This window comes from Cetorhinus maximus, chromosome 19 (assembly GCF_964194155.1).
Source record: "Cetorhinus maximus chromosome 19, sCetMax3.hap1.1, whole genome shotgun sequence".
NCBI classification, from domain to species: domain Eukaryota; kingdom Metazoa; phylum Chordata; class Chondrichthyes; order Lamniformes; family Cetorhinidae; genus Cetorhinus; species Cetorhinus maximus.
The window spans coordinates 19,933,086-20,509,801 of NC_135897.1; the positions used below are offsets into that span (position 1 = coordinate 19,933,086).

General features: G+C 45.5%; 3 protein-coding genes, 1 long non-coding RNA gene and 2 other non-coding genes across 12 annotated transcripts; 1 reads left to right on the forward strand and 5 right to left on the reverse strand.

Annotated features, from left to right (window-relative positions):
* Positions 1 to 391: 391 nt before the first annotated feature.
* Positions 392 to 44,302, reverse strand: atg16l1 (ATG16 autophagy related 16-like 1 (S. cerevisiae)). 6 transcript variants are annotated; one of them, XM_078563559.1, is made up of 16 exons: positions 44,186 to 44,302; positions 34,258 to 34,351; positions 32,248 to 32,345; positions 30,848 to 30,921; positions 30,112 to 30,363; positions 20,989 to 21,054; positions 20,617 to 20,703; positions 17,220 to 17,270; positions 16,004 to 16,106; positions 12,279 to 12,384; positions 10,492 to 10,562; positions 9,526 to 9,597; positions 6,444 to 6,564; positions 5,280 to 5,385; positions 3,100 to 3,249; positions 392 to 508 (listed from the first exon to the last, which is right to left on the reverse strand). In XM_078563559.1, the coding sequence occupies exons 2-16, from the start codon at positions 34,283 to 34,285 to the stop codon at positions 457 to 459; spliced, it is 1,437 nt and encodes a 478-aa protein (XP_078419685.1). In that variant the 5' UTR covers positions 34,286 to 34,351; positions 44,186 to 44,302; the 3' UTR covers positions 392 to 456. The 6 variants fall into 6 exon arrangements, with proteins under 6 accessions (XP_078419685.1, XP_078419681.1, XP_078419684.1 ...); XM_078563555.1 differs by lacking the exon at positions 44,186 to 44,302 and adding an exon at positions 37,939 to 38,119 and having other exon boundaries at positions 32,243 to 32,345; XM_078563558.1 differs by lacking the exon at positions 44,186 to 44,302 and adding an exon at positions 37,939 to 38,068.
* Positions 8,755 to 9,021, reverse strand: LOC144694336 (small Cajal body-specific RNA 6). The gene has a single exon (XR_013579720.1).
* LOC144694335 (small Cajal body-specific RNA 6) lies at positions 11,362 to 11,633 on the reverse strand. The gene has a single exon (XR_013579719.1).
* LOC144693679 (uncharacterized) lies at positions 38,249 to 88,469 on the forward strand. The gene is made up of 3 exons (XR_013579584.1): positions 38,249 to 38,402; positions 45,559 to 45,650; positions 88,152 to 88,469. It is a non-coding gene; the product is annotated as an uncharacterized LOC144693679 (long non-coding RNA).
* Positions 43,205 to 69,544, reverse strand: LOC144693678 (uncharacterized). The gene is made up of 6 exons (XM_078563562.1): positions 69,405 to 69,544; positions 67,081 to 67,165; positions 58,369 to 58,474; positions 55,024 to 55,097; positions 50,044 to 50,295; positions 43,205 to 45,169 (listed from the first exon to the last, which is right to left on the reverse strand). The coding sequence occupies exons 1-6, from the start codon at positions 69,469 to 69,471 to the stop codon at positions 44,182 to 44,184; spliced, it is 1,572 nt and encodes a 523-aa protein (XP_078419688.1). The 5' UTR covers positions 69,472 to 69,544; the 3' UTR covers positions 43,205 to 44,181.
* inpp5d (inositol polyphosphate-5-phosphatase D) lies at positions 76,383 to 275,389 on the reverse strand. 2 transcript variants are annotated; one of them, XM_078563554.1, is made up of 27 exons: positions 275,179 to 275,389; positions 260,086 to 260,149; positions 217,862 to 218,006; positions 216,995 to 217,109; positions 215,800 to 215,940; positions 213,163 to 213,250; positions 201,788 to 201,868; positions 198,389 to 198,463; positions 197,960 to 198,083; positions 195,581 to 195,687; positions 192,817 to 192,919; positions 188,983 to 189,179; positions 185,615 to 185,732; positions 183,328 to 183,424; positions 180,095 to 180,233; positions 177,951 to 178,059; positions 173,376 to 173,464; positions 169,988 to 170,069; positions 164,692 to 164,781; positions 163,636 to 163,749; positions 138,709 to 138,788; positions 133,265 to 133,352; positions 130,336 to 130,479; positions 121,888 to 121,984; positions 110,340 to 110,459; positions 80,401 to 80,977; positions 76,383 to 77,547 (listed from the first exon to the last, which is right to left on the reverse strand). In XM_078563554.1, exons 1-27 carry the CDS (start codon positions 275,310 to 275,312, stop codon positions 77,545 to 77,547), a joined length of 3,321 nt encoding a protein of 1,106 aa, XP_078419680.1. In that variant the 5' UTR covers positions 275,313 to 275,389; the 3' UTR covers positions 76,383 to 77,544. The 2 variants fall into 2 exon arrangements, with proteins under 2 accessions (XP_078419680.1, XP_078419679.1); XM_078563553.1 differs by having other exon boundaries at positions 80,401 to 80,980.
* Positions 275,390 to 576,716: the final 301,327 nt, after the last annotated feature.

Below are 576,716 nucleotides of genomic sequence, written 5' to 3' on the forward strand. Positions count from 1 at the left end.
CTAATCTTATTGAATAGCAGAGAAGGCTCGAGGGGCCAAATGGTACAAATTTAAGAGATGCTCCCTCTTCAAAGGCTGTGTCAGAACAGCATTAGGGGTTCGCCAGTGTGTCAATATTTCATGGGGACACCCATAAAAAATGAATCCCTCCTAAATCAAGTCCTCCACTGTGTCCTGATACAAATGGCACTTTGCTATATACCCAATGCCACCTGGTGCATCTTGCCGAAGCCTGCTACCACCAGGTGTCCACCCCCCAACCGACATCCCCCTCCCAACACATCCCCCCCACAACTTGGTGCCACTGATTTCTCCCTCAACTCCACTTGGCGCCCCGACACAACCGACATCCCCTCACCCCCAATGCATCTGGAGTGTGTTATCCTCCATACTTTTCTTTCACTGAATCACAATGACCTGTGAACTAGCAGATATTCAAAGCATGTTAGAGCTCAATTACCTGAACATTACTCTTGTCCAATCCGACCCGCACTTGAATCCTTGTGCACTGTGCAGAAAAGAGATCATACACGGTCAGGGCAGCAGAGGTACAGGCAACAATCATCCACATTGGTTGATGAAGTACAGTAACAGCGTTTATGTTACTGAGCTATTAATCCAGTGGCCACGACAAAATTATCCAGAATTCAAATTCCACTTCAGCATCTGCAGCATTTAAATTCAGTTAATTAAACAAAAATCTGCAAGGAAATGTCAGCATCAGTAATGCGTAATGCTGACTACGAACTCACTGGATTGGCATAAAAGCCCATCTGGTTCACTCGTGACCATCAGGAAGGAAATCTGGTGCTCTTACCGGTCTGGCCTAAACGCGACTCCAGATCCACAGCAATGTGGTTAACTCTTATCTGCCCATGAAATGCCCCGGTAAGCTACTCAGCTGTATCAAACTGCAACTAAAAGTCACTGTGGGAGTACCTTCACCAAATGAACTGCTGTGGTTCATGAAAGCGGCTCACCGCAAACTTCTCAAAGGCAATTAGGGATGGGCAATAAATGCTTAATTTGCCAGCGATGCCCACATCCCTCGAATGAATGAAAAAAATGCTCCAAAGGGGGACAACCAATCACATGGGCCAGGACACCAATCCCTATATGTTTATAGTAATTCTGCTGCAGGATTTCTTCAGGGTAGTGTCCTAGGCTCAACCATCTTTAGCTGCTTCATTAATGATCTCCAACTAAGGTCAGCTGGTTGCTGACATTTGTACAGTGTTCAGTACCATTTGCATCTCTTCAGTTACTGAAGAAGTCCATGTTCACACGCAGTGACCTGGACAACACACAGGCTTGGGCTGATGAGCGGCAAGTAACATTCATGCCACACAAGTGCCGGGCAATGACCATCTCCATCTAAAATTTAACCACCTCCCCATGACATTCAAAGACATTAACATCACCAGATACTCCATCATCAACATTCTGGAGGTTACTATTGAACAGAAATTTAACTAGCTATATAAACGTTATGGCTACAAGAGGTCTGTGGTTGGGAATTCTGTGGCAAGTGACTCACCTCCCGACTCCCCAAAGCATGTCCATCATCTACAAGGCACAAGTCAGGAGTGTGATGGAAAACTCGGCACTTGCCTAAATGAGCGCAGTTCCTAAACACGCAAGAAGCTTGACACCACCCAGACCAAAGCAGATGCTTGATCAGCACCTCGTTTCCACATATCTTAAACATTTATTCTCTCCACCAACAGCACACAGTGGCAGCAGTGTGTACCATCTGCATGATACACTGCAGCAACTTGCCAAAGTACCTCTGACAGTATCTTCCAAAACTGTGACCGTTACCTCCTAGAACAAGGGCAGCAAATAAGAACATAAGAACTAGGAGCAGGCAATTCAGCCCCTTGAGCCTGCACCGCCATTCAATACGATCATGGCTCATTTCGGCCTCAACTCCAATTTCCCGCCCTCTCCCCATAACCTTTCAACCCGTTACTAATTAAAAATCTGTATCTCCTCAAATTTATTCAGCGTCCCGACATCCAATGCACTCTAAGGTCATGAATTCCATAGATTCACGGCCTTTTGAGAAAAGTAATTACTCCTCATCTCTGATTTAAATCTACCATCCCTTAACCTAAAACTATGGCCTCTCGTTCTAGAATGCCCCAGAAGGGGAAATATCCGCTCCACGTCTACTTTGTCTATCCCCTTTAGCATCTTATATACCTCAATTAGATCTCCTCTCATCCTTCTATACTCTAGCAAGTATAGGCCTAAACTGCTCAATCTCTCCTCATAAGACAAGCCCCGCATCTCTGGAATCAATCTAGTGAACCTCCTCTGAACCGCCTCCAGTGCAACTACATCCTTCCTCAAGTAAGGGAACCAAAACTGTGCACAGTACTCCAGGTGCAGTCTCACCAATGCCTAGCACAGTTGCAACAACACTTCCCTATTTTTATACTCTATTCCTTTAGTAATAAATGCCAAAATTCCATTTGCCTTCCTTAATATCTGCTGTACCTGCAAGTGATTCATGCATGAGGACACCCAGATCCCTCTGCACTGAAGCATTGTTTCTTATGTTTCTCTCCATTTAAATAACAAGTCGCCTTTTTATTCTTCCGACCAAAATGGATAACCTCACACTTATCCATGTTAAGCTCCATCTGCCAAATTCACCTAACCTGTCCATATGCATGCATGGGAACACCACCGGCTTCAGGTTCCCCTCCAAACCAAACAGTATCCTGGCTTTGAATTGTGTCACCGTTCCTTCACTGCCACCGGGTCAAAACTCTGGAACACCCTTCCTAAAAACACTATGGATGTACCTGCAACACATCATCTGCCAAGGTTCAAGAAGGCAGCTCATCACCATCTTCCCAAGGACAATTAGGGATGGGCAATGAATGCTGGCAAGGCCAGCAATGCTCATACCCCATGATCAAATTCAAAAAATATATGGACACGAATCCTTAGATATAAACAGATGGAAACATACAGTGCTTCCTAAATGTAAAGAGTCTTATATTGTAATTCCTTGGTATGAACAGGAAGACAGACACTGATCGCCAGTCATAAAGAGTTGAAAAAGCCTGGGTTACCCCTTACAATTACCTGAAGGACTGTCTGGTGACATTTGTGCGCAGGTCAATGATCTTTAACAAGTCATCTCTAGAGCAGGTGAGTAGTTCTGTGCGCTCTGGATTGAGATCAAGTGCCGTGATACGACCCTGTAGTTCCACCTCACGCACGATACTCTCCGTCCTTGAGAAGAGTAGACACAAAATTAAAAATGCACATAAAATTAATACTATACTGGGATTGTGGAGATCCAGCATTAGGTTACTCATGGAGCTAGAATGTCTCACTCCTTGATCATTCAATAATGGTATTGTTACAATCTCCAGAGAGACCCATAAATTCTAAAGAGATTTGTACTTCCAGTTATTAGCTGAAAGAATTGCATGACAAGATTTCACAGTTTAAAACTTTTACTGTAACAAATGACTAAAATACTTATGTTGTAGGCAACTTATGCTTTAAACTATAGAGAGGAACATCTCTTTTTATACTTATCACACATTGCACTCTCCACAGAATTACGGTCCTTTTGGAAAACAGATGCTTCCAGCTTCCAATGGATTCCTGTTTCTCCGCTTCCCCAAGTAGTAGCTTCGAGTGACTGTCACCAGGCACTTTTCTCAGTTTTCGAAGAGCTTCTTAAATTCACCACCGGCAGTAAATCCGATGATTCTTCTTGCCCTGGCCATGCCAGAACAAGGCTGCAGGATGCGACTTCCCAACAAGAGTCTCCTTCCCACATCCGGCTGTGCTAGCTCACAACGCCAAGCAGTTTTTTCTCTCTGCTAACCACACACAACCTCTGCTGGTTCTCTGCCTGTGATATTAATTGATTTGTTGGGAAGTCTGTAATCTGATCTCAAAAAACTGGCTTCCTCTGCCCTCTTCCCCGTGGCAATGTGATACTAACCTTGTATTTAAGTACTATAGAAATGCTATTTAGCTATCCTTGATCCCAACTGCCTTTTATCTCCAGACTTAAATGGACAGTTTCCAGCACAACTGTTTACAACCTAGTACTTCAAACACCTTTCTGTGACTTTGGGAGACTCAGAGTCTACTCGATGCAAACTCACAGCCTGCTGCCATTGTCTCCAAGAATAAATACCTTGTACCTTCCCCCCAAAAAATCTAAGACTTCCTTTCATCTCTAACATTCAAACCGCCCAGGCTTATTGTCAGGCGGACTGCAGGACAGGTCACATCACCACTTTCATTTACCCCAAATTTAAATCTACAGTCCCAAAATATAATCTTATAAACCTCATAATCGTAACAATGTCCATATTGTTATAACGTGTTGTTATATGGGAAAGTAGAGAACTGAAAAAGGCTTTGTAGTCCACCAGTCCCAAAACTAATACTTCTCAGTTAGCCATTCCCTTAAATATCTATCTAAATGGGTCCATATCCTTTGGCACTTAGAAGAATGAGGGGTGATCTTATTGAAATGTATAAAATTCTGAGGGGGCCGGACAGGATAGACACTGAGAGGCTGTTTCCCCTAGCTGGAGAGTCTAGCATCTCAGGATAAGGGGTCAACCAGTTAGGGCTGAGACAAGGAGAAACTGCTTCACTCAGAATTTTCCCCCAAGAATGCTGTGGATGCTTGGTCGATGTAGTATACTTAACACTGAGACTGATAAGATATTTAGTCACTCAGGAAATCAAGGAATATAGAAATAGGCAGGAAAGTGAACTTAATGCTAAAGTTCAGCCATGATATTGAATAGCAGAACAGGCTCAATGGCCCCTACTGCCTACGCCTGCTGCTATTTCTTTCTTAGGTAAACCTGCATAAAATTCTCCAGGCTATCTGCATCCACTAACCCACCCCATATTCACCAGGCTCTGCACAACTTTCTGTGCAGCTTCCTTGTTCAAACCTTGAACTTTCGGTTAAAAGTTCTAAAGAAGAGTCATAAGGACTCAAAGCGTTAACTCTGTCTTTCTCTACACAGGTGCTGTTAGACCTGCTGAGTTTTTCCAGCATTTTCTGTTTTTGTTCTTGAACTTTTGGCCCTGCTTCTGCAGTTTGCGGTAAACTCAAATGCGTACTCATCAGCTCCTTTAAGGGCTTGAGAGAAGTCTCAGAGTAAACAGTCATATAAACTGTCCAGTCTACATTAGCTTGCCTTTTGGACCAATAACATGATAAATTTTCTGAAGCACACTAAGTGATTCTGGAGAGAAACCCATCATAAACATCTCACCTGATATCCCAGAAACGAATCTTCTTGTCAAAGTGCCCACTCATAACACATTGCTCAGTGCAAACAATGTCATTGCAGCTCGAGCCAGCAAATACAGTCTTTATACCTGGAACAGAAGGGGTGAACACTGAATAAAGAGATGGAAATAAGATGGAACAATATTCCTTAAGAGCTTAATTTTGTTTTTTATCCAAATGACTTGTGCGCTAATATTTTTGCAAGTCAAGGTGTTGGGAAATAGAACACTTCCCCCACTTCTTTCTATAAGTCATCATGCTGCACATTGTTACTTTGATCTGGGTCTCCATCTGCTGCTTGCAAGCATCTGCCACTCGCAAGCATCAGCCAGGGGTTGATGAGCTGTCTAATTGATCTGCGAGTGAGAGTCTCATCTGTTGGCTTGTGGATGGTGGGAGTGCAGGGGTGGGAAGATAAATGAGCTGAAGGAGAGGAAGGCACATCGTCTCCAATCTGCATTTCACCTGCAACTTTGTGAAAAGGAGACACAAATACCAGATGTATGAACAGAAATTGCTGGAATGCACACAAGTCAAAAGAGGTTAACATTTCGGCTTAACCCTTCAAGTTCTGAAGTCTTCTCTCTTGGAATGTATTTTCTCTTCGGCTAGCGGTGGACTGCTGTGCATTTCATTTTTCACACCCCCTCTCCCCCATCATTTTCTAATTTGTCCTCCTCCTCCACTGAAGGCATTACCCCTTACTGAGGTAACATTCCACCGGGTCCAGTGGTCTACCCATACCTTGCATGTTGACAAGGGGGAGTGGGCTATTGAATCACGGAAAGCATAAGCCCAATCGTACCCTGCACCCCATTTTTACGCAAGCATGATCCAGCTGGAGTTACTGTAAAATGATCAGGAAGAGGGACCTCGGTTACTTTTCTTCTTTCATAGCTCAGGGATGGCTCTGATTGGTGAAATTAGCTACCTCGACAACGTGCGGGAATGAAACTTGTGATTTTCTAGCGGTTATGCCTCACTGCTACAGTGGTCATTAGGTCACTCAGCTACTGACAGAGCTACTTTAAGCTGTTTCTAAACAAAACACAGCTTGGCCTGTGGCTGTGCTGGATAGGAAGGAGAAGCATTGCATTGTAAATTGTTTCTTGCTACTTTTTCTTCACATCGCTCCAACAATACTTACAGATCTTACGACTCAAGTCCCACAGCTTGAGCGTTCGATCATGGCTGCCCGACACTACCCGGGCATTGTCCAAAAGGAATTTTGCAGATAGCACCTTCCCACTGTGTCCCGTCAACGTGTGCTGTTACGGAAAAAGGAAGCACAAGGAGCAAGAAGTCAAACTATAACATATAAAAAGTGCAATCAGCTTTCTGCATTGCTCTACTCTCAACAAAAAGGCTTGCATTTATATCACACCTTTCATGACTACCAGCCATGTCAAAGTACTTTACAGTCAATCAAATACTTTTGAAATGTAGTCACTGTTGTAATTCAGGAAGAGCAGCAGTCAACTTGCGGACAGCAAACTCCCACAAACAGCAATGCAATAATGACTAGATAAGCTGCTTTCGTGATGCTGATTGAGGGAAGAATATGGACCAGGACACCAAGAATAACTCCCTACTCTTCTTCAAAATAGTCCCATGGGATTCTTTGCATCCACCCGAGTAGGCAATGGGGCCTTGGTTTAACATCTCAGCTAAAAGGAGGCACCTCCAAAAGTGCAGTACTCCCTCAGTACTGCACCAGAGTGTCTGTCTTGATTTTAGTGCCCAAGCCCTGGAGTGGGACTTGAACCTGGAATCTTGTGTCTCAGAGGAGATAGTGCGACCCTGAACATAGCCTTTTCTTCAAAGAAATTAAAAGCTTTGTTTGAAAACAAAAACTCAGAGCTTGCTCAAAGCCACCCTCAAGAGTGATGGGACACAGGGCTGACTGTTTAAAAAATTCATTCATGTGATGTGGGCGTCGCTGTCTAGGCCAGCATTTACTGCCCATCCATAATTTCCCTTGAGAAAGTGGCAGTGAGCTGCCTTCTTGAACCCCTGTAGTCCATGTGGTGTAGGTACACCCATAATGCTGTTAGGGAGGGAGTTCCAGGATTTCAACCCAACTAGAGTGAAGGAACGGTGGTGTATTTTCAAGTCAGGATGGTGTGTGGCTTGGAGGGGAACTTCCAGGTGGTGGTGTTCCCATGCATCTGCCACCCTTGTCCTTCTAGATGGTAGTGTGGGTTTGGAAGGTGCTCAGGAGACTTGGTGAATTCCTGCAGTGCATCTTGTAAATGGTACACACTGCTGCTACTGTATGTCAGTGGTCGAGGGAGTGAATGTTTGTGGATGGGGCTGCTTTGTGCTGGATGGTGTCAAGCTTCTTGAGTATTGCTGGAGCTGGATCCAGGCAAGTGGGGAGTATTCCATCACACTCCTGACTTGTGCCTTGTAGAAGATGGACAGGCTTTGGGGAGTCAGGAGGTAAGCTACTTGCCGCAGGATTCCTAGCCTCTGACCTGCCCTTGTAGCCCTAGTATTTATGTGGCTAGCCCAGTTCAGTTTCTGATCAATGGTAACCTCCAGGATGTTGATAGGGGGGGGATTCAGCAATGGTAATGCCACTGAATGTCAAGGGGTGATGGTTAGATTCTCTTTTTGGAGACTGGTCATTGCCTGGCATTTATGTGGGGCAAATGTTACTTGCCACTTGTCCGTCCAAGCCTGGATGTTGCCCAGGTATTGCTGCATTTGGTCATGGACTGCTTCACTTTGGGGAGTCGCAAATGGTGCTGAATATTGCGCAATCATCAACGAACATCTCCACTTCCGACCTTATGATGGAAGGAAGGTCATTGATGACGATGATGGTTGGGCCTAGGGCACTACCCTGAGGAACTCCTGCAGTGATGTCCTGGAACTGAGGTGATTGACCTGCAACAACCACAACCATCTTCTTTTGTTCTAGGTATGAGTCCAACCAGTGGAGAGTTTTCCTCCTCCATTGGCTCCAGTTGTGCCAGGGCTCATTGATGCCACACTGAGTCAAATGCTACCTTAATGCCAAGGGCAGTCACTCTCACTTCACTGTGATTCCAGCATTGGGCCCAATTTTAGTCATACCACCAAGAGGACTCAATATGTGGGAGTTAGGTACTTTCCCACAGGAAGTTAAGACAAAAATGGGACCTCCAGTGCTATTTTAATGGAGTTCTTTGACTTGGGAGCTGGAAAAACCCCAGATACCAACAGCGCTCCCATTCCCATACAGGAAGAAAATAAAGATAATGCCCACCATTATCATTCCATTGCCTCTCTTCAGTTCCAAAGAAGAGTCAAATATTGCTCAGTAAAATTAGCACAGTGAGACAGGACCGTGTGACAGGGAGTGCATGCTACCCACAAAACTTAAAACACATACGAAAGAAAATGAAGTCACACACCGGACATCATGATTTGTTAGATGCAAAACTCCTTCTAATGCAAGGTTTAGTACACGAGGTCTCAGTTTTCAGTTTGCAGTCAGGCAACAGAAACAAACCCCACAGCTCTAAACACTCCTGTGGGGGTAATTATGGCAGATGCACATTGCAGACATGCTCCAAATCTCTCAAACTGATTAAAGCAGCAGCAGCATCAATTACTATCAGGAACCCCTGTAACATCGCAGCATATCTGCAGCAGGTTGGAAATTGAAGGGTTTCCTGGGAGCGAGAACGTGGGGTAATGCCCTGTGTAGTCAGACCTTTTACCTATCATCACTGACCTCTGTACGGCAGCTTTACATGGTTTTGTCAATTAAGCATTACCATCATATAAACATACACAAATCATTGGCCAGGGCATTGTTAAAATAATCGCCCAGTTTTAAGCCTTACTTTAGGAAGGATGTTGAAGCCATGGAGGGGATGCAGGAGAAGGTGCAGAAGAAAACTCCAAAATGATACTAGATATAAAAGGCTTAGGAAATTAAAGGGCCTGGGCCTTTTCATTAGAATAGAGGTGGTAAAGAGGTGTTAAAAATTCCGAATTTATGATCGCCCACTGGTGGACCGTCTAGGAACACTGGTCATTAAGCATTTTTCTCCTTTAGAAACTAGGTAAATGTTTATCATATGAACATAACCTCACTTTCAAATTTATTTCCATTCACAGCAAGAATAAAGCATCACAAGACCTTTACTCAGGGAGGATTTGGAGGAAACCGAACATCTCTAGGTCAGAAAAACAAGAGTAGATTGAGAGAGCAGGTTCAAGCAACTTCTACTTACCCGTAGCCGGGAATCATCCACAGTCCAAATTCTGCTAGCAAAGTCATTGGAGGCAGCTAGCAGGTACGCACCCTGAGGAAAAAAGACCATTATCTTAATATTGTATGAACAAACTGAGCTACATCACCAAAACAGAGCATACCATGTCTAATACTGAGTGATGTTAACCATGGCAGATTCATCTGCAGTCAAAAAGCAAAATACTGCAGGTGCTGGAAATCTGAAATAAAAATAGAAAATGCTGGAAAATCTCAGATCTGGCAGCATTTGCGGAGAGAGAAACAGCATTAACGTTTCAAGTATGTTTCAAGGCTCTGACGAAGAGCCACACGGACTCAAAATGTTAACTCTGTCTTTCTCCACAGATGCTGCCAGACCTACTGAGTTTTTCTAGCAGTTTCTGTTTCATTTCATCTGCAGTTTATATTGTTAATTCATCCAGGGTAGCAGCTGGAACTAAAATTATCCTCAGTGCCCCTGGGCAATGTGTTTGCATGTGTTGTAGACGAGGGGGAAAAATTAGTTTTAAATATTCCTAGATCAACTATAACACTGGTTTGCTGCAGAGTAAACTCCCTCCACAAAATCCCATCAACCACTCAAGACCACATACCATTAGTTAGACACACATTAGATTTCTCTTATCACTGCCCCATTAAGTACTCCCTGATTCCTGGCCCTGGTCACCATCTTGGTGTATGCTAATACAGGTGATGGACAGAGACAGGGACAGGACCAGGCTCAGTGGTAACAACCCCCATCCTGCCTCATGGTAAACAGACTGTAGACACAGTACCTCTTGGCGCACAAATGAAGAACAGCCAATTAGTTGAGGTACTGGAGGATTGGCAATACTTACAAAATCTATTTCGAAAGAAGAGGGGCATTTTTTGTAAAAAGTAAAATAACATGTAGCTTTGACAAGGACAGAGAAAAAGTCATTAAAATAGGTGAACTCCGACTTACCGTGCTGTCAAATTCAAGGCTGGTAATTCCAGCATTACTGCCAGTCAGTGAGCCCTTCAATTCGCACCGTCCTGGACAAAACAAACAACAGTGCATCAGTACTTAGTGTCACAACCGTTCAGTCTTGCCAAGACATTTCTCTCTCTTTAATTTAATATTCCTGGATGAATTTGTATTCATGGTGAGGGATCTCAGTGCTGGGAATGGAATCTTTCCGTTTAAGACACCTAGTCTCAGTCGCAAACATCCCCAGGCTAGGTACAGGATGTGCTCAATAAAGAGTTAAACGCTCTGTAAAATGTCCTGGCAGTAGGGTGTCCTCAGTGCCCTGGGTTAGGGAGCTAAAAATCTTCCAGGCAATTCAGCCACCTTGATGCTTGTGGTCATAGCGTAAGGGCAGGACTAGGCAGAAATGTGCTCCACTCATCCACTGGTCTCACATGTGAAGAATGATCACTTGAGCAAGAAAATTTGAGGACAGAGGACTCTGCACCTCAGTGAGAGTCATTATTTTTAAGGAAAGAAAGAGAAAGAAACTTAAAAAATTAAGAACCATCTCCAGAAGTAGGCCATATGTGCTATACCTGAAGCTCCAAAGCACTAAGCTGACAATGTGGGAATCCTAACAGCAATCTTCCAAACTATTGACTTTGGCTGCTATCTTCAGGCACTTGTTCGCTGGGATTGAGAACAAAACTATTAAAAACTGGAGTGAAGCATCCCTGAATGGCTGATCAAGTATTCAATTGGAAGTCTTGAGCAGCACAATATCAGTATGCAAGTAGCAATCAAGACTGGATTCATTATCACTAGCATTTCATATTAGCATCTAGACCAACGTAATACACATTTCATTTTCTGAATGGAGGAGGTCTCAGCTTGAAAACTTGCGGTCATGCACCAGAGATAAATCCCACAACACTCAAACGCTCCTGTGTATCCAATTCTGTGAGATGCCTGCTGTAAAGACATTCCAAATCTCTATGCAAATGTCAACTAAAACAGCAGCAGCGGTTACTGTCAGGAACTCCGCTACCATCACAGCCTAACTAGTGCAGGATGGAAAATGCAGATGTGCCTGGGAGCGAGTATGTGGGTATTTAATAAAGTGCCATCAGACCTTTTACCTATCATCACTGACCTCGGTACTCTACATAATTACAAAGACATCACTAGCATATGGAATATGGAAGAACGGAGTCCATACCTCACACTGGGGCAATGATCAACACATTGAGCAGAACCCAGGTTTTATTCTCAGTTAGTGCTGTGAAGTCAGCCATTAAGGGGACAGGAGGAGACAAAGCATCTGAGTCCCTTGAGAGTGATGGGGAAGGTGTGATGCAAAAAATTAGCTAAGGTTCCTGATCAATACCTGGAAAACGTTCTTGTGTGAAGGTTGAATGAGGTGAGCATCAGGCTCAGCTGTGATATGTTTCAAGGTGGAATAGTCTACTGACGCTCGATGTCTAGATTCTTCATTTAGCAAAGCTCTGGGAGAATGCTTGGCATCTGTGAAAATGTACCCCACTGGGAGTCAATACCCATAGGGAGGGAGAGTAGAGAGTAGGAAACAAAAGCAACTCAGGTCTCAAGGCCTGTGACATATGTACTGATGGTACAAAGATACCCGAGAGTCCCCTCCCCACTAAAACCCTTAAAAGGACGCTGTGATTGCCCATACTGGTTTCAATAATAAAGTGGCCACAGACACAAGAGCCAGGTTCAGCTCTAATCCTATTACCTGGCTCCAGCATAGATTTAAAAACAGATTTTTTTTCACATACCTGACGAGACCTCCCAGAGTTTAACCTTCCGGTCCGTCCCACCTGTCACCACCACTCGGGATCCTGGACTGAACTGGACTGCGTTTACTTCTCCATCATGAGCATCCTAAAAAAAGAAAATCTAGGGTGAAGGTTAGAGAAAACCATGGATTATTGTGGGATCATCTTAGGCAGGACACCCTTACCAGACAGTTTTGGGCAGTAGACCAACTGTGAAGCAGGTTACAAAGTGTAGTGATGATCTTCCCAAGGCCAGGTCTTCTACTCATTTCTCCAAATCTCGTGGCCCTGTGCTTTTCTTTTTAGTTGCTCATAAAGCCTCTCATTTTCAACTTCAACGAGCATTGAGCAATATGACTAGGCAAAAGGATACATGAGGTGGTTTTCCCATTGCCTTCATGTGAGATTAAAAGAAACACAAGTCCTCTTTGTGAAGGGTCCTCCACTTGTAAGCAGACACTGCCCCTCGAGGTTCTAACTCATTTGCTGCCACTATCAAAAATTTGCTGATTCCGTCATTGGCCATGGCTAGTAACCCTGAACATGAGGTCCTTACCTGGCCCGGCTCACAAAAGAGCAGGGACAACGGTCTCCTGATGTCTGAACAGACCCTGCTACCCTAAAATCAATATAGGTTTTAAACAGCTGAGGCCTCAGCACTGATCTTTGTAGCCCTTCACTAGTTACTTACTACCGTCCAAGCCAAAAATGACCCATCCATTTCTATTCTCTGCTTTCTGTCCATAACAAATCATCAATCCAAAACAAGGCCCAAGCTGATCTCTCAACTGAATGCAAAAAAATTCCTTGGAACTATTTGAAGAAGACCAGATGAGTTCTCTCTGGTGATCTGAACTATTTTTATCCCTCAATCAACAACACTAAAACAGATTATCTGGTCATCAATCTCATTGTTGTATATGTGACCAGAGCTGTGTGCAGATTAACTGCTGTTTGCCAGATTACAACAGTGACGAGTACTAAGTACTTCACTGGCTGTAAAGCGCTTTGGGATGTCCTAATGTTGTGAATGGCATAAGACAATTGCAAGTTCTTTTTATTCTTTCAAACAAGTACTACTAGTGACCCGTCACAGGACTGTAGTTGAGTTGAGTTTACAAGTACATATCCTAGCCTCACTCTGCAACACTGTGAAGAGGTCTCAGCTTGCAGCTTTTGAGTCATGCAGCACAGACAGCCCCAGATCATCTAATGTTCCTCCATGACTAGTTTGGTCAGACATCCACTGTGGACACGTCCTGAATCTCTCTCCGAAATCTGGGACTGAAGCAGCAGCATTAATTACTGTCAGGAGCACATCTACCATCACAGCCCACCTAGAGCAGGATGGGAAGTTTAGGCATTTCTGGGAACGAAAGTGTGGGAATAAACCCTGTGCAATCAGATCACATATCTATTATCAGTGACCTTAACGTTTATTTATAACTCACCGAGGCAGCAGTCAGGAACTGCACCAGAATTGTAACCAAGACACAATGAACACATGCAGGCTCTGATGACGATGCCAAGAGCCATAAGACTGGTCCTTCATATTTACCCAAGTTGGAGAAATTTAGACTCCTCAACCTCAACAGGATGCCTCCTGGAGGTTTAATAAGATTGCAAATTGTACAGAAAAGGTTAATTTGGAACTCTATGTCAAACTGAATCATGACGGTTGAAAAGGCACAGGATGAAACCACTGAAAAGCATATTTAGTACTTATGAAGTTCTCCTTTATAAGGTGATCAATATGTGCAAAAGACTCCTGGATGGAGCAATGGTATCATTTAACAGCTGGATGCAATGACAGGTGGAATTGTAAGGTCTCCCTGGTTAGATAAGAGGGGCAAATGGAACCATCCTTATCGATATCTTTCTTGCGAATTTCAGTCACAATCAACACAATGCAAATCAGATCAGAATTTCCCCTCGTTTTACTCTTTAGAAATGTCCAACTGTCAAAAAATCATAATGAGGGTTAAGAATATAAGTGTCGAATGAGCTTGTGATGGCTGCTCCTTCCAATATCTCGTATGGTACTGTCAAAAGACTCAAAGCACTCGGCCTCTCTCTGGGTGTGCTAAAAAAAAGCATATTTTCTTCTGGCCTATAAACATTAAAACAGTAGCCAATAACGTACTTTATGCAAACCTTCTCTAGCCTATAGAACAGTCATTGCACTTCAGAAGCTACTTAATGAAAGGCACTGTGATATATCTGACAGATATGATAAAATACAATTCAGACGCAAGCCATTCTTTAGTCACATGTCAATCAACTTTTCTGTCAAGTCAGGATTTTATCTTGGCTTTCCAAGTTATACTTTTGCTCAATTAGAGAAATGGATACATTATTAGTTTGATCAAGTCGGTTGAGAGGTATTGTGTAATATATTCCTTAGGCATTGGGACCAGTCAGGTGGACTGCAATGGCTGTTTTATTCCTGTGCATCCCCATACAAACAAAGCTTACAACCAGCCTGAATTAACCCATGGTGTTAATTCAATGATTCTGCAGTGCCAGCGCTGATCAAGAACTCAATCCAATAGTAGGAAAATTATTGACATTCTGAGACCCAGCAAGGCTCCAAGGTCGGACTCATAAAAATTGGCCTTTGTTTTGATTGAAGGGCCAGAATGCATAGAATTTACAACACAGAAACAGGTCTTTTGGGCTAACTAGTCTAGCTGGTGTTTATGTTCCACATGAGCCTCCTCCCATCCTACTTCATGTCATGAAAGTATAATAATTTTCATAATTTTTTTTGGTTTATTGTGAATTAGGTTTATGGTGGTAAGTATAGTTGGATCTGTCTGTGTGTTATCTAATCACACTTGGAGTCAAATAGACTGCAAGTTTAAATCATCAAAAGAAGCTAGGTGCTTGACATACTAATGAGTAAACATGGATGCTGGCTAAGCATGTAAGGTGTGAACGGAATTTGCATTTTTAGATAAATGAAGGGATATTTGGATTTCAAAAGGATCTTAGCCTGTTTACAATTAGCCAGATAAGCAAGGCTAAGGGATGTGTTTATTTTCCCCAAAGATTACTGGCAATACTGGCATCATGAAAGTTTTTATGTTACGAGGAAGATACAGTTTCAAAGACATTTGGAACAATAGAATTTACATATTAAAAAGAGAAACACATATATATGGGAGAATGAAAGGTTGTGTGTCAGAAGGCCATGTAAGATCTAAGAGGAGTGTGAGAAATAGCCTTAGTGAAGCCTCCAGCATTTGTGCATAAGTCTGCTGTCTTACAAAGGCAAAGCTGGGGAAAAGCCATTTGCAATTCCACTGTCCAGGGTAATGTGTTAACTTGCTGAGGCTGTTTTAAATCTAAAATCTATTTTTGGACCGTTGCTTTAAAGAGAGTGTAACTGGGGGTCAGATTAATTAGGAATTTTAGGAGTTATTATAGTAGTAAGTAATTGTAGTCTTATGCATGTGTTTGGCATCTTATATCTTTTGTTAATAAATCTTTTAATTAAACTTTTTAAATCTCTAAAGGTCTCAGTGGACTTATTACTTCTGAACTCAGTGCACGTATCATGCAAAACCACTGTGATAGCGCAACCAAGTTTCCCTCGTGGATTTGATCTGCCTGGAATACATCGTCTGCCACATCATAACACTTCATTTAACCCTAGTGCCACAACTTTCTATTTCTTTCTCTCCCTTGTACTTATCTAGCCTCCCCTTTGTTTGAATACTCACAAATACGTGGAGCGCTGTAGTGGGAAGTCGCATCTCATTGCATGGTCCCGTACGGACACTGGGGGCATCGGTCACAGTCCCGTGCAATGTTGGCGAACGTTTTCTAAAGGTAGCAAACACACAGAATCTCTCATTTACTCCTGAAGAATCTGTAAAATAATCAGGTATCAACATGCAAATGAAACAATTGTACAAGGGTTTTAGGCTGGAATAGTAAAGGGGTAGAGAAGCAAGATGCAATAACTGATCTAGAACACATTATAGACCAATTGAAGAAATATTGAGATACAAGTAACACAGATGGTTCAATGGACAAACGAAACTGAGCTACACAGGCTGGAACGCCCAGTTCCATTGCTAAGCTGGTTTAGTTGATATCACTGGGGACAACAATTGGTCTCAAAGGCTTGAGTGGTGAGGGGACAAAAATCAACCAGAATTTCCTCTCCTGATCACTATTCTATGACTCCTGTAAGAGACTAAGCATGTACAGTTGAGGTCAAGGTCTATACCAAGGTCGTCTGTTGCCACTCATTGCCTAGGGTCACACATGAAGATTGGCCACACGCATTGATATAGGACCCTGTACCAAGGTCGTCTGTTGCCACTCATTGCCTAGTGTCATACATGAAGATTGGCCACACGCGTTGGGGTAATGGAGCACAAATGGTGCCTAAAGCACTGCACCTAACAAGGAGGAAGAGAGAGAGAAATGACTGAGACAGGGCAGGGTGCAAATGGCCAGTTTGGGGCAGGTTCTTAGTGCTCAAGTTTAGAATGTGGCCTATGGCAGATTCACAAGATTGGAAATTGATTGAAAAAATAGAGGGGGGTGCCTGAGGAAGAAGGGTTTTTTTTTAAAATACAGAGAGTACCAATGAATATATACTGGCTGCAGAATATGTTTTACTGGTATATTCACAAACTTAATTTCTGTAAGGTCTCTCCAATTCTCAGTGCTGTGTGTTTGGAGGGCTTGTGGCTTAATCTTGGGTTCACTGCTACAGACAGTTGAAAAGCAAGAACATAGACCCATGAGCAAAGTGCTCACCGGATTAGCATCATTAGTAGAAATAATTTCATGGAAAAGGAGAGTAGGATGGATAGAGAGATGTATAATTGTAAGTGAGAAAGAAAGATAAATTACTATCTGGTCAAGTAAAATCTTAAATACACTCAACACTGAAAAAGAAATGTGGGGAAGTTCCTAACCTACCCAAAGATATTACTGATAGAATCCAAGAGAGCAGACGTCTGCGAAGTCCTTCTACACAGAACAGAGAAGAAATGACCGTCAGTGTGAGACAGTGCAGCTCAATCAATGTCCACTCACCTTCAGTCCATAAACTGAAACCCAGGGTTGAGGTCACATATCTCTTTCACCCCCGGGAGCCCACTCCCCAAACACAGACAGACACAGATAAAGACTCTGAACACACAGCAATTAAACCACCACCTATATTCACATAGAGGTCCCACAACCTGTTCTCTCTCCATTGCTCCAACCCTCACCAACCACTGTCTCCTTGGCTGAGATGGGTTTCCAACGCATTTCTAGAAACTCAGCGAAGTGGCACTTCTTCACCCATCAGCAGGACTAACTGTGAGCTTCTGAAGACAACCTAAACAGGTTGGGGGGGGCATCAGAGTCAAGCCTGATCCTATCCTCACCCATTAAACTATTCAGTAACGTTCACACAAGGCCATGTTCTGCAATCAGTCATGGATAACCATAAGCAGCAGAAACAATGGATGATTTTCACAGTCTGCACTGGATGGGACAGTGGGTCAGACACTGTCCTTTCACACTCTGGGACTGGGTTGGACTGTGGGTCAGACACTGTCCTTTCACACACTGCACTGGGTGGAAGAGGGGGGGTCAGACACTGTCCTTACACACTGCGACTGGGTGGCACAGTGGGTCAGACACTGTCCTTTCACACTCGGACTGCGTGGAACAATGGGTCAGACACTGTCCTTTCACACTGGTGCTGGGTGGTACAGTGGGTCAGACACTGTCCTTTCACACTCTGGGACTGGGTGGGACAATGGGTCAGACACTGTCCTTTCACACTCTGGGACTGGGTGGGGAAGTCTAGTTTCCATTTGCCATCCCAATTCATGACCTCTGTAAGTGAAGTTGTTGACTTAATGCCTCCAAGGATCTGCACTGAGACAGCTCAAATACATTTCATGTAGTGCATTTGCAGCTAACAGTGTACTTAGTCTGGGCTAGACTTGGCTAAGGCTTGCTGTCCTGGGGAGAAGCCCGGATGGTGGCTGTTGAAGGAAGAGGAATATGAACGGCGCATTGTCGAGAAGAGAGGAATATGGACAGCACCTGGGCACTTTTTCACTGCAAGTGAAGTGCAATTAAGCAAATAAATCCACCGGTGACTGATGAAGGTGGTGGTGGACCACTATCAATAGGATATCCAGCCAGCCTCCACTCAAGATGGTTTTTGACTTGGAAAATCAGGAAGTGACAGTCAATTACAATAAAATGCAGCGCGTAATGAACACCTTAGCTTGTTTTGGCTCTTTAGCTTGTGTTTACACAATTGCAGCATTCACTGCAAGACCACAAGAGCTCTCCAGCAACATATACCTTCACTATTTCCTCTGTATACTCTCAAAATGTTATCAGGGTGATACTGCCCTCTCACTGTGTCTCAGTACCCCTTATTTCACACCCTGAATGTGTGATTGGACTAAATTTAAAGTGAACTTTACCATGAACCAACTTCCATTATTTTACATCTGTAACTGTACTATGCATGCGAGGGACCACTTTACCAGACTGCAATGATGGGGGAGCCTTGCCTGCTGACAGTACTATTGAAAATTCAGGGACACACTGCTTACAAATTTTTGACCCTAGTAACCACCCTCCATGTGAAAGGTGAGATTGAGTGAATCAGTGGGCTATTCATTTACAGGGCGATATCACAGAGGAACCAGATTCTATCCTCAGCTGATAACCACAGCTCCGTATTTCAAGCAGTAGTCCTTGATAATGATAAAGATACTGGGGAGGTAAAGTGACATAGGCACTGGAGATCCTCCCCATTTCCTGATGCTGGCGAGTGAGGACAATAGTAGCATCCCAAATGCCACTGCAATTAAGAGCAGTTACCTCAACACAGACCAGGACCTGAAGCAGATGCCTCTCTGATCTGAATAAGACTTGGCACAATTCATGAAACTGTATGTTATCCCAATCTGCAGGGTGGAACCACAAAGTTTGAGATACCTTCAGGCTAATTTGATCCCCTCAGTAAAGAAATTGTGCATTAAGTAAAACCATGGTTACTGCTGAACAATTTTAATGTGCAATTTTCATCTGAATTCCAAGCATCTGGAACTTCAGTTCTGAGAAAAGGTTAAAAGTCCGATTAGTTGGATTTTTTTGGGGAAAGAGGAAACTCCAATTGCATTTCTCAAGATCATGAAGAGAATCAACAAAATTGATTGAGGCAAATTTTTCCCTGGGATGAAAGACTCGAATTGCAGAGATTCAGCATGGACACGAGGGGCCATGTGACCTCCTTCTGTGCTGTAACTACGATTCACAGGGTAAAATGGTAAAGAAAGGAGCAAGAAGTCAGGAGGAATTTCTGCCCCAAAAGGGGAATTCAGCTGCTGTAGGTGACCAGAAAAGGACGTTGAAATGGACACTAAGTGGGCTAATTAAATGCATCTGCGGGGTGAGAATGATTTGAAGATGTTGAGTAGGCAGGGTTGATATATGGAAACAGATGAAGCTTGTTAGGCTTTGTCCATTCCTAAAATTTCTTGTTCCCACATTATTGCTAGGAGAGAGTTTGTAAGTGCCCCAACATCATCAAAATCATACACTGTTGAAGAACCGCATTGATCCTACAGTATAATGTTCAGAAAGCAAATGTTGTACTGTTTGCTGGGATCATGATAAACAAACAGCAGCATAGCTGTAGATTCTGTCTTTCCAATTTTTTTTGAAGACCTGTACTATAGTCCAATACTAGTGGCACTGATGGGGAAAACAGATCATATGTCGTTACATCATACAAGAGCACATCTTTCAACATAAAGGCAAAATGATTTAAGAGTGTGGTGTTTCAGTCAATTTTCTCTCCTTAAGACATGCTTGTTGGCCCTACTCCAGTGGCCAATCCACATGCACGAATCTAGACAGAGTGGAAGATTACCACCAACACAATCGCACCTTCATCTGTATCCTCACACAAATACACTTTCTAGCAGGGGTCACCAGATATCACCAAGAGCAGACACCCCCAACTATTACTTCCTGTCCCCAACTCTGGAGTTGTAGAATGCCAACCATCACCCGATCTGAAATTAGCTGACTCAACAAAGTTAAAAGAGTTTGAACCTGGGACCGTTCCTACCTCTTCCTGGGTCAGTGCTACAATGGTCAGCACATTCAACCCCAGAGCAATCAGTAGAGCTAAAGAAAATAATCAGGCACAATTACAAAACACATTGAGCTCAAATTATCTGTTACAAAGCTTTGCATAGCTGTTATTTACCCAGTCTCTCAAATATCGTCATTTACTTTTTAAGCTCTTACACCGCATCCCCTACAACTCTTCGAGACACCAGACTCTCACCTGGGGGTCCTGTGCGTTGTTCGCACCGGTGATGTTTCTCCAGATGCATCAGGCCCTTCCTCACCCAGCACCTCTATATCATCATCACTGTAAGTCAGAGAACAGAAGGAAAGCAAATGTCAGTCATCTACTCTACCCACTATGGACAAGTACAACTGCCCATCACATAGCAACAGAAGCTTACTCCACTCCAAGATTGCTCCACAGCTGTGTGCAAGCATATCTTAAAAGGGTAGCGTTGGTTGTGTGGGGCCTGATTGTTACACTGTACATTATGTTCCAGACTGCTGCACAATGTGCAGCTTGGAGGGAACAGTGCAGAAGGCCGAATGTTCATGCACTAAAAAAATGACTGCAAGACAAGAAACTCACGGATCAATATTCAACGGTTCTTTGGCAGCCTCAGCAAGGTCCTTTTTCAGCTTTGCCTGCCGTCTCCTGAGGAGGGGTGGAAAAGGCCAAAGTTAAAAAAAAATGAAGAAAACAGGTGACAAACTCTGACCCATGCTTACAATGGTGAACTTCAAAGTAGAATTCAATCTAACAAATCTACATGTGAGAGGAGGTCAATAACCTCGTGCAGTGGGGCAAATTCAACATCAAGCTTCAGTTTGAAGCAATTAACTGGAAAAGACTTATCCCTCAAACTGACCTGGTCTCTCTTTTTTAATTTGTTCATGGGATGTGGACGTCACTGGCTAGGCTTGCATTTATTGCCCATCCCTAATTACCCGCGAGGCGTTGGTCGTGAGCCACCACCTTGAACTGCTGCAGTCAATGTGGTGCAAGTACACTCACAGTGCCGTTACGGAGGGAGTTCCAGGATTTTGACCCCGCCACAGTGAAGGAACGGCAATATATTTCCAAGTCAGGATGGTATGCAACTTGGCTGGGGAACTTGTGGTGGTGTTCCCATGCACCTGCTGCTCTTGTTCATCCAGGTGGTAGAGGTCACAGGTTTGGAAAATGCTGTCGAAGGTGAGTTGCTGCAATGCATTGTGTAGATGGTACATAGTGCTGTCACTGGACATCGGAGGTGGGCGGGGTGCTCACCAAGCTGGTTGCTCTGTTCTGAATGGTGTCGAGCTTCATGAATGTTTTTGGAGCGGCACTTATTCAGTTAAGTGCAGAGTATTCCATCACAGTCTTGACTTGTGCCTTGTAGATGGTGGACAGGCTTTGGGGGCTCAGGTGGTGAGTTACTCGGGTGAGAATCCCCAGCCTCTGACCTGCTCTTACAGCCACAGTATTTATTTACTGGTCCAATTCAGTTTCTGGTCAATGGTAACCCCCAGGATGTTGATCGTGGGGGATTCAGCGATGGTAATGCCATTGAATGTCAAGGGAGATGGTTAGATTCTCTCTTGTTGGAGATGGTCATTGCCTGGCACTGAAGTAGCATGAATGTAATTTGCCACATATCAGCCCAAGCCTGAATGTTGTCTAGGTCTTGCTGCCTATGGACACGGACTGCTTCAGTATCTGAGGAGTTGTGAATGGTGCTGAACATTGTGCAATCATCTGCAAACATCCCCACTTATGATGGAGGGAAGGAAATTGATGGAGCAGCTGAAGACGGTTGGCCCAGGACATCACCTTGAGGAACTCCTGCAGTGATGCCCTGCGATTGAGATGATTGACCTCCAACAACCACAAATATCTTCCTTTGTGCTAGTTATGGAATTTTCTACCAATTCCCATTGACTTCAGTTTTGCTAGGGCTCCTTGATGTCTAACTCAGTCAAATGCTGCCTTGACGTCAAGGGCATCACTCTCAACTCTTAAGTTTAGCTCTTTTGTCTATGTTTGGGTCAAGGTTGTAATGAGGTCAGGGGCTGAGGAACCCAAACTCTGCATCAGGGAGCAGGTTATTGTTGAGTAGGTGCCGCTTGGTAGCGCTGTCGACGACCTTTTCCATCACTTTGGTGATGATGGAGAGTAGACTAATGGGGTGGTAGTCGGCCAAGCTGGATTTGTCCTGCTTTTTGTGGACAGGACATACCTGTGCAAGTTTCTACATTGCCAGTTTTGTGACTGTACTGGTGCAGCCTGGCTAGGGGCACAGCTAGCTTTGCAGCACAATTCTTCAGTACTATTGCAGGAATGCTGTCAGGGGCCATAGCAGTTGAATTATCCTGTGCCTTCAGCTAGTTCTTGATATCACTTGGAGTGAATCGAATTGGCTGAAGACTGGCTGGAGAACCCCAGAGGAGGCCAAGATGGATCATCCATTTGGCGTTTCTTGCTGAAGATGGTTGCAACTGGTTCAGCCTTGTCCAATAAAGAGGCAAAACCATGTCCTTAGTTGGCATTAAAGCATGGCTTCAACTGGTAATCTTTATACTAGAGTCCCATGCCACATCACCTGATCCTTTGATTACCATGGATTTTTAAAAAAACTAAAATCATGAATGTAGGATGCAGATGAAATAAATCATACAACTGGGTCCCTCCATAACCAAGTCAGTTCAAGTATTCCTCATGGAGCAAGGTAGAGGAATGGCTCAACTGATTTCCCCTTCTAGAGCCTAAATACAGTACAGAACCATTTCAAGTAATTGTCTGCTAAGGCCAGCATGGAAATAATTCTCAGTAACAACAAAGATGCCAACCTTCCCCCTACAATGGAAGTTGAGCCCTTCAGAAGTTGTTAATTTATTAGAACCTCATCATTCAAAATCCTGATACCCAGAACGTGGCTTTGATTCTTGTTTGCATTTTATATTTACAAGCAGTTTTTATTCCGAATACACAATGTCCCTTTTCTGCTGAAAATAACTCAACTGCAAGAATAATGAAGGACACTATTATGATGCCTTGGTGTCACTGGTGCACAGAGCTTGACAGCCAACATCTGAAGCCTCACCATGTGAAAACTCATTAATGTGGTATTCACATACGCAGTAAAGCATCAGTATACAAAGCCACCTGGTTTAAGACGAATAGTTTGTACTTGAGATCTCAATGGCATGGAGATGTGGTAGCATCCAAGGCTGTATACAATGGCCAGATACCTGCTGTTTCCATGTTTGCTCAGTGCAAGGAATATATCTTTTTATTCCTGTTGGACTGTGGATTAAGACTGCAATGGCTGCAGTTTGAGAGACATATTCAATGGAACAGGATGAGAGATAAGTACAATGTTGCAGTCCTGGAACAGAATGTGCCATGAAAGGCAGGGTGGTGCCAGAAAGGAGTCCTGGGCCAAGGGAGCTGCCTGACAACAGCATTTTATTTGGCTCCTGACCAGTGACCAGGGTTTTGTGTGAAAGCAATAGAGCAGAAAGCTCCTGACCTGCAAAGGGAAAACATCTAAAATCTCTTTTCCTCATATCTCTATAATCTGCTCTCTCTGAGGAAACTCCTGTATAAGGGAAAAGGGGAAAACCACTATTAAAGACATTGAAAAGCAAGATCTCAACAAGTGAACTAAATACTGAAAGTGCTGGAAGACCTTCTCATGTCATCAACAAGAACTGAAAGGAATTTGGGAGACATCAATCGAAATCAACCCATCAAATCCTGTACTCTGGACAGGTGCTATTGAACTGTTTTATCGCACCCTTAAAATCCATGTTTTGTGTGCCTTATGTGTCGCCCACAGTTTGCTCAATAAACAGTTATTTACTTATTACATTTACAAACCTGATGCTCATACTCTGTTAACCTAAATTAAACAGTTAGGTAGAATTGGGGCAATCTGGTGGTTTGGTCAAATTTTTCACATTTGTCGGGGCTCGGGGAACAGTGGGGCTTGATATTACAGCGCACTATCCCCAGTGAGTTATGACAAGTTTGGGGGCTCACGTCCGGGATATTTTGGAACAAAAGGCAACGACGACTTGGGTGTAGATTTAGAAAGTAATAAAAGCTAAAAGGAAAGACCAGGTTTGTACTGTCAAAAATAAGATGGCTCTGGAAACTGCAAAAACTTTCCTGCGAGTGGAAGAGATGTCCCTGGCGATTTTATAAGGGATCCCAAAAGCCAGGTTAATTGAATTGGCAAGTAACTTAAGAGTAGGATTATCTGCCAAAGCCAGGAAGGCAGGGATAATCGAAGAGATGGCACAGCATTTGAAATTGGAAGGAATACCCAAGAGAGCAAGTTCTCAAGGGGTGGTTCATTGGAATGGGCTCAAATTCAGTTGCAAATAAAAAATTGGAACTAGAGGCAGCAGAAAAGGCAAGAGAAAGGGCATTCCAAAGGGAACAGGCAGGAAGGCAGGAGAGAGAAAGGAAACAAGAAAGAGAATTAGAAAAGCAAAAACTTGATCTCAAGAAAGAAAAGTTAGCAATGGAAGAGAGAATGAAGGAATGAGACAGAGTACTGGCTTAAAAAGCTGGATTTTAAAAAGGAGACATCAGATGCTGAGAAAAGCTCTGATGATGAGAAAACCTTTAACCTACCCAATGGGGAGATGTTTAAATTTGTACAAGCTCTTCCGAAGTTTGAGGAAAGGGATGTTAAAGCATTGTTTATTTCATTTGAGAAGATAGCTAAACATATGAACTGCCCAAAGGAAAACTGGACATTCTCCATGCAGAGCAAATTGACAGATAGAGCGATAGAGCACAGGAAATTTATGCTTCACTGTCAGAGGAGGTTTCTAGGGATTATGATGTGGTGAAAAAGGCCATTTTGAGTGCATATGGGTTGGTCCCTGAAGCATACATACAAAAGTTTCAAAATTTATGGAAACAGTCTGGGCAAACTTAAATTGAATTTGAAAGGATTAAGCAAAGTAGGATACAAGCATTAGGGTTTGAAACTACCTATGAAGTTCTCATAGAGACCATTCCCATGGAAGAATCTAAAAACTCCCCGACCTTCTGTAATAAGAACCCATGTTGAGGACCAAAGGGTTGCAACTACGAGACAGGCAGCAGTAATGGCTGACGGTTACGAGCTGATCAATAAAACTAAACTTTTTTTCTATCACACCCCCATAAATTTGAAAAGGATGGAAAGTGGGAGAGTGAAAGGAAGGCATGTAGCCAGGGTAAAGAATGGATAGCTGGGAATACCTTAAGATCTCCTCTCCAATTCAAGATGATACTGAGGTTGGAGGTGAAACTCAAAGGCCTAAGTGTTTCCATTGTAATAAAGTGGGGCACATTCGTTCAGAATGCTGGAAGTTGTGAGGGAAACCCATGGGACTTATTGGGGTTCATAAGAGTGAGTCGAAAAGGGAATTCAAAAAGAAAATGCCACAGATCAAACAGTAGCTCCAACTACAAATAAGGGTCTGGAGGCCGGTGAATAAGGTAGATGAGAGATATAAATGGGCTTTATCTAAAGGAAAGATAATCCCTCTTTCATCAAATGATGCAGCTAAACCCATAACTATATTAAGGGACACAGGAGCTCCTCAAACTCTTTTACTAGAGAAGGGCCTAGTTTTCCCTCCAGAGGGTTCAATCAAAGCTAAAGTATTGGTAACCTGGATAAGTGGAGAGTATATTCCAGTTCCATTGTACAAAGTGCAGTTGGAGTGTGATTTGTTGCCTGGAATGGTAGTTGGAGTGGTTAAGAAATTACCCATGGATGGAGTTGATTTACTCCTGGGGAATGATTCAGCAGGAGTGAAGGTTGTAGCTTCGCCCATAATTACAGGAAGTCCGAGAGAGGCTAAAAAGGTGGAGCAGTTGCAAGAACAAGTTCCTGGTATTTTTGCATCGTGTGTGGTGACCAGAGCAATGGCTAAACAAAATCCATCACCAGAGGTCAAAGGAATACAAAGGAGCAGATGTTAGAGTAGCTGAAGCTTTAAGGATGAGGATAATTCAAAGGAAGTGTTTGGCATGTCTTTATAAATTGAGGCTCAGAAAGCAGATCCAGAGTTAAAAATGTCAGCACAGTCAGCTCAGACTGAAACTGAGGCGGAAGGAGTTCCGGAGTGCAATTACATTAAAAATGGAGTTCTGATGAGGAAGTGGAGACACCCTCACAGACCTGTGATTGAGGAATGGGCGGTTGCTCATCAGATAGTGGTACTGCCCAAATATCGTAAGGAGATATTGCGGGTAGCACATGAAATCCCTATGGCAGGACATGCAGGAATACGGAAAATCCAAGCATCAATAAACAGGCATTTTACCAAGCCAAGGCTTCATTAGGACGTAGTGCAATTTTGTAAAATGTGTCATGCATATCAGGCAGTAGGTAAACCTCAACATGTAATTAAACCAGCACCTTTAATACCCTTACCAGTTTTTGAAGACCCATTCAGTCAGTTATTAGTAGATTGGGTAGGACCATTACCCAAAATGAAAGCAGGGTATCGGTATATCCTTACAACCATGGATATGACAGCCCAATTTCCAGAAGCTATTCTTTTAAGGACAATTACAGCTAAGGCTGTAGTGGAAAAGTTAACTCAGTTTTTCACTCGTTATGGCCAACCAATTGAAATATAATCTGACCAAGGTTCTAACTTCATGTCTAAAATTTTCCTGGGCATAATCAACAGTTTGGGTATCAAACAACTAAAGTCTACCGCTTATCACCCACAGACACAGGGAGCTATTGAGAGATACAACCAGACTCTCAAAACCACGATTAAGACCTATTGCCATGAATACCCAAAGGATTGGGGCAAAGGATTAGATTTCTTATTATTTGCTACCAGAGATTCTCCCAATGAATCTACTGGATTTAATCCATTCGAATTGATCTATGGTCATGAAATAAGAGGCCCATTAAAAGTGATTTAGGAAAAGTTCCTAAAGCAGAAAGATGAATAATCCACGTTGGATTACTTGTCCATGTTTCTAGAAAGACTCCCAGGAGCATGTAAAGTAGCACAAGAGCACTTAAAAATTTCCCAAACCAAAATGAAAGAATGGGCAGATAAACATGCTACAACTAGAACGTTCCAAGCAGGAGATGAAGTATTGGTATTATTACCTTTGCAGGTTGAACCCCTGAAAGTGAAATTCAGTGGCCCCTATAAGATAGTTAGGAAAATTAGTAAAGTGACTTATCTGATAGATACTCCTGAGCATAGGAAGAAGAAATGGTTATGTCACATAAACAAGCTGAAGAAATACCGTTGCAGGGAAGATGATGGGAAAGAGCAAGTGTGCCAGGTGGTAGGTGTAGTGCAGGATGACAGGGACAATAAGGGTAAGGCAGAAGGAGAAGTAGACAGTGCCCAAAGCGAACCTCCTACAATTCGACAAGGCAATACGACAATACTAGGACAGTTAAGACACTGTGTTCTCATATTTAGAGGAAGGACCAAGGAAAAATCTAATAAGGTTACTTAGGAAGTTTGTGCCTAACTTCAGCACAATAGCTGTACCTCTCACCAATTTGTTAAGAAAACAGGCAAAAATGGTATGGTCAGCAGAATGCCAAGCTGCCTTTGAAAAACTGAAGGCAATCTTAATAAATGAATCAGTGTTGGCCGCCCCTGACTTTACCAAACCTTTTAAAATGGTAATTAATGCCAGTGACTTGGGGGCAGGTGCAGTCCTATTACAAGATGATAAATTAGGGATAGAGAAGCCAGTGGGGTGCTCTTCCAAGAAATTAAATCAATATCAGAGAAAGTACTCCACAGAAGAAAAAGAAACTCTAGCATTGTTGTTGTCTCTTCAACACTTTGAAGTTTATGTCCAACACAATAACAAAGAAACACTAATCTACGCTGATCATAATTCGCTGGTGTTCACTGAAAAGTTTAAAACTCGAAATGCGAAATTGTTTCGAAGGAGTCTATTGTTTCAATTGTTCAATGTAAAGATTATTCACATTGTCGGTAAAGATAATGTGATCGCAGATACATTGTCCTGGGTGTAAAATGCTAAAATAAGTTAAAGGGGTAAGAAATGCTGAAGATTGTATAAGAGGGAGAAAGGACACATGAAAGTAATTTTCATGTTTTGTTGTCCATGCGACACATAACTTGTGATGAAACACATATTTGAAATGGTGTTTCATCTCTTTTAAGGGTAGAGGTATGTAAGGAACATATCTTTTTATCTCTGTTGGACTGTTGTAAAGAACATAGTTTTTATTTTCTGTTGGACTGTGGATTGGGATTGCAATGGCTGCAGTTTGAGAAACGTGTCCACTGGAACAGGATGAGAGATATATACAATGTTGCAGTCCTGGAACAGAGTGTGCCATGAAAGACAGGGCAGTGCCCAGTAAGGAGTCCTGGACCAAGGGAGCTGCCTGAAAATAGCATTTTATTTGGCTCCTGACCAGGTGACCAGGGTTTTGTGTGAAAGCAATGGAGCAGAAAGCTCTTGACCTGCAAAGGGAAAACATCTAAAATCTCTTTTCCTCATATCTCTATAATCTGCTCTCTCTGAGGAAACCCCTGTAAAAGGGAAAAGGGGAAAACCACCATTAGAGACACTGAAAAGCAAGTTCTCAACCAGTGAACTAAATATTGAAAGTGCTGGAACACCACCTCATGTCATCAATAAGAACTGAAAGGACTTTGGAAGATATTGATCAAAATCAACCCATCGAATCCTGTTCTCCGGATTGGTGCTATTGAGCTGTTTTACCTCATCCTTAAAATCCATGTTTTGTTTATCTTGTGTGCGTGTGTGTAGGGATTTAAGAAGGGGGTAGAGTTTAAGTTATAGTGTTAGAAGTTAGCAGTTCATATTTCTTTCTTTTTCTACTGGTTAACGTCAGTTTGCTCAATAAACTGTTATTTACTGATTAAGTTTACAAACCTGGTGCTCGTATTCTGTTAACCTAAATTAAACAGGTAGAATTGAGACAATTTGGTGGTTTGGTCAAGCTTTTCACATTTGTTGGGACTTGGGGAACAGTGGGGCTTGGCATTGGGGCTTGACATTACAGCGCACTATCCCCAGTGAATCTTGACATCAGTCCCAAACAGCCAGGAGTCCAGATTCAGACCAATGCCAGCAAAGGTCCCAGTTAGTTTTATATCAGTGGGGCAATCTAACACCGTTCCAAGCTTCTTACAATCAAAAGACATGAACAAATTATGGTGTTCACAGGCATGTCATTCAACCATGAAAGATTTTGGAGTGGCTCCCAGACTTCACCCTTAGTAACACTAGAACAGGACACAGCACATACCATTGTAGTGCAGTGGCTTACTGTAGTGGATCGGGTCATGAAATGTAAAAGTCAATTCAATAAATCTGGTCATTTGGGCACTGGCCCCAGATAAAAAAAGTCATGAAAGCTGCCAGAAGTGATTTGCTGACCTGGAACCTGTCATTTGACCTTGTCTGGCTGACAGCTGACTCTAGATTATGCAGCCGGCTCTTGTACAGGCCAATTCAGAATACATTAAGTATTTGTTCAAGACGGGCAGGCTGCCAGGGCGAATTAAGATAACCAATAACTGCAGTCTTGCCAGTATTGCCCATAATAAGAGCACAAATTAACTAAAAAGGTCAATCAGTGTCACACGCACCCCTCAGTGCTGGCTACTACCAGTGGGATGACATTTATCCTGTTTAGAAGGCCATAAACTTTAACAGGCTAAACCATACCATGTATCCTTCTCATTCTCTGCATTCAACCGATTAGCCTCCTGCGCTTTCTCAGCCATCCACCGTGAGATTAGCTCCCGGTTTTCATCTGAGGTTTTCCGCAGCTTCTCCTCAAGAGCGGTGAAGGTGATCTGGAGGGCGTCATATTCGTCCTTCAGCGTCTGATTGGCTTGCTCCAGTTCCTGGAGCTTGTTCCGCAGCTCCTGGCACTCACTACTCAGCTGCTGTATTTGCTTCTCATATTCCATCATCCTTAAATGAAAAAACACAGGCTAGGCAGAGGTAAAGCTCACAGCATGATGATGCAAAAGCTTTAAGATGACAGGTAAGCAGGGATATGTTGGAGCCGGCAGGTCCCAGGACTGGCTGCTCTAGTGTTTCACTGGTTAATTCAGTGAGTGGCCAAATAACACAGACCAGTAAGTACTGTGGTCAATTCCCAGTCACTGCCAAATTATCTGATCTCAGGCACGACATCAGCTAAGGACTGGTCCCAACGTCCAAGACTGGGGAGGGTAATCAAATCTCAGTGTCTTGAGTTCCAGAGCACTACCCAGCAAGACCCACTGTAAAGTTAATGCATGGATGCTGTCATATGACAAGATCAGGATTAAATGTCTTGCTTGTGATACAAAAATGGCACACTGGCACTTATAATCCAATACAGGACAGGGAAATCTCAGAATCTGATAAAGGATAGGGGAATATCCCTGGATTCTTGCTGGTTGCCACTTACTTTGCTTCATTTGCATGGATCTCTTTGTCCTTTTGCTGCAGTTGGCTATTGAGTTCAATCACATTCTGGGCAAGCTGAAGGAGGAACAAAAACATAAGGTAAATAAAAACTCAGCACAGCCTTAAGTATAATGCAAACCTCTTGGTACCACACAAACACCAAGCTGTTTAACCAAAGGCCATTCAAACCAGTAAGACATTCCCTATACCAGTTATTAGTGTCATGATCAGTACAGACATGAGGATAATGCAAATTTTAAAACAATATTTTTAAAATGGACACAGCAGTTTTTAAGATGGCTGGCAACATATAACGTGATTTTTGGCAATATCAACTCCAGACAGACATGGAACGCAATCAAATACCTAATTAAAGTATGGACTTCAGAGCCACTTGTGAAATTCACAAGTCTCTTTGTTAAGGATGAACTATCAATCAATAGAACAAGGCTATCCCACATCAGCCAACTCGTCTTTCAATTTCACCCTGGGCTTTCGACTTCACCCTTGGCTAGAAAGGCATCGAAACTCACCATCTTTTCTGAAAGGCATTCAAAAGGGTAATTTAAATCAAATGGGATCATTCAATTTCAGAAACCATGGCTGTCTGAAAAGCTCTCAATGTGTGAAAAGCTAAAACACAATGTGAAATAAAAAACCACCAACTGCCTTTTACTGGAAGAAGGACTTTGAAGTCGTAATTGGTCACATGATTAAGGGAGCCATGTTCGTTACCTGTTCTTTTAGAAAATAACAGCAGAAGCTGCTCAAATCAGAAACATCATGAGAGATACCATTTGATAAATCATCAAAACAACTGCAAGACGCCACGCAGTGAAGGTGAAACAGCTACCCTTTGAAAGTGGGAGAAGGTTTCTCCCCCGACCTGATCCAACCTCAAGTTCACCTGAGACCCGACCTCCTGGCAATTCAACTAGAAGCAGCTTTGCAGCTTACTAAGAATTCTCTGCTTTACAAGACCTCCACTCTAGCTAAAGCACCAATTCACCTTAGAAAATGACAGACCTGACACAAAGGGGGTTCATCTGTATCCAATCTTTGCGTGTACGATAGTGCATGTGAGATGTCGCCTTTACTTCCAGGCAAATGTGTGTTAATAACTAATCCTCTGTTTTAAATTCACAAAGCTTGCTGCTGGAAATTATTTAAACTGGGACAAACCACTGTGAGAGTAAGAAGCCATTCTAACTTCACACATAAAATACTTTGATCGCAGACAACATGAAAACACATAAACCAGTGCCTTTAAGACACCCATATATGCATAATTTAGAGGAGCTACATCAGGGAGAACAGAGGCTAATGTAGTCCACGATAGGAGCTACATCAAAGTGGGACAGACCAGCAGCTTTTTGGTCCACACATACACACACACCTCACCACGCTTTTTGTGGAGTTCCGTGAGCTCTTCCTGGTGACGGATCCGCATTTGGGCAACTTCATGTGTCGTCTCATTCCGTGCCCCATCAGAGGCTGGGCTGGAGTACCAAGGAAGCAACAAGAGACACAAACTTTAATATGGGGCAAAAAAAAAAATTAGAAGCATAATTCTTGCTGTAGCACACTTTTTAATCCATTTAAACATCCCTAATTCCTATTGGGGCACAGGTTCCATGGGTGCTGTTTTCCCGTTTATTGATGACACTCCACCATTTACCAGCCAAAACAGTTAGTGCCAAAGGATCGTTGACCCAGGTGAGTTGGGTTGCAGGGTGCGGATAGGCATCTCACTATGACTGGATCTGGCCTCACCCAACATCCAGAGAGATGCATTTCAGTATAATTAACCAAGTAGCAGTAAGGAGCAGGAAACCTCTCGAATTTTTCCCTCAACTAAGGGCCGGGGAATGATAGCCACATGCAGTGCCCCCTATAGGCTGAAATTACTCAGCAAACTCCCACAAACAGCAACGTGGTTGCTGAATGAGGATAATTCTGTCTAAAGAAGGTCAAAGTGCTTTGACAGAGAATAACCAAATATTGGGTGTACCTGCAGTTACTCTTCATTCAGGTATAGGTCCCCTAGAAATCAGCAAACATTGTAAATTATTTCAGTGCAATTCTGATTTAATTTTAAATTGTAATAGTGAAGTGGGCATTATTCAATGAATGACTGAGCTACAGAGGATAGCAAAATTGAGAGTTTGATCCCTGGGCTGTACCACACTGGGGTCCGCCCCCACCTTTAGCAGCAGTGTCCCGTTAGGGTTTGCTCCACCCTCTATAGCAGTAGTGTCCCCCAAGGGTTCGCTTCCTCCCCTTCAGCAGCAGTGACCCCCTGGGGTTCACTTCCCCCCCCTTCAGCAGTAACGTTCCCCCTGGGGTTCGCTTCCCCACCCCACTTCAACAGCAGTGTCCTCCCCGACCCCTGGTGTTTGCTCCCTCCCTTCAACAGCAGTGTCTCCCCTTGTGTTTGCTCGCCCCCACTTCAGCAAGTGTCCCCCCTGGGTTTCCCCTCCCCTCTTCAGCAGTAGTGTCCCCACTGGGGTTTGCGTCCCCTTCAGCAGCAGTGTCCTCCCCAACCCCTGGGGTTCGCTCCCCCCCTTCAGCAGCAGCGTTAGGTTCCCCCCTTCAGCTGCAGTGTCCCCATTTCCCCCTTTTCATCAGCAGTGTCTCCACCTGGGGTTTGCTCCCCCTACTTCAGCAACAACTGCTCTCCCATCTCAGCTTCTCACCAGGTGAATGTCCTCAATACTGTCCAACAATGTAACTGCAGCTGCAGAAAACTGCATCAACTCAGCCAATTACCATCCACACAATGATCAACATTCACCAGGCACTGAAGTACACTTCACTATGGTTACAAACAATACATTGAATAGTGAGGTGCATTACTGTATGTGGGTAATTTTTAAGGCATCCCTAGGTTTTTGTTTGGGGAACGGAGAACAGGAAGGACACAGGCATGGAGGAATTTCAGTGGCATTGATCAGTAGCCTGCCCGTGTCGCTTCTAACTACATCATCATGGCCACTTCCAGTACAACATTGGTAATGACCCAGGATGGGTTCACCACTTTATAGGAAGGATGCTAAAGGCCTTAGAAAAGGTACACAGGAAATTATCATGAGTGAAATAATGTGGAGAGACTAGAGAATCTGTGATTATTTTCGTTTGAGCAGAGAAAATTAAGAGAAAACGTAATCATGGTGTCCAAGATGATGCAAAGCTTTGATAGTGTAAATAAAGAGAAATTGTTTCCACTGGCAGGAAGGGGCATAACAGACTTAAGGTAATTAGCCAAGACCAGAGAATTCATTTTTTAGGCAGCAAGTTGTAATGATCTGGAATAGTGTCTGAAAGGGTTCTGACACAATCTGTTGGGGAATATAAGGAGTCGGTCAGAGGGACTGTAAACAGAAAAAATGAACACTTACACATGCTACGTACCTAACGTCTTGTCTGTTGTGAAGGTCATACTTGTCCCCCTGAAACCTCTCGGCCAGGACAGTCTGTAGGTCCGACTTTTCCAGAAGCTTATTGTCTGCGAAGAGAGAATATTGAAAAAATGAAAAAAAAACACACACACACAGGGCAGGTCAGACAGTGATTGTGGAAAGAGAAAAAGAGTTAACGGTTCAGGTTGATGAGGAAAGGTCATCAAAAAAAGAAAGTTTTATTAACACATTTCTTTTTATGACTTCATTTGAATAAGATGACATTTCCTATTTCAGATACCCATTGTCAGTTTCAAGCAGTATCAGTGGCCCCACTGGTAAGTAGATTTATACATGCAGTTCATTCAGGAAGCTTACAGCCTGCAGGCAACAAACTTTCTAACGACTTAAGTGGAGGAATGGCTGAATGAATTGCTCAGCGGGCATTAATTACAGAAGGTATATCACACTGGGTGAGGGACTGCTGGCCGAGAGGACATCATTTTGATTTGATTTACATTTTAGCTCACCTCAATTTAAAATCAGTTTGGGAGAAAGGCAGCCCTTTAATGGAAGGCTCTTGTTTGTGTTTCTGTGGGAATGGGCTAGTCTGACCCAGAATTCAACAGAACTACTTAACCTGGGAGGGTAAAGCATCTCAAAAATTCGTACAGCAGGTGAAGCTCACCGTTTCACACTGCTACTGTGCAGTGGCAATCCAAATGGTGTTTTCCACTAACAGGATGCTGCTGTCAAGCCAAGATGATGTTCTGCCTATCACAAAAATGAATAATGTGGCATTTGAATTTCAGTGCTGGTGTAATGCCAGATATGTAGGCCATACGTCCCAATGACTGGTGGATCGTATCAAACATCGCGTTTCTTTAGCTGTTCACAATGGGCAAAGTACTGACCATACTTAACCAACCCAGGCTGGCAAAACTCAGAACATAACATCCAATGTAAGATGTGATTCCAGGGTTGTTCAAAAACCCTGTGCTATCATGAGTGTGCTAAGAACTACACTAACAACCAATTTAAGGTTATCAGTCGAGCTCATACTGTGGCTCACTTACGCTTGCTAGAAGCTCCTCTGTAGGCAAAAGGAATATTTCCAGGCATTGCACCATTTTTTGAATAAACAAAAACATGGGGGACAATAGTTTCCTGATGCATTTGTCATTGCAATATCCTGACAAATCAGAGCTGACCTGTCAACCAAGCAGCCCCTTTCTCATGAAATATAATTCGTTATTCTCTTTGAAATTTGGAATTGTTGCATCCTGATGAGCACAAAACGAAAATATTTGACAGCATGTCTCTTTTTTTCAGCTGTCATCTGGAATCATTTAGCTAAATATCTGCATATTGCAATGAAAACACTGCAGCATCTTTCTAGATAGGTGTGTTAAGATGGAGCAAATGGCCATCTTCAACTGTATCCATCTTGTGATCAGTATCAGCTGGATTCAAACATAGATCCCAGGGTTCACACACAGCAGCCTTTAGTGTAGCAAAATATCACAAGGTACGTCATCTCTAGAGGGTAAAACCAAGCCTGTGTGAGGTTGGGGAGATATTGGAGTAGGTGACTGGGGGCTGTCAATGAACTAGAGAGATTTTGAAGATGGTGAATGATATAGGACTCTCAAGTATTGTGGCAAGATAGCTGAAGGCCCTAACTCAGGCAGTAAGGAAGGCAAAGAGAAGGGAGTACACAGATGAAAGATGTGAAGTTGTTATTCAGACATGGCACGGATTCTGAAGTTAAGACAGTGAGGGACATGAGTAAGGACATCAATGACAAGTGAATGGGGAGCTGTGCAGTGGTGTTTGAAGCTCTGCTCAGGATCGAACAGTAATGAGGCTGAACATACATATAAACATACAAATTAGATGGTGTAGCCCATTCAGCCTGCTCTGCCAGTCAATAAGATCATGGCTGATCAATGTTGTGGCTTCAACTCCACATTCTGTGCACCCCCCACCCCACCAATAATCTTGACGCCTTTGTTAGTCAAGAATCTAACTACCCCACCTTAAAATTAACCAACGACCCTGCCTCCACTACTCTTTGGGGAAGAGAGTTCCAAAGATTCATGACCCTCTGAGAGAAAATATTGAGCAGTCAGCTTTAGCATCCAGGATGGTGGTGGGCTGGGGAGCCAAAGTGTGCAGTATCAAGTGGGGCCAAAGAGGATTCTTTCAGCCCATATTGGTGTCTGTCCACCACACTAGCAGTAATTCTAATTCCATGTCCCTTTTCTATTCCCATCTCCTAAGCTGTAAATACTACGCCCAAAGACTCTTCCTCAACACTATGCTTCGCTGTATTGAAACAGATTCACCATACAGCTTCCTAACCCAGTGGTTCTCAAAGTTTTGTTTGAAGGCCCATTTTCAAATGGGTTGGTAATCATAGACCGCTCCATCTAAATCATACTATTTCATATTTATATGTTGTTGCACTGTAAATAGTGATTTAATAATGCTTTTATGAAAACAGACACGTACTTTCATGTTACTCTCAGCACTCCTCCACCTGTACTCACTGCCTAAGTGAGACAGCCAGCACACACTGTGCTGTACGTGGTGATGGCATTCTGCTCTCACTTTCACATTATTTCGTGATACCCTGCAAATTCTCCACAGACTCCCATTTGAGAACCACTGCCCTACACTAACTCTCTCTACCCCTGGGTCTCTGAACTATGGGCCTCAGGCTTCCTTCTTCCCACTGTTCACAGATCTTTAAAACAAGTGCTTCACATCAACTAACAAACATCCTAAGTTACCTCATCTTCCCTCTCTTTCACTTTCGGTGTTTAGAATCATAGAATAGTTACAGCAGAGGAGGAGGGCATTCAGCCCATCATGCACATACCAGCTCTGAGGAGCAAATTAGCCTGTCCTGACCTTGAAGCCCTGCAATTTCTCTCTTTTCAGCTGCTTATCCGATTCCCTTTTTAAAGGCATACTTAAATCAGCTTTCTTCACACATAATGGCCTGATCTGTTTGCACCCCACTGAAATTGGCTCTCTTTCAATTAAATATTTTTAATCTATATTGCTCTTCCTCCTTTTCAAAGGCCAACCTAAATCTTACGATACTATAATCACTGATTACCCACCTCATTCCCCAGGGCCAGATCCAGTAATGTCTCCTTCCTTGTTGGGCTGGAAACATACTGATCTAGATAATTCTCTTGAATACACTACATCAGTAACTCTCCCCCCCCCCCCCCCTGAACTTTACACTATTACTATCCCAGTCTGTATTAGGATAATTGAAGTCTTCCATTATCACTATCCATGGGTTTTGCGCCTTTCCATAACTTCCCTGCAAGCTCTCCTCTATATCTTTTCCACCGGTTGGTGGCCTGTAGAATAGACAGTGCTTACAGCACCAGACACCGGGTCAAAGGCCCAGACCCACAGTACCAGACACCGAGGTGCCTGGGCCCTTCACCTGGCACCCAGTGACCAGGGTTCCGGTTGGCTGCGGCTGTCGACTCCCAGGAAATCCGTAAAGGCCGCACAGATCCACAGAGTGCGCGCTGCAGCCCTGTAACCCACAGGCCACCCTTATCCTGACACTCTGGGCCCAGGTCTCCTCACTCAAACCGCCCTCAGCCCGACACTCTGGGCCCAGGTCTCCCCCTCTCCCCTCAGGCCGGCCCCGCTTCACACTCACAAGCCTGGATGAGCTCCTCGAAGGCCTGGCGCTGCAGGCGGTCTCGGAGCCGCAGTTGCTCACTGATGTTCCTCCTCCAGCCCTCCGCCGCTGCTGCCATCTTCCCCCCCCCGCCACCGCCACCGCCACCTCCACCTCCTCAGGCGGAGACCTCTCTCTGTCCCGCCCCGGGGCCGCGATGGTGTTGCTCACTCCCACGGCCTCGAAATGCTGCACATGCGCAGAATTAAGCACAGGCTGTGTCAGTTATGAGCGCCGCCATATTTGATAAAGGCAGCAGACTGGCCAGTTTCAACCCAGTAACCTTTGTCCAGTATTACACACCGCTATTTATAACCCACATGAGCTTCTCTCTACTTTACTGACCTGTTTCTAGCCTATTTCCAAATCCCTTAAGTACATTTACCTTAAGCATCAAGCGAGATTCCCCTTAATTATGCCAATAGGATTAGGGGTCAGCCAGGGTGAGCAACTGCACGTGTTTTAAGGGATTGTCCCTTCTTCTATTTGTCCTGTGTCCTTTAAACCTTCTGCCCCTTGTTTGTAGGACAGCCTGTGGGAGACGAAATAAAAATTGGAAATACTCAGCAGCTCATGCAGCATATGTGGAGAGAAAGAGTTAACAGCCCGGACTTTCATCCTCGAAGCAAGTGAGGAGTCGGGGAAATTCCCAGCTTGGCCTGTCCGCCTCAGGAGAAACTGCCCTCAATTAAAGGCAGTATCTTCATTGATGGGGGTCGGCTGCCGGCAGGAGTCAAGCCAGTTGACTCGGGAGGAAGTGTGGAGACAGCCACTGGGGCTGCCAGGTGCCGAGGTGAGCTGTTTAAAAGGCCCGCCTTGGTTCCGTAGGACTTTGTCCCAGTGAAAAATAAACACAGTGGCTTTCCAGCCTCACCCCTCACAACCCCCATCTATGCCACCTTATGACCTCCATGGCCCCAATGTCAAGCTCTGCCCTTTCACCCACCCCCTCAGGTCCCTCATGCTGTCTATATCCTTCTACCCACCCACTATGGCCCCTCAAGACCCCTATGCCAAGTTATGGCACTTCCATGCCCATTGACCCACTGCATACTTTCTAGAACTAATGAACTCCATAGTGTATTGTGGAATATATATGAAAAGCTTTGAAAATAAGTCATCCCATTGATAACTTTCTCCTATTCTTGAAAATAAAAGTCTGGTCTGCTGGAATAAAAGTGTCAATCATCCAGGCCCTTTGAAGTTACAAAAACCACAAACCCTTGAAATGACTTGTGTCAACAAACGCTGTGAAATTGACTGCAGAGGTTAGAGAGCCCGAGCTCAGTGTCTCCTCTGGAGTGCAGGTCTTATCAAATTACATTAGCACTCTGGGCTCTCAATTGCAGTATTTTGCCTTTGTTTTACTGTGGGAGACTGAGTCACTTTGTTTTCACACTGAGCCATTGACCACTAGGAGAAGTTATGGTCACCAGCACACACCCCACCTACCCCCCACACTACCCCCACCCTCCTCCCAAAGATTGAAGTGCCCTTATTTCATAGGAGTTGGCCACCCTTAGTTGAGCTGTGGCTCAGTTGCAAGCACTCTGGTCTTAGTCACATGGTTCTGGGTTCAAGTCACATAGTTCTGGGTTCAAGTCCCAATCCAGGGCTTGAGGACAAAAAAAGGCTAACATTTCCAGTGCAGTTCTGTCTTTCGGATGAGACGTTAAACCAAAACACCATCAGCCTCCTTGGGTGGATGTAAAAGATGCCAGGGACCTATTTCATAAAAAACAGCGAAGATCTCCCTGGTGTCCTGGCCAATATTTATCCCTCAATCAACATGACAAAAACAGATCAGATTGCAGTTTGTGGGGTTTGCTGAGCACATATTGGATGATGCGTTTCCTGCATTACAACAGTGATTACACTTCAAAAAGTACTTCATTGGTTGTAAAGTGCTTTGATACGGTTGTCATGAAAAGCGCTTTATAAATGCAAGTCTTTCTTTTTAAGGTTAGCTACTTCAGCCACTGCATGGGCCACTGAGTTCCATGTTTCTCACCACTTTGTGTAAAGAACTTGCTCTCAATTCTTCATTTGATCTGTTAGTGGCTCTGTTATCTATGCCCTTTCATTCTGGAATTCTGGCCCAGATTTGGTTGAGAGGTAAATATTGACTTAGACATCAGTAAAACTCTCCCAATATTTTTTTTCCAATAATTTATATAGATTTTTCTATTCCCACCTATTTCCTTTATTTTTAAATGTATTTCCATCCATTGTTTTATCTCTACCTTTTAGCCTTTTTTGATTCCTTCACCCCACCCCACCCCCACTAGGGCTATCTGTACCTTGCTTGTCCTGCTTTCTACCCTTAATTAGCACATTCCTTAGATAATATCACCACTTTCAATGCCTCTTTGTCCTTTTGTCTGTGACATCTTTTGGTTATCTCCACCTATCACTAGCCCTCTATCCAGCTCTACTTGTTTCCCCCCACCCCTAAACCAGCTTATATTTCACCTCTCTTCTATTTTTACTTAGTTCTGTTGAAGGGTCATTCGGACTCGAAACGTTAACTGTGTCCCTCTCCGCAGATGCTGCCAGACCTGCTGAGTCTTTCCAGGTATTTTTGTTTTAGTAAAACTCTCCCGTTTGTCTTCAAATAATGTTACAAGGACTTTTGCATTCACTTGAACAGTGCAGCACTCACTCCTCAGTGTTGCACTGAAATGTCAGCAGAGATAATGAATGTGTCAAGTCTCTGGAGTGGGGCTTGAACCCATAACTTCCTGACTAAGGTGAGACTGCAGCCACTGAGCCAAAGAACAACAGCACGTAACAACAGTGCTTCCTTTTGTTATCAAATGCATGAGGTGACTTAGTTCCATACCACAGTGGAGATGTATCAGGTAACTGTATTCAGGTAACCAGGAATGCATCAACTATAAAGACGTAACCATTACCTACAAATAAAATAAACTGGCAAAATATACATTTTCAGTATAGAATGTTCTCTCTTTTTATCCCCTTCCTATCCATGATTTAATGATAAATTCACAATAATCTGTCTTGTTTCTGTGAGCAAAGATAGTTTTTAAAAAAATTCATTCACAGGATGTGGGCTTCGCTGGCTGGGCCAGCATTTATTGCTCATCCTTAGTTGCCCTTGAGGTGGCGAGTTCTTGAACCGCCGCAGTCCCTGTGGTGTAGGTACAACAGACACCTCCCTCAGCTCATGTACTCTCTACCCACTCATACTATCTTGAGGGAAATTTCTGTATAAATACTTCCCAATTGAAAAGGTCGATTCAGTAACTCTTAACTTTACATTATTGGGCCCTGTGCAATTCCCGCCCTTGGCCTGACATTGAGTCAACCGCTTGTGTTCCATACATCGGATTATATCTATCCATACTTACTATTCTAACCCCTAATCCTGTTGCTGATCAGACATTTATCCAGCTTTTCAATACCTGTGAATCAACCATTAATGGCATATCACACAAATCCATTGTTCAATCGAGACATTCAAGGGTACATTAGATGGTTATTTGAATAGAAACAATATGCAAGAGTACAGGGAAAAAGCAGGGCAATGGCACTAGGTCATAATGCTCATTTGGAGAGCCGGTGCAGACAAGATGGGCCGAATAGCCTCCTTCTGTGCCGTTAAGATTCTGTAATTCTATGGTCTTATGAGCAAATGTTCCCTCATACAAGCCTCCTTCATTTAGTCCTATTGGCAAAACATTCTATTCCTTCCTCCCTCATGTGTCAATGTGCACTCCAGTTAATGTCAGTGTGTGTTTCTTTTTTCAAAAAAGGGTCTCATTTCCAGGCAGAGGCTTATACTGGGGTAGAGACGCACAGCTATCTGGATATCCTGCTGGTGCTTCATCCAAGTGGTCATTCGTAATGTGAATACAGACAGTGAATAATGGCTGTCTGTTTAAATACAATCACATTCCAGTCGGTTGTTACAGGTCTGAATTATTTTCTGGTTGTAAAAGATTTATAGTTGGACTGAGCTGCCAGACTAAAATAGTTCCGCGATAGCCGTTCGCCAGGTCTGGAGCTCTCTTACCATTTTCATGTTACTGATAAAACAGGACTGTTATTATATTATCCAGGATTATATTTATCTGGGTTTTGGCTGAGGATTCAAAAAACCTGTTTTGGTTTCCAAGAACGATTTAAACTATTGGGTTAAGGTTAACACTCTGCTGTTGTTTATCTGTTTACTTTTGCCTATCTAAATCCGCCCCTTGTAATAAACTCAAATTGTAGATTAGTCTGAACTATAAGGTGTTTTTATGAACATACAAAATAGGAGCAGAAGTAGACCATTCGGCCCTTTGAGCCTGCTCTGCTATTCAATAAGATCATGGCTGATCTGTTTGTGTTTTGAATTCCACATTGTCCATACATCTATCCCCAATAACCTTTCGTTCCCTTGTCTAACAAGAATCTATCTACTTTCGCCTTAAAAATATTCAATGACCCCACCTCCACTGTCTTCTGAGGCAGGGTTCCAAAGTCGCACGCCCCTCAGAAAAAAAAATTATCCTCATCTCTGTCCTAAAAGGGTGATGCCTAATTTTAAAACTGTACCCTCTAGTTCTGGGCTCACCCACACGAAGAAACATCCTTTCTACATTCACCTTGTCACGGCCGTTCAGAATCTTACATACTTCAATCAAGTTACCCCTCACTCTTTTAAGCTTCAGTGAAAACAAGCCCAGTCTGTCCAACCTTTCCACATAAGACAACCCGCTCATTCCAGGTATCAATCTCTGAACCGCCTCCAACTATTTGCATCCTTCCTTAAATAAGGAGAGCAAAATGGCACACAGCATTTGTCTATACATCCTACCAATACGTAACTCACTAAAACAGCTGTTAATCTTTCAGCACACCAACTCATTCACTCAATACACTAAACGTATAAGTTTCAGTTTGTTGGAGTGTTGGCCAGCTATGATGGAAGCTAATTATTATTGAGTGTGAATATAAGTATTGGAGGAAGCTCAAATTGTAACCACTGGTGGGGACCAGCTGCACAGTTGTCTCTCAAATCCAGTGCAAAAGAACCCTGTCAGGCATCATTAATAGTGACAAGTCTGTCAACCAGGTCCCCATGCAACCTTACTTGCCACACTAATTAGCTCCATTTGTTTAAGTGGGTTTGGAATCCATATTAAATCTCTCCCCTTTCTAAATCTCAATCTTACTTCTGTGTCAATAGCTCTACACTAACATAGAGATCATAAATAATGTGCCGTTTACTCCAGGCTTAAGACACTGTACTATTTTATTGTATGAAGTGGGAACAGCAGCAAACATTCAGTTACACCACAGTGCAATTTGCCTCACACCAGCTGAGACCATTCCATGCACACCTGCGGTATAATACTGCCAATGTTCATTCTAGTAAGGGTGGCCTGTTCCATTTAAGCTGTGGTGTGGAGTGCTTTTCAGTCCAACATATAGTCTGGCAGTTAACACACATGATGCAGTCTTCAGTACTGAAATTAACATCTGTTTGATACCCTTACAAACATTAAACCTAGTTAAATAGTGAATCAATTGTACTAAATGCTAAAATGTAACCAGCACTGGACTCAGCTACCCCTTTATTATTGTAAATATAAAAAAGGCTTCTCTAAATAAATTAGGGGAGTTTTTTTTCCTATATCATACAACATACTTTCATTTCCTCACTGCTGTTCAGTATATAACGTACCCCAGATAAATGTATAAAAACTATTGAGAAATCAGTTCAAGTTGGAAATCAAAATAGAAAGCACCAGAGATGCACAATAGGTTAGCCAATTCTTTTCCAGGTGCTAATGTTACAGTTGGGATCCATCTACAACAACCTGCACTTATAAAGCACCTTTATAATAGTAAAAGTTCCCAACACGCTTCACAGGAGTATACTGATACCAAATCACATAAAGAGGTATTAAGATGAGTGGCTAAAAGCTTAATCAAAGAGGTAGATCTTAAGAAACATCTTAATGAAGAAGAGAGAGACAGACAGAGAGAAAGGTTTAGGGAGAGAATTCCAGAGCTTGGAGCCTTGACAGCTGAAGCCACAGCCGCCCATCAGAACTGAAAACCAAAAAACCTTTGTAAGAGCTTTCTGTCCTGGTCTTCCCTTTTTCCAGTTCCAACAAAATGTCCCAACAAATTATTCATTTTTACAAGTGCGTTTCCAACATTCAAACTTTTTGTAACTTTCTTTTCATCTCCAACAAACCCCAATGTCTACCTCAGGGAAGTTGCCACTGCAGTCTGAACGTCCCGTAGCACGCACAGCATTGGCTCATAAATTCCCGACGGTCCTTGGAGCTGAAGCCAGTTTCCCAGCTTGCTCACGCACTCGAGTGCCTCGTTGTTGGTGATGGCAGAGGCTGTGCTTGGCAATGCTCCGACAGCCATGTGCTCCTGTGGCAAAACCTCCAGGCGGGGCCTCTTGGCCATGACGCTACTGTCCTCAGACTTGAGCTGCAGGCTGGGCGGCTCCTCCTGTTTTGTTGAGAGCAAGGGGGGACGGGAATTGGCTGAGCCCGTATCACCCCCAGGGAGCCTTGGACCCGAGCAGGTCACATCTTTTATCAACTGGGCTCCGTGAGGGGGATCAGCACAGGCAGTCTGCTCCACGTTCCCATAGGCCCGATACAGCATTTGGATTGCATCGAGCAAGGTCACATTATGGCCAATATCAGTCACTCTGGCTCCGACTTCGGCCCTCTCCGGAGTCCGGCCACCTGCTACAGGACCATCATAATCATGCCGTTCACTGGAATCCTTCTTAAAAACAATATTGTTCCGGGCCTTCCATCGCGAAAGCCACCCATCAGTCGGCTCAAAGTCATCGTGGCCCAGGTCCTCTGCGAACCCCTTGGCTTTCGTCTTCAGCATGGGGCCTGAGACACGGACTCCCTCACCCACAGCCTGCTGGAACCATAACAGAAGAGCGTCCTCCACCTCAATGTCCTTCCCCTTCCTCTTCCTCTTGCGGTTGGGGTTGGCATTCTGCCGCCATTCCTCCAGAATCCTCTCCCTGTTCTGGCTGATGCGCCCCACCTGGCTCTTCGAGATGCTGAACATTTTGGCCACCGAGGCATAGGAGGCTTTCGGGCCTTGTAAGGCCGCGACAACCTTCACCTTCTCAGCAAGCGGCAGATCCGTGCGTTTGTGATTCGTGGGCATCACAGGCAATGTTCCGATTCCTCCGAGGAGGATAAATGATCTGCCACAAAAAAAAGCATCGGTGAGATATTGTACAGTGAATAGATACCTGGATAATGACAGAAAATAATGAATACATTACAGAAACATGAATGGATAACTGGACATATTGCAGCAAAGAATGGATATGAGGTAACCTATCCAACTTGGAGATTTCGTTTCTGACCAGGAACTTACTGAGTCAGATTCTGGTACACCAGGTTGCTCATGCCATAAGTCATTGACCTCAGCAAGGGTTCAATGGACCAGAAATAAAAGCAGAAAATGCTGGAAATACTCAGCTGGTGAGGCAGCACCTATGGAGAAACCAACTGAAATGCTAACTTTGTTTCTCTCCCCACAGATACTGCCTGACCTGAGTATTTCTAGCATGTTCTGTTTTCATTTCAGGTTTCCAGCATCCACAGCATTCTGCTTTTCATTCAATGGAACAGGTTGCCTCTGCCACCAGTCACTGACTGAGCCAGACTTCGCTGGACTAGGTGGCTGCATACTCCACAGTCAATTTGCTTTAATTTATATCAGAAGCCAAGTTGCATGTGAAGGCTCACAAGGCAGCAAACACCAAACATAAAGAGGAGAAAAGACAAGGTAAAATGGAAGCCTCGAGTAGGTGGCACAGAAGTGTTTTGAACATTGAAGGAGGTTAAGGAGTTCAATGCATTCTGAGATCCTGGGAAAGAATGATTTAGAATAGGAGGCTGTGTTAATTGTGTATCAATTGTGTTAATTTTATGCAGGTCGAGGGCATTAATTGGGGTTTCACTTGATTACATACAAAGAGACGCGTATGGAAACTGCAGTATGGTTAAGTTAGGAGGTGTCTGTGTGTAATGTTTCACTCTCTAAATAAATGAGAGACTGAGTAACGAGTGGCTCCAATATCATCCAACTAGCCTTCTGGAATAAAACAGTCAGAATACCAAGCTCAGTTTTAGTAGTAGGGATTAAAACAGAAGAAAGAGCGTGTGAAGCAGATAATCACAATTAAAAAATGAAGCCAAGTTCTAAGGAGATCCAACCATCATAGCATTGAATAGAGACAAGAAAGGAAGGAAGGAACAAGCCAGGAGATTGGAAGCAACAGTTGATAAGAAGAGTCACCTGTGAGATTACATAGAATTTGCAGTGCGGTGTGGGGGTGGCATAGTGGTAATGTCACTGCATCAGTAATCCAGAGATCCAAGGTAATCCTCTGGGGCCAGGGGTTCGAATCTCACCATGGCAGATAGTGGAATTTGAATTCAATAAAGAAACTGGAATTAAAAATCTAACGACGACCACAAAACCATTGTCGTAAAAACCCATCTGGTTCACTAATGTTCTTCAGGAAAGGAAATCTACTGTCCTGATCTGGTCTGGCCTACATGTGACTCCAGACCCACAGCAACGTGATTGATTCTTAAATGCCCTTTGAAACAGCCTAGCAAGTCACTCCGTTGTACCAACCGTTAAAAACAAGTCAATAAGGAATGAAACTGCACGGACCACCCAGCATCTAGGCACCGGAAATGACAATGGCAAACGCTCGTCCCTGCAAAATCCTTCTTACCAACATCTAGGGACTTGTGCCAAAATTGGGAGAGCTGTCTCACAGACGAGTGAAGCAACAGTCTGACATAGTCATACTCATGGAATCATACCTTACAGCTCATGTCCCAGACACCACCATCACTGTCCCTGGGTATGTCCTGCCGCACCGGCAGGACAGACCCAGCAGAGATGGTGGTACAGTGGCATACAGTCGGGAGGGAGTTTCTCTGGGAGTCCTCAACATGGACTCCAGACCCCATGAAGTCTCATGGCATCAGGTCAAATATGGGCAAAGAAACCTCCTGCTGATCAACAGGTACAGTTCCCCCCGACAAGCTGATGAATCAGTACTCCTCCATGTTGAACACCACTTGGAGGATGTACTGAGGGTGCAAGGGTACAGAATGTACTCTGGGTGGGGGAACTTCAATGTCCATCACCTAGAGTGGCTCGGTAACAACACTAAGACCGAGTTGGCTCGTCCTAAAGGACATAGCTGCTAGACTGGGTCTGCAACAGGTGGTGAGGAAACCAACAAGAGGGAAAAACATACTTTACCTCATCCTCACCAACCTTCCTGTCGCTGATGCACCTGTCCATGACAGTATCGGTAGGAGTGACAAATGCACAGTCCTTGTGGAGACGAAGTCCCGTCTTCACATTGATTGCCTCCATCATGTTGTGTGGCACTACCACTGTGTCAAGTGGGACAGATTTTGAACAGATCTAGCAACTAAGACTAGGCAACCATAAGGCACTGTGGGCTATCAGTAGCAGAATTCAGTACTCAACCACAATCTGTAACCTCATGGCCTGGCATATCCACATTCTTCCATTACCACCAAGCCAGGGGATCAACTCTGGTTCAATGAAGAGTGCAGGAGGGCATGCTAGGAGCAGCATCAGGCATATCTAAAAATGAGGTGTCAACCTGGTGAAGCTACAACACTGGACTACATGCATGCCAAACAGCATAAGCAGCAAGCGATAGACAGAGCTAAGTGATCCCACAATCAACAGATCAGATCTAAGCTCTGCAGTCCTGCCACGTCTAGTCATGAATGGTGGTGGACAATTAAACAACTCATTGGAGGGGGAGGCTCCACAAATATCCCCATCTTCAATGATTGGGGAGCCCCCTGCGCATCTGTGCTAAAGGTAAGGCTGAAGCATTTGCAACAATCTTCAGCCAGAAGTGCCGAGTGGATAATCCATCTCGGCCTCCTTCGGAGGTCCCCAGCATCTCAGATGTCAGCCTTCAGCAATTTGATTCATTCCATGTGATGTCAAGAAATGGTTGAAGGCACTGGATACTGCAAAGGCTATGGGCTCTGACAATATTCCAGCAATAGTACTAAAGACTTGTGCTCCAGAATTTGCCATGCCCCTAGCCAAGCTGTTCCAGTACAGCTACAACACTGGCATCTACCCGGCTGTGTGGAAAATTGCCTGGGTATGTCCTGTACACAAGAAATAGGACAAATCCAACTCATTCAATTACCGCCCGAGCAGTCTACTCTCGATCATCAGTAAAGTGATGGAAGGAGTCATCAAGAGTGCTATCAAACGGCACTTGCTTAGCAATAACCAGTTCACTGATGCTCAGGTTGGGTTCCGCCAGGGGTACTCAGCTCCTGACCTCATTACAGCCTTGGTTCAAACATGGACAAAAGAGCTGAACTCCAGAGACAAGATGAGAGTGGTTGCCCTTGGCATCAAGGCAGCATTTGACCAAGTTTGGCATCAAGGAGAATTCCCCACTGGTTGGAGTCATGCCTAGCACAAAGGTGGTTGTGGCTGTTGAAGGTCAATTATCTCAGTTCCAGGACATCACTGCAGAAGTTCCTCAGAGTAGGGTCCTAGGCCCAACCATCTTCAGTTGCTTCATCAATGGCCTTCTTTCCATCATAAGGTTAGATGTAGGGATTTTCGCTGATGATTGCGCAATGTTCAGCACCATTTGTGACTCCTCAGATACTGAAGCAGTCCATGTCTAAATGCAGCAAGACCTGGACAATATCCAAACTTGGGCTGACAAGTGGCAAGTAACATTCGCACCTCACAAGTGCCAGGCAACGACCATCTCCAACAAGGCAGGATCTAACTATCTCTTGACATTCAATGGCATTACCATCGCTGAATCCCCCACTATCAACATCCTGGGGATTACCATTGACCAGAAACTGAACTGGACTAGCCATATAAATACTATGGCTACAAGGGCATGTCAGAGGCTAGGAATCCTGTGGTGAGTGGCTGACCTCCTGACTCCCCAAAGCCTGTCCACCATCTACAAGGCACAAGTCAGGAGTGTGATGGAATACTCTCCACTTGCCTGGATGAGTGCAGCTCCAACAATACCCAAGAAGCTTGACACCATCCAGGACAAAGCAACCCGCTTCATTGGCACCCCATCCACAAACATTCACTCCCTCCACCACCGACGCACAGTGGCAGCAGTGTGTACCATCTACAAGATACACTGTAGGAATTCACCAAGGCTACTTAGACAGCACCTTCCAAACTCACAGCCGCTACCAAGGGTAGCAGACACATGGGAACACCACCACCTGCAAGTTCCCCTCCAAGCCACTCACCATCCTGACTTGGAAATATATCACCTTTCCTTCGCTGTCGTTGGGCCAAAATCCTGGAGCTCCTTCCCTACCAACATTGTGGGTATACCTACACCACATGGACTGCAGTGGTTCAAGAAGGCAGCTCACCACCACCTTCTCAAGGGAAATTAGGGACGGGCAAAAAAGGTTGGCCTAGCCAGCAATGCCCACATCTCATGAACGAATACAAAAAAAGAAACACGCACCCGGCCCAACAAGTGAAGCTGGTGTTCTTACCACCTTACGTCATCTCATTCTAAAACGACTAGTTTCTTTTATCTTGTATTCAGGAGTGTGTGAGAAGTGTTTGAAGAATTGAGATTAGGACTCAAGCCTTGAACAGACTTGGACTTCGTCGAGTTAAAAGCTGTTGCGTGGAAAACGTGTTTTATTTTACAACGGAAGAAAGCAAGCATCCTACAGGTAGCTTTAGCACCAGAAGAGAGGCTGAGGGAAGAGGGAAGACACGTTGAGAATTAAGAGTGGTACATCAAAGGGAAGGGGAGTTGTTGGGCATGTGCAAGACATGGAAAGACCGTATCTTTGAAGAATGGCAAGAAATAAAATTCTGAAGCAATTGGCTCCTCAAAATGCAGTGATTCAGCCACGAGATCTAGAGAAAAGAAGGATACAAAATCTCAGCACTTGTCTTTATCCCCAGAGGGTACGATTTCACTTTTACATGACAGTAGCAAATCAAATATAATTGAATTGCAGCATTTACCTGGAGCCCTTTTCATTCTCTATATTCAGCCTGCTCGAGTCCTGTGTTTTCTCACTCATCCACCTTGTGATTAGTTCACGGTTCTCATCGGCCATTTTCTGCAGCCGCTCCTCGAGGTTGCTGAAGGTGACGTGGAGAGTGTTGTATTCGTTCTTCAGTGTGTGATTGGCTCGCTCCAAGTCTTGCAGGTTAGTCCGCAGCTCCCGACATTCAACCTCCAGCTTCTTAATTCGCTTGTGGTACTCCACCATTCTGAAACCCATCAGGATACAAAGTGCAGGTTTTACTTGGAGGGTTTACACAGATTACATGTGTGCAATAGATGGGTATGGATCACGATTATATTTTCTGCGCAAATTAATGAACAGAACAACCACAACGGGTTGCATATAACTGGTACTTTAGCTTTATTTGGTCAGATTACAGCAGAGGCATGGCCAAAACTAACAAACTGTTGTTACTCTTTATTTATTGGACAAAATGAAGTGATGAAAGTTGCAATGTAATAAGCCATTATAGAAATTGTAAACACAGCATTCAGATTGTCTGTCACGTTCAAGTAACGAAATAAATTTCCTGAACCATGCTCCAAAGGAGGTATATATAAAAAGATGAAACTCTCTAGGAACAAAAAGTACTACAGCCCAATTACCTGTACTGTAGTCTCTTACGGATGTTGCATCCATATGAATTTGCCCAGTGTTTCCCTGTCATAGGGTAAATGTTCAAAGCTACTATTAAAGAAGCTATAGCAGGTCACTTGGATAAGTTCAAGGTAATCAGGCAGAGTCAAAATGGTTTTGTGAAAGGGAAATCATGTTTAACCAATTTATTAGAGTTCTTTGAGGAAGTAACATGTGCTGTGGATAAAGGGGAAATGGTGGATGTACTGTATTTAGATTTCCAGAAGGTATTTGATAAAGTGCCACATCATAGGTTATTGCGGAAAATAAAACCTCATGGTACAGGAAGTAACATATTGGCATGGATAGAAAATTGGCTGGCCAACAGGAAGCAGAGAGTAGGCATAAATGGGTCTTTTTCAGGTTGGCAAAATGTAACGAGTGGTGTGCCACAGGGATCAGTGCTGGGACCTCAACTGTTTACAATTTATATGAATGACTTGGATGGAGGGATGGATGGAATGGTTGCCAAATTTGCTGATGACACAGATGGGTAGGAAAGTAAGTTGTGAAGAGGAAATAAGGAGGCTACAAAAAGATATAGATTGGTTAAGTAAGTGGCCAAAGATCTGGAAAATGGAGTTTAACGTGAGAAAGTGTGAGATTGTCCATTTTGGCAGGAAGAGTAAAAGAGGAGCATAATATGTAAATGGTGAGACATGGCAGAGCTCTGAGATGCAGAGGGATCTGGCTGTCTGAGTGCATGAATTGCAAAAGGCTAGTATGCACGTACAGCAAGTAATTAGGCATGCAGATAGACTGTTTTCAGTTATTGCAGAGGGAACTGAATGCAAAAGTTGGGAGGCTAGGCTTCAGTTATACAAAGCACTAGTGAGACCACATCTGGAGTACTGTGTATAGTATTGGTCACCTTATTTAAGGAAGGATGTAAATGCGTGGGAAGCCGTTCAGAGAAGGCGTACCAGACTAATACCTGTAATGGGCAGGTTATCTTATGAGAAAAGGCTGGACAGGCTAGGCTTGTATCCACTGGAGTTCGCAAGAGTAAGAGGCAACTTGACTGCAACATTTAAGATCCTGAGGGGTCTTGACATGGATGTGGAGAGGATGTTTCCTCTTGTAGGAGGATCTAGAACTAGGGGTCACTGTTCAAAAATAAAGTGTCGCTCATTTAAGACAGAGATGAGGAGAAATTTTTTCTCTCAGAGGGTCATGAGTCTTTGTGAAAAGGCGGAGGAAGCAGAGTTTTTGAATATTTTTAAGGCAGAGGTGGATAGATTCTTGGCCATCAAGGGGGTGATAGGTGATCGTGGGTAGGCGGGATGCAATTTTGAGGTTACTATCAGATCAGCCATGATCTTATTAAATGGCAGAGCAGGCTCAAAGGGTTGAATGGTCTACTCCTGCTTCTTGTTTCTATGTTCGTACTGGTTCCACAATGACTCCACTTTGTTAACTGACCTGTCAATCCAACCAATGGAGTATTTAAAAATAGGTGCCCCTTCTTGCCAAAAAGCGAGGGGCACCTAAATCTTCAGAGACAACCGATTTACCATTCAGTGAGACAAGGCTTAATACAAGTAATTAAGGTGCCTCATTTCAGAGTTGGATGAAAATACAGAGCAACTGTAATGATCAGATTCACTTATTAACATTAACACGACTTACCTTAATGTAATCACATAAGGCATTAATGACAGAATTATCACATTTGACTTAAAGATAATTTTCTAGCATATCCCCTGCATTCCATTCTTCCTGCAGCCCCTTAATGCCTGATTGCTCTAGCCTCTGCATCTCTCAATTTACAAAATCCAGTCTGCCAATGTTGGTCTGAGTGATTCTGGCTGAAACACTATCAGAAATAAATCAAAAACTTTCCGAGGCAATAGATATGAAACATTCATCCAATACTGAGAAAAGCTAACAAATTTATTATTATTTGCAATCTATGAGGGAACATCAAAGTTGGTTCAATGGCATCCTAAGCCCACTTTCTCAGACCTCATTTTATTTTGCTTGCAGTTTACACTATGCTTTCCAGCATAACATTGAGGGAACAGAGGTGACACAGCACATTTTCAGACGAACCTGCTTTATTTGAGGAAGTGCAAATCCAAAGATTTGAAAGATTATGCCTGTTTTTGTTAGAGCCAAAAAGATTAAAGGATGATTTGAAAAAACTGTTTATGGTGTTCAAAGATATTTAAAACTATGAAGGGAAAGGCCAGAGTAGATGGAAACAGACAGTTTCCAGGGACTGAAGGATTTAGGATGAGGGGAACATGGATATAAGATTAAATGCAAGGGGTTTAGGGCAGAGTCAGGGAGACATGTTGTTGTTAAAAAGGACAGTGGGTTGCAGGACAGTGGAATGCACGATTGGAGTTTGTTTTTCAGTGCATTGTGGAGTTTTACTTGGAGCTGGTGTACTTGGTCACCGCCTGTCCCTTCCGACACGGCGTGCTTGGCCAGTTCCCCGGGCAGCAGTGGGGGCACGGCGGTCTGGGTCTCCCGGGAGCTGATGGGGCTGCGCTTGTTGTAATGGGCCAGGCGGGAAGCCTCACCCACGATGCACTCAAAAATGTCGTTGACGAACGATTTCATGATGCTCATGGCTTTGGAGGAGATGCCGGTGTCCGGGTGAACCTGCTTCATTACTTTATAGACGTAGATGGAGTAACTCTCTTTCCTGGATCGCTTCCTCTTCTTGCTGCCTTTCGGTAGCGCCCTCTTTTGGGCTTTCTTGGCACCCTTCTTGGAAATTGGTGCTTTCTTCTCATCCGCCATGTTAGTGATTTTCTTTTTTCATATTCAGCTTTACAAGGTAAAAGTTCAAACTCAAAAAGGCAACCAGCCAATCAGCTGGAGACATTTTACAGCAGCAATGAGCAGGCCAATCAAAGTTCTCAGATTTTTGTTTCATTTATTTTTTAATTACTTTGAAGCAAACATTGGGATACTCTGAACTTAATTATAATACTATTCCTGTTGTCAACAAAACTGGTCCCTATGGTGTCCACCAGTCACGAAGGCTTTTTGCATACTGGTGGATAGTGGATGATCCATCACCAAGACCACCTGTTCGTGAACAAGACCATGGAAGAGAGGCAGGCAGCCACAGCCCCTGGGCCATGACTGTCCTGAGTCTCTCATGGCCACCTTGGCCAGGCCCAGAAGCAGATCCTTGGACTTAATTGTCCCGATCTACATCAGGTGGCCAAAAATCAGGAAAAGCCCTGAAGTGGAGCAAGAAAGAAAGCAGTAGGCCTCTTAAATAATCAAACAGGGGCTGCGGTTGCATTATACATGAAACATGGACCAAGGGTGCAAAAGTTACAAGGGACCTGTTTGTTGGATCTGCCCTGTGCAACAGTGTGCAGCCCAGATCACCACAAGTGCAGGGGAGGATTTCCAAACAGAGAGACCTCTATTGGAGCACCTTGGCTAGATGGCAAGATGGCACACCCAGATGGAAGATGAAGACGAGGAAGTGATAATGTGCAGGAGCAGCCCATGCAGGAAATCCCTCCATATCAAATGAAATGGCTCAGAGGGAATTTCTGAGAGACAGCTCAAGTTGAGGTGGAGGCTCCCAAAGGAGGATTTAAGGCCTCACACGGATGAAAAATTCTGCCTGAACTGAAGCAAGATCAGATGGGATTGCTCCACGCACTCGAGTCTCTTGACACACCTGGTGGAGTAGGCACCGAGCCTCTGGAAGCCTTTGACTGTGGGTGAGACGTACATCTGGCTGCCAGCGCCTCTCCCGACGCCCCCCGATTCTGGCTACCACTGTAGCCAGGACTCTCCTCTCTGTCAGCCACCTGTTGTTGAAGCCCACCATGCAGAGATGTTTAGTTCCAAAATAGTGGCTCTGTTACAACGTACAGTTCTCCAGCATTAGACGGTGGTGATAGAACTGTACCCAGGTCAGAGTTAGTGATTGAAGCAGAGACCATGTCAACATTTAAAGATAAGTTAGATTGGTGGCGAACAGGGAAGTAAAAGCAGCTGGGAACAAAAGGATTTTGGAACAAGACAGGATCATGGAATTAAGACTACTATTTAGAAGGTTAAACACCTTTTGAATCTAACACCATTAAGAATGTGAAGAGTTATAAGGCAAGGAGAGACAGACAATTTCGACTGGCCAATAAAACAGTTACAATAGGAAACAAATTTAATATCATCAAAAATTCATTATGGTCATGACTTATTGGGCTGAGTGAATCATTCTGTGTCATGTAGGTCAATGCAAAAATGTGTCCAAATCCAGGCAGATGGGCCTTTTCACCTTAAAAGGAACCAGAGTCTTAACTCCCCACTAACTTACTTTGCTTCATTGGTCAGGATCTCCCGGTCCTTTTGCTGTAGTCTGCAGTTGAGTTCGATCATGCTTTGTGCAAGCTAGGCAAGAGAGGAAGAAGAAAAAATATCGTAACAAAACTGCATAAAGTACAAAAACCAAAGCTTCTACTGCATACAAATTTTAAACCCTATAAATAAACCAAACCGTTCATATTTAATTCCTTCAGGTACGTCTGACTGATGTAAATGAAGCAACTAAACAGGGAGGGGGGTCTCCATTTAACTAGTGAACTTTTGAATCTACACCATCAAGATTGTGAAGAGTTATAAGGCAAGAAGTGACAGATCATTTTGACTGGCCACTAAAACAGTTAGAAGAGGAAACAAATTTAATGTCATCAAAAAAATTCATTATGGTTATGATCTAGTTAGGGTGCCAAGTTTGGGTCACAACCTGTTGTTGAAGCACAGTCCATCCTTTTAAAATGAAATTAAGCAGTTGTTTGAAAAAGAGGAATATTAAGCAGCGATCAAGGCAATGCGATAACAATGGCTCAAGGGAGTAAAACACCAGCACAGACTTGATGGGCCGAATGAGCTGTCTCTGCGCTGTAATATTATGATTCTACAATGGCCTTTTTTAAAAATTCCTTCATGGGTTGCAGACATTGCTGGCAAGCCCAGCATTTGTTGCCCATCCCTAAGTGCCCTTGAACTAAGTGGCTTGCTAAGCCATTTCAGAGAGCAGTTAAGTCAAAAACATTACTGTGCGTCTGGAGTCACACCTAGGCCAGGTAAGGATGGCAGATTTCCTTCCCTTAAGGATATTTGTGGACCCATATGGGTTTTTACAATTGATTATAATTTGATGGTCATCATTACTGAGTTTCATGGTCCCCATTACTGAGACTAGCTTTTGTATTCCAGGTTTATTAATTGATTTTAAATTCCAATAGCTGCCATGGTCGGATTTGAACCCATGTCCCCAGAGCATGAGCCTGGGCCTCTGGATTACTAGTGCAGTGACACTACCATTATGTCACTATATCCCCTGTTTCGGTGCCCTAACTTTGTGAAATGGAAGTGTACAGCACAGGCCTCCCACCACCACTTGCTAATTAGAGGCATTCATGTTTCTGGCCCAAGCCACCATAAATAAATGTCACAATCACCATTCTGCCTTTTGCACAATGTGGGGTTTGGCGGGTGGAAGCACCTATTTGGCCCACTTCAGGGGAAGAAATCTGCTGTCCTGACCTGGTCTGGCCTACGTGTGACTCCAGACCCACAGCACTGTGGTTGACTCTTAACTGCCCTCTGAAATGGCCTAGCAAGCCACTCAGTTGTATTTGACTCACCAACCCCTGCTTAAGGGCAATAGGAATGGGCAATAAATGTTGGCTTTGCTCACATCCCATGAACGAATATATTAAAAAAAAATGCTGAGATAAAAACAAAAAACTGCGGATGCTGGAAATCCAAAACAAAAACAGAATTACCTGGAAAAACTCAGCAGATCTGGCAGCATCGGCGGAGAAGAAAAGAGTTGACGTTTCGAGTCCTCATGACCCTTCAACAGAACTGAGTAATATTAGGAGAAGGGTGAAATATAACACAGTTCTGTTGAAGGGTCATGAGGACTCGAAACATCAACTCTTTTCTTCTCCGCTGATGCTGCCAGACCTGCTGAGTTTTTCCAGGTAATTCTGTTTTTGTTTTAAAAAAAATGCTGACTATTTAGGTTCCAGGTATAGGCTCCACGTTCCTGTAGGCTGATTTCTTGCACATTGTACAAACAAAGTCCCAGATATATTTTGCCACTGCTGTACTTTTTGGCTCTGACATGAGGTTCTTCATTGGAAACTAAAAATCAGTGAGCTGAAACACAACATGACTGTAAATGCTCTGCTCCACCTAGAATCATCAAAGCAAAGAATCTTTCAACACAGGAGACCACCATTCAGTTCATCGCGTCCACGTTGGCTCTTTGAAAAAACTATCCAATGAGTCACGCTCCCTCAATCTTTCCCCATTGCCCTGATTTTTTTTTTCCTTTTCAATTATCTATCCAATTTCAGTTTAAAAGTTACCACTGAATCTGTTTCCTGCACTCGTTCAGGCAGTGCATTTCAGATCATTATAACTCACAACATCATAAAAATTCTCATCTCCCCTCTGGTTCTTTTGCCACTTATATTAAATCCTTATTATAATCCTTTGATTATCAATCCTCCTGTCAGTGGAAACAGTGTCACTTTGCTTACTCTAGTAAAACCCTTCATACATTTTAACACCTCTACTAAATCTCCCCTTAATCTTCTCTGCTCTAAGAACAATTCCAGCTTCTCCAGTCTCTTCTCTGAAATCTCTCATCCCTGGTACCATTCTAGTAAGTCTCTGTACCCTCTCTAAGGCCTTAACATCCTTTCTAAAGTAGGTTGCCACAATTAGACGATGTTCCAGCTGAGGCCAAACCGGTGATCTCTGAAGATTTAACATAACTTCCTCCCAATTTTCTCCCTTCTCTCCTGAAGACACCAACACATACATTCTTGTACATTCCATGGGTACAGCAACCCAACACCCACCCACCGTGCCCCAATACCACGTCCTGTAAACAGACAGACAAGGAGCTCTGTGCAGGACACCCCCAGCCGATCCATTATGAATACCATTGGGAGATTTGACCTCGACTCGAGAGTGTCCTGATTTTATGTCTTAGCATCATCACACATCAACTAAACACCAATGACAGAAAAAACTCATCATATATGGGAATCTGCACCTTGATGCCAATTTTGGCACTTAAGAATTGTGGGGCACAGATAGAGACGATTCTTGACCCAGGAACTGCCACGGATCAATAGAGACACTGCAATTGGCTTCAGTGGCCTTGGATAAGGGAGGGATGAGCAGGGAGGTAAAATCAATCAAGGTTCCAGCATCTGATCATTATCCATTGAGATGTTGCTGGAAAGTACATGTTGGCATCAAGTGAGGGCAGGACTGGCTTCTGATGCCCCCACATCCATAACCTCTCCATACCCAGTCTCGAATCACACATTAAGAATGGCCAAATTCTTGTAGAGGCACCAAAGGTGAGCTTGTGGCCATGGAACTGCATCCCTACAACAGCCTGAAGAGGAGGGGAGAAAAATTTCCCACTGATTAGCGAGAGTCAAATTACAGAATATACCAGGAGGACTTCAAGGGAGGTGCAGAGTCACAATAAAGCCCATGGGAATATGGAGTCTCGACTGACCCTTCAATCTACTGAAGAAAAGATTCAGTTATTCAATCTCCAAGCAGCAAAAAGAGCACAGCTGGGAGTGACTGTAGCGAAGCCTTTCCATTTAGCACTGATACCTACATCTCCGCGATTTTTGTGAAGCTCTGTCAACTCATCCTGTTGCCGGATCCAGGTCTGGGTGCCTTTTTGCAGCAGCACTTGATTCTGCGTCCCATCCAAGGCTGGGCTAATGTATGGGAGAGAAGAAAATACAAGCATCAGCAATAGGAGTGAGGCTTTTGTAGTCCAAGAATGGATTTCAGATGCACCACGCCTACAAACTAAGCAAACAAATACTTAATATAACACTGCTGCAGTAAAACCCATTTGAAAGAATCGCTAGTTCAGGGAGAGTTATCAAAAATAATATCCACAATGTATTTTTCTCTATAAGGAAAGCAATTAAACTCACTGGCATTATTACATGACAAAAGCAATCAGCTCTTACATAGTGTATTTAACACAGAAAACAGCCCAAGATGCTTTACAGAAGTGTAAGCCGACCAAATTTGACACTGAACCAAATAAAGCAATATTAGGACAGGTGATCCAAAGCTTGGTCAAACTGCATCATTTCCTACTTGCTCTACTGTCACTCACTTCACTCTAAACCCTCCATTCACTTCCCTCCCAACACAAAACAGAAGCAACAAGAGAGGAGTAATCAGAACATTACGCCTCAATTACATACACACAAGCAGACTCTTTTTAACTGCTGAATTCTCCATATAATTTGAGAAAAATTTTGAGCAGAAACAAAATGAAACATATTCCTCAGTATAACTGAGTATGACTGGCACAAATACATTTGGAAAATATGGATATTGCCCATGCTTAGACTTCATTAAAAAAAACAGCCTTTAACTTAACATACATTCATAAAAGTAGATTTTTGTGTACATGCTATTGACTCCTTGAACCTGTTCACCTTCAAAAGTGCAGCTAATGGATTTAATTGGCAAAATATCTATCAGGGAGATTAGAAACAGTCGCTTGGCAATACAAAACTTGAACACTGCTGAAAGAGAGACATGTTGCTGAAGCCTTTCATCTTGCACTCATCAAGACAAGCACAAGAGAGCTAAATTTCAAACAATCATAACAATTTTGAATTACATGGGAGCTTGGGGATCCTGTAGTTTCCCCATTGCTTTCTCCATGGCAATGGCTCAGCCAATCAGAGTTAACTTGCCAACCATTCAGAACCCTTTTCTCCTTAATACGGGTGCAAGACAAAAAGCTTCGACAACACCTCCCTTTTCAGCAATAGGGAGATTAGGCTTTTTTCTCACTCAAGGAGTTGTCAGGATCTGGAACATGCTACCTATGATTCCATAAATAATTTAAAAATGGAGTTGGACAGGTACATGAGGATGAGGAATTTGCAGGGTTATGAACAAAATGTGGGAATGTCGAATTAAGCATGACTGCTCTTTCAAACAGCCAGCACAGGCAAGATGAGCCTCCTTCTGTGCTATAAGTTCTATGACTCTATTTATTTCTAAAAATTCCAGGGCTCCATGCCTCAGCAGCTAAAGGCACAAACACCAGGAGGAGGAGAAGGAGGAGGTGGTGGTGCAGTGGTATTGTCACTGGACCAGTAATCCATAGATCCAGGATAATGTTCTGGGGACTCAGGTTCAAATCCCACCATGGCAGATGGTGCAATTTGAGACCATTGTCGATTGTCATAAAAACCCATCTGGTTCACTAATGCCCTTTAGGGAAGGAAATCTGTCATCCTTACCTGGCCTACATGTGACTCCAGACCCAGAGCAATGTGGTTGACAATGCCCTCTGAACAAGGATGTTAGGGATGGGCAATGAATGCTGGCCTAGTCAGCGATGCCCACATCCAATGAATTAAAAAAATGTTACTTAAATAGTACCTGCCACTTGATTAGGAGGTGTGTGAGAAGGATAGGATGTGCACATAGCATGAAAGAGTATGAGAAAGAAATACGCACAAAGAACAGTATACTGGAAACAGGTGAACAGGAAAAGCTTGTGAGAAAAGAGAACACATATGTGAAATAGTGAGATCGAAAGAGAGTCAAAGATAGAGAGAACACCACCAGAGAAGGAGAGTTTGAGAACAAGTGGGAGGATGCCTGATATTTTGCCAGTATTTACTCTGACCTTCTCCCATCCATTTTCTCTCAGACCACGTAAATCTGCCAGTGGTCATCCTGCTCTCAGTTCTGAGCTGACAGCTGAGGAATGGCTATGGTCAAAGCAACAACACTGAGGGATTTTCTCACAAAGCAGCGACTACTTTTCAAAAGTATTTCTTTTTGTTGTTTGTGAAGCACCTTGCGATACTCCTATTTCATAAAAGGTACAATGAAAATACAAGTCCTTTTCCTTCTCTCCTCTTTCTTCAGGGCGCAGTTCCAAAATTGTCGTTGCCCTCCGCACATCACCCAAGCAGCCAATCTTCAACCCTGCTCCTAGACAGCAAACGTCAGCAGACAGTACCGTCATGGAGGGATCAAAGCCAAGCCTGAGCCTGTTCCCACCTGACGTTTATGTGAATGTCTACATTTAAGCAGGAACATGGAGCCCTGGCTAATTTTTCCTAACCCTGATCTTGAGGCAGGGACTAACAGTAGTGTCCCTAATGCTACTGCAACAGGGATCAGCACAGAACAGCAGCCTGTTGAGTCTGTATCACTACACTAGGGGGAGGCAATGGCGTAGTGGTATTATCACTGGATGAGTATTCCAGGGACCTAGGGTAATGCTCTGTGTACTCGGGTTCAAATGCCACCATGGCAGATGGTGAAATTTGAATTCAATAAAAATCTGGTATTAAAAGTCTGATGATGACCACAAAACCATTGCTGATCGTCGTAAAAACCCATCTGGTTCACTAATTTCCTTTAGAGAAGGAAATCTGCTGTCCTTACCTGGCCTGGTCTGGCCTACATGTGACTCCAGACCCACAGCAATGTGGTTGACTCTTAAATGCCCTCTGATCAAGGGATGGGCAATAAATGCTGGCCTAGCCAGCAACACCCACAGCCCATGAACGAATACCACTGATTCAGCAGATGAAAGTATAGTCACATGGTCAAATAGGAATCTAGTAACAACTGGCATTTATATAACACTTTTAACTTTTAATACAGTAAAATGTCCCAAGGCCCTTGGGTTTCAGCTATTTAAAACCTATCTCAAGGACTTAGATGAGGGGACCAAGTGTAATATATCCAAGTTTTCTGACAATACAAAGTTGTAAGGGGAAAGCAAAGAAGCTGCAAAGGGATATAGGCAGGTTGAGTGATGGACAAGAATGTGACAGATGGAATATAATAAAATGTTAAATTATGCACTTTAGTAGGAAAAATATAAATGCAGAACATTTATTAAATAGTGAGAGACTGGGAAATATTGGTATTCATGGGGACCTGGGTGTCCTTGTAACTGAATCACAAAAAGTTAACACAAAAGTGCAGCAAACAATTAGGAAAACAAATAGTATGTTACCTTTTTTTTAAACAAAGGGATTGAAGTATGAGAGTAAAGAAGAGCAAAGAAAGCCTTTTAACAGGGCTTGGTACACCTTACCTAAGGAAAGTCGAGGAAGTGCAACGAAGGCTCGTTAGGCTGGTTCCTGAGATGAGGGCGTACTCCCATGAGAAGAAATTGAGTAGACTAGGTTTAAATATCCTTAGAGTTTAGAAGAATGAGAGGTGATCTCATTGAAACATATAAAATTCTTAAGGGGCTTGACAGGTTAAATGCTGGGAGGATATTTCCCCTCTGGAACTAGGGTCACAGTCTCAAAATACGGGGTCGGACATTTCTGACTCAGAATGAGGAGAAATTTCTTCACTTAGAGGGATGTGAATCTTTGGAATGCTCTACTCCAGAGAGCTGTGGATGCTCAGTCATCAAGTGCAGGTACTGGACCCCGTATCTGGGAAACTCGGGACCGGGGGGGTGGTGGAATAGCATAGCTTAAAGGCAGGCTGATCTCTCCACCGAGCAGGACCCAGTTGGGTTAGGGAAAGGAAGGGATGAGGGGCGAATCAGGCCGGCTTCCGCTGTTAATCCCACACCCAAAGAGCAGGGGATCAGTGTGCTGTGACCCGAATATGACAGAGAGCAATGCTAGGTGGGGATTGTAGTTTCCAGGGCAGGACCCGGTTTTCGGGTCCTTCTGGATTTTGGGATGCCGGTTAAGGGGTCCAGTACCTGTACATTCAAGAAAGAAACTAATAGATTTTCATGTAGTAAGGAAATTAAGGGATATGGGGACATTGCAGGTAAGTGGAGTTGAGATATATCAGCCATGATCTTACGGAATGGTAGAGCAGGCTCAATGGGCCAAATGGCCTACTCCTGCTCCTATTTATGTTCACAGGAGCAGAATCAAACAAAACCTGACATCAAGCAAAGAAAGATATTAGGACATATGACCAAGTTTTTAAAAATTTATTCGTTCATGGAACGTGGGTGTCACTGGCTGGGCCAGTATTTGTTACCCATCCCTAATTGCCCTTGAGAAGTTAGCGGCAGGCCACCTTCTTGAACCGCTGCAGTCCATTTGGTGTAGGTACATCCACAGTCTGTTAGAGGAGGAGTTCCAAGATTTTGACCCAGCGACAGCGAAGGAAGTGCGATATATTTCCAAGCCAGGATGGTGTATGGCTTGGAGGGGAACTTGCAGGTGGTGGTGCTCTGCTCCCCTTGTCTTTCTAGGTGATACAGGTCACAGGTTTGGAAGGTACTGTTGAAGCAGCCTTGGTGAGTTGCTGCAGTGCATCTTGTATATGGTGCGCACTGCTGCCACTGTGCGTCAGTGGTGGAGGTAGTGAACGTTTAAGGTGGTCGATGGGGTGCCAATCAAGCGGGCTGTTTTGTCCTGGATGGTGTTGAACTTCTTGAGGGTTGTTGGAGCTGCACTCATCCAGGCAAGTGGAGAGTATTCCATCACACTCCTGACCTGTGTCTTGTAGATGGTGAACAGGCTTTGGGGAGTCAGGAGGTGAGTTACTCGCCACAGAATTCCCAGCCTTTGACCTGCTCTTGTAGCCACAATATTTATATGGCTGGTCCAGTTCAGTTTCTGGTCAATGGTAACCCTCAGGATGTTGATAATGATTCATGTTAGTGATAAACTTGCTCAAAGAGCTAGGTTTTAAGGAATTTCTTAGAGGAGAGAGAGAGAGAGGCAGTTTAGGGTTAGAATTCCAGAGCTTAGGGCCTAGCTAGTTGAAGGCACAGCCTCCAGTGATGGCTCAGAAGAAATCAGGGACATGCAAGAGGATAGAATTGGAAGAATGCACAACTCTTGGAGGTAGTCACAGAGATAGGGAGGGTCAAGACCATGGGGGAATTTGAATACAAGGATAAGAATTTTAAAATCCAATCAGGAACAGATTACTATTAAAGCTGCCAAGCCTGAAATACAAAGGGAAAAGCTGCTATTGACATAAACCCTCATGTGTGTGTACTCTACCAAAGCCATGGTGTCTGCTAAATGGCAATTCATGAAACACTGATTTAAAACTTTAGATTTGTATCCAGAGGATCCATGGGGGGAGTTGATGGCATAGTGGTATTGTCACTGGACTAGTAATCCAAAGAGCCAGGGGAATGCTCAGTCCCACCACAGCAGTTAGTGGAATTTGAATTCAATAAAAATCTGGAATTAAAAGTCTAATGATGACCATGAAACCATTGTCGCTGTTGTAAAACCCCATCTGGTTCACTAATGTCCTTTAGGGAAGGAAATCTGCCGTCCTTACCTGGTCTGGCCTACATGTGACTCCAGACCCACAGCAATGTGGCTGACTCCTAAATGTCCTCTGAAATGGCCTAGCAAGCCACTCAGAACACCACAAATTCACAAAAAAGGAAGGAAACTGGACGGACCACCCAGCATCAACCAAGGCACTGGAAACAACAATGGCAAACTCAGCCATGTCGACCCTGCAAAGTCTTACTAACATCTGGGGGCTAGTGCCAAAATTGGGAGAGCTGTCTCACAGACTATTTAAACAACAGGCTATCATAGTCATCCTCATGGAATCATATCTTACAGATAATGTCCCAGGCACCACCATCACCATCCCTGGATATGTTCTGTCCCACTGGCAAGGACAAACCTAGCAGAGGTGGCAGCACAGTGGTATTGTCAGGAGGGAGTTGCCCTGGGAGTCCTCAACATCGACTCCGGGACCCATGAAGCCTCATGGCATCAAGTCAAACATGGGCAAAGAAACCTCCTTCTGATTATCACGTACTGCCCTCCCTCAGCTGATGAATCAGTGCTCCTCAATGTTGAACACCACTTGGAGGAAGCACTGAGGGTGGTAAGGGTGCAGAATATACTCTGGGTGGGGGGACTTCAATGTCCATCGCCAAGAGTGGCTCGGTAGCACCACTACTGACCGAGATGGTCGAGTCCTAAAGGATATAGCTGCTAGACTGGGTCTCCGGCAGGTGGTGAGGGAACCAACAAGAGGGAAAAACATGCCTGACATCATCCTCACCGTGGGAGTGACCACCGCACAGTCGTTGTGGAGACGAAGTCCCGCCTTCACATTGAGGATACCCTCCATCGTTGTGTGGCACGACCACCATGCTAAATGGAATAGATTTCAATCAGATCTAGCAACTCAAGACTGGGCATCTATGAGGTGCTGTGGGCCATCAGCAATGGCAGAATTCTACTCGAACAAAATCTGTAACCTCGCAGCCCAGCATATCCCCCACTCTACCATTACCACCAAACCAGGGGATCAACCTTAGTTTAATGAAGAGTGCAGGAGGGCATGCCAGGAGCAGCACCAGGAATACCTAAAAATGGGGTATCAACCTGGTGAAGTTATAACACAGGACTACTTGCATGTCAAACAGCATAGGCAGCAAGTGATAGACAAAGCTCAGTGATCCCACAGCCAACGGACCAGAGCTAAACTCTGCAGTCCTGCCACATTCAGTCATGAATGGTGGTGGCCAATTAAACAACTCACTGGAGGAGGAGGCTCCTCAAATATCCCCATCCTCAATGATAGGGGAGCCAGCACATCAGTGCAAAAGATAAGGCTGAAGCACTTGCTACAATCTTCAGGCCAGAAGTGCCAAGTGAATGGTCCATCTCGGCCTCCTCCAGAGGTCCCCAGCATCACAGATGCCAGTCTTCAGCCAATTCAATTCACTCTATGTGATATCAAGAAATGGCTGAAGGCACTGGATACTGCAAAGGCTATGGGTCCTGACAATATTCCAGCAATAGCAGTGATGACTTGAGCTCCAGAGGTAGCCACGCCCCGAGCCAAGCTGTTCCAGTACAGCTACAACACTGGCATCTACCCGGCAATGTGGAAAATTGCCCAGGTATGTCCTGTACACAAAAAGCAGGACAAATACAACCTGGCTAATTACAATTGCACCAGTCTACTCTCAATAATTAGCAAAGAAATGGATGGAGTCATCAACAGTGCTATCAGGCAACACTTGTTCACTGATGTCCAGTTTGGGTTCCGCCAGGGCCACTCAGCTCCTGACCTGATTAAAGTCTTGGTTCAAATATGGACAAAAAAGCTGAACTCCCGAGATGAGATGAAAGTGACTGCCCTTTACATCAAGGCAGCATTTGACAGAGTTTGGCATCAAGGAGCCATAGCAAAACTGAGGTCAATGGGAATCAGGGGGAAAACTCTCCACTGGTTGGAGTCATACCTAGCACAAAGGAAGATGGCTGTGGTTGTTGGAGGTCAGTCGTCTCAGCTCCAGGGCATCACTGCAGGAGTTCCTCAGAGTAGTGTCCTAGGCCCAACCATCTTCAGCTGCTTCATCAGTGACTTTCCTTCCATCATAAGGTCAGTAGTGAGGATGTTCGCTGATGATTGCACAAAGTTCAGTACCATTCGTGACTCCTCAGATACTGAAGCAGTCCATGTCCAAATGCAGCAAGACCTGGACAATTTCCAGGCTTGGGCTGACAAGTGGCAAGTAACATTCGCGCCACACAAGTGCCAGGCAACGACCATCTCCAACAAGAGAGAATCTAACTATTGCCCCTTGATGTTCAACAGAATTACCATCACTAAATCCCACACTATCAACATCCTGGGTGTTACCATTGACCAGAAACTGAACTGGACTAGCCATATAAATACTGTGTCTACAAGAGCAGGTCAGAGGCTGGAAATCCTGCGACGAGTAACTCACCTCCTGACTCCCCAAAGCCTGTCCACCATCTACAAGGCACAAGTCAGGAATGTAATGGAATACTCCCCACTTGCCTGGATGAGTGCAGCTCCCACAACACTCAAGAAGCTTGATACCATCCAGGACAAAGCATTCTGCTTGATTGGCACCACATCCACAAACATACACTCCCTCCACCACCGACACGGTAGCACCAGTGTGCACCATCTACAAGATGCACTGCAGGAATTCACCAAGGCTCCTTAGACAGCACCTTCCAAACCCACGACCACTACCATCTAGAAGGACAAGAGCAGCAGATACATGGGAACACCACCACCTGGAAGTTCCCCTCCAAGTCACTCACCATCTGACTTGGAAATATATCGCCATTCCTTCACTGTTGCTGGGTCAAAATCCTGGAACTCCCTTCCTAACAGCACTGTGGGTGTACCTACACCACATGGACTGCAGCAGTTCAAGAAGGCAGCTCACCTCCACCTTCTCAAGGGCAATTGGGGATGGGCAATAAATGCTGGTCCAACCAGCGACGCCCACATCCCGTGAATGAATTTTTAAAAACACACACGACCTTAAAACTACATTATGGAACACTCCTGTCCATACCTGATAGGCTGCAGGTCACATTTTTCACTCTGAAGTCTCTCTGTGAGGGCTGCCTGCAGGTCAGATTTGTCCAGTAGCTTAGGGTCTGCAGTAAATACAAAAAGCAAATAAGGCGGCATCAGTATGATTCCCACTGCTGTTAAGACTGTTTAAATAGTTTACTTCCTCCCCGTCTCCAACTGGCTAATTCAATTCACTGCCCTAAGCAACGATAAAGTATATGGCCCAGAAGAATCTAGCTTTGACGTTTATGCTGGAGAGCTCAATGTACAGTTCCTCTGGATTACCTATCCCTGAAATTGTTCACTCCAACTCAGCATAACTCCAACATGTTATATAATTATCAACAGTCTAGGAAAAATTATAGCCGCCTTCCAAAGGGATCCAGCTACTGCCTATAACACTAAGCCATACAGGACACAAGGTGCCAAGGTCAATAGGCAGTCTGTACTCAATTATCAGACCATATATACATCAGTGTTAAGGGATGCTGTAACTATCCTTAATGCCGCCAAACTGCCAAGGAGCTGTGGGAGCTGGAATGAGTGCAAGAGAATTCAGCCTGTCTCCCACTCTATTATTATGCAGGGCCCTAACTATAAAATGTTGGGAAAGAACAGGATCAGGTTCGGCTGTGTTGTTCCCTAGGGCATGAATGTCCCACAGCCCAGTCAGTCCTCACAGGATTGTCATTGGGATCGCAGCCCAACCATGGTGGATGGGTGCCACTTTCATATGTCTCACATTCATTACCTTGGCTATGTACATCCTGTGAACAGGTACTGTAGCCTGTTGGGGATAATACTGAACTAGTAGTCATGAGGACCAGAGTACAAATAGAACCATGGTATGTTGTGTCATCCTTTCAACAGAAAGGTCACTGGTAGTTGGAACTTTACAACAATGACAGCGAGAGCTGTTGAATGATCTGATAAACTCAACTAGTTCACTAATGTACTTTAGGGAAGGGAACCCACTGCCTTACTTGGCCTGGTAAACACCTGACTCCGGACCCACTCTATATATGAAAATGATTCTACGCTTAGGAAGATGGCAAATAAGTGTGACCTTTCCAATGCAGCTCACATCCCAAGAATAAATAAAATACAGTTCAGCTCCTGATTCAAAACTAACCATCATTATTGACTAAATACAATGGGCCACACCACACAAACACAAAATTGACCAGTCAGACTGTGGAAACTGCGGTGGCATCTTGCTCCCATCCACTGCTAAAGCGAGTGAGAGAGAGAGATCCTTGTCTGGACCCTCCTGAACAAGACATTGCCACAGATAATGATCTTCCTTTGAGCCAGCGCAGATTGAGATCCAAGTTATGTGATTCCTGTAACAGGACAATTTCAGGAGAAACATGAGATATTTACTGATTTGGCACAGCCTACAGGCAGGGGTTCTGGAAGCTGCTGTTCTAAAGAGTTTAACTCTGTTATTTGACAGCTGCATAATCGCATATCAGGAAGTGTGATAACTGACTTCAGGTGGTCTGATGCTTTCGCCATCACCTCTGAATCAACTCGGGCTGTGTTCTGAAAACTAACTTGTTTTGGTCTGCTATGTTTCAGGAAGCTTTGACAGAGCTCCAGATCCCAGAGCAGGCCCTATATATCTTTTGCAGGCTAGTAGCAAAAATGAGAATTAAGCAAGCCATCGTTCATAATTTTATAATTCAATCTTTACACCACAACAAAAACACACAGAAAGGTCAGCTTTCAAACAAAGGAGTGCTGGATTGCCAAGGAGTCAAAAAACGGCTGTCCAACTGAAGGGGTATGACCAGATGTCGAGGATGTTTGATAACAAGCTGCCACAGAGAAGATCTGAACAACAGGAGTGAGTGAGCGGGAAAGCTGGCAGGTGAGTGTGTGAAGCACACGGTTTCTCGGACTCCCGCGAGGATAGCAGCAGCTGGGTCCCCAATTGCCCCAGCACCATGGGCAGTGGCAACACCATCAAGGGCGGGCACCCTCCATTGGAAAAGACCTGGAAATTTCAGGACTCCCTCCTACAGCCTCAGTCAGAGCCCATCTGCTGGGAGGAAGGGGGTGGATCTGATTCTCAGGAGCATCCCGAAACCCCAGCCCCCTTCCCCAGACACAAGGTGAGGTTTCAGTCGTCGATGAGCCATCGCAGAGGGGGTGAAGTCGGCGATGTTAAGGAGGTGGAAATGGGTTGACTTGGTGACGGGGAGGTGCTGAGCAGGTTGTGAAGGGCCGGAGCACAGAAACAAACTCCGTCCCGGAAGCCCCAGGCTTTAGGAGAAGGAAGGCGAGTGAGAGTGGCGGCCTGTCGGGCCCAGTACCTACAGCCCCCGAGCAGCGCTCCCAGCGCCTGCCGCTCCAGCCGTTCCCTCAACCGCTGCTGCTCCGCCATCTTGCTCCGGGGTCTTTCCACACTCGCGGCGCAGAGCCACGAATAGCCCGCCTGTGGGAAACAGGGGAAGAACGTTTAAGACATGACGGGCACCGGCCTGGGAGTAAGATTAGGGAGCCTCGGAAGTTCCTTTTCGCTTGTCGCTGGAACATATTAAAATATCCAAACTTCAAACAGGCAGCTGGTTAGATACCGATATTGACGTCCTGCCGCCATCTTTGATACAGTCACTGTAACCTGGAGACACGTGCCAGTCACCCCTCTACTCTCATCTTAATCTACATTGACCCCGAGCTGTTCATGTAACCTTGACCACACCTGCAGCACCCCAGATAATGGTGGAGTAAATGACAGGATTATATTTATTCTAGTATATAGCTGCAGTGATAGTGCTAGCTGTCAGCAAAGCTCTCCCAGTTCAATGCTCAACAAGTAAATCCATCAAACTTATCTTGTTTCTAAAACTCACCAAGTATCTGTCTAACATTTGAATGAAGGAGATAAAATGGCTGGCTCAGGAAATGAACTTAAATCTCATCACTCTTTATTTCCTGGTGGAATCCGTTGTTCTGGCTATTGTGCTGATGCATGATGCCCTGGTGTCAGGGCGTAGGAAATCCAAAATCTAGCGTGAGGCTGATTCGCAGATGGGAAACAGAGTCATGAAGGGCAGGTGTTGCTACGTGGCATGTGCGTGCTCAGGTGAAGGCGTCCCTCGGGCCTCACTGCGGTATGCACACTATGCACCACGACCGAGAATAGGTGAATAATCTCCTTTAAAACTTCAGTTCCCTCACAAAAGTTGTCCAGCTCCTTATTGAAGTGTACAATCAGTATTAGATAGTGGTAGTAATAAGGCCACAAAGGAAATGCAAATAAAGGGTCACACAGCAAGTAAAGGGAAATATATTTATAAAGACATTTCAAAGGGACATTTGGGAAGCTGAATCAAATATAGAATGTCAATGTACTAACCCTTTGGCCTGCTGAAATTTAATACTAAATCTGTTTAAAATAATCACTCTCGTTGTACAAAATCTCAATATACCAAATCCTTTTACCATCCCTTCCAGTCTGTGGAAATCCAATGTATCGATGGTTTTGGCTTTGCTTTTGTACCAATTCAACTAACTCAGTAATTTTTCCCACTGTACAGAATCCCACTGTACCAACCTCATTTGCATTCACATCCATTGTGCAACATCCCAAGTCTCTTCACATTCATTGCCACTATACAGAGTCCCAATATGGCAATATGTCTATCACCTTTGAGGGGTTTTAGATACTTTTTTCTTCATGGAAAGATTCTGGGATTGAGGAATTCGGAAGCTGTTTTGAAATAAGGTGAAATTGCATATGGACTTTAAAAAGTGGCCACAAACTACAGGGATTGCAGATATGCATCAAAGCTAGACTGCTCAGTTTATACACTGTCACAGCTCAGAGTACACTTCAAACTGATAACAATGATGATCAATTGTCTCATCCTAACCCAGGATGGTTGCCATTCATTCTGACCAGCAGGAGATATTTTCCTTAAACCCCTACCTCCTGGGGAGGTGGTGGGGGAGTGGAGAGCCAGTTTTATTGCCGTGTTTCCAGGAGAATCACTAAAGACAGGAAACCGTGTTACACTCCTCATCTTGCTGGAGAGACAGAGAGAAAAAATATAAACGGGTGTGAGCAGTCAATTAGCTTTTAGATCAGATTGTCAGTTACGCTGGGGGCCCAGGTCTGGGGGATTAAATGGAGGAGGGCAGTTTTTTGCCATTAGAAGATATCTGGATAACAAATAAAGTAGTCTTCGTAAGGGCCTGGTTTAGTTTCTCCTATATTTTTGAGGAGAGAAGCGAGATTGAGTTAAGTGAGCACAATTTGCTTTGACTGGACCTATGTGTGCTCACTTGTTGGTGAGATAAAGCCCCCATCCCACCAATGGTTTCAGTCTGCCCTCAAAAAATGAGGTGCAAGTGTGAGGAACTTGCAAAAGGGCACAGGGGGCAATCTTAATCCTCTGAGTGGCTGTTAAAAACACCCAGGTCACTTACCCCCTTTGGAGTTGCCTCTCCTACCTGTTAAATACATGCATGTTAGATCCCACATGGTGTCATAAGGATCCCATTGCAACACTTCACAGGATGGTCGACGCAGTGAGTTTCCCACTAGGCCAATCCAGTGAGGAGGGGGTTCAAAAAGGTAAATTTCTGATTTTTAATTTGCTTCCCTATGATCCACAAGGAGAAGGAGTGTTATCAAAGAAACTTGCAGTTAAGTGTGGGTAATGTTCCCAGTAATAAGTAACATCAATTTTATTTTGAATAGTTAAAATGTACCGGCCCTAAATATTACATACTGCACACTGGTTGGAGCAAGCCTTTAGCTCAGTGGTAGCATTCCTGCCTCGAAATCAGAAGGTGAACAGTTCAGGTCCCTGAATTCCAGACAATCCTGATGTGTAGAGCCTAGAATATGCTCCCTAAATACTGAGTTAACGTCCAGCAGGATACTGGCACCTTGGATATAGTGATCACTGAGTTAACATCCAGTGGGACACCCACACCCTGGATAGAGTAATCACTGGCTCAGGGGTAGCATTTCCACCACTGAGTCAGAAGGATTGGCTTTTAACCCCACTCCAGAGAGGAGAGACAAGAGCACAGGCTGTGAACACTGGATTGATATCCAGCAGAGGTGCTTACAGAGTGGGGAGTGACAATCCACAGTGCAACCAAAACCTGCAATCTTGACAACTTGGGTTGACATAGCAAAATTGATGTGAAGTGGCGTTGAATTCTAAACAAATTGCTTACTCATTGCAGTCCTTACCTGATCCATTTGTTCAATTACCTCTTGGAATATGGTATGGCATCGGTATTGAGAGAATCACAATCATGTGGCCCTCATCAGTTTGCTCAGGCAAGGGTTCTCTAGGAGACCCCATCGTTGCATGAGTGCCCTAATGTGCTTGTGGAGGATGAACATAAAAGGGTTATTATAATCCAGGAAAGATAGGTAGGAGAGCAAGTTGTGAGGAGGATACAAAGAGTCTGAAAAGGGATATAGATAGTTTTGATGAGTGGGGCACAAACTTGGCAACTGCAGCATAATGTGGGAAAATTTGAGGTTGTCCACTTTGGTGGGAAGAACAGAAAAGCAGAATATTATTTAAATGGAAAGGGACTGTAGAATGCTGTGGTTCAGAGAGAACTGGGTGTCCTCATACATGAGTCACAAAATGTTAGCATGCAGATACAGCAAGTAATTAGAAAGGCAAATGGAATGTTGGCCTTTAATGCAAGGGGGATGGGGTATAAAAGTAGGGAAGTCTTACTACCACTCTACAGGGCATTGGTGAGATGCCAATGAGAGTACTATGTACAGTTTTGGTCTCCTTACTTGAGGAGGGGCATACTTGCATTGCAGGAAGTTCAGAGGAAGTTCACTAGGGTTGATCCTTGGGATGAAGGGGTGGTTTTATGAGGAAAGATTGAGCAGGATGGGCCTATTCTCATTTGAGTTTAGAAGAATGAGAGGTGATCTTATTGAAACATAAGATTCTGAGGGGCTTGCCAGGGTAGATGCTGAAAGGATGTTTGGCCTCATGGGGGAATCCAGAACTAGGGGACAGTTTCAAAATTAGGGGTTTCCCAGTGAGGTAGAGATGAGGACAAATCTCTTCTCTCAGAGGGTTGTTAGTCTTTGGAATTCTCTACCCCAGAGAGCAGCGGAGGCTGGGACATTGAATATATTCAAGGCGGAGTTAGACGCAGAATTAAGGGTTCTGGGGGAGGTGGCGTTAATGCCACAATCAGATCAGACATGATCTTATTGAATGGTGGAGCAGGTTCGAGGGGCCAAATGGCCTACTTCTGCTCCTATTTCTTACGCTCCTATGTTTTTATGAATACATGTTCATAAGGTATTGCAGTGTGAATGGAAAAGAGGAACGAACACTGAGGTGGCATTGCCTGTTTGAGCTCTCGGCATTGAGGATGGAACGGGATGGGTCCAAGCTCCAACTCCATGGTTTTTCAGCCTTGTTGTCACAGGGAGTTGCTGAGTGGAGCCAAGATGCCCAGCAGAGGAAAGTGGAGAAGGTAGGAGAAGTTATCGTAGGGTACATTCTTCTGAAGAGCAGCAATACAGCAACATTAGAAGAGGCCATCAAGCTTGCCAGTGTTCTCTGCCAGGGCTGGGACTGCTGACCTAGAGACAGGCCCAAGGAGCAGCAACAGAGAGAGAAGGAAAAATTGAATTCCCTTTAAAAACAAAATAGAAATGGCTGATTCCATCATCTTTTATTTCACCTTCAACCCTCTTCCCTGGTGCTCTCATTGTACAACTTCAATACAACACCATAAAACAACAAAAAAGTACAGAGTACCTCAAATCTGGCTATCTGAAACTCGGCATTGTCTGAAAACCAGGCACTTGTTTCCCCGTGGTCCAAGGCTCAATGAACCTTGACCCCACCCAACCCAGCTCGGACTGATTCCCCCCCGACCCGACCCGCATAGGAGTGCCTTCTTGCAGCTGGTCCAAGTCAGTTCAAAGAGAGTTATTAAAGATCACTGTACAATCTCACATGAATAAAAAATGGTTTTCAGTTACAACTACCAAGTACTTTTAACATAATTTCAGTTTAATTGATCTTTTCTCATTTTAAACAGGGTGCGCTGATGTAGGGAAGTGGGGGGAGGCATGAAAGAGTTATTAAATCCAATGTGAGAAGTGAATTAATATCAGCAGCAACAATGCCATTAACCTAAAGTGCTTTGCAATCATATCAATCAGTTTTTTCCTGTGTCCCCAATTCGCTGAATTAAGAGGTTCCAATTTTTTCCACAAAACTGGCAAGTTCTGAAATCTGGCACGGGTTTGGTCCCAAGGCTGCCAGATTTGAGGTACTCTACTGTATACATTTTGGCAAATGTCAATACGCAGGAATCTAACATGTATCAAAGCCACTCTCCTGTGTTGGAGAGATGCAGAGAGCATTGTAAATCATCAGCATTTTTTGCTACTCTGGTCTAAAACAGTACTGACTACACTGGAATCAGGGCCCTGAGGCACTTTGGAATGTTCCAACGACTTGAAAGGTGCTATAGAAATACAAATTCTTTCTTTATATGTAGCACAATGACAATAAAGACTGGTGACACCATAGACAGGTAAAACCTCCAGCACGGACTAGTGGCAGGGTAACACATACCTGAAAATGGGTGAATGGTGAGGAGAGGGTTGCTGGTGCCTCTCAGGGAATTGATTCCTCAGACATGGTGGAACAGGACTGTAATGCAAGGAAGGCTTGGCATGTCAGAGATTGCGTTCCACGCAAGGTCATGCCTTGTGTGGAAGTGTGAATATTGAAGCAGGGCCTTTGAGCACAGGGCTTGTGTCACACTGTTTTTTTGCATTCTTTCATGGAATGTTGGTGCCACTGTCAAAGCTAGCGTTTATTGCCCATCTCTAATTGAGAAGGTGGTCTTAAGCTATCTCCTTGAACCGCTGCAGTCCATGTGGTGTGGGTACACCCACAGTGCTGTCAGTCAGTGAGTTCCAGGATTTCCAGCAGCAGTCAAGGAACATTGATAAAGCTTCAATGTGGCTTGGGGAGGAACTTGCAATTGGTGGTGTTCCCATGCGCCTACCGCCCTTGTCCTTCTAGGTGGTAGTGGTCGCAGGTTTGGAAGGTGCTGTCAGAGCAGCCTTGGTGAGTTGCTGCAGTGCATCTTGTATGGTGGAGGGAGTGAATGTTGAAGGTGGTGGATGGGGTGTGGATTTAGTGGGCCTCTTTGTCCTGGATGGTGCTGAGCTTCTTGAATGATGTTAGAGCTGCACTCATCCAGGCAAGTGGGGAGTACTCCATCACACTCCTGACTTGTGCCTTGTAGATAGCGGATAGGCTTTGGGGAGTCAGGAACTCCTTTTCTTTATTCTATGACAGTATGTGGGCATCACTGGTAAGGCCAGAATTTGTTGCCCATTCCAAATTACCCCTTGAACTGACTGGCTTTTTAGGCTATTTCAGAGGGCTATTAAGAGTCAACCACACTGCTGTGGGTCTGGAGTCACATGTAAGCCAGATCAGGTAAGGATGGCAGATTTCCCTCCCTAAAGGGTATTAGTGAACCAGATGGGTTTTTACAACAATCAATGATAGTTGTCGTGGTTACCATTACTGGGACTATTATATTCCAGACTTTTCATTGAAATAAAATTAACTAGCTGCCATGGTGGGATTTGAACATTAGCTTGGGTCTCTGAATTACTGGCCCAGTGATATTACCACTATGCCACCATCTCCCCATCTTGTAACCACAGTATGGCTGGTCCATTTCAGTTCTGGTCAATGGTAACCCCCAGGATGTTGACAGTGGGGAATTCAGTTATAGTAATGCCATTGAATGTCAAGTGGAGATGGTTATATTCTCTCTTGTTGGACATGGTTATTGCCTGGCACGAATGTAACTTGCCACTTATCAGCTCAAGCCTGAATGTTATCCAGGTCATTCGGCACATGGACATGGACTGCTTCAGTATCTAGGGAGTTGCGAACATCCCCACTTCTGACCTTATGATGGAAGGACGGTTATGGATGAAGTAGCTGAGGATGGTTGGGCCTAGGACACTACCCTGAGGAACTCCTGCAGCGATGTCCTTAAACTGAGAATTTGCCTCCAACAATCACAAACATCGTTCTTTGTGCTAGGTATGACTCTAACCAGTGGAGAGTTTTCCCCTTGATTCCCATTGACTTCAATTTTGCTAGGGCTCCTTGATGCTACACTCAGTCAAATGCTGTCTTAATGTCAAAGGTAGTCACTCTCACCTCACCTCTAGTGCTAATCCCAGCTGGGGTGGTGAAAGAGGTTAACACCCTAGAAATCAGGATAAGTTTAACAAACAAGTTATTCAACATAATTTTTAAGCCAATGATAAAATCTGAAGGCATAAAAGATTTAGAGTACATGTTGATCCAAACACCCTCCCCACCCCCACTCTCCTCCTTTTGATTCCACTGGACACAATTGTTCTTGCAATGGTCTTTTCCTAATATCTCAACCGAAAAGATCATTCTTGCCATGGTTCAGTGATAGAACTCTTGCCACTGAGACGGGAGGTCATGAGTTCAAGCATAAAATCAAAGCTGGCATTCCAGTGTACTGCGGAAGTGCTCCACTGCCGGAGGTGCTATCGTTCAGATGAGACATTAAAACGGAGGCCTTGTCTGCCCTCTCAGGTGGATGTAAAAGATCTCTTAGCACTATTGGAAGAAGAGCAGGTCAGTTCTTGCTGGCGTCTCAACATTTAATCCTCAACCAACGTCACGAAAACAGATTGTTATCAGGTCAGTATCACATTACTGTTTGTGGGAGCTTGCTGAGCCTGAAGTGGCTGCTACATTCCGACATTACAACAGTGACTACACTTCAGAAGCACTTCATTGGCATTGGGGCATCCTGAGGTCATGAAAGGTGCCATAGAAATGCAAGTTTTTTCTTTCTTCTATTCATGATGTATGTGTCCAGTCATTGAGTATCAACAGGTTATTCACCCATTGAAGGGATCACGGTGTTCTTGCCCGAGCTGAACCATTGTGAATGTGAGTACAGTGTAGGGCTCTCATGAAGTCTATTGCCGTCCAACTGTTAGTTCAGCAGAACAGACTGAGCTTGTGAGCTACAATGGGCTCGAATCAGTTCATATTGAAGTGTGTGAAGCTCCCCACAGTGGCTCTCTGGTGTCAACGAGGAACATACACATTTAAGGGAGCATAACTAGCCTATTGGAAATCTTGTAATGTTGAAGCTTTGCTCAGGCCTCCTCACTTCTAACTGCTTGGCATCTGTCCTGAGCTCGGTTGCACTCCAATATCTAGCTCACTGAGAGAAGGCAGAGAGTCACCACATGATCCCTGACACCCAGCTCTGATGACTCTGTCTTTAGAACAACCACAATTTACATTCGTCAAGAGAGAGAAAGCAAAAGACAAACAGGAAACCCTTCACTCTTCCGAAAATTCCTGACAAGGATCCCACACTGCCATCTTTTCCACAAGAGGGATCTTGGTCACTGTAATTAGAGAGAGTGAGAGTTGGGATTAGTAACATCTTTTAATACAAGCTAACATTTTCAATGAAGGGGCCTAGCCTCAGCTATTTGCACAACAATCGTCCTCTTCCTATGACTGCCCTAAAATGAAAATCACCTAATTTCAAAAATGTTTTAAAATCTGGTCAATGTCTACAGTCCTGAGACATTATCCTCATGCAAGGAGTGCCATCCTTTATTGATTATGTTTGTTCTCAGGATATGGTGACACATGACAAGGCCACATCCATTGCCCATCATGGTTCTTGAAGAAATCATTTGAAATGAGGTTCCAAGTGATGTGTGGAGCTCAAAGCACTCTGAGCACTCAAAGCACCTCTTAAACCTACACCGCTTACTGCCTAGGCCAGCAAGCGCATGGGAGCACCAACATCTCCAATTTTCCTAACCTCTCCGAGGTCACACACCATCTTGACCTGGAACTATATCACCGTTCCTTCACTGTCGCTGAGTCAAAATCCTGTAACTCTCTCTGTAACAGCACTGTGGGTGTACCTACACCACATGGACTGCAGCAGTTCAAGAAAGCAGCTCACCACCATCTTCTCAAGGGCAATTAAGGATGAATGATAAAAGCTGGCCTTGCCAGTGATGCTCACATCCCATGAACAAATAAAAAAATGTAGCTTAGAGTAGTGTGGTCCAATGGTAATTGCTGACTAGCTACAGGTGTTGCCACAGTGGTACCATTTTAGTCACATGCACCAATCTTGGTAGAAAACATCTTATATATAACAAATGTACATGTACTTGATATTTCATTTAAACATCGACCACTGGGGAGGTGGTGACATAGTGGTATTGTCACTGGACTAGTATTCCAGTGACCCAGGATAATGATCTGGGGACCCAGGTTCGAATCATACCAAATTCAGATGGTGAAATTTGAATTCCATAAAAATCTGGAATCAAAAGTCTAACGATGACAATGAAACCATTGCCGATTGTCATCTGGTTCACTAATGTCCTATAGGGAAGGAGATCTGCCATCCTTACCTGGTCTGGCCTACATGTGACTCCAGACCCACAGCAATGTGGTTGACTCTTAAAATGCCCTCTGAACAAGGGCAATTAGGGATGGGCAATAAATACTGCCCTAGCCAGCGATGCATACATCCCATGAACGAATAAGAAAAAACTATTCAATGAAGCAGGAAGGTTAGGCTCCCAACAGTCTAAAAAACAGTCACATACTCTGCTTTTCATCTTAGTATTTTACCAAGAAAGACTCAAAAAGGTTAAAGTTCACATGTGCATGTAAATGAGTGTTGGGATCACAGGTCCAAAGATGGTCTACTACTCATTTCTAATCTACCAATCAAATGCAATTAGTTACATCTGGATTCCCAAATTACCACATGTGGCTAGTGGCTAAAGTACTGGAAAACACAGAGCAAGAGTTGCATGGGGTTAGATGCATGAAAGGAGACTCATGTGGAACACAAACATCAACATGGAGCAGTTGGGCAGAATGGCCCGTTTCTGTGCTGTAATTTCGATGTCAGATCTGATTGTCTTGAACAGCATTCATGACTTGGTTGGAGGTTCATATTTTCCTGATGACCAGAGTTATTGCATTTAATTTGCTGAGATTTTAATTTGTAATCTCAAGATTGCTAGTCCAATACCATAGTCTCTGCCCAGAGGCCACTAAATTCATGCTATTTCTATGGCTGAGGACTTGAATCATAATGTTTGGTTGTTGAACTCATCCCCTTCTGTTCCCCTGAGCTGGCTCAGGAATGCAGCTGGACGCTAGGACTTGTGTGTATTGGGTATGATTTATTTATATAAATCAGGCACAGAGTCTAGGGCTGTGTCCTTGACTCCCATGCTCTTATCGGAGTCAGAAAGTTGGAGGCTGTACCACTTAGCAACTAGCTCAGCCTTTTCTCATTGAGATCTTCATGAATGATCCTACCTCTCTCCTCAAACAGGATTTTCTAGCAACACAACCCCCAGTCCCCAACAACCGCCTGCTTCCAATTCTGGCAGATTGATTCCACCCAGCATTCCACCCATAGAAACAAGGAGGCTATTCAGCCCCTCGAGTGTGCTCTGTTATTCAATTAGATCATAGTCAATCTGTAACTGAACTTCATTTACCTGCTTTAACTCTATTTCTTAATATCCTAGTCAAATAAAACTCTACTGATCTCAGTCTTGGTATCATTAATTATTGCCCAGCATTACAGCATTTTGGGGAGATAATTCCAGATATCTACTTCCCTTCGTCTGGAAAAAGTACTTCCTGAATTCACTTCAAAATGGTTTGGCTCTAGTTTGAAGATTATATTTACACACTCCTGATACACCCAACAGAGGAGATCGTTTCTCTGTATCTACCCCATTCCAACCTGAAAACTGTTGAGGGCTGGAATTGGGATTGGGGCTTGGGTAGAATCCAGGTTTTATGTTGAACCAGTGAATCAGCATATTTTTGCTGCTGTGGTTACCTTTCTCAGTGGTTAAAGTCAGGATGTCTTGTTGAAAACAAGGCAATCGATGGGTACAGATCTTATGTAGAGTTAAATAGCATGGACAGTACAGCAACAGGCCATTCAGCCCAATTAGTCTTTGTGTGCTCCACATGAGCCTCCTCCCATCCTATTTCATCTCACCGTAGCAACATATCCGTTTATTCCATTCTCCCTCAGGAGTTTATCAAGATTCCCATTAAATGCATCAACTACTCCATGTGATGGGGAATTGCACACTCCAACCACTCTGAGTAAAGAAGCTTCTCCTGACTTCCTTATTGGATTGGATTCATTAGGGGCCGTGTTATATTTATGAGAGTGGTATCTTACTTACCGACACACTGGTCTGTTGCCCTACGGCCACGTTGCCACGGTGCTTGGCATGAGCCGGCAGCTCCGAGGTTTCTCTGTAATCTTTTACAGCATGCTGTAGCTCCAATACTTTCTGACTCTTCATCGGCAATGGGGGCCTGGCGAGTGAGGAGGGCCCGGTGCTCTGGGAGGTGGCCCCAGAACGTGAAAGATCAGCTTTGGTCTCTACTTTTTTGGTTTGTGGCACCCCCTCGCCTAGCCTTCTCACCTCCGAGCAGGTATACGATCGGCTTCTGCTCTGCGGCACTGGGGGAAGCACTTGCCAGTTTGACTCCTTGCTTGCCAAGGCCTGTGCCAGTTGATTGGCCGAGGAAGTGGAAGGAGTGGGAGTCTTCTCTACTCTTGGTGGGGTACCTTTCCTCAAGCCCCGTGGGATCACTTGTTCTTTCTTTAAGTTGGAGTTTTGCATCTGGTCAACTGTTTCATACAAAGGATTACTGACCATCCCCACCGATTCCTGGTCTTGCAATGGAGACTGTGGGATTTCTACATTCGTGTAGCTCATTGTCGGGGTTTTACTCCAATTGCTTTCTGAATTGCTGCTTTTTTTTCAGGAAACAAAGGAAAGTAGATTACAAAATGCACCAAAGGGGACTGGACAGAATAGTTAGAGAGAAACAAGGGTTGAAAACCAGAGGACACAGATTTAAAATGATTGACAAGAGAACCAAAGACAATTTGAGAAAATCTATCTTATACTGTGAGGGTTAGGATCTGAAATGCACAGCCTGAAAGTGTGGCGGAGTCGGATTCAATCGTGGCTTTCCAAAGGGTGTTGGATAACTATCTAAAGAGAAGTTGTTTACAGGGATTATGGGAAAGGGTGGGACTAGCTAAATTGTTCTTGCAGAGAGCCATCATGGCCTCAAAGGACTGTGTGGCCTCTTTCTGTGCCGCAATGATTCGAAAGAGCAAGTTGCCACAGGTATTGAGACCCGCTGTGTTATTTCACAGATGTTTAGTGTTGTACACACTGCAAATATGCTGTGTGATGTGCACAAATGTGCAATGCAGTGTATGCAGATATAACATGCAACAAAAACAAAAACAGCTGGACAAACTCAGCAGGTCTGACAGCATCTGTGGAGAAGAACACAGTTAACGTTTCGAGTCCGCATGACTCTTCATCAGAACTAAAGAAATATAGAAATGTGATGAAATATAAGCTGGTTGAGGGGGGTGGGACAGGTAGAGCTGGATAGAGGCCCAGTGATAGGTGGAGGCAACGAAGAGATTGCCAAAGATGTCATAGACAAAAGGGCAAAGGGGTGTTGACGGTGGTGATATTAGCTAAGGAATGTGCTAATGGTGACATTAAGGGTAGAAAGTAGGACAAACAAGTGACAGATGGCCCTAGTGGGGGTGGTGTGGGGGGAAAGGATCGAAATGGGCCAAAAAGGTGGAGATAAAACGATAAATTGAAATAAGTATAACATGTACCTGTTCAGCATGGTGTTCACAGGTGTTCAATGCTATATACACAGATATGTGGTATGGTGTAGTTGTCCTGTATCGTAAAGCACATTCCACTCTGCAGAGTTCCCTGTTAAGCTCCAATAGTTGTTTAGAAATGAAAACCAAAACCAAGACAGACTCCTTCAGACAGAGTTTTATTGCTCGTCATAAAACTCGCCAGAGAGAGAGAGAGCTAGTCTCAGCTGTTATCCTTTTTATACAACTAAATGGGTATTTAGTTAAACAACCTAATAATTAGCAATTGAGCTTCTTTCACCGTTTCCTTCCCTAACAGATTCCCCTCTTTAAAAAGAAGTTATCCTTAAGTTTATATAATCACAAAAAAAAAGTAATAACAAACATCAATACATATTTTCTTCATTCAATAAATTCACCTTATTCCCCTCCTTAAAAAAAAGAACATATCTATAGATATGTCCACACAAAAGGAGTATTTTTTTCTTAAAGAAAAAGATGTCCCTCTTTGAGGATCTCTAGTAGCTTCTTAGAGCTCGCTCCTCTTTTGGTGAAGCAATCAGATAATTGGTAGCTGTTGTCAATCCATTTGATCTTGGCAATCTCCTTATTTTCAAGCATCTGTTCTAAGCTTGCAATGTCAATTCATCTCTTCTCGTTAACTCACTTTGGAGAGTGAACATTTTCCCCAAAGTGACTTGTTATCTATAAGATATTCGATAGGTACTGTTCCTGAATACCCTTTTCCATTTAAAACTTCTGCCAGTATCTTTAATTTAAAGAATGCCATACCTACCACCTCAACAAGGGCGAGAGTCTCCGCTGCTAACGTACTTTTCACAACTCTTCGTATCTTTATATATTCCCATGCCAAAAGGCAGCATTTTGCCTTTTTCTCCCATGAGAAATATTATAAATCCTCCCGCACTCAAAAATCCATCAGAGATTTGCGTAGGACGCATCACTGAATACAGTTTCATTTTCCTAAGATCACCCAAAGATGGGAATTTCAAAACACGCTGCTCCATTTTTAGTTTTGTCAATGTTTTGTTTGTCCAAATAATTTCTTCAACTTTGGGATCTTTCATTTTAGTGCTCAATTCCAAAACGTCAAAACTGATGCCTGGCCTTGTTTGTTTGCCTAGCCAATTAAGTTGCCCAATTAGACTTCAGAGTTCCTCTTTTTCTATTTCAGAAGCCACTGTATCTTTCTGGGAGGCCCTGCCATAATTAATTGCAATGGGATTAACATTCTAAGGATTGCTGATGTAAAAAGGATGTGTGATCCACTCTGCCTGATTTCCAATCGTATTTAAATGCACCAGAGGCCTGACTTCCAATTTTAAACTCAGTTCTGAGCCCGTTAATGACAACCGTTTCAAATTTTCTACTACCACCCCACAAAAAAAATCATCTACATGCATCATAAAGATGCCTGCAAGTTTCCTTCCATGGTGCCAATAACACATTGCCAGTCTGCTTCCAACTGAAGACAGCCCAACTTTAACAAAACTGACCTCACTGAGAAATACCAAACTCTGGAGGCATTATTTAAACTGTAAACACATTTATTTAGCATCCAGAGTCCCTTCTGTGTTAGGCGCCTCTTTTGGTGGATGGAGAAAAACTTCCCTTTGAACTTGGTATCCCTGCAAAAATGCAGCTTTAATATCAATGGACTTACATTCCCAAGCAGTTATAGCTAATACAGCCAAAAAATTTTCAGCATAACTTTCCCTGCCGCAGATGAATCTACTCTTATATCCTGGTCACCCAATTTTTCTTCAAACCCTCATGCTATTAGCCTGGCTTTAGCTTTATAAGTCCCATCAGGAAGCCCCTTTTCTGTGTATATCCATCTATGAGACAGAGCTGGTTTTGCCCTATCTGGCACAATCTGTGTATACCCCAATTTCTTTCCAACTATGTAGTTCTCACTGTTTGGCATCCTTTATTAATTTTATCATCTAATTTGTTTGAAGCTTCTCGATCACAAGGGCTTCTGTTCCTTGTAGTATTACCAGTCTGTGCCATATACCTTGATCTCATTAAGCTATGTCCTCTATCCTGCCTTCTACCACGCTCTGGACCGTTATTGTTTGATCTCCCGCTCCCAGCTCGCGATCTCTTTCTAGAGGCACGTTCACTCCCAGACTCACTGTCTGAACTGATACTGCATTTACGTGCCTTCCATTTTTGTATTTCATGATCCCAATCCATAGGCCTAACCTCCTGTCCTTTGTCTCGTACATTTAACCAGTTTTTATATTTTCCAGTGGCCTTTCCTGCTCTACCTACAATCGTCGCTTTTCGCCATTGACTGGCCCCTTCTGGCAAGTATGTAACTTTAGTGCCAGCTTACGGCAGTTGTCCTCTTGGACAAATTGCTTCATCTTCTTCGTCCAAATTACTGCCTCAATCTTCAGATATCCTGTCAACTTTAGCTACCTGGCCCTCATAATCATGCAACATATGGGTATGAGAAGTATATGGTTCCTCGTCCCTTCCTACAACACTTTCCAAACCCACAGATTTGTAGTCCGCGCCAACTAATCTTGATGAATGTACCCAAATAGTCTGGTTCCCATGTTGTAAAATGACTGTTTTACGATCTTTCCCGGGCCTATCCACTTGTTAAGTCCTTTTTCTTTTATAGTATACCATGTCTCCCTGATTGAAAATAGTTTCCGATGGTCATACACTGTATCTTAGAGCTCGCAGAATTCTTTCTGAAACTTCAGCTTTAAAGAACATTCTTCTACCCACATGCAGTGCATTTAAATGCTCAGAAAAGGTAGAGCTAATCGCAGTTCCCTCCCAAGCTGGGGGAAGATCACTCAGGACTGAAGGAATTTTTGGGCTTCTACCAAAAATCAACTGATATGGACTGTAGCCCCCAAACCATCTGCAGTGAATCCTTGGCATGCACAGCCCATGCTAGAGCTGATGTTAATTTACAGCTTGGTCTATCCGCCAATATTTTATGACACATCTCATCTATAACTGCGTGATTCCTTTCACACACTCCGTTACTAAAGGGTCTTTCAGCTGCAGCATTCATAATGATTATATTTATTTTTTCGCGCATACCTCAGAACTCGTCATTAGCAAACTCCCCCCCCATTATCAGTGAGAAATTTCGTTGGTGGTTCCAATCTGGTCCCTATCCGCTTCTCCATTACCTGATCCACAATTATTTTCTTTTCTTTACTGTACATGATTGTCAACTGTTGCCAAATCTACAAAATGTAAAATAAAAATGTTCTTTCGTTTATCCCACACCTTTAAATCCATTGCCACAACTTCATTGAAATCCCTCGCCAAAGGTAGATTCACCATCAGCTGTGACGGTGTCCTTCTGTATTTCTTAAACATAAAATTTAATCAAGTTTGCAAACCTTTATCTGTGTCCAAATGCTCAGGCTCTAACTCCAAAAATACTTTGAATCTTATTTTGCTTTCATATGGTAGCGAAAATGCCAAAGCCATCTCCTGTTTTTCCTTTGGCAAGCACGTAACCCGTGTCCACATGGTTACTTTGTTTTTAAATTGGTCATTTGGCTGACGCTCAGAAAGCATCGGTGGGTAATCATATCCCGACACTCTACGTTTTGTTTCAGCCATTTTTTGTTTGAGTGACTTGAAACCACTCGGCTCATAAGGTTAACTCCAAATACAGTCTTTTGTCCAAAGAAAGTTTAGTTTCCAATCTTCTTACTTGCAAGCAGGAACTGTCCTCTGCTACCACTGTTAAGCTCCAATAGTTGTTTAGAAATGAAGACTGAAACCAGGACAGACTCCTGCAGACAGAGTTTTATTGCTTATCATAAAACTTTCCACAGAGAACTAGTCTCAGTTGTTATCCCTTTTATACAACCAAATGGGTACTTAGTTAAACAACCTAATAATTAGCAATTGAACATCTTTAACTGCTTCCTTCCCTAACATTTCCTACCAAACAACAAGTAAACACTTACTGACTTGAACCTCTGCTTACTTAACAGCAATTGAACCTTTGGGCCTTAGAGGAACACCACTCCACCAGATGATGGGACATATTGTGCTTTACATGGTGAACACCTCTATTCTTATTACACAGTGCAATGTCTAACTAACCCTAAACCAAAAAGACTATTTGGTCCATTAGTTCTGTACCCTCCAACCCTCCACCCAATCCTAAAATGTTCTGCACTTCACCCAAGGTGCTTAAAAGCGTAGACAGCACTCTTGGACTGAACTTCCCCTAGTGTCCTACTGCTTCACCTATTTGAGGAACACTGGCTTATTCTTAAGAACTCAAGAATTAGGAGCAAGAGTAGGTCATTGGGCCCCTTGAACCTGCTCCATCATTTGAAAAGATCATGATTGATCTGATTGTGGCCTCAACCCCACTTTCCTGTCTGCCCCTCATAACCCTTGGCTCCCAGGCTGATCAAAAATCTATCTAACTCAGGCTTGAACATATTCAATGACACAGCCTCTACTGCTTTCTGGGGAAGAGAATTCCACAGACTAACATCTCTGAAAGAAAAAAAATCTCATCTCAGTCTTAAATACAAGACCCCTAATTTTTGGACTGTGTACCCTAGTTCTAGACTCCAACACAAGAAGAAACATGCTTTCAGCATCCACCCTATCAAGTTCCCTCAGGACCATATATGTTTCAATATGATAACCTCTCATTCTTCTAAACTCCAGTGGGTATAGATTCAATCTGCTCAACCTTTCTTCATAAGATAATCTCTTCAACCCAGGATTCAGTCAGGTGAACCTTCTCTGAACTGCTTTATATGCAATTATATCCCTTCTCAAGCAAGGAGACCATAACTGTACACAGTGCTCCGAATGCGATCTCACTAATGCCCTGTGCAACTGTAGCAATACTTCTTTACTTTTGTACTTGATTCCCCTTGCAATATACATCAACATTCCATTTGCTTTCCTAATCACTTGCTGCACTAGCATACCATACTTTTTTTGTCATTCATGTAGCAGGACACCCAGATCCCTCTGTACCGTAGAGTTCTGCAATCTCTCTCCATTTAGATAGTATACTGCTTTACTATTCTTCCCACCAAAGTGCACAAATTCACATTTTCCCACATAATACACCATCTGACAATGTTTTGTCCACTCACTTGTCCACTAAATTCCTCTGTACACTCTGAGTTCTCAATAGATTAATGCAGTCTTTGAACCAGTGAAACTATGATAAATTAATCCACAGAAACATTGGCCGGGATTTTCCGGCCCCGTCACGGGCAGGACCCGCCGCGGGAGAGGCGGCACCCCAGCCAGAAGTCCATTGACTTGTGGCGGGACCAGAAGATCCTGGCAGCGGGCAGGTGTGGAAAATCTTGCCCATAACCTGAGGAATTAAACTGCAGAAACTGCAGACTGAGTATCCCCCCAAATAGCCTAATTTGGATTCTGGAAACATCAGAACCCAGAATGTTTATCACTTATCACTTACAGTGATAGAGTGTTATTGAGTAATTACGACACAGGAGGCCATTCAGCCCATCAAATCCATGCAGGTTTTTTGTGGAGAAATCCAGTAGGTCCATATCCCCGCTGTGTCCCTTAGCCCTGTAAGTTTATTTCCTTCAGGTGCCCATCCAATTTTTTTTTGAAATCATTGATCACGTTCACTTCCACCACCTTCACCGGGCATGAGTTCTAAGTCATTACCACTCATTGGATCCAAAAGGTCTTCCTCACATTCCCTATATCTTCCTCAAAACATTAAATCTGTGTCCCCAGTCCTTGTCCTTCTTTAGCATGGATGTCATGCTGAGCAGACATGAGGACATTACAAATTTTTAAAAACCTGTATGCCTCCTTTAAAAAAGGACACTGCTGATCTTTAAGATGGCTGCCACAAATCACCTGACTTTTCAAACTGCAAGTTGGCCAAGCTTCTGTAGGCTTCTAAAAGGTGGATTCCAGTGGACATGCTAGCCAACATCCTTGTGGAATGTTGCACCTGTTGTTAGGACTTATCCCCAAACAACAAGGACAATAAGGCCTCAGACTTTCTGACTTCAGATCTGCCATGTTACAAAGGAGAGCTACCAAAACTGATTATGCACAAAGAAATGTTAAGGACCTCTATCTACCTCTATTGTATGTCGATGGTTCTGACCATGGGAGGTGGAAGCTACTTCTTTAATATGAACAGTCTATTAATTGCTTTCCATCGTGTATTAATGACCAGTTGTCATAGGACCAAAACTCTGATTTTGGATAGCCTTTTATTATAAAGCACTGCTTGCTTTGCAGACTGCAGAATTCAGAAGTAACAACAGAAGAAAACTCACTGCAGAAAAGTGGCAATAACATTGGACCTTTACAGAGCCAAAGGCTTAAAGTTTAAAGCCTCCTTGAAACCTGTTCCAAAAGATTCCGAATTTGTCTGGCAAAGGAAACTTGTCCTCCAGCTACAAGAATTACTAAGGATGCCCACACCTGCTGTGCATCTCTCATTCCAGAGAAACGCCACAAAATCCTGTCTTCAGCTATGTGGGCTCATCTGAACTTCAACTCCAAAGTGGAAAAACTTACCCTCTCACTGGACTTTTACAAACATGTGAACTGCCAACCACTCTGTTTTGTATTAATATCTTGAAGTGAAACTCTTGCTTTTACTGTATCTTTCTTGTGTATATGTGGTGCGTGTGAAGTGGCAATAAACCTTTCCGGGAAAAGTGTGTATGAATATTTAATGTTTCTGGTTTAAAAATCCATGAAAGTCTGCTGCTAATGACTTTGTAAAAACTGATCACACACAAGTGGTGGGTTTGGGAATGCATACAGAATTAGGAGGTTCAGTCTGTCTCTCGCTCTTGTCTCTAACAATGGAACATAATCAGCCAATGCATTTAAATATAATTAATATATTTAAAATTGAATACAGCTACTGTCGTTGGTATAACTACCTAACTAAATGTCTGATAAATAATCAGACATCTATGCTACCTGTGTTCATAGGAGCATAGAAGCTGGAGTAGATCATTCAGCCCTTTAAGCCTGCTCTGCCATTCATTATGGCTGATCATCTACCTCAACGCCACTTTCCCGCATTATCCCTATATCCCTTGATGTCATTGGTATGTAGAAATCTATCAATCTCTCTTTTGAACATACACAATGATGGAGCTTCCACAGCCCTCTTGTGGTAGAGAATTCCAAAAACTCAGTCCCCTCCGAGTGAAAAATTTCCTCCTCATCTCAATCCTAAATGGCTTGTCTCTTATTCTGAGACTGTCCCCTGGTTCTAGGTCCCTCAGCCAGGTGAAACATCCTTTCTGGATCGACTCTGTCTAGCCCCTTAAGAATTTTGTAAATTTCAATGAGATCACCTCTCATTCTTCTAATCTCCAATGAATATAGGCCCAGTCTCCTCAATCTCTCCTCATAGGACAGTACCGCCATCCCAGAAATTAGTCTGGTGAACCTCCACTGTACTCCCTCTATGGTAAGTATATCCTTCCTTAGGTAAGGGGACCAAAACTACACAATACTCCAGATGCAATCTAACTAAGTTCTATCCAATTGAAGTAAGACACCTCTACTCCTTTTGCAATAAAAGCCAACATACCATTTGCTTTCCTAATTTCTTGCTGCACCTGCATGTTAGCTTTCAGTGAATTATGAACATAATTTTGGACATCAACACTTTCCAATCTCTCACCATTTAGGAAATACCCTGCACCTCCATTCCTCCTATCAAAGTGGATAACCTCACACTTATCCACATTATATTCCATTTGCCATGTTTGTGACCACTCACTTAGCCTGTCCAAACCCCCTTGAAGCCTCTTTGCATCATCCTTACAACACATTTTCATACCCATTTTTGTGTCATCTGCAAACTTGAAGATATTAGATTTGGTTCCCACATCCAAATCATTAATATAGATTGTAGACAGCTGGGGCCCAACCTGAGACTGATCCATTTATTCCTACTCTGGTTTCAGTCTGTTAACCAATCCTCAATCCATGCCAGTATATCACTCTCCATCCCATGTACTCTAATTTTGTTTACCAACCTCCTATGTAGGACCTTACCAAAAGCCTTCTGAAAATCCAAATACACCACATCCACTGGTTTCCCTTATCTATTCTGCTAGTAACATTCCCAAAAAGCTCCAATAGGTTTGTCAAATATGATTGCCCTTTTATAAATCCATGTTGACTCTGCCCAATCAGATCATTATTTTCTAAGTGTCCAGTTGTCACATCCTTTATAATAAATTGTAGTATTTTCCCTACTACAGATGCCAGGCTAACAGTTCTGTAGTTCCCTATTTTCTCTCTCCCTCCTTTCTTAAAAAGTGAGGTTACATTTACAACCTTCCAATCTGCAGGCACCATTCCAGAATCTATAGAATTTTGAAAGCTGACCTCCAATGCATTCACTATCGCTACAGCCACCTCTTTCAACACCCTAGGATGTAGATCATCAGGTCCAGGGAATTTATCAGTTTTCAGTTCCATTAATGTCTCCAGTACTACTGTTTTTACTAATACATTTAGTTCCTCATTGCCACTAGTCCCTTGGTTCTTTACTATTTCTAGAAGGATTTTTGTATCTTCCTCTGTGACGACAGACACAAAGTAATTATTTAGTTTCTCTGCCATTTCTCTTATGTTAATTTTAAATTCTCCTGTCTCTGCTAACCTTTTTCTTTTTACATAACAATAGAAGCCTTTACAGCCGGCTTTTATGTTTCTTGCTAGTTTGCATTCATAGTCTAGTGTCCCTTTCTTTATCAGATTCTTGGTCCTCCTTTGCTGAATTCTAAAATGCTCCCAATCCTTAGGCTTACTATTTTTTTTGGCAACTTTATAAGCCTCTTCCTTTGATCTAATACAATCTTTAACTTCCTTCGTTAGCCATGGTTGACTCATTTTTCCCATTGGGTTTTTGTGCCTTAAATTAACGTATATTTTTGTAAACCATGTATTAAGTTTTTAAATAGTAGCCATTCCATGTCTACTATCATACACTTTAATGTATTTTCCCAATTTACATAGCCAACTTGCCCCTCATGCTTTCATAATTCCCTTTGTTTAGATTTAAGGCGCTAATTTCAGGTTGAACTACATCGTTTTCAAACTTAATGGAAAATTGTATTATATTGTGGTCACTCTTCCCTAAAGGTTCTTTTACAACAAGATTATTACTTAGTCCTTTCTCATAGCATAATACTAGATCTAAAATAGTCTGTTCCCTAGTTGGTTCCTCAACATAATGTTCCAGAAAAACATCTAATACACATTCCAGAAATTCATCCTCCACAGCATTAGTACTCATTAGATCTACCCAGTCTATATGTAGATTGAAGTCACCCATGATTACTGTATTACCCGTGTTACCATCATCTCTAATTTCCTGATTTATTCCTATATTACCACTATTGTTTGGTAGCTTATAAACCACTTCTACCAATGTTTCCTGTCCCTTGCTGTTTCTTAGCTCCACTCAAACAGATTATACATCTTGTTCTTCTGATTTAAGATCCTCTCTCACCAATACACTGATCTCATCCCTTATTATCAGCGCTAACTCACCTCTTTCCTTTTTGCCTGTCCTTCCTAAATGTCAGATATACTTGAATATTCAGTTCCCAGCCTTGGTCACCCTGCAGCCACATCTCCATAATGGCAATTAGATCATACCCATGTACATCTATTTGTGCCATCAATTCACCTACCTTGTTGCTAATGTTGCGTGCATTCTGCCTTTTTAATATTATTCCAAACTTTGACTCTATTTAATGTTGGCATTTGTTTTTGCTGCCTTCTACTTCCATTTACTACTTTTCTACTTCCTATTAACAGCTTTATTTTCCTCCTATCTGAATTCCCTCTCAGGTTCCCACCCTGCACCTGCACCCTCCCCCCCTCCGACAAGCTAGTTTAAACCCTCCCCAACAACACTAGCAAACATCCCTGCGAGATTATTAGTTCTGGTCCTGTTAACGTGTAACCCGTCCTCTTCGTACAGGTCCCACCTGCCTCAGAAATCTAAAACCCTCCCCCAATACCATTTCTCCAGCCATGTGTTCATTCATTCAATCCTCCTATTTCTATACTTACTAGCACATGGTACTGGGAGTAATCCTAAGAATACTGTCTTAGAGATCCTGCTTTTCAATTCCTTTCCTAACTCCCTAAAGTCTGCTTTCAGGACCCCATTCCTCTTTCTAGCTATGTCATTGGTACTAATATGAACCACAACCTCTAGCTATTCACCCTCCCCCCCTCCCCCTGAAGAATGTCCTGCAGCCTCTCAGTGACATCCTTGATCCTGGCACCAGGAGGCAACGTACCATCCTGGAAGTGCCTGTCTGTTCCCCTAACTATCGAATCTCCTATCACTACTGCTCTTCCACCCTTCTTCCTCTCCTCCTGTGCAGCTGAGCTACCCGTGATGCCATGAACTTGGCTCTTGCTACACTCCTCTGAGAGGAACCATCACCCTCAACAGCATCCAAAATGGAAAACCAGTTAGTGAGCGTGCTAGACTCAGGGGACTCCTGCACTACTTGCTTGGTACTTCTAGACTGTCTGGCTGTCATCCATTCCCTTTATGACTGCATGCTCCTAACCTGAGGTGTGACCACCTCCTTAAACGTGCTATCCACGTAGTTCTTAGCTTTGCGGATGCACCACAGTGACACCAGCCATTGTTCAAGGTCCGAAACCTGAAGCTGAAGTTTCTGCAGCTGGTGACACTTCCTGCATATGTGTTCATCTGGGTCATATGAAGCTTCCACAATTCCCCACATGCCACAGGATGCACATTCCACATGGCCGAGCTGCCCTGCCATATATTAAGCTTGCTTTCAGACTATTCACTATAAACTGGAGACCAGAAAGTAGAAATACTCACCCTTATCAATTGGCTCCCTTTCCAGTGTCTATAAGATAGGTACCTAAGAAGTATGTAAAACTTTTACATTTTTATAAAATTCTGCTAAAAGTAGTACCTTAATCTAGTTATTTGCATACAGACCTTTGTAATAGATACTCATCAACCAATCAACTTATGGCTTTGCTGTGATATCACTGTTAGTTTTTTTGTTAGTGCATGCACTGAAAAAAATCAGTGCACGTCGATTCAAGCAACTGACTGGTGTGCCTCTCCGACTCCAGTTAAGTGTAGGCCTCTGCCCTGATTTATATCCTCCTACTCCTGACTGGTTCCATGCAGGCCTGCCACCTCTACAACTCCCAGGTAAGTCCCCACTTTTGTCCATACAGGCTGCAAGAACCTTGAATTCATAAAACACCCATTTTCCTGTGACACCACATTAAATTTTTCTCAGAACGCAGTAGGTCTGCTCTGGAACCACAGACTGGGCGGACTGACTGCCTGCCTGTCTTGGGATCCATCTCTCATCTGCTCCACTAGCTCCTGCCTGCTTGCCTGCCTGCCAGCCACTTTGGGTGCTGGTACCTGTCTTGGGGTCCACCTCATGCCTGCTCCTCCAGGTGCTACTGCCTGCCTGCCTCGGGGTCCTCCTGTCACCTTCTCTTCCAGGTGCTGCTGACTGCCTTCCTTGGGGTCCTCCTCTTGCCTGCTGCTGTGCTCATTATTAACATACAATCCATTCTTAGTAACATTATTGGATGGAGCCAAACTCCTGCAAAATATGACTCATCCTAGAGCTACTCTAGGATGTTAACATTTTTTGTCCTAGATTGTATAACATTGGCATTTGTTAAAGCTACTCATCAAATATATTGAATTCTCCCCAGCCTGGTCCTAAAACAAAGGGAGAGCCATCGAAATTTGTTATACCAGCAGAGGCGCTAATAGCCACCATCTATCTCCTAAGGTGAACAATGGATTTAAACCAGAGCATAGGAACTGCTTGTTTGCCTGCAACTGACTTATTAATGGACAACATCAAATCACCTAAGCTTCTGGCCTTTGGAAAGTTTAAATATTACATTTCTAGACTTGCAACTCAGTCTATTGTTTAAGCTTGAGCCTGCAAACACCACAGCAGAACTCCAGGCTGACCAACAGCCTGTATCAAGTCTAAGCCTGTTTTTCTGGAAGCTTCCTGCCATCAACTGCTGAATAGACCAAGTCTCTGTATACCAACCTCATCTTGCTGCATCACCATCAACTTTAAAGGAGTTCTGCAACTCCTCCTTCAGCTAGCTGAACTTACCTAAACTGTAAGATAAAAGCAAAATACTGCGGATGCTGGAAATCTGAAACAAAAACAAAAATAGCTGGAAAAACTCAGCAGGTCTGACAGCATCTGCGGAGAGGAAAACAGTTTCGAGTCCGTATGGCTCTTCATCAGAACTAAGGAAAAATAGAAATGAGGTGAAATATAAGCTGGTTGAGGGGAGTGGCACAAGTAGAGCTGGATAAAGGGCCAGTGATAGGTGGAGGCAAAGGAGAGATTGCCAAAGATGTCATAGACAAAAGGACAAAGGGGTGTTGACGGTGGTGATATTAGCTAAGGAAAATGCTAATGGTGACATTCAGGGTAGAAAGCAGGACAAGCAAGTGACAGATAGCCCTAGTGGGGGTGGGCTGGGGGAAGGGATCGAAATAGGCTAACAGGTGGAGATAAAACAATGGATGGAAATAAATTTAAAAATAATAGAAATAGGTGGAAAAAGAAAAATATATTAAAAAAATATATTTTAAAAATTTTAAATTATTGGAAAAAGGGGGATCGGAAAGGGGGTGGGGATGGAGGAGAGAGTTCATGATCTGAAGTTGTTGAACTCAATGTTAAGTCTGGAAGGCTGCAAAGTGCCTAATTGGAAGAGGTGCTGTTCCCCCAGTTTGCGTTGAGCTTCACTGGAACAATGCAGCAGGCCAAGGACGGACATGTGGGCGCGAGAGCAGGGTGGTGTTTTGAAATGGCAAGCGACAGGGAGGTCTGGGTCATGCTTGCGGACAGACCGAAGGTGTTCCGCAAAGCGGTCACCCAGTCTGCGTTTGATCTCTCCAGTGTAGAGGAGACTGCATTGGGAGCAGCAAATGCAGTAGACTAAATTGAGGGAAGTGCAAATGAAGTGCTGCTTCACTTGAAAGGTGTGTATGGGCCTTTGGACGGTGAGGAGGGGGAAAGTAAAGGGGCAGGTGTTGCACCTTCTGCGGTTGCATGGATCCCATCTGGGAATTATGTGAACTGCTACCCATATCTGCTCTGAAGAAGAGTCATATGGACTCGAAATGTTAACTCTGTTTCTCTCTCCACAGATGCTGCCAGATCAGCTGAGTTTTTCCAGCATTTTCTGATTTTATTTCCGATTTACAGCATCTGCAGTATTTTGCTTTTATTCTTCATATCTGTGTTTTTTTCTTTTAAGTTATTCATAGTTGTAAAAACTCCTCTTTCTTATCTTCTTATTGTGTGCTTGTGTGTCTGTATGAAGTTACGACCATCTGCCAGGTTTGAATGTATGAATAAACTATACTTCAAATTTAACTCCAAAGGGAGTTTGCTGCAAGGCACTTTAAAAATTGTCCTCATAAACAAAGGGTTTGGGGAAACAAGCCACAGCCTATTTCAAAAATTAAAACACCTCTGCTTAAGGACAGACAGTGAGAAAATAAGGGAGTTCAGGTTTGCCTCTCTGCCCTGTCCGTAACACTAATGTTGGGCCTTCTGCTGGTTACACACAATCAGAATTAAGCAGGAAATTTTGGGGCCTCTAGGAATTCAAAATTAATCTTCGAGATGCTGCTGCCAGCAAACCGAAGAGAAAAATCATAGGGCAATAAAACAATTGTGATTTTTAAAAAAAAATTCTTTGGACACTTTTGTTTTCTAGTTATTGAACATGAGAAAAAAATCTGTTTGACTAAAGGTCAAGTATCATTCACTTGGGTAAAGAATATCCTATTCGCTCTTATTAGTGTTTAGAAACAATGCACCATGGATATGGGCGTGTTGGATGACCAAAGGCAGGAGTGTGAGGGCAGGGCCATTAGTGGTGGGCAGTCAAGCGATGACACCTCCAGGAATATGTCCAACCAGAGTTGGCAACCTGAGCCTGCTGGTGCAGTTCCTATTGTGCCTGTGACCAAAGTGGGGTCCAGCAGGTTGGGCCTGGGCCCTTGCCTGCAAGTGCGCTCATATTTCCATTTCTAGTGCAGGGCTCAGCCAGAGTGCTGGCCTGTTACACACTTAGGCTAAGAAATCTGGGCTTTCTCAGGTGGACAGCTCCTGTCTGGCACCTAATTGGGGCTGAAAGCGAAACTTCCCATTTCTACCTCTAATGATAACAGTAACCTCTCGTATTTTTTACTGTCTATTCCTTGGAAAAAAGACCACTCTGTTAACAACCTATCTATAATCTTATCATGGACTCCACACATTGAATCTCTTTTAATAGTTTATCTTCAATCTATCTTATCATGCATCTTGCCCTATATCTAATCTGCTGAGGGAAATAAGGTTTCTCAGAAGTTTCTCCCTGATCCCAAACTGAAATCAAGTGAACTCCCTCAATACCCATCTAAACCTATAGCACTTATTCTGGACCTTTTCCCTTCCTTTACTGACATTTCCATAATTGGAGCAGCTCAGAAGCCCCTCATGTTCCACAAAGCATTTGGTTAGCGCTCTCTATATTTAACATTCAGGACGGAATTTCCTGTTCCGGAGACTAAGTCCGGCTGTAGGAACGGAAGTTGGAGTGACTTCAGCTGGACAGTGGGTTGGCTGAACACGCACAATCCTGCGCTGTTCACTTCATTAGTTATGCAGCCACGAAGATCATGTCAAATCTTGTGGCAGGACGGGCAGGAAGTGGCCTGCCCCGCCGTCAGCTCTCAGTCTCCAACGTCAGGGGGCCAAATTTAAACAGCACCCGGACAGTCATTCACTCACTGCAGCAGGCCAGATCCTCTGGATTCAGTGAAAGAAAATATCAAGGAGAAGGCAGCAGACTCTGGCCCCGCAGTGCAGCAATGAGATTCTCCTCTAGGTGCTCGGGGAAAGGCCTCTTTCCGAGGGATGGGAGCAGGAGGCCCTCTCATCTGACCATATCTGCCTGGGAAGAGGTTGCCAGGGTGATGAGCGCCCATGGGGTCCAAAGAGGACTGCCCTGCAGTGCAGGAAACAGATTAATTATCTTATCCACTCGCTGGGGTAAGTCAAAGTTCTACTCACTGCAACCTCACACTGTCATAAGGACATCAGATAGTCTAAAGGTTAGAGTACACAGGGATGTCACACACTGTCAGCAGCTGGGACATCAGCACTGTTATTTTTACTGTTTTAGGGGACTTGGGCATCACTGGCTTGGCCAGCACTTTTGTTGCCCATCCCTAATTGCCTATGAGAAGGCGGTGGTAGCCACCTTCAAGAACCACTGCAGTCCATGTGGTGTAGGCACACCCACATTGCTATTAGGGAGGGAGTCCCAGGATTTTGACCCAGTGACAGTGAGGAAACAGCGATTTAGTTCCAGGTCAGGATGGTGAGTGGCTTGAAGGGAAATTTCCAGGTGGTGTGTTCCCATCTATCTGCTGCCCTTGTCCTTCTAGATGGCAGCGGTCATGGGTTTTGAAGGTGCTATCAAAGGAGCTTTGGTGAGTTGCTGCAGTGCATCTTGTAGATGGTACACACTGCTGCTACTGAGGGTAGGTGGTGGAGGGAGTGGATGTTGAAGGTGGTGCATAAAGTGCCAATCAAGCGGACTGCTTAGTCCTTTATAGTGTTGAGCTTCTTGAGCGTTGTTGGAGCTGTACTCATCCAGGCAAATAGAGAGTATTCCATCACACTACTGACATGTACCTTGTGAGATGTGAACAGACTTAGGGGAGTCAGGAGGTGAGTTACTCTCCTCAAAATTTCCAGCCTTTGATCTGCTCTTGGAGCCACAGTATTTATATGGCTAGTCCTGTTCAGTTTCTTGTCAATGGTAACCCCTGGGATCTGGATAGTGGGAATTCAGTGATGGTAATGCCAGTAAATGTCAAGGGGAGATGGTTGGATTCTCTCTTGTTGGAGATGCTCATTGCCTGGCACGAACTGCTTCAGTATCTGAAGAGTTGCGCATCTTGCTGAGCATTGTGCATTCATCAGCAAACATCCCCCCTTCTGACCTTATATTGAAAAGAAGGTCATTGTTGAAGCAGTTAAAGATGACTGCAGTGATTTCCTGGGACTGAGATGATTGACCTCCAGCAACCACAACCATCTTCCTTTGTGCTAGGTATGACTCCAACCAGCGGAGAGTTTTCCTCCTGATTCCCATTGACTCCAATTTTGCTAGGGCTCCTTGATGTCAAGGGCAGTCACTCTCACCTCACCTCTTGTGCCCAGCTCTTTAGTCCATGTTTGGACGAAGGCTGTAATGAGATCAGGAGCTGAGTGGCCCAGGCGGAACACAAACTGAATGTCAGTGAGCAGGTTATTGCTGAGTATGTGCTGCTTGATAGCACTGTCAACGACACCTTCCATCATCTGGCTCATGATCACGAGTACACTGATTGGTTGAGTTGGATTTGTCCTGGTTTTTGTGCACAAATCTGACAGTCACTTTAATAACACCATCTCATCTAAGGTTCTGCACATAAGACATCTTAATGCCTTACTGGGGAGGGCTCAGCCCACACAGTAGGCATGGAACCTTCTGAACTGCTCTTTCATCCATAGTGCTCACGCTCAGTCCATCTGTCTTTAAGCAGGACAAGATAGCCCACAACAGGAGGGAGCAAGGCAAGACGGGAGGTGGGACCCCGTAACTCAGGACCCTCACCCAATTCTAGGAGCAGGATACAGAACTGACAGGGGAGGACACAGACTGTGCCTGTGCTAAAGATGAGATTGGCCTTAAGGAAGCATCCATTATACAGAGGCAACATTCAGACAATGACTGTGAATTATGTGTAATGTTTGAGCCAGCCTAGGCAATCACTCATTCTCTTTTTTCTCCATTACAGGTACCAGCAGGAAGAGTGGGAGGACATTGTCCTCCATAATAGAAAGCCCCAGCCCCCAGGCCACCTCAGAGGAGGAAGAAGAGGGTCCCGCATCTGTTGAGCAGTCACTGCGAACACGTGCATCCTCCACTAGCGCAGAGATACACATCTCTGTGGGTCCGAGATCTAAAGCAGGTTCGGGTTCACAATCTGATGATCACCTCACAGACACAGGTCTACAACAGATGGAGGCAGTGACACCAAGGTCTCAGCACTCGGAGAACTGCTAGAGACAAGGCCCCTGCAGAGTCCGAGTCTGATGACGAGCCTCTGCTATCGGCCCTAGGACAAATGTTAAAGATGCAAAGAAAGGCAATGGAACATCAGGTGGAATTGTCAGAGGCCTTTAATGGACTGGGATGGGAGATGGCGGAGTCCATCTGCTTCCTGTCTGATGTCGTGGCTCCGGCATGCGAGTGCATCGGGGTCTCCATGGGAAGGGTGGCAGCCACCTTGGAGACCCAGGTCCAGCAGTTTCAGCCAGATTTGCGCTCAGGCCTGCACACCATCACTCTAGCCATGGGTGAGATCCTGGAATGGCTAGACAAGAAGGGAACAGGGCACCTCGACCTTCCTCCAAGTGCCCCTTTGCCTCAAGGAGTCAGGGAGGGCCCTCAGGAACCTAGAGGAAGGAGGAGCGCCAGCCAGGCACCCCGTGTGCATCCACCCAGGACAACCCCCCTGTAAGCATTCCGTAGGGACCATCCCTCCGTGACACTTTGGTCCACTCCTCCATCACCCCGAACACCTCATCCTCTTCCCACAGCACCTTCCATGCAATTGCAGGAGGTGTAACACCTGCCCCTTTACCATCTCCCTCCTCACCGTCCAAGGCCCCAAACACTCCTTTCAGGTGAAGCAATGATTCACTTGCACTTCTTTTGATTCAGTCTACTGCACTTGCTGCTCCCAATGCAGTCTGCTCTACACTGGGGAGACTAAACGCAGATTAGGTACCAGCTTTGCGGAACACCTTCACTCAGTCCACAAGCATGGCCCCGACCTTCCTGTGTCTTGCTATTTCAATTCACCACTTTGCTCTCATGCTCACATTTCTGTCCTAGGCCTGCTACAATGCTCCAGTGAAGCCCAACACAAACTGGAGGAACAGCACCTCATCCTCCAATTAGGCACTTTACAGCCCTCCGGACTTACCAAAATCCTGGGTCAAAATCCTGGAACTTCCTCCCTAACAGCACTGTGGGTGTACCTACACCAGATGGACTGCAGCGGTTCAAGAAGGCAGCTCACCACCACCTTCTCAAGGGCAACTAGGGATGGGCCCAACGTCGACACCCCAGACCCTACCCTCTAACACACCCCCCCAACTTTCCCAAACCCATTCCTCCCTCCCCTTCCCCGCGTTGTCTGCCTCGCTTTCCCAGCGTCCACGCCACCCTTCCACCCTCCTTCCAGCCTTCAACTTTCTCTCCTGCCCAGCCTCTGCTCCACCCTTCCACCCTTTGCTAGCCTTCACCCGCCTCGTTTTCCCAGCCTCCGTTCCACCCTTCCACCCTCCACCCCTTCTCCTATGTACTGTGTCCAGCCTTTGTCTACTGGCACCTAGTGGTCTAGTGGTCCCCAAGAAAGTGAAAGCAGCATTTAACTGACCTGAAAGCCAGGAAGAAGTCTACCTTACCAACTGCACACTACTTATGTGCAGTCATGAAACAGAACATTCTAACTTCCTGCTGGCGGGATGCTTAATTTGGAAGGGGAGCAATATTCTGGCATGTTGGCCTTTTAATGAGCATTCATGAGATGCAAATAGGGTTCCCACCATAGCTCTGTGGGACACACAGCCCACCTTTTATACCACCATGAAAGCCAGAAGAATAAGATTCCAAATTAATTTTCTGCCGTCAGGAAACTGATTTTTGGCCTCCCAAAAAATTTGGCTCCCCAGCCGGCCATGATTCCTGCTGGCAGGAACAGAAAATTCCGCCCTCAGTCTCTGTCCTGTCAGCTTATCCATTCCCTTTATATTTCAGGTTGGTTGTTCCTGGGTTCCTGTGCCCTGGAACTGGACAGCAGAAGTGCACTGGAAAATGCTGATTGTTGTAGACTAATTAATAGAGATTGATTGCCCCAAGTTCTAGACTCATCTCTATATTTTTCAAGATTTAGTCAAACTCAAAGGTATCAATCTTGCTTCTAACTCAGAAATCTGGAGGGTTAAATGCATAATCCAGGCTGAAGCGTCTTTGCAGTACTGAGAGAGTACTGCACTGCCGGAGGTGCCATCTTTTGGCTGAGCCAATACAAACAAATGTTTGTTCAGTGTTTGGAGAAGTGCCTTTGTGCAATGTGGCCATAGGCTTGCCATAGTCATGTGACCTCTGATGCCATCCTGGGTGTGTAAAGGCTTGAGAGCAGGAACCATTTCATCCACCACTTGGAACATGGTGTCAGGAGTGTGCAGCTGAAATTGAATGGATTTTGATAGCTGTAAGAGAGCCAGCAGCTGTAAGAAACAGCAGAGAAGAATTAAAACTTCAGTCTGTATATTTGTACAGGACATTGGTCACTGACTGAGTCAATATGGCTTTGAATATTCCAGTACCAGCTCCTATAGAGATAAAGGCAATTGGAAAATAAATTGGAAATTCTTCCAGTCTCAATGGCAAAACTATGAAATTGTCACAGAGTTAAACCAGCAACTTGAACAAATAAGAGTAACAACTCTGTTATCAGTGGTGGGGAAAGAGTGCTAGAAGCTTTATTGCACCCTCAATCTCACTGAGGAGCAGAAAAGACAGTCTTGTGAAATTTTGGAGGCACATTGAGCCCTCTATTAATGTTACTTATAAACACTTATGTGTTCAACACCAGATCTCAGGAAGAGGGGGAGAACATTGATCAGTATGTGACTGTATTGAGATGTCTAGCCAAATCTTATTAGTTTGACCAACTGAAGGATGATCTGATCATAGGAACAAGATATCCCACCATACATCTGTTGAGTGAAGAGACACTTACTCTCAAGAAAGCTTTTGACATGTACAGAAGTTCTGAAGTGGTTAATCATCAGCTGCGGAGTATTGATGGGAGAACTGAGGAGGCTTTGCACTCTGCTGAGAGGCAGTTCAAGCCTTCCAAACACAAAACAATGGTGAGGAGGAAGAACTATTTGCAGAATGGCCAGCAGAAAGATCAAGGCCAGAGTACTGGATGTAAATATTGTGGAGAACATCACACAAAAGAAAAGGAAACATGTCCAGCATGGGGGACGCAGTGCTCAAACTGCAATAAGCTGAGTCACTTTGCACACAAGCGTTTTGCTGGAAAGAAGAAAAGCAACCCTATAAAGATGGTTATTGGAGAGATGTCAGGCGATGATTCTGATGAATCACTCTATACCCTAGAACAGGTTGGCACCCTCAAGTCTCAAGGTAAAAAGTGGTTTGTGACTATTGGAATGGTGACTGCAAAAGGAGAGAATCAAGTTAATGTGAAGGGTCAGATAGACACTGGTGCTAGGTGCAACATCATGAGCTTCACTGACCTGTGTGAAGTGGCTCAAGATGGTGACCCAAAATAGAAGCCATCGAAGATAAAGTTGAGGCTATATGATAGAACAATCCTTACTACAAGAGGGAAAACTAAGCTGAGAGCCCAATGCAACAGGAAGAAAGAAGATGCAGTTCCAGATAGTAGACACTAAGGAAAATCCTCTCGTCTCAGCTGAAACAACTCAAAAGCTTGGACTGGTAACCTTCCATGTGCCAGAAGAGGTTTGCAGTGTTTTGCACGCCACAAAGCCGTTGACTGCTGAAGGAGTTTTCCTGGTGAGTATCATCTTAAAGTAGATGAGAGCGTGGGACCAAATCCGCATCTTCTGAGGAGAGTTCCAGCTGCCCTCAAGACCAGCCTGAAAGAAAAGATAGAGGAACTTGAAAAGATGGGAGTAATCAAGAAAGTGACAACTCCTACAGGACGGATTAGCAGCATGGTAGCAGTGAAACAGCCTGGAAAGCTGAGACTCTGTATAGATTCAAAAGGACCTCATTCAAACTTTCAAGAGATCTCACTACCCCTTTCCAATCAGTGTAACTGTCCAAGGCAAAGATCTTTACTACACTAGATGTGAAGGATGGATACTGGGAAGTGAAGTTGGATGAAAACAGCAGTTTCTTGACTACGTTCTGGATGCCATTTGGGAGGTACAGATGGTTGCACATACCATTTGGCGCTCCTACTGCTCCAGAAGAGTATCAACTCTGACAGCATGAGATAGTCAACGATATTCCAGGAGTGGAAGCGATCATAGATGATCTGCTGGTCAATGGATGTGAAGATACGATGGAAGAAGCCATTGCAGACCATGATCAGAATCTTGTCAGATTGCTAGAGAGAACTCGCCAGATGAACCTGAAGCTGAATAAGAAGAAACTGCAACTAAAGATGACTGACGTCAAGAACATAGATCACGTGCTGACTGTGAAAGGAATTCTCCCTGACCCTGATAAAGGATGAGCTGTAGCAGAAATGTAGCAAAACAGATGCGAAGATGGTGCAACAATTTGTTGGGTTTGTGAACTATTCAGCAAAGTTTTTGCCCAATTTGTCATTGGAGTGTGAACCTCTATGCAAGCTCACTGCCAAGGATGTTCAGTGGTATTAGGCCGCAGAACAAGAAGCAGCTTTCACTCGCATAAAACAACTAGTGACAACAATGCCAGTGCTGAGGCACTACGACGTTAAAGATGAGATCACCCTGCAGGGTGATGCCAGCACAACAGGACTTAGAGCAACCCTCACACACCAGTTGTGTTTGCATCTAGAGCATTACCGCAAACTGAATGATGCAATGCACAGATTGAGAAAGAGTGTTTGGCCATTATCTTTGCTTGTGATAATTTTAATCAGTACCTATTTGGGAGATAAAAAGTGATGGTACAGTCTGACCACAAGCCACCTCAAAGCATACCACTTCCACCTGCTACAAAGGTCTGCAAAAGATGTTTCTTGGTTTGCAGATATATCATTTGGAAGTGAAGTACAAGCAGGGGAAGTGGATGTACATCACTGACATGCTATCAAGAGCTGCACTCCCTTTGAAGAAAGTTGCCATTGCTAGTACAGAGTGTGAAATCTTCCAGATTCAATGAGAAGCAACAGCACAACTTGCTCTAGAAGTCATCAACCCAGCAGACACATTGAATCGGATAAACAAGCATCTTGCTCAGATCAAAGAAACTACACAACGAGATGCAACTCTCCAAGTGCTGGAGGAAATAATAATGAAAGGATGGCCGGAAACCATCAAGGACACACTTGTTGCTCTAAGAGAGTATTGGGCACACAGGGATGAAGTGATTTCCCAAGATGGCATCTTGTCCAAAGGAACGAGAGTTATCATCATTAAAGAGATGAGGAAAGAGATGCTGAAGAGCATTCATGCAAGCCATCAAGGAATTGGGTCTAGTCTGAGGAAGGCAAGAGAAGTGCTCTACTGGCCAAACATGAGCAATGAGATCAAGGACCATATCAGTCAGTACAGTGTTTGTAATGAACATCAAACTAAGCAAGTTAAAGAGCCATTCATGACTCATGACACCCCAGACAGACCATGGATGAAGCTTGGAATAGACCTCTTCACTCTCATTGCATCTAACTATTTTGTCACCATTGGCTCCTATTCAGACCACTGGGAGTTCGACAAGCTGACATTAATGACCACCAGTGAGATTGTAGAATACCTGAAAGCACGTTTCAATCATTATGGCATTTCCGACTTTGTAATGATCAACATGGCCCTCAGTCCACAAGTGAAGAATTCAGGCGCTTCGTAAATGATCGGGAAATTCAGCACTGCACATCATCTCCACACTATCCCCAGTCAAAAGGAAAGACTGAGAAAGTGATGAAAATTGCCAAAGGGGTCATCATAAAATTGACTAGATCCAGCACAGCTGTGTACAAGGCAATTCTAGAGTGGTGAAACACACCGACTGAAGACATGGAGAGTAGTCAAGTCTAGCGACTAATGTCACATGCATCCAAGCTACTCTTCCAATAGCTAGAACACATCTAGAGGCATAGAACATAAGAGCAAGGAGGTTATGCTGGAACTGTATAAACCGCTGGTTAGGCCATAGCTAGAGTATTGCATGCAGTTCTGGAATCCGCATTATAGGAAGGATGTGATTGCACTAGGTAGAGTGCAGAGGAGATTTACCAGGATGTTGCCTGGGCTGGAAAGTTTTCGCTATGAGTAGAGATTGGATAGACTGGGGTTATTTTCCCTGGAGCAGAGGAGATTGACGGGGGGCATGATTGAGGTGTATAAAATTAAGAGGGGCATAGATAGGGTGGACAGGAAGGAACTTTTCCCCTTGGTGGAGGGATCAATAACCAGGGGGCATAGATTTAAGGTAAGTGGCAGGAGGCTTAAAGGGGATGTGAGGAAGAATATTTTCACCCAGAGGGTGTTGGGAATCTGGAACTCACTGCCTGAAAGGGCGGTAGAGGCAGAAACCTTCATAACATTTAAGAAGTATATGGATGTGCACTTGCGATGCCATGGCATACAAGACTATGGGCCTAGTGCTGGAAAATGGGATTAGAATAGTTAGGTACTTGTTTGACTGGTGCAGATTTGATGGGCCGAAGGGCCTTTTTCTGTGCTGTAGACCTCTATGACTCTAAACACTACGGAAGCCAAAAGTGGTAACAGACTTGAGTGACTTTGATTAAAGCTGCCAAATCATTGCCAGAGCAGAGAATTGGAGAGCCGGTCAGAGTCCAACCATTCAATGCTCTCACCCACTTGGCAACTTTGGATCTGTATAGAGAAGTTGTCACCTTGATCGTACCCGGTGAAAATGAACCACCAAATATATCATTGTAACCGCAGACATATACAGACAACCGGAGAAGCTGCTCCTTCACAACAAACAGCTGATGAGGAAGATGTGAGTTTACCAACTGCACAAGGAATGGAATGACCATCAATCCCAGGGATCAATCATTCCCCAACAAAGGCAATGGATTAGCAGCAACAATTGCCATGGCAGCAGCTCTCACCACGGCAGCAACATCCCCTGGAGAGATAACATCACCTCAGGAATGAGCAGACACCAGACGAACGGCCAATAAAAACACATATGTATACCATTAGAAGACCTGAATGCTTTAAAGATTATGTGTGCAATGTGTGTGTAGGGTCAGACTAGAATGACCAGTTTTCTATACATGTGTGATGATTGGAGAAGTGCCTTTGTGCAATGTGGCCATAAGCTTGCCATAGTCATATGACCTCTGATGTCATCATTGGTGTATAAAGGCTTGAGAGCAGAAACCATTTCATTCACCACTTGGAACATTCAGGTAGGCATAAAAGATCCAAATCATTATTTGAAGAACAGCGGGGCATTCAATGAGTGTCCTGGCCAACGGTCTTCCCTCAATTATCAATAACCTGGCATCTGATCATTCACTTATTATTAGTGGGACCTGGCTGTGCATAAAATGTCTTCTGCATTTATATATATATATATTTTTATAAAACAGGTAACACACTTTAAGTATACTTCATTGGCTAAATGCAAGTGCTTTGGAACACTTTTGAAGATTTAAAAAGCACTGTTTGATTCTTTCTCTGAAATATCCCTCAAAGCATTAATGTTATACACTTGTAAATGCGGTCAGTTTGTTGAAGTGTTGTTAGTCTATTGGCTTTAATTAGTCAGGCTTCCATTTTTACTTGTAATGTGACTCCACTGCTTTATCTATATTTTAATTGTTAAATTAAATGTGTGTGGTTTCAATATTGAATGCATGTATCATAATATATAAAAATGCATTCCTGTACACTTGCATAATTGTATCTTTTCTTAAATTAGTAGTTTGTAGCTAAATCTCAACAGTTTTGTATTAGATAGCATGGTTCTGCAAGTCACGATCACCCTCACCAGGATCTGCTTTATTTTCTTAAATTTTAAAAATCTTTTAAGCTGTTTTGGAAATATATATTTAATAAATTGAATTTTTCCAGCCCATTCCTTCATTTTGTAGGGTCTCACACCATGCATCGTCATGCCATCATTGCCTGTGGTTCCATTTTTGACAGGCCTCAGGATGTCACCTCTGATTCCTGCAGTCACAACTCTAGGCCTGCCTGCTTGCTTCAGGCCTTGCTACATGTTCTTGGCCTCAACTGCTGCCTGTCCCAGGCCTTCCTTTGCACTCTAGGCCTGCCTGCCTGCTTACTCCAGGATTACCTGGAAAAACTCAGCATCATGACCGTCATGAGGACTCGAAACGTCAACTCTTTTCTTCTCTGCCGATGCTGCCAGACCTGCTGAGTTTTTCCAGGTAATTCTGTTCTTGTTTTGGATTTCCAGCATCCGCAGTTTTTTGTTTTTATCTCTGTGCTTTCTCCAGGGCTTGCTGCTGTCTCTATAGGCCTTGCTGTCTCCATCCTGCTGCCGGTTGCAGCTTCTGCGGGCTCCTACTTCCAAGCTGAGCTCTGTGTTGACCTCCCATGATATGCCGTAAAAATATAATAATTTAAATACAGTACCTCATAGAAACTAACACTAGGATCTGGGACATTCATACGATAAAATAAGTAAATTCAGCATGTATTAAGCCAATGTACAACAGCGAAGGGTAATGAGGGTCACAAATATAAAGATGCATAAATATTTAAAAGTACAGCACATCTACTAGTGTATTTGTTTCTCTCCCATAACACTGCACATGGGGAGTCAAGTCTGAATGGAGCATTCAGCTCAACCCTGTTCGAGGCCAGAAGATTAATTGGGCTCAGGTGAGGAAAAGGGGGCATCTGGGAGTTGGGAAGGAGAGGAAAGGAGGAAAGGAGGTGAATGAAACAAGGAAAGGGGAAAAAAAAGAGAAGAGGAAGATGATGGTAAGAGGGAATCCTGGTGGAATAGGTAGGCAAGAGAAGTGCAGAAACAGTGAACAAGGAGGCTCTTGACTGCCAAAAACTAATTTCATTGGATGCAGCAGATTCTGGGCTATAATGTGGGTTGGGGGATTGGTGGGGGGTTGGGGGGGGGGGGTGCAGGAAAACAGTGAATATGTTGGCATCGTATGTGGTTGGGGACGGGTGGGGGGATGGTGGATTGATAAGCTTCACTATAGTGGATGGGGAATAACTGCACCATTTAATGTGTTGTGATGTCCCACTTGGGCCTTTAGGGTCAGTTCGGGGAAAGTTGCAACAAAAATATAGTAAGCTGTAGCTTTCCACACATTTACGGTTTCACTCATTGGCCAGGATTTTATGGCCCTGCCGCGGCGTGTCTCCCCCCAGCAGATGCGGTGACACATTTAAATTTCCATTCAGTTCGGCGGAACCTGCCAGGTGGGAGGGGCCGTAACATCCTGACATTTGCAACAAGGGCTCTGTTGCAGAACCCTGAAGAGGCTTTAGTGCAGCACAGCATCAACTCATTATCACCTCCTGCTTTTCAACTTAACATCACGTCACAAATTGAACATCAAAACTGTCTATTAGCGCCACCTGAAAGTGCAACAAGTATTGTCGTCATATTTAAATTGATTTCCCCAGAAAGTGGCCAGCGTATCAATTTTTGAAATCAGATGTTGCAACCTAGTCACCAATTTTTAAATAAAATTGAGAGCAATCCAGTGTAAGACATCATATAAGCACAGCAAATATAAATAGAATATATAATAATAGGAAATGAAATGTCTGAGACATAAATACAATATACAAACACATCACATATAACTCCAGTAATGAAGAATAAAGAGTCTCTGACATAAATATATACAGAGTACATATAATATTATAGTAATGGACAGTGAAAGGTCTGAGACATAAATACCATGTGCAAACACATCACATATGCTAACATATACATAACGTTACATAGAATTATATAGCATTTTACAGCATAGAAACAGGCCATTTAGTTCAATAGTTTATTCTCCACATGAGCCTTCTCCCACCCTACACCTTCTAACCACTCCATCAACATATCCTTCTATTCCTTTCTCCCTCAAGTACTTACCTAGTGTCCCCTTAAATGCCTCTATGCTAGTCGTCTCAACTACTTCTTGTGGTAGTGAGTTCCACACTCTTAACTACCCTCTGGTTAGAGACATTTTACCTGAATTCCCTAGTGGATTTATTAATGATTATCATATATCTATGACCCATAGTTCTGGTCTTGTGCAAATGTAAAAACGTCTTCCCTACGTCTAAATTAGAGAATATACAGTGATGGAGAGTGAAGATTCTGAGACAAGAATGTAACACAAAACACACCAACATATAATATAAAGAAAGCTCAAAATAAATAGAGAGGTGTGAAAAGTGAAGGGAACTGAGTGCAGGTACAGAGCAAAGCTGTAACAAATGTACAATTACTAACATTGCAGAAGAAATTAATCCAATAAATAAACATATATAAATAAAGCCCTATTGAAAGGCTCTGAGTGAGGCTAAGATGTAAATATGAATATGTATTAAAATTGGAGGAATAGGGTTCGAATTCAAACTACAATCCATTTGGAACGATGGTAAGTAAAATTGTATAAATAAATGCAGCCATCATAAATTATAAATAAGTATAAAACATACATTTGGGACAAATAAAAATGGAGCTGGAATAAAAAACCAAGTGATGAAAGGTGAAGGCCGCGTGCAGATACACAATGGCCAGGATTTTACTGCCCCTTCTGCCCAGCGGGATATTATGGTCCCACCAAACCGAATGGAGTTGCCGCATCCATCGGGGGGGAGACACACTCCAGCAGGGCTGTAAAATCCTAGCCAATGGTCTAAATATATATAAAAACGTGTCGATCTCGTATATCTTACTAACTATCCTATGTCTGTGCACCTTGATCCAACAATCCCACTTCGCCCGGAGACCACATCTCATCTTCACCAGCCATGTTCAGCAACTCAGAAAATCGACGAGTTGATCAAAAAAAGGTCGTAGCTCCAACTAATTTATAGTAAACCCAAAACAGAACCCTGTCCCACCAGCCTAATATCACCATAGAGCCAGTCCGTGCCACACACCTGGCAAAGTGGCAAAGTTGGAGCAAGAGCAGCTCTGAGGAAATTCTGGACCCCGTAATTTCCTGGTCTTTGCACATTATGGGTTTATAGTTGAGACTATGTCGTGAGCTCTTTCGGGACTTTCTTGGCTTTCTTTCTGCTTGAAGTTGATCAGCTTTAGCTGGTTTCTTAGGGATTGGGTCGGTAAGTGAATAGGATGGTGTACACAATGACCAGAGTGAACCCTTGAGATCTTAGTCGGGGGAAGGATACATTGTTCTGTTCACAGCATGCCTGATTAGGACAGGGCTGCAATAGCTCAGATTGTGTTTTGGTCATATGAACATATAAAATAGTAAAGCCGTCAGAAGGGTCAGGCCTTTCATCTTCTCCGTCTGGATTTGATTTTAATCCAGGGTTCAAAGTTGAAAGGCCCATGTCAGCTAGTGCCTTGACTGCTCCAACTGGTTCTCAATGTAAGTACCTTGAGGGCTTGCTATCATCCTTAGGAGTAGTGTCTGGTAGGCCTGGTAATGGCACTCGGTCTCGGGCCTTGGCAGCTGCTTCTTCTGCTAACAGATGTGAGGAGAGTTTCGGGGCTACCCTGAGGTTCAAAGGAGAAAGAACAGATGTTAGTTCACAGAAGGAGAATGGATTAGGCTCAGAGGGCTCTTCCAGACTGGTCCTCACTGATTTGGGTTGAGATGTACCCTTTATTTGGGATGAAAATCTCATCACCCAAGTGGATGATTGTACTGTCCAGCAACTAGTTCAGAGACCCGGACGAATGCTCAGGTGACATGAGTTCAAATCCTACCACAGCAGCTGGGGATATTAAATTCAATTAATTAAATAAATCTGGAATAATTAGTTAATAATTAATAATGAACATGGACCTACCGGATTGCCATTAAAACCCATCTGGTTCACAAATGCCCTTCAGGGGAGGAAATCTGCTATCCCTATCCAGTCTGGCGTAAATGTTCAATGAAGAGTGTGGGAGGGCATGTCAAGAGCAGCAGTAGGTTTACCTAAAAATGAGGTGTCAATCTGGTGAAGCGACAACTCAGGACTAGTTGCGTGCTAAACAGCAAAAGCAGCATGTGGAACCACTGGATCAGATCTAAGCTCTGCAGTCCTGCCACATCCAGTTGTGAATGCTGGTGGACAATTAAACAGCTCACTGGAGGAGGAGGCTCCACAAATATAAAAACAAAAAGCTAAAAGCTACTGCGGATGCTGGAAATCCAAAACAAAAACAGAATTACCTGGAAAAACTCAGCAGGTCTGGCAGCATCGGTGGAGAAGAAATGATTTCTTCTCCACCGATGCTGCCAGACCTGCTGAGTTTTTCCAGGTAATTCTGTTTTTGTTTTGGCTCCACAAATATCCCCATCCTCAATGATTTGGGGAGCCTAGCACAGCAGTGCAAAAGACAAGGCTGAAGCATTTGCAACAATCTTCAGCTGGAAGTGCCGAGCGGATGATCCATCTCAGTCTCTTCCTGAAGTCCCCAGTATCACAGATGCCAGTCTTCAGCCAATTCAATTCACTCTATGTGATATCAAGAAATGGCTAAAGGCACTGAATACTGCAAAGGCTATGGGCCCAGACAACACTCCAGCAATATACTGAGGACTTGTGCTCCAGAACTAGCTGCGCCCTTAGCCAAGCCATTCCAGTACAGCTACAACACTGGCATCTACCCAGCTATGTGGAACACTGCCCAGGTATGTCCTATCCACAAAAAGCAGGACAAATACAACCCGGCCAATTACCGCCCCATCAGTCTACTCTCGATCACCAGCAAAGTGATGGAAGGTATTGTTGACAGTGCTATCAAGTGGCAGTTACTCAACAATAACCTGCTCACTGACACTCAGTTTGGGTTCTGCTAGGGCTACTCAGCTCCTGACCTCATTACCGCCTTAGTCCAAACATGGACAAAGGAGTTGAACTCAAGAGGTGAGGTCAGAGCCACTGCTCTTGACATTAAGGCAGCATTTGACTGAGTGTGGCATTAAGGAGCCCTGGCAAAACTGGAGTCAATGGGAATCAGGGGGAAAACTCTTTAGTGGTTGGAGTCATACCTAGCACAAAGGAAGACGGTTGTGGTTGTTGGAGGTCAATCATCTCAGCTCCAGGACATCACTGCAGGAGTTCCTCAGGGTAGTGTCCTAGGCCCAACCATCTTCAGCTGTTTCATTAATGATGATCTCTCCATAATAAGGTCAGAAGTGGGGATGTTCGCTGATGATTGCACAATTCACGACACCTCAGATACTGATGCAGTCCATGTCTAAATGCAGCAAGACCTGGACAATATCCAGGCTTGAGCTGACAACTGGCAAGTAGCATTCGCGCACACAAGTGCCAGGCAATGACCATCTTCAACAAGAGAGAATCCAACCAATGCCCCTTGATGTTCAATGGCATTACCATCGCTGAATCCCCCACTATCAACATCCTGGGGATTACCATTGACCAGAAACTGAACTGGACTAGCCATATAAGTACTATGGCTACAAGAGCAGGTCAGAGGTTAGGAATCCTGCAGCAAGTAACTCACCTCCCGACTCCCCGAAGCCTGTTCACCATCTACAAGGCACAAGTCAGGGGTTTGAAGGAATACTCTCCACTTGTCTGGATGAGTGCAGCTTCAACAATACTCAAGAAGCTCGACACCATCCAGGATGAAGCCCAATTGAATGGCATCACATCCACCACCTTCAACATTCACTGCCTCCACCACCAATGCATAGTAGCAGCATCTACATGATACACTGCAGCAACAAGGCTCCTTTGACAGCACCTTCCAAGCCCGTGACCTCTACCACAAGAAGGACAAGGACATAAGATGCATGGAAACACCACCACCTGCAAGTTCCCCTCCAAATCACACACCATCCTGACTTGGAAATACATTGCCGTTCCTTCACTGTCAGTGGGTCAAAATCCTGGAACTCCCTTCCCAACAGCACTGTGGGTGTACCTACACCACATGGACAGCAACAGTTCAAGGAGGGAACACACTACCACCTTTTCAAGGGCAATTAGGGATGGGCAATAAAAGTGCTGGTCTAGCCAGTGACACCCACATCTCATAAAATAATTTTTAAAAAATGTTACTCCAGACCCCAGAGCAACGTGGTCTACTCATAACTGCCCTCTGAAATGGCCTGGCAAGCCATTTATTTGTAGGTGGCTCACCACAAACTACTCAAGGGCAGTTAGGAATGGGCAATAAATGTTGGCCTTGCCAGCACTACTCACATCCAATGAACAAAAAAAAACCTTTAATCCTCATTTGACCTTGAAGCAGAAGCAACATGACTAGAATTCTCCCAACTCCTTTTGTGGCTGCATCCACAGAATACAGTGAGGACCCAAATGGAATTGCAGCTGCAATGTAAGGGCACAGAGACCCAGATTATACAAAGCGGTGTGACAGAGTGTGGAATGGGTATGAGTGAGTGAGAGAGAGAGTGTAAAGGGTTTGTGAATGGAGAGTGTCAGTGATGGTGCAAGGGAATAAATAATGGGTTTGAGTGAGCAAGTAATGAGCGTGAGTGAGTGAGCAATGGGTTTGACAAAGTAAGAATTATTGCATCAAAATTTTGGCAAACTTCACAGATTTAATGACAGATGTGGTTTAGTCCCAACCAGCAACAGGAAAATATTACCCCACCCGGAGACTCACAAACCACCCCAGTTCCACAAGTTACCTATCACATGTAACGCGTTGGATGTTCTTTGAAGTTTTACTATGAATTGAGCAAGAGTGAGATAATGGATAGTAGATATGAGTTTTGCTGGAAGGGCCATACCCCATCGACTAGATATTTGATTTGGTATCAACATCATGTCCACAAGGATAAGGAGGTCCTACAAAAGAAGCAAAACACTGATTAAATTCAGGAGATGAATTACCAACTATGGGCACAGGAAAGTAAAGCACGATTGGTTGATTCCACAGACATCACGCCGATATGACACTTGAAACTGTACAAGTTACCAGTTAGTTGTATCGAGTGTAACTGTTGCTGAGGTGCTGCCACTAGAGGGGAACAGAGGAACTGCAGCATCCACCAATCACACTGAGGTCGGAATTTTCTGGCTCCGTTGGCATTGGGCGTCATTCCCCCTGCGGGGAATATGGCGAGTAGGCCAAAATTTGGTTTTATGCAGCCATGAAACCAGTTTGCAATTGTCTGCTCCGCCCATCAATGGCAGGCTGCATTTCCAGCTGCCTCACGTCAGGAATGTCATTTTAATATTTCTGCATCTAATTATAAGCCCTCCTTGCCAGAATCATCTCCCCACGCTGGATCATCCAGACACACCGATGTGTTTCACAACTGTACGTAAATGACTTGCACCTGGCGACCTGAACTTTGAGGGGAACTCGGAGGTGAGTGCGCACAACCTTGCACAGCACTCGCAAGGATCGCCCGCAGGACATCAAGGAAGAGGCGCTGCGCATTCATGGGGGGCACAGGCAAGTCATTTTCTCCCGGCTGGCTTTAAGTGTGGTGCCCGGGCAAGGGCTCCAGTGGAGGTCAGGCCAGGAGGGGTGGGGGGCAAGGCAGCACAGACTGAAGGAAACGCTCAATACTCAAGCACATGCCGGGCGATGGGGGAAGGGGATGGAGGGGGTTGAGGGAAGTAGCCATGCATTTGGAAAAGCTTGTCAAAAGTGAGCATTTTTCCACAGCTGAGACTGTTCAGCAGCAGCTCCATTGACAGGCTTGGAGTCGGGCCTCTGAAGCTTTTCTGTCCTTTCAAGCAACGCAAAAGCATGAAAGTGCCACGAAATGCTCCAGTACTTTTCACCCATCAGGAGCAGGCTGCAAGTTAATGTGCTTTTTAAAGGGCAGCAGAACAATTGGCCGACTGGGCAAGTTGTACAATACCCTTGTGAAAGGTGGCCATGGCGCAGTCACTGGTGGAGGCGCTCACAGCCCTTGCAATGTCTTTATTAAGGTTTGGACCAGTATCCAATATAGTTCAAGCTAACAGCGCAGCCTTGCAGTGCGGGTTAGGAGAATGCCTGTGCCTGAGCTGAGAGCACAGCATGCAGTCCAGTGGCAAAGCTGCTGCCAATCAGTTAAGTGGAGTGGGGCGGAGGTGGGTGGGATTTTGGACACCACACACTGGCCATCCAAGTGGTGTCCAGCACTCTCCTGTGTGTGAAGGGGCCTTCAGACTTAGCCAAGAGAGTTTCTTAGGACACATATGCTAACCCATGTGCCTCTCTCTTCGATCCTGCAGGAGGAGAACATCAGGATCATGGAGCCTAATGATTTAGCAGTATGCCTCATGGCTTACAGAGACCAGAGAAGAAGAGAGCAGCAGAGGCATCTGGCTTGGCAAAGGTAGGAGCACCTCCCTCAAAATGATGGGGTGGTAGAGCCTACTGCACATGCAGCTGATGATCCACAGCAAGCCATCGCTCGTAGGCCCCACTAGGCCGAGGGTCTATAGACAGTGTATGTCATTCCTGCAGATGACCGAGAACCAGTGTCGCTGAAGACTGCACACGTCTAGGGAACTGGTCGGTCTCATGCCATCTGCTGCAGGATTTGGTGCCACAGGGACATGGAGGGCATCCACTGCCACTGGCTGTGAAAATGACCCCAGCGCTCAATTTTTATGCCAGTGGCTCCCTCCAGGGCTCCATAGGTGATCTGTGCAGGATCTCGCAAGTCTACAGGCACAAAGGTATCCAGGAGGTCACGGATACCATCTTTGTGAAGGCACAGGACTTTCTGCATTTCGCCCGGGATCGGGAAAGTCAGGAAGCAAGAGCACTGGGATTTGTGCAGATCTTAGGTTTTCCACAGGTGCAGGGTGCCATCGACTGCAGTCATATGGCACATAGGTCTCTGTGGCAACAAGCAGTCAACTACATCAACCGCAAGGGCTTCCACTCCCTGAATGTTCAGCTGGTGTGCGACCACCACAAACGCATCCTACAGGTTTGCACACAATTCCAAAGGAGTGTCCATGACTCCTACATCCTTAGCAGGTCTCAGATCTCTGAATCTTCCAGGGTCCAGAGAGGCTGCAGGATTGACTCCTCGGAGACAAGGGCTACCCCACAGGGGATGTGGCTGATGACACCTGTGTGGAGGCCTCAGACTGCAGCAGAGCGATGGCAGAACGAGGCTCACGCTGTAATCTGGACTTCAGTGGAGCAAACGATAGGCATTTTGAAAATGAGGTTCCAGTGCCTCGACAGGTCCAGTGCAGCACTGCAATACAGTCCCCAGAGGGTGTCGCGCATATTCGTCACTTGCTGCGTGCTCCACAACCTGGCATTGCAACGGGGGGCGGTGGGGGGGGACCTGACTGAGGGGAAGATGGAGGAGCTGCATGTATCCTCTGATGAGGGGGACGTCGAAGAGAATGACGATGATGAGGTCCTGGAAGGCAAGGATGCTGACGATGAGGCCATCGCACTGGCCAGACGGGGCAGGCATGTTCACAGCTGCAAGATTCGTGGAGGATGATGACGAGATGCAGTGAGCACAGTCCTGACATCCTCACCTTGTATCTGTGAATGTTTGACTCCTGTGTGGCTGGTGGCAGCACACACACCCTCAGTGCTCAGGTTCATGACATGGAGACGCAGTGGGGGCCCTAATAGTTGCTAGATTCCATCAGGATGATGACAACATGCAGTGAGGACACTCCATGGATCTTCATATAGCCTCTGGGAATGTTTGACTCCTGACTGGCTGAGAGCAGCTCGCTTGCACTCTGTGAACAGGGTCATATCATGGAAATGCAGCCGTGAAACTTTAAATGGACCTGATCCTCTGTCCGCCTTCAGCACTTGACCCCTTCAGGAGCACACCTTCACCGGTCACAGATGCTGAAGAGATGGGGTCCAGCCCCCCCTCAAAGGTGCTGAGAGCACACAGAGAGAATGACAGAACTCTGTGATGCCTATCCACGACATTCTGGCATCAATGACAAACACCATCGAGGTGCAGGCATCAGTAATATGTCCAGTGAGTGTGAAGTCGGACCACACTTTGTTCTGAAGGTTACACGCTGCACCGGGAAGAGGCCCTGGACTGAGACACCTGCTTTTACCCTGTGCAGAAACCAAGGTTTCACATCTGAGTGTCACAAACACTGCTCATCAGAACAAGGAGCCATAGGAAAGGAGACATTCTTGGGAGTTTATTTACAATGGTGAGCATTAAGTACAGACTGTAACCTTCCTAACCCTGCCACTACATTTTGGAGTGCCCCCGACATCCACAGCAGAAGTGGAGGCAGCCTGCTGACTGCTATGCCCTGTCTGTGATGACCATGGCAGGAGTCCTCTGGAGGGCCAGGACTTGGAGGGCTCCGGCCTGCTTTCGGGGTCCTGCTGTGTGGCAGTGGCACCCTCCTCGAGCTGTGGAGCTGGAGCTGCTGGTATCACAGGAAGAGGGGATTCGGATGGGCCGGACTCTCCCGGAGTCACCTGGATGGATGGCCCCAAGTTTGTACCTGCTGATCCTCCTTCCTATGGGTGCCCGAGGGCCCCTGGCCTACTTCCTGAGGAGAAGGGGAAGCTGGAGTGAGATCGGGCTGCCCCGCACCCCTCTCACATTGACACTGTTGGAGGCCAACTATGGAGTCAGCGATGGAGTTCAGCCCGCACAACAGTGCAAGACTGATGTCCTGGACCAAGATCTCCATGGCGTCCGCCATCCTACCATGTTGATCTCGATGTTTTGGCATGGCAGCGCTATCACCTCACACTGATTCCTCCATTGTGCCTTGCAATCTGAGGAGTTCCGTGGATATGCCTTCCTGATGTTCCCGAGCTTACCTCAGTTGTTCGAGCTGCAAAGGCATGACCGAGTCCAGAGGTTCCTCATCTGTCTCGGACTCAGCAGATTTCTGGCCTCCAGCAGTCCTCTGAGTGCCAGAAACCTAGGAAGTCCCTGTCTCTGCCTATTGTGTATCAGATAGTGCGATGTGCTCACCAGATTGTGATCCGAGGCTACTCTCAGACTAGATCCCACCAAGGTGTGTGTCTTTGCATTGGTAGAAGGTGTGGGTGAGCGCTGTGACTGGTCTTCAATTAAGGTGTCATCAGATTCTTCTTCTGAGGTGTCTTCAGGGCTTGAGTTGAGGACCTGGCTCATGGACCCCCTTGGTTGCTTCCCAGATGTAAGGTAAGGCGAAGGTAAAGAGATGCAACACCTGCCCCTTCACTTCCTCTCTCCTCACCGTCCAAGGGCCCAAACACTCCTTTCAAGTGAAGCAGCATTTCACTTGCATTTCCCCTAACTTAGTCTACTGCATTCGTTGCTCCCAATGCGGTCTCCTCTACATTGGAGAGACCAAATGCAAACTGGGTGACCGCTTTCCAGAACACCTGCGGTCTGTCCGCAAGAAAGACCCAAACCTCCCTGTCGCTTGCCATTTTAACACTCCACCCTGTTCTCTTGCCCACATGTCTGTCCTTGGCTTGCTGTATTGTTCCAGTGAAGCCCAACGCAAACTGGGGGAACAGCACCTCATCTTCCGACTAGGCACTTTACAGCCTTCCGGGCTGAATATTGAATTCAACAACTTTAGATCTTAAACTCCCCCTCCCCCCATCCCCACCCCGTTTCTTCCCCCTCCCCTTTTTTTTCAATAATTTATATAGATTCTTCTTTTCCCACCTATTTCCATTATTTTTAAATCTAAAACTAAAACTTTGTTAGTCTTTCCACCCCACCCCCACTAGAGCTGTACCTTGAGTATCCTGCCATTCATTCTTAATTAGCACTTTTCTTAGATAATATCACCACCTTCAACACCTCTTTGATCCTTTTGTCTGTGACATCTTTTGATTATCTGCTCCTATCACTGCTTGCTTAACTCTACAACCACCCCACCCTCAACTTCTCTCTCCCCCCGCCCCCCACCTTAGACCAGCTTATATTTCACCTCTCTCCTAACTATACTTCAGTTCTGCCGAAGGGTCATGAGGACTCGAAATGTCAACTGTTTTCTTCTCCACCGATGCTGCCAGACCTGCTGAGTTTTTCCAGGTAATTCTGTTTTTGTGTTAGAGATAATTAGTGCCTGGCAGGGGACTGCAGAACAGGGGAACTCGCTCACAGCATGGCTGTCAGATGGATCTGACCCACTGCTGGGTCCTTACTTGGTTAAGCACCGCCGACCTCACCGTCAGCACAGGGAAGGTCCAGATCGCCACCAGCTAGCTGGATGACTCTGTTTCCAAAGTCTGTAAGGACCTTGATGTCAGGCATTCCTCCACCAGTCTGCGACCTCCCCCTTTTGTTGTGTGCCGGCCTGCTCTGCATGAAGACAGACGGGGAGAGAACGTAAGCAGGATGCCTGTCAGGCCAGATGAGAAGGGTGTCTGGCATGTGCGGGTGGTGAGTGGTGCCATGGACAGGATGAAGACATGATCCGAAGGGCAGGTGAAGGTGTGTGTGATAGAGCGAATGGTGATGTCCGTTGAATTGGCAGTGAGTGAGATCCTTGTGGATGTGTGATGGATTTGTGAGTGTTTCGGTCGTGACTGATAAGAAGGGTGACTCACCCCGGCAGAATGGATGAGATCATTCATCCTCTTTCTGTACTGGGCGGCTGTCCTCTTTTGCAGGGCATTGGCGCTGATCACAGCTGCCCCCGCCACCCATACTGGATTGGTGACCTTGCTTGCTGCTCTTTACCCAGAGCGAGAGTAGTGGACTTCACAGTGGGCCTCCACTGCATTCTGTAGGCACCCAAATCACTAAATTTGGGCGCAGCATGTTTCCTCCCTTTGGCAGCCATGACTTTGCAGCAGGATTTGATCCCTTGGAAAGCGCTAGCTCTGTGCAGGGGCTCCCTTTAAATATGGCGGCCTGATTAATTACTGATGGCCTGAGGTGACAGTGGGATGGGCGAATCAGAGGCCACCCTGCCAGCGATCTGGCGTGTTTCCCGGGAATGCATTACTAATGAGGCAGGACGCACCGGGAACGAGACGATACTGCATGAAAGGCTGCCACTGCCGCCGGCAGGTAAAACCTCCTTTTTCCTGCCTGCTGCCACACTTTGTGCAAATCTCAGATGATTCTGCCCTGAGGTTTTGAGCTCTTTGCTATCTAACTGGAGAGCACAGCATTAGATTGTTAGATAGTGCACAGCCTGCAATTCACATCTGCAGAAAACTGCTATCTGTCCCAACAGGAAACAAAAATATGTAGAATCGCATGGCAAAGTTATTTGATGCAACCATGGGCTTCCCATCTCCTTTTGGTTGTTCACAAGATGTGTGGGCAGATTTCTGCGCCCCCTGAACCAGTCTCTGCAGTTCCTACTGCAACAACCCTGAAGGACGGCTGTGGGAAGGGGAGAATTGAAGCTCTCTCACACCCTTGATGAATGGGAAGGGGCAAAGCTGAGTATACAAAGAAAAAGCCCACAAGGTTAAAAAAGAGAAATGAAAACGTAGTAGAGAATAAAGAGAGAGAAAAGAGAGAGGGATGGAGGTAGAGGACGTGTGCTGTCCTTGTTGGCTTATATAATTGTTACCAGTTACTATTCTTCTCCCGTCATGCAGGTGGGAAAGGTTCAGAATTGGAAATGTGATTGCATGAGGCTGGCATGGCCAGTGGATGAGACCACCTGACCAGTGGAAAGATATAGGTGCTACTTTTTTCTTCCTGCAGATAGCTTCTGTGTTGATGGTGAGGAGGAAATGTTTGATGTGGGCAGAAAAATTCTCACCCATAAACTGAAAGCGTAATTCATGGTTTTCTTTAAAGGAACCCGAAAAACCTCTGCACAAAAAACAACTGCAGCACAAGAATTACAAATAAAACCTGCAGTATTGGCACAGAGTGCAGAATAAGAGTGGATATGCCAGACAGAATTGATGGCACTCTTGGAGTTAACATGAAGTGATTTAAGCCAGAGTATTCCCTTCACATTGTCCCCTTTGTAATGCATTGGGCTCACGGCAAAACATTAGTAAAACCATCTGTCAACCTTTGCTATGTCTGGTTTACAAACAACAATGACATGATCATATTCAAATGCTTCATCATGGGCATGATGGCATCATAAGAATTATGTCATCATTCTCCCAGCTATTTCTGCTGTGTTACAACATGCACGCTGCGGCTATTTGATCATTAGGTTTCACCCAGTGGAACATTGTGACATGCGGCATTGAAAGAGCAAAACCTTCATGGCAAGGAAATCAACTCCAGCCCCAGCTGCAACCCCAAAACCAACCTCAATCCCATCACAACCCCAATCCAAGATCGAATCCAACCCCAATCCCAGTACAACCCAATTCCTAACCCCTGCTCCACGACAACACCAAACTCAGCCTTAACCTCAACTCCAATCCCAAACCCCAACTCCAATCCCAATCCCAACCCCACTCCAATCCCAACCCCACTCCAATCCCAACCCCACTCCAATCCCAACCCCACTCCAATCCCAACCCCACTCCAATCCCAACCCCACTCCAATCCCAACCCCACTCCAATCCCAACCCCACTCCAATCCCAACCCCACTCCAATCCCAACCCCACTCCAATCCCAACCCCACTCCAATCCCAACCCCACTCCAATCCCAACCCCACTCCAATCCCAACCCCACTCCAATCCCAATCCCACTCCAATCCCAACCCCACTCCAATCTCAAACCCAACCTAAAAGAAGTAGAAAGCAAAAAGATAAAAGCAAAAAACTGCGGATGCTGAAAATCCAAAACAAAAATAAAAATACCTGGAAAAACTCAGCAGGTCTGGCAGCATCTGCGGAGAGGAACACAGTTAACGTGTCCAGTCCGTATGACTCTTCAACAGAACTAAGTAAAAATAGAAAAGAGGTGAAAGAGGTTTAAACCAGCTTATATTTCACCTCTTTTCTATTTTTACTTAGTTCTGTTGAAGAGTCACACAGACTGGACACGTTAACTGTGTTCCTCTCCGCAGATGCTGCCAGACCTGCTGAGTTTTTCCAGGTATTTTTATTTTTGTTCTAAAAGAAGAAGCATTGGTTCTTACCTTACTGGCCGGTCCCAGGTTTTCGGAATCTCTTGGTGAGTGCTTGTTTTGCTTTGCTTATTGGAAATCATTTCATCTTTTTCTAACTGTATAAAATCTGCAATTTAAGAAGCAAATGCAATTAAATACCCACTGAGCAATGTACCCTCTAACTTTTTTGGCCAATTTCTTTTAAGTGTGTGGCCCTTTAATATTTTTTTGCACGGCCTTGTGTGCGCGGTAACTTAAAGAGGCAAACTTGTGTGTGGCCTAAGAGGGAACTACTGTGCAACTGTGCAGCTTAGAGGGAATATTGCCACTGAGGCAAAGGAACTTTATTACAGATGGTTAATGTTAAATCTAGTAAAGAACATCAAATACAAATAAAACTCCAATGTTATTACCATCACATTGACCCAGATTTTGCAGTTGAAATGACCATGAAACTGTCAGTGTTTATTGTCAATACAACTGACAACCATATTTTTAACGGATCATAATTATTTCTGAACAACCTCTTTGGCCCTGAAAAACTACTTTTATATTTGTGGAATGTCAAATTTACCGATTATGATAAAAAAACTCCATAGGTTTTTAATATAAAAGTTTTTTTTAAAAGTCTGTTTATGATATTTCAACATAGTCCCATGCTTATGTCCCAAACCTTATTTTACTCTCTGCATTTTACTTCCTGGTTTTCTGTCTGTGAGAATTCTTCAATGTGATTGGCTGCTTCACCTTCTTGATGCTATCACGATTGAACTATAAGAGAGCCCTATAGCTGATCCCAGAATAAAATCAATGCCAGGAAAGGTGAAATCCATATTAGGTCCTTTTGGGCAACTTTACTTAAAGTCCATGGTGAGATCCATCACTTCACTTCTGACTCCAATATTTGGGCCATTATGTATTGAAACCCCACCTTTAAAACATGCTGGTGGTGACTCAGTGGGTAAAGGCACTGTCTTTGCATTACTGAGCCATGCAGATTATAAAGCTCTTGGGTTGTACTGTGTTAACGTAACTCAGTTTGGTTAGCAGCAAGGGCAGTACATTGTGCTCAGTGCTCTGAAATCATACAAAGTTTCAGCTCTGAGTTATCCAGTAACTCCTGCTGGAATGTGAATAAGAGGTGAGGACAGGATTGGGGGAAGTGGGGGGGTCTGTTGTGACAACAACTTGCATTTATTTAGTGCCTTTATGTGGTATAACATTCTACTGTGCTTTACAATGGCAATTATCAGACAAAAATTGAGACTGAGCCAAAGGAGGCGATATTTAGATAAGTGACCAAAAGCTTGGCCTCAGATGTAGGTTTTAAGGAACACATTAAAATTAAGAGAGAGGAGTGGAGAAACAATGAGGTTTAGGGTGGGAATTTCAGAGCTTCGGACATAGTCGACTGAAGGCGGAGTACCAGCAGTGGGGAGAAGGAAATGGATTATACATCACATGCCAGGGTTCTTGGGGGCTTTCAACCCTCCATAAGCTGACACTCTAAACTTATGTGTGGAGAATGGCCCCTTGGCTGAGGGACTCTGAGTGCCCTTGGAACCCATACTCCAACGAAAATGTTCCTCTTATGACAGTGAATTACAGGAATGGGGCCTGGGGGGAAAAAAAAAACCACCAGACATTATTGTCAAATTGTTTGAGGTAAAAAGCTGGGCTCACACTGAGTGCACTGTGTTTTATCTTCCTGGTCTGATCATCCTGTAGTCCTCCATCCCTTCAGGCTTTCCTGCCACACTGCTTTCCCCAGCATTGTTCCTTGGAGTTCAGTATGTTATTGTCCTTGCACCATTGATCGCACCTTTGCTCTGGATTTTATTTGAAACTGGGCTAAGACCATGCCCTTGGTTAGCATGCAAACTAATGACTGCAGTCTTGTACTGTGTGGGGTCACCACAATTGACCTCAACCGTTTGGTGTATTGATGGAAAAATTACCAGCCAGCTTTATTGCTCTACCCATTGTTCAGTGACCACAGAGAATAAGTATTAGTGGGGACAGGATCTGAGGCTAGACAATCGAACATCTTGCTTTTACCAAATCCAGACCAAATTCAGCATGCCTTCCCCCAACACAAGGGAGTATCCCTGACCCCTCAGCACAGGGGCCTGCTGCAACACAATGCTGCTGGCAGCCTCTGTGTTGCCTTCGTAAATATATACAAACACAATACATATAATATACAAAAATTACATAGTATTTACAGCACAGAAACAGACCATTTAACTCAACAGACCCACGCCATAGTGTTTATGCTCCACATCATCCTCCTCCCACCCTACTTCAACTAACCTCATCGACATATCCTTCTATTCCTTTCTTCTGTGTTTATCTAACTTCCCCATAAATACATCTATGCTATTCACCTCTCCTGCCTGTGGTAGCAAGCTCTTCATCATAATGAGCTTAAAGACTACCATCTTTCCAGTGTAATCTCTTTATTGAACTGAATGTAAGATGGCTGCCTGCAGGAGGTCCCGCCTGGCAGAGATCACATGACTATGGCAAGCCTGGTAGGACATTTAGTATTGATTGCATTTCAAGACACAAACATCCCCCTTTCTATAAGAAACAGACAACTTTGCACGCACTATCATATGTAACTGTGAGTTACCCAAGTCACTCACTATACACCACTGTTCTCATGCATTAACAAACTTCATTATTCTCATTAATCTCTACACATGCATTGCACACAGTCATTAAATCATGCAGGTCTCTTAATGGTATGCGCGCACGTTGTCATTGGCTGTTCGTCTGGATAATGTTCCTTCTCTGGGGAGTGTCGTTCCCATGGCACTTGTTGTTGGCGTGGTAACTGTTGTTGTTCCATTTCCATTGTTGGGGACCAGTGGACCTCTGGGAGTGATGGTCGTTCTGTACTCTGTGCAGCTGATGAGATCCCATCTTCCTGATGGGCCGCCCGCAGTGAAGGAACAGCTTCTCTAATCATTCATATATTCCAGCAGTTGCGCCAGTATACTTGGTCGTTGACTTCCACCGCATATGATTGAGGTGACAACTGCTCTATGCATGTCCCACATTGCAATGTGCGCTGACTCCTGTTGAGAACATTGAAGGTTTGTACCCTGACAGGCTCTTCAATGCTCAACTCTGGTAATCCTTTGGCAGATTTGTCAAAATGAAATTTGGCTTTCTGACATTTCACCTTGATCTTTTCACTCATGCCTGTTACTACTTCTGGCTTCAGTAGTTTTTTTGCTATTGGAAGAGTAGTTTGGGTGCGTCGTGACATTAGTCTTTGGACTGGACTATTTTCCATGCCTTTAGTTGGTGTGTTTCTCCACTCGAGGATTGCCCTGAATACATCTGTGCTAGATTTGCTCGATTTCTTGATGATTCCTTTGGTAATTTTCACTGCCGCATCAGCCTTTTTATTGGACTGGGGATAGTGTTGAATTTCCCAATCCTTTGTGAAGGGGCTGAATTCTTCATTTTGAACTGAGGGCCATTGTCACTCATTGCAATGTCTGGAGTGCCGTAATGAATGAAGTATGCTTTCAAGCATTCTACTATTTCTCCTGTTGCCGTTAAAGTCAGCTGGTTTAACTCCCAGTAGTCAGAAGAGTAGTCTATAATGACAGTTCCTGCTGTGGTGAAGAGCTTCATCCATGGTTTGTCTGGGATGTCATGCGTCAACAGCTCTCTAGCTTGTTTAGCTCGGAACTCATTACAAGCACTGCACTGACCGATGTGGTTTTTAATTTCATTGCTCATGTTTGGCTACTAGAGCACTTCTCTTACCTTCCTCAATTCCTTGATGACTTGCATGGATGCGCTACAGCGCATCTCCTCTCATTTCCTTAGGAATGATGATTCTATTTCCTTTGTACAAGATGCCATCTTGGGGTGTCACTTCATCTCGGTATGCCAATATGCTCGTGACCAGAGGCAAGTCCTTGATGCTCTCAGGCCATCCTTTCATCACCACTTCTTGCAGCACTTGGAAAGTTACATCTTGTTGGGTAATTCACTTGATTTGAGCAAGGCGCTTGTCTGTCAGATTCAATGTCTCCACTGAGTTGATGAGTTCTCTAGAACTAGCATGTCGAGCTGCTGCCTCACATTGTGAAATCTTCCAGATTCATTCTGTTGTAGCATCCTCAACTTTCTTCATAGGAATTGCTGCTCTCGACAGCATGTCAGCGATGTATATCTGTTTTCCTTGCTTGTATATCATGTCCAGATGATATCTTTGTAAACGTCGTAACATTCTATGCAGAATCTTTGGAGCAGATGGTCGCGGTTTGAGAAAAATGTTTTGAAGTAGATTGTGGTCAGTCTCCACATTATTATGTCTCTCCCAAACAGGTATTGATCAAAATGCTCACAAGCAAAATCAATAGCCAGACACTCTTTCTCAATGCTTGAATCGTTCAGTTTACATTAATGCCCTGGATGCAAATTAGACTGGTTGTCCTTGCTGCATTAGAGTTGCTCCAAGACCTATCCAGCTGGTTTCACACTGCAAGGTGACTTCATTATTGATGTCATAATACTTCAGCACTGACATTGGCGTCATTAGTTGTTTGATTTTAGCGAATGCTGCTGCTTGTTCTGTGCCTCAATACCACTGCACATCCTTGACAATGAGCTGTGCAATGGTTCACACTCCGATGACAAATTAGGCAACGATTTTGCTAAATAGTTCACAAATCCAACAAATTGTTGCACTGCTTTCACATCTTCTGGTTGCTGTATCGCTGCTCCAGCTCTCACCTTGTCAGGGACTGGACGAAGACCTTTTGCTGTCAGTACGTGACCTACGTACCTGACTTCAGGCATCTTCAATTGCAATTTTTTTCTTGTTCAGCTTCAGGTTCATCTGGTGAGCTCTCTCTAGCAGTCGTATTAAATCCTAATCATGGTCAGCTATGGCTTCTTGCATTATGCCTCCACAGCCATAGACTAGTAGGTCATCCACTATGGCTTCCACTCCAGGAAGATCACTGATGATCTCACGCTGTCTGTGTTGAAACTCTCCCAGAGCCGTGGAAATGCCAAACGGCATGCACAATCATCTGTATCTCCCGAATGGCATCCAGGATGTAGTTAGAAAGCTGCTGCTTTCATCCAGCTTCACTTGCCAGTTACCATCCCTCACATCTAGGGCCATAAAGATCTTTGCCTTGGCAAGTTGTCATAAAATTCCTTCAATGGTTAGCATGGGGTAGTGAGATATCGTCAACTCCTTATTTAGATCCTTTGGGTCTAAGCATACTGTCTCAGCTTTCCAGATTGTTCCACAGCTACCATGATGCTAATCCAGTTTGTAAGAGCTGTCGCTTTCTTGATTACTCCCTTCTTTTCCAGTTCTTCTATCTTGATTTTTAGGCATGACTTGAGGAAAGCTGGAACTCTTCTTGGCAGATGCTGAATTGGTCCTACACTCTCATCTACTTCGAGATGATATTCTCCAGGTAGACATCCAAACCCTGTAAACACATCTTTGTACTCCTCTAGGATCTGTTCAGCAGTCAATGGTTTTGTCTGCAGTGACAGTGTAAACCTCTGTTGACACGTTTAGGGTTACCAGTCCAAGGTTTTGACTTGCTTCAGCTGAGATGAGTGGCTGTTGCATACCTTCTATGATCTGGAACTTCAGGTCTGCATTCTTGCCATTGCATTGGGCTCTCAGGCTAATTTGTCCTCTCGATATGAGTATTGTGCCATCACATAGCCTCAACCTCAATTTTGAGAGCTTCATTTTTGGATTGCCATGTTGAGCCTCTTCGCACAGGTCTGTGAAGGTCATGATGTTGCATGACACACCAATGTCTAGCAAACACTTCATGTTTGCTTGATGCTCTCCTTCTGTGGTCATCATTCTAACAGTCACAAACTATTTATCACCTATAGACTCGACGGAACCAATGTAAGGTGTATAGTGCTTCATCAGACTCTTTCAGCTGATATATCTCAAGTGGCTATCTATATAGACTTGTTTTGCTTTTTTCTAGCCAAACATTTCTGTGCAAAATGCTTCAGCTTCTTTGAGTTAAAACATTGCTTTCCTCATGCTGGACAATCCTACTTTCCTTTGTATGATGTCCTCCGCAGTATTTGCATCCTGCCCTTTGTCTGTGATTGTTCTGCTCTTCTGGCCTGGAAGGTCTCTCAGCATAATGTATCTCCTGGTCTGTTCTGCCATACATTTATGCTCCAGCATAAATAACCTCCACATTTCTGCACACGTCTAGTGCTTTCTTGAGAGTAAGTTTCTCCTCTCTCAGTAGATTTGCTTACTGTAGGATATTTCATAAGATAAATCTGTCTTTAATGAGATCATACTTTAGTTGCCCAAATTCACATGATTCTGTGAGCTGTGTTGCTGCATTCACATACTGATTGATAGACTCTTTTTCATCTTGAGCCTTAATGCTGAACACTGTTCAGAAGTTATGTTCACTTGGGGTTCAAAATGTGCCTTCAAGGCTTTCAAAATGTCTGCAGTCTGTTTTTTCTGTTCTTCGGTTAGATTTAGGTTAGAAAACAACTTGTTACAGTCTTTCCCCAGCAGTGTTAAAAGTGTTGCTTCTCGTATCGGCTCCGGCTTGTTAATTAAATCTGTTGCAATCTTGTAGTTTTGCCATTGCAAGTGAAAATATTACTAGTTCTGCTGCATATCTCCTTTCATTTTGACAGGAGCCAGGAGAGGAAAATTTACAGCCATTTTTGTCCCACCCAGTATTCTACTTGCAGCCATCAGCTTGTGTTAACTTTTCCTTGTTGGTGCTCTTTTTTTCCTTCAGCAGCTTTTAGCAGGTTGGAACATTTCAGTGTTCCTCTTTCAGTAGCTGTGACTTCTCTTCCATTTTTTTCAAAACTCAATCTCAGCTCCAGCTCTAACACCATGTTACGAGCTCAAAGGCTAGTCTTTCTAGTGTAATCTTTTTATCAAACTGCACGTAAGATGGTTACCTGCAGGGAGTCCCTCGTGACAGACGTGACTATGGCAAGCTCGGTAGGACATTTAGTAATGACTGCATTTCAAAACCCATTCTCGGCACCCTCTAAGTTGCCCCTGAATTCCACATTGGATTCATTAGTGACTACCTTATGTTTACTGCCCCAGGTTTTGGACTCCTCACAAGTGGAAAATTTTATTTACATCTATCCTATCAAGTCCTTCACAATTCTCTGGATAAAAAACAAAAGACTTGCTTTGTGTAGTGCTTTTTATGACAACTGGTTGTCTCAAAGTGCTTAAAAGTCAAGAAGTGTAGTCACTGTTGTAGGGAACATGGAAGCCAGTATGTTCACAGCCAGCTCCCATAGATAGCAATGTGATCATGATTAATCAATCTGTTTTTTGTGATGTTGATTGAGGGATAAATATTGACCAGGACACCCTGGATAACTCACTTGCTCATCTTCAAAATAGTGTCATGGGATCTTTTGCATCCCCTGAGCAGGCAGATGGGGCCTCAGTTCAGATGTCTGTCAGGTGATCCCTCAACCTTCTCTTTTCTAGAGAAAAGATCCCAAGCCTATTCAGCCTTTCCTGATAGTTATAACCTTTTGGCTCTGGTATAATCTTTGCAAATATATTTTGCCCCTTCGCCAATGCCTCTAAATCCTTTTTGTAATATGGAGACTAGAACTGTCTACAGTACTCTAAATGAGGCTGAGTAAGAAAGCATACATTTTTCCATGATTCTGTACCATCTCAATTCCACTTGCCCAGTAGACGTATGCACTGTGCGCTGCCAATTCCACCACAAAATTTCGGAAATGGCAAAGGTGAGTGGGGCGGCTCCTGGGGGGAGTTGCGGTTCCAAGTCCTGGCTCAAGCATAGGAAATAGCCACTCGTGTAAACTTTCAGCACCTGTGACTCTCTGATACGGTTGCCATTCTGCAAGTTGTCCCCATGAGATTCAGGGGATCGGAACGTTGTTCAGAGTTAATGGAAAGTGAAAGTGCAACTGGAAAAAATTGGCAGAGGCACCCGCCTAACTTGGCTGATTGCCACTAGAGGGCACTGTGAGCTGCTCGAACCCCTGCCTCCCGCCCATTCGATCTACAATAGAGAAGCAGGCCATTTGGTCCACCTTGTCTGTGCCAGCTACAGCAACTTCAAACTGCCCTTTATCTTCCCCTGCTTCAAACATTTATCCACTTTTCAATTAAGAGGCTCATTGGTTTCTGCCTCAACTGAAGCACTCCCTGTTTCACCAACTCTGTGTAAAGAAATTTCTAACCTCGTTCCTCACTCTCATTCTAATAACATTTAATTGTTGGCCTCTTGGCCATGTTGTTCCTTTGCAATCTTCAACTGGAGTTAATCCCATTTCCCTGCCCTTTTCCTGTGTCTTTAAAAGGCCATATGTGCATATATTGCACCAGGTACTGAGGGAGCTGCAGGGCTGAGCAAAATGAAGCCATGGGCCTCTCCGTCTCAACGAAACATGAGAAAAGAAACAGCTGAACATTACCGTAAGTCCTCTCCCGTTGTTTTCGCTCTGAAATGGTCAGCTTATATGATCCGCTGAAATTGCCTGTCTCCTCCCCACGGTGCTCCAGTGGTACGTTGAACATTATCTCATTAGAGTTGGCTTGCAGAGCAATGCAACTCTCACCTGGGCAGTGAAACACAAGGCAAATTCTCAGAGTTAAACATGATATGGCAAGAGAGGGGAAACATTTGCAGTTGAGGAGGAAAAAGGTGGGGAATTGGATTTAACTGGATAGCTCTTTCAATGAGCCAGCACAGGCACAATGGGCTGAATGGTCTCCTCCTGTGCGCCATCATTTTATGAATTTATGATTCTATAAGAATAGGACAGTGTGTACAGATAACATTAATAAGAAATATCATTCCTGATTAGAACTATAGAATGATGTATCATGGAAGCAGGCCATTCAGTCCATCAAGCCAGTGCCAGCTCTTTGAAAGAGTTATCCAATTAATCCTACTCCCCTGCTCTTTCCTTATAGCTCTGCAAGCTTTCTTTTTCAGTATATACCTAAATGCCCTTTGAAAAATACTATTAGATCTGCTTTCACCATCCTTTCAGTCAGTGCATTCTAGATGATAACAAATTGCTGTATATAACATGTTTCTCTTCACTCCTCTGGTTCCTTATTTAAATGATCACTTGCAGCGTTCTGTGCCTGCTTTCCTGGCAGCTGCCATGACACTATCAAGCGGCACTTGCTTAGCAATAAGCTGCTCACTGATGCCCAGTTTGGGTTCCACCAGGGCCCCTCAGCTCCTGACATCATTACAGCCTTGGTTCAAACATGGACAAAACAGCTGAACTCCCAAGGTGACTACCCTTGACATCAAGTTCACATTTGACCGAGTGTGGCATCAAGGAGCCCTAGCAAAACTGGAGTCAATGGGAATCAGGGGAAAAACTCTCCACTGGTTGGAATCATACCTAGCACAAAGGAAGATGGTTGTGGTTGTTGGAGGTCAGTCATCTCAGCTCCAGGACATCACTGCAGGAGTTCCTCAGGATAGTGTCCTAGGCCCAACTATCTTCAGCTGCTTCATCAATGACCTTCCGTCCATCATAAGGTCAGAAGTGGGGATGTTCGCTGATGATTGCACAATGTTCAGTACCATTCATGACTCCTCAGATACTGAAGCAGTCCATGTCCAAATGCAGCAAGACCTGGATAATATTCAGGCTTGGGCTGACAAATGGCAAGTAACATTCGCGCCACACAAGTGTTAGGCAATGACCGTCTCCAACAAGAGAGAATCCAACCATCGCCCCTTGATGTTCAATGGCATTACCATCACTGAATCCCCCACTATCAACTCCTGGGGGTTACCATTGACCAGAAACTGAACTGAACTAACATATATGTTAGATATAGCTCTTGTGGCGAAAGGGATCAAAGGGTATGGGGAGAAAGCTGGAGCAGGCTATTGAGTTGGATGATCAGCCATAATCATAATGAATGGCGGAGCAGGCTCGAAGGGCCGAATGGCCTACTCCTGCTCCTAGTTTCTATGTTTCTATATAAATACTGTGGCTACAAGAGCCAGGTCAGAGGCTAGGAATCCTGCGACGAGTAACTCACCTCCCGACTCCCCAAAGCTTGTCCACTATCTGCAAGGCACAAGTCAGGAATGTAATGGAATACTCCCCACTTGCCTGGATGAGTGCAGCTCCTATAATATTGAAGAAGCTTGACACCATCCAGGACAAAGCAACCTGCTTGATTGGCACCACATGCACAAACATTCACTCCCTCCACCACCGATGCACAATAGCAGCAGTGTGTACCATCTACAAGATGCACTGCAGGAATTCACTAAGGCTCCTTAGACAGCACCTTCCAAACCCACGACCACTACCACCTAGAAGGACAAGGGCAGCAGATAAATGGGAACAGCACCACCTGGAAGTTCCCCTCCAAGTCACTCACCATCCTGATTTGGAAATATATCGGCCATTTCTTCATTGTCACTGGATCAAAATCCTGGAACTCCCTTCCTAACAACACTGTGGGTGTACCTACACCACATGGACTGCAGCAGTTCAAGAAGGCAGCTCACCACCACCTTCTCAAGAGCAATTAGGGATGGGTAATAAATGCTGGCCCAGACAGCAAAGCCCACATCCCGTGAATGAATTAAAAAAAAACTTATATCTTGTACCAATGCTCCATACCTCAGCCCTACTCTTTACCCCCACACAGCAACAAGAGGCTGGCTGCTTGATGATGAGGGCTATTCTTGGTACAATTCCTCTCAGGAACCCAGATTCTGTGGTGGAACAGCACTATTTAGATCCATGACTTGATGAGTGCCCCCACTGAGCAGGCCAACATAAGCAATGTTTCCTCTGCCTAAATAGGTCTGGTAGCTTTTTGCAGTACAGCTGAGAAGAGTGCCCTGCATGATCATGGTTTACTGTTTAACATTGCCCTGCAATGGGAACAAAACATGGAGCCACCACTAGACGCAGACCTTCAGAAAGCTGAGGGAGACATACTGATGATAATAGTGGAATATGAATAAGAGGTAGAAGCCCCACACTAGCCTGCAGCTCAGTGAAAAGTGTTTCAGCTAAAGAGTCAACCACTGCTCTGCTACAGTATGTCCAATATCTCTCCTAGTGCTGCCACCCTCCTTGGGTCAAAATGCTGGAACTCCATATCTAACAGCACCATGTGGACTGCAGCAGCTCAAGATCATCTTCTCTTGGGTTTCAATGAAAGAGTTGAAGAAATAAAGGAAGATGCTTCGATGGGCCAAATTACCTCCCTAGTCTTTAACTTTTCTTATGCTCTAGGTTACACCTCTTGTCTCCATCTGCTATTCTTGGAGTAGGAACTACAGCAGGAAGCTTCTCTGTTTAGCTGTGCACAGGGTCTGCCCAGATACCCATGTGTATTCATGCTTACCATAGGATTCGTAGCTGTCAGTAGACTTGACGCAGATGAGGATGTGTTGGTCCAGTAAATACTCTGGGTCGGAGATAATGGGTATCAACTGTGACAGGGAAAGAGAGAGATGGTGAGTTATATCTGATTAAAGGGCAGACCCAGGACACCAGTAGCACTGAAAGCTTCAGCAAGATATGTTTCACAGTCATTCTATTCCACACATTCAAAGGCACTGATTCCTACTGAGAATGAAATCTGGGAGCACTGGTTGTCCTCTGGTATCTCTCAATTGTGAGCCAATAGCTTTTAGGCCCTACTGCTACAGTCTGGTCAAGATTGCCCCTCACCAAAGCCAAGCCTCAAGCCTAGGGTCAAACAGTTCACAAGGCTCACTTACAAACTAATGTTACTGCAACATCAACAAGGCCACTCAACCATCATGATTTTGCTGCTGCAAGCAATTCATCAGTTATCCTTTCTAATCTAATTTTCTTGTCATGTCTCAATGAATAATACAAGATTCTGAAGGGGTTTGCTATGGTAGACAGTGAGAGGTTGTTTCCCCTGGCTGGGGGATTTAGAACATGGGGCCACAGCTTCAGGTTAAAAGGGCGATCATTTAGGATTGAGATGAGGTGAGCCAATAGCTTTTAGACCCTACTGGAAAGGTTCTTTCTCCTGTTTAAAGAGAGAGGGAAGTGAAGTTTTTAGACAGAAACACTGAGTGACAGTCAGGATCCATTAAGCAGAAAGCTGAGAGGAGTAGTTTATTTCAGTTTTAGTAGTTTCGAATGGACATGCAGAAACAGAAGGATATGCCTCTGGGTTTTGTACAGATTGCAGGCTTTCCCAAGTCCAGGACCTCAATAACCTCCAGTTTTGGAGTGATATCCTTCCATCCACGGTACCATTTTACTGACATAAGGCTGCACTGTTCTCCAATATCCTTTCTATAATGGCCTATCCAAAGTACTTTATCCAATGTCAAACAGATCTGTAAACTCAATGACCCTATAAATACAAAACCAGGATCTGTGTACCTACACCACCTGATTTATGTGTTATACTGCTGGTTCTCTCTGCTCTTCTGTTCCTTTGAGAATTTTACCATTTAGGTCATGTTCTTTTTCCAAATAAAATTACATCCATTAATTAAGATTATCCACCACCGACTCACCCACAGTTACTCTCTGTTCTCGTTCCTCTTGCAGACTTCCAAGCTCTTTGTAACAACTTGATGTGTTTCCTACTTTGGTATCATCAGCAATTTTTTCTATTGTTCAATCGATGCCTGAGTGTCTCAATCACTTAGTCCCTGGAGGACATGGGAGGTCCCAATACAAATCACTACCTGCACCTTGACAACCTAAGTAACACCCATTTACTCCCATTCTGTGTTCTATCCTTTAGCCTTCCTTCTATCCATTCTTTAACTTTAACAACATGGTCCTCAATCTTCACAAGTTTCTTTTGGAGCATTCTACAAATGTGTTTTGTATAGATATTTATACAGAGATGCCACTCAAGTATCAACAATCTTTGGGTGATGCATTTTCAATTTTCACTGCCCTGACTCTCTGTCAGATCTTAGGGATAACACTTTCTGTGACTGCAGTGAAATCTTTCCCCTTTCAACTACAGTGAGGACAAACTAAGAGATTCATTAATCACAGCATTTATTGGCAAAGAGGCCTAGATTGTTACCGACTTCCTGTTTATTCAGCAGTGTAAGGATTACTCACTGTGTAACTGTACAGAGCTCCTGTTCATTCAAAAGGGTGTGGGTTACTCACTGTGTAACTGTACAGATCTCCTGTTCATTCAGCAGTGTAAGGATTATTCACTGTGTAACTGTACAGAGCTTCTGTTCATTCAGCAGGGTAAGGGTTAAGAACATAAGAAATGGGAACAGGAGTAGACCATTCGGCCCCTCGAGTCTGCTCCGCCATTCAATAAGATCATGGCTGGTCTTCTTGCGTTTCAATTTCCACATTCCCATCTAACCCCGAGAATCTTTGATTCCCTTGGCTAACAAGAATCTATTGACCCCTGCCTTAAAAATATTCAGTGACCCTGCCTCTACCTTCTGAGGCAGAGAATTCCATAGTCGCACAACCTTCCAAGAGAAAAAAATTTCTCCTCATCTCTGTCCTAAAAGGGCGACCCCTAATTCTAAAACAGTGCCCCCCAGTTCTGGACTCACCCACAAGAAACATCCTTTCAACGTTCACCTTGTCAAGGCCATTAAGGATCTTGCATATTTCAATCACCCCTCACTCTTCTAAACACGAGTGGAAATAAGTCCAGTCTGTCCAACATTTCCTCATAAGACAACCCACTCATTCCAGGTATCAATCTAGTAAACCTCCTTTGAACCACTTCCAATGCATTTACATCCTTCCTTAAATAAGGAGGCCAAAACTGCACACTGTATTTGAGGTGCAATCCCTGTATAACTGAAGCATAACATCCTTACTTTTACGTATGATCCCTCTTGTAATAAAGGATAGCATTCCATTAGCCTTCTTAATTACTTGCTGTACCTGCATACTAACTTTTATGACTCAAGTACTAGAACACCTAGATCCCTCTGCACCTCAGAATTATGCAGCCGTTCTCCATTTAAATAATACTGTTTTTTTGTTCTTCCTGCCAAAAGGAACAACTTCTCATTTTCCAACATTAAACTCCATCTGCCAGATCTTTTCCCACTCACTCAACCTCTCTATATCCATCTGCAACCTCCTCATGTCCTCTTCACAACATACTTTCCTACCTATTTTTGTGTCATCTGCAAATTTAGCTACCATGTCTTCACTCCCCTCATCTAAGTCATTGATGTAAATCCTAAAAATTTGAGGCCGCAATACAGACCCCTGTGAGACTCCACTCGTCACATGCTGCCAATCAGAAAAAGACCCAAAGACTCTCTGCTTTCTGCCAGCCAGCCAATCTTCTATCCATGCTAATATATTACCCACTACACCATCCGCTTTTATTTTCCGTAATAATCTTTGATGTGGCACCTTATCAAATGCCTTCTGGAAATCCAAGTACAGTACGTCTACAGGCTCCCCTTTATCCACTGTACATGTTACTCCTTCAAAAAACTCCAATAAATTGGTTAAACATGATTTTCCTTTCCCAAAACCATGCTGACTCTTTCCTTTTGCCTTGAGCTCTTCTAAGTTCCCAGCTAGAACTTTCTTAATGATCGATTCTAATAACTTCTCCACGACAGATGTCAAGCTAACTGGCCTAAAGTTTCCAGTTTTCTGCCTCCCTCCCTTCTTGAATATCAGGGTTATATTTGCTACTTTCCCATCTGGTGGAACCTTTCTAGGATCTAGCGAATTCTGGAAAATTAACAACAGCACATCAACTACCTCATTAGCCACCTCTTTTAAGACCCTAGGGTGTAATCCATTCGGACCCAGAGACTTGCCAGCCCACAGCTCCATCAACTTGCTCAGTACTGTTTCCCTAGTGATTTCAATTTCACCAAGTTCCTTTCTCCCGTTCACCCCCTGATTTGCAGGTATTACTGGAATATTTTTTGTATCTTCTATAGTGAACATAGAAGCAAAATAATTGTTCATTTCTTCTGCCATTTCCTTATTATCTACTATTAACTCCCCACTGTCACTCTCTAGAGAACCAACATTCACTTTACCTTCTCTTTTCCTTTTTAATTACCTGTGGAAACTCTTGCTATCCGTTTTTACATTTCTAGCTAGCTTCCTCTCATACTCTAATTTCTTTCTCCTGATTAACCTTTTAGTCATTCTCTGCTGTTCTTTATATTCTGTACAATCATCTGTCCTGCCACTCATCATTGTGGAGTTGTATGTTTTTTCCTTAAGTTTGATGCTTTCCTTAACATCTCTAGTTAACCACGGATGATGGGTCCTCCCCTTAGAATTTTTGTTTATAGGAGGAATGTACTTATTCTGAATACTCTGAAATATTCCCTTAAATGTCTGCCACTGCTTCTCTATTGGTCTATCCTCTAGCCTAGTTTCCCAGTTCACTTCAGCTAGCTCAGCTTTCATCCCAACATAGTTGCCCTTATTTAAGTTTAAGATAATAGTCTTAGACCTACTCTTCTCCCTTTCAAACTGGATGTAAAATTCAATCATATTGTGGTTGCTGCTACCTAGGGGTGCCTTTGTTTTGAGGTCATTAATTAACCCTGTCACGTTACACAATACCAAATCTAATATAACCTGCTCTCTGGTTGGTTTCAGAACATGTGCTACTCACTGTGTTACGCTCACATGTTCCAGAATATATGTTACTCACATGTGTTACACTCACTGTGTAACTGTACAAAGTTCCTGTTCATTCAGCAGGGTAAGGGTTACTCACTGTGTTTTATGTCTTAGTAAACTCGAATTGCACGCCTTCATGTACACTTGTTAGTTGATGCTTGCTATCAATAATGGAGAGAGACTAACATAAGAACAAACTGTGATTGTTTATTGCAACAGAGGACAGAGCACAAAATCCTTGCGTGCTCCCACAACCACCTCCAGCTCTAGACTTACAGTTAATCAGTAGCCCATGCTGTACAATGATTGGTCACTACTGTCACATGGTTAGTCCACTTACATTCTCTTAAAGGCACATGGTACTCCACTTTACCACACTGTGTAACTGTATAGAGCTGTCCATTCAGCAGGGTAAGGATTACTCACTGTGTAACTGTACAGAGCTCCTATTCATTCAGCAGGGTAAGGATTATTCACTGTGTAATTGTACAGAGCTCCTATTCATTCAGCAGGGTAAGGATTATTCACTGTGTAACTGTACAGAGCTCCTGTTCATTCAGCAGGGTAAGGATTATTCACTGTGTAACTGTACAGAGCTCCTGTTCATTCAGCAGGGTAAGGATTATTCACTGTGTAACTGTACAGAGCTCCTGTTCATTCAGCAGGGTAAGGATTATTCACAGTGTAACTGTACAGAGCTCCTGTTCATTCAGCAGGGTAAGGATTATTCACTGTGTAACTATACAGAGCTCCTGTTCATTCAGCAGGGTAAGGATTATTCACTGTGTAACTGTACAAAGCTCCTGTTCATTCAGCAGGGTAAGGATTATTCACAGTGTAACTGTACAGAGCTCCTGTTCATTCAGCAGGGTAAGGATTATTCACTGTGTAACTGTACAGAGCTCCTGTTCACTCAGCAGGGTAAGGATTATTCACTGTGTAACTGTACAGAACTCCTGTTCATTCAGCAGGAGAAGGATTATTCACTTTATAACTGTACAGAGTTCAGCAGGGTAAGGCTTAGTTTCTTATAAAAATACAAAGTAGGATTACTGTTTATAATTATTACAACTGCCCTGACTAGCAGCTTCTTCAAACAAATGAACTAATTTCTTAAGAAATATGGAACCCTGAAAACCTAAACCCACCTTATGACAACGAGAAATTAGACAACCAGAAAGTCTAAGTTACCTCAGGGGGACTGCTCCATACAACAGTCAGGTTCTCATCTCTGGACTCCTGGTTCTCACCTTCAGCACTCTTTACAACATCTAGAGGGAGCACAAGATTAGTATAAATTCCTGCTCAAATCAGAGTCAAGCATACGCAAACAACTAGAAGCTTCAATAACCAGACTCCTCAGGCTCAGTAACTCCATCAAGTATAGACCCAGAGTCCTCAAACATTATCAAACATCTTTGATAAGGTGCCGCACAAAAGATTAATACACAAGGTAAAATCGCACAGAGTTAGGGGAAATAAAGTAACTTGGATAGAGGATTGGCTAACCAACAGAAAGCAGAGAGTTGGGATAAATGGTTCTTTTTCTGGATGGCAAGCTGTAACTAGTGGGGTGCCACAGGGTTCGGTCCTTGGGCCCCAACTATTTACAATCTATATTCATGACTTGGATTCAGGGATAGAAGGTACTATAGCTAAATTTGCAGATGACACCAAAATAGGTGGGAAAGTAAGTTGCAATGAAGAAATAAAAAATTTACAAATGGATATGGACAGGTGAGGTGAATGGGCCAAAATTTGTCAGGTGGAGTTTAACGTGGATAAGTGTGAGGTTATCCATTTTGGTCAGAAGAATAAAAAGGCGACTTATTATTTAAATCAAGAGAAAATTCAGAATGCTTCAGTGCAGAGGGATCTGGGTGTCCTCGTGTATGAATCGCTGAAAGCTAGTATGCAGGTACCGCAGGTAATAAGGAAGGCAAATAGAATTTTGGCTATAATTGCTAAAGGAATAGACTATAAGAATAGGGAAGTGTTGTTGCAGCTGTACAAGGCATTGGTGAGACCGCACCTGGAGTACCGTGCACAGTTGTGGTCCCCTTACTTGAGGAAGGATGTAGTTGCATTGGAGGTGGTTCAGAGGAGATTCACTAGATTGACTCCAGAGATGTTGGGCTTGTCTTATGAGAAGAGATTGAGCAGTTTGGGCCTATGCTCGCTGGAGTTTGGAGGGATGAGAGGAGATCTAATTGAAGTATATAAGATGCTAAAGGGGATAGACAAAGTGGAGGTGGAGCAGATGTTTCCCCTTGTGGGGCATTCTGGAATGGGAGGCCATTGTTTTAGGCAAAGGGGTGGTAGATTTGGATCAGAGATGAGGAGGAATTACTTTTCTCAAGGGATCGTGAATCTGTGGAATTCACTGCCTCAGACTGCAGTGGATGCCAGGACACTGAGTGAATTTAGGGAGGATATAGACAGATTTTAAATTGGCAGCGGATCAGAAGGTTGTAGGGGGAGGGCAAGAGATTGGAGTTGAGGCCGAAATTAGATCAGCCATGATCGTAATGAATGGCGGAGCAGGCTTGAGCGGCTGAATTACCTACTCCTGCTCCTAGTTTTTACGTTCTTATGTAAAACTTGGAAGCATTGTGAACTGTGAGGAAGGTAGAAATTCTAAAGGACATAGACAAGTTGGTGGAATGGACAGGCAGGAGGCAGATAGGTTCAATGCGGATAAATGTGCAATGATTCATTTTGGTGAGAAGAACATGGAGAGGCAATATAAAATAAAGGGTATAACTCTAAAGGGGGTGCAGGAACAGAGGAACACTGGGTGTATATGTGCACAAGTCATTAAAGATGGCAGGACAGGTTGAGAGTGTGGTTAACAAAGCATACAGTATCCTAGGCTTTATTAATAAGGGAGAGAGTATAAGAGCAGGAGATTATGTTGAACTTGTATAGGACACTAGTTTGGCCTCAGCTGGTGTATTGAACTCCAGTTCTGGAGCCGCACTTTAGGAAGGATGTGAAGGCATTGGAGAGAGTGCGGAAAAGATTCACGAGAATGGTTCAAGGGATGAGGGATTTCAGTTATGAAGATAGATTGGAGAAGTTAGGACTGTTTTCCTTGGAGAATGAAAGGCTGAGAGAAGATTTGATAGAGGTGTTCAAAATTATGAGGGGTCTGGACAGAGTAGATAGGGAGAAACTGTCCTGATTGGTGGAAGGATCGAGAACGAGACAGCACAGGTTTAAAGAAATTAGTAAAAGAAGCAAAAGCGACAGGAGAAAAAGCTTTTTCACGCAGCGAGTGGTCAGCATCTGGAATGTACTGTCTGAGAGTGTGGTGGAGACAGAGTCAATCGAGTGGTTAGGGTCTGGAATACACTGTCTGACAGTGTGGTGGAGGCAGGGTCAATGAGTAGTTAGGATCTGGAATGTACTGTCTGAGAGTGATGGAGACAGGGTCAATCGAGTGGTTAGGGTCTGGAATACGCTGTCTGAGAGTGTGGTGGAGACAGGGTCAATCGAGCGGTTAGGGTCTGGAATGCGCTGTCTGAGAATGTGGTGGAGACAGGGTCAATCGAGTGGTTAGGGTCTGGAATGCGCTGTCTGAGAGTGTGGTGGAGACAGGGTCAATCGAGTGGTTAGGATCTGGAATGCACTGCCTGAGAGTGTGGTGGAGACAGGGTCAATCGAGTGGTTAGGATCTGGAATGCACTGTCTGAGAGTGTGGTGGAGATAGAGTCAATCGAGTGGTTAGGATCTGAAATGTACTGTCTGAGAGTGTGGTGGAGACAGAGTCAATCGAGTGGTTAGGATCTGGAATGCACTGTCTGAGAGTGTGGTGGAGACAGGGTCAATCGAGTGGTTAGGATCTGGAATGCACTGCCTGAGAGTGTGGTGGAGACAGGGTCAATCGAGTGGTTAGGATCTGGAATGCACTGTCTGAGGGTGTGATGGAGACAGGCTCAATCGAGTGGTTTGGATCTGGAATACATTGTCTGACAATGTCGTGGAGGCAGGGTCAATGAGTAGTTAGGATCTGGAATGTACTGTCTGAGAGTGATGGAGACAGGGTCAATCGAGTGGTTAGGGTCTGGAATACGCTGCCTGAGAGTGTGGTGGAGGCAGGTTCAATCGAGTGGTTAGGCTCTGGATTGCACTGTCTGAGGGTGTGGTGGAGACAGGGTCAATCAAGTGGTTAGGATCTGGAATGCACTGCCTGAGAGTGTGGTGGAGACAGGGTCAATCGAGTGGTTAGGATCTGAAATGCACTGTCTGAGAGTGTGGTGGAGACAGAGTCAATCGAGTGGTTAGGATCTGGAATGCACTGCCTGAGAGTGTGGTGGAGACAGGGTCAATCGAGAGGTTAGGATCTGGAATGCACTGCCTGAGAGTGTGGTGGAGACAGGGTCAATCGAGTGGTTAGGATCTGGAATGCACTGTCTGAGAGTGTGGTGGAGACAGGGTCAATCGAGTGGTTAGGGTCTGGAATGCACTGTGTGAGGGTGTGATGGAGACAGGGTCAATCGAGTGGGTAGGATCTGGAATACACTGTCTGACAGTGTGGTGGAGGCAGGGTCAATGAGTAGTTAGGATCTGGAATGTACTGACTGAGAGTGATGGAGACAGGGTCAATCGAGTGGTTAGGGTCTGGAATACGCTGCCTGAGAGTGTGGTGGAGGCAGGTTCAATCGAGTGGTTAGGCTCTGGATTGCACTGTCTGAGGGTGTGGTGGAGACAGGGTCAATCGAGTGGTTAGGATCTGGAATGCACTGTCTTAGAGTGTGGTGGAGACAGGGTCAATCGAGTGGTTAGGATCTGGAATGCACTGCCTGAGAGTTTGGTGGAGACAGGGTCAATCGAGTGGTTAGGATCTGGAATGCACTGCCTGAGAGTGTGGTGGAGACAGGGTCAATCGAGTGGTTAGGATCTGGAATGCACTGTCTGAGAGTGTGGTGGAGACAGGGTCAATCGAGTGGTTAGGATCTGGAATGCACTGTCTGAGAGTGAGGTGGAGATAGGGTCAATCAAGTTGTTAGGCTCTGGAATGCACTGTCTGAGGGTGTGATGGAGACAGGGTCAATCGAGTGGTTAGGATCTGAAATGCACTGTCTGATAGTGTGGTGGAGACAGAGTCAATCGAGTGGTTAGGATCTGGAATGCACTGTCTGAGAGTGTGGTGGAGATAGAGTCAATCGAGTGGTTAGGATCTGAAATGTACTGTCTGAGAGTGTGGTGGAGACAGAGTCAATCGAGTGGTTAGGATCTGGAATGCACTGTCTGAGAGTGTGGTGGAGACAGGGTCAATCGAGTGGTTAGGATCTGGAATGCACTGCCTGAGAGTGTGGTGGAGACAGGGTCAATCGAGTGGTTAGGATCTGGAATGCACTGTCTGAGAGTGTGGTGGAGACAGGGTCAATCGAGTGGTTAGGGTCTGGAATGCACTGTCTGAGGGTGTGATGGAGACAGGCTCAATCGAGTGGTTTGGATCTGGAATACACTGTCTGACAATGTGGTGGAGGCAGGGTCAATGAGTAGTTAGGATCTGGAATGTACTCTCTGAGAGTGATGGAGACAGGGTCAATCGAGTGGTTAGGGTCTGGAATACGCTGCCTGAGAGTGTGGTGGAGGCAGGTTCTATCGAGTGGTTAGGCTCTGGATTGCACTGTCTGAGGGTGTGGTGGAGACAGGGTCAATCAAGTGGTTAGGATCTGGAATGCACTGCCTGAGAGTGTGGTGGAGACAGGGTCAATCGAGTGGTTAGGATCTGAAATGCACTGTCTGAGAGTGTGGTGGAGACAGAGTCAATCGAGTGGTTAGGATCTGGAATGCACTGCCTGAGAGTGTGGTGGAGACAGGGTCAATCGAGTGGTTAGGATCTGGAATGCACTGTCTGAGAGTGTGGTGGAGACAGGGTCAATCGAGTGGTTAGGGTCTGGAATGCACTGTGTGAGGGTGTGATGGAGACAGAGTCAATCGAGTGGTTAGGATCTGGAATGCACTGCCTGAGAGTGTGGTGGAGACAGGGTCAATCGAGTGGTTAGGATCTGGAATGCACTGCCTGAGAGTGTGGTGGAGACAGGGTCAATCGAGTGGTTAGGATCTGGAATGCACTGTCTGAGAGTGTGGTGGAGACAGGGTCAATCGAGTGGTTAGGGTCTGGAATGCACTGTGTGAGGGTGTGATGGAGACAGGGTCAATCGAGTGGTTAGGATCTGGAATACACTGTCTGACAGTGTGGTGGAGGCAGGGTCAATGAGTAGTTAGGATCTGGAATGTACTGACTGAGAGTGATGGAGACAGGGTCAATCGAGTGGTTAGGGTCTGGAATACGCTGCCTGAGAGTGTGGTGGAGGCAGGTTCAATCGAGTGGTTAGGCTCTGGATTGCACTGTCTGAGGGTGTGGTGGAGACAGGGTCAATCGAGTGGTTAGGATCTGGAATGCACTGTCTTAGAGTGTGGTGGAGACAGGGTCAATCGAGTGGTTAGGGTCTGGAATGCACTGTCTGAGGGTGTGATGGAGACAGGGTCAATCGAGTGGTTAGGATCTGAAATACACTGTCGGACTGTGGTGGAGGCAGGGTCAATGAGTAGTTAGGATCTGGAATGTACTGTCTGAGAGTGATGGAGACAGGGTCAATCGAGTGGTTAGGGTCTGGAATACGCTGCCTGAGAGTGTGGTGGAGGCAGGTTCAATCGAGTGGTTAGGATCTGGATTGCACTGTCTGAGGGTGTGGTGGAGACAGGGTCAATCTAGTGGTTAGGATCTGGAATACACTGCCTGAGAGTGTGGTGGAGACAGGGTCAATCGAGTGGTTAGGATCTGAAATGCACTGTCTGAGAGTGTGGTGGAGACAGGGTCAATCGAGTGGTTAGGATCTGGAATGCACTGCCTGAGAGTGTGGTGGAGACAGGGTCAATCGAGTGGTTAGGCTCTGGAATGCACTGTCTGAGGGTGTCATGGAGACAGGGTCAATCGAGTGGTTAGGGTCTGGAATACACTGTCTGACAGTGTGGTGGAGGCAGGGTCAATGAGTAGTTAGGATCTGGAATGTACTGTCTGAGAGTGATGGAGACAGGGTCAATCGAGTGGTTAGGGTCTGGAATACGCTGCCTGAGTGTGGTGGAGACAGGGTCAATCGAGTGATTAGGGTCAGGAATATGCTGCCTGAGAGTGTGGTGGAGGGAGGTTCAATCGAGTGGTTAGGCTCTGGATTGCACTGTCTGAGGGTGTGGTGGAGACAGGGTCAATCAAGTGGTTAGGATCTGGAATGCACTGCCTGAGAGTGTGGTGGAGACAGGGTCAATCGAGTGGTTAGGATCTGGAATGCACTGCCTGAGAGTGTGGTGGAGACAGGGTCAATCGAGTGGTTAGGATCTGGAATGCACTGCCTGAGAGTGTGGTGGAGACAGGGTCAATCGAGTGGTTAGGATCTGGAATGCACTGTCTGAGAGTGTGGTGGAGACAGGGTCAATCGAGTGGTTAGGATCTGGAATGCACTGTCTGAGAGTGTGGTGGAGATAGGGTCAATCAATTTGTTAGGCTCTGGAATGCACTGTCTGAGGGTGTGATGGAGACAGGGTCAATCGAGTGGTTAGGATCTGGAATACACTGTCTGACAGTGTGGTGGAGACAGAGTCAATCGAGTGGTTAGGATCTGGAATGCACTGTCTGAGAGTGTGGTGGAGATAGAGTCACTCGAGTGGTTAGGATCTGAAATGTACTGTCTGAGAGTGTGGTGGAGACAGAGTCAATCGAGTGGTTAGGATCTGGAATGCACTGTCTGAGAGTGTGGTGGAGACAGGTTCAATCGAGTGGTTAGGATCTGGAATGCACTGCCTGAGAGTGTGGTGGAGACAGGGTCAATCGAGTGGTTAGGATCTGGAATGCACTGTCTGAGAGTGTGGTGGAGACAGGGTCAATCGAGTGGTTAGGATCTGGAATGCACTGTCTGAGAGTGTGGTGGAGACAGGGACAATCGAGTGGTTAGGATCTGGAATGCACTGTCTGAGGGTGTGATGGAGACAGGCTCAATCGAGTGGTTAGGATCTGGAATACACTGTCTGACAATGTGGTGGAGGCAGGGTCAATGAGTAGTTAGGATCTGGAATGTACTGTCTGAGAGTGTGGTGGAGATAGGGTCAATCAAGTTGTTAGGCTCTGGAATACGCTGCCTGAGAGTGTGGTGGAGGCAGGTTCAATCGAGTGGTTAGGCTCTGGATTGCACTGTCTGAGGGTGTGGTGGAGACAGGGTCAATCGAGTGGTTAGGATCTGGAATGCACTGTCTTAGAGTGTGGTGGAGACAGGGTCAATCGAGTGGTTAGGGTCTGGAATGCACTGTCTGAGGGTGTGATGGAGACAGGGTCAATCGAGTGGTTAGGATCTGAAATACACTGTCTGACAGTGTGGTGGAGGCAGGGTCAATGAGTAGTTAGGATCTGGAATGTACTGTCTGAGAGTGATGGAGACAGGGTCAATCGAGTGGTTAGGATCTGGAATGCACTGCCTGAGAGTGTGGTGGAGACAGGGTCAATCGAGTGGTTAGGATCTGAAATGCACTGTCTGAGAGTGTGGTGGAGACAGGGTCAATCGAGTGGTTAGGATCTGGATTGCACTGTCTGAGGGTGTGGTGGAGACAGGGTCAATCAAGTGGTTAGGATCTGGAATGCACTGCCTGAGAGTGTGGTGGAGACAGGGTCAATCGAGTGGTTAGGATCTGAAATGCACTGTCTGAGAGTGTGGTGGAGACAGAGTCAATCGAGTGGTTAGGATCTGGAATGCACTGCCTGAGAGTGTGGTGGAGACAGGGTCAATCGAGTGGTTAGGATCTGGAATGCACTGCCTGAGAGTGTGGTGGAGACAGGGTCAATCGAGTGGTTAGGATCTGGAATGCACTGTCTGAGAGTGTGGTGGAGACAGGGTCAATCGAGTGGTTAGGGTCTGGAATGCACTGTGTGAGGGTGTGATGGAGACAGGGTCAATCGAGTGGTTAGGATCTGGAATACACTGTCTGACAGTGTGGTGGAGGCAGGGTCAATGAGTAGTTAGGATCTGGAATGTACTCTCTGAGAGTGATGGAGACAGGGTCAATCGAGTGGTCAGGGTCTGGAATACGCTGCCTGAGAGTGTGGTGGAGGCAGGTTCAATCGAGTGGTTAGGCTCTGGATTGCACTGTCTGAGGGTGTGGTGGAGACAGGGTCAATCAAGTGGTTAGGATCTGGAATGCACTGCCTGAGAGTGTGGTGGAGACAGGGTCAATCGAGTGGTTAGGATCTGAAATGCACTGTCTGAGAGTGTGGTGGAGACAGAGTCAATCGAGTGGTTAGGATCTGGAATGCACTGCCTGAGAGTGTGGTGGAGACAGGGTCAATCGAGTGGTTAGGATCTGGAATGCACTGCCTGAGAGTGTGGTGGAGACAGGGTCTATCGAGTGGTTAGGATCTGGAATGCACTGTCTGAGAGTGTGGTGGAGACAGGGTCAATCGAGTGGTTAGGGTCTGGAATGCACTGTGTGAGGGTGTGATGGAGACAGGGTCAATCGAGTGGTTAGGATCTGGAATACACTGTCTGACAGTGTGGTGGAGGCAGGGTCAATGAGTAGTTAGGATCTGGAATGTACTGACTGAGAGTGATGGAGACAGGGTCAATCGAGTGGTTAGGGTCTGGAATACGCTGCCTGAGAGTGTGGTGGAGGCAGGTTCAATCGAGTGGTTAGGCTCTGGATTGCACTGTCTGAGGGTGTGGTGGAGACAGGGTCAATCGAGTGGTTAGGATCTGGAATGCACTGTCTTAGAGTGTGGTGGAGACAGGGTCAATCGAGTGGTTAGGGTCTGGAATGCACTGTCTGAGGGTGTGATGGAGACAGGGTCAATCGAGTGGTTAGGATCTGAAATACACTGTCGGACTGTGGTGGAGGCAGGGTCAATGAGTAGTTAGGATCTGGAATGTACTGTCTGAGAGTGATGGAGACAGGGTCAATCGAGTGGTTAGGGTCTGGAATACGCTGCCTGAGAGTGTGGTGGAGGCAGGTTCAATCGAGTGGTTAGGATCTGGATTGCACTGTCTGAGGGTGTGGTGGAGACAGGGTCAATCTAGTGGTTAGGATCTGGAATACACTGCCTGAGAGTGTGGTGGAGACAGGGTCAATCGAGTGGTTAGGATCTGAAATGCACTGTCTGAGAGTGTGGTGGAGACAGGGTCAATCGAGTGGTTAGGATCTGGAATGCACTGCCTGAGAGTGTGGTGGAGACAGGGTCAATCGAGTGGTTAGGCTCTGGAATGCACTGTCTGAGGGTGTCATGGAGACAGGGTCAATCGAGTGGTTAGGGTCTGGAATACACTGTCTGACAGTGTGGTGGAGGCAGGGTCAATGAGTAGTTAGGATCTGGAATGTACTGTCTGAGAGTGATGGAGACAGGGTCAATCGAGTGGTTAGGGTCTGGAATACGCTGCCTGAGTGTGGTGGAGACAGGGTCAATCGAGTGATTAGGGTCAGGAATATGCTGCCTGAGAGTGTGGTGGAGGGAGGTTCAATCGAGTGGTTAGGCTCTGGATTGCACTGTCTGAGGGTGTGGTGGAGACAGGGTCAATCAAGTGGTTAGGATCTGGAATGCACTGCCTGAGAGTGTGGTGGAGACAGGGTCAATCGAGTGGTTAGGATCTGGAATGCACTGCCTGAGAGTGTGGTGGAGACAGGGTCAATCGAGTGGTTAGGATCTGGAATGCACTGCCTGAGAGTGTGGTGGAGACAGGGTCAATCGAGTGGTTAGGATCTGGAATGCACTGTCTGAGAGTGTGGTGGAGACAGGGTCAATCGAGTGGTTAGGATCTGGAATGCACTGTCTGAGAGTGTGGTGGAGATAGGGTCAATCAATTTGTTAGGCTCTGGAATGCACTGTCTGAGGGTGTGATGGAGACAGGGTCAATCGAGTGGTTAGGATCTGGAATACACTGTCTGACAGTGTGGTGGAGACAGAGTCAATCGAGTGGTTAGGATCTGGAATGCACTGTCTGAGAGTGTGGTGGAGATAGAGTCACTCGAGTGGTTAGGATCTGAAATGTACTGTCTGAGAGTGTGGTGGAGACAGAGTCAATCGAGTGGTTAGGATCTGGAATGCACTGTCTGAGAGTGTGGTGGAGACAGGTTCAATCGAGTGGTTAGGATCTGGAATGCACTGCCTGAGAGTGTGGTGGAGACAGGGTCAATCGAGTGGTTAGGATCTGGAATGCACTGTCTGAGAGTGTGGTGGAGACAGGGTCAATCGAGTGGTTAGGATCTGGAATGCACTGTCTGAGAGTGTGGTGGAGACAGGGACAATCGAGTGGTTAGGATCTGGAATGCACTGTCTGAGGGTGTGATGGAGACAGGCTCAATCGAGTGGTTAGGATCTGGAATACACTGTCTGACAATGTGGTGGAGGCAGGGTCAATGAGTAGTTAGGATCTGGAATGTACTGTCTGAGAGTGTGGTGGAGATAGGGTCAATCAAGTTGTTAGGCTCTGGAATACGCTGCCTGAGAGTGTGGTGGAGGCAGGTTCAATCGAGTGGTTAGGCTCTGGATTGCACTGTCTGAGGGTGTGGTGGAGACAGGGTCAATCGAGTGGTTAGGATCTGGAATGCACTGTCTTAGAGTGTGGTGGAGACAGGGTCAATCGAGTGGTTAGGGTCTGGAATGCACTGTCTGAGGGTGTGATGGAGACAGGGTCAATCGAGTGGTTAGGATCTGAAATACACTGTCTGACAGTGTGGTGGAGGCAGGGTCAATGAGTAGTTAGGATCTGGAATGTACTGTCTGAGAGTGATGGAGACAGGGTCAATCGAGTGGTCAGGGTCTGGAATACGCTGCCTGAGAGTGTGGTGGAGGCAGGTTCAATCGAGTGGTTAGGCTCTGGATTGCACTGTCTGAGGGTGTGGTGGAGACAGGGTCAATCAAGTGGTTAGGATCTGGAATGCACTGCCTGAGAGTGTGGTGGAGACAGGGTCAATCGAGTGGTTAGGATCTGAAATGCACTGTCTGAGAGTGTGGTGGAGACAGAGTCAATCGAGTGGTTAGGATCTGGAATGCACTGCCTGAGAGTGTGGTGGAGACAGGGTCAATCGAGTGGTTAGGATCTGGAATGCACTGCCTGAGAGTGTGGTGGAGACAGGGTCTATCGAGTGGTTAGGATCTGGAATGCACTGTCTGAGAGTGTGGTGGAGACAGGGTCAATCGAGTGGTTAGGGTCTGGAATGCACTGTGTGAGGGTGTGATGGAGACAGGGTCAATCGAGTGGTTAGGATCTGGAATACACTGTCTGACAGTGTGGTGGAGGCAGGGTCAATGAGTAGTTAGGGTCTGGAATGTACTGACTGAGAGTGATGGAGACAGGGTCAATCGAGTGGTTAGGGTCTGGAATACGCTGCCTGAGAGTGTGGTGGAGGCAGGTTCAATCGAGTGGTTAGGATCTGGAATGCACTGTGTGAGGGTGTGATGGAGACAGGGTCAATCGAGTGGTTAGGATCTGGAATACACTGTCTGACAGTGTGGTGGAGGCAGGGTCAATGAGTAGTTAGAATCTGGAATGTACTGACTGAGAGTGATGGAGACAGGGTCAATCGACTGGTTAGGGTCTGGAATACGCTGCCTGAGAGTGTGTTGGAGGCAGGTTCAATCGAGTGGTTAGGCTCTGGATTGCACTGTCTGAGAGTGTGGTGGAGACAGGGTCAATCGAGTGGTTAGGATCTGGAATGCACTGTCTTAGAGTGTGGTGGAGACAGGGTCAATCGAGTGGTTAGGATCTGGAATGCACTGCCTGAGAGTGTGGTGGAGACAGGGTCAATCGAGTGGTTAGGATCTGGAATGCACTGCCTGAGAGTGTGGTGGAGACAGGGTCAATCGAGTGGTTAGGATCTGGAATGCACTGTCTGAGAGTGTGGTGGAGACAGGGTCAATCGAGTGGTTAGGATCTGGAATGCACTGTCTGAGAGTGTGGTGGAGATAGGGTCAATCAATTTGTTAGGCTCTGGAATGCACTGTCTGAGGGTGTGATGGAGACAGGGTCAATCGAGTGGTTAGGATCTGGAATACACTGTCTGACAGTGTGGTGGAGACAGAGTCAATCGAGTGGTTAGGATCTGGAATGCACTGTCTGAGAGTGTGGTGGAGATAGAGTCACTCGAGTGGTTAGGATCTGAAATGTACTGTCTGAGAGTGTGGTGGAGACAGAGTCAATCGAGTGGTTAGGATCTGGAATGCACTGTCTGAGAGTGTGGTGGAGACAGGGTCAATCGAGTGGTTAGGATCTGGAATGCACTGCCTGAGAGTGTGGTGGAGACAGGGTCAATCGAGTGGTTAGGATCTGGAATGCACTGTCTGAGAGTGTGGTGGAGACAGGGTCAATCGAGTGGTTAGGATCTGGAATGCACTGTCTGAGAGTGTGGTGGAGACAGGGACAATCGAGTGGTTAGGGTCTGGAATGCACTGTCTGAGGGTGTGATGGAGACAGGCTCAATCGAGTGGTTAGGATCTGGAATATACTGTCTGACAATGTGGTGGAGGCAGGGTCAATGAGTAGTTAGGATCTGGAATGTACTGTCTGAGAGTGTGGTGGAGATAGGGTCAATCAAGTTGTTAGGCTCTGGAATACGCTGCCTGAGAGTGTGGTGGAGGCAGGTTCAATCGAGTGGTTAGGCTCTGGATTGCACTGTCTGAGGGTGTGGTGGAGACAGGGTCAATCGAGTGGTTAGGATCTGGAATGCACTGTCTTAGAGTGTGGTGGAGACAGGGTCAATCGAGTGGTTAGGGTCTGGAATGCACTGTCTGAGAGTGTGGTGGAGACAGGGTCAATCGAGTGGTTAGGATCTGGAATGCACTGCCTGAGAGTGTGGTGGAGACAGGGTCAATCGAGTGGTTAGGATCTGGAATGCACTGCCTGAGAGTGTGGTGGAGACAGGGTCAATCGAGTGGTTAGGATCTGGAATGCAATGTCTGAGAGTGTGGTGGAGACAGGGTCAATCGAGTGGTTAGGCTCTGGAATGCACTGTCTGAGGGTGTGATGGAGACAGGGTCAATCGAGTGGTTAGGGTCTGGAATACACTGTCTGACAGTGTGGTGGAGGCAGGGTCAATGAGTAGTTAGGATCTGGAATGTACTGTCTGAGAGTGATGGAGACAGGTTCAATCGAATGGTTAGGGTCTGGAATACGCTGCCTGAGTGTGGTGGAGACAGGGTCAATCGAGTGATTAGGGTCTGGAATACGCTGCCTGAGAGTGTGGTGCAGGCAGGTTCAATCGAGTGGTTAGGCTCTGGATTGCACTGTCTGAGGGTGTGGTGGAGACAGGGTCAATCAAGTGGTTAGGATCTGGAATGCACTGCCTGAGAGTGTGGTGGAGACAGGGTCAATCGAGTGGTTAGGATCTGGAATGCACTGCCTGAGAGTGTGGTGGAGACAGGGTCAATCGAGTGGTTAGGATCTGGAATGCACTGTCTGAGAGTGTGGTGGAGACAGGGTCAATCGAGTGGTTAGGGTCTGGAATGCACTGTGTGAGGGTGTGATGGAGACAGGGTCAATCGAGTGGTTAGGATCTGGAATACACTGTCTGACAGTGTGGTGGAGGCAGGGTCAATGAGTAGTTAGGATCTGGAATGTACTGACTGAGAGTGATGGAGACAGGGTCCATCGAGTGGTTAGGGTCTGGAATACGCTGCCTGAGAGTGTGGTGGAGGCAGGTTCAATCGAGTGGTTAGGCTCTGGATTGCACTGTCTGAGGGTGTGGTGGAGACAGGGTCAATCAAGTGGTTAGGATCTGGAATGCATTGCCTGAGAGTGTGGTGGAGACAGAGTCAATCGAGTGGTTTGGATCTGGAATGCACTGCCTGAGAGTGTGGTGGAGACAGGGTCAATCGAGTGGTTAGGATCTGGAATGCACTGCCTGAGAGTGTGGTGGAGACAGGGTCAATCGAGTGGTTAGGATCTGGAATGCACTGTCTGAGAGTGTGGTGGAGACAGGGTCAATCGAGTGGTTAGGGTCTGGAATGCACTGTCTGAGCGTGTGATGGAGACAGGGTCAATCGAGTGGTTAGGATCTGGAATACACTGTCTGACAATGTGGTGGAGGCAGGGTCAATGAGTAGTTAGGATCTGGAATGTGCTGACTGAGAGTGATGGAGACAGGGTCAATCGAGTGGTTAGGGTCTGGAATACGCTGCCTGAGAGTGTAGTGGAGGCAGGTTCAATCGAGTGGTTAGGCTCTGGATTGCACTGTCTGAGGGTGTGGTGGAGACAGGGTCAATCGAGTGGTTAGGATCTGGAATGCACTGTCTTAGAGTGTGGTGGAGACAGGGTCAATCGAGTGGTTAGGGTCTGGAATGCACTGTCTGACAGTGTGGTGGAGGCAGGGTCAATGAGTAGTTAGGATCTGGAATGTACTGTCTGAGAGTGATGGAGACAGGGTCAATCGAGTGGTTAGCGTCTGGAATACGCTGCCTGAGAGTGTGGTGGAGGCAGGTTCAATCGAGTGCTTAGGCTCTGGATTGCACTGTCTGAGGGTGTGGTGGAGACAGGGTCAATCAAGTGGTTAGGATCTGGAATGCACTGCCTGAGAGTGTGGTGGAGACAGGGTCAATCGAGTGGTTAGGATCTGAAATGCACTGTCTGAGAGTGTGGTGGAGACAGGGTCAATCGAGTGGTTAGGATCTGGATTGCACTGTCTGAGGGTGTGGTGGAGACAGGGTCAATCAAGTGGTTAGGATCTGGAATGCACTGCCTGAGAGTGTGGTGGAGACAGGGTCAATCGAGTGGTTAGGATCTGAAATGCACTGTCTGAGAGTGTGGTGGAGACAGAGTCAATCGAGTGGTTAGGATCTGGAATGCACTGCCTGAGAGTGTGGTGGAGACAGGGTCAATCGAGTGGTTAGGATCTGGAATGCACTGCCTGAGAGTGTGGTGGAGACAGGGTCAATCGAGTGGTTAGGATCTGGAATGCACTGTCTGAGAGTGTGGTGGAGACAGGGTCAATCGAGTGGTTAGGGTCTGGAATGCACTGTGTTAGGGTGTGATGTAGACAGGGTCAATCGAGTGGTTAGGATCTGGAATACACTGTCTGACAGTGTGGTGGAGGCAGGGTCAATGAGTAGTTAGGATCTGGAATGTACTCTCTGAGAGTGATGGAGACAGGGTCAATCGAGTAGTTAGGGTCTGGAATACGCTGCCTGAGAGTGTGGTGGAGGCAGGTTCAATCGAGTGGTTAGGCTCTGGATTGCACTGTCTGAGGGTGTGGTGGAGACAGGGTCAATCAAGTGGTTAGGATCTGGAATGCACTGCCTGAGAGTGTGGTGGAGACAGGGTCAATCGAGTGGTTAGGATCTGAAATGCACTGTCTGAGAGTGTGGTGGAGACAGAGTCAATCGAGTGGTTAGGATCTGGAATGCACTGCCTGAGAGTGTGGTGGAGACAGGGTCAATCGAGTGGTTAGGATCTGGAATGCACTGCCTGAGAGTGTGGTGGAGACAGGGTCAATCGAGTGGTTAGGATCTGGAATGCACTATCTGAGAGTGTGGTGGAGACAGGGTCAATCGAGTGGTTAGGGTCTGGAATGCACTGTGTGAGGGTGTGATGGAGACAGGGTCAATCGAGTGGTTAGGATCTGGAATACACTGTCTGACAGTGTGGTGGAGGCAGGGTCAATGAGTAGTTAGGATCTGGAATGTACTGACTGAGAGTGATGGAGACAGGGTCAATCGAGTGGTTAGGGTCTGGAATACGCTGCCTGAGATTGTGGTGGAGGCAGGTTCAATCGAGTGGTTAGGCTCTGGATTGCACTGTCTGAGGGTGTGGTGGAGACAAGGTCAATCGAGTGGTTAGGATCTGGAATGCACTGCCTGAGAGTGTGGTGGAGACAGGGTCAATCGAGTGGTTAGGATCTGGAATGCACTGCCTGAGAGTGTGGTGGAGACAGGGTCAATCGAGTGGTTAGGATCTGGAATGCACTGTCTGAGAGCGTGGTGGAGACAGGGTCAATCGAGTGGTTAGGATCTGGAATGCACTGTCTGAGAGTGTGGTGGAGATAGGGTCAATCAAGTTGTTAGGCTCTGGAATGCACTGTCTGAGAGTGTGGTGGAGACAGAGTCAATCGAGTGGTTAGGATCTGGAATGCGCTGTCTGAGAGTGTGGTGGAGACAGGGTCAATCGAGTGGTTAGGATCTAGAATGCACTGCCTGAGAGTGTGGTGGAGACAGGGTCAATCGAGTGGTTAGGATCTGGAATGCACTGTCTGAGAGTGTGGTGGAGACAGGGTCAATCGAGTGGTTAGGATCTGGAATGCACTGTCTGAGAGTGTGGTGGAGACAGGGTCAATCGAGTGGTTAGGATCTGGAATACACTGTCTGACAATGTGGTGGAGGCAGGGTCAATGAGTAGTTAGGATCTGGAATGTACTCTCTGAGAGTGATGGAGACAGGGTCAATCGAGTGGTTAGGGTCTGGAATACGCTGCCTGAGAGTGTGGTGGAGGCAGGTTCAATCGAGTGGTTAGGCTCTGGATTGCACTGTCTGAGGGTGTGGTGGAGACAGGGTCAATCAAGTGGTTAGGATCTGGAATGCACTGGCTGAGAGTGTGGTGGAGACAGGGTCAATCGAGTGGTTAGGATCTGAAATGCACTGTCTGAGAGTGTGGTGGAGACAGAGTCAATCGAGTGGTTAGGATCTGGAATGCACTGCCTGAGAGTGTGGTGGAGACAGGGTCAATCGAGTGGTTAGGATCTGGAATGCACTGCCTGAGAGTGTGGTGGAGACAGGGTCAATCGAGTGGTTATGATCTGGAATGCACTGTCTGAGAGTGTGGTGGAGACAGGGTCAATCGAGTGGTTAGGGTCTGGAATGCACTGTGTGAGGGTGTGATGGAGACAGGGTCAATCGAGTGGTTAGGATCTGGAATACACTGTCTGACAGTGTGGTGGAGGCAGGGTCAATGAGTAGTTAGGATCTGGAATGTACTGACTGAGAGTGATGGAGACAGGGTCAATCGAGTGGTTAGGGTCTGGAATACGCTGCCTGAGAGTGTGGTGGAGGCAGGTTCAATCGAGTGGTTAGGCTCTGGATTGCACTGTCTGAGGGTGTGGTGGAGACATGGTCAATCGAGTGGTTAGGATCTGGAATGCACTTTCTTAGAGTGTGGTGGAGACAGGGTCAATCGAGTGGTTAGGGTCTGGAATGCACTGTCTGAGGGTGTGATGGAGACAGGGTCAATCGAGTGGTTAGGATCTGAAATACACTGTCTGACAGTGTGGTGGAGGCAGGGTCAATGAGTAGTTAGGATCTGGAATGTACTGTCTGAGAGTGATGGAGACAGGGTCAATCGAGTGGTTAGGGTCTGGAATACGCTGCCTGAGAGTGTGGTGGAGGCAGGTTCAATCGAGTGGTTAGGCTCTGGATTGCACTGTCTGAGGGTGTGGTGGAGACAGGGTCAATCAAGTGGTTAGGATCTGGAATGCACTGCCTGAGAGTGTGGTGGAGACAGGGTCAATCGAGTGGTTAGGATCTGGATTGCACTGTCTGAGGGTGTGGTGGAGACAGGGTCAATCAAGTGGTTAGGATCTGGAATGCACTGCCTGAGAGTGTGGTGGAGACAGGGTCAATCGAGTGGTTAGGATCTGAAATGCACTGTCTGAGAGTGTGGTGGAGACAGAGTCAATCGAGTGGTTAGGATCTGGAATGCACTGCCTGAGAGTGTGGTGGAGACAGGGTCAATCGAGTGGTTAGGATCTGGAATGCACTGCCTGAGAGTGTGGTGGAGACAGGGTCAATCGAGTGGTTAGGATCTGGAATGCACTGTCTGAGAGTGTGGTGGAGACAGGGTCAATCGAGTGGTTAGGGTCTGGAATGCACTGTGTGAGGGTGTGATGGAGACAGGGTCAATCGAGTGGTTAGGATCTGGAATACACTGTCTGACAGTGTGGTGGAGGCAGGGTCAATGAGTAGTTAGGATCTGGAATGTACTGACTGAGAGTGATGGAGACAGGGTCAATCGAGTGGTTAGGATCTGGAATACGCTGCCTGAGAGTGTGGTGGAGGCAGGTTCAATCGAGTGGTTAGGCTCTGGATTGCACTGTCTGAGGGTGTGGTGGAGACAGGGTCAATCGAGTGGTTAGGATCTGGAATGCACTGTCTTAGAGTGTGGTGGAGACAGGGTCAATCGAGTGGTTAGGGTCTGGAATGCACTGTCTGAGGGTGTGATGGAGACAGGGTCAATCGAGTGGTTAGGATCTGGATTGCACTGTCTGACAGTGTGGTGGAGGCAGGGTCAATGAGTAGTTAGGATCTGGAATGTACTGTCTGAGAGTGATGGAGACAGGGTCAATCGAGTGGTTAGGGTCTGGAATACGCTGCCTGAAAGTGTGGTGGAGGCAGGTTCAATCGAGTGGTTAGGCTCTGGATTGCACTGTCTGAGGGTGTGGTGGAGACAGGGTCAATCAAGTGGTTAGGATCTGGAATGCACTGCCTGAGAGTGTGGTGGAGACAGGGTCAATCGAGTGGTTAGGATCTGAAATGCACTGTCTGAGAGTGTGGTGGAGACAGAGTCAATCGAGTGGTTAGGATCTGGAATGCACTGTCTGAGAGTGTGGTGGAGATAGAGTCAATCGAGTGGTTAGGATCTGAAATGTACTGTCTGAGAGTGTGGTGGAGACAGAGTAAATCGAGTGGTTAGGATCTGGAATGCGCTGTCTGAGAGTGTGGTGCAGACAGGGTCAATCGAGTGGTTAGGATCTGGAATGCACTGCCTGAGAGTGTGGTGGAGACAAGGTCAATCGAGTGGTTAGGATCTGGAATGCACTGTCTGAGAGTGTGGTGGAGACAGGGTCAATCGAGTGGTTAGGATCTGGAATGCACTGTCTGAGAGTGTGGTGGAGACAGGGTCAATCGAGTGGTTAGGATCTGGAATACACTGTCTGACAATGTGGTGGAGGCAGGGTCAATGAGTAGTTAGGATCTGGAATGTACTCTCTGAGAGTGATGGAGACAGGGTCAATCGAGTGGTTAGGGTCTGGAATACGCTGCCTGAGAGTGTGGTGGAGGCAGGTTCAATCGAGTGGTTAGGCTCTGGATTGCACTGTCTGAGGGTGTGGTGGAGACAGGGTCAATCAAGTGGTTAGGATCTGGAATGCACTGGCTGAGAGTGTGGTGGAGCCAGGGTCAATCGAGTGGTTAGGATCTGAAATGCACTGTCTGAGAGTGTGGTGGAGACAGAGTCAATCGAGTGGTTAGGATCTGGAATGCACTGCCTGAGAGTGTGGTGGAGACAGGGTCAATCGAGTGGTTAGGATCTGGAATGCACTGCCTGAGAGTGTGGTGGAGACAGGGTCAATCGAGTGGTTAGGATCTGGAATGCACTGTCTGAGAGTGTGGTGGAGACAGGGTCAATCGAGTGGTTAGGGTCTGGAATGCACTGTGTGAGGGTGTGATGGAGACAGGGTCAATCGAGTGGTTAGGATCTGGAATACACTGTCTGACAGTGTGGTGGAGGCAGGGTCAATGAGTAGTTAGGATCTGGAATGCACTGGCTGAGAGTGTGGTGGAGACAGGGTCAATCGAGTGGTTAGGATCTGAAATGCACTGTCTGAGAGTGTGGTGGAGACAGAGTCAATCGAGTGGTTAGGATCTGGAATGTACTGACTGAGAGTGATGGAGACAGTGTCAATCGAGTGGTTAGGGTCTGGAATACGCTGCCTGAGAGTGTGGTGGAGGCAGGTTCAATCGAGTGGTTAGGCTCTGGATTGCACTGTCTGAGGGTGTGGTGGAGACATGGTCAATCGAGTGGTTAGGATCTGGAATGCACTTTCTTAGAGTGTGGTGGAGACAGGGTCAATCGAGTGGTTAGGGTCTGGAATGCACTGTCTGAGGGTGTGATGGAGACAGGGTCAATCGAGTGGTTAGGATCTGAAATACACTGTCTGACAGTGTGGTGGAGGCAGGGTCAATGAGTAGTTAGGATCTGGAATGTACTGTCTGAGAGTGATGGAGACAGGGTCAATCGAGTGGTTAGGGTCAGGAATACGCTGCCTGAGAGTGTGGTGGAGGCAGGTTCAATCGAGTGGTTAGGCTCTGGATTGCACTGTCTGAGGGTGTGGTGGAGACAGGGTCAATCAAGTGGTTAGGATCTGGAATGCACTGCCTGAGAGTGTGTTGGAGACAGGGTCAATCGAGTGGTTAGGATCTGGAATGCACTGTCTGAGGGTGTGGTGGAGACAGGGTCAATCAAGTGGTTAGGATCTGGAATGCACTGCCTGAGAGTGTGGTGGAGACAGGGTCAATCGAGCGGTTAGGATCTGAAATGCTCTGTCTGAGAGTGTGGTGGAGACAGAGTCAATCGAGTGGTTAGGATCTGGAATGCACTGCCTGAGAGTGTGGTGGAGACAGGGTCAATCGAGTGGTTAGGATCTGGAATGCACTGCCTGAGAGTGTGGTGGAGACAGGGTCAATCGAGTGGTTAGGATCTGGAATGCACTGTCTGAGAGTGTGGTGGAGACAGGGTCAATCGAGTGGTTAGGGTCTGGAATGCACTGTGTGAGGGTGTGATGGAGACAGGGTCAATCGAGTGGTTAGGATCTGGAATACACTGTCTGACAGTGTGGTGGAGGCAGGGTCAATGAGTAGTTAGGATCTGGAATGTACTGACTGAGAGTGATGGAGACAGGGTCAATCGAGTGGTTAGGGTCTGGAATACGCTGCCTGAGAGTGTGGTGGAGGCAGGTTCAATCGAGTGGTTAGGCTCTGGATTGCACTGTCTGAGGGTGTGGTGGAGACAGGGTCAATCAAGTGGTTAGGATCTGGAATGCACTGCCTGAGAGTGTGGTGGAGACAGGGTCAATCGAGTGGTTAGGATCTGAAATGCACTGTCTGAGAGTGTGGTGGAGACAGGGTCAATCGAGTGGTTAGGATCTGGAAAGCACTGCCTGGGAGTGTGGTGGAGACAGGGTCAATCGAGTGGTTAGGATCTGGAATGCACTGCCTGAGAGTGTGGTGGAGACAGGGTCAATCGAGTGGTTAGGATCTGGAATGCACTGTCTGAGAGTGTGGTGGAGACAGGGTCAATCGAGTGGTTAGGATCTGGAATGCACTGTCTGAGAGTGTGGTGGAGACAGGCTCAATGAGTAGTTAGGATCTGGAATGTACTGTCTGAGAGTGATGGAGACAGGGTCAATCGAGTGGTCAGGGTCTGGAATACGCTGCCTGAGTCTGGTGGAGACAGGGTCAATCGAGTGATTAGGGTCTGGAATACGCTGCCTGAGAGTGTGGTGCAGGCAGGTTCAATCGAGTGGTTAGGCTCTGGATTGCACTGTCTGAGGGTGTGGTGGAGACGGGGTCAATCGAGTGGTTAGGATCTGGAATGCACTGTCTGAGAGTGTGGTGGAGACAGGGTCAATCGAGTGGTTAGGGTCTGGAATGCACTGTCTGAGGGTGTGATGGAGACAGGGTCAATCGAGTGGTTAGGATCTGGAATACACTGTCTGACAGTGTGGTGGAGGCAGGGTCAATGAGTAGTTAGGATCTGGAATGTACTGACTGAGAGTGATGGAGACAGGGTCAATCGAGTGGGTAGGGTCTGGAATACGCTGCCTGAGAGTGTGGTGGAGGCAGGTTCAATCGAGTGGTTAGGCTCTGGATTGCACTGTCTGAGGGTGTGGTGGAGACAGGGTCAATCGAGTGGTTAGGATCTGGAATGCACTGTCTTAGAGTGTGGTGGAGACAGGGTCAATCGAGTGGTTAGGATCTGGAATGCACTGCCTGAGAGTGTGGTGGAAACAGGGTCAATCGAGTGGTTAGGATCTGGAATGCACTGCCTGAGAGTGTGGTGGAGACAGGGTCAATCGAGTGGTTAGGATCTGGAATGCACTGTCTGAGAGTGTGGTGGAGACAGGGTCAATCGAGTGGTTAGGATCTGGAATGCACTGTCTGAGAGTGTGGTGGAGATAGGGTCAATCAAGTTGTTAGGCTCTGGAATGCACTGTCTGAGGGTGTGATGGAGACAGGGTCAATCGAGTGGTTAGGATCTGAAATGCACTGTCTGAGAGTGTGGTGGAGACAGAGTCAATTGAGTGGTTAGGATCTGGAATGCACTGTCTGAGAGTGTGGTGGAGATAGAGTCAATCGAGTGGTTAGGATCTGAAATGTACTGTCTGAGAGTGTGGTGGAGACAGAGTCAATCGAGTGGTTAGGATCTGGAATGCGCTGTCTGAGAGTGTGGTGGAGACAGGGTCAATCGAGTGGTTAGGATCTGGAATGCACTGCCTGAGAGTGTGGTGGAGACAGGGTCAATCGAGTGGTTAGGATCTGGAATGCACTGTCTGAGAGTGTGGTGGAGACAGGGTCAATCGAGTGGTTAGGATCTGGAATGCACTGTCTGAGAGTGTGGTGGAGACAGGGTCAATCGAGTGGTTAGGATCTGGAATACACTGTCTGACAATGTGGTGGAGGCAGGGTCAATGAGTAGTTAGGATCTGGAATGTACTCTCTGAGAGTGATGGAGACAGGGTCAATCGAGTGGTTAGGGTCTGGAATACGCTGCCTGAGAGTGTGGTGGAGGCAGGTTCAATCGAGTGGTTAGGCTCTGGATTGCACTGTCTGAGGGTGTGGTGGAGACAGGGTCAATCAAGTGGTTAGGATCTGGAATGCACTGGCTGAGAGTGTGGTGGAGACAGGGTCAATCGAGTGGTTAGGATCTGAAATGCACTGTCTGAGAGTGTGGTGGAGACAGAGTCAATCGAGTGGTTAGGATCTGGAATGCACTTCCTGAGAGTGTGGTGGAGACAGGGTCAATCGAGTGGTTAGGATCTGGAATGCACTGCCTGAGAGTGTGGTGGAGACAGGGTCAATCGAGTGGTTAGGATCTGGAATGCACTGTCTGAGAGTGTGGTGGAGACAGGGTCAATCGAGTGGTTAGGGTCTGGAATGCACTGTGTGAGGGTGTGATGGAGACAGGCTCAATCGAGTGGTTAGGATCTGGAATACACTGTCTGACAGTGTGGTGGAGGCAGGGTCAATGAGTAGTTAGGATCTGGAATGTACTGACTGAGAGTGATGGAGACAGGGTCAATCGAGTGGTTAGGGTCTGGAATACGCTGCCTGAGAGTGTGGTGGAGGCAGGTTCAATCGAGTGGTTAGGCTCTGGATTGCACTGTCTGAGGGTGTGGTGGAGACAGGGTCAATCGAGTGGTTAGGATCTGGAATGCACTGTCTTAGAGTGTGTTGGAGACAGGGTCAATCGAGTGGTTAGGGTCTGGAATGCACTGTCTGAGGGTGTGATGGAGACAGGGTCAATCGAGTGGTTAGGATCTGAAATACACTGTCTGACAGTGTGGTGGAGGCAGGGTCAATGAGTAGTTAGGATCTGGAATGTACTGTCTGAGAGTGATGGAGACAGGGTCAATCGAGTGGTTAGGGTCTGGAATACGCTGCCTGAGTGTGGCGGAGACAGGGTCAATCGAGTGATTAGGGTCTGGAATACGCTGCCTGAGAGTGTGGTGGGGAGACATGGTCAATCGAGTGGTTAGGGTCTGGAATGCGCTGTCTGAGAGTGTGGTGGAGACAGGGTCAATCGAGTGGTTAGGGTCTGGAATACGCTGCCTGAGACTGTGGTGGAGGCAGGTTCAATCGAATGGTTAGGGTCTGGAATGCGCTGTCTGAGAGTGTGGTGGGGAGACAGGGTCAATCAAGTGGTTAGGGTCTGGAATGCGCTGTCTGAGAGTGTGGTGGAGACAGGGTCAATCGAGTGGTTAGGGTCTTGAATGCACTGTCTGAGAGTGTGGTGGAGGCAGGATCAATCGAGTGGTTAGGGTCTGGAATGCGCTGCCTGAGAGTGTGGTGGAGGCAGGGTCAATCGAGTGGTTAGGGTCTGGAATGCACTGCTGAGAGTGTGGTGGAGATAGGGTTAATCGAGTGTTTGGGATCTGGAATGCACTGTCTGAGAGTGTGGTGGAGACAGGGTCAATCGAGTGGTTAGGATCTGGAATGCACTGTCTGAGAGTGTGGTGGAGACAGGGTCAATCGAGTGGTTAGGGTCTGGAATGCACTGTCTGAGAGTGTGGTGGAGACAGGGTCAATCGAGTGGTTAGGATCTGGAATACACTGTCTGAGAGTGTGGTGGAGATAGGGTTAATCGAGTGGTTAGGATCTGGAATGCACTGTCTGAGAGTGTGGTGGAGACAGGGTCAATCAAAGTATTCAAAAGACGCTAGACTGTTACTTGAAAAGGAACAATGTAGAGGGTTAGGGGACGAAGGCAGGAGAAGAGCACTAGGTGAATTGCTCATTCGGAGAGCCGGTGCAGGCACGATGGCCTGAATGGCCTCTTTCTGCACTGTATCAATTCTGTGATTCTGAACTGCTATTGACAGACTACATTCAGTCGAATCAGCTAATTATAGCACAGGAGGAGGCCTTTCAGACCATTACATATGTACCGGCACTAGATCATCAACTGGAGCTATCTGACAGGAAGGCAGACAAACAGAGGAACAGAGGGGTCAGGAGACAGACAGAGGAGCCAGGGGACAGATAGGGGGGTCGGGTAACACACAGATAGAGGGGCCGGGAGACAGTCAGAGGAACTGGGAGACAGGCAGAGGAGCTAGGAGATAGACTGAAGGGCCGGGTGACAGACAGACAGACAGACAGAGGGGCCAGGAGACAGACAGATAGAATTGCCAGGAGACAGACTGACAGAGGGGCCGGGAGACAGACGGACAAAGGGCCGGGAGACAGACGGACAAGGGGCCGGGAGACAGACTGACAGATGGGCCGGGAGACAGACAGACAGACAGAGAAACCGGGAGACAGACAGACAGAGAAGCCGGGAGACAGACATCAAAGGAGATGGGAGACAGACAGGAACACGGAGATAGACAGTGATTCTCACACAGTGAGTGTCAGTTCTGAGGAAAGATTAATGACGTTACGTTTGTTTTCTTGAAGAGTTCATTCGATTAAAATTTTCAAAATTATCTTCTTGTGGCAAGTAGGCAAGCACATGCACTGACACACACATTGACACCGACACACACACTGACACCAACACACACAAAAACACACCAACACCAATACACACACACACACACATACACAGGAAATGGGACAGTGGATGAGGGGCAATGATAAGTGGGTATTCTTACTTTCTAAGCAGCTGGAGTGGAATTCAATGAAAAACTTTGTCTTGGATTTGGTCTTCAACTTGGCTTCACACTTGATGAAATTGATTGTGCCCGGAGAAGCAGCATTGTTGGGGTCTGAGGAGTAAAGGCAAAGGGTAAGCACAGTCTGAGTTATTAATGTCGTACATCATTCCATTTTATTTCATTTCTAGTTCAAGCTCTAAACAGCATTGTCCTTCTTCCCTGGCGGTTTTCAGTTTTCCTTCCTGGATTAACTGAGCAGTCATGGAAACCATTTTATATTCCCTTTCCCGACCCGCTTCCCTTGTCTCCTGGTGGCTCTGAATCTTGAAAGGAACACAGGTTTACAGGCATTGGCTGCCTTGTGGTACCTCATCCATTTGGCTATACTTCATGTGAAAATCTATTTAGTGTGTTCCCTCTCCTCTCTGCCTGGCAGAAACAAAATAGGGGAGGAGGGGCAGTTAAAATGAGGGCAGCCACTTACCCCCTTGACCCCAATGCCTTACCGTATTATTCAGAGGCCTGAGCGGGATAGCAGTGATCTTTTCCCTGTCAGACTAGACCAGTTGGGAGCTGAATTGTTGATGGGACTGGCCCAGGGAGACAGGTAATAACATTTCACTTTAGATTTCCTTGTAGGCATACAAGAAAAACTTGGGCCTTTCTTGTCCTGGATCTCTCCAACAATCTCACCCAGAGCACCCCTACTCACTGGCCATCTATCTTGGTCCCCAACTGTGGCCTCTTGCTTCTGAATACCCTTGCGGCCACTCCTCGTGGGCACCCAGTGGTGGATCTGGCCAGGTTTGGTCAGGACAGCAAGAGAAGTTATGGTAATGAGGTTTAACCATTAAGATCTGCCCTGAGCTTGTGATCACTTGAGAGGCACTAGAATGAGCAGCTCTGACCAGCTCTGCCGGTCCCATATCACAATGTACAGGGGCTTGGCCGAGAGCTACATCCTGCAGGCATCTCCCAATTTGATTGAAACTTTAGTCCAGAATCCCTCTGTGTGCCTGAAAGAGTAAATGAGAAGATTTTGTGGCTACTGACCAGTTTTAGACACAAACTGCGTTGACACCCCCACCTCAAAGGTTGCAAACACCGGTGAATGGTCGCTGGTGACAATATCTGCGGTACAGCCTGTAATTGAACATTTAGACATCAGTTACTGCAAACTGCACAGTGGACATATTAAAAAAATATTCAGACTTGTTGCCTTGCCTCAAGACAAATGATTGACTGGTGAGACGCATTAGACGCTATTCTTTCATCTTTGCAATCTAATTGTAAGAAAGTTCCCTCTGTCTGCTATGTGTAAAGGTCTAACATGAAATTAGAACCAAGTGAATATGGCCCTTAATTAACAATTAGCTGGCCATCCCACTGACAGAGGTCATGTCTTGACGTGTGTACGAAGTGGGAGATGATTATAATGACAGGAATAAGAGGAGGCCATTCTGTCCCATGAGCCTGTTCTCCCATTCAAGAGATCATTGCGGATCGTGACCTACCTCCATATAGCTGCCTTCATCCCATATCCCTTCGTATCTTAAAAACCTATCAATTTCAGATTTAAAATTAACAATTGATATAGCATCAATTGCCATCTACAGAAGAGCATTCCAATCTTCTGTCACCTTTTGCACATGAAGAAGTCCCTCCTAAATTCACGTCTGAAAGGTCAGGCTCTAATTTTTAATCCTTATAATCCTCAATTCCCCAACCAACAGGAATAGTTTCTCTCTATCTATGCTATCTGTTCACCCTAATATCCTTAAAAACTTTGATCAAATCATCCCTTAACCTTGTAAATACCAAGGTATACAACCCTAGTTTGTGTAATCTCTCTTTGGTGTCCAGGTATCATTCTGGTAAATCTACACTGCAATACCAACAAGGCCAAAATACTCTTTCTAAGGTGTGGTGCCCAGAACTTCTTACAATAACTCCAGGTGTGGTCTAACCAGGGATTTGTATATCTGCAGCAATGGCTTCTATCCCTTTGTAATGTAATCCTTTAGAGATAAAGGCCAACATTTCATTCATTTTTTTGATTGTTTTCTGTGCCTGTGAAATTCTAATGATCTTTGTACCTGGAGCTTTAAGTCTCTTCAGACTTCCACTGTTTCTAACTTTTCACCATTTAGAAAGCACTCTCTTCTATCCTTTTGAACTGCGATGTGTATGACCTTACATTTGCCTACTGAAATCTATTTGACACACATGTGCCCATTCACTGAATCTATGAATATCTCTTTGAGTTCATTAATATCTCTTTGATGCAGTAGGGTCACTCTTCTAAAGGTTGGGAAACATCCTGGAATAGTGCAGAGAAAGCTTCATTCTGCATCTAAAAAAGGTTTTTCTGCCATATTCCTTTCGTTGGGTTAGAACAATTAAACTATCCCTCCTCATCCTTCTTAACCTCTCTGCAGCCTTTGACACAGTTGACTACACCATCCTCCATCAATGCCTCTCCACTGTCCTCCAGCTGTGTGGGACTGCACTCGCCTAGTTCCAGTCTTATCTATTTAATTGTAGCCAGAGTATCGCACTTAGTGGCTTCTCTTTGCATTCCAGCACAGTTATCTCTGGTGTCCACCAAGGATCTATACTTGGCCCCCTCCTATTTCTTATCTACATGCTCCCCCTCGGGCAAATCATCCAAAAATATAGTGTTAATCTGCACATGTATGCTGATGATACCCAATACCTACACCTCTCTTCACGCCTTCATTGTCGCTAAGTTATCAGACTGCTTGTCTGACATTTAGTACTGGATAAGCAGAAATGTCCTCTAACTAAATATTGGGAAGAGTGAAGCTATTGTTTTGGGTCCCTGCTACAAATTCTGTTCCCTAGCTACCTGCTCCATCCCTCTCCCTGGCTGAAGCAGACTGTTCACAATCTTGGTGTCATATTTGACCTCAAGGTGAGCTTCCAACCTCATATTCACACCATCACTAAAAGTGCTTATTTCCACCTCCATGACATCACCTGACTTTGCCCCTGTCTCAGTTCATCTTCAATTCCTGCTGAAATCTTCATCCGTGCCTTTTTCTCTTGTCTTAACTATTCCATTGCACTCCTGGCCAGTTCCCCATGTTCTATCCTCCTTAAACTTGAAGTCATCCAAAATTCTGCTACCCATGTCCCAACTCACACCAAATCCTGTTCACCTTTCATTCCTGTGCTCTCTGATCTACAATGGCTCCCGGTTAAGCCATGCCTTGATTTTAAAATGATCGTCCTTGCTTTCAAAACTTCCATGGCCTTTCCCATCCCTATCTTTGCATTCTTGTCCAGCTCCACAACTCTCCGAGATATCTGCGTGCCTCTAATTCTAGCCTCTTGAACATTCCGATTTTAATCACTTCATTTTTGGCTGTTGCCTAGACCTAAGCTCTGGAATTTCCTCCTGAAACCTTGACTTTTTGTCTCACTTTCCTCCTTTGAGACACTCCTTAAAAGATGTCTCTTTGACCAAATTTTGGTCATCTACCCTAATATCTTCTTAAGTGCCTTGGTGTCAAATTTTGCTTTGTAATGCTCCTATGAAGTACCTTGCAATATGTTGCTATGTTAAAGATGCTATATAAATACAAGTTGTTGTTGTAGTAATATTTCTTTAATGGGGTTACTCCGTCTTCCAGTAATGGGATCAATGCTGAGAGTTGTACTGTCCCTTTAAGTGGAGTCACTAATTGTCATTGCTAATAAGAGTTGGTGTGTTCCTTCAATAAGATTGTCAAAAGCTGTTAAGAACTAAGTATTCCTTTAATAGGATTGTTAACAGCTGAAATTTTCCACTTTTTGGGATTGTGAAGGGCATTGTTGTGGATTTACTAATGGTCACCTCCCATTGAAGAGTTCCAACTTGGTGCGTCGCTTCTCATAGTCTCAATAGCAACATGAGAGCTGATCAAACCTCATTTTAAAAAGTTGAGCTAGGTGGCTAATATGTAGCTCAAGAGCACAAAACATGACACATGGAGGCTTTTTGATGCCCAATTAGGGATGGTAGAATGTGAGAGTTAGTAATCTCAGCCTCATTATGAGGGAAAGGCAGTGAGACAGAGAAGTCCCACTACTACTCCACTCCACTCGTGGAGGCTGGTACTGGAGCAGTATAGGGGAATGTGTGAGAAGAGATCACTCCATAGATCCACTCCAAACCCCATTGTGAATTCAATGGGTGAAGCTAGGGTGATAATAGGAAAACTTTAATCCAGTCAAAGACAAATCATTGCTGCTTTGGAAAATCTAAACCACTACAGCAATCCTCCTCCTTCAGGTACTATGTCCCAAGAGGGTCAAAAGCTGCAGTGTTCATTTAATGGGTTGCTGGGAGTTGGAGTGTTCCTCATGGACTTCCATTGGATTGGTCCATACTTATGCTTGGCAAAGTACTACAGTGGTATGCCCTTGGCCTTCTGCAGTATGGCTGACCAGGAAACTCTCCAGCTTGCCACCAGGCATATTGGAAGGATTTACAGGCTGATAATTAACCTGTTTGGCTACACTATGAATGCACCTTCCATGGCCATTGAGTCTGGAAGTATGATTTGAACCCAGAACTTCTGAACCAGAGGCAGGGACAACACCTCTGCATCACAAGGTGATATTTTTACTGAACCCACATGTCCTGCACATTGAAGAACCCCAGTACCTTGAACCTCCCTGCATTCAGTGGTGATTTTTCTTACCCCTCCCACTAATAGCAGAAGAGAAAACCCCAGTCAACTTTCACCACATGCTTTTCATTTAGTAACACGGACCATAATATTTGACAAGACTGTGACAGGTTTAGATAAGGGGGACAAAGAAAAGCTCTTCCCATTAGCTGATGGTACAAGGATTAGGAGACACAGATTTAAAGTTTTGGTCAAGCGATACAGTGGGGTGTGAGGAAGAACTATATTTACACAGTGAGTGATAATGACCTGGAACTCACTACCAAGAGGAATGTGGAAGGGAAGACAATCAATGATTTCAATGTCTTTTTGGGAGGACTAACACAAGTGGCAAGAGAAAACTCTCTTGCTAGGGGTTATTGCCAATATCACCCGGTTCCCCTTCATCTATGACATCCAGGAATTTTGCTGCAACTCCAATTCATAGCCTGGCTGGCTGATCTGGAATGCATCACTGTTATCCTCTTTTATTTACAATCCACAGCATCATAGAGACATTATGACACAGAAGGCCATTCAGCTCATTGAATCCATGCTGGCTCTCCGTAGAGGAATCCAGTCCGTACATTCCCCTGCTCCATCCCCGTAACCCTGCAACTTTTATTTCCCTTAAGTGGCCACCCAATTTCCTTTTGAAATCATTGATCATCTTCACTTCCACCACCCTCGTACGCAGCGTGTTCCAGGTCAATCTCTCACTGCGTAAAAATGTTCGTCTTTGCATCACCTGAGAGGGCATGCGAGGCCTCAGTTTAATGTCTCATCTAAAAGACAGCACCTCAGACCTTGCAGCACTCCCTCAATACTGCACAGGAATGTCAACCTGGATTTTTGCATCTGAATCTCTGGATCAGAAAAGGTGAGAATTTTTTAAGAACTATCCTTTCATGGGATTTGGGCATTGCTGACAGGAGCAGCATTTCTTGCCCATCTCTCATTGTCCTTGAACTGAGTGGCTTACTGGGCCATTTCAGAATGCAGTTAAGAGTTGACCATATTGCCGTGGCTCTGGAATCACATGTAGGCCAGACCAGGTAAAGATGGCAGATTTCCTTCTCTAAAGGACATTAGTTAACCAGATAGATTTTTACAATGATAGTTTCATGGTCACTGTTAATGGAACAATTTCAATTCCAGATTTTTTTTTTAATTAATTGAATTCTTTAACTTAATGCCACGGTTCAGCTGCCTTGGTGGGATTTGAACCCATGTTCACCAGATTACTAATCCAGTGATATTATCACTACCCCACAATCTCCCCCAAATTAATGTTACCAGCTGAACCATGGCTGATCCAACTGATGGGAAACACAGCAGTGCCAGAGGTAGGTGAGCTCCCTCAATGTCTGCGTGTGTAATGTATGATGCCACTGTCGGTGTGGCTTTGCGCACATGGAAACATTGTGGACGTGAGTATTTGAGGTCAGTGCTGTTTTTGTGTCCTTGTATACAGGGGCTTGTGGACAGTGGTGAGAATGGCCTGCAGGGTTGTTTCAGTGCCAGATTTTATTATAAACATTGACATTGCTGAGGCCAGTTGTTGACTGTGTACTCACTGCACCTCAACAAGAAAAGGACATTATAAATGTACCACAGTTAAATGGTAGTAGTTCCAGCTCATACAATAAAGCTAATAAACAAATCCTCTTTACCATAAGACTGACACATGACATGAACATTGGGGTAGCTTTTCCACAGCACTCGATCACACCAGGATGGCAGGTTGTACTTTAGCTGAGAAGAGAACAATTAGTTATCAACCATGCAGGACAATGCCTCCACAGAATACCGCTCCATATTCACATCTTTCTCAAACCCCACTTTCAGGCTGTTTTCACCCAGAACTACAATCTATCTGAGATCTCGCTCCAACCCTCCAAGATCCCAATGCTGGCCTCTTGCACACCCACAATTTTAATTGCTCCATCATTGCTGGTCATGCCTTCAGCTGCTCAGGCCCTAAACACTGGAATTCCCTCCCTAAAGCCTGCCTTTTTAACTCTTGCTCCTCCTTTAAGATGTTCCTTAAAATCTTCATCTTTGACTAAACCTTTTGTCACCTGTCCTAATATGTGGCTTGGTGTCAAATTTTGTTTGATAAATCTCCTGTGAAGTGCTTGGAGTGTTTTATGAGGTATAGATGTAAGTTTTTGTTGTTGAGGGCAGGACCTGCTATGAGGCCTGGTTAAAGCTTTCCTTCATACATTGGACAACCTTGCATTCAGGGTCAGCTCATCTGCACCAAGTGTCAGAGAATGTAAATCCCTGGTGTACAAGGTCTTTGTACTGAGAAGCAATTGGCTCCAAACCATGACCAAAGGTTTCTTAATCATACTCCCCAGGATATGCTCACCTATGGGACAACAACTGACATTTCAGGGTTCTGGGACAGCATAGAAAGAGAGATGTTGATGATCATTCATTCGGTCAGCAGAGGAAGACAGAACTCTCAGACATAGGAAAATCTTGAACTAATGGAACTAATAAATATATATAGGGATGGATTTTTAGCCCTCATCGGAACTGGGTTAGGGGGAGGGTGGGAGCTAAAAATAGCTGTGCTGGCCGACGTGTTGGTTCCTCCGCTCTCTCCTATCCCAGGGCTATTTTCCTGGAGGTGGGATGAGGGAGGTGCGGCAGGGCTAGCCATCTGCACGTGGCGGGTAGCCGACTAAACTAATTAGTGGCCACTTAAGGCCAATTGAAGGAGGCTGACAGTGATTTTTCAGTCAGGTTCCAGGTTCCCAGAAATGGCAGGGGCCAATTTGACTGCCTGGAGGTGGCTACCCGGCCCAGACCCAGGGCTTAGAGGGCCTCAATACCTCCTGGGTGCAGGAGCAACCACAGGCCGCCTTGTAGGGGGGGGTTCCCTCCCAACTTTCACAGTGATGGCCTGGCTGAAAAGGCTAGGTTTAATTTTAAATTTAAAGAAGTTGGAGGGAGGGTGCCCCCATTTTGAAGTGGCCTCACTTTCACTTACCCACTGTTGCATACTGCTGCTCCTTTCAAGCTGGAGGGCCACCAATAGCTTCAGGAACCCACCCACCATCCCTAATTGGATGGTGAGCCTGCCTCTGACCACTAACTGGCCGCTCTGGGGAAAATCACAATGAGTGACTGTTTCCCACACAGTGTGGACTTCTGACCTACAGGCAGAAAGGGGTGTGCAGTACACGAGACTACGCCTGACTGAGATGTAGATTGAGTGAGAAGTTGGGAATTTAGTTCAGCCTCCAGTGGCTCGTGAGTTTCCTTCCTTGTCTCCAAGATAGGTGAATGCAACTTTCTATTACTTTATCTGTGGAAATTATTAAACCATTTGCTAATTAAATAAATAAGGTTAGACAGAAATGGCAGGGCTGGTGGTGTGCCATGAATGCTGCATGTGGGAATCTGTGGAATGCACTGCAATCCCGGACAACCATATCTGCAGAAAGTGTCTGCAGCTTAGGTAACTTTGGCTCCAAGTTGCTGAGCTGGAGTCTGAGTTGAGGACATTGTGGCGATCAAGGAGGGCAAGGGTTACCTGGACACATTGTTCCAGGAGGAAGTCACTCCCCTCAGGTTAGACAGAACTTTAGAGTTGTTCAATGGTCAGGGACAGGAGGATGTGATTGTGAGTCAGGCAGTTAAGGTGCACCAGCATTAGCCTTGACTTTGTCTAACAGACACAAAGCGCTTGCTACCTGCGTGGAAGAGGAGAACGATTGCAAGGTGGATGAGTGGACTGATCATGACTGATCGGGGGGAATAAAGAAGAATGCGGTAGTGATAGGAAACAGTATAGTTAGGTGGATAGATACTGTTCTCTGCAGTTGACAGCGAGAGTCCAGATGGCTGTGTTGCTTCCCTGGTGCCAGGGTTCAAGGTATCTGCTCAGGGCTGGAGAGGAACTTACAAAGGAAGGATACAGTGGTGCTGGCCCATGTAGGTACCAACAACATATGTAAGACTAGTCTTAGATTTCCAGAATGCATTTGATAAGGTGCCACATCAATGGTTATTGAGGAAAATCAAAGCTCATGGTGTGGGGGGTAACATATTGGCATGGATAGAAGATTGGTTAGCAAACAGGAAACCGGGTGTAAGCATACATGGGTCATTTACTGGTTGGCAATATGGAACAAATGATGTGTCACAAGGATCAGTGATGGTGCCTCAACATTTTACAATTTATACAAATGATTGGATGAAGGGACCAAAGGTATGGTTGCTAACTTTGCTGATGACACAAAGATAGGTAGGAAAGGAAGTTGTGAAGAGGACATAAGGAGGCTACAAAGGGATATAGGTTAAGTGAGTGGGCAAAGATCCAGCAAATGGAGTATAATCAGATCAGCTATGATCTTATTGAATGGCGGAGCAAGCTCGAGGGGCCGAGTGGCCTACTCCTGCTTCTAATTCATGTACGGTAGGATATAGGACATATACGGTAGGATTCAGAAACCTGCAGGGAAATTCTTGTTCATAGTGTTGTACAGCTGTGAGGAAGTGACTCAGAGAAGGATAGACCTGAGCAACACTTTGGCATCATTCAGTTGAGGACCCAGGAGGCTGAGAGACAGGTCGGACAGAAGAATATAGAGAACAGATAATGGGTGATCTTATACAAAGAGCTGAAGACAGTCTTTTTTCCAGCTAAAATTGGGGTCCTAAGTGATCTGTTGCTGCCCAGGGTGAAGGACATCATGGACTGAGGGGAAAAAATGCATATGATTTTCTCAGGCTCCTTGTTTCTACATAATGGAGGTCATGGGTTTGGGAGATGAGGAACTAACAGTGGGTAGGTGTGGGAAACGGAAATCTTCATATTGGTCCAATGCAGGTACCATTCTGCAAATAGATCTGAACTATGTTGCTGGGACAATGTAGAAAGAGCTTTACTCTCTATCTAAATCATGCTGTATATAGAACTATAGTACACTGTATAGAATTAAAGAATGGTGGACACCATAACTTAATTCCGATAAGATATAATGCACCTCGGAATTTACATGAAAATAATAAATTGATAAAGGAGCAATGATCCTTGATACTCACTCCAGTGGCTTTCTGTTTGATATAGTTGTACATGTCTCTGCTATCACGATCATAGCGATAGGATGGAGGGAAGGTGATCTCTTCTTCCTCTGCAACATGAAAAAATGCTATGATAAAAAACAATTTCTGCTTTTACCTCCCTCCTCCAGCACCCTAACATAATAGAGAATGGTCCAGTGTGCCTAGCCCTCTCATTTCCCTGTACCCTTAAAGGAAATGCCTCGCCTCTGGACACTGCCAGCTCATGAGCTCAGTGAGTCAGGGAGATCAGAGATTCGGTGTTCTTGCACCCCTTGGCACAGCGAGCAGAGTTCAGGCAGGCCTTCAGGTGTAGGGTGGCAATAGTGCACACACGGGAGAGCTCCAACACACCCGGAAGTGTATAGCGTTCACACTGGGCGTACAGCAGAGCTCCAACACTCCCTGAGGTGTGAAGTGTTGACCCTGGACCCATGACAGAGTTCTGTCAGATATTTTGCTAGATTCAATTTGCTAGATTCGCCTCCTCTACTCATTCCACCTCAACACACAACAGCTCCCATTCCTCATTAGAATTAAATAAGAGATGAGGCTCAACACTCAGTCTCAGCAGTGATTTCAGCCACAAAAGCTGATAGAGTCAAGACCAAATAAAAACAAAAGGTGCTGGACAAACTCAGCAGGTCTGGCAGCATCTGTAGAGAGAGAGACAGAGTTAACGTTTCGAGTCCGTATGACTTCTTCAGAGCTCAGTGCCGAGACCAATGCTGTCCTGCCAATATTAACGTCAGGAAGAATTTCCATCCCACAGCCAGGGTGGCCACTGGATGTCCTTCCTGCCACCCTCCTGCCCACCCCCGAACTGCCCACAATTTTACATGAGGCATACTCAGGCCTAGCCCTAATTGATGCCTTTCAGTGGCCAGTTATCGGTCATTTAAAGGCCGTTTCCCGCCCTGCCTCAACTTTGAGGCTGGCAGGAGGAGCTCAGAGGCAGGGGGGGTGCCCGGCAGGTCACCCTATTCAGGCCTCGGGTGGGAAGGAGAGGGGGTGCATCCCTCAAGGGCCCCCTTTCCACATCAGGTGACCTCCCCTGGCTCTCCATCAAGACCACCCGCCACCCCTGTCTCCCACCCACCCTGGGCCTCACCACCCTCTTCACAGCAACAGTCCCCTCACTTACCCATTTCCGGACTCCAGGAGGCAGAATCTGTGACAGCTGGTGAGTGCCAGGCCTGGCCACAGCTGTCACTGGCACTGCTGGGACTACAGAGCTGCCAGCCAATCAGATTGGGCACAGTTCTCTGAGGTGGGACTTCCGCCCACATGAGGAATGAAAATCCCATCTCCAACTTCTTGGGGTGTTAAATGGCTGGGGGTGGCTGCTGTGATTGGAGCGGACACGTTACCCAATGACTCTTTGGGTGGCTGGGCAGGAAACATCCTGCCTCTATACTTTCTTCAACAGTGTTCGGGTCCAGGAACCCACCTTCTGTCTGCTACCTCTCTGCATCTCCATCTCTTTCCCCTCCTTTAAGACACTCATTAAAACCTGGATCTTTGGCTAAGGCTTTTGCCCTAACATCTCCTTTGGCTCAGTGTCAGTTTGTGTTTGCTTATGTTCATGCGAAGCAGCTCAGGATGTTTTACAATGTTAATGGCATTAGTAAGTGTAATGCTGCTTCAGTTGATTTTCCACTGTCCAACTCGGGGAGACTGATACTGATCTCTAATGCTGCTCCTCCGTGATCTTCACAGACCAATAATCAAAACGTAGAACCTTCCGGGCTATATGGCTTTGCACCACAACAAGTAGCCACTATGATATCAAGTTCATATTTAAAACATTTAATTTTCTTCATGTCCCAGACCATTTCCAAACCAAGAATATGACCTGGATTTTCACAGTGTTGTAGCATATCCAAAATAGAGGATCCAGAAGTCCCCTCCCATATCAAGCAGAAACCATTTTCACCAGGGTTGGGAAGGGGGCCTGGGATGTGACTCTGACATTTTGGAAACCCAAACTCAGCAGGGCCATTTGCATTCAGTGCTGAGTTCAAACAAACCCCATTTTCACTGGAGCAAGGGCCTTATCTCATAGTGTGGAAGTTATGAATCCTTAGAGAAGTTGTAAATGTTCATGAAGGGCAGACAAGATATGTAGAACTGTCAAGCTATCAAGTTATTTAAATGACCAGCCCTTTAAAAATTAAAAAAAAATCTGCCCACCTGTGTTTGTGAGAGATGAAAATAAACTGTTCTGGCAGTTTCAATAGCTGTTTATTGACATAACTCTAAGTGCTATCAATATAACATTATTAATGGTTGACTGCTTTCCACAACTTATCATTATCACAGTGGAGGGCTGTAATTTCACAGTTTGATTGACAGCTCAAAGAGGTTATTAAAGGATCTTTGATGTGGGGTTATGAATACAAATGTTTGTTTTTATAGAGAATTAAGTACTTGAGGGGATTAAAATGTATTGAATGGACTTTCATGAATGAGTTTTTTATTATATACATTGGAGAAGTCTGTAATAGATGTTTAGAAATTTATTTTATTTTATCTCAGCATGGCTCCTGAGGCCTGTCCATGGTGGATGCTGAGTGAGTTGGTATGGAGGGTGTAAGAGTGAAGGGTGGTGGGTTGGGCATCATGCGTTGGCATTAAGTTGGCATAAGGGCTATGGGGGTGGGTGGGTTGGCATGAATGGGCATGGAGATGTGTGAGGGGTGAGGGGGTGTGAGGACTAGAAGGCCTAAAGTTTAAGAAAAGTTTAAGAGAACCATGGCGGGCCTTTTAATCTGCCCACCTTGGCACTTGGCAGCCCCTGTGACTGCCTCCAATCTGTGTCTGGGGGTGACAGGTCCGACTCCATCCCAAACCTGACCCCCAGAATGAAGATCCCGCCATTTGGGGCATTTTTCCTGAGGTGAGTGAGGTGAAATTTCCCAGCTTGGCGCACCTGCATTGGAAATGAAAATCCACGCCTATATCTCCATTTCCAGTGGATCCACCAGTAACACCTGTGCTTCCTCCATCTTGTGCTTTGCTTCAGATAAATATCCCTGTAATAAACCTATCCCTGATGTAGGAGTAGATTCACTCCTGGAATATTAATGATTGTCTGAATCACAGAACTTTACACCAGAGAAATTGGCTATTTGGCCCTTCACACCTGCACTGGGGTCTCTGAAAAGCATTATCCATCTAATTCAATTCTCCTGCTTTTTTTCCCATATCATCTTTTATTTTTTATTTTTTGAATATTCATTGATTTCCTTTTAAAAAATTACTATAGAACCTGCTTCAAACATTGTTCCTAATGGGGCATTTGATGTTTTCACCATCAAACACATAAGAAATCCTCCCAATGTCTCCCATTGTTTCTTTAATGATTCTCTTAAATTCATGACCTTTCGCTAATGACTGAGTAACAGTCTATATTATATTTCTCTATTTAATCTCATCAAAATCTCTCATAGGTCTGAACACCACTCTCAGATTTCCTACTAATCTTCTTCATCTTCATGAAAGGAGCTGCAGATTGACCAGTCTTTCCTCATTACTACAATCTCCCAACCCTCAGATCATCTTCGGGAATTTCTTCTGTACTCTCTCTTGGCCTTAAAATTCTTCTGAAAAAACAGCATCTAACTGTACACGATATTCTAACTCTGGTCTAACGAGTAATTTGTACCTCTTTGTTACGCTAAATCCAAGGTCCGTGTCTAAATCAGGCATTAGGACCTTGAATATTCAAATAAGGGGCCTAATGCCTGCCTCAGGCCCCCACTGCAATACCGTGTTGCCCAGAAAGCAGCTGCCGCTGGTCTACTTGTAACCCAACATGTAGTCAGCGCTCAATGGGGCCACTAAGGGCTGCCGCCAACGAGATAAGTTTTTACAAGTTACCTCGTAGAACGTAGAGCTGGAGGAGGAGGCGTGCTCCTACGTGGCTCCACATTAAACTGCAGACTACTGTAAAGATCCGCTACCCCCTCCATCACAATCTTGACTCCACCTACTAGATTACTGGGATTAACCCCCACTGTTCTATCCCCAATCCAGGCCTCTACTCTCCCCAGTCACTGCCAACTGTGACCCAGTTTTTCCCAATCATGATTGCTGCTACCAACATGCTCCCTGTCACCTTCTGTCCTGGAAGCACCTGGCCCACCCAACTCTTCAATCCTCTTTAACGGCTTACCTGAGGGCCATTGCGGGTGTTGCACCAGCCCAAGCATCCAGTCCTCTTCCCTGGCGAGCTGCCTGAGGCACCCAATAGGTGCCCGCAGCTTGCAGGGTTGGTGATAATGTGGCCAAGGCTCAATACCACCTGAACCTCTGACCTATCTAGTCTGCTGTGGGGAATGTTAGCTCCCTGCCTGTATGTGGTTGCGCTCAAATTTCTAGGTTCCAGAATCCCTTTTTAAAAAAAAAATACATTTATCTTTTTTCTGCCCCACATTAATAAATTTGTGTATTTTAATCAGGCTCAGGCTGAGGCCCAGGCCCATTGAGGCCCAGACCCAGGGTCTGGCCCTTCACTCAGCCTCATATCCCTTGCACTTTGCTACATGTTCTTACGGAATTGAAGGAAAATCTTATTGTCATTCTTCTCCATGATCAGCTGGTCCTTGGCCAGTAGTTCCTGGTACTGTTGCTGCTTGATTTTCTCCACAATATTCTCTGCCTCCTGCTCGAAATCAAAAGAGGTTGGATCACAATGTCATCCTGCATTATAAATCCCTACCTCAGTGAGGAATAATTTTAATACATTTTTAGGAAAAGGGAAAAAGGAAAGTCTCATAAAATCCACATGTATTAATTAAATGTTTTGTGTTATTGGTCCAGTTGTATGATTACAATGAACTCAAAATGGTCACTGAGCTGTTTATTTCTATGCTTGAAAGGGTCTCATATAAAATGTTATATTCTGATTATTTTGAAGGACAATATTGTCAATTTTTTCCTAAAGGAAAAATTTCCTACTGGGGCATCATTCCACAACCATTCAGTACCACAAGTGGCCATTCATGTGTTAGTCTAAGCAGATTGACAGCAGACTGTTTTACAGTAGGTGTATCATCACAGTGATGTCTTCACTTATCACACACACACATGTAGCACACAGAGGAAATTTGAGTGATGTTTATTCTTTTTTTATTCACTCATGGGATGTGGGTGTTGCTGGCTAGGCCAGCATTTATTACCCATACCTATGCCCTTGACACTTATTTAAAGTTTGCCCTTTAACCACATTGTAGGCCAGTAGATTTCCTTCTCTAAAAGGTGAACCAGAAGGGTTTTTTGTTAATGGTTTCATGGTCATCATTAGACTTGATGATGACTTTAATTCCAGATTTTTTATTGAATTCAAATTTGAACTCGGGTTCCTAGAGCATTACCTTGGGACTCTGGATGACCAGTCCAATACCACTATGCCACTGCCTCCCCATAGTGCTGAGGCAATTATAAATCCAGCTGGGATTTTCTTAGCTTTCTCCCATGTGGTTTCCTTTAGAGAATGTACCATGGACCAACCAAGCGGACAACAAGGCCCCATATCCAATGCTTCATCATCCAGTCTCACTCTGCACTCTTTAGGGATCCCAGTCAAAATGTCTGCACTATCAGAAAGAAATATAACTTTCTGGCTTCACTTTCATTCATTGCACATATGTTATCCACTGTATAATCCCACCAGGGAAATTCACCCAAGAGGTGGGACCCCTGTGTCAGTATCACTGCACCTTACATTACTGAAGCTCTGTTTCCAGGCCTCTGGTGATGACAGTCTGAAGCCGACCTTTACAATTAGAGAGCGTTGTCCTCCAAGGAGCATCATATCTCCCCTTTCAGAAATGAAAGGCTGTCTGTGGCCACGTATGTGTGGGCACATCTCGTGTTGGCGTATTCATAAGAACATAAGAAATAGGAGCAGGAATAGATCATATGGTCCATGAAGCCTGCTCTACCATTCAGTAAAATTCTGAATGAATTTCTACCTCAACTCCACTTTCCCACCCTGTCCCCATATCCTTTGAATTTCTTAGTGCCCAAAAATCTGTTGATCTCAGTCTTGAATATGCTCTTCAACTGAGCATCCACAGCTCTCTGGAGTAGAGAATTCCTAAGATTCCTGCGTATCTGCTCAGACCCTTTGTAAAATGCCTCACTTCTGCCCAGTTTAGCAGTGGGAGGAAGGGCAGCTGTATAGGGAATGCATTACTATATATATACATGTATATATACACACACAGAAAAACAAAAATCAGAACAAAGACATATTTGAACAAGTGAATGATTATTTTTCATTAAATGTAAGATTAATATATCTTGAAAAATTTGTTCAATTCTCAAATGATGTGAAAATTGCACGGAACCCTTTTGGGATGTTCGGGGAACTCTTGGGTTCTGGGGAACCTTGGTTCAAAAACCGCTGGACCCAGGTCTCCACACTCCTTAAGGCATTGCATTAGGCCAAGTGACTTCACTCACTCCTCAGTCATCAGTTGGGGTGACATCAGCTTCACTACCTTTCATGGCTGATTAGCTGGCGCCCACCTTTCAGGCTCACATAGACAGGTGGTGCAAAGACTGCTGACAGCGTCAGCCAGCACCTTCAGTAGAGTGGGGGGGAAGAATGATGTAGAGAGGATATGCAAAATGGGATCTGTGCGACTGTCACTGTAATGGCAATGAGGGATAACACAGTCTGCCATCCTGACCTGTGTCGGAAGCTCCATTCTGTAGTTCAAATCTCCAAGCCAGAAGAGATGTGTGAATCGATTAGTGATATCAAATGGACCTAACTTCTTATCTCCAAGGTTCAGAAAGCGCAAGATATTGATGTAATTCTGGTTTCGTCTGTCAAAGGAGAAAAAGAGAACAGATAAGAAAAGGCTGAGGCCCTTAAAAACAAAGAGATTCTGTGAACTTTCCTTCATTAAAATGGTGTTTTCCTTTTCTGACACCTTTGCACTGGGGTTCATAGAATCATACAGCACAGAAGGAGGACATTTGGCCTATCATGCCTGTGCTAGCTCTTTGAAAGAACTAGCCAATTAATCCTACTCCCCTGCTCTATCTCCGTTGCCCTGCAAAGTTTTTCAAGTATTTATACAATTTGCTTTGAAGAGTTATTGTAGAGTCTGCTTCCATCACCCTCTCAGGCAGTGCATTCCAGATCATAAAAATATTTCCTCTCATCTCCCTTACCTTTAGTTCCATTGGAAACCAGTTGCCCTGACCAAATGAGGTTACTCGACTCAGCATGGTCAAGAGGCAAAGACTGGGGTCTTCCTGCTCCATGTGGTTCCAGATGGTCTATTTATCATCAAACAGTTCAAAATGTAGCATGGCCAATTTTATGAATGAACCCGAGCTACAGGAACCCTGGTCCAGAAGCCATGTGTATTGGGATATCTTGGGCAGGCACCAATTGCACGGTGATATAGCTAGGCAAGCTTCCATGAAAGAAAGAGTAGCATTTATACAACACCTTTCATGGCCTGAGGACACCCCATAGTGCCCAACAGTAAATGAAGTACTTTTGAAGTGTAGTCACTATTGTAATGTAGGAAAAGTGGAACTGAATTTGTGCACAGCAAGCTCCCACAAACAGCAATGAGATCATCTGTTTCTTCAGTCATGCTGGTTGAAGGATAAATGTTGGCTAGGACACCAGGAGAACTCCCCTGCTCTTCTTTGAATAGTGCCATGGGATCTTTTACATCCACCTGAGAGCAGATGGTTCCTTGGCTTAAAATCTCACTTAAAACAAAGCTTCCCCAGCACTGCAGTACTCCCTCAGTACTACACTGCCTAGATTTTGTACGACCTTCGGATTCGGAGGCGAGAGCATTATCATGGAGCCACGGCTAAAATGGAAAATCAGTTGCCAAGGGTTTGAGAATGAAACTAAATCAGAATTACTTGTTGAGCCAAAGAGACTTTCCAAAATCTCCAATAGTGCTGCATAAATCCAAGCCTTTCTTTGCCAAGCATATCCTCAGATCAATCATCCCTCATAGTTTGCTATCATCGACAAATGGGACCAATTTAAATTGATTTTCTGAATGCAAAGAAGGGACATCTTCCTGCAGGAAGTACAACTTAAACCCAAGTGACACATTTACCAAAATCAAAGCAAAATACTGCAGATGCTGGAAACCTAAAAAAAAAAAGCGCTAGAAAAACTCAGCAGGTTTAGCAGCATCTGTGGAGAGAGAAACAAGGTTAATGTTTCGAGTCCAATACGACTTCTTCAGAATAACATTTACCACTCAGGTAACACCTCACCGACTATTTCAACCCTGCTGTTTTCTTGAGCCATTTCGATGGGCCACTGGACATGCCAACCAGTAAGAAGTGCTGGGCACCCAGCAGAGACCCCACAGGCTATGTTTCAAACATTTTTCTGGGCCTGAGAGGAACAGACGGGCACCTCCAGGCCCCTCATAAAAATCTCAACTTTCTCCCTCCTGTGCTCCTCCATCTCTGTGCCACAAAGCCCTCTAACCACCCCGCTTCCAGTGATTTACTCAACTGTTTGTCCCCAGGACATCCGATCTTCACAAGTTAGGAACCGGTGAATTGCCTCTGGACACCTGATTCGGGCAGGCAGCAGTCCTGAGGAATTCAAATGATGCCTTTAAATTGGACCAGGCCATCCACTGCAAATCCCTGGCAGTCTGCCCTCATTTGTATTTCTGCCCTCAGATTGCTGTCACAAATATAGTAGTAGTTGCATTACTGATCGTTGGGGCATCAGAGAGCTTTCCACAGTCCAATTGACATGACACTTCATTAAAACGTCAAGGAAATTGGTTAGGCAGCACTTCACCCTTCTCAATCAATGAGAATGTTTGTCACTGGTATAGCAGAGGGGTCACGCTGGGTTCTCAAATCTGGCACTGCCTCCCCAAGTCGCACCAGGCCCCGCGGTTGCCAAAGCAGCTGTTGGCCAGGTTCCCACTTACATGTGGTGATGGCAGGGGAAAGTACCAGGCAGAGGAATTGTTCGGCCCCAGGGTGTCCCTTTGGGGATGGAGGCGATTTTCGTTGAGGGGTTCATGGGGATGGTGGAGCCAGAAGCAGCAGAGCCACAAAGAGTGGGCTAGAGCATGGCCTGATGCAGCAGAGCCACTGCGACCACAGGAAAGAAGTTTGCTGCTGTGGGCAGGGTCAAGTTGATTGTGTGGAATAGTCCCGTTGGTGTGGTTGAGTGGGACAAGGTCAGCCCCAAGATTTCCAGCAGAGCAGCCAGGGACTTGAAGGTAAAACTCATTGTCTTCTACCAGTTGCAACTGGAAGAATTGGATTCTTTAATCAAAACTACCATTGCTGGTGGTTGGCATTGCTCCTCACATTCACAACTCCCTGATTGGCAAAAGGCAAACGGTGGAACTATTTGGATTGGGGGTGAGCTCTCAATGATTTGTTTCCGTTTTAACATGTCAAGCAAAAGTCGTCCATTGTAAAGTAAGGTCATTTCTTTAGGATAAGCTTTTTCATGAATGTATTCATTGGTTTGTTGCTGGTGGAATAAACGACCACTGTGCTGGAACACTTGTGCCATCTTTACCTGGTCTGGCCTACACGTGATTAGAGGTTCACAGCAATGTGGTTGACTTTTAACTGCCCTCTGATATGGCCGAGCAAGTCATTCAGCTCAAAGACAGTTAGGGACGGGCAACAAATACTGGCCTTGCCAGTGACAGCCACATCCCATGAACGAATAAAGAATTCTATGTCCTTAAATCCCGCATTACATGAGGTTATCAATATGCAGATTTATGCCCAATACTTCGACCCATTTAAAATAGTTCATTACGATATTGTGTTGGTTTAATTGTCCAACAAACATCACTATCCCAATGAATTTTAAACAAAGCGAGAATGTGGGGAACACCACCATGTGCCTAGAAGGAAAATTCCATCAGTTCCTCCTCCCTCTTACCTTAGCTTCTTCTCACTTCCTGAGGTCAGGTGACTGTTGACAAATCCAAAGGATGTACCATTAAACATGAAGGATACTCCCACCGCACCTTTATTACCTGAGAAATAAAATACAGTTTTTCAGCTGATTCAAACTAAAATCTTATTCAAGCTTTCAGTTATTTAATACCCCATATTCTACTATCAACCATCTGAACACAACACACCCAACAATAAACCAATCAAGTAGTCCACATCCCAATACTAGTCATCAGAATACTCCACATCCAACAACGTGCAATCACTCCCAATTAATTCAAACCTGATTCTTATGGTCAGGAGAAAGGGGGTACATCTAACATTTCATCTTGGTTTGGATTTAAACCAATGTAATGGAGGTGAAAGGACACAGCAGTACCAGACTGTATAGTAAGACAGTCTGTAGCCAAACTTAGCATTCAGTTCCAGAGTGTGAAAAGACAGTGTCTGACCCACTGTCCCACCCAGTCCCAGAGTGTGAAAGGACAGTGTCTGACCCACTGTCCCGCCCAGTCCCAGAATGTGAAAGGACAGTGTCTGACCCACTGTCCCACCCAGTCCCAGAGTGTGAAAGGACAGTGTCTGACCCACTGACCCAGCCAACCCCAGTGTGTGAAAGGACAGTGTCTGACCCACTGTCCCACTCAGTCCCAGAGTGTGAAATGACAATGTCTGAAAGGACAGTGTCTAACCCACTGACCCACCCAGTCCCAGAGTGTGAGAGGACAGTGTCTGACCCACTGTCCCACCCAGTCCCAGAGTGTGAGAGGACAGTGTCTGACCCACTGTCCCACCCAGTCCCAGAGTGTGAAAGGACAGTGTCTGACCCACTGTCCCGCCCAGTCCCAGAGTGTGAAAGGACAGTGTCTGACCCACTGTCCCATCCAGTCCCACAGTGTGAAAGGACAGTGTCTGACCCATTGTTCCACCCAGTCCCAGAGTGTGAAAGGACAGTGTCTGACCCACTGTCCCACCCAGTCCCAGAGTGTGAAAGGACAGTGTCTGACCCATTGTCCCTCCCAGTCCCAGAGTGTGAAAGGACAGTGTCTGACCCACTGTCCCTCCCAGTCCCAGAGTGTGAATGGACAGTGTCTGACCTACTGTCCCATCCAGTCCCAGAGTGTGAAAGGACAGTGTCTGACCCACTGTCCCACCCAGTCCCAGAGTGTGAAAGGACAGTGTCTGACCCACTGTCCTTCCCAGTCCCAGAATGTGAAAGGACAGGGTCTGACCCACTGTCCCTCCCAGTCCCAGAATGTGAAAGGACAGTGTCTGACCCACCCAGTCTCAGAGTGTGAAAGGACAGTGTCTGACCCACTGTCCCACCCAGTCCCAGAGTGTGAATGGATAGTGTCTGATCCACTGTCCCACCCAGTCCCAGAGTGTGAAAGGACAGTGTCTGACCCACGCAGTCCCAGAGTGTGAATGGACAGTGTCTGACCCACCCAGTCCCAGAGTGTGAAAGGACAGTGTCTGACCCACCCAGTCCCAGAGTGTGAATGGACAGTGTCTGATCCACTGTCCCACCCAGTCCCAGAGTGTGAATGGACAGTGTCTGATCCACTGTCCCACCCAGTCTCAGAGTGTGAATGGACAGTGTCTGACCCACTGTCCCACCCAGTCCCAGAGTGTGAATGGACAGTGTCTGATCCACTGTCCCACCCAGTCCCAGAGTGTGAAAGGACAGTGTCTGACCCACTGTCCCACCCAGTCCCAGAATGTGAAAGGACAGTGTCTGACCCACTATCCCACCCAGTCCCAGAGTGTGAAAGGACAGTGTCTGACCCACTGTCCCACCCAGTGCCAGAGTGTGAAAGGACAGTGTCTGACCCACTGTCCCACCCAGTGCCAGAGTGTGAAAGGACAGTGTCTGACCCACTGTCCCACCCAGTCTCAGAGTGTGAAAGGACAGTGTCTGACCCACTCTCCCACCCAGTCCCAGAGTGTGAAAGGACAGTGTCTGACCCACTGTTCCACACAGTCCCAGAGTGTGAAAGGACAGTATCTGACCCACTCTCCCACCCAGTCCCAGAGTGTGAAAGGACAGTGTCTGATCCACTGTCCCACCCAGTCCCAGAATGTGAAAGGACAGTCTCTGCCTCACTGTCCCACCCAGTCCCAGAGTGTGAAAGGACAGTGTCTGACCTGTGGCAATTCAACGACCCCATAGACCCGCTCAGCTTAGAAAACACCATCAGTAAAACTCAGCCAATGACAGACTATGTTCCCACAATACATTTCCCCAAATTAATGATCCAGAAACTTTGTACCGAGAGCATTGGCAATCCCAGTTTTGACGCTGCTCGTGGATATGTGACTGATCCGATTTGCGTGTTCCGGTTTTGCCAGGATAACTATCCGGATATTCCACAGGGTCTGTGTTGCAATCTTTGAAGCAAAAGAACATTCAAAACATCAGAAATAAGAAACTGAAGTCTGTTTCCTTGATGTATGATATTTTTGTTGTGCATGTTAGTGGAAGGGCTGGTGGAGGAGGAGCGGTTGGTGGAGGAGGAGCGGCTGGTGGAGAAGGGGGGCTGGTGGAGGAGGGGCTGATGGTGGAGGAGGGGCTGGTGGTGAGGAGGAGGGGCTGGTGGTGGAGGAGGGAGGTGATGGTGGTGGAGGAGGGGCTGGTGGTGAGGAGGAGGGGCTGGTGGTGGAGGAGGGAGGTGATGGTGGTGGAGGAGGGGCTGGTGGTGGAGGAAGAGGGGATGGTGGTGGAGGAGGGGCTGGTGGTGAAGAGGAGGGGCTGGTGGTGGAGGAGGGGGGATGGTGGTGGAGGAGGAGGGGGGATGGTGGTGAGGAAGGGCTGGTGGTGAGGAGGAGGGGCTGGTGGTGGAGGAGGGGGGATGGTGGTGAGGAGGAGGGGCTGGTGGTGGAGGAGGGGGGGATGGTGGTGAGGAAGGGCTGGTGGTGAGGAGGAGGGGCTGGTGGTGGAGGAGGGGGGATGGTGGTGAGGAAGGGCTGGTGGTGGAGGAGGGGGGGATGGTGGTGGAGGAGGGGGGATGGTGGTGAGGAAGGGCTGGTGGTGAGGAGGAGGGGCTGGTGGTGGAGGAGGGGGGATGGTGGTGAGGAGGAGGGGCTGGTGGTGGAGGAGGGGGGATGGTGGTGAGGAAGGGCTGGTGGTGAGGAGGAGGGGCTGGTGGTGGAGGAGGGGGGATGGTGGTGAGGAGGAGGGGCTGGTGGTGGAGGAGGGGGGGATGGTGGTGAGGAAGGGCTGGTGGTGAGGAGGGGGTGATGGTGGTGAGGAAGGGCTGGTGGTGAGGAGGAGGGGCTGGTGGTGGAGGAGGGGGGATGGTGGTGAGGAGGAGGGGCTGGTGGTGGAGGAGGGGGGGATGGTGGTGAGGAAGGGCTGGTGGTGAGGAGGAGGGGCTGGTGGTGGAGGAGGGGGGATGGTGGTGAGGAAGGGCTGGTGGTGGAGGAGGGGGGGATGGTGGTGGAGGAGGGGGGATGGTGGTGAGGAAGGGCTGGTGGTGAGGAGGAGGGGCTGGTGGTGGAGGAGGGGGGATGGTGGTGAGGAGGAGGGGCTGGTGGTGGAGGAGGGGGGATGGTGGTGAGGAAGGGCTGGTGGTGAGGAGGAGGGGCTGGTGGTGGAGGAGGGGGGATGGTGGTGAGGAGGAGGGGCTGGTGGTGGAGGAGGGGGGGATGGTGGTGAGGAAGGGCTGGTGGTGAGGAGGAGGGGCTGGTGGTGGAGGAGGGGGGATGGTGGTGAGGAAGGGCTGGTGGTGGAGGAGGGGGGGATGGTGGTGGAGGAGGGGGGATGGTGGTGAGGAAGGGCTGGTGGTGAGGAGGAGGGGCTGGTGGTGGAGGAGGGGGGATGGTGGTGAGGAGGAGGGGCTGGTGGTGGAGGAGGGGGGATGGTGGTGAGGAGGAGGGGCTGGTGGTGAGGAGGAGGGGCTGGTGGTGGAGGAGGGGGTGATGGTGGTGAGGAGGAGGGGCTGGTGGTGGAGGAGGGGGGATGGTGGTGAGGAAGGGCTGGTGGTGAGGAGGAGGAGCTGGTGGTGGAGGAGGGGGGGATGGTGGTGAGGAAGGGCTGGTGGTGAGGATGAGGGGCTGGTGGTGGAGGAGGGGGGATGGTGGTGAGGAAGGGCTTGTGGTGAGGAGGAGGGGCTGGTGGTGGAGGAGGGGGGATGGTGGTGAGGAAGGGCTGGTGGTGAGGAGGAGGGGCTGGTGGTGGAGGAGGGGGTGATGGTGGTGGAGGAGGGGCTGGTGGTGGAGGAGGGGGGATGGTGGTGAGGAAGGGCTGGTGGTGAGGAGGAGGGGCTGGTGGTGGAGGAGGGGGGATGGTGGTGAGGAAGGGCTGGTGGTGAGGAGGAGGGGCTGGTGATGGAGGAGGGGGGATGGTGGTGAGGAAGGGCTGGTGGTGAGGAGGAGGGGGGGGATGGTGGTGGAGTAGGGGCTGGTGGTGGAGGAGGGGGGATGGTGGTGAGGAAGGGCTGGTGGTGGAGGAGGGGGTGATGGTGGTGAGGAAGGGCTGGTGGTGGAGGAGGGGGTGATGGTGGTGAGGAAGGGCTGGTGGTGAGGAGGGGGTGATGGTGGTGAGGAAGGGCTGGTGGTGGAGGAGGGGGGATGGTGGTGAGGAAGGGCTGGTGGTGAGGAGGAGGGGCTGGTGGTGGAGGAGGGGGGATGGTGGTGAGGAAGGGCTGGTGGTGGAGGAGGGGGTGATGGTGGTGGAGGAGGGGGTGATGGTGGTGAGGAAGGGCTGGTAGTGGAGGAGGGGGTGATGGTGGTGAGGAGGGGCTGGTGGTGGAGGAGGGGGTGATGGTGGTGAGGAAGGGCCGGTGGTGGAGGAGGGGGTGATGGTGGTGAAGAAGGGCTGGTGGTGGAGCTTGTGGTTTTATTTTGTTGGAACGATTCCTCCATTTGCTGGCCCTCATTTCCTTTTACTTCCCTGTCACCCTGCACCATGAACATTCTGTGACTTCCAAGAAAGGATGAATAAATGAGCTGTTCCAAAGTGATGCTGATGACTTTGAGGAAGGACATCAATTGTCCTCAGGATATTTCTGTCATTTCCTCCTTTCCAATGGTGATGCAGCTCCCCCATCCTCCCCATTTGTCCAGTGATGGTGCCACAAAAGGTCTGTCAGTGAATGATGAGGTGAGCCTAGTTCTAAGATGATCTGGTGGCATGCATTGCTTTTGACATTTGCTGCATCATCCAATATATATTCCATTTCAATAATCATATTCTTGCACCCTGGCACTTTATCAAACAGTAACAGTGCTGGGTGCACAGATCTATTCTGCCAGCTGGCACAATGGGTTAGATACCTGCCTCCGATAGTTGGGTTCAAATGTCTACCAGGGCAAGGATTCCTGCAGCTAGTACTGCCTTTCGCCATTAACATGCTGCCTGGGTGGCTACTTGGAGCTAATTGACACGAAACCAATCCTTAACAATGATGTATTCACCTCCATATTCCCCCCACGGTTTTATTGGGAAGCTGGGCAACCATTGCTAGTGCTCTAGAGCAATGTAATCCTGTCATGTATGGGGTTACCAAATCCATCATCTACTGTTTGCTTTGATTCTGACTTCCACGATCACCGGTGCCATCTTGGAAATTACATCGACCCACTTCCTTGTGCTTCAATCTATGGAGGACAGGGCTTCAATACACTTTAATGCACTTACGTGTTTAAACTTTATGTAGGTGATGTCCTTTAGTGTCGATTTGATCAGCTCAACCCACTCCCTCTCTCCCTGTGTATCTTCCTGAGTGCCAATAATATAAATATCATGTGGGATGTCAGCAGCTGTATCATCCCGGGTCTTTCCTTGGCCTCTGCACAGGAACCACGACTGTATGTCCGCAGGAGCTGAAGCATTACCTAAACAACAGCAACAACAATTTCCTTTTATATAACATCAGGTGCATTATCAGATAAATGTGACCCCAAGCCACATAAGCAGATGATAGGACAGGTGACCAAAAGCTTGGTCAAAGAGGTGGGTTTTAAAGAGAGACAGAGGCAGAGATGCAGAGAGGTTTAGGGAGGGAATTCCAGAGCTTAGGGCCTCAGCAGCTAAAGGCCAATGGTGAAGTGATTAAAATCCAGGATGTGCAAGAGGCAGAGTTCCCAGAGTTGTTAGCCTGAAGCAGCGTAGTGAGTGTGAAAGATAAGGAGGGGGAAAGGCCATGGAAGGATTTGAACACAACAACGCAAATCTTAAAGTCAAGAAGCTGTTGAAGTCGATGGAGATCAGCGAACATAAGAAACAGAATACACATTTTGAGGGGTTTTATTTCCAAATAGTTTTCTGGGATTTGGTGTCTCAGTCCACTCCTGTCAGTAAGTTCTTGATCACTGTGACCTAGTTTGAGCCTTTCCCTGCCTGACATCCAGGCAATTTCTAGCAAGCTCAGTGATCAAAAACCCTTATTACTGCATTCATTGTTAGGATGTGAGCATTGCTGACCAGACTGGCATTTATTGCCCTTCCCAAGTCGCCTTCCTGTACTGCTGCAGTCTGTGCTGTAATCTTTGTAGCTGTGTTTGGGAACAGAGCACTGAATTTTATGTACCCCCGGCAGGTGTGTTTCCCGTGCAGTGGGGGCCACGTAAAATGGGGTAGACACCCATCCTCTCATCTTTCTGCCCATCCCCAAGCTCAGCCCCATAATACAGGGGTGGGCGGGCACCGAAATTGGTAGCCCACTCGCCATACTTAAATGAACAATTAAGGATCAATTCGGCTCACTATCAAGCCAATTGACCCTGATAATACGCTCCCAACACCATAAACCATTTGGCATGGGCAGCAGGGCAGGAGCGGGAAGCCTGATTTTGTTTTTACCTCAAGTGCTGAAAGGGAGAGGGAAGGAAGGGGGTGCTGCTTGCTCTTTGGGGCTGCCTTTTGCCGATTGCCGGGCCAGCCCCCCCCCCCCGCCCCCCACCCCCTTAGCTTGAATCCCCTCTTTCTTCCGACCTGCTCCCTCCCTTAAAACCATCCCTTCATCTCCGCACCCACTCCACTGCTCCTCTCCTTAACCTACCCAATCCCCTTGGCCCAAGACCCCAGATTTACCTGCTTCGGGGATCCAAGTCTTGGGGTCCTTTCTTCTCCGGGAGGCCTGGCAGCAGCCGCTGATGCCTTCCTGGCTGGGATTGATAGAGCTGCAGGCCAATCCGATTGGCCAGCAGCTCCAGAGGGCGGGACTTCCACCCCAATGAGGGGAGATGTCCTACTGGGCTCGGCCCTCATTAGTCCGCCCCACAGCGCTTTGTAGCTGCAGGGCGGGTCAGCAAGGAGCGTGTCGGCTCCATGCCGACCTGGTTTCTGGGGGCGTACCATCCACCAACTCCCCCCCCCGCCCCCCCACAGCATTATTCAGCTCAGAGAGATGAATCTACCATGTTGATGTGGGACTGGAGTCACAGATAAACCAGGTAAGATAAGCAGGACATCAGTAAACAAGTTGAGATTTTATTTTTGGGTCATTTTTTTCTGATGCCAACTGTTTTATTTCCATATTTTTTAAACTGTCATGATGGGATTTGGACCCATGGCCAGAACTTTTCACTCCGCGTGCGGGTACACGCCTGACACACTCGAGCTTCAAATAGCGCGTGATGTTGCCGGGCGAGCGTCCCGACATCATCACGCACCCACACGACGTTTCGGTCGGCGGGCGTGTCTGAGAGTTGGCAGCATGCCCGCTCACAATTAAGAGGTCTGTTAAGCCCATTAACGGCACAATTAACTGGGACTTTTTGCTGTCCGTCCAACATCGCAGTTGGCGGGTGGGCGAAGCGGCCAGGAGGTCTTTTCGTTTTTCTGGAAACCTCATCCAAGGGTGGGATGAGGTTTCCGAGACTAATTAATAAAAAGATAAAAATGTTTGGACACAAATTTCAGCATCCATATGTTGAGGTGACTCATTCTTATGTGTGGGCATTTTTTCCGGATTTTAAAATCTGTTTTGTATTGAATTTAAATTCTTCAGCTCCCTGAGGCAGCTCTCTGCCTCCAGGGAGCTTTCATTCTGTGCTCCCCCCTGCACCCGCACTGACTTCCTCGCTCACTCTTCTCCCCCACCCACCCCGGCAGCGGTGAGCCTTCCAGCGCGCCTTTCACGCTGGCTGCCCGTTAATTGGCCAGCCAGCAGGAAATAGCGGCCGGGGGCCGATTGCAGACGGTGGTCCACTCCCAGGCCCACCAATCGTGGCCACCCGCCGACCAGAAAATCCTGCCCCATGTTCTCTGGATTATCAGTCCAGTAACATAACCAGTACCTTACCATTCCCTTGGCTATTTGTCGTATCAGGTTCCCTCAAATGATATTCCTTGACTTTTAAAGATGTTAGAATAACTGATCCATTAGACCATGGATTAAGTAATAAACAGTCCGACAGATTTATTAGGTAATTACTTGATAATTATGTAGTATTAATGAATTTCAGTAGTTACAAGATTGTCACTCTATTCACCTTTATGCAGTGTGGCTTGTGGTGACCATGCATGAAGCGTCGCTCCATCATATCTATAGGCAAGCAGGATTTTAGGTTTTGTGTTGGGAATCTGATGTCAGGGTCAAGTTGGGGGGGTGGGTGGGAGGGAGTGGTCACAACCCTGCACTGTGAGGGGAAACAACCACCTGGCAAGGACTTCCCCAACATGGGAAATTAGTGGCCAGACAGAGTGATCACCTTTCAGTTAAGGATGGTGTGTAGGCTCTTGAAGCTGGAGGACCAATAGGAGGCCCTGCAGCATGGATGAAACTGCGGCCTGCAGTTCAGGTAAGAGAGAGAGCATGCTTCCATCTTGAGATCCACTTTCTCCAACTAAACTTTTAAACTTAAAGATGCCCTCAGCAGCCAGGCCACCATTGTGGAGGGGAGAATCTGTGGTTGCAACTGTGGCTAGGGAGACAGGGGATGTTGGGGGATTGGGGGGTGGGGGGGTGGGGTGGGGGGAGGGGGTAGTGGGGTGGCACACAGGCCGACTGGAAAACCCTTGTCAGCCTCTGATGATAGGACTTAGGCCATTTAATTACCTTAATTGACTATCCATCGCTAAATTGCAGGTAGGTAGCACCGCTGACCCCCATCTCGCGGTTCCGGGCGGGCTGGTGCCAGCAAACTGGCATACTGGACAGTGATGCCCGAACTTACCCACGCACCTCTGTGCTCACTCCCATCTGGTGGTAAAAATCCTGCCCCATCCCTCTGATGGCTTCAGAGCGATTGCCCGTTTTAAAAAGGCAGCTGAGGATTTTTTTTTAAATGGCAAGTGCAAATAAAATCTAATATTTTTCTCAAACTTCAAAACAGATACGTGGATAACAGGCTAATAGAGAGCTGGAAGTGTGTAATATAGGAGAATAGATAGTGGAGATTACGTTGTACCAAATGAGCGAATGTGAGATTGTTATAGGAGTGTAACTGCTCTGTTCCCTGTATAAATGAACTGCATACCGAATAACTCATCGGATCTCCAATACAACTGGCCTCCAGTGCCCCTTACCCATATTCCAGGTTCCAATGAAGATGTTGATCATATCTGGCTCTGGAAAATCTGAATGTTTATTCTTCATCAGCTGCATGAGTTGGCAGAATGCTTCCCGCTTCTGGTAACAGGGAGACAGAGGTAAGTACAAAAACACCAGAGGCTCTGCTCAGTTTTTGTTTGATCTACATCTGCCTAAACAGCAGTCTTGAAGGGCCCACTGGAGGCTACTAAAGGAAAGGTATGTAATGTTTTTTACGCTTGCCACTGCAGCAAAATAGCACTTAGATTCTTATCCACCCCCATTCACCACCCTCCCCCGTTCCTCTCCCCTCCTGAGGCACTGCCTCTCCTATTCCCCTCCCCTTTCCAATTGCTGCCAATCCTCATCACTCCGCCCCCGTTTCTTCCCCTCACCCATTCACCCCAGTCTGTTTGTCCTCCGTTCACCCTACTCCCATTCATCTGCCCCTGCTCTTTCAGATTCCCCCTCCCATTCACCTCCTATTCACACCCCTCCCATTTACCAACCCCCACCACATTCAGCACCCTTCTCCTGTTCGCAGTCCTATTCGTCCGACTCCCATTCACCACCCTCCCATTTGCCTTCTTGAATCTGTTTGCCCCCCCTCCCATTCACCACTCCCTGCCACCACCCCGCTGCCCCACACCCACCCCCACCTCCAGTTTACCTTCCTCCTCAGGCCTGGGACTTAACTGCAGGCCAGCTCCTTGTTGCAGCCAACCGAATTTTCCTGGGTACCTAAGAGCAAACCACTTTGGGACGTCTGATTGACATCTGCATCTTACTGCCACCATGAGATGAGGCCCAAGACCCAGCAATCCTTGGGCCTTGATCTACAGCCCTGCATTCTAGAGTAAGACCAAACTCCTGGCCTGTGTATAACATAAACCCTCGCTGACCCAGATAGTGAGAGGCAGTGATACTGTTACAGAGGGAACTTTCCTCTGTGTATAACTCACCTGGATGTCCTGCCCAATGTGTATCCTTCAATAAGAACAAAACAAAATGTGCCTTAAACAAGGGAAAATGCCCAAGGTAATTTACAGAGGTGTAATCAGTCAAACAAACCAAAGAAGGACGAATTAGAAGGGGATTTTAAGGTGGGGGGGTGGGGGGGGGGTGGGTGGGATGGGGGGGTCAAGGCCATAACGGGCGTTAAATCCAAGGAAGAGAATTTTTAAATTGGAAGCTTTGGAGGACCATTGTTGATCAGTGAGCACAGGAGTGATGGGTGAACGGGTCAGTGCAGGAAAAGGGCAGCAGGGATATGAATGAGCTAATGTTAATGGAGGGGTGAGGGAAGCCAGCCAATGACAGAAGTGGAATAGTCGAGTCTGGAGGTGACAAGAACATGGATGAGGCAGAGTGGTGGTGCCTGATGTGACGGGTGGAAGTAGGCAGCCTTTGTAGTAAAGAGGAGTTGTGTCAGAAGTTCAGCTTGGGGTTAAATAGGGCACCAAACGTTCAGTTTGAGACAGTGACCAGGGAGGGGGTTGGGTTAGTGTAAGGAAATTGTGGCAATTGGGTAGAAGACAATGGTTTTGGTCTTCCTACTGTTTAACTGGAAGAAATAATTCATGCAGGGCTGGGTGTCAGACAAACAATCCAACCATATGGAAGCATAGCTTACAATGTAGGGACAGGAAGAGAAGCTGTTGCTGGAGATGCTCTGACTACAATCGTATAAGTAAAAGTGTCATCAAGCAAAGGGGATCTCGCTGAACTGGACAATGGGGAAGAGGTGTTGGGGAAGATGGTGTGAGCAATTGCATCCAAAGTTGCAGCAAAGGACACTAAGGATGAGGTGGGATCATTTCCCACTACCACAGCCACATAGGAATTTTGCCTTTGGGTCAATTTGAGTGTCGGGGGTGGAAGGTCGATGAGAGAGTTTCAAATACGGAGAGGAAAGAAAGATGGCTTTGGGCCATTACCCATTGGAGTTTAGAAGAATGAGAGGTGATCTTATTGAAACATATAAGATCCTGACGGGATTTGGTAGGGTAGATACCGGGAGGTTGTTTCCACTTGTGGGAGAGACTAGAACCAGGGGGATACTGTAAGGATAAGAGGCCTACCGTTTAAGACGGAGATGGGGAGAATTTTTTTTCTTTGAAAGGGTTGTTAGTCTGTGGAATTCTCTTCCCCAGAAAGCAGTGGAGGCTGGGCATTGAATTTATTCAAGGCTGAGTTAGATGGATTTTTGATAGACAGGGAAGTCAAGGATTATAGCAAAGTGGAGTTGAGACCACAACCAGATCAGCCATGAACTTATTGAATGGCGGAGCAGGCTTGGAGGGCTTAATGGCCTACTCCTGCTTCTAAATCTTACGTTCCTATGTTTCTAATGCCATAGATTTGAGAAGTGACAACATGTTCAAGGGCTTTGGAGAAGAAAGTCAGATTGCAGACGGACGATGGTTTGCAAGGAGAAAGAAGCCACAGTGGAGTTTTTGCAGCAGGAGGTGAGGTCAAAGATTTTGAAAGGGAATGGGATAATATCTGCAAAGAGGAAATCACTTGCAATGTCAGCCAGCCCAGGATTCAGGAAGGGAACTTAGATGATCAGCAGTTCAGTGGGGATGAAGTCAAGGGAGCAGGGGGTGAGTCTCATTGAGAAGATGAGTTCAGAGTGGGTATGGGAAGAGGAAATCCTTTACCTCGATGAACACAGGGGAAATAAAATGACCATAATTAGAAAAATAAATGGTTGGTTCATTGACTTTTCACTTTGATAGCAAGGTGCTCATGACAAACCTTAGAGTCAGTGAAGACATACTCCTTCCGTTGTGTTTTCTTCACCTCGGAGTCAATTATGATCACCAACTTATTCTGGAGCTTCTGCGATTTGATTAACTGTAAAACTGAGAAGGTAATGTTGGTGAGAGAAGGCAGGGGCAGTGACACTTCATTTCCTTCCTGAGTCACTTTGAGTGTTTGCATTTCTTGTACCAGCAAGTGCCCAGACATAACCTGGATAGGCTCAGACCCATTCCATTTAGTACATTTCGCACAACCTGGCGCCTCATCTTCTAGACACAAAGTTCCTGTTTTCAGAATGTTGTTAAAACACAAACTCCAATGCTGTAACAATACAGATACTCATGGAACAGCCAAGAGAAATCAGTAACAATATAGTTGTCACTGGCAATGCCAGCATTTATTGCCCATTCCTAATTTCCTTCAATTGAGTGGCTTGCTGAGACATTTCAGAGAGCAGCTAAGAGTCAGCTACATTTCTGTGTGTCTGGAGTCACATCTAGGCCAGGGCCAGGCCCAGGTGAGGAAAGGACAGCAAATTTCCTTCCCAAAAAGGCATTAGTAAACCAGATGGGCTTTTAACAATAATAACTTCATGGTTACCATTACTAAGACTAGCTGTCAATTCCAGATTTTATTAATTGAGTTTAAATTCCACCAGCTGCCACAGTGGGATTTGAACCCATGTCCCCAAAACATTAGCCTGGGCCACTGTATTACTAGTCCTGTGAAATTATCACTACACCACCATCTCCCTCTGTGTGCACCACCCTCTGATTATGCTGGCTTAGTGTGTGATCGGGGGCTATTTATATTTGTGTAGTGGGTGACAGCTGCACTGCATGTGCATGCTTCAGAGGAGGTAGAAAGAAGCAGTGGTGCAAATGCAGCCCTGGTTAGGCAGGAATGCAATGAGTGGAGATAGATATTGTTACGACAGCAGACACAATGTCAGAGTGAGGACAAGCCACAACCTACAACTAACTATGGGCATATTGAATTGTTTAAAGAAAACCTGTGTTTTTTAAAGAAATACAAGAAAAGACACTGATCAAAGCATGTCTGATACTGTAAAGGGACCCCTTTTGGAAAATTCCTATGTGGATTATACAGACAGACCTGTCCTGAGAGGAAAAACTCAGCAGGTCTGGCAGCATCTGCGGAGAGGAGCACAGTTAATGTTTCGAGTCCGAATGACCCTTCAACTCGAAACGTTAACTGTGCTCCTCTCTGCAGATGCTGCCAGACCTGCTGAGTTTTTCCAGGTATTTTTGTTTTTGTTTTAGATTTCCAGCATCCGCAGTTTTTTGCTTTTATCTGTCCTGAGAGGACATGGAATTTCGCACCTGAATAGGTGTCAAGGCCTTTTTCAAACTGAGACACTTGAAAGGAAGGTATATAAAATGCAAAGGCTGGACTTTTAAGCAGTGTTCCTGTGATGGCAATGGAAACTGCCCCCACCTCTACCCCGCACTCCCCAGCTACATCAGACATCAGACATCCAAAAACCATCTCCTGTTGATTTATATCTCAGAATATGTCAAAAGGTTTCTGAGATGAAAGCAAAATGGATTTCGGATGCAAGACATGCCTATTCCCCTCCGGGAGTACACAGAGAAATGAGTTTAAAACTGGCTCTGAAAACCAGTGTTGGGCACAGCAGAAGAACAATGACAAAGAAGCAAGAAGGACACCTCTGTGTATGTGTGTGTCTTTGTCTGTGTCTGTGTGTGTGTCTGTGTCTGTGTGTGTGTGTCTCTCTCTCTCTCTCTGTTGCTGGAGACCAATGTTTTACCAGAAAGAAGGAAACAGCAGGAGAAAAAGGACAGTCACCCCTGCAGAGGCAAGCAGATCATCTCTCTCTCTGGAAGCAATCAAAGGGTGTCTTTAACAGACTGCAAAACTGAACAAAGCCAACTCCAGAGTTCTACCAAAATTAGCTAACTTAACGACCACAACGTTCCACAAGTCATGCCTCACGGACAAGTTGAGGATTTACTCGTATACTCATTTAACTTTTATTTGGACTCTTAACTCCTTATTTCTAATATTTGTGAGAGTGCGTGTGTGTTGCATCTTTTATTATTTTTCCTTGGGTTTTAGTATCTGATAAATTGACTCTTTCTTTGACTCAAGGAAACCTGGTTTTATTGGCTCCTTGTTAAAAAGTAAATACTTTTGCACTGGAAAAGTTAAGCACGAAGGGGGTGGGGGGGTTGGAGGGGGAGGGGGAGATGATGGGGATGGTGGTGGGGGGGATGAATTTTAAACAAACCTTTGTTGTGACCAACCGAGGACTTTGACAGAAGGGGGAGCCAGCTCATTCCTTCTCACCCAGTCATGACAACGTGAAAGGCTATTGATCAGAAATCTTACTTCTGTTGTGACTGTAAAACTTGTCTTCTGGCCCATCCTTTGATTTCTTGACAATTAATTTCCCGCTCTCTATGTCCACCTTCAAATGGATTTTTAGGAAAATTCCAAAACTGTCCAATTTCACCTGGAAAATAAGGGAATCCTCGTTATTAAATCTGAACTTTTTAACTACCCCTTGCCTTCCTTTTGGCTGAACTCAAGCCAATTTTGCTGTTTGAAGAGAAGTTGGAGCTTGTAAATGAGGCTGGTCATTTGCAAGGACAGAGGGGTTGAGGGCAGGGTTTTTCTTAAAAGGGTGAGGGGGACCACTTTGAAAGACAACTTTGGAGAGGGCATGAGGGGAAGGTCTGCACAAAATTTCCACTTCTAAGCAACAACCTTTGACTACGTGGTGTTATTGGAAAATGCTCGTTAGCAAAGAGTGCCTACCTCAAAAACAGGCGCAATTTCCAAGTGTCGGTCTTGAACATCTGCACCTGGAGACGTAGGCTCGTAATCTTTCACCTGTGCAATATAAATTAGGGAAAGAATGGGACAGGCATTATTGATCAGAGTGCTCCCATCCATATCTTATCTTGCCAATTTTGTCTCCTCTCCTAAGGTACTCCTCTCTCTTGTTGGATTCAGGTTCTACAGCATTTGTCCTCCCTCTGATACCTAACCCAAGTGCTCATTCTTCATTGTGTTGTGGAACTTCTGACGACGAGGGTATATAGTGCACTGGCTTAATAATACAGACACCTGGACTAATTATCCAGAGAATACAGGTTCAAATTCAACCTCGGCGGTTTGAGAATTTGAAATCAGTGTTAAAAATCTGGAAATAAAGACTTGGAACACCCCAGCTGTTGCCTTTGCTGAGAGCATGCTAAGTCATTTAGAGACCAAGGATAGTCATGCAGTGCTCCTGCATCGTGTGGTTCAGTGCCATGCTGAGTGGTGCATTTTCTGTATGTATCACAAGTGACCATCTAAGCCTAGTGATCCTAGGGTTGCACTGAGACACTGCTCAGGATATGGAGCACTGGGCCATGATTTAATTAAATTGTTGTAATTTTATGCAGAACTGCAATGAGTATTTTCACTATTGAGAAACCCTGGTGATAGGCCAAGACCCAGATAAGTCAGAAACACTGAGGAGAGACCTGTATCTCTCCGACAATATGACCATCTGTGGACAAAGAGCCAGGGATGGAACCCGAGGTCCTTTATGGTTTGTAAACAATGGAGCCACAGAACTGACTTTGAGATATACACCAGAATGGTTTTTAAACAATAAAGAGCGACTGTCAATCCTCATGAATGATTCTGGACAGGACTGGATGAGACAAAAACAAAAAGCTAAAAGCTACTGCGGATGCTGGAAATCCAAAACAAAAACAGAATTACCTGGAAAAACTCAGCAGGTCTGGCAGCATCGGTGGAGAAGAAATCAGTTAACATTTCGAGCCTTCATGGCCCTTCGGCAGAACTGAAGCATAGTTAGGAGAAGGGAGAAATATAAACTGGTTTAAGGTGGGGGGGCGGGGGTGGGGGGGGGGGGGGGCGGTGGGGTGGGGGGAGGTGGGGGGGGAAGAAAGACTTTGAGGGTGTGGTGATTGTGGAGATAAGCAGTGATAGGAGCAGATAATCAAAAGATGTCACAAACAAAAGGGTCAAAGAGGTGTTGAAGGTGGTGATATTTGTCTAAGAAAAGTGCTAATTAAGAATGGAAGTCAGGATACTCAAAGTACAGCTCTAGTGGGGGTGGGGTGGACAGACTAACAAGGTTTTAGTTTTAGATTTAAAAATAATGGAAATAGGTGGGAAAAGAAGAATCTATATAAATTATTGAAAAAAAAAGGGGGGTGGCGGGGGGAGAAACGGGGTGGGGATGGGGGGAGGGGGAGTTTAAGATTTAAAGTTGTTGAATTCAATATTCAACCCGGAAGGCTGTAAAGTGCCTAGTCGGAAGATGAGGTGCTGTTCCTCCAGTTTGCGTTGGGCTTCACTGGAACAATGCAGCAAGCCAAGGACAGACATGTGGGCAAGAGAACGGGGTGGAGTGTTAAAATGGCAAGCGACAGGGAGGTTTGGGTCTTTCTTGCGGACAGACCGCAGGTGTTCCGCAAAACGGTCGCCCAGTTTGCGTTTGGTCTCTCCAATGTAGAGGAGACCGCATTGGGAGCAACGAATGCAGTAGACTAAGTTAGGGGAAATGCAAGTGAAATGCTGCTTCACTTGAAAGGAGTGTTTGGGCCCTTGGACGGTGAGGAGAGAGGAATTGAAGGGGCAGGTGTTGCATCTTCTGCGTGGGCATGGGGAGGTGCCATAAGTGGGGGTTGAGGAGTAGGGGGTGATGGAGGAGTGGACCAGGGTGTCCCAGTGTCAGTGTTACCGACTCCCACAGCTACCTCGACTACAGCTCCTCACACCCCGCTTCTTGTAAAGACTCCATCCCATTCTCTCAGTTCCTTCGCCTCCGTCGCATCTGTTCTGATGACGCTACCTTCAAAAACAGCTCCTCTGACATGTCCTCCTTCTTCCTTAACCGAGGTTTTCCATCCACGGTCGTTGACAGGGCCCTCAACCGTGTCCGGCCCATATCCCGCGCATCCTCCCTCACGCCTTCTCCTCCTTCCCAGAAACATGATAGGGTCCCCCTTGTCCTCACTTATCACCCCACCAGCCTCCGCATTCAAAGGATCATCCTCCGCCATTTCCGCCAACTCCAGCATGATGCCACCACCAAACACATCTTCCCTTCACCCCCCCTGACGGCATTCCATAGGGATCGTTCCCTCCGGGACACCCTGGTCCACTCCTCCATCACCCCCTACTCCTCAACCCCCACTTATGGCACCTCCCCATGCCCACGCAGAAGATGCAACACCTGCCCCTTCACTTCCTCTCTCCTCACCGTCCAAGGGCCCAAACACTCCTTTCAAGTGAAGCAGCATTTCACTTGCATTTCCCCTAACTTAGTCTACTGCATTCGTTGCTCCCAATGCGGTCTCCTCTACATTGGAGAGACCAAACGCAAACTGGGCGACCGTTTTGCGGAACACCTGCGGTCTGTCCGCAAGAAAGACCCAAACCTCCCTGTCGCTTGCCATTTTAACACTCCACCCTGTTCTCTTGCCCACATGTCTGTCCTTGGCTTGCTGCATTGTTCCAGTGAAGCCCAACGCAAACTGGAGGAACAGCACCTCATCTTCTGACTAGGCACTTTACAGCCTTCCGGGCTGAATATTGAATTCAACAACTTTAGATCTTAAACTCCCCCTCCCCCCATCCCCACACCGTTTCTCCCCCCGCCACCCCCCTTTTTTTTTTCAATAATTTATATAGATTCTTCTTTCCCCACCTATTTCCATTATTTTTAAATCTAAAACTAAAACCTTGTTAGTCTGTCCACCCCACCCCCACTAGAGCTGTACTTTGAGGATCCTGTCTTCCATTCTTAATTAGCACTTTTCTTAGACAAATATCACCACCTTCAACACCTCTTTGACCCTTTTGTTTGTGACATCTTTTGATTATCTGCTCCTATCACTGCTTATCTCCACAATCACCACACCCCCAACGTCTCTCTTCCCCCCCCCCCGCCCCCCACCCCCACCCCCCCCCCCCCCCCACCTTAAACCAGTTTATATTTCTCCCTTCTCCTAACTATGCTTCAGTTCTGCCGAAGGGCCATGAAGGCTCGAACCGTTAACTGATTTCTTCTCCGCCGATGCTGCCAGACCTGCTGAGTTTTTCCAGGTAATTCTGGATGAGACAATATTGTTATATCCCTATATATGAAGTCAATCCCCCACATTAACTCTGATAGTGCTCAGTAAATACCTGGTTCTCTATGGATGAAAGCACTCTGCTCAGTTCTTCAGCTATTGAAAGCAACCTTCTGACACCCACTTCAGAAGCAATCTAAAAAAACAATCACAATTACCAATTAATGATTAATCAATGTTCCTCTTCTTCACATGTGGACACGTAGATTCATTTAATAGCAACTTCCTATTCATTTTTCACCTGATTTGTGGCTTGTGTGAGCATGAAACTCATGGACAGATAGTTCCCAATGAACAAGGAGATATCCCTGAGTGAATGGCGAGATAACCCTCAGGGAATGGAGAGATAACCCTCAGGGAATGGAGAGATAACCCTCAGGGAATGGAGAGATAACCCTCAGTGAACAGAGGGATAACCCTCAGCGAACGGAGAGATAACCCTCAGCGAACGGAGAGATAACCCTCAGGGAATGGAGAGATAACCCTCAGGGAATGGAGAGATAACCCTCAGGGAATGGAGAGATAACCCTCAGGGAATGGAGAGATAACCCTCAGCGAACGGAGAGATAACCCTCAGGGAATGGAGAGATAACCCTCAGCGAACGGAGAGATAACCCTCAGGGAATGGCGAGATAACCCTCAGTGAATGGAGAGATAACCCTCAGTGAATGGAGAGATAACCCTCAGGGAATGGAGAGATAATCCTCAGGGAATGGAGAGATAATCCTCAGGGAATGGAGAGATAACCCTCAGCGAACGGAGAGATAACCCTCAGCGAACGGAAAGATAACCCTCAGGGAATGGAGAGATAACCCTCAGTGAACGGAGAGATAACCCTCAGGGAATGGAGAGATAACCCTCAGGGAATGGAGAGATAACCCTCAGGGAACGGAGAGATAACCTTCAGGGAATGGAGAGATAACCCTCAGTGAATGGAGAGATAACCCTCAGTGAATGGAGAGATAACCTTCAGGGAATGGAGAGATAACCCTCAGTGAATGGAGAGATAACCCTCAGTGAATGGAGAGATAACCCTCAGGGAATGGCGAGATAACCTTCAGGGAATGGAGAGATAACCCTCAGTGAACGGAGAGATAACCCTCAGTGAACGGAGAGATAAACCTCAGTGAACGGAGTGATAACCCTCAGTGAATGGAGCGATAACCCTCAGTGACCGCAGAGATAACCCTCAGTGAACGGAGAGATAACCCTCAGTGAATGGAGAGATAACCCTCAGTGAACGGAGTGACAACCCTCAGTGAACGGAGTGATAACCCTAAGTGAATGGAGCGATAACCCTCAGGGAATGGAGCGATAACCCTCAGTGAATGGAGCGATAACCTTCAGTGAACGGAGGGATAACCCTCAGTGAACGGAGCGATAACCCTCAGTGAACGGAGAGATAACGCTCAGTGAACGGAGCGATAAACCTCAGTGAAAGGAGAGATAATTTCCATTGACCATTGAGCTAACCTTCAGTGAATGGAAATAAGCCCCTAGAATTAATTCCTGTGAACAAACAGCTAACCTCTAGAGATTTGGGAGGTAACACCTAGTGAATGGAGAGACAATCTCCCTGCTGTAGGATCCGTTACATCCAACTGAGGCCAGATGGGACCTTGAATTAATGTCTCATCGAAAAGACCGCATTCTCTGACAGTGCAACACATCCTCAGTAGTGCACCAAAGTGCCTTCCTAAATTATGTGCTGCACATGAAACTTGAGCCCACAACCTCCTGATTCAGAGTTGAAGGTGTGACCATTGAGTCATGGATAACAACCAAATGGGAAGTTGCAGGGAAAAGGGCAATAACTGCAGGGAAATGGAGAAATAGTCTTAGTAAGTGTAAGTTAATGTAATGGATGGAGGTGAGGATGGCAACCGCATGGGAGTTAAACACAAAATCACTGTTGTCCGCATTACCTCACTTCGTAAGGGAATATCAGTCAGTGTACAGATATCTCCTTTATAACCTTCAGGATTATGTGGAGACCATTCATGGTGACACACAGTGCACCAACAGCACACCAGAATGATTGGCTGTGATTTTACGGGTCAGCGGTGGTCCTGTCCACTGGCCAGAAAGTCAGGGGCCATCGGTCAGTCATGGAAACCCTGACTGCATTTCGCGTTCATCAGGTAGCTAACTGCCTGCATTCCGCCCTTTTAAGGGATGAGGTCCCACCCCCAAGAGCTGCCAGCCAACTAGGTGTCCAGCAGCTCTTCAGTCCTAGCAATGAAGTGCCAGTGATGATAGAGGAATGAAGGCAAGTTGAGACGTGGGTCACTGGGGACAGTCAAGCAGGCCATGGCAAGGTGAATGAGGGTCATTCCTGAGTATGGGGGTGGAGGGAGGGGTGGGGAGACTCTTTTAGCAGGGGTGACCTTGCCACTGGGGAGCGGATGGGGCACACATGGTGCCCAATCAGGAGGGCTCTTCCCCACCAAGCCTGCAAGGAGGCTACCACGGCAGTCTCCTCATGGAGCTAAGTGCCTACCCGCTGCTGGTAACATACCAGTGGTGGCAGGAATTGGCCACAGAAGGGCGTCAATTGGCATAAGGTCAGGAAGGCCATCCATCATCTACCCAGCCCCTGGTAAAATACTAGGAGCGGCAGGAAGGTGGCAAACACAGAGATGCCCCCACCCCGCCCCCCACCAAACCAACCCAACTAACTTTATGCCCCACCCCATCTCACTGCACACTCCCTGTGGCCCTATAAAACCCTGGCCATCGTGACTAAAACCAGATGACTTAAAGGTTTAAATCTGAAGGAATAAGTAATACTAGGCATTAGAGCACCTGATGACACCAGGGGAATGAACAACGAGTCTGACAGAATAAGATCGTCCCACAGATTTATCAATTATCAAGCACCACTGCGGTTGCCAACTCTAGCTAGATGTATTCCTGGAGGTTTTGTCACCTGAGTTCCCATATGTAACCACCCCACACAGTCAAACAGCCATTTTTACTCTCCAATATATTTATGACTAATAAATAAAAGGTGAAAGAAAATGAAAATAATTTGCAATTTCATTAATGCCCCTATAATTGCCCATCAGCAGTGTCCTGGAAATTAATCTCCATTCCTGGAGACTCTAGGGCAGTCCTGGAGTGTTGCCAGCCACTGGAAACCAGCTCAGTAATAAGTCAACGCTGTACAGGGATGCAAAGGATGAAGCTGGAAGGTGGAAAGTGTAACAGGAGAAGGCATTGTGTTGTGTAGCCAGTTACCACCGAGCAACAGCAGAAGGCTGTGACTGTCTGTGGTGGTTGATACAGGTTGAGATTAGGTTCCGATACAGGCTGCGCTGCAGACACATAATAGATGAAAACACGTGTTCCTGTTTCCAGTAGCTCATCCAGGAAAACCTTTTGGCAATCCGCCCAGCCACGAGATTGTATAACACAAAAACTGGCCCTTTTATAGTCGCGGACCATAAACCAATCAGGTTTTGAGAGAAATGAAGTTAGCTGAATGCCTGACAGAGACACCAGTGACAGTAGTCAGGCAACACAGATTTTTGATAGACCAGGGAGGCAAGGGTTACGGGGAGCAGACAGCAAAGTGGAGTTGAGAGACAAACACATTAGCCATGACCTTACTGAATGGCGGAGCAGACTCGAAGGGCTGAATGGCCAACTCCTGCTCTTAAATCCTAAAATTCGGGCCTCCAGCAAAGCCTGCTTTCTGAATAGACGTAGCCTGCAAGTTGACCGAGAAGGTAAAGTCCAAAAAAGGCAACAAAAAAAATTAAACCGATGGGAAATTTCAGGTTGTTATTTAGCAGGCTTGCTCACAGTCCTTGCTGTGACTCAATGCGCAGCATGCTTTCCTCAGAATCAGAAAGTCCCGGGCTCTACATCCCATTCTAAACACCTAAGCATAAAATCAAGGCTGCATGACCATTCCACTGTAGCACTGAGGGAGTGTTGTATGGTCAGAGGGGTTGTCTTTCTGACGAGACATTAAACTGAGATCTTACCTGCCATGTCAAGTGCAGTAAAAAAAAAAATCCCATGACACTATTTTTTTCCAGGAGACCACAGGGTCCTGCCCAATATTTATCCCTCAACCAACATCACTAAAAAGAGACTATTGCTGTTTCTGGGATCTTGCTGTGCGAAAATTTGGCTGCCACATTTCTTGTGTTACAACAGTGACACTTCAAACAAAGACACTTGATTAGTTGCTTTTGGATGTTGTGAGATTGTGAAAGGCGCTATATAAATGCAAGTCTTTCTTTCTAACTTTTTGGACATCTCTTTTTCTGAGGTGCTGACCAACTATAACTGACCCACTGCTGTGATGGTTTCAATGGGTAAATGCACTTTCCAATGTTGAACACAGCCCCACAGATCAGCAAACAGCAGGGTTTTCACTCCAAGCCCATACTGAGCGGGCTGCTCTCAGCTGGAAGAGAAAGGGGTTATGATTTGTCTCTTTAGCCACCCTGCATCAGGGACCAAACCCCTGGGGTTGGGGTGGGGGAGGAGGGAGCGAGAGATCAGACTTCACTATCCTCTGTATTAGCAACCACAGGGGGTGGTTGATGAGATTAGTTTAGCTGCATTTAAGGGAAGTTAGACAAGTACGTGAGGGAGAAGAGAGTAGAGTGTTACACTGATAGATTTACATGAGGAAAGATGGGAGGAGGTTCGAGTGGAGCATAAACACCGGCATGGACTGGTTGGGCTGAATAGACTGTTCCTGTGCTGTATATTCAATGTAACATAATGCACCCACTGAAAAATGCACAGGGGCTATCAGCGATGCCCTACACAGGCAAATAGACCGCTGCTAGTCACTGCCCTGGTTTACAAATGAGCAAGTAAGGCAACCAACCACAGAACACACCCAGCCTAAAGGTCACCAGCCTCAGAAGGCCAGGAGCAGCAGAGGGGTAGTAATTGATTTACAGGTCTTGTGGGGAGCCTAACTAGATATTGCAGTTTCATTTTGGGAAGAACAGAATACATTTGCGAAGCAGCAGGGGAAGCTGCATGTGACACTCATTCATTATTGGCCAAGACTTCCCCTGAGCTATTTTTACTGAGGCATATGTGGCTGGTTGCCGAGCATCAAAGGAGAACAACATTCAAACCCTCTTCTGTCAAGTTGCAGTGAGATTCAAAGAGATTAGTGTTTATTTTTAGAAAAGGCGTTAATTTTAAAGATAGCTGCAGCAGGAAATGCTGAAATGTGCTTCAGATAACATTCCATCTGGAAGTGAAACAGAGACAAATTCGACAGGAACAGGTTCTGAGCAAAACTTAGGGAAGTTGGGTTTGCTCCCTTTGCAAAAAGGGGGGACTTTCAGTTGATCCTAATGGAAGATTCTGAAGGGAATGAACAAAGCTGATCCAGGCAAACCAGTCGTGGTGATAACTGAATAAAAAATACCAGCATTAATGTAAAAAACGTCCAAAGGTTCTTTACTGAAGGGAGAGCTAGCTGGTAAATTAACTAGGGGATTTAAGGAACACCTGCTAAGCCAACATGGGACAGTTAGGAAAGGAGCTCAAATGCTTGGTCAATATGATGGAATCTTCTAAGGCTTCTATAGATGAGGCGGAGGGACTGAAGGAAGCAGTTGCAGAGACAGTTCCAGGACAAAGCAGCCCACTTGATTAGCACCCCATTCACTATCTTAAACACTCATTCCCTCCACCACTGACGGACAGAGGCAGCAGTGTGTACCATTTACAAGATGCACTGCAGAAACTCATCAAGGCTCCTTCGACAGATCCTTCCAAACCCGTGACCTCTACCACTAAGGCCAAGGGCAGCAGATAGATGGGAACTGCACCACCTGGAAGCTCCCCTCCAAGTCACTCACCATCCTGACTTGGAAATATATCGCCATTCCTTCACTGTTGCTGGGTCAAAATCCAGGAACCCCCTGCCCAACAGCACTGTGGGCGTACCTACACCACATGGACTGCAGCAGTTCCAGAAGGCAGCTCACCACCGCCTTCTCAAGGGCAATTAGGGATGGGCAATAAATGCTGGCCCAGCCAGTGATGCATGCACCCAGTAAATAAATAAAAAATAAAGTATGGCCAAGGCAGCTCAAGGCTCTGCCACTAATGGCAAGGAGGATGAACTGAAGGGACTACAGGATGCAAGAGGCAGCAGGGATAGAGCAGATAAGGCCTTGAAAGGATTTGAAGATTTTTAATTCAACATGCTGAGGGGCAGGTAGTCAGAGAAAACACAGTGATGGGCAAATAAGATTTAAAGCCGTACAGGATATCACTGACTGACTTTGCACAAGTTACAAATAAGTTAATGAGGAGTATGAAGGAAAATCAGATGGACCTTTTTAGCCCAATGATAAATGTACCGGGGGAAGGACACTGAAGCAGATAGGGTGAATGGGGGTCAAATTAGATGTGTTTCAGGAGAAAGAAAGAATTGAGGGGTATGGTGAGAAGGCAGGCACGTAGGTTTGAGGGATATGAGTGAGTAGGTGTGAGGGATATGTTGGAAACATGGGCCTGAATTTTTCAGTCAGCATGCAGGGGCGGGCTTGACACGCTGGCACGTATAATGATGCACGATGACGTTGGGCGTGCGTCCCGACGTCATCGCTCTGTCTCGAGATGTTTTGCTTGGCGGGCGCGTGCTAGAGTCAGCTGTGCGCCCGCCAATATTTAAACAGCCGATTAAGGCCACGAAGGAAGTAATTAAGGTCGTTGTTTATGCTGCCCATTCAACCTTAAGGTACCTTATTTATTTCAAAAGCGCTTCAATTTCCCTGAGGCAGCTCCGTGCCTCAGGGAGATGCGTGTGAGAGAGCGCTGGCCCCGACTCTCTCTCCTACTCCTGCCTGCACAGATCGCACTGTGCACTATCGGCTCGCATCTCATGCTGGGCAGGCCTTAATTGGCCTGTCCACATAAAATGGTGGCGTGGGGCTGATTGCGGGCAGTGGTCGGCTCTGTTACTGCCCCCGCCCGCTCCCGCCGAGCCCGCCAACTAAAAACTTCAGACCATGGGGGTGAAGGGTACGGTGAAAGGCTGGGCAGGTAGCATAGCGGTTGTGTTATAGAGCTAGTAATCCAGAGGCCTGGTCTAATGATCCAGAGACATGCTTTCAAATCTCACCATGACAGCTGGGGGAATCTAAATTCAGTAAGTAAATAAACCTGGAATTAAAAAGCTAGTCTCAGTAATGGTGATCATGAAACTACTAGATTGTTGTTAAAGATCCCTCTGGTTCACTAATGTCCTTTAGGGAAGGAAATCGCAGTCCTTATGGTCTGGTCTATGTGACTGTAGACCCGCCACAATGTAGTTGGCTCTTAATTGTTCTCTGAAAGGCCTAGCAAGCTACTCAACTGTCTAGAAGGCGGCTCACCACCAGCTTCTCAAGTGCAACTAAGGTTGGGCAATAAACACTGGCCTTGCCAGTGATGCCCACATCCTGTGAATGAATGAATAAAGAATATGGTAATGGGTGAGGGATATGGTGGGAAGTTGGGATTGAAAAGTAGATGGGACAGATCTATAAAAAAAAATGAGGAGGCCTGTTGGGCCCAATGAGATGTTTTATCCTTCTAAAAAAAAAATTCTGTTTACAGGCAAGGTGGCATTTGGAAACTGCAGAGAATGTTGTGGGTTAAGGATGGGTTTGAATGCCATCCATGTGATGTTGCTGCAGATTACAAGCCCTGGCATGCCCCAGCATACATCTCAGGGGCACAGTTAGTCTCTCCGGCGATAGGTCAGATCTTAGAGCTTGGGCTGAACAAACAGAAACAGCTGCCTCGCAAGAAAAACATTTCCTGTTTTCCGTCAGCTTCAGGTGGAATCCGATCTGTCTGCAAATTAAAAAAAACTTCCAATCTCAATTTAAAAAAAAATAAACTTGTTTTTATGTACAGTGCCTTATTAAATCACTCAGGAACATCCCAAAGTCATTCACGAATAATGAATTACTTTGAAGTGCAGTTACACTGTTGTTCATTAGCTGAGAAGCGAAGCCATTTTGTACCTTTGATGAATTTGGGAGGAGTTCTGTCCAGACTGGTGGCACTACCAGCTGGTCAGATGGGCTGAAAACTCGACATGCCTGTGGGCAGAATAAACATAGCAGGCCTCAGGCCTGTCATGCAGGAACCAATTACCTCAGCACTTTGCTTCAGCGGCATAACATGAAGCAACCTCACCATGTCGGGACTGGTGCCTGCAATGGCACTGGCGATGCACTGTTTGCCTCTGGAGGACTGACTCCATTGGTACACTGGCCATTTGCCTCAGTTTCCTACATTACAACATTCATTAACACTTCAAAAACATTTTATTGGCTGTAAAGCACTTTGGGATATCACAAGGTCATAAAAGGCGCTATAGAAATGCAAGTCTTTCTTTTCTGTGAAGGGGGTGTCAAGGAGCACAATGCATCCCCTCTCCGGGGAGAGATATGAGAATGTTACAGAAAATGAAAAGGAGAGAAATGAATCAAAATGGAGAAGGGATTGTGAAAGAAAAATCCTTTGATCTCTCCATGAAAATAGAGTCATGTACCATCATCAAAACCTTCACAGTAATTATAAAACATGAGATGTGTTTGTTGCTATGGATCACCATCTGATCTCATGTCAGCCCAGATCCCAGCAGAACAGGAGAGCCTAGGGGCATTTGAGCTGTTATTTCTGTACAGTTAAACTCAGTGGGGAGCACTGGTTAGGTGTTTGCATCAAATTGATTGGCGTGTGGTCTTGCCATAAGCAGAAATGGAACACAAACAGAATGTGTGGAACTGTGAAGCCTGCAACTTATGATGTACATGCAACTCACTTGGGCCCTTGTGCCTCTGTTTTTGAAAGATTTTCCTTTCTGATCTGCTGCAGACACAAAATAAGGAACATTCCCAAAATTTATCCCGCAGGCAGTCAAAAACAATCAATGGGCGAAGTTGTCCCAGATTTGCACTAAGTGCGGTAGCGGGCCAGTAAAAATTACCCGCCGGCCGCAATGGCGGGTTTTCACGCCATATCATCCCAAACCCGCTGCATTAATTATGCATTCCCGGGAAACACGCCATTTTGATGGTAGGCAGGCTCCGATTCGCTTGCCAACGCCATCACCTCGCTGCTTCATCACGCCAAGCACCACATTTAAAGTACAGCCACGCTCAGTGCTTCCAGCCCAGGACTGCAGCAAAGAAGACATGGCCCTGAAAGCCAAGAAGACTGCAGCCCTTGAGTACCTTTTGGATGACATGGAGACCCTCTGTGATGTCCTCTACCCCCGCTCTGGCCGCAGGAGGGGCAGCAACATTACCACTCGGGCTTGGTAGGTGATGGCAGTGCCAATGCTGCACAGAGGAGGTTGGCCATCCAATGCAGGTAGAGGATGAATGATCTCATCCATGCAGCCACGGTATGGCAATCATCTCATCACTCTACACTCACTCACTCAAGCCCATCGCACATTCACTGGCATCTCACTCACTGACAGCTCAAGGGACACCACCACCCATTCTCACACATACCCTCATTTGTCCACCTGGCCTCATCTCCTCTGGAGACTGCTTCCTCAGCCCTTACCATCTTGAAGCCACTTGCACAGATCAACATGTGTCCCCACACGAATCCTGGGATAACCTCCATCCCCAGTGCAGCCCTCACCCTGCATCCTCTTCCTTGCCTGAGGCCACTTCTCCCCGCCTTCCCCAAGCAAGACCTTGTCCTGCGGCCGTTAAAAAGCCACCCACATATGGCTGATCTGGTAGGTAGAGAACTACCCATGAGCCCCCCTAAAAGTGGTGTGGTGCTGTCTGTGAAGCTTGGTACTGGTAATGATATGCTGATGTATTACATACATGGTTCCCAAAGGCCCATTGGCGGGCGGAGCGGACTATCGCAAACTGGTTTCACAAAATCGTGAAACTGATTTTGGCCTTCTTGTCATATTGTCCGCTCACGCCACCAAACACGCCCAACGGTGGCGGGAGCGGAAAATCCCGGCCTACGGGCAGAATATTTCATATGGCGGGCAAGCCCGGCGGGAGCGGTCATGGAGCCGATTGCTGCCCACAATTGGCTCCACGCCGCCATTTTACGTGGACGGGCCAATTAAGGCCCATCCAGCGTAATACGCGGCCGGTAGTGCTCAGCGCTACCTCTGCTGGAAGGGGTAGGTGGGAGAGTCGGGGCCAGTGCTCTTTCACGCATGCGTGTGAAAGAGCGTTTCAATCTTCCTGAGGCAATCTCCTTAGGGAGATTGAATCGATGTTCAAAAAATTAAATAAAAGGCTTATAAATTGATTTGAACATGTCCCATCAACATGACTGTGTCACATGAGACAGGACATGTTTTCATATTTATGAAAAATGTTTCATTTATTTAATAAAAGCTTTCGGAAACCTCACCCCACTCGTGGATGAGTTTTCCTAAAAAACACTTGGCTTTTGCCTGCCCGCCAACCGTAAGGTTGGATGGGCAACATTTAGAATAACTTTAATTAGATCCTTAATGGCCTCAATAGGCTGTTTACATATCGGCGGGCATGCAGCCGACTCCAGTGTGCGCCCGCCGAACGAAACTTCGCTACTGAGCGCAATGACGTTGGGACACACGCCCGATGTCATCGCGTGTCATTTTACGCATCGGTGTGTCGGGCCCGCTCCCGCATGCCACCTAAAAATTCTGCCCTATGAGTAATGCAGATATGGGGGAAGATGGGGATTCTCCTTGCTGGGATGGGGATATCTCATTGCATATTCTTTCCTTTAGCAGAGGTATAAAAGCTGCACTTGTTAATTTGTGTTTCAATGTGTCTAAAAGTTGCTGCTAATAATATGAAAATGTATTAAAGACATATCAATCTTTTCCTAACGTCAAGAGGTAATCAGGGTCTTATTGTATCACTAGGACCCTGAGTACAGTTTAACTTGGGGACTTAAGTGGCCAAGACACCAAAGCCTTAAGGCTGGGACAAAGTAGGCTAGTAGCTGTTGCGAAGGACTAAAATGCCCTGCAGATCAGCGGAAACCGTTTCCTTTGTGGAGAAGGAGCAAGAGTTCTCCTCCAGCCTCTCACAAGGAGATTCACGGTCTCCCTGCCCTGGTCTCTCCATTACCCTCTTTCCTGTTGTGATGCACTCTTGTAACCTCCTGCTCGCCACTTAGCTGCAAGTCTGCCAGAAGTCAATTGAGACCTAAAACTTAAAATAGTCCAGGCCTGAAACATGTGAAACTGCAGAGGTAAGATAGAATAACGGCTGTGATCTTATTGAATAGCAGAGCGTTCGCGAAGGGCCAAATAACCTACTCCATCCTATTTCCTACCTTCTTTTGTCCTTGAGCCCCATTTCCCAACACTCCCAAAACTTGTTTGGCATTCAAATCAACCCCATTGTGTTGATACGTTAGCAAATCGCTTTAAGTGTGTACATTATAATGGTACCCTACCTGACCCTGCAAGCTTTCTCCAGGAGGTGGCTGATTGCTGAGCAGACTCTGGGATGTCTCCAATGCCGACATTGTCTGGATCAGCTCACTTGAAACACAAACACAATGGTTCACAGTAGGCAGTACAGTGTTGGACAATTTTCCTTGCGTTAACCGATAAGAATGAATTGTCTGGAGTCACAAGGCATAGCAGAGAGATGGCAGAAGAGCATGGCAGAGAGATGTGCAGCTATAGCCTGTGAGTGCAGTGTCCAGGAATGTGAATGTCAAGCAGTACTTAATTCACAGCAGCAAAGCTGCTTGATAGCTCAATGGGTAAAAGCACTGTGCAGAGCGGTACTCCACAATACAGGTTCTAGGTCTGATGCCTGATGTATGCTGAGTTACTGATTTTAGCTATGACCGGAGTCGAGGCAATCGGACTGATTCTCCCCCAGGAACACAACGGCCAGTCAGGGTTCCTGCCCTTGATCGGTGTCCAGTCACTCTTGTTGGAAAGTATGAACACTGGACAAGGAACGAGGTGCCAGAGGATGGTCATCACCAGGGAAAACCATACACCGGTAAGAGTCAGCTCCTTCAGGAGAGTAAATGGGTAGGGATAAAAACCCATAGTGCAGGCAAACATATGTGCCCCCACTAGCACTTGGGAAACTTTATACTTTTCCCCCCATGAAGAGGACTAAGTAATAACACCAAATTTTACAGAAAGCAGAGGGACAACTAGGCACAAGATGTAAATATGGAAAATTTAAGGCACTCTTACAATTCAATCCAGTCCCCACAATATTTTCTCCACTCTCCCTGACTTTCTTCTTCTGTCATTGAACCCATATCTTCCTATGACCAGGCCTTTGTCTCTGAAATGGCTGGGCCTGGACATGTCTTCCATTTATCACCAAGAAGCCTGGTTTCCTCTTTTACACCACATGCTTGCTTTCCTCTCACCAGCTTGTAACTTTCTATAAAGACCAGGTTTTCCCCAGGCTTGAATCCCTTTCCCATATCTGGAGAGACTCTCCTACCTCTGCCTTACACTGATACAAGAGAAAGCTTGTCTGCTGGGTGACCCCTATCTCACCTCTAACCTTCAAACCCTTCTTACCAGGATACCTTTCCCATCTCTCTTTTATCAGTTTTACTCCAGTCATTGGTCTTCTGAACATTCCTAATCGGTTCCTCCTAAATTTTAAATATCTCATCCTACACAGTCTCCCTCCTCATTACACTGTCATTGTGATGAAATCAAGACTGACTACATTTCTCCTGATCCAATTCACAGTCTTTCTCAAGATCTCCAAACTGTAATCTCTGGACTTCTCAGTCTGCCCCACCTCCCACAATCTACAGGCTTTCAAAACTCAGTCTTCATCACAGAACCACTTACTCAATTTATCTCACATTCTCTCCTATTCTGAACTATAAGGGTCGCTGGCAATTATAACAACTGCCAACTCTGGCCAATGCGCACAGGAATTAAACGTGGGACTTCAGTGTGGCTGAGGAAGACAAGAATGGTGCCTGTACCCACAAGCCATCGAGGGAGCAGACACAGAATGATTCAAAAACAACGACAGCATTATAAAGTTCAACAGCAATCGTACTGGCTCAATAACTGGAAAGTGCTTCTGCTGCCAGTCGCAGAGTTATACCCAAAGAACATGAGCTCTATCTTGGATATCTGCACATCCAACAGTGGTGTGGCGGGAAAGAATGGGAAATGGCTTAGTGGCAGTCACACAGCAATCACTTGCCAGTTCAAAGCTCACTACAGCTAGGTCAAAGGTCAGATGTCAAAAGTGAAGCAAGCAGATCCAGAACTGCTGGAGACTTAAATTGGAAGATGAGTGCAGTTAACAGGAATGCACGGCTCAGCGAACTGTCTCACCATCTGAAACAGTCCAGTCAGATGAGGGGGACATTTACCAGTGTTATCAGTCCCTACTTGGTATTCAGATTTATGCTTTAGAACTAGGGATTGGAAACAGGCATTCTGTGAGGAGCAGGTTTTACTCTGTTTTATCATGTTGTTCCTGTCCTAGGACCGTTTGATGGGACAGTTTAGAGGGAGCTTTACTCTGTATCTAACTGTACTGCACTTGCCCTAGGAATATTTGATGTAACAGTATAGAGGGAGATTTGCACTGTATCTAAACTGTACCTCACCCAGAAGTGTGTTATTGGACACTGTAGAGGCAGTTTTATTTTTTATCAAATCCATGTTGTACCCTCTCTGGGATTGTTTGATAGGACAGTGTAAATGTAGCTTTATTCTGTAACTAACCCATGCTGTACTTGCCCTGGGAATGTTTAATGGGACAATGTAGCAGGTGTTTTACTCTGTATCTAATCCACGCAGTACCTGACGTGGGACTGTTGATAGGACAGTGTTGAAGGAGCTTTACTTTGTATCAAACTTAAGGTCTATCTGATCCTATGATATTCTTTTAATACTAAGTGGAAGAGTTCTATTTGCTTGATAAGTAGAAACAAGTCTAAATGAGAACGCCGATGGTGAATATTACATAACAAAAGACACAGGTAATTGCAAATCTTTGAGCATTTTGCAGAATTTAAGCTATGCGTCCAATGCCAGATCTTGTTGAGAGTGACGGTCCGTGCATGGCATGTGCCTACCTGCTGAGGCCTTTGGTGAGTAAACTGAGCAAGAGCCGCAGCTGCCACATGTCCACAGACGAGGAGTTTACGTGTTCTGCATCCTTTAGCACATCCTGCTCAATGTAGTCGCAAAGGGCCTTATGAAATCCTCTTGGAACCCTACAGGAGAAAGAGTCAGTGAGATAAAAATAGCCACTTAAAGAGAACCATTCCCCAACCTTCCCCACTGGGAAGAGAGAGTGTTCCTTTTATCCAGGCATTTGCCACAGGCTAGTGACCTGGAAGTAGGTGTGCTGGGCCTGGTGTTAGCAGGTCCTTGTCGCCAGCCTTTTCAGCAGAGAGAGAAAGAGGATAATCGGAGTGTCAGAGTGGTCCTGGAAAGTGCATGCACCTTCAGAAACATCCAGACAGGACAAGAGGTACACCAACTGAGACCTGTTCACCCACCTCTCCACTTAACTGTTGAACAGAGGAGGGGAGTGGAGGAGGGGGAAAAAGTGCTGTGAAAGAAAAAATCCAGTGAAAGAAAGTGTTGAATTGAACAGCTACCCCGAGTGACAGTAACGCAGAGTGTGAGAGATTAAGGACCTCAAACTCGGTCCCATGCCATTTGATATCTCTCCCAGTGAGAGTCTCTGCCGTGAGTGGTGATTGATACTTTAACCTATGAAGAGCTCCCAAACAAAGACCAATATGTTTTCACTCTGCTTACTTTCCAGGAAGGGGTGTCTATGAGTTGGAGCAGACAATATTGGCATTTAAAGAGGCATGACTAAGTATTTAATCAAGGGCATCCCCACAAAAAATAACTGGCCTATACCGCCACATGGCCCAGCAGTCCATTGGTGTGGCTTCTCCCATATCTAACAACACCGTTACAATGCAGACTTAATTGAACAGGGATGGGAGGATAGGCAGCCCGATGAGCACTAACACTTATCCGAGACATTTCCCAAGCAGGGAAAGGTTATTCTCTTGGGGTCCAGCAAATTCACAGGTGCTGGGAGATAAGCCGAGCTGGGATTGGTCAAATTTTTGATGATGAGTAAAGAGTGAGTGGGGTGGGGTCAGGTATGGGGGGTGACACAGGGATGGATCTTAAATTAAGGATAAGGCATTAAATGAACTACAGCCTGGCCTCTTCCAAGACCACCCCGCCCCTGCTCCCACCCCAGGTTTGTTAGACCCCTGTATTGGACTCAGGCATATTTACTGTGCCAAAACAGCAGTGTCCACTTCTTCAAGGCGTCGTGTGAGGATCTCAGTGACCAGGGACCTGCCAGCATCACTCCGGATCCTTGCAGTGGAGTCAACAACATTGGCAGCACCTGTAAAATATTGTGGAAGTAGGTGTCAGGATCAATTCTCTAACACCTAAGAGTAAAATAAATTGTGTCTAAAGAACGCTAAAAATGACACAACAGCTCCGATCTAAGAACCAAATAAAGCTATTTCTCATGCATCAGTTGTAGCCTAATCCGAGTTGGGTGTTGGTAGCACAGGTGGGGGTGGGACTGACACTGGCTTCAGGATCATCCACACCCTGCATCACTCGCTTAGTATTACAAATACACAGTCTGATCCCAGGAGCGCTGTATCTCATGCCGACTCCATCGCTGCCGTCCGTTACAATCCATTCTGCCAAGTAGACTCAGCCGGCCTACCTCAATTGGTCAGGTAAAGTCCTCACAATCATGGCCTTGTGCATGTCAACATCCCTCATGTATTTCCACCCAGTGAGTGGCTGTTTGGGCATGAGGGCTGCCAGAGCTAAGCCCAATTCTCTCTGCAGCCACCACAGACACATGCATGCTCTCCAGTCCTGGGCAGTGGTCTGAATCAGTAGACCCGATTGACCTGTCACTCCTTATTAATGAGCCCAATTGTAGAACTCAATTTGCCCTCTGGTTGAGAACAGCTAACTCAACACAGGCTGGAAGTGGTATGACCTCCCTAGTCCACGTGGTTAAGTCACCACAAGCAGTTCAATTCTTGGTCCGGGGTGGAAGGTGTCTTAATCACAATTCAAATGGGACACATTAACCCCGGTTTGCAAACTGGGATGTTTCCCCTCTTTTACCTATTGCCACTTCCTCCTCCTCCACCTCTTCCACTCTTGCCACTGGATACCGCAGGTTAGTCACCAGGCCGGTGTTCTCCTGTTTGTAATACTCAATCAAGTCCGGCATCTTTACAAAATTCTTTGGCTTGATCCCTGCTGAAGCCTAGGAATAAACAGACAAGATTTACCATAAGCATCCCCAACTTTAGCCCTTTCCTCCCTCACTTTGGTTTTCCCCATCTTGTTCCTCCCACAAGCTTCAGTGTCACCCATTCAGTTCACAGTTCACTCATTAATACCATTTGCCTCAGTCAATCTGAACTCCACAAGACCTGAATCTGGTAGGTGCTTACCCTTGATCCAAATGCCTGCATCAACAGGAAACTTCATATACACACAATCAACCACAACTTGCACACACACAAATGTGTAAACATTTCAAGAACAAATAAAATAAATCACAAATACCACCTACTGTCTCTCTATTACATTCATGCGTACACACATACACAAGGTATCACAGAAAGTTACACAAACAACTATAGTCACACAGTCTTACACACAAGTATACAGTCTTTAACAGTCAACCTTAGACACACACACACCCATGCAAACAGTTGTACATGTATACACACACACACACACTCGTACACACACACGTCACACACACATACACATCGTACACACACATGTCATACACACACACATCATGTACGCACACACAATATACATACACACGTCATGTACACACACATCATACACACACACACACACACACACACACACCCCTCCCCCACCGCTGCCACCACCCCCAAGCCGGATTAGTGATGTTTCTGCTCATCCTGCGGCCAGAGCAGGGACATCACAGTGAGCCTCCACTGCGTCCAAAAAGAGCTCAAGATATGCACAGTTGAATCTGGGGACTGTGGTCTTTTTTGCCTTTTGGGACCATGTCTTCCGTGTAGCAGCCGGGGGCTGGAAGCACTCAGAGCTGTACGTGTGGCTGTACCTTAAATATGGCCCCGGTGTGATGAAGCGGCGAGATGATGGTGTGGTGGGTGAATGAGAGCCCTACCACCATGGAAACGGCGTGTTTTCTCGGAATGCATAATTAATGCAGCGGGATTGGGACAATATGGCATGAGAAGCCGCCTATGCGGCCGGCGAATAAAAGGTTGATTTTCCAGCCCGCTACTGCATCTAATGCAAATCTGGGACACACAGTCACACACACACACACACACACACAGACACACACTTGTACACACACACATTTGTGCGCACACAGTCGCGCGCGCACACACAGACACAGTTGCGCATGCACACACACGCACACACACAGTTGTGCACACACAGTGATACACAGACGCACAGTTGTGCACACACACAGTCATGCATACACACTGTTGTACACACACACACAGTTGTACACACACACACAGTCATGCATAAACAGACAATTGTGCACAAATACACAGACATGCATAAACATGCAGTCAAACACACACACACACAAACAAGGGTGTGTATACGCCCTCTGTAGACCACTCCATTTCTCACTGTTTACTGTTCTCTATTGTTCCAGTATTCTTGAATATCTGGGATATGATCGGGGATGAAATGCTTTAGGCATTGCTGCAAAATGAGTGGTATCACATGGGCTGCCTGTACCCTTGCTGATACTCAGTTCTATCGGGTTCAATAGAATTGAATGTGTGGGGACTATGACAGGCGGCCCATGCGATATCGCTTGTTTAACACTACCTCTAGGTCTTTCCTACCCTAGTGTGTTTTACTCACCATCCCTCCATTATATTGTTTCCCTAAAGACGCCAAAGGTCTAACCCTTCTCTGTTTCAGTTCTGATTAATTCCATGCTGTGGTCAGACATCGATTGACCCACAGTCACCATGTCCACGCAACCTTGAATATTCCTGTCAATGTTTCCATGGGGTTTTAACTTTCTGATCATGAAACAATGATGTAAAGAAATGAGCCTGGTGGATATTGCACCGTCCAATCCCACCCCTCCAATCAGATCATTACTCCTTGTGTCCACAAGAGGCAAATTATTCAAGTATTCAACAAGTAGAGCAAAATGTGGCCTGTGGCTTCAACACGAGCATTGAGAGAAGACATCGACTGATTGAACCTTTTACAAGCAATTGTACCACTTAACAGCTCCTTTAAACCTGTGCCTACCAGCTAGTTAGACGATGCATAAATAATGGCTTGTTAACATTTATCAGAGCTTTACAACAGCACAGATCCATCCATTTGTGATGCGCTGGCTGAAATTCTGATTGGTCTTTCAGGATCCAAGAATTTCAGAACTAATTCTTTGAATGAACAGAGCCTTTAAATTTTCTCATGATTGGTCTCTCTAAAATATTCCCATAATTTGCAACAAGTCCTTAATGTAGTTATATACTATGATCAATGGCTTTTACCTTTTCTATGTAGGGTCAAACCGTCCATACCTTAAACAAATCATGTTGCATTTAAGGTTACTTATTGGTTGTTCGAGTTGATTTCAGTGTGCTACGAGAGCAATACATCTTTGGGAGTTTACATACTTGATTTTACTCTGGGCATTTTTAACTACTGTATCTCGGTGACTCTTGGAGGAGAACCTGAGCTCTCTATGTCCCATGGAAGGTGGCTGCACTTGCGCTGGACAAATCTGTAGGGTGCACAGGGAGCAAAAGGAAAGCCTCCTTTAGCTTATGTCGATACTATTTTTATCCTGTGCTCCCACATAATTTTTTCAGGAAGCATTAGAATAACATTACACGTGGCCCAGCCTTCAACGGCCAAACAAATTTATTAAACAAATATAGCAATCACACAACATCTATGGTCAGAATTTTCCATCCCAGGACTAAGTCCTATGGTGGGGATGGGAACAGGGAGGGTTTCCTGCCACGGAGGCTGGTGGGAATTCGGGCCGTAACGCGTGATGCTGGCCTCATGAATAATCCAGTCGGGGGTTTCCCAATGTTTCGCGCGATGGGGCGGGCTGGATGGCATGCGTCCCACTGTCATATCTGGGCACCATTTATAAACATTGAAGGAGGAGATGGGCCGCTGATCACAGGGACCTCCAGCCCCCAGATTCAGTGACGTATCCCTGGGAGTCCTTCTCAATGCAGTGGAGGCTAAGAGGGCCAGAGGATGGAAGGAGGGGGCTGGGCCATCAGGCCATCCCTGCATGGGAGGAAGACTTCAGGGTGGTCAGTGCCCAGCGCCTCCACCAGAGGACTGCCCTGCAGTGCAGGAACTGGATGAACGACCTCATCCACGCTACCAGGGTAAGTGAACCCTCAACTGCTCACACTCACCTCACTGAATGGTAGTAAAACATAGAAAATAGAAGCAGGAGTAGGTCATTCAGCCCTTCGAGCCTGCTCCGCCATTCAATATGATCATGGCTGATCCTCTATCTCAATGCCATATTCCAGCTCTCTCTCCATACCCCTTGACACCTTTAGAGTCCAGAAATCTATCTATTTCCTACTTAAATATATTCAGTGACTTGGCCTCCACAGCCTTCTGTGGTAGAGAATTCCATAGGTTCACCATCCTCTGAGTGAAGACGTCTCTCCTCACCTCAGTCCTAAATGGTCTACTCTGTATCCTGAGACTGTGACCCCTTGTTCTAGACCCTCCCAACCAGAGGAAACATCATCTCTGCATCCAATCTGTCCATCCCTGTCAGAATTTTATATGTTTCAATGAGATCCCCTCTCATTCTTCTAAACTCCAGTGAAAACAGGCCTAGTCAGCCAATCTCTCTTCATAGGACAATCCTGCCATCCTAGGAATCAGTCTGGTGAACCTTTGATGCACTCTATGGCAAATATATTCTTTCTTAGATAAGGAGATCAAAACTGCACACAATACTCCAGATGTGGTCTCACCAAGGCCCTGTACAGCTGCGGTAAGACATCCTTGCTCCTGTACTCAAGTCCTCTTGCAACAAAGGCCAACATAGCATTTGCCTTCTTAACTGCTTGCTGCACCTACATGCTTGCTTTCAGTGATTGGTGTACAAGGACACCCAGGTCCCTTTGTACATCAACATTTCCCAATCAATCACCATTTAAATAATACTCTGCCATTCTATTTTTTCGACTGAAGTGTATAACTTCACACTTATCCACATTATACAGCATCTGCCATGTATTTGCCCACTCACTCAACTTGTCTAAATCGTCTTGAAGCCTCTTAACATCTTCCTCACCGCTCACATTCCCAACAAGTTTCATGTCGTCGGCAAACTGGAAATATTGCATTTGGTTCCCTCATCCAAATCATTTATCTATATTGTGAATAGCTGGGCCCCAAGCACTGATCCCTGCGGTACCCCACTGCCACTCCAAAAAAGACCCATTTATTCCTACTATCTGTTTCCTGTCTGCTAACCAATTCTCAATGCATGCCAATATATTACCTCCACTCCCATGTGCTTTAATTTTACACACTAACCTCATATGTGAGACTTTATCAAAAAGCTTTCTGAAAATCCAAATACACCACATCCACTGGTTCTCCCTTATCTATTCTGCTAGTTATGTCCTCAAAAAACTCCTGTAGGTTTGTCAAACATGATTTCCTTTTCATAACTCCATGCTGACTTTGTTTAATCCTGTTGATATTTTCTATGTGTCCTGTTATCACAGGGGACATGGGCCTCAGTGGCAATGTGATAAGGTGATGCCTCAGCCCCACTGCAATCTTTCTAGTCTGCAGGTGAGGAGGCCACTGTGGATCCCTTCCACTCAGAGAGCTCAGATGCTGTCTGGGAGGGGGAGGATGGGGGAAGGGGGTTAGGCGTTGAGAGTTCCAGCAAGCTCCGCTAATGACATACCTCTGCGAGCCTTATCCTTCTATCTGCATGGGCTCACTGCTCTAGAAGGTGCTGCCCCAGAACCCGTGTGGACAACCTACAGTGCATCAATCAGGTGGCACACAATCCAATGGGTTGTTTATAAGGCTGGAAGCATGAGAAAGATAGCTGAAACCCAATTGCTTTCAACCCCAGCTTCTCTCTTTGTGCAGGAAAAGTTACGGCACAACAGGAGAGAGAGAGAGAAGATGGGATGAGCCAGCCTGATCTCAAGAACCTCACTGACTTCAAGGAGTTGGTAGCCCAGCCCGCAGGAGAGGACCCGCACCGAGCCTGTGCAGACGGAGAGGTTGGCGGACGGCCTTCTTCCAGGAAGGGTCCATGCATAATGTAGCCACTTAGAAACCTAAGGCTCATGCATTCCTCCATGTTAGAGGCAGCTCATGCAGTCACTCACTCTCTCCTCTCTCCCTTACAGGTCCCAGCAGGAAGAGGGCAAGGGAAGAAGAGGGAACCCTGTGCAGCAGGTCCTCCAGTTCACAGAGGACAGAGGACATTAGGGAGGAGAAAGGAAATACACCTGTGGAGGCGTCACAGCAATCACCTGCCCCTCCACCAGCGCAGAGCCACACACCTCAGTGGGTACTAGATGTAGATCAGGCAGGGTCTCACATCTTGGTGGTCACCGCATGGACATGTGTCCACAGCAGGAGGAGGCAGGGTCAGCCAAGCTCATCGGCACTCTGAGGACTGCTGGGGAAGAGGCATCTGTGACGTCCAAGTCGGATGCTGAGCCTCTGGGATGGGCCCTGCAAGAGATGCTGGGGAAGCTGCAAGAGGCGGGCGAACATCAGACAGAGGTGTCAGAGGCCCTTAGCAGAATGAGGTGGAGGATTCTTTCCGCCTGCTGGCTGATGAAGTGGCGCTGAAATGTGCACACATCGAGGTTTCCATGGGGAGGGTGGCAGACTCCATGGAGACCCTGGCCCAGCAGAATGCCCAGTTTCTGCCAGAGATGTGTACAGAGCTGCACTCCATCGCTGTAGCCACGGGTGAGTGGCTACAGTGGCTTTTGCAGTGGCTACGCGAGAGGGGGACTGGGCACCTCGACCTCCCTCCAGGTGCCCCTTGCCCTCAAAGAGTCAGACAGGGGCCTTCGGGCACTTGAAGGGAGAAGGAGGGGCAGTTGGATACCCCAGGGACCACCACTCAGGACTCTCTGAGGGTGTCTGGGCCTTCTGAATCCCCCTTGCCTGTGACCCCTTCAGCCTTGTCCTCTGTGACCACAGAGGGAGCAGATGCCCCACAGCAGGACAAGCAAAATAAATCAGGGCCCTTCAGGCCTCAGGTCTCCAGAGGACTCTGCCAAGGTCATCCAAGGCAACAGGGTAAGCTGGGCAGCAGGCTGCCTCCACCCCTGCTGTGGATGTTGGGGGGAGTAATTAGATGAAGTGATAGGGAACACAAGATTAAGAAGATTTGATTTCACATGTGGTTGCACGGGTGCACTGTGATTGTTAACATAATGACTCTTTTGTAAATATGGTCCACTTGCACTTTAACAAGGTCTGATGTGGTTTATTCGTGATGTAGTCCTTAAGCCTGTACATGTTCACACCCTCCCCATCATAACCATTGACCACCCCACCAGCCCAGGTGCAACAATTGACCTTCCGACGGTTACCCTTCACCCCTCCCCCATTACCCTCCGTCCTGTGCAGGTGAATGTCCACGTGCCCGACACTTCCTGAGGAGCGCACCCCCTGTGACAGTAGATCTGCCTACCCCCCAGAATCCACTTCTCCTTCCACATCCCCCACAACAACCCTCAGCGCCCCTTCATTCGCCATCGCAAATCCTCACTCTCCTATCCTACCGGCTCCCAATTCCCCCTCGAGCCCTCACCTTCCCTTCCTATCACCAATTCCCTCTGTGTGCCCCCCAGGACTCATTAATTGACACCATGGAGCCCTCCCTCTGAACCCCTTTCCCCCCTCTTCCCCCCACCCCATGCCCGTTCACCGCTGCACAACCCCTCCCCTCCTTCCCACGCTCCAGCACGGCTCTTCCCACCCATCTGCTCCATACCACCTCACCCATTCCACGACCCCTGCAGCATCTCTCTCTTTTCCCTACCGCCCCCAACCTCCCCACCCCCCTCCAGGCTTCCACACCCAGCCCACCCCTCCACTCCTCTCCTCCCCATCTAATCCCCCCCACTGCACAGACCATTACCACCCAGCAGTACCTCCTGCAGCCGTCCACCTGCAGCTTGAAGATCCACCTCCTAGAGGTTGCTGCAGTGAGAAGATTCAAGTGGTTGATGCTCCTCCCACCCACTGCTGCACGTGGTGCTCCAGGGTCCATGGTCGCAGGAGGCCTCCATCCTGATCTCCACAGGCTGCCCCAGGCCTTTTTCAGGTAAGTCATGACACGCGCAGGCCACGTTGGTCCAGACGTGTTCTGGCCCGGCATGAAAACTCGCTGGCGATCAGACGATCAGGCGGGTGTGTGGGGGGGTGGGGGGTGCGGAGAATTCTGGTTGGGCCTCCATCTGCATCCCATTAATGGGATGCAAAACAGTTTCACACCAGCCTCTGGCGGGAATGGCGTGTCGCCATGATGGGCAAGAGCGCACATTCCCGCCATGCGCCCCTTGTGCCTGCACCTCTCCTCCCACAGGCCGCACCCCTAGAGGCTGAATAGGGACACCTGGCCTCCTCCCCCTTCTGGCCCTCTCTTCCTCCTCAGAGGAGGTGCCTCCAGTTGAGAGCACAACCCCCATTCCCAGAGTGAGGGAAGGCCCCATGCGATGTGAATCTTCCGGGGGCCCGGAAAACAATACTGAGTCCTGAACTGAAGCCTCTAAAATATCTGAATGCAGCTTTGAAGCAAAGTGAAGCTGTCCTGTTCACAGAAGCAAGCATCAGCAAGTGATATTCTAAACCCCTCACTAATCTCTTTGGCATGGCCACTGACCCCTCTTATCCCACCTGTGGATGAAGTTTGGCAAATTGTGGCTTACCCGCCTGCTCGTTTTGCCCATGTGATGGCCTAAAAGTCACACGGGCTACGTGAAGTCGGAGGCAATTGGTGTCTCAAGGGCCTTAACTGGCCACTTAATTAATGGCGGGTGTGACTCCGTCTCCATCGCGCGCCCACCTAGCAAAATATTGTGAGTGTGCATTGGCACACGCGGCCGACATTAACGCGCTTTATTTAATGCTTGAGTGGGTCGGCCATGCACCCGCCCACCAAGCTAAAACTTCTGCCCTTGGTGTCATATCTGACACCAATATGAACTTCCCGCCTCATATCTGCGCCAATAACAAGACCGCCTATTGCCACCTCTGTAACATTGCCTGGCTGTGCCTCGTCAGCTCCTCTGCTGTTGAAAACCCTCCTTCGTGCCTTTGACTATTCTAACACCTTTCTGACCAGCTTCCACTGTCTAAACTTGGCGTCATCCAAAATTCTGCTGCCCATGTCCTAGTTTGCCCCAAATTCCATCCACCTCTCACCTCTGTGATCGCTGACCTATATTGGCAACACCTCAAATTCAAACATTCTCGTCCTTGTTTTCAAATCCTGCCTCGCTGCCCCCTATCTCTGTAACCTCCTCCAGCCTTACAACCCTGCGAGATATCTGCACTGCTGTAATTCCAGCCTCTTGAGCATCCCTGATCTTGATCATGCCACCATTGATGGCCATGCCTTCAGCAGCCAAGACCATAAGCTCTAGACCACTAGAGCTCTAAACCCTAAACCACTCCGCTTTTCTCCCTCACTTTCGTCCTTTAAGACACTCCTTTATACCTACCCCTTTGACCAATCTTTTGGTCATCTGCTCTATTATCTCCTTAAGTGGCTGGGTGTCATATTTTGTTTTATAATGCCTCTGTGAAGTGCCTTGAGAAGTTTTGTTGCATTAAAGGTGCTATATAGATACAAGTTGTTGTTGTTGTATAACCTACAGTTCTGCAGTCAAAGGTGCCATCTTTCAGATGAGATATTAAACCTCTCAGATTCCATAACACTATTCAATGAAGAGCAGGAAGCTCCCCCATGGTTCTGGCCAATAATTATTCCTCAAGCAACATCATGAAAATCAATTATCTGCTCATTATAACACTACTGGCTGCAGGATTTTGCTGTGTGAACATCCGCTGCCAAATTTCCCTACGTGACAACAGTGCCCAAGTATTTCATTGACTCTGAAGCATTTTGACACATCGTGCAGTTGTAAAAGGTGCTATATAAATGCACTTTCTTTCTTTCTTGCCTGGACACTGTGGTTTCTGTTTCAATAACCAAATGTCTATTTTCAAACTCTCTGCTTTCACAAGCTTTCCTGCCCTGACCATTTACTTAATGCCCTAGGCATGCCCTGTAGCAGTTCGGCGAGATAGCACTTTCTGCTAAAATTATCTACTGATAGAGAAGGGAAATAGTGGAAATAGAGTTGATTCAAATTTGATTTCTTACAGAGTGTACAATTTTGGGATACAGTATTTGAGTGATTTGAGACATGACGTGTGGTAAGTGTACTCCTATTACTACCAGTATGATAGATGGCGAAGTAAATGGACCATGGTTTTCATTTATCTATGTTCCGAGAATCCAACATAGAAACATCCCTCACTGCCTTCAATACAATGACATATTTTCTTTGCTTACCAGATAGGCCTAACCCATATCCCACTAAAATCCAATGTTTTTCTGATGAATTATTTTCCGTTGAACATGCGGCCAAGGTCTGAGTTTCCACCAAGCCAAACCTCATTCTTGGTGCTATGTGATGATGTCTTCAGTCAGTTGAGGTTAACCTCACACAACAAACAACCATCAGTCCTTTATGTGAGAGTACCTTCATGTGTGTAAACACGACAGAGGAAAATATTCTTATTTGGAGCCAGCTTTTCAAGTTTCAATACTTGGGCATTCAACCAAATAATTTAGCAAGTCACTTGAACGTGTCCTCTGGTTGCTGGTTGTAAGGGTTCTCCCTAAAAGGACTTTGGAAAGTCTGCATCAAGTTTCTAGTCCATAAGGGCCCACAGCTGCCTCTAATAGGGCACTGTATTTTCAATCTCACTCAAGCACCACAAGGTGACTGACCTGGGGAATTGAATAGCATCACAATGGTGCTGTAAGCAACACTCTGGTGCAGTTTCCCTGAGGTACCTTGCCGTGACAATGTCGGGGGAGCTTTACTCTCTATTGTTGTACCTGTCCTGGGAACGATGTATGCTGAGATAGGGTATGGTGGAACTTGTACGCATGGAACGTCTTCCATTTCCCAGCACCAACATCCATTGTCTTGATATACACAATGAAAATAAATTTTGCCTCTCTTTGATAATGTTCTAAAGTTATTGGACAATTTGTTGAGCAATTGGTTCCCATGGCACAACAGGACATTTATCAACTTACAGAGCAGAGTCCAGTGACACTGACATCCACACCCTGGAGCCACTACTCACAGACCTAGGGCCTATTGGCGGGAGGGGAAGGATCCAGTTGTCATGGTCCATGTAGGTACCAAAGACATAGGTAGGACTGGGAAAGAGGTTCTGCTGAGGGACTACGAGCAGCTCAGGCTAAGTTAAAAAGCAGAACCACGAAGGTAATATCTCCGTATTACTACCTGAGCCACATGCAAATTGGTAAGATCAGAGAGGTAAATGCGTGGCCCAAAGATTGGTGTGGGAGAAATGGGTTCTGATTCATGGGGTGCTGGCAACAGTACTGGGGAAGAAGACAGCTGGTCTGTTGGGACGGGCTTCACTTGAACCATGCTGGGACAAGTGTCCTAGTGAATTGTATAACTATGGTTGTAGATAGAACATTAAACTAATTAGTTGGGGGGAGGGGTCAATTGAAGGAAAGTTTTTTAAAAATCAGAAAAAAGACGAGAGAACAGAGGTACAGGGTAGTGGAGAGGCGAATGATAATCAAACTGTGACAGGAAGGAGCAGAAAATATAAGCAGAAGCGTTCAGCAGAAATTAGAACCAGAATGAGTAATAACGGTAAAAAGTCAAAGCTTAAGGTTCTTTAACTGAATGCACGCAGCATTTGTAACAAGATAGATGAGTTGACGGCACAAATAGAAATAAATGGATATGACTTAATAGCTATTACAGAGATGTGGTTGCAGGGTGAGCAAGACTGGGTATTCGACATTCTGGAAAAATAGGCAAAAGGGAAAAGGAGGTGGGGTAGCTTTTTGTTAAAAAGCTAATAAAGAGGGAGAAAATTAATTATGAAAGTAAATTGGCAAGAAATATAAAAACAAACAGCAAGAGCTTCTACGGGTATATAAAAAGAGAGTAAGCGTGGGACCCTTGGAGGATGCGACTGGAGAATTGATAACGGGGAACAGAGAAATGATAGTTAATTTACACCAATATTTTGCATCAGTTTTCATGGTGGAGGACACTTATAAACATTCCAAAGATATCAGATAAGCAAGGAGCTAATGGGAGGAAAGATCTTGCAACAGTCTCTATCACGAAGGACCATGTATTTGACAAACTAATGGGACTAAAGGCAGACAAGTTGCCAGGACCTGATGGCCTACATCCAAGGGTTTAAAGGAAGTGGCTGCAGAGATAGTGGAGACATTGGTCGAAATATTCCAGAACTCACTGGATTCCAGAAGGGTCTCAGCAGATTGGAAAACTGCTAATGTGGCGCCCCTCAAGAAGGCGGTGGGAGGGGGAGACAAAAGGTAGGAAACTATAGGCCAGTGAGCCTAATATCTGTCATTGGGAAAATGTTAGAGCCCATTATTAAGGAAGGAATAGCAGAATGTTTAGAAAAGCTTAACGCAATCAAACAGGGTCAACATGGTTTTGTGAAAGGGAAATCATGTTTGACAAATTTGCTAGAGTTCTTTGAGGATATAATAAGCATAGTTGATAAAGGGGAACTGGTAGATGTAGTGTATTTGGATTTCCAGAAGACATTTGATAAGGTGCCACATAAAAGGTTATCGCACAAGATAGGAGCTCACGGTATTGGAGGTAAGGTATTAGCATGGATTGAGGAATGGTTAGCACACAGAAGACAGAGAGTCAGGATTAATGGGTCTTTTTCGGGTTGGAAAGACGTAACTAGTGGAGTGCCACAAGGATCAATCCTAGGACCTCAATTATTTACTATCTATATTAATGACTTGGAAGAGGGGGCAGAGTGTAATGTATCCAAATTTGCTGACGATACAAAAATAGGTGGGAGGGCATGTTGTGATGAGGACATAAGGAATCTGCAAGGGGATATAGATAGGTTCAGTGAGTGGGCAAAAACTTGGCAGATGGAGTTTAATGTAGGAAAGTGTGGGGTCATGCACTTTGGTAGGAAAAATCAAAAGGCAGACAATTATTTGAATGGAGGGAGAGACAATTATTTAAGTGGAGACTCCATTAAGGTGCAGCACACAGGGATCTGGGTGTTCTTGTGCATGAAACACAAAAAGTTAGCATGCAGGTGCAGCAAGTAATTAAGAAGTCAATTGAATTTTGGTCTGTATTGCTAGGGGGCTGGAGTTTAAAAATAGGGAAGTCTTGTTACAACTGTACAGGGTGTTGATGAGGCTGCACCTAGAGTACTGTGTATAGTTTTGGCCCCCGTATTTAAGAAAGGATAAGCTGGCATTGGAGGCAGTTCAAAAGAGATTCACTAGGCTGATTCCTGAGATGAAGGGGTTGACTTATCAAGAACAGCTAAACAGGTTAGGCCTTTATTCATTAGAATTTAGAAGAATGAGGGGTGATCTTATTGAAATGTACAAGATTTTGAGGGGACAAAAACAGAATTACCTGGAAAAACTCAGCAAGTCTGGCAGCATCGGCGGAGAAGAAATCAGTTAACGTTTCGAGCCTTCATGGCCCTTCGGCAGAACTGGAGCATAGATTAGAAGAAGGGAGAAATATAAATTGGTTTAAGGTGGGTGGGGGGGGGTGGGGAAAGGGGGGGAAGAGACACGTTGAGGGTGTGGTGTGATGATTGTGGAGATGAGCAGATAATCAAAAGATGTCACAGACAAAAGGGTCAAAGAGGTGTTGAAGGTGGTGGTCTTTGTCTGAGAAAAGTGCTAATTAAGAATGGAAGACAGGATATTCAAAGTACAGCTCTAGTGGGGGTGGGGTGGAAAGACTAAAGGTTTTAGTTTTAGATTTAAAAATAATGGAAATAGGTGGGGAAAGAAGAATCTATATAAATTATTGAAAAAAAAGCGGGGGGGGTGGGGGGAAAGAAACGGGGTGGAGATGGGGGGAGGGGGAGTTTAAGATCTAAAGTTGTTGAATTCAATATTCAGCCTGGAGGGCTGTAAAGTGCCTAGTCGGAAGATGAGGTGCTGTTCCTCCAGTTTGCGTTGGGCTTCACTGGAACAATGCAGCAAGCCAAGGACAGACATGTTGGCAAGAGAACAGGGTGGAGTGTTAAAATGGCAAGCGACAGGGAGGTTTGGGTCTTTCTTGCGGACAGACCGCAGGTGTTCCGCAAAACGGTCGCCCAGTTTGCGTTTGGTCTCTCCAATGTAGAGGAGACCGCATTGGGAGCAACGAATGCAGTAGACTAAGTTAGGGGAAATGCAAGTGAAATGCTGCTTCACTTGAAAGGAGTGTTTGGGCCCTTGGACGGTGAGGAGAGAGGAAGTGAAGGGGCAGGTGTTGCATCTTCTGCGATTATCTTCTTTTTCGATTATCTTCTTCTGAATATTGAATTCAACAACTTTAGACAAGGGCCCAAACACTCCTTTCAAGTGAAGCAGCATTTCACTTGCATTTCCCCTAACTTAGTCTACTGCATTCGTTGCTCCCAATGCGGTCTCCTCTACATTGGAGAGACCAAACGCAAACTGGGCGACCGTTTTGCGGAACACCTGCGGTCTGTCCGCAAGAAAGACCCAAACCTCCCTGTCGCTTGCCATTTTAACACTCCACCCTGTTCTCTTGCCAACATGTCTGTCCTTGGCTTGCTGCATTGTTCCAGTGAAGCCCAACGCAAACTGGAGGAACAGCACCTCATCTTCCGACTAGGCACTTTACAGCCCTCCAGGCTGAATATTGAATTCAACAACTTTAGATCTTAAACTCCCCCTCCCCCCATCTCCACCCCGTTTCTTTCCCCCCACCCCCCCCGCTTTTTTTTCAATAATTTATATAGATTCTTCTTTCCCCACCTATTTCCATTATTTTTAAATCTAAAACTAAAACCTTTAGTCTTTCCACCCCACCCCCACTAGAGCTGTACTTTGAATATCCTGTCTTCCATTCTTAATTAGCACTTTTCTCAGACAAAGACCACCACCTTCAACACCTCTTTGACCCTTTTGTCTGTGACATCTTTTGATTATCTGCTCATCTCCACAATCATCACACCACACCCTCAACGTGTCTCTTCCCCCCCTTTCCCCCCCCCACCCACCCACCTTAAACCAATTTATATTTCTCCCTTCTTCTAATCTATGCTCCAGTTCTGCCGAAGGGCCATGAAGGCTCGAAACATTAACTGATTTCTTCTCCGCCGATGCTGCCAGACTTGCTGAGTTTTTCCAGGTAATTCTGTTTTTGTTTTGGATTTCCAGCATCCGCAGTAGCTTTTAGCTTTTTGTTTTTAAGATTCTGAGGGGGCTTGACAGGGTAGATGTTGAGAAGATGTTTCCACTTGTGGGGGAATCTCGAACTAGGGACATAGTTACAGAATAAGGGGGCACTCCTTTAAGACTGAGGAAAGGAATTTCTTCTCTCAGAGGGTAGTGAATGTCTGGAATTCTCTACCCCAGAGAGTTGTGGAGGCTAGATCACTAGAAGTATTTAAAAAGGAGGTAGATAGATTTTTGAAATATCGGGGAGTTGAGGGTTATGAGGAGCTGACACAAAAGAGGAGTTAAGGCCTGGGGCAGGTCAGCCAAGATTTTATTGAATGGTAGAGCAGGCCTGAGGGGCTGAATGGCCTACTTCTGCTCCTATTTCTTATGTTCTTATGTACTGGCACACATTGGCCATCAAGCAGTTTGGGATGTCCAGTGGTCACGAAAGGTGCTATCTAAGTGCAAATCTTTTGTTTTATTCACAGATCCAGGGCCGACTAACACACACGAAACAAAAACAGAATTACCTGGAAAAACTCAGCAGGTCTGGCAGCATCGGCGGAGAAAAGAGTTGACGTTTCGAGTCCTCATGACCCTTCAACAGAACTGAGTAATAAAATATTACTCGTTCTGTTGAAGGGTCATGAGGACTCGAAACGTCAACTCTTTTCTCCGCTGATGCTGCCAGACCTGCTGAGTTTTTCCAGGTAATTCTGTTTTTGTTTTGGATTTCCAGCATCCACAGTAGTTTTTTGTTTTTAACACACACGAAACCAGGACAGACCTACACACCGACTCAGGGTTGCATAACACCCAATTCCAGGATCGACCTACCGACACATTCAGTGCTACAGAACCAGGATCCATTTGAACACAGTCTGAGGGCCTAACATAGGGTCTAACATGAGAGACCCAGGACTTTCACAGGGCAACCGACAGAAACAGGGCCTACCAATACATAGACCCAAAGCTTATTAATACACACACCCAGGACACAGAAATACATTGCTGTGGAACCCACTGATATAAATTCCCCTACCCTATCAACAAATGGACACTGAGCCTATTAACAAATGACCCTGATCCCATGCCAAGCTAAGAACCGAGGCCAGACACAAAAACAACACAACTTACATTAGTTAAGGTATGGCCCCAAGCAGAAACTGAAACCATAGTCCAGAACCAAAGCTTACCTCAAACAAGACAGAAAATGCTCCTTAAAATTGAGTGCTTCAATTTCCAATGTCTGATTACGAGAGAGATTCCTCCGTGAGCTACAAAATCATAAACTTGTTCAAAGTTCCATACACATAGTACTGGGAGGAAACATTCTTCCTCACCACTACCTACCCACACCACACTCCCCCCTCACTTCACCCCACCCCCAGGATCCTATATCTTTCTCATATAGGAAGAAAAATTCATAGCTGAAAAAATGTAATAACAGAATGTGCCCCACCTTGGAAAATGCAGAGAGGCGTTCAGTGAAGCGTATTTAAAACCAAAGTGAGAAACAGCCATTCTTATAAGCAACCCATGGACAAGGGAGCTATTGAGTGGGATCGACAGCCTGAGGGCACAGACGGGTGTGTCTCTCTCCCAGTAGGGAGAACATGGGTGAACTTAAATAAAGGAGCCAACGGTTTAACTAAATTTTTCATTGTGGGGGGGGGCGGGAGTGACAGCGAAAGGAAGACAGTAACAGAGGATTGAATTGTTTCATTCCGATCGAAGCAGTGGGCGTTATTTCCCATTGAACAGTGGTCCGATGAAGAATGTTCAGTTACTTTGGTGACAAAACAAGCCTTGCTATTAGGACCAGAAGCAAATAAATCACAACTGTGAATGAAGTGCCACCTTGGAAACCCAACATGGCTTTAAAAGCCTGTGAATTGTAGTAGGAAAGGGAAGACTGAGAGAGGTAAGAAGCTTCACACTATTGAAATCCTGGGAAAGAATCAGTTAGAGTACAGAGAGGGTGCAATGTGTTTTGGTTTTGCTTTTCAGTGGCAAGCATAAAACATGGCTCCTAATCAGCTGAACCAATGCTTCCACAGCCAACAGAGGCCCTTCTAACTGAAGGAGTCACTGGAATGCCTGCCTGAAGCATTCTCCAATAGTAGGGTGAATTTCAAAGTGGCTGAGTTCATTTCCTCATATAATCTGATGAGGCTCATCATCAGTTCTTTTGCATTAGAGTCAGAAGTCATGGATTCAAGCCCTACTCTAGGGACCTAAGCACATAATCATACCTCTCCCTTCAGTGAAGGAGAGCTAGAGGTGCCGTCTCTCAGTGAGATGCTCAACTAAGGCCCGGTCCGCTCTCTCAAGTGGACATAAAAGAACCTACAACATTTTACAAAGAAGAGCATAAGTCCTCCCTGTAGTCTTGGCCAATATTTATCCCTCAACCAACACAACCATAAAACAGATTATCTGATTATCTTATATTGTTTGTGGACCTTGCTGTCCATAATTTGGCTACTGTGTTTCCCTAAACCACAAGAGTGTCTGCACATCAGAAGTACTTCTTTAGCAAGAAAATGCTTTTGGACATTTGTCCTGGGGTTGTATAAGGCACTATATAAATGGATGTCTTTATTTCTTTTAAAATAAAATGAATATAAATAAATTTATAGCTTGCCAAGATTATCTGGGATAGCCTAAAGGCTTAAAGTCCCAGTTTTAAAAAACATGCTTAGCAAGATTAAGGGGAAATCCAGTCAATAAAATTAGACTTATTAGGAAACATTGTCAGTGAGATTCAATGTAAACCTTTAGAATGGATAAAGCTGAAGGACAGGAAGCAACAGGTATCGCCTTGGAAGTGATGTCATAATGGGGAGGGGCAAAGTGTTCAGTGGTGCACTCTATGAGTGGATAGGTGTTGAGACCTTCCCTGTTACCACTAATTTATATGAACAATCTGGCTCCATTCACAGAGGGTATTTACCTGAGCTGTGTGTATGTTTGCATTTGAGGAAGTGACAATCTCTACAATGAATTACACAAAATATGTAAATGAAGCAGGAACTATGGCAGCTGAGACTTAACATAAACAAGTGTAAATTACTGCACATTAGAAGAAACAAAATGGGTGACACAAGGCTCAATGGTGTTGAGCTAGTGAAGGATAAAATTGATAGATTTCTTTCAGAAAATAACATTTTGGGATATAGAATGTGAATTATTTGAGACAGTGTGGTAAGTGTAACATGCTTTGGAGGAAATATGTTTCCCAAAGCTCTGCACCATTTGAGGATTTTCTTGTTTCATGACTGGGTCTGTGGTAGACCAATTGATAGAGATTAATTGCAATGAATCATAAAATCATAGAAAGTTTACAGCACAGAAAGAGGCCATTTGGCCCATTGCATCTGCGCCGGCCGAAAAACGAGCCACCCAGCCTAATCCCACTTCCCAGCATTTAGTCCATAGCCCTGCAGGTTACGGCACTTCAGGTGTATATCCAGACATCTGTTAAATGAGCTGTGGGTTTCTGCCTTTACTTCCCTTTAGGGTAGTGAGTTCCAGCCCCCTACAACCCTCTGGGTGAAAAAACCTTTCATCTCCCCTCTACTCCTTCTACCCATCACTTTAAATCTATGCCCCCTAATCACTGACCTCTCTGCTAAAATAAAAAGGCCCTTCCCATCCACCCTATCCAGGCTCCTCACAATTTTGTACATCATCAAATCTCCCCTCAGCCTCTTCTGTTCCAAGGAAAACAACCCTAGCCTATCCAATCTTCCTTCATGGCTGCAATTTTCCAGTCCTGGCAACATCCTCATAAATCTCCTCTACCCTCTCTAATGCAATTACACTCTTTCTGTAATGAAGTGACCAGAACTGCACAAAGTACTGAAGTTGTGACCTAACTATTGATTAATGCAGTTCCAGCATAATGTCCTTGCTTTTATATTTAATGCCTCGGCTAATAAAGGAAGGTATTCCATATGCCTTCTTAACCACGTTTTCGACCTGTCCTGCTACCTTTAGGGATCTGTGGACACTCACTCCAAGGTCCCTCACTTCCACTATACCTCTCAGTATCCTTTCATTTATTGTGTATTCCCTTGCTTTGTTTGACCTCCCCAAATGTATCACCTCACATTCCTCTAGGTTGAATTCCATTTCCCACTCTTCTACCCACTTGACCAGTCCATTGACATTTTCCGCAGTCTACAGCTATCCTCCTCGCTATCAACCATGCAGCCAATTTTTGTGAAGCCTTCAAACTTCTTGATCATTCCCATTACATTTAAGTCCAAATCATTCTTATATACCACAAAAAGCAGGGGGACCTAGTACTGAGCCCTACAGAACCACACTGCAAACAGCCTTCCAGTCGCAAAAACATCCATCAACAATTACCTTTTGTTTCCTATCACTGAGCCAATTTTGTATCCAGCTTGTTACATTCCCCTAGATCCCATGGGCTTTTATTTTTTTAACCAGTCTGTCATGTGGGACCTTGTCAAAAGCCTTGTTAAAAATCCATGTAGACCACATCAACTGCACTACCCCCATCAATCCTCCTTGTTATTTCCTCAAAAAATTCAATCAAATTAGTCAGACACTACCTTCTCTTAACAAATCCGGGCTGACTGTCCTTGATTAATCCATGCTTTTCTGAGTGACAGTTTATCCTGTCCCTTAGAATTGATGCCAATAATTTGTCCACTACTTAATTATTTGGTCTATCCCTCACTCCCTTTTCGAACAAAGGTACAACATTAGCAGACATCCAATCCTCCAGCATCTCAGCTGTATCCAGTGAGGATCGGAAAATGATGCTTAGACCCTCTGCTATTTCCTCCCTGACTTCTTTTAACAGCCTGGATACATTTCATCTGGCCCTGGTGATTTCTCCACTTTAAAGGATGCTAATCCCCTTAATACTTCCTCTCTCCCTATGTTTATCACATCCAATACTTCACATTTCTCCTACTTAACTACAATGTCTGCACTGTCCCCCTCTTTTGTAAAGACAGACGCAAAGTATTGATTGGGGAGAATTTTCTCCCCATCCGGTGGGGGCTGAGCATGAGCAGGTGCGGGCAGACGTGCAGCCAATTGCGGGCGGTGATCGGCTGGGTGCTGCCATTTTACGTGGCCAGGCCAATTAAGGCCCGCCTAGCGTGATGAGCACCCGGAAGCGCTGAGCACTCCCTGTGCAGACAGGGGGAGGAGGGAGAGTTGGGGCCTGCGCACTTTCTATTATGAACTGAAATTAAAAAAAACTTATTCAGACATGTCTCTTCATGTGACGGTGTTACATGAGCTGGGGCATGTCAATGAATTTTAATAAAAATTTTTATTCAATTTATAAAGCCTTCACGAAACCTCATCCCGCTCGTGGATGAAGCTTTGTGAAAAATGGGAAGGCCGCCTGGGTTCTTCACCTGCCCGCCAATCTTAAAGTTGGACAGGCAGCCCAGACAAGCAGCTTAATTAGATTATTAACAGCCTTAATAGGCCTTTGACAGTTCGGCAAGCGCACAGCCGACTTCGGTGCGCGCCCACCAAACTGAAGATCGGAATGATGCACGGTGACATCGGGACACATGCCCGCCCCCGCACGCCGACCAGAAGATTTAGGCCATTAAGAACCATATCCACATCCTCCGCCTCCACACATAGGTTATCTTTTTGGGCTTTTATGGGCCTTACTGTTTCCTTAGTTATGCTTTTACTCTTAATGTATTGATAGAAAACTTTTGAGTTCTCCTTGATTTTGCTTGCCAATATTCTCTCATGCCTACTCTTTGTTTTCCTAATTTCCTTTTTGATTACGCCCCCTCCTCTTACTCCTCTTATGTCAGCAACTCTGTAATCTGGAGACCTATGGTACTTAATATCATCAACTATTACAAAACCACAAACAACAAAACAAATAGCATCTTCCACTTTTAAGCCAAAGCACTTCAGAGGAAGTAAAGCTTAAGCTGTACATTGCTCCAGTCAGACCACAGCTTGAGTACTACGTTCAGTTCTTGCCACCACGCCATGAGGGAGATATACCTTTTAGAGGATAGCTAAAGAGCAAGGCTGAGCAGCTTCAGTCTTGGTGGCTCCAGTGAGAGAGCTACCAGAACAGGATGGCTGGCTAAATGGCCTTCTCTGCTCAAATTTCTTTGATACAAGCCCTGGAGGCCACTCAGTTTTCAAGCTGCCACTGTTAAAGGGACTGATTATGGGGAAAGATTGGAAAAAGTTAGGATTTCTAAGCTAGAAAGGGGACATTTAAGAGGTGACACTAAAGAACTACAAAGGATTGTAAACAGTAAGAAAAGTTAAATCCAGAGCATGGCTTTAAACAAAACCATAAGAGTAGAGTAAGGGTCAGGTATGGCCAAATTAGTAAAGGCAAAATTGCAACTAAAGTCAAAGAATTCTTCACACAACGTATGATTAACACATTAAGGGAGCACTTTGATAGAATATGGAAGGCATAACCACAAGAATAAATAGTAATTTGGTAGAACAGAACTTGAGTATTGCTTAAAAAAGAGACATGCTGTCAAAGCTTTTCATCTTGCACTCATTAGGACAGACACACGAACACCAACTGTCAAAGGGAGCAACAATTTATACTGTATGAGAAAAGGGGTGCTGATTGGTTAGCAAGCTGACTTTGATTGGTTGAGGCATTGCCATGGAGTATGCACCAGGGAGCTACTGTTTCCCACACTTTTGTTTAATTTTTAAAAAGGTGCAATGCTTAGACATGTTCCTTTTGCTGCAGAGGATAGATCCATGCGTGTAAATATATGTAGCTTTTAGCAAGTGTAAGTGAGTCACATTGTGAGCCTGACTGATAATCTTAAATTGGTTGTTAGTGTAATTCTAAGCACACTCAGGATTGTTTAGCAAGTGCTATCCAATTGCGGAGCCACATCTAACATTAGACATTATGTTCTGAGTTTTGCAAGCACAGGCTGGTTGCATAGGGTCAGTACTCTGCCTACTGTGAACAGCCGAAGGGAAATGGTGTTTGGTTTTTTTCAGAAATACTCCTGGGGGAGCTGAATCATGCTTCTTCTACATTTTCTTTTGAGTTAATGAGTTGGTCATTGACAGAGGGCGAGTCACTTATTCCATTTAATTTGGCAGATATATTTTTAAGCACTGATGGGAATCTGTCACCAGTTCTACTGTAATGACTTTGTTTGGGCTTGTTGTTACTGTTAATGTGGGGAAGTGAGTTTAGGTGACAGCTTTTTCAGAAGGTGGCACAAACACCTGAAATGTTAGAGATATTAGGGCACTGTTGAAATCTGTTAGTAAATTCAGTAGTAAAAACAATTTGTACACTGGCTTTCATAGATGGTCTGGTCTCCACAATGAATCTCATAGTCTGGTTTGTACACAGTATCTTATATCATCTACCTTGGGCATTGGTCTTTCAGCTAGTATCCTGTACTGTATGGAGCCTGGTCCCCTTTACCAGGGTTTCAGTAATAAAATAACAAGTGTCACACTGCTTGAGGACCATCATGGCAGCCCAAACAGCCCTGAACAGTCCCAAGCAGACACACTCAACTGAACCACTTGTAAGAGAGGGGAAAAAACAAAAAGAAAGATTTGCATTTATGTAGCACCTTTCACAGCCTCAGGACATCCCAAAGCTCTACAGCCAATTAAGTATTAATGCAGGAAATGCAGTAGCCAATTTACACACAGCAAAATCCCACAAACAGCAATGAGACAACAACCAGATATTTTTCTCTCAAGCATCATCACTAATCACTTCAAATCTGTAACTTTCAATAAAGATAAACTGTTTGGTGGTGGTGCCCGAGGGAAAAATATCGGTGAACGCTGAGGAATCTCTTCTGTCCACCCGAGAGGGTAGGTGCATCTCATCCAAAGGACAGAGCAGTGCAGCACTCACCTCAGTACTACACCAGGAGTGTCAGCCTGGATAATGTATTCAACAAGGCCGCGTTTGCTGCCAACGCTGCGCATGCGCAGTTCTACTGTCTCTCCGCCATGTTTATTGTTTTACAGACTCATGCTGCCATGAGCACATTGTATCAGGCTGGCAGCAGAACAGGATTTCATAGGCCTGACACTGGGGGGGGGGGGGGGGGGGGGAGGGGGGGGGGTGTGGGGGGAGAGAAGTTTTGGGGGGTGGGGGGTGGTTGTAGGGACAAGCAAGCAGTGATAGGAGCAGATAATCAAAAGATGTCACATATAAAGGAACAAAGAGGTGTTGAAGGTGGTGATATTATCTATGAAAATGTGCTAATTAAGAATGGATGGCAGGACACTCAAGGTACAGCTCTAGTTGGGGTGGGTGGAAAGACTGACAGGGCATTACAGGTATAGATTTAAAAATAATGGAAATAGGTGGGAAAAGAAAAATCTATATAAATTATTGGAAAAAACAAAAGGGAGGGGGAAGAAACGGGAAGGGGGTGGGGATGGAGGAGGGAGTTCAAGATCTAAAGTTGTTGAATTCAATATTCAGTCTGGAAGGCTGTAAAGTGCCTAGTCGGAAGATGAGGTGCTGTTCCTCTAGTTTGCATTGGGCTTCACTGGAACAATGCAGCAAGCCAAGGACAGACATGTGGGCAAGAGAACAGGGTGGAGTGTTAAAATGGCAAGCGACAGGGAGGTTTGGGTCTTTCTTGCGGACAGACCGAAGGTGTTCTGCAAAGCGGTCACCCAGTTTACGTCTGGTCTCTCCAATGTAGAGGAGACCGCATTGGGAGCAACGAATGCAGTAGACTAAGTTAGGGGAAATGCAAGTGAAATGCTGCTCCATTCTTAATTAGCACATTCTCTTAGATAATATCACCACCTTCAACACCTCTTTGTTCCTTTATCTGTGACATCTTTTGATTATCTGCTCCTATCACTGCTTGCTTGTCCCTACAACCACACCCACCCCCCAACTTCTCTCCCCCCACCACCACCACCCCCCCCACCCCCCACCCCCACCCCGCCACCTTAAACCAGCTTATATTTCACCCCTCTCCTATTTTTACTTAGTTCTGTTGAAGGGTCATGAGGACTCGAAACGTCAACTCTTTTCTTCTCCGCCGATGCTGCCAGACCTGCTGAGTTTTTCCAGGTAATTCTGTTTTTGTTTTGGATTTCCAGCATCCGCAGTAGTTTTTTGTTTTTATAACTGCTAGATTGAAGTTCATTCAAAGAGAAAAAAAAACTTTTGCACCAGTTTAATGCAGAAGTCAAGTGAATAAGTTTAAGCTGCAGGCTAATGAACAGAAGATCTTCTGTTGAATGCCTCCAGAGTTTTCTGTTTCCAAGTTGCAGCATCAGCAACATTTTTCTTGTCTCATTTGTGAATTGTTGGTGATGGCTCTTTGACAATTATTCGATATAATTGGGAGCAATTCCGGTCGTGGTGAGAGTGCAGCTTGGTGCCCATGCTGTTTGAACATTCTTAGTGGAAATGTAATTATTTAATCATTTTTCTGCCATTCATCTGTAGTTATAAAATATTAAAAGTCTTAAGGCCTGCATACATTTTCATGTCTACAAAACCCATGGTTGTGGCGCAGCAGAGTTACATCTGCATGGACCACAGTGCGCATGCACAGACAGCCATATTGCATTGGCAGGAGGCATAGTGATTCAACAAACCAGTATGAGACTTGAACCTCCAACCTTCTGATAGACAGACACAAGCACGACCAATAGGACATAGCTGACAAAGGAGCCATGGGCAAGGTTGTCCATTCGATTCATGCAGAAGCGCAAGTGAACTACAAGATGCTTGATGCTGATTGCAAAGTGACCAGTGTTGTGGGGATGCACATAAAACTCTTGGGACAGAGGTTGCTGCTGTAAACCTACCATGAGGATTAATTTTAGATCTCGCAGCAAGCTGTGGTTACAGAAAGAGGAACTGTAAATAAAACAACAACTGCAACATAGGTTAAAGACCTGCTGCAGAACTATAAGGCAGAGCATTTACTCAGAGACACAAACTTTCATACACTTTAGATATAAAGCATTCATCAAAAAAGTATTCAGCAAGGCTGTAAATTAACCTTTAATTACATGGGGTGAGCTTTAAGGCTTAAAAGCTTTGTGATTTTTGACAAGCCCATTTCAAATTGGTGTTGGGACCAGGTGTGATGAAAATAGAAGTTTATCTATTCATGTGATTTAATTTGAAGTGTCTAAAATGGAAGCTTCTCCCTCATGACTGGACATAAAATGGCTGACAGAATCTTCAATTTGCAGAAAACAGCTTGCTGCTATAAAGGTTCTCAATGGTTGCTGGGCAACAGGTTGAAAGATTTTAACATATGCAGCTCAACAGATGGAGACAGGATGCCAGATTGCTAGATACAGACAATGCTTTTCCAATGAGCTGAACAACTGGAGGTCCATTGTATGATTGTAGATTGGTGTCACTGCCACAGATTAAGAACCATTGTTACCTAATGTGAACATAGAGTACCACCTTCAGTGTACTGAAATTGATGAGGGAAAACATCCTTAAAATCCAGGATTGCAGTCTTCAGTTTTCACTCATTTATATATGAAAGTGCTGATGAGAACTGTAGATCTGGTGGAAGTGATTTTACATATTAATGTTTCCAAATATGTATTTGCTAGAAATTTCTTTTGGAATTCTCTTGATTGGCTGCAGTAATTTTGCAGAAATTGCAGAAATAAGGCTTATGCTGATCTTCCACCCAAATTACAGTAACTGATTGGGGAAACCCATGAGAAAATCCCTGATATCTAAAATGAGCTATAAGAATTAAGGACTTTGGTTTTAACCAGTAAACCTAGTTTCTACCAATGTGAATTGCATTGCTTAGTATCTGGCCAGTCCTCCTAATTTTATATATTATTATATATTTAAATAAGTAATTTTGCCTGCATTCAGAGAGTTGGTGCAGTTGTATTTTCATATTTGCTAAGCTAATAGGTGAATGTGACGGTCATCCCACACATTCTTTGCAAGCAGTTTAGGGTCAGTTGTTAAACCTAGGCTGCATTAATCCGTACAATTAAAGATTAATCCGCGATTAAAGATAAGGGTTCACAAGTGTCACCAAACTGTTTGCATATGCAAAAGTGTTGGAGAAAAGCCTGACCTATAATACTGGCTATTTGCCTGCTAGAAAAGGAAATTTGAACTTAACCCACTCGGCAGAAAACCAGTGTGATCAGTTAGAACACCAGTTTTACACCCCGTCTATTATTAATCTGAAACAAAAATAAAAATACCTGGAAAAACTCAGCAGGTCTGGCAGCATCTGCGGAGAGGAACACAGTTAACGTTTCGAGTCCGTATGACTTTATTAATCTGCATTGACTTCAAAGGAGGCTAAAATTGGGTAGGGGTTTAACGAGCATTACACTTGATTCGAAAGTTTCCTGACATGGGTGAGTCATCATGTTAAAATTACCCCCATATATTTGTGCATAGGACATTGGGTAAAGCAAGGACAAGTTCTGCTGCAATGCCTAGAGCAATGGAACAGCCCGCCACCACTCACTCAAATGCACATTACCAAAAGAGCTGGGGCAGAATTTTCCCGCCGTCAGGGGGGTTGTGTGGGGCCGGGCGGGAGCAGGCGCGAATCCAATCAGCGCCCCTGATTAGGTCTGCGCCGCCATTTTATGTGGTGGGCCAATTAAAGCCCGCCCAGTGTATTGTGCACCCGGAAGCGCTGAGCACTCCCTGTGCAGGTGGGGGGGTTGCCTGAGTCGGGGCCTGCGCTCTTTCGTGCATGCGCGCGAAAGAGCGCAGAAATCTCCCTGGCGCACTAAATAAAGAAATTAAAAACTTTTAAAACATGTCCCCTGTGTCAGTGACATGTGACAGTGTCACATGAGCTGGGACATGTCAATGAAATTTAAAAAAATTTTTATTGAATTTTTGAACACTTCATGAAACCTCATCCCGCCCATGGATGAGGTTCCATGAAAAATGCGAAGGCCGCCTGGGCTCTTCGCCTACCCGGCAACCTTAAGATTGGACGGGCAGCTCATTCCATTAGTTCAATTAGTTTTTAACAGGTCTTAATAGGCCTTTGACAGTTCGGCGGGTGCGCAGCCGACTCAGCTGCGCACCCGCCGAACTGGAAATCTAAATGACACGCGGTGATGTCAGGACGCCCGCCCAACGTCACCGTGTGTCATTTTACGCGTCGGCAAGCGGGTCCCGCTCCTGCTCACCGACCCAAAAATTCTGCCCCTGGTGTTGAATGTGTGCTCCAGAGAAAGAGATTGCGATTTGTACACTATTGCACAAAGTCAAGGTTTACCCCCAAATATCTTCTGGGGAGGGGTGGCGGGTAGGGCAGTGGGGCAAAGAAAACGGAGACAAAACTGGCTGGGTGGGGATTGTAGGGAGCAGTGTGACATCAGTGTCGGGATAACGCTTCAGCACCACTGGAATTCCATTCTTGCAGATCATGCATCCACAAAGTAGCTCAGGATCAGGCTGAGTAGCAGCGCTATTCATGATGTAATAGTCCACGAGCTCTCACTGCACGTACAAGAAGGTCGCTTGGGTCAGAGAGTTCTTAAAACTTTAAGCAAAGAGAGATGGGTGGGGGAGAGTTCAGGTGAAGGATATAGAAATCCAAAGAGAATGGTTGAGGCATCAGAACAGTTTGGTAATGTGGGTAACGACAAGCAGAGTGGGAAAGGAAGCGGCAGAGAGTTCAACAAAATTTGTACGTTGGTGAATAAGTTCACTGTTGTGAAAAATAAAATTAAAGGTGCTTTATCTGAATGCATAAAGCATTCAGAGTAAGATAGATGAATTAGTGGCACAAATAGAAGCAAATTATTTAGATCTAATCACCATTACAGAAACATGGGGCAGAATTTTGCCCGAGGTTGGCGGGCGGGCCCCACCGGCTCGGCGGCGACGGGCAGGCAGCCGACCCCCGCTGTCGAAACGGGCCCTGCCGCCATTTTGAGTGGGTGGGCCAGTTAAGGCCCGCCCAGCAGGCTGCCCGACGGGAAGCGCTATGTGCTTCCTGTGCGGGGGGGGAGGGAATCCCCAACTGTCAAAGTGCGCTCTTTCGTGCATGCGCACAAAGGAGCGCATTGCTCCCTGAGGCAAAGTGCTGCGTCAGGGAGAGCACTGACAGTGTTTTAAATATCAAAAATAGAAAAATCAAAATATTATTAACATGTCCCCCTCATGTGACAACGTCACACGAGATGGGACATGTTAATAAATATGACTAAAACTTTATTAAGCTTTTTTAAAACAGACATGAAACCTCATCCCACCAGTGGATGAGGTTTCATGTCTTTTCAGAAGCCCATTGGGGCTCCTTGCCTGCCCGCCAGGCTTAAGGTTGGACAGGCAGGCCCTTTAATTGTTTTAATTACCCTGTCAATGGCCTCAATTGGCCATTGACAGGTCGGCAGGCGGACAGCTGATTGCGCTGTCCGCCCGCCTTCCTGAAGGTTTAAATGGGGCGGGATGATGTCGAGGGTTCCTCCCGACGTCATCCCACTTCATTTTCACCTCGGCGAGTGGGCCCCGCACCCAATTCGCTGATGGAAAAATTCAGGTCATGGACTGGGATTTTCTGGTCTCGCCCTCTGCAGGACCGGAAATTCCTGCCTGAAGTCATTGGGCCTTTGGCTGGTCCGTCAAATTTTCCATCCCATCTGTGATGATTCCCACCATGGGCAGGACTGAAAAACTCCTCTTACCATGCTTACCATCTGATCAAGGTTGGGAAATAAATAATCCAGGCTCCACAATATTTTGGAAAGACAGGCAGAATGGCAAAGGAGGAGCCCTGATAATAAAGGATGACACAGGGACATTAATGAAAAAGGATCTGGTCTCTGAAGATCATGTGGTAGAATCAGTATGGGTGGAAATTAGGGATAGTAAGAGTCAGAAAACACTGGTCAGGATATTTTAGAGGCCCTCCGACAGTAATTATACCATTGGGCAGAGCATTAAACAAAAAATTATTGGATCTTGCAACAAAGGAAAGATAGTAATTTTTGGGGACTTTAATCTTCATATAGATTGGGGCAATCAACACAAACACATGTAGCAGACAGGCCACCAGTACTCCTGGACACTGTTAGTGACAGACAAGCCAGCCTGACTCCCTCATGGAACTGGGGCGAGGCAGAGCTGTCACAGGACAGGGGTTGGGGTTTCTTCCTGCTCAGTTCCAGAGAGCAATGCAGCCAGTACCCTAAGAGGGGTAGCAAACCTCAACAGATCAGCAGTCCACAATGCTCTTCACGAGTAAATGAGAACTGCTAGCTGGTTAACCTCCAGCAGAACCCCTGCACGCACTTGGGAAAGGGGTTTCCAAAGCCTTGGCTCTATCAAGCTGCAGATATACTCTAGTCTTAGGTAAATGGACATGTACCTACTGGGACGAGGGTAGGACCATTGTCAGCTCCATACAGGAATATCGTAAACTTTGCTTGCCTGGACCTCTTGCTTCGAAGACTCTTAAACTCAGTGAGAACAGGTTTTCTCACCTGTTTCAGAATTAGATTGCAGCCTACAACTTCTAAACTGAAACCAAACCCCTCAATTAGATTACTGCCTGGAATTTACTTCCGACAATCCATTATTCTATGCATAAACTGTAAACTGTATATCAATTGTGTTTAATTTTATGCAGATAGAAAGCATCATTTGAGCACATATAAAGAAACACTTACTCAAATTGTGGGGTAGTTCTGCAAGAGTTGGCTCTGGTAATATCCTTCACCAACTGATCTTCCAGATTAGAACATAAATCACCCAGGCTCTTTACCCCTCGATGCTTATTTGACTCTCAATGAACACTGAAATCATAGGAACTGTGAAACAGGCTGCGTCGTGAATTGGGGTTCTCAAGGATAATTTTGAGATGGCTTAAACGAGTGACCGCAAAATTAATTGAACAAAGAGGCATGAAAGAGCCAAAAAACATTCTTAGTCAAGAAGGGAAATAAAGAAACAAGGGCTTTTTTTTATAGTTTCACACTCAAGGGTTAAACTTTGCTGAGCGAATTTGGTTTAGCTACAGACCACATTAACTTTACTGAATACAGTCACCTCTTCCTCTTTTACAGAGCTTTTGCCGAGCAGCATGGAATCAATGTTCTTAATTAGCAACTTCTGCAAAAAGTTGAAGCAGAAAGTATTCCCAGTGAAGTCTGGCTGAGGGTGTAGGTTCTGACCAACAAGTGAGGCCTGATCACTCGCTCTCCCTGTGTCAACTTGATTGTTAGGCAGGAGGATGAAAAACCATACATCAATGGCCATGCACTCAGTGACTGGGCAATGTGAATTCACCATTACACCTCCTGACTTTGCTGTGACAACAGGTGTTTCTGAAGTTAAATTCAGGTCAATGGTCAGGGGCTAATATTGCAGACCTGGCCTCCTTTCGACCAAAAGATCCACAAGGCATGTAAATATTTCATTTATATTCACAACATGTAGTGTCTTCATGACAAGGGAAGGTTGAAAAATCTATTTATGTCCAAAAGTCCTCCTGCTGTAAATTCAGCTGGAGTTCTGCAACAATGCCCACAAACTCAGCTGGGACCTACGCATCCCAAAGTTTGTTTCCATAAGGATGGTCTTGTGGAGGATAGACCCACCATCTCAAAGGCATTGATATAAGGAGGAGGAGGTCAGGAGAAGTCCTCAGACAGAAGTTTCCCGACATTGGCCTTCAGTTGGAAAACTCAGCTGAGCACCTGGTCTCACCACAAGATTGGGAAAGGTGGAGAGTGGAGCCCATCTGAGTCCGAGCTGGGGTTGGAGCCTTGACCCCTGATGACAAGTGGAGGATAGGGGTCAGTAGTTTTCTTTTAAGGCAGCCCCTTGACTTGGAAATGACTGGTACTGATCCAAACATTTTTACCGGTTTTTCCTTCTGGGAGATTAGGCGAGGGGCAATCCACAAGGGTGAATGTAAGGGACTGCAGGAAGATGCAGAGCAGTGAAATAGATGGCAGATGCAGTTCAAGATGCAGAGCAAAGTGAAGTTGTAGATTTGCAGAAAAGATACCGAACAGAACGGAAGGAAAGAGATCTCGAGGATCAGATACATAAGTTTTGAAACGTTGGAGTGCAGCAAAGATAAGGCCGCAAGAAGGCAACTGGGATTCTTGGGCCAGAATTTTTACCTTGTTGGGCGGTGCGTGCCGGCCCGAATGAGCCGAAAATGACGTGCGATAACATTGGGCGAGTGTCCCGATGTCATCGCGCACTCGCACAATATTTCGGTCGGTGAGCATGCATGGGAGTTGGCAGCACGCCCGCCAACAATTAACAGGCCCATTAAGGCCATTACAGTCCCCAACTGAATGTAATCTTTCACTGGCGAAAAAGCCAAGCGGCATTTGCATTTTTTAGGAAACCTAATCCACATTGGGATGAGGTTTCCAACAGCAATTAAATGAAAATAAAAATTTTACCTCTTCATTAATAACATGTCCCTATATAGGTGGGGTGGGGGCATGTTTTGTAACATTTTAAAAACCTTTATTTTTGATTTTTTATATCTTCACCTCCCTGAGGCAGCTCTGTACCTCAGGGAGCTTTCCCTGCGTGCACTTGCACGTGCCAAGTTCCCCGCTCGCCCCTCTCCACTGCCCACACATAGAGTGCTGCAGCACCTGTCTCACGCTAGACAGGCCTTAGTTGGCCAGCCAGCGTGAAATCGCGGTCAGGCTTCCCGACCGCTCCCGCCCACCCCCATCGAGCCCGCCCAACGAGGGCAAAATCCTGGCCTTGGGGTTTCAAAGACTGAGCGCATTAAAAACAAGGACGTTCGTTAAATTTGTACAAGACACTGGGCAGGATTTTCGGGTTGTTGAGTGGGTGCAGCGGGCGGGCCGGGGGTTGCTGGGAAATGGGCTGATGCCCGCGATCAGCCCCCGAATGCGATTTCACGCTGGCTGGCCAATTAATGGCCAGCGTGAAGCGCCCTCTGAAAAGCTCAGCGCCGCCAGGGCGGGGGCGGGAACAGGGCGATCTCCGACATCAGCGCGGGCACAGGGGGATCGCACAATAAAAGCTCCCCAAAGGCAGAGAGCTACATCAGGGAGCTGAAGAATTTTAAACACAAAAATAAACAGTATGAAATCCCTAAAAAAAAAACATTCACACGTAAGAATCCCTCAATTTAACATATAGATGATAAAAATTCTGCCCAAACATTTTTATTTTTTAAAAAATTAACATCGGACACCTCATCCCACCCTTGGATGAGGTTTCCTCAAAATCCAAAGGTTGTCTGTCCGATTCACCTGCCCACCAACTGTAACGTGGGATGGGCAGCAAAAAAAAAAATCAGCGTCAATTGGCTTTTTAGTGGCCTTAAGTGGCCTCTTAATTAATGGCGGGGGCGGCTCTGGCACCCACTCGTGCCGGCCCACCCAAATATCGCGTGAGTGCGCGCTGACATTGGGACGCTTGCCCGACATCATTGCACACTATTTTACACCTGATCGGGTCGGGCCCGCCCGCGGGACATAAAATTCAGTCCATTGTTTCGGTCCCAGTTAGAGTGCTGTCCTAACCACCACATTATAGGAAGGGTAGCAGAGTGAGCAGAGATTCAGCACAATTATAACAGGAATGAGAGGTCATAGACGTGAAGAAAGGTTCAAAAAACTGGGGGATTTTCATTGCAACGCAGAAGGTTAAAGGAATCCAGTGGAGGATTTTCCGAGGATAAGCACTGAAGGGGAGAAGTTAGAAGGATTCTTTTTTCATACAGTTGTTAGTACATAGAATGGGTGGAATTCTTTGCCTTGGGCCTAATTCTCGTGGCGGGGATGGGAAACGGGAATATTTCCCGCCATGGAACCTAGCGGGAAAACACACCAAATCACTCGATGCTGGCCTCAAATTATGCAGATGGTGGTTTCAAGACTAGTTGGGCAGTGGGGTGAGCAGGAAGTCTAGCCCACCACCCTCATATCCAAGCGCCATATTTAAAAGGCACCGTGACAGCAAGTCATTTATTGCACGCTGGACTTCAGAACTGGACATGGCAGGCAAGAGCCAACCAGCACTGACCCCAAAGGGTCAGTGATGCATCCACTGCCTTTTGCATACAATGGAGGACAGGAGGGACGTCTTTTACCCAAGGGATGGGAGGAGGAGGCCCATCCGTCTCACCATCCCTGCATAGGAGGAGGTCGCCAGGGTGGTGAACACCAACTCCACGCACAGGAGGATCAGCCTGCAGTGTAGGAAAAGGATGAATGACCACATCTGCACTGCCAGGGTAAATAAGCCCTGAGGACTCAAAACGTCAACTCTTTTCTTCTCCGCCGATGCTGCCAGACCTGCTGAGTTTTTCCAGGTAATTCTGTTTTTGTTTTGGATTTCCAGCATCCGCAGTAGTTTTTTGTTTTTATAAATAAGCCCTTTACTCCCCATACTCACCTCACTGAATGGGAACTGGGACCCAATGACAAGGCCACCATCTGTGCCGCCCATGCATAAAAGCCCTTCACATGGTGCTGGGGTGCTGCCTCGTAGTCCTACTGCAGCCCATATAGCCTGCAGATAGGGAGGTGACTGTGGGTCGTTGACCCAGTCACACTGAGGGCTCAAATTTTTTGGAGGGTGTTGATATAGAGGGCAATTGCAGACATTTCTGCTGCCATTCCTCTGTGGCCCTTGTCCTAGCCGCTGGAGCTCATGGCCCTCGAAGGTGCTGCTGAAGTACCCTTGGGGACTAGCGGCAGTACATCTTTCATAAGGCACCCAGTTGCCAATGGGTTGGTGGTGAGGGTTGGCATGCAAACAGTGCCTGCATCACAGGTGATCACGAACCATCTTTTTCCCTTATGCGGGACACAGGCACAAAAGAGAGAAGACAGGAGGGTGCATGCTCAACCTCCGCTCCCTCTCAGAGTACAAAGAGTGGGCTGCCAAATCAGCAGGGGAGGACCATGACCATTCCTGTGGCGATGGTGAGGCCGGCCTTCCTCAGCCATCCAGTGAGGAAGCGTGCTTATCTCTGCACATAGAAACCTGAGCGTGATGCTCAGAGCAGTGTAGGAGGCAGCCCATGCAGTCACTCATTCTTTCCTCTTTCCATTACAGGTACCAGCAGGAAGAGGGTGAGGCCAGACCCCAATCCTGAGCTGAACCCCAGCCCCAACCCGCAGAGCACCAAGGAGGATGACAACGATGACGAATTCTCACCTGTAAAATCGTCACAGCATTCGCCTGCATCCTCCATCAAGAGATATTCACCTCGCTGGGTATTAGATCTAGTTTAGGCAGGGCCTCACACTCTGGTGGTCACCGCATGGACACGTGCCCGCAGCAGGAGGAGGCAGGGAAAGCCAAGGTCAGCAGCACTCGGGGGACTGCTCTGGAAGGGGCCTCTGCTAAATCTGAGTCCTCCAGCGAGAGGCGGGGGAACATCAGGGAGAGGTGGCAGAGGCCCTCAACAGAGTGTCACATGAGGCAGAGGAGTCTGTCCGCCTACTCTCTGATATAGTAGCACCAACATGTGCACACATCGAGGTCTCATCGGGGAGGGTGGTGGACCTGGTCCAGCAGAACGTCCAGCTTCTACCAGAGATGCGCGCAGACCTGCGCTCCATTGCTTTAGCCATGGGCGAGCTTTCGCAGTGGCTACGCGAGAGGGGAATGGGGCACCTCAGCCTCCTTCCAGATGCCTCTTCACCTCCAGGAGCCAGCGAGGGGCCCTCAGGCACCAAAAGGGAGGAGGGACGTCAGGGGGGCACCTCTGGGGCCTCCAATCAGGACTCTCCAAGGGTATCCAGGCGTCCTGAGACCTCCCTGTCTATGACCCCATCAACTCCAGGCTCTGGGGCTCTGTCCCAGAGCAGGAGACCCAAAGAAAGCCAGAGCCCTCCAGGCCTTGATCCTCCAGAGGACACCCGCCAGACTCATCAGAGGGCATAGTGGTCAGCAGGCTGCCTCCACTCCTGATGCAGATGTCGGAGAAGCACCTAGACGCTGTAGTAGGCAATGTAAAATTCAGAAATTCTGAGTTCACTGTGATGGGACGGATACACTATTGCTGTTCATTGTTGCTGCTCCATTGTAAATATATGTATATTGCACTTTACAGAGATCTCCTCACTTTTTATTGGCTCTGTCAGTGTTAATGCCTGTGTGCACCCTCAAATTCAGGGAGCTAACCCAGGCAAGGTCTAGGTCCCCCTGAATCATGCCTGCGCAGGGAGGCATCAATCTTTGCCAGGCCCTTGCGAACGGTGTGTGAGAAGCCTCCCACCTACGCTGTTCACTTGCCCTTCACAGCCTTTTCCATTTAAACACCTTTCCCTTGTCAGGAATAAATGTTGGGGTTTGCCCTCAGTTGTCCAGTAGAACTGACCTGCAGCTCACCCACCCGATGACCTTCCTCCCATCCAGCATTTAGTGAGCTGGACACCGAGGGAGTGGTCAGTGCTTCAGCAGCAGTTGTGTGTGCTTTGTTCCAGGCCTGCTCAAACATTTTCTACCCTCCCCCCATCATCATTAGCCGTAGAAGCAGAAGTAGCCATTCAGCCCATCAAGTCTGCTCCTTCATTCAGTGAGATCATGGCCAGTCTGATCATCCTCAACTCCACTTTCCTGCCTTTTCCCCATAACCCTTGATTCCCTTACTGATTAAAAATCTGTCTATCTCAGCCTTGAATATACTTAACGACTCAGCCTCTACAGCCCTCTGCAGTAAAGAATTCCACAGATACACTACCCTCTGAGAGATGAAATTCCTCCTCACCCCTGCCTTAAATGGGCAACCCCTTACTCTGAGATTAAGCCCTCTGGTCCTAGACTCCCCCACAAGGGAAAGCAACCTCTCAGCATCTACCCTGTCAAGCCCCCTAAGAATCTTATATGTTTCAATAAGGTCGCCTCTCATTCTTCTATATTCCAATGAGTACAGGCCCAACCTACTCAACCTCTCCTCATAAGAAAATCCTTCCATCCCCTAGTGAATCTTCTCTGGACTGCCTCCAATGCCAGTATATCTTTCCTTAGATAAGGGGACCAAAACTGTTCACAGTATTCTAGGTGTGGCCTAACTAGTGCCTTGTATAGTTTTAGCAAGACTTCCCTAATTTTATACTCCATTCCCTTGAAATAAAGGCTAACATTCCACTTGCCTTCCCTATCACCTGCTGAATTTGTATGTTAGCTTTTTGGGATTCACGCACAAGGACTCCCAAATCCCTCTGTGCTGCAGCTTTCTGCAGTCTTTCTCCATTTAAATAAGATTTAGCTTCTCTATTCTTCCTGCCAAAGTGCATAACCTCACATTTTTCCACATTATATTCCATCTGCCAAGTTTTTGCCCACTCACTTAACCTGTCTATATCCCTCTGTAGGCTCTTTGTATCATCCTCACCATTTGCCTTCCCACCTATTTTTGTGTCATCCGCAAACTTGCTGATGTTACATTCATTTCCCTTATCCAAGTCATTAATATATATTGTAAATCGTTGTGGCTCCAGCAGTGATCCCTGTGGCACTCCACTAGTTATAGGTTTCCATCCTGAAATGCCCCCCTTATCCCAACTTTCTGTCTTCTATTAATTAGCCAGTCCTCTAACCAAGCTAATATACTATCCCCAACACCATAGGCTCTTATCTTATTAAATAGTCTGATGTGCGGTATCTTATCGAACGCCTTTTGGAAATCTAAATATATTACATCAACTGGTTCCCCTTTATCTATCCTGCTTTTTACCTCCTCGAAGAATTCTAATAAATTTGTCAGGCATGATTTCCCCTTCATGAAGCCATGCTGACTCTGCTTGATTAGATTATGTATTTCTAAATGCTCTGTTATTACATCCTTACATTTTCCCAGTGACAAATGTTAAGCTAACTGGCCTATAGTTACCTGTTTTTTGTCTCCCTCCATTTTTGAATAAGTGTGTTACATTGGCAGTTCTCCAATCCTCTGGGACTTTTCCAGAATCTAAAGATTCTTGGAAGATTACTGCCTGTTCATCTACTATCTCTGCAGCTATTTCCTTTAATATCCTAGGATGCAACCCATCAGGTCCAGGGGACTTATCGGCCTTTAGCCCCATTAGTATCCCTAGTACTTTTTCTCCAGTGATAGTTGTTGTATTTATTCCACCCCCCTCCGTTTTTCCCCTTGATTATTTAGTATTTTTGAAATGCTATTAGTGTCTTCTACCATGAAGACTAATGCAAAGTATTTACTCAATTCCTCTACCATTTCCTGGTTTCTCATTATTATTTTGCCAGCCTCATTCTCGAAGGAGCCTATGTTCACTTTGGCCTCTCTCTTCCCTTTTATATATTTAAAAGGAAGGGACCATTGACCCCACCCCCCTCCCCCGCCGGTGTCACATTTGCCCTACCATCACCCTTGAACACCAGCACCCCCATAACCCTTCGGCTTATCACTGTGAATGTGTCCTCCCTCCCCAACAAGCCCACCCCAGTCACAATCGAGATTCCCACCCTTATCTTGCCCACCCCTAGGATCTGCATCCACTTCAGAGTCCCCTCCAACAACTCTAACTGGCCCTTCACCTGCCATCGACTTATCCTCACCCTCCCACCTTACCACATCCCTCCGTCCCTTTTAACATGACTGTTCCCTGCCACCACCAATACCCTCGGTTTGCCCCCCAGGATTCCACTATCAATACCACAAACCCCTCCCTCTGAACCCTTCCCCCCAATCACGGTCCACTTCTCCACACCTCCCCCCCACTGAACCATTCCCCCCCACCCCTCCACACAGTTCCCCTTGTCCACCTCCCCACCCAACTCACAGTTTGCCTCCCCCACACCCCGCCTATGGCCCTTGCAATGCTCCCCGGTCCATTCCCCCACCGCAGCCAACCAAGACCCCTGTAAGGCTTCATTCTCTCCCCACCCCTGCTCTTTTGACTTCCTCACCCACTCTTTGTGCCTTACTTCCTTCTCTGCGTGCTCCATGACCCATCCCTCCCCCAAACCCAGTGGAGGCGCACTAACCACCTGCTCCAGCCGTCCACCTGCTGCTCCATGCCTCCAAGCTGCTCCGTCCATCCATCTCAGTAGGTCCAGGCATGTGAACTGGTCATGTTCTGGACCTGCATGAAATCCCGCTAGTTGAGCGGTTGATCAGATTTGGGGGGTGGGGGGGTGGGAGGGGTGGGCAGGGGTGTCGTGGTGGGGTGGAGGACAATTCCGGGTGGGGTGTTAATTTGAATCCTGACAGTGAGATGCAATACAGTTTCCCGACAGCCTTTGGTGGGAGCGGTGACCCGCCATAATCCCGCCACGATGGTTGGGACCGCAAGTTCCCGCCATCATTTCCCGCCATCGGGAAACCAATTTACCCATTTCCTGCTGTATTATCTGCCCCTGCCTGTCACAAAACCTGGCGATGATGGCAGGGGACGATTCCACCCAACTTTTTTGACAAATGGGCATTAGGCAGAGGCTACAATATCATTGAAAGGGAATCGGATAGGTTTTTTGAAAAGGAGGAATATCAAAGGATGTGGGGAAAGGAGAGAGAAATAGGATGAATGTAGACAACTTCCATCAAAGACCCAGTGCAGGTGCAATGGGCTGAATGGCCTACTTCAGCGTAAAATAGGCTGGAATAAATAAAACTTGGAGCTTATAGGTTCCACAGATTTCTTTCTGTTAATTATTAAAAGGGACAGATAAGAGTTTACTTGGCTCAGGCACATTCTGGCTTCTTATACCCAATTGGTAAAGCAGCAAAAGGTGCTAACTCTGAGACAGCTAAAGATCTTCAACATGCAGCTACACTGAAATGGCAGCCGTGACTGAAACAACAACTATAACCAATCTTCCAGCAGGAGGACAGTGGAAGATTGTGGCAAGAGCTAAAGGAGTTTTCTTTCATAGCACATAGCACTCGCCCCTGTCCAGTTCATATCAGAATCCCCCTTCATCCCAAATCAAGCAGACACTCTCCACCTTCCTGTTCATGCCAGCACCTTCCCCTCTCCCACCTGCGGGATTTTCTGGTCCCGCTGAAGTCCAATGTACTTTTGAATGGCTTGCCACATTTTCCAGCCCTGCCCCCACCACGGCAGGGCTGTAAAGGTCCACCTAAAGACTTAAAAATGGTGGCTGAATTATGTCTGCAGGTCCTGCTTCACTGACTCTTGATTTCCTATGTGCAATGCCACACGCGATTGAATTGTGTCTTATTATGGTTAAGTCAGCCAACTCTTCATGTCCACCGAAGTTACTTCATGATTTTGTTTATGCTTCTCTGTGTACATTTACCATTTAGAATTGAATGGAAAATGTTAACATATCAATTTTGATGTGTCAACATCACATTGCAGTTGCAGTGTCTAGCCACCAAGTGGCTCCATGGAGTGAGTTTCCAAAGTCTCTCCCAACTCCATTGCCATCTTGTGCATGAATGAAAGATATTTTCAACTCACCATGGCCAGCACTACTGACAGTTCACTATCATCTAAAATTGGCTCAATCGTAGCACTCTCATCTCTTAGTCAGAAGGTTGTGAATTCAGGTCACTTGTGCACAAAATCCCGTTTGATACTCCAGTGCAGTACTGAGGGAGTCCTGCATTGATGGGGGTGCTGTTTTTCAGATGACACATGAAACTGAATCCCAACTGCCCTCTCAGCTCCCACAATACTATTTCAAAGAAGAACAGGGGAATTCTCCTCAATATCCTAGCTAATATTTATCCCTCAACTAATATCTTCAAACCCGATTATCAGGCCATTATCACATTCTGTTTGTGCAAGCTTGCTGTGTGCAAATTCACGAACGCGTTTCCTACATTACATACAGTCAGTGTACTTCAAAAATAGTTAATTAGATGTGAAGCCCTTTGGGACAACCTGAGCTTATGAAAGGTGCTATATAAATGCAAGTCTGTCATTATTTTTAATTCCTTGAATGGATGCTGCTGATGTGGAGCCTTGTGAGTCAGGAGCACATATTCAAGAGTTGAATATCACCTGACAAAACTTACGTTGATCATATTCTTCCTCCCATAGACTCACAGTGACATCTGACTTCAGGGGAACGAGTTGCCTTCTGGTATTTCATCCACATGGTTATTCCAAACAGCATAAGCAGCAAGTTATAGACAGAGCTAAGCGATTCCACAACCAAAGGATCAGATCTAAGCTCTGCAGTCCTGCCACATCCAGTCGTGAATGGTGGTGGACAATTAAACAGCTCCCTGGAGGAGCAGGCTCCACAAATATTCCTATCCTCAATAATGGGGGAGCCCAGAAAATCTGTGTAAAAGATAAGGCTGAAGCATTTGCAACAATCTTCAGCCAGAAGTGCCGAGTGGATGATCCATCTCGGCTTCCTCCAGAGGCCTTGAGCATTACAGATGCCAGTCTCCAGCCAATGTGATTCACTTCACATAATATCAAAAAATGGCTGAAGGCACTGGATACTGCAAAGGCTACGGGCCCTGACAATATTCTGGCAATAATACTGAAGTCTTGTGCTCTAGAACTTGTCGCACCCCTAGCCAAGCTGTCCCAGTACAGCTACACTGGCATCTACCCGGCACCTAACACAATGGAAGATGGTTGTGGTTGGTGGAGGTCAATCATCTCAGCTCCGGGACATCACTGCAGGAGTTCCTCAGAGTAGTGTCTTCGGCCCAACCATCCTCTGCTGCTTCATCAGTGACCTTCCTTCCATCACAAGGTCAGAAGTGGGGATGTTCGCTGATGATTGCACAATGTTCAGCACCATTCGTGACTCCTCAGATACTGAAGCAGTCCATGTCCAAATGCAGCATGACCTGGACAATATCCAGGCTTGGGCTGACAAGTGGCAAGTAACATTTGTGCCACACAAGTGCCAGACAATGACAATCTCTAACAAGAGAGAATCTAACCATTGTTCCTTGACATTCAATGGCATTACCACTCACTGAACCCCCCACTATCAACATCCTGGGGGTGGCCATTGACCAGAGACTGAACTGGACTAGTCACATAAATACTATACTTACAAGAGCAGGTCAGAGGCCAGGAATCCTACAGCGAGTAACTCACCCCCTGACTCCCCAAAGCCTGTCCACCATCTACAAGGCACAAATCAGGAGTGTGATGGAATACTCTCCACTTGCCTGGATGACTGCAGCTCCAACAACACTCAAGAAGCTTGACACCATGCAGGACAAAGCAGCCCACTTGATTGGCACCCCATTTACAAACATTCATTCCCTCCACCACCAATGCACAGTAGCAGCAAAGTGTACCATCTACAAGATGCACTGCAGGAATTCACCAAGCCTCCTTAGACAGCACCTTCCAAACCCATGACCACTACCATCTAGAAGGAAAATGGCAGCAGACACATAGGAACACCACCACCTGGAAGTTCCCCTCCAAGACACTCACTGTACTGATTTGGAAATATATTGCTGTTCCTTTACTGTTGCTGGTCAAAATCCTGGAACTCCCTCCCTAACACCACATGGACTCCAACGGTTCAAGAAGGCTGCTCACCACCACCTTCTCAAGGGAAATTTGGGATGGGCAATAAATATATATTTTTTATTTATTCATGGGATGTGGGCATCGCTGGCTAGGCCAGCATTTATTACCCATCCCTAATTGTCCTTTTTCAGAGGCCATTTAAGAGTCAACACCACATTGCTGTGGATCTGGAGACATATGTAGGCCAGGCCAGGTAAGGACAACAGATTTCCTTTCCTAAAGGACACTAGTGAACCAGATGGGTTTTTAACAACAATTGACAATGGTTTCATAGTCATCATTAGACTTTTAATTCCAGGTTTTTATTGAATTCAAATTCTACCATCTGCCATGACAGGGTTTGAACCCAGGTCCCCCAGAGGATTATCCTGGGTCCACTGGATTACTAATCCAGCAACAATACCATTACACCATTGCCTAGCCAGCAACACTCACATCCCATGAATGAATTTTTTAAAATTTTGTGTGTGTTGAAAGGACAGCAAATATCCCTGTAATCTTGTACGCGCATAGCTATCCATAGATCCGGAAGTAAACAGTTAACGCATGGAATAAAGAGCTGAAATAACTCACGCAGCTGACTCCCTCCACAAACCGTAAAATCACCCCATCACAGTTTCCATCCAACCTCCCAAGGGACTCACACAATGCTAAAGAAACAACCATAAACGGATGAGAAATATAAACAGAAAATGCTGGAAATACTCAGCAGTCTGGCAGCATCCAAGAAGAGAGAGAAACAGAGTTAACATTTCGCGTGCAATATGACTCTTCCACAGGACAGGAGAAGTTCTGAAGGAGAGTCATATTTGACTCAAAACATTAACTTTGTTCCTCTTTCCACAGCTGCTACCGAACCTGCTGCGTATTTCCAGCATTTTCTGTTTTTATTTTATATTTTCAGCATCTGGAGTATTTGGCATTGTCAAAAATGTTGAGACTTCTCCTCAAGCCTTAAAAGGGAACAAATAAAGCACCAGGATATCAACCCATCAGCATAGCTCACAATTCCAATTCTAGATGTCCTGCTCCAAGGTTGACTTATCCCCAATTCTAGCAGGGCAAGGGGAACCATATTCTTACAGATTACATCATCAGGTCCATCTTTATCAATACTGGCTTACTGGTGATTACTAGAATTACTAGCAAATCTGCTCTTAAATAGATAGTTATTGACAAAACATTGGTAGCTGACCCTTTGAGCCTCAACAATTATTCGAGCTAATTTGGTACTGATCTCTCCAAAGGCATTTGGAGAGATTCATAGCGCTCTGCCGGGTGATGGGGTTACAAGTTTTGACACAGTTCAGTGCTTTAAGCATGATTAAACACCTACCTGAACAGATAACATATTGTCCTCATTTATAAAGATCCTGTAAGTGTAGATGCAGTTTTCAAAACTGGAAAAGAGGAACAAAGAAAATGAGACAATTAAATTTGATTCAAGTAGATTATTTGCCATGATTTCTGAACACGCTCTATTCTGCCCCCCACCCTCACCATACAACATGAAAAAGACACAGCATCTCTCTGCATTATTAGCTCCTTGGTCCATTTCCGAAACCAGCTCTTCCATCTCCTCTGTGAGTGAAAGTGCAGCACAGGTGATGGGCCAAATGGCCTATTTCTTTGCTGAATAATTCTACAAACTTTGTGCCACATGTTAGAAAGAAAGAACATGCCATACAGCGCCTTTCATGAACTCACGATGTCCCAAAGGACTTCACAGCCAAATCAAGTACTTTTGATGTAAGGTCACTGTTATAACGTAGGGAAATGTGGCTGCTAATTTGTGCACAGCAAGATTCCACAAACAGCAATGAGATAAATGACCAGATAATCTGTTCTTTTCCTTTGGTGATGTTGGTTGAACACAAGAACACAAGAAATAGAAGCAGGAGTAGGCCTTATGGCCTGTCAAGCCTGCCCCACCATTCAGTGGACTGCAGCGGTTCAAGAAGGCAGCTCACCATCACCTTCTTAAGGGCAACTAGGGATGGGCAATAAATGCTGGCCCAGCCAGCGAAGCCAACTTCCTGTGACTTAATAAAAAAAATACTATCAGGGCTGATCTTGGGCTTCAGCTCCATTTTCCCACCTGCTCTACAAATCCCTTAATTCCCTGAGAGACCAAAAATCTGTTTATTCCAGCCTTAGCCTTGAAAGATAAATGCTGCCCAGGAACTGGGGGACTACCCACATCAAATAGCATGATCTTTATATTCACCCCATGAGACCAGATGTTACTTTGGTTTAACAACAGCACCTCTGCTATATAACCCTCCCTGAAATCTGGAAGAGTGTCAGCCTGAATTATCTTAAGTCTCTGGAGCAGGGCTTGATCTCACAACCTGTCAGCTGAAAATCAACAGGACTACCACCAGGCAAAGGATGACACTTAAAAACTGCACTTATTTACAATGTGTAAGCCAATAGGAATGCAATAAAGATTCACAAACTTATTACAGCCAACTGACACATAAAACTTTCATCACAACTGCCTGGGCTAGAGTTAAATCCAAGTAAAGGAGTGCAAAAGTAAAAACCCACTGTCCCACCCAGTGCAGTGTGCGAAAGGACAGTGTCTGACCCACTGTCCCACCCAGTCCCAAAGTGTGAAAGGACAGTGTCTGACCCACTGTCCCACCCAGTCCCAAAATGTGAAAGGACAGTGTCTGACCCACTGTCCCACCCAGTCCCAGAGTGTGAAAGGACAGTGTCTGACCCACTGTCCCACCCAGTCCCAGAGTGTGAAAGGACAGTGTCTGACCCATTGTACCACCCAGTCTCAGAATGTGAAAGGACAGTGTCTGACCCACTGTCCCACCCAGTCCCAGAGTGTGAAAGGACAGTGCCTGACCCACTGTCCCACCCAGTCCCAGAGTGTGAAAGGACAGTGTCTGACCCATTGCACCACCCAGTCTCAGAATGTGAAAGGACAGTGTCTGACCCACTGTCCCACCCAGTCCCAGAGTGTGAAAGGACAGTGCCTGACCCACTGTCCCACCCAGTCCCAAAGTGTGAAAGGACAGTGTCTGACCCACTATCCCACCCAGTCTCAGAATGTGAAAGGACAGTGTCTGACCCACTGTCCCACCCAGTCTCAGAGTGTGAAAGGACAGTGTCTGACCCACTGTCCCACCCAGTCCCAGAGTGTGAAAGGACAGTGCCTGACCCACTGTCCCACCCATTCCCAAAGTGTGAAAGGACAGAGTCTGACCCACTATCCCACTCAGTCTCAGAATGTGAAAGGACAGTGTCTGACCCACTGTCCCACCCAGTCCCAGGGCAGCGCACAGCAGTGTCCTGGAGATCAATCTCAATTCCTGGAGACTCCAGGCCAATCCTGAAGGGTTGGCAACCCTTTTACCTGTGCGAGCAGGCGGGGCCCTATTTAGCCTTTCAGTCGAAAGTCTGAACTTCTGATAGTACATCACTCCTTCAATACTGCTCTTATTTTGAATTCTCTAGTATAAAAGCTGTTTTGGAAAATTTTAGAAGGCTCCATTTAAACAAACAGCAGATGGGAAACAAATATTCTAACCACTAACTTTCCAAGCTGCAACGAGGTAGATTTACTAATTAGAATAAGGGCTAAAGAAATTCCAAAGGGATCTTAATCACAAATTGGATTCTTTCAGAGTGCGGCAGTCAATTCCTTATATCTCTATGGGACATAAGAAAGTCATGTACAGAAATCGCAGAAAGTTAGCATGCTGGTACAGCAAGCAATAGGAAGGCAAATAGAATGTTAGCCTTTATTGTAGGGGAGCTGCAGTATATGAGTAAGGAAATGCTCCTACAGTTAGGTAGGGCATTGGAGTGAGAGCACACCTGTAGTACTGTGGAAAGTTTTGAATTCTGTACATAAGGGAGATATAATATACTTGATTTGGGGGAGGGGGGAGGGGGGGTGCGGTGCAATGAAGGTTCACTAGATTGGTTCCTGGGATGAGAGCATTGTTCTATGAGGAGAGATTGAATAGAATGGGCCTACATTCTTTGGAGAAGAATGTGAAGTGATCTCATTAAAATGTATTACATTCTTGGAGGGTTTTACTAGGAACATGAGGAAAGTGTAAAAACGCGGTCGATGTAAAACTTCAGCCAGAATGGTAGAACAAGTTTGGGGACCCTGTAGCCTACTCCTGCTCCTATTTCTGAGGTACTTAAATATTTATATAATGAAAGATCAAGCTCTTCCCACATTAAAGAATATTACTGACAAGACCACATCAGAGTGGAGGATGTTCTGCTCTAGCCCTTTAACAGGCTTAGGATCAAGGTAGAATGGAACTAGCATAATCTCAAATATCAAAGCATGAAGCTACAGCAGCTCAATGACCTTATCTAAATCCTAAGGCTGAGCTATGATCATTTCCTGGTTGGTCAATACTACTTTATCTACAACACTCGTTCAGTTGTCAACAGTATACACATCCTGGTTAAAGCAATCACTTTCAGTTGTACCATTATGCTGCATTTAAGTGTAATAGCAGACAATCGAAAACACTGCATGGTTATTATGAATTTCCTTATTTCATTCGCTTTCACACGCTCATTCCTGTCCTTAACCAAAGGGAAAATTTCATTCCCTGTCACTGGCCTAGCCATCAGGATTGAAGCCTGAAGCTAATCATTTTGGGTAAAATCACTGGCGCTGACCATTGATTGTTGAGACAATGGGCAGATTCTGAGCCCGCTGGCGGCGGGCATGATAGGTGGCGTGTGCGGAAAATATGGCGAGACCCACTTCACGACGGTGTGAAGGCAGGTTACGATCTTCCGCTCAGCCCGCTGATGGCGGGCCGCGTTTCCTGCTATCGGTCGGCAGGGAGCGAATTGTAAAGGTTAGCATATAATTAAAAGGACATCCCGCCAGGCTCTTGGAACCCCACCGTATCTTCTGTCCACATCAGCGGGACAGCACGCTGACGTGTTTCACAACAGCACACAGGCGACATGCACTTGGCGGCCTTCACTTTGGAGGAACTGAGGTAAGTGAGCTGCAGTGTTCTCCACAGCTCACCCGCTGTTTACAGGCCTCAGGGGCACCAGGCGGCAGGGGAAACTGATGCCTGGCCCCACAGGCGGCTGCTGAGGGGTGGGGGTGTCTGGGGGCAAGTGATGGCCAGCCTCAGAGGCGACTGCTGCCCTGGTGCACACAGGTGGAGAGCAGGATAAGTGAGTGAAATGGCCACGTAGTTGGGTCACCTGTATAAACTGACAATGCTTCTGCAACTAAGACAGATCAGGTGCATCCACAGTGATATGATTGGGGTCAGGCTCCAAGCCTGCCCGACATTGCAAACAATGCGGAGGCACCAAAGGGCCACCAAGTGCTCCATACCTTACCCCCACCCCCCATCCCCACCCCCCTGGCACAGACTTCGAGTCCTCCACCACTTTATTGAACCGCGGAGCAGTTGGACGGCACACGTTGTACAATCTCCTCGCTATCGCTGGCTATGTAACAGTCACTGCTGGAAGTGCTCACAGCCCCTTGCAATCTCAGCATCCCTGTTTGGAACAGTGTCCCCCATGTCGCAGCCATGCAGCGCACCCATCTCTGCCCGAGGGGTGGCCAGCACTCTCCGGGAAGCATCAAGGGGTGGTCACACAGGGTCAGGAAAGGTTCTAAGTACAGCCATGATAACCACGTCTCTCTCTCTCTCTTTCATGCTGCAGGAGGACCATGTCAGGATCATGGATCCTGGTGACCTAGCTGTCTGCCTGATGGCCTACAGAGACTTTAGAAGATGGAGGAGAGAGTGACTGAGGCTCCTGGCTGTGCAAAGGCAGGAGCAGCAACCTCATGAAGAAGGGGCAGCAGGGGCTCCCACACACGTTGCCCTGGAGCGACAGTGAGCCGTGGCTGGTCGGTGCTTAGTGACACCCAGGGTCTATAGACACCGCCTGTCATTCCTGCAGATGACTGAGAACCAGTGTCGCTGACGACTGCGCATGTTTAGGGATCTGGTGGCTCACATCTGCCACTTACTGCAGGACTTGGCGCCAAGGGGACATGGATGGCATCCACTGCCAGTGGCTGTGAAAGTGACTCTGGCGCTCAATTTCTATGCCAGTGGCTCCTTTCAGGGCCCCACAGGTGACCTCTGTGGGATTTCACAATCCGCCACCCACAAATGTATCCATGAGGTCACGGATGCCATCTTCTCCATGGCACACAACTTTGTGCATTTCGCCCAGGACCAGGACAGCCAGGATGCAAGGGCCATTGGATTCACCCTGATCTCGGGATTCCCACAGGTGCAGGGTGCGATTGACTGCACTCATGTGGCATTCAGGTTTCCATCGCTACACTTGATGGACTTCATCAACAGCAAGGGCTTCCACTCACTGAATGTGCAGCTGGTGTGTGACCACCAGAAATGCATCCTGCAGGTCTGCGCACGGTTTCCAGGGAGTGTGCACGACGCCTACATCCTGGGTCGCTTGCAGATCCCTGCAGTCTTCCAGGGTTCACAGAGGCTGCAGGGTTGGCTCCTTGGGGACAAGGGCTGCCCGCAGAGACCATGGCTGATGACACACATGCGGCGGCCTCAGACTGCAGCAGAGCAATGATATAATGACACTCATGCTGCAGCTGGTGCCTGGACTGGTCTGGAGGAGCCCTGCAATACAGTCCGCAGAGGGTGTCAGGCATCATTGTCTGCTGCATCCTTTACAACCTGGCACTGCAACGGGGAGAGGAGCCGGCTGAGGAGGAGATGGAGGAGCTCCATGCCTCCTCTGATGAGGAGGACGCTGACGGGGATGAGGGTGAGGGCATCCTCAGTGGTGATGATGACGGGGATGAGGCTCTCGCATTGGCTAGACTAGGCAAGGTGCACTCGGGAGGCCCTCGTAGCTGCCTGATTTGTGGAGGATGATGACGACATGCAAGTGAGCTGTCCCCATAGATCCTCACATCGCAGTTGTGAACGTTTGACTCCAGCCTGGCTTATGGCAGTGCCAATACCCTCTGTGAGAATGCCCCTGTCATGGAGATGTAGTGGAGGCCCTAATAGTCGCTCGTTCACAGGCGGATGATGACGACATGCAGTGAGGACACTCCATAGATCTTCACATGACTCTAAGAATATCTGACTCCTGTCTGGTCGAGGGCAGCTCGCTTGCGCTCCATGATCAGGGCCATCTCAGAGACGCAGCCATGAAACTTTAGATGCTTCTGATGCTGTGCCCACCTTCAGCACCTCAGTCCTTCAGGAGCTGGTGCACAGCATCACTGGTCACAGATGCTGGTGTGATGGGGGCCAGACCCACCTTAAAGGTGCTGAGAGCACACAGAGAGAAAGAGAGAACTCTGTGACGCCTGCCCACGACATTCTGGCAGCAATGACCAGTGCTGCTGAGGTGCAGTCATCAGTAATGTTCCCAGGGAGTGTGAGGCTGGACCATCACTGTGGTCTGAAGGCGGTACAGAGCAAGGGGAAGAGGCCCTGGCCTGAGACACCTGCCTTTTATTTTGTGCAGAAAGGTTTCACATCTGAGTGACACAAACACTGATCACCAGAACAAGGAGCCATAGGGAGGGAGACATTGTTGGGAGTTTATAGACAATAGTGAACATTATGTGCAAGTGATTAACACCCATGCCCAGGCTGTACAGATAATTCTCCTTAACTTTCCTAACCCTGCTGCTACATCTTGGTGCTCCCCGGACATGAACAGTGGGGGCAGAGCCAGCCTGCTGACTGCTATGCCCTGTCTGTGATGACTTTGGCGGGCGTCCTCTGGAGGGCCGAGACTTGGAGGGCCCCTGCCTGCATTCGGGGTCCTGTTGTGTAGCAATGTCACCCTCTTCGGCCTGTGAAGCTGGAACTGCAGAGGTCACAGGAAGATAGGAGTCAGGTGGGCCAGTCACTCCTAGAGTCACCTAGGTGAATGGCCTCGGAGTGTGCACCTGCTGATCCTCTATCCTATGGGTGCCCGAGGGCCCCTGGCTGACTCCATGAACAGAAGGGGAAGCTGGAGTGAGATCGAGCTGCCCAGCACCTCTCTTGTGTACACACTATTGGAGGCCAGCTATGGTGTCAGTGATGGAGTTAAACCCGAGCATGCAGTGCAGGAGTGACGTCCTGGGCCAAGGTCTTCATGGCGGCTGCCATCCTGCCAGGGTTGACCTCAGTGCATTGCATTGCCGGTGCTATCACCTCAGCCTGAAGGTGGATGGACTCCTCCATCGTGCCTTGCAATCTGAAGAGTGCAGCAGACATCCCTTCCTGATGTTCCCGAGCTTGCCTTTGCAGCTGAAGCAACTGTGACATGACCGAGTCCAGAGGCTCATCATCTGACTTGGACTCAGCAATGTTTTGGCCTCCAGCAGTCCTCTGAGTGCCGGGGACCAGGAAAGTACTTGCCTCCACCTGCTGTGGTTCAGACAGTGCGATGTGCTTAGCAGATTGTGACCCCGAGGCTACTGTAAAGCTAGGTTCCACCGAGGTGTGTGTCTCTGCACTGGTGGAGGGTGTGGGCGAGCGCTGTGACGGGACTTCAGGGAGAATGCCTTCAGATTCTTCTTCGGAGGTTTCTTCAGAGCTTGCTTGGAGGCCCTGGGTCATGGATTCCGTCTGCTGCTTCCCAGATGTGCCTGTGGAAGCAAGGGGAGATAATGAATGCATGGCAGTGACCTGTGAAAGAGGACACATCACTCATGATATGGTTGTCTGATGGACGTTGCACTGTTGGATCCTCAATTGGTAGAGCAGCGCCGACCTCACTGTCAGCACAGGACCGGTGCCGGTCATCGCCGGCCAGCTGGATGGCTCTGTTTTCGAATTCTGTCAGAACTTTGATCTCCGGCATCCCTCCACCTGTCTGTGACCTTTCCCTCCTGTTGTGAGCCAGTTTGTCCTGCATGGATAGAGATGGGGAGAGTGTATCAGGACTCCTGCCGGGCCAGATGATAAGTATGCTTGGTCTTCGTGTGTGGTGAGTGGTTCCATGAACAGGATGAGGACAATGACAGTGAGTGTGAGAAAGTGAATAGTAATGTCCCTGTGAGGGCTCTGTGGGTGTGTGGTGGGTTTGTGAGTGTGTGAGTTGGGAGTGATGAAAAGAGTGACTTATCCTGGTGGAACGGAGGAGGCCATTCATCCTTTTGCAGCACTGGGTGGCTGTCCTCTTCTGCAGGGCATTTGCACTGACCACCGCTGCCACCACCTCCCAAGCCAGGTTGGTGACATTGCTACCCATCCTGCAGCCAGAGCGGGGGTACAGGACATCCCGGCGGGCTTCCGCAGCATCCAGTAGTTGCTCGAGGGACCCGCTGCTGAAGCAGGGGCTGCAGTCCATTTGCCTGTGCTGGCCATGTCTCCCAAGCAGTAGTGGTGAGCTGGTGGCGATGAGCGCTTTGCTGGCGGCTGCCTTTTAAAGATGGCAGCTGGTGTGATGCAACAGCGGGGTAATGGTAAGCAGCTGAATGAGAGCCCACCCGGCCTGGAAATGGCATGTTTCACAGGAGTAAATAAATAATGAGGCGGGCTTAGGAACATACGGCGTGAAAAGCCGCCATTTTCATCAGCATTTTACCTATTTTACCATTTTACCCGCCCGCTACCGCACTTAGTGCAATTCTGGGAAAATTCAGCCCAATATAACACTACCGCTGCAGAGTTTGTATTTTTGTGGCTCCAACAAATAAAGAGATTGCTTTGGTTGCCATGGAAATACCCTCAGATGTCATAATCAGGCTGAGGAGAAAGGTCTGACCAGTGTGATGAGATTTAGCACAACAAGAATTAATGGCACCTTAACCCAAAGATTAATCAGACTCCCTTTCCTGGGCACAGCGGGTAAAATTGGTTAGCGCCAGTATAACAATAGAAGCTCTTAACAAATCAGCAAATTGTTTTACTCCACAATCAATGTTCTTTATTGTTGAAGCCAATGGAAAAGAAAATTGAGCCTATTTTTTCAGAAACACTCCATTTAAAATTAATTCATATTGCCTCTCCTTATCCTCCCTATATATATCATTTCATACTTCTGAGCGTTAAATTTCATCTTCCACATGTCTACCTCACTGTTGACTACATTTCCACATTTTGTGTCGTCTGCAACTTTGAAATTATGCCTGGTATACTCAAGCCCAAGTCATTAGTATAGATTAAAAAGTGTAATGTGTATATCTGTTTGTACACCTGTGTGTGATATATTAGGTGAGAGTACATGTAAGTGTGTACAGCGCATGTGACCCACCTGTGTGCACAGGTCTTTCCTTATTCATGTACTGTGGTCTGGTCAGAGCCCTATAGTTCTAGCTAGCAGTTCTCCTTCTCCTTCTAAGTGCCAGTTCACTTTATCTTTTCTTCCTCTTTACTGTTGGTTAATTCCACTGCAGTATTTTCATTCCTCTTCCTTGAATATTTGCGGCATTCAGCAATTCCAAATTAGCCTACTGACAAATAACCTCATCATGTTGCTAAGTCTATATAAAGTACAGGTGAGGCAGATGGTGCCGTCAGTGATCCAGAGTACATGACTAATGTTCTGAGGACATATTTGCTATTTTCCAATGTAAAGGAACCTTCCTCAAATTTAGGGAATTTTGGAAAACTGAAACCAGCACATCAACTATCTCTCTTGCCACTTCTTTCAAGATCTTAGGGTGAAGCCCATCTGGACCTAGAGATTTGTCAGCCCGCAGCCCCAGCAATTTTCTCAATACCAATTCCCCTGTCATTGAAATTTTCCCGAGTTCCGTTTCCTGATTTACAGCTATTTCAGGTATATTACTTGTGTCCTCTATAGTGAAGGCCGAAGCAAAATTCCACAGACGCATACTCTATAGGACCAACGCACACTTTGTTAACTCTTGTCTGATTTAAATATCTACAGAAACTCTTACTATCCGTCTTTATATTACTAGCTAGCTTTCTCTCATACTCTAATTTTTCCCTCCTTATTAATCTTTTTGTCATTCTATGCTGTTATTTTTTTTTTGTTCCAATCTCCTGACCTACCATCCGTCTTTGCATAATTATATGATTTTTCTTTAAGTTTGATACTGCCTTTAACTTTTTTAGTTAACCTGGGACATTCTGTGTCAGTGCTGTCTGCTTTTTATTAAGCTAAGCTGTGGGGAGGATTAGATTGTAGATGACGGTACAAGGGATCCTCATTGTGAAGGGTATCAAATTGAAGCTCCTGGGGATTATTTTTAACTTTGGACACTCTTATCCTGGGACTGTGCCTCCATATTCCCAGCCAGGGGAAACAACCTCTCAGCATCTATCCTGTCAATCTCCTTCAGAATCTTGTATGTTTCAATCAGATCAACTCTTATTCTCCTAAACTTCAGACAGTGTAGACCCAATTTACTCATCATCTCATCATAGGACAACCCTCTGATCCCAGGAACCAAACTAGTGCATCTTCACTGTACCACCTCAAATGTATTGAATTAGGGAAAGAATTGGCTAAACCCTGAAAACCAGTGCGGGGATCGCAGTACATGATTAACCCGATTAAGCCTATTTGATGTATTGCAGGCATGATGTCTCAACCTGCTTCCGTTCATCCTTTAATTCCTTCTGACTCAGAAATTGCAGATAGTGCAAGCATGGACTTCTCACTTTCTCCTTTCCCCTCACCGCAACCCAACCCTCACCCCTTTTTTTATTTCAGATACCTGCGAACTGGAATCTGCCTAGTCAGTGGGAGAAGAAGCAAAATATGGTGAAGATGAGGAGACATCATCACTCGATCTTAATGCTCACAGTCACCAGCTCAGACACTCACATTGTGCATATTTTAGTGGCTCGGATAGAGGAGGGATCTCAGTGCAGTGAGACACTGGGCACAAATACACAGGAGCTCGGGCAAGAGAAACGGATAGCACAGGTGTCACATCATCAAAGTTGCATGCTAGTTCTGCTGCACAGGACTCAGGTGGAGACTTTATTGGACCAGACTACAGAAGACTGATAGCTGTACCTGCCAATTGAAATTTCTCTCCAATACGTTCACATCCTTCCTATAATATGGTGCCCAGAACTGTACACAATATTCCAAGTGAGATCTGACATGTGTCTTATATAAATTCAGCATAACCTCCTTGCTCTTTTACTCCATGCCCCTATTAATGAAGCCCAGGATACTATCTGCTTTATTAACTGCTCTCTCCACCCATCCTGCCACCTGCAATGATCTATGCACATACACACCCAGGTCTTTCTGCTCCTGCACCCCCTTCAAAATTTCACCTCTTATTTTATATTGTCTGTGCATGTTCTTCCTACCAAAATGCATCATCTTACACTTCTCCGCCAATCTGTCTATCTTGTCTTGAATGTATTCAACGATGATACATCAACAACTCTCCGGGATAGAGGATTCCAAAGATTCAGAACACTTTGAGTGAAGAAATTTCTCCTCATCTCAGTCCAAAATGATTGTCCTCTTATTCTGAGACTGTGCCCCCATGTTCCCAGCCAGGGGAAACAACCTCTCAGCATCTATCCTGTCAATCTCCTTCAGAATCTTGTATGTTTCAATCATATCAACTCTTATTCTCCTAAACTTCAGACAGTGTAGACCCAATTTACTCAACATCTCATCATAGGACAACTCTCTGATCCCAGGAACCAAACTAGTGCATCTTCACTGTAGCACCTCAAATTGCAAGTCTATCCTTCTTTAAGTATGGAGACCAAAACTGTCCACAGTGTTCTAGGTGTGGTTTCACCAAAGCCATGTAAAAGAACCAAAACTTCCTTACATTTGAACTCCAATCCCTTTGCAATAAAGGCCAACATGCAATTTTCCTTCCCAGTTGCTTGCTGTACCTCCATGCTAACTTTCTATGTTCCTTGTACAAGTGCACCCAAGTCTCTCTGAACATTAACATTTACAAGTTTTCATGCCTTTTAAAAAATATTCTGCTTTTCTATTCTTACTACCAAAGTGAATAACCTCACACTCACCCCACTGCATTATTATTGGAACAACATAAAGGGACTGGTGGGGGAATGATGTCCTCTTTTAAAGGACATACTGATGGAATAAAGAAGGAGATTTTTCTGTTCAATCCTGAAAAGCATCCTGCCTTCATCATTGGGAATCCTGTGCGAAGAACAGGTTGACCCACTGTGTTAAACAACACCACTAAAATCTCGAGGAAGAATGCGCTTTATTGTACCATCTTAAATCAAAAGATGTTCAAGGCACTTCACAGAGCGTGGAAAGTTTTAGCAGAGGTGGTCAAAAGCATCGTTGAAGAGATGTGCTTTAAGAAGGTTTAAAGTGAGGAGAAAGGCACTGACAATGAAGTTGAAACGTTATATTGTGGTAAGATTACTTTTGTTCATTTCATCCTAAGTCTCTGATCTCTTCCGCTTATCAATACTGTTCTAAATTCCCTAACCTCTTGAGTAATTCAAAGTGTCCCTCAAATTCCACATCAACAGAACTGGAAGTATGTGAAAACCCAATCTGTTGATTAGATGGACACATGAAATCTGCCCAAACTGCCAGAGCATTCACGAATCAGAGGTTTCTGACAGATGTGAGGCAGGCAATGAAAGGGGAAGTGAGAGTTTGATCTGTAAGTTCATAAGCATCCAACAGCTACAAATCAGTACAGATAAACGTTGAAACGGGAAATTGAACCTTTTCCAGGCTGTTGCGAACACTGAATTGTTTTCAAATCTATTTACTCAAGTCACTGCAGTTTCTCAGAAAAGCTCCCAATGGCCAGGGGTTGAATCCCACAGATATTTCCCTAGAAACCTATTGTTGTTTTCTCTCCTATAGATCTACTCAAACCATTGTTTCACAAAATGAGACCAATTTCTTGCTATGAGCAAGAGTTTCAGATTTTTGGCCTACTTTGCTACTGAGTGGTATGACTCAACATATGCCTTTGATTTGTCACATGACAAGTTCCTCATTTCTCCACAGTTGTCAGCACAGGATTATATTCCCTCGGGTATAGAAGATTAAAGGGTTTTCTGATTGGGGTGTTTAAGAAGATTAAAGGATTTGACAGGGCAGATAGAGAGCAACTGTTCCCTCTTGTGTCAAGAGTACAGAACAAGAGGGCTTAACCTTAAAATTAGAGCTAGGCTATTCAAAGGTGACATAAGGAACATTTCTTCACACAAAGGATAGCAGTAATATGGAATTACCTCCCCTAAAAAACGGTTGAGAATTTCAAAACTGAGATTGATAGGTTTTTGTTAGGTAGGGTCTTAAGGGATATGGAATCAAGGTAGGGAATGAATTTAAGACACCTGTCAGCCATGAACAAAATGAATGATGGAACAGGTTTAAGGGGCAGAATGGTCTCCTCCTGATCCTATGTTCTATGGCTGAGAGAACAAGATCTTCCCTTAGAGAAGGAAGGAAATGAAGGTAAATACAAAGCATAAGCTAGTGACTGGTTCAGGTGCAAAACTTATTAAAGCAGTTGGGACTTACTATAGTCAAGCATCATTGAAACAACCATGTTGTGATCCATAAACTATGAATTTCAGATGGAAAAGAGAGACTCCTTCTCTAACCATGAAACTACACAACAGGAGGGCTAAGCTCTATGCCAATGTGAATCATCATTGAAACATTTTGATAGAAATCAGTTTCACCTAATGAGTCCACAAAGGCCAAGCAACAGAAAATGATGCGACCAACATTCTAGTATCCAGTCAACAAACAAAGCCCTCATCTCCCATTCGATATTTATCTCAACTACTCCTTGTCGTAGTGAATTCCATATTCTTACCACTCATTGCGTAACATATTTCTCCTGAACTGCCTATTGGATTTATTAGCGACAATTTTATATTTATTTGCCTTGCTTTGCTGTTCCTGACAAAGGTAAACATCTACGTCTACCTCATTAAGCACCTTTCATAAACTTAAAGACTTCTATCAGGTCATCCCTCAGCCTTCTCTGTTCTGGAGAGAAGAGCCCCAGCCCATTCAGCCTTTGCTAATAAGTATATCCTCTCAGTTCTGGTATCATCTTTGTGAACCTTTCTGCACTGTCTCCAATATCGTATCATTTTTATAGCATGGAGACCAGAACTGCTGACAGTCCGCCAAGTGTGGTCGAGCCAATGTTCTACACTAGTTTAATATAACTTCTTTGACTTTCAATTCTAACCCTTTGTAAATGCACCCCAATGTTTGAGCTATATTTTTATGACCTTATTCGCTTGTGTCTCTATTTACACAAGTGACTTATGCAACTGTAGCATGAAAATCCCTTTGCTCCTCTATTCCATTAAACACTTATTTTCCAAGCAGTACAAGGCCATTTTATTCTTTCTACCAAAATGTAACACCTCACACTTGTCTATATGGAAATGAAATTAATTTGCCAATTGCATGCTCATCCTGCAAGTTTATTAATGCCGCCTTGTATGGTGTGTCAAAGTGGAGGGTTCATTCAGGTACAATCAATTATTCAGCAAACACTGTAAAAGTAAAGGACATATTCAAGGTCAAAGCAAAGTTGGTGGGACTGTGTACTTGAACGGAAGAGTGGTGATGGGTGTAGACTATGGAGCAGGCAGGGAGAAAAGTATGATGAAAAGGTCTTGTGGGGTTTATGGCCATCCTGCATATGACCCGTGATAGAGACAAGTCCCAAAAAGCAAGCACTGACCATTGAATTAAATAATGGATTTAATAACCCTCCCGACTCCATTGATCCACTCTGTGGATACTCCTAGGAGTGTCTAGAAATGGAAAGGATGGAAATAAACAGGAGATTAAATCTAGCTCCAAATCTACTGCTAATTGAAAAAGAGAAGCTTGCAATAAGTTCGCATTTTATCACAGATTTCTCAATTATCTTCCCAAAATGGAAAGGCATCGATGTTACTGTGATGGGAGCAAATGCCAATTCACTGCTGTTGTTCTAACAGAGCCGAAGAAATGTGTCAATGTTGGGGCCGACAGTGGTTTTCAATCAAAGGGTGTTACTCATAGAATAACTCAGTCAATAATTCAGAATCTGTACCGAAGTGACAGGTGCTAGGGTGAGTAGCTCACTGCACTCCAACGATTCTCCTGCTATTTGCCAGTTTGCGCTCAGAGCTGGAGATTCTCAGCAGAGAAATCTGGAGGCAGATCAATAATCACCGAGCCCGAGAGAGAAATCAGGGTTTAGACCAATAGTCACTCACCATTCGGAGTGATCAGAGTATTGGAATGATAATCACAAACCTCCGGGGCAATAGGATCGATAAAGATCTCAGTGACAAGAGTTCTTCTGTCCAGAGCCAGGGCACTGTGCTGAGTGTACACTGCTGCTTTCATAGGAACCAGCAGGTGAACACAGCAGCAAGGGAGGTAGCCCGTGAAACCCACCTTGAAAGAGATGTTTCCCATTCCTCACAGCCTCCGCAGTGAGATTGGAGTGTGTACCCTGTCCAGACTATACCCATCACTGACTTACAGCAAGCACAGGGCTAACGCTCCTTCGAATGACTCGCTGTGCCGGACCAGAAAGCTGCCGTCCTGTGCCGCCTTGGCGAGCAGGGTCTCTGCCATTGGTCGGGAGATGTCCTCATGGTACCACCGATCGTTCATCTTCCTTCACTTTATTCCATCCAAACTCCGCTGCCTGCTTCAAATAAAGTGAACGCTTCACAGCGTCCTCGAACAGCCTTTCCTGCAGTGACGAAGCCAGACTGAGTTTCACTTCCTCAAAACTCCTGTCAGACTTACAGAAATAACACGTGCTTTATTTCAAGTACAACAGGACCGGCCCACTCATCTGTAATCTCACCCACCCTCCACCATTAACACCAACCAAAGCATTCACTCCAGTCTCATTAACACCCACCAAACTATTCACCTCTAGATTCACTAACACCCCACCAAACCATTCGCCTCAATCTCATTAACACTCACCAAACCATTCACCTCAATCTCATTAACGTTCACCAAACCATTCGCCTCAATCTCATTAACACTCACCAAACCATTCACCTCAATCTCATTAACGTTCACCAAACCATTCACCTCAATCTCATTAACGTTCACCAAACCATTCGCCTCAATCTCATTAACACTCACCAAACCATTCGCCTCAATCTCATTAACGTTCACCAAACCATTCGCCTCAATCTCATTAACACTTACCAAACCATTCGCCTCAATCTCATTAACGCTCACCAAACCATTCACCTCAACCTCATTAACGCTCACCAAACCATTCACCTCAACCTCATTAACGCTCATCAAACCATTCCCCTCAACCTCATTAACGCTCACCAAACCATTCACCTCAATCTCATTAACACTCACCAAACCATTCACCTCAACCTCATTAACGCTCATCAAACTATTCCCCTCAACCTCATTAACGCTCACCAAACCATTCACCTCAATCTCATTAACGTTCACCAAACCATTCACCTCAATCTCATTAACGTTCACCAAACTATTCACCTCAATCTCATTAACGTTCACCAAACCATTCACCTCAACCTCATTAACACTCACCAAACCATTCACCTCAACCTCATTAACACTCACCAAACCATTCACCTCAACCTCATTAACGCTCACCAAACTATTCCCCTTAATCTCATTAACACTCACCAAACCATTCACCTCAACCTCATTAATGCTCACCAAACTATTCCCCTTAATCTCATTAACACTCACCAAACCATTCACCTCAATCTCATTAACGCTCACCAAACTATTCACCTCAATCTCATTAACGTTCACCAAACCATTCACCTCAACCTCATTAACACTCACCAAACCATTCACCTCAACCTCATTAACACTCACCAAACCATTCACCTCAATCTCATTAACGTTCACCAAACCATTCACCTCAATCTCATTAACACTCACCAAACCATTCACCTCAACCTCATTAACGCTCACCAAACTATTCCCCTTAATCTCATTAACACTCACCAAACCATTCACCTCAACCTCATTAATGCTCACCAAACTATTCACCTCAATCTCATTAACACTCACCAAACCATTCACCTCAACCTCATTAACGCTCACCAAACCATTCACCTCAATCTCATTAACGTTCGCCAAACCATTCACCTCAATCTCATTAACACTCACCAAACTACTCACCTCAATCTCATTAACACTCACCAAACCATTCACCTCAACCTCATTAACGCTCATCAAACTATTCCCCTCAACCTCATTAACACTCACCAAACCATTCACCTCAATCTCATTAACACTCATCAAACCATTCACTCCAGACTCTAACACTAACCAAACCATTCACTTAACCATAGAACCATAGAACCATAGAACACTACAGCACAGAAAACAGGCCATTCGGCCCTTCTAGTCTGTGCTGAAATATTATTCTGCTAATCCCATTGACCTGCACCCAGTCCATAACCCTCCAGACCTCTCCCATCCATGTATCTATCCAATTTATTCTTAAAACTTAAGAGTGAGCCCACATTTACCACGTCAGATGGCAGCTCGTTCCACACTCTCACCACTCTCTGAGTGAAGAAGTTCCCCCTAATGTTCCCCCTAAACCTTTCCCCTTTCACCCTAAAGCCATGTCCTCTCGTGTTTATCTCTCCTAATCTAAGTGGAAAGAGCCTACTCGCATTTACTCTGTCTATACCCCTCATAATTTTGTAAACTTCTATCAAATCTCCCCTCATCCTTCTACGCTCCAAGGAATAAAGTCCTAACCTGTTTAATCTTTCCCTGTAACTCAACTCCTTAAGACCTGGCAACATTCTAGTAAATCTTCTCTGCACTCTTTCAATCTTACTGATATCCTTCCTGTAGTTAGGCGACCAGAACTGCACACAATACTCCAAAGTTGGCCTCACCAATGTCTTATACAACCTCACCATAACATCTCAACTCCTTTACTCAATACTTTGATTTATGAAGGCCAGTATGCCATAAGATTTCTTTACAACCCTGTCTACCTGTGACGCCACTTTCAGGGAATTATGTATCTGAACTCCCAGATCCCTTTGTTCCTCCGCACTCCTCAGTGCCCGACCATTTACTGTGTATGTCCTTCCTTGGTTTGTCCTTCCAAAATGCAACACCTCACACTTTTCTGCATTAAATTCCATCTGCCATTTTCTGGCCCATTTTTCCAGTTGGTCCAGATCCCTCTGCAAGCTTTGAAAGCCTTCCTCGCTGTCCACAACACCTCCAATCTTAGTGTCATCAGAAAACTTGCTGATCCAATTTACCACATTATCATCCAAATCATTGATATAGACAACAAACAACAATGGTCCCAGCACAGATCCCTGAGGCACACCACTAGTCACAGACTTCCAGTCTGAGAAGCAACCATCCATTACCACTCTCTGTCTTCTCCCACACAGCCAATTTTGAATCCAGTTTACAACCTCTCCATGGAAACCAAGTGTCTGAACCTTCTAAACTAACCTCCCATGTGGGACCTTGTCAAAGGCCTTACTATAGCCCGTATAGACAACATCCACAGCCTTTCCTTCATCTACTTTCTTGGTAACCTCCTCGAAAAACTCTACAAAGTTCGTTAAACACGACCGACCACGCACAAAGCCATGCTGACTATCCTTAATCAGCCCTTGGCTGTCCAAATAATTGTATATCTGATCTCTCAGAACACCTTCCAATAATTTACCTACCACTGACGTCAGTGATGACTCACTGGCCTGTAATTACCTGGTTTATTTTTGTTAATCTCATTAACACTCACCAAACCATTCACTGACCTCATTAACACTCGCCAAACCATTCACTTCAATCTCATTAACACTCACCAAACCATTCACTTCAATCTCATTAACACTCACCAAACCATTCACCTCCAAATTCATTAACACTCACTGTTACAGACAGGGGAAAGAGGCAAGCTGAACACCTTTAATTTTCTCGCTGTCTGTCTGTAAACAGATGTCTTTTAATTTTTGAAATAGACTGTGGCGTGTTTCCCAAACACTCTGTCTGTGAAGTCAATTTTAAAGTGACTCGCAGCAAACTCTCTTTAGGGTTAAATTGGAAGCATTGTTTATTCATACATTCAAAGCCGGGGGATGGTTGTCACAACCACATACACACGTATGAGCACATGAGGAGGAGCTAGGAAAGAAAATATGTGTGAGATTCCACAAGGATGAGGGTTGAGCTTTGTCCCATAATTACTGTCGGAAGTTTCCTGAAGTGTAGCCAACTTGCCAATCATGTTAACTGTAGCAGCCATGTTTTTGGTCCAGCAAAGTCCATTATTAATAAGCAGAAAGTAAGTTTTGAACTAAACAGTTTATGACCTCTTTCATGTCTTACAGACATGATACCCACCAAACCATTCACTTCAGCCTCATTAGCACCCACCAAACCATTCACTCCAGACCTGTCAACAGCTGTGGAACCTATTCATCTCCTATCTCACCATCAACCAAACAGCCCATTTACCTCCTTTCTTGCCAATTCCTCTAGTTGCTCTATCTATTGATCACAACCCTACAACATGACAAGCTCACTCAAAGACTTTGGAAAGAGCATGGAGTTTGTCTCAGAACAAAGATAAAAGTCTACCATGCAATGGTTCTAACATCACTTCTTTCTGAGCGTGAGACTCGGACAGCCTACTGGCATCACATAACCCCTGACCAGCCCCATTATTTCCATTTTAGGGAATCTCTTTTATACCTTACCAGGTCCTTGTCACGCTTCCTAAATTAGGTTATTCAAAATTGGGTGCAGTTTTTCTGGATATAATTTAACTAATGACTTGTGAAGCTCTTAGCGTTCTGCATTTACTTACATACCCTAATTTATAAAACTTTCTAGCCCAACTTTAGCCACACATTGGATTGCTTTTAAATGCTTGTGTATGTGAACCCCTAAGTCTAATCCTTCTAAAAGGTTACCATTTCATCACCAGTTTTCCTCAGGATGTATCACTTCACATTTCTATGCATTAAATTTCATCGTACATCACTGTGTCGAACTTACTAACCTATTTATGTCTGCAGTACTTGCATGCAGTCTTATTTGAGTTTGACCACACTCCCTTTTTTTGTGACCTGTAGTTTTTGGTACTGTACCTCTATAAGCAATTCCAAATCACACACTGGTGTGTATGAAAAATAGCAATGATCTTCCCCCCCACCCCCCCACTCCAGCCCAGAATAAAATCCATTCTTTGTTTTCTGGCTTTCCACCAACATCCCATTATTGTTGCCATATCCCATTTCAGGTACCTTATCAGATAACTTTTGAAAACCTGCGTTCTAAAATCCTTATGCATCTTTTTTTATCACTATTACTTCCTCAAAGTCAAACCCATTCTCCTCAAATCCATATCATATGTATTTCATCCAATAAATTTGACTCCTATGCTCCTGACCTTTGGAAATTTGCTATGTAGGAGAATGAGCTGGTTGGAGAACCTCCGTATTGGTTGATTCCTGGGCCTGGCCAAAATTTCTAGTTGTAGGCCCAGAACGGATAGGATATTTGGGGCTCGTTCTGGCTGCTGCCTCTGTTTCACAGCCTTGGCCGTGCCCCAGTGTCCCTGTAGTGATATCACACAGTGCTGGCTGGTGGCCATGTCCCCAACTGATATCGCTGTCCACCTTATCTAAACGTGTCATAATCTTCTACACCTCTTTCAAATCTCCCCTCAATCTTCTTAGCTCCAAAAACAACCCCAGCTCATCCTCACAACTAAAATCCCTCATTCATTCTGGTAAATCTTATCTTCACCTTCTCAAGGACTTTCACATCCCTCCTAAAGTGTGGTGACCAGAACTGGGCACAATCATCCAGTGTGGCCTAACCAGAGCTTTAAAAGTGTTCAGCATAACTTCCCTGCCTTTCTACTCAATACTTCAATTTATGAAGTTCCCATATGCTTTGTTAACTAGTCTCTCAATATGCCCTTCCACCTTCAGGGATCAATGGACATGAACCCCTAGGCCCCTCTGGCCCTGCACACACTTAAGAACTGTGCCATTAAGTCTATACTATCTCTCCCTATCCCTTCTGCCAAAATGCACCACCTCACTCGTCTCTGTACTAAATTCCAACTGCCACTTGTTTTCCCATTCTGCTAGCCTATCTATATCCAGTTGCAGTTGATTCAGAGGCTTTAACAATTTATTTCCAGAATGATTCATTAAAATCGGCTGCCTAACGTGGAAGCTCATAACAATTAATTAGTCCACATTTATGAGCCTGATGCACTTGAGCGCAATAGACTCAGCTGTACGTCATGTAAGAAAATCACATTGCAAACAACCCATTCCCCTCCTGTGCATTTCATGCACAAACAACCCATTATGGTGTTGTGTGATACGCAGCCAAACGCAATCAACTCATTCTTTTCCCTTTTGTCTCACACCCAACCAAACCAGTTCATCTCCTTCTCCTCTTCAAACACTTGTGCACAGATTTATTTGAGGCTATTACATATATTTTAGTTTCCAGCCTGCATTGGGATTGGTTTCAATTAATATTAAACTGTACCTATAGTCCATTGCATTTATTTGTTATCTGCACACACGTGTTGCTGACCAGTTGCTCATGAGGTGCTTTATCTGTCTTGTTGATTGTGCAGGGCAGTAGTGCAGAGCAGTACTAGGTTCTTGTTCCAATCAGATTCTGGGCCTGGCTCCAACCTCAACCCTTCCCCCTCCACCATCAGTAGCGCAGGGAATCTGCAGTGGAGCTACAAATCAATTTTGAATCAAGATTAAAGATTGTACAAAGTCCTCCAACAGATTAATAAGATGGCGACCAGAAGGTTGCAGCTTCCATACCAAGTATGTGTTGAGTTGGCTGATGCCAAATAAGGGCAGCATTAAGACTGCAGCAAGTGGTTTCAGAGACTCTGAGCTAGGGAAAGGTGTTCGTTCCGATTGCCAACTAATGACCCCTGGTTTATGGGTATGTCAGGTCTTGCTGTGCCCCCACACGCTGTTGAATGGTCCTCCACTAATCACTGTCAAAATGTACACATGGAAAATGGTTAATAGGATGAGGTAATAGGGGAGGGTGGGAGTAAGCAGCAGCCAAAAAACTGCATCTTGCCTTGTTTCTTGTTTCTTGTTTTAATGATGCACACAGGCCATCAACATTGTACTTTATTGATAACACATTTTCCTAACATGAACACATAGCTGCAGTGTCTGAACTCTATCAAGACAGGCTCCAGCATGTGCTATCTGACCTTCAACCTGCAGGTCAGGTGACCATGTATATACTACAGAGTACATAATATCTAATAGTGGAGCCCACAGCTATAATCAGCTATTATCATGACACATCTCAGCAAACTTTGATGGAAGGAGAGGAATAGAGGCAAGAAAGCAGGCTAGCCACATGAGTGAGTTCTTCGGGGACCATGATAATCCCTTAGCAATTGCGACCACAGTGAATCACTGCAAATGGAATAAGACCAATTTTAAAACTGATAAATACACTAAGATTTTCTTTGGGATTAGGCAATAATTTCACAACTTTTTGGCACTTGAATTGTCAAGGTTATCAGAAAAGAATACTGAGGACATTAAGGAGGAAAGGAGAGCAGGGAGCATGATTGAGTCACGTTTACTTCATTAATGGAAAGAATGGGATGGTTCTATGCATTTCAATACTTTGATGTGCTATCTGTCACACATTAGCTCCCTCTGCTTCCTGCATTACTTTCTCTGACATACAAATAGTACCCAGGGCACCAGGTGTCAACTGACAAGAGTAAAGTGCAACTTTGGCATCACCTTTGGCAGTTTAATACAATCAGCCAGTCAAGATCTCAATGGGCGCTTAAAAGACTGGCCTGGGAGCTGTCCTCTTACAAAATGAGGCACTAGTGGCATACGCTTCAAAGGCAATGACTGAAACACACCAGTGGTACGCCCAAATAGAGAAAGAAATGCTAGCAATTGTGTTTGGCCTAGAACGCTTCCACTAGTTTCCCTATGGCAAAGGTGTGGAGGTAGAGTCTGATTATGAGCCTTTGGAGGCTATACTTAAAAAGCCTCTGAACTGTGCCACCAAGAATCCAAAGATTACTAATGCGCCTGCAGAAGTACCAGGTCAGAGTTAAATACAAACCGGGCAAGGAAATGTACATGGCAGACACTCTGCCATGTGCAGACCTACCCATCACAGAGGAAAAGGATTAAAAAAATGGAAGCAGAGGTTCACATGCTGACAAAGAACTCACCTGTGGCTGTAACTAAACTGGATGAGATCAGGGAAGCGACCAAGAATGACAGCACCCTGAGAAAACTGCAGCAGTTTGTGCAAGCTACTATCATTTCTCAGCAGCACAGACTCAAAAAACTATGAGTAATAATCTACTGCGAGCAGATACTCACTGTTGTCAAATATGAACAAGTCCACTCCAATTTTCTGCCAGGGCCTCTCTGGGACCCTGTGTGGTTGAAGTGGTTCTTTTTGTGGTGATTTACTGTACTTTTGGCACACTACACACGCATTCACCATTTCCCCGATTTTTGTTCCCATCCCAGGCCAATACATTACATTATTACATTGCAAACCTGAAGCGCTCATCTCAGATAACAGTCCACAATTCTCAGGCACTGAGTTTCGCAAATTTGCACAGGACTGAGAGTTTTGCCACAGTACATCTAGTCCCACATATCCACAATCCACACCTTGGAGCGGAGCCCCTTCTGCTGTACAAGAGTAGTGGAACTTCTGTGAGGAACTTCATGTAGCAGAAGGAATACTTTTCAAGAGAGAAAAGATCATAATTCCTGCAACACTGAGGAAAGAAATGCTGCAGCGCAAAAATGAAAGTCACCTCAGCATAGAAACATGCAGGAGAAGACTCGAGATGTAATGCATTGGCCTGGAATGGGAGCACAAATCGGGGAAATGGTGAATGCGTGTGTAGTGTACCAAAAGTACAGTAAATCACCACAAAAAGAACCACTTCAACCACACAGGGTTCCAGAGAGGCCCTGGCAGAAAATTGGAGTGGACGTGTTCACATTTGATAACAGTGAGTATCTGCTCGCAGTAGATTATTACTCACGGTTTTTTGACTCTGTGCTGCTGAGGAATGACAGTAAGAGCATCACTGTAATTAATCATTTAAAATCAATTTTTGCTCGCCACAGCAGACCTGAAGCGCTCACCTCAGATAATGGTCCACAATTCTCAGGCAATGAGTTTCGCAAACTTGCACAGGACTGAGAGTTTTGCCACAGTACGTCTAGTCCCAAATACCCACAATCCAACAGAATGGAGGAACGTACCGTGCAGACCTTAAAACACCTGTAAGGCAAAGGCGGATGGAAGAGACACCTACTTGGCTCTGCTGGATTTCTGGAATACTCCATTAGAGGGCATTGGATCATCTCCAGCACAGCTCCTGATGGGGAGAAGACTAAGAACCAAGCTTCCAACTGTGCCCCAACTGTAATTTCCACATCCAGTGAGCTACAGCACACAGGACCTGCTCAAACTGAGACAGCAGAGGCAGAAACACAAGTAGAGCACAGAATGAGGCGGACATCAGTTTTCTCTGGGATTCTCTGTTTCATTTAATATCTATGTTATAACATCATGGAGATATCCACAGTGGAGGAGGTGGATTTTAAAATTTATATGTAACAGCATGGGGACCCAGTGCAGATTAGGAGTGATAGGGAAGTGGAATTTTGTTTGAGATAAGATATTTGCAGTAGACATTTGCACATGTCAGGGTTTCTGCAAGAAGACTGAGTTGGTCGGGCTTCGAAGTGATGATACAGCAGCATTTCAATTGTGAATCGGACGAAATAGGGCTGTGGACAGGAAATGTTGCATAAAGCAATGGAAGGACTTGCAGGATCTGAAACACAACTGAGCTCAGTTTCAAACAGGATGCCAAGACTGGAAACAGAGAAGTGGTCAAGAGTGGTGGTGAAGATGCATATGGAAGCTGATCCTAGATCTGCAGATGGGGAAGCTTGTACATGAGGAAGAGGAGGTCAGGTATAGATCATTGAGTACTCTAGAGAAGAGAATTCATTGCTGGAGGCATTCTGATTAAGTTCTGATAGGTAAAAATGGAACCATGGGGGACAGCCTTGGGTGATGGGGGAAAGGTGTGGAATGACGGTGTGCTCAATCACATCAGACACTGTAAAGAGAGAGATATCATTCATAACCTTGGACAAGGTTGTTTGCAATTTGAGAGAGAGAAATCAGATTGGAGTGATGATCATGGAACTCAGGATAAAAACTTTCAAGGACCTCAGAGTGCAAACAGAGTTTAGAGATGGGTGGTAGTTGGTAAGGACAAAAGCAGGGTGTTTTCAGGAAGATTATAAAAATGATTTTGAATTGAAAAGGGATAATTTCTAAGGAGAGGAATTGAGGCTACCAGCTAACATAAGGGGCTAGGAAAGGGATTGGGTGCTTGGAGGACCCTGAAACATAGACCCTCATCCACATTAGAACCCTTCACTTTGCCTTACTGAGAACCCTCTCTCCCCCTCTATAGAGTCCTATCTCCCCTACAGGGATCCCTTACTCTACACAGATACCAGTCTCTTTAAGTAGACCACCATTTATCTGTATGTAGACCACCTTCACCTGTACAGAAACCCCACCTCCCCATATAAATTTCTCCTCACCCCTCTCCAGGGCCCACTCTCTCTACTACAGACAACCAGCCCTGTCCTGCACAGAGACCACTGTCTTCTGACTAAATTCCCTCTCTCCTGTACAGAGTCTTCCCCTTTCCATTTGGACAGAAGTCATACCTTGGCATCTGAACAACTGCATGCACTCAATGGGATCAACCGATTTTAAGAACTCGATGGGGGCTTAAGTTTCTAACGACCCGTTGAGTGAAGGTTGTTCTAGGAGTCAGGAGTCACTGGGGGACCTGATGAGGGTCCAGCCACAGCTGCTGGGTTATAGATTCCTGGAGCCAATTGGATCCTTCATTGGTTTTACGCTGCTACAGCCAGCAATGGAGAAAAGTCAAGTTTGGTAGAGTGCACCTGAATGCATTTCAAATGTTAGTACAGCATCTCCACAGTGACACAGAATACACATAACATTACTCTCTTATTGGAATTAATGTTACCCCTCACAAAGATTAATCAAACTGTTACGAGATGTGGCAATAGCAGCTTGTCTTTAGCCCTCAGTTTTTAAAGACATTCGCTCATGATCAGGACTGAGAGCCCTAGCTGATGTTTCCCCTCCTTCACTCAGGGATGGTTGAGGCTAACTGCAGTGGCCTTTCTGCCATTGTGGGCTGGGTTGGACCAAGAGGACAAAGCAAAGTTTTGACCTTCCTGTTTTGTCTGGCCATGATGCTGATCACCTCTGATTTGAGTTCACAGCAATTTAAGCAAGGGATTTTCTTCATCAAGGTGGTGATAGGGATGGTCATGTGATTGAATATCATGTGATCAAGTGCCATGTGATCAAACTTGGCAATCCTGCATGCACAGAGAGCCCTGTGTCACACACTTTGCCTCATCTCCTTTGTGAATATGCTTCTGTGATTTTTATCTCAATATTGCATGAGGTTTACATAGTGCTTGCCAATATCTGATTAGATAAAAGTGAGCCAGAGAAAGCAAGCTGCAAGATATTAAAGCTACAGTGCAAGCCAGTCTCCACTTCGAGCTCGGACAAGTGCTGTGCTGTTGCCACCTGGTGGCACAGAGTGCAAAACTCAGGGAAGTGACACAAAAGCAACGGGAAATCTTAAACAAAAGGCGGGAAATATTGGAAATACTCAGCAGGTCAGGCAGCATCGTGCCTTGGTTTGTCCTCTTACTCTTGACAGTTTCTCCCCCTTGGAACATCTGATCTTGTTTCACCTTTCTCACTTCTTGTTTAAACTCCTGGTTGTCTGTAGGGTTCCCAACCCTCCAGTATTGGCCTCGAGCCTCCAGGAATTGAAGAGCAATCTCCAGAACACAGCTATGTGCAATTCTGGAGAAAAATCACAGGGACATTATAAATGCTTGTTTTTGTCATTCTCTTTGCACATTTCTCTTTACTAGATATAAAAATATTGAAAATGGGATAAAAAGGCTGTTTGGCTGACAGTCAAGCATTATCCTATTAGATAATGAATCTTCTTGCTTTCTAATTTGTGTAGGAAGGCAGTGCATTACGAGGGTGATTGTGTTGGCCGTTGAATGGCTGGAGCGTGGGGGCAAGTCATGATGAAACCTCCTGAAATAGATTTAATCACAGTGGGCAACTCTAGCTGCCTGCACAAGAACCATGTCTATTTTCTCAATGTTGCGCATTGCACTCAGACTAATACTCTCAACTACAGGCAGCCATTATTGAACTAAGATTATTTAAACCTCCCCAACAGCAAGGGCAATATAACAAAATGATCAGACATTACAATATGCTACACTCAACAAGCATCATCACTGCTTTCCTCCCTCAGCCTCTGCACTGAGAGATCTCCCACCCTAGATCTTAACCTTTAGATCAATACATCATGTGTCTCTCCTCTGAGTTTACTGCCCCCTATCCTCCATCAATCTCAACCTCCTTGTAAACTCCCCAAGGCACACTCAAGGATATTCCCTTGACATTGCCACCTCCCATAGCCTCACTACCCTTATAGTATCAATTACAGTTAAGGCCATTTCTGATCATTTCCTTGTTTTACTATCTACCCACATCCCTCTTCCACCCACCCAACACTACTTCCTTCTGTATCTGCCCATGGAGAAAACTGTTTTCCAATTCAATTACAACGACACTCTCAAAATCCTCACTGTCTAGCCTTTGGCTCTCCATTCACCAAAACACTGCTGCAACAACTGATCTGCTCATCCTTAGCACCACCTTTGATACCCTCATCCCCATTAAAAACATTATGCTCTCTCACCCTGACTACTTCCCCAACATGGCCTTCATCTCCACTCCAATAAGTCCAATGGACATTGCAGTCAACTGATTTAGTCATTCACTAGCAGATCTGGCTGGACCACAGAAAGTACTATCAGGTCCTACTGTTGTTTGCCAAAACTGTTTACAGGGAAAAAGTGAGAGAGAAACAGTGTGGTCATTTACAGCAAGAGAGTGAGGGAGAAACAGCGTGGTCATTTATAGCGAGAGAGTGTGAGAGAAACAGCATGGTCATTTACAGTGAGAGAGTGAGAGAGAAACAGCGTGGTCATCTACAGTGAGAGAGTGAGAGAGAAACAGCGTGGTCATTTACAGTGAGAGAGTGAGAGAGAAACAGCGTGGTCATTTACAGTGAGAGAGTGAGAGAGAAAGAGCATGGTCATTAACAGTGAGAGAGTGTGAGAGAAACAGCGTGGTCATTTACAGCGAGAGAGTGAGAGAGAAACAGCATGGTCATTTACAGTGAGAGAGTGAGAGAGAAACAGCATGGTCATTTACAGTGAGAGAGTGTGAGAGAAACAGCATGGTCATTTACAGTGAGAGAGCGAGAGAGAAAGAGCATGGTCATTAACAGTGAGAGAGAGAGAGAGAAACAGCGTGGTCATTTACAGTGAGAGAGTGAGAGAGAAAGAGCATGGTCATTTACAGTGAGAGAGTGAGAGAGAAACAGCATGGTCATTTACAGTGAGAGAGTGTGAGAGAAACAGCATGGTCATTTACAGAGAGAGAGTGAGAAGGAAATATCACGGTCATTTACAGTGAGAGAGTGAGAGAGAAACAAAATGGTCCTTTACAGTGAGAGAGTGAGAGAGAAACAGCATGGTCATTTACAGTGAGAGAGCGAGAGAGAAACAGCATGGTCATTAACAGTGAGAGAGTGTGAGAGAAACAGCGTGGTCATTTACAGGGAGAGAGTGAGAGAGAAATATCACGGTCATTTACAGAGAGAGAGTTAGAGAGAAACAGAATGGTCATTTACAGGGAGAGAGTGAGAGAGAAACAGCATGGTCAGTTATGGTGAGAGAGTGAGAAAGAAACAGAATGGTCCTTTACAGTGAGAGAGTGAGAGAGAAACAGCATGGTCATTTACAGTGAGAGTGTGAGAGAGAAACAGCATGGTCATTTACAGTGAGAGTGTGAGAGAGAAAAAGCATGGTCATTTACAGTGAGAGAGAGAGAGAGAAACAGCGTGGTCATTTACAGTGAGAGAGTGAGAGAGAAACAGCGTGGTCATTTGCAGGGAGACAGTGAGAGAGAAACAGCATGGTCATTTACAGTGAGAGAGTGAGAGAGAAACAGCATGGTCATTTACAGTGAGAGAGCGAGAGAGAAAGAGCATGGTCATTTACAGGGAGAGAGTAAGAGAGAAACAGCGTGGCCATTTACAGGGAGAGAGTGAGGGAGAAGCAGCATGACTATCTACAGTGAGAGAGTGTGAGAGAAACAGCATGGTCATTTACAGGGAGAGAGTGTGAGAGAAACAGCGTGGTCATTTACAGGTAGAGAGTGAGAGAGAAACAGCATGGCCATTTACAGGGAGAGATTGAGAGAGAACAGCGTGGTCATTTACAGTGAGAGAGTGAGAGAGAAACAGCATGGCCATTTACAGGGAGAGAGAGAGACAGAAACAGCGTGGTCATTTACAGGGAGAGCGTGAGAGAGAAACAGCGTGGTCATTTTCAGGTAGAGAGGGAGATAGAAACAGCACGGTCGTTTCCAGGAAGAGAGTGAGAGAGAAACAGCGTGGTCATTTGCAGGGAGATAGTGAGAGAGAAACAGCATGGTCAGTTATGGTGAGAGAGTGAGTGAGAAACAGAACGGTCATTTACAGGGAGAGAGCGAGAGGGAAACAGCATGGCCATCTACAGTGAGAGAGTGTGAGAGAAACAGTGGGGCCATTTACAAGACGAGAGTGTGAGAGAAACAGCGTGGTAATTTACAGTGAGAGAGCGAGAGACAAACAGCATGGTCATTTACAGTCAAGCGCGAGAGAGAAACAGTGTGGCAATCTACAGTGAGAGAGTTTGAGAGAAACAGCGTGGACATTTAAAGGGAGAGAGTGTGAGAAAAACAGCATGGTCATTTAGAGGGAGAGAGTGAGAGAGAAACAGCGTGGTCATTTACAGTGAGAGTGTGAGAGAGAAACAGCGTGGTCATTTACAGTGAGAGAGTGAGAGAGAAACAGCATGGTCATTTACAGTTAGGGAGTGACAGAGAAACAGCACGGTCATTTACAGAGAGAGAGTGAGAGAGAAACAGCACGGTCATTTACAGTGAGAGAGTGAGAGAGAAATAGCATGGTCATTTACAGGGAGAGAGTGAGGGAGAAGCAGCGTGGCCATCTACAGTGAGAGAATGTGAGAGAAACAGCATGGTCATTTACAGTGAGAGAGTGAGAGAGAAACAGCATGGTCATTTACAGGGAGAGAGTGAGGGAGAAGCAGCGTGGCCATCTACATTGAGAGAGTGTGAGAGAAACAGCGTGGTCATTTACTGTGAGAGAGTGAGAGAGAAACAACACCGTCATTTACAGGGAGGGAGTGAGAGAGAAACTGAATGGTCATTTACACAGAGAGAGTGACAGAAAAACATGATGGTCATTTATAGGGAGAGAGTGAGAGAGAAACAGCATGGTCATTTAAAGTGAGAGAGTGAGACAGAAACAGCATGGTCATTTAGAGTGAGAGAGTGTGAGAGAAACAGTATGGTCATTTACAGGGAGAGCGTGAGAGAGAAACGGCATGGTCATTAACAGTGAGAGAGTGAGGGACAAACAGCATGGTCATATACAGGGAGAGAGCGACAGAGAAACAGTGTGGTCACTTACAGGGAGAGAGTGAGAGAGAAACAGCATGGTCATTTACAGTGAGAGAGTGAGAGAGAAACAGCGTGGTAATTTACAGTGAGAGAGTGAGAGAGAAACAGCATGGTCATTTACAGGGAGAGAGCGAGACATAAACAGCGTGGTCATTTACAGTGAGAGAGTGAGAGAGAAACAGCATGGTCATTTACAGTGAGAGAGTGAGAGAGAAACAGCGTGGTCCTTTACAGGGAGCGAGTGAGAGAGAAACAGCGTGGTCATTTACAGGGAGAGAGTGAGAGAGAAACAGCGTGGTCATTTACAGGGAGAGAGTGACAGAGAAACAAAATGGTCATTTACAGAGAGAGAGTGAGAGAGAAACTAAATGGTCATTTACAGAGAGAGAGTGAGAGAGAAACAGCGTGGTCATTTACAGGAAGAGAGCGAGACAGAAACAGCGTGGTCCTTTACAGGGAGCGAGTGAGAGAGAAACAGCAAGGTCATTTACAGGGAGAGATTGAGAGAGAAACAGCGTGGTCATTTACAGTGAGAGAGTGAGAGAGAAACAAAATGGTCATTTACAGAGAGAGAGTGAGAGAGAAACAGCGTGGTCATTTACAGTGAGAGAGTGAGAGAGAAACAAAATGGTCATTTACAGAGAGAGAGTGAGAGAGAAACAAAATGGTCATTTACAGAGAGAGAGAGTGAGAGAGAAACAGCGTGGTCATTTACAGGGAGAGAGTGAGAGAGAAACAGCGTGGTCATTTACAGTGAGAGGGTGAGAGAGAAACAAAATGGTCATTTACAGAGAGAGAGTGAGAGAGAAACAAAATGGTCATTTACAGAGAGAGAGTGAGAGAGAAACAGCGTGGTCATTTACAGGGAGAGAGTGACAGAGAAACAGTGTGGTCATTTACAGTGAGAGAGTGACAGAGAAACAGTGTGGTCATTTACAGGAAGAGAGTGAGAGAGAAACAGCATGGTCATTTACAGGGAGAGAGTGAGAGAGAAACAGCGTGGTCATTTACAGTGAGAGTGTGAGAGAGAAACAGCGTGGTCATTTACAGTGAGAGAGTGAGAGAGAAACAGCATGGTCATTTACACTGAGGGAGTGAGACAGAATCAGCATGCTCATTTACAGGGAGAGAGTGTGAGAGAAACAGCGTGGTCATTTACAGGGAGAGAGTGAGAGACAAACAGCATGGTCATTTACAGTGAGAGAGTGAGAGAGAAACAGCATGGTCATTTACAAGGAGAGAGCGAGACAGAAACAGCGTGGTCATTTACAGGGAGCGAGTGAGAGAGAAACAGCATGGTCATTTACAGTGAGAGTGTGAGAGAGAAACAGCGTGGTCATTTACAGTGAGAGAGTGAGAGAGAAACAGCGTGGTCATTTACACTGAGGGATTGAGACAGAATCAGCATGGTCATTTACAGGGAGAGAGTGTGAGAGAAACAGCGTGGTCATTTACAGGGAGAGAGTGAGAGACAAACAGCATGGTCATTTACAGTGAGAGAGTGAGAGAGAAACAGCATGGTCATTTACAGGGAGAGAGCGAGACAGAAACAGCGTGGTCATTTACAGGGAGCGAGTGAGAGAGAAACAGCAAGGTCATTTACAGGGAGAGAGTGAGAGAGAAACAGCATGGTCAATTACAGGGAGAGAGTGTGAGAGAAACAGCGTTGTCATTTACAGTGAGAGAGTGACAGAGAAACATCATGGTCATTTACAGGGAGAGAGTGTGAGACAAACAGCATGGTCATTTACAGTGAGAGAGTGACAGAGAAACATCATGGTCATTTACAGGGAGAGAGTGAGAGACAAACAGCGTGGTCATTTACACGGAGAGAGTGAGAGAGAAACAGCGTGGTCATTTACAGGGAGAGAGTGAGAGAGAAACAGCATGGTCAATTACAGGGAGAGAGCGAGACAGAAACAACGTGGTCATTTACAGGGAGAGAGTGAGAGAGAAACAGCGTGGTCATTTACAGGGAGAGAGTGATAGAGAAACAGCGTGGTCATTTACAGTGAGATAGTGACAGAGAAACAGTGTGGTCATTTACAGTGAGATAGTGACAGAGAAACAGTGTTGTCATTTACAGTGAGAGAGTGAGAGAGAAACAGTAGGGCCATTTACAAGCAGAGAGTTTGAGAGAAACAGCGTGGTCATTTACAGGGAGAGAGTGAGAGAAAAACAGCATGGTCATTTACAGGGAGAGAGTGAGAGAAAAACAGCATGGTCATTTACAGGGAGAGACTGATAGGGAAACGGCGTGGTCATTTACAGGGAGTGAGTGTGAGAGAAACAGTGGGGCCATTTACAAGCAGAGAGTTTGAGAGAAACAGCGCGGTCATTTACAGGGAGAGAGTGAGAGAGAAACAGCGTTGTCATTTACAGGTAGAGAGCGAGACAGAAACAGCGTTGTCATTTACAGGGAGTGAGTGTGAGAGAAACAATGGGGCCATTTACAAGCAGAGAGTTTGAGAGAAACAGCGTGGTCATTTACAGTGAGTGAGCGAGAGAGAAAGAGTATGGTCATTTACAAGGAGAGGGTAAGAGAGAAGCAGCGTGGTCCTTTACAGGGAGAAAGTGAGAGAGAAACAGCGTGGTCAATTACAGTGAGAGAGTGAGACAGAACCAGCGTGGTCATTTACAGCGGGAGAGTGAGAGAGAAAAAGCACGGTCCTTTACAGTGAGAGTGTGAGAGAGAAACAGCGTGGTCATTTACAGTGAGAGTGTGAGAGAGAAACAGCGTGGTCATTTACAGGGAGAGAGTGACAGAGAAAAATCATCGTCATTTACAGTGAGAGAGTGACAGAGAAAAATCATGGTCATTTACAGGGAGAGAGTAAGAGAGAAACAGCACGGTCAATTACAGGGAGAGAGTGAGAGAGAAACAGCACGGTCATTTACAGTGAGAGAGTGAGAGAGAAACAGCACGGTCATTTACAGTGAGAGAGTGAGAGAGAAACACCATGGTCATTTACAGGGAGAGAGTAAGAGAGAAAAATCACGGTCATTTACAGTGAGAGAGTGAGAGAGAAACAGCACGGTCATTTACAGGGAGAGAGTGAGAGAGAAACAGCACGGTCATTTACAGTGAGAGAGTGAGAGAGAAACAGCACGGTCATTTACAGTGAGAGAGTGAGAGAGAAATATCACGGTCATTTACAGGGAGAGAGTGACAGAGAAAAATCACGGTCATTTACAGTGAGAGAGTGAGAGAGAAACAGAATGGTCCTTTACAGTGAGAGAGTGAGAGAGAAACAGCGTGGTCATTTACAGTGAGAGAGCGAGAGAGAAATATCACGGTCATTTACAGGGAGAGAGTGAGAGAGAAACAGCGTGGTCATTTACAGTGAGACAGCGAGAGAGAAATATCACGGTCATTTACAGGGAGAGAGTGAGCGAGAAACAGAATGGTCATTTACAGGGAGAGAGCGAGAGAGAAATATCACGGTCATTTACAGAGAGAGAGTGAGAAAGAAATATCACGGTCATTTACAGAGAGAGAGTTAGAGAGAAACAGCATGGTCATTTACAGTGAGAGAGTGGGAGAGAAACAGCATGGACATTGACAGGGTGAGTGTGAGAGAGAAACAGCATGGTCATTTACAGTGAGAGTGTGAGAGAGAAACAGCATGGTCATTTACAGTGAGAGTGTGACAGAGAAACATCATGGTCACTTACAGTGAGAGAGCGAGAGAGAAACAGTGTGGTTATTTACAGTGAGAGAGAGAGAGAGAGAAACAGCGTGGTAATTTACAGTGAGAAAGTGAGAGAGAAACAGTGTGGTCATTTACAGTGAGAGAGAGAGAGAGAAACAGCGTGGTCATTTACTGTGAGATATTGAGAGAGAAACAGTGTGGTCATTTACAGTGAGAGAGAGAGAGAGAAACAGCGTGGTCATTTACAGTGAGAGAGTGAGAGAGAAACAGCGTGGTCATTTACAGAGAGAGAGTGAGAGAGTAAAAGCATGGTCAGCTATGGTGAGAGAGTGAGAAAGAAACAGAATGGTCATTTACAGTGAGAGTGTGAGAGATAAACAGCATGGTCATTTACAGTGAGAGAGTGAGAGAGAAACAGCATGGTCATTTACAGTGAGAGAGTGAGAGAGAAACAGCGTGGTCATTTACAGGGAGAGAGTGAGAGAGAAACAGCATGGTCATTTATAGGGAACGAGTGAGAGAGAAACAGCATGGTCATTTGAAGTGAGAGAGTGAGAGAGAAACAGCGTGGTCATTTACAGGGAGAGAGCGAGACAGAAACAGCGTGGTCAATTACAGTGAGAGAGTGAGACAGAAACAGCGTGGTCATTTACAGCGGGAGAGTGAGAGAGAAACAGCACGGTCCTTTACAGTGAGAGTGTGAGAGAGAAACAGCGTGGTCATTTACAGTGAGACTGTGAGAGAGAAACAGCGTGGTCATTTACAGGGAGAGAGTGACAGAGAAAAATCATCGTCATTTACAGTGAGAGAGTGACAGAGAAAAATCATGGTCATTTACAGGGAGAGAGTAAGAGAGAAACAGTACGGTCATTTACAGGGAGAGAGTGAGAGAGAAACAGCATGGTCATTTACAGGGAGAGAGTGAGAGAGAAACAGCACGGTCAATTACAGTGAGTGAGTGAGAGAGAAACAGCGTGGTCATTTACAGGGAGAGAGTGGGAGAGAAACAGCGTGGTCAGTTACAGGGAGAGAGTGAGAGAGAAACAGCACGGTCATTTACAGGGAGAGAGTGACAGAGAAAAATCACGGTCATTTACAGTGAGAGAGTGAGAGAGAAACAGAATGGTCCTTTACAGTGAGAGAGTGAGAGAGAAACAGCGTGGTCATTTACAGTGAGAGAGCGAGAGAGAAATATCACTATCATTTACAGGGAGAGAGTGAGAGAGAAACAGCGTGGTCATTTACAGTGAGAGAGCGAGAGAGAAATATCATGGTCATTTACAGGGAGAGAGTGAGAGAGAAACAGCATGGTCATTTACAGTGAGAGAGTGGGAGAGAAACAGCATGGTCATTTACAGGGTGAGTGTGAGAGAGAAACAGCATGGTCATTTACAGTGAGAGTGTGAGAGAGAAACAGCATGGTCATTTACAGTGAGAGTGTGACAGAGAAACATCATGGTCACTTACAGTGAGAAAGTGAGAGAGAAACAGCATGGTCATTTACAGTGAGAGAGAGAGAGAGAAACAGCGTGGTAATTTACAGTGAGAGAGTGAGAGAGAAACAGTGTGGTCATTTACAGTGAGAGAGAGAGAGAGAAACAGCGTGGTGATTTGCAGTGAGAGAGTGAGAGAGTGAGAGAGAAAGAGCTTGGTCATTTACAGAGAGAGAGTGAGAGAGTAACAGCATGGTCAGTCATGGTGAGAGAGTGAGAAAGAAACAGAACGGTCATTTACAGTGAGAGTGTGAGAGATAAACAGCATGGTCATTTACAGTGAGAGAGTGAGAGAGAAACAGCGTGGTCATTTGCAGGGAGACAGTGAGAGAGAAACAGCATGATCAGTTATGGTGAGAGAGTGAGAGAGAAACAGAACGGTCATTTACAGTGAGAGAGTGAGAGAGAAACAGCATGGTCATTTACAGTGAGAGAGCGAGAGAGAAAGAGCATGGTCATTTACAGGGAGAGAGTAAAAGAGAAACAGCGTGGCCATTTACAGGGAGAGAGTGAGAGAGAAACAGCATGGTCAGTTATGGTGAGAGAGTGAGAGAGAAACAGCCTGGTCATTTACAGTGAGAGAGTGAGAGAGAAACAGCGTGGTCATTTACAGTGAGAGAGTGAGAGAGAAACAGCATGGTCATTTACAGGGAGAGAGTAAAAGAGAAACAGCGTGGCCATTTACAGGGAGAGAGTGAGAGAGAAACAGCGTGGTCATTTACAGTGAGAGAGTGAGAGAGAAACAAAATGGTCATTTACAGAGAGAGAGTGAGAGAGAAACAAAATGGTCATTTACAGAGAGAAAGTGAGAGGGAAACAGAATGGTCATTTACACGGAGAGAGCGAGACTGAAACAGCGTGGTCCTTTACAGGGAGCGAGTGAGAGAGAAACAAAATGGTCATTTACAGAGAGAGAGTGAGAGAGAAACAAAATGGTCATTTACAGGGAGGGAGTGACAGAGAAACAGTGTGGTCATTTACAGTGAGAGAGTGACAGAGAAACAGTGTGGTCATTTACAGGAAGATAGTGAGAGAGAAACAGCATGGTCATTTACAGGGAGAGAGTGAGAGAGAAACAGCGTGGTCATTTACAGTGAGAGAATGAGAGAGAAACAGCGTGGTCATTTACAGTGAGAGTGTGAGAGAGAAACAGCATGGTCATTTACAGTGAGAGAATGAGAGAGAAACAGTGTGGTTATTTAAAGTGAGAGAGTGAGAGAGAAAAAGCATGGTCATTTACACTGAGGGAGTGAGACAGAATCAGCATGGTCATTTACAGGGAGAGAGTGAGAGAGAAACAGTGTGGTCATTTACAGTGAGAGTGTGAGAGAGAAACAGCGTGGTCATTTACAGGGAGAGAGTGACAGAGAAAAATCATCGTCATTTACAGTGAGAGAGCGACAGAGAAAAATCATGGTCATTTACAGGGAGAGAGTAAGAGAGAAACAGCACGGTCATTTACAGGGAGAGAGTGAGAGAGAAACAGTATGGTCATTTACAGGGAGAGAGTAAGAGAGAAACAGCGTGGTCATTTATAGGGAGAGAGTGAGAGAGAAACAGCGTGATCATTTACAGTGAGAGAATGAGAGAGAAACAGCACGGTCATTTACAGTGAGAGAGTGAGAGAGAAACAGCGTGGTCTTTTACAGGGAGAGAGTGAGAGAGAAACAGCGTGGTCATTTACAGGGAGAGAGTGAGAGAGAAACAGCACGGTCATTTACAGTGAGAGAGTGAGAGAGTAACAGCACGGTCATTTACAGGGAGAGAGTGACAGAGAAAAATCACGGTCATTTACAGTGAGAGAGTGAGAGAGAAACAGAATGGTCCTTTACAGTGAGAGAGTGAGAGAGAAACAGCGTGGTCATTTACAGTGAGAGAGCGAGAGAGAAATATCACGGTCATTTACAGGGAGAGAGTGAGAGAGAAACAGCGTGGTCATTTACAGTGAGAGAGCGAGAGAGAAATATCACAGTCATTTACAGGGAGAGAGTGAGAGAGAAACAGTGTGGTCATTTACAGTGAGAGAGAGAGAGAGAAACAGCGTGGTGATTTACAGTGAGAGAGTGAGAGTGAAATAGCGTGGTCATTTACAGAGAGAGAGTGAGAGAGTAACAGCATGGTCAGTCATGGTGAGAGAGTGAGAAAGAAACAGAACGGTCATTTACAGTGAGAGTGTGAGAGATAAACAGCATGGTCATTTACAGTGAGAGAGTGAGAGAGAAACAGCGTGGTCATTTGCAGGGAGACAGTGAGAGAGAAACAGCATGGTCAGTTATGGTGAGAGAGTGAGAGAGAAACAGAACGGTCATTTACAGTGAGAGAGTGAGAGAGAAACAGCATGGTCATTTACAGTGAGAGAGCGAGAGACAAACAGCATGGTCATTTACAGGGAGAGAGTAAGAGAGAAACAGCGTCGTCATTTACAGTGAGAGAGCGAGAGACAAACAGCATGGTCATTTACAGTCAAGCGTGAGAGTGAAACAGTGTGGCCATCTACAGTGAGAGAGTTTGAGAGAAACAGCGTGGACATTTAAAGGGAGAGAGTGTGAGAAAAACAGCATGGTCATTTAGAGGGAGAGAGTGAGAGAGAAACAGCGTGGTCATTTACAGTGAGAGTGTGAGAGAGAAACAGCGTGGTCATTTACAGTGAGAGAGTGAGAGAGAAACAGCATGGTCATTTACAGTGAGTGAGTGAGAGAGAAACAGCGTGGTCATTTACACTGAGGGGGTGAGAGAGAATTAGCATTCTCATTTACAGTGAGAGAGTGAGAGAGAAACAGCATTGTCATTTACAGTTAGAGAGTGACAGAGAAACAGCACGGTCATTTGCAGAGAGAGAGTGAGAGAGAAACAGCATGGTCATTTACAGTGAGAGAGTGAAAGAGAAATAGCACCGTCATTTACAGGGAGAGAGTGAGGGAGAAGCAGCGTGGCCATCTACAGTGAGAGAGTGTGAGAGAAACAGCATGGTCATTTACAGTGAGAGTGTGAGAGAAAAACAGCGTGGTCATTTACAGGGAGAGAGCGAGACAGAAACAGCGTGGTCATTTACAAGGAGAGAGTGAGAGAGAAACAGCGTGGCCATCAACATTGAGAGAGTGTGAGAGAAACAGCGTGGTCATTTACAGTGAGAGTGTGAGAGAGAAATAGCGTGGTCATTTACAGGGAGAGAGCGAGACAGAAACAGCGTGGTCATTTACAGGGAGAGAGTGAGAGAGAAACAGCGTGGTCATTTACATTGAGAGAGTGTGAGAGAAACAGTGGGGCCATTTACAAGCTGAGAGTGTGAGAGAAACAAAATGGTCATTTACAGTGAGAGAGTGAGAGAGAAACAGCATGGTCATTTACAGGGAGAGAGTGAGAGAGAAACAGCATGGTCATTTACAGGGAGAGAGCGAGACATAAACAGCGTGGTCATTTACAGTGAGAGAGTGAGAGAGAAACAGCGTGGTCCTTTACAGGGAGCGAGTGAGAGAGAAACAGCAAGGTCATTTACAGGGGGAGAGTGAGAGAGAAACAACGTGGTCATTTACAGTGAGAGAGTGAGAGAGAAACAAAATGGTCATTTACAGAGAGAGAGTGAGAGCGAAACATAATGGTCATTTACAGAGAGAGAGTGAGAGAGAAACAGAATGGTCATTTACAGGGAGAGAGTGACAGAGAAACAGTGTGGTCATTTACAGGAAGAGAGTGAGAGAGAAACAGCATGGTCATTTACAGGGGGAGAGTGAGTGAGAAACAGCATGGTCATTTACAGGGAGAGAGTGAGAGAGAGACAGCGTGGTCATTTACAGGGAGAGAGCGAGACAGAAACAGCGTGGTCATTTACAGGGAGCGAGTGAGAGAGAAACAGCAAGGTCATTTACAGGGAGCGAGTGAGAGAGAAACAGCATGTGCATTTACAGTGAGAGTGTGAGAGAGAAACAGCATGGTCATTTACACTGAGGGAGTGAGACAGAATTAGCATGGTCATTTACAGGGAGAGAGTGTGAGAGAAACAGCGTGGTCATTTACAGGGAGGGAGTGAGAGACAAACAGCATGGTCAATTACAGTGAGAGAGTGAGAGAGAAACAGCATGGTCATTTACAGGGAGAGAGCGAGACAGAAACAGCGTGGTTATTTACAGGGAGCGAGTGAGCGAGAAACAGCAAGGTCATTTACAGGGAGCGAGTGAGAGAGAAACAGCATGGTCAATTACAGGGAGAGAGTGTGAGAGAAACAGCGTGGTCATTTACACTGAGGGAGTGAGACAGAATCAGCATGGTCATTTACAGTGAGAGAGTGAAAGAGAAATAGCACGGTCATTTACACGGAGAGAGTGAGAGAGAAGCAGCGTGGTCAATTACAGGGAGAGAGCGAGACAGAAACAGCATGGTCATTTACAGTGGGAGAGTGAGAGAGAAACAGCACGGTCCTTTACAGTGAGAGTGTGAGAGAGAAACAGCGTGGTCATTTACAGTGAGAGAGTGAGAGAGAAACAGCGTGGTCATTTACAGGGAGAGAGTGACAGAGAAAAATCATGGTCATTTACAGTGAGAGAGTGACAGAGAAAAATCATGGTCTTTTACAGGGAGAGAGTAAGAGAGAAAAAGCACGGTCATTTACAGGGAGAGAGTGAGAGAGAAACAGCATGGTCATTTACAGGGAGAGAGTGAGAGAGAAACAGCATGGTCATTTACAGGGAGAGAGTGAGAGAGAAACAGTGTGGTCATTTACAGTGAGAGAGAGAGAGAGAAACAGCGTGGTGATTTACAGTGAGAGAGTGAGAGTGAAATAGCGTGGTCATTTACAGAGAGAGAGTGAGAGAGTAACAGCATGGTCAGTCATGGTGAGAGAGTGAGAAAGAAACAGAACGGTCATTTACAGTGAGAGTGTGAGAGATAAACAGCATGGTCATTTACAGTGAGAGAGTGAGAGAGAAACAGCGTGGTCATTTGCAGGGAGACAGTGAGAGAGAAACAGCATGGTCAGTTATGGTGAGAGAGTGAGAGAGAAACAGAACGGTCATTTACAGTGAGAGAGTGAGAGAGAAACAGCATGGTCATTTACAGTGAGAGAGCGAGATAGAAAGAGCATAGTCATTTACAGGGAGAGAGTAAAAGAGAAACAGCGTGGCCATTTACAGGGAGAGAGTGAGAGAGAAACAGCATGGTCAGTTATGGTGAGAGAGTGAGAGAGAAACAGCATGGTCATTTACAGGGAGAGAGCGAGAGGGAAACAGCATGGCCATCTACAGTGAGAGAGTGTGAGAGAAACAGTGGGGCCATTTACAAGACGAGAGTGTGAGAGAAACAGCGTGGTAATTTACAGTGAGAGAGCGAGAGACAAACAGCATGGTCATTTACAGGGAGAGAGTAAGAGAGAAACAGCGTGGTCATTTACAGTCAAGCGTGAGAGTGAAACAGTGTGGCCATCTACAGTGAGAGAGTTTGAGAGAAACAGCGTGGACATTTAAAGGGAGAGAGTGTGAGAAAAACAGCATGGTCATTTAGAGGGAGAGAGTGAGAGAGAAACAGCGTGGTCATTTACAGTGAGAGTGTGAGAGAGAAACAGCGTGGTCATTTACAGTGAGAGAGTGAGAGAGAAACAGCATGGTCATTTACAGTGAGTGAGTGAGAGAGAAACAGCGTGGTCATTTACACTGAGGGGGTGAGAGAGAATTAGCATTCTCATTTACAGTGAGAGAGTGAGAGAGAAACAGCATTGTCATTTACAGTTAGAGAGTGACAGAGAAACAGCACGGTCATTTGCAGAGAGAGAGTGAGAGAGAAACAGCATGGTCATTTACAGTGAGAGAGTGAAAGAGAAATAGCACCGTCATTTACAGGGAGAGAGTGAGGGAGAAGCAGCGTGGCCATCTACAGTGAGAGAGTGTGAGAGAAACAGCATGGTCATTTACAGTGAGAGTGTGAGAGAAAAACAGCGTGGTCATTTACAGGGAGAGAGCGAGACAGAAACAGCGTGGTCATTTACAGGGAGAGAGCGAGACAGAAACAGCGTGGTCATTTACAGGGAGCGAGTGAGAGAGAAACAGCAAGGTCATTTACAGGGAGCGAGTGAGAGAGAAACAGCATGTGCATTTACAGTGAGAGTGTGAGAGAGAAACAGCGTGGTCATTTGCAGTGAGAGAGTGAGAGAGAAACAGCATGGTCATTTACACTGAGGGAGTGAGACAGAATTAGCATGGTCATTTACAGGGAGAGAGTGTGAGAGAAACAGCATGGTCATTTACAGGGAGAGAGTGAGAGAGAAACAGCATGGTCATTTACAGGGAGAGAGCGAGACATAAACAGCGTGGTCATTTACAGTAAGAGAGTGAGAGAGAAACAGCGTGGTCCTTTACAGGGAGTGAGTGAGAGAGAAACAGCAAGATCATTTACAGGGGGAGAGTGAGAGAGAAACAACGTGGTCATTTACAGTGAGAGAGTGAGAGAGAAACAAAATGGTCATTTACAGAGAGAGAGTGAGAGCGAAACAAAATGGTCATTTACAGTGAGAGAGTGAGAGAGAAACAAAATGGTCATTTACAGGAAGAGAGTGAGAGAGAAACAGCATGGTCATTTACAGGGGGAGAGTGAGAGAGAAACAGCATGGTCATTTACAGGGAGAGAGTGAGAGAGAAACAGCGTGGTCATTTACAGGGAGAGAGCGAGACAGAAACAGCGTGGTCATTTACAGGGAGCGAGTGAGAGAGAAACAGCAAGGTCATTTACAGGGAGCGAGTGAGAGAGAAACAGCATGTGCATTTACAGTGAGAGTGTGAGAGAGAAACAGCGTGGTCATTTACAGTGAGAGAGTGAGAGAGAAACAGCATGGTCATTTACACTGAGGGAGTGAGACAGAATTAGCATGGTCATTTACAGGGAGAGAGTGTGAGAGAAACAGCGTGGTCATTTACAGGGAGGGAGTGAGAGACAAACAGCATGGTCATTTACAGTGAGAGAGTGAGAGAGAAACAGCATGGTCATTTACAGGGAGAGAGTGAGACAGAAACAGCGTGGTTATTTACAGGGAGCGAGTGAGCGAGAAACAGCAAGGTCATTTACAGGGAGCGAGTGAGAGAGAAACAGCATGGTCAATTACAGGGAGAGAGTGTGAGAGAAACAGCGTGGTCATTTACACTGAGGGAGTGAGACAGAATCAGCATGGTCATTTACAGTGAGAGAGTGAAAGAGAAATAGCACGGTCATTTACACGGAGAGAGTGAGAGAGAAGCAGCGTGGTCAATTACAGGGAGAGAGCGAGACAGAAACAGCATGGTCATTTACAGTGGGAGAGTGAGAGAGAAACAGCATGGTCCTTTACAGTGAGAGTGTGAGAGAGAAACAGCGTGGTCATTAACAGTGAGAGAGTGAGAGAGAAACAGCGTGGTCATTTACAGGGAGAGAGTGACAGAGAAAAATCATGGTCATTTACAGTGAGAGAGTGACAGAGAAAAATCATGGTCTTTTACAGGGAGAGAGTAAGAGAGAAAAAGCACGGTCATTTACAGGGAGAGAGTGAGAGAGAAACAGCATGGTCATTTACAGGGAGAGAGTGAGAGAGAAACAGCATGGTCATTTACAGGGAGAGAGTGAGAGAGAAACAGTGTGGTCATTTACAGTGAGAGAGAGAGAGAGAAACAGCGTGGTGATTTACAGTGAGAGAGTGAGAGTGAAATAGCGTGGTCATTTACAGAGAGAGAGTGAGAGTAACAGCATGGTCAGTCATGGTGAGAGAGTGAGAAAGAAACAGAACGGTCATTTACAGTGAGAGTGTGAGAGATAAACAGCATGGTCATTTACAGTGAGAGAGTGAGAGAGAAACAGCGTGGTCATTTGCAGGGAGACAGTGAGAGAGAAACAGCATGGTCAGTTATGGTGAGAGAGTGAGAGAGAAACAGAACGGTCATTTACAGTGAGAGAGTGAGAGAGAAACAGCATGGTCATTTACAGTGAGAGAGCGAGATAGAAAGAGCATGGTCATTTACAGGGAGAGAGTAAAAGAGAAACAGCGTGGCCATTTACAGGGAGAGAGTGAGAGAGAAACAGCATGGTCAGTTATGGTGAGAGAGTGAGAGAGAAACAGCATGGTCATTTACAGGGAGAGAGCGAGAGGGAAACAGCATGGCCATCTACAGTGAGAGAGTGTGAGAGAAACAGTGGGGCCATTTACAAGACGAGAGTGTGAGAGAAACAGCGTGGTAATTTACAGTGAGAGAGCGAGAGACAAACAGCATGGTCATTTACAGGGAGAGAGTAAGAGAGAAACAGCGTGGTCATTTACAGTGAGAGAGCGAGAGACAAACAGCATGGTCATTTACAGTCAAGCGTGAGAGTGAAACAGTGTGGCCATCTACAGTGAGAGAGTTTGAGATAAACAGCGTGGACATTTAAAGGGAGAGAGTGTGAGAAAAACAGCATGGTCATTTAGAGGGAGAGAGTGAGAGAGAAACAGCGTGGTCATTTACAGTGAGAGTGTGAGAGAGAAACAGCGTGGTCATTTACAGTGAGAGAGTGAGAGAGAAACAGCACGGTCATTTGCAGAGAGAGAGTGAGAGAGAAACAGCATGGTCATTTACAGTGAGAGAGTGAAAGAGAAATAGCACCGTCATTTACAGGGAGAGAGTGAGGGAGAAGCAGCGTGGCCATCTACAGTGAGAGAGTGTGAGAGAAACAGCATGGTCATTTACAGTGAGAGTGTGAGAGAAAAACAGCGTGGTCATTTACAGGGAGAGAGCGAGACAGAAACAGCGTGGTCATTTACAAGGAGAGAGTGAGAGAGAAACAGCGTGGCCATCAACATTGAGAGAGTGTGAGAGAAACAGCGTGGTCATTTACAGTGAGAGTGTGAGAGAGAAACAGCGTGGTCATTTACAGGGAGAGAGCGAGACAGAAACAGCGTGGTCATTTACAGGGAGAGAGTGAGAGAGAAACAGCGTGGTCATTTACATTGAGAGAGTGTGAGAGACACAGTGGGGCCATTTACAAGCTGAGAGTGTGAGAGAAACAAAATGGTCATTTACAGGGAGAGAGTGAGAGAGAAACAGCATGGTCATTTACAGGGAGAGAGCGAGACATAAACAGCGTGGTCATTTACAGTGAGAGAGTGAGAGAGAAACAGCGTGGTCCTTTACAGGGAGCGAGTGAGAGAGAAACAGCAAGGTCATTTACAGGGGGAGAGTGAGAGAGAAACAACGTGGTCATTTACAGTGAGAGAGTGAGAGAGAAACAAAATGGTCATTTACAGAGAGAGAGTGAGAGCGAAACATAATGGTCATTTACAGAGAGAGAGTGAGAGAGAAACAGAATGGTCATTTACAGGGAGAGAGTGACAGAGAAACAGTGTGGTCATTTACAGGAAGAGAGTGAGAGAGAAACAGCATGGTCATTTACAGGGGGAGAGTGAGAGAGAAACAGCATGGTCATTTACAGAGAGAGAGTGAGAGAGAAACAGCGTGGTCATTTACAGGGAGAGAGCGAGACAGAAACAGCGTGGTCATTTACAGGGAGCGAGTGAGAGAGAAACAGCAAGGTCATTTACAGGGAGCGAGTGAGAGAGAAACAGCATGTGCATTTACAGTGAGAGTGTGAGAGAGAAACAGCGTGGTCATTTACAGTGAGAGAGTGAGAGAGAAACAGCATGGTCATTTACACTGAGGGAGTGAGACAGAATTAGCATGGTCATTTACAGGGAGAGAGTGTGAGAGAAACAGCGTGGTCATTTACAGGGAGGGAGTGAGAGACAAACAGCATGGTCATTTACAGTGAGAGAGTGAGAGAGAAACAGCATGGTCATTTACAGGGAGAGAGCGAGACAGAAACAGCGTGGTTATTTACAGGGAGCGAGTGAGCGAGAAACAGCAAGGTCATTTACAGGGAGCGAGTGAGAGAGAAACAGCATGGTCAATTACAGGGAGAGAGTGTGAGAGAAACAGCGTGGTCATTTACACTGAGGGAGTGAGACAGAATCAGCATGGTCATTTACAGTGAGCGAGTGAAAGAGAAATAGCACGGTCATTTATACGGAGAGAGTGAGAGAGAAGCAGCGTGGTCAATTACAGGGAGAGAGCGAGACAGAAACAGCATGGTCATTTACAGTGGGAGAGTGAGAGAGAAACAGCACGGTCCTTTACAGTGAGAGTGTGAGAGAGAAACAGCGTGGTCATTTACAGTGAGAGAGTGAGAGAGAAACAGCGTGGTCATTTACAGGGAGAGAGTGACAGAGAAAAATCATGGTCATTTGCAGTGAGAGAGTGACAGAGAAAAATCATGGTCTTTTACAGGGAGAGAGTAAGAGAGAAAAAGCACGGTCATTTACAGGGAGAGAGTGAGAGAGAAACAGCATGGTCATTTACAGGGAGAGAGTGAGAGAGAAACAGCACGGTCATTTACAGGGAGAGAGTGACAGAGAAAAATCATGGTCACTTACAGTGAGAGTGTGAGAGAGATACAGCACGGTCATTTGCAGGGCGAGAGTAAGAGAGAAAAAGCGTGGTCATTTACAGGGAGAGAGTGACAGAGAAAAATCATGGTCATTTACAGTGAGAGAGTGAGAGAGAAACATCATAGTCATTTACAGTGAGAGAGTGAGAGAGAAACAGCGTGGTCATTTACAGTGAGAGCGCGAGAGAGAAACAGCGTGGTCATTTGCAGGGAGAGAGTGAGAGGGAAACTGCGTGGTCATTAACAGTGAGAGAGAAACAGCATGGTCATTTACAGTGAGAGAGTGAGAGAGAAACAGCATGGTCAGTTATGGTGAGAGAGTGAGAAAGAAACAGAACGGTCCTTTACAGTGAGAGAGTGAGACAGAAACAGCATGGTCATTTACAGTGAGAGACTGAGAGAGAAACAGCATGGTCATTTACAGGGAGAGAGTGTGAGAGAAACAGCATGGTCATTTACAGTGAGAGAGTGAGAGAGAAACAGCATGGTCATTTACAGGGAGAGAGTGAGAGCGAAACAGCATGGTCATTTACAGGGAGCGAGTTTGAGAGAAACAGCATGGTCATTTACAGCGAGACATTGGGAGAGAAACAGCATGGTCATTTACAGTAAGAGAGCGAGAGACAAATAGCATGGTCATTTACAGTGAGAGGGAGAGAAAGAAACAGCGTGGTCATCTAAAGTGAGAGAGTGTGAGAGAAACAGCGTGGTCATTTACAGTGCGAGAGTGAGAGAGAAACAGCGTGGTCATATACAGGGAGAGAGTGAGAGAGAAACAGTGTGGTCATTTACAGGGACAGAGTGAGAGAGAAACAGTGTGGTCATTTAGAGGGAGAGAGTGAGAGAGAAACAGCGTGGTCATTTACAGTGAGAGAGTGAGAGAGAAAATTTGTGGTCATTTACAGCGAGAGAAACAGCGTGGTCATTTACAATGAGAGAGTGTGAGAGAAACAGCTTGGTCATTTACAGTGAGAGAGTGAGAGAGAAACAGCATGGTCATTTACAGTGAGAGAGTGACAGAGAGACAGCGTGGTCATTTACAGCGAGAGAGTGAGAGAGAAACAGCACGGTCATTTACAGTGCGAGAGTGAGAGAGAAACAGCATGGTCATTTACAGTGCGAGAGTGAGAGAGAAACAGCTCGGTCATTTACAGTGGGAGAGTGAGAGAGAAACAGCATGGTCATTTACAGGGAGAGAGTGAGAGAGAAACAGCTTGGTCATTTACAATGCGAGAGTGAGAGAGAAACAGCATGGTCATTTACAGGGACAGAGTGAGAGAGAAACAGTGTGGTCATTTAGAGGGAGAGAGTGAGAGAGAAACAGCATGGTCATTTACAGTGATAGTGTGAGAGAGAAAATGTGTGGTCATTTACAGCGAGAGAAACAGCGTGGTCATTTACAATGAGAGAGTGTGAGAGAAACAGCTTGGTCATTTACAGTGAGAGAGTGAGTGAGGAACAGCATGGTCATTTACAGTGAGAGAGTGAGAGAGAAACAGCGTGGTCATTTACAGCGAGAGAGTGAGAGAGAAACAGAATGGTCATTTACAGGGAGAGAGTGAGAGAGAAAGAGTATGGTCATTTACAGTGAGAGAGTGACAGAGAAACAGCACGGCCGTTTCCAGGGAGAGAGTGACAGAGAAACAGCGTGGTCATTTACAGTGAGAGAGTGAGAGAGAAACAGCATGGTCATTTAAAGGGAGAGAGTGAGAGAGAAACAGCGTGGTCATTTACAGTGCGAGAGTGAGAGAGAAACAGCAAGGTCATTTACAGGGAGAGAGTGAGAGAGAAACAGCATGGTCAATTACAGGGAGAGAGTGTGAGAGAAACAGCGTTGTCATTTACAGTGAGAGAGTGACAGAGAAACATCATGGTCATTTACAGGGAGAGAGTGTGAGACAAACAGCATGGTCATTTACAGTGAGAGAGTGACAGAGAAACATCATGGTCATTTACAGGGAGAGAGTGAGAGACAAACAGCGTGGTCATTTACACGGAGAGAGTGAGAGAGAAACAGCGTGGTCATTTACAGTGCGAGAGTGAGAGAGAAACAGCGTGGTCATTTACAGTGAGAGAGTGAGAGAGAAATAGCATGGTCATTTAAAGGGAGAGAGTGAGAGAGAAACAGCGTGGTCATTTACAGTGCGAGAGTGAGAGAGAAACAGCATGGTCATTTACAGTGAAAAAGTGAGAGAGAAACAGCATGGTCATTTACAGGGAGAGAGTGAGAGAGAAACAGCGTGGTCATTTACAGTGCGAGAGTGAGAGAGAAACGTTTTGGTTATTTACAGTGAGAGAGTGAGAGAGAAACAGCATGGTCATTTACAGGGAGAGAGTGTGAGAGAAACAGCGTGGTCATTTAGAGGGAGAGAGTGAGAGAGAAACAGCGTGGTCATTTACAGGGAGAAAGTTGAGAGAGAAACAGTGTGGTCATTTACAAGGAGAGAGTGAGAGAGCAACAGTGTGGTCATTTACAGGGAGAGAGTGAGAGAGAAACAGCATGGTCATTTACAGGGAGAGAGTGAGAGAGAAACAGCATGGTCATTTACAGGGAGAGAGTGAGAGAGAAACAGCGTGGTCAGTTACAGGGAGAGAGTGAGAGAGAAACAGCACGGTCATTTGCAGGGAGAGAGGGAGATACAAACAGCATGGTCATTTACAGTGAGAGAGTGAGAGAGAAACAGCATGGTCAGTTATGGTGAGAGAGTAAGAAAGAAACAGAACGGTCCTTTACAGTGAGAGAGTGAGAGAGAGACAGCATGGTCAGTTATGGTGAGACAGTGAGAAAGAAACAGAATGGTCCTTTACAGTGAGAGAGTGAGCGAGAGACAGCATGGTCATTGACAGTGAGAGAGTGAGAGAGAAACAGCGTGGTCACTTACAGGGATAGAGTGAGAGTGAAACAGCGTGGGAATTGACAGTGAGAGAGTGACAGAGAAACATCACGATCATTTACAGTGAGAGAGTGAGAGAGAAACAGTGTGGGAATTTACAGTGAGAGAGTGACAGAGAAACATCATGTTCATTTAGAGGTAGAGAGTGAGAGAGAAACAGCAAGGTCATTTACAGGGAGCGAGTGAGAGAGAAACAGCATGTGCATTTACAGTGAGAGTGTGAGAGAGAAACAGCGTGGTCATTTACAGTGAGAGAGTGAGAGAGAAACAGCATGGTCATTTACACTGAGGGAGTGAGACAGAATTAGCATGGTCATTTACAGGGAGAGAGTGTGAGAGAAACAGCGTGGTCATTTACAGGGAGGGAGTGAGAGACAAACAGCATGGTCATTTACAGTGAGAGAGTGAGAGAGAAACAGCATGGTCATTTACAGGGAGAGAGCGAGACAGAAACAGCGTGGTTATTTACAGGGAGCGAGTGAGCGAGAAACAGCAAGGTCATTTACAGGGAGCGAGTGAGAGAGAAACAGCATGGTCAATTACAGGGAGAGAGTGTGAGAGAAACAGCGTGGTCATTTACACTGAGGGAGTGAGACAGAATCAGCATGGTCATTTACAGTGAGCGAGTGAAAGAGAAATAGCACGGTCATTTACACGGAGAGAGTGAGAGAGAAGCAGCGTGGTCAATTACAGGGAGAGAGCGAGACAGAAACAGCATGGTCATTTACAGTGGGAGAGTGAGAGAGAAACAGCACGGTCCTTTACAGTGAGAGTGTGAGAGAGAAACAGCGTGGTCATTTACAGTGAGAGAGTGAGAGAGAAACAGCGTGGTCATTTACAGGGAGAGAGTGACAGAGAAAAATCATGGTCATTTGCAGTGAGAGAGTGACAGAGAAAAATCATGGTCTTTTACAGGGAGAGAGTAAGAGAGAAAAAGCACGGTCATTTACAGGGAGAGAGTGAGAGAGAAACAGCATGGTCATTTACAGGGAGAGAGTGAGAGAGAAACAGCACGGTCATTTACAGGGAGAGAGTGACAGAGAAAAATCATGGTCACTTACAGTGAGAGTGTGAGAGAGAAACAGCACGGTCATTTGCAGGGCGAGAGTAAGAGAGAAAAAGCGTGGTCATTTACAGGGAGAGAGTGACAGAGAAAAATCATGGTCATTTACAGTGAGAGAGTGAGAGAGAAACATCATAGTCATTTACAGTGAGAGAGTGAGAGAGAAACAGCGTGGTCATTTACAGTGAGAGCGCGAGAGAGAAACAGCGTGGTCATTTGCAGGGAGAGAGTGAGAGGGAAACTGCGTGGTCATTAACAGTGAGAGAGAAACAGCATGGTCATTTACAGTGAGAGAGTGAGAGAGAAACAGCATGGTCAGTTATGGTGAGAGAGTGAGAAAGAAACAGAACGGTCCTTTACAGTGAGAGAGTGAGACAGAAACAGCATGGTCATTTACAGTGAGAGACTGAGAGAGAAACAGCATGGTCATTTACAGGGAGAGAGTGTGAGAGAAACAGCATGGTCATTTACAGTGAGAGAGTGAGAGAGAAACAGCATGGTCATTTACAGGGAGAGAGTGAGAGCGAAACAGCATGGTCATTTACAGGGAGCGAGTTTGAGAGAAACAGCATGGTCATTTACAGCGAGACATTGGGAGAGAAACAGCATGGTCATTTACAGTAAGAGAGCGAGAGACAAATAGCATGGTCATTTACAGTGAGAGGGAGAGAAAGAAACAGCGTGGTCATCTAAAGTGAGAGAGTGTGAGAGAAACAGCGTGGTCATTTACAGTGCGAGAGTGAGAGAGAAACAGCGTGGTCATATACAGGGAGAGAGTGAGAGAGAAACAGTGTGGTCATTTACAGGGACAGAGTGAGAGAGAAACAGTGTGGTCATTTAGAGGGAGAGAGTGAGAGAGAAACAGCGTGGTCATTTACAGTGAGAGAGTGAGAGAGAAAATTTGTGGTCATTTACAGCGAGAGAAACAGCGTGGTCATTTACAATGAGAGAGTGTGAGAGAAACAGCTTGGTCATTTACAGTGAGAGAGTGAGAGAGAAACAGCATGGTCATTTACAGTGAGAGAGTGACAGAGAGACAGCGTGGTCATTTACAGCGAGAGAGTGAGAGAGAAACAGCACGGTCATTTACAGTGCGAGAGTGAGAGAGAAACAGCATGGTCATTTACAGTGCGAGAGTGAGAGAGAAACAGATCGGTCATTTACAGTGGGAGAGTGAGAGAGAAACAGCATGGTCATTTACAGGGAGAGAGTGAGAGAGAAACAGCTTGGTCATTTACAATGCGAGAGTGAGAGAGAAACAGCATGGTCATTTACAGGGACAGAGTGAGAGAGAAACAGTGTGGTCATTTAGAGGGAGAGAGTGAGAGAGAAACAGCATGGTCATTTACAGTGATAGTGTGAGAGAGAAAATGTGTGGTCATTTACAGCGAGAGAAACAGCGTGGTCATTTACAATGAGAGAGTGTGAGAGAAACAGCTTGGTCATTTACAGTGAGAGAGTGAGTGAGGAACAGCATGGTCATTTACAGTGAGAGAGTGAGAGAGAAACAGCGTGGTCATTTACAGCGAGAGAGTGAGAGAGAAACAGAATGGTCATTTACAGGGAGAGAGTGAGAGAGAAAGAGTATGGTCATTTACAGTGAGAGAGTGACAGAGAAACAGCACGGCCGTTTCCAGGGAGAGAGTGACAGAGAAACAGCGTGGTCATTTACAGTGAGAGAGTGAGAGAGAAACAGCATGGTCATTTAAAGGGAGAGAGTGAGAGAGAAACAGCGTGGTCATTTACAGTGCGAGAGTGAGAGAGAAACAGCAAGGTCATTTACAGGGAGAGAGTGAGAGAGAAACAGCATGGTCAATTACAGGGAGAGAGTGTGAGAGAAACAGCGTTGTCATTTACAGTGAGAGAGTGACAGAGAAACATCATGGTCATTTACAGGGAGAGAGTGTGAGACAAACAGCATGGTCATTTACAGTGAGAGAGTGACAGAGAAACATCATGGTCATTTACAGGGAGAGAGTGAGAGACAAACAGCGTGGTCATTTACACGGAGAGAGTGAGAGAGAAACAGCGTGGTCATTTACAGTGCGAGAGTGAGAGAGAAACAGCGTGGTCATTTACAGTGAGAGAGTGAGAGAGAAATAGCATGGTCATTTAAAGGGAGAGAGTGAGAGAGAAACAGCGTGGTCATTTACAGTGCGAGAGTGAGAGAGAAACAGCATGGTCATTTACAGTGAAAAAGTGAGAGAGAAACAGCATGGTCATTTACAGGGAGAGAGTGAGAGAGAAACAGCGTGGTCATTTACAGTGCGAGAGTGAGAGAGAAACGTTTTGGTTATTTACAGTGAGAGAGTGAGAGAGAAACAGCATGGTCATTTACAGGGAGAGAGTGTGAGAGAAACAGCGTGGTCATTTAGAGGGAGAGAGTGAGAGAGAAACAGCGTGGTCATTTACAGGGAGAAAGTTGAGAGAGAAACAGTGTGGTCATTTACAAGGAGAGAGTGAGAGAGCAACAGTGTGGTCATTTACAGGGAGAGAGTGAGAGAGAAACAGCATGGTCATTTACAGGGAGAGAGTGAGAGAGAAACAGCATGGTCATTTACAGGGAGAGAGTGAGAGAGAAACAGCGTGGTCAGTTACAGGGAGAGAGTGAGAGAGAAACAGCACGGTCATTTGCAGGGAGAGAGGGAGATACAAACAGCATGGTCATTTACAGTGAGAGAGTGAGAGAGAAACAGCATGGTCAGTTATGGTGAGAGAGTAAGAAAGAAACAGAACGGTCCTTTACAGTGAGAGAGTGAGAGAGAGACAGCATGGTCAGTTATGGTGAGACAGTGAGAAAGAAACAGAATGGTCCTTTACAGTGAGAGAGTGAGCGAGAGACAGCATGGTCATTGACAGTGAGAGAGTGAGAGAGAAACAGCGTGGTCACTTACAGGGATAGAGTGAGAGTGAAACAGCGTGGGAATTGACAGTGAGAGAGTGACAGAGAAACATCACGATCATTTACAGTGAGAGAGTGAGAGAGAAACAGTGTGGGAATTTACAGTGAGAGAGTGACAGAGAAACATCATGTTCATTTAGAGGTAGAGAGTGAGAGAGAAACAGCATGGTCAGTTATGGTGAGAGAGTGAGAAAGAAACAGAACGGTCCTTTACAGTGAGAGAGTGAGAGAGAGACAGTGTGGTCATTCATAGGGAGAGAGTGAGAGAGAAACAGCATGGTCATTTACAGTGAGAGAGTGACAGAGAAACATCATGGTCATTTACAGTGAGAGAGTGAGAGAGAAACAGCGCGGTCATTTGCAGGGAGAGAGGGAGATACAAACAGCATGGTCATTTACAGTGAGACAGTGAGAGAGAAACAGCATGGTCAGTTATGGTGAGAGAGTGAGAAAGAAACAGAACGGTCCTTTACAGTGAGAGAGTGAGAGAGAGACAGCATGGTCAGTTATGGTGAGAGAGTGAGAAAGAAACAGAACGGTCCTTTACAGTGAGAGAGTGAGAGAGAGACAGAACGGTCCTTTACAGTGAGAGAGTGAGAGAGAAACAGCGTGGTCACTTAAAGGGATAGAGTGAGAGTGAAACAGCGTTGGAATTTACAGTGAGAGAGTGACAGAGAAACATCACGATCATTTACAGTGAGAGAGTGAGAGAGAAACAGTGTGGGAATTTACAGTGAGAGAGTGACAGAGAAACATCATGGTCATTTAGAGGTAGAGAGTGAGAGAGAAACAGCATGGTCAGTTATGGTGAGAGAGTGAGAAAGAAACAGAACGTTCCTTTACAGTGAGAGAGTGAGAGAGAGACAGTGTGGTCATTTACAGGGAGAGAGTGAGAGAGAAACAGCATGGTCATTTACAGTGAGAGAGTGAGAAGTGAACAGCGTGGTCATTTAAGGGGAGAGAGTGTGAGAGAAACAGCATGGTCATTTACAGGGAGAGAGTGAGAGAGAATCAGCGTGGTCATTTACAGTGAGAGAGTGAGAGAGAAACTGCGTGGACATTTACAGTGAGAGAGTGAGAGAGAAACAGCATGGTCATTTACAGGGAGAGAGTAGGAGGGAAACAGCGTGGTCATTTACAGGAGAGAGTGAGAGGGAAACTGCGTGGTCATTTACAGTGAGAGAGTGAGAGAGAAACAGCATGGTCAGTTACAGCGAGAGAGTGTGAGACAAACAGCATGGTCATTTACAGGGACAGAGTGAGAGAGAAACAGCATGGTCATTTACAGGGAGAGAGTGAGAGAGAAACAGCATGGTCATTTACAGTGAGAGAGTGAGAGAGAAACTGCGTGGACATTTACAGTGAGAGAGTGAGAGAGAAACAGCATGGTCATTTACAGGGAGAGAGTAGGAGGGAAACAGCGTGGTCATTTACAGGAGAGAGTGAGAGGGAAACTGCGTGGTCATTTACAGTGAGAGAGTGAGAGAGAAACAGCATGGTCAGTTACAGGGAGAGAGTGTGAGACAAACAGCATGGTCATTTCCAGGGACAGAGTGAGAGAGAAACAGCATGGTCATTTACAGGGAGAGAGTGAGAGAGAAACAGCATGGTCATTTACAGTGAGAGTGTGACAGAGAAACAGCATGGTCATTTACAGTGAGAGAGTGAGAGGGAAACAGCGTGGTCATTTACAGGGAGAGAGTGAGAGAGAAACAGAATGGTCATTTACAGTGAGAGAGTGAGAGAGAAACAGCATGGTCATTTACAGTGAGAGTGTGAGAGAGAAACAGCATGGTCATTTACAGTGAGAGAGTGAGATAGAAACAGCACGGTAGTCTCCAGGGAGTGAGTGAGAGAGAAACAGCATGGTCATTTACAGAAACACAGTGAGAGAGAAACAGCACGGTCGTCTCCAGGGAGAGAGTGAGAGAGAAACAGCATGGTCATTTACAGTGAGAGAGTGAGAGAGAAACAGCATGGTCATTTACAGTGAGAGAGTGAGAGAGAAACAGCGTGGTCATTTAGAGGGAGAGAGTGAGAGAGATACAGCGTGGTCATTTACAGTGAGAGAGTGAGTGAGAAACAGCATGGTCATTTACAGTGAGAGAGTGAGTGAGAAACAGCACGGTGATTTACAGTGAGAGAGTGACAGAGAAAATGCATGGTCATTTACAGTGAGAGAGTGAGTGAGAAACAGCACGGTCATTTGCAGTGAGAGATTGACCAAGAAACAGCATGGTCATTTACAGTGAGAGAGTGACAGAGAAACAGCATGGTCATTTACAGTGAAAGAGTGAGTGAGAAACAGACAGGACATTTAGAGGGAGAGAGTGAGAGAGAAACAGCATGTCATTTACAGGGAGAGACTGAGAGAGGAACAGCGTGGTCATTTACAGTGAGAGAGGGAGAGACAAACAGCGTGGTCATTTAAAGGGAGAGAGTGAGAGAGTAACAGCGTGGCCATCTACAGTGAGAGAGTGTGAGAGAAACAGCGCGGTCATTTACAGGGAGAGATTGTGAGAGAAGCAGTGGGGCCATTTACAAGCAGAGAGTGTGAGAGAAACAGCGTGGTCCTTTACAGTGAAGAGTGAGAGAGAACAGCAAGGTCATTTACAGTGAGAGAGTGAGAGAGAAACAGTGTGGTCATTTACAAGGAGAGAGTGAGAGAGAAACAGCATGGTCATTTACAGGGAGAGAGCAAGTGCGAAACAGCAAGGTCATTTACAGGGAGAGAGTGAGAGAGAAACAGTGTGGTCATTTACAATGAGAGAGTGTGAGAGAAACAGCATGGTCATTTACAGTGAGAGAGTGAGAGAGAAACAGCATGGTCATTTACGGTGAGAGAGTGAGAGAGAAACAGCATGGTCATTTACAGGGAGAGAGTGAGAGAGAAACAGTATGGTCATTTACAGTGAGAGAGTGAGAGAAAAACAGCATGGTCATTTACAGTGAGAGTGTGAGAGAGAAACAGCGTGGTCATTTACAGGGAGAGAGTGAGAGAGAAACAGCGTGGTCATTTACAGGGAGAGAGTGAGAGAGAAACAGCGTGGTCATTTACAGTGAGAGTGTGAGAGAGAAACAGCGTGGTCATTTAAAGTGAGAGAGTAGGAGAGAAACAGCGTGGTCATTTAAAGTGAATGAGTGAGAGAGAAACAGCGTGGTCATTTACAGGGGGAGAGCGAGAGAGAACAGCAAGGTCATTTACAGGGAGAGAGTGAGAGGGTAACAGCATGGTCATTTACAGTGAGAGAGTGAGAAATAAACAGCGTGGTCATTTAAAGGGAGAGAGTGAGAGAGAAACAGTGTGGTCATTTACAGTGAGAGAGTGAGAGAGAAACAGCATGGTCATTTACAGGGAGAGAGCAAGTGGGAAACAGCATGGTCATTTACAGGGAGAGAGCGAGAGAGAAACAGCGTGGTCATTTACAAGGAGAGAGTGAGAGAGAAACAGCATGGTCATATACAGGGAGAGAGCAAGTGGGAAACAGCATGGTCATTTACAGGGAGAGAGTGAGAGAGAAACAGCATGGTCATTTACAGGGAGAGAGTGAGAGTGAAACAGCATGGTCATTTACAGGCAGAGAGCAAGTGGGAAACAGCATGGTCATTTACAGGGAGAGAGCGAGAGAGAAACAGCGTGGTCATTTACAAGGAGAGAGTGAGAGAGAAACAGCATGGTCATTTACAGGGAGAGAGTGTGAGAGAAACAGCATGGTCATTTGCAGAAAGAGAGTGAGATAGAAACAGCATGTCCTTTTACAGTAAGAGAGTGAGAGCGAAACAGCATGGTCATTTACAGGGAGAGAGTGAGAGCGAAACAGCATGGTCATTTACAGGGAGAGAGTTTGAGAGAAGCAGCATGGTCATTTACAGCGAGACATTGGGAGAGAAACAGCATGGTCATTTACAGTAAGAGAGCGAGAGACAAATAGCATGGTCATTTACAGTGAGAGAGTGACAGAGAAACAGCGTGGTCATTTACAGCGAGAGAGTGAGAGAGAAGCAGCACGGTCATTTACAGTGCGAGAGTGAGAGAGAAACAGCATGGTCATTTATAGGGAGAGAGTGAGAGAGAAACAGCGTGGTCATTTACAGTGCGAGAGTGAGAGAGAAACAGCTTGGTCATTTACAGGGAGAGAGTGAGAGAGAAACAGTGTGGTCATTTACAGGGACAGAGTGAGAGAGAAACAGTGTGGTCATTTAGAGGGAGATAGTGAGAGAGAAACAGTGTGGTCATTTACAGCGAGAGAAACAGCGTGGTCATTTACAATGAGAGAGTGTGAGAGAAACAGCTTGGTCAATTACAGTGAGAGAGTGAGAGAGAAACAGCATGGTCATTTACAGGGAGAGAGCGAGAGAGAAAGAGTATGGTCATTTGCAGTGAGAGAGTGACAGAGAAACAGCATGGCCATTTCCAGGGAGAGAGTGACAGAGAAACAGCGTGGTCATTTACAGCGAGAGAGTGAGAGAGAAACAGCACGGTCATTTACAGTGCGAGAGTGAGAGAGAAACAGCATGATCATTTACAGTGAGAGAGTGACAGAGAAACAGCTTGGTCATTTACAGTGAGAGAGTGAGAGAGAAACAGCATGGTCATTTACAGGGAGAGAGTGAGAGAGAAACAGTGTGGTCATTTACAGTGAGAGTGTGAGAGAGAAACACCGTGGTCATTTACAGTGAGAGAGTGTGAGAGAAACAGCGTGGTCATTTACAGGGAGAGAGTGAGAGAGAAACAGCGTGGTCATTTACAGTGAGAGTGTGAGAGAGAAACAGCGTGGTCATTTACAGTGAGAGATTGAGAGAGAAACAGCGTGGTCATTTACAGGGAGAGAGTGAGAGGGAAACAGCATGGTCATTTACAGTGAGAGTGTGAGAGAGAAACAGCGTGGTCATTTACAGTGAGAGAGTAGGAGAGAAACAGCGTGGTCATTTACAGTGAGAGAGTGAGTGAGAAACAGCGTGGTTATTTACAGGGAGAGAGTGAGAGAGAACAGCAAGGTCATTTACAGGGAGAGAGTGAGAGGGAAACAGCACGGTCATTTACAGTGAGAGAGTGAGAAATAAACAGCGTGGTCATTTAAAGGGAGAGAGTGAGAGAGAAACAGCGTGGTCATTTACAGGGAGAGAGTGGGAGAGAAACAGCGTGGTCAGTTACAGGGAGAGAGTGAGAGAGAAACAGCACGGTCATTTACAGGGAGAGAGTGACAGAGAAAAATCACGGTCATTTACAGTGAGAGAGTGAGAGAGAAACAGAATGGTCCTTTACAGTGAGAGAGTGAGAGAGAAACAGCGTGGTCATTTACAGTGAGAGAGCGAGAGAGAAATATCATTGTCATTTACAGGGAGAGAGTGAGAGAGAAACAGCGTGGTCATTTACAGTGAGAGAGCGAGAGAGAAATATCATGGTCATTTACAGGGAGAGAGTGAGAGAGAAACAGCATGGTCATTTACAGGGAGAGAGCGAGAGAGAAATATCACGGTCATTTACAGAGAGAGAGTGAGAGAGAAACAGTGTGGTCATTTACAGTGAGAGAGAGAGAGAGAAACAGCGTGGTGATTTGCAGTGAGAGAGTGAGAGAGAAAGAGCTTGGTCATTTACAGAGAGAGAGTGAGAGAGTAACAGCATGGTCAGTCATGGTGAGAGAGTGAGAAAGAAACAGAACGGTCATTTACAGTGAGAGTGTGAGAGATAAACAGCATGGTCATTTACAGTGAGAGAGTGAGAGAGAAACAGCGTGGTCATTTGCAGGGAGACAGTGAGAGAGAAACAGCATGGTCAGTTATGGTGAGAGAGTGAGAGAGAAACAGAACGGTCATTTACAGTGAGAGAGTGAGAGAGAAACAGCATGGTCATTTACAGTGAGAGAGCGAGAGAGAAAGAGCATGGTCATTTACAGGGAGAGAGTAAAAGAGAAACAGCGTGGCCATTTACAGGGAGAGAGTGAGAGAGAAACAGCATGGACAGTTATGGTGAGAGAGTGAGAGAGAAACAGCCTGGTCATTTACAGTGAGAGAGTGTGAGAGAAACAGTGGGGCCATTTACAAGACGAGAGTGTGAGAGAAACAGCGTGGTAATTTACAGTGAGAGAGCGAGAGACAAACAGAATGGTCATTTACAGGGAGAGAGTAAGAGAGAAACAGCGTGGTCATTTACAGTGAGAGAGCGAGAGACAAACAGCATGGTCATTTACAGTCCAGCGCGAGAGAGAAACAGTGTGGCCATCTACAGTGAGAGAGTTTGAGAGAAACAGCGTGGACATTTGAAGGGAGAGAGTGTGAGAAAAACAGCATGGTCATTTAGAGGGAGAGAGTGAGAGAGAAACAGCATGGTCATTTACAGGGAGAGAGCGAGAGGGAAACAGCATGGCCATCTACAGTGAGAGAGTGTGAGAGAAACAGTGGGGCCATTTACAAGACGAGAGTGTGAGAGAAACAGCGTGGTAATTTACAGTGAGAGAGCGAGAGACAAACAGCATGGTCATTTACAGTGAGAGAGCGAGAGACAAACAGCATGGTCATTTACAGTCAAGCGTGAGAGTGAAACAGTGTGGCCATCTACAGTGAGAGAGTTTGAGAGAAACAGCGTGGACATTTAAAGGGAGAGAGTGTGAGAAAAACAGCATGGTCATTTAGAGGGAGAGAGTGAGAGAGAAACAGCGTGGTCATTTACAGTGAGAGTGTGAGAGAGAAACAGCGTGGTCATTTACAGTGAGAGAGTGAGAGAGAAACAGCATGGTCATTTACAGTGAGTGAGTGAGAGAGAAACAGCGTGGTCATTTACACTGAGGGGGTGAGAGAGAATTAGCATTCTCATTTACAGTGAGAGAGTGAGAGAGAAACAGCATTGTCATTTACAGTTAGAGAGTGACAGAGAAACAGCACGGTCATTTGCAGAGAGAGAGTGAGAGAGAAACAGCATGGTCATTTACAGTGAGAGAGTGAAAGAGAAATAGCACCGTCATTTACAGGGAGAGAGTGAGGGAGAAGCAGCGTGGCCATCTACAGTGAGAGAGTGTGAGAGAAACAGCATGGTCATTTACAGTGAGAGTGTGAGAGAAAAACAGCGTGGTCATTTACAGGGAGAGAGCGAGACAGAAACAGCGTGGTCATTTACAAGGAGAGAGTGAGAGAGAAACAGCGTGGCCATCAACATTGAGAGAGTGTGAGAGAAACAGCGTGGTCATTTACAGTGAGAGTGTGAGAGAGAAACAGCGTGGTCATTTACAGGGAGAGAGCGAGACAGAAACAGTGTGGTCATTTACAGGGAGAGAGTGAGAGAGAAACAGCGTGGCCATTTACATTGAGAGAGTGTGAGAGAAACAGTTGGGCCATTTACAAGCTGAGAGTGTGAGAGAAACAAAATGGTCATTTACAGTGAGAGAGTGAGAGAGAAACAGCATGGTCATTTACAGGGAGAGAGTGAGAGAGAAACAGCATGGTCATTTACAGGGAGAGAGCGAGACATAAACAGCATGGTCATTTACAGTGAGAGAGTGAGAGAGAAACAGCGTGGTCCTTTACAGGGAGCGAGTGAGAGAGAAACAGCAAGGTCATTTACAGGGGGAGAGTGAGAGAGAAACAACGTGGTCATTTACAGTGAGAGAGTGAGAGAGAAACAAAATGGTCATTTACAGAGAGAGAGTGAGAGCGAAACAAAATGGTCATTTACAGAGAGAGAGTGAGAGAGAAACAGCATGGTCATTTACAGGGAGAGAGTGACAGAGAAACAGTGTGGTCATTTACAGGAAGAGAGTGAGAGAGAAACAGCATGGTCATTTACAGGGGGAGAGTGAGAGAGAAACAGCATGGTCATTTACAGGGAGAGAGTGAGAGAGAAACAGCGTGGTCATTTACAGGGAGAGAGTGAGAGAGAAACAGCATGGTCATTTACAGGGGGAGAGTGAGAGAGAAACAGCAAGGTCATTTACAGGGAGCGAGTGAGAGAGAAACAGCATGTGCATTTACAGTGAGAGTGTGAGAGAGAAACAGCGTGGTCATTTACAGTGAGAGAGTGAGAGAGAAACAGCATGGTCATTTACACTGAGGGAGTGAGACAGAATTAGCATGGTCATTTACAGGGAGAGAGTGTGAGAGAAACAGCGTGGTCATTTACAGGGAGGGAGTGAGAGACAAACAGCATGGTCATTTACAGTGAGAGAGTGAGAGAGAAACAGCATGGTCATTTACAGGGAGAGAGCGAGACTGAAACAGCGTGGTTATTTACAGGGAGCGAGTGAGCGAGAAACAGCAAGGTCATTTACAGGGAGCGAGTGAGAGAGAAACAGCATGGTCAATTACAGGGAGAGAGTGTGAGAGAAACAGCGTGGTCATTTACACTGAGGGAGTGAGGCAGAATCAGCATGGTCATTTACAGTGAGAGAGTGAAAGAGAAATAGCACGGTCATTTACACGGAGAGAGTGAGAGAGAAGCAGCGTGGTCAATTACAGGGAGAGAGCGAGACAGAAACAGCATGGTCATTTACAGTGGGAGAGTGAGAGAGAAACAGCACGGTCCTTTACAGTGAGAGTGTGAGAGAGAAACAGCGTGGTCATTTACAGTGAGAGAGTGAGAGAGAAACAGCGTGGTCATTTACAGGGAGAGAGTGACAGAGAAAAATCATGGTCATTTACAGTGAGAGAGTGACAGAGAAAAATCATGGTCTTTTACAGGGAGAGAGTAAGAGAGAAAAAGCACGGTCATTTACAGGGAGAGAGTGAGAGAGAAACAGCATGGTCATTTACAGGGAGAGAGTGAGAGAGAAACAGCACGGTCATTTACAGGGAGAGAGTGACAGAGAAAAATCATGGTCACTTACAGTGAGAGTGTGAGAGAGAAACAGCACGGTCATTTGCAGGGCGAGAGTAAGAGAGAAAAAGCGTGGTCATTTACAGGGAGAGAGTGACAGAGAAAAATCATGGTCATTTACAGTGAGAGAGTGAGAGAGAAACATCATAGTCATTTACAGTGAGAGAGTGAGAGAGAAACAGCGTGGTCATTTACAGTGAGAGCGCGAGAGAGAAACAGCGTGGTCATTTGCAGGGAGAGAGTGAGAGGGAAACTGCGTGGTCATTTACAGTGAGAGAGAAACAGCATGGTCATTTACAGTGAGAGAGTGAGAGAGAAACAGCATGGTCAGTTATGGTGAGAGAGTGAGAAAGAAACAGAATGGTCCTTTACAGTGAGAGAGTGAGACAGAAACAGCATGGTCATTTACAGTGAGAGACTGAGAGAGAAACAGCATGGTCATTTACAGGGAGAGAGTGTGAGAGAAACAGCATGGTCATTTACAGTGAGAGAGTGAGAGAGAAACAGCATGGTCATTTACAGGGAGAGAGTGAGAGCGAAACAGCATGGTCATTTACAGGGAGCGAGTTTGAGAGAAACAGCATGGTCATTTACAGCGAGACATTGGGAGAGAAACAGCATGGTCATTTACAGTAAGAGAGCGAGAGACAAATAGCATGGTCATTTACAGTGAGAGGGAGAGAAAGAAACAGCGTGGTCATCTAAAGTGAGAGAGTGTGAGAGAAACAGCGTGGTCATTTACAGTGCGAGAGTGAGAGAGAAACAGCATGGTCCTTTACAGTGAGAGTGTGAGAGAGAAACAGCGTGGTCATTTACAGTGAGAGAGTGAGAGAGAAACAGCGTGGTCATTTACAGGGAGAGAGTGACAGAGAAAAATCATGGTCATTTACAGTGAGAGAGTGACAGAGAAAAATCATGGTCATTTACAGTGGGAGAGTGAGAGAGAAACAGCATGGTCATTTACAGGGAGAGAGTGAGAGAGAAACAGCTTGGTCATTTACAATGCGAGAGTGAGAGAGAAACAGCATGGTCATTTACTGGGACAGAGTGAGAGAGAAACAGTGTGGTCATTTAGAGGGAGAGAGTGAGAGAGAAACAGCGCGGTCATTTACAGTGATAGTGTGAGAGAGAAAATGTGTGGTCATTTACAGCGAGAGAAACAGCGTGGTCATTTTCAATGAGAGAGTGTGAGAGAAACAGCTTGGTCATTTACAGTGAGAGAGTGAGTGAGGAACAGCATGGTCATTTACAGTGAGAGAGTGAGAGAGAAACAGCGTGGTCATTTACAGCGAGAGAGTGAGAGAGAAACAGAATGGTCATTTACAGGGAGAGAGTGAGAGAGAAAGAGTATGGTCATTTGCAGTGAGAGAGTGACAGAGAAACAGCACGGCCGTTTCCAGGGAGAGAGTGACAGAGAAACAGCGTGGTCATTTACAGTGAGAGAGTGAGAGAGAAACAGCATGGTCATTTAAAGGGAGAGAGTGAGAGAGAAACAGCGTGGTCATTTACAGTGCGAGAGTGAGAGAGAAACAGCGTGGTCATTTACAGTGAGAGAGTGAGAGAGAAATAGCATGGTCATTTAAAGGGAGAGAGTGAGAGAGAAACAGCGTGGTCATTTACAGTGCGAGAGTGAGAGAGAAACAGCATGGTCATTTACAGTGAGAGAGTGAGAGAGAAACAGCATGGTCATTTACAGGGAGAGAGTGAGAGAGAAACAGCATGGTCATTTACAGGGAGAGAGCGAGAGAGAAATATCACGGTCATTTACAGAGAGAGAGTGAGAGAGAAACAGTGTGGTCATTTACAGTGAGAGAGAGAGAGAGAAACAGCGTGGTGATTTGCAGTGAGAGAGTGAGAGAGAAAGAGCTTGGTCATTTACAGAGAGAGAGTGAGAGAGTAACAGCATGGTCAGTCATGGTGAGAGAGTGAGAAAGAAACAGAACGGTCATTTACAGTGAGAGTGTGAGAGATAAACAGCATGGTCATTTACAGTGAGAGAGTGAGAGAGAAACAGCGTGGTCATTTGCAGGGAGACAGTGAGAGAGAAACAGCATGGTCAGTTATGGTGAGAGAGTGAGAGAGAAACAGAACGGTCATTTACAGTGAGAGAGTGAGAGAGAAACAGCATGGTCATTTACAGTGAGAGAGCGAGAGAGAAAGAGCATGGTCATTTACAGGGAGAGAGTAAAAGAGAAACAGCGTGGCCATTTACAGGGAGAGAGTGAGAGAGAAACAGCATGGACAGTTATGGTGAGAGAGTGAGAGAGAAACAGCCTGGTCATTTACAGTGAGAGAGTGTGAGAGAAACAGTGGGGCCATTTACAAGACGAGAGTGTGAGAGAAACAGCGTGGTAATTTACAGTGAGAGAGCGAGAGACAAACAGAATGGTCATTTACAGGGAGAGAGTAAGAGAGAAACAGCGTGGTCATTTACAGTGAGAGAGCGAGAGACAAACAGCATGGTCATTTACAGTCCAGCGCGAGAGAGAAACAGTGTGGCCATCTACAGTGAGAGAGTTTGAGAGAAACAGCGTGGACATTTGAAGGGAGAGAGTGTGAGAAAAACAGCATGGTCATTTAGAGGGAGAGAGTGAGAGAGAAACAGCATGGTCATTTACAGGGAGAGAGCGAGAGGGAAACAGCATGGCCATCTACAGTGAGAGAGTGTGAGAGAAACAGTGGGGCCATTTACAAGACGAGAGTGTGAGAGAAACAGCGTGGTAATTTACAGTGAGAGAGCGAGAGACAAACAGCATGGTCATTTACAGTGAGAGAGCGAGAGACAAACAGCATGGTCATTTACAGTCAAGCGTGAGAGTGAAACAGTGTGGCCATCTACAGTGAGAGAGTTTGAGAGAAACAGCGTGGACATTTAAAGGGAGAGAGTGTGAGAAAAACAGCATGGTCATTTAGAGGGAGAGAGTGAGAGAGAAACAGCGTGGTCATTTACAGTGAGAGTGTGAGAGAGAAACAGCGTGGTCATTTACAGTGAGAGAGTGAGAGAGAAACAGCATGGTCATTTACAGTGAGTGAGTGAGAGAGAAACAGCGTGGTCATTTACACTGAGGGGGTGAGAGAGAATTAGCATTCTCATTTACAGTGAGAGAGTGAGAGAGAAACAGCATTGTCATTTACAGTTAGAGAGTGACAGAGAAACAGCACGGTCATTTGCAGAGAGAGAGTGAGAGAGAAACAGCATGGTCATTTACAGTGAGAGAGTGAAAGAGAAATAGCACCGTCATTTACAGGGAGAGAGTGAGGGAGAAGCAGCGTGGCCATCTACAGTGAGAGAGTGTGAGAGAAACAGCATGGTCATTTACAGTGAGAGTGTGAGAGAAAAACAGCGTGGTCATTTACAGGGAGAGAGCGAGACAGAAACAGCGTGGTCATTTACAAGGAGAGAGTGAGAGAGAAACAGCGTGGCCATCAACATTGAGAGAGTGTGAGAGAAACAGCGTGGTCATTTACAGTGAGAGTGTGAGAGAGAAACAGCGTGGTCATTTACAGGGAGAGAGCGAGACAGAAACAGTGTGGTCATTTACAGGGAGAGAGTGAGAGAGAAACAGCGTGGCCATTTACATTGAGAGAGTGTGAGAGAAACAGTTGGGCCATTTACAAGCTGAGAGTGTGAGAGAAACAAAATGGTCATTTACAGTGAGAGAGTGAGAGAGAAACAGCATGGTCATTTACAGGGAGAGAGTGAGAGAGAAACAGCATGGTCATTTACAGGGAGAGAGCGAGACATAAACAGCATGGTCATTTACAGTGAGAGAGTGAGAGAGAAACAGCGTGGTCCTTTACAGGGAGCGAGTGAGAGAGAAACAGCAAGGTCATTTACAGGGGGAGAGTGAGAGAGAAACAACGTGGTCATTTACAGTGAGAGAGTGAGAGAGAAACAAAATGGTCATTTACAGAGAGAGAGTGAGAGCGAAACAAAATGGTCATTTACAGAGAGAGAGTGAGAGAGAAACAGCATGGTCATTTACAGGGAGAGAGTGACAGAGAAACAGTGTGGTCATTTACAGGAAGAGAGTGAGAGAGAAACAGCATGGTCATTTACAGGGGGAGAGTGAGAGAGAAACAGCATGGTCATTTACAGGGAGAGAGTGAGAGAGAAACAGCGTGGTCATTTACAGGGAGAGAGTGAGAGAGAAACAGCATGGTCATTTACAGGGGGAGAGTGAGAGAGAAACAGCAAGGTCATTTACAGGGAGCGAGTGAGAGAGAAACAGCATGTGCATTTACAGTGAGAGTGTGAGAGAGAAACAGCGTGGTCATTTACAGTGAGAGAGTGAGAGAGAAACAGCATGGTCATTTACACTGAGGGAGTGAGACAGAATTAGCATGGTCATTTACAGGGAGAGAGTGTGAGAGAAACAGCGTGGTCATTTACAGGGAGGGAGTGAGAGACAAACAGCATGGTCATTTACAGTGAGAGAGTGAGAGAGAAACAGCATGGTCATTTACAGGGAGAGAGCGAGACTGAAACAGCGTGGTTATTTACAGGGAGCGAGTGAGCGAGAAACAGCAAGGTCATTTACAGGGAGCGAGTGAGAGAGAAACAGCATGGTCAATTACAGGGAGAGAGTGTGAGAGAAACAGCGTGGTCATTTACACTGAGGGAGTGAGGCAGAATCAGCATGGTCATTTACAGTGAGAGAGTGAAAGAGAAATAGCACGGTCATTTACACGGAGAGAGTGAGAGAGAAGCAGCGTGGTCAATTACAGGGAGAGAGCGAGACAGAAACAGCATGGTCATTTACAGTGGGAGAGTGAGAGAGAAACAGCACGGTCCTTTACAGTGAGAGTGTGAGAGAGAAACAGCGTGGTCATTTACAGTGAGAGAGTGAGAGAGAAACAGCGTGGTCATTTACAGGGAGAGAGTGACAGAGAAAAATCATGGTCATTTACAGTGAGAGAGTGACAGAGAAAAATCATGGTCTTTTACAGGGAGAGAGTAAGAGAGAAAAAGCACGGTCATTTACAGGGAGAGAGTGAGAGAGAAACAGCATGGTCATTTACAGGGAGAGAGTGAGAGAGAAACAGCACGGTCATTTACAGGGAGAGAGTGACAGAGAAAAATCATGGTCACTTACAGTGAGAGTGTGAGAGAGAAACAGCACGGTCATTTGCAGGGCGAGAGTAAGAGAGAAAAAGCGTGGTCATTTACAGGGAGAGAGTGACAGAGAAAAATCATGGTCATTTACAGTGAGAGAGTGAGAGAGAAACATCATAGTCATTTACAGTGAGAGAGTGAGAGAGAAACAGCGTGGTCATTTACAGTGAGAGCGCGAGAGAGAAACAGCGTGGTCATTTGCAGGGAGAGAGTGAGAGGGAAACTGCGTGGTCATTTACAGTGAGAGAGAAACAGCATGGTCATTTACAGTGAGAGAGTGAGAGAGAAACAGCATGGTCAGTTATGGTGAGAGAGTGAGAAAGAAACAGAATGGTCCTTTACAGTGAGAGAGTGAGACAGAAACAGCATGGTCATTTACAGTGAGAGACTGAGAGAGAAACAGCATGGTCATTTACAGGGAGAGAGTGTGAGAGAAACAGCATGGTCATTTACAGTGAGAGAGTGAGAGAGAAACAGCATGGTCATTTACAGGGAGAGAGTGAGAGCGAAACAGCATGGTCATTTACAGGGAGCGAGTTTGAGAGAAACAGCATGGTCATTTACAGCGAGACATTGGGAGAGAAACAGCATGGTCATTTACAGTAAGAGAGCGAGAGACAAATAGCATGGTCATTTACAGTGAGAGGGAGAGAAAGAAACAGCGTGGTCATCTAAAGTGAGAGAGTGTGAGAGAAACAGCGTGGTCATTTACAGTGCGAGAGTGAGAGAGAAACAGCATGGTCCTTTACAGTGAGAGTGTGAGAGAGAAACAGCGTGGTCATTTACAGTGAGAGAGTGAGAGAGAAACAGCGTGGTCATTTACAGGGAGAGAGTGACAGAGAAAAATCATGGTCATTTACAGTGAGAGAGTGACAGAGAAAAATCATGGTCATTTACAGTGGGAGAGTGAGAGAGAAACAGCATGGTCATTTACAGGGAGAGAGTGAGAGAGAAACAGCTTGGTCATTTACAATGCGAGAGTGAGAGAGAAACAGCATGGTCATTTACTGGGACAGAGTGAGAGAGAAACAGTGTGGTCATTTAGAGGGAGAGAGTGAGAGAGAAACAGCGCGGTCATTTACAGTGATAGTGTGAGAGAGAAAATGTGTGGTCATTTACAGCGAGAGAAACAGCGTGGTCATTTTCAATGAGAGAGTGTGAGAGAAACAGCTTGGTCATTTACAGTGAGAGAGTGAGTGAGGAACAGCATGGTCATTTACAGTGAGAGAGTGAGAGAGAAACAGCGTGGTCATTTACAGCGAGAGAGTGAGAGAGAAACAGAATGGTCATTTACAGGGAGAGAGTGAGAGAGAAAGAGTATGGTCATTTGCAGTGAGAGAGTGACAGAGAAACAGCACGGCCGTTTCCAGGGAGAGAGTGACAGAGAAACAGCGTGGTCATTTACAGTGAGAGAGTGAGAGAGAAACAGCATGGTCATTTAAAGGGAGAGAGTGAGAGAGAAACAGCGTGGTCATTTACAGTGCGAGAGTGAGAGAGAAACAGCGTGGTCATTTACAGTGAGAGAGTGAGAGAGAAATAGCATGGTCATTTAAAGGGAGAGAGTGAGAGAGAAACAGCGTGGTCATTTACAGTGCGAGAGTGAGAGAGAAACAGCATGGTCATTTACAGTGAGAGAGTGAGAGAGAAACAGCATGGTCATTTACAGGGAGAGAGTGAGAGAGAAACAGCGTGGTCATTTACAGTGCGAGAGTGTGAGAGAAACAGCTTGGTTATTTACAGTGAGAGAGTGAGAGAGAAACAGCATGGTCATTTACAGGGAGAGAGTGTGAGAGAAACAGTGTGGTCATTTAGAGGGAGAGAGTGAGAGAGAAACAGCGTGGTCATTTACAGGGAGAAAGTTGAGAGAGAAACAGTGTGGTCATTTACAAGGAGAGAGTGAGAGAGCAACAGTGTGGTCATTTACAGGGAGAGAGTGAGAGAGAAACAGCATGGTCAATTACAGGGAGAGAGTGAGAGAGAAACAGCATGGTCATTTACAGGGAGAGAGTGAGAGAGAAACAGCGTGGTCAGTTACAGGGAGAGAGTGAGAGAGAAACAGCACGGTCATTTGCAGGGAGAGAGGGAGATACAAACAGCATGGTCATTTACAGTGAGAGAGTGAGAGAGAAACTGCATGGCCAGTTATGGTGAGAGAGTAAGAAAGAAACAGAACGGTCCTTTACAGTGAGAGAGTGAGAGAGAGACAGCATGGTCAGTTATGGTGAGACAGTGAGAAAGAAACAGAATGGTCCTTTACAGTGAGAGAGTGAGCGAGAGACAGCATGGTCATTGACAGTGAGAGAGTGAGAGAGAAACAGCGTAGTCACTTACAGGGATAGAGTGAGAGTGAAACAGCGTGAGATTTTACAGTGAGAGAGTGACAGAGAAACATCACGATCATTTACAGTGAGAGAGTGACAGAGAAACATCATGGTCATTTAGAGGTAGAGAGTGAGAGAGAAACAGCATGGTCAGTTATGGTGAGAGAGTGAGAAAGAAACAGAACGGTCCTTTACAGTGAGAGAGTGAGAGAGAGACAGTGTGGTCATTCACAGGGAGAGAGTGAGAGAGAAACAGCATGGTCATTTACAGTGAGAGAGTGACAGAGAAACATCATGGTCATTTACAGTGAGAGAGTGAGAGAGAAACAGCGCGGTCATTTGCAGGGAGAGAGGGAGATACAAAGAGCATGGTCATTTACAGTGAGACAGTGAGAGAGAAACAGCATGGTCAGTTATGGTGAGAGAGTGAGAAAGAAACAGAACGGTCCTTTACAGTGAGAGAGTGAGAGAGAGACAGCATGGTCAGTTATGGTGAGAGAGTGAGAAAGAAACAGAACGGTCCTTTACAGTGAGAGAGTGAGAGAGAGACAGAACGGTCCTTTACAGTGAGAGAGTGAGAGAGAAACAGCGTGGTCACTTACAGGGATAGAGTGAGAGTGAAACAGCGTGGGAATTTACAGTGAGAGAGTGACAGAGAAACATCACGATCATTTACAGTGAGAGAGTGAGAGAGAAACAGTGTGGGAATTTACAGTGAGAGAGTGACAGAGAAACATCATGGTCATTTAGAGGGAGAGAGTGAGAGAGAAACAGCATGGTCAGTTATGGTGAGAGAGTGAGAAAGAAACAGAACGTTCCTTTACAGTGAGAGAGTGAGAGAGAGACAGTGTGGTCATTTACAGGGAGAGAGTGAGAGAGAAACAGCATGGTCATTTACAGTGAGAGAGTGAGAAGTGAACAGCGTGGTCATTTAAGGGGAGAGAGTGTGAGAGAAACAGCATGGTCATTTACAGGGAGAGAGTGAGAGAGAATCAGCGTGGTCATTTACAGTGAGAGAGTGAGAGAGAAACTGCGTGGACATTTACAGTGAGAGAGTGAGAGAGAAACAGCATGGTCATTTACAGGGAGAGAGTAGGAGGGAAACAGCGTGGTCATTTACAGGAGAGAGTGAGAGGGAAACTGCGTGGTCATTTACAGTGAGAGAGTGAGAGAGAAACAGCATGGTCAGTTACAGGGAGAGAGTGTGAGACAAACAGCATGGTCATTTACAGGGACAGAGTGAGAGAGAAACAGCATGGTCATTTACAGGGAGAGAGTGAGAGAGAAACAGCATGGTCATTTACAGTGAGAGTGTGACAGAGAAACAGCATGGTCATTTACAGGGAGAGAGTGAGAGGGAAACAGCGTGGTCATTTACAGGGAGAGAGTGTGAGAGAAACAGAATGGTCATTTACAGTGAGAGAGTGAGAGAGAAACAGCATGGTCATTTACAGTGAGAGTGTGAGAGAGAAACAGCATGGTCATTTACAGTGAGAGAGTGAGAGAGAAACAGCACGGTAGTCTCCAGGGAGTGAGTGAGAGAGAAACAGCATGGTCATTTACAGAAACACAGTGAGAGAGAAACAGCACGGTCGTCTCCAGGGAGAGAGTGAGAGAGAAACAGCATGGTCATTTACAGTGAGAGAGTGAGAGAGAAACAGCATGGTCATTTACAGTGAGAGAGTGAGAGAGAAACAGCGTGGTCATTTAGAGGGAGAGAGTGAGAGAGATACAGCGTGGTCATTTACAGTGAGAGAGTGAGTGAGAAACAGCATGGTCATTTACAGTGAGAGAGTGAGTGAGAAACAGCACGGTGATTTACAGTGAGAGAGTGACAGAGAAAATGCATGGTCATTTACAGTGAGAGAGTGAGTGAGAAACAGCACGGTCATTTGCAGTGAGAGATTGACCAAGAAACAGCATGGTCATTTACAGTGAGAGAGTGACAGAGAAACAGCATGGTCATTTACAGTGAAAGAGTGAGTGAGAAACAGACAGGACATTTAGAGGGAGAGAGTGAGAGAGAAACAGCATGTCATTTACAGGGAGAGACTGAGAGAGGAACAGCGTGGTCATTTACAGTGAGAGAGGGAGAGACAAACAGCGTGGTCATTTACAGGGAGAGAGTGAGAGAGTAACAGCGTGGCCATCTACAGTGAGAGAGTGTGAGAGAAACAGCGCGGTCATTTACAGGGAGAGATTGTGAGAGAAGCAGTGGGGCCATTTACAAGCAGAGAGTGTGAGAGAAACAGCGTGGTCCTTTACAGTGAAGAGTGAGAAAGAACAGCAAGGTCATTTACAGTGAGAGAGTGAGAGAGAAACAGTGTGGTCATTTACAAGGAGAGAGTGAGAGAGAATCAGCATGGTCATTTACAGGGAGAGAGCAAGTGCGAAACAGCATGGTCATTTACAGGGAGAGAGTGAGAGAGAAACAGTGTGGTCATTTACAATGAGAGAGTGTGAGAGAAACAGCATGGTCATTTATAGTGAGAGAGTGAGAGAGAAACAGCATGGTCATTTACGGTGAGAGAGTGAGAGAGAAACAGCATGGTCATTTACAGGGAGAGAGTGAGAGAGAAACAGTATGGTCATTTACAGTGAGAGAGTGAGAGAAAAACAGCATGGTCATTTACAGTGAGAGTGTGAGAGAGAAACAGCGTGGTCATTTACAGGGAGAGAGTGAGAGAGAAACAGCGTGGTCATTTACAGGGAGAGAATGAGAGAGAAACAGCGTGGTCATTTACAGTGAGAGTGTGAGAGAGAAACAGCGTGGTCATTTAAAGTGAGAGAGTAGGAGAGAAACAGCGTGGTCATTTACAGTGAATGAGTGAGAGAGAAACAGCGTGGTCATTTACAGGGGGATAGCGAGAGAGAACAGCAAGGTCATTTACAGGGAGAGAGTGAGAGGGTAACAGCATGGTCATTTACAGTGAGAGAGTGAGAAATAAACAGCGTGGTCATTTAAAGGGAGAGAGTGAGAGAGAAACAGTGTGGTCATTTACAGTGAGAGAGTGAGAGAGAAACAGCATGGTCAGTTACAGGGAGAGAGCAAGTGGGAAACAGCATGGTCATTTACAGGGAGAGAGCGAGAGAGAAACAGCGTGGTCATTTACAAGGAGAGAGTGAGAGAGAAACAGCATGGTCATATACAGGGAGAGAGCAAGTGGGAAACAGCATGGTCATTTACAGGGAGAGAGTGAGAGAGAAACAGCATGGTCATTTACAGGGAGAGAGTGAGAGAGAAACAGCATGGTCATTTACAGGGAGAGAGCGAGAGAGAAACAGCGTGGTCATTTACAAGGAGAGAGTGAGAGAGAAACAGCATGGTCATTTACAGGGAGAGAGTGTGAGAGAAACAGCATGGTCATTTGCAGAAAGAGAGTGAGATAGAAACAGCATGTCCTTTTACAGTAAGAGAGTGAGAGCGAAACAGCATGGTCATTTACAGGGAGAGAGTGAGACCGAAACAGCATGGTCATTTACAGGGAGAGAGTTTGAGAGAAACAGCATGGTCATTTACAGCGAGACATTGGGAGAGAAACAGCATGGTCATTTACAGTAAGAGAGCGAGAGACAAATAGCATGGTCATTTACAGTGAGAGGGAGAGAAAGAAACAGCGTGGTCATCTACAGTGAGAGAGTGTGAGAGAAACAGCATGGTCATTTACAGGGAGAGAGCTATAGAGAAACAGCATGGTCATTTACAGTGAGAGAGTGACAGAGAAACAGCGTGGTCATTTACAGCGAGAGAGTGAGAGAGAAGCAGCACGGTCATTTACAGTGCGAGAGTGAGAGAGAAACAGCATGGTCATTTATAGGGAGAGAGTGAGAGAGAAACAGCGTGGTCATTTACAGTGCGAGAGTGAGAGAGAAACAGCTTGGTCATTTACAGGGAGAGAGTGAGAGAGAAACAGTGTGGTCATTTACAGGGACAGAGTGAGAGAGAAACAGTGTGGTCATTTAGAGGGAGATAGTGAGAGAGAAACAGTGTGGTCATTTACAGTGAGAGAAACAGCGTGGTCATTTACAATGAGAGAGTGTGAGAGAAACAGCTTGGTCAATTACAGTGAGAGAGTGAGAGAGAAACAGCATGGTCATTTACAGGGAGAGAGCGAGAGAGAAAGAGTATGGTCATTTGCAGTGAGAGAGTGACAGAGAAACAGCATGGCCATTTCCAGGGAGAGAGTGACAGAGAAACAGCGTGGTCATTTACAGCGAGAGAGTGAGAGAGAAACAGCACGGTCATTTACAGTGCGAGAGTGAGAGAGAAACAGCATGATCATTTACAGTGAGAGAGTGACAGATAAACAGCGTGGTCATTTACAGTGAGAGAGTGAGAGAGAAACAGCGTGGTCATTTACAGTGAGAGAGTGAGAGAGAAACAGCATGGTCATTTACAGGGAGAGAGTGAGAGAGAAACAGTGTGGTCATTTACAATGAGAGAGTGTGAGAGAAACAGCTTGGTCATTTACAGTGAGAGAGTGACAGAGAAACAGCATGGTCATTTACAGTGAGAGAGTGAGAGAGAAACAGCTTGGTCATTTACAGGGAGAGAGTGAGAGAGAAACAGCATGGTCATTTACAGTGAGAGTGTGAGAGAGAAACACCGTGGTCATTTACAGTGAGAGAGTGAGAGAGAAACAGCGTGGTCATTTACAGGGAGAGAGTGAGAGAGAAACAGCGTGGTCATTTACAGTGAGAGTGTGAGAGAGAACAGCAAGGTCATTTACAGGGAGAGAGTGAGAGGGAAACAGCACGGTCATTTACAGTGAGAGAGTGAGAAATAAACAGCGTGGTCATTTAAAGGGAGAGAGTGCGAGAGAAACAGTGTGGTCATTTACAGTGAGAGAGTGAGAGAGAAACAGCATGGTCATTTACAGGGAGAGAGCAAGTGGGAAACAGCATGGTCATTTACAGGGAGCAAGCGAGAGAGAAACAGCGTGGTCATTTACAAGGAGAGAGTGAGAGAGAAACAGCATGGTCATATACAGGGAGAGAGCAAGTGGGAAACAGCATGGTCATTTACAGGGAGAGAGTGAGAGAGAAACAGCATGGTCATTTACAGGGAGAGAGCAAGTGCGAAACAGCATGGTCATTTACAGGGAGAGAGTGAGAGAGAAACAGCATGGTCATTTACAGGGAGAGAGCAAATGGGAAACAGCATGGTCATTTACAGGGAGAGAGCGAGAGAGTAACAGCGTGGTCATTTACAAGGAGAGAGTGAGAGAGAAACAGCATGGTCATTTACAGGGAGAGAGCAAGTGGGAAACAGCATGGTCATTTACAGGGAGAGAGCGAGAGAGAAGCAGCGTGGTCATTTGCAGAAAGAGAGTGAGATAGAAACAGCATGTCCTTTTACAATAAGAGAGTGAGAGCGAAACAGCATGGTCATTTACAGGGATAGAGTGTGAGAGAAACAGCATGGTCATTTACAGGGAGAGAGTGAGAGCGAAACAGCATGGTCATTTACAGGGAGAGAGTTTGAGTGAAACAGCATGGTCATTTACAGCGAGACATTGGGAGAGAAACAGCATGGTCATTTACAGTAAGAGAGCGAGAGACAAATAGCATGGTCAATTACAGTGAGAGGGAGAGAAAGAAATAGCGTGGTCATTTACAGGGATAGAGTGTGAGAGAAACATCATGGTCATTTACAGTGAGAGAGTGAGAGAGAAACAGCGTGGTCATTTACAGTGACAGAGTGAGAGGGAAACAGCTTGGTCATTTACAGTGAGAGAGTGAGAGAGAAACATCATGGTCATTTACAGTGAGAGAGTGAGAGAGAAACAGCATGGTCATTTACAGGGATAGAGTGAGAGTGAAACAGCATGGTCATTTACAGTGAGAGAGTGAGAGAGAAAATGTGTGGTCATTTACAGCGAGAGAAACAGCGTGGTCATTTACAGGGATAGAGTGAGAGTGAAACAGCTTGGTCATTTACAGTGAGAGAGTGAGAGAGAAAGAGTATGGTCATTTACCGGGAGAGACTGAGAGAGAAACAGCATGGTCATTTACAGGGAGAGAGTGAGAGAGAAACAGCATGGCCATTTACAGGGAGAGAGTGAGAGAGAAACAGTCTGGTCAGTTACAGGGAGAGAGTGAGAGAGAAACAGCGCGGTCATTTGCAGGGAGAGAGGGAGATACAAACAGCATGGTCATTTACAGTGAGACAGTGAGAGAGAAACAGCATGGTCAGTTATGGTGAGAGAGTGAGAAAGAAACAGAACGGTCCTTTACAGTGAGAGAGTGAGAGAGAGACAGCATGGTCAGTTATGGTGAGAGAGTGAGAAAGAAACAGAACGGTCCTTTACAGTGAGAGAGTGAGAGAGAGACAGCATGGTCATTTACAGTGAGAGAGTGAGAGAGAAACAGCGTGGTCATTTACAGGGAGAGACCGAGAGAGAAAGAGTATGGTCATTTACAGGGAGAGAGAAAGAGAGAAACAGCGTGGTCATTCAGAGGTAGAGAGTGAGAGAGAAACAGCGTGGTCATTTACAGAGAGAGAGTGAGAGAGAAACAGTGTGGTCATTTACAGTGAGTAGTGAGAGAGAAACAGCGTGGTCATTTACAGTGAGAGAGCGAGAGAGAAACAGCGTGGTCATTTACAGGGAGAGAGTGAGAGAGAAACAGTGTGGTCATTTACAATGAGGGAGTGAGAGAGAAATAGTGTGGTCATTTACAGTGAGAAAGTGAGAGAGAAACAGCGTGGTCATTTACAGTGAGACAGTGAGAGAGAAATAGCATGGTCATTTACAGTGAGACAGTGAGAGAGAAACAGCATGGTCATTTACAGTGAGAGAGTGAGAGATACTGCATGGTCATTTACAGGTAGAGAGTGTGAGAGAAACAGCATTGTCATTTACAGTGAGAGGGAGAGAGAGAAACAGCATGGTCATTTGCAGGGAGAGAGTGATAGAGAAACAGCGTGGTCATTTACAGGGAGAGAGCGAGAGAGAAACAGCGTGGTCATTTACAGGGAGAGAGTTTGAGAGAAACAGCATGGTCATTTACACCGAGACATTGGGAGAGAAACAGCACGGTCATTTACAGTGAGAGAGCGAGAGACAATTAGCATGGTCATTTACAGTGAGAGGGAGAGAGAGAAACAGCATGGTCATCTACAGTGAGAGAGTGTGAGAGAAACAGCGTGGTCATTTAAAGGGAGAGAGTGAGAGAGAAACAGCTTGGTCATTTACAGGGAGAGACAAAGAGAGAAAGAATATGGTCATTTACAGCGAGAGAGTAAGAGAGAAACAGTGTGGTCATTCAGAGGCAGAGAGTGAGAGAGAAACAGCGTGGTCATTTATATTGAGAGAGTGAGAGAGAAACAGAATGGTCATTTGCAGAGAGAGAGTGAGAGAGAAACAGCACGGTCGTTTCCAGGGAGGGAGTGAGTGAGAATCAGCGTGGTCATTTACAGTGAGAGAGTGAGAGAGAAACAGAATGGTCATTTACAGGGAGAGAGTGAGAGAGAAACAGCATGGTCAGTTATGGTGGGAGAGTGAGAGAGAAACAGCATGGTCAGTTATGGTGAGAGAGTGAAAAAGAAACACAACGGTCATTTACAGTGAGAGAGTGAGAGAGAAACAGAATGGTCATTTACAGGGAGAGAGTGAGAGAGAAACAGCATGGTCATTTACAGTGAGAGAGTGAGAGAGAAACAGCATGGTCATTTACAGGGAGAGAGCAAGTGGGAAACAGCATGGTCATTTACAGAGAGAGAGTGAGAGAGAAACAGCATGGTCATTTACAGGGAGAGAGCAAGTGGGAAACAGCATGGTCATTTACAGGGATAGAGTGAGAGTGAAACAGCATGGTGATTTACAGTGAGAGAGTGACAGAGAAACATCATGGTCATTTACAGTGAGAGTGTGAGAGAGAAACAGCGTGGTCATTTACAGGGAGAGAGTGAGAGAGAAACAGAATGTTCATTTACAGGGAGAGAGTGAGAGAGAAACAGCGTGGTCATTTACAGTGAGAGAGTGAGAGAGAAACAGAATGGTCATTTACAGAGACACAGTGAGAGAGAAACAGCACGGTCGTCTCCAGGGAGAGAGTGAGAGAGAAACAGCATGGTCATTTACAGTGAGAGAGTGAGAGAGAAACAGCATGGTCATTTACAGTGAGAGAGTGAGAGAGAAACAGCGTGGTCATTTAGAGGGAGAGAGTGAGAGAGAAACAGCGTGGTCATTTACAGTGAGAGAGTGAGTGAGAAACAGCATGGTCATTTACAGTGAGGGAGTGAGTGAGAAACAGCACGGTGATTTACAGTGAGAGAGTGACAGAGAAACTGCATGGTCATTTACAGTGACAGAGTGAGTGAGAAACAGCACGGTCATTTACATTGAGAAATTGACCGAGAAACAGCATGGTCATTTACAGTGAGAGAGTGAGTGAGAAACAGCACGGTCATTTACAGTGAGAGAGTGAGAGAGAAACAGCATGGTCATTTACAGTGAGAGAGTGAGAGAGAAACAGCATGGTCATTTACAGTGAGAGAGTGAGTGAGAAACAGCCAGGACATTTAGAGGGAGAGAGTGAGAGAGAAGCAGCATGTCATTTACAGGGAGAGACTGAGAGTGGAACAGCGTGGTCATTTACAGTGAGAGAGGGAGACACAAACAGCGTGGTCATTTACAGGGAGAGAGTGAGAGAGAAACAGCATGGTCATTTACAGTGAGAGAGTGAGAGAGAAACAGCGCGGTCATTTACAAGGAGAGATTGTGAGAGAAACAGTGGGGCCATTTACAAGCAGAGAGTGTGAGAGAAACAGCGTGGTCATTTAAAGTGAGAGAGTGAGAGAGGAACAGCGTGGTCCTTTACAGTGAAGAGTGAGAGAGAACAGCAATGTCATATACAGTGAGAGAGTGAGAGAGAACAGCAAGGTCATTTACAGTGAGAGAGTGAGAGAGAAACAGTGTGGTCGTTTACAAGGAGAGACTGAGAGAGAAACAGCATGGTCATTTACAGGTAGAGAGCGAGAGAGAAACAGCGTGGTCATTTACAAGGAGAGAGTGAGAGAGAAACAGCATGTTCATTTACAGGGAGAGAGAGAGAGAGAAACAGCATGGTCATTTACAAGGAGAGAGCAAGTGGGAAACAGCATGGTCATTTACAGGGAGAGAGTGAGAGAGAAACAGCATGGTCATTTACAGGGAGAGAGCAAGTGGGAAACAGCATGGTCATTTACAGGGAGAGAGCGAGAGAGAAGCAGCGTGGTCATTTTCAGAAAGAGGGTGAGATAGAAACAACATGTCCTTTTACAGTAAGAGAGTGAGAGCGAAACAGCATGGTCATTTACAGGGAGAGAGTGTGAGAGAAACAGCATGGTCATTTACAGGGAGAGAGTGAGAGCGAAACAGCATGGTCATTTACAGGGAGAGAGTTTGAGAGAAACAGCATGGTCATTTACAGTAAGAGAGCGAGAGACAAATAGCATGGTCATTTACAGTGAGAGGGAGAGAAAGAAACAGCGTGGTCATCTACAGTGAGAGAGTGTGAGAGAAACAGCATGGTCATTTACAGGGAGAGAGCTATAGAGAAACAGCATGGTCATTTACAGTGAGAGAGGGAGATAGAAACAGCATGATCATTTAAAGTGATAGAGCAAGAGTAAAACAGCATGGTGATTAGAGGGAGAGAGCGAGAGAGAATCAGCATGGTCATTTAGAGGGAGAGAGCGAGACTGAAACAGCGTCGTCATTTGCAGGGAGAGAGTGAGTGAGAAACAGCGTGGTCATCTGCAGGGAGAGAGTGAGATAGAAACAGCATCGTCATTTACAGGGAGAGAGTGAGAGAGAAACAGCATGGTCATTTACAGCAAGAGAGTGAGAGAGAAACAGCATGGTCATTTACAGGGAGAGAGTGAGAGAGAAGCAGCATGGTCATTTACAGCAAGAGAGTGAGAGAGAAAGAGCGTGGTCATTTACAGTGAGAGGGAGAGAGAGAAACAGCATGGTCATCTACAGTGAGAGAGTGTGAGAGAAACAGCATGGTCATTTTCAGTGAGAGAGCGAGAGACAAATAGCATGATCATTTACAGTGCGAGGGAGAGAGAGAAACAGGATGGTCATTTAAAGGGAGAGAGTGATAGAGAAACAGCGTGGTCATTTACAGGGAGAGAGTGTGAGAGAAACAGCATGGTCATTTACAGTGAGAAAGTGTGAGAGAAAGAGCGTGGTCATTCACAGTGAGATAGCGAGATAGAAACAGCATGGTCATTTGCAGGGAGAGAGCTATAGAGAAACAGAGTGGTCATTTACAGCGAGAGAGTGAGAGAGAAACAGCGTGGTCATTTACAGTGAGAGAGCGAGAGAGAAACAGAAAGGTCATTTACAGGGAGAGACCGAGAGAGAAAGAGTATGGACATTTACAGGGAGAGAGAAAGAGAGAAACAGCGTGGTCATTCAGACGTAGAGAGTGAGAGAGAAACAGCGTGGTCATTTACAGAGAGAGAGTGAGAGAGAAACAGTGTGGTCATTTACAGTGAGTAGTGAGAGAGATACAGCGTGGTCATTTATAGTGAGAGAGCGAGAGAGAAACAGCGAGGTCATTTACAGGGAGAGAGTGAGAGAGAAACAGTGTGGTCATTTACAATGAGGGAGTGAGAGAGAAACAGTGTGGTCATTTACAGTGAGAAAGTGAGAGAGAAACAGCGTGGTCATTTACAGTGAGACAGTGAGAGAGAAATAGCATGGTCATTTACAGTGAGACAGTGAGAGAGAAACAGCATGGTCATTTACAGTGAGAGAGTGAGAGAGATACTGCATGGTCATTTACAGGTAGAGAGTGTGAGGGAAACAGCATTGTCATTTACAGTGAGAGGGAGAGAGAGAAACAGCATGGTCATTTGCAGGGAGAGAGTGATAGAGAAACAGCGTGGTCATTTACAGGGAGAGAGCGAGAGAGAAACAGCGTGGTCATTTACAGGGAGAGAGTTTGAGAGAAACAGCATGGTCATTTACACCGAGACATTGGGAGGGAAACAGCACGGTCATTTACAGTGAGAGAGCGAGAGACAATTAGCATGGTCATTTACAGTGAGAGGGAGAGAGAGAAACAGCATGGTCATCTACAGTGAGAGAGTGTGAGAGAAACAGCGTGGTCATTTAAAGGGAGAGAGTGAGAGAGAAACAGCTTGGTCATTTACAGGGAGAGACCGAGAGAGAAAGAGTATGGTCATTTACAGCGAGAGAGTAAGAGAGAAACAGCGTGGTCATTCAGAGGCAGAGAGTGAGAGAGAAACAGCGTGGTCATTTATATTGAGAGAGTGAGAGAGAAACAGAATGGTCATTTACAGAGAGAGAGTGAGAGAGAAACAGCACGGTCGTTTCCAGGGAGAGAGTGAGAGAGAATCAGCGTGGTCATTTACAGTGAGAGAGTGAGAGAGAAACAGCATGGTCAGTTATGGTGAGAGAGTGAGAGAGAAACAGCATGGTCAGTTATGGTGAGAGTGTGAAAAAGAAACACAACGGTCATTTACAGTGAGAGAGTGAGAGAGAAACAGCATGGTCATTTACAGTGAGAGAGTGAGAGAGAAACAGCATGGTCATTTACAGGGAGAGAGCAAGTGGGAAACAGCATGGTCATTTACAGGGAGAGAGTGAGAGAGAAACAGCATGGTCATTTACAGGGAGAGAGCAAGTGGGAAACAGCATGGTCATTTACAGGGAGAGAGTGAGAGAGAAACAGCATGGTCATTTACAGGGGGAGAGCAAGTGGGAAACAGCATGGTCATTTATTAGGAGAGAGCGAGAGAGAAACAGCGTGGTGATTTACAAGGAGAGAGTGAGAGAGAAACAGCATGGTCATTTACAGGGAGAGAGCAAGTCGGAAACAGCATGGTCATTTACAGGGAGAGAGCGAGAGAGAAACAGCGTGGTCATTTGCAGAAAGAGAGTGAGATAGAAACAGCATGTCCTTTTACAGTAAGAGAGTGAGAGCGAAACAGCATGGTCATTTACAGGGAGAGAGTGAGAGCGAAACAGCATGGTCATTTACAGGGAGAGAGTTTGAGAGAAACAGCATGGTCATTTACAGTAAGAGAGCGAGAGACAAATAGCATGGTCATTTACAGTGAGAGGTAGAGAAAGAAACAGCGTGGTCATCTACAGTGAGAGAGTGTGAGAGAAACAGCATGGTATTTTACAGGGAGAGAGCTATAGAAAACAGCATGGTCATTTACAGGTAGAGAGTGACAGAGAAACAGTGTGGTCATTTACAGCGAGAGAGTGAGAGAGAAACAGCACGGTCATTTACAGTGCGAGAGTGAGAGAGAAACAGCATGGTCATTTACAGTGCGAGAGTGAGAGAGAAACAGCTTGGTCATTTACAGTGAGAGAGTGAGAGAGAAACAGCATGGTCATTTACAGTGAGAGAAACAGCGTGGTCATTTACAATGAGAGAGTGTGAGAGAAACAGCTTGGTCATTTACAGTGAGGGAGTGAGAGAGAAACAGCATAGTCATTTACAGGGAGAGAGCGAGAGAGAAACGGTATGGTCATTTACAGCGAGAAAGTGACAGAGAAACAGCATGGTCATTTACAGCGAGAGAGTGAGAGAGAAACAGCACGGTCATTTACAATGCATGAGTGAGAGTGAGAGAGAAACAGCATGGTCATTAACAGCGAGAGAGTGAGAGAGAAGCAGCATGGTCATTTTCAGGGAGAGAGTGAGAGAGAAACAGCGTGGTCATTTACAGTGCGAGAGTGAGAGAGAAACAGCTTGGTCATTTACAGTGAGAGAGTGAGAGAGAAACAGCATGGTCATTTAAAGGGAGAGAGTGAGAGAGAAACAGTGTGGTCATTTAGAGGGAGAGAGTGAGAGAGAAACAGCGTGGTCATTTACTGTGAGAGAGTGAGAGAGAAAATATGTGGTCATTTACAGCGAGAGAAACAGCGTGGTCATTTACAATGAGAGAGTGTGAGAGAAACAGCTTGGTCATTTACAGTGAGAGAGTGTGAGTGAAACAGTGTGGTCATTTGCAGTGAGAGAGTGAGAGAGAAAAGGCGTGGTCATTTACAGGGAGAGAGTGAGAGAGAAACAGCGTGGTAATTTACAGTGAGAGTGTGAGAGAGAAACAGCGTGGTCATTTACAGTGAGAGAGTGAGAGAGAAACAGCGTGGTCATTTACAGAGAGAGAGTGAGAGGGAAACAGCATGGTCATTTACAGTGAGAGTGTGAGAGAGAAACAGCATGGTCATTTACAGTGAGAGAGTGAGAGAGAAACAGCGTGGTCATTTACAGGGAGAGAGTGAGAGTGAAACAGCATGGTCATTTACAGTGAGAGAGTGAGAAGTAAACAGCGTGGTCATTTAAAGGGAGAGTGTGTGAGAGAAACAGCATGGTCATTTACAGGGAGAGATTGTGAGAGAAACAGTGGGGCCATTTACAAGCAGAGAGTGTGAGAGAATCAGCATGGTCATTTACAGTGACAGAGTGAGAGAGATACAGCACGCTCATTTACAGTGACAGAGTGAGAGAGAAACAGCGTGGTCATTTACAGTGAGAGAGTGAGAGAGAACAGCAAGGTCATTTACAGGGAGAGAGTGAGAGAGAACAGCAAGGTCATTTACTGGGAGAGAGTGAGAGAGAAACAGTGTGGTCATTTACAGTGTGAGAGTGAGAGAGAACAGTAAGGTCATTTACAGCGAGAGAGTGAGAGAGAAACAGCGTGGTCATTTACAAGGAGAGAGTGAGAGAGAAACAGAATGGTCATTTACAGTGAGAGAGTGAGCGAGAAACAGCATGGTCATTTACAGTGAGAGTGTGAGAGAGAAACAGCATGGTCATTTACAGGGAGAGAGTGAGAGGGAAACAGCATGGTCATTTACAGTGAGAGAGTGAGAGAGAAACAGCACGGTCGTCTCCAGGGAGAGAGTGAGAGAGAAACAGCATGGTCATTTACAGTGCGTGAGTGAGAGAGAAACAGCTTGGTCATTTACAGTGAGAGAGTGATAGAGAAACAGCATGGTCATTTACAGGGAGAGAGTGAGAGAGAAACAGTGTGGTCATTTAGAGCGAGAGAGTGAGAGAGAAACAGCGGGGTCATTTACAGTGAGAGAGTGAGAGAGAAAATGTGTGGTGATTTACAGCGAGAGAAACAGCGTGGTCATTTACAATGAGAGGGTGTGAGAGAAACAGCTTGGTTATTTACAGTGAGAGTGTGAGAGAGAAACAGCATGGTCATTTACCGGGAGAGAGGGAGAGGGAAACAGCATGGTCAATTAAAGGGAGAGAGTGTGAGAGAAACAGCATGGTCATTTAGATGGAGAGAGTGTGAGAGAAACAGCATGGTCATTTACAGGGAGAGAGCGAGACTGAAACAGCGTGGTCATTTGCAGGGAGAGAGTGAGAGAGAAACAGCGTGGTCATTTGCAGGGAGAGAGCGAGAGAGAAACAGCGTGGACTTTTACAGTAAGAGAGTGAGAGCGAAACAGCACGGTCATTTACAGGGAGACAGTGAGAGCGAAACAGCATGGTCATTTACAGCAAGAGAGTGAGAGCGAAACAGCATGGTCATTTACAGCGAGAGAGTTTGAGAGAAACAGCGTGGTAATTTACAGTGAGAGAGCGAGAGACAAATAGCATGGTCATTTACAGTGAGAGGGAAAGAGAGAAACAGCATGGTCATCTACAGTGAGAGAGTGTGAGAGAAACAGCATGGTCATTTACAGTGAGAGAGCGAGAGACAAATAGCATGATCATTTACAGTGAGAGGGAGAGAGAGAAACAGCATGGTCATTTAAAGGGAGAGAGTGATAGAGAAACAGCGTGGTCATTTACAGGGAGAGAGTGTGAGAGAAACAGCATGGTCATTTACACTGAGAAAGTGTGAGAGAAAGAGTGTGGTCATTCACAGTGAGATAGCGAGATAGAAACAGCATGGTCATTGGCAGGGAGAGAGCTATAGAGAAACAGCGTGGTCATTTACAGTGAGAGAGATAGTGACAAACAGCGTGGTCATTTACAGTGAGAGAGCGAGAGAGATACAGCGTGGTCATTTACAGTGAGACAGTGAGATAGAAACAGCATGGTCATTTACAGTGAGACAGTGAGAGAGAAACAGCATGGTCATTTACAGGTAGAGAGTGTGAGAGAAACAGCATTGTCATTTACAGTGAGAGGGAGAGAGTGAAACAGCATGGTCATTTACAGGGAGAGAGCGAGAGAGAAAGAGTATGGTCATTTACAGGGAGAGAGAAAGAGAGAAACAGCGTCGTCATTCAGAGGTAGAGAGCGAGAGAGAAACAGCGTGGTCATTTACAGAGAGAGAGTGAGAGAGAAACAGTGTGGTCATTTACAGTGAGTAATGAGAGAGAAACAGCGTGGTCATTTACAGTGAGAGAGCGAGAGAGAAACAGCAAGGTCATTTACAGGGAGAGAGTGAGAGAGAAACAGTGTGGTCATTTACAGTGAGGGAGTGAGAGAGAAACAGTGTGGTCATTTACAGTGAGAGAGTGAGAGAGAAACAGCGTGGTCATTTACAGTGAGACAGTGAGAGAGAAACAGCATGGTCATTTACAGTGAGACAGTGAGAGAGAAACAGCATGGTCATTTACAGTGAGAGAGTGAGAGAGATACAGCATGGTCATTTACAGTGAGAGAGTGAGAGAGATACAGCGTGGTCATTTACAGTGAGACAGTGAGATAGAAACAGCATGGTCATTTACAGTGACACAGTGAGAGAGAAACAGCGTGGTCATTTACAGGTAGAGAGTGTGAGAGAAACAGCATTGTCATTTACAGTGAGAGGGAGAGAGAGAAACTGCATGGTCATTTACAGGGAGAGAGTGTGAGAGAAATAGCGTGGTCATTTACATTGAGAAAGTGTGAGAGAAAGAGCGTGGTCATTCACAGTGAGAGAGCGAGATAGAAACAGCACGGTCATTTGCAGGGAGAGAGTGATAGAGAAACAGCGTGGTCATTTACAAGGAGAGAGCGAGAGAGAAACAGCGTGGTCATTTGCAGGGAGAGAGTGAGATAGAAACAGCTTGGTCTTTTACAGTAAGAGAGTGAGAGCGAAACAGCATGGTCATTTGCAGGGAGAGAGTTTGAGAGAAACAGCATGGTCATTTACACCGAGACATTGGGAGAGAAACAGCATGGTCATTTACAGGGAGAGAGTGAGTGAGAAACAGAATGGTCATTTCCAGAGAGAGAGTGAGAGAGAAACAGCATGGTCATTTACAGTGAGAGAGTGAGAGAGAAACAGCGTGGTCATTTCCAGTGAGAGAGTGAGATAGAAACAGCATGGTCATTTACAGTGAGAGAGTGAGAGAGAAACAGCGTGGTCATTTACAGTGAGAGAGTGAGAGAGAAACAGCGTGGTCATTTACAGTGAGAGTGTGAGAGAGAAACAGCATGGTCATTTACAAGGAGAGAGAGAGAGGGAAACAGCATGGTCATTTACAGGGAGAGAGTCAGAGAGAAACAGCGTGGTCATTTACAGGGAGAGAGTGAGAGAGAAACAGCGTGGTCATTTACAGTGAGAGAGTGAGAGAGAAACAGCGTGGTCATTTACAGTGAGAGAGTGAGAGAGAAACAGCGTGGTCATTTACAGTGAGAGAGTGAGAGAGAAACAGCGTGGTCATTTACAGTGATAGTGTGAGAGAGAAACAGCATGGTCATTTACAAAGAGCGAGAGAGAGGGAAACAGCATGGTCATTAACAGTGAGAGAGTGAGAAAGAAACAGAATGGTCATTTACAGTGAGAGAGTGAGAGAGAGACAGCATGGTAAGTTATGGTGAGAGAATGAGAAAGAAGCAGAACGGTCCTTTACAGTGAGAGAGTGAGAGAGAAACAGCATGGTCATTTACAGGGAGATAGTGAGAGAGAAACAGAATGGTCATTTCCAGAGAGAGAGTGAGAGAGAAACAGAATGGTCATTTGCAGGGAGAGAGTGAGAGAGAAACAGAATGGTCATTTACAGAGAGAGTGAGAGAGAAACAGCGTGGTCATTTACAGGGACAGAGTGAGAGAGAAACAGAATGGTCATTTACAGAGAGAGTGAGAGAGAAACAGCGTGGTCATTTACAGGGAGAGAGTGAGAGAGAAACAGACTGGTCATTTACAGTGAGACAGTGAGAGAGAAACAGCACGGTCATTTACAGTGAGAGAGTGACAGAGAAACATCATGGTCATTTTCAGCGAGAGAGTGAGAGAGAAACAGCGTGGTCATTCAGAGGGAGAGAGTGAGGGAGAAACAGCGTGGTCATTTAAACTGAGGGAGTGGGAATGAATCAGCATGGCCATGTACAGGGAGAGATTGAGAGAGAAACATCATGGTCATTTACAGGAAGAGAGTGAGACAGAAGGAGCATGGTCATTTACAGTGAGAGAGTGACAGAGAATCATCATGGTCATTTACAGTGAGAGAGTGAGAGAGAAACAGCATGGTCATTTACTGTGAGAGAGTGACAGAGAATCATCATGGTCATTAACAGGGAGAGAGTGAGAGAGAAACAGCATGGTCATTTACAGAGAGAGAGTGAGAGATACAGAATGGTCATTTACATGGAGAGAGTGAGAGAGAAACAGAATGGTGATTTAAACAGAGAGAGTGAGAGAGAAACAGCATGGTCAGTTATGGTGAGAGAGTGAGAAAGAAACAGAATGGTCATTTACAGTGAGAGAGTGACAGAGAAACATCATGGTCATTTAGAGAGAGAAAGTGTGAGAGAAACAACATGGTCATTTACAGGGAGAGAGTGAGAGGGAAACTGCGTGGTCATTTACAGTGAGAGAGAAACAGCATGGTCATTTACAGTGAGAGAGTGAGAGAGAAACAGCGTGGTCATTTACAGTGAGAGAGTGAGAGAGAAACAGCATGGTCATTTACAGTGAGAGAGTGAGAGAGAAACAGCATGGTCATTTACAGTGAGAGAGTGAGAGAGAAACAGCATGGTCATTTACAGGGAGAGAGTAGGAGGGAAACAGCGTGGTCATTTACAGGAGAGAGTGTGATGGAAACTGCGTGGTCATTTACAGTGAGAGAGTGAGAGAGAAACAGCATGGTCAGTTACAGGGAGAGAGTGAGAGAGAAACAGCATGATCATTTACAGTGAGAGAGTGAGAGAGAAACAGCATGGTCATTTACAGTTAGAGAGTGAGAGAGAAATATCATGGTCATTTAGAGTGAGAGAGTGAGAGAGAAACAGCATGATCATTTACAGTGAGAGAGTCAGAGAGAAACAGCATGGTCATTTACAGGGAGCGAGTGAGAGAGAAATATCATGGTCATTTACAGTGAGAGAGTGAGAGAGAAACAGCATGGTCATTTACAGGGAAAGAGTTGGAGGGAAACAGCGTGGTCATTTACAGTGAGAGAGGGAGAGAAAAACAGCGTGGTCATTTACAGGGAGAGAGTGAGAGAGAAACAGCGCGGTCATTTACAGGGAGAGATTGTGAGAGAAACAGTGGGACCATTTACAAGCAGAGAGTGTGAGAGAAACAGCATGGTCATTTACAGTGAGAGAGTGAGAGAGGAACAGCAAGGTCATTTACAGTGAGAGAGTGAGAGAGAACAGCAAGGTCATTTACAGAGAGAGAGTGAGAGAGAAACAGTGTGTTCATTTACAAGGAAAGAGTGAGAGAGAAACAGCATGGTCATTAACAGGGAGAGAGCAAGTGGGAAACAGCATGGTCATTTACAGAGAGAGAGTAGGAGGGAAACAGCATGGTCATATACAGTGAGTGAGTGAGAGAGAAACAGTGTGGTCTTTTACAGGAGAGAGTGAGAGGGAAACAGCACGGTCATTTAGAGTGATAGAGTGAGAGAGAAGCAGCGTGGTCATTTACAGGGAGCGAGTGAGAGAGAAACAGCATGGTCATTTTCAGTTAGAGAGTGAGAAAGAAACAGAACGGTCATTTACAGTGAGAGAGTGAGAGAGAAACAGTGTGGTCATTTACAAGGAGAGAGTGAGAGAGCTACAGTGTGGTCATTGACAGGGAGAGGGTGAGAGAGAAACAGCATGGTCATTTACAGGGAGAGAGTGAGAGAGAAACAGCGCGGTCATTTGCAGGGAGAGAGGGAGATACAAACAGCATGGTCATTTACAGTGAGAGAGTGAGAGAGAAACAGCATGGTCAGTTATGGTGAGAGAGTGAGAAAGAAACAGAACGGTCCTTTACAGTGAGAGAGTGAGAGAGAGACAGCATGGTCATTTACAGTGAGAGAGTGAGAGAGAAACAGCATGGTCAGTTATGGTGAGAGAGTGAGAAAGAAACAGAACGGTCCTTTACAGTGAGAGAGTGAGAGAGAGACAGCATGGTCATTTACAGTGAGAAAGTGAGAGAGAAACAGCGTGGTCAGTTACAGGGACACAGTGAGAGTGAAACAGCATGGTCATTTACAGTGAGAGAGTGACAGAGAAACATCACGATCATTTACAGTGAGAGAGTGTGAGAGAAACAGCATGGTCATTTACAGTGAGCGAGTGTGAGAGAAACAGCATGGTCATTTACAGTGAGAGAGTGAGAAGTGAACAGCGTGGTCATTTAAGGGGAGAGAGTGTGAGAGAAACAGCATGGTCATTTACAGGGAGAGAGTGAGAGAGAATCAGCGTGGTCATTTACAGTGAGAGAGTGAGAGAGAAACTGCGTGGTCATTTACAGTGAGAGAGTGAGAGAGAAACAGCGGGGTCATTTACAGGGAGAGAGTGAGAGAGAAACAGCATGGTCATTTACAGGGAGAGAGTAGGAGGGAAACAGCGTGGTCATTTACATGAGAGAGTGAGAGGGAAACTGCGTGGTCATTTACAGTGAGAGAGTGAGAGAGAAACAGTATGGTCAGTTACAGGGAGTGAGTGAGAGAGAAACAGCATGGTCATTTACAGTGAGAGAGTGAGAGAGAAACAGCATGTTCATTTACAGTGAGAGAGTGAGAGAGAAACAGCACGGTCAATTAGAGTGAGAGAGTGACAGAGAAACAGCACGGTCATCTCCAGGGAGAGAGTGAGAGATAAACAGCATGGTCATTTACAGTGAGAGAGTGAGAGAGAAACAGCATGGTCATTTACAGTGAGAGAGTGAGAGAGAAACAGAATGGTCATTTACAGAGACACAGTGAGAGAGAAACAGCACGGTCATTTACATTGCGGGGAGTGTGAGAGAAACAGCACCGTGATTTACAGTGAGAGAGGGAGTGAGAAACAGCATGGTCATTTACAGTGAAAGAGTGAGTGAGAAACAGCACGGTCATTTACAGTGAGAGAGTGACAGAGAAACAGCACGGTCATTTACAGTGAGAGATTGACAGAGAAACAGCATGGTCATTTACAGTGAGAGAGTGAGTGAGAAACAGCATGGTCATTTACAGGGAGAGAGTGAGAGGGAAACAGCATGGTCATTTAGAGGGAGAGAGTGAGAGAGAAACAGCATGGTCATTTACAGTGAGAGAGGGAGAGACAAACAGCGTTGTCATTTAGAGGGGGAGAGTGAGAGAGAAACAGCGCGGTCATTTACAGGGAGAGATTGTGAGAGAAACAGTGGGACCATTTACAAGCAGAGAGTGTGAGAGAAACAGCGTGGTCATTTACAGTGAGAGAGTGAGAGAGGTACAGCGTGGTCCTTTACAGTGAAGAGTGAGAGAGAACAGCAAGGTCATATACAGTGAGAGAGTGAGAGAGAACAGCAAGGTCCTTTACAGGGAGAGAGTGTGAGAGAAACAGCATGGTCATTTACAGGGAGAGAGTGAGAGCGAAACAGCGTGGTCATTTACAGGGAGAGAGTTTTAGAGAAACAGCATGGTCATTTACAGCGAGACATTGGGAGAGAAACAGCATGGTCATTTACAGTAAGAGAGCGAGAGACAAATAGCATGGTCATTTAGAGTGAGAGGGAGAGAGAGAAACAGCATGGTCATTTACAGGGAGAGAGCTATAGAGAAACAGCAAGGTCATTTACATTGAGAGAGTGACAGAGAATCAGCACGGCCGTTTCCACGGAGCAAGTGAGAGAGAAACAGCATGGTCATTTACATTGAGAGAGTGAGAGAGAAACAGCATGGTCATTTACAGGGAGAGAGTGAAAGAGAAACAGCGTGGTCATTTACAGGGAGAGAGTGAGAGAGAAACAGTGTGGTCATTTACAGGGAGAGAGTGAGAGAGAAACAGCATGGTCATTTACAGGGAGCGAGAGAGAGAGAAACAGCGTGGTCATTTACATTGAGAGAGTGAGAGAGAAACAGCATGGTCATTTACAGGGAGCGAGAGAGAGAGAAACAGCGTGGTCATTTACATTGAGAGAGTGTGAGAGAAACAGCATGGTCATTTACAGGGAGAGAGTGAGAGAGAAACAGCGTGGTCATTTACAGGGAGAGAGTGAGAGAGAAACAGTGTGGTCATTTAGAGGGAGAGAGTGAGAGAGAAACAGCGTGGTCATTTACAGGGAGAGAGCGAGAGAGAAACAGCGTCGTCATTTACACTGAGAGTGTGAGAGAGAAACAGCATGGTCATTTAGAGGGAGAGAGTGAGAGAGAAACAGTGTGGTCATTTACAGGGAGAGAGTGAGAGAGAAACAGCTTGGTCATTTACAGTGCGAGAGTGTGCGAGAAACAGCATGGTCATTTACAGTGCGAGAGTGAGAGAGAAACAGCTTGGTCATTTACAGTGAGAGTGTGAGAGAGAAACAGTGTGGTCATTTACAGCGAGAGAAACAGCGTGGTCATTTACATATGAGAGAGTGTGAGAGAAACAGTGTGGTCATTTACAATGAGAGAGTGTGAGAGAAACAGTGTGGTCATTTTCAGCGAGAAAAACAGCGTGGTCATTCAAAATGAGAGAGTGAGAGAGAAACAGCGTAGTCATTTACAGTGAGAGAGTGAGAGAGAAACAGTGTGGTCATTTACAGTGAGAGAGTGAGAGAGAAACAGCATGGTCATTTACAGGGAGAGAGTGAGTTAGAAACAGCATGGTCATTTACAGGGAGAGAGTGAGAGAGAACAGCAAGATCATTTACAGTGAGAGAGTGAGAGAGAAACAGCGTGGTCATTACAGTGAGAGAGTTAGAGAGAAATAGCGTGGTAATTTACAGGGAGAGAGTGAGAGAGAACAGCAAGGTCATTTACAGTGAGAGAGTGAGAGAGAAACAGCATGGTCATTTACAGTGACAGACTGAGAGTGAAACAGCGTGGTCAGTTACAGGAGGGAGTGAGAGAGGAACAGCGTGAGCATTTGCAGGGAGAGAGGGAGATAGAAACAGCATGATCATTTAAAGTGAGAGAGCAAGAGAGAAACAGCATGGTATTAGAGGGAGAGAGCGAGAGAGAATCAGCATGGTCATTTGCAGGGAGAGAGTGAGAGAGAAACAGCGTGGTCATTTGCAGGGAGAGAGCGAGAGAGAAACAGCATGGTCTTTTACAGTAAGAGAGTGAGAGCGAAACAGCATGGTCATTTTAAGGGAGAGAGTGTGAAAGAAACAGCATGGTCATTTAGAGCGAGACATTGGGAGAGAAACAGCATGGTCATTTACAGTGAGAGAGCGAGAGACAAATAGCATGGTCATTTACAGTGAGAGGGAGAGAGAGAAACAGCATGGTCATTTACAGTGAGATAGTGTGAGAGAAAGAGCGTGGTCATTCACAGTGAGATAGCGAGATAGAAACAGCATGGTCATTTGCAGGGAGAGAGCTATAGAGAAACAGCGTGGTCATTTACAGCGAGAGAGTGAGAGAGAAACAGCATGGTCATTTACAGTGAGAGAGCGAGAGTGAAACAGCAAGGTCATTTACAGGGAGAGAGCGAGAGAGAAAGAGTATGGTCATTTACAGGGAGAGAGAAAGAGAGAAACAGCGTGGTCATTCAGAGGTAGAGAGTGAGAGAGAAACAGCGTGGACATTTACAGTGAGAGAGTGACAGAGAAACAGCACGGCCGTTTCCAGGACGCGAGTGAGAGAGAAACAGCACGGTCATTTCCAGGGAGCGAGTGAGGGAGAAACATCATGGTCAGTTATGGTGAGACAGTGATAGAGAAACAGAACGGTCCTTTACAGGGAGAGAGTGAGAGAGAAACAGTGTGGTCATTTACAGTGAGGGAGTGAGAGAGAAACAGTGTGGTCATTGACAGGGAGAGAGTGAGACAGAAATAGCACTGTCATTTACAGTGAGAGAGTGACAGAGAAACAGCATGATCATTTACAGTGAGAGAGTGACAGAGAATCATCATGGTCATTTACAGTGAGAGAGTGAGAGAGAAATAGCGTGGTCATTTACAGGGAGAGAGTGAGAGAGAAACAGCATGGTAATTTACAGTGAGAGAGTGAGAGAGAAACATTGTGGTCATTGACAGGGAGCGAGTGAGAGTGAAACAGTAGAGTCATGTACAGGGAGAGAGTGACAGAGAAACATAATGGTCATTTACAGGGAGAGAGGGAGATAGAAACAGCATGATCATTTGAAATGAGACAGCAAGAGAGAAACAGCATGGTCATTTACAGGGAGAGAGTGAGAGAGAAACAGCGTGGTCATTTACAGTGAGAGAGTGACAGAGAAACATCATGGTCATTTACAGGGAGAGAGGGAGATAGAAACAGCATGATCATTTAAAGTGAGAGACCAGGAGAGAAATAGCACGGTCATTTACTGGGAGAGAGTGAGAGATAAACAGCGCGGTCATTTAGAGTGAGAGAGTGACAGAGAAACATCATGGTATTCAGAGGGAGAGAGTGTGAGAGAAACAGCATGGTCATTTACAGGGAGAGAGTGAGAGAGAAAGAGCGTGGTCATTTACAGGGAGAGAGTGAGAGGGAAACAGCATCGTCATTTACAGTGAGAGAGTGAGAGAGAAACAGAATGTTCATTTACAGTGAGAGAGTGAGAGAGAAACAGAATGGTCATTTACAGAGACACAGTGAGAGAGAAACAGCACGGTCGTCTCCAGGGAGAGAGTGAGAGAGAAACAGCGTGGTCATTTAGAGGGAGAGAGTGAGGGAGAAACAGCATGGTCATTTACAGTGAGAGAGTGACAGAGAAACTGCATGGTCATTTACAGTGAGAGAGTGAGTGAGAAACAGCACGGTCATTTACAGTGAGAGAGTGAGTGAGAAACAGCATGGTCATTTACAGTGAGAGAGTGACAGAGAAACTGCATGGTCATTTACAGTGAGAGAGTGAGTGAGAAACAGCACGGTCATTTACAGTGAGAGAGTGACAGAGAAACAGCATGGTCATTTACAGTGAGAGAGTGAGTGAGAAACAGCATGGTCATTTACAGGGAGAGAGTGAGAGGGAAACAGCCAGGTCATTTAGAGGGAGAGAGTGAGAGAGAAACCGCATGTCATTTACAGGGAGAGAATGAGAGAGAAACAGCGTGGTCATTTACAGTAAGAGAGGGAGAGACAAACAGCGTGGTCATTTACAGGGAGAGAGTGAGAGAGTAACAGCGTGGCCATCTACAGTGAGAGAGTGCGAGAGAAACAGCGTGGTCATTTATAGGGAGAGAGTGTGAGAGAAACAGTGGGGCCATTTAAAGCAGAGAGTGTGAGAGAAACAGCGTGGTCATTTACAGTGAGAGAGTGAGAGAGGAACAGCGTGGTCCTTTACAGTGAAGAGTGAGAGAGAACAGCAAGGTCATATACAGTGAGAGAGTGAGAGAGAACAGCAAGGTCATTTACAGTGAGAGAGTGAGAGAGAAACATTGTGGTCATTTACAAGGAGAGAGTGAGAGAGAAACAGCATGGTCATTAACAGGGAGAGAGCAAGTGGGAAACAGCATTGTCATTTACAGGGAGAGAGCGAGAGAGAAACAGCGTGGTCATTTGTAGAAAGAGAGTGAGATAGAAACAGCATGGCCTTTTACAGTAAGAGAGTGAGAGCGAAACAGCATGGTCATTTATAGGGAGAGAGTGTGAGAGATGCAGCATGGTCATTTACAGGGAGAGAGTGAGAGCGAAACAGCGTGGTCATTTACAGTGAGAGAGGGAGAGACAAACAGCGTGGTCATTTATAGGGAGAGAGTGAGAGAGTAACAGCGTGGCCATCTACAGTGAGAGAGTGTGAGAGAAACAGCGTGGTCATTTACAGGGAGAGAGTGTGAGAGGAACAGCATGGCCATTTACAGGGAGAGAGTGAGAGCGAAACAGCGTGGTTATTTACAGGGAGAGAGTTTGAGAGAAACAACATGGTCATTTACAGCGAGACATTGGGAGAGAAACAGCATGGTCATTTACAGTAAGAGAGCGAGAGACAAATAGCATGGTCATTTACAGTGAGAGGGTGAGAGAGAAACAGCCTGGTCATCTACAGTGAGAGAGTGTGAGAGAAACAGCATGGTCATTTACAGGGAGCGAGTGACAGAGAAACAGCGTGCTCATCTACAGTGAGAGAGTGTGAGAGAAACAGCATGGTCACTTAAAGTGAGAGAGTGACAGAGAAACAGCATGGTCATTTACAGGGAGCGAGAGAGATAGAAACAGCGTGGTCATTTACATTGAGAGAGTGAGAGAGAAACAGCATGGTCATTTACAGGGAGAGAGTGTGAGAGAAACAGCATGGTCATTTACATTGAGACAGTGAGAGAGAAACAGCATGGTCATTTACAGGGAGCGAGAGAGAGAGAAATAGCGTGGTCATTTACATTGAGAGAGTGAGAGAGAAACGGCGTGGTCATTTACTGGGAGAGAGTGTGAGAGAAACAGCCTGGTCATTTACAGGGAGGCTGTGAGAGAGAAACAGAGCGGTCATTTACAAGGAGAGAGTGAGAGAGAAACAGCGTCGTCATTTACAGTGAGAGAGTGAGAGAGAAACAGCATGGTCATTTACAGGGAGAGAGTGAGAGAGAAACAGCGACGTCATTTACAGTGAGAGAGTGAGAGAGAAACAGTGTGGTCATTTACAGCGAGAGAAACAGCGTGGTCATTTACAATGAAAGAGTGAAAGAGAAACAGCGTGGTCATTTACAGTGAGAGATGAGAGAGAAACAGTGTGGTCATTCACAGTGAGAGAGTGAGAGAGAAACAGTGTGGTCATTTACAGTGAGAGAGTGAGAGAGAAACAGCGTGGTCATTTACAGGGAGAGAGTGTGTGAGAAACAGCGTGGTCATTTACAGTGAGAGAGTGAGAGAGAAACAGTGTGGTCATTTACAGTGAGAGAGTGAGAGAGAAACAGCGTCGTCATTTACAGTGCGAGAGTGAGAGAGAAACAGCGTGGTCATTTACAGGGAGAGAGTGTGTGAGAAACAGCGTGGTCATTCACAGTGAGAGAGTGAGAGAGAAACAGTGTGGTCATTTACAGTGAGAGAGTGAGAGAGAAACAGCGTCCTCATTTACAGTGCGAGAGTGAGAGAGAAAAAGCGTGGTCATTTACAGGGAGAGAGTGTGTGAGAAACAGCGTGGTCATTTACAGTGAGAGAGTGAGAGAGAAACAGTGTGGTCATTTACAGCGAGAGAAACAGCGTGGTCATTTACAATGAGAGAGTGTGAGAGACACAGCTTGGTCATTTACAGTGAGAGAGTGAGAGAGAAACAGTGTGGTCATTTACAGTGAGAGAGTGAGAGAGAACAGCAAGGTCATTTACAGGGAGAGAGTGAAAGAGAAATAGGATGGTCATTTACAGGGAGAGAGTGAGAGAGAACAGCGTCGTAATTTACAGTGAGAAAGTGAGAGAGAAACAGCATGGTCATTTACAGTAAGAGAGTGAGAGAGAAACAGCATGGTCATTTACAGTGAGAGAGTGAGAAGTAAACAGCGTGGTCACTTAAAGGGAGAGAGTGAGAGAGAAACAGTGTGGTCGTTTACAGTGGGAGAATGAGAGAGAAACAGCAAAGTCATTTACAGTGAGAGAGTGAGAGAGAAATAGAAACGGTCATTTACAGTGAGAGAGTGAGAGAGAAACAGAGCGGTCATTTGCAAGGAGAGAGTGAGAGAGAAACAGCGTCGTCATTTACAGTGAGAGAGTGAGAGAGAAACAGCATGGTCATTTACAGGGAGAGAGTGAGAGAGAAACAGCGACGTCATTTACAGTGAGAGAGTGAGAGAGAAACAGTGTGGTCATTTACAGCGAGAGAAACAGCGTGGTCATTTACAATGAAAGAGTGAAAGAGAAACAGCGTGGTCATTTACAGTGAGAGATGAGAGAGAAACAGTGTGGTCATTCACAGTGAGAGAGTGAGAGAGAAACAGTGTGGTCATTTACAGTGAGAGAGTGAGAGAGAAACAGCGTGGTCATTTACAGGGAGAGAGTGTGTGAGAAACAGCGTGGTCATTCACAGTGAGAGAGTGAGAGAGAAACAGTGTGGTCATTTACAGTGAGAGAGTGAGAGAGAAACAGCGTCGTCATTTACAGTGCGAGAGTGAGAGAGAAACAGCGTGGTCATTTACAGGGAGAGAGTGTGTGAAAAACAGCGTGGTCATTTACAGTGAGAGAGTGAGAGAGAAACAGTGTGGTCATTTACAGTGAGAGAGTGAGAGAGAAACAGCGTCCTCATTTACAGTGCGAGAGTGAGAGAGAAAAAGCGTGGTCATTTACAGGGAGAGAGTGTGTGAGAAACAGCGTGGTCATTTACAGTGAGAGAGTGAGAGAGAAACAGTGTGGTCATTTACAGCGAGAGAAACAGCGTGGTCATTTACAATGAGAGAGTGTGAGAGACACAGCTTGGTCATTTACAGTGAGAGAGTGAGAGAGAAACAGTGTGGTCATTTACAGTGAGAGAGTGAGAGAGAACAGCAAGGTCATTTACAGGGAGAGAGTGAAAGAGAAATAGGATGGTCATTTACAGGGAGAGAGTGAGAGAGAACAGCGTCGTAATTTACAGTGAGAAAGTGAGAGAGAAACAGCATGGTCATTTACAGTAAGAGAGTGAGAGAGAAACAGCATGGTCATTTACAGTGAGAGAGTGAGAAGTAAACAGCGTGGTCACTTAAAGGGAGAGAGTGAGAGAGAAACAGTGTGGTCGTTTACAGTGGGAGAATGAGAGAGAAACAGCAAAGTCATTTACAGTGAGAGAGTGAGAGAGAAATAGAAACGGTCATTTACAGTGAGAGAGTGAGAGATAAACAGTGTGGTCATTTACAGGGAGAGAGTGAGAGGGAAACAGCGTGGTCATTGACAGGGAGATAGTGAGAGAGAAACAGCGTGGTCAGTTACAGGGAGAGAGTGAGAGGGAAACAGCATGGTCATTTACAGTGAGAGAGTGAGAGAGAAACAGAATGGTCATTTACAGAGACACAGTGAGAGAGAAACAGCACGGTCGTCTCCAGGGAGAGAGTGAGAGAGAAACAGCGTGGTCATTTAGAGGGAGAGAGTGAGGGAGAAACAGCATGGTCATTTACAGTGAGAGAGTGACAGAGAAACTGCATGGTCATTTACAGTGAGAGAGTGAGTGAGAAACAGCACGGTCATTTACAGTGAGAGAGTGAGTGAGAAACAGCATGGTCATTTACAGTGAGAGAGTGACAGAGAAACTGCATGGTCATTTACAGTGAGAGAGTGAGTGAGAAACAGCACGGTCATTTACAGTGAGAGAGTGACAGAGAAACAGCATGGTCATTTACAGTGAGAGAGTGAGTGAGAAACAGCATGGTCATTTACAGGGAGAGAGTGAGAGGGAAACAGCCAGGTCATTTAGAGGGAGAGAGTGAGAGAGAAACCGCATGTCATTTACAGGGAGAGAATGAGAGAGAAACAGCGTGGTCATTTACAGTAAGAGAGGGAGAGACAAACAGCGTGGTCATTTACAGGGAGAGAGTGAGAGAGTAACAGCGTGGCCATCTACAGTGAGAGAGTGCGAGAGAAACAGCGTGGTCATTTACAGGGAGAGAGTGTGAGAGAAACAGTGGGGCCATTTAAAGCAGAGAGTGTGAGAGAAACAGCGTGGTCATTTACAGTGAGAGAGTGAGAGAGGAACAGCGTGGTCCTTTACAGTGAAGAGTGAGAGAGAACAGCAAGGTCATATACAGTGAGAGAGTGAGAGAGAACAGCAAGGTCATTTACAGTGAGAGAGTGAGAGAGAAACATTGTGGTCATTTACAAGGAGAGAGTGAGAGAGAAACAGCATGGTCATTAACAGGGAGAGAGCAAGTGGGAAACAGCATTGTCATTTACAGGGAGAGAGCGAGAGAGAAACAGCGTGGTCATTTGTAGAAAGAGAGTGAGATAGAAACAGCATGGCCTTTTACAGTAAGAGAGTGAGAGCGAAACAGCATGGTCATTTATAGGGAGAGAGTGTGAGAGATGCAGCATGGTCATTTACAGGGAGAGAGTGAGAGCGAAACAGCGTGGTCATTTACAGTGAGAGAGGGAGAGACAAACAGCGTGGTCATTTATAGGGAGAGAGTGAGAGAGTAACAGCGTGGCCATCTACAGTGAGAGAGTGTGAGAGAAACAGCGTGGTCATTTACAGGGAGAGAGTGTGAGAGGAACAGCATGGCCATTTACAGGGAGAGAGTGAGAGCGAAACAGCGTGGTTATTTACAGGGAGAGAGTTTGAGAGAAACAACATGGTCATTTACAGCGAGACATTGGGAGAGAAACAGCATGGTCATTTACAGTAAGAGAGCGAGAGACAAATAGCATGGTCATTTACAGTGAGAGGGTGAGAGAGAAACAGCCTGGTCATCTACAGTGAGAGAGTGTGAGAGAAACAGCATGGTCATTTACAGGGAGCGAGTGACAGAGAAACAGCGTGCTCATCTACAGTGAGAGAGTGTGAGAGAAACAGCATGGTCACTTAAAGTGAGAGAGTGACAGAGAAACAGCATGGTCATTTACAGGGAGCGAGAGAGATAGAAACAGCGTGGTCATTTACATTGAGAGAGTGAGAGAGAAACAGCATGGTCATTTACAGGGAGAGAGTGTGAGAGAAACAGCATGGTCATTTACATTGAGACAGTGAGAGAGAAACAGCATGGTCATTTACAGGGAGCGAGAGAGAGAGAAATAGCGTGGTCATTTACATTGAGAGAGTGAGAGAGAAACGGCGTGGTCATTTACTGGGAGAGAGTGTGAGAGAAACAGCCTGGTCATTTACAGGGAGGCTGTGAGAGAGAAACAGAGCGGTCATTTACAAGGAGAGAGTGAGAGAGAAACAGCGTCGTCATTTACAGTGAGAGAGTGAGAGAGAAACAGCATGGTCATTTACAGGGAGAGAGTGAGAGAGAAACAGCGACGTCATTTACAGTGAGAGAGTGAGAGAGAAACAGTGTGGTCATTTACAGCGAGAGAAACAGCGTGGTCATTTACAATGAAAGAGTGAAAGAGAAACAGCGTGGTCATTTACAGTGAGAGATGAGAGAGAAACAGTGTGGTCATTCACAGTGAGAGAGTGAGAGAGAAACAGTGTGGTCATTTACAGTGAGAGAGTGAGAGAGAAACAGCGTGGTCATTTACAGGGAGAGAGTGTGTGAGAAACAGCGTGGTCATTTACAGTGAGAGAGTGAGAGAGAAACAGTGTGGTCATTTACAGTGAGAGAGTGAGAGAGAAACAGCGTCGTCATTTACAGTGCGAGAGTGAGAGAGAAACAGCGTGGTCATTTACAGGGAGAGAGTGTGTGAGAAACAGCGTGGTCATTTACAGTGAGAGAGTGAGAGAGAAACAGTGTGGTCATTTACAGTGAGAGAGTGAGAGAGAAACAGCGTCCTCATTTACAGTGCGAGAGTGAGAGAGAAAAAGCGTGGTCATTTACAGGGAGAGAGTGTGTGAGAAACAGCGTGGTCATTTACAGTGAGAGAGTGAGAGAGAAACAGTGTGGTCATTTACAGCGAGAGAAACAGCGTGGTCATTTACAATGAGAGAGTGTGAGAGACACAGCTTGGTCATTTACAGTGAGAGAGTGAGAGAGAAACAGTGTGGTCATTTACAGTGAGAGAGTGAGAGAGAACAGCAAGGTCATTTACAGGGAGAGAGTGAAAGAGAAATAGGATGGTCATTTACAGGGAGAGAGTGAGAGAGAACAGCGTCGTAATTTACAGTGAGAAAGTGAGAGAGAAACAGCATGGTCATTTACAGTAAGAGAGTGAGAGAGAAACAGCATGGTCATTTACAGTGAGAGAGTGAGAAGTAAACAGCGTGGTCACTTAAAGGGAGAGAGTGAGAGAGAAACAGTGTGGTCGTTTACAGTGGGAGAATGAGAGAGAAACAGCAAAGTCATTTACAGTGAGAGAGTGAGAGAGAAATAGAAACGGTCATTTACAGTGAGAGAGTGAGAGAGAAACAGAGCGGTCATTTGCAAGGAGAGAGTGAGAGAGAAACAGCGTCGTCATTTACAGTGAGAGAGTGAGAGAGAAACAGCATGGTCATTTACAGGGAGAGAGTGAGAGAGAAACAGCGACGTCATTTACAGTGAGAGAGTGAGAGAGAAACAGTGTGGTCATTTACAGCGAGAGAAACAGCGTGGTCATTTACAATGAAAGAGTGAAAGAGAAACAGCGTGGTCATTTACAGTGAGAGATGAGAGAGAAACAGTGTGGTCATTCACAGTGAGAGAGTGAGAGAGAAACAGTGTGGTCATTTACAGTGAGAGAGTGAGAGAGAAACAGCGTGGTCATTTACAGGGAGAGAGTGTGTGAGAAACAGCGTGGTCATTCACAGTGAGAGAGTGAGAGAGAAACAGTGTGGTCATTTACAGTGAGAGAGTGAGAGAGAAACAGCGTCGTCATTTACAGTGCGAGAGTGAGAGAGAAACAGCGTGGTCATTTACAGGGAGAGAGTGTGTGAAAAACAGCGTGGTCATTTACAGTGAGAGAGTGAGAGAGAAACAGTGTGGTCATTTACAGTGAGAGAGTGAGAGAGAAACAGCGTCCTCATTTACAGTGCGAGAGTGAGAGAGAAAAAGCGTGGTCATTTACAGGGAGAGAGTGTGTGAGAAACAGCGTGGTCATTTACAGTGAGAGAGTGAGAGAGAAACAGTGTGGTCATTTACAGCGAGAGAAACAGCGTGGTCATTTACAATGAGAGAGTGTGAGAGACACAGCTTGGTCATTTACAGTGAGAGAGTGAGAGAGAAACAGTGTGGTCATTTACAGTGAGAGAGTGAGAGAGAACAGCAAGGTCATTTACAGGGAGAGAGTGAAAGAGAAATAGGATGGTCATTTACAGGGAGAGAGTGAGAGAGAACAGCGTCGTAATTTACAGTGAGAAAGTGAGAGAGAAACAGCATGGTCATTTACAGTAAGAGAGTGAGAGAGAAACAGCATGGTCATTTACAGTGAGAGAGTGAGAAGTAAACAGCGTGGTCACTTAAAGGGAGAGAGTGAGAGAGAAACAGTGTGGTCGTTTACAGTGGGAGAATGAGAGAGAAACAGCAAAGTCATTTACAGTGAGAGAGTGAGAGAGAAATAGAAACGGTCATTTACAGTGAGAGAGTGAGAGATAAACAGTGTGGTCATTTACAGGGAGAGAGTGAGAGGGAAACAGCGTGGTCATTGACAGGGAGATAGTGAGAGAGAAACAGCGTGGTCAGTTACAGGGAGAGAGTGAGAGGGAAACAGCATGGTCATTTACAGTGAGAGAGTGAGAGAGAAACAGAATGGTCATTTACAGAGACACAGTGAGAGAGAAACAGCACGGTCGTCTCCAGGGAGAGAGTGAGAGAGAAACATCGTGGTCATTTAGAGGGAGAGAGTGACAGAGAAACTGCATGGTCATTTACAGTGAGAGAGTGAGTGAGAAACAGCACGGTCATTTACAGTGAGAGAGTGAGTGAGAAACAGCACGGTCATTTACAGTGAGAGAGTGACAGAGAAACTGCATGGTCATTTACAGTGAGAGAGTGAGTGAGAAACAGCACGGTCATTTACAGTGAGAGAGTGACAGAGAAACAGCATGGTCATTTACAGTGAGAGAGTGAGTGAGAAACAGCATGGTCATTTACAGGGAGAGAGTGAGAGGGAAACAGCCAGGTCATTTAGAGGGAGAGAGTGAGAGAGAAACAGCATGTCATTTACAGGGAGAGACTGAGAGAGAAACAGCGTGGTCATTTACAGTAAGAGAGGGAGAGACAAACAGCGTGGTCATTTACAGGGAGAGAGTGAGAGAGTAACAGCGTGGCCATCTACAGTGAGAGAGTGTGAGAGAAACAGCGTGGTCATTTACAGGGAGAGAGTGTGAGAGAAACAGTGGGGCCATTTAAAGCATAGAGTGTGAGAGAAACAGCGTGGTCATTTACAGTGAGAGAGTGAGAGAGGAACAGCGTGGTCCTTTACAGTGAAGAGTGAGAGAGAACAGCAAGGTCATATACAGTGAGAGAGTGAGAGAGAACAGCAAGGTCATTTACAGTGAGAGAGTGAGAGAGAAACAGTGTGGTCATTTACAAGGAGAGAGCGAGAGAGAAACAGCATGGTCATTAACAGGGAGAGAGCTAGTGGGAAACAGCATTGTCATTTACAGGGAGAGAGCGAGAGAGAAACAGCGTGGTCATTTGCAGAAAGAGAGTGAGATAGAAACAGCATGGCCTTTTACAGTAAGAGAGTGAGAGCGAAACAGCATGGTGCTTTAAAGGGAGAGAGTGTGAGAGAAACAGCATGGTCATTTACAGGGAGAGAGTGAGAACGAAACAACGTGGTCATTGACAGTGAGAGAGTGTGAGAGAAACAGCATGGTCATTTACAGGGAGAGAGTGAGAGCGAAACAGCGTGGTCATTTACAGGGAGAGAGTTTGAGAGAAACAGCATGGTCATTTACAGTAAGAGAGCGTGAGACAAATAGCATGGTCATTTACAGTGAGAGGGAGAGAGAGAAACAGCGTGGTCATCTACAGTGAGAGAGTGTGAGAGAAACAGCATGGTCATTTAAAGTGAGAGAGTGACAGAGAAACAGCATGGTCATTTACAGGGAGCGAGAGAGAGAGAAACAGCGTGGTCATTTACATTGAGAGAGTGAGAGTGAAACAGCATGGTCATTTACAGGGAGAGAGTGTGAGAGAAACAGCATGGTCATTTACATTGAGACAGTGAGAGAGAAACAGCATGGTCATTTACAGGGAGCGAGAGAGCGAGAAATAGCGCGGTCATTTACAGTGAGAGAGTGAGAGAGAAACAGCGTGGTCATTTACAGGGAGAGAGTGTGAGAGAAACAGCGTGGCCATTTACAGGGAGACAGTGAGAGAGAAACAGAGCGATCATTTTGAGGGAGAGAGTGAGAGAGAAACAGCTTGGTCATTTACAGGGAGAGAGTGAGAGAGAAACAGCGTCGTCATTTACAGTGAGAGAGTGAAAGAGCAACAGCATGGTCATTTACAGGGAGAGAGTGAGAGAGAAACAGCATGGTCATTTACAGTGAGAGAGTGAGAGAGAAACAGCATGGTTATTTACAGGGAGAGAGTGAGAGAGAAACAGCATGGTCATTTACAGGGAGAGAGTGAGAGAGAACAGCAAGATCATTTACAGTGAGAGAGTGAGAGAGAAACAGCGTGGTCATTACAGTGAGAGAGTGAGAGAGAAATAGCGTAGTAATTTACAGGGAGAGAGTGAGAGAGAACAGCAAGGTCATTTACAGTGAGAGAGTGAGAGAGAAACAGCATGGTCATTTACAGTGACAGACTGAGAGTGAAACAGCGTGGTCAGTTACAGGAGGGAGTGTGAGAGGAACAGCGTGGGCATTTGCAGGGAGAGAGGGAGATAGAAACAGCATCATCATTTAAAGTGAGAGAGCAAGAGAGAAACAGCATGGTATTAGAGGGAGAGAGCGAGAGAGAATCAGCATGGTCATTTACAGGGAGAGAGCGAGACTGAAACAGCGTGGTCATTTGCAGGGAGAGAGTGAGAGAGAAACAGCGTGGTCATTTGCAGGGAGAGAGCGAGAGAGAAACAGCATGGTCTTTTACAGTAAGAGAGTGAGAGCGAAACAGCATGGTCATTTTAAGGGAGAGAGTGTGAGAGAAACAGCATGGTCATTTACAGCGAGACATTGGGAGAGAAACAGCATGGTCATTTACAGTGAGAGAGCGAGAGACAAATAGCATGGTCATTTACAGTGAGAGGGAGAGAGAGAAACAGCATGGTCATTTACAGTGAGATAGTGTGAGAGAAAGAGCGTGGTCGTTCACCGTGAGATAGCGAGAGAGAAACAGCATGGTCATTTGCAGGGAGAGAGCTATAGAGAAACAGCGTGGTCATTTACAGCGAGAGAGTGAGAGAGAAACAGCATGGTCATTTACAGTGAGAGAGCGAGAGTGAAACAGCAAGGTCATTTACAGGGAGAGAGCGAGAGAGAAAGAGTATGGTCATTTACAGGGAGAGAGAAAGAGAGAAACAGCGTGGTCATTCAGAGGTAGAGAGTGAGAGAGAAACAGCGTGGACATTTACAGTGAGAGAGTGACAGAGAAACAGCACGGCCGTTTCCAGGACGCGAGTGAGAGAGAAACAGCACGGTCATTTCCAGGGAGCGAGTGAGGGAGAAACATCATGGTCAGTTATGGTGAGAGAGTGAGAGAGAAACAGAACGGTCCTTTACAGGGAGAGAGTGAGAGAGAAACAGTGTGGTCATTTACAGTGAGGGAGTGAGAGAGAAACAGTGTGGTCATTGACAGGGAGAGAGTGAGACAGAAATAGCACTGTCATTTACAGTGAGAGAGTGACAGAGAAACAGCATGATCATTTACAGTGAGAGAGTGACAGAGAATCATCATGGTCATTTACAGTGAGAGAGTGAGAGAGAAATAGCGTGGTCATTTACAGGGAGAGAGTGAGAGAGAAACAGCATGGTAATTTACAGTGAGGGAGTGAGAGAGAAACAGCGTGGTCATTGACAGGGAGCGAGTGAGAGTGAAACAGTATAGTCATGTACAGGGAGAGAGTGACAGAGAAACATAATGGTCATTTACAGGGAGAGAGGGGGACAGAAACAGCATGATCATTTGAAATGAGACAGCAAGAGAGAAACAGCATGGTCATTTACAGGGAGAGAGTGAGAGAGAAACAGCGCGGTCATTTAGAGTGAGAGAGTGACAGAGAAACATCATGGTCATTCAGAGGGAGAGAGTGTGAGAGAAACAGCATGGTCATTTACAGGGAGAGAGTGAGAGAGAAAGAGCGTGGTCATTTACAGGGAGAGAGTGAGAGAGAAACAGCGTGGTCATTTACAGGGAGAGAGTGAGAGCGAAACAGCGTGGTCATTTACAGGGAGAGAGTGAGAGAGAAACAGCGTGGTCAGTTACAGGGAGAGAGTGAGAGGGAAACAGCATCGTCATTTACAGTGAGAGAGTGAGAGAGAAACAGAATGGTCATTTAGAGTGAGAGAGTGAGAGAGAAAAAGAATGGTCATTTACAGAGACACAGTGAGAGAGAAACAGCACGGTCGTCTCCAGGGAGAGAGTGAGAGAGAAACCGCGTGGTGATTTAGAGGGAGAGAGTGAGAGAGAAACAGCATGGTCATTTACAGTGAGAGAGTGAGAGAGAAACTGCATGGTCATTTACAGTGAGAGAGTGAGTGAGAAACAGCACGGTCATTTACAGTGAGAGAGTGAGTGAGAAACAGCATGGTCATTTACAGTGAGAGAGTGACAGAGAAACTGCATGGTCATTTACAGGGAGAGAGTGAGTGAGAAACAGCACGGTCATTTACAGTGAGAGAGTGAGTGAGAAACAGCATGGTCATTTACAGTGAGAGAGTGACAGAGAAACAGCACGGTCATTTACAGTGAGAGAGTGACAGAGAAACAGCATGGTCATTTACAGTGAGAGAGTGAGTGAGAAACAGCATGGTCATTTACAGGGAGAGAGTGAGAGGGAAACAGCCAGGTCATTTAGAGGGAGAGAGTGAGAGAGAAACAGCATGTCATTTACAGGGAGAGACTGAGAGAGAAACAGCGTGGTCATTTACAGTAAGAGAGGGAGAGACAAACAGCGTGGTCATTTACAGGGAGAGAGTGAGAGAGTAACAGCGTGGCCATATACAGTGAGAGAGTGTGAGAGAAACAGCGTGGTCATTTACAGGGAGAGAGTGTGAGAGAAACAGTGGGGCCATTTAAAGCATAGAGTGTGAGAGAAACAGCGTGGTCATTTACAGTGAGAGAGTGAGAGAGAAACAGCATGGTCATTTACAGGGAGAGAGTGTGAGAGAAACAGCATGGTCATTTACATTGAGACAGTGAGAGAGAAACAGCATGGTCATTTACAGGGAGCGAGAGAGAGAGAAATAGCGTGGTCATTTACATTGAGAGAGTGAGAGAGAAACAGCGTGGTCATTTACAGGGAGAGAGTGTGAGAGAAACAGCGTGGCCATTTACAGGGAGACAGTGAGAGAGAAACAGAGCGGTCATTTTGAGGGAGAGAGTGAGAGAGAAACAGCTTGGTCATTTACAGGGAGAGAGTGAGAGAGAAACAGCGTCGTCATTTACAGTGAGAGAGTGAAAGAGAAACAGCATGGTCATTTACAGGGAGAGAGTGAGAGAGAAACAGCATGGTCATTCACAGTGAGAGAGTGAGAGAGAAACAGCATGGTCATTTACAGGGAGAGAGTGAGAGAGAAACCGCATGGTCAGTTACAGTGAGAGAGTGAGAGAGAAACAGCGTGGTCATTTACAGGGAGAGAGTGAGAGAGAAACAGAATGGTCATTTAGAGTGAGAGAGTGAGAGAGAAACAGAATGGTCATTTACAGAGACACAGTGAGAGAGAAACAGCACGGTCGTCTCCAGGGAGAGAGTGAGAGAGAAACCGCGTGGTGATTTAGAGGGAGAGAGTGAGAGAGAAACAGCATGGTCATTTACAGTGAGAGAGTGAGAGAGAAACTGCATGGTCATTTACAGTGAGAGAGTGAGTGAGAAACAGCACGGTCATTTACAGTGAGAGAGTGAGTGAGAAACAGCATGGTCATTTACAGTGAGAGAGTGACAGAGAAACTGCATGGTCATTTACAGGGAGAGAGTGAGTGAGAAACAGCACGGTCATTTACAGTGAGAGAGTGAGTGAGAAACAGCATGGTCATTTACAGTGAGAGAGTGACAGAGAAACAGCACGGTCATTTACAGTGAGAGAGTGACAGAGAAACAGCATGGTCATTTACAGTGAGAGAGTGAGTGAGAAACAGCATGGTCATTTACAGGGAGAGAGTGAGAGGGAAACAGCCAGGTCATTTAGAGGGAGAGAGTGAGAGAGAAACAGCATGTCATTTACAGGGAGAGACTGAGAGAGAAAAAGCGTGGTCATTTACAGTAGAAGAGGGAGAGACAAACAGCGTGGTCATTTACAGGGAGAGAGTGAGAGAGTAACAGCGTGGCCATCTACAGTGAGAGAGTGTGAGAGAAACAGCGTGGTCAGTTACAGTGAGAGAGTGAGAGAGAAACAGCGTGGTCATTTACAGGGAGAGAGTGAGAGAGAAACAGAATGGTCATTTAGAGTGAGAGAGTGAGAGAGAAACAGAATGGTCATTTACAGAGACACAGTGAGAGAGAAACAGCACGGTCGTCTCCAGGGAGAGAGTGAGAGAGAAACCGCGTGGTGATTTAGAGGGAGAGAGTGAGAGAGAAACAGCATGGTCATTTACAGTGAGAGAGTGAGAGAGAAACTGCATGGTCATTTACAGTGAGAGAGTGAGTGAGAAACAGCACGGTCATTTACAGTGAGAGAGTGAGTGAGAAACAGCATGGTCATTTACAGTGAGAGAGTGACAGAGAAACTGCATGGTCATTTACAGGGAGAGAGTGAGTGAGAAACAGCACGGTCATTTACAGTGAGAGAGTGAGTGAGAAACAGCATGGTCATTTACAGTGAGAGAGTGACAGAGAAACAGCACGGTCATTTACAGTGAGAGAGTGACAGAGAAACAGCATGGTCATTTACAGTGAGAGAGTGAGTGAGAAACAGCATGGTCATTTACAGGGAGAGAATGAGAGGGAAACAGCCAGGTCATTTAGAGGGAGAGAGTGAGAGAGAAACAGCATGTCATTTACAGGGAGAGACTGAGAGAGAAACAGCGTGGTCATTTACAGTAAGAGAGGGAGAGACAAACAGCGTGGTCATTTACAGGGAGAGAGTGAGAGAGTAACAGCGTGGCCATCTACAGTGAGAGAGTGTGAGAGAAACAGCGTGGTCATTTACAGGGAGAGAGTGTGAGAGAAACAGTGGGGCCATTTAAAGCATAGAGTGTGAGAGAAACAGCGTGGTCATTTACAGTGAGAGAGTGAGAGAGGAACAGCGTGGTCCTTTACAATGAAGAGTGAGAGAGAACAGCAAGGTCATATACAGTGAGAGAGTGAGAGAGAACAGCAAGGTCATTTACAGTGAGAGAGTGAGAGAGAAACAGTGTGGTCATTTACAAGGAGAGAGTGAGAGAGAAACAGCATGGTCATTAACAGGGAGAGAGCTAGTGGGAAACAGCATTGTCATTTACAGGGAGAGAGCGAGAGAGAAACAGCGTGGTCATTTGCAGAAAGAGAGTGAGATAGAAACAGCATGGCCTTTTACAGTAAGAGAGTGAGAGCGAAACAGCATGGTCATTTACAGGGAGAGAGTGTGAGAGAAACAGCATGGTCATTTACAGGGAGAGAGTGAGAGCGAAACAGCGTGGTCATTTACAGGGAGAGAGTTTGAGAGAAACAGCATGGTCATTTACAGCGAGACATTGGGAGAGAAACAGCATGGTCATTTACAGTAAGAGAGCGAGAGACAAATAGCATGGTCATTTACAGTGAGAGGGAGAGAGAGAAACAGCGTGGTCATTTACAGTGAGAGGGAGAGAGAGAAACAGCGTGGTCATCTACAGTGAGAGAGTGTGAGAGAAACAGCATGGTCATTTAAAGTGAGAGAGTGACAGAGAAACAGCATGGTCATTTACAGGGAGCGAGAGAGAGAGAAACAGCGTGGTCATTTACATTGAGAGAGTGAGAGAGAAACAGCATGGTCATTTACAGGGAGAGAGTGTGAGAGAAACAGCATGGTCATTAACATTGAGACAGTGAGAGAGAAACAGCATGGTCATTTACAGGGAGCGAGAGAGAGAGAAATAGCGTGGTCATTTACATTGAGAGAGTGAGAGAGAAACAGCGTGGTCATTTACAGGGAGAGAGTGTGAGAGAAACAGCGTGGCCATTTACAGGGAGACAGTGAGAGAGAAACAGAGCGGTCATTTTGAGGGAGAGAGTGAGAGAGAAACAGCTTGGTCATTTACAGGGAGAGAGTGGGAGAGAAACAGCGTCATCATTTACAGTGAGAGAGTGAAGGAGAAACAGCATGGTCATTTACAGGGAGAGAGTGAGAGAGAAACAGCATGGTCATTTACAGTGAGAGAGTGAGAGAGAAACAGCATGGTCATTTACAGGGAGAGAGTGAGAGAGAAACTGCATGGTCATTTACAGGGAGAGAGTGAGAGAGAACAGCAAGATCATTTACAGTGAGAGAGTGAGAGAGAAACAGCGTGGTCATTACAGTGAGAGAGTGAGAGAGAAATAGCGTGGTAATTTACAGGGAGAGAGTGAGAGAGAACAGCAAGGTCATTTACAGTGAGAGAGTGAGAGAGAAACAGCATGGTCATTTACAGTGACAGACTGAGAGTGAAACAGCGTGGTCAGTTACAGGCGGGAGTGAGAGAGAAACAGCGTGGTCATTTGCAGGGAGAGAGCGAGAGAGAAACAGTATGGTCTTTTACAGTAAGAGAGTGAGAGCGAAACAGCATGGTCATTTTAAGGGAGAGAGTGTGAGAGAAACAGCATGGTCATTTACAGCGAGACATTGGGAGAGAAACAGCACGGTCATTTACAGTGAGAGAGCGAGAGACAAATAGCATGGTCATTTACAGTGAGAGGGAGAGAGAGAAACAGCATGGTCATTTACAGTGAGATAGTGTGAGAGAAAGAGCGTGGTCATTCACAGTGAGATAGCGAGATAGAAACAGCATGGCCATTTGCAGGGAGAGAGCTATAGAGAAACAGCGTGGTCATTTACAGCGAGAGAGTGAGAGAGAAACAGCATGGTCATTTACAGTGAGAGAGCGAGAGTGAAACAGCAAGGTCATTTACAGGGAGAGAGCGAGAGAGAAAGAGTATGGTCATTTACAGGGAGAGAGAAAGAGAGAAACAGCGTGGTCATTCAGAGGTAGAGAGTGAGAGAGAAACAGCGTGGACATTTACAGTGAGAGAGTGACAGAGAAACAGCACGGCCGTTTCCAGGACGCGAGTGAGAGAGAAACAGCACGGTCATTTCCAGGGAGCGAGTGAGGGAGAAACATCATGGTCAGTTATGGTGAGAGAGTGAGAGAGAAACAGAACGGTCCTTTACAGGGAGAGAGTGAGAGAGAAACAGTGTGGTCATTTACAGTGAGGGAGTGAGAGAGAAACAGTGTGGTCATTGACAGGGAGAGAGTGAGACAGAAATAGCACTGTCATTTACAGTGAGAGAGTGACAGAGAAACAGCATGATCATTTACAGTGAGAGAGTGACAGAGAATCATCATGGTCATTTACAGTGAGAGAGTGAGAGGGAAATAGCGTGGTCATTTACAGGGAGAGAGTGAGAGAGAAACAGCATGGTAATTTACAGTGAGAGAGTGAGAGAGAAACAGCGTGGTCATTGACAGGGAGCGAGTGAGAGTGAAACAGTATAGTCATGTACAGGGAGAGAGTGACAGAGAAACATAATGGTCATTTACAGGGAGAGAGGGGGACAGAAACAGCATGATCATTTGAAATGAGACAGCAAGAGAGAAACAGCATGGTCATTTACAGGGAGAGAGTGAGAGAGAAACAGCGTGGTCATTTACAGTGAGAGAGTGACAGAGAAACATCATGGTCATTAGCAGGGAGAGAGGGAGATAGAAACAGCATGATCATTTAAAGTGAGAGAGCAGGAGAGAAATAGCACGGTCATTTACTGGGAGAGAGTGAGAGATAAACAGCGCGGTCATTTAGAGTGAGAGAGTGACAGAGAAACATCATGGTCATTCAGAGGGAGAGAGTGTGAGAGAAACAGCATGGTCATTTACAGGGAGAGAGTGAGAGAGAAAGAGCGTGGTCATTTACAGGGAGAGAGTGAGAGAGAAACAGCGTGGTCATTTACAGGGAGAGAGTGAGAGGGAAACAGCGTGGTCATTTACAGGGAGAGAGTGAGAGAGAAACAGCGTGGTCAGTTACAGGGAGAGAGTGAGAGGGAAACAGCATCGTCATTTACAGTGAGAGAGTGAGAGAGAAACAGAATGGTCATTTAGAGTGAGAGAGTGAGAGAGAAACAGAATGGTCATTTACAGAGACACAGTGAGAGAGAAACAGCACGGTCGTCTCCAGGGAGAGAGTGAGAGAGAAACAGCGTGGTCATTTAGAGGGAGAGAGTGACAGAGAAACTGCATGGTCATTTACAGTGAGAGAGTGAGAGAGAAACTGCATGGTCATTTACAGTGAGAGAGTGAGTGAGAAACAGCACGGTCATTTACAGTGAGAGAGTGAGTGAGAAACAGCATGGTCATTTACAGTGAGAGAGTGAGTGAGAAACAGCATGGTCATTTACAGTGAGAGAGTGACAGAGAAACTGCATGGTCATTTACAGGGAGAGAGTGAGTGAGAAACAGCACGGTCATTTACAGTGAGAGAGTGAGTGAGAAACAGCATGGTCATTTACAGGGAGAGAGTGAGAGGGAATCAGCCAGGTCATTTAGATGGAGAGAGTGAGAGAGAAACAGCATGTCATTTACAGGGAGAGACTGAGAGAGAAACAGCGTGGTCATTTACAGTAAGAGAGGGAGAGACAAACAGCGTGGTCATTTACAGGGAGAGAGTGAGAGAGTAACAGCGTGGCCATCTACAGTGAGAGAGTGTGAGAGAAACAGCGTGGTCATTTACAGGGAGAGAGTGTGAGAGAAACAGCGTGGTCATTTACAGTGAGAGAGTGAGAGAGGAACAGCGTGGTCCTTTGCAGTGAAGAGTGAGAGAGAACAGCAAGGTCATATACAGTGAGAGAGTGAGAGAGAACAGCAAGGTCATTTACAGTGAGAGAGTGAGAGAGAAACAGTGTGGTCATTTACAAGGAGAGAGTGAGAGAGAAACAGCATGGTCATTAACAGGGAGAGAGCTAGTGGGAAACAGCATTGTCATTTACAGGGAGAGAGCGAGAGAGAAACAGCGTGGTCATTTGCAGAAAGAGAGTGAGATAGAAACAGCATGGCCTTTTACAGTAAGAGAGTGAGAGCGAAACAGCATGGTGCTTTACAGGGAGAGAGTGTGAGAGAAACAGCATGGTCATTTACAGGGAGAGAGTGAGAGCGAAACAGCGTGGTCATTTACAGGGAGAGAGTTTGAGAGAAACAGCATGGTCATTTACAGCGAGACATTGGGAGAGAAACAGCATGGTCATTTACAGTAAGAGAGCGAGAGACAAATAGCATGGTCATTTACAGTGAGAGGGAGAGAGAGAAACAGCATGGTCATTTACAGTGAGAGAGTGACAGAGAAACAGCATGGTCATTTACAGGGAGCGAGAGAGAGAGAAACAGCGTGGTCATTTACATTGAGAGAGTGAGAGAGAAACAGCATGGTCATTTACAGGGAGAGAGTGTGAGAGAAACAGCATGGTCATTTACATTGAGACAGTGAGAGAGAAACAGCATGGTCATTTACAGGGAGCGAGAGAGAGAGAAATAGCGTGGTCATTTACATTGAGAGAGTGAGGGAGAAACAGCGTGGTCATTTACAGGGAGAGAGTGTGAGAGAAACAGCGTGGCCATTTACAGGGAGACAGTGAGAGAGAAACAGAGCGGTCATTTTGAGGGAGAGAGTGAGAGAGAAACAGCTTGGTCATTTACAGGGAGAGAGTGAGAGAGAAACAGCATGGTCATTTACAGGGAGAGAGTGAGAGAGAAACTGCATGGTCATTTACAGGGAGAGAGTGAGAGAGAACAGCAAGATCATTTACAGTGAGAGAGTGAGAGAGAAACAGCGTGGTCATTACAGTGAGAGAGTGAGAGAGAAATAGCGTGGTAATTTACAGGGAGAGAGTGAGAGAGAACAGCAAGGTCATTTACAGTGAGAGAGTGAGAGAGAAACAGCATGGTCATTTACAGTGACAGACTGAGAGTGAAACAGCGTGGTCAGTTACAGGCGGGAGTGAGAGAGGAACAGCGTGGGCATTTGCAGGGAGAGAGGGAGATAGAAACAGCATGATCATTTAAAGTGAGAGAGCAAGAGAGAAACAGCATGGTATTAGAGGGAGAGAGCGAGAGAGAATCAGCATGGTCATTTACAGGGAGAGAGCGAGACTGAAACAGCGTGGTCATTTGCAGGGAGAGAGTGAGAGAGAAACAGCGTGGTCGTTTGCAGGGAGAGAGCGAGAGAGAAACAGCATGGTCTTTTAAAGTAAGAGAGTGAGAGCGAAACAGCATGGTCATTTTAAGGGAGAGAGTGTGAGAGAAACAGCATGGTCATTTACAGCGAGACATTGGGAGAGAAACAGCACGGTCATTTACAGTGAGAGAGCGAGAGACAAATAGCATGGTCATTTACAGTGAGAGGGAGAGAGAGAAACAGCATGGTCATTTACAGTGAGATAGTGTGAGAGAAAGAGCGTGGTCATTCACAGTGAGATAGCGAGATAGAAACAGCATGGTCATTTGCAGGGAGAGAGCTATAGAGAAACAGCGTGGTCATTTACAGCGAGAGAGTGAGAGAGAAACAGCATGGTCATTTACAGTGAGAGAGCGAGAGTGAAACAGCAAGGTCATTTACAGGGAGAGAGCGAGAGAGAAAGAGTATGGTCATTTACAGGGAGAGAGAAAGAGAGAAACAGCGTGGTCATTCAGAGGTAGAGAGTGAGAGAGAAACAGCGTGGACATTTACAGTGAGAGAGTGACAGAGAAACAGCACGGCCGTTTCCAGGACGCGAGTGAGAGAGAAACAGCACGGTCATTTCCAGGGAGCAAGTGAGGGAGAAACATCATGGTCAGTTATGGTGAGAGAGTGAGAGAGAAACAGAACGGTCCTTTACAGGGAGAGAGTGAGAGAGAAACAGTGTGGTCATTTACAGTGAGGGAGTGAGAGAGAAACAGTGTGGTCATTGACAGGGAGAGAGTGAGACAGAAATAGCACTGTCATTTACAGTGAGAGAGTGACAGAGAAACAGCATGATCATTTACAGTGAGAGAGTGACAGAGAATCATCATGGTCATTTACAGTGAGAGAGTGAGAGGGAAATAGCGTGGTCATTTACAGGGAGAGAGTGAGAGAGAAACAGCATGGTAATTTACAGTGAGAGAGAAACAGCGTGGTCATTGACAGGGAGCGAGTGAGAGTGAAACAGTATAGTCATGTACAGGGAGAGAGTGACAGAGAAACATAATGGTCATTTACAGGGAGAGAGGGAGATAGAAACAGCATGATCATTTGAAATGAGACAGCAAGAGAGAAACAGCATGGTCATTTACAGGGAGAGAGTGAGAGAGAAACAGCGTGGTCATTTACAGTGAGAGAGTGACAGAGAAACATCATGGTCATTTACAGGGAGAGAGGGAGATAGAAACAGCATGATCATTTAAAGTGAGAGAGCAGGAGAGAAATAGCACGGTCATTTACTGGGAGAGAGTGAGAGATAAACAGCGCGGTCATTTAGAGTGAGAGAGTGACAGAGAAACATCATGGTCATTCAGAGGGAGAGAGTGTGAGAGAAACAGCATGGTCATTTACAGGGAGAGAGTGAGAGAGAAAGAGCGTGGTCATTTACAGGGAGAGAGTGAGAGAGAAACAGCGTGGTCATTTACAGGGAGAGAGTGAGAGGGAAACAGCGTGGTCATTTACAGGGAGAGAGTGAGAGAGAAACAGCGTGGTCAGTTACAGGGAGAGAGTGAGAGGGAAACAGCATCGTCATTTACAGTGAGAGAGTGAGAGAGAAACAGAATGGTCATTTAGAGTGAGAGAGTGAGAGAGAAACAGAATGGTCATTTACAGAGACACAGTGAGAGAGAAACAGCACGGTCGTCTCCAGGGAGAGAGTGAGAGAGAAACAGCGTGGTCATTTAGAGGGAGAGATTGACAGAGAAACAGCATGGTCATTTACAGTGAGAGAGTGACAGAGAAACTGCATGGTCATTTACAGTGAGAGAGTAAGTGAGAAACAGCACGGTCATTTACAGTGAGAGAGTGACAAAGAAACTGCATGGTCATTTACAGTGAGAGAGTGAGTGAGAAACAGCACGGTCATTTACAGTGAGAGAGTGACAGAGAAACCGCATGGTCATTTACAGTGAGAGAGTGAGTGAGAAACAGCATGGTCATTTACAGGGAGAGAGTGAGAGGGAAACAGCCAGGTCATTTAGAGGGAGAGAGTGAGAGAGAAACAGCATGTCATTTACAGGGAGAGACTGAGAGAGAAACAGCGTGGTCATTTACAGTAAGAGAGGGAGAGACAAACAGCGTGGTCATTTACAGGGAAAGAGTGAGAGAGTAACAGCGTGGCCATCTACAGTGAGAGAGTGCGGGAGAAACAGCGTGGTCATTAACAGGGAGAGAGTGTGAGAGAAACAGTGGGGCCATTTAAAGCACAGAGTGTGAGAGAAACAGCGTGGTCATTTACAGTGAGAGAGTGAGAGAGGAACAGCATGGTCATTTACAGTGAGAGAGTGAGAGAGGAACAGCGTGGTCCTTTACAGTGAAGAGTGAGAGAGAACAGCAAGGTCATATACAGTGAGAGAGTGAGAGAGAACAGCAAGGTCAGTTACAGTGAGAGAGTGAGAGAGAAACAGTGTGGTCATTTACAAGGAGAGAGTGAGAGAGAAACAGCATGGTCATTAACAGGGAGAGAGCAAGTTGGAAACAGCATTGTCATTTACAGGGAGAGAGCGAGAGAGAAACAGCGTGGTCATTTGCAGAAAGAGAGTGAGATAGAAACAGCATGGCCTTTTACAGTAAGAGAGTGAGAGCGAAACAGCATGGTCCATTACAGGGAGAGAGTGTGAGAGAAGCAGCATGGTCATTTACAGGGAGAGAGTGAGAGCGAAACAGCGTGGTCATTTACAGTGAGAGAGGGAGAGACAAACAGCGTGGTCATTTACAGGGAGAGAGTGAGAGAGTAACAGCGTGGCCATCTACAGTGAGAGAGTGTGAGAGAAACAGCGTGGTCATTTACAGGGAGAGAGTGTGAGTGGAACAGCGCGGTCCTTTACAGTGAAGAGTGAGAGAGAACAGCAAGGTCATATACAGTGAGAGAGTGAGAGAGAACAGCAAGGTCATTTACAGTGAGAGAGTGAGAGAGAAAGAGTGTGTTCATTTACAAGGAGAGAGTGAGAGAGAAACAGCATGGTCATTAACAGGGAGAGAGCAAGTGGGAAACAGCAATGTCATTTACAGGGAGAGAGCGAGAGAGAAACAGCGTGGTCATTTGCAGATAGAGAGTGAGATAGAAACAGCATGGCCTTTTACAGTAAGAGAGTGAGAGCGAAACAGCGTGTTCATTTACAGGGAGAGAGTTTGAGAGAAACAGCATGGTCATTTACAGCGAGACATTGGGAGAGAAACAGCATGGTCATTTACAGTAAGAGAGCGAGAAACAAATAGCATGGTCATTTAAGTGAGAGGGAGAGAGAGAAACAGCGTGGTCATCTACAGTGAGAGAGTGTGAGAGAAACAGCATGGTCATTTACAGGGAGCGAGTGACAGAGAAACAGCGTGCTCATCTACAGTGAGAGAGTGTGAGAGAAACAGCATGGTCACTTAAAGTGAGAGAGTGACAGAGAAACAGCATGGTCATTTACAGGGAGCGAGAGAGAGAGAAACAGCGTGGTCATTTACATTGAGTGAGTGAGAGAGAAACAGCATGGTCATTTACAGGGAGAGAGTGTGAGAGAAACAGCATGGTCATGTACATTGAGACAGTGAGAGAGAAACAGCATGGTCATTTACAGGGAGCGAGAGAGAGAGAAATAGCGTGGTCATTTACATTGAGAGAGTGAGAGAGAACCAGCGTGGTCATTTACTGGGAGAGAGTGTGAGAGAAACAGCGTGGTCATTTACAGGGAGACAGTGAGAGAGAAACAGTGTGGTCATTTACAGCGAGAGAAACAGTGTGGTCATTTACAGCGAGAGAAACAGCGTGGTCATTTACAATGAGAGAGTGAGAGAGAAACAGCGTGGTCATTTACAGTGAGAGATGAGAGAGAAACAGTGTGGTCATTTACAGTGAGAGAGTAAGAGAGAAACAGCGTCGTCATTTACAGTGAGAGAGTGAGAGAGAAACAGCGTGGTCATTTACAGGGAGAGAGTGTGTGAGAAACAGCGTGGTCATTTACAGTGAGAGAGTGAGAGAGAAACAGTGTGGTCATTTACAGTGAGAGAGTGAGAGAGATACAGCGTCGTCATTTATAGTGCGAGAGTGAGAGAGAAACAGCGTGGTCATTTACAGGGAGAGAGTGTGTGAGAAACAGCGTGGTCATTTACAGTGAGAGAGTGAGAGAGAAACAGTGTGGTCATTTACAGTGAGAGAGTGAGAGAGAAACAGCGTCGTCATTTACAGTGCGAGAGTGAGAGAGAAACAGCGTGGTCATTTACAGTGAGAGAGTGAGAGAGAAACAGTGTGGTCATTTACAGGGAGAGAGTGTGTGAGAAACAGCGTGGTCATTTACAGTGAGAGAGTGAGAGAGAAAATGTGTGGTCATTTACAGCGAGAGAAACAGCGTGGTCATTTACAATGAGAGAGTGTGAGAGAAACAGCTTGGTCATTTACAGTGAGAGAGTGAGAGAGAAACAGTGTGGTCATTTACAGGGAGAGAGTGAGAGAGAAACAGCATGGTCATTTACAGGGAGAGAGTGAGAGAGAACAGCGTCGTAATTTACAGTGAGAAAGTGAGAGAGAAACAGCATGGTCATTAACAGGGAGAGAGCTAGTGGGAAACAGCATTGTCATTTACAGGGAGAGAGCGAGAGAGAAACAGCGTGGTCATTTGCAGAAAGAGAGTGAGATAGAAACAGCATGGCCTTTTACAGTAAGAGAGTGTGAGCGAAACAGCATGGTCCTTTACAGGGAGAGAGTGTGAGAGAAACAGCATGGTCATTTACAGGGAGAGAGTGAGAGCGAAACAGCGTGGTCATTTACAGGGAGAGAGTTTGAGAGAAACAGCATGGTCATTTACAGCGAGACATTGGGAGAGAAACAGCATGGTCATTTACAGTAAGAGAGCGAGAGACAAATAGCATGGTCATTTACAGTGAGAGGGAGAGAGAGAAACAGCGTGGTCATCTACAGTGAGAGAGTGCGAGAGAAACAGCATGGTCATTTAAAGTGAGAGAGTGACAGAGAAACAGCATGGTCATTTACAAGGTGCGAGAGAGAGAGAAACAGCGTGGTCATTTACATTGAGAGAGTGAGAGAGAAACAGCATGGTCATTTACAGGGAGAGAGTGTGAGAGAAACAGCATGGTCATTTACATTGAGACAGTGAGAGAGAAACAGCATGGACATTTACAGGGAGCGAGAGAGAGAGAAATAGCGTGGTCATTTACATTGAGAGAGTGAGAGAGAAACAGCATGGTCATTTACATGGAGAGAGTGTGAGAGAAACAGCGTGGCCATTTACAGGGAGACAGTGAGAGAGAAACAGAGCGGTCATTTTGAGGGAGAGAGTGAGAGAGAAACAGCTTGGTCATTTACAGGGAGAGAGTGAGAGAGAAACAGCGTCGTCATTCACAGTGAGAGAGTGAGAGAGAAACAGTGTGGTCATTTACAGCGAGAGAAACAGTGTGGTCATTTACAGCGAGAGAAACAGCGTGGTCATTTACAATGAGAGAGTGAGAGAGAAACAGCATGGTCATTTACAGTGAGAGATGAGAGAGAAACAGCGTCGTCATTTACAGTGAGAGAGTGATAGAGAAACAGCGTGGTCATTTACAGGGAGAGAGTGTGTGAGAAACAGCGTGGTCATTTACAGTGAGAGAGTGACAGAGAAACAGTGTGGTCAATTGCAGTGAGAGAGTGAGAGAGAAACAGCGTCGTCATTTACAGTGTGAGAGTGAGAGAGAAACAGCGTGGTCATTTACAGGGAGAGAGTGTGTGAGAAACAGCGTGGTCATTTACAGTGAGAGAGTGAGAGAGAAACAGCGTGGTCATTTACAGTGAGAGATGAGAGAGAAACAGTGTGGTCATTTACAGTGAGAGAGTGAGAGAGAAACAGCGTCGTCATTTACAGTGAGAGAGTGAGAGAGAAACAGCGTGGTCATTTACAGGGAGAGAGTGTGTGAGAAACAGCGTGGTCATTTAAAGTGAGAGAGTGAGAGAGAAACAGTATGGTCATTTACAGTGAGAGAGTGAGAGAGAAACAGCGTCTTCATTTACAGTGCGAGAGTGAGGGAGAAACAGCGTGGTCATTTACAGGGAGAGAGTGTGTGAGAAGCAGCGTGGTCATTTACAGTGAGAGAGTGAGAGAGAAACAGTGTGGTCATTTACAGCGAGAGAAACAGCGTGGTCATTTACAATGAGAGAGTGTGAGAGAAACAGCTTGGTCATTTACAGTGAGAGAGTGAGATAGAAACAGTGTGGTCATTTACAGTGAGAGAGTGAGAGAGAACAGCAAGGTCATTTACAGGGAGAGAGTGAGAGAGATAGAGCATGGTCATTTACAGGGAGAGAGTGAGAGAGAGCAGCGTGGTCATTTGCAGTGAGAAAGAGAGAGAGAAACCGCAAGGTCATTTACAGTGAGAGAGTGAGATAGAAACAGCATGGTCATTTACAGTGAGATAGTGAGAAGTAAACAGCGTGGTCATTTTCAGGGAGAGAGTGTGAGAGAAACAGCATGGTCATTTAGAGGGAGAGAGTGAGAGAGAAACAGTGTGGTCGTTTACAGTGAGAGAGTGAGAGAGAAACAGCACGGTCATTTACAGTGAGAGAGTGAGAGAGAAATAGCAACGGTCATTTACAGTGAGAGAGTGAGAGAGAAACAGCATGGTCATTTACAGCGAGAGAGCGAGAGAGAAACAGCGTGGTCATTTAGAGGGAGAGAATGAGAGAGAAACAGCGTGGTCATTTACAGTGAGAGAGTGAGAGAGAAACAGCGTGGTCATTTAGAGGGAGAGAATGAGAGAGAAACCGCGTGGTCATTTACAGTGAGCGAGTGAGAGAGAAACAGCCTGGTCATTTACAGTGACAGAGTGAGAGAGAAACAGCATGGTCATTTACAGGTAGAGAGCGAGAGACAAACAGCGTGGCCATCTACAGTGAGAGAGTGTGAGAGAAACAGCGCGGTCATTTACAGGGAGAGATTGTGAGAGAAACAGTGGGGCCATTTACAAGCAGAGAGTGTGAGAGAAACAGCGTGGTCATTTACAGGTAGAGAGTGAGAGAGAACAGCAAGGTCATTTACAGTGAGAGAATGAGAGAGAAACAGCATGGTCATTTACAGTGAGAGAGTGAGAGAGAAACAGCATGCTCATTTACAGTGACAGAGTGAGAGAGAAACAGCACGCTCATTTACAGGAGGGAGTGAGAGAGGAACAGCGTGAGCATTTGCAGGGAGAGAGGGAGATAGAAACAGCTTGATCATTTAAAGTGAGAGAGCAACAGAGAAACAGCATGGTCATTAGAGGGACAGAGCGAGAGAGAATCAGCATGGTCATATACAGGGAGAGAGCGAGACTGAAACAGCGTGGTCCTTTGCAGGGAGAGAGTGAGAGATAAACAGCGTGGTCATTTGCAGGGAGAGAGCGAGAGAGAAACAGCATTGGTCTTTCACAGTAAGAGAATGAGAGCGAAACAGCATGGTCAATTACAGGGAGAGAGTTTGAGAGAAACAGCGTGGTCATTTACAGTGAGAGAGTGAGAGAGAAACAGTGTGGTCATTTACAGTGAGAGAGTGAGAGAGAAACAGCGTGGTCATTTACTGTGAGACAGTGAGAGAGAAACAGAACGGTCCTTTACAGGGAGAGAGTGAGAGAGAAACAGTGTGGTCATTTACAGTGAGGGAGTGAGAGAGAAACAGTGTGGTCATTTACAGGGAGAGAGTGAGAGAGAAACAGCGTGGTCATTTACTGTGAGAGAGTGAGAGAGAAACAGCATGGTCATTTACAGTGAGACAGTGAGAGAGAAACAGCGTGGTCATTTACAGTGAGAGAGTGAGAGAGATACAGCATGGTCATTTACAGTGAGAGAGTGAGAGAGAAACAGCGTGGTCATTTACAGTGCGGCAGTGAGAGAGAAACAGCATGGTCATTTACAGTGAGACAGTGAGAGAGAAACAGCATGGTCATTTACAGGTAGAGAGTGTGAGAGAAACGGCATTGTCATTTACAGTGAGAGGGAGAGAGAGAAACAGCATGGTCATTTACAGTGAGAGAGTGATAGAGAAACAGCGTGGTCATTTAGAGGGAGAGAGCGAGAGAGAAACAGCGTGGTCATTTGCACGGACAGAGTGGGATATAAACAGCATGGTCTTTTACAGTAAGAGAGTGAGAGCGAAACAGCATGGTCATTAACAGGGAGAGAGTTTGAGAGAAACAGCATGGTCATTTACAGCGAGACATTGGGAGAGAAACAGCATGGTCATTTACAGTGAGAGGCAGAGAGAGAAACAGCATGGTCATCTACAGTGAGAGAGTGTGAGAGAAACAGCATCGTCATTTAAAGGGAGAGAGTGAGAGAGAAACAGTGTGGTCATTTACAGGGAGAGAGTGAGAGAGAAACAGCATGGTCATTTACAGGGAGAGAGTGAGAGAGAACAGCGTCGTAATTTACAGTGAGAAAGTGAGAGAGAAACAGCATGGTCATTTACAGTGAGAGAGTGAGAGAGAAACAGCATGGTCATTTACAGTGAGACAGTGAGATGTAAACAGCGTGGTCACTTAAACGGAGAGAGTGTGAGAGAAACAGCATGGTCATTTAGAGGGAGAGAGTGAGACAGAAACAGTGTGGTCGTTTACAGTAAGAGAGTGAGAGAGAAACAGCATAGTCATTTACAGTGAGAGAGTGAGAGAGAAATAGCAACGGTCATTTACAGTGAGAGAGTGAGAGATAAACAGTGTGGTCATTTACAGGGAGAGAGTGAGAGGGAAACAGCGTGGTCATTTACAGGGAGAGAGAGAGAGAGAAACAGCGTGGTCAGTTACAGGGAGAGAGTGAGAGGGAAACAGCATGGTCATTTACAGTGAGAGATTGAGAGAGAAACAGAATGGTCATTTACAGTGAGAGAGTGAGAGAGAAACAGAATGGTCATTTACAGAGACACAGTGAGAGAGAAACAGCACGGTCGTCTCCAGGGAGAGAGTGAGAGAGAAACAGAGTGGTCATTTAGAGGGAGAGAGTGACAGAGAAACTGCATGGTCATTTACAGTGAGAGAGTGAGTGAGAAACAGCACGGTCATTTACAGTGAGAGAGTGAGTGAGAAACAGCACGGTCATTTACAGTGAGAGAGTGACAGAGAAACAGCATGGTCATTTACAGTGAGAGAGTGAGTGAGAAACAGCATGGTCATTTACAGGGAGAGAGTGAGAGGGAAACAGCCAGGTCATTTAGAGGGAGAGAGTGAGAGAGAAACAGCATGTCATTTACAGGGAGAGACTGAGAGAGAAACAGCGTGGTCATTTACAGTAAGAGAGGGAGAGACAAACAGCGTGGTCATTTACAGGGAGAGAGTGAGAGAGTAACAGCGTGGCCATCTACAGTGAGAGAGTGTGAGAGAAACAGCGTGGTCATTTATAGGGAGAGAGTGTGAGAGAAACAGTGGGGCCATTTAAAGCATAGAGTGTGAGAGAAACAGCGTGGTCATTTACAGTGAGAGAGTGAGAGAGGAACAGCGTGGTCCTTTACAGTGAAGAGTGAGAGAGAACAGCAAGGTCATATATAGTGAGAGAGTGAGAGAGAACAGCAAGGTCATTTACAGTGAGAGAGTGAGAGAGAAACAGTGTGGTCATTTACAAGGAGAGAGTGAGAGAGAAACAGCATGGTCATTAACAGGGAGAGAGCTAGTGGGAAACAGCATTGTCATTTACAGGGAGAGAGCGAGAGAGAAACAGCGTGGTCATTTGCAGAAAGAGAGTGAGATAGAAACAGCATGGCCTTTTACAGTAAGAGAGTGAGAGCGAAACAGCATGGTCCTTTACAGGGAGAGAGTGTGAGAGAAACAGCATGGTCATTTACAGGGAGAGAGTGAGAGCGAAACAGCGTGGTCATTTACAGGGAGAGAGTTTGAGAGAAACAGCATGGTCATTTACAGCGAGACATTGGGAGAGAAACAGCATGGTCATTTACAGTAAGAGAGCGAGAGACAAATAGCATGGTCATTTACAGTGAGAGGGAGAGAGAGAAACAGCGTGGTCATCTACAGTGAGAGAGTGTGAGAGAAACAGCATGGTCATTTAAAGTGAGAGAGTGACAGAGAAACAGCATGGTCATTTACTGGGTGCGAGAGAGAGAGAAACAGCGTGGTCATTTACATTGAGAGAGTGAGAGAGAAACAGCATGGTCATTTACAGGGAGAGAGTGTGAGAGAAACAGCATGGTCATTTACATTGAGACAGTGAGAGAGAAACAGCATGGTCATTTACAGGGAGCGAGAGAGAGAGAAATAGCGTGGTCATTTACATTGAGAGAGTGAGAGAGAAACAGCGTGGTCATTTACAGGGAGAGAGTGTGAGAGAAACAGCGTGGCCATTTACAGGGAGACAGTGAGAGAGAAACAGAGCGGTCATTTTGAGGGAGAGAGTGAGAGAGAAACAGCTTGGTCATTTACAGGGAGAGAGTGAGAGAGAAACAGCGTCGTCATTTACAGTGAGAGAGTGAGAGAGAAACAGTGTGGTCATTTACAGCGAGAGAAACAGTGCGGTCATTTACAGCGAGAGAAACAGCGTGGTCATTTACAATGAGAGAGTGAGAGAGAAACAGCATGGTCATTTACAGTGAGAGATGAGAGAGAAACAGCGTCGTCATTTACAGTGAGAGAGTGAGAGAGAAACAGCGTGGTCATTTACAGGGAGAGAGTGTGTGAGAAACAGCGTGGTCATTTACAGTGAGAGAGTGACAGAGAAACAGTGTGGTCAATTGCAGTGAGAGAGTGAGAGAGAAACAGCGTCGTCATTTACAGTGTGAGAGTGAGAGAGAAACAGCGTGGTCATTTACAGGGAGAGAGTGTGTGAGAAACAGCGTGGTCATTTACAGTGAGAGAGTGAGAGAGATACAGCGTGGTCATTTACAGTGAGAGATGAGAGAGAAACAGTGTGGTCATTTACAGTGAGAGAGTGAGAGAGAAACAGCGTCGTCATTTACAGTGAGAGAGTGAGAGAGAAACAGCGTGGTCATTTACAGGGAGAGAGTGTGTGAGAAACAGCGTGGTCATTTACAGTGAGAGAGTGAGAGAGAAACAGTATGGTCATTTACAGTGAGAGAGTGAGAGAGAAACAGCGTCGTCATTTACAGTGCGAGAGTGAGGGAGAAACAGCGTGGTCATTTACAGGGAGAGAGTGTGTGAGAAGCAGCGTGGTCATTTACAGTGAGAGAGTGAGAGAGAAACAGTGTGGTCATTTACAGCGAGAGAAACAGCGTGGTCATTTACAATGAGAGAGTGTGAGAGAAACAGCTTGGTCATTTACAGTGAGAGAGTGAGATAGAAACAGTGTGGTCATTTACAGTGAGAGAGTGAGAGAGAACAGCAAGGTCATTTACAGGGAGAGAGTGAGAGAGATAGAGCATGGTCATTTACAGGGAGAGAGTGAGAGAGAGCAGCGTGGTCATTTGCAGTGAGAAAGAGAGAGAGAAACCGCAAGGTCATTTACAGTGAGAGAGTGAGATAGAAACAGCATGGTCATTTACAGTGAGATAGTGAGAAGTAAACAGCGTGGTCATTTTCAGGGAGAGAGTGTGAGAGAAACAGCATGGTCATTTAGAGGGAGAGAGTGAGAGAGAAACAGTGTGGTCGTTTACAGTGAGAGAGTGAGAGAGAAACAGCACGGTCATTTACAGTGAGAGAGTGAGAGAGAAATAGCAACGGTCATTTACAGTGAGAGAGTGAGAGAGAAACAGCATGGTCATTTACAGCGAGAGAGCGAGAGAGAAACAGCGTGGTCATTTAGAGGGAGAGAATGAGAGAGAAACAGCGTGGTCATTTACAGTGAGAGAGTGAGAGAGAAACAGCGTGGTCATTTAGAGGGAGAGAATGAGAGAGAAACCGCGTGGTCATTTAAAGTGAGCGAGTGAGAGAGAAACAGCCTGGTCATTTACAGTGACAGAGTGAGAGAGAAACAGCATGGTCATTTACAGGTAGAGAGCGAGAGACAAACAGCGTGGCCATCTACAGTGAGAGAGTGTGAGAGAAACAGCGCGGTCATTTACAGGGAGAGATTGTGAGAGAAACAGTGGGGCCATTTACAAGCAGAGAGTGTGAGAGAAACAGCGTGGTCATTTACAGGTAGAGAGTGAGAGAGAACAGCAAGGTCATTTACAGTGAGAGAATGAGAGAGAAACAGCATGGTCATTTACAGTGAGAGAGTGAGAGAGAAACAGCATGCTCATTTACAGTGACAGAGTGTGAGGGAAACAGCGTGCTCATTTACAGTGACAGAGTGAGAGAGAAACAGCGTGGTCATTTACAGGAGGGAGTGAGAGAGGAACAGCGTGAGCATTTGCAGGGAGAGAGGGAGATAGAAACAGCTTGATCATTTAAAGTGAGAGAGCATCAGAGAAACAGCATGGTCATTAGAGGGACAGAGCGAGAGAGAATCAGCATGGTCATATACAGGGAGAGAGCGAGACTGAAACAGCGTGGTCCTTTGCAGGGAGAGAGTGAGAGATAAACAGCGTGGTCATTTGCAGGGAGAGAGCGAGAGAGAAACAGCATTGGTCTTTCACAGTAAGAGAATGAGAGCGAAACAGCATGGTCAATTACAGGGAGAGAGTTTGAGAGAAACAGCGTGGTCATTTACAGTGAGAGAGTGAGAGAGAAACAGTGTGGTCATTTACAGTGAGAGAGTGAGAGAGAAACAGCGTGGTCATTTACTGTGAGACAGTGAGAGAGAAACAGAACGGTCCTTTACAGGGAGAGAGTGAGAGAGAAACAGTGTGGTCATTTACAGTGAGGGAGTGAGAGAGAAACAGTGTGGTCATTTACAGGGAGAGAGTGAGAGAGAAACAGCGTGGTCATTTACTGTGAGAGAGTGAGAGAGAAACAGCATGGTCATTTACAGTGAGACAGTGAGAGAGAAACAGCGTGGTCATTTACAGTGAGAGAGTGAGAGAGATACAGCATGGTCATTTACAGTGAGAGAGTGAGAGAGAAACAGCGTGGTCATTTACAGTGCGGCAGTGAGAGAGAAACAGCATGGTCATTTACAGTGAGACAGTGAGAGAGAAACAGCATGGTCCTTTACAGGTAGAGAGTGTGAGAGAAACGGCATTGTCATTTACAGTGAGAGGGAGAGGGAGAAACAGCATGGTCATTTACAGTGAGAGAGTGATAGAGAAACAGCGTGGTCATTTAGAGGGAGAGAGCGAGAGAGAAACAGCGTGGTCATTTGCACGGACAGAGTGGGATATAAACAGCATGGTCTTTTACAGTAAGAGAGTGAGAGCGAAACAGCATGGTCATTAACAGGGAGAGAGTTTGAGAGAAACAGCATGGTCATTTACAGCGAGACATTGGGAGAGAAACAGCATGGTCATTTACAGTGAGAGGCAGAGAGAGAAACAGCATGGTCATCTACAGTGAGAGAGTGTGAGAGAAACAGCGTGGTCATTTAAAGGGAGAGAGTGAGAGAGAAAATGTGTGGTCATTTACAGCGAGAGAAACAGCGTGGTCATTTACAATGAGAGAGTGTGAGAGAAACAGCATGGTCATTTACAGTGAGAGAGTGAGAGAGAAACAGTGTGGTCATTTACAGGGAGAGAGTGAGAGAGAAACAGCATGGTCATTTACAGGGAGAGAGTGAGAGAGAACAGCGTCGTAATTTACAGTGAGAAAGTGAGAGAGAAACAGCATGGTCATTTACAGTGAGAGAGTGAGAGAGAAACAGCATGGTCATTTACAGTGAGAGAGTGAGAAGTAAACAGCGTGGTCACTTAAAGGGAGAGAGTGTGAGAGAAACAGCATGGTCATTTAGAGGGAGAGAGTGAGAGAGAAACAGTGTGGTCGTTTACAGTAAGAGAGTGAGAGAGAAACAGCAAAGTCATTTACAGTGAGAGAGTGAGAGAGAAATAGCAACGGTCATTTACAGTGAGAGAGTGAGAGATAAACAGTGTGGTCATTTACAGGGAGAGAGTGAGAGGGAAACAGCGTGGTCATTTACAGGGAGAGAGTGAGAGAGAAACAGCGTGGTCATTTGCACGGACAGAGTGGGATATAAACAGCATGGTCTTTTACAGTAAGAGAGTGAGAGCGAAACAGCATGGTCATTAACAGGGAGAGAGTTTGAGAGAAACAGCGTGGTCATTTACAGCGAGACATTGGGAGAGAAACAGCATGGTCATTTACAGTGAGAGGCAGAGAGAGAAACAGCATGGTCATCTACAGTGAGAGAGTGTGAGAGAAACAGCGTGGTCATTTAAAGGGAGAGAGTGAGAGAGAAACAGCATGGTCATTTACAGCGAGAGAGTAAGAGAGAAACAGAATGGTCATTTACAGAGAGAGAGTGCGAGAGAATCAGCGTGGTCATTTACATTGTGAGAGTGAGAGAGAAACAGAATGATCATTTACAGAGAGAGAGTGAGAGAGAAACAGCACGGTCGTTTCCAGGGAGGGAGTGAGAGAGAATCAGCGTGGTCATTTACAGTGAGAGAGTGAGAGAGATACAGCATGGTCATTTACAGCGAGAGAGTAAGAGAGAAACAGAATGGTCATACACAGAGAGAGAGTGAGAGAGAAACAGCACCAACATTTACAGTGAGAGAGTGATAGAGAAACAGCATGGTCAGTTATGGTGAGAGATTGAGAGAGAAACAGAATGGTCAGTTATGGTGAGAGAGTGAGAGAGAAACAGCATGGTCAGTTATGGTGAGAGAGTGAGAATGAAACAGAAAGGTCCTTTACAGTGAGAGAGTGAGAGAGAAACAGCACAGTCATTCACAGTGAGAGATTGAGAGAGAAACAGCATGGTCATTTACAGGGAGAGAGTGAGAGAGAAACAGCATGGTCATTTACAGTGAGAGAGTGAGAGAGAAACAGCACAGTCATTTACAGTGAGAGAGTGAGAGAGAATCAGCGTGGTCATTTACAGTGAGAGAGTGAGAGAGAAAGAGAAGGGTCATTTACAGGGAGAGAGTGAGAGAGAAACAGCATGGTCAGTTATGGTGAGAGAGTGAGAAAGAAACAGCATGGTCAGTTATGGTGAGAGAGTGAAAAAGAAACACAACGGTCATTTACAGTGAGAGAATGAGAGAGAAACAGCATGGTCATTTACAGTTAGAGAGTGAGAGAGAAACATCGTGGTCATTTACAGTGAGACAGTGAGAGAGAAACAGCATGGTCATTTACAGTGAGAGAGTGAGAGAGAAACAGCGTGGTCATTTACAGTGAGAGAGTGAAATAGAAACAGCATGCTCATTTACAGTGAGAGAGTGTGATAGAAACAGCATGCTCATTTACAGTGAGAGAGTGAGAGAGAAACAGCATGGTCATTTACAGTGAGAGAGAAACAGCATGGTGATTTACAGTGTGAGAGTGAGAGAGAAACAGCGTGGTCATTTACAGTGAGAGAGTGAGAGAGAAACAGCATGGTCATTTACAGTGAGAGAGTGAGAGAGAAACAGCGTGGTCATTCACAGTGAGAGTGAGATAGAAACAGCATGCTCATTTACAGTGAGAGAGTGAGATAGAAACAGCATGCTCATTTACAGTGAGAGAGTGAGAGAGAAACAGCATGGTCATTTACAGTGAGAGAGTGAGAGAGAAACAGCATGGTCATTTACAGTGAGAGAGTGAGAAGAAACAGCGTGGTCATTTACAGGGAGAGAGTGTGAGAGAAACAGCGTGGTCTTTTACAGTGAGAGTGTGAGAGAGAAACAGCATGGTCATTTATAGGGAGAGAGTGAGAGAGAAACAGCATGGTCATTTACAGGGAGAGAGTGAGAGAGAAACAGCGTCGTCAATTACAGTGAGAGAGTGAGAGAGAAACAGTGTGGTCATTTACAGCGAGAGAAACAGCGTGGTCATTTACAATGAGAGAGTGTGAGAGAAACAGCTTGGTCATTTACAGTGAGAGAGTGAGATAGAAACAGTGTGGTCATTTACAGTGAGAGAGTGAGAGAGAACAGCAAGGTCATTTACAGGGAGAGAGTGAGAGAGATAGAGCATGGTCATTTACAGGGAGAGAGTGAGAGAGAGCAGCGTGGTCATTTGCAGTGAGAAAGAGAGAGAGAAACCACAAGGTCATTTACAGTGAGAGAGTGAGATAGAAACAGCATGGTCATTTACAGTGAGATAGTGAGAAGTAAACAGCGTGGTCATTTTCAGGGAGAGAGTGTGAGAGAAACAGCATGGTCATTTAGAGGGAGAGAGTGAGAGAGAAACAGTGTGGTCGTTTACAGTGAGAGAGTGAGAGAGAAACAGCACGGTCATTTACAGTGAGAGAGTGAGAGAGAAATAGCAACGGTCATTTACAGTGAGAGAGTGAGAGAGAAACAGCATGGTCATTTACAGCGAGAGAGCGAGAGAGAAACAGCGTGGTCATTTAGAGGGAGAGAATGAGAGAGAAACAGCGTGGTCATTTACAGTGAGAGAGTGAGAGAGAAACAGCGTGGTCATTTAGAGGGAGAGAATGAGAGAGAAACCGCGTGGTCATTTACAGTGAGCGAGTGAGAGAGAAACAGCGCGGTCATTTACAGGGAGAGATTGTGAGAGAAACAGTGGGGCCATTTACAAGCAGAGAGTGTGAGAGAAACAGCGTGGTCATTTACAGGTAGAGAGTGAGAGAGAACAGCAAGGTCATTTACAGTGAGAGAATGAGAGAGAAACAGCATGGTCATTTACAGTGAGAGAGTGAGAGAGAAACAGCACGGTCATTTACAGTGACAGAGTGAGAGAGAAACAGCGTGGTCATTTACAGGAGGGAGTGAGAGAGGAATAGCGTGAGCATTTGCAGGGAGAGAGGGAGATAGAAACAGCTTGATCATTTAAAGTGAGAGAGCAACAGAGAAACAGCATGGTCATTAGAGGGACAGAGCGAGAGAGAATCAGCATGGTCATATACAGGGAGAGAGCGAGACTGAAACAGCGTGGTCCTTTGCAGGGAGAGAGTGAGAGATAAACAGCGTGGTCATTTGCAGGGAGAGAGCGAGAGAGAAACAGCATTGGTCTTTCACAGTAAGAGAATGAGAGCGAAACAGCATGGTCAATTACAGGGAGAGAGTTTGAGAGAAACAGCGTGGTCATTTACAGTGAGAGAGTGAGAGAGAAACAGTGTGGTCATTTTCAGGGAGAGAGTGTGAGAGAAACAGCATGGTCATTTAGAGGGAGAGAGTGAGAGAGAAACAGTGTGGTCGTTTACAGTGAGAGAGTGAGAGAGAAACAGCACGGTCATTTACAGTGAGAGAGTGAGAGAGAAATAGCAACGGTCATTTACAGTGAGAGAGTGAGAGAGAAACAGCATGGTCATTTACAGCGAGAGAGCGAGAGAGAAACAGCGTGGTCATTTAGAGGGAGAGAATGAGAGAGAAACAGCGTGGTCATTTACAGTGAGAGAGTGAGAGAGAAACAGCGTGGTCTTTTACAGTGAGAGTGTGAGAGAGAAACAGCATGGTCATTTATAGGGAGAGAGTGAGAGAGAAACAGCATGGTCATTTACAGGGAGAGAGTGAGAGAGAAACAGCGTCGTCAATTACAGTGAGAGAGTGAGATAGAAACAGTGTGGTCATTTACAGTGAGAGATTGAGAGAGAACAGCAAGGTCATTTACAGGGAGAGAGTGAGAGAGATAGAGCATGGTCATTTACAGGGAGAGAGTGAGAGAGAGCAGCGTGGTCATTTGCAGTGAGAAAGAGAGAGAGAAACCGCAAGGTCATTTACAGTGAGAGAGTGAGATAGAAACAGCATTGTCATTTACAGTGAGATAGTGAGAAGTAAACAGCGTGGTCATTTTCAGGGAGAGAGTGTGAGAGAAACAGCATGGTCATTTAGAGGGAGAGAGTGAGAGAGAAACAGTGTGGTCGTTTACAGTGAGAGAGTGAGAGAGAAACAGCACGGTCATTTACAGTGAGAGAGTGAGAGAGAAATAGCAACGGTCATTTACAGTGAGAGAGTGAGAGAGAAACAGCATGGTCATTTACAGCGAGAGAGCTAGAGAGAAACAGCGTGGTCATTTAGAGGGAGAGAATGAGAGAGAAACAGCGTGGTCATTTACAGTGAGAGAGTGAGAGAGAAACAGCGTGGTCATTTAGAGGGAGAGAATGAGAGAGAAACCGCGTGGTCATTTACAGTGAGCGAGTGAGAGAGAAACAGCCTGGTCATTTACAGTGACAGAGTGAGAGAGAAACAGCATGGTCATTTACAGGTAGAGAGCGAGAGACAAACAGCGTGGCCATCTACAGTGAGAGAGTGTGAGAGAAACAGCGCGGTCATTTACAGGGAGAGATTGTGAGAGAAACAGTGGGGCCATTTACAAGCAGAGAGTGTGAGAGAAACAGCGTGGTCATTTACAGGTAGAGAGTGAGAGAGAACAGCAAGGTCATTTACAGTGAGAGAATGAGAGAGAAACAGCATGGTCATTTACAGTGAGAGAGTGAGAGAGAAACAGCACGGTCATTTACAGTGACAGAGTGAGAGAGAAACAGCGTGGTCATTTACAGGAGGGAGTGAGAGAGGAACAGCGTGAGCATTTGCAGGGAGAGAGGGAGATAGAAACAGCTTGATCATTTAAAGTGAGAGAGCAACAGAGAAACAGCATGGTCATTAGAGGGACAGAGCGAGAGAGAATCAGCATGGTCATATACAGGGAGAGAGCGAGACTGAAACAGCGTGGTCCTTTGCAGGGAGAGAGTGAGAGATAAACAGCGTGGTCATTTGCAGGGAGAGAGCGAGAGAGAAACAGCATTGGTCTTTCACAGTAAGAGAATGAGAGCGAAACAGCATGGTCAATTACAGGGAGAGAGTTTGAGAGAAACAGCGTGGTCATTTACAGTGAGAGAGTGAGAGAGAAACAGTGTGGTCATTTACAGTGAGAGAGTGAGAGAGAAACAGCGTGGTCATTTACTGTGAGACAGTGAGAGAGAAACAGCACGGTCCTTTACAGGGAGAGAGTGAGAGAGAAACAGTGTGGTCATTTACAGTGAGGGAGTGAGAGAGAAACAGTGTGGTCATTTACAGGGAGAGAGTGAGAGAGAAACAGCGTGGTCATTTACTGTGAGAGAGTGAGAGAGAAACAGCATGGTCATTTACAGTGAGACAGTGAGAGAGAAACAGCGTGGTCATTTACAGTGAGAGAGTGAGAGAGATACAGCATGGTCATTTACAGTGAGAGAGTGAGAGAGAAACAGCGTGGTCATTTACAGTGCGGCAGTGAGAGAGAAACAGCATGGTCATTTACAGTGAGACAGTGAGAGAGAAACATCATGGTCATTTACAGGTAGAGAGTGTGAGAGAAACGGCATTGTCATTTACAGTGAGAGGGAGAGAGAGAAACAGCATGGTCATTTACAGTGAGAGAGTGATAGAGAAACAGCGTGGTCATTTAGAGGGAGAGAGCGAGAGAGAAACAGCGTGGTCATTTGCACGGACAGAGTGGGATATAACCAGCATGGTCTTTTACAGTAAGAGAGTGAGAGCGAAACAGCATGGTCATTAACAGGGAGAGAGTTTGAGAGAAACAGCATGGTCATTTACAGCGAGACATTGGGAGAGAAACAGCATGGTCATTTACAGTGAGAGGCAGAGAGAGAAACAGCATGGTCATCTACAGTGAGAGAGTGTGAGAGAAACTGCGTGGTCATTTAACGGGAGAGAGTGAGAGAGAAACAGCATGGTCATTTACAGCGAGAGAGTAAGAGAGAAACAGAATGGTCATTTACAGAGAGAGAGTGAGAGAGAAACAGCACAGTCATTTACAGTGAGAGAGTGAGAGAGAATCAGCGTGGTCATTTACAGTGAGAGATTGAGAGAGAAACAGCATGGTCATTTACAGGGAGAGAGTGAGAGAGTAACAGCATGGTCATTTACAGGAAGAGAGTGAGAGAGAAACAGCACAGTCATTTACAGTGAGAGAGTGAGAGAGAATCAGCGTGGTCATTTACAGTGAGAGAGTGAGAGAGAAACAGAAGGGTCATTTACAGGGAGAGAGTGAGAGAGAAACAGCATGGTCAGTTATGGTGAGAGAGTGAGAGAGAAACAGCATGGTCAGTTATGGTGAGAGAGTGAAAAAGAAACACAACGGTCATTTACAGTGAGAGAGTAAGAGAGAAACAGCATGGTCATTTACAGTGAGAGAGTGAGAGAGAAACATCGTGGTCATTTACAGTGAGACAGTGAGAGAGAAACAGCATGGTCATTTACAGTGAGAGAGTGAGAGAGAAACAGCGTGGTCATTTACAGTGAGAGAGTGAAATAGAAACAGCATGCTCATTTACAGTGAGAGAGTGTGATAGAAACAGCATGCTCATTTACAGTGAGAGAGTGAGAGAGAAACAGCATGGTCATTTACAGTGAGAGAGAAACAGCATGGTCATTTACAGTGTGAGAGTGAGAGAGAAACAGCGTGGTCATTTACAGTGAGAGAGTGAGAGAGAAACAGCATGGTCATTTACAGTGAGAGAGTGAGAGAGAAACAGCGTGGTCATTTACAGTGAGAGTGAGATAGAAACAGCATGCTCATTTACAGTGAGAGAGTGAGATAGAAACAGCATGCTCATTTACAGTGAGAGAGTGAGAGAGAAACAGCATGGTCATTTACAGTGAGAGAGTGAGAGAGAAACAGCATGGTCATTTACAGTGAGAGAGTGAGAAGAAACAGCGTGGTCATTTACAGGGGGAGAGTGTGAGAGAAACAGCGTGGTCTTTTACAGTGAGTGTGTGAGAGAGAAACAGCATGGTCATTTATAGGGAGAGAGTGAGAGAGAAACAGCATGGTCATTAACAGGGAGAGAGTGAGAGAGAAACAGCGTCATCAATTACTGTGAGAGAGTGAGAGAGAAACAGTGTGGTCATTTACAGCGAGAGAAACAGCGTGGTCATTTACAATGAGAGAGTGAGAGAGAAACAGCGTGGTCATTTACAGTGAGAGAGTGAGAGAGAAACAGTGTCGTCATTTACAGTGAGAGAGAGAGAGAAACAGCGTCGTCATTTACAGTGAGAGAGTGAGAGAGAAACAGCGTGGTCATATACAGGGAGAGAGTGTGTGAGAAACAGCGTGGTCATTTACAGTGAGAGAGTGAGAGAGAAACAGTGTGGTCATTTAAAGTGAGAGAGTGAGAGAGAAACAGCGTCGTCATTTACAGTGCGAGAGTGAGAGAGAAACAGCGTGGTCATTTACAGGGAGAGAGTGTGTGATAAACAGCGTGGTGATTTGCAGTGAGAGAGTGAGAGAGAAACAGCGTGGTCATTTACAGTGAGAGATGAGAGAGAAACAGTGTGGTCATTTACAGCGAGAGAAACAGCGTGGTCATTTACAATGAGAGAGTGTGAGAGAAACAGCTTGGTCATTTACAGTAAGAGAGTGAGATAGAAACAGTGTGGTCATTTACAGTGAGAGAGTGAGAGAGAACAGCAAGGTCATTTACAGGGAGAGAGTGAGAGAGATACAGCACGGTCATTTACAGTGAGAAAGTGAGAGAGAAACAGCATGATCATTTACAGTGAGAGAGTGAGAGAGAAACAGCATGGTCATTTACAGTGAGAGAGTGAGAAGTAAACAGCGTGGTCATTTTCAGGGAGAGAGTGTGAGAGAAACAGCATGGTCATTTAGAGGGAGAGAGTGAGAGAGAAACAGTGTGGTCGTTTACAGTGAGAGAGTGAGAGAGAAACAGCACGGTCATTTACAGTGAGAGAGTGAGAGAGAAATAGCAACGGTCATTTACAGTGAGAGAGTGAGAGAGAAACAGCATGGTCATTTACAGGGAGAGAGTGAGAGAGAAACAGCGTGGTCATTTAGAGGGAGAGAATGTGAGAGAAACAGCGTGGTCATTTACATTGAGAGAGTGAGGGAGAAACAGCGTGGTCATTTAGAGGGAGAGAATGAGAGAGAAACAGCGTGGTCATTTACAGTGAGAGAATGAGAGAGAAACAGCGTGGTCATTTACAGTGACAGAGTGAGAGAGAAACAGCATGGTCATTTACAGTGAGAGAGCGAGAGACAAACAGCGTGGCCATCAACAGTGAGAGAGTGTGAGAGAAACAGCGTGGTCATTTAGAGAGAGAGAGTGAGAGAGAAACAGCATGGTCATTTACAGTGAGAGAGTGAGAGAGAAACAGCACGCTCATTTACAGTGACAGAGTGAGAGAGAAACAGCACGCTCATTTACAGTGACAGAGTGAGAGAGAAACAGCGTGGTCATTTACAAGAGGGAGTGAGAGAGGAACAGCGTGGGCATTTGCAGGGAGAGAGGGAGATAGAAACAGCATGATCATTTAAAGTGAGAGAGTAACAGAGAAACAGCATGGTCATTAGAGGGACAGAGCGAGAGAGAATCAGCATGGTCATTTACAGGGAGAGAGCGAGACTGAAACAGCGTGGTCCTTTGCAGGGAGAGAGTGAGAGATAAACAGCGTGGTCATTTGCAGGGAGAGAGCGAGAGAGAAACAGCATGGTCTTTTACAGTAAGAGAGTGAGAGCGAAACAGCATGGTCATTTACAGGGAGAGAGTTTGAGAGAAACAGCGTGGTCAATTACAGTGAGACAGTCAGAGAGAAACAGCGTGGTCATTTACAGTGAGAGAGTGAGAGAGATACAGCATGGTCATTTACAGTGAGAGAGTGAGAGAGAAACAGCGTGGTCATTTAGAGGGAGAGAATGAGAGAGAAACAGCGTGGTCATTTACAGTGAGAGAGTGAGAGAGAAACAGCGTGGTCATTTACAGTGACAGAGTTAGAGAGAAACAGCATGGCCATTTACAGTGAGAGTGCGAGAGACAAACAGCGTGGCCATCTACAGTGTGAGAGTGTGAGAGAAACAGCGCGGTCATTTACAGGGAGAGATTGTGAGAGAAACAGTGGGGCCATTTACAAGCAGAGAGTGTGAGAGAAACAGCGTGGTCATTTACAGGTAGAGAGTGAGAGAGAACAGCAAGTCATTTACAGTAAGAGAGTGAGAGAGAAACAGCATGGTCATTTACAGTGAGAGAGTGAGAGAGAAACAGCATGCTCATTTACAGTGACAGAGTGTGAGAGAAACAGCATGGTCATTTACAGTGTGAGAGTGAGAGAGAAACAGCGTGGTCATTTACAGTGAGAGAGTGAGAGAGAAACAGCATGGTCATTTACAGTGAGAGAGTGAGAGAGAAACAGCGTGGTCATTTACAGTGAGAGTGAGATAGAAACAGCATGCTCATTTACAGTGAGAGAGTGAGATAGAAACAGCATGCTCATTTACAGTGAGAGAGTGAGAGAGAAACAGCATGGTCATTTACAGTGAGAGAGTGAGAGAGAAACAGCATGGTCATTTACAGTGAGAGAGTGAGAAGAAACAGCGTGGTCATTTACTGGGGGAGAGTGTGAGAGAAACAGCGTGGTCTTTTACAGTGAGAGTGTGAGAGAGAAACAGCATGGTCATTTATAGGGAGAGAGTGAGAGAGAAACAGCATGGTCATTAACAGGGAGAGAGTGAGAGAGAAACAGCGTCATCAATTACTGTGAGAGAGTGAGAGAGAAACAGTGTGGTCATTTACAGCGAGAGAAACAGTGTGGTCATTTACAGCGAGAGAAACAGCGTGGTCATTTACAATGAGAGAGTGAGAGAGAAACAGCGTGGTCATTTACAGTGAGAGAGTGAGAGAGAAACAGTGTGGTCATTTACAGTGAGAGAGAGAGAGAAACAGCGTCGTCATTTACAGTGAGAGAGTGAGAGAGAAACAGCGTGGTCATATACAGGGAGAGAGTGTGTGAGAAACAGCGTGGTCATTTACAGTGAGAGAGTGAGAGAGAAACAGTGTGGTCATTTACAGTGAGAGAGTGAGAGAGAAACAGCGTCGTCATTTACAGTGCGAGAGTGAGAGAGAAACAGCGTGGTCATTTACAGGGAGAGAGTGTGTGATAAACAGCGTGGTGATTTGCAGTGAGAGAGTGAGAGAGAAACAGCGTGGTCATTTACAGTGAGAGATGAGAGAGAAACAGTGTGGTCATTTACAGCGAGAGAAACAGCGTGGTCATTTACAATGAGAGAGTGTGAGAGAAACAGCTTGGTCATTTACAGTAAGAGAGTGAGATAGAAACAGTGTGGTCATTTACAGTGAGAGAGTGAGAGAGAACAGCAAGGTCATTTACAGGGAGAGAGTGAGAGAGATACAGCACGGTCATTTACAGTGAGAAAGTGAGAGAGAAACAGCATGGTCATTTACAGTGAGAGAGTGAGAGAGAAACAGCATGGTCATTTACAGTGAGAGAGTGAGAAGTAAACAGCGTGGTCATTTTCAGGGAGAGAGTGTGAGAGAAACAGCATGGTCATTTAGAGGGAGAGAGTGAGAGAGAAACAGTGTGGTCGTTTACAGTGAGAGAGTGAGAGAGAAACAGCACGGTCATTTACAGTGAGAGAGTGAGAGAGAAATAGCAACGGTCATTTACAGTGAGAGAGTGAGAGAGAAACAGCATGGTCATTTACAGGGAGAGAGTGAGAGAGAAACAGCGTGGTCATTTAGAGGGAGAGAATGTGAGAGAAACAGCGTGGTCATTTACATTGAGAGAGTGAGAGAGAAACAGCGTGGTCATTTAGAGGGAGAGAATGAGAGAGAAACAGCGTGGTCATTTACAGTGAGAGAATGAGAGAGAAACAGCGTGGTCATTTAGAGAGAGAGAGTGAGAGAGAAACAGCATGGTCATTTACAGTGAGAGAGCGAGAGACAAACAGCGTGGCCATCAACAGTGAGAGAGTGTGAGAGAAACAGCGTGGTCATTTAGAGAGAGAGAGTGAGAGAGAAACAGCATGGTCATTTACAGTGAGAGAGTGAGAGAGAAACAGCACGCTCATTTACAGTGACAGAGTGAGAGAGAAACAGCACGCTCATTTACAGTGACAGAGTGAGAGAGAAACAGCGTGGTCATTTACAAGAGGGAGTGAGAGAGGAACAGCGTGGGCATTTGCAGGGAGAGAGGGAGATAGAAACAGCATGATCATTTAAAGTGAGAGAGTAACAGAGAAACAGCATGGTCATTAGAGGGACAGAGCGAGAGAGAATCAGCATGGTCATTTACAGGGAGAGAGCGAGACTGAAACAGCGTGGTCCTTTGCAGGGAGAGAGTGAGAGATAAACAGCGTGGTCATTTGCAGGGAGAGAGCGAGAGAGAAACAGCATGGTCTTTTACAGTAAGAGAGTGAGAGCGAAACAGCATGGTCATTTACAGGGAGAGAGTTTGAGAGAAACAGCGTGGTCAATTACAGTGAGACAGTCAGAGAGAAACAGCGTGGTCATTTACAGTGAGAGAGTGAGAGAGAAACAGCGTGGTCATTTAGAGGGAGAGAATGAGAGAGAAACAGCGTGGTCATTTACAGTGAGAGAGTGAGAGAGAAACAGCGTGGTCATTTACAGTGACAGAGTGAGAGAGAAACAGCATGGCCATTTACAGTGAGAGAGCGAGAGACAAACAGCGTGGCCATCTACAGTGAGAGAGTGTGAGAGAAACAGCGCGGTCATTTACAGGGAGAGATTGTGAGAGAAACAGTGGGGCCATTTACAAGCAGAGAGTGTGAGAGAAACAGCGTGGTCATTTACAGGTAGAGAGTGAGAGAGAACAGCAAGTCATTTACAGTAAGAGAGTGAGAGAGAAACAGCATGGTCATTTACAGTGAGAGAGTGAGAGTGAAACAGCATGGTCATTTACAGTGAGAGAGTGAGAGAGAAACAGCACGCTCATTTACAGTGACAGAGTGAGAGAGAAACAGCACGCTCATTTACAGTGACAGAGTGTGAGGGAAACAGCGTGCTCATTTACAGTGACAGAGTGAGAGAGAAACAGCGTGGTCATTTACAGGAGGGAGTGAGAGAGGAACAGCGTGGGCATTTGCAGGGAGAGAGGGAGATAGAAACAGCATGATCATTTAAAGTGAGAGAGCAACAGAGAAACAGCATGGTCATTAGAGGGACAGAGCGAGAGAGAATCAGCATGGTCATTTACAGGGAGAGAGCGAGACTGAAACAGCATGGTCCTTTGCAGGGAGAGAGTGAGAGATAAACAGCGTGGTCATTTGCAGGGAGAGAGCGAGAGAGAAACAGCGTGGCCTTTCACAGTAAGAGATTGAGAGCGAAACAGCATGGTCATTTACAGGGAGAGAGTTTGAGAGAAACAGCGTGGTCATTTACAGTGAGAGAGTGAGAGAGAAACAGCGTGGTCATTTACTGTGAGACAGTGAGAGAGAAACAGAACGGTCCTTTACAGGGAGACAGTGAGAGAGAAACAGCGTGGTCATTTACAGTGAGAGAGTGAGAGAGAAACAGCATGGTCATTTACAGTGAGAGAGTGAGAGAGAAACAGCGTGGTCATTTTCAGTGAGGCAGTGAGAGAGAAACAGCATGGTCATTTACAGTGAGACAGTGAGAGAGAAACAGCTTGGTCAGTTACTGATAGGGAGTGTGAGAGAAACAGCATTGTCATTTACAGTGAGAGGGAGAGAGAGAAACAGCATGGTCATTTACAGTGAGAGAGTGATAGAGAAACAGCGTGGTCATTTGCAGGGACAGAGTGAGATATAAACAGCATGGTCTTTTACAGTAAGAGATTGAGAGCGAAACAGCATGGTCATTAACAGGGAGAGAGTTTGAGAGAAACAGCATGGTCATTTACAGCGAGACATTGGGAGAGAAACAGCATGGTCATTTACAGTGTGAGGCAGAGAGAGAAACAGCATGGTCATCTACAGTGAGAGAGTGTGAGAGAAACAGCGTGGTCATTTAAAGGGAGAGAGTGAGAGAGAAACAGCATGGTCATTTACAGCGAGAGAGTAAGAGAGAAACAGAATGGTCATTTACAGAGAGAGAGTGAGAGAGAAACAGCACGGTCGTTTCCAGGGAGGGAGTGAGAGAGAAACAGCGTGGTCATTTACATTGAGAGAGTGAGAGAAAAACAGAATGGTCATTTACAGAGAGAGAGTGCGAGAGAATCAGCGTGGTCATTTACATTGTGAGAGTGAGAGATAAACAGAATGGTCATTTACAGAGAGAGAGTGAGAGAGAAACAGCACGGTCGTTTCCAGGGAGGGAGTGAGAGAGAATCAGCGTGGTCATTTACAGTGAGAGAGTGAGAGAGAAACAGCATGGTCATTTACAGCGAGAGAGTAAGAGAGAAACAGAATGGTCATATACAGAGAGAGAGTGAGAGAGAAACAGCACCAACATTTGCAGGGAGAGAGTGATAGAGAAACAGCATGGTCAGTTATGGTGAGAGATTGAGAGAGAAACAGCACGGTCAGTTATAGTGAGAGAGTGAGAGAGAAACAGCATGGTCAGTTATGGTGAGAGAGTGAGAAAGAAACAGAAAGGTCCTTTACAGTGAGAGAGTGAGAGAGAAACAGCACAGTCATTCACAGTGAGAGATTGAGGGAGAAACAGAATGGTCATTTACAGGGAGAGAGTGAGAGAGAAACAGCATGGTCATTTACAGAGAGAGAGTGAGAGAGAATCAGCGTGGTCATTTACATTGTGAGAGTGAGAGAGAAACAGAATGGTCATTTACAGAGAGAGAGTGAGAGAGAAACAGCACGATCGTTTCCAGGGAGGGAGTGAGAGAGAATCAGCGTGGTCATTTACAGTGAGAGAGTGAGAGAGAAACAGAAGGGTCATTTACAGGGAGAGAGTGAGAGAGAAACAGCATGGTCAGTTATGGTGAGAGAGTGAGAGAGAAATAGCATGGTCAGTTATGGTGAGAGAGTGAAAAAGAAACACAACGGTCATTTACAGTGAGAGAGTGAGAGAGAAACAGCATGGTCATTTACAGTGAGAGTGTGAGAGAGAAACAGCGTGGTCATTTACAGTGAGAGAGTGAGAGAGAAAAAGTATGGTCATTTACAGTGAGAGAGTGAGAGAGAAACAGCATGGTCATTTACAGCGAGAGAGTAAGAGAGAAACAGAATGGTCATATACAGAGAGAGAGTGAGAGAGAAACAGCACCAACATTTGCAGGGAGAGAGTGATAGAGAAACAGCATGGTCAGTTATGGTGAGAGATTGAGAGAGAAACAGCACGGTCAGTTATAGTGAGAGAGTGAGAGAGAAACAGCATGGTCAGTTATGGTGAGAGAGTGAGAAAGAAACAGAAAGGTCCTTTACAGTGAGAGAGTGAGAGAGAAACAGCACAGTCATTCACAGTGAGAGATTGAGGGAGAAACAGAATGGTCATTTACAGGGAGAGAGTGAGAGAGAAACAGCATGGTCATTTACAGAGAGAGAGTGAGAGAGAATCAGCGTGGTCATTTACATTGTGAGAGTGAGAGAGAAACAGAATGGTCATTTACAGAGAGAGAGTGAGAGAGAAACAGCACGATCGTTTCCAGGGAGGGAGTGAGAGAGAATCAGCGTGGTCATTTACAGTGAGAGAGTGAGAGAGAAACAGAAGGGTCATTTACAGGGAGAGAGTGAGAGAGAAACAGCATGGTCAGTTATGGTGAGAGAGTGAGAGAGAAATAGCATGGTCAGTTATGGTGAGAGAGTGAAAAAGAAACACAACGGTCATTTACAGTGAGAGAGTGAGAGAGAAACAGCATGGTCATTTACAGTGAGAGTGTGAGAGAGAAACAGCGTGGTCATTTACAGTGAGAGAGTGAGAGAGAAAAAGTATGGTCATTTACAGTGAGAGAGTGAGAGAGAAACAGCGTGGTCATTTACAGTGAGAGAGTGAGATAGAAACAGCATGCTCATTTACAGTGAGAGAGTGAGAGAGAAACAGCGTGGTCATTTACAGTGAGAGTGTGAGAGAGAAACAGCGTGGTCATTTACAGCGAGAGAGTGTGAGAGAAACAGCGTGGTCTTTTACAGTGATAGTGTGAGAGAAATAGCGTGGTCATTTACAGGGAGAAAGTGTGAGGAAAGAGCGTGGTCATTCACAGTGAGAGAGCGAGATAGAAACAGCATGGTCATTTGCAGGGAGAGAGTGAGAGAGAAAGAGCGTCGTCATTGACAGGGAGAGAGTGAGAGAGAAACAGCACCAACATTTACAGGGAGAGAGTGAGAGAGAAATAGCATGGTCAGTTATGGTGAGAGATTGAGAGAGAAACAGCATGGTCAGTTATGGTGAGAGAGTGAGAGAGAAACAGCATGGTCATTTACAGGGAGAGAGTGAGAGAGAAACAGCACAGTCATTTACAGTGAGAGATTGAGGGAGAAACAGAATGGTCATTTAAAGGGAGAGAGTGAGAGAGAAATGGGTGTGGTCACTTACAGTGCGAGATTGAGAGAGTAATAGCATGGTCATTTACAGTGAAGGAGTGACAGAGAAACAGTGTGGTCATTTACAGTGAGAGAATGGGAGAGAACAGCATGGTCATTTACAGTGAGAGAGTGAGAGAGAAATAGCATGGTGATTTACAGGGAGAGAGTGAGAGAGAAACAGCATAGTCATTTACAGGGAGAGTGTGAGAGAGAAAGAGCGTGGTCATTTGCAGGGAGAGAGGGAGATAGAAACAGAATGCTCATTTACAGGGAGAGTGCGAGAGAGAAACAGCGTGGTCATTTAAAGTGAGAGAGTGAGAGAGAAACAGCATGGTCATTAACAGGGAGAGACCGAGACGGAAACAGCGTGGTCATTTACAGGGAGAGAGTGAGAGAGATACAGCATGGTCATTTACAGGGAGAGATCGAGAGAGAAACAGCGTGGTCATTTACAGTGAGAGAGTGAGAGAGAAACAGCATGGTCATTTACAGTGAGAGAGTGAGAGAGAAACAGCGTGGTCATTTACATTGAGAGAGTGTGAGAGAAACAGCACCGTGATTTACAGTGTGAGAGTCTGAGAGAAACAGTATGGTCATTTGCAGGGAGCGAGTGAGAGAGAAACAGCGTTGTCATTTACAGCGAGAGAGTGAGAGAGAAACAACGTGGTCATATACAGCGAGAGAGTGAGAGAGAAACAGCGTGGTCATTTACAATGAGAGAGTGTGAGAGAAACAGCACCGTGATTTACAGTGTGAGAGTGTGAGAGAAACAGCGTGGTCATTTTCAGTGAGGCAGTGAGAGAGAAACAGCATGGTCATTTACAGTGAGACAGTGAGAGAGAAACAGCTTGGTCATTTACTGATAGGGAGTGTGAGAGAAACAGCATTGTCATTTACAGTGAGAGGGAGAGAGAGAAACAGCATGGTCATTTACAGTGAGAGAGTGATAGAGAAACAGCGTGGTCATTTGCAGGGACAGAGTGAGATATAAACAGCATGGTCTTTTACAGTAAGAGATTGAGAGCGAAACAGCATGGTCATTAACAGGGAGAGAGTTTGAGAGAAACAGCATGGTCATTTACAGCGAGACATTGGGAGAGAAACAGCATGGTCATTTACAGTGTGAGGCAGAGAGAGAAACAGCATGGTCATCTACAGTGAGAGAGTGTGAGAGAAACAGCGTGGTCATTTAAAGGGAGAGAGTGAGAGAGAAACAGCATGGTCATTTACAACGAGAGAGTAAGAGAGAAACAGAATGGTCATTTACAGAGAGAGAGTGAGAGAGAAACAGCACGGTCGTTTCCAGGGAGGGAGTGAGAGAGAAACAGCGTGGTCATTTACATTGAGAGAGTGAGAGAAAAACAGAATGGTCATTTACAGAGAGAGAGTGCGAGAGAATCAGCGTGGTCATTTACATTGTGAGAGTGAGAGATAAACAGAATGGTCATTTACAGAGAGAGAGTGAGAGAGAAACAGCACGGTCGTTTCCAGGGAGGGAGTGAGAGAGAATCAGCGTGGTCATTTACAGTGAGAGAGTGAGAGAGAAACAGCATGGTCATTTACAGCGAGAGAGTAAGAGAGAAACAGAATGGTCATATACAGAGAGAGAGTGAGAGAGAAACAGCACCAACATTTGCAGGGAGAGAGTGATAGAGAAACAGCATGGTCAGTTATGGTGAGAGATTGAGAGAGAAACAGCACGGTCAGTTATAGTGAGAGAGTGAGAGAGAAACAGCATGGTCAGTTATGGTGAGAGAGTGAGAAAGAAACAGAAAGGTCCTTTACAGTGAGAGAGTGAGAGAGAAACAGCACAGTCATTCACAGTGAGAGATTGAGGGAGAAACAGAATGGTCATTTACAGGGAGAGAGTGAGAGAGAAACAGCATGGTCATTTACAGAGAGAGAGTGAGAGAGAATCAGCGTGGTCATTTACATTGTGAGAGTGAGAGAGAAACAGAATGGTCATTTACAGAGAGAGAGTGAGAGAGAAACAGCACGATCGTTTCCAGGGAGGGAGTGAGAGAGAATCAGCGTGGTCATTTACAGTGAGAGAGTGAGAGAGAAACAGAAGGGTCATTTACAGGGAGAGAGTGAGAGAGAAACAGCATGGTCAGTTATGGTGAGAGAGTGAGAGAGAAATAGCATGGTCAGTTATGGTGAGAGAGTGAAAAAGAAACACAACGGTCATTTACAGTGAGAGAGTGAGAGAGAAACAGCATGGTCATTTACAGTGAGAGTGTGAGAGAGAAACAGCGTGGTCATTTACAGTGAGAGAGTGAGAGAGAAACAGTATGGTCATTTACAGTGAGAGAGTGAGAGAGAAACAGCGTGGTCATTTACAGTGAGAGAGTGAGATAGAAACAGCATGCTCATTTACAGTGAGAGAGTGAGAGAGAAACAGCGTGGTCATTTACAGTGAGAGTGTGAGAGAGAAACAGCGTGGTCATTTACAGCGAGAGAGTGTGAGAGAAACAGCGTGGTCTTTTACAGTGATAGTGTGAGAGAAATAGCGTGGTCATTTACAGGGAGAAAGTGTGAGGAAAGAGCGTGGTCATTCACAGTGAGAGAGCGAGATAGAAACAGCATGGTCATTTGCAGGGAGAGAGTGAGAGAGAAAGAGCGTCGTCATTGACAGGGAGAGAGTGAGAGAGAAACAGCACCAACATTTACAGGGAGAGAGTGAGAGAGAAATAGCATGGTCAGTTATGGTGAGAGATTGAGAGAGAAACAGCATGGTCAGTTATGGTGAGAGAGTGAGAGAGAAACAGCATGGTCATTTACAGGGAGAGAGTGAGAGAGAAACAGCACAGTCATTTACAGTGAGAGATTGAGGGAGAAACAGAATGGTCATTTAAAGGGAGAGAGTGAGAGAGAAACAGTGTGGTCACTTACAGTGCGAGAGTGAGAGAGTAATAGCATGGTCATTTACAGTGAAGGAGTGACAGAGAAACAGTGTGGTCATTTACAGTGAGAGAATGGGAGAGAACAGCATGGTCATTTACAGTGAGAGAGTGAGAGAGAAATAGCATGGTGATTTACAGGGAGAGAGTGAGAGAGAAACAGCATAGTCATTTACAGGGAGAGTGTGAGAGAGAAAGAGCGTGGTCATTTGCAGGGAGAGAGGGAGATAGAAACAGAATGCTCATTTACAGGGAGAGTGCGAGAGAGAAACAGCGTGGTCATTTAAAGTGAGAGAGTGAGAGAGAAACAGCACGGTCATTTACAGGGAGAGAGTGAGAGAGATACAGCATGGTCATTTACAGGGAGAGATCGAGAGAGAAACAGCGTGGTCATTTACAGTGAGAGAGTGAGAGAGAAACAGCATGGTCATTTACAGTGAGAGAGTGAGAGAGAAACAGCGTGGTCATTTACATTGAGAGAGTGTGAGAGAAACAGCACCGTGATTTACAGTGTGAGAGTCTGAGAGAAACAGTATGGTCATTTGCAGGGAGCGAGTGAGAGAGAAACAGCGTTGTCATTTACAGCGAGAGAGTGAGAGAGAAACAACGTGGTCATATACAGCGAGAGAGTGAGAGAGAAACAGCGTGGTCATTTACAATGAGAGAGTGTGAGAGAAACAGCACCGTGATTTACAGTGTGAGAGTGTGAGAGAAACAGCGTGGTCATTTTCAGTGAGGCAGTGAGAGAGAAACAGCATGGTCATTTACAGTGAGACAGTGAGAGAGAAACAGCTTGGTCATTTACTGATAGGGAGTGTGAGAGAAACAGCATTGTCATTTACAGTGAGAGGGAGAGAGAGAAACAGCATGGTCATTTACAGTGAGAGAGTGATAGAGAAACAGCGTGGTCATTTGCAGGGACAGAGTGAGATATAAACAGCATGGTCTTTTACAGTAAGAGATTGAGAGCGAAACAGCATGGTCATTAACAGGGAGAGAGTTTGAGAGAAACAGCATGGTCATTTACAGCGAGACATTGGGAGAGAAACAGCATGGTCATTTACAGTGTGAGGCAGAGAGAGAAACAGCATGGTCATCTACAGTGAGAGAGTGTGAGAGAAACAGCGTGGTCATTTAAAGGGAGAGAGTGAGAGAGAAACAGCATGGTCATTTACAGCGAGAGAGTAAGAGAGAAACAGAATGGTCATTTACAGAGAGAGAGTGAGAGAGAAACAGCACGGTCGTTTCCAGGGAGGGAGTGAGAGAGAAACAGCGTGGTCATTTACATTGAGAGAGTGAGAGAAAAACAGAATGGTCATTTACAGAGAGAGAGTGCGAGAGAATCAGCGTGGTCATTTACATTGTGAGAGTGAGAGATAAACAGAATGGTCATTTACAGAGAGAGAGTGAGAGAGAAACAGCACGGTCGTTTCCAGGGAGGGAGTGAGAGAGAATCAGCGTGGTCATTTACAGTGAGAGAGTGAGAGAGAAACAGCATGGTCATTTACAGCGAGAGAGTAAGAGAGAAACAGAATGGTCATATACAGAGAGAGAGTGAGAGAGAAACAGCACCAACATTTGCAGGGAGAGAGTGATAGAGAAACAGCATGGTCAGTTATGGTGAGAGAGTGAGAGAGAAACAGAAAGGTCCTTTACAGTGAGAGAGTGAGAGAGAAACAGCACAGTCATTCACAGTGAGAGATTGAGGGAGAAACAGAATGGTCATTTACAGGGAGAGAGTGAGAGAGAAACAGCATGGTCATTTACAGAGAGAGAGTGAGAGAGAATCAGCGTGGTCATTTACATTGTGAGAGTGAGAGAGAAACAGAATGGTCATTTACAGAGAGAGAGTGAGAGAGAAACAGCACGATCGTTTCCAGGGAGGGAGTGAGAGAGAATCAGCGTGGTCATTTACAGTGAGAGAGTGAGAGAGAAACAGAAGGGTCATTTACAGGGAGAGAGTGAGAGAGAAACAGCATGGTCAGTTATGGTGAGAGAGTGAGAGAGAAATAGCATGGTCAGTTATGGTGAGAGAGTGAAAAAGAAACACAACGGTCATTTACAGTGAGAGAGTGAGAGAGAAACAGCATGGTCATTTACAGTGAGAGTGTGAGAGAGAAACAGCGTGGTCATTTACAGTGAGAGAGTGAGAGAGAAACAGCGTGGTCATTTACAGTGAGACAGTGAGAGAGAAACAGCGTGGTCATTTACAGTGAGAGAGTGAGAGAGAAACAGTATGGTCATTTACAGTGAGAGAGTGAGAGAGAAACAGCGTGGTCATTTACAGTGAGAGAGTGAGATAGAAACAGCATGCTCATTTACAGTGAGAGAGTGAGAGAGAAACAGCGTGGTCATTTACAGTGAGAGTGTGAGAGAGAAACAGCGTGGTCATTTACAGCGAGAGAGTGTGAGAGAAACAGCGTGGTCTTTTACAGTGAGAGTGTGAGAGAAATAGCGTGGTCATTTACAGGGAGAAAGTGTGAGGAAAGAGCGTGGTCATTCACAGTGAGAGAGCGAGATAGAAACAGCATGGTCATTTGCAGGGAGAAAGTGATAGGGAAACAGCGTGGTCATTTACAGGGAGAGAGCGTGAGAGAAATAGCGTGGTCATTTACAGTGAGAAAGTCAGAGAGAAACAGCATGGTCATTTGCAGGGAGAGAGTGAGAGAGAAAGAGCGTCGTCATTGACAGGGAGAGAGTGAGAGAGAAACAGCACCAACATTTACAGGGAGAGAGTGAGAGAGAAACAGCATGGTCATTTGCAGGGAGAGAGTGAGAGAGAAAGAGCGTCGTCATTGACAGGGAGAGAGTGAGAGAGAAACAGCACCAACATTTACAGGGAGAGAGTGAGAGAGAAACAGCATGGTCAGTTATGGTGAGAGATTGAGAGAGAAACAGCATGGTCAGTTATGGTGAGAGAGTGAGAGAGAAACAGCATGGTCATTTACAGGGAGAGAGTGAGAGAGAAACAGCACAGTCATTTACAGTGAGAGATTGAGGGAGAAACAGAATGGTCATTTACAGGGAGAGAGTGAGAGAGAAACAGTGTGGTCACTTACAGTGCGAGAGTGAGAGAGTAATAGCATGGTCATTTACAGTGAAGGAGTGACAGAGAAACAGTGTGGTCATTTACAGTGAGAGAATGGGAGAGAACAGCATGGTCATTTACAGTGAGAGAGTGAGAGAGAAATAGCATGGTGATTTACAGGGAGAGAGTGAGAGAGAAACAGCATAGTCATTTACAGGGAGAGTGTGAGAGAGAAAGAGCGTGGTCATTTGCAGGGAGAGAGGGAGATAGAAACAGAATGCTCATTTACAGGGAGAGTGCGAGAGAGAAACAGCGTGGTCATTTAAAGTGAGAGAGTGAGAGAGAAACAGCATGGTCATTAACAGGGAGAGACCGAGACGGAAACAGCGTGGTCATTTACAGGGAGAGAGTGAGAGAGATACAGCATGGTCATTTACAGGGAGAGATCGAGAGAGAAACAGCGTGGTCATTTACAGTGAGAGAGTGAGAGAGAAACAGCATGGTCATTTACAGTGAGAGAGTGAGAGAGAAACAGCGTGGTCATTTACATTGAGAGAGTGTGAGAGAAACAGCACCGTGATTTACAGTGTGAGAGTCTGAGAGAAACAGTATGGTCATTTGCAGGGAGCGAGTGAGAGAGAAACAGCGTTGACATTTACAGCGAGAGAGTGAGAGAGAAACAGCGTGGTCATATACAGCGAGAGAGTGAGAGAGAAACAGCGTGGTCATTTACATTGAGAGAGTGTGAGAGAAACAGCACCGTGATTTACAGTGTGAGAGTGTGAGAGAAACAGTATGGTCATTTGCAGGGAGCGAGTGAGAGAGAAACAGCGTTGTCATTTACAGCGAGAGAGTGTGAGAGATACAGCGTGGTCATTTAAAGGGAGAGAGTAAGAGAGAAACAGCACGGTCGTTTGCAGGTTGCGAGTGAGAGAGAAACAGCATGGTCATTTACAGTGAGAGAGTGAGATAGAAACAGCATGCTCATTTACAGTGAGAGAGTGAGAGAGAAACAGCATGGTCATTTACAGTGAGAGAGTGAGAGAGAAACAGCATGGTCATTTAAAGTGAGAGAGTGAGAGAGAAACAGCGTGGTCATTTACAGTGAGAGTGTGAGAGAGAAACAACGTGGTCATTTACAGGGAGAGAGTGTGAGTGAAACAGCGTGGTCATTTACAGTGAGAGTGTGAGAGGGAAACAGTGTGGTCATTTATAGGGAGAGAGTGAGAGAGAAATAGCATGGTCATTTACAGTGAGAGAGTGTGAGAGAAACAGCACCGTGATTTACAGTGTGAGAGTGTGAGAGAAACAGTATGGTCATTTGCAGGGAGCGAGTGAGAGAGAAACAGCGTTGTCATTTACAGCGAGAGAGTGTGAGAGAAACAGCGTGGTCATTTACAGGGAGAGAGTGAGAGAGAAACAGCATGGTCATTTACAGCGAGAGAGTAAGAGAGAAACAGAATGGTCATTTACAGAGCGAGAGTGAGAGAGAAACAGCACGGTCGTTTCCAGGGAGGGAGTGAGAGAGAATCAGCGTGGTCAATTACATTGAGAGAGTGAGAGAGAAACAGAATGGTCATTTACAGAGAGAGAGTGAGAGAGAAACAGCACGGTCGTTTCCAGGGAGGGAGTGAGAGAGAAACAGCGTGGTCATTTACATTGTGAGAGTGAGAGAGAAACAGAATGGTCATTTACAGAGAGAGAGTGAGAGAGAAACAGCATGGTCATTTACAGTGAGAGAGTGAGAGAGATACAGCATGGTCATTAACAGAAGAGAGTGAGAGAGAAACAGCATGGTCATTTACAGTGAGAGAGTGAGAGAGAAACAGCATGGTCATTTACAGTGAGAGAGTGAGAGAGAAACAGAATGGTCATTTAGAGAGAGAGAGTGAGAGAGAAACAGCACGGTCGTTTCCAGGGAGGGAGTGAGAGAGAAACAGCGTGGTCATTTACATTGTGAGAGTGAGAGAGAAACAGAATGGTCATTTACAGAGAGAGAGTGAGAGAGAAACAGCATGGTCATTTACAGTGAGAGAGTGAGAGAGAAACAGCATGGTCATTAACAGTGAGAGAGTGAGAGAGAAACAGCATGGTCATTTACAGTGAGAGAGTGAGAGAGAAACAGCATGGTCATTTACAGTGAGAGAGTGAGAGAGAAACAGAATGGTCATTTACAGAGAGAGAGTGAGAGAGAAACAGCACGGTCGTTTCCAGGGAGGGAGTGAGAGAGAAACAGCGTGGTCATTTACATTGTGAGAGTGAGAGAGAAACAGAATGGTCATTTACAGAGAGAGAGTGAGAGAGAAACAGCATGGTCATTTACAGTGAGAGAGTGAGAGAGAAACAGCATGGTCATTAACAGTGAGAGAGTGAGAGAGAAACAGCATGGTCATTTACAGTGAGAGAGTGAGAGAGAAACAGCATGGTCATTTACAGTGAGAGAGTGAGAGAGAAACAGAATGGTCATTTACAGAGAGAGAGTGAGAGAGAAACAGCACGGTCGTTTCCAGGGAGGGAGTGAGAGAGAATCAGCGTGGTCATTTACAGTGAGAGAGTGAGAAAGAAACAGCATGGTCATTTACAGCGAGAGAGTAAGAGAGAAACAGAATGGTCATATACAGAGAGAGAGTGAGAGAGAAACAGCACCAACATTTGCAGGGAGAGAGTGATAGAGAAACAGCATGGTCAGTTATGGTGAGAGATTGAGAGAGAAACAGCATGGTCAGTTATAGTGAGAGAGTGAGAGAGAAACAGCATGGTCAGTTATGGTGAGAGAGTGAGAATGAAACAGAAAGGTCCTTTACAGTGAGAGAGTGAGAGAGAAACAGCACAGTCATTCACAGTGAGAGATTGAGGGAGAAACAGAATGGTCATTTACAGGGAGAGAGTGAGAGAGAAACAGCATGGTCATTTACAGAGAGAGAGTGAGAGAGAATCAGCGTGGTCATTTACATTGTGAGAGTGAGAGAGAAACAGAATGGTCATTTACAGAGAGAGAGTGAGAGAGAAACAGCACGATCGTTTCCAGGGAGGGAGTGAGAGAGAATCAGCGTGGTCATTTACAGTGAGAGAGTGAGAGAGAAACAGAAGGGTCATTTACAGGGAGAGAGTGAGAGAGAAACAGCATGGTCAGTTATGGTGAGAGAGTGAGAGAGAAATAGCATGGTCAGTTATGGTGAGAGAGTGAAAAAGAAACACAACGGTCATTTACAGTGAGAGAGTGAGAGAGAAACAGCATGGTCATTTACAGTGAGAGTGTGAGAGAGAAACAGCGTGGTCATTTACAGTGAGAGAGTGAGAGAGAAACAGCGTGGTCATTTACAGGGAGACAGTGAGAGAGAAACAGCGTGGTCATTTACAGTGAGAGAGTGAGAGAGAAACAGCATGGTCATTTACAGTGAGAGAGTGAGAGAGAAACAGCGTGGTCATTTTCAGTGAGGCAGTGAGAGAGAAACAGCATGGTCATTTACAGTGAGACAGTGAGAGAGAAACAGCTTGGTCATTTACTGATAGGGAGTGTGAGAGAAACAGCATTGTCATTTACAGTGAGAGGGAGAGAGAGAAACAGCATGGTCATTTACAGTGAGAGAGTGATAGAGAAACAGCGTGGTCATTTGCAGGGACAGAGTGAGATATAAACAGCATGGTCTTTTACAGTGAGAGAGTGAGAGAGAAACAGCGTGGTCATTTACATTGAGAGAGTGTGAGAGAAACAGCACCGTGATTTACAGTGTGAGAGTCTGAGAGAAACAGTATGGTCATTTGCAGGGAGCGAGTGAGAGAGAAACAGCGTTGACATTTACAGCGAGAGAGTGAGAGAGAAACAGCGTGGTCATATACAGCGAGAGAGTGAGAGAGAAACAGCGTGGTCATTTACATTGAGAGAGTGTGAGAGAAACAGCACCGTGATTTACAGTGTGAGAGTGTGAGAGAAACAGTATGGTCATTTGCAGGGAGCGAGTGAGAGAGAAACAGCGTTGTCATTTACAGCGAGAGAGTGTGAGAGATACAGCGTGGTCATTTAAAGGGAGAGAGTAAGAGAGAAACAGCACGGTCGTTTGCAGGTTGCGAGTGAGAGAGAAACAGCGTGGTCATTTACAGTGAGAGAGTGAGATAGAAACAGCATGCTCATTTACAGTGAGAGAGTGAGAGAGAAACAGCATGGTCATTTACAGTGAGAGAGTGAGAGAGAAACAGCATGGTCATTTAAAGTGAGAGAGTGAGAGAGAAACAGCGTGGTCATTTACAGTGAGAGTGTGAGAGAGAAACAACGTGGTCATTTACAGGGAGAGAGTGTGAGAGAAACAGCGTGGTCATTTACAGTGAGAGTGTGAGAGGGAAACAGTGTGGTCATTTATAGGGAGAGAGTGAGAGAGAAATAGCATGGTCATTTACAGTGAGAGAGTGTGAGAGAAACAGCACCGTGATTTACAGTGTGAGAGTGTGAGAGAAACAGTATGGTCATTTGCAGGGAGCGAGTGAGAGAGAAACAGCGTTGTCATTTACAGCGAGAGAGTGTGAGAGAAACAGCGTGGTCATTTACAGGGAGAGAGTGAGAGAGAAACAGCATGGTCATTTACAGCGAGAGAGTAAGAGAGAAACAGAATGGTCATTTACAGAGAGAGAGTGAGAGAGAAACAGCACGGTCGTTTCCAGGGAGGGAGTGAGAGAGAATCAGCGTGGTCAATTACATTGAGAGAGTGAGAGAGAAACAGAATGGTCATTTACAGAGAGAGAGTGAGAGAGAAACAGCACGGTCGTTTCCAGGGAGGGAGTGAGAGAGAAACAGCGTGGTCATTTACATTGTGAGAGTGAGAGAGAAACAGAATGGTCATTTACAGAGAGAGAGTGAGAGAGAAACAGCATGGTCATTTACAGTGAGAGAGTGAGAGAGATACAGCATGGTCATTAACAGAAGAGAGTGAGAGAGAAACAGCATGGTCATTTACAGTGAGAGAGTGAGAGAGAAACAGCATGGTCATTTACAGTGAGAGAGTGAGAGAGAAACAGAATGGTCATTTACAGAGAGAGAGTGAGAGAGAAACAGCACGGTCGTTTCCAGGGAGGGAGTGAGAGAGAAACAGCGTGGTCATTTACATTGTGAGAGTGAGAGAGAAACAGAATGGTCATTTACAGAGAGAGAGTGAGAGAGAAACAGCATGGTCATTTACAGTGAGAGAGTGAGAGAGAAACAGCATGGTCATTAACAGTGAGAGAGTGAGAGAGAAACAGCATGGTCATTTACAGTGAGAGAGTGAGAGAGAAACAGCATGGTCATTTACAGTGAGAGAGTGAGAGAGAAACAGAATGGTCATTTACAGAGAGAGAGTGAGAGAGAAACAGCACGGTCGTTTCCAGGGAGGGAGTGAGAGAGAAACAGCGTGGTCATTTACATTGTGAGAGTGAGAGAGAAACAGAATGGTCATTTACAGAGAGAGAGTGAGAGAGAAACAGCATGGTCATTTACAGTGAGAGAGTGAGAGAGAAACAGCATGGTCATTAACAGTGAGAGAGTGAGAGAGAAACAGCATGGTCATTTACAGTGAGAGAGTGAGAGAGAAACAGCATGGTCATTTACAGTGAGAGAGTGAGAGAGAAACAGAATGGTCATTTACAGAGAGAGAGTGAGAGAGAAACAGCACGGTCGTTTCCAGGGAGGGAGTGAGAGAGAATCAGCGTGGTCATTTACAGTGAGAGAGTGAGAAAGAAACAGCATGGTCATTTACAGCGAGAGAGTAAGAGAGAAACAGAATGGTCATATACAGAGAGAGAGTGAGAGAGAAACAGCACCAACATTTGCAGGGAGAGAGTGATAGAGAAACAGCATGGTCAGTTATGGTGAGAGATTGAGAGAGAAACAGCATGGTCAGTTATAGTGAGAGAGTGAGAGAGAAACAGCATGGTCAGTTATGGTGAGAGAGTGAGAATGAAACAGAAAGGTCCTTTACAGTGAGAGAGTGAGAGAGAAACAGCACAGTCATTCACAGTGAGAGATTGAGGGAGAAACAGAATGGTCATTTACAGGGAGAGAGTGAGAGAGAAACAGCATGGTCATTTACAGAGAGAGAGTGAGAGAGAATCAGCGTGGTCATTTACATTGTGAGAGTGAGAGAGAAACAGAATGGTCATTTACAGAGAGAGAGTGAGAGAGAAACAGCACGATCGTTTCCAGGGAGGGAGTGAGAGAGAATCAGCGTGGTCATTTACAGTGAGAGAGTGAGAGAGAAACAGAAGGGTCATTTACAGGGAGAGAGTGAGAGAGAAACAGCATGGTCAGTTATGGTGAGAGAGTGAGAGAGAAATAGCATGGTCAGTTATGGTGAGAGAGTGAAAAAGAAACACAACGGTCATTTACAGTGAGAGAGTGAGAGAGAAACAGCATGGTCATTTACAGTGAGAGTGTGAGAGAGAAACAGCGTGGTCATTTACAGTGAGAGAGTGAGAGAGAAACAGCGTGGTCATTTACAGGGAGACAGTGAGAGAGAAACAGCGTGGTCATTTACAGTGAGAGAGTGAGAGAGAAACAGCATGGTCATTTACAGTGAGAGAGTGAGAGAGAAACAGCGTGGTCATTTTCAGTGAGGCAGTGAGAGAGAAACAGCATGGTCATTTACAGTGAGACAGTGAGAGAGAAACAGCTTGGTCATTTACTGATAGGGAGTGTGAGAGAAACAGCATTGTCATTTACAGTGAGAGGGAGAGAGAGAAACAGCATGGTCATTTACAGTGAGAGAGTGATAGAGAAACAGCGTGGTCATTTGCAGGGACAGAGTGAGATATAAACAGCATGGTCTTTTACAGTAAGAGATTGAGAGCGAAACAGCATGGTCATTAACAGGGAGAGAGTTTGAGAGAAACAGCATGGTCATTTACAGCGAGACATTGGGAGAGAAACAGCATGGTCATTTACAGTGTGAGGCAGAGAGAGAAACAGCATGGTCATCTACAGTGAGAGAGTGTGAGAGAAACAGCGTGGTCATTTAAAGGGAGAGAGTGAGAGAGAAACAGCATGGTCATTTACAACGAGAGAGTAAGAGAGAAACAGAATGGTCATTTACAGAGAGAGAGTGAGAGAGAAACAGCACGGTCGTTTCCAGGGAGGGAGTGAGAGAGAAACAGCGTGGTCATTTACATTGAGAGAGTGAGAGAAAAACAGAATGGTCATTTACAGAGAGAGAGTGCGAGAGAATCAGCGTGGTCATTTACATTGTGAGAGTGAGAGATAAACAGAATGGTCATTTACAGAGAGAGAGTGAGAGAGAAACAGCACGGTCGTTTCCAGGGAGGGAGTGAGAGGGAATCAGCGTGGTCATTTACAGTGAGAGAGTGAGAGAGAAACAGCATGGTCATTTACAGCGAGAGAGTAAGAGAGAAACAGAATGGTCATATACAGAGAGAGAGTGAGAGAGAAACAGCACCAACATTTGCAGGGAGAGAGTGATAGAGAAACAGCATGGTCAGTTATGGTGAGAGATTGAGAGAGAAACAGCATGGTCAGTTATAGTGAGAGAGTGAGAGAGAAACAGCATGGTCAGTTATGGTGAGAGAGTGAGAATGAAACAGAAAGGTCCTTTACAGTGAGAGAGTGAGAGAGAAACAGCACAGTCATTCACAGTGAGAGATTGAGGGAGAAACAGAATGGTCATTTACAGGGAGAGAGTGAGAGAGAAACAGCATGGTCATTTACAGAGAGAGAGTAAGAGAGAATCAGCGTGGTCATTTACATTGTGAGAGTGAGAGAGAAACAGAATGGTCATTTACAGAGAGAGAGTGAGAGAGAAACAGCACGATCGTTTCCAGGGAGGGAGTGAGAGAGAATCAGCGTGGTCATTTACAGTGAGAGAGTGAGAGAGAAACAGAAGGGTCATTTACAGGGAGAGAGTGAGAGAGAAACAGCATGGTCAGTTATGGTGAGAGAGTGAGAGAGAAATAGCATGGTCAGTTATGGTGAGAGAGTGAAAAAGAAACACAACGGTCATTTACAGTGAGAGAGTGAGAGAGAAACAGCATGGTCATTTACAGTGAGAGTGTGAGAGAGAAACAGCGTGGTCATTTACAGTGAGAGAGTGAGAGAGAAACAGCGTGGTCATTTACAGTGAGACAGTGAGAGAGAAACAGCGTGGTCATTTACAGTGAGAGAGTGAGAGAGAAACAGTATGGTCATTTACAGTGAGAGAGTGAGAGAGAAACAGCGTGGTCATTTACAGTGAGAGAGTGAGATAGAAACAGCATGCTCATTTACAGTGAGAGAGTGAGAGAGAAACAGCGTGGTCATTTACAGTGAGAGTGTGAGAGAGAAACAGCGTGGTCATTTACAGCGAGAGAGTGTGAGAGAAACAGCGTGGTCTTTTACAGTGAGAGTGTGAGAGAAATAGTGTGGTCATTTACAGGGAGAAAGTGTGAGGAAAGAGCGTGGTCATTCACAGTGAGAGAGCGAGATAGAAACAGCATGGTCATTTGCAGGGAGAAAGTGATAGGGAAACAGCGTGGTCATTTACAGGGAGAGAGCGTGAGAGAAATAGCGTGGTCATTTACAGTGAGAAAGTCAGAGAGAAACAGCATGGTCATTTGCAGGGAGAGAGTGAGAGAGAAAGAGCGTCGTCATTGACAGGGAGAGAGTGAGAGAGAAACAGCACGGTCGTTTCCAGGGAGGGAGTGAGAGAGAATCAGCGTGGTCAATTACATTGAGAGAGTGAGAGAGAAACAGAATGGTCATTTACAGAGAGAGAGTGAGAGAGAAACAGCACGGTCGTTTCCAGGGAGGGAGTGAGAGAGAAACAGCGTGGTCATTTACATTGTGAGAGTGAGAGAGAAACAGAATGGTCATTTACAGAGAGAGAGTGAGAGAGAAACAGCGTGGTCATTTACAGTGAGAGAGTGAGAGAGAAACAGCATGGTCATTAACAGTGAGAGAGTGAGAGAGAAACAGTATGGTCATTTACAGTGAGAGAGTGAGAGAGAAACAGCATGGTCATTTACAGTGACAGAGTGAGAGAGAAACTGAATGGTCATTTACAGAGAGAGAGTGAGAGAGAAACAGCACGGTCGTTTCCAGGGAGGGAGTGAGAGAGAATCAGCGTGGTCATTTACAGTGAGAGAGTGAGAGAGAAACAGCATGGTCATTTACAGCGAGAGAGTAAGAGAGAAACAGAATGGTCATTTACAGAGAGAGAGTGAGAGAGAAACAGCACGGTCGTTTCCAGGGAGGGAGTGAGAGAGAATCAGCGTGGTCAATTACATTGAGAGAGTGAGAGAGAAACAGAATGGTCATTTACAGAGAGAGAGTGAGAGAGAAACAGCACGGTCGTTTCCAGGGAGGGAGTGAGAGAGAAACAGCGTGGTCATTTACATTGTGAGAGTGAGAGAGAAACAGAATGGTCATTTACAGAGAGAGAGTGAGAGAGAAACAGCATGGTCATTTACAGTGAGAGAGTGAGAGAGAAACAGCATGGTCATTAACAGTGAGAGAGTGAGAGAGAAACAGCATGGTCATTTACAGTGAGAGAGTGAGAGAGAAACAGCATGGTCATTTACAGTGAGAGAGTGAGAGAGAAACAGAATGGTCATTTACAGAGAGAGAGTGAGAGAGAAACAGCACGGTCGTTTCCAGGGAGGGAGTGAGAGATAATCAGCGTGGTCATTTACAGTGAGAGAGTGAGAGAGAAACAGCATGGTCATTTACAGCGAGAGAGTAAGAGAGAAACAGAATGGTCATATACAGAGAGAGAGTGAGAGAGAAACAGCACCAACATTTGCAGGGAGAGAGTGATAGAGAAACAGCATGGTCAGTTATGGTGAGAGATTGAGAGAGAAACAGCATGGTCAGTTATAGTGAGAGAGTGAGAGAGAAACAGCATGGTCAGTTACATTGTGAGAGTGAGAGAGAAACAGAATGGTCATTTACAGAGAGAGAGTGAGAGAGAAACAGCACGATCGTTTCCAGGGAGGGAGTGAGAGAGAATCAGCGTGGACATTTACAGTGAGAGAGTGAGAGAGAAACAGAAGGGTCATTTACAGGGAGAGAGTGAGAGAGAAACAGCATGGTCAGTTATGGTGAGAGAGTGAGAGAGAAATAGCATGGTCAGTTATGGTGAGAGAGTGAAAAAGAAACACAACGGTCATTTACAGTGAGAGAGTGAGAGAGAAACAGCATGGTCATTTACAGTGAGAGTGTGAGAGAGAAACAGCGTGGTCATTTACAGTGAGAGAGTGAGAGAGAAACAGCGTGGTCATTTACAGTGAGACAGTGAGAGAGAAACAGCGTGGTCATTTACAGTGAGACAGTGAGAGAGAAACAGTATGGTCATTTACAGTGAGAGAGTGAGAGAGAAACAGCGTGGTCATTTACAGTGAGAGAGTGAGATAGAAACAGCATGCTCATTTACAGTGAGAGAGAAACAGCGTGGTCATTTACAGCGAGAGAGTGTGAGAGAAACAGCGTGGTCTTTTACAGTGAGAGTGTGAGAGAAATAGCGTGGTCATTTACAGGGAGAAAGTGTGAGGAAAGAGCGTGGTCATTCACAGTGAGAGAGCGAGATAGAAACAGCATGGTCATTTGCAGGGAGAAAGTGATAGGGAAACAGCGTGGTCATTTACAAGGAGAGAGCGTGAGAGAAATAGCGTGGTCATTTACAGTGAGAAAGTCAGAGAGAAACAGCATGGTCATTTGCAGGGAGAGAGTGAGAGAGAAAGAGCGTCGTCATTGACAGGGAGAGAGTGAGAGAGAAACAGCACCAACATTTACAGGGAGAGAGTGAGAGAGAAACAGCATGGTCAGTTATGGTGAGAGATTGAGAGAGAAACAGCATGGTCAGTTATGGTGAGAGAGTGAGAGAGAAACAGCATGGTCATTTACAGGGAGAGAGTGAGAGAGAAACAGCACAGTCATTTACAGTGAGAGATTGAGGGAGAAACAGAATGGTCATTTACAGGGAGAGAGTGAGAGAGAAACAGTGTGGTCACTTACAGTGCGAGAGTGAGAGAGTAATAGCATGGTCATTTACAGTGAAGGAGTGACAGAGAAACAGTGTGGTCATTTACAGTGAGAGATTGGGAGAGAACAGCATGGTCATTTACAGTGAGAGAGTGAGAGAGAAATAGCATGGTGATTTACAGGGAGAGAGTGAGAGAGAAACAGCATAGTCATTTACAGGGAGAGTGTGAGAGAGAAAGAGCGTGGTCATTTGCAGGGAGAGAGGGAGATAGAAACAGAATGCTCATTTACAGGGAGAGTGCGAGAGAGAAACAGCGTGGTCATTTAAAGTGAGAGAGTGAGAGAGAAACAGCATGGTCATTAACAGGGAGAGACCGAGACGGAAACAGCGTGGTCATTTACAGGGAGAGAGTGAGAGAGATACAGCATGGTCATTTACAGGGAGAGATCGAGAGAGAAACAGCGTGGTCATTTACAGTGAGAGAGTGAGAGAGAAACAGCATGGTCATTTACAGTGAGAGAGTGAGAGAGAAACAGCGTGGTCATTTACATTGAGAGAGTGTGAGAGAAACAGCACCGTGATTTACAGTGTGAGAGTCTGAGAGAAACAGTATGGTCATTTGCAGGGAGCGAGTGAGAGAGAAACAGCGTTGACATTTACAGCGAGAGAGTGAGAGAGAAACAGCGTGGTCATATACAGCGAGAGAGTGAGAGAGAAACAGCGTGGTCATTTACATTGAGAGAGTGTGAGAGAAACAGCACCGTGATTTACAGTGTGAGTGTGAGAGAAACAGTATGGTCATTTGCAGGGAGCGAGTGAGAGAGAAACAGCGTTGTCATTTACAGCGAGAGAGTGTGAGAGATACAGCGTGGTCATTTAAAGGGAGAGAGTAAGAGAGAAACAGCACGGTCGTTTGCAGGTTGCGAGTGAGAGAGAAACAGCGTGGTCATTTACAGTGAGAGAGTGAGATAGAAACAGCATGCTCATTTACAGTGAGAGAGTGAGAGAGAAACAGCATGGTCATTTACAGTGAGAGAGTGAGAGAGAAACAGCATGGTCATTTAAAGTGAGAGAGTGAGAGAGAAACAGCGTGGTCATTTACAGTGAGAGTGTGAGAGAGAAGCAGCGTGGTCATTTACAGGGAGAGAGTGTGAGAGAAACAGCGTGGTCATTTACAGTGAGAGTGTGAGAGGGAAACAGTGTGGTCATTTATAGGGAGAGAGTGAGAGAGAAACAGCGTGGTCATTTACAGTGAGAGAGTGAGAGAGAAACAGCATGGTCATTAACAGTGAGAGAGTGAGAGAGAAACTGAATGGTCATTTACAGAGAGAGAGTGAGAGAGAAACAGCACGGTCGTTTCCAGGGAGGGAGTGAGAGAGAAACAGCGTGGTCATTTACAGTGAGAGAGTGAGAGAGAAACAGCATGGTCATTTACAGCGAGAGAGTAAGAGAGAAACAGAATGGTCATTTACAGAGAGAGAGTGAGAGAGAAACAGCACGGTCGTTTCCAGGGAGGGAGTGAGAGAGAATCAGCGTGGTCAATTACATTGAGAGAGTGAGAGAGAAACAGAATGGTCATTTACAGAGAGAGAGTGAGAGAGAAACAGCACGGTCGTTTCCAGGGAGGGAGTGAGAGAGAAACAGCGTGGTCATTTACATTGTGAGAGTGAGAGAGAAACAGAATGGTCATTTACAGAGAGAGAGTGAGAGAGAAACAGCATGGTCATTTACAGTGAGAGAGTGAGAGAGAAACAGCATGGTCATTAACAGTGAGAGAGTGAGAGAGAAACAGCATGGTCATTTACAGTGAGAGAGTGAGAGAGAAACAGCATGGTCATTTACAGTGAGAGAGTGAGAGAGAAACAGAATGGTCATTTACAGAGAGAGAGTGAGAGAGAAACAGCACGGTCGTTTCCAGGGAGGGAGTGAGAGAGAATCAGCGTGGTCATTTACAGTGAGAGAGTGAGAGAGAAACAGCATGGTCATTTACAGCGAGAGAGTAAGAGAGAAACAGAATGGTCATATACAGAGAGAGAGTGAGAGAGAAACAGCACCAACATTTGCAGGGAGAGAGTGATAGAGAAACAGCATGGTCAGTTATGGTGAGAGATTGAGAGAGAAACAGCATGGTCAGTTATAGTGAGAGAGTGAGAGAGAAACAGCATGGTCAGTTACATTGTGAGAGTGAGAGAGAAACAGAATGGTCATTTACAGAGAGAGAGTGAGAGAGAAACAGCACGATCGTTTCCAGGGAGGGAGTGAGAGAGAATCAGCGTGGTCATTTACAGTGAGAGAGTGAGAGAGAAACAGCATGGTCATTTACAGTGAGAGTGTGAGAGAGAAACAGCATGGTCATTAACAGTGAGAGAGTGAGAGAGAAACAGCATGGTCATTTACAGTGAGAGAGTGAGAGAGAAACAGCATGGTCATTTACAGTGAGAGAGTGAGAGAGAATCAGCGTGGTCATTTACAGTGAGAGAGTGAGATAGAAACAGCATGCTCATTTACAGTGAGAGAGTGAGATAGAAACAGCATGCTCATTTACAGGGAGAGAGTGAGTGAGAAACAGCATGTCAGTTATGGTGAGAGAGTGAGAGAGAAACAGCATGGTCAGTTATGGTGAGAGAGTGAAAAAGAAACACAACGGTCATTTACAGTGAGAGAGTGAGAGAGAAACAGCATGGTCATTTACAGTGAGAGAGTGAGATAGAAACAGCATGGTCATTTACAGTGAGAGAGTGAGAGAGAAACAGCGTGGACATTTACAGTGAGAGTGCGAGAGAGAAACAGCGTGGTCATTTACAGGGAGAGAGTGAGAGAGAAACAGCGTGGTCATTTACAGTGAGACAGTGAGAGAGAAACAGCATGGTCATTTACAGTGAGAGAGTGAGAGAGAAACAGCATGGTCATTTACAGTGAGAGAGTGAGAGAGAAACAGCGTGGTCATTTACAGTGAGAGAGTGAGATAGAAACAGCATGCTCATTTACAGTGAGAGAGTGAGAGAGAAACAGCGTGGTCATTTACAGTGAGAGTGTGAGAGAGAAACAGCGTGGTCATTTACAGCGAGAGAGTGTGAGAGAAACAGCGTGGTCTTTTACAGTGAGAGTGTGAGAGAGAAACAGCGTGGTCATTTATAGGGAGAGAGTGAGAGAGAAACAGCATGGTCATTTACAGTGAGAGAGTGTGAGAGAAACAGCCTGGCCATTTACAGTGAGAGATTGAGAGAGAAACAGCATGGTCATTTAAGTGAGAGAGCAAGAGAGAAACAGCATGGTCATTAACAGGGAGAGTGCGAGAGAGAAACAGCGTAGTCATTTACAGGGCGAGAGAGAGAGAGAAACAGCGTGGTCATTTGCAGGGAGAGAGGGAGATAGAAATAGCATGTCCATTTAAAGTGAGAGAGCAAGAGAGAAACAGCATGGTCATTAACAGGGAGAGTGCGAGAGAGAAACAGCGTGGACATTTACAGGGCGAGAGAGAGTGAGAAACAGCGTGGTCTTTAACAGGGAGAGATCGAGACAGAAACAGCGAGGTCATTTACAGAGTTACAGTGAGAGAGAAACAGCATGGTCATTTAGGGTGAGAGAGTGAGAGAGAAACAGCATGGTCATTAACAGGGAGAGACCGAGACGGAAACAGCGTGGTCATTTACAGGGAGAGAGTGAGAGAGATACAGCATGGTCATTTACAGGGAGAGATCGAGAGAGAAACAGCGTGGTCATTTACAGTGAGAGAGTGAGAGAGAAACAGCATGGTCATTTACAGTGAGAGAGTGAGAGAGAAACAGCGTGGTCATTTACATTGAGAGAGTGTGAGAGAAACAGCACCGTGATTTACAGTGTGAGAGTCTGAGAGAAACAGTATGGTCATTTGCAGGGAGCGAGTGAGAGAGAAACAGCGTTGACATTTACAGCGAGAGAGTGAGAGAGAAACAGCGTGGTCATATACAGCGAGAGAGTGAGAGAGAAACAGCGTGGTCATTTACATTGAGAGAGTGTGAGAGAAACAGCACCGTGATTTACAGTGTGAGAGTGTGAGAGAAACAGTATGGTCATTTGCAGGGAGCGAGTGAGAGAGAAACAGCGTTGTCATTTACAGCGAGAGAGTGTGAGAGATACAGCGTGGTCATTTAAAGGGAGAGAGTAAGAGAGAAACAGCACGGTCGTTTGCAGGTTGCGAGTGAGAGAGAAACAGCGTGGTCATTTACAGTGAGAGAGTGAGATAGAAACAGCATGCTCATTTACAGTGAGAGAGTGAGAGAGAAACAGCATGGTCATTTACAGTGAGAGAGTGAGAGAGAAACAGCATGGTCATTTAAAGTGAGAGAGTGAGAGAGAAACAGCGTGGTCATTTACAGTGAGAGTGTGAGAGAGAAGCAGCGTGGTCATTTACAGGGAGAGAGTGTGAGAGAAACAGCGTGGTCATTTACAGTGAGAGAGTGAGAGAGAAACAGCATGGTCATTAACAGTGAGAGAGTGAGAGAGAAACAGTATGGTCATTTACAGTGAGAGAGTGAGAGAGAAACAGCATGGTCATTTACAGTGACAGAGTGAGAGAGAAACTGAATGGTCATTTACAGAGAGAGAGTGAGAGAGAAACAGCACGGTCGTTTCCAGGGAGGGAGTGAGAGAGAAACAGCGTGGTCATTTACAGTGAGAGAGTGAGAGAGAAACAGCATGGTCATTTACAGCGAGAGAGTAAGAGAGAAACAGAATGGTCATTTACAGAGAGAGAGTGAGGGAGAAACAGCACGGTCGTTTCCAGGGAGGGAGTGAGAGAGAATCAGCGTGGTCAATTACATTGAGAGAGTGAGAGAGAAACAGAATGGTCATTTACAGAGAGAGAGTGAGAGAGAAACAGCACGGTCGTTTCCAGGGAGGGAGTGAGAGAGAAACAGCGTGGTCATTTACATTGTGAGAGTGAGAGAGAAACAGAATGGTCATTTACAGAGAGAGAGTGAGAGAGAAACAGCATGGTCATTTACAGTGAGAGAGTGAGAGAGAAACAGCATGGTCATTAACAGTGAGAGAGTGAGAGAGAAACAGCATGGTCATTTACAGTGAGAGAGTGAGAGAGAAACAGCATGGTCATTTACAGTGAGAGAGTGAGAGAGAAACAGAATGGTCATTTACAGAGAGAGAGTGAGAGAGAAACAGCACGGTCGTTTCCAGGGAGGGAGTGAGAGAGAATCAGCGTGGTCATTTACAGTGAGAGAGTGAGAGAGAAACAGCATGGTCATTTACAGCGAGAGAGTAAGAGAGAAACAGAATGGTCATATACAGAGAGAGAGTGAGAGAGAAACAGCACCAACATTTGCAGGGAGAGAGTGATAGAGAAACAGCATGGTCAGTTATGGTGAGAGATTGAGAGAGAAACAGCATGGTCAGTTATAGTGAGAGAGTGAGAGAGAAACAGCATGGTCAGTTACATTGTGAGAGTGAGAGAGAAACAGAATGGTCATTTACAGAGAGAGAGTGAGAGAGAAACAGCACGATCGTTTCCAGGGAGGGAGTGAGAGAGAATCAGCGTGGTCATTTACAGTGAGAGAGTGAGAGAGAAACAGAAGGGTCATTTACAGGGAGAGAGTGAGAGAGAAACAGCATGGTCAGTTATGGTGAGAGAGTGAGAGAGAAATAGCATGGTCAGTTATGGTGAGAGAGTGAAAAAGAAACACAACGGTCATTTACAGTGAGAGAGTGAGAGAGAAACAGCATGGTCATTTACAGTGAGAGTGTGAGAGAGAAACAGCGTGGTCATTTACAGTGAGAGAGTGAGAGAGAAACAGCGTGGTCATTTACAGTGAGACAGTGAGAGAGAAACAGCGTGGTCATTTACAGTGAGACAGTGAGAGAGAAACAGTATGGTCATTTACAGTGAGAGAGTGAGAGAGAAACAGCGTGGTCATTTACAGTGAGAGAGTGAGATAGAAACAGCATGCTCATTTACAGTGAGAGAGTGAGAGAGAAACAGCGTGGTCATTTACAGCGAGAGAGTGTGAGAGAAACAGCGTGGTCTTTTACAGTGAGAGTGTGAGAGAAATAGCGTGGTCATTTACAGGGAGAAAGTGTGAGGAAAGAGCGTGGTCATTCACAGTGAGAGAGCGAGATAGAAACAGCATGGTCATTTGCAGGGAGAAAGTGATAGGGAAACAGCGTGGTCATTTACAAGGAGAGAGCGTGAGAGAAATAGCGTGGTCATTTACAGTGAGAAAGTCAGAGAGAAACAGCATGGTCATTTGCAGGGAGAGAGTGAGAGAGAAAGAGCGTCGTCATTGACAGGGAGAGAGTGAGAGAGAAACAGCACCAACATTTACAGGGAGAGAGTGAGAGAGAAACAGCATGGTCAGTTATGGTGAGAGATTGAGAGAGAAACAGCATGGTCAGTTATGGTGAGAGAGTGAGAGAGAAACAGCATGGTCATTTACAGGGAGAGAGTGAGAGAGAAACAGCACAGTCATTTACAGTGAGAGATTGAGGGAGAAACAGAATGGTCATTTACAGGGAGAGAGTGAGAGAGAAACAGTGTGGTCACTTACAGTGCGAGAGTGAGAGAGTAATAGCATGGTCATTTACAGTGAAGGAGTGACAGAGAAACAGTGTGGTCATTTACAGTGAGAGATTGGGAGAGAACAGCATGGTCATTTACAGTGAGAGAGTGAGAGAGAAATAGCATGGTGATTTACAGGGAGAGAGTGAGAGAGAAACAGCATAGTCATTTACAGGGAGAGTGTGAGAGAGAAAGAGCGTGGTCATTTGCAGGGAGAGAGGGAGATAGAAACAGAATGCTCATTTACAGGGAGAGTGCGAGAGAGAAACAGCGTGGTCATTTAAAGTGAGAGAGTGAGAGAGAAACAGCATGGTCATTAACAGGGAGAGACCGAGACGGAAACAGCGTGGTCATTTACAGGGAGAGAGTGAGAGAGATACAGCATGGTCATTTACAGGGAGAGAGTGAGAGAGAAACAGCGTGGTCATTTACATTGAGAGAGTGTGAGAGAAACAGCACCGTGATTTACAGTGTGAGAGTCTGAGAGAAACAGTATGGTCATTTGCAGGGAGCGAGTGAGAGAGAAACAGCGTTGACATTTACAGCGAGAGAGTGAGAGAGAAACAGCGTGGTCATATACAGCGAGAGAGTGAGAGAGAAACAGCGTGGTCATTTACATTGAGAGAGTGTGAGAGAAACAGCACCGTGATTTACAGTGTGAGAGTGTGAGAGAAACAGTATGGTCATTTGCAGGGAGCGAGTGAGAGAGAAACAGCGTTGTCATTTACAGCGAGAGAGTGTGAGAGATACAGCGTGGTCATTTAAAGGGAGAGAGTAAGAGAGAAACAGCACGGTCGTTTGCAGGTTGCGAGTGAGAGAGAAACAGCGTGGTCATTTACAGTGAGAGAGTGAGATAGAAACAGCATGCTCATTTACAGTGAGAGAGTGAGAGAGAAACAGCATGGTCATTTACAGTGAGAGAGTGAGAGAGAAACAGCATGGTCATTTAAAGTGAGAGAGTGAGAGAGAAACAGCGTGGTCATTTACAGTGAGAGTGTGAGAGAGAAACAGCGTGGTCATTTACAGGGAGAGAGTGTGAGAGAAACAGCGTGGTCATTTACAGTGAGAGTGTGAGAGGGAAACAGTGTGGTCATTTATAGGGAGAGAGTGAGAGAGAAATAGCATGGTCATTTACAGTGAGAGAGTGTGAGAGAAACAGCACCGTGATTTACAGTGTGAGAGTGTGAGAGAAACAGTATGGTCATTTGCAGGGAGCGAGTGAGAGAGAAACAGCGTTGTCATTTACAGCGAGAGAGTGTGAGAGAAACAGCGTGGTCATTTACAGCGAGAGAGTAAGAGAGAAACAGAATGGTCATTTACAGAGAGAGAGTGAGAGAGAAACAGCACGGTCGTTTCCAGGGAGGGAGTGAGAGAGAATCAGCGTGGTCAATTACATTGAGAGAGTGAGAGAGAAACAGAATGGTCATTTACAGAGAGAGAGTGAGAGAGAAACAGCACGGTCGTTTCCAGGGAGGGAGTGAGAGAGAAACAGCGTGGTCATTTACATTGTGAGAGTGAGAGAGAAACAGAATGGTCATTTACAGAGAGAGAGTGAGAGAGAAACAGCATGGTCATTTACAGTGAGAGAGTGAGAGAGAAACAGCATGGTCATTAACAGTGAGACAGTGAGAGAGAAACAGCATGGTCATTTACAGTGAGAGAGTGAGAGAGAAACAGCATGGTCATTTACAGTGAGAGAGTGAGAGAGAAACAGAATGGTCATTTACAGGGAGAGAGTGAGAGAGAAACAGCATGGTCAGTTATGGTGAGAGAGTGAGAGAGAAACAGCATGGTAAGTTATGGTGAGAGAGTGAAAAAGAAACACAACGGTCATTTACAGTGAGAGAGTGAGAGAGAAACAGCATGGTCATTTACAGTGAGAGAGTGAGAGAGAAACAGCATGGTCATTAACAGTGAGAGAGTGAGAGAGAAACAGCATGGTCATTTACAGTGAGAGAGTGAGAGAGAAACAGCATGGTCATTTACAGTGAGAGAGTGAGAGAGAATCAGCGTGGTCATTTACAGTGAGAGAGTGAGATAGAAACAGCATGCTCATTTACAGTGAGAGAGTGAGATAGAAACAGCATGCTCATTTACAGGGAGAGAGTGAGTGAGAAACAGCATGTCAGTTATGGTGAGAGAGTGAGAGAGAAACAGCATGGTCAGTTATGGTGAGAGAGTGAAAAAGAAACACAACGGTCATTTACAGTGAGAGAGTGAGAGAGAAACAGCATGGTCATTTACAGTGAGAGAGTGAGATAGAAACAGCATGGTCATTTACAGTGAAAGAGTGAGAGAGAAACAGCGTGGACATTTACAGTGAGAGTGCGAGAGAGAAACAGCGTGGTCATTTACAGGGAGAGAGTGAGAGAGAAACAGCGTGGTCATTTACAGTGAGACAGTGAGAGAGAAACAGCATGGTCATTTACAGTGAGAGAGTGAGAGAGAAACAGCATGGTCATTTACAGTGAGAGAGTGAGAGAGAAACAGCGTGGTCATTTACAGTGAGAGAGTGAGATAGAAACAGCATGCTCATTTACAGTGAGAGAGTGAGAGAGAAACAGCGTGGTCATTTACAGTGAGAGTGTGAGAGAGAAACAGCGTGGTCATTTACAGCGAGAGAGTGTGAGAGAAACAGCGTGGTCTTTTACAGTGAGAGTGTGAGAGAGAAACAGCGTGGTCATTTATAGGGAGAGAGTGAGAGAGAAACAGCATGGTCATTTACAGTGAGAGAGTGTGAGAGAAACAGCCTGGCCATTTACAGTGAGAGATTGAGAGAGAAACAGCATGGTCATTTAAGTGAGAGAGCAAGAGAGAAACAGCATGGTCATTAACAGGGAGAGTGCGAGAGAGAAACAGCGTAGTCATTTACAGGGCGAGAGAGAGAGAGAAACAGCGTGGTCATTTGCAGGGAGAGAGGGAGATAGAAATAGCATGTCCATTTAAAGTGAGAGAGCAAGAGAGAAACAGCATGGTCATTAACAGGGAGAGTGCGAGAGAGAAACAGCGTGGACATTTACAGGGCGAGAGAGAGTGAGAAACAGCGTGGTCTTTAACAGGGAGAGATCGAGACAGAAACAGCGAGGTCATTTACAGAGTTACAGTGAGAGAGAAACAGCATGGTCATTTAGGGTGAGAGAGTGAGAGAGAAACAGCATGGTCATTTACAGGTAGAGAGTGTGAGAGAAACAGCATGGTCATTTACAGGGAGAGAGTGTGAGAGAAACAGCGTGGACATTTACAGTGAGACAGTGAGAGAGAAACAGCATGGTCATTTACAGTGAGACAGTGAGAGAGAAACTGCGTGGACATTTACAGTGACAGAGTGTGAGAGAAACAGCATGGTCATTTACGGTGAGAGAGTGAGAGAGAAACAGAATGGTCATTTACAGGTAGGGAGTGCGAGAGAAACAGCATGGTCATTTACAGTGAGAGGGAGAGAGAGAAACAGCATGGGAATTTGCATAGAGAGAGTGAGAGAGAAACAGCGCGGTCATCTAAAGTGAGAGAGTGTGAGAGAAACAGCATGGTCATTTGCAGGGAGAGAGTGATAGAGAAACAGCGTGGTCATTTACAGGGAGAGAGTGTGAGAGAACAGCATGGTCATTTACAGTGAGAGAGTGAGAGAGAAATAGCATGGTGATTTACAGGGAGAGAGTGAGAGAGAAACAGCATAGTCTATACAGGGAGAGTGTGAGAGAGAAAGAGCGTGGTCATTTGCAGGGAGAGAGTGAGAAAGAAACAGAAAGGTCCTTTACAGTGAGAGAGTGAGAGAGAAACAGCATGGTCATTTACAGGGAGAGAGTGAGAGAGAAACAGCGTGGTCATTTACAGGGAGAGAGTGAGAGAGAAACAGCGTGGTCATTTACAGGGAGAGAGTGAGAGAGAAACAGCATGGTCATTTACAGGGAGAGAGTGAGAGAGAAACAGCGTGGTCATTTACAGGGAGAGAGTAAGAGAGAAACAGCACGGTCTTTTGCAGGGAGCGAGTGATAGAGAAACAGCGTTGTCATTTACAGCGAGAGAGTGTGAGAGAAACAGCGTGGTCATTTACAGGGAGAGAGTAAGAGAGAAACAGCACGGTGGTTTGCAGGGAGCGAGTGAGAGAGAAACAGCACGGTCATTTACAGAGAAAGAGAGAGAGAGAAACAGAATGGTCATTTACAGGGAGAGAGTGAGAGAGACACAGCATGGTCAGTTATGGTGAGAGAGTGAGAAAGAAACAGAACGGTCCTTAACAGTGAGAGAGTGAGAGAGAAACAGCACGGTCATTTACAGTGAGAGAGTGAGAGAGAAACAGTGTGGTCATTTACAGTGAGAGAGTCACAGGGAAACATCATGGTCATTTACAGGGAGAGAGTGAGAGAGAACCAGCATGGTCATTAACAGTGAGAGAGTGAGAGAGAAACAGTGTGGTCATTTACAGGGAGAGAGTGAGAGAGAAACAGCGTGGTCATTTACAGTGAGAGAGTGAGAGAGAAACAGCGTGGTCATTTACAGGGAGAGAGTGAGAGAGAAACAGCGTGGTCATTTGCAGGGAGAGAGTGAGAGAGAAACAGTGTGGTCATTTACAGGGAGAGAGCGAGAGAGAAACAGCGTGGTCATTTACAGGGAGAGAGAGAGAGAGAAACAGCATGGTCATTTACAGTGAGAGAGTGAGAGAGAAACCGCATGGTCAGTTACAGTGAGAGAGTGAGAGAGAAACAGCGTGGTCATTTACAGGGAGAGAGTGTGAGTGGAACACCACGGTCATTTACAGGGAGAGAGTGTGAGAGAAACAGCATGGTCATTTACAGGGAGAGAGTGTGAGAGAAACAGCACCAACATTTACAGGGAGAGAGTTTGAGAGAAACAGCATGGTCATTTAGGGTGAGAGAGTGAGAGAGAAACAGCACGACCATTTACAGTGAGAGAATGAGAGAGAAACAGCATGGTCATTTACAAAAAGAGTGCGAGAGAGAATCTGCCTGGTCATTTACAGGGCGAGAGAGAGTGAGAAAGAGCGTGGTCATTAACAGGGAGAGATTGAGACAGAAACAGCGAGGTCATTTACAGGGAGAGAGCGAGAGAGAAACAGCATGGTCATTTACAGTGAGAGAGTGAGAGAGAAACAGTGTGGTCATTTACAGTGAGAGAGTGAGAGAGAAACAGTGTGGTCATTTACAGTGAGAGAGTGAGAGAGAAACAGTGTGGTCATTTACAGTGAGTGAGTGAGAGAGAAACAGCACGACCATTTACAGTGACGGAGTGAGAGAGAAACAGCATGGTCATTTACAGGGAGAGAGCGAGAGAGAAACAGCATGGTCATTTACAGTCAGAGAGTGAGAGAGAAACAGCGTGGTCATTTACAGTGAGACAGTGAGAGAGAAACAGCATGGTCATTTACAGGGAGAGAGTGAGAGAGAACAGCAAGGACACTTACAGTGAGTGAGTGAGAGAGAAACAGCATGGTCATTTACAGGGAGAGTGCGAGAGAGAATCAGCGTGGTCATTTACAGGGCGAGAGAGAGTGAGAAACAGCGTGGTCATTAACAGGGAGAGATCGAGACAGAAACAGCATGGTCATTTACAGGGAGAGTGGTTGAGAGAATCAGCGTGGTCATTTACAGGGCGAGAGAGAGTGAGAAGCAGCGTGGTCATTAACAGGGAGAGATGGAGACAGAAACAGTGAGGTCATTTACAGGGAGAGAGTGACAGAGAAATAGCATGGTCATTTACAGGCAGAGAGTGAGAGAGAAACAGCATGGTCAGTTACAGTGAGAGAGTGAGAGAGAAACAGCATGGTCATTTACAGGGAGAGAGTGTGAGTGGAACAGCATGGTCATTTACAGGGAGAGAGTGTGACTGGAACAGCACGGTCATTTACAGGGAGAGAGTGTGAGAGAAACAGCATGGTCATTTACAGGGAGAGAGTGTGAGTGGAACAGCACGGTCATTTACAGGGAGAGAGTGTGAGAGAAACAGCATGGTCATTTACAGTAGAGAGTGTGAGTGGAACAGCATGGTCAGTTACAGGGAGAGAGTGTGAGAGAAACAGCACCAACATTTACAGGGAGAGAGTTTGAGAGAAACAGCATGGTCATTTACAGGGAGAGAGTGAGAGAGAAACAGCATGGTCAGTTATGGTGAGAGAGTGAGAGAGAAACAGCATGGTCAGTTATGGTGAGAGAGTGAGAGAGAAACAGCATGGTCAGTTATGGTGAGAGAGTGAGAAAGAAACAGAAAGGTCCTTTACAGTGAGAGAGTGAGAGAGAAACAGCACAGTCATTTACAGTGAGAGATTGAGAGAGAAACAGCATGGTCATTTACAGGGAGAGAGTGAGAGAGAAACAGCACAGTCATTTACAGTGAGAGATTGAGAGAGTAATAGCATGGTCATTTACAGTGAAGGAGTGACAGAGAAACAGTGTGGTCATTTACAGTGAGAGAGTGAGAGAGAACAGCATGGTCATTTACAGTGAGAGAGTGACAGAGAAACATCATGGTCGTTTGCAGGGAGTGAGTGAGAGAGAAACAGCACGGTCATTTACAGTGAGAGAGAGAGAGAGAAACAGAATGGTCATTTACAGGGAGAGAGTGAGAGAGACACAGCATGGTCAGTTATGGTGAGAGAGTGAGAGAGAAACAGCATGGTCAGTTATGGTGAGAGAGTGAGAAAGAAACAGAACGGTCCTTAACAGTGAGAGAGTGAGAGAGAAACAGCACGGTCATTTACAGGGAGAGAGTGAGAGAGAACCAGTGTGGTCATTTAAAGGGAGAGAGTGAGAGAGAAACAGCGTGGTCATTTACAGTGAGAGAGTGAGAGAGAAACAGCATGGTCATTTAGAGTGAGAGAGAGACAGAGAAACATCATGGACATTTACAGTGAAAGAGTAACAGAGAAACTGCACGGTCATTTACAGGGAGAGAGCGAGAGAGAAACAGCATGGTCATCTACAGTGCGAGAGAGAGAGAGAAATAGCACGGTCATTTACAGTGAGGGAGTGAGAGAGAAACAGTGTGGTCATTTACAGTGAGAGAGTGAGAGAGAACAGTAAGATCATTTACAGGTAGAGAGTGAGAGAGAAAAAGCGTGGTCAGTTCAGGTGAGAGAGTGAAAAAGAAACACAACGGTCATTTACAGTGAGAGAGCGAGAGAGAAACAACATGGTCATTTACAGTGAGAGAGTGAGAGAGAAACAGTGTGGTCATTTACAGTGAGAGAGTGAGAGAGAAACAGCGTGGTCATTTACAGGGAGAGAGTGAGAGAGAAACAGAATGGTCATTTACAGGGAGAGAGTGAGAGAGAAACAGAATGGTCATTTACAGTGAGAGAGAGAGAGAGAAACAGAATGGTCATTTACAGGGAGAGAGTGAGAGAGACACAGCATGGTCAGTTATGGTGAGAGAGTGAGGGAGAAACAGCATGGTCAGTTATGGTGAGAGATTGAGAAATAAACAGAACGGTCCTTAACAGTGAGAGAGTGAGAGAGAAACAGCGTGGTCATTTACAGTGACAGAGTGAGAGAGAAACAGCATGGTCATTTACAGGGAGAGAGTGAGAGAGAAACAGCGTGGTCATTTACAGTGAGAGAGTGAGAGAGAAACATAATGGTCATTTACAGTGAAAGAGTAACAGAGAAACTGCACGGTCATTTACAGGGAGAGAGCGAGAGAGAAACAGTATGGTCATTTACACTGCGAGAGAGAGAGAGAAATAGCACGGTCATTTACAGTGAGGGAGTGAGAGAGAAACTGTGTGGTCATTTACAGTGAGAGAGTGAGAGAGAACAGCAAGATCATTTACAGGGAGAGAGTGAGAGAGAAACAGCGTGCTCAATTACAGGGAGAGAGTGAAAGACAAACAGCGTGGTCATTTACAGTGAGAGAGTGAGAGAGAAACATCATGGTCATTTACAGTGAGAGAGTGACAGAGAAACATCATGGTCATTTACAGTGAGAGAGTGACAGAGAAACATCATGGTCATTTACAGTGAGAGAGTGAGAGAGAAATAGCGTGGTCATTTACATTGAGAGAGTGACAGAGAAGCATCATGTTCATTTACAGTGAGAGAGTGACAGAGAAACATCATGGTCATTTACAGTGAGAGAGTGACAGAGAAACGTCATGGTCATTTACAGTGAGAGAGTGAGAGAGAAATAGCGTGGTAATTTACAGGGAGAGAGTGAGAGAGAAATAGCGTGGTCATTGACAGGGAGAGAGTGAGACAGAAATAGCACGGTCATTTACAGTGAGAGAGTGACAGAGAAACAGCATGGTCATTTACAGTGACAGAGTGACAGAGAATCATCATGGTCATTTACAGTGAGAGAGTGAGAGAGAAATAGCGTGGTCATTTACAGGGAGAGAGTGAGAGAGAAATAGCGTGGTCATTGACAGGGAGAGAGTGAGACAGAAATAGCACGGTCATTTACAGTGAGAGAGTGACAGAGAAACAGCATGGTCATTTACAGTGAGAGAGTGACAGAGAATCATCATGGTCATTTACAGTGAGAGAGTGAGAGAGAAATAGCGTGGTCATTTACAGGGAGAGAGTGAGAGAGAAATAGCGTGGTCATTGACAGGGAGAGAGTGAGACAGAAATAGCACGGTCATTTACAGTGAGAGAGTGACAGAGAAACAGCATGGTAATTTACAGTGAGAGAGTGAGAGAGAAATAGCACGGTCATTAACAGAGAGAGAGTGAGAGAGAAGAAGTGTGGTCATTGACAGGGAGCGAGTGAGAGAGAAACAGCATGATCATTTAAAGTGAGAGAGCAGGAGAGAAATAGCACGGTCATTTAATGGGAGAGAGTGAGAAATAAACAGCATGGTCATTAACAGTGAGAGATTGAGAGAGAAACACTGTGGTCATTGACAGGGAGAGAGTGAGAGAGAAACAGTGTGGTCATTTACAGGGAGAGAGTGACAGAGAAATAGCATGGTCATTTACAGTGAGAGAGCAGAGAGAAACAGCGTGGTCATTTACAGGGATAGAGAGAGAGAGAAACAGCATGGTCATTTACAGTGAGAGAGTGAGAGAGAAACAGCACGGTCATTTACAGTAAGAGAGTGAGAGAGAAACAGCGTGGTCATTTACAGTGAGAGAGTGTGAGAGAAACAGCATGGTCATTTACAGTAAGAGAGTGTGAGAGAAACAGCATGGTCATTTACAGTGAGTGAGTGAGAGAGAAACAGCATCGTCATTTACAGTAAGAGAGTGAGAGAGAAACAGCGTGGTCATTTACAGTGAGAGAGTGAGAGAGAAACAGTGTGGTCATTTACAGGGAGAGAGCGAGCGAGAAACAGCATGGTCAGTTACAGTGAGTGAGTGAGAGAGAAACAGCGTGGTCATTTACAGGGAGATAGTGTGAGTGGAACAGCATGGTCAGTTACAGGGAGAGAGTGTGAGAGAAACAGCACCAACATTTACAGTGAGAGAGTGAGAGAGAAACAGCATGGTCATTTACAGGGAGAGAGTGAGAGAGAAACAGCGTGGTCATTTACAGGGAGAGAGTGAGAGAGAAACAGCATGGTCAGTTATGGTGAGAGATTGAGAGAGAAACAGCATGGTCAGTTATGGTGAGAGAGTGAGAGAGAAACAGCATGGTCAGTTATGGTGAGAGAGTGAGAAAGAAACAGAAAGGTCCTTTACAGTGAGAGAGTGAGAGAGAAACAGCATGGTCATTTACAGGGAGAGAGTGAGAGAGAAACAGCGTGGTCATTTACAGGGAGAGAGTGAGAGAGAAACAGCGTGGTCATTTACAGGGAGAGAGTGAGAGAGAAACAGCATGGTCATTTACAGGGAGAGAGTGAGAGAGAAACAGCGTGGTCATTTACAGGGAGAGAGTAAGAGAGAAACAGCACGGTCTTTTGCAGGGAGCGAGTGATAGAGAAACAGCGTTGTCATTTACAGCGAGAGAGTGTGAGAGAAACAGCGTGGTCATTTACAGGGAGAGAGTAAGAGAGAAACAGCACGGTGGTTTGCAGGGAGCGAGTGAGAGAGAAACAGCACGGTCATTTACAGTGAGAGAGAGAGAGAGAAACAGAATGGTCATTTACAGGGAGAGAGTGAGAGAGACACAGCATGGTCAGTTATGGTGAGAGAGTGAGAAAGAAACAGAACGGTCCTTAACAGTGAGAGAGTGAGAGAGAAACAGCACGGTCATTTACAGTGAGAGAGTGAGAGAGAAACAGTGTGGTCATTTACAGTGAGAGAGTCACAGGGAAACATCATGGTCATTTACAGGGAGAGAGTGAGAGAGAAACAGCATGGTCATTTACAGTGAGAGAGTGAGAGAGAAACAGTGTGGTCATTTACAGGGAGAGAGTGAGAGAGAAACAGCGTGGTCATTTACAGTGAGAGAGTGAGAGAGAAACAGCATGGTCATTTACAGTGAGAGATTGAGAGAGAAACAGCATGGTCATTTAGAGTGAGAGAGAGACAGAGAAACATCATGGACATTTACAGTGAAAGAGTAACAGAGAAACTGCACGGTCATTTACAGGGAGAGAGCGAGAGAGAAACAGCATGGTCATTTACAGTGCGAGAGAGAGAGAGAAATAGCACGGTCATTTACAGTGAGGGAGTGAGAGAGAAACAGTGTGGTCATTTACAGTGAGAGAGTGAGAGAGAACAGTAAGATCATTTACAGCGAGAGAGTGAGAGAGAAACATCATGGTCATTTACAGTGAGAGATTGACAGAGAAACAGCATGGTCATTTACAGTGAGAGAGTGAGATTGAAATAACATGGTCACTTACAATGAGAGAGTGAGAGAGAAAGGGCATGGTCACTTACAGTGAGACAGTAACAGAGAAACATCATGGTCATTTACAGGGAGAGAGGGAGATAGAAACCGCATGATCATTTAAAGTGAGAGAGTGAGAGAGAAACAATGTGGTCATTTACAGGGAGAGAGTGAGAGAGAAACAGCGTGGTCATTTGCAGGGAGAGAGTGAGAGAGAAACAGTGTGGTCATTTACAGGGAGAGAGCGAGAGAGAAACAGCGTGGTCATTTACAGGGAGAGAGAGAGAGAGAAACAGCATGGTCATTTACAGTGAGAGAGTGAGAGAGAAACCGCTTGGTCAGTTACAGTGAGAGAGTGAGAGAGAAACAGCGTGGTCATTTACAGGGAGAGAGTGTGAGTGGAACACCACGGTCATTTACAGGGAGAGAGTGTGAGAGAAACAGCATGGTCATTTACAGGGAGAGAGTGTGAGAGAAACAGCACCAACATTTACAGGGAGAGAGTTTGAGAGAAACAGCATGGTCATTTAGGGTGAGAGAGTGAGAGAGAAACAGCATGGTCAGTTATGGTGAGAGAGTGAGAGAGAAACAGCATGGTCAGTTATGGTGAGAGAGTGAAAAAGAAACAGCACGACCATTTACAGTGAGAGAATGAGAGAGAAACAGCATGGTCATTTACAGGAAGAGTGCGAGAGAGAATCTGCCTGGTCATTTACAGGGCGAGAGAGAGTGAGAAAGAGCGTGGTCATTAACAGGGAGAGATTGAGACAGAAACAGCGAGGTCATTTACAGGGAGAGAGCGAGAGAGAAACAGCATGGTCATTTACAGTGAGAGAGTGAGAGAGAAACAGTGTGGTCATTTACAGTGAGAGAGTGAGAGAGAAACAGTGTGGTCATTTACAGTGAGAGAGTGAGAGAGAAACAGTGTGGTCATTTACAGTGAGTGAGTGAGAGAGAAACAGCACGACCATTTACAGTGACGGAGTGAGAGAGAAACAGCATGGTCATTTACAGGGAGAGAGCGAGAGAGAAACAGCATGGTCATTTACAGTGAGAGAGTGAGAGAGAAACAGCGTGGTCATTTACAGTGAGACAGTGAGAGAGAAACAGCATGGTCATTTACAGGGAGAGAGTGACAGAGAAATAGCATGGTCATTTACAGTGAGTGAGTGAGAGAGAAACAGCATGGTCAGTTACAGTGAGAGAGTGAGAGAGAAACAGCATGGTCATTTACAGGGAGAGAGTGTGAGTGGAACAGCATGGTCATTTACAGGGAGAGAGTGTGAGTGGAACAGCACGGTCATTTACAGGGAGAGAGTGTGAGAGAAACAGCATGGTCATTTACAGGGAGAGAGTGTGAGTGGAACAGCATGGTCAGTTACAGTGAGAGAGTGAGAGAGAAACAGCATGGTCATTTACAGTAGAGAGTGTGAGTGGAACAGCATGGTCAGTTACAGGGAGAGAGTGTGAGAGAAACAGCACCAACATTTACAGGGAGAGAGTTTGAGAGAAACAGCATGGTCATTTACAGGGAGAGAGTGAGAGAGAAACAGCATGGTCAGTTATGGTGAGAGGGTGAGAGAGAAACAGCATGGTCAGTTATGGTGAGAGAGTGAGAGAGAAACAGCATGGTCAGTTATGGTGAGAGAGTGAGAAAGAAACAGAAAGGTCCTTTACAGTGAGAGAGTGAGAGAGAAACAGCACAGTCATTTACAGTGAGAGATTGACAGAGAAACAGCATGGTCATTTAGAGTGAGAGAGAGACAGAGAAACATCATGGACATTTACAGTGAAAGAGTAACAGAGAAACTGCACGGTCATTTACAGGGAGAGAGCGAGAGAGAAACAGCATGGTCATTTACAGTGCGAGAGAGAGAGAGAAATAGCACGGTCATTTACAGTGAGGGAGTGAGAGAGAAACAGTGTGGTCATTTACAGTGAGAGAGTGAGAGAGAACAGTAAGATCATTTACAGGGAGAGAGTGAGAGAGAAAAAGCGTGGTCATTTACAGCGAGAGAGTGAGAGAGAAACATCATGGTCATTTACAGTGAGAGATTGACAGAGAAACAGCATGGTCATTTACAGTGAGAGAGTGAGATTGAAATAACATGGTCACTTACAATGAGAGAGTGAGAGAGAAAGAGCATGGTCACTTACAGTGAGACAGTTACAGAGAAACATCATGGTCATTTACAGGGAGAGAGGGAGATAGAAACCGCATGATCATTTAAAGTGAGAGAGTGAGAGAGAAACAATGTGGTCATTTACAGGGAGAGAGTGAGAGAGAAACAGCGTGGTCATTTGCAGGGAGAGAGTGAGAGAGAAACAGTGTGGTCATTTACAGGGAGAGAGCGAGAGAGAAACAGCGTGGTCATTTACAGGGAGAGAGAGAGAGAGAAACAGCATGGTCATTTACAGTGAGAGAGTGAGAGAGAAACCGCATGGTCAGTTACAGTGAGAGAGTGAGAGAGAAACAGCGTGGTCATTTACAGGGAGAGAGTGTGAGTGGAACACCACGGTCATTTACAGGGAGAGAGTGTGAGAGAAACAGCATGGTCATTTACAGGGAGAGAGTGTGAGAGAAACAGCACCAACATTTACAGGGAGAGAGTTTGAGAGAAACAGCATGGTCATTTAGGGTGAGAGAGTGAGAGAGAAACAGCATGGTCAGTTATGGTGAGAGAGTGAGAGAGAAACAGCATGGTCAGTTATGGTGAGAGAGTGAAAAAGAAACAGCACGACCATTTACAGTGAGAGAATGAGAGAGAAACAGCATGGTCATTTACAGGAAGAGTGCGAGAGAGAATCTGCCTGGTCATTTACAGGGCGAGAGAGAGTGAGAAAGAGCGTGGTCATTAACAGGGAGAGATTGAGACAGAAACAGCGAGGTCATTTACAGGGAGAGAGCGAGAGAGAAACAGCATGGTCATTTACAGTGAGAGAGTGAGAGAGAAACAGTGTGGTCATTTACAGTGAGAGAGTGAGAGAGAAACAGTGTGGTCATTTACAGTGAGAGAGTGAGAGAGAAACAGTGTGGTCATTTACAGTGAGTGAGTGAGAGAGAAACAGCACGACCATTTACAGTGACGGAGTGAGAGAGAAACAGCATGGTCATTTACAGGGAGAGAGCGAGAGAGAAACAGCATGGTCATTTACAGTGAGAGAGTGAGAGAGAAACAGCGTGGTCATTTACAGTGAGACAGTGAGAGAGAAACAGCATGGTCATTTACAGGGAGAGAGTGAGAGAGAACAGCAAGGACATTTACAGTGAGTGAGTGAGAGAGAAACAGCATGGTCATTTACAGGGAGAGTGCGAGAGAGAATCAGCGTGGTCATTTACAGGGCGAGAGAGAGTGAGAAACAGCGTGGTCATTAACAGGGAGAGATCGAGACAGAAACAGCATGGTCATTTACAGGGAGAGTGGTTGAGAGAATCAGCGTGGTCATTTACAGGGCGAGAGAGAGTGAGAAGCAGCGTGGTCATTAACAGGGAGAGATGGAGACAGAAACAGCAAGGTCATTTACAGGGAGAGAGTGAGAGAGAAACAGCGTGGTCATTTACAGGTAGAGATTGTGAGAGAAACAGCATGGTCATTTACAGTAAGAGAGTGTGAGAGAAACAGCGTGGTCATTTACAGGTAGAGATTGTGAGAGAAACAGCATGGTCATTTGCAGGGAGAGAGTGAGAGAGAAACAGTGTGGTCATTTACAGGGAGAGAGTGACAGAGAAATAGCATGGTCATTTACAGGCAGAGAGTGAGAGAGAAACAGCATGGTCAGTTACAGTGAGAGAGTGAGAGAGAAACAGCATGGTCATTTACAGGGAGAGAGTGTGAGTGGAACAGCATGGTCATTTACAGGGAGAGAGTGTGAGTGGAACAGCACGGTCATTTACAGGGAGAGAGTGTGAGAGAAACAGCATGGTCATTTACAGGGAGAGAGTGTGAGTGGAACAGCATGGTCAGTTACAGTGAGAGAGTGAGAGAGAAACAGCATGGTCATTTACAGTAGAGAGTGTGAATGGAACAGCATGGTCAGTTACAGGGAGAGAGTGTGAGAGAAACAGCACCAACATTTACAGGGAGAGAGTTTGAGAGAAACAGCATGGTCATTTACAGGTAGAGAGTGAGAGAGAAACAGCATGGTCAGTTATGGTGAGAGAGTGAGAGAGAAACAGCATGGTCAGTTATGGTGAGAGAGTGAGAGAGAAACAGCATGGTCAGTTATGGTGAGAGAGTGAGAAAGAAACAGAAAGGTCCTTTACAGTGAGAGAGTGAGAGAGAAACAGCACAGTCATTTACAGTGAGAGATTGAGAGAGAAACAGCATGGTCATTTACAGGGAGAGAGTGAGAGAGAAACATCATGGTCATTTACAGTGAGAGAGTGACAGAGAAACATCATGGTCATTTACAGTGAGAGAGTGACAGAGAAACATCATGGTCATTTACAGTGAGAGTGTGAGAGAGAAATAGCGTGGTCATTTACATTGAGAGAGTGACAGAGAAGCATCATGGTCATTTACAGTGAGAGAGTGACAGAGAAACATCATGGTCATTTACAGTGAGAGAGTGACAGAGAAACGTCATGGTCATTTACAGTGAGAGAGTGAGAGAGAAATAGCGTGGTAATTTACAGGGAGAGAGTGAGAGAGAAATAGCGTGGTCATTGACAGGGAGAGAGTGAGACAGAAATAGCACGGTCATTTACAGTGAGAGAGTGACAGAGAAACAGCATGGTCATTTACAGTGACAGAGTGACAGAGAATCATCATGGTCATTTACAGTGAGAGAGTGAGAGAGAAATAGCGTGGTCATTTACAGGGAGAGAGTGAGAGAGAAATAGCGTGGTCATTGACAGGGAGAGAGTGAGACAGAAATAGCACGGTCATTTACAGTGAGAGAGTGACAGAGAAACAGCATGGTAATTTACAGTGAGAGAGTGAGCGAGAAATAGCACGGTCATTAACAGAGAGAGAGTGAGAGAGAAGAAGTGAGGTCATTGACAGGGAGCGAGTGAGAGAGAAACAGCATGATCATTTAAAGTGAGAGAGCAGGAGAGAAATAGCACCGTCATTTAATGGGAGAGAGTGAGAAAGAAACAGCATGGTCATTAACAGTGAGATATTGAGAGAGAAACACTGTGGTCATTGACAGGGAGAGAGTGAGAGAGAAACAGTGTGGTCATTTACAGGGAGAGAGTGACAGAGAAATAGCATGGTCATTTACAGTGAGAGAGCGAGAGAGAAACAGCGTGGTCATTTACAGGGATAGAGAGAGAGAGAAACAGCATGGTCATTTACAGTGAGAGAGTGAGAGAGTAACAGCACGGTCATTTACAGTAAGAGAGTGTGAGAGAAACAGCATGGTCATTTACAGTGAGTGAGTGAGAGAGAAACAGCATGGTCATTTACAGGGAGAGAGTGTGAGTGGAACAGCATGGTCAGTTACAGTGAGAGAGTGAGGGAGAAACAGTGTGGTCATTTGCAGGGAGAGAGTGAGAGAGAAACAGTGTGGTCATTTACAGGGAGATAGCGAGAGAGAAACAGCGTGGTCATTTACAGGGAGAGAGTGTGAGAGAAACAGCATGGTCAGTTACAGGGAGAGAGTGTGAGAGAAACAGCACCAACATTTACAGGGAGAGAGTTTGAGAGAAACAGCATGGTCATTTACAGTGAGAGAGTGAGAGAGAAACAGTGTGGTCATTTACAGTGAGAGAGTGAGAGAGAAACAGTGTGGTCATTTACAGTGAGAGAGTGAGAGAGAAACAGTGTGGTCATTTACAGTGAGTGAGTGAGAGAGAAACAGCACGACCATTTACAGTGACGGAGTGAGAGAGAAACAGCATGGTCATTTACAGGGAGAGAGCGAGAGAGAAACAGCATGGTCATTTACAGTGAGAGAGTGAGAGAGAAACAGCGTGGTCATTTACAGTGAGACAGTGAGAGAGAAACAGCATGGTCATTTACAGGGAGAGAGTGAGAGAGAACAGCAAGGACATTTACAGTGAGTGAGTGAGAGAGAAACAGCATGGTCATTTACAGGGAGAGTGCGAGAGAGAATCAGCGTGGTCATTTACAGGGCGAGAGAGAGTGAGAAACAGCGTGGTCATTAACAGGGAGAGATCGAGACAGAAACAGCATGGTCATTTACAGGGAGAGTGGTTGAGAGAATCAGCGTGGTCATTTACAGGGCGAGAGAGAGTGAGAAGCAGCGTGGTCATTAACAGGGAGAGATGGAGACAGAAACAGCAAGGTCATTTACAGGGAGAGAGTGAGAGAGAAACAGCGTGGTCATTTACAGGTAGAGATTGTGAGAGAAACAGCATGGTCATTTACAGTAAGAGAGTGTGAGAGAAACAGCGTGGTCATTTACAGGTAGAGATTGTGAGAGAAACAGCATGGTCATTTGCAGGGAGAGAGTGAGAGAGAAACAGTGTGGTCATTTACAGGGAGAGAGTGACAGAGAAATAGCATGGTCATTTACAGGCAGAGAGTGAGAGAGAAACAGCATGGTCAGTTACAGTGAGAGAGTGAGAGAGAAACAGCATGGTCATTTACAGGGAGAGAGTGTGAGTGGAACAGCATGGTCATTTACAGGGAGAGAGTGTGAGTGGAACAGCACGGTCATTTACAGGGAGAGAGTGTGAGAGAAACAGCATGGTCATTTACAGGGAGAGAGTGTGAGTGGAACAGCATGGTCAGTTACAGTGAGAGAGTGAGAGAGAAACAGCATGGTCATTTACAGTAGAGAGTGTGAATGGAACAGCATGGTCAGTTACAGGGAGAGAGTGTGAGAGAAACAGCACCAACATTTACAGGGAGAGAGTTTGAGAGAAACAGCATGGTCATTTACAGGTAGAGAGTGAGAGAGAAACAGCATGGTCAGTTATGGTGAGAGAGTGAGAGAGAAACAGCATGGTCAGTTATGGTGAGAGAGTGAGAGAGAAACAGCATGGTCAGTTATGGTGAGAGAGTGAGAAAGAAACAGAAAGGTCCTTTACAGTGAGAGAGTGAGAGAGAAACAGCACAGTCATTTACAGTGAGAGATTGAGAGAGAAACAGCATGGTCATTTACAGGGAGAGAGTGAGAGAGAAACATCATGGTCATTTACAGTGAGAGAGTGACAGAGAAACATCATGGTCATTTACAGTGAGAGAGTGACAGAGAAACATCATGGTCATTTACAGTGAGAGTGTGAGAGAGAAATAGCGTGGTCATTTACATTGAGAGAGTGACAGAGAAGCATCATGGTCATTTACAGTGAGAGAGTGACAGAGAAACATCATGGTCATTTACAGTGAGAGAGTGACAGAGAAACGTCATGGTCATTTACAGTGAGAGAGTGAGAGAGAAATAGCGTGGTAATTTACAGGGAGAGAGTGAGAGAGAAATAGCGTGGTCATTGACAGGGAGAGAGTGAGACAGAAATAGCACGGTCATTTACAGTGAGAGAGTGACAGAGAAACAGCATGGTCATTTACAGTGACAGAGTGACAGAGAATCATCATGGTCATTTACAGTGAGAGAGTGAGAGAGAAATAGCGTGGTCATTTACAGGGAGAGAGTGAGAGAGAAATAGCGTGGTCATTGACAGGGAGAGAGTGAGACAGAAATAGCACGGTCATTTACAGTGAGAGAGTGACAGAGAAACAGCATGGTAATTTACAGTGAGAGAGTGAGCGAGAAATAGCACGGTCATTAACAGAGAGACAGTGAGAGAGAAGAAGTGAGGTCATTGACAGGGAGCGAGTGAGAGAGAAACAGCATGATCATTTAAAGTGAGAGAGCAGGAGAGAAATAGCACCGTCATTTAATGGGAGAGAGTGAGAAAGAAACAGCATGGTCATTAACAGTGAGATATTGAGAGAGAAACACTGTGGTCATTGACAGGGAGAGAGTGAGAGAGAAACAGTGTGGTCATTTACAGGGAGAGAGTGACAGAGAAATAGCATGGTCATTTACAGTGAGAGAGCGAGAGAGAAACAGCGTGGTCATTTACAGGGATAGAGAGAGAGAGAAACAGCATGGTCATTTACAGTGAGAGAGTGAGAGAGTAACAGCACGGTCATTTACAGTAAGAGAGTGTGAGAGAAACAGCATGGTCATTTACAGTGAGTGAGTGAGAGAGAAACAGCATGGTCATTTACAGGGAGAGAGTGTGAGTGGAACAGCATGGTCAGTTACAGTGAGAGAGTGAGGGAGAAACAGTGTGGTCATTTGCAGGGAGAGAGTGAGAGAGAAACAGTGTGGTCATTTACAGGGAGATAGCGAGAGAGAAACAGCGTGGTCATTTACAGGGAGAGAGTGTGAGAGAAACAGCATGGTCAGTTACAGGGAGAGAGTGTGAGAGAAACAGCACCAACATTTACAGGGAGAGAGTTTGAGAGAAACAGCATGGTCATTTACAGTGAGAGAGTGAGAGAGAAACAGTGTGGTCATTTACAGTGAGAGAGTGAGAGAGAAACAGTGTGGTCATTTACAGTGAGAGAGTGAGAGAGAAACAGTGTGGTCATTTACAGTGAGTGAGTGAGAGAGAAACAGCACGACCATTTACAGTGACGGAGTGAGAGAGAAACAGCATGGTCATTTACAGGGAGAGAGCGAGAGAGAAACAGCATGGTCATTTACAGTGAGAGAGTGAGAGAGAAACAGCGTGGTCATTTACAGTGAGACAGTGAGAGAGAAACAGCATGGTCATTTACAGGGAGAGAGTGAGAGAGAACAGCAAGGACATTTACAGTGAGTGAGTGAGAGAGAAACAGCATGGTCATTTACAGGGAGAGTGCGAGAGAGAATCAGCGTGGTCATTTACAGGGCGAGAGAGAGTGAGAAACAGCGTGGTCATTAACAGGGAGAGATCGAGACAGAAACAGCATGGTCATTTACAGGGAGAGTGGTTGAGAGAATCAGCGTGGTCATTTACAGGGCGAGAGAGAGTGATAAGCAGCGTGGTCATTAACAGGGAGAGATGGAGACAGAAACAGCGAGGTCATTTACAGGGAGAGAGTGAGAGAGAAACAGCGTGGTCATTTACAGGTAGAGATTGTGAGAGAAACAGCATGGTCATTTACAGTAAGAGAGTGTGAGAGAAACAGCATGGTCATTTGCAGGGAGAGAGTGAGAGAGAAACAGTGTGGTCATTTACAGGGAGAGAGTGACAGAGAAATAGCATGGTCATTTACAGGCAGAGAGTGAGAGAGAAACAGCATGGTCAGTTACAGTGAGAGAGTGAGAGAGAAACAGCATGGTCATTTACAGGGAGAGAGTGTGAGTGGAACAGCATGGTCATTTACAGGGAGAGAGTGTGAGTGGAACAGCACGGTCATTTACAGGGAGAGAGTGTGAGAGAAACAGCATGGTCATTTACAGGGAGAGAGTGTGAGTGGAACAGCATGGTCAGTTACAGTGAGAGAGTGAGAGAGAAACAGCATGGTCATTTACAGTAGAGAGTGTGAGTGGAACAGCATGGTCAGTTACAGGGAGAGAGTGTGAGAGAAACAGCACCAACATTTACAGGGAGAGAGTTTGAGAGAAACAGCATGGTCATTTACAGGGAGAGAGTGAGAGAGAAACAGCATGGTCAGTTATGGTGAGAGAGTGAGAAAGAAACAGAAAGGTCCTTTACAGTGAGAGAGTGAGAGAGAAACAGCACAGTCATTTACAGTGAGAGATTGAGAGAGAAACAGCATGGTCATTTACAGGGAGAGAGTGAGAGAGAAACAGCACAGTCATTTACAGTGAGAGATTGAGAGTGTAATAGCATGGTCATTTACAGTGAAGGAGTGACAGAGAAACAGTGTGGTCATTTACAGTGAGAGAGTGAGAGAGAACAGCATGGTCATTTACAGTGAGAGAGTGACAGAGAAACATCATGGTCGTTTGCAGGGAGTGAGTGAGAGAGAAACAGCACGGTCATTTACAGTGAGAGAGAGAGAGAGAAACAGAATGGTCATTTACAGGGAGAGAGTGAGAGAGACACAGCATGGTCAGTTATGGTGAGAGAGTGAGAGAGAAACAGCATGGTCAGTTATGGTGAGAGAGTGAGAAAGAAACAGAACGGTCCTTAACAGTGAGAGAGTGAGAGAGAAACAGCACGGTCATTTACAGGGAGAGAGTGAGAGAGAACCAGTGTGGTCATTTAAAGGGAGAGAGTGAGAGAGAAACAGCGTGGTCATTTACAGTGAGAGAGTGAGAGAGAAACAGCATGGTCATTTAGAGTGAGAGAGAGACAGAGAAACATCATGGACATTTACAGTGAAAGAGTAACAGAGAAACTGCACGGTCATTTACAGGGAGAGAGCGAGAGAGAAACAGCATGGTCATTTACAGTAAGAGAGTGTGAGAGAAACAGCATGGTCATTTGCAGGGAGAGAGTGAGAGAGAAACAGTGTGGTCATTTACAGGGAGAGAGTGACAGAGAAATAGCATGGTCATTTACAGGCAGAGAGTGAGAGAGAAACAGCATGGTCAGTTACAGTGAGAGAGTGAGAGAGAAACAGCATGGTCATTTACAGGGAGAGAGTGTGAGTGGAACAGCATGGTCATTTACAGGGAGAGAGTGTGAGTGGAACAGCACGGTCATTTACAGGGAGAGAGTGTGAGAGAAACAGCATGGTCATTTACAGGGAGAGAGTGTGAGTGGAACAGCATGGTCAGTTACAGTGAGAGAGTGAGAGAGAAACAGCATGGTCATTTACAGTAGAGAGTGTGAGTGGAACAGCATGGTCAGTTACAGGGAGAGAGTGTGAGAGAAACAGCACCAACATTTACAGGGAGAGAGTTTGAGAGAAACAGCATGGTCATTTACAGGGAGAGAGTGAGAGAGAAACAGCATGGTCAGTTATGGTGAGAGAGTGAGAAAGAAACAGAAAGGTCCTTTACAGTGAGAGAGTGAGAGAGAAACAGCACAGTCATTTACAGTGAGAGATTGAGAGAGAAACAGCATGGTCATTTACAGGGAGAGAGTGAGAGAGAAACAGCACAGTCATTTACAGTGAGAGATTGAGAGTGTAATAGCATGGTCATTTACAGTGAAGGAGTGACAGAGAAACAGTGTGGTCATTTACAGTGAGAGAGTGAGAGAGAACAGCATGGTCATTTACAGTGAGAGAGTGACAGAGAAACATCATGGTCGTTTGCAGGGAGTGAGTGAGAGAGAAACAGCACGGTCATTTACAGTGAGAGAGAGAGAGAGAAACAGAATGGTCATTTACAGGGAGAGAGTGAGAGAGACACAGCATGGTCAGTTATGGTGAGAGAGTGAGAGAGAAACAGCATGGTCAGTTATGGTGAGAGAGTGAGAAAGAAACAGAACGGTCCTTAACAGTGAGAGAGTGAGAGAGAAACAGCACGGTCATTTACAGGGAGAGAGTGAGAGAGAACCAGTGTGGTCATTTAAAGGGAGAGAGTGAGAGAGAAACAGCGTGGTCATTTACAGTGAGAGAGTGAGAGAGAAACAGCATGGTCATTTAGAGTGAGAGAGAGACAGAGAAACATCATGGACATTTACAGTGAAAGAGTAACAGAGAAACTGCACGGTCATTTACAGGGAGAGAGCGAGAGAGAAACAGCATGGTCATCTACAGTGCGAGAGAGAGAGAGAAATAGCACGGTCATTTACAGTGAGGGAGTGAGAGAGAAACAGTGTGGTCATTTACAGTGAGAGAGTGAGAGAGAACAGTAAGATCATTTACAGGTAGAGAGTGAGAGAGAAAAAGCGTGGTCAGTTCAGGTGAGAGAGTGAAAAAGAAACACAACGGTCATTTACAGTGAGAGAGCGAGAGAGAAACAACATGGTCATTTACAGTGAGAGAGTGAGAGAGAAACAGTGTGGTCATTTACAGTGAGAGAGTGAGAGAGAAACAGCGTGGTCATTTACAGGGAGAGAGTGAGAGAGAAACAGAATGGTCATTTACAGGGAGAGAGTGAGAGAGAAACAGAATGGTCATTTACAGTGAGAGAGAGAGAGAGAAACAGAATGGTCATTTACAGGGAGAGAGTGAGAGAGACACAGCATGGTCAGTTATGGTGAGAGAGTGAGGGAGAAACAGCATGGTCAGTTATGGTGAGAGATTGAGAAATAAACAGAACGGTCCTTAACAGTGAGAGAGTGAGAGAGAAACAGCGTGGTCATTTACAGTGACAGAGTGAGAGAGAAACAGCATGGTCATTTACAGTGAGAGAGTGAGAGAGAAACATCATGGTCATTTACAGTGAGAGAGTGACAGAGAAACATCATGGTCATTTACAGTGAGAGAGTGACAGAGAAACGTCATGGTCATTTACAGTGAGGAGTGAGAGAGAAATAGCGTGGTAATTTACAGGGAGAGAGTGAGAGAGAAATAGCGTGGTCATTGACAGGGAGAGAGTGAGACAGAAATAGCACGGTCATTTACAGTGAGAGAGTGACAGAGAAACAGCATGGTCATTTACAGTGACAGAGTGACAGAGAATCATCATGGTCATTTACAGTGAGAGAGTGAGAGAGAAATAGCGTGGTCATTTACAGGGAGAGAGTGAGAGAGAAATAGCGTGGTCATTGACAGGGAGAGAGTGAGACAGAAATAGCACGGTCATTTACAGTGAGAGAGTGACAGAGAAACAGCATGGTAATTTACAGTGAGAGAGTGAGAGAGAAATAGCACGGTCATTAACAGAGAGAGAGTGAGAGAGAAGAAGTGTGGTCATTGACAGGGAGCGAGTGAGAGAGAAACAGCATGATCATTTAAAGTGAGAGAGCAGGAGAGAAATAGCAAGGTCATTTAATGGGAGAGAGTGAGAAAGAAACAGCATGGTCATTAACAGTGAGAGATTGAGTGAGAAACACTGTGGTCATTGACAGGGAGAGAGTGAGAGAGAAACAGTGTGGTCATTTACAGGGAGAGAGTGACAGAGAAATAGCATGGTCATTTACAGTGAGAGAGCAGAGAGAAACAGCGTGGTCATTTACAGGGATAGAGAGAGAGAGAAACAGCATGGTCATTTACAGTGAGAGAGTGAGAGAGAAACAGCACGGTCATTTACAGTAAGAGAGTGTGAGAGAAACAGCATGGTCATTTACAGTGAGAGAGTGAGAGAGAAACAGCGTGGTCATTTACAGTGAGTGAGTGAGAGAGAAACAGCATGGTCATTTAGAGGGAGAGAGTGTGAGTGGAACAGCATGGTCAGTTACAGTGAGAGAGTGAGAGAGAAACAGTGTGGTCATTTGCAGGGAGAGAGTGAGAGAGAAACAGCTAGTTCATTTACAGGGAAAGAGTGAGAGAGAAACAGCATGGTCATTTACAGGCAGAGAGTGAGAGAGAAACAGCAATGTCATTTAGAGGGAGAGAGTGTGAGTGGAACAGCATGGTCATTTACAGTGAGTGAGTGAGAGAGAAACAGCATGGTCATTTAGAGGGAGAGAGTGTGAGTGGAACAGCATGGTCAGTTACAGTGAGTGAGTGAGAGTGAAACAGCGTGGTCATTTACAGGGAGATAGTGTGAGTGGAACAGCGTGGTCATTTACAGGGAGAGACTGTGAGAGAAACAGCATGGTCATTTACAGGGAGAGAGTGTGAGTGGAACAGCATGGTCAGTTACAGGGAGAGAGTGTGAGAGAAACAGCACCAACATTTACAGGGAGAGAGTTTGAGAGAAACAGCATGGTCAGTTATGGTGAGAGATTGAGAGAGAAACAGCATGGTCAGTTATGGTGAGAGAGTGAGAGAGAAACAGCATGGTCAGTTATGGTGAGAGAGTGAGAAAGAAACAGAAAGGTCCTTTACAGTGAGAGAGTGAGAGAGAAACAGCATGTTCATTTACAGGGAGAGAGTGAGAGAGAAACAGCGTGGTCATTTACAGGGAGAGAGTGAGAGAGAAACAGCGTGGTCATTTACAGGGAGAGAGTGAGAGAGAAACAGCATGGTAATTTACAGTGAGAGAGAGAGAGAGAAACAGAATGGTCATTTACAGGGAGAGAGTGAGAGAGACACAGCATGGTCAGTTATGGTGAGAGAGTGAGAAAGAAACAGAACGGTCCTTAACAGTGAGAGAGTGAGAGAGAAACAGCACGGTCATTTACAGTGAGAGAGTGAGAGAGAAACAGTGTGGTCATTTACAGTGAGAGAGTCACAGGGAAACATCATGGTCATTTACAGGGAGAGAGTGAGAGAGAACCAGCATGGTCATTTACAGTGAGAGTGAGAGAGAAACAGTGTGGTCATTTACAGGGAGAGAGTGAGAGAGAAACAGCGTGGTCATTTACAGTGAGAGAGTGAGAGAGAAACAGCATGGTCATTTACAGTGAGAGATTGAGAGAGAAACAGCATGGTCATTTAGAGTGAGAGAGAGACAGAGAAACATCATGGACATTTACAGTGAAAGAGTAACAGAGAAACTGCACGGTCATTTACAGGGAGAGAGCGAGAGAGAAACAGCATGGTCATTTACAGTGCGAGAGAGAGAGAGAAATAGCACGGTCATTTACAGTGAGGGAGTGAGAGAGAAACAGTGTGGTCATTTACAGTGAGAGAGTGAGAGAGAACAGTAAGATCATTTACAGTGAGAGAGTGAGAGAGAAAAAGCGTGGTCATTTACAGCGAGAGAGTGAGAGAGAAACATCATGGTCATTTACAGTGAGAGAGTGAGATTGAAATAACATGGTCACTTACAATGAGAGAGTGAGAGAGAAAGAGCATGGTCACTTACAGTGAGACAGTAACAGAGAAACATCATGGTCATTTACAGGGAGAGAGGGAGATAGAAACCGCATGATCATTTAAAGTGAGAGAGTGAGAGAGAAACAATGTGGTCATTTACAGGGAGAGAGTGAGAGAGAAACAGCATGGTCATTTGCAGGGAGAGAGTGAGAGAGAAACAGTGTGGTCATTTACAGGGAGAGAGCGAGAGAGAAACAGCGTGGTCATTTACAGGGAGAGATAGATGGAGAAACAGCATGGTCATTTACAGTGAGAGAGTGAGAGAGAAACCGTATGGTCAGTTACAGTGAGAGAGTGAGAGAGAAACAGCGTGGTCATTTACAGGGAGAGAGTGTGAGAGAAACAGCACCAACATTTACAGGGAGAGAGCGAGAGAGAAACAGCATGGTCATCTACAGTGCGAGAGAGAGAGAGAAATAGCACGGTCATTTACAGTGAGGGAGTGAGAGAGAAACAGTGTGGTCATTTACAGTGAGAGAGTCAGAGAGAACAGTAAGATCATTTACAGGTAGAGAGTGAGAGAGAAAAAGCGTGGTCAGTTCAGGTGAGAGAGTGAAAAAGAAACACAACGGTCATTTACAGTGAGAGAGCGAGAGAGAAACAACATGGTCATTTACAGTGAGAGAGTGAGAGAGAAACAGTGTGGTCATTTACAGTGAGAGAGTGAGAGAGAAACAGCGTGGTCATTTACAGGGAGAGAGTGAGAGAGAAACAGAATGGTCATTTACAGGGAGAGAGTGAGAGAGAAACAGAATGGTCATTTACAGTGAGAGAGAGAGAGAGAAACAGAATGGTCATTTACAGGGAGAGAGTGAGAGAGACACAGCATGGTCAGTTATGGTGAGAGAGTGAGGGAGAAACAGCATGGTCAGTTATGGTGAGAGATTGAGAAATAAACAGAACGGTCCTTAACAGTGAGAGAGTGAGAGAGAAACGGCGTGGTCATTTACAGTGACAGAGTGAGAGAGAAACAGCATGGTCATTTACAGGGAGAGGGTGAGAGAGAAACAGCGTGGTCATTTACAGTGAGAGAGTGAGAGAGAAACAGTATGGTCATTTACAGTGCGAGAGAGAGAGAGAAATAGCACGGTCATTTACAGTGAGGGAGTGAGAGAGAAACTGTGTGGTCATTTACAGTGAGAGAGTGAGAGAGAACAGCAAGATCATTTACAGGGAGAGAGTGAGAGAGAAACAGCGTGCTCAATTACAGGGAGAGAGTGAAAGACAAACAGCGTGGTCATTTACAGTGAGAGAGTGAGAGAGAAACATCATGGTCATTTACAGTGAGAGAGTGACAGAGAAACATCATGGTCATTTACAGTGAGAGAGTGACAGAGAAACATCATGGTCATTTACAGTGAGAGAGTGAGAGAGAAATAGCGTGGTCATTTACATTGAGAGAGTGACAGAGAAGCATCATGGTCATTTACAGTGAGAGAGTGACAGAGAAACATCATGGTCATTTACAGTGAGAGAGTGACAGAGAAACGTCATGGTCATTTACAGTGAGAGATTGACAGAGAAACAGCATGGTCATTTACAGTGAGAGAGTGAGATTGAAATAACATGGTCACTTACAATGAGAGAGTGAGAGAGAAAGAGCATGGTCACTTACAGTGAGACAGTTACAGAGAAACATCATGGTCATTTACAGGGAGAGAGGGAGATAGAAACCGCATGATCATTTAAAGTGAGAGAGTGAGAGAGAAACAATGTGGTCATTTACAGGGAGAGAGTGAGAGAGAAACAGCGTGGTCATTTGCAGGGAGAGAGTGAGAGAGAAACAGTGTGGTCATTTACAGGGAGAGAGTGAGAGAGAAACAGCGTGGTCATTTACAGGGAGAGATAGATGGAGAAACAGCATGGTCATTTACAGTGAGAGAGTGAGAGAGAAACCGCATGGTCAGTTACAGTGAGAGAGTGAGAGAGAAACAGCGTGGTCATTTACAGGGAGAGAGTGTGAGTGGAACACCACGGTCATTTACAGGGAGAGAGTGTGAGAGAAACAGCATGGTCATTTACAGGGAGAGAGTGTGAGAGAAACAGCACCAACATTTACAGGGAGAGAGTTTGAGAGAAACAGCATGGTCATTTAGGGTGAGAGAGTGAGAGAGAAACAGCATGGTCAGTTATGGTGAGAGAGTGAGAGAGAAACAGCATGGTCAGTTATGGTGAGAGAGTGAAAAAGAAACAGCACGACCATTTACAGTGAGAGAATGAGAGAGAAACAGCATGGTCATTTACAGGAAGAGTGCGAGAGAGAATCTGCCTGGTCATTTACAGGGCGAGAGAGAGTGAGAAAGAGCGTGGTCATTAACAGGGAGAGATTGAGACAGAAACAGCGAGGTCATTTACAGGGAGAGAGCGAGAGAGAAACAGCATGGTCATTTACAGTGAGAGAGTGAGAGAGAAACAGTGTGGTCATTTACAGTGAGAGAGTGAGAGAGAAACAGTGTGGTCATTTACAGTGAGTGAGTGAGAGAGAAACAGCATGGTCATTTACAGTGAGTGAGTGAGAGACAAACAGCACGACCATTTACAGTGACGGAGTGAGAGAGAAACAGCATGGTCATTTACAGGGAGAGAGCGAGAGAGAAACAGCATGGTCATTTACAGTGAGAGAGTGAGAGAGAAACAGCGTGGTCATTTACAGTGAGACAGTGAGAGAGAAACAGCATGGTCATTTACAGGGAGAGAGTGAGAGAGAACAGCAAGGACATTTACAGTGAGTGAGTGAGAGAGAAACAGCATGGTCATTTACAGGGAGAGTGCGAGAGAGAATCAGCGTGGTCATTTACAGGGCGAGAGAGAGTGAGAAACAGCGTGGTCATTAACAGGGAGAGATCGAGACAGAAACAGCATGGTCATTTACAGGGAGAGTGGTTGAGAGAATCAGCGTGGTCATTTACAGGGCGAGAGAGAGTGAGAAGCAGCGTGGTCATTAACAGGGAGAGATGGAGACAGAAACAGCGAGGTCATTTACAGGGAGAGAGTGAGAGAGAAACAGCGTGGTCATTTACAGGTAGAGATTGTGAGAGAAACAGCATGGTCATTTACAGTAAGAGAGTGTGAGAGAAACAGCATGGTCATTTACAGGGAGAGAGTGTGAGTGGAACAGCATGGTCATTTACAGGGAGAGAGTGAGAGAGAAACAGTGTGGTCATTTACAGGGAGAGAGTGACAGAGAAATAGCATGGTCATTTACAGGCAGAGAGTGAGAGAGAAACAGCATGGTCAGTTACAGTGAGAGAGTGAGAGAGAAACAGCATGGTCATTTACAGGGAGAGAGTGTGAGTGGAACAGCATGGTCATTTACAGGGAGAGAGTGTGAGTGGAACAGCACGGTCATTTACAGGGAGAGAGTGTGAGAGAAACAGCATGGTCATTTACAGGGAGAGAGTGTGAGTGGAACAGCATGGTCAGTTACAGTGAGAGAGTGAGAGAGAAACAGCATGGTCATTTACAGTAGAGAGTGTGAGTGGAACAGCATGGTCAGTTACAGGGAGAGAGTGTGAGAGAAACAGCACCAACATTTACAGGGAGAGAGTTTGAGAGAAACAGCATGGTCATTTACAGGGAGAGAGTGAGAGAGAAACAGCATGGTCAGTTATGGTGAGAGAGTGAGAGAGAAACAGCATGGTCAGTTATGGTGAGAGAGTGAGAGAGAAACAGCATGGTCAGTTATGGTGAGAGAGTGAGAAAGAAACAGAAAGGTCCTTTACAGTGAGAGAGTGAGAGAGAAACAGCACAGTCATTTACAGTGAGAGATTGAGAGAGAAACAGCATGGTCATTTACAGGGAGAGAGTGAGAGAGAAACAGCACAGTCATTTACAGTGAGGGATTGAGAGAGTAATAGCATGGTCATTTACAGTGAAGGAGTGACAGAGAAACAGTGTGGTCATTTACAGTGAGAGAGTGAGAGAGAACAGCATGGTCATTTACAGTGAGAGAGTGACAGAGAAACATCATGGTCGTTTGCAGGGAGTGAGTGAGAGAGAAACAGCACGGTCATTTACAGTGAGAGAGAGAGAGAAACAGAATGGTCATTTACAGGGAGAGAGTGAGAGAGACACAGCATGGTCAGTTATGGTGAGAGAGTGAGAGAGAAACAGCATGGTCAGTTATGGTGAGAGAGTGAGAAAGAAACAGAACGGTCCTTAACAGTGAGAGAGTGAGAGAGAAACAGCACGGTCATTTACAGGGAGAGAGTGAGAGAGAACCAGCAAGGTCATTTACAGGGAGAGAGTGAGAGAGAAACAGTGTGGTCATTTAAAGGGAGAGAGTGAGAGAGAAACAGCGTGGTCATTTACAGTGAGAGAGTGAGAGAGAAACAGCATGGTCATTTAGAGTGAGAGAGAGACAGAGAAACATCATGGACATTTACAGTGAAAGAGTAACAGAGAAACTGCACGGTCATTTACAGGGAGAGAGCGAGAGAGAAACAGCATGGTCATTTACAGTGAGAGAGTGAGAGAGAAACAGTGTGGTCATTTACAGTGAGAGAGTGAGAGTGAAACAGCGTGGTCATTTACAGGGTGAGAGTGAGAGAGAAACAGCATGGTCATTTACAGTGAGAGAGAGAGAGAGAAACAGAATGGTCATTTACAGGGAGAGAGTGAGAGAGACACAGCATGGTCAGATATGGTGAGAGAGTGAGGGAGAAACAGCATGGTCAGTTATGGTGAGAGAGTGAGAAAGAAACAGAACGGTCCTTAACAGTGAGAGAGTGAGAGAGAAACAGCACGGTCATTTACAGGGAGAGAGTGAGAGAGAACCAGCAAGGTCATTTACAGGGAGAGAGTGAGAGAGAAACAGTGTGGTCATTTAAAGGGAGAGAGTGAGAGAGAAACAGCGTGGTCATTTACAGTGAGAGAGTGAGAGAGAAACAGCATGGTCATTTAGAGTGAGAGAGAGACAGAGAAACATCATGGACATTTACAGTGAAAGAGTAACAGAGAAACTGCACGGTCATTTACAGGGAGAGAGCGAGAGAGAAACAGCATGGTCATTTACAGTGAGAGAGTGAGAGAGAAACAGTGTGGTCATTTACAGTGAGAGAGTGAGAGTGAAACAGCGTGGTCATTTACAGGGAGAGAGTGAGAGAGAAACAGCATGGTCATTTACAGTGAGAGAGAGAGAGAGAAACAGAATGGTCATTTACAGGGAGAGAGTGAGAGAGACACAGCATGGTCAGATATGGTGAGAGAGTGAGGGAGAAACAGCATGGTCAGTTATGGTGAGAGATTGAGAAATAAACAGAACGGTCCTTAACAGTGAGAGAGTGAGAGAGAAACAGCGTGGTCATTTACAGTGACAGAGTGAGAGAGAAACAGCATGGTCATTTACAGTGAGAGAGTCACAGAGAAACATCATGGTCATTTACAGGGAGAGAGTGAGAGAGAAACATAATGGTCATTTACAGTGAGAGAGTGAGAGAGAAACAGTGTGGTCATTTAAAGGGAGAGAGTGAGAGAGAAACAGCATAGTCATTTACAGGGAGAGAGTGAGAGAGAAACAGCGTGGTCATTTACAGTGAGAGAGTGAGAGAGAAACATAATGGTCATTTACAGTGAAAGTGTAACAGAGAAACTGCATGGTCATTTACAGGGAGAGAGCGAGAGAGAAACAGTATGGTCATTTACAGTGCGAGAGAGAGAGAGAAATAGCACGGTCATTTACAGTGAGGGAGTGAGAGAGAAACAGTGTGGTCATTTACAGTGAGTGAGTGAGAGAGAACAGCAAGATCATTTACAGGGAGAGAGTGAGAGAGAAACAGCGTGCTCAATTACAGGGAGAGAGTGAAAGACAAACAGCGTGGTCATTTACAGTGAGAAAGTGAGAGAGAAACATCATGGTCATTTACAGTGAGAGAGTGACAGAGAAACATCATGGTCATTTACAGTGAGAGAGTGACAGAGAAACATCATGGTCATTTACAGTGAGAGAGTGAGAGAGAAATAGCGTGGTCATTTACATTGAGAGAGTGACAGAGAAGCATCATGGTCATTTACAGTGAGAGAGTGACAGAGAAACATCATGGTCATTTACAGTGAGAGAGTGACAGAGAAACGTCATGGTCATTTACAGTGAGAGAGTGGGAGAGAAATAGCGTGGTAATTTACAGGGAGAGAGTGAGAGAGAAATAGCGTGGTCATTGACAGGGAGAGAGTGAGACAGAAATAGCACGGTCATTTACAGTGAGAGAGTGACAGAGAAACAGCATGGTCATTTACAGTGACAGAGTGACAGAGAATCATCATGGTCATTTACAGTGAGAGAGTGAGAGAGAAATAGCGTGGTCATTTACAGGGAGAGAGTGAGAGAGAAATAGCGTGGTCATTGACAGGGAGAGAGTGAGACAGAAATAGCACGGTCATTTACAGTGAGAGAGTGACAGAGAAACAGCATGGTAATTTACAGTGAGAGAGTGAGCGAGAAATAGCACGGTCATTAACAGAGAGAGAGTGAGAGAGAAGAAGTGAGGTCATTGACAGGGAGCGAGTGAGAGAGAAACAGCATGATCATTTAAAGTGAGAGAGCAGGAGAGAAATAGCACGGTCATTTAATGGGAGAGAGTGAGAAAGAAACAGCATGGTCATTAACAGTGAGAGATTGAGAGAGAAACACTGTGGTCATTGACAGGGAGAGAGTGAGAGAGAAACAGTGTGGTCATTTACAGGGAGAGAGTGACAGAGAAATAGCATGGTCATTTACAGTGAGAGAGCGAGAGAGAAACAGCGTGGTCATTTACAGGGATAGAGAGAGAGAGAAACAGCATGGTCATTTACAGTGAGAGAGTGAGAGAGAAACAGCATGGTCATTTACAGTAAGAGAGTGTGAGAGAAACAGCATGGTCATTTAGAGGGAGAGAGTGTGAGTGGAACAGCATGGTCAGTTACAGTGAGAGAGTGAGAGAGAAACAGTGTGGTCATTTGCAGGGAGAGAGTGAGAGAGAAACAGTGTGGTCATTTACAGGGAGAGAGCGAGAGAGAAACAGCGTGGTCATTTACAGGCAGAGAGTGAGAGAGAAACAGCATGGTCATTTACAGGCAGAGAGTGAGAGAGAAACAGCGTGGTCATTTACAGGGGGAGAGTGTGAGAGAAACAGCATGGTCAGTTACAGGGAGAGAGTGTGAGAGAAACAGCACCAACATTTACAGGGAGAGAGTTTGAGAGAAACAGCATGGTCATTTACAGGGAGATAGTGAGAGAGAAACAGCATGGTCAGTTATGGTGAGAGATTGAGAGAGAAACAGCATGGTCAGTTATGGTGAGAGAGTGAGAGAGAAACAGCATGGTCAGTTATGGTGAGAGAGTGAGAAAGAAACAGAAAGGTCCTTTACAGTGAGAGAGTGAGAGAGAAACAGCACAGTCATTTACAGTGAGAGATTGAGAGAGAAACAGCATGGTCATTTACAGGGAGAGAGTGAGAGAGAAACAGCGTGGTCATTTAAAGGGAGAGGGTAAGAGAGAAACAGCACGGTCGTTTGCAGGGAGCGAGTGATAGAGAAACAGCGTTGTCATTTACAGCGAGAGAGTGTGAGAGAAACAGCGTGGTCATTTACAGGGAGAGAGTAAGAGAGAAACAGCATGTTGGTTTGCAGGGAGCGAGTGAGAGAGAAACAGCACGGTCATTTACAGTGAGAGAGAGAGAGAGAAACAGAATGGTCATTTACAGGGAGAGAGTGAGAGAGACACAGCATGGTCAGTTATGGTGAGAGAGTGAGAAAGAAACAGAACGGTCCTTAACAGTGGGAGAGTGAGAGAGAAACAGCACGGTCATTTACAGTGAGAGAGTGAGAGAGAAACAGTGTGGTCATTTACAGTGAGAGAGTCACAGGGAAACATCATGGTCAATTACAGGGAGAGAGTGAGAGAGAACCAGCGTGGTCATTTACAGTGAGAGAGTGAGAGAGAAACAGTGTGGTTATTTACAGGGAGAGAGTGAGAGAGAAACAGCGTGGTCATTTACAGTGAGAGAGTGAGAGAGAAATAGCGTGGTCATTTACAGTGAGAGAGTGAGAGAGAAACAGCACGGTCATTTACAGTGAGGGAGTGAGAGAGAAACAGTGTGGTCATTTACAGGGAGAGAGTGAGAGAGAAACAGCGTGGTCATTTGCAGGGAGAGAGTGAGAGAGAAACAGTGTGGTCATTTACAGGGAGAGAGCGAGAGAGAAACAGCGTGGTCATTTACAGGGGGAGAGAGAGAGAGAAACAGCATGGTCATTTACAGTGAGAGAGTGAGAGAGAAACCGCATGGTCAGTTACAGTGAGAGAGTGAGAGAGAAACAGCGTGGTCATTTACAGGGAGAGAGTGTGAGTGGAACACCACGGTCATTTACAGGGAGAGAGTGTGAGAGAAACAGCATGGTCATTTACAGGGAGAGAGTGTGAGAGAAACAGCACCAACATTTACAGTGAGAGAGTTTGAGAGAAACAGCATGGTCAGTTATGGTGAGAGAATGAGAGAGAAACAGCGTGGTCATTTACAGGAAGAGTGCGAGAGAGAATCTGCCTGGTCATTTACAGGGCGAGAGAGAGTGAGAAAGAGCGTGGTCATTAACAGGGAGAGATTGAGACAGAAACAGCGAGGTCATTTACAGGGAGAGAGCGAGAGAGAAACAGCATGTTCATTTACAGTGAGAGAGTGAGAGAGAAACAGTGTGGTCATTTACAGTGAGAGAGTGAGAGAGAAACAGTGTGGTCATTTACAGTGAGTGAGTGAGAGAGAAACAGCACGACCATTTACAGTGAGAGAGTGAGAGAGAAACAGCATGGTCATTTACAGGGAGAGAGCGAGAGAGAAACAGCATGGTCATTTACAGGGAGAGAGTGAGAGAGAAACAGCCTGGTCATTTACAGTGAGACAGTGAGAGAGAAACAGCATGGTCATTTACAGGGAGAGAGTGAGAGAGAACAGCAAGGACATTTACAGTGAATGAGTGAGAGAGAAACAGCATGGTCATTTACAGGGAGAGTGCGAGAGAGAATCAGCGTGGTCATTTACAGGGCGAGAGAGAGTGAGAAACAGCGTGGTCATTAACAGGGAGAGATCGAGACAGAAACAGCATGGTCATTTACAGGGAGAGTGGTTGAGAGAATCAGCGTGGTCATTTACAGGGCGAGAGAGAGTGAGAAGCAGCGTGGTCATTAACAGGGAGAGATGGAGACAGAAACAGCGAGGTCATTTACAGGGAGAGAGTGAGAGAGAAACAGCGTGGTCATTTACAGGTAGAGATTGTGAGAGAAACAGCATGGTCATTTACAGTAAGAGAGTGTGAGAGAAACAGCATGGTCATTTGCAGGGAGAGAGTGAGAGAGAAACAGTGTGGTCATTTACAGGGAGAGAGTGACAGAGAAATAGCATGGTCATTTACAGGCAGAGAGTGAGAGAGAAACAGCGTGGTCATTTACAGGGAGAGAGTGTGAGTGGAACAGCATGGTCATTTACAGGGAGAGAGTGTGAGTGGAACAGCATGGTCAGTTACAGTGAGAGAGTGAGAGAGAAACAGCATGGTCATTTACAGTAGAGAGTGTGAGTGGAACAGCATTGTCAGTTACAGGGAGAGAGTGTGAGAGAAACAGCACCAACATTTACAGGGAGAGAGTTTGAGAGAAACAGCATGGTCATTTACAGGGAGAGAGTGAGAGAGAAACAGCATGGTCAGTTATGGTGAGAGAGTGAGAGAGAAACAGCATGGTCAGTTATGGTGAGAGAGTGAGAGAGAAACAGCATGGTCAGTTATGGTGAGAGTGAGAAAGAAACAGAAAGGTCCTTTACAGTGAGAGAGTGAGAGAGAAACAGCACAGTCATTTACAGTGAGAGATTGAGAGAGAAACAGCATGGTCATTTACAGGGAGAGAGTGAGAGAGAAACAGCACAGTCATTTACAGTGAGAGATTGAGAGAGTAATAGCATGGTCTTTTAAAGTGAAGGAGTGACAGAGAAACAGTGTGGTCATTTACAGTGAGAGAGAGAGAGAGAAACAGAATGGTCATTTACAGGGAGAGAGTGAGAGAGACACAGCATGGTCAGTTATGGTGAGAGAGTGAGAGAGAAACAGCATGGTCAGTTATGGTGAGAGAGTGAGAAAGAAACAGAACGGTCCTTAACAGTGAGAGAGTGAGAGAGAAACAGCACGGTCATTTACAGGGAGAGAGTGAGAGAGAACCAGCAAGGTCATTTACAGTGAGAGAGTGAGAGAGAAACAGTGTGGTCATTTAAAGGGAGAGATTGAGAGAGAAACAGCGTGGTCATTTACAGTAAGAGAGTGAGAGACAAACAGCATGGTCATTTAGAGTGAGAGAGAGACAGAGAAACATCATGGACATTTACAGTGAAAGAGTAACAGAGAAACTGCACGGTCATTTACAGGGAGAGAGCGAGAGAGAAACAGCATGGTCATCTACAGTGCGAGAGAGAGAGAGAAATAGCACGGTCATTTACAGTGAGGGAGTGAGAGAGAAACAGTGTGGTCATTTACAGTGAGAGAGTGAGAGAGAACAGTAAGATCATTTACAGGGAGAGAGTGAGAGAGAAAAAGCGTGGTCAGTTAAGGTGAGAGAGTGAAAAAGAAACACAACGGTCATTTACAGTGAGAGAGCGAGAGAGAAACAGCATGGTCATTTACAGTGAGAGAGTGAGAGAGAAACAGTGTGGTCATTTACAGTGAGAGAGTGAGGGAGAAACAGTGTGGTCATTTACAGTGAGAGAGTGTTTGAGAAACAGTGTGGTCATTTACAGTGAGTGAGTGAGAGAGAAACAGCATGGTCATTTACAGGGAGAGTGCGAGAGAGAATCAGCGTGGTCATTTACAGGGTGAGAGAGAGTGAGAAACAGCGTGGTCATTAACAGGGAGAGATCGAGACAGAAACAGCGAGGTCATTTACAGGGAGAGAGCGAGAGAGAAACAGCATGGTCATTTACAGTGAGAGAGTGAGAGAGAAACAGCATGGTCATTTACAGTGAGACAGTGAGAGAGAAACAGCATGGTCATTTACAGTGAGAGAGTGAGATAGAACAGCAAGGACATTTACAGTGAGTGAGTGAGAGAGAAACAGCACGACCATTTACAGTGAGAGAGTGAGAGAGAAACAGCAAGGTCATTTACAGGGTGAGTGCGAGAGAGAATCAGTGTGGTCATTTACAGGGCGAGAGAGAGTGAGAAACAGCGTGGTCATTAACAGGGAGAGATCGATACAGAAGCAGCGAGGTCATTTACAGGGAGAGAGCGAGAGAGAAACAGCATGGTCATTTACAGTGAGAGAGTGAGAGAGAAACAGCATGGTCATTTACAGTGAGACAGTGAGAGAGAAACAGCATGGTCATTTACAGTGAGAGAGTGAGAGAGAACAGCAAGGACATTTACAGTGAGTGAGTGAGAGAGAAACAGCACGACCATTTACAGTGAGAGAGTGAGAGAGAAACAGCATGGTCATTTACAGGGTGAGTGCGAGAGAGAATCAGGGTGGTCATTTACAGGGCGAGAGAGAGTGAGAAACAGCGTGGTCATTAACAGGGAGAGATCGAGACAGAAACAGCATGGTCATTTACAGGGAGAGTGCTTGAGAGAATCAGCGTGGTCATTTACAGGGCGAGAGAGAGTGAGAAACAGCGTGGTCATTAACAGGGAGAGATCGAGACAGAAACAACGAGGTCATTTACAGGTAGAGAGTGTGAGAGAAACAGCATGGACATTTACAGTGAGACAGTGAGAGAGATACAGCATGGTCATTTACAGTGAGACAGTGAGAGAGAAACAGCGTGGACATTTACAGTGAGAGAGTGTGAGAGAAACAGCATGGTCATTTACTGGTAGAGATTGTGAGAGAAACAGCATGGTCATTTACAGTGAGAGGGAGAAAGAGAAACAGCATGGGAATTTGCATAGAGAGAGTGAGAGACAAACAGCGTGGTCATCTACAGTGAGAGAGTGTGAGAGAAACAGCATGGTCATTTACAGGGAGAGAGTGATAGGGAAACAGCGTGGTCATTTACAGGGATAGAGTGAGAGAGAAACAGCGTGGTCATCTACAGTGAGAGAGTGTGAGAGAAGCAGCATGGTCATTTACAGGGAGAGAGTGTGAGAGAAATAGCGTGGTCATTTACAGGTAGAAAGTGTGAGAGAAAGAGCGTTGTCATTCACAGTGAGAGAGCGAGATAGAAACAGCATGGTCATTTGCAGTGAGAGAGTGATAGAGAAACAGCGTGGTCATTTACAGGGAGAGAGCGTGAGAGAAATAGCTTGGTCATTTACAGTGAGAAAGTCAGAGAGAAACAGCATGGTCATTTGCAGGGAGAGAGTGAGAGAGAAAGAGCGTCGTCATTCACAGGGAGAGAGCGAGAGAGAAACAGCATGGTCAGTTATGGTGAGAGAGTGAGAGTGAAACAGCATGGTCAGTTATGGTGAGAGAGTGAGAGAGAAACAGCCTGGTCATTTACAGTGAGAGAGTGAGAGAGAAACAGCGTGGTCATTTACAGGTAGAGAGTGAGAGAGTAATATCAAGGTCATTTACAGTGAAGGAGTGACAGAGAAACAGTGTGGTCATTTACAGTGAGAGAGTGAGAGAGAAACAGCATGGTCATTTACAGGTAGAGAGTGTGAGAGAAACAGCATGGTCATTTACAGTGAGAGAGTGAGAGAGAAACAGCATGGTCATTTACAGTGAGAGTGTGAGAGACAAATAGCATGGTCATTTACAGTGAGAGGGTGAGAGAGAAACAGCGTGGTCATCTACAGCGAGAGAGTGAGAGAGAAACAGCATGGTCAGTTATGGTGAGAGAGTGAGAAAGAAACAGAATGGTCCTTAACAGTGAGAGAGTGAGAGAGAAACAGCACGGTCATTTACAATGACAGAGTGAGAGAGAAACAGGATGGTCATTTACAGTGAGAGAGAGAGAGAGAAACAGAATGGTCATTTACAGGGAGAGAGTGAGAGAGACACAGCATGGTCAGTTATGGTGAGAGAGTGAGGGAGAAACAGCATGGTCAGTTATGGTGAGAGAGTGAGAAAGAAACAGAACGTTCCTTAACAGTGAGAGAGTGAGAGAGAAGCAGCACGGTCATTTACAGTGACAGAGTGAGAGAGAACCAGCATGGTCATTTACAGGGAGAGAGTGAGAGAGAACCAGCATGGTCATTTACAGTGAGAGAGTGAGAGAGAAGCAGTACGGTCTTTTACAGTGAGAGAGTGACAGAGAAACATCATGGTCATTTACAGTGAAAGAGTAACAGAGAAACTGCACGGTCATTTACAGGGAGAGAGCGAGAGAGATACAGCATGGGCATTTACAGTGCGAGAGAGAGAGAGAAATAGCGCGGTCATTTACAGTGAGGGAGTGAGAGAGAAACAGTGTGGTCATTGACAGGGAGAGAGTGAGAGAGAACTAGCGTGGTCATTGACAGGGAGAGAGTGAGACAGAATTAGCACGGTCATTTACAGTGAGAGAGTGAGAGAGAAATAGCGTGGTCATTGACAGGGAGAGATTGAGACAGAAATAGCACGGTCATTTACAGTGAGAGAGTGAGAGACAAATAGCGTGGTCATTTACAGGGAGAGAGTGAGACAGAAATAGCACGGTCAGTTACAGTGAGAGAGTGACAGAGAAACATCATGGTCATTTACAGTGAGAGAGTGAGAGAGAAACAGCATGGTCATTTACAGAGAGAGAGTGAGAGAGAAGAAGTGTGGTCATTGACAGGGAGAGAGTGAGAGAGAAACAGCGTGGTCATTTACAGGGAGAGAGGGAGATAGAAACAGTATAGTCATGTACAGGGAGAGAGTGACAAAGAAACATAATGGTCATTTACAGGGAGAGAGGGAGATAGAAACAGCATGATCATTTAAAGTGAGACAGCAAGAGAGAAACAGCATTGTCATTTACAGGGAGAGAGGGAGATAGAAACAGCATGATCATTTAAAGTCAGAGAGCAGGAGAGAAATAGCACGGTCATTTAGTGGGAGAGAGTGAGAAAGAAACGGCATGGTCATTTAAAGTGAGAGAGTGAGAGAGAAACAGCAAGGTCATTTACAGTGAGAGAGTGACAGAGAAATAGCATGGTCATTTGCAGGGAGAGAGTGAGAGATAAACAGCAGGGTCATTTACAGGGAGAGATTGATAGAGAAACAGCGTGGTCATTTACAGGGAGAGAGTGTGAGAGAAATAGCGTGGTCATTTACAGTGAGAAAGTGTGAGAGAAAGAGTGTGGTCATTCACAGTGAGAGAGCGAGATAGAAACAGCATGGTCATTTACAGTGAGGGAGTGACAGAGAAACAGCATGGTCATTTAAAGCGAGAGAGTGAGAGAGAAACATCATGGTCATTTACAGGGAGAGAGTGAGAGTGAAACAGCGTGGTCATTTACAGTGAAAGAGTGAGAGAGAAACAGCGTGGTCATTTACAGTGAGAGAGTGAGAGAGAAACAGCGTGGTCATTTACAGGGAGAGAGTGAGAGAGAAACAGCATGGTCATTTACAGTGTGAGAGTGAGAGAAACAGCGTGGTCATTTACAGTAAGAGAGTGTGAGAGAAACAGCGTGGTCATTTACAGGGAGCGAGTGAGAGAGAAACAGCGTGGTCATTTACAGTAAGGGAGTGAGAGAGAAACAGCGTGGTCATTGACAGGGAGAGAGTGAGAGTGGAACAGCATGGTCATTTACAGTGAGAGAGTGAGAGTGAAACAACGTGGTCATTTAAAGGGAGAGAGTGAGAGAGAAACAGCGTGGTCATTTACAAGGAGAGAGCGAGAGAGAAACAGCATGGTCATCTACAGTGCGAGAGAGAGAGAAATAGCATGGTCATTTACAGTGAGGGAGTGAGAGAGAATCAGTGTGGTCATTTACAGTGAGAGAGTGAGAGAGACCAGTAAGATCATTTACAGGTTAGAGTGAGAGAGAAAAAGCGTGGTCAGTTAAGGTGAGAGAGTGAAAAAGAAACTCAACGGTCATTTACAGTGAGAGAGCGAGAGAGAAACAGCATGGTCATTTACAGTGAGAGAGTGAGAGAGAAACAGTGTGGTCATTTACAGTGAGAGAGTGAGGGAGAAACAGTGTGGTCATTTACAGTGAGAGAGTGTTTGAGAAACCGTGTGGTCATTTACAGTGAGTGAGTGAGAGAGAAACAGCATGGTCATTTACAGGGAGAGTGCGAGAGAGAATCAGCGTGGTCATTTACAGGGTGAGAGAGAGTGAGAAACAGCGTGGTCATTAACAGGGAGAGATCGAGACAGAAACAGCGAGGTCATTTACAGGGAGAGAGCGAGAGAGAAACAGCATGGTCATTTACAGTGAGATAGTGAGAGAGAAACAGCATGGTCATTTACAGTGAGTCAGTGAGAGAGAAACAGCATGGTCATTTACAGTGAGAGAGTGAGAGAGAACAGCAAGGACATTTACAGTGAGTGAGTGAGAGAGAAACAGCACGACCATTTACAGTGAGAGAGTGAGAGAGAAACAGCATGGTCATTTACAGGGAGAGTGCTTGAGAGAATCAGCGTGGTCATTTACAGGGCGAGAGAGAGTGAGAAACAGTATGGTCATTAACAGGGAGAGATCGAGACAGAAACAACGAGGTCATTTACAGGTAGAGAGTGTGAGAGAAACAGCATGGACATTTACAGTGAGACAGTGAGAGAGATACAGCATGGTCATTTACAGTGAGACAGTGAGGGAGAAACAGCGTGGACATTTACAGTGAGAGAGTGTGAGAGAAACAGCATTGTCATTTAGGGTGAGAGAGTGAGAGAGAAACAGCATGGTCATTTACAGGTAGAGAGTGTGAGAGAAACAGCATGGTCATTTACATTGAGAGGGAGAGAGAGAAACAGCATGGGAATTTGCATAGAGAGAGTGAGAGAGAAACAGCGTGGTCATCTACAGTGAGAGAGTGTGAGAGAAACAGCATGGTCATTTACAGGGAGAGAGTGATAGGGAAACAGCGTGGTCATTTACAGGGATAGAGTGAGAGAGAAACAGCGTGGTCATCTACAGTGAGAGAGTGTGAGAGAAGCAGCATGGTCATTTACAGGGAGAGAGTGTGAGAGAAATAGCGTGGTCATTTACAGTGAGAAAGTCAGAGAGAAACAGCATGGTCATTTGCAGGGAAAGAGTGCGAGAGAAAGAGCGTCGTCATTCACAGGGAGAGAGCGAGAGAGAAACAGCATGGTCAGTTATGGTGCGAGAGTGAGAGAGAAACAGCATGGTCAGTTATGGTGAGAGAGTGAGAGAGAAACAGCCTGGTCATTTACAGTGAGAGAGTGAGAGAGAAACAGCATGGTCATTTACAGTGAGAGAGTGACAGAGAAACATCATGGTCATTTACAGTGAGAGAGTGAGAGAGAAATAGCATGGTCATTTACAGTGAGAGAGTGAGAGAGAAACAGCATGGTCATTTACAGTGAGAGAGTGAGAGAGAAATAGCATGGTCATTTACATTGAGAGAGTGACAGAGAAACATCATGGTCATTTACAGTGAGAGAGTGAGAGAGAAATAGCATGGTCATTTACAGGGAGAGTGTGAGAGAGAAACAGCATGGTCATTTACAGTGAGAGAGTGAGAGAGAAACAGCATGGTCATTTACAGGGAGAGTGTGAGATAGAAACAGCATGGTCATTTACAGGTAGAGAGTGTGAGAGAAACAGCATGGTCATTTACAGTGAGAGAGTGAGAGAAAAACAGCGTGGTCATCTACAGTGAGAGAGTGAGAGAGAAACAGCATGGTCAGTTATGGTGAGAGAGTGAGAAAGAAACAGAATGGTCCTTAACAGTGAGAGAGTGAGAGAGAAACAGCACGGTCATTTACAATGACAGAGTGAGAGAGAAACAGGATGGTCATTTACAGTGAGAGAGAGAGAGAGAAACAGAATGGTCATTTACAGGGAGAGAGTGAGAGAGACACAGCATGGTCAGTTATGGTGAGAGAGTGAGGGAGATACAGCATGGTCAGTTATGGTGAGAGAGTGAGAAAGAAACAGAACGTTCCTTAACAGTGAGAGAGTGAGAGAGAAAGAGCACGGTCATTAACAGTGACAGAGTGTGAGAGAAACAGCATGGTCATTTACAGGGAGAATGTGAGAGACAAATAGCATGGTCATTTACAGTGAGAGGGAGAGAGAGAAACAGCATGGGAATTTGCATAGAGAGAGTGAGAGAGAAACAGCGTGGTCATCTACAGTGAGAGAGTGAGAGAGAAACAGCATGGTCAGTTATGGTGAGAGAGTGAGAAAGAAACAGAATGGTCCTTAACAGTGAGAGAGTGAGAGAGAAACAGCACGGTCATTTACAATGACAGAGTGAGAGAGAAACAGGATGGTCATTTACAGTGAGAGAGTGAAGAGAAATATCATGGTCATTTACAGTGAAAGAGTAACAGAGAAACTGCACGGTCATTTACAGGGAGCGAGCGAGAGAGAAACAGCATGGGCATTTACAGTGCGAGAGAGAGAGAGAAATAGCGCGGTCATTTACAGTGAGGGAGTGAGAGAGAAACAGTGTGGTCATTTACAGTGAGAGAGTGAGAGAGAACAGCAAGATCATTTTCAGGGAGAGAGTGAGAGAGAAACAGCGTGGTCATTGACAGGGAGAGAGTGAGAGAGAAATAGCGTGGTCATTGACAGGGAGAGAGTGAGACAGAATTAGCACGGTCATTTACAGTGAGAGAGTGAGAGAGAAATAGCGTGGTCATTGACAGGGAGAGATTGAGACAGAAATAGCACGGTCATTTACAGTGAGAGAGTGAGAGACAAATAGCATGGTCATTGACAGGGAGAGAGTGAGACAGAAATAGCACGGTCATTTACAGTGAGAGAGTGACAGAGAAACATCATGGTCATTTACAGTGAGAGAGTGAGAGAGAAATAGCGTGGTCATTTACAGGGAGAGAGTGAGAGAGAAACAGCATGGTCATTTACAGTGAGAGAGTGAGAGAGAAATAGCGTGGTCATTTACAGGGAGAGAGTGAGAGAGAAACAGCATGGTCATTTACAGAGAGAGAGTGAGAGAGAAGAAGTGTGGTCATTGACAGGGAGAGAGTGAGAGAGAAACAGCGTGGTCATTTACAGGGAGAGAGGGAGATAGAAACAGTATAGTCATGTACAGGGAGAGAGTGACAGAGAAACATAATGGTCATTTACAGGGAGAGAGGGAGATAGAAACAGCATGATCATTTAAAGTGAGACAGCAAGAGAGAAACAGCATTGTCATTTACAGGGAGAGAGGGAGATAGAAACAGCATGATCATTTAAAGTCAGAGAGCAGGAGAGAAATAGCACGGTCATTTAGTGGGAGAGAGTGAGAAAGAAACAGCATGGTCATTTACAGTGAGAGAGTGAGAGAGAAACAGCAAGGTCATTTACAGTGAGAGAGTGACAGAGAAATAGCATGGTCATTTGCAGGGAGAGAGTGAGAGATAAACAGCAGGGTCATTTACAGGGAGAGAGTGAGAGTGAAACAGCGTGGTCATTTACAGTGAGAGAGTGAGAGAGAAACAGCGTGGTCATTTACAGTGAGAGAGTGAGAGAGAAACAGCGTGGTCATTTACAGGGAGAGAGTGAGAGAGAAACAGCATGGTCATTTACAATGTGAGAGTGAGAGAGAAACAGCGTGGTCATTTACAGTAAGAGAGTGTGAGAGAAACAGCGTGGTCATTTACAGGGAGCGAGTGAGAGAGAAACAGCGTGGTCATTTACAGTGAGGGAGTGAGAGAGAAACAGCGTGGTCATTTACAGTGAGAGAGTGAGAGTGGAACAGCATGGTCATTTACAGTGAGAGAGTGAGAGAGAAACTGCGTGGTCATTTAAAGGGAGAGAGTGAGAGAGAAACAGCGTGGTCATTTACAGGGAGAGAGCGAGAGAGAAACAGCATGGTCATCTACAGTGCGAGAGAGAGAGAGTAATAGCATGGTCATTTACAGTGAGGGAGTGAGAGAGAATCAGTATGGTCATTTACAGTGAGAGAGTGAGAGAGAACAGTAAGATCATTTACAGGTTAGAGTGAGAGAGAAAAAGCGTGGTCAGTTAAGGTGAGAGAGTGAAAAAGAAACACAACGGTCATTTACAGTGAGAGAGCGAGAGAGAAACAGCATGGTCATTTACAGTGAGAGAGTGAGAGAGAAACAGCATGGTCATTTATAGTGAGACAGTGAGAGAGAAACAGCACGACCACTTAAAGTGAGAGAGTGAGAGAGAAACAGCATGGTCATTTACAGGGTGAGTGCGAGAGAGAAACAGGGTGGTCATTTACAGGGCGAGAGAGAGTGAGAAACAGCGTGGTCATTAACAGGGAGAGATCGAGACAGAAACAGCATGGTCATTTACAGGGAGAGTGCTTGAGAGAATCAGCGTGGTCATTTACAGGGCGAGAGAGAGTGAGAAACAGCGTGGTCATTAACAGGGAGAGATCGAGACAGAAACAGCGAGGTCATTTACAGGTAGAGAGTGTGAGAGAAACAGCATGGACATTTGCAGTGAGACAGTGAGAGAGATACAGCATGGTCATTTACAGTGAGACAGTGAGGGAGAAACAGCGTGGACATTTACAGTGAGAGAGTGTGAGAGAAACAGCATTGTCATTTAGGGTGAGAGAGTGAGAGAGAAACAGCATGGTCATTTACAGGAAGAGAGTGTGAGAGAAACAGCATGGTCATTTACAGTGAGAGGGAGAGAGAGAAACAGCATGGGAATTTACATAGAGAGAGTGAGAGAGAAACAGCGTGGTCATCTACAGTGAGAGAGTGTGAGAGAAACAGCATGGTCATTTACAGGGAGAGAGTGATAGGGAAACAGCGTGGTCATTTACAGGGATAGAGTGAGAGAGAAACAGCGTGGTCATCTACAGTGAGAGAGTGTGAGAGAAGCAGCATGGTCATTTACAGGGAGAGAGTGTGAGAGAAATAGCGTGGTCATTTACAGGTAGAAAGTGTGAGAGAAAGAGCGTTGTCATTCACAGTGAGAGAGCGAGATAGAAACAGCATGGTCATTTGCAGTGAGAGAGTGATAGAGAAACAGCGTGGTCATTTACAGGGAGAGAGCGTGAGAGAAATAGCTTGGTCATTTACAGTGAGAAAGTCAGAGAGAAACAGCATGGTCATTTGCAGGGAGAGAGTGAGAGTGAAACAGCGTGGTCATTTACAGTGAGAGAGTGAGAGAGAAACAGCGTGGTCATTTACAGTGAGAGAGTGAGAGAGAAACAGCGTGGTCATTTACAGGGAGAGAGTGAGAGAGAAAAGCATGGTCATTTACAGTGTGAGAGTGAGAGAGAAACAGCGTGGTCATTTACAGTAAGAGAGTGTGAGAGAAACAGCGTGGTCATTTACAGGGAGCGAGTGAGAGAGAAACAGTGTGGTCATTTACAGTGAGGGAGTGAGAGAGAAACAGCGTGGTCATTTACAGGGAGAGAGTGAGAGTGGAACAGCATGGCCATTTACAGTGAGAGAGTGAGAGAGAAACAGCGTGGTCATTTACAGGGAGAGAGTGAGAGAGAAACAGCGTGGTCATTTACAGTGAGGGAGTGAGAGAGAAACAGCGTGGTCATTTACAGGGAGAGAGTGAGAGTGGAACAGCATGTTCATTTACAGTGAGAGAGTGAGAGAGAAACAGCGTGGTCATTTACAGGGAGAGAGTGAGAGAGAAACAGCGTGGTCATTTACAGGGAGAGAGTGAGAGAGAAACAGCGTGGTCATTTACAGTGAGGGAGTGAGATTGAAACAGCATGGTCATTTAGAGTGAGGGAGTGAGAGAGAAACAGCATGGTCATTTACAGGGAGAGAGTGATAGAGAAACAGCGTGGTCATTTACAGTGAGAGAGTGAGAGAGAAACAGCGTGGTCATTTACAGTGAGAGAGTGAGAGAGAAACAGTGGGGTCATTTACAGGTAGAGAGTGAGAGAGAAATAGCATGGTCATTTACAGTGAGAGCGTGAGAGAGAAACAGCACAGTCATTTGCAGGGTGAGAGCGAGAGAGAAACAGCATGGTCATTTACAGCGAGAGAGTGAGAGAGTAACAGCATGGTCATTTGCAGGGAGAGAGTGAGAGAGATCAGCAAGGTCATTTACAGTGAGAGACTGAGAGAGAAACAGCATGGTCATTTAGAGAGAGGGAGTGAGAGAGATACAGCATGGTCATTTACAGGGAGAGAGTGAGAGAGAAACAGCACGGTCATTTACAGTAAGAGAGTGATAGATAAGCATCATGGTCATTTACAGGGTGAGAGTGACAGAGAAACAGCACGGTCATTTACAGTGAGAGAGTGTGAGAGAATCAGCACGGTCACTTACAGGGAGAGAGTGACAGAGAAACAGTGGGGTCATTTACAGTGAGAGAGTGAGAGAGAAACAGCACGGACATTTACACTGAGAGAGTGAGAGAGAAACAGAATGGTCATTTACAGTGAGGGAGTGAAAGTGAAACAGTGTGGTCATTTACAGTGAGAGAGTGAGAGAGAAACAGCGTGATCATTTACAGTGAGAGAGTGGGAGAGAAACAGCGTGGTCATTTACAGTGAGAGAGTGAGAGAGAAATAGCACGGTCAATTACAGTGTGAGAGTGAGAGAGAAACAGTCTGGTCATTTACAGTGAGTGAGTGAGAGAGAACAGCATGGTCATTTGCAGTGAGAGAGTGACATAGAAACAGCATGGTCATTAACATTGCGAGAGTGAGAGAGAAACAGCGTGGTCATTTACAGGGAGCGAGTGAGAGAGAAACAGCGTGGTCATTTACAGTGAGAGAGTGAGAGAGAAGAAGTGTGGTCATTTACAGGGAGAGAGTGAGAGAGAAACAGCATGGTAATTTCAGTGAGAGAGTGAGAGAGAAACAGCGTGGTCATTTACAGTGAGAGAGTGAGCGAGAAGAAGTGTGGTCATTTACAGGGAGAGAGTGAGAGAGAAATGGCATAGTCATTTACAGTGAGAGAGTGAGAGAGAAATAGCATGGTCATTTACAGGGAGAGAGCGAGACAGAAACAGCGTTGTCATTTACAGGGAGAAAGTGAGAGTGAAACAGCATGGTCATTTACAGGGAGAGAGGGAGATAGAAACAGCATGATCATTTAAAGTGAGAGAGCAAGAGAGAAACAGCATGGTCATTAACAGGGAGATTGCGAGAGAGAAACAGCGTCATCATTTACAGGTCGAGAGAGAGTGAGAAACAGCATGGTCATTTAAAGTGAGAGAATGAGAGAGAAACAGCATGGTCATTAACAGGGAGAGACCGAGACAGAAACAGCGTGGTCATTTACAGGGAGAGAGTGAGAGAGAAACAGAATGGTCATTTACAGTGAGAGAGCGAGAGAGAAACAGCATGGTCATTTACAGGGAGAGAGCGAGAGAGAAACAGCGTGGGCATTTGCTGGGAGAGAGTGAGATAGAAGCAGCATGATCATTTACAGCAAGAGAGTGAGAGCGAAACAGCATGGTCATTTACAGTGAGAGAGTGAGAGAGAAACAGCATGGTCATTTACAGTGAGAGCGTGAGAGAGAAATAGCATGGTCATTTACAGCAAGAGAGTGAGAGCGAAACAGCATGGTCATTTACAGGGCGAGCGTGAGAGAGAAATTGCATGGTCATTTACAGTGAGAGATTGAGAGAGAAAGAGCATGGTCATTTACAGTGAGAGAGTGTGAGAGAAACTGCATGGTCATTAACACTGAGAGAGTGAGAGAGAAACAGCGTGGTCATTTACAGTGTGAGTGTGAGAGAGAAACAGCGAGGTCATTTACAGGGAGAGAGTTTGAGAGAAACAGCATGGTCATTTACAGGGAGAGAGTGTGAGAGAAACAGCACCAACATTTACAGGGAGAGAGTTTGAGAGAAACAGCATGGTCATTTACAGGGAGAGAGTTTGAGAGAATCAGCATGGTCATTTACAGGGAGAGAGTGTGAGAGAAACAGCACCAACATTTACAGGGAGAGAGTGAGAGAGAAACAGCGTGGTCATTTACAGTTAGAGAGTGTGAGAGAAACAGCATCGTCATTTACAGTGAGAGAGTGTGAGAGAAACAGCGTGGTCATTTAAAGGGAGAGAGTGTGAGAGAAACAGCACCAACATTTACAGGTAGAGAGTTTGAGAGAAACAGCACTGTCATTTAGGGTGAGAGAGTGAGAGTGAAACAGCGTGGTCAATTACAGTGAGAGAGCGAGAGACAAATAGCATGGTCAGTTACAGAGAGAGAGTGAGAGAGAAACAGCATGGTCATTTACAGTGAGAGAGCGAGAGACAAATAGCATGGTCATTTACAGCGAGAGAGTGAGAGAAACACAGCATGGTCTTTTACAGTGAGAGACCGAGAGAAAAACAGCGTGGTCATCTACAGTGAGAGAGTGAGAGAGAAACAGCGTGGTCATTTACAGTGAGAGAGAAACAGCGTGGTCATTTACAGTGAGAGAGTGATAGAGAAACAGCGTGGTCATTCACGGAGTGATAGTGAGAGTGAAACAGAATTGTAATTTACTGGGAGAGAGAGAGAAACAGCGTGGTCATTTACAGGGAGATAGTGTGAGTGAAACATAACGGTCATTCACAGTGAGAGAGTGTGAGAGAAACGGCATGGTCATTTACAGGGTGAGAGTGAGAGTGAAACAGCATGGTCATTTACAGTGAGAGAGTGTGAGAGAAACAGCATGGTCATTTACAGTGAGAGTTTGAGAGAAACAGCATGGTCATGTACAGGGAGAGAGTGTGAGAGAAACAGCACCAACATTTACAGGGAGAGATTTTGAGAGACACAGCATGGTCATTTACAGGGAGAGAGTTTGAGAGAATCGGCATGGTCATTTACAGGGAGAGAGTGTGAGAGAAACAGCACCAACCTTTACAGGGAGAGAGTGAGAGAGAAACAGCGTGGTCATTTACAGTTAGAGAGTGTGAGAGAAACAGCATCGTCATTTACAGTGAGAGAGTGTGAGAGAAACAGCGTGGTCATTTACAGGGAGAGAGTTTGAGAGAAACAGCATGGTCATGTACAGGGAGAGAGTGTGAGAGAAACAGCACCAACATTTACAGGTAGAGAGTTTGAGAGAAACAGCATTGTCATTTAGGGTGAGAGAGTGAGAGTGAAACAGCGTGGTCATTTACAGTGAGAGAGCGAGAGACAAATAGCATGGTCAGTTACAGAGAGAGAGTGTGAGAGAAACACCATGGTCATTTACAGTGAGAGAGCGAGAGACAAATAGCATGGTCATTTACAGCAAGAGAGTGAGAGAGAAACAGCATGGTCAGTTATGGTGAGAGAGTGAGAGAGAAACAGCATGGTCAGTTATGGTGAGAGAGTGAGAGAGAAACAGCATGGTCAGTTATGGTGAGAGAGTGAGAAAGAAACAGAAAGGTCCTTTACAGTGAGAGAGTGAGAGAGAAACAGTGTGGTCATTTACAGTGAGAGAGTGAGAGAGAAACAGCATGGTCATTTACAGTGAGAGAGTGACAGAGAAACATCATGGTCATTTACAGTGAGAGAGTGAGAGAGTAATAGCATGGTCATTTACAGGGAGAGAGTGAGTGAGAAACAGCATGGTCATTTACAGTGAGAGAGTGAGAGAGAAATAGCATGGTCATTTACAGTGAGAGAGTGACAGAGAAACATCATGGTCATTTACAGTGAGAGAGTGAGAGAGAAATAGCATGGTCATTTACAGGGAGAGAGTGAGAGAGAAACAGCATGGTCATTTACGGTGAGAGAGTTAGAGAGAAGAAGTGTGGTCATTTACAGAGAGAGAGTGAGAGAGAAACAGCATAGTCAATTACAGTGAGAGAGTGAGAGAGAAACAGCATGGTCATTTAAAGTGAGAGAGTGAGAGAGATACAGCATGGTCATTTACAAGGAGAGAGTGAGAGAGAAACAGCGTGGTCATTTACATTGAGAGAGTGTGAGAGAAACAGCGTGGTCATATACAGCGAGAGAGTGAGAGAGAAACAGCGTGGTCATATACAGCGAGAGAGTGTGAGAGAAACAGCACCGTGATTTACAGTGTGAGAGTGTGAGAGAAACAGCATGGTCATTTACAGGGAGAGAGTAAGAGAGAAATAGCACGGTCGTTTGCAGGGAGAGTGTGAGAGACAAATAGCATGGTCATTTACAGTGAGAGGGAGAGAGAGAAACAGCATGGGAATTTGCATAGAGAGAGTGAGAGAGAAACAGCGTGGTCATCTACAGTGAGAGAGTGAGAGAGAAACAGCATGGTCAGTTATGGTGAGAGAGTGAGAAAGAAACAGAATGGTCCTTAACAGTGAGAGAGTGAGAGAGAAACAGCACGGTCATTTACAATGACAGAGTGAGAGAGAAACAGGATGGTCATTTACAGTGAGAGAGAGAGAGAGAAACAGAATGGTCATTTACAGGGAGAGAGTGAGAGAGACACAGCATGGTCAGTTATGGTGAGAGAGTGAGGGAGAAACAGCATGGTCAGTTATGGTGAAGAGAGTGAGAAAGAAACAGAACGTTCCTTAACAGTGAGAGAGTGAGAGAGAAACAGCACGATCATTTACAGTGACAGAGTGAGAGAGAAACAGCATGGTCATTTACAGGGAGAGAGTGAGAGAGAACCAGCATGGTCATTTACAGGGAGAGAGTGAGAGAGGAAGAGCGTGATCATTTAAAGAGAGAGAGTGAGAGAGAAACAGCATAGTCATTGACAGGGAGAGACTGAGAGAGAAACAGCGTGGTCATTTACAGTGAGAGAGTGAGAGAGAAACAGTACGGTCTTTTACAGTGAGAGAGTGACAGAGAAACATCATGGTCATTTACAGTGAAAGAGTAACAGAGAAACTGCACGGTCATTTACAGGGAGAGAGCGAGAGAGAAACAGCATGGGCATTTACAGTGCGAGAGAGAGAGAGAAATAGCGCGGTCATTTACAGTGAGGGAGTGAGAGAGAAACAGTGTGGTCATTTACAGTGAGAGAGTGAGAGAGAACAGCAAGATCATTTTCAGGGAGAGAGTGAGAGAGAAATAGCGTGGTCATTGACAGGGAGAGAGTGAGAGAGAAATAGCGTGGTCATTGACAGGGAGAGAGTGAGACAGAATTAGCACGGTCATTTACAGTGAGAGAGTGAGAGAGAAATAGCGTGGTCATTGACAGGGAGAGATTGAGACAGAAATAGCACGGTCATTTACAGTGAGAGAGTGAGAGACAAATAGCATGGTCATTGACAGGGAGAGAGTGATACAGAAATAGCACGGTCATTTACAGTGAGAGAGTGACAGAGAAACATCATGGTCATTTACAGTGAGAGAGTGAGAGAGAAATAGCGTGGTCATTTACAGGGAGAGAGTGAGAGAGAAACAGCATGGTCATTTACAGTGAGAGAGTGAGAGAGAAATAGCGTGGTCATTAACAGGGAGAGAGTGAGAGAGAAACAGCATGGTCATTTACAGAGAGAGAGTGAGAGAGAAGAAGTGTGGTCATTTACAGGGAGAGAGTGAGAGAGAAACAGCATGGTCATTTACAGAGAGAGAGTGAGAGAGAAATAGCGTGGTCATTTACAGGGAGAGAGTGAGAGAGAAACAGCATGGTCATTTACAGAGAGAGAGTGAGAGAGAAGAAGTGTGGTCATTGACAGGGAGAGAGTGAGAGAGAAACAGCGTGGTCATTTACAGGGAGAGAGGGAGATAGAAACAGTATAGTCATGTACAGGGAGAGAGTGACAGAGAAACATAATGGTCATTTACAGGGAGAGAGGGAGATAGAAACAGCATGATCATTTAAAGTGAGACAGCAGGAGAGAAACAGCATTGTCATTTACAGGGAGAGAGGGAGATAGAAACAGCATGATCATTTAAAGTCAGAGAACAGGAGAGAAATAGCACGGTCATTTAGTGGGAGAGAGTGAGAAAGAAACAGCATGGTCATTTACAGTGAGAGAGTGAGAGAGAAACAGCAAGGTCATTTACAGTGAGAGAGTGACAGAGAAATAGCATGGTCATTTGCAGGGAGAGAGTGAGAGATAAACAGCAGGGTCATTTACAGGGAGAGATTGATAGAGAAACAGCGTGGTCATTTACAGGGAGAGAGTGTGAGAGAAATAGCGTGGTCATTTACAGTGAGAAAGTGTGAGAGAAAGAGTGTGGTCATTCACAGTGAGAGAGCGAGATAGAAACAGCATGGTCATTTGCAGGGAGAGAGTGATAGAGAAAAAGCGTGGTCATTTAAAGCGAGAGAGTGAGAGAGAAATATCATGGTCATTTACAGGGAGAGAGTGAGAGTGAAACAGCGTGGTCATTTACAGTGAGAGAGTGAGAGAGAAACAGCGTGGTCATTTACAGTGAGAGAGTGAGAGAGAAACAGCGTGGTCATTTACAGGGAGAGAGTGAGAGAGAAACAGCATGGTCATTTACAGTGTGAGAGTGAGAGAGAAACAGCGTGGTCATTTACAGGGAGAGAGTGAGAGAGAAACAGCGTGGTCATTTACAGTGAGGGAGTGAGAGAGAAACAGCGTGGTCATTTACAGGTAGAGAGTGAGAGTGGAACAGCATGGTCATTTACAGTGAGAGAGTGAGAGAGAAACAGCGTGGTCATTTACAGGGAGAGAGTGAGAGAGAAACAGCGTGGTCATTTACAGTGAGGGAGTGAGATTGAAACAGCATGGTCATTTAGAGTGAGGGAGTGAGAGAGAAACAGCATGGTCATTTACAGGGAGAGAGTGATAGACAAACAGCGTGGTCAATTACTGTGAGAGAGTGAGAGAGAAACAGCATCGTCAGTTATGGTGAGTGATTGAGAAAGAAACAGAGCGGTCCTTTACAGTGAGAGAGTGAGAGAGAAACAGCACGGTCATTTACAGTGAGAGAGTGAGATATAAGCATCATGGTCATTTACAGGGAGAGAGTGAGAGAGAAACAGCACGGTCATTTACAGTGAGAGAGTCAGAGAGAAACAGAACGGACATTTACAGTGAGAGAGTGAGAGAGAAACAGCATGGTCATTTGCAGGGAGAGAGTGAGAGAGATCAGCAAGGTCATTTACAGTGAGAGAGTGAGAGAGAAAAAGCATGGTCATTTACAGCGAGAGAGTGAGAGAGAAACAGCATGGTCATTTACAGGGAGAGAGTTAGAGAGAAACAGCGTGGTCATTTACAGGGAGAGAGTGAGAGAGAAATATCATGGTCATTTACAGGGAGAGAGTGAGAATGAAACAGCATGGTCATTTGCAGGGAGAGAGTGAGAGAGAAACAGCATGGTCATTTACAGCGAGAGAGTGAGAGAGAAACAGCATGGTCATTTACTGGGAGAGAGTTCGAGAGAAACAGCGTGGTCATTTACAGGGAGAGAGTGAGAGAGAAACAGCGTGGTCATTTACAGTGAGAGAGTGAGAGAGAAACAGCGTGTCATTTACAGGGAGAGAGTGAGAGAGAAACAGCGTGGTCATTTACAGGGAGAGAGTGTGAGAGAAACAGCGTGTCATTTACAGGGAGAGAGTGTGAGAGAAACAGCATGGTCATTTACAGGGAGAGAGTGTGAGAGAAACAGCGTGGTCGTTTACAGTGAGGGAGTGAGAGAGAAACAACGTGGTCATTTACAGTGAGAGAGTGAGAGAGAAACAGCGTGGTCATTTACAGGGAGAGAGTGAGAGAGAAACAGCGTGGTCATTTACAGTGAGGGAGTGAGATTGAAACAGCATGGTCATTTAGAGTGAGGGAGTGAGAGAGAAACAGCGTGGTCATTTACAGGGAGAGAGTGAGAGAGAAACAGCACGGTCATTTACAGTGAGAGAGTGAGAGATAAGCATCATGGTCATTTACAGGGAGAGAGTGACAGAGAAACAGCACGGTCATTTACAGTGAGATAGTGAGAGAGAAACAGCACGGTCACTTACAGGGAGAGAGTGACAGAGAAACAGCGTGGTCATTTACAGTGAGAGAGTGAGAGAGAAACAGCATGGACATTTACACTGAGAGAGTGAGAGAGAAACAGCATGGTCATTTACAGTGAGGGAGTGAAAGTGAAACAGTGTGGTCATTTACAGTGAGAGAGTGAGAGAGAAACAGCGTGGTCATTTACAGTGAGAGAGTGGGAGAGAAACAGCGTGGTCATTTACAGTGAGAGAGTGAGAGAGAAATAGCACGGTCAATTACAGTGTGAGAGTGAGAGAGAAACAGTGTGGTCATTTACAGTGAGAGAGTGAGAGAGAACAGCATGGTCATTTGCAGTGAGAGAGTGACAGAGAAACAACATGGTCATTAACAGTGCGAGAGTGAGAGAGAAACAGCGTGGTCATTTACAGGGAGCGAGTGAGAGAGAAACAGCGTGGTCATTTACAGTGTGAGAGTGAGAGAGAAGAAGTGTGCTCATTTACAGGGAGAGAGTGAGAGAGAAACAGCATGGTAATTTCAGTGAGAGAGTGAGAGAGAAACAGCGTGGTCATTTACAGTGAGAGAGTGAGCGAGAAGAAGTGTGGTCATTTACAGGGAGAGAGTGAGAGAGAAAAGGCATAGTCATTTACAGTTAGAGAGTGAGAGAGAAATAGCATGGTCATTTACAGGGAGAGAGCGAGACAGAAACAGCGTTGTCATTTACAGGGAGAAAGTGAGAGTGAAACAGCATGGTCATTTACAGGGAGAGATGGAGATAGAAACAGCATGATCATTTAAAGTGAGAGAGCAAGAGAGAAACAGCGTCGTCATTTACAGGTCGAGAGAGAGTGAGAAACAGCATGGTCATTAAAAGTGAGAGAATGAGAGAGAAACAGCATGGTCATTAACAGGGAGAGACCGAGACAGAAACAGCGTGGTCATTTACAGGGAGAGAGTGAGAGAGAAACAGAATGGTCATTTACAGTGAGAGAGCGAGAGAGAAACAGCGTGGGCATTTGCTGAGAGAGAGTGAGATAGAAGCAGCATGATCATTTACAGCAAGAGAGTGAGAGCGAAGCAGGATGGTCAGTTACAGTGAGAGAGTGAGAGAGAAACAGCATGGTCATTTACAGTGAGAGCGTGAGAGAGAAATAGCATGGTCATTTACAGCAAGAGAGTGAGAGCGAAACAGCATGGTCATTTACAGGGCGAGCGTGAGAGAGAAATTGCATGGTCATTTACAGTGAGAGATTGAGAGAGAAAGAGCATGGTCATTTACAGTGAGAGAGTGTGAGAGAAACAGCATGGTCAGTTACACTGAGAGAGTGAGAGAGAAACAGCGTGGTCATTTACAGTGTGAGTGTGAGAGAGAAACAGCGAGGTCATTTACAGGGAGAGAGTTTGAGAGAAACAGCATGGTCATTTACAGGGAGAGAGTGTGAGAGAAACAGCACCAACATTTACAGGGAGAGAGTTTGAGAGAAACAGCATGGTCAATTACAGGGAGAGAGTTTGAGAGAATCAGCATGGCCATTTACAGGGAGAGAGTGTGAGAGAAACAGCACCAACATTTACAGGGAGAGAGTGAGAGAGAAACAGCGTGGTCATTTACAGTTAGAGAGTGTGAGAGAAACAGCATCGTCATTTACAGTGAGAGAGTGAGAGTGAAACAGCATGGTCATTTACAGAGAGGGAGTGAGAGAGAAACAGCGTGGTCATTTACAGGGAGAGAGTGAGAGAGAAACAGCACGGACATTTACAGCATGAGAGTGTGAGAGAAACAGCGTGGTCATTTACAGTGAGAGAGTTGTGAGAGAAACAGCATGGTCCTTAACAGTGAGGGAGTGTGCGAGAAACAGCGTGGCCATTTACGGAGCGAGAGTGAGAGTGAAGCAGAATGGTCATTTACTGGGAGAGAGAGAGAGAGAAACAGCGTGGTCAGTTACACTGAGGGAGTGAGAGAGAAACAGCGTGCTCATTTACTTGGAGAGAGTGAGAGAGAAACAGCGTGGTCATTTACAGTGAGAGAGTGAGAGAGAAACAGAATGGTCATTTACAGGGAGAGAGTGAGAGAGAAACAGCGTGGTCATTTACAGGGAGAGAGTGAGAGAGAAACAGAATGGTCATTTACAAGGAGAGAGTGAGAGAGAAACAGCATGGTCATTTACAGAGAGAGAGTGAGAGAGAAACAGCATGGTCATTTACAAGGAGAGATTGTGAGAGATACAGCGTGGTTACTTAAATTGAGATAATTTGGGAGAAACAGCTTAGTCAATTACAGGGTGAGGGTGTGAGAGTAACAGCATACTCATTTACAGTGGGAGACTGTGAGAGACAGAGCGTGGTCATTTACAGTGAGAGAGCGAGAGACAAACAGTGTGGTCATTTACATTGAGAGAGTGTGAGAGAAACAGCATGGTCATTTACAGTGAGAGAGTGTGAGAGAAACAGCATGGTCATTTACAGTGAGAGAGTGGAGAGAAACAGCATGGTCAATTAGAGTGAGAGAGTGAGAGAGAAACAGCGTGGTCATTTACAGTGAAAGAGTGGAGAGAAACAGCATGGTCATTTAGAGTGAGAGAGTGTGAGAGAAACATCGTGGTCATTTACAGGGAGAGAGTGTGAGCGAAACAGCGTGGTCATTTACAGGGAGAAAGTGAGAGAGAAACAGCATGGTCATTTACAGGGAGAGAGTGTGGGAGAAACAGCGTGGTCATTTACGGGGAGAGAGTGTGAGAGAAACAGCGTGGTCATTTAAACGGAGAGAGTGAGAGAGAAACAGCATGGTCATTTACAGGCAGAGAGCGAAAGAGAATCAGCATGGACATTTACAGGGAGAGTGTGTGAGAGAAACAGCATGGTCATTTAGAGTGACAGAGTTTGAAAGAAACAGCATCGTCATTTACAGTGAGAGAGTGTGAGAGAAACAGCATGGTCATTTAGAGTGAGAGAGTGAGAGTGAAACAGCATGGTCATTTACATTGAGGGAGTGTGAGAGAAGCAGCATCGTCATTTACAGTGAGAGTGTCAGAGAAACGTCGTGGTCATTTACAGCGGGAGATTGAGAGAGAAACAGCATGGTCATTTACATTGAGAGAGTGTGAGAGAAACAGCGTGGTCATTTACAGGGCGAGAGTGAGAGAGTAACAACGTGGTCATTTACAGGGAGAGAGTGAGAGAGAAACAGCATGGTCATTTGCATTGAGAGAGTGTGAGAGAAACAGCATGATCATTACAATGAGAGAGTGATAGAAGCAGCTGGGTCATTTACAGTGAGAGAGTGAGAGAGAAACAGAATGGTCATTTGCACTGAGAGAGTGAGAGAGAAACAGCGTGGTCATTTACAGGAAGAGAGTGAGAGAGGAACAGTGTGGTCATTTACAGGGAGAAATTGAGAGAGAAACAGCGTTGTCATTTACAGGGAGAGAATGAGAGAGAAACAGCGTGGTTACTTAAAGTGAGATAATTTGAGAGAAACAGCTTAGTCATTTACAGGGTGAGGGTGTGAGAGAAACAGTGTGGTCCTTTACAGGGTGAGAGTGAGAGAGAAACAGCATGGTCATTTACAGTGAGAGAGTGACAGAGAAACAACATGGTCATTTACAGTGAGAGAGTGAGAGAGAAACAGCATGGTCATTTACAGGGAGAGAGTGAGAGAGAAACAGCGTGGTCATTTACATGGAGAGAATGAGAGAGAAACAGCATGGTCATTTTCAGGATGAGAGTGAGAGAGGAACAGTGTGGTCATTTACAGGGAGAAAATGAGAGAGAAACAGCGTTGTCATTTACAGGGAGAGAGTGAGAGAGAAACAGCATGGTCATTTACAGGGAGAGAGAGAGAGAGCAACACCGTGGTCATTTACAGTGAGAGAGTGTGGGAGAAACAGCGTGGTCATTTACAGGGAGAGAGTGTGAGAGAAACAGCATGGTCATTTACAGGGAGAGAGTGTGAGAGAAACAGCGTGGTCATTTACAGGGAGAGAGTGCGTGAGAAACAGCGTTGTCATTTACAGGGAATCACGAGAAAGAATCAGCACCGTCATTTGCAGTGAGAGAGTGTGAGAGATACAGTGGGACCATTTACAAGGCGAGAGTGTGAGAGAAACAGCGTGGTTACTTACATTGAGATAATTAGAGAGAAACAGCATAGTCATTTACAGGGTGAGGGTGTGTGAGTAACAGCATAGTCATATAGAGTAAGAGAGTGAGAGAGAAACAGCATGGTCATTTATAGGGAGAGAGTGAGAGAGAAACAGCATAGTCATTTACAGTGAGAGAGTGAGAGAGAAACAGCATGGTCATTTATAGGGAGAGAGTGTGAGAGTAACAGCATGGTCATTTACAGTGAGAGAGAAGCAGCATGGTCATTTACAGGGAGAGAGTGAGAGAGAAACAGCAGTGTCATTTACAGGGAGAGAGTGTGAGAGAAACAGCATGGTCATTTACAGGGAGAGAGTGAGAGAGAAACAGCATGGTCATTTATAGGGAGAGAGTGTGAGAGTAACAGCATGGTCATTTACAGTGAGAGAGAAGCAGCATGGTCATTTACAGGGAGAGAGTGAGAGAGAAACAGCAGTGTCATTTACAGGGAGAGAGTGTGAGAGAAACAGCATGGTCTTTTACAGGGAGAGAATGTGCGAGAAACAGAGTGGTCATTTGCAGTGAGAGAGAAACAACATGGTCATTTACAGGGAGAGAGTGTGAGAGAAACAGCGTGGTCATTTACAGTGAGAGAGTGTGAGAGAAACAGCGTGGTCATTTACAGGGAGAGAATGTGCGAGAAACAGCATGGTCATTAACAGGGAGAGAGTGAGAAAGAAACAGCGTGGTCATTTACGGAGTGAGAGTGAGAGTGAAACAGAATGGTCACTTACTGGGAGAGAGAGAGAGAGCGAAACAGCGTGGTCATTTACAGGGAGAGAGTGTGAGTGAAACAGCATGGTCATTCACAGTGAGAGAGTGTGAGAGAAACAGCGTGGTAATTTACAGGGAGTGAGTGAGAGAGAAACAGCGTGGGCATTTACGGGGAGAGAGTGAGAGAGAAACAGCGTGGTCATTTAAAGGGAGAGAGGGAGAGAGAAACAGCCCTGTCATTTACAGGGAGAGAGTGTGAGAGTAACAGCGTGGTCATTTGCAGGGAGACAGTGAGAGAGAAAAAGCATGGTCATTTACAGTGAGAGTGTCAGAGAGGAACAGCATGATCATTTACAGGGAAAGAGTGAGAGAGAAACAGCGTGGTCATTTACAGGGAGAGAGGTGAGAGAGAAACAGCATGGTCATTTACAGTGACGGAGTGAGAGAGAAACAGCGTGGTCATTTACAGGGAGAGAGTGAGAGAGAAACAGCACTGACATTTACAGCATGAGAGTGAGAGAGAAACAGCGTGGTCATTTACAGTGAGGGAGTGAGAGAAAAACAGCGTGGTCATTTACATTGAGTGAGTGTGAGAGAAGTAGCATGGTCATTTAGAGCGAGAGAGTGTGAGAGAAACAGCATGGTCATTTACAGCGAGAGAGTGAGAGAGAAACAGCTTGGTCATTTACAGGGAGTGAGTGAGAGAGCAACAGCATGATCATTTACAGGGAGAGAGTTTGAGAGAAACAGCATGGTCATTTACAGAGAGAGAGTGTGAGTGAAACAGCATGATCATTAACAGGGAGAGAGTTTGAGAGAAACATCATGGTCATTTACAGGGAGAGAGTGGGAGAGAAACAGCATGGTCATTTACAGGGAGAGAGTGTGAGTGAAACAGCATGATCATTTACAGGGAGAGAGTTTGAGAGAAACAGCATGGTCATTTACAGGGAGAGAGTGGGAGAGAAACAGCATGGTCATTTACAGGGAGAGAGCGAGAGACAAACAGCGTGGACATTTACATTGAGAGAGTGTGAGAGAAACAGCATGGTCATTTACAGGGAGAGAGTGTGAGAGAAACAGCGCGGTCATTTACGGGGAGAGAGTGAGAGATAAACAGCGTGGTCATTTACAGGGAGAGTGTGTGAGAGAAATAGCGTGGTCATTTAGAGTGAGAAAGTTTGTGAGAAACATCATCGTCATTTACAGTGTGACAGTGTGAGAGAAACAGCATAGTCATTTACAGTGAGAGAGTGGGAGAGAAACAGCACCGTCATTTACAGTGAGTGAGTGAGAGAGAAACAGCATGGTCATTGCAGTGAGAGAGTGAGAGTGAAACAGCATGGTCATTTACAGTGAGAGTGTGAGAGAAACGTCGTGGTGATTTACAGCGGGAGAGTGAGAGCGAAACAGCGTGCTGATTTACAGTGAGAGTGTGAGAGAGAAACAGCGTGGTCATTTACAGTGAGAGAGTGGGAGAGAAACAGCGTGGTCATTTACAGTGAGAGAGTGAGAGAGAAATAGCACGGTCAATTACAGTGTGAGAGTGAGAGAGAAACAGTGTGGTCATTTACAGTGAGAGAGTGAGAGAGAACAGCATGGTCATTTGCAGTGAGAGAGTGACAGAGAAACAACATGGTCATTAACAGTGCGAGAGTGAGAGAGAAACAGCGTGGTCATTTACAGGGAGCGAGTGAGAGAGAAACAGCGTGGTCATTTACAGTGTGAGAGTGAGAGAGAAGAAGTGTGCTCATTTACAGGGAGAGAGTGAGAGAGAAACAGCATGGTAATTTCAGTGAGAGAGTGAGAGAGAAACAGCGTGGTCATTTACAGTGAGAGAGTGAGCGAGAAGAAGTGTGGTCATTTACAGGGAGAGAGTGAGAGAGAAAAGGCATAGTCATTTACAGTTAGAGAGTGAGAGAGAAATAGCATGGTCATTTACAGGGAGAGAGCGAGACAGAAACAGCGTTGTCATTTACAGGGAGAAAGTGAGAGTGAAACAGCATGGTCATTTACAGGGAGAGATGGAGATAGAAACAGCATGATCATTTAAAGTGAGAGAGCAAGAGAGAAACAGCGTCGTCATTTACAGGTCGAGAGAGAGTGAGAAACAGCATGGTCATTAAAAGTGAGAGAATGAGAGAGAAACAGCATGGTCATTAACAGGGAGAGACCGAGACAGAAACAGCGTGGTCATTTACAGGGAGAGAGTGAGAGAGAAACAGAATGGTCATTTACAGTGAGAGAGCGAGAGAGAAACAGCGTGGGCATTTGCTGAGAGAGAGTGAGATAGAAGCAGCATGATCATTTACAGCAAGAGAGTGAGAGCGAAGCAGGATGGTCAGTTACAGTGAGAGAGTGAGAGAGAAACAGCATGGTCATTTACAGTGAGAGCGTGAGAGAGAAATAGCATGGTCATTTACAGCAAGAGAGTGAGAGCGAAACAGCATGGTCATTTACAGGGCGAGCGTGAGAGAGAAATTGCATGGTCATTTACAGTGAGAGATTGAGAGAGAAAGAGCATGGTCATTTACAGTGAGAGAGTGTGAGAGAAACAGCATGGTCAGTTACACTGAGAGAGTGAGAGAGAAACAGCGTGGTCATTTACAGTGTGAGTGTGAGAGAGAAACAGCGAGGTCATTTACAGGGAGAGAGTTTGAGAGAAACAGCATGGTCATTTACAGGGAGAGAGTGTGAGAGAAACAGCACCAACATTTACAGGGAGAGAGTTTGAGAGAAACAGCATGGTCAATTACAGGGAGAGAGTTTGAGAGAATCAGCATGGCCATTTACAGGGAGAGAGTGTGAGAGAAACAGCACCAACATTTACAGGGAGAGAGTGAGAGAGAAACAGCGTGGTCATTTACAGTTAGAGAGTGTGAGAGAAACAGCATCGTCATTTACAGTGAGAGAGTGAGAGTGAAACAGCATGGTCATTTACAGAGAGGGAGTGAGAGAGAAACAGCGTGGTCATTTACAGGGAGAGAGTGAGAGAGAAACAGCACGGACATTTACAGCATGAGAGTGTGAGAGAAACAGCGTGGTCATTTACAGTGAGAGAGTTGTGAGAGAAACAGCATGGTCCTTAACAGTGAGGGAGTGTGCGAGAAACAGCGTGGCCATTTACGGAGCGAGAGTGAGAGTGAAGCAGAATGGTCATTTACTGGGAGAGAGAGAGAGAGAAACAGCGTGGTCAGTTACACTGAGGGAGTGAGAGAGAAACAGCGTGCTCATTTACTTGGAGAGAGTGAGAGAGAAACAGCGTGGTCATTTACAGTGAGAGAGTGAGAGAGAAACAGAATGGTCATTTACAGGGAGAGAGTGAGAGAGAAACAGCGTGGTCATTTACAGGGAGAGAGTGAGAGAGAAACAGAATGGTCATTTACAAGGAGAGAGTGAGAGAGAAACAGCATGGTCATTTACAGAGAGAGAGTGAGAGAGAAACAGCATGGTCATTTACAAGGAGAGATTGTGAGAGATACAGCGTGGTTACTTAAATTGAGATAATTTGGGAGAAACAGCTTAGTCAATTACAGGGTGAGGGTGTGAGAGTAACAGCATACTCATTTACAGTGGGAGACTGTGAGAGACAGAGCGTGGTCATTTACAGTGAGAGAGCGAGAGACAAACAGTGTGGTCATTTACATTGAGAGAGTGTGAGAGAAACAGCATGGTCATTTACAGTGAGAGAGTGTGAGAGAAACAGCATGGTCATTTACAGTGAGAGAGTGGAGAGAAACAGCATGGTCAATTAGAGTGAGAGAGTGAGAGAGAAACAGCGTGGTCATTTACAGTGAAAGAGTGGAGAGAAACAGCATGGTCATTTAGAGTGAGAGAGTGTGAGAGAAACATCGTGGTCATTTACAGGGAGAGAGTGTGAGCGAAACAGCGTGGTCATTTACAGGGAGAAAGTGAGAGAGAAACAGCATGGTCATTTACAGGGAGAGAGTGTGGGAGAAACAGCGTGGTCATTTACGGGGAGAGAGTGTGAGAGAAACAGCGTGGTCATTTAAACGGAGAGAGTGAGAGAGAAACAGCATGGTCATTTACAGGCAGAGAGCGAAAGAGAATCAGCATGGACATTTACAGGGAGAGTGTGTGAGAGAAACAGCATGGTCATTTAGAGTGACAGAGTTTGAAAGAAACAGCATCGTCATTTACAGTGAGAGAGTGTGAGAGAAACAGCATGGTCATTTAGAGTGAGAGAGTGAGAGTGAAACAGCATGGTCATTTACATTGAGGGAGTGTGAGAGAAGCAGCATCGTCATTTACAGTGAGAGTGTCAGAGAAACGTCGTGGTCATTTACAGCGGGAGATTGAGAGAGAAACAGCATGGTCATTTACATTGAGAGAGTGTGAGAGAAACAGCGTGGTCATTTACAGGGCGAGAGTGAGAGAGTAACAACGTGGTCATTTACAGGGAGAGAGTGAGAGAGAAACAGCATGGTCATTTGCATTGAGAGAGTGTGAGAGAAACAGCATGATCATTACAATGAGAGAGTGATAGAAGCAGCTGGGTCATTTACAGTGAGAGAGTGAGAGAGAAACAGAATGGTCATTTGCACTGAGAGAGTGAGAGAGAAACAGCGTGGTCATTTACAGGAAGAGAGTGAGAGAGGAACAGTGTGGTCATTTACAGGGAGAAATTGAGAGAGAAACAGCGTTGTCATTTACAGGGAGAGAATGAGAGAGAAACAGCGTGGTTACTTAAAGTGAGATAATTTGAGAGAAACAGCTTAGTCATTTACAGGGTGAGGGTGTGAGAGAAACAGTGTGGTCCTTTACAGGGTGAGAGTGAGAGAGAAACAGCATGGTCATTTACAGTGAGAGAGTGACAGAGAAACAACATGGTCATTTACAGTGAGAGAGTGAGAGAGAAACAGCATGGTCATTTACAGGGAGAGAGTGAGAGAGAAACAGCGTGGTCATTTACATGGAGAGAATGAGAGAGAAACAGCATGGTCATTTTCAGGATGAGAGTGAGAGAGGAACAGTGTGGTCATTTACAGGGAGAAAATGAGAGAGAAACAGCGTTGTCATTTACAGGGAGAGAGTGAGAGAGAAACAGCATGGTCATTTACAGGGAGAGAGAGAGAGAGCAACACCGTGGTCATTTACAGTGAGAGAGTGTGGGAGAAACAGCGTGGTCATTTACAGGGAGAGAGTGTGAGAGAAACAGCATGGTCATTTACAGGGAGAGAGTGTGAGAGAAACAGCGTGGTCATTTACAGGGAGAGAGTGCGTGAGAAACAGCGTTGTCATTTACAGGGAATCACGAGAAAGAATCAGCACCGTCATTTGCAGTGAGAGAGTGTGAGAGATACAGTGGGACCATTTACAAGGCGAGAGTGTGAGAGAAACAGCGTGGTTACTTACATTGAGATAATTAGAGAGAAACAGCATAGTCATTTACAGGGTGAGGGTGTGTGAGTAACAGCATAGTCATATAGAGTAAGAGAGTGAGAGAGAAACAGCATGGTCATTTATAGGGAGAGAGTGAGAGAGAAACAGCATAGTCATTTACAGTGAGAGAGTGAGAGAGAAACAGCATGGTCATTTATAGGGAGAGAGTGTGAGAGTAACAGCATGGTCATTTACAGTGAGAGAGAAGCAGCATGGTCATTTACAGGGAGAGAGTGAGAGAGAAACAGCAGTGTCATTTACAGGGAGAGAGTGTGAGAGAAACAGCATGGTCATTTACAGGGAGAGAGTGAGAGAGAAACAGCATGGTCATTTATAGGGAGAGAGTGTGAGAGTAACAGCATGGTCATTTACAGTGAGAGAGAAGCAGCATGGTCATTTACAGGGAGAGAGTGAGAGAGAAACAGCAGTGTCATTTACAGGGAGAGAGTGTGAGAGAAACAGCATGGTCTTTTACAGGGAGAGAATGTGCGAGAAACAGAGTGGTCATTTGCAGTGAGAGAGAAACAACATGGTCATTTACAGGGAGAGAGTGTGAGAGAAACAGCGTGGTCATTTACAGTGAGAGAGTGTGAGAGAAACAGCGTGGTCATTTACAGGGAGAGAATGTGCGAGAAACAGCATGGTCATTAACAGGGAGAGAGTGAGAAAGAAACAGCGTGGTCATTTACGGAGTGAGAGTGAGAGTGAAACAGAATGGTCACTTACTGGGAGAGAGAGAGAGAGCGAAACAGCGTGGTCATTTACAGGGAGAGAGTGTGAGTGAAACAGCATGGTCATTCACAGTGAGAGAGTGTGAGAGAAACAGCGTGGTAATTTACAGGGAGTGAGTGAGAGAGAAACAGCGTGGGCATTTACGGGGAGAGAGTGAGAGAGAAACAGCGTGGTCATTTAAAGGGAGAGAGGGAGAGAGAAACAGCCCTGTCATTTACAGGGAGAGAGTGTGAGAGTAACAGCGTGGTCATTTGCAGGGAGACAGTGAGAGAGAAAAAGCATGGTCATTTACAGTGAGAGTGTCAGAGAGGAACAGCATGATCATTTACAGGGAAAGAGTGAGAGAGAAACAGCGTGGTCATTTACAGGGAGAGAGGTGAGAGAGAAACAGCATGGTCATTTACAGTGACGGAGTGAGAGAGAAACAGCGTGGTCATTTACAGGGAGAGAGTGAGAGAGAAACAGCACTGACATTTACAGCATGAGAGTGAGAGAGAAACAGCGTGGTCATTTACAGTGAGGGAGTGAGAGAAAAACAGCGTGGTCATTTACATTGAGTGAGTGTGAGAGAAGTAGCATGGTCATTTAGAGCGAGAGAGTGTGAGAGAAACAGCATGGTCATTTACAGCGAGAGAGTGAGAGAGAAACAGCTTGGTCATTTACAGGGAGTGAGTGAGAGAGCAACAGCATGATCATTTACAGGGAGAGAGTTTGAGAGAAACAGCATGGTCATTTACAGAGAGAGAGTGTGAGTGAAACAGCATGATCATTAACAGGGAGAGAGTTTGAGAGAAACATCATGGTCATTTACAGGGAGAGAGTGGGAGAGAAACAGCATGGTCATTTACAGGGAGAGAGTGTGAGTGAAACAGCATGATCATTTACAGGGAGAGAGTTTGAGAGAAACAGCATGGTCATTTACAGGGAGAGAGTGGGAGAGAAACAGCATGGTCATTTACAGGGAGAGAGCGAGAGACAAACAGCGTGGACATTTACATTGAGAGAGTGTGAGAGAAACAGCATGGTCATTTACAGGGAGAGAGTGTGAGAGAAACAGCGCGGTCATTTACGGGGAGAGAGTGAGAGATAAACAGCGTGGTCATTTACAGGGAGAGTGTGTGAGAGAAATAGCGTGGTCATTTAGAGTGAGAAAGTTTGTGAGAAACATCATCGTCATTTACAGTGTGACAGTGTGAGAGAAACAGCATAGTCATTTACAGTGAGAGAGTGGGAGAGAAACAGCACCGTCATTTACAGTGAGTGAGTGAGAGAGAAACAGCATGGTCATTGCAGTGAGAGAGTGAGAGTGAAACAGCATGGTCATTTACAGTGAGAGTGTGAGAGAAACGTCGTGGTGATTTACAGCGGGAGAGTGAGAGCGAAACAGCGTGCTGATTTACAGTGAGAGTGTGAGAGAGAAACAGCGTGGTCATTTACAGGGAGAGAGTGAGAGAGAAACAGCATGGTCATTTATATTGAGAGAGTGTGAGAGAAACAGCGTGGTCATTTACAGGGATAGAGTGAGAGAGAAACAGCGTGGTCATTTACAGGGAGAGAGTGTGAGAACAACAGCGTGGTCTTTTACAGGGATGGAGTGAGAGAGAAACAGCGTGGTCATTTACAGTGAGAGAGTGAGAGAGAAACAGCGTGGTCATTTACAGGGAGAGAGTGAGAGACAAACAGCGTGGTCATTTACAGTGAGAGAGTGACAGAGAAACATCATGGTCATTTACAGGGAGAGAGTGAGAGAGAAACAGCATGGTCATTTACAGTGAGACAGTGAGAGAGAAACAGCGTGGTCATTTACAGTGAGAGAGTGACAGAGAAACAGCATGGTCATTTATAGGGAGAGAGTGAGAGAGAAACAGCGTGGTCATTTACAGTGAGAGAGTGACAGGGAAACAACATGGTCATTTACAGTGAGAGAGTGAGAGAGAAACAGCATGGTCATTTACAGGGAGAGAGTGAGAGAGAAACACCGTGGTCATTTTCAGTGAGAGAGTGTGGGAGAAACAGCGTGGTCATTTACAGGGAGAGAGTGTGAGAGAAACAGCATGGTCATTTACAGGGAGAGAGTGCATGAGAAACAGCGTTGTCATTTACAGGGAAGCACGAGAAAGAATCAGCACCGTCATTTGCAGTGAGAGAATGTGAGAGATACAGTGGGACCATTTACAAGGAGAGAGTGTGAGAGAAACAGCGTGGTTACTTACATTAAGATAATTAGAGAGAAACAGCATAGTCATTTACAGGGTGAGGGTGTGTGAGTAACAGCATAGTCATTTAGAGTGAGAGAGTGAGAGAGAAACAGCATAGTCAGTTACAGTGAGAGAGTGAGAGAGAAACAGCATAGTCATTTACAGTGAGAGAGTGAGAGAGAAACAACATGGTCATTTATAGGGAGAGAGTGTGAGAGTAACAGCATGTTCATTTACAGTGAGAGAGAAGCAGCATGGTCATTTACAGGGAGAGAGTGAGAGAGAAACAGCAGTGTCATTTACAGGGAGAGAGTGTGAGAGAAACAGCATGGTCATTTACAGGGAGAGAATGTGCGAGAAACAGCGTGGTCATTTGCAGTGAGAGAGAAACAGCATGGTCATTTACAGGGAGAGAGTGTGAGAGAAACAGCGTGGTCATTTACAGTGAGAGAGTGTGAGAGAAACAGCGTGGTCATTTACAGGGAGAGAGTGTGAGAGAAACATTGTGGTCATTTACAGGGCGAGAGTGTGAGAGAAACAGCATGGTCATTTACAGGGAGAGAATGTGCGAGAAACAGCGTGGTCATTTACAGGGAGAGAGTGAGAAAGAAACAGCGTGGTCATTTACGGAGTGAGAGTGAGAGTGAAACAGAATGGTCATTTACTGGGAGAGAGAGAGAGAGCGAAACAGCGTGGTCATTTACAGGGAGAGAGTGTGAGTGAAACAGCATGGTCATTCACAGTGAGAGAGTGCGAGAGAAACAGCGTGGTAATTTATAGGGAGTGAGTGAGAGAGAAACAGCGTGGGCATTTACGGGGAGAGAGTGAGAGAGAAACAGCGTGGTCATTTACAGGGAGAGAGGGAGAGAGAAACAGCACTGTCATTTACAGGGAGAGAGTGTGAGAGTAACAGCGTGGTCATTTGCAGGGAGACAGTGAGAGAGAAAAAGCATGGTCATTTACAGTGAGAGTGTCAGAGAGAAACAGCATGATCATTTACAGGGAAAGAGTGAGAGAGAAACAGCATGGTCACTTGCAGTGAGGGAGTGAGAGAGAAACAGCGTGATCATTTACAGGGAGAGAGGTGAGAGAGAAACAGCATGGTCATTTACAGTGAGGGAGTGAGAGAGAAACAGCGTGGTCATTTACTGGGAGAGAGTGAGAGAGAAACAGCACTGACATTTACAGCACGAGAGTGAGAGAGAAACAGCATGGTCATTTACAGGGAGAGAGTGTGCGAGAAACAGCGTGGTCATTTACGGAGTGAGAGTGAGAGTGAAACAGAATGGTCATTTACTGGGAGAGAGAGAGAGAGAAACAGTGTGGTCAGTTACACTGAGAGAGTGAGAGAGAAACAGAATGGTCATTTACTGGGAGAGAGTGTGAGAGAAACAGCATGGTCATTTACTGGGAGAGAGTGTGAGAGAAACAGCGTGGTCATTTACAGTGAGGGAGTGAGAGAGAAACAGCGTGGTCATTTACATTGAGAGAGTGTGAGAGAAATAGCATGGTCATTAACAGCGAGAGAGTGAGAGAGAAACAGCGTGGTCATTTACAGGGAGTGAGTGAGAGAGCAACAGCATGATCATTTACAGGGAGAGAGTTTGAGAGAAACAGCATGGTCATTTACAGGGAGAGAGTGGGAGAGAAACAGCATGGTCATTTACAGGGAGAGAGTGAGAGAGAAACAGCGTGGTCATTTACGGGGAGAGAGTGTGAGAGAAACAGTGTGGTCATTTACGGGGAGTGAGTTAGAGTGAAACAGCATGGTCATTTACAGTGAGAGAGTGAGAGAGAAACAGCGTGGTCATTTACAGTGAGAGAGTGAGAGAAAAACAGCATGGTCATTTACAGTGAGAGAGTGAGAGAGAAACAGCATGGTCATTTACAGCGAGAGAGTGACAGAGAAACAGCATGGTCATTTACAGTGCGAGAGTGAGAGAGAAACAGCGTGGTCATTTACAATGAGAGAGTGAGAGAGAAACAGCGTGGTCATTTACAGTGAGAGAGAAACAGCATGGTCATTGACAGTGAGAGGGTGAGAGAGAACCAACATGGTCATTTACAGTGAGAGAGTGTGAGGGAAACAGCATGGCCATTTACACTGAGAGAGTGCGAGAGAAACAGCATGGTCATTAACAGGGAGAGACCGAGACAGAAACAGCGTGGTCATTTACAGGGAGAGAGTGAGAGAGAAACAGAATGGTCATTTACAGTGAGAGAGCGAGAGAGAAACAGCGTGGGCATTTGCTGAGAGAGAGTGAGATAGAAGCAGCATGATCATTTACAGCAAGAGAGTGAGAGCGAAGCAGGATGGTCAGTTACAGTGAGAGAGTGAGAGAGAAACAGCATGGTCATTTACAGTGAGAGCGTGAGAGAGAAATAGCATGGTCATTTACAGCAAGAGAGTGAGAGCGAAACAGCATGGTCATTTACAGGGCGAGCGTGAGAGAGAAATTGCATGGTCATTTACAGTGAGAGATTGAGAGAGAAAGAGCATGGTCATTTACAGTGAGAGAGTGTGAGAGAAACAGCATGGTCAGTTACACTGAGAGAGTGAGAGAGAAACAGCGTGGTCATTTACAGTGTGAGTGTGAGAGAGAAACAGCGAGGTCATTTACAGGGAGAGAGTTTGAGAGAAACAGCATGGTCATTTACAGGGAGAGAGTGTGAGAGAAACAGCACCAACATTTACAGGGAGAGAGTTTGAGAGAAACAGCATGGTCAATTACAGGGAGAGAGTTTGAGAGAATCAGCATGGCCATTTACAGGGAGAGAGTGTGAGAGAAACAGCACCAACATTTACAGGGAGAGAGTGAGAGAGAAACAGCGTGGTCATTTACAGTTAGAGAGTGTGAGAGAAACAGCATCGTCATTTACAGTGAGAGAGTGAGAGTGAAACAGCATGGTCATTTACAGAGAGGGAGTGAGAGAGAAACAGCGTGGTCATTTACAGGGAGAGAGTGAGAGAGAAACAGCACGGACATTTACAGCATGAGAGTGTGAGAGAAACAGCGTGGTCATTTACAGTGAGAGAGTTGTGAGAGAAACAGCATGGTCCTTAACAGTGAGGGAGTGTGCGAGAAACAGCGTGGCCATTTACGGAGCGAGAGTGAGAGTGAAGCAGAATGGTCATTTACTGGGAGAGAGAGAGAGAGAAACAGCGTGGTCAGTTACACTGAGGGAGTGAGAGAGAAACAGCGTGCTCATTTACTTGGAGAGAGTGAGAGAGAAACAGCGTGGTCATTTACAGTGAGAGAGTGAGAGAGAAACAGAATGGTCATTTACAGGGAGAGAGTGAGAGAGAAACAGCGTGGTCATTTACAGGGAGAGAGTGAGAGAGAAACAGAATGGTCATTTACAAGGAGAGAGTGAGAGAGAAACAGCATGGTCATTTACAGAGAGAGAGTGAGAGAGAAACAGCATGGTCATTTACAAGGAGAGATTGTGAGAGATACAGCGTGGTTACTTAAATTGAGATAATTTGGGAGAAACAGCTTAGTCAATTACAGGGTGAGGGTGTGAGAGTAACAGCATACTCATTTACAGTGGGAGACTGTGAGAGACAGAGCGTGGTCATTTACAGTGAGAGAGCGAGAGACAAACAGTGTGGTCATTTACATTGAGAGAGTGAGAGAGAAACAGCGTGGTCATTTACAGTGAAAGAGTGGAGAGAAACAGCATGGTCATTTAGAGTGAGAGAGTGTGAGAGAAACATCGTGGTCATTTACAGGGAGAGAGTGTGAGCGAAACAGCGTGGTCATTTACAGGGAGAAAGTGAGAGGGAAACAGCATGGTCATTTACAGGGAGAGAGTGTGGGAGAAACAGCGTGGTCATTTACGGGGAGAGAGTGTGAGAGAAACAGCGTGGTCATTTAAACGGAGAGAGTGAGAGAGAAACAGCATGTTCATTTACAGGCAGAGAGCGAAAGAGAATCAGCATGGACATTTACAGGGAGAGTGTGTGAGAGAAACAGCATGGTCATTTAGAGTGACAGAGTTTGAAAGAAACAGCATCGTCATTTACAGTGAGAGAGTGTGAGAGAAACAGCATGGTCATTTAGAGTGAGAGAGTGAGAGTGAAACAGCATGGTCATTTACATTGAGGGAGTGTGAGAGAAGCAGCATCGTCATTTACAGTGAGAGTGTCAGAGAAACGTCGTGGTCATTTACAGCGGGAGATTGAGAGAGAAACAGCATGGTCATTTACATTGAGAGAGTGTGAGAGAAACAGCGTGGTCATTTACAGGGCGAGAGTGAGAGAGTAACAACGTGGTCATTTACAGGGAGAGAGTGAGAGAGAAACAGCATGGTCATTTGCATTGAGAGAGTGTGAGAGAAACAGCATGATCATTACAATGAGAGAGTGATAGAAGCAGCTGGGTCATTTACAGTGAGAGAGTGAGAGAGAAACAGAATGGTCATTTGCACTGAGAGAGTGAGAGAGAAACAGCGTGGTCATTTACAGGAAGAGAGTGAGAGAGGAACAGTGTGGTCATTTACAGGGAGAAATTGAGAGAGAAACAGCGTTGTCATTTACAGGGAGAGAATGAGAGAGAAACAGCGTGGTTACTTAAAGTGAGATAATTTGAGAGAAACAGCTTAGTCATTTACAGGGTGAGGGTGTGAGAGAAACAGTGTGGTCCTTTACAGGGTGAGAGTGAGAGAGAAACAGCATGGTCATTTACAGTGAGAGAGTGACAGAGAAACAACATGGTCATTTACAGTGAGAGAGTGAGAGAGAAACAGCATGGTCATTTACAGGGAGAGAGTGAGAGAGAAACAGCGTGGTCATTTACATGGAGAGAATGAGAGAGAAACAGCATGGTCATTTTCAGGATGAGAGTGAGAGAGGAACAGTGTGGTCATTTACAGGGAGAAAATGAGAGAGAAACAGCGTTGTCATTTACAGGGAGAGAGTGAGAGAGAAACAGCATGGTCATTTACAGGGAGAGAGAGAGAGAGCAACACCGTGGTCATTTACAGTGAGAGAGTGTGGGAGAAACAGCGTGGTCATTTACAGGGAGAGAGTGTGAGAGAAACAGCATGGTCATTTACAGGGAGAGAGTGTGAGAGAAACAGCGTGGTCATTTACAGGGAGAGAGTGCGTGAGAAACAGCGTTGTCATTTACAGGGAATCACGAGAAAGAATCAGCACCGTCATTTGCAGTGAGAGAGTGTGAGAGATACAGTGGGACCATTTACAAGGCGAGAGTGTGAGAGAAACAGCGTGGTTACTTACATTGAGATAATTAGAGAGAAACAGCATAGTCATTTACAGGGTGAGGGTGTGTGAGTAACAGCATAGTCATATAGAGTAAGAGAGTGAGAGAGAAACAGCATGGTCATTTATAGGGAGAGAGTGAGAGAGAAACAGCATAGTCATTTACAGTGAGAGAGTGAGAGAGAAACAGCATGGTCATTTATAGGGAGAGAGTGTGAGAGTAACAGCATGTTCATTTACAGTGAGAGAGAAGCAGCATGGTCATTTACAGGGAGAGAGTGAGAGAGAAACAGCAGTGTCATTTACAGGGAGAGAGTGTGAGAGAAACAGCATGGTCATTTACAGGGAGAGAGTGAGAGAGAAACAGCATGGTCATTTATAGGGAGAGAGTGTGAGAGTAACAGCATGGTCATTTACAGTGAGAGAGAAGCAGCATGGTCATTTACAGGGAGAGAGTGTGAGAGAAACAGCATGGTCTTTTACAGGGAGAGAATGTGCGAGAAACAGAGTGGTCATTTGCAGTGAGAGAGAAACAACATGGTCATTTACAGGGAGAGAGTGTGAGAGAAACAGCGTGGTCATTTACAGTGAGAGAGTGTGAGAGAAACAGCGTGGTCATTTACAGGGAGAGAATGTGCGAGAAACAGCATGGTCATTAACAGGGAGAGAGTGAGAAAGAAACAGCGTGGTCATTTACGGAGTGAGAGTGAGAGTGAAACAGAATGGTCACTTACTGGGAGAGAGAGAGAGAGCGAAACAGCGTGGTCATTTACAGGGAGAGAGTGTGAGTGAAACAGCATGGTCATTCACAGTGAGAGAGTGTGAGAGAAACAGCGTGGTAATTTACAGGGAGTGAGTGAGAGAGAAACAGCGTGGGCATTTACGGGGAGAGAGTGAGAGAGAAACAGCGTGGTCATTTAAAGGGAGAGAGGGAGAGAGAAACAGCCCTGTCATTTACAGGGAGAGAGTGTGAGAGTAACAGCGTGGTCATTTGCAGGGAGACAGTGAGAGAGAAAAAGCATGGTCATTTACAGTGAGAGTGTCAGAGAGAAACAGCATGATCATTTACAGGGAAAGAGTGAGAGAGAAACAGCGTGGTCATTTACAGGGAGAGAGGTGAGAGAGAAACAGCATGGTCATTTACAGTGACGGAGTGAGAGAGAAACAGCGTGGTCATTTACAGGGAGAGAGTGAGAGAGAAACAGCACTGACATTTACAGCATGAGAGTGAGAGAGAAACAGCATGATCATTTACAGGGAGAGAGTGTGCGAGAAACAGCGTGGTCATTTACGGAGTGAGAGTGAGAGTGAAACAGAATGGTCATTTACTGGGAGAGAGAGAGAGAGAAACAGCGTTGTCAGTTACACTGAGAGAGTGAGAGAGAAACAGAATGGTCATTTACTGGGAGAGAGTGTGAGAGAAACAGCATGGTCATTTACTGGGAGAGAGTGTGAGAGAAACAGCGTGGTCATTTACAGTGAGGGAGTGAGAGAAAAACAGCGTGGTCATTTACATTGAGTGAGTGTGAGAGAAGTAGCATGGTCATTTAGAGCGAGAGAGTGTGAGAGAAACAGCATGGTCATTTACAGCGAGAGAGTGAGAGAGAAACAGCTTGGTCATTTACAGGGAGTGAGTGAGAGAGCAACAGCATGATCATTTACAGGGAGAGAGTTTGAGAGAAACAGCATGGTCATTTACAGAGAGAGAGTGTGAGTGAAACAGCATGATCATTAACAGGGAGAGAGTTTGAGAGAAACATCATGGTCATTTACAGGGAGAGAGTGGGAGAGAAACAGCATGGTCATTTACAGGGAGAGAGTGTGAGTGAAACAGCATGATCATTTACAGGGAGAGAGTTTGAGAGAAACAGCATGGTCATTTACAGGGAGAGAGTGGGAGAGAAACAGCATGGTCATTTACAGGGAGAGAGCGAGAGACAAACAGCGTGGACATTTACATTGAGAGAGTGTGAGAGAAACAGCATGGTCATTTACAGGGAGAGAGTGTGAGAGAAACAGCGTGGTCATTTACGGGGAGAGAGTGAGAGATAAACAGCGTGGTCATTTACAGGGAGAGTGTGTGAGAGAAATAGCGTGGTCATTTAGAGTGAGAAAGTTTGTGAGAAACATCATCGTCATTTACAGTGTGACAGTGTGAGAGAAACAGCATAGTCATTTACAGTGAGAGAGTGGGAGAGAAACAGCACCGTCATTTACAGTGAGTGAGTGAGAGAGAAACAGCATGGTCATTGCAGTGAGAGAGTGAGAGTGAAACAGCATGGTCATTTACAGTGAGAGTGTGAGAGAAACGTCGTGGTGATTTACAGCGGGAGAGTGAGAGCGAAACAGCGTGCTGATTTACAGTGAGAGTGTGAGAGAGAAACAGCGTGGTCATTTACAGGGAGAGAGTGAGAGAGAAACAGCATGGTCATTTATATTGAGAGAGTGTGAGAGAAACAGCGTGGTCATTTACAGGGATAGAGTGAGAGAGAAACAGCGTGGTCATTTACAGGGAGAGAGTGTGAGAACAACAGCGTGGTCTTTTACAGGGATGGAGTGAGAGAGAAACAGCGTGGTCATTTACAGTGAGAGAGTGAGAGAGAAACAGCGTGGTCATTTACAGGGAGAGAGTGAGAGACAAACAGCGTGGTCATTTACAGTGAGAGAGTGACAGAGAAACATCATGGTCATTTACAGGGAGAGAGTGAGAGAGAAACAGCATGGTCATTTACAGTGAGACAGTGAGAGAGAAACAGCGTGGTCATTTACAGTGAGAGAGTGACAGAGAAACAGCATGGTCATTTATAGGGAGAGAGTGAGAGAGAAACAGCGTGGTCATTTACAGTGAGAGAGTGACAGGGAAACAACATGGTCATTTACAGTGAGAGAGTGAGAGAGAAACAGCATGGTCATTTACAGGGAGAGAGTGAGAGAGAAACACCGTGGTCATTTTCAGTGAGAGAGTGTGGGAGAAACAGCGTGGTCATTTACAGGGAGAGAGTGTGAGAGAAACAGCATGGTCATTTACAGGGAGAGAGTGCATGAGAAACAGCGTTGTCATTTACAGGGAAGCACGAGAAAGAATCAGCACCGTCATTTGCAGTGAGAGAATGTGAGAGATACAGTGGGACCATTTACAAGGAGAGAGTGTGAGAGAAACAGCGTGGTTACTTACATTAAGATAATTAGAGAGAAACAGCATAGTCATTTACAGGGTGAGGGTGTGTGAGTAACAGCATAGTCATTTAGAGTGAGAGAGTGAGAGAGAAACAGCATAGTCAGTTACAGTGAGAGAGTGAGAGAGAAACAGCATAGTCATTTACAGTGAGAGAGTGAGAGAGAAACAACATGGTCATTTATAGGGAGAGAGTGTGAGAGTAACAGCATGTTCATTTACAGTGAGAGAGAAGCAGCATGGTCATTTACAGGGAGAGAGTGAGAGAGAAACAGCAGTGTCATTTACAGGGAGAGAGTGTGAGAGAAACAGCATGGTCATTTACAGGGAGAGAATGTGCGAGAAACAGCGTGGTCATTTGCAGTGAGAGAGAAACAGCATGGTCATTTACAGGGAGAGAGTGTGAGAGAAACAGCGTGGTCATTTACAGTGAGAGAGTGTGAGAGAAACAGCGTGGTCATTTACAGGGAGAGAGTGTGAGAGAAACATTGTGGTCATTTACAGGGCGAGAGTGTGAGAGAAACAGCATGGTCATTTACAGGGAGAGAATGTGCGAGAAACAGCGTGGTCATTTACAGGGAGAGAGTGAGAAAGAAACAGCGTGGTCATTTACGGAGTGAGAGTGAGAGTGAAACAGAATGGTCATTTACTGGGAGAGAGAGAGAGAGCGAAACAGCGTGGTCATTTACAGGGAGAGAGTGTGAGTGAAACAGCATGGTCATTCACAGTGAGAGAGTGCGAGAGAAACAGCGTGGTAATTTATAGGGAGTGAGTGAGAGAGAAACAGCGTGGGCATTTACGGGGAGAGAGTGAGAGAGAAACAGCGTGGTCATTTACAGGGAGAGAGGGAGAGAGAAACAGCACTGTCATTTACAGGGAGAGAGTGTGAGAGTAACAGCGTGGTCATTTGCAGGGAGACAGTGAGAGAGAAAAAGCATGGTCATTTACAGTGAGAGTGTCAGAGAGAAACAGCATGATCATTTACAGGGAAAGAGTGAGAGAGAAACAGCATGGTCACTTGCAGTGAGGGAGTGAGAGAGAAACAGCGTGATCATTTACAGGGAGAGAGGTGAGAGAGAAACAGCATGGTCATTTACAGTGAGGGAGTGAGAGAGAAACAGCGTGGTCATTTACTGGGAGAGAGTGAGAGAGAAACAGCACTGACATTTACAGCACGAGAGTGAGAGAGAAACAGCATGGTCATTTACAGGGAGAGAGTGTGCGAGAAACAGCGTGGTCATTTACGGAGTGAGAGTGAGAGTGAAACAGAATGGTCATTTACTGGGAGAGAGAGAGAGAGAAACAGTGTGGTCAGTTACACTGAGAGAGTGAGAGAGAAACAGAATGGTCATTTACTGGGAGAGAGTGTGAGAGAAACAGCATGGTCATTTACTGGGAGAGAGTGTGAGAGAAACAGCGTGGTCATTTACAGTGAGGGAGTGAGAGAGAAACAGCGTGGTCATTTACATTGAGAGAGTGTGAGAGAAATAGCATGGTCATTAACAGCGAGAGAGTGAGAGAGAAACAGCGTGGTCATTTACAGGGAGTGAGTGAGAGAGCAACAGCATGATCATTTACAGGGAGAGAGTTTGAGAGAAACAGCATGGTCATTTACAGGGAGAGAGTGGGAGAGAAACAGCATGGTCATTTACAGGGAGAGAGTGAGAGAGAAACAGCGTGGTCATTTACGGGGAGAGAGTGTGAGAGAAACAGTGTGGTCATTTACGGGGAGTGAGTTAGAGTGAAACAGCATGGTCATTTACAGTGAGAGAGTGAGAGAGAAACAGCGTGGTCATTTACAGTGAGAGAGTGAGAGAAAAACAGCATGGTCATTTACAGTGAGAGAGTGAGAGAGAAACAGCATGGTCATTTACAGCGAGAGAGTGACAGAGAAACAGCATGGTCATTTACAGTGCGAGAGTGAGAGAGAAACAGCGTGGTCATTTACAATGAGAGAGTGAGAGAGAAACAGCGTGGTCATTTACAGTGAGAGAGAAACAGCATGGTCATTGACAGTGAGAGGGTGAGAGAGAACCAACATGGTCATTTACAGTGAGAGAGTGTGAGGGAAACAGCATGGCCATTTACACTGAGAGAGTGCGAGAGAAACAGCATGGTCATTTACAGTGAGAGAGTGAGAGAGAAACAGCGTGGTCATTTACCGGGAGAGAGTGAGAGAGAAACAGCATGGTCATTTACAGGGAGAGAGTGACAGAGAAACTGCATGGTCATTTACAGTGAGAGAGTGAGAGAGAAGCAGCATGGTCATTTACAGGGAGAGAGTCAGAAAGAAACAGCATGGTCATTTACTGTGAGAGAGTGAGAGAGAAACAGCGTGGTCATTTACAGTGAGGGAGTGAGAGAAAATCAGCGTGGTCATTTACATGGAGAGAGTGTGCGAGAATCAGCGTGGTCATTTACAGAGAGAGAGTGAAAGAGAAACAGCATGGTCATTTATGGAGTGAGAATGAGAGTGAAACAGATTCGTCATTCACTGGGGGAGAGAGAGAGAGAAACAGCGTGTCATTTACAATGAGAGAGTGTGAGTGAAACAGCATGGTCATTTACAGGGAGGGTGTGCGAGAGAAACAGCGTGGACATTTACAGCGGGAGAGTGAGAGAGAAACAGCGTGGTCATTTAGAGGGAGAGAGTGAGAGAGAAACAGCGTGGTCATTTAGAGAGAGAGAGTGTGAGAGACACAGCGTTGTTATTTACAGGGAAGCACGAGAAAGAATCAGCACCGTCATTTACAGTGAGAGAGTGTGAGAGAAACAGTGGGACCATTTACAAGGAAAGAGTGTGAGAGAAACAGCGTGGTTACTTACATTGAGATAATTTGAGAGAAACAGCTTAGTAATTTACAGGGTGCGGGTGTGAGAGTAAGAGCATAGTCATTTACAGTGAGAGAGTGAGAGAGAAACAGCATGGTCATTTACAGTGAGAGTGTGAGAGAAACAGCATGGTCATTTTCAGTGGGAGCCTGTGAGAGATAGAGCGTGGTCATTTACAGTGCGAGAGTGAGAGAGAAACAGCATGCTCATTTACAGCGAGAGAGTGTGAGAGAAACTGCGTGGTCATTTACAGGTAGAGAGTGAGTGAGAAACAGCATGGTCATTTGCAGTGAGGGAGTGAGAGTGAAACAGCATGGTCATTTACAATGAGGGAGTGAGAGAGAAACAGCATGGTCATTTGCAGTGAGAGAGTGTGAGAGAAAGAGCGTGGTCACTTACAGGGAGAGAGTGAGAGAGAAACAGCGTGGTCATTTACAGGGAGAGAGTGAGAGAGAAACAGCATGGTCATTTAAAGGGAGAGAGTGTGAGAGAAACAGCGTGGTCATTTACAGTGAGAGAGCGAGAGGGAAACAGCATGGTAATTTACAGGGAGTGAGTGAGCGAGAAACAGCATGGTCATTTACAGTGAGGGAGTGAGAGAAACAGCATGGTCATCTACACGGAGAGGGTGAGAGAGAAACAGCATGGTCATTTACAGAGAGATAGTGAGAGAGGAACAGCCTGGTCATTTACAGGGAGAGAGTGAGAGAGAAACAGCATGGTCATTTACAGGGAGAGAGTGTGAGAGAAACAGCGTTGTCATTTACAGGGAAGCAAAAGAAAGAATCAACACCATCATTTACAGTGAGAGATTGTGAGAGAAACAGTGGGACCATTTACAAGGAGAGAGTGTGAGAGAAACAGTGTGGTTACTTACATTGAGATAATTAGAGAGAAACAGCTTAGTCATTTACAGCATGAGGGTGTGACAGTAACAGCATAGTCATTTAGAGTGAGAGTGTGAGAGAGAAACTGCATAGTCATTTACAGTGAGAGAGTGAGAGAGAAGCAGCATGGTCATTTACATGGAGAGAGTGAGTGAGAAACAGCGTGGTCACTTACAGGGAGAGAGTGAAAGAGAAACAGCATGGTCATTTACAGTGATGGAGTGAGAGAGAAACAGCATGGTCATTTACAGGGAGAGAGTGAGAGAGAAACAGCGTGGTCATTTACATGGAAGCACGAGAAAGAATCAGTATGGTCATTTACAGTGGGAGAGTGTGAGAGAAATAGTCGGACCATTTACAAGGAGAGAGTGTGAGAAAAACAGCGTGGTTACTAACATTCAGGTAATTTGAGAGAAACAGTTTAGTCATTTACAGGGTTAGGGTGTGAGAGTAACAGCATAGTCATTTATAGTGAGAGAGTGAGAGAGAAACAGCACGTACATTTACAACAAGAGAGTGAGAGAAACAGCATGGCCATTTACAGTGGGAGGGTGTGAGAGAAAGAGCGTGGTCATTTACAGTGAGAGAGCGAGATAGAAACAGCATGGTCATTTACAGTGAGAAAGTGAGAGAGAAACAGCGTGGTCATTTACAGTAGGAGAGTGCGAGAGAAACAGCATGGTCAGTTACACTGAGAGAGTGAAAGAGAAACAGCATGGTCATTTACAGTGAGAAAGTGAGAGAGAAACAGCGTGGTCTTTTACAGGGAGAGAGTGAGAGAGAAACAGCGTGGTCAATTACAGGGAGAGAGTGAGAGAGAAACAGCGTGGTCATTTACAGTGAGAAAGTGAGAGAGAAACAGCGTGGTCAATTACAGGGAGAGAGTGAGAGAGAAACAGCGTGGTCATTTACAGCGAGAGAGTGTGAGAGAAACAGCGTTGTCATTTACAGGGAAGCACGAGAAAGAATTAGCACCGTCATTTACAGTGGGAGAGTGTGAGAGGAACAGTGGGACCATTTACAAGTAGAGAGTGTGAGAGAGAAACAGCGTGGTTACTTACATTGAGATAATTAAAGAGAAACAGCATAGTCATTTACAGGGTGAGGGTGTGAGAGTAACAGCATGGTCATTTACAGTGAGAGAGTGAGAGAGAAACAGTGTGGTCATTTACACTGAGAGAGTGAGAGAGAAACAGCATGGTCATTTACACTGAGAGAGTGAGAGAGAAACAGCGGGGTCATTTACAGGGAGAGAGTGAGAGAGAAACAGCATGGTCATTTAGAGTGAGGGAGTGTGCGAGAAACAGCGTGGTCATTTACAGGGAGAGAATGTGAGAGAAACAGCATGGTCATTTACAGGGAGAGAGTGTGAGAGAAACAGCGTGGTCATTTACAGGGAGAGAGTGCGTGAGAAACAGCGTTGTCATTTACAGGGAATCACGAGAAAGAATCAGCACCGTCATTTGCAGTGAGAGAGTGTGAGAGATACAGTGGGACCATTTACAAGGCGAGAGTGTGAGAGAAACAGCGTGGTTACTTACATTGAGATAATTAGAGAGAAACAGCATAGTCATTTACAGGGTGAGGGTGTGTGAGTAACAGCATAGTCATATAGAGTAAGAGAGTGAGAGAGAAACAGCATGGTCATTTATAGGGAGAGAGTGAGAGAGAAACAGCATAGTCATTTACAGTGAGAGAGTGAGAGAGAAACAGCATGGTCATTTATAGGGAGAGAGTGTGAGAGTAACAGCATGTTCATTTACAGTGAGAGAGAAGCAGCATGGTCATTTACAGGGAGAGAGTGAGAGAGAAACAGCAGTGTCATTTACAGGGAGAGAGTGTGAGAGAAACAGCATGGTCATTTACAGGGAGAGAGTGAGAGAGAAACAGCATGGTCATTTATAGGGAGAGAGTGTGAGAGTAACAGCATGGTCATTTACAGTGAGAGAGAAGCAGCATGGTCATTTACAGGGAGAGAGTGTGAGAGAAACAGCATGGTCTTTTACAGGGAGAGAATGTGCGAGAAACAGAGTGGTCATTTGCAGTGAGAGAGAAACAACATGGTCATTTACAGGGAGAGAGTGTGAGAGAAACAGCGTGGTCATTTACAGTGAGAGAGTGTGAGAGAAACAGCGTGGTCATTTACAGGGAGAGAATGTGCGAGAAACAGCATGGTCATTAACAGGGAGAGAGTGAGAAAGAAACAGCGTGGTCATTTACGGAGTGAGAGTGAGAGTGAAACAGAATGGTCACTTACTGGGAGAGAGAGAGAGAGCGAAACAGCGTGGTCATTTACAGGGAGAGAGTGTGAGTGAAACAGCATGGTCATTCACAGTGAGAGAGTGTGAGAGAAACAGCGTGGTAATTTACAGGGAGTGAGTGAGAGAGAAACAGCGTGGGCATTTACGGGGAGAGAGTGAGAGAGAAACAGCGTGGTCATTTAAAGGGAGAGAGGGAGAGAGAAACAGCCCTGTCATTTACAGGGAGAGAGTGTGAGAGTAACAGCGTGGTCATTTGCAGGGAGACAGTGAGAGAGAAAAAGCATGGTCATTTACAGTGAGAGTGTCAGAGAGAAACAGCATGATCATTTACAGGGAAAGAGTGAGAGAGAAACAGCGTGGTCATTTACAGGGAGAGAGGTGAGAGAGAAACAGCATGGTCATTTACAGTGACGGAGTGAGAGAGAAACAGCGTGGTCATTTACAGGGAGAGAGTGAGAGAGAAACAGCACTGACATTTACAGCATGAGAGTGAGAGAGAAACAGCATGATCATTTACAGGGAGAGAGTGTGCGAGAAACAGCGTGGTCATTTACGGAGTGAGAGTGAGAGTGAAACAGAATGGTCATTTACTGGGAGAGAGAGAGAGAGAAACAGCGTTGTCAGTTACACTGAGAGAGTGAGAGAGAAACAGAATGGTCATTTACTGGGAGAGAGTGTGAGAGAAACAGCATGGTCATTTACTGGGAGAGAGTGTGAGAGAAACAGCGTGGTCATTTACAGTGAGGGAGTGAGAGAAAAACAGCGTGGTCATTTACATTGAGTGAGTGTGAGAGAAGTAGCATGGTCATTTAGAGCGAGAGAGTGTGAGAGAAACAGCATGGTCATTTACAGCGAGAGAGTGAGAGAGAAACAGCTTGGTCATTTACAGGGAGTGAGTGAGAGAGCAACAGCATGATCATTTACAGGGAGAGAGTTTGAGAGAAACAGCATGGTCATTTACAGAGAGAGAGTGTGAGTGAAACAGCATGATCATTAACAGGGAGAGAGTTTGAGAGAAACATCATGGTCATTTACAGGGAGAGAGTGGGAGAGAAACAGCATGGTCATTTACAGGGAGAGAGTGTGAGTGAAACAGCATGATCATTTACAGGGAGAGAGTTTGAGAGAAACAGCATGGTCATTTACAGGGAGAGAGTGGGAGAGAAACAGCATGGTCATTTACAGGGAGAGAGCGAGAGACAAACAGCGTGGACATTTACATTGAGAGAGTGTGAGAGAAACAGCATGGTCATTTACAGGGAGAGAGTGTGAGAGAAACAGCGTGGTCATTTACGGGGAGAGAGTGAGAGATAAACAGCGTGGTCATTTACAGGGAGAGTGTGTGAGAGAAATAGCGTGGTCATTTAGAGTGAGAAAGTTTGTGAGAAACATCATCGTCATTTACAGTGTGACAGTGTGAGAGAAACAGCATAGTCATTTACAGTGAGAGAGTGGGAGAGAAACAGCACCGTCATTTACAGTGAGTGAGTGAGAGAGAAACAGCATGGTCATTGCAGTGAGAGAGTGAGAGTGAAACAGCATGGTCATTTACAGTGAGAGTGTGAGAGAAACGTCGTGGTGATTTACAGCGGGAGAGTGAGAGCGAAACAGCGTGCTGATTTACAGTGAGAGTGTGAGAGAGAAACAGCGTGGTCATTTACAGGGAGAGAGTGAGAGAGAAACAGCATGGTCATTTATATTGAGAGAGTGTGAGAGAAACAGCGTGGTCATTTACAGGGATAGAGTGAGAGAGAAACAGCGTGGTCATTTACAGGGAGAGAGTGTGAGAACAACAGCGTGGTCTTTTACAGGGATGGAGTGAGAGAGAAACAGCGTGGTCATTTACAGTGAGAGAGTGAGAGAGAAACAGCGTGGTCATTTACAGGGAGAGAGTGAGAGACAAACAGCGTGGTCATTTACAGTGAGAGAGTGACAGAGAAACATCATGGTCATTTACAGGGAGAGAGTGAGAGAGAAACAGCATGGTCATTTACAGTGAGACAGTGAGAGAGAAACAGCGTGGTCATTTACAGTGAGAGAGTGACAGAGAAACAGCATGGTCATTTATAGGGAGAGAGTGAGAGAGAAACAGCGTGGTCATTTACAGTGAGAGAGTGACAGGGAAACAACATGGTCATTTACAGTGAGAGAGTGAGAGAGAAACAGCATGGTCATTTACAGGGAGAGAGTGAGAGAGAAACACCGTGGTCATTTTCAGTGAGAGAGTGTGGGAGAAACAGCGTGGTCATTTACAGGGAGAGAGTGTGAGAGAAACAGCATGGTCATTTACAGGGAGAGAGTGCATGAGAAACAGCGTTGTCATTTACAGGGAAGCACGAGAAAGAATCAGCACCGTCATTTGCAGTGAGAGAATGTGAGAGATACAGTGGGACCATTTACAAGGAGAGAGTGTGAGAGAAACAGCGTGGTTACTTACATTAAGATAATTAGAGAGAAACAGCATAGTCATTTACAGGGTGAGGGTGTGTGAGTAACAGCATAGTCATTTAGAGTGAGAGAGTGAGAGAGAAACAGCATAGTCAGTTACAGTGAGAGAGTGAGAGAGAAACAGCATAGTCATTTACAGTGAGAGAGTGAGAGAGAAACAACATGGTCATTTATAGGGAGAGAGTGTGAGAGTAACAGCATGTTCATTTACAGTGAGAGAGAAGCAGCATGGTCATTTACAGGGAGAGAGTGAGAGAGAAACAGCAGTGTCATTTACAGGGAGAGAGTGTGAGAGAAACAGCATGGTCATTTACAGGGAGAGAATGTGCGAGAAACAGCGTGGTCATTTGCAGTGAGAGAGAAACAGCATGGTCATTTACAGGGAGAGAGTGTGAGAGAAACAGCGTGGTCATTTACAGTGAGAGAGTGTGAGAGAAACAGCGTGGTCATTTACAGGGAGAGAGTGTGAGAGAAACATTGTGGTCATTTACAGGGCGAGAGTGTGAGAGAAACAGCATGGTCATTTACAGGGAGAGAATGTGCGAGAAACAGCGTGGTCATTTACAGGGAGAGAGTGAGAAAGAAACAGCGTGGTCATTTACGGAGTGAGAGTGAGAGTGAAACAGAATGGTCATTTACTGGGAGAGAGAGAGAGAGCGAAACAGCGTGGTCATTTACAGGGAGAGAGTGTGAGTGAAACAGCATGGTCATTCACAGTGAGAGAGTGCGAGAGAAACAGCGTGGTAATTTATAGGGAGTGAGTGAGAGAGAAACAGCGTGGGCATTTACGGGGAGAGAGTGAGAGAGAAACAGCGTGGTCATTTACAGGGAGAGAGGGAGAGAGAAACAGCACTGTCATTTACAGGGAGAGAGTGTGAGAGTAACAGCGTGGTCATTTGCAGGGAGACAGTGAGAGAGAAAAAGCATGGTCATTTACAGTGAGAGTGTCAGAGAGAAACAGCATGATCATTTACAGGGAAAGAGTGAGAGAGAAACAGCATGGTCACTTGCAGTGAGGGAGTGAGAGAGAAACAGCGTGATCATTTACAGGGAGAGAGGTGAGAGAGAAACAGCATGGTCATTTACAGTGAGGGAGTGAGAGAGAAACAGCGTGGTCATTTACTGGGAGAGAGTGAGAGAGAAACAGCACTGACATTTACAGCACGAGAGTGAGAGAGAAACAGCATGGTCATTTACAGGGAGAGAGTGTGCGAGAAACAGCGTGGTCATTTACGGAGTGAGAGTGAGAGTGAAACAGAATGGTCATTTACTGGGAGAGAGAGAGAGAGAAACAGTGTGGTCAGTTACACTGAGAGAGTGAGAGAGAAACAGAATGGTCATTTACTGGGAGAGAGTGTGAGAGAAACAGCATGGTCATTTACTGGGAGAGAGTGTGAGAGAAACAGCGTGGTCATTTACAGTGAGGGAGTGAGAGAGAAACAGCGTGGTCATTTACATTGAGAGAGTGTGAGAGAAATAGCATGGTCATTAACAGCGAGAGAGTGAGAGAGAAACAGCGTGGTCATTTACAGGGAGTGAGTGAGAGAGCAACAGCATGATCATTTACAGGGAGAGAGTTTGAGAGAAACAGCATGGTCATTTACAGGGAGAGAGTGGGAGAGAAACAGCATGGTCATTTACAGGGAGAGAGTGAGAGAGAAACAGCGTGGTCATTTACGGGGAGAGAGTGTGAGAGAAACAGTGTGGTCATTTACGGGGAGTGAGTTAGAGTGAAACAGCATGGTCATTTACAGTGAGAGAGTGAGAGAGAAACAGCGTGGTCATTTACAGTGAGAGAGTGAGAGAAAAACAGCATGGTCATTTACAGTGAGAGAGTGAGAGAGAAACAGCATGGTCATTTACAGCGAGAGAGTGACAGAGAAACAGCATGGTCATTTACAGTGCGAGAGTGAGAGAGAAACAGCGTGGTCATTTACAATGAGAGAGTGAGAGAGAAACAGCGTGGTCATTTACAGTGAGAGAGAAACAGCATGGTCATTGACAGTGAGAGGGTGAGAGAGAACCAACATGGTCATTTACAGTGAGAGAGTGTGAGGGAAACAGCATGGCCATTTACACTGAGAGAGTGCGAGAGAAACAGCATGGTCATTTACAGTGAGAGAGTGAGAGAGAAACAGCGTGGTCATTTACCGGGAGAGAGTGAGAGAGAAACAGCATGGTCATTTACAGGGAGAGAGTGACAGAGAAACTGCATGGTCATTTACAGTGAGAGAGTGAGAGAGAAGCAGCATGGTCATTTACAGGGAGAGAGTCAGAAAGAAACAGCATGGTCATTTACTGTGAGAGAGTGAGAGAGAAACAGCGTGGTCATTTACAGTGAGGGAGTGAGAGAAAATCAGCGTGGTCATTTACATGGAGAGAGTGTGCGAGAATCAGCGTGGTCATTTACAGAGAGAGAGTGAAAGAGAAACAGCATGGTCATTTATGGAGTGAGAATGAGAGTGAAACAGATTCGTCATTCACTGGGGGAGAGAGAGAGAGAAACAGCGTGTCATTTACAATGAGAGAGTGTGAGTGAAACAGCATGGTCATTTACAGGGAGGGTGTGCGAGAGAAACAGCGTGGACATTTACAGCGGGAGAGTGAGAGAGAAACAGCGTGGTCATTTAGAGGGAGAGAGTGAGAGAGAAACAGCGTGGTCATTTAGAGAGAGAGAGTGTGAGAGACACAGCGTTGTTATTTACAGGGAAGCACGAGAAAGAATCAGCACCGTCATTTACAGTGAGAGAGTGTGAGAGAAACAGTGGGACCATTTACAAGGAAAGAGTGTGAGAGAAACAGCGTGGTTACTTACATTGAGATAATTTGAGAGAAACAGCTTAGTAATTTACAGGGTGCGGGTGTGAGAGTAAGAGCATAGTCATTTACAGTGAGAGAGTGAGAGAGAAACAGCATGGTCATTTACAGTGAGAGTGTGAGAGAAACAGCATGGTCATTTTCAGTGGGAGCCTGTGAGAGATAGAGCGTGGTCATTTACAGTGCGAGAGTGAGAGAGAAACAGCATGCTCATTTACAGCGAGAGAGTGTGAGAGAAACTGCGTGGTCATTTACAGGTAGAGAGTGAGTGAGAAACAGCATGGTCATTTGCAGTGAGGGAGTGAGAGTGAAACAGCATGGTCATTTACAATGAGGGAGTGAGAGAGAAACAGCATGGTCATTTGCAGTGAGAGAGTGTGAGAGAAAGAGCGTGGTCACTTACAGGGAGAGAGTGAGAGAGAAACAGCGTGGTCATTTACAGGGAGAGAGTGAGAGAGAAACAGCATGGTCATTTAAAGGGAGAGAGTGTGAGAGAAACAGCGTGGTCATTTACAGTGAGAGAGCGAGAGGGAAACAGCATGGTAATTTACAGGGAGTGAGTGAGCGAGAAACAGCATGGTCATTTACAGTGAGGGAGTGAGAGAAACAGCATGGTCATCTACACGGAGAGGGTGAGAGAGAAACAGCATGGTCATTTACAGAGAGATAGTGAGAGAGGAACAGCCTGGTCATTTACAGGGAGAGAGTGAGAGAGAAACAGCATGGTCATTTACAGGGAGAGAGTGTGAGAGAAACAGCGTTGTCATTTACAGGGAAGCAAAAGAAAGAATCAACACCATCATTTACAGTGAGAGATTGTGAGAGAAACAGTGGGACCATTTACAAGGAGAGAGTGTGAGAGAAACAGTGTGGTTACTTACATTGAGATAATTAGAGAGAAACAGCTTAGTCATTTACAGCATGAGGGTGTGACAGTAACAGCATAGTCATTTAGAGTGAGAGTGTGAGAGAGAAACTGCATAGTCATTTACAGTGAGAGAGTGAGAGAGAAGCAGCATGGTCATTTACATGGAGAGAGTGAGTGAGAAACAGCGTGGTCACTTACAGGGAGAGAGTGAAAGAGAAACAGCATGGTCATTTACAGTGATGGAGTGAGAGAGAAACAGCATGGTCATTTACAGGGAGAGAGTGAGAGAGAAACAGCGTGGTCATTTACATGGAAGCACGAGAAAGAATCAGTATGGTCATTTACAGTGGGAGAGTGTGAGAGAAATAGTCGGACCATTTACAAGGAGAGAGTGTGAGAAAAACAGCGTGGTTACTAACATTCAGGTAATTTGAGAGAAACAGTTTAGTCATTTACAGGGTTAGGGTGTGAGAGTAACAGCATAGTCATTTATAGTGAGAGAGTGAGAGAGAAACAGCACGTACATTTACAACAAGAGAGTGAGAGAAACAGCATGGCCATTTACAGTGGGAGGGTGTGAGAGAAAGAGCGTGGTCATTTACAGTGAGAGAGCGAGATAGAAACAGCATGGTCATTTACAGTGAGAAAGTGAGAGAGAAACAGCGTGGTCATTTACAGTAGGAGAGTGCGAGAGAAACAGCATGGTCAGTTACACTGAGAGAGTGAAAGAGAAACAGCATGGTCATTTACAGTGAGAAAGTGAGAGAGAAACAGCGTGGTCTTTTACAGGGAGAGAGTGAGAGAGAAACAGCGTGGTCAATTACAGGGAGAGAGTGAGAGAGAAACAGCGTGGTCATTTACAGTGAGAAAGTGAGAGAGAAACAGCGTGGTCAATTACAGGGAGAGAGTGAGAGAGAAACAGCGTGGTCATTTACAGCGAGAGAGTGTGAGAGAAACAGCGTTGTCATTTACAGGGAAGCACGAGAAAGAATTAGCACCGTCATTTACAGTGGGAGAGTGTGAGAGGAACAGTGGGACCATTTACAAGTAGAGAGTGTGAGAGAGAAACAGCGTGGTTACTTACATTGAGATAATTAAAGAGAAACAGCATAGTCATTTACAGGGTGAGGGTGTGAGAGTAACAGCATGGTCATTTACAGTGAGAGAGTGAGAGAGAAACAGTGTGGTCATTTACACTGAGAGAGTGAGAGAGAAACAGCATGGTCATTTACACTGAGAGAGTGAGAGAGAAACAGCGGGGTCATTTACAGGGAGAGAGTGAGAGAGAAACAGCATGGTCATTTAGAGTGAGGGAGTGTGCGAGAAACAGCGTGGTCATTTACAGGGAGAGAATGTGCGAGAAACAGCGTGGTCATTTACGGAGTGAGAGTGAGAGTGAAACAGAATGGTCATTTACTGAGAGAGAGAGACAGAGAAACAGCGTTGTCAGTTACACTGGGAGAGAGAGAGAGAGAAACAGCGTGGTCAGTTACACTGAGCCAGTGAGAGAGAAACAGCGTGGTCAATTGCATTGAGAGAATGAGAGAGAAACAGCGTGGTCATTTAGTGTGAGAGAGTGAGAAAGAAACGGCGTGGTCTTTTGCCTTGTGAGAGTGACAGAGAAACAGCATGGTCAATCGCATTGAGAGAATAAGAGAGAAACAGCGTGGTCACTTACAGTGAGGAAGTGAGAGAGAAACAGCGTGGTCATTTACGGGGACAGAGTGTGAGAGAAACAGCGTGGTCATTTATAGGGAGAGAGTGAGAGAGAAACAGCATGGTCATTTACAGTGAGAGAGTGTGAGAGAAACAGCATGGTCATTTACAGTGAGAGAGTGAGAGAGAAACAGCGTGGTCATTTACAAGGAGAGAGTGTGAGAGAAACAGCGTGGTTACTTAAATTGAGATAATTTGAGAGAAACAGCTTAGTCATTTACAGGGTGTGGGTGTGAGAGTAACAGCATAGTCATTTACAGTGGGAGACTGTGAGAGACAGAGCGTGGTCATTTACAGTGAGAGAGTGTGAGAGAAACAGCATGGTCATTTACAGGGAGAGAGTTTGAGAGAAACAGCGTGGTCACTTACAGTGAGGGAGTGAGAGAGAATCAGCGTGGTCATTTACGGGGACAGAGTGTGAGAGAAACAGCGTGGTCATTTAAAGGGAGAGAGTGAGAGAGAAACAGCATGGTCAATTACAGTGAGAGAGTGAGAGAGAAACAGCATGGTCATTTAGAGTGAGAGAGTTTGACAGAAACAGCACCGTCATTTACAGTGAGGGAGTGAGAGAGAAACAGCGTGGTCATTTACAGTGAGAGAGTGGGAGAGAGACAGCACCGTCATTTACAGTGAGAGAGTGAGAGAGAAACAGCATGGTCATTTACAGTGAGAGAGTGAGAGAGAAACAGCATGGTCATTTAGAGTGAGAGAGTTTGACAGAAACAGCACCGTCATTTACAGTGAGAGAGTGAGAGAGAAACAGCGTGGTCATTTACAGCGTGAGAGTGAGAGAGAAACAGCACGGTCATTTACAGTGAGAGATTGTGAGAGAAACCGTGGGACCATTTACAAGTAGGGAGTGTGAGAGAAACAGCGTGGTTACTTACATTGAGATAATTAGAGAGAAACAGCTTAGTCATTTACAGGGTGAGGGTTTGAGAGTAACAGCATAATCCTTTAGAGTGAGAGAGTGAGAGAGAAACAGCGTGGTCATTTACAGGGAGAGAGTGTGAGAGAAACAGCGTGGTCATTTACAGGTAAAGAGGGAGAGAGAAACAGCGTGGTCATTTACAGGGAGGGAGTGAGAGAGAAACAGCATGGTCATTTACAGTGAGGGAGTGTGAGAGAAACAGCATGGTCACTTACAGGGAGAGAGTGTGAGAGAAACAGCGTGGTCATTTACAGGTAGAGAGTGAGAGTGAGAGAGGAACAGCATGGTCATTAACAGCAACAGAGTGTGAGAGAAACAGCATGATCATTTACAGGGAGAGAGTGTGAGAGAAACAGCGTGGTCATTTACAGGGAGTGAGTGAGAGAGAAACAGCGTGGTCATTTACAGGGAGAGAGTGAGAGAGAAACAGCGTGGTCATTTACAGGGAGTGAGTGAGAGAGAAACAGCGTGGTCATTTACAGGGAGAGAGTGAGAGAGAAACAGCATGATCATTTACAGGGAGAGAGTGTGAGAGAAACAGCATGGTCATTTGCATTGAGAGAGTGAGAGAGAAATACCATGGTGATTTGCACTGAGAGAGTGAGACAAAAACAGCTTGGTCATTTACAGGGAGAGTGTGTCAGAGAAACAGCGTGGTCATTTGCAGTGAGAGAGTGAGAGAGAAACAGCATGGTCATTTACTGGGAGAGAGAGAGAGAGAAACAGCATGGTCATTTACAGTGAGATAGTGAGAGAGAAACGGCGTGCTCATTTACTGGGAGAGAGTGAGAGAGAAACAGCATGGTCATTTAAAGGGAAGCAAAAGAAAGAATCAGCACCATCATTTACAGTGAGAGATTGTGAGAGAAAAGTGGGACCATTTACAAGATGAGAGTGTGAGAGAAACAGCGTGGTTACTTACATTGCGATAATTAGAGAGAAACAGCTTAGTCATTTACAGCATGAGGGTGTGACAGTAACAGCATAGTCATTTAGAGTGAGAGCGTGAGAGAGAAACTGCATAGTCATTTACAGTGAGAAAGTGAGAGAGAAACAGCATGGTCATTTACAGGGAGAGAGTGAGTGAGAAACAGCGTGGTCACTTACAGGGAGAGAGTGAGAGAGAAACAGCATGGTCATTTACAGTGATGGAGTGAGAGAGAAACAAAATGGTCATTTACAGTGAGAGAGTGAGAGAGAAACAGCATGGTCATTTACAAGGAGAGCGTGAGAGAGAAACAGCACTGACATTTACAGCATGAGAGTGTGAGAGAAACAGCGTGGTCATTTATAGTGAGAGAGTGAGTGAGAAACAGCGTGGTCATTTACAGGGAGAGAGCGTGCGAGAAACAGCGTGGTCATTTACAGGGAGAGAGTGAGAGAGAAACAGTGTGGTCATTTACATAGTGAGAGTGAGAGAGAAACAGCATGGTCATTTACTGGGAGAGAGGGAGAGAGAAACAGCGTGGTTATTTACAGGGAGAGAGTGTGAGTTAAACAGCATGTTCATTTACAGGGAGGGTGTGCGAGAGAAACAGCGTGGTCACTTACAGGGAGAGAGTGTGAGTGAAACAGCATGGTCATTTACAGTGAGAGAGTGTGAGAGAAACAGCATGATCAGTTACACTGAGAGAGTGAGAGAGAAACAGCGTGCTCATTTACTGTGAGAGAGTGAGAGAGAAACAGCGTGGTCATTTACATGGAAGCACGAGAAAGAATCAGCATGGTCATTTACAGTGGGAGAGTGTGAGAGAAATAGTGGGACCATTTACAAGGAGAGAGTGTGAGAAAAACAGCGTGGTTACTAACATTCAGGTAATTTGAGAGAAACAGTTTAGTCATTTACAGGGTTAGGGTGTGGGAGTAACAGCATAGTCATTTACAGTGAGAGAGTGAGAGAGAAACAGCACGGTCATTTACAACGAGAGAGTGAGAGAAACAGCATGGCCATTTACAGTGGGAGGGTGTGAGAGAAAGAGCGTGGTCATTTACAGTGAGAGAGCGAGATAGAAACAGCATGGTCATTTACAGTGAGAAAGTGAGAGAGAAACAGCGTAGTCATTTACAGTAGGAGAGTGTGAGAGAAACAGCGTGGTCATTTACAGTGAGGGAGTGAGAGAGAAACAGCGTGGTCATTTACAGTGAGAAAGTGAGAGAGAAACAGCGTAGTAATTTACAGGAGGAGAGTGTGAGAGAAACAGCGTGGTCATTTACAGTGAGGGAGTGAGAGAGAAACAGCGTGGTCATTTACAGGGAGAGAGTGTGAGAGAAACAGCGTTGTCATTTACAGGGAAGCACAAGAAAGAATTAGCACCGTCATTTACAGTGAGAGAGTGTGAGAGGAACAGTGGGACCATTTACAAGGAGAGAGTGTGAGAGAGAAACAGCGTGGTTACTTACATTGAGATAATTAAAGAGAAACAGCATAGTCATTTACAGGGTGAGGGTGTGAGAGTAACAGCATGCTCATTTACAGTGAGAGAGTGAGAGAGAAACAGCACGGTCATTTACAGTGAGAGAGTGAGAGAGAAACAGCATGGTCATTTACAGTGAGGGAGTGTGAGAGGAACAGCATGGTCACTTACAGGGAGAGAGTGTGAGAGAAACAGCGTGGTCATTTACAGGGAGGGAGTGAGAGAGAAACAGCATGGTCATTTACAGTGAGGGAGTGTGAGAGAAACAGCATGGTCACTTACAGGGAGAGAGTGTGAGAGAAACAGCGTGGTCATTTACAGGTAGAGAGTGAGAGTGAGAGAGGAACAGCATGGTCATTAACAGCAACAGAGTGTGAGAGAAACAGCATGATCATTTACAGGGAGAGAGTGTGAGAGAAACAGCGTGGTCATTTACAGGGAGTGAGTGAGAGAGAAACAGCGTGGTCATTTACAGGGAGAGAGTGAGAGAGAAACAGCGTGGTCATTTACAGGGAGTGAGTGAGAGAGAAACAGCGTGGTCATTTACAGGGAGAGAGTGAGAGAGAAACAGCATGATCATTTACAGGGAGAGAGTGTGAGAGAAACAGCATGGTCATTTGCATTGAGAGAGTGAGAGAGAAATACCATGGTGATTTGCACTGAGAGAGTGAGACAAAAACAGCTTGGTCATTTACAGGGAGAGTGTGTCAGAGAAACAGCGTGGTCATTTGCAGTGAGAGAGTGAGAGAGAAACAGCATGGTCATTTACTGGGAGAGAGAGAGAGAGAAACAGCATGGTCATTTACAGTGAGATAGTGAGAGAGAAACGGCGTGCTCATTTACTGGGAGAGAGTGAGAGAGAAACAGTATGGTCATTTAAAGGGAAGCAAAAGAAAGAATCAGCACCATCATTTACAGTGAGAGATTGTGAGAGAAAAGTGGGACCATTTACAAGATGAGAGTGTGAGAGAAACAGCGTGGTTACTTACATTGCGATAATTAGAGAGAAACAGCTTAGTCATTTACAGCATGAGGGTGTGACAGTAACAGCATAGTCATTTAGAGTGAGAGCGTGAGAGAGAAACTGCATAGTCATTTACAGTGAGAAAGTGAGAGAGAAACAGCATGGTCATTTACAGGGAGAGAGTGAGTGAGAAACAGCGTGGTCACTTACAGGGAGAGAGTGAGAGAGAAACAGCATGGTCATTTACAGTGATGGAGTGAGAGAGAAACAAAATGGTCATTTACAGTGAGAGAGTGAGAGAGAAACAGCATGGTCATTTACAAGGAGAGCGTGAGAGAGAAACAGCACTGACATTTACAGCATGAGAGTGTGAGAGAAACAGCGTGGTCATTTATAGTGAGAGAGTGAGTGAGAAACAGCGTGGTCATTTACAGGGAGAGAGCGTGCGAGAAACAGCGTGGTCATTTACAGGGAGAGAGTGAGAGAGAAACAGTGTGGTCATTTACATAGTGAGAGTGAGAGAGAAACAGCATGGTCATTTACTGGGAGAGAGGGAGAGAGAAACAGCGTGGTTATTTACAGGGAGAGAGTGTGAGTTAAACAGCATGTTCATTTACAGGGAGGGTGTGCGAGAGAAACAGCGTGGTCACTTACAGGGAGAGAGTGTGAGTGAAACAGCATGGTCATTTACAGTGAGAGAGTGTGAGAGAAACAGCATGATCAGTTACACTGAGAGAGTGAGAGAGAAACAGCGTGCTCATTTACTGTGAGAGAGTGAGAGAGAAACAGCGTGGTCATTTACATGGAAGCACGAGAAAGAATCAGCATGGTCATTTACAGTGGGAGAGTGTGAGAGAAATAGTGGGACCATTTACAAGGAGAGAGTGTGAGAAAAACAGCGTGGTTACTAACATTCAGGTAATTTGAGAGAAACAGTTTAGTCATTTACAGGGTTAGGGTGTGGGAGTAACAGCATAGTCATTTACAGTGAGAGAGTGAGAGAGAAACAGCACGGTCATTTACAACGAGAGAGTGAGAGAAACAGCATGGCCATTTACAGTGGGAGGGTGTGAGAGAAAGAGCCTGGTCATTTACAGTGAGAGAGCGAGATAGAAACAGCATGGTCATTTACAGTGAGAAAGTGAGAGAGAAACAGCGTAGTCATTTACAGTAGGAGAGTGTGAGAGAAACAGCGTGGTCATTTACAGTGAGGGAGTGAGAGAGAAACAGCGTGGTCATTTACAGTGAGAAAGTGAGAGAGAAACAGCGTAGTCATTTACAGGAGGAGAGTGTGAGAGAAACAGCGTGGTCATTTACAGTGAGGGAGTGAGAGAGAAACAGCGTGGTCATTTACAGGGAGAGAGTGTGAGAGAAACAGCGTTGTCATTTACAGGGAAGCACAAGAAAGAATTAGCACCGTCATTTACAGTGAGAGAGTGTGAGAGGAACAGTGGGACCATTTACAAGGAGAGAGTGTGAGAGAGAAACAGCGTGGTTACTTACATTGAGATAATTAAAGAGAAACAGCATAGTCATTTACAGGGTGAGGGTGTGAGAGTAACAGCATGCTCATTTACAGTGAGAGAGTGAGAGAGAAACAGCACGGTCATTTACAGTGAGAGAGTGAGAGAGAAACAGCATGGTCATTTACGGGGAGAGAGTGTGCGAGAAACAGCATGGTCATTTACAGTGAGACAGTGAGAGAGAGAGAAACAGCATGGTCATTCACAGTGAGAGAGTGTGAGAGAAACAGCGTGGTAATTTACAGGGAGTGAGTGAGAGAGAAACAGAATGGTCATGTACGGGCAGTGAGTGAGAGAGAAACAGTGTGGTCATTTACATAGTGAGAGTGAGAGAGAAACAGCATGGTCATTTTCTGGGAGAGAGGGAGAGAGAAACAGCGTGGTCATTTACAGGGAGAGAGTGAGAGAGAAACAGCGTGGTCATTTATAGGGAGAGAGGTGAGAGAGAAACAGCATGGTCATTTGCATTGAGAGATTAAGAGCGAAACAGCATGGTCATTTAGAGTGAGAGAGTTTGAGAGAAACAGCATCGTCATTTACAGTGAGAGAGTGGGAGAGAGACAGCACCGTCATTTACAGTGAGAGAGTGAGAGAGAAACAGCATGGTCATTACAGTGAGAGAGTGAGAGTGAATCAGCATGGTCATTTACAGTGAGAGTGTGAGAGAAACGTCGTCGTCATTTACAGTGGGAGAGTGAGAGAGAAACAGCATGGTCATTTGCATTGAGAGATTGAGAGCGAAACAGCATGGTCATTTAGAGTGAGAGAGTGAGAGAGAAACAGCATCGTCATTTACAGTGAGAGAGTGAGAGAGAAACAGCATGGTCATTACAGTGAGTAAGTGAGAGTGAAACAGCGTGGTCTTTTACAGGGAGAGAGTGAGAGAGAAACAGCGTGGTCAATTACAGGGAGAGAGTGAGAGAGAAACAGCGTGGTCATTTACAGTAAGAAAGTGAGAGAGAAACAGCGTGGTCAATTACAGGGAGAGAGTGAGAGAGAAACAGCGTGGTCATTTACAGCGAGAGAGTGTGAGAGAAACAGCGTTGTCATTTACAGGGAAGCACGAGAAAGAATTAGCACCGTCATTTACAGTGGGAGAGTGTGAGAGGAACAGTGGGACCATTTACAAGTAGAGAGTGTGAGAGAGAAACAGCGTGGTTACTTACATTGAGATAATTAAAGAGAAACAGCATAGTCATTTACAGGGTGAGGGTGTGAGAGTAACAGCATGGTCATTTACAGTGAGAGAGTGAGAGAGAAACAGTGTGGTCATTTACACTGAGAGAGTGAGAGAGAAACAGCATGGTCATTTACACTGAGAGAGTGAGAGAGAAACAGCGGGGTCATTTACAGGGAGAGAGTGAGAGAGAAACAGCATGGTCATTTAGAGTGAGGGAGTGTGCGAGAAACAGCGTGGTCATTTACAGGGAGAGAATGTGCGAGAAACAGCGTGGTCATTTACGGAGTGAGAGTGAGAGTGAAACAGAATGGTCATTTACTGAGAGAGAGAGACAGAGAAACAGCGTTGTCAGTTACACTGGGAGAGAGAGAGAGAGAAACAGCGTGGTCAGTTACACTGAGCCAGTGAGAGAGAAACAGCGTGGTCAATTGCATTGAGAGAATGAGAGAGAAACAGCGTGGTCATTTAGTGTGAGAGAGTGAGAAAGAAACGGCGTGGTCTTTTGCCTTATGAGAGTGACAGAGAAACAGCATGGTCAATTGCATTGAGAGAATAAGAGAGAAACAGCGTGGTCACTTACAGTGAGGAAGTGAGAGAGAAACAGCGTGGTCATTTACGGGGACAGAGTGTGAGAGAAACAGCGTGGTCATTTATAGGGAGAGAGTGAGAGAGAAACAGCATGGTCATTTACAGTGAGAGAGTGTGAGAGAAACAGCATGGTCATTTACAGTGAGAGAGTGAGAGAGAAACAGCGTGGTCATTTACAAGGAGAGAGTGTGAGAGAAACAGCGTGGTTACTTAAATTGAGATAATTTGAGAGAAACAGCTTAGTCATTTACAGGGTGTGGGTGTGAGAGTAACAGCATAGTCATTTACAGTGGGAGACTGTGAGAGACAGAGCGTGGTCATTTACAGTGAGAGAGTGTGAGAGAAACAGCATGGTCATTTACAGGGAGAGAGTTTGAGAGAAACAGCGTGGTCACTTACAGTGAGGGAGTGAGAGAGAAACAGCGTGGTCATTTACAGGGACAGAGTGTGAGAGAAACAGCGTGGTCATTTAAAGGGAGAGAGTGAGAGAGAAACAGCATGGTCAATTACAGTGAGAGAGTGAGAGAGAAACAGCATGGTCATTTAGAGTGAGAGAGTTTGACAGAAACAGCACCGTCATTTACAGTGAGGGAGTGAGAGAGAAACAGCGTGGTCATTTACAGTGAGAGAGTGGGAGAGAGACAGCACCGTCATTTACAGTGAGAGAGTGAGAGAGAAACAGCATGGTCATTTACAGTGAGAGAGTGAGAGAGAAACAGCATGGTCATTTAGAGTGAGAGAGTTTGACAGAAACAGCACCGTCATTTACAGTGAGAGAGTGAGAGAGAAACAGCGTGGTCATTTACAGCGTGAGAGTGAGAGAGAAACAGCACGGTCATTTACAGTGAGAGATTGTGAGAGAAACCGTGGGACCATTTACAAGTAGGGAGTGTGAGAGAAACAGCGTGGTTACTTACATTGAGATAATTAGAGAGAAACAGCTTAGTCATTTACAGGGTGAGGGTTTGAGAGTAACAGCATAATCCTTTAGAGTGAGAGAGTGAGAGAGAAACAGCGTGGTCATTTACAGGGAGAGAGTGTGAGAGAAACAGCGTGGTCATTTACAGGTAAAGAGGGAGAGAGAAACAGCATGGTCATTTGCAGTGAGAGAGTGTGAGAGAAACAGCATGGTCACTTACAGGGAGAGAGTGTGAGAGAAACAGCGTGGTAATTTACAGGTAAAGAGGGAGAGAGAAACAGCGTGGTCATTTACAGGGAGGGAGTGAGAGAGAAACAGCATGGTCATTTACAGTGAGGGAGTGTGAGAGAAACAGCATGGTCACTTACAGGGAGAGAGTGTGAGAGAAACAGCGTGGTCATTTACAGGTAGAGAGTGAGAGTGAGAGAGGAACAGCATGGTCATTAACAGCAACAGAGTGTGAGAGAAACAGCGTGGTCATTTACAGGTAGAGAGTGAGAGTGAGAGAGAAACAGCATGGTCAATTACAGTGAGAGAGTGAGAGAGAAACAGCATGGTCATTTAGAGTGAGAGAGTTTGACAGAAACAGCACCGTCATTTACAGTGAGGGAGTGAGAGAGAAACAGCGTGGTCATTTACAGTGAGAGAGTGGGAGAGAGACAGCACCGTCATTTACAGTGAGAGAGTGAGAGAGAAACAGCATGGTCATTTACAGTGAGAGAGTGAGAGAGAAACAGCATGGTCATTTAGAGTGAGAGAGTTTGACAGAAACAGCACCGTCATTTACAGTGAGAGAGTGAGAGAGAAACAGCGTGGTCATTTACAGCGTGAGAGTGAGAGAGAAACAGCACGGTCATTTACAGTGAGAGATTGTGAGAGAAACCGTGGGACCATTTACAAGTAGGGAGTGTGAGAGAAACAGCGTGGTTACTTACATTGAGATAATTAGAGAGAAACAGCTTAGTCATTTACAGGGTGAGGGTTTGAGAGTAACAGCATAATCCTTTAGAGTGAGAGAGTGAGAGAGAAACAGCGTGGTCATTTACAGGGAGAGAGTGTGAGAGAAACAGCGTGGTCATTTACAGGTAAAGAGGGAGAGAGAAACAGCATGGTCATTTGCAGTGAGAGAGTGTGAGAGAAACAGCATGGTCACTTACAGGGAGAGAGTGTGAGAGAAACAGCGTGGTAATTTACAGGTAAAGAGGGAGAGAGAAACAGCGTGGTCATTTACAGTGATAGAGTGAGAGAGAAACAGCATGGTCATTTACAGTGAGGGAGTGTGAGAGAAACAGCATGGTCACTTACAGGGAGAGAGTGTGAGAGAAACAGCGTGGTCATTTACAGGTAGAGAGTGAGAGTGAGAGAGGAACAGCATGGTCATTAACAGCAACAGAGTGTGAGAGAAACAGCATGATCATTTACAGGGAGAGAGTGTGAGAGAAACAGCGTGGTCATTTACAGGGAGAGAGTGAGAGAGAAACAGCATGATCATTTACAGGGAGAGAGTGTGAGAGAAACAGCATGGTCATTTGCATTGAGAGAGTGAGAGAGAAATACCATGGTGATTTGCACTGAGAGAGTGAGACAAAAACAGCTTGGTCATTTACAGGGAGAGTGTGTCAGAGAAACAGCGTGGTCATTTGCAGTGAGAGAGTGAGAGAGAAACAGCATGGTCATTTACTGGGAGAGAGAGAGAGAGAAACAGCATGGTCATTTACAGTGAGATAGTGAGAGAGAAACGGCGTGCTCATTTACTGGGAGAGAGTGAGAGAGAAACAGTATGGTCATTTAAAGGGAAGCAAAAGAAAGAATCAGCACCATCATTTACAGTGAGAGATTGTGAGAGAAAAGTGGGACCATTTACAAGATGAGAGTGTGAGAGAAACAGCGTGGTTACTTACATTGCGATAATTAGAGAGAAACAGCTTAGTCATTTACAGCATGAGGGTGTGACAGTAACAGCACAGTCATTTAGAGTGAGAGCGTGAGAGAGAAACTGCATAGTCATTTACAGTGAGAAAGTGAGAGAGAAACAGCATGGTCATTTACAGGGAGAGAGTGAGTGAGAAACAGCGTGGTCACTTACAGGGAGAGAGTGAGAGAGAAACAGCATGGTCATTTACAGTGATGGAGTGAGAGAGAAACAAAATGGTCATTTACAGTGAGAGAGTGAGAGAGAAACAGCATGGTCATTTACAAGGAGAGCGTGAGAGAGAAACAGCACTGACATTTACAGCATGAGAGTGTGAGAGAAACAGCGTGGTCATTTATAGTGAGAGAGTGAGTGAGAAACAGCGTGGTCATTTACAGGGAGAGAGCGTGCGAGAAACAGCGTGGTCATTTACAGGGAGAGAGTGAGAGAGAAACAGTGTGGTCATTTACATAGTGAGAGTGAGAGAGAAACAGCATGGTCATTTACTGGGAGAGAGGGAGAGAGAAACAGCGTGGTTATTTACAGGGAGAGAGTGTGAGTTAAACAGCATGTTCATTTACAGGGAGGGTGTGCGAGAGAAACAGCGTGGTCACTTACAGGGAGAGAGTGTGAGTGAAACAGCATGGTCATTTACAGTGAGAGAGTGTGAGAGAAACAGCATGATCAGTTACACTGAGAGAGTGAGAGAGAAACAGCGTGCACATTTACTGTGAGAGAGTGAGAGAGAAACAGCGTGGTCATTTACATGGAAGCACGAGAAAGAATCAGCATGGTCATTTACAGTGGGAGAGTGTGAGAGAAATAGTGGGACCATTTACAAGGAGAGAGTGTGAGAAAAACAGCGTGGTTACTAACATTCAGGTAATTTGAGAGAAACAGTTTAGTCATTTACAGGGTTAGGGTGTGGGAGTAACAGCATAGTCATTTACAGTGAGAGAGTGAGAGAGAAACAGCACGGTCATTTACAACGAGAGAGTGAGAGAAACAGCATGGCCATTTACAGTGGGAGGGTGTGAGAGAAAGAGCCTGGTCATTTACAGTGAGAGAGCGAGATAGAAACAGCATGGTCATTTACAGTGAGAAAGTGAGAGAGAAACAGCGTAGTCATTTACAGTAGGAGAGTGTGAGAGAAACAGCGTGGTCATTTACAGTGAGGGAGTGAGAGAGAAACAGCGTGGTCATTTACAGTGAGAAAGTGAGAGAGAAACAGCGTAGTCATTTACAGGAGGAGAGTGTGAGAGAAACAGCGTGGTCATTTACAGTGAGGGAGTGAGAGAGAAACAGCGTGGTCATTTACAGGGAGAGAGTGTGAGAGAAACAGCGTTGTCATTTACAGGGAAGCACAAGAAAGAATTAGCACCGTCATTTACAGTGAGAGAGTGTGAGAGGAACAGTGGGACCATTTACAAGGAGAGAGTGTGAGAGAGAAACAGCGTGGTTACTTACATTGAGATAATTAAAGAGAAACAGCATAGTCATTTACAGGGTGAGGGTGTGAGAGTAACAGCATGCTCATTTACAGTGAGAGAGTGAGAGAGAAACAGCACGGTCATTTACAGTGAGAGAGTGAGAGAGAAACAGCATGGTCATTTACGGGGAGAGAGTGTGCGAGAAACAGCATGGTCATTTACAGTGAGACAGTGAGAGAGAGAGAAACAGCATGGTCATTCACAGTGAGAGAGTGTGAGAGAAACAGCGTGGTAATTTACAGGGAGTGAGTGAGAGAGAAACAGAATGGTCATGTACGGGCAGTGAGTGAGAGAGAAACAGTGTGGTCATTTACATAGTGAGAGTGAGAGAGAAACAGCATGGTCATTTTCTGGGAGAGAGGGAGAGAGAAACAGCGTGGTCATTTACAGGGAGAGAGTGTGAGTTAAACAGCATGTTCATTTACAGGGAGGGTGTGCGAGAGAAACAGCGTGGTCAGTTACAGGGAGAGAGTGTGCGAGAAACAGCGTGGTCATTTACGGAGTGAGAGTGAGAGTGAAACAGAATGGTCATTTACTGGGAGAGAGAGAGAGAGAGAAACAGCGTGGTCATTTACAGGGAGAGAGTGAGAGAGAAACAGCATGGTCATTTACTGTGAGAGAGTGTGAGAGAAACAGCATGATCAGTTACACTGAGAGAGTGAGAGAGAAACAGTGTGGTCATTTACAGTGAGAGAGTGTGAGAGAAACAGCATGATCAGTTACGCTGAGAGAGTGAGAGAGAAACAGCGTGGTCATTTACAGGGAGAGAGTGTGCGAGAAACAGCGTGGTCATTTACGGAGTCAGAGTGAGAGTGAAACAGAATGGTCATTTACTGGGAGAGAGAGAGAGAGAGAAGCAGCGTGGTCATTTACAGGGAGAGAGTGTGAGAAACAGCGTGGTCATTTACAGGGAGATAGTGAGAGAGAAACAGCACCGTCATTTAGAGGGAGACTGTGTTAGAGAAACAGCATGGTCATTTACACTGAGAGAGTGAGAGAGAAACAGCGTGCTCATTTACAGGGAGAGAGTGTGAGAAACTGCGTGGTCATTTACAGGGAGAGAGTGTGAGAGAAACAGCATGGTCATTTACAGGGAGAGAGTGAGAGAGAAACAGCATGGTCATTTAGAGTGAGGGAGTGTGTGAGAAACAGCATGGTCATTTACAGTGAAAGAATGTCCGAGAAACAGCGTGGTCATTTACGGAGTGAGAGTGAGAGTGAAACAGAATGGTCATTTACTGGGAGAGAGAGAGAGAGAAACAGCGTGGTCAGTTACACTGGGAGAGAGAGAGAGAGAAAGAGTGTGGTCAGTTACACTGAGCCAGTGAGAGAGAAACAGCGTGGTCAATTGCATTGAGAGAATGAGAGAGAAACAGCGTGGTCATTTAGAGTGAGAGAGTGAGAGAGAAACGGCGTGGTCTTTTGCATTGTGAGAGTGAGAGAGAAATAGCATGGTCATTTACAGTGAGAGAGTGTGAGGGAAACAGCATGGTCATTTAAAGGAAGAGAGTGTGAGAGAAACAGCATGGTCATTTACAGGGAGAGAGTGAGAGAGAAACAGCGTGGTCATTTACAAGGAGAGAGTGTGAGAGAAACAGCGTTGTTACTTAAATTGAGATAATTTGAGAGAAACAGCTTAGTCATTTACAGTGGGAGACTGTGAGAGAAACAGCATGGTCATTTACAGTGAGGGAGTGAGAGAGAAACAGCGTGGTCATTTACGGGGACAGAGTGTGAGAGAAACAGCGTGGTCATTTATAGGGAGAGAGTGAGAGAGAAACAGCATGGTCATTTAGAGGGAGAGAGTTTGACAGAAACAGCACCGTCATTTACAGTGAGAGAGTGAGAGAGAAACAGCACCGTCTTTAACATTGAGAGAGTGAGAGAGAAACAGAACGGTCATTTACAGTGTGAGAGTGAGAGAGAAACAGCGTGGTCATTTACAGGGAGAGATTGAGAGAGAAACAGTATGGTCATTTACAGCGAGAGAGTGAGAGAGAAACAGCATGGTCATTTACAGTGAGAAAGTGACAGAGAAACAGCATGGTCATTTACAGTGAGAGAGTGACAGAGAAACAGCATGGTCATTTACAGTGAGGGAGTGAGAGAGAAACAGCATGGTCATTTACAGTGAGAGAGTGACAGAGAAACAGCATGGTCATTTACAGTGAGAGAGTGACAGAGAAACAGCATGGTCATTTACAGTGAGAGAGTGAGAGAGAAGCAGCATGGTCATTTACAGTGAGAGAGTGACAGAGAAACAGCATGGTCATTTACAGTGAGAGAGTGTGAGAGAAACAGCATGGTCATTTACAGGGAGAGAGTGTGAGAGAAACTGCATGGTCAGTTACAGGGAGAGAGTGAGAGAGAAACAGCATGGTCATTTACAGGGAGAGAGTGAGAGAGAAACAGCGTGGTCATTTACAGGGAGAGAGTGAGAGAGAAACAGCGTGGTCATTTACAGGGAGAGAGTGAGAGAGAAACAGCTTAGTCATTTACAGGGTGAGGGTGTCAGAGTAACAGCATAGTCATTTAGAGTGAGAGAGTGAGAGAGTGAGAGAGTAACAGCATGGTCATTTATAGGGAGAGAGTGTGAGAGTAACAGCGTGGTCATTTACAGTGAGAGAGTGAGAGAGTAACAGCATGGTCATTTATAGGGAGAGAGTGTGAGAGCAACAGCGTGGTCATTTACCGGGAGAAAGTGAGAGAGAAACAGCATGGTTATTTACAGGGAGAGAGTGAGAGAGAAACAGCGTGGTCATTTACATTGAGGGAGTGTGAGAGAAACAGCATGGTCATTTACAATGAGACAGCGAGAGAGAAACAGAGTGGTCATTTACAGTGAGAGAGTGTGAGAGAAACATCACTGTCAATTAGAGTGTGAGAGTGAGATAGAAACAGCATGGTCAGTTACAGTGAGGGAGTGAGAGAGAAACAGCATGGTCATTTACAGAGAGGGAGTGAGAGAGAAACAGCATGGTCATTTACAGAGAGAGAGTGTGAGAGAAACAGCATGGTCATTTACAGGGAGAGAATGAGAGAGAAACAGCATGGTCATTTACAGTGAGGGAGTGAGAGAGAAACAGCGTGGTCATTTACAGGGAGAGAGTGACAGAGAAACAGCATGGTCATTTACAGTGAGAGATTGTGAGAGAAACATCACTGTCAATTAGAGTGTGAGAGTGAGAGAGAAACAGCATGGTCAGTTACAGTGAGGGAGTGAGAGAGAAACAGCATGGTCATTTACAGAGAGGGAGTGAGAGAGAAACAGCATGGTCATTTACAGAGAGAGAGTGTGAGAGAAACAGCATGGTCATTTACAGGGAGAGAATGAGAGAGAAACAGCATGGTCATTTACAGTGAGGGAGTGAGAGAGAAACAGCGTGGTCATTTACAGGGAGAGAGTGACAGAGAAACAGCATGGTCATTTACAGTGAGAGATTGTGAGAGAAACAGTGGGACCATTTACAAGGAGAGAGTGTGAGAGAAACAGCGTGGTTACTTACATTGAGATAATTTGAGACAAACAGCTTTGTCATTTACAGGGTGAGGGTGTGAGAGTAACAGCATAGTCATTTACAGTGAGAGAGTGAGAGGGAAACAGCGTGGTCATTTACGGGGAGAGACTGAGAGTGAAACACCATGGTCATTTGCATTGAGAGAGCGAGAGAGACACAGCATGGTCATTTGCAGGGAGAGAGTGTGAAAGAAACAGCGTGGTCATTTGCAGGGAGAGAGTGTGAAAGAAACAGCGTGGTCATTTACAGGGAGAGAGTGTGAAAGAAACAGCGTGGTTACTTACATTGAGATAATTAGAGAGAAACTGCTTAGTCATTCACAGGGTGAGGGTGTGAGAGTAACAGCATAGTCCTTTAGAGTGAGAGAGAAACAGCATAGTCATTTACAGGGAGAGAGTGAGAGAGAAACATCGTGGTAATTTACAGGGAGTGAGTGAGAGAGAAACAGCGTGGTCATTTACGGGGACAGAGTGTGAGAGAAACAGCGTGGTCATTTATAGGGAGAGAGTGAGAGAGAAACAGCATGATCATTTACAGGGAGAGAGTGAGAGAGAAACAGCGTGGTCATTTATAGGGAGAGAGTGAGAGAGAAACAGCATGGTCATTTGCATTGAGAGATTGAGAGCGAAACAGCATGGTTATTTAGAGTGAGAGAGTTTGAGAGAAACAGCATGGGCATTTACAGTGAAAGAGTGGGAGAGAAACAGCATGGTCATTTACAGGGAGAGAGAAACAGCGTGGTCATTTACAGGGAGAGAGTGAGAGAGAAACAGCGTGGTAATTTACAGGGAGTGAGTGAGAGAGAGACAGCGCGGTCATTTACGGGGACAGAGTGTGAGAGAAACAGCGTGGTCATTTATAGGGTGAGAGTGAGAGAGAAACAGCCTGATCATTTACAGGGAGAGAGTGAGAGAGAAACAGCGTGGTCATTTATAGGGAGAGAGGTGAGAGAGAAACAGCATGGTCATTTGCATTGAGAGATTAAGAGCGAAACAGCATGGTCATTTAGAGTGAGAGAGTTTGAGAGAAACAGCATCGTCATTTACAGTGAGAGAGTGGGAGAGAGACAGCACCGTCATTTACAGTGAGAGAGTGAGAGAGAAACAGCATGGTCATTACAGTGAGAGAGTGAGAGTGAATCAGCATGGTCATTTACAGTGAGAGTGTGAGAGAAACGTCGTCGTCATTTACAGTGGGAGAGTGAGAGAGAAACAGCATGGTCATTTGCATTGAGAGATTGAGAGCGAAACAGCATGGTCATTTAGAGTGAGAGAGTGAGAGAGAAACAGCATCGTCATTTACAGTGAGAGAGTGAGAGAGAAACAGCATGGTCATTTCAGTGAGTAAGTGAGAGTGAAACAGCATCGTCATTTACAGTGAGAGTGTGAGAGAGAAACAGCATGGACATTTACAGTGATAGAGTGAGAGAGAAACAGCATGGTCATTTACAGTGAGAGAGTGTGAGAGAAACAGCGTGGTCATTTACAGAGAGAGAGTGAGAGAGAAACAGCATGGTCATTTACAGGGAGTGAGTGAGAGAGAAACAGCGTGGTCATTTACAGGGAGAGAGTGAGAGAGAAACAGCATGATCATTTACAGGGAGAGAGTGTGAGAGAAACAGCATGGTCATTTGCATTGAGAGAGTGAGAGAGAAATACCATGGTCATTTGCACTGAGCGGGTGAGACAGAAACAGCTTGGTCATTTACAGGGAGAGTGTGTCAGAGAAACAGCGTGGTCATTTGCAGTGAGAGAGTGTGAGAGAAACAGCGTTGTCATTTACAGGGAAGCAAAAGAAAGAATCAGCACCATCATGTACAGTGAGAGATTGTGAGAGAAAAGTGGGACCATTTACAAGATGAGAGTGTGAGAGAAACAGCGTGGTTACTTACATTGCAATAATTAGAGAGAAACAGCTTAGTCATTTACAGCATGAGGGTGTGACAGTAACAGCATAGTCATTTAGAGTGAGAGTGTGAGAGAGAAACAGCATGGTCATTTACAGGGAGAGAGTGAGTGAGAAACAGCGTGGTCACTTACAGGGAGAGAGTGAGAGAGAAACAGCATGGTCATTTACAGTGATGGAGTGAGAGAGAAACAGCGTGGTCATTTACAGTGAGAGAGTGAGAGAGAAACAGCATGGTCATTTACAAGGAGAGCGTGAGAGAGAAACAGCACTGACATTTACAGCATGAGAGTGTGAGAGAAACAGCGTGGTCATTAATAGTGAGAGAGTGAGTGAGAAACAGCGTGGTCATTTACAGGGAGAGAGCGTGCGAGAAACAGCGTGGTCATTTACAGGGAGAGAGTGAGAGAGAAACAGTGTGGTCATTTACATAGTCAGAGTGAGAGAGAAACAGCATGGTCATTTACTGGGAGAGAGGGAGAGAGAAACAGCGTGGTTATTTACAGGGAGAGAGTGTGAGTTAAACAGCATGTTCATTTACAGGGAGGGTGTGCGAGAGAAACAGCGTGGTCACTTACAGGGAGAGAGTGTGAGAGAAACAGCATGATCAGTTACACTGAGAGAGTGAGAGAGAAACAGCATGGTCATTACAGTGAGTAAGTGAGAGTGAAACAGCATGGTCATTTACAGTGAGAGTGTGAGAGAGAAACAGCATGGACATTTACAGTGATAGAGTGAGAGAGAAACAGCATGGTCATTTACAGTGAGAGAGTGTGAGAGAAACAGCATGGTCATTTACAGTGTGAGAGTGAGAGAGAAACAGCATGGTCATTTACAGTGTGAGAGTGAGAGAGAAACAGCATGGACATTTACAGTGATAGAGTGAGAGAGAAACAGCATGTTCATTTACAGGGAGGGTGTGCGAGAGAAACAGCGCGGTCACTTACAGGGAGAGAGTGTGAGAGAAACAGCGTGGTCATTTACAGGTAGAGAGTGAGAGTGAGAGAGGAACAGCATGGTCATTTACAGCAACAGAGTGTGAGAGAAACAGCATGATCATTTACAGGGAGAGAGTGTGAGAGAAACAGCATGGTCATTTACAGGGAGTGAGTGCGAGAGAAACAGCGTGGTCATTTACAGAGAGAGAGTGAGAGAGAAACAGCATGGTCATTTACAGGGAGTGAGTGAGAGAGAAACAGCGTGGTCATTTACAGAGAGAGAGTGAGAGAGAAACAGCATTATCATTTACAGGGAGAGAGTGTGAGAGAAACAGCATGGTCAATTGCATTGAGAGAGTGAGAGAGAAATACCATGGTCATTTGCACTGAGAGAGTGAGACAGAAACAGCTTGGTCATTTACAGGGAGAGTATGTCAGAGAAACAGCGTGGTCATTTGAAGTGAGAGAGTGAGAGAGAAACAGCATGGTCATTTACTGGGAGAGAGAGAGAGAGAAACAGCATGGTCATTTACAGTGAGATAGTGAGAGAGAAACGGCGTGCTCATTTACTGGGAGAGAGTGAGAGAGAAACAGCATGGTCATTTACAGGGAGAGAGTGTGAGAGAAACAGCGTTGTCATTTACAGGGAAGCAAAAGAAAGAATCAGAACCATCATGTACAGTGAGAGATTGTGAGAGAAAAGTGGGACCATTTACAAGATGAGAGTGTGAGAGAAACAGCGTGGTTACTTACATTGCAATAATTAGAGAGAAACAGCTTAGTCATTTACAGCATGAGGGTGTGACAGTAACAGCATAGTCATTTAGAGTGAGAGTGTGAGAGAGAAACAGCATGGTCATTTACAGGGAGAGAGTGAGTGAGAAACAGCGTGGTCACTTACAGGGAGAGAGTGAGAGAGAAACAGCATGGTCATTTACAGTGATGGAGTGAGAGAGAAACAAAATGGTCATTTACAGTGAGAGAGTGAGAGAGAAACAGCATGGTCATTTACAAGGAGAGCGTGAGAGAGAAACAGCACTGACATTTACAGCATGAGAGTGTGAGAGAAACAGCGTGGTCATTTATAGTGAGAGAGTGAGTGAGAAACAGCGTGGTCATTTACAGGGAGAGAGCGTGCGAGAAACAGCGTGGTCATTTACAGGGAGAGAGTGAGAGAGAAACAGTGAGGTCATTTACATAGTGAGAGTCAGAGAGAAACAGCATGGTCATTTACTGGGAGAGAGGGAGAGAGAAACAGCGTGGTTATTTACAGGGAGAGAGTGTGAGTTAAACAGCATGTTCATTTACAGGGAGGGTGTGCGAGAGAAACAGCGTGGTAACTTACAGGGAGAGAGTGTGAGAGAAACAGCATGATCAGTTACACTGAGAGAGTGAGAGAGAAACAGCGTGCTCATTTACTGTGAGAGAGTGAGAGAGAAACAGCGTGGTCATTTACATGGAAGCACGAGAAAGAATCAGCATGGTCATTTACAGTGGGGGAGTGTGAGAGAAATAGTGGGACCATTTACAAGGAGAGAGTGTGAGAAAAACAGCGTGGTTACTAACATTCAGGTAATTTGAGAGAAACAGTTTAGTCATTTACAGGGTTAGGGTGTGGGAGTAACAGCATAGTCATTTACAGTGAGAGAGTGAGAGAGAAACAGCACGGTCATTTACAACGAGAGAGTGAGAGAAACAGCATGGCCATTTACAGTGGGAGGGTGTGAGAGAAAGAGCGTGGTCATTTACAGTGAGAGAGCGAGATAGAAACAGCATGGTCTTTTACAGGGAGAGAGTGAGAGAGAAATGGCATGGTCATTTACAGGGAGAGTGTGTGAGAGAAACAGCGTGGTCATTTACACTGAGAGAGTGAGAGAGAAACAGCATGGTCATTTACAGTGAGAAAGTGAGAGAGAAACAGCGTAGTCATTTACAGTAGGAGAGTGTGAGAGAAACAGCGTGGTCATTTACAGTTAGGGAGTGAGAGAGAAACAGCGTGGTCATTTACAGGGAGAGAGTGTGAGAGAAACAGCGTTGTCATTTACAGGGAAGCACGAGAAAGAATTAGCACCGTCATTTACAGTGAGAGAGTGTGAGAGGAACAGTGGGACCATTTACAAGGAGAGAGTGTGAGAGAGAAACAGCGTGGTTACTTACATTGAGATAATTAAAGAGAAACAGCATAGTCATTTACAGGGTGAGGGTGTGAGAGTAACAGCATGCTCATTTACAGTGAGAGAGAAACAGCACGGTCATTTACAGTGAGAGAGTGAGAGAGAAACAGCATGGTCATTTACGGGGAGAGAGTGTGCGAGAAACAGCATGGTCATTTACAGTGAGACAGTGAGAGAGAGAGAAACAGCATGGTCATTCACAGTGAGAGAGTGTGAGAGAAACAGCGTGGTAATTTACAGGGAGTGAGTGAGAGAGAAACAGAATGGTCATGTACGGGCAGTGAGTGAGAGAGAAACAGTGTGGTCATTTACATAGTGAGAGTGAGAGAGAAACAGCATGGTCATTTTCTGGGAGAGAGGGAGAGAGAAACAGCGTGGTCATTTACAGGGAGAGAGTGTGAATTAAACAGCATGTTCATTTACAGGGAGGGTGTGCGAGAGAAACAGCGTGGTCAGTTACAGGGAGAGAGTGTGCGAGAAACAGCGTGGTCATTTACGGAGTGAGAGTGAGAGTGAAACAGAATGGTCATTTATTGGGAGAGAGAGAGAGAGAGAAACAGCGTGGTCATTTACAGGGAGAGAGTGAGAGAGAAACAGCATGGTCATTTACTGTGAGAGAGTGTGAGAGAAACAGCATGATCAGTTACACTGAGAGAGTGAGAGAGAAACAGTGTGGTCATTTACAGTGAGAGAGTGTGAGAGAAACAGCATGATCAGTTACGCTGAGAGAGTGAGAGAGAAACAGCGTGGTCATTTACAGGGAGAGAGTGTGCGAGAAACAGCGTGGTCATTAACGGAGTCAGAGTGAGAGTGAAACAGAATGGTCATTTACTGGGAGAGAGAGAGAGAGAGAGAGAGAAACAGCGTGGTCATTTACAGGGAGAGAGTGTGAGTGAAACAGCATGGTCATTTACGGGGAGATAGTGAGAGAGAAACAGCACCGTCATTTAGAGGGAGAGTGTGTTAGAGAAACAGCATGGTCATTTGCACTGAGAGAGTGAGAGAGAAACAGCGTGCTCATTTACAGGGAGAGAGTGTGAGAAACAGCGTGGTCATTTACAGGGAGAGAGTGTGAGAGAAACAGCATGGTCATTTACACTGAGAGAGTGAGAGAGAAACAGCATGGTCATTGACACTGAGAGAGTGAGAGAGAAACAGCGTGGTCATTTACAGGGAGAGAGTGAGAGAGAAACAGCATGGTCATTTAGAGTGAGGGAGTGTGTGAGAAACAGCATGGTCATTTACAGTGAGAGAATGTGCGAGAAACAGCGTGGTCATTTATGGAGTGAGAGTGAGAGTGAAACAGAATGGTCATTTACTGGGAGAGAGAGAGAGAGAAACAGCGTGGTCAGTTACACTGGGAGAGAGAGAGAGAGAGAAAGAGCGTGGTCAGTTACACTGAGCCAGTGAGAGAGAAACAGCGTGGTCAATTGCATTGAGAGAATGAGAGAGAAACAGCGTGGTCATTTAGAGTGAGAGAGTGAGAGAGAAACGGCGTGGTCTTTTGCATTGTGAGAGTGAGAGAGAAATAGCATGGTCATTTACAGTGAGAGAGTGTGAGGGAAACAGCATGGTCATTTAAAGGAAGAGAGTGTGAGAGAAACAGCATGGTCATTTACAGGGAGAGAGTGAGAGAGAAACAGCGTGGTCATTTACAAGGAGAGAGTGTGAGAGAAACAGCGTTGTTACTTAAATTGAGATAATTTGAGAGAAACAGCTTAGTCATTTACAGTGGGAGACTGTGAGAGAAACAGCATGGTCATTTACAGTGAGGGAGTGAGAGAGAAACAGCGTGGTCATTTACTGGGACAGAGTGTGAGAGAAACAGCGTGGTCATTTATAGGGAGAGAGTGAGAGAGAAACAGCATGGTCATTTAGAGGGAGAGAGTTTGACAGAAACAGCACCGTCAATTACAGTGAGAGAGTGAGAGAGAAACAGAACGGTCATTTACAGTGTGAGAGTGAGAGAGAAACAGCGTGGTCATTTACAGTGAGAGAGTGAGAGAAACGTCGTGGTCATTTACAGGGAGAGATTGAGAGAGAAACAGCATGGTCATTTACAGCGAGAGAGTGAGAGAGAAACAGCATGGTCATTTACAGTGAGAAAATGACAGAGAAACAGCATGGTCATTTACAGTGAGAGAGTGACAGAGAAACAGCATGGTCATTTACAGTGAGAGAGTGACAGAGAAACAGCATGGTCATTTACAGTGAGAGAGTGACAGAGGAACAGCATGGTCATTTACAGTGAGAGAGTGACAGAGAAACAGCATGGTCATTTACAGTGAGAGAGTGAGAGAGAAGCAGCATGGTCATTTACAGTGAGAGAGTGACAGAGAAACAGCATGGTCATTTACAGTGAGAGAGTGTGAGAGAAACAGCATGGTCATTTACAGGGAGAGAGTGTGAGAGAAACTGCATGGTCATTTACAGGGAGAGAGTGAGAGAGAAACAGCATGGTCACTTACAGGGAGAGAGTGAGAGAGAAACAGCGTGGTCATTTACAGGGAGAGAGTGAGAGAGAAACAGCGTTGTCATTTACAGGGAGAGTTTGAGAGAGAAACAGTTTAGTCATTTACAGGGTGAGGGTGTCAGAGTAACAGCATAGTCATTTAGAGTGAGAGAGTGAGAGAGTAACAGCATGGTCATTTACAGCGAGAGAGTGAGAGAGAAACAGCGTGGTCATTTACAGTGAGACAGTGAGAGAGAAACAGAGTGGTCATTTACAGTGAGAGATTGTGAGATAAAGAGCATTGTCATTTACAGCGAGAGAGTGAGAGAGAAACAGCATGGTCATTTACAATGAGACAGCGAGAGAGAAACAGAGTGGTCATTTACAGTGAGAGAGTGTGAGAGAAACATCACTGTCAATTAGAGTGTGAGAGTGAGAGAGAAACAGCATGGTCAGTTACAGTGAGGGAGTGAGAGAGAAACAGCATGGTCATTTACAGAGAGGGAGTGAGAGAGAAACAGCATGGTCGTTTACAGAGAGAGAGTGTGAGAGAAACAGCATGGTCATTTACAGGGAGAGAATGAGAGAGAAACAGCATGGTCATTTACAGTGAGGGAGTGAGACAGAAACAGCGTGGTCATTTACAGGGAGAGAGTGACAGAGAAACAGCATGGTCATTTACAGTGAGAGATTGTGAGAGAAACAGTGGGACCATTTACAAGGAGAGAGTGTGAGAGAAACAGCGTGGTTACTTACATTGAGATAATTTGAGACAAACAGCTTTGTCATTTACAGGGTGAGGGTGTGAGATTAACAGCATAGTCATTTACAGTGAGAGAGTGAGAGAGAAACAGCGTGGTCATTTACGGGGAGAGAGTGTGAAAGAAACACCATGGTCATTTGCATTGAGAGAGCGAGAGAGACACAGCATGGTCATTTGCAGGGAGAGAGTGTGAAAGAAACAGCGTGGTCATTTGCAGGGAGAGAGTGTGAAAGAAACAGCGTGGTCATTTACAGGGAGAGAGTGTGAAAGAAACAGCGTGGTTACTTACATTGAGATAATTAGAGAGAAACTGCTTAGTCATTCACAGGGTGAGGGTGTGAGAGTAACAGCATAGTCCTTTAGAGTGAGAGAGAAACAGCATAGTCATTTACAGGGAGAGAGTGAGAGAGAAACATCGTGGTAATTTACAGGGAGTGAGTGAGAGAGAAACAGCGTGGTCATTTACGGGGACAGAGTGTGAGAGAAACAGCGTGGTCATTTATAGGGAGAGAGTGAGAGAGAAACAGCATGATCATTTACAGGGAGAGAGTGAGAGAGAAACAGCGTGGTCATTTATAGGGAGAGAGTGAGAGAGAAACAGCATGGTCATTTGCATTGAGAGATTGAGAGCGAAACAGCATGGTTATTTAGAGTGAGAGAGTTTGAGAGAAGCAGCATGGGCATTTACAGTGAGAGAGTGGGAGAGAAACAGCATGGTCATTTACAGGGAGAGAGAAACAGCGTGGTCATTTACTGGGAGAGAGTGAGAGAGAAACAGCGTGGTAAATTACAGGGAGTGAGTGAGAGAGAGACAGCGTGGTCATTTACGGGGAGAGAGTGAGAGAGAAACAGCGTGGTCATTTATAGGGAGAGAGTGAGAGAGAAACAGCATGGTCATTTGCACTGAGAGATTGAGAGCGAAACAGCATGGTCATTTAGAGTGAGAGAGTTTGAGAGAAACAGCATCGTCATTTACAGTGAGAGAGTGGGAGAGAGACAGCACCGTCATTTACAGTGAGAGAGAAACAGCATGGTCATTACAGTGAGAGAGTGAGAGTGAATCAGCATGGTCATTTACAATGAGAGTGTGAGAGAAATGTCGTGGTCATTTACAGCGGGAGAGTGAGAGAGAAACAGCATGGTCATTTGCATTGAGAGATTGAGAGCGAAACAGCATGGTCATTTAGAGTGAGAGAGTTTGAGAGAAACAGCATCGTCATTTACAGTGAGAGAGTGAGAGAGAAACAGCATGGTCATTACAGTGAGTAAGTGAGAGTGAAACAGCATGGTCATTTACAGTGAGAGTGTGAGAGAGAAACAGCATGGACATTTACAGTGATAGAGTGAGAGAGAAACAGCATGGTCATTTACAGTGAGAGAGTGTGAGAGAAACAGCATGGTCATTTACAGTGTGAGAGTGAGAGAGAAACAGCATGGTCATTTACAGTGTGAGAGTGAGAGAGAAACAGCATGGACATTTACAGTGATAGAGTGAGAGAGAAACAGCATGTTCATTTACAGGGAGGGTGTGCGAGAGAAACAGCGCGGTCACTTACAGGGAGAGAGTGTGAGAGAAACAGCGTGGTCATTTACAGGTAGAGAGTGAGAGTGAGAGAGGAACAGCATGGTCATTTACAGCAACAGAGTGTGAGAGAAACAGCGTGGTCATTTACAGGGAGAGAGTGTGAGAGATACAGCGTGGTCATTTACAGGGAGTGAGTGAGAGAGAAACAGCGTGGTCATTTACAGAGAGAGAGTGAGAGAGAAACAGCATGGTCATTTACAGGGAGTGAGTGAGAGAGAAACAGCGTGGTCATTTACAGGGAGAGAGTGAGAGAGAAACAGCATGATCATTTACAGGGAGAGAGTGTGAGAGAAACAGCATGGTCATTTGCATTTAGAGAGTGAGAGAGAAATACCATGGTGATTTGCACTGAGAGAGTGAGACAGAAACAGCTTGGTCATTTACAGGGAGAGTGTGTAAGAGAAACAGCGTGGTCATTTGCAGTGAGAGAGTGAGAGAGAAACAGCATGGTCATTTACTGGGAGAGAGAGAGAGAGAAAGAGCATGGTCATTTACAGTGAGATAGTGAGAGAGAAACGGCATGGTCATTTACAGGGAGAGAGTGTGAGAGAAACAGCGTTGTCATTTACAGGGAAGCAAAAGAAAGAATCAGCACCATCATTTACAGTGAGAGATTGTGAGAGAAAAGTGGGACCATTTACAAGATGAGAGTGTGAGAGAAACAGCGTGGTTACTTACATTGCGATAATTAGAGAGAAACAGCATAGTCATTTACAGGGTGAGGGTGTGAGAGTAACAGCATGCTCATTTACAGTGAGAGAGAAACAGCACGGTCATTTACACTGAGAGAGTGCGAGAGAAACAGCATGGTCATTTACAGTGAGAAAGTGAGAGAGAAACAGCGTAGTCATTTACAGTAGGAGAGTGTGAGAGAAACAGCGTGGTCATTTACAGTGAGGGAGTGAGAGAGAAACAGCGTGGTCATTTACAGGGAGAGAGTGTGAGAGAAACAGCGTTGTCATTTACAGGGAAGCACGAGAAAGAATTAGCACCGTCATTTACAGTGAGAGAGTGTGAGAGGAACAGTGGGACCATTTACAAGGAGAGAGTGTGAGAGAGAAACAGCGTGGTTACTTACATTGAGATAATTAAAGAGAAACAGCATAGTCATTTACAGGGTGAGGGTGTGAGAGTAACAGCATGCTCATTTACAGTGAGAGAGAAACAGCACGGTCATTTACAGTGAGAGAGTGAGAGAGAAACAGCAAGGTCATTTATGGGGAGAGAGTGTGCGAGAAACAGCATGGTCATTTACAGTGAGACAGTGAGAGAGAGAGAAACAGCATGGTCATTCACAGTGAGAGAGTGTGAGAGAAACAGCGTGGTAATTTACAGGGAGTGAGTGAGAGAGAAACAGAATGGTCATGTACGGGCAGTGAGTGAGAGAGAAACAGTGTGGTCATTTACATAGTGAGAGTGAGAGAGAAACAGCATGGTCATTTTCTGGGAGAGAGGGAGAGAGAAACAGCGTGGTCATTTACAGGGAGAGAGTGTGAGTTAAACAGCATGTTCATTTACAGGGAGGGTGTGCGAGAGAAACAGCGTGGTCAGTTACAGGGAGAGAGTGTGCGAGAAACAGCGTGGTCATTTACGGAGTGAGAGTGAGAGTGAAACAGAATGGTCATTTACTGGGAGAGAGAGAGAGAGAGAGAATCAGCGTGGTCATTTACAGGGAGAGAGTGAGAGAGAAACAGCATGGTCATTTACTGTGAGAGAGTGTGAGAGAAACAGCATGATCAGTTACACTGAGAGAGTGAGAGAGAAACAGTGTGGTCATTTACAGTGAGAGAGTGTGAGAGAAACAGCATGATCAGTTACGCTGAGAGAGTGAGAGAGAAACAGCGTGGTCATTTACAGGGAGAGAGTGTGCGAGAAACAGCGTGGTCATTTACGGAGTCAGAGTGAGAGTGAAACAGAATGGTCATTTACTGGGAGAGAGAGAGAGAGAGAGAGAAACAGCGTGGTCATTTACAGGGAGAGAGTGTGAGTGAAACAGCATGGTCATTTACAGTGAGAGAGTGAGGGAGAAACAGAATGGTCATTTACGGGGAGATAGTGAGAGAGAAACAGCACCGTCATTTAGAGGGAGAGTGTGTTAGAGAAACAGCATGGTCATTTACACTGAGAGAGTGAGGGAGAAACAGCGTGGTCATTTACAGGGAGAGAGTGTGAGAAACAGAGTGGTCATTTACAGGGAGAGAGTGTGAGAGAAACAGCATGGTCATTTACACTGAGAGAGTGAGAGAGAAACAGCATGGTCATTGACACTAAGAGAGTGAGAGAGAAACAGCATGGTCATTTACAGGGAGAGAGTGAGAGAGAAACAGCATGGTCATTTAGAGTGAGGGAGTGTGTGAGAAACAGCATGGTCATTTACAGTGAGAGAATGTGCGAGAAACAGCGTGGTCATTTACGGAGTGAGAGTGAGAGTGAAACAGAATGGTCATTTACTGGGAGAGAGAGAGAGAGAAACAGCGTGGTCAGTTACACTGGTAGAGAGAGAGAGAGAAAGAGCGTGGTCAGTTACACTGAGCCAGTGAGAGAGAAACAGCGTGGTCAATTGCATTGAGAGAATGAGAGAGAAACAGCGTGGGCATTTAGAGTGAGAGAGTGAGAGAGAAACGGCGTGGTCTTTTGCATTGTGAGAGTGAGAGAGAAATAGCATGGTCATTTACAGTGAGAGAGTGTGAGGGAAACAGCATGGTCATTTAAAGGAAGAGAGCGTGAGAGAAACAGCATGGTCATTTACAGGGAGAGAGTGAGAGAGAAACAGCGTGGTCATTTACAAGGAGAGAGTGTGAGAGAAACAGCGTTGTTACTTAAATTGAGATAATTTGAGAGAAATAGCTTAGTCATTTACAGTGGGAGACTGTGAGAGAAACAGCATGGTCATTTACAGTGAGGGAGTGAGAGAGAAACAGCGTGGTCATTTACGGGGACAGAGTGTGAGAGAAACAGCGTGGTCATTTATAGGGAGAGAGTGAGAGAGAAACAGCATGGTCATTTAGAGGGAGAGAGTTTGACAGAAACAGCACCGTCATTTACAGTGAGAGAGTGAGAGAGAAACAGCACCGTCTTTAACAGTGAGAGAGTGAGAGAGAAACAGAACGGTCATTTACAGTGTGAGAGTGAGAGAGAAACAGCGTGGTCATTTACAGTGAGAGAGTGAGAGAAACGTCGTGGTCATTTACAGGGAGAGATTGAGAGAGAAACAGCATGGTCATTTACAGCGAGAGAGTGAGAGAGGAACAGCATGGTCATTTACAGTGAGAAAGTGACAGAGAAACAGCATGGTCATTTACAGTGCGAGAGTGACAGAGAAACAGCATGGTCATTTACAGTGAGAGAGTGACAGAGAAACAGCATGGTCATTTACAGTGAGAGAGTGACAGAGAAACAGCATGGTCATTTACAGTGAGAGAGTGACAGAGAAACAGCATGGTCATTTACAGTGAGAGAGTGAGAGAGAAGCAGCATGGTCATTTACAGTGAGAGAGTGACAGAGAAACAGCATGGTCATTTACAGTGAGAGAGTGTGAGAGAAACAGCATGGTCATTTACAGGGAGAGAGTGTGAGAGAAACTGCATGGTCATTTACAGGGAGAGAGTGAGAGAGAAACAGCATGGTCATTTACAGGGAGAGAGTGAGAGAGAAACAGCGTGGTCATTTACAGGGAGAGAGTGAGAGAGAAACAGCGTGGTCATTTACAGGGAGAGAGTGAGAGAGAAACAGCTTAGTCATTTACAGGGTGAGGGTGTCAGAGTAACAGCATAGTCATTTAGAGTGAGAGAGTGAGAGAGTAACAGCATGGTCATTTATAGGGAGAGAGTGTGAGAGTAACAGCGTGGTCATTTAAAGTGAGAGAGTGAGAGAGTAACAGCATGGTCATTTATAGGGAGAGAGTGTGAGAGTAACAGCGTGGTCATTTACCGGGAGAGAGTAGGAGAGAAACAGCATGGTCATTTACATTGAGAGAGTGTGAGAGAAAACGCGTGGTCATTTACAGTAGGAGAGTGTGAGAGAAACAGCGTTGTCATTTACAGGGAAGCACGAGAAAGAATTAGCACCGTCATTTACAGTGAGAGAGTGTGAGAGGAACAGTGGGACCATTTACAAGGAGAGAGTGTGAGAGAGAAACAGCGTGGTTACTTACATTGAGATAATTAAAGAGAAACAGCATAGTCATTTACAGGGTGAGGGTGTGAGAGTAACAGCATGCTCATTTACAGTGAGAGAGTGAGAGAGAAACAGCATGGTCATTTACAGTGAGAGAGTGAGAGAGAAACAGCATGGTCATTTACGGGGAGAGAGTGTGCGAGAAGCAGCATGGTCATTTACAGTGAGACAGTGAGAGAGAGAGAAACAGCATGGTCATTCACAGTGAGAGAGTGTGAGAGAAACAGCATGGTCATTTTCTGGGAGAGAGGGAGAGAGAAACAGCGTGATCATTTACAGGGAGAGAGTGTGAGTTAAACAGCATGTTCATTTACAGGGAGGGTGTGCGAGAGAAACAGCGTGGTCAGTTACAGGGAGAGAGTGTGCGAGAAACAGCGTGGTCATTTACGGAGTGAGAGTGAGAGTGAAACAGAATGGTCATTTACTGGGAGAGAGAGAGAGAGAGAAACATCGTGGTCATTTACAGGGAGAGAGTGAGAGACAAACAGCATGGTCATTTACTGTGAGAGAGTGTGAGAGAAACAGCATGATCAGTTACACTGAGAGAGTGAGAGAGAAACAGTGTGGTCATTTACAGGGAGAGAGTGTGCGAGAAACAGCGTGGTCATTTACGGAGTCAGAGTGAGAGTGAAACAGAACGGTCATTTACTGGGAGAGAGAGAGAGAGAGAGAGAGAAACAGCGTGGTCATTTACAGGGAGAGAGTGTGAGTGAAACAGCATGGTCATTTACGGGGAGATCGTGAGAGGGAAACAGCACCGTCATTTAGAGGGAGAGTGTGTTAGAGAAACAGCATGGTCATTTACACTGAGAGAGTGAGAGAGAAACAGCGTGCTCATTTACAGGGAGAGAGTGTGAGAAACAGCGTGGTCATTTACAGGGAGATAGTGAGAGAGAAACAGCACCGTCATTTAGAGGGAGAGTGTGTTAGAGAAACAGCATGGTCATTTACACTGAGAGAGTGAGAGAGAAACAGCGTGCTCATTTACAGGGAGAGAGTGTAGGAAACAGCGTGGTCATTTACAGGGAGAGAGTGTGAGAGAAACAGCATGGTCATTTACAGGGAGAGAGTGAGAGAGAAAGAGCATGGTCATTTAGAGTGAGGGAGTGTGTGAGAAACAGCATGGTCATTTACAGTGAGAGAATGTGCGAGAAACAGCGTGGTCATTTACGGAGTGTGAGTGAGAGTGAAACAGAATGGTCATTTACTGGGAGAGAGAGAGAGAGAAACAGCGTGGTCAGTTACACTGGGAGAGAGAGAGAGAGAAAGAGCGTGGTCAGTTACACTGAGCCAGTGAGAGAGAAACAGCATGGTCATTTACAGTGTGAGAGTGTGAGAGAAACAGCGTGGTCATTTATAGGGAGAGAGTGAGAGAGAAACAGCATGATCATTTACAGGGAGAGAGTGAGAGAGAAACAGCGTGGTCATTTATAGGGAGAGAGTGAGAGAGAAACAGCGTGGTCATTTATAGGGAGAGAGTTTGAGAGAAACAGCATCGTCATTTACAGTGAGAGAGTGGGAGAGAGACAGCACCGTCATTTACAGTGAGAGAGTGAGAGAGAAACAGCATGGTCATTACAGTGAGAGAGTGAGAGTGAATCAGCATGGTCATTTACAGTGAGAGTGTGAGAGAAACGTCGTGGTCATTTACAGCGGGAGAGTGAGAGAGAAACAGCATGGTCATTTGCATTGAGAGATTGAGAGTGAAACAGCCTGGTCATTTAGAGTGAGAGAGTTTGAGAGAAACAGCATCGTCATTTACAGTGAGAGAGTGAGAGAGAAACAGCATGGACATTACAGTGAGAGAGTGAGAGTGAAACAGCATGGACATTACAGTGAGTGAGTAGGAGTGAAACAGCATGGTCATTTACAGTGAGAGTGTGAGAGAGAAACAGCATGGACATTTACAGTGATAGAGTGAGAGAGAAACAGCATGGTCATTTAGAGTGAGAGAGGTTGAGAGAAACAGCATCGTCATTTACAGTGAGAGAGTGGGAGAGAGACAGCACCGTCATTTAGAGTGAGAGAGTGAGAGAGAAACAGCATGGTCATTACAGTGAGAGAGTGAGAGTGAATCAGCATGGTCATTTACAGTGAGAGTGTGAGAGAAACGTCGTGGTCATTTACAGCGGGAGAGTGAGAGAGAAACAGCATGGTCATTTGCATTGAGAGATTGAGAGCGAAACAGCATGGTCATTGAGAGTGAGAGAGTTTGAGTGAAACAGCATCGTCATTTACAGTGAGAGAGTGAGAGAGAAACAGCATGGACATTACAGTGAGAGAGTGAGAGTGAAACAGCATGGTCATTACAGTGAGTGAGTGAGAGTGAAACAGCATGGTCATTTACAGTGAGAGTGTGAGAGAGAAACAGCATGGACATTTACAGTGATTGAGTGAGAGAGAAACAGCATGGTCATTTACAGTGAGAGAGTGAGAGAGAAACAGCATGGTCATTTACAGTGTGAGAGTGAGAGAGAAACAGCATGGTCATTTACAGTGTGAGAGTGAGAGAGAAACAGCATGGAAATTTACAGCGATAGAGTGAGAGAGAAACAGCATGGTCATTTACAGTGAGAGAGTGAGAGAGAAACAGCATGGTCATTTACAGTGAGAAAGTGAGAGAGAAGCAGCATGGTCATTTACAGTGAGAGAGTGAGAGAGAAACAGCATGGACATTTACAGCGATAGAGTGAGAGAGAAACAGCATGGTCATTAACAGTGAGAGAGTGAGAGAGAAACAGCATGGTCATTTACAGTGAGAAAGTGAGAGAGAAGCAGCATGGTCATTTACAGTGTGAGAGTGAGAGAGAAACAGCATGGACATTTACAGCGATAGAGTGAGAGAGAAACAAAATGGTCATTTACAGTGAGAGAGTGAGAGAGAAACAGCATGGTCATTTACAGTGAGAAAGTGAGAGAGAAGCAGCATGGTCATTTACAGTGAGAGAGTGAGTGAGAAACAGCATGGTAAGTTACAGTGAGAGAGTGAGAGAGAAACAGCGTGGTCATTTACAGTGAGAGAGTGAGAGAGAAGCAGCATGGTCATTTACAGTGAGAGAGTGAGAGAGAAACAGCATGGTCATTTAGAGGGAGGGAGTGAGAGAGAAACAGCGTGGTCATTTACAGGGAGAGAGTGAGAGAGAAACAGCATGGTCATTTAAAGGGAGAGAGTGAGAGAGAAACAGCATGGTCATTTAGACGGAGAGAGTGAGAGAGAAACAGCGTGGTCAATTACAGTGAGGGTGTGAGAGAGAAACAGCGTGGTCATTTACAGGGAGAGAGTGAGAGAGAAACAGCATGGTGATTTAGAGGGAGGGAGTGAGAGAGAAACAGCGTGGTCATTTACAGGGACAGAGTGAGAGAGAAACAGCGTGGTCATTTACAGTGAGAGAGTGAGAGAGAAACAGCATGGTCATTTACAGTGAGGGTGTGAGAGAGAAACAGCATGGTCATTTACAGTGGGAGACTGTGAGAGGAACAGCATGGTCATTTACAGTGACGGAGTGAGAGAGAAACAGCGTGGTCATTTACGGGAACAGAGTGTGAGAGAAGCAGCGTGGACATTAATAGGGAGAGAGTGAGAGAGAAACAGCATGGTCATTCAGAGGGAGAGAGTTTGACAGAAACAGCACCGTCATTTACAGTGAGAGAGTGAGAGAGAAACAGCACCGTCTTTAACAGTGAGAGAGTGAGAGAGAAGCAGCATGGTCATTTACAGTGAGAGAGTGAGTGAGAAACAGCATGGTAAGTTACAGTGAGAGAGTGAGAGAGAAACAGCGTGGTCATTTACAGTGAGAGAGTGAGAGAGAAGCAGCATGGTCATTTACAGTGAGAGAGTGAGAGAGAAACAGCATGGTCATTTGGAGGGAGGGAGTGAGAGAGAAACAGCGTGGTCATTTACAGTGTGAGAGTGAGAGAGAAACAGAACGGTCATTTACAGTGTGAGAGTGAGAGAGAAACAGCGTGGTCATTTACAGTGAGAGAGTGAGAGAAACGTCGTGATCATTTACAGAGAGAGAGTGAGAGAGAAACAGCATGGTCATTTACAGCGAGAGAGTGAGAGAGAAACATCACGGTCATTTACAGTGAGAGAGTGACAGAGATACAGCATGGTCATTTACAGTGAGAGAGTGTGAGAGAAGCAGCATGGTCATTTACAGTGAGAGAGAGACAGAGAAACAGCATGGTCATTTACAGTGAGAGAGTGTGAGAGAAACAGCATGGTCATTTACAGGGAGAGAGTGTGAGAGAAACAGCATGGTCATTTACAGGGAGAGAGTGAGAGAGAAACAGCGTGGTCATTTACAGTGAGAGAGCGAGAGAGAAACAGCGTGGTCATTTACAGGGAGAGAGTGAGAGAGAAAGAGCGTGGTCATTTACAGGGAGAGAGTGAGAGAGAAACAGCATGGTCATTTACAGAGAGGGAGTGAGAGAGAAACAGCATGGTCATTTACAGAGAGAGTGTGTGAGAGAAACAGCATTGTCATTTACAGGGAGAGAGTCAGAGAGAAACAGCATCGTCATTTACAGTGAGGGAGTGAGAGAGAAACAGGGTGGTTATTTACAGGGAGAGAGTGACAGAGAAACAGCATGGTCATTTACAGTGAGAGAGTGAGTGAGAAACAGCACGGTCATTTACAGTGAGAGAGTGACAGAGAAACAGCGTGGTCATTTACAGGGAGAGAGTGAGAGAGAAACAGCATGGTCATTTACAGGGAGAGAGTGAGAGAGAAACAACGTGGTCATTTAGAGGGACAGAGTGTGAGAGACACAGCGTTGTTATTTACAGGGAAGCACGAGAAAGAATCAGCACCGCCATTTAAAGTGAGGGAGTGTGAGAGAAACTGTGGGACCATTTACAAGGAGAGAGTGTGAGAGAAACAGCGTGGTTACTTACATTGAGATAATTTGAGACAAACAGCTTTGTCATTTACAGGGTGAGGGTGTGAGAGTAACAGCATAGTCATTTACAGTGAGAGAGTGAGAGAGAAACAGCGTGGTCATTTACGGGGAGAGACTGAGAGTGAAACACCATGGTCATTTGCATTGAGAGAGCGAGAGAGACACAGCATGGTCATTTGCAGGGAGAGAGTGTGAAAGAAACAGCGTGGTCATTTGCAGGGAGAGAGTGTGAAAGAAACAGCGTGGTCATTTGCAGGGAGAGAGTGTGAAAGAAACAGCGTGGTTACTTACATTGAGATAATTAGAGAGAAACTGCTTAGTCATTCACAGGGTGAGGGTGTGAGAGTAACAGCATAGCCCTTTAGAGTAAGAGAGAAACAGCATAGTCATTTACAGGGAGAGAGTGAGACAGAAACAGCATGGGCATTTACAGTGAGAGAGTGGGAGAGAAACAGCATGGTCATTTAAAGAGAGAGAGAAACAGCGTGGTCATTTACAGGGAAAGAGTGAGAGAGAAACAGCGTGGTCATTTACGGGGACAGAGTGTGAGAGAAACAGCGTGGTCATTTATAGGGAGAGAGTGAGAGAGAAGCAGCATGGTCATTTGCATTGAGAGATTGAGAGCGAAACAGCATGGTCACTTAGAGAGAGACAGTTTGAGAGAAACAGCATCGTCATTTACAGTGAGAGAGTGGGAGAGAGACAGCACTGTCATTTACAGTGAGAGAGTGAGAGAGAAACAGCATGGTCATTACAGTGAGAGAGTGAGAGTGAATCAGCATGGTCATTTACAGTGAGAGTGTGAGAGAAACGTCGTGGTCATTTACAGCGGGAGAGTGAGAGAGAAACAGCATGGTCATTTGCATTGAGAGATTGAGAGCGAAACAGCATGTTCATTTAGAGTGAGAGAGTTTGAGAGAACCAGCATCGTCATTTACAGTGAGAGAGTGAGAGAGAAACAGCATGGACATTACAGTGAGAGAGTGAGAGTGAAACAGCATGGTCATTACAGTGAGTGAGTGAGAGTGAAACAGCATGGTCATTTACAGTGAGAGTGTGAGAGAGAAACAGCATGGACAATTACAGTGATAGAGTGAGAGAGAAACAGCATGGTCATTTACAGTGAGAGAGTGAGAGAGAAACAGCATGGTCATTTAGAGTGAGAGAGTTTGAGAGAAACAGCATCGTCATTTACAGTGAGAGAGTGGGAGAGAGAAAGCACCGTCATTTACAGTGAGAGAGTGAGAGAGAAACAGCATGGTCATTACAGTGAGAGAGTGAGAGTGAACCAGCATGGTCATTTACAGTGAGAGTGTGAGAGAAACGTCGTGGTCATTTACAGCGGGAGAGTGAGAGAGAAACAGCATGGTCATTTGCATTGAGAGGTTGAGAGCGAAACAGCATGGTCATTTAGAGTGAGAGAGTTTGAGAGAAACAGCATCGTCATTTACAGTGAGTGAGTGAGAGTGAAACAGCATGGTCATTTACAGTGAGAGTGTGAGAGAGAAACAGCATGGACATTTAAAGTGAGAGAGTGAGAGAGAAACAGCATGGTCATTTACAGTGTGAGAGTGAGAGAGAAACAGCATGGTCATTTACAGTGTGAGAGTGAGAGAGAAACAGCATGGACATTTACAGTGATAGAGTGAGAGAGAAACAGCATGGTCATTTACAGTGAGAGAGTGAGAGAGAAACAGCATGGTCATTTACAGTGAGAGAGTGAGAGAGAAACAGCATGGTCATTTACAGTGAGAGAGTGAGTGAGAAACAGCATGGCAAGTTACAGTGAGAGAGTGAGAGAGAAACAGCGTGGTCATTTACAGGGAGAGAGTGAGAGAGATACAGCATGGTCATTTAGAGGGAGGGAGTGAGAGAGAAACAGCGTGGTCATTTACAGGGAGAGAGTGAGAGAGAAACAGCACGGTCATTTACAGGGAGAGAGTGAGAGAGAAACAGCATGGTCATTTACAGGGAGAGAGTGAGAGAGACAAAGCATGGTCAATTACAGTCAGGGTGTGAGAGAGAAACAGCATGGTCATTTTTAGTGAGAGAGTGAGAGAGAAGCAGCCTGGTCATTTACAGTGAGAGAGTGAGAGAGATACAGCGTGTTCATTTACAGTGAGAGAGTGAGAGAGAAACAGCATGGTCATTTACAGTGAGGGTGTGAGAGAGAAACAGCACGGTCATTTACAGTGGGAGACTGTGAGAGAAACAGCATGGTCATTTACAGTGAGGGAGTGAGAGAGAAACAGCGTGGTCATTTACAGGGACAGAGTGTGAGAGAAACAGCGTGGTCATTAATAGGGAGAGAGTGAGAGAGAAACAGCATGGTCATTCAGAGGGAGAGAGTTTGACAGAAACAGCACCGTCATTTACAGTGAGAGAGTCAGAGAGAAACAGCACCGTCTTTAACAGTAAGAGAGTGAGAGAGAAACAGCTTGGTCATTTACAGTGTGAGAGTGAGAGAGAAACAGAACGGTCATTTACAGTGTGAGAGTGAGAGAGAAACAGCGTGGTCAGTTACAGTGAGAGAGTGAGAGAAACGTCGTGGTCATTTACAGGGACAGAGTGAGAGAGAAACAGCATGGTCATTTACAGCGAGAGAGTGAGAGAGAAACATCACGGTCATTTACAGTGAGAGAGTGACAGAGAAACAGCATGGTCATTTACAGTGAGAGAGTGAGAGAGAAACAGCATGGTCATTTACAGTGAGAGAGTGAGAGAGAAGCAGCATGGTCATTTACAGTGAGAGAGTGACAGAGAAACAGCATGGTCATTTACAGTGAGAGAGTGTGAGAGAAACAGCATGGTCATTTACAGGGAGAGAGTGAGAGAGAAACAGCGTGGTCATTTACAGTGAGAGAGTGAGAGAGAAACAGCGTGGTCATTTACAGGGAGAGAGTGAGAGAGAAACAGCATGGTCATTTACAGAGAGGGAGTGAGAGAGAAACAGCATGGTCATTTACAGAGAGGGAGTGAGAGAGAAACAGCATGGTCATTTACAGAGAGAGAGTGTGAGAGAAACAGCATTGTCATTTACAGGGAGAGAGTGAGAGAGAAACAGCATCGTCATTTACAGTGAGGGAGTGAGAGAGAAACAGCGTGGTCATTTACAGGGAGAGAGAGACAGAGAAACAGCATGGTCATTTACAGTGAGAGAGTGAGAGAGAAACAGCGTGGTCATTTACAGGGAGAGAGTGAGTGAGAAACAGCATGGTCATTTACAGGGAGAGAGTTTGAGAGAAACAGCGTGGTCATTTACAGTGAGGGAGTGAGAGAGAAACAGCGTGGTCATTTACAGGGAGTGAGTGACAGAGAAATAGCATGGTCATTTACAGTGAGTGAGTGTGAGAGAAACAGCGTGGTCATTTACAGGGAGAGAGTGAGAGAGAAACAGCGTTGTCATTTACAGTGAGAGAGTGAGAGAGAAACAACGTGGTCATTTAGAGGGAGAGAGTGTGAGAGACACAGCGTTGTTATTTACAGGGAAGCATGAGAAAGAATCAGCACCGCCATTTACAGTGAGGGAGTGTGAGAGAAACTGTGGGACCATTTACAAGGAGAGAGTGTGAGAGAAACAGCGTGGTTACTTACATTGAGATAATTTGAGACAAACAGCTTTGTCATTTACAGGGTGAGGGTGTGAGAGTAACAATAGTCCTTTACAGTGAGAGAGTGAGAGAGAAACAGCGTGGTCATTTACGGGGAGAGACTGAGAGTGAAACACCATGGTCATTTGCATTGAGAGAGCGAGAGAGACACAGCATGGTCATTTGCAGGGAGAGAGTGTGAAAGAAACAGCGTGGTCATTTGCAGGGAGAGAGTGTGAAAGAAACAGCGTGGTCATTTACAGGGAGAGAGTGTGAAAGAAACAGCGTGGTTACTTACATTGAGATAATTAGAGAGAAACTGCTTAGTCATTCGCAGGGTGAGGGTGTGAGAGTAACAGCATAGTCCTTTAGAGTGAGAGAGAAACAGCATAGTCATTTACAGGGAGAGAGTGAGACAGAAACAGCATGGTAATTTACAGTGAGAGAGTGGGAGAGAAACAGCATGGTCATTTACAGGGAGAGAGAAACAGCGTGGTCATTTACAGGGAGAGAGTGAGAGAGAAACAGCGTGGTAATTTACAGGGAGTGAGTGAGAGAGAAACAGCGTGGTCATTTACGGGGACAGAGTGTGAGAGAAACAGCGTGGTCATTTATAGGGAGAGAGTGAGAGAGAAACAGCGTGGTCATTTATAGGGAGAGAGTGAGAGAGAAACAGCATGGTCATTTGCATTGAGAGATTGAGAGCGAAACAGCATGGTCATTCAGAGAGAGACAGTTTGATAGAAACAGCATCGTCATTTACAGTGAGAGAGTGGGAGAGAGACAGCACCGTCATTTACAGTGAGAGAGTGAGAGAGAAACAGCATGGTCATTACAGTGAGAGAGTGAGAGTGAATCAGCAGGGTCATTTACAGTGAGAGTGTGAGAGAAACGTCGTGGTCATTTACAGCGGGAGAGTGAGAGAGAAACAGCATGGTCATTTGCATTGAGAGATTGAGAGCGAAACAGCATGTTCATTTAGAGTGAGAGAGTTTGAGAGAAACAGCATCGTCATTTACAGTGAGAGATTGAGAGCGAAACAGCATGGTCTTTACAGTGAGTGAGTGAGAGTGAAACAGCATGGTCATTTACAGTGAGAGTGTGAGAGAGAAACAGCATGGACATTTACAGTGATAGAGTGAGAGAGAAACAGCATGGTCATTTACAGTGAGAGAGTGAGAGAGAAACAGAATGGTCATTTAGAGCGAGAGAGTTTGAGAGAAACAGCATCGTCATTTACAGTGAGAGAGTGGGAGAGAGACAGCACCGTCATTTACAGTTAGAGAGTGAGAGAGAAACAGCATGGTCATTACAGTGAGAGAGTGAGAGTAAACCAGCATGGTCATTTACAGTGAGAGTGTGAGAGAAACTTCGTGGTCATTTACAGCGGGAGAGTGAGAGAGAAACAGCATGGTCATTTGCATTGAGAGATTGAGAGCGAAACAGCATGGTCATTTAGAGTGAGAGAGTTTGAGAGAAACAGCATCGTCATTTACAGTGAGAGAGTGAGAGAGAAACAGCATGGACATTACAGTGAGAGAGTGAGAGTGAAACAGCATGGTCATTACAGTGAGTGAGTGAGAGTGAAACAGCATGGTCATTTACAGTGAGAGTGTGAGAGAGAAACAGCATGGACATTTACAGTGATAGAGTGAGAGAGAAACAGCATGGTCATTTAGAGTGAGAGAGTGAGAGAGAAACAGCATGGTCATTTACAGTGAGAGAGTGAGAGAGAAGCAGCATGGTCATTTACAGTGAGAGAGTGAGTGAGAAACAGCGTGGTCATTTACAGTGAGAGAGTGAGAGAGAAGCAGCATGGTCATTAACAGTGAGAGAGTGAGAGAGAAACAGCATGGTCATTTAGAGGGAGGGAGTGAGAGAGAAACAGCGTGGTCATTTACAGGGAGAGAGTGAGAGAGAAACAGCACGGTCATTTACAGGGAGAGAGTGAGAGAGAAACAGCATGGTCATTTACAGGGAGAGAGTGAGAGAGAAGAAGCATGGTCAATTACAGTGAGGGTGTGAGAGAGAAACAGCATGGTCATTTACAGTGAGAGAGTGAGAGAGAAGCAGCCTGGTCATTTACAGTGAGAGAGTGAGAGAGAAACAGCATGGTCATTTAGAGGGAGGGAGTGAGAGAGAAACAGTGTGGTCATTTACAGGGAGAGAGTGAGAGAGAAACAGCATGGTGATTTAGAGGGAGGGAGTGAGAGAGAAACAGCGTGGTCATTTACAGGGAGAGAGTGAGAGAGAAACAGCGTGGTCATTTACAGGGAGAGAGTGAGAGAGAAACAGCATGGTCATTTACAGTGAGGGTGTGAGAGAGAAACAGCACGGTCATTTACAGTGGGAGACTGTGAGAGAAACAGCATGGTCATTTACAGTGAGGGAGTGAGAGAGAAACAGCGTGGTCATTTACGGGGACAGAGTGTGAGAGAAGCAGCGTGGTCATTAATAGGGAGAGAGTGAGAGAGAAACAGCATGGTCATTCAGAGGGAGAGAGTTTGACAGAAACAGCACCGTCATTTACAGTGAGAGAGTGAGAGAGAAACAGCACCGTCTTTAACAGTAAGAGAGTGAGAGAGAAACAGCATGGTCATTTACAGGGAGAGAGTGTGAGAGAAACAGCATGGTCATTTACAGGGAGAGAGTGAGAGAGAAACAGCGTGTTCATTTACAGTAGAGAGTTTGAGAGAAACAGCATGGTCATTTACAGAGAGGGAGTGAGAGAGAAACAGCGTGGTCATGTACAGTGAGAGAGTGAGAGAGAAGCAGCATGGTCATTTACAGTGAGAGAGTGAGAGAGAAACAGCATGGTCATTTGGAGGGAGGGAGTGAGAGAGAAACAGCGTCGTCCATTACAGGGAGAGAGTGAGAGAGAAACAGCACGGTCATTTACAGGGAGAGAGTGAGAGAGAAACAGCATGGTCATTTAGAGGGAGAAAGGGAGAGAGAAACAGCATCGTCATTTACTGTGAGGGTGTGAGAGAGAAACAGCGTGGTCATTTACAGGGAGAGAGTGACAGAGAAACAGCATGGTCATTTACAGTGAGAGAGTGAGAGAGAAACAGCGTGGTCATTTACAGGGAGAGAGTGAGTGAGAAACAGCATGGTCATTTACAGGGAGAGAGTTTGAGAGAAACAGCGTGGTCATTTACAGTGAGGGAGTGAGAGAGAAACAGCGTGGTCATTTACAGGGAGTGAGTGACAGAGAAATAGCATGGTCATTTACAGTGAGTGAGTGTGAGAGAAACAGCGTGGTCATTTACAGGGAGAGAGTGAGAGAGAAACAGCGTTGTCATTTACAGTGAGAGAGTGAGAGAGAAACAACGTGGTCAATTAGAGGGAGAGAGTGTGAGAGACACAGCGTTGTTATTTACAGGGAAGCATGAGAAAGAATCAGCACCGCCATTTACAGTGAGGGAGTGTGAGAGAAACTGTGGGACCATTTACAAGGAGAGAGTGTGAGAGAAACAGCGTGGTTACTTACATTGAGATAACTTGAGACAAACAGCTTTGTCATTTACAGGGTGAGGGTGTGAGAGTAACAGCATAGTCCTTTACAGTGAGAGAGTGAGAGAGAAACAGCGTGGTCATTTACGGGGAGAGACTGAGAGTGAAACACCATGGTCATTTGCATAGAGAGAGCGAGAGAGACACAGCATGGTCATTTGCAGGGAGAGAGTGTGAAAGAAACAGCGTGGTCATTTGCAGGGAGAGAGTGTGAAAGAAACAGCGTGGTCATTTACAGGGAGAGAGTGTGAAAGAAACAGCGTGGTTACTTACATTGAGATAATTAGAGAGAAACTGCTTAGTCATTCACAGGGTGAGGGTGTGAGAGTAACAGCATAGTCCTTTAGAGTGAGAGAGAAACAGCATAGTCATTTACAGGGAGAGAGTGAGACAGAAACAGCATGGTCACTTACAGTGAGAGAGTGGGAGAGAAACAGCATGGTCATTTACAGGGAGAGAGAAACAGCGTGGTCATTTACAGGGAGAGAGTGAGAGAGAAACAGCGTGGTAATTTACAGGGAGTGAGTGAGAGAGAAACAGCGTGGTCATTTACGGGGACAGAGTGTGAGAGAAACAGCGTGGTCATTTATAGGGAGAGAGTGAGAGAGAAACAGCGTGGTCATTTATAGGGAGAGAGTGAGAGAGAAACAGCATGGTCATTTGCATTGAGAGACTGAGAGCGAAACAGCATGGTCATTTAGAGTGAGACAGTTTGAGAGAAACAGCATCGTCATTTATAGTGAGAGAGTGGGAGAGAGACAGCACTGTCATTTACAGTGAGAGAGTGAGAGAGAACCAGCATGGTCATTACAGTGAGAGAGTGAGAGTGAAACCATATTGTCATTTACAGTGAGAATGTGAGAGAAACAGCATGGTCATTTACAGTGATAGAGTGAGAGAGAAACAGCATGGTCATTTACAGTGGGAGACTGTGAGAGAAACAATATGGTCATTTACAGTGAGGGAGTGAGAGAGAAACAGCGTGGTCATTTACGGGGACAGAGTGTGAGAGAAACAGCGTGGTCATTTATAGGGAGAGAGTGAGAGAGAAACAGCATGGTCATTCAGAGGGAGAGAGTTTGACAGAAACAGCACCGTCATTTACAGTGAGAGAGTGAGAGAGAAACAGCACCGTCTTTAAAAGTGAGAGAGTGAGAGAGAAACAGCATGGTCATTTACAGTGTGAGAGTGAGAGAGAAACAGAACGGTCATTTACAGGGAGAGAGTGAGAGAGAAACAGCATGGTCATTTACAGTGAGAGTGTGAGAGAGAAACAGCATGGACATTTACAGTGATAGAGTGAGAGAGAAACAGCATGGTCATTTAGAGTGAGAGAGTGAGAGAGAAACAGCATGGTCATTTACAGTGAGAGAGTGAGAGAGAAACAGCATGGTCATTTACAGGGAGAGAGTGAGAGAGAAACAGCATGGTCATTTACAGTGATAGAGTGAGAGAGAAACAGCATGGTCATTTACAGTGGGAGACTGTGAGAGAAACAGTATGGTCATTTACAGTGAGGGAGCGAGAGAGAAACAGCGTGGTCATTTACGGGGACAGAGTGTGAGAGAAACAGCGTGGTCATTTATAGGGAGAGAGTGAGAGAGAAACAGCATGGTCATTCAGAGGGAGAGAGTTTGACAGAAACAGCACCGTCATTTACAGTGAGAGAGTGAGAGAGAAACAGCACCGTCTTTAAAAGTGAGAGAGTGAGAGAGAAACAGCATGGTCATTTACAGTGTGAGAGTGAGAGAGAAACAGAACGGTCAATTACAGGGAGAGAGTGAGAGAGAAACAGCATGGTCATTTACAGTGAGAGAGTGAGAGAGAAACTTCACGGTCATTTACAGTGAGAGAGTGACAGAGAAACAGCATGGTCATTTACAGTGAGAGAGTGAGAGAGAAACAGCATGGTCATTTACAGTGAGAGAGTGACAGAGAAAAAGCATGGTCATTTACAGTGAGAGAGTGTGAGAGAAACAGCATGGTCATTTACAGGGAGAGAGTGAGAGAGAAACTTCACGGTCATTTACAGTGAGAGAGTGACAGAGAAACAGCATGGTCATTTACAGTGAGAGAGTGAGAGAGAAGCAGCATGGTCATTTACAGTGAGAGAGTGACAGAGAAAAAGCATGGTCATTTACAGTGAGAGAGTGTGAGAGAAACAGCATGGTCATTTACAGGGAGAGAGTGTGAGAGAAACAGCGTGGTCATTTACAGGGAGAAAGTGAGAGAGAAACAGCGTGTTCATTTACAGTGAGAGAGTGAGAGAGAAAGAGCATGTTCATTTACAGAGAGGGAGTGAGAGAGAAACAGCATTTTCATTTACAGAGAGAGAGTGTGAGAGAAACAGCATGGTCATTTACAGGGAGAGAGTGAGAGAGAAACAGCATCGTCATTTACAGTGAGGGAGTGAGAGAGAAACAGCGTGGTCATTTACAGGGTGAGAGTGACAGAAAAACAGCATGGTCATTTACAGTGAGAGAGAAACAGCGTGGTCATTTACAGGGAGAGAGTGAGAGAGAAACAGCATGGTCATTTACAGGGAGAGAGTTTGAGAGAAACAGCGTGGTCATTTACAGTGAGGGAGTGAGAGAGAAACAGCGTGGTCATTTACAGGGAGAGAGTGACAGAGAAACAGCATGGTCATTTACAGTGAGTGAGTGTGAGAGAAACAGCGTGGTCATTTACAGGGAGAGAGTGAGAGAGAAACAGTGTGGTCATTTACAGTGAGAGAGTGAGAGAGAAACAACGTGGTCATTTAGAGGGAGAGAGTGTGAGAGACACAGCGTTGTTATTTACAGGGAAGCACGAGAAAGAATCAGCACCGCCATTTACAGTGAGGGAGTGTGAGAGAAACTTTGGGACCATTTACAAGGAGAGAGTGTGAGAGAAACAGCGTGGTTACTTACATTGAGATAATTTGAGACAAACAGCTTTGTCATTTACAGGGTGAGGGTGTGAGAGTAACAGCATAGTCATTTACAGTGAGAGAGTGAGAGAGAAACAGAGTGGTCATTTACGGGGAGAGACTGAGAGTGAAACACCATGGTCATTTGCATTGAGAGAGCGAGAGAGACACAGCATGGTCATTTGCAGGGAGAGAGTGTGAAAGAAACAGCGTGGTCATTTGCAGAGAGAGAGTGTGAAAGAAACAGCGTGGTCATTTACAGGGAGAGAGTGTGATAGAAACAGCGTGGTTACTTACATTGAGATAATTAGAGAGAAACTGCTTAGTCATTCACAGGGTGAGGGTGTGAGAGTAACAGCATAGTCCTTTAGAGTGAGAGAGAAACAGCATAGTCATTTACAGGGAGAGAGTGAGACAGAAACAGCATGGGCATTTACAGTGAGAGAGTGGGAGAGAAACAGCATGGTCATTTACAGGGAGAGAGAAACAGCGTGGTCATTTACAGGGAGAGAGTTTGAGAGAAACAGCGTGGTCATTTACAGTGAGGGAGTGAGAGAGAAACAGCGTGGTCATTTACAGGGAGAGAGTGACAGAGAAACAGCATGGTCATTTACAGTGAGTGAGTGTGAGAGAAACAGCGTGGTCATTTACAGGGAGAGAGTGAGAGAGAAACAGTGTGGTCATTTACAGTGAGAGAGTGAGAGAGAAACAACGTGGTCATTTAGAGGGAGAGAGTGTGAGAGACACAGCGTTGTTATTTACAGGGAAGCACGAGAAAGAATCAGCACCGCCATTTACAGTGAGGGAGTGTGAGAGAAACTTTGGGACCATTTACAAGGAGAGAGTGTGAGAGAAACAGCGTGGTTACTTACATTGAGATAATTTGAGACAAACAGCTTTGTCATTTACAGGGTGAGGGTGTGAGAGTAACAGCATAGTCATTTACAGTGAGAGAGTGAGAGAGAAACAGAGTGGTCATTTACGGGGAGAGACTGAGAGTGAAACACCATGGTCATTTGCATTGAGAGAGCGAGAGAGACACAGCATGGTCATTTGCAGGGAGAGAGTGTGAAAGAAACAGCGTGGTCATTTGCAGAGAGAGAGTGTGAAAGAAACAGCGTGGTCATTTACAGGGAGAGAGTGTGATAGAAACAGCGTGGTTACTTACATTGAGATAATTAGAGAGAAACTGCTTAGTCATTCACAGGGTGAGGGTGTGAGAGTAACAGCATAGTCCTTTAGAGTGAGAGAGAAACAGCATAGTCATTTACAGGGAGAGAGTGAGACAGAAACAGCATGGGCATTTACAGTGAGAGAGTGGGAGAGAAACAGCATGGTCATTTACAGGGAGAGAGAAACAGCGTGGTCATTTACAGGGAGAGAGTGAGAGAGAAACAGCGTGGTAATTTACAGGGAGTGAGTGAGAGAGAAACAGCGTGGTCATTTACGGGGACAGAGTGTGAGAGAAACAGCGTGGTCATTTATAGGGAGAGAGTGAGAGAGAAACAGCGTGGTCATTTATAGGGAGAGATGGAGAGAGAAACAGCATGGTCATTTGCATTGAGAGATTGAGAGCGAAACAGCATGGTCATTTAGAGTGAGACAGTTTGAGAGAAACAGCATCGTCATTTACAGTGAGAGAGTGGGAGAGAGACAGCACCGTCATTTACAGTGAGAGGTTGAGAGAGAACCAGCATGATCATTACAGTGAGAGAGTGAGAGTGAAACAGCATGGTCATTTACAGTGAGAATGTGAGAGAAACGTCGTGGTCATTTACAGCGGGAGAGTGATAGAGAAACAGCATGGTCATTTGCATTGAGAGATTGAGAGCGAAACAGCATGGTCATTTAGAGTGAGAGAGTTTGAGAGAAACAGCATCGTCATTTACAGTGAGAGAGTGAGAGAGAAACAGCATGGACATTACAGTGAGAGAGTGAGAGTGAAACAGCATGGTCATTACAGTGAGTGAGTGAGAGTGAAACAGCATGGTCAATTACAGTGAGAGTGTGAGAGAGAAACAACATGGACATTTACAGTGATAGAGTGAGAGAGAAACAGCATGGTCATTTAGAGTGAGAGAGTGAGAGAGAAACAGCATGGTCATTTACAGTGTGAGAGTGAGAGAGAAACAGCATGGACATTTACAGTGATAGAGTGAGAGAGAAACAGCATGGTCATTTACAGTGAGAGAGTGAGAGAGAAACAGCATGGTCATTTACAGTGAGAGAGTGAGAGAGAAACAGCGTGGTCATTTACAGTGAGAGAGTGAGAGAGAAGCAGCATTGTCATTTACAGTGAGAGAGTGAGACAGAAACAGCATGGTAAGTTACAGTGAGAGAGCGAGAGAGAAACAGCGTGGTCATTTACAGTGAGAGAGTGAGAGAGAAGCAGCATGGTCATTTACAGTGAGAGAGTGAGAGAGAAACAGCATGGTCATTTAGAGGGAGGGAGTGAGAGAGAAACAGCGTGGTCATTTACAGGGAGAGAGTGAGAGAGAAACAGCGTGGTCATTTACAGGGAGAGAGTGAGAGAGAAACAACATGGTCATTTACAGGGAGAGAGTGAGAGAGAAACAGCGTGGTCATTTACAGTGAGAGAGTGTGAGAGAAACAGCGTGGTCATTTACAGGGAGAGAGTGAGAGAGAAACAGCGTGGTCATTTACAGTGAGAGAGTGAGAGAGAAACAACGTGGTCATTTAGAGGGAGAGAGTGTGAGAGACACAGCATTGTTATTTACAGGGAAGCACGAGAAAGAATCAGCACCGGCCTTTACAGTAAGGGAGTGTGAGAGAAACCGTGGGACCATTTACAAGGAGAGAGTGTGAGAGAAACAGCGTGGTTACTTACATTGAGATAATTTGAGACAAACAGCTTTGTCATTTACAGGGTGAGGGTGTGAGAGTAACAGCATAGTCATTTACAGTGAGAGAGTGAGAGAGAAAAAGCGTGGTCATTTACGGGGAGAGACTGAGAGTGAAACACCATGGTCATTTGCATTGAGAGAGCGAGAGAGACACAGCATGGTCATTTGCAGAGAGAGAGTGTGAAAGAAACAGCGTGGTCATTTGCAGGGAGAGAGTGTGAAAGAAACAGCGTGGTCATTTACAGGGAGAGAGTGTGAGAGAAACAGCGTGGTTACTTATATTGAGATAATTAGAGAGAAACAGCATAGTCATTTACAGGGAGAGATTGAGAGAGAAACAGCATGGTCATTTACAGGGAGAGAGTGAGACAGAAACAGCATGGTCATTTACAGTGAGAGAGTGAGAGAGAAACAGCATGGTCATTTACAGTGTTGGAGTGAGAGAGAAACAGCACGGTCATTAACAGTGAGAGAGTGAGAGAGAAACAGCGTGTTCATTTACAGTGAGAGAGTGTGAGAGCCGCAGCGTGGTCATTTACAGGGAGTGGGTGAGAGAGAAACAGCATGGTCATTTACACGAAGAGAGTGGGAGAGAAACAGTGTTGTCATTTACAGGGAAGCACGAGAAAGAATCAGCACCGTCATTTATAGTGAGAGAGTGTGAGAGAAACAGTGGGACCATTTACAAGGAGAGAGTGTGAGAGAAACAGCGTGGTTACTTACATTGAGATAATTAGAGAGAAACAGCTTAGTCATTTACAGGGTAGGGTGTGAGAGTAACAGCATTGTCATTTAGAGTGAGAGAGTGAGAGAGAAACAGCATAGTCATTTACAGGGAGAGAGTGAGAGTGAAACAGCATGGACATTTACAGGGAGAGAGTGTGCGAGAAACAGCGTGGTCATTTACAGGGAGAGAGTGAGAGAGAAACATCGTGGTCATTTACGGAGTGAGAGTCAGAGTGAAACAGAATGGTCATTTACTGGGAGCGAGAGAGAGAGAGATACAGCGTGGTCATTTACAGGGAGAGAGTGTGAGAGAAACAGCATGGTCATTTACAGGGAGTGAGTGAGAGAGAAACAGCGTGGTCATTTACAGGGAGCGAGAGAGAGAGAGATACAGCGTGGTAATTTACAGGGAGTGAGTGAGAGAGAAACAGCGTGGTCATTTACGGGGAGAGAGTGAGAGAGAAGTAGCACCGTCATTTAGAGGGAGAGTGTGTTAGAGAAACAGCATCGTCATTTACACTGAGAGAGTGAGAGAGAAACAGCGTGCTCATTTACAGGGAGAGAGTGTGAACGAAACAGCATGGTCATTTACACAGAGAGAGTGAGAGAGAAACAGCATGGTCATTTAGAGTGACAGAGTGAGAGAGAAACAGCGTGCTCATTTACTGGGAGAGAGTGACAGAGAAACAGCACCGTCATTTACAGGGAGAGAGTGTGAGAGTAACAGCGTGGTCATTTGCATGGGAGACAGTGTGTGAGAAACAGCATGGTCATTTACAGGGAGAGAGTGAGAGAGAAACAGCATGATCATTTACAGGGAGAGAATGTGCGAGAAACAGCGTGGTCATTTACAGAGTGAGAGTGAGAGTGAAACAGAATGGTGATTTACTGGGAGAGAGAGAGAGAGAAACAGCGTGGTCAGGTGCACTGAGAGAGTGAGAGAGAAACAGCGTGCTCATTTACTTGGAGAGAGTGTGAGAGAAACAGCGTGGTCATTTACTGGGAGAGAGTGTGAGAGAAACAGCGTGGTCATGTACAGTGAGAGAGTGAGAGAGAAACAGCACCGTCATTTACAGTGAGAGAGTGAGAGAGAAACAGCGTGCTCATTTACAGTGAGCGAGTGATAGAAGCAGTGGGGTCATTTACAGCGGGAGAGTGAGAGAGAAACAGCGTGGTCATTTACAGTGAGAGAGTGAGAGAGAAACAGAATGGTCATTTACAGTGAGCGAGTGAGAGAGAAACAGCATGGTCATTTGCACTGAGAGAGTGAGAGAGAAACAGCATGGTCACTAACAGGAAGAGAGTGAGAGAGAAACAGCGTGGTCATTTACTGGGAGAGAGTGAGAGAGAAACAGCGTGGTCATTTACAGTGAGAGAGTATGAGAGAAACAGCACGGTCATTTACAGTGAGAGAGTGGAGAGAAACAGCATGGTCATTTACAGTGAGAGAGTATGAGAGAAACAGCATGGTCATTTACAGTGAGAGAGTGGAGAGAAACAGTGTTGTCATTTACAGTGAGAGAGTGGAGAGAAACAGCATGGTCATTTAAAGGAAGAGAGTGAGAGGGAAACAGCGTGGTCATTTACAGTGGAAAGTGAGAGAGAAACAGTGTTGTCATTTACAGGGAGAGAGTGAGAGAGAAACAGCATGGTCATTTACATTGAGAGAGTGTGAGAGAAACAGCATGGTCATTTACAGTGAGAGAATGAGAGAGAAACAGCATGGTCATTTACAGTGAGAGAGTGAGACAGAAACAGCATGGTCATTTACAGCGAGAGAGTGTGAGAGAAACAGCATGGTCATTTACAGTGAGGGAGTGAGAGAGAAACAGCATGGTCATTTATAGGGAGAGAGGGTGAGAGAAACAGCATGGTCATTTACAGCGAGAGAGTGTGAGAGAAACAGCATGGTCATTTACAGCGAGAGAGTGTGAGAGAAACAGCATGGTAATTTACAGGGAGTGAGTGAGAGAGAAACAGCGTGGTCATTTATGGGGAGAGATTGTGAGAGAAACAGTGTGGGCATTTATAGGGAGAGAGTGAGAGAGAAACAGTGTGGTCATTTACGGGGAGAGAGTGAGAGTGAAAGACCATGGTCATTTAAAGGGAGAGAGTGAGAGAGAATCAGCATGGTCATTTATGGGGAGAGATTGTGAGAGAAACAGCGTGGGCATTTATAGGGAGAGAGTGAGAGAGAAACAGTGTGGTCATTTACGGGGAGAGAGTGAGAGTGAAAGACCATGGTCATTTAAAGGGAGAGAGTGAGAGAGAATCTGCATGGTCGTTTGCATTGAGAGAGGGAGAGAGAAACAGCATGGTCCTTTGCATTGAGAGAGTGAAAGCGAAACAGCTTGGTCATTTACAGGGAGAGTGTGTGAGAGAAACAGCATGGTCATTTGCATTGAGAGAGTGAGAGCGAAACAGTATGGTCATTTAGAGTGAGGGAGTTTGAGAGAAACAGCATCGTCATTTACAGTGAGAGAGTGTGAGAGAAACAGCATAGTCATTTAGAGTGAGAGTGTTTGAGAGAAACAGCGTGCTCATTTACAGTGAGAGAGTGAGAGAGAACAGCATGGTCATTTACAGTGAGACAGTGAGAGAGAAACAGCATGGTCATTTACAGTGGGAGAGTGTGAGAGAAATAGTCGGACCATTTCCAAGGAGAGAGTGTGAGAAAAACAGCGTGGTTACTAACATTCAGATAATTTGAGAGAAACAGCTTAGTCACCTACAGGGTTAGGGTGTGAGACTAACAGCATAGTCATTTATAGTGAGAGAGTGAGAGAGAAACAGCACGGTCATTTACAACGAGTGAGTGAGAGAAACAGCATGGCCATTTACAGTGAGAGAGTGTGAGAGAAAGAGCGTGGTCATTTACAGTGAGAGAGCGAGAGAGAAACAGCGTGGTCATTTACTGGGAGAGAGTGAGAGAGAAACAGCATGGTCATTTACAGGGAGAGAGTGTGAGAGAAACAGCGTGGTCATTTACAGGGAGAGAGTGTGAGAGAAACAGCATGGTCATTTACAGAGAGAGAGTGTTTGAGAAACAGCGTTGTCATTTACAGGGAAGCACGAGAAAGAATCAGCACCGTCATTTACAGTGAGAGAGTGTGAGAGAAACAGTGGGACCATTTACAAGGAGAGAGTGCGAGAGAAACAGCGTGGTTACTTACATTGAGATAATTAGAGATAAACAGCATAGTCATTTACAGGGTGAGGGTGTGAGAGTAACAGCATGGTCATTTATAGGGAGAGAGTGTGAGAGTAACAGCATTCTCATTTACAGTGAGAGAGTGAGAGAGAAACAGCATGGTCATTTATAGGGAGAGAGTGTGAGAGTAACTGCATTCTCATTTACAGTGAGAGAGTGAGAGAGAAACAGCATGGTCATTTAGAGGGAGAGAGTGTGAGAGAAACAGCAGTGTCATTTATAGGGAGAGAGTGTGAGAGAAACAGCAGTGTCATTTACAGGGAGAGAGTGAGAGAGAAACAGCAGTATCATTTACAGGGAGAGAGTGAGAGAGAAACAGCAGTGTCATTTACAGGGAGAGAGTGTGAGAGAGAAACAGCATGGTCATTTACAGGGAGAGAGTGAGAGAGAAACAGCAGTGCCATTAACAGGGAGAGAGTGAGAGAGAAACAACGTGGTCATTTACAGGGAGAGCGTGAGAGAGAAACAGCGTGGTCATTTACAGGGAGAGATTGAGAGAGAAACAGAATGGTCATTTACATTGAGAGAGTGTGAGAGAAACAGCATGGTCATTTACAGGGAGAGAGTGAGAGAGAAACAGCATGGTCATTTACAGGGAGAGAGTGAGAGAGAAACAAGCATGGTCATTTACAGTGTGGAAGTGAGAGAGAAACAGCATGGTCATTTACAGTGAGAGAGCGTGAGAGAAACAGCGTGGTCATTTACAGCGAGAGAGTGTGAGAGAATCAGCATGGTCATTTACAGCGAGAGAGTGTGAGAGAAACAGCATGGTCATTTACAGGTAGAGAGTGTGCGAGAAACAGCGTGGTCTTTAACGGAGTGAGAGTGAAACAGAATGGTCATTTACTGGGAGAGGGAGAGAGGGAGAAACAGCGTGGTAATTTACAGGGAGAGAGTGTGAGAGAAACAGCATGGTCATTTGCAGGGAGAGAGTGAAAGAGAAACAGCGTGGTCATTTACGGAGTGAGAGTGAGAGTGAAAAAGAATGGTCATTTACTGGGAGAGGGAGAGAGAGAGAAACAGCGTGGTCAGTTACACTGAGAGAGTGAGAGAGAAACAGCGTGCTCATTGACTTGGAGAGAGTGAGAGAGAAACAGCGTGGTCATTTACAGTGAGAGATTGAGAGAGAAACGGCGTGGTCATTTACGGAGTGAGAGTGAGAGTGAAACAGAATGGTCATTTACTGGGAGAGAGAGAGAGAGAAACAGCGTGGTCAGTTACACTGAGAGAGTGAGAGAGAAACAGCACCGTCATTTACAGTGAGAGAGTGAGAGAGAAACAGCATGGTCATTTACAGCGAGAGAGTGGAGAGAAACAGCATGGTCATTTACAGCGAGAGAGTGGAGAGAAACAGCATGGTCATTTACAGCGAGAGAGTGGAGAGAAACAGCATAGTCAGTTGCACTGAGAGAGTGAGAAAGACACAGCATGGTCATTTACAGGAAGAGAGTGAGAGAGAAACAGCGTGGTCATTTACAGGGAGAAAGTGAGAGAGAAACAGCATAGTCAGTTGCACTGAGAGAGTGAGAGAGACACAGCATGTTCATTTACAGGAAGAGAGTGAGAGCGAAACAGCATTGTCATTTACAGGGAGAGAATGAGAGAGAATCAGCGTGGTTACTTAAATTGAGATAATTTGAGAGAAACAGCGTGGTCATTTACAGTGAGTGGGTGAGAGAGAAACAGCGTGGTCATTTACAGTGAGTGACTGAGAGAGAAACAGCATGGTCATTTACAGGGAGAGAGTGAGAGAGAAACAGCGTGGTCATTTACAGGGAGAGAGTGAGAGAGAAACAGCATGGTCATTTACAGTGAGAGAGAAACAGCATGGTCATTTACAGGGAGAGAGTGAGAGAGAAACAGCGTGAGCATTTACAGTGAAAGAGAGAGAGAGAGAAACAGCGTGGTCATTTACAGGGAGAGAGTGAGAGAGAAACAGCGTGGTCATTTACAGTGAGAGAGTGAGAGAGAAACAGCATGGTCATTTACAGTGAGAGAGTGAGAGAGAAACAGCGTGGTCATTTACAGGGAGAGAGTGAGAGAGTAACAGCATGGTCATTTACAGTGAGAGAGTGAGAGAGAAACAGCATGGTCATTTACAGGGAGAGAGTGAGAGAGTAACAGCATGGTCATTTACAGTGAGTGAGTGAGAGAGAAACAGCGTGGTCATTTACAGTGAGAGAGTGAGAGAGAAACAGCATGGTCATTTACAGTGAGAGAGTGAGGGAGAAACAGCATGGTCATTTACAGTGAGAGAGTGAGAGAGAAACAGCATGGTAATTTACAGTGAGAGAGTGGGAGAGAAAGAGCATGCACATTTAGAGTGAGAGAGTGGGAGAGAAACAGCATGGTCATTTACAGGGAGAGAGAAACAGCGTGGTCATTTCCAGTGAGAGAGTGAGAGAGAAACAGCATGGTCATTTACAGTGAGAGAGTGAGAGAGAAACAGCGTGGTCATTTACAGGGAGAGTGTGAGAGAGAAACAGCGTGGTCATTTACAATGAGAGAGAAACAGCGTGGTCATTTACAGGGAGAGAGTGAGAGAGAAACAGCGTGGTCATTTACAGTGAGAGAGTGTGAGAGAAATAGTCGGACCATTTACAAGGAGAGAGTGTGAGAGAAACAGCATGGTCATTTACAGTGGGATACAGTGAGAGAAAGAGCGTGGTCATTTACAGGGAGAGAGTGAGAGAAAAACGGCGTTGTCATTTACAGGGAGAGAGTGAGAAAGAAGCAGCAGTGTCATTTACAGCATCAGAGTGTGAGAGAAACAGCATGGTCATTTACAGGGAGAGAGTGAGAAAGAAACAGCATGGTCATTTACAGCAACAGAGTGTGAGAGAAACAGCATGGTCATTTACAGTGAGGGAGTGAGAGAAAAACGGCGTTGTCATTTACAGGGAGAGAGTGAGAAAGAAACAGCAGTGTCATTTACAGCATCAGAGTGTGAGAGAAACAGCATGGTCATTTGCAGGGAGAGAGTGAGAAAGAAACAGCATGGTCATTTACAGCAACAGAGTGTGAGAGAAACAGCATGGTCATTTACAGTGAGGGAGTGAGAGAATAACGGTGTTGTCATTTACAGGGAGAGAGTGAGAAAGAAACAGCAGTGTCATGTACAGCAACAGAGTGTGAGAGAAACAGCGTGGTAATTTACAGGGAGAGAGTGAGAGAGAAACAGCGTGGTCATTTACGGGGAGAGAGTGAGAGTGAAACACCATGGTCATTTGCAGGGAGAGAGTGTGAGGGAAACAGCATGGTCATTTACACTGAGAGAGTGAGAGAGAAACAGCGTGCTAATTTACTGGGAAAGAGTGAGAGAGAAACAGCGTGCTCATTTACTGGGAGAGAGTTAGAGAGAAACAGCATGGTCATTTACAGGGAGAGAGTGAGAGAAACAGCATGGTCATTTACAGGGAGAGAGTGTGAGAGAAACAGCGTTGTCATTTACAGGGAAGTACGAGAAAGAATCAGCACCGTCATTTACAGTGAGAGAGTGTGAGAGAAACAGTGGGACCATTTACAAGGAGAGAGTGCGAGAGAAACAGCGTGGTTACTTACATTGAGATAATTAGAGAGAAACTGCTTAGTCATTTACAGGGTGAGGGTGTGAGAGTAACAGCTTACTACTTTAGAGTGAGAGAGAAACAGCATAGTCATTTACAGTGAGAGAGTGAGAGGGAAACAGCATGGTCACTTACAGTGAGTGAGTGAGAGATAAACAGTGTGGTCATTTACAGTGACAGAGTGAGAGAGAAACCACATGGTCATTTAAAGGGAGAGAGTGAGAGACAAACAGCGTGGTCATTAACAGGGAGAGAGTGTGAGAGAAACAGCACTGACATTTACAGCATGAGAGTGTGAGAGAAGCAGCGTGGTCATTTACAGTGAGGGAGTGAGAAAGAAACAGCGTGGTCATTTACAGGGAGAGAGTGAGAGAGAAACAGCACTGACATTTACAGCATGAGAGTGTGAGAGAAGCAGCGTGGTCATTTACAGTGAGGGAGTGAGAGAGAAACAGCATGGTCATTTACAGGGAGAGAGTGTGCGAGAAACAGCGTGGTCATTTACAGGGAGAGAGTGAATGAGAAACAGCGTGGTCATTTACGGAGTGAGAGTGAGAGTGAAACAGATTGGTCATTTATTGGGAGAGAGAGAGAAACAGCGTGGTCATTTACAGGGAGAGAGTGTGAGCGAAACAGCATGGTCATTTACACGGAGGGTGTGCGAGAGAAACAGCATGGTCATTTGCATTGAGAGAGTGTAGAGAAACAGCATGGTCATTACAGTGAGATAGTGAGAGAGAAACAGCATGGTCATTTACAGGGAGAGAGTGTGAGAGAAACAGCGTGGTTACTTACATTGAGTTAATTTGAGAGAAACAGCTTAGTCATTTACAGTGAGAGAGTGAGAGAGAAACAGCTTAGTCATTTACAGTGAGAGAGTGAGAGAGAAACAGCATGGTCATTTACAGGGAGAGAGTGAGAGAGAAACAGCGTGGTAATTTACAGTGAGACAGTGAGAGAGAAACAGCGTGGTAATTTACAGTGAGAGAGTGAGAGAGAAACAGCATGGTCATTTACAGTGAGAGAGTGAGAGAGAAACAGCATGGTCATTTACAGTGAGACAGTGAGAGAGAAACAGCATGGTCATATATAGGGAGAGAGTGTGAGAGAAACAGCATGGTCATTTACAGTGAGAGAATGAGAGAGATGCAGCGTGCTTATTTACGGGGAGAGAGTGAGGGAGAAACAGCATGGTCATTAACAGGGAGAGAGTGTGAGAGACACAGCGTTGTTATTTACAGGGAAGCACGAGAAAGAATCAGCACCGTCATTTACAGCGAGGGAGTGTGAGAGAAACAGTGGGACCATTTACAAGGAGAGAGTGTGAGAGAAACAGGGTGGTTACTTACATTGAGATAATTTGAGACAAACAGCTTTGTCATTTACAGGGTGTGGGTGTGAGAGTAACAGCATGGTCATTTACAGTGAGAGTGTGAGAGAAACAGCATGGTCATTTACAGTGGGAGACAGTGAGAGAAAGAGCGTGGTCATTTACAGGGAGAGAGTGAGAGAAAAACGGCATTGTCATTTACAGGGAGAGAGTGAGAAAGAAACAGCAGTGTCATTTACAGCATCAGAGTGTGAGAGAAACAGCATGGTCATTTGCAGGGAGAGAGTGAGAAAGAAACAGCATGGTCATTTACAGCAACAGAGTGTGAGAGAAACAGCATGGTCATTTACAGTGAGGGAGTGAGAGAATAACGGTGTTGTCATTTACAGGGAGAGAGTGAGAAAGAAACAGCAGTGTCATGTACAGCAACAGAGTGTGAGAGAAACAGCGTGGTAATTTACAGGGAGAGAGTGAGAGAGAAACAGCGTGGTCATTTACGGGGAGAGAGTGAGAGTGAAACACCATGGTCATTTGCAGGGAGAGAGTGTGAGGGAAACAGCATGGTCATTTACACTGAGAGAGTGAGAGAGAAACAGCGTGCTAATTTACTGGGAAAGAGTGAGAGAGAAACAGCGTGCTCATTTACTGGGAGAGAGTTAAACAGCATGGTCATTTACAGGGAGAGAGTGAGAGAAACAGCATGGTCATTTACAGGGAGAGAGTGTGAGAGAAACAGCGTTGTCATTTACAGGGAAGTACGAGAAAGAATCAGCACCGTCATTTACAGTGAGAGAGTGTGAGAGAAACAGTGGGACCATTTACAAGGAGAGAGTGCGAGAGAAACAGCGTGGTTACTTACATTGAGATAATTAGAGAGAAACTGCTTAGTCATTTACAGGGTGAGGGTGTGAGAGTAACAGCTTACTACTTTAGAGTGAGAGAGAAACAGCATAGTCATTTACAGTGAGAGAGTGAGAGGGAAACAGCATGGTCACTTACAGTGAGTGAGTGAGAGATAAACAGTGTGGTCATTTACAGTGACAGAGTGAGAGAGAAACCACATGGTCATTTAAAGGGAGAGAGTGAGAGACAAACAGCGTGGTCATTAACAGGGAGAGAGTGTGAGAGAAACAGCACTGACATTTACAGCATGAGAGTGTGAGAGAAGCAGCGTGGTCATTTACAGTGAGGGAGTGAGAGAGAAACAGCGTGGTCATTTACAGGGAGAGAGTGAGAGAGAAACAGCACTGACATTTACAGCATGAGAGTGTGAGAGAAGCAGCGTGGTCATTTACAGTGAGGGAGTGAGAGAGAAACAGCATGGTCATTTACAGGGAGAGAGTGTGCGAGAAACAGCGTGGTCATTTACAGGGAGAGAGTGAATGAGAAACAGCGTGGTCATTTACGGAGTGAGAGTGAGAGTGAAACAGATTGGTCATTTATTGGGAGAGAGAGAGAAACAGCGTGGTCATTTACAGGGAGAGAGTGTGAGCGAAACAGCATGGTCATTTACACGGAGGGTGTGCGAGAGAAACAGCATGGTCATTTGCATTGAGAGAGTGTAGAGAAACAGCATGGTCATTACAGTGAGATAGTGAGAGAGAAACAGCATGGTCATTTACAGGGAGAGAGTGTGAGAGAAACAGCGTGGTTACTTACATTGAGTTAATTTGAGAGAAACAGCTTAGTCATTTACAGTGAGAGAGTGAGAGAGAAACAGCTTAGTCATTTACAGTGAGAGAGTGAGAGAGAAACAGCATGGTCATTTACAGGGAGAGAGTGAGAGAGAAACAGCGTGGTAATTTACAGTGAGACAGTGAGAGAGAAACAGCGTGGTAATTTACAGTGAGAGAGTGAGAGAGAAACAGCATGGTCATTTACAGTGAGAGAGTGAGAGAGAAACAGCATGGTCATTTACAGTGAGACAGTGAGAGAGAAACAGCATGGTCATATATAGGGAGAGAGTGTGAGAGAAACAGCATGGTCATTTACAGTGAGAGAATGAGAGAGATGCAGCGTGCTTATTTACGGGGAGAGAGTGAGGGAGAAACAGCATGGTCATTAACAGGGAGAGAGTGTGAGAGACACAGCGTTGTTATTTACAGGGAAGCACGAGAAAGAATCAGCACCGTCATTTACAGCGAGGGAGTGTGAGAGAAACAGTGGGACCATTTACAAGGAGAGAGTGTGAGAGAAACAGGGTGGTTACTTACATTGAGATAATTTGAGACAAACAGCTTTGTCATTTACAGGGTGTGGGTGTGAGAGTAACAGCATGGTCATTTACAGTGAGAGTGTGAGAGAAACAGCATGGTCATTTACAGTGGGAGACAGTGAGAGAAAGAGCGTGGTCATTTACAGGGAGAGAGTGAGAGAAAAACGGCATTGTCATTTACAGGGAGAGAGTGAGAAAGAAACAGCAGTGTCATTTACAGCATCAGAGTGTGAGAGAAACAGCATGGTCATTTACAGGGAGAGAGTGAGAAAGAAACAGCTTGGTCATTTACAGGGAGAGAGTGAGAAAGAAACAGCATGGTCATTTACAGCAACAGAGTGTGAGAGAAACAGCATGGTCATTTACAGTGAGGGAGTGAGAGAAAAACGGTGTTGTCATTTACAGGGAGAGAGTGAGAAAGAAACAGCAGTGTCATTAACAGCAACAGAGTGTGAGAGAAACAGCGTGGTCATTTACAGGGAGAGAGTGAGAGAGAAACAGCGTGGTAATTTACAGGGAGAGAGTGAGAGAGAAACAGCGTGGTCATTTACGGGGAGAGAGTGAGAGTGAAACACCATGGTCATTTTCAGCGAGAGAGTGTGAGGGAAACAGCATGGTCATTTACACTGAGAGAGTGAGAGAGAAACAGCGTGCTCATTTACTGGGTGAGAATGAGAGAGAAACAGCATGGTCATTTACAGAGAGAGAGTGAGAGAGAAACAGCGTGGTCATTTACAGAGAGAGAGAGAGAGAAACAGCATGGTCATTTACAGGGAGAGAGTGAGAGAGAAACAGCGTGGTCATTTACAGGGAGAGAGTGAGAGAGAAACAGCTTGGTCATTTACAGGGAAGTACGAGAAAGAATCAGCAGGGTCATTTACAGTGAGAGAGTGTGAGAGAAACAGTGGGACCATTTACAAGGAGAGAGTGTGAGAGAAACAGCGTGGTTACTTACATTGAGATAATTAGAGAGAAACTGCTTAGTCATTTACAGGGTGAGGGTGTGAGAGTAACAGCTTACTACTTTAGAGTGAGAGAGAAACAGCATAGTCATTTACAGTGAGAGAGTGAGAGGGAAACAGCATGGTCATTTACAGTGACAGAGTGAGAGAGAAACCGCATGGTCATTTACAGGGAGAGAGTGAGAGACAAACAGCACTGACATTTACAGGGAGAGAGTGCGAGAGAAACAGCATGGTCATTTACAGTGAGGGAGTGAGAGAGAAACAGCACTGACATTTACAGCATGAGAGTGTGAGAGAAGCAGCGTGGTCATTTACAGGGAGAGAGTGTGCGAGAAACAGCGTGGTCATTTGCAGGGAGAGAGTGAATGAGAAACAGCGTGGTCATTTACGGAGTGAGAGTGAGAGTGAAAAGATTGGTCATTTACTGAGAGAGAGAGAGAAACAGCGTGGTCATTTACAGGGAGAGAGTGTGAGCGAAACAGCATGGTCATTTACACGGAGGGTGTGCGAGGGAAACAGCATGGTCATTTGCATTGAGAGAGTGTGAGAGAAACAGCATGGTCATTACAGTGAGATAGTGAGAGAGAAACAGCATGGTCATTTACAGTGAGAGAGTGAGAAAGAAACAGCATGGTCATTACAGTGCGACAGTGAGAGTGAAACAGCATGGTCATTTACAGTGTGAGAGTGAGAGTGAGACAGCATGGTCATTTACAGTGAGAGTGTGAGAGAAACAGCGTGGTCATTTACAGCGGGAGAGTGAGAGAGAAACAGCATGGTCATTTAGAGAGAGAGAGTGTGAGAGACACAGCGTTGTTATTTACAGGGAAGCACGAGAAAGAAAAAGCACCGTCATTTACAGCGAGAGAGTGCGAGAGAAACAGTGGGACCATTTACAAGGAAAGAGTGTGAGAGAAACAGCGTGGTTACTTACATTGAGATAATTTGAGAGAAACAGCTTAGCCATTTACAGGGTGAGGGTGTGAGAGTAAGAGCATGGTGATTTGCAGTGAGAGAGCGAGAGAGAAACAGTGTGGTCAATTACATTGAGAGAGTGAGAGAGAAACAGCGTGGTCATTTACAGGTAGAGAGTGAGAGAGAAACAGCATGGTCATTTACAGTGAGAGTGTGAGAGAAACAGCATGGTCATTTACAGTGAGAGAGTGAGTGAGAAACAACAAGGTCATTTACAGGGAGAGAGTGTGAGAGAAACAGCATGGTCATTTACAGTGAGAGAGTGTGAGAGAAAGAGCGTGGTCATTTACAGGGAGAGAGTGTGAGAGAAACAGCGTGGTCATTTACAGGGAGAGAGTGAGAGAGAAACAACATGGTCATTTACAGCAACAGAGTGTGAGTGAAACAGCGTGGTCATTTACAGGGAGAGAGTGTGAGAGAAACAGCGTGGTCATTTACAGTGAGAGAGTGTGAGAGAAAGAGCGTGATCATTTACAGTGAGAGAGTGAGAGAGAAACAGCATGGTAATTTACAGGGAGTGAGTGAGAGAGAAACAGCGTGGTCATTTACAGAGAGAGAGCGAGAAAGAAACAGCATGGTCATTTACAGAAACAGAGTGTGAGAGAAACAGCATGATCATTTACAGGGAGAGAGTGGGAGTTAAACAGCATGTTCATTTACAGGGACGGTGTGCGAGAGAAACAGCATGTTCAGTTACACTGAGAGAGTGAGAGAGAAACAGCACGGTCATTTAGAGTGAGAGAGTGAGAGAGGAACAGCACGGTCATTTACAGTGAGAGAGTGAGAGAGAAACAGCATGGTCATTTACAGTGAGAGAGTGAGAGAGGAACAGCATGGTCATTTACAGTGAGAGAGTGAGAGAGAAACAGCATGGTCATTTACAGTGAGAGAGTGAGAGAGGAACAGCACGGTCATTTACAGTGAGAGAGTGAGAGAAGAACAGCATGGTCATTTACAGTGAGAGAGTGAGAGAGGAACAGCATGGTCATTTACAGTGAGAGAGTGAGAGAGGAACAGCATGGTCATTTACAGTGAGAGAGTGAGAGAGGAACAGCATGGTCATTTACAGTGAGAGAGTGAGAGAGGAACAGCAT

Excerpts from the sequence above, each read along its gene's own strand:
- inpp5d (XM_078563553.1), bottom strand. The coding sequence starts at position 275,312 with ATGAACGATCGGTGGTACCATGAGGACATCTCCCGACCAATGGCAGAG. Across the intron at positions 178,060-180,094 it reads GAATGGAGCTTCCGACACAG|GAGGCAGAGAATATTGTGGA; the intron begins GTCAGGATGGCA and ends GATTTCGAGCAG. Across the intron at positions 163,750-164,691 it reads GCAGTTTGTGTCTAAAACTG|ACCCCAACAATGCTGCTTCT; the intron begins GTCAGTAGCCAC and ends TTTACTCCTCAG.
- atg16l1 (XM_078563555.1), bottom strand. The coding sequence starts at position 38,038 with ATGGCAGCAGCGGCGGAGGGCTGGAGGAGGAACATCAGTGAGCAACTG. Across the intron at positions 16,107-17,219 it reads TCTATCAGTAATATCTTTGG|AAAACGTTCGCCAACATTGC; the intron begins GTAGGTTAGGAA and ends TGCTACCTTTAG. Across the intron at positions 509-3,099 it reads GTCACCAGACAGTCCTTCAG|TGCACAAGGATTCAAGTGCG; the intron begins GTAATTGTAAGG and ends TTTTCTGCACAG.
- LOC144693678 (XM_078563562.1), bottom strand. The coding sequence starts at position 69,471 with ATGGCGGAGCAGCAGCGGTTGAGGGAACGGCTGGAGCGGCAGGCGCTG. Across the intron at positions 58,475-67,080 it reads TGTGACCTGCAGCCTATCAG|CCCAGCCTTGGATGGGACGC; the intron begins GTATGGACAGGA and ends CCCATACATTAG. Across the intron at positions 50,296-55,023 it reads ATCCTGACCAATGAAGCAAA|AATGGTGGAGTACCACAAGC; the intron begins GTAAGTTAGTGG and ends GATGGGTTTCAG.